We start from the raw sequence: 576,716 nt of genomic DNA on the forward strand, positions 1-576,716 counted from the left end.
CTACAATTTCTCCGTTCTAGTTCTAAACAGTGTTTGTCATCTTGGACAAAGTTATGCTAGTTTATTTTGATGAAGCAACTGGCAGGACAAAAAAAAGAATTGGTTAGAAAATTGAATGGCAAATCATTTTTTTCTTTCAGGTTGGCTGTATGCATTTGTTTGATGTTGTTTATTCCAACCCAGATTAGTTTATTAACTGTTTTCAAAATCTGGGTAAATTTACTTAATAGTATGATTGGGAAATATTTTTAGGGATGTGTGATTATCGAACTATGGAACTATTGACAGTTATATTTTTAAAAAAAATTTATAAAGAAGGATTGATGAATGAAAAAAATGTAGGAAATAATTGACTACTAGAATTGTTTATGGGCAGGATTTTCCAGTCCTGCCTGTGACGGGCATCATCACAGGTATGTTTTAGATTTCTGTATTTAGCTCATGTATGCACAGTTCCCATATTCATTCAGATCATAGACAGGGTTTTCTTTTTTAAAGTTTTTTCAAAAATGAAAGAAATTTAATAATCCACTTCAACAGCTCCATAGTTCATTTATCATACATCCCTAATAATATTTCCCATTCATTTTCTACAGCTAAAAGTTTTAAAATGTTACTAAACTATCATGCCTTTGTAGAATATGACTAGATTTCATTACCAGTGCTGTTATTGTTGCACCATTGATCTTGCAAAGTCAGTTTGCACTGTGCTTATAATTTTGGTGCATTGTGTATTTTCCAAAGTGTGGCATATAGGCGGTATCTATCATGTGTGTCCAATGTCTTCATTTCTTTTTGTGGAAAATAATTGCAGGGTCACATAAATTAGTAGTGATCAATGTCTAAGCAATGGGTCATATAACATATTTCCTTTACACCTCAATTTTAAAGCAAGAATAGCAATAATAACCATGATCAATCATTCCCATATTCTTACATTTCCTACCACATTAATTGTCAGAATCTTCATAATAGTTGCTAAATGTAAAGCTGCATGATCCCAAAATTTTCTTTATTCAATTTATTTATTTTTTCAAAATTAAAAGCATGACCAGGAACAGTTAACAAAACATGGTACATGAAGGAAAGCAGAGACAGCATAAATTGGCATGATGGAATCTTTAACATTTCAATTTCTTTCATTCAGTACTTTTTATTTTCTTATAATGTCTATTTTTAATAATTCAAATGTATTTCATAAAATAAATATAAACAGTCAAAAAGACTATTTTATTACACAGCTGTAGTACTGTAAAATTTGTTGTCCAGATTTATCTTTGAACCTGCTCATTAACCATATTGGTTTGAGCATGAGTTCACCTGGGATCTTATTGACAGACATCTTCAAAGGCAAGCAAATATCATACAAAAAACTTTATTGCGTTAATTAAATTGAAATTAAAGGCTTTCAAAGTGCAAAACATCTAGGAAATGGTGAAGAAATTAAAATTCTACTGTGTGATATTATCATATGAATGCTTAGCATGTTCATCTCAAATCCCTTTGTATGCTGTTTTAACTGAGGCATAAACCTATGCTGATGAGGAAGAAGAGGAATTTAATATGCTGAGATTTCATATGTTAAGTTCCAGGCTTAGACTACTTATGGTTAAATTTTGGTAGTCAAAGTCATTTGACTGAGGTTACTCTCCACATACCATGAGTGAAGAACGCTAGTCAATTAAGAAAACCAGAGGAAAGTCTGTTCCTTTAAGAAATGTCTTAGTTGCTGGCTAAGTAACATACTCTTGCCCCATCTTGTAAGAGAAATCCCTTAGTTTTTCATCATTTTTATATCATTCACCACATGAAGAATCTCAACATGAGATTCAATGTGAAACTATACTGTTTAGCTCCAATAAATAAGAATGGGTTAGAAAACTCTTATTCCATGTGCCATGCTGAAGCAGAAACTATCGCTCATAAAACGGTTATTACAGTAGTATTTCAGAAACATTTGAAAGTGCATTAATAAATTCAAAAGCCTGAGAATGAGAAAAAATTAAAAATCATTGAAACTTAATAGATGAAATAGTAGGCATGTCAAAACTTCTGAGCATTTGGACGTGATAAAACATGACAATATATGAGCAGATTAGCGCTGAGCCTGGAAATCCAGATAGCATGCCCTAAAAAAGTCAATAGTGATGGTGTCCCCCTCTATTTCCCAACAGCCTTCCAACAAATCAGTCTGTGGTGGAAGAGGACCATAATATGGTATGTGCATTATAACTTTATTTGAATAATGTTTCTTTCTATGCCAAAAAAAATTGTTAACTGTAAATGCAGGGAAGAGGGAGAAACTCTGGTAAGAGCAGGGTTGACTACAGCTCTGCCAAACTCATATCTCCCTGCTCTTGAAGCTATGTTTATGTATTTCATAAACAGGATTTTAATATATTGATGGAAAATCACATGCCAAATTAGGCCGAGTTGTTTAACTGCTTGAAATATTGACTTAATGAGCCAAGATGAGAAATAAAAGCAGCACTCTTCCAATGTATAGAGAGATCAATGACAGCTGTAGGTCAATAAGGGATACATGTGGGAAGATGACATAATTAGATGGCAAGATGCCACTTCTAGAAAAACTGAGCTTTGGATAATTGGATTTTTAGGCTTTTTGTTTGTTTACTAAACACTTCATGATCAAGAAACTTTAAAAGATTACACCCACATCTTTGAAAAATGGGATTACAGAACTATACTAAAAAGATATATTTGAAATGATAACATTTGAACCAACTCTGTCAGTGACAGCTTTCTGGTCTTGAATATCATAGAATTTATGTGCCACCATCAAGGGAACAAGCCTTAGAGATTTGGAACAACATAAGCATTTCTCTTCATGAAAGCCTGTAATCTGAAAAACCTCTCTTGAGAAAATGAGTTTTATCATTTTAAATTTGGAGGTATCATTGATTTTTCAATTTGCTTGCAGAAGTTGTGCGGATGTCACCATGGGAGCACATATATTTTAATTCAGAACATCAGAATAAGGATTATAAGCATTATAATTTGTGATTTTGCTGCCAATTTTCACTTGATTGCCCATAACCGTTATTTCTCACTAGCATTGATTCCCTGCAAGAGCAGAGTTTAATGGGCACTGGCTACCCCCTTGTCCTTTGCTATTTTGCCCAAGTAATTATTCTTGAGCCTTGATTGTGGGTGTGGGTTTTAAACTCGAGGGAGTGGCAAAGGGCAATACAGTCAAAGCAGTCCTGTACTCATCCAATTTCCATGCATGGGCATTTCAAAGGAAGGACCACCAAATCACAATCCAACAGCAGCAATCCTGTCATATTTCTTTTGCCTACCTCAGGAGCGGAAAGGCCGACTGTAGCATCCCTACTACCTCTCCAACTAAAATGCGGCAATTCAGTCCAGAATTAGCAGAGACTTGAACCTTGGCCTGACATGTAAATATGGCTCTGTTTAATGTTGCTTTATAAAGGGAATCAGATCAAGTGAATCTTAAAAACTTAGCTTGAAGGAAACCTTTTCTATGATTTCTAAAGGAGCTCCTTACACCTTGATATTTCCTTGAACTTTAATATAAAAGACCAGTACAGTCTTATTAAACATGATCTTATAACCTGGGGCTTTATTATAAATTGCAAGGAAGGGTGGCTGACAACAAGGTCATTCAAGTATGGGCACTTCAGCTGAACAAGACAAATAGGAGATCTGACTCAACAAATACACTTTAAGCTTTATTACTATAGGAATTTACAGCCTCAGCAAGGAGGAAATGTTTATTTTCAAGTGAAGTTTATGTTATACATAATAGCTAGATATTATCCAAATGTTCTCTGGAGAAGAGTGACAAGCAGCAGCATATCTGTTTAATCTGTTGGAAATACACCGGGGCCAGAATTTTTGGCTTGGCGAGTGGGGGCGCGGCCCACTTGGAGAGGCTTAAAATGACGCGCGGTGATGTCGGGCATGTGTCCCAACGTCACCAGATATCATTTCGACTTTCAGTTCAGTGGGCACGCATCTGATTCGGCTGCGCGCCCGCTGAACTATCAAAGGCCTATTAAGACCACTTAAAAATGAATTAAACCAATAAACTGAGCTGCCCATCCAACTTTAAGATTGGTGTGTAGGTGAAGAGATCCAACTTTAAGTTGGCGGGCAGGTGAAGAGCCCAGGTGACCTTCGCATTCATGGAACCTCATCCACGAGCAGGATGAGGTTTCATGAATGGTTTATAAATTGAATAAAATTAAAAAAAAAAAATTCATTGACATGTCCCAGCTGATGTGACACTGTCACATGAGGAGACGTGTCTTAAAATGTTTTCTTTTCTTTATTTAGCTTTTTAAAACTTAAACTAATCTCCCTGAGGCACCTCTGTGCAGGCCCTGACTCAGGGAACCCCCCCCCCCCCCCACCCCCACCACCAGCACAGGGAACGCTCAGTACTTCCGGGTGTTCATCATGCTGGGTGGGCCTTAATTGGCCCGCCCATATAAAATGGCACCGTGGACCCTATCGGGGGCGCCGATCGGGTTTGAGCCCGCTCCTGCCTCCCCCGCAGGTTCTCCCCCAGGTGACTCTCTTTGTATGCTAAAGGGACCACATAGTAAGAGAGAGAGCAGTTGTCTATAGAGAAATAAGAGGTAAATCAGGGGAATGGCTGTCTGATTTAACACTATTTTGATACAGTTAGTAACATTTCCCCTCAATTGCTCTGAATGTTACTCTGTGGTACGCTTTAACTTGGCTGCCTTTGAAGATTGAATCAATAATACAATTTTTCTGTCCTGTATATTTTAGTTTTTACAGAGGACATGGGAAGAAGTCAAGATCCAATTTCCTTAACCTCATTCATTAAATATAGTTAACCATTGATTTCTTTTTTGAGACAACATCTACATGAAAAAATTGATCTATACAACATAGCTAAATTGAACTGAAATTAAGCCCCTCATTGAGAAGGCCCTACAAGAACATGGGAAATTCAAGGGGTGCCTATTGTCACTTGATGTGGTGGCATCCTGCTTTGTGAAAATAACCACCATGTTGTCGGATAAGGTGGGTGTATTCATGGGACTGGATTGCATTCCTGCTGAGAGAAATCTGCCACTACATCCTCTATAATGTCAGTTGCTTGGTCGCCAAAAAGCAATGGGCCGTTTTCATCATGTCCTGTTTCTAAATATGCACAAGCAGCCTACAATTGTGCACTCATTTACTTGTTTATATGCCCAATCATAGCTTTGTAGCCACAATTGAGGTCAGTTTCAACCTCTTATAAAGCAGTGTCTAGAAGGAGCTCAGGACACATGTCATAGCATGCAGTGAACTCAATTCCTGGAACCACGATAGAAATCATTTTCACTTGGAATTGTACAGATTTCATGTTTTCCACATTACAATCTGCTGTTAAGTTTTTCAGAATGTGAGTACCACAACAGCACTGTGTTATCCAGATCTTTAGTTTGTTTCAATGGATGCACTTATTGGTTTTCAGTCTAAGAGGGGGCATTAATGGTAATTATCAGACAAAAACAGGGGAGAGTGGCTTGTAAGGAAAGTCGAAGGAAATGTAATTTTTGCTATTCTAGAAGTCAGTTGCCTTTTGTGGGAGCAAGATCAACCAATTTAACGTAATTAATTTGATTTAAAAGGGAAAAGTGTTTAGGAGAACACAGTGCCACCACATTGAGTTACAGAGACCCCACTGAAAACTCCAATCTGGGATTTACAAACATGGGAGCTGATATCAATGCAAATGCCTTACGTTTGCAGCTACTAATATGCAGAAATTTAAATGCAGCCACCTTGGCTTGAAGCATGTCAGAGTCTCTGTTTACTTGATCTCCCTTATCACTTTTGCAAAATTGCATGTTGTTCACCCTTATTTGAATGAGAATCAAGTGTGACTGTTGAGGCCAGATAAAGGTTTCTTAATAGTCAATGCAGATTTTAAAATGTCGAGGTGACCTACAAGTTCCCAAACTACATAAACACTGAATATCTTACATTAAACAAAAAACTTGTGACACAATCATCTTTGCAAAGTATACCTTCTCTGAACTAGCACCCAACACAACAGACCCAATTTAACTGATAGCTGTGGCAGAAGAAAAAGCAAACAAGAACAGAGGAGGTTTTCTGATTGGACATTGTAAAGGATGGTCACAAGATTCACTTAAATAACTACTTAAAAAGGCTGGTATCATTTATGGCACATGAAGGATGATGAATAAAGAAATTTTGGGGGTTATGCAGCTTTCAAACTGAAGAGCATAAGCATTTCCATTTACTATTATAGCAGATGCAGAAACTTTACATAACTTGAAAGTTACAAAATACCAGAAAGTACCAAAAGATACAAAATCATTTTGATCCGGAAGTTACACATTAAACAACAAGACTAAATTCACATTTCATTGCTTATAAAACATATACTGCAGCTATGGCAATGGACTTCCACTATAACTGATGCCAAACAGCATTGCTAAATCTTCTGTAATAAATTTGAAAACAATCTTCATTCGCAGTACTGTCATGGTCACAAAAATAGAGTAAAGCTGTCAACTTGCAAAATGCAAAAAAATGCTGCCTGTGAATCAACGCAGCCAGGCACAACAAAGAGAGAAATTTACTCATTTCTTGTGAAAGAGCAGTGGCTTCACCAGCCCAGCCAGGATCTTGGGTAACTGTGTAGTAATAATCTCTGACATCATCTCTGGAAATTCCACACTGAGTGCCTGGGACTGAACAAAAGTATTCAAGCAGAATTGATGTAATTTCTTGACGAGCTATTGGAAAGAGACAATGGGATTACCAATTCTGACTGTGTTTTCTCTACCTGTTAAGCTTTCAACATTCTGAATGGTTTATATCACATACCAATTGACATAAATAGATTACCGACAGAAATTCTCTTGGTGATGTTCATGCCAAACACTTAACATATTCTGATGCCAATCCCCTGCCCACAATTTAACTGCAAACATCAATCCTTTATTTTAAACCTCCACTATAATAATAAACAAAGGAAAAGTCACTTGAACCTGTTAAGCATTTGCTCTCTGACAACCATCAACAATTATTTCTGATCTTATTTCTTTCAATAAGGAATGAAGGTTAACATTGCCACTGAAGAGAGTTCTGCACAACGCCCATGCTTTCAGGCTGCCACTGCATCATTAAAGTGAAAAATAGGGAAATAAGGAGTGAGTGAAACCTACAAAAATGTATACAGACAGAACATATAAAAAGGTGGAACAATTTAGCCCACCCACCCTTTAACTTACATGGCATAAATTATGTGGGAAATTAAAATTAATCTTTAAAGAAAAAATATTTTGGCATAGCACGCTTTATCCCATATTCAAAATGACAAAGCAAATGAAGAACTGAGCTACTTAGAGCAGGAAAGTCAACCATTCAATCTTCAATCGATGTGGAACTTGTTGATCTTAGTCAGCGTAGTACTAAGAGGGCTACGGTGGCCTCAGTGCTACTGGATGTGAGAAGGGTAAATTATTTGAGCTTCCCACATTCTTTACTGCTATCCAGTGACCCCTGATGAAAGGATGGGTGTACAGACCTCAGGCAAGGACTGGATAGGCCTTGACTATAATGTTCCTGAGGTCAAACAGCCTGCTGACATTACAGACTCACACATTAGCAACGGCTGAGGTACCAGAAGTTGATTGCTGGTCTTGGAACAATAGCCTAGCAAGCACTCAACGTCCTCAATTTTGGAGGTGGAAGAAAAAGGACTTGTCATTTACATCTTAATAGAGAATTTGGTTTTATTCATATCATTGATGTGGCCAGCACCTCTCCTTGTGGAAAGATCGTTGTATCGGCTGACAGAGGAGCTTGTGTTTGAGATCAGCTGGTAAGGTTCATGAATAAATCAATTCAACATATGGCAAGTGACACCATGATAATAACCCTTACTATCAAGACTGGTAAAAGGAATCTTTCCAATACATCTCATTAAATAACCACACCTACTTCATGCATTGAGTCCATGAGTTTAGTGAGTTGGTAAAGACGTTGAGAGTTGCTCTGTGCACCTTTCTCCTGCATGTTAATGGCTCTACTTAGCTCTCTAATGTAGTCTCTCCGCATCTCTTCAAAGTAGGATTGGCTCTTGAGGCCTTCCAAGGGAACTGAAAAACAAATGCCAGTCCCTACATAAATCTTTCTGAAAAAAATGATGGGCTGGACTTCATGTTTCCCTGCTGGCAGGTTTGAAGATGGGGTAGGGGGCGGGGGAGCTCATAAAATTCAGCGGCCTGGCCTAACTACCCGCACCCGACCTGTCTGAAGTGTGATGGGTGGAAGGGGAGGCATTGAGCAGCCTACTTAGCCCCTTAACTAGTCAATTAATGGTATTTTTTCCATGGCAGTGGGAGACCCATGCTATGTGGGAAGCCTGATAGCTTGAGCTATGCGAGATGCTGTCGGGCAAGTGGAGGGGCCATCCTCTTTTGGGGGCCTCTGAGCCCACTGGAGGCACCCACCCTTGCTAGATTATCCTCCCTTTAACCCTCCCCCTCGCCTCTTGAACCTGACCCCCCACTCACCTCACTGAGACCCCCGACCCTGAAGTTATCGGGATTCTTGGCATGGTGGGGATACCTGTAGTCCCAGCCCTGGCCACTGTGCCTGGCACTGCTGGGAATTACAGAGCTGTCGGCCAATCAGGTGGGTGGCAGTTGTCTAAGGCAGGACCTTACCCCAAGATAAAGTTGGAAGTCCTGTCTTAAAGCAATTAATGCTATTCCCCGCATTATATTGTTGCAGGGGTGCCATCGGGATCGTGGGCAGGCTTTCCTTGGTTTTTAGCGGGGGTGGCAGGGACCAGGGAGCCTCATAAAATTCAGCTGATATTACATGTCCTTGGTAAAATCTGCAGTTATTTGTTGAAATAGTCCTCAATATAAGCTTTAAGCTTTTTGGACACAAAATCTACAGTAATCTTGAACAGATACTAGGCTCATTCCTTTTGGTACATTAGGACAATTGTTTCCAAGTGTTTTTATGCTCCCAGGAACCACCAGGGTTAAATTTATGAGATTTTTCTGTAACTATTATTTCTAGCTACTACTTGTTGCTGAGTTATTGAGAGATGTATTTCCCCAGTGCTTAAAGTTAAAGAAACATTCTTTCAATAAAATACCATCTGTTGATAAGGAATCATTTTCCCAATTTAGAACTCCTAGCATGAAATCTCACCCATCAGCAGCATCTTTTGGAAATTCAGGCATCCCTGAGCACAATTTTCCATCCATTAAATTAAATGGTTGGGAAATTATGTGCTGCACATTCCTGAGTTTGCAATAGGCATTGGCAGTAAGCAAGTATGTCTTCCTGAAACATGAGGCCCAAAAATTAAGCCTATAATGACATTTTAGCAAGAAAGTTTTTTTAACGTTATTTACAAAATATATAACAAATAATGTACAAAAATGAAGGACTTTTCTGTGATTACAGCTGAGTCACTAATGTGGTATTTTATACATTCCTGGATGGCATTCTACTACCAATAATGAGTGAAGTTAGTGAATGGGATGTAACATGGTACAAATTAAGTAGCCGAACAAATGTATGTTACTTGTGGGATTCTTAGTACTAAGTGTGATCTTTTTTTTTGAAAAGTGCTTAAATAATCCTTTTTCCATAGATATTTATGACTCAAAAAAAGTAAGAGCATAAGAACATCCCAGAAGCAGCTGTAAATCAGGAAGTAGAAGGGAGGGAGGAGCACAGGAAAATTACAATCACCAGAGAAGTAGTACTGAGTAAATTGGACCTGCGGGCTGACAAGTGCCCGGGTCCCGATGGACTTCATCTGAGGGTGTTAAAAGAAGTGGCTAGTGAGATATTTGATGCATTGGTTTTAATTTTCCAAAATTCAACAGATTTGGGGAAAGCCCCATTAGATTGGAAGGTGGCAAGTATAACTCCATTATTCAAAAAAGGAGGGAGACAGAAGGCAGGAACCTCCAAGCCAGTTAACTTAACATCTGTCATAGGGAAAATGTTAGAAGCTATTATTAAGGAAGCTAAAGCAGGGCATTGGATAAGCTCAAAGGAATCAGGCAGAGTCTACATGGTTTTGTGAAAGGGAAATCATGTTTAACCAACTTATTGGAGTTCTTTGAGGAAGTAATGTGTGCTGTGGTAAACGGGACCTGACAGATGTACTGTACTTAGATTTTTGGAAGGCATTGATAAAGTGCCACATCAAAGATTATTGCGGAAAATAAAAGCTCATGGTATGGGGGTAACATATTGGCATTGGTAGAAGATTGGCTGGCTAACAGGAAGCAGAGAGTAGGCATAAATGGGCCTTTTTCAGGTTGGCAAGGTGTTATGAGTGGTGTTCCATAGGGATCAGTGCTGGCAGGAAGAACAAAGGAGAGGCATATTATCTAAATGGTGAGAGATTGCAGAGCTCTGAGATCCAGAGGGATCTGGGAGTCTTAGTGTATGAACCGCAAAAGGCTAGTATGCAGGTACAGCAAGTAATTAGGAAAGCAAATAGAATGTTATCATTTATTGTGAGGGGAATTGAATACAAAAGCAGAAAGGTAATACTTCAGTCATACAGAGCACTAGTGAAACCACATCTGGAGTATAGTGTACAGTATCGGTCACCTTATTTAAGGAAGGATGTAAATGTGTTGGAAGCAGTTCTGAGAGGGTTTACCAAACTAATACCTGGAATGGTTGGGTTGTCTTATGAGGAAAGGTTGGACAGGCTAGGCTTGTATCCACTGAAGTTTAGAAGAGTAAGAGGATTGAAACATATAAGATCCTGAGGGGTCTTGACAGGGTGGATGTGGAGAGAAAGTTTCCTCTTAAACTAGGGGTCGCCAATTTGAAACGGAGATAAGGTGAAATTTTTTCACTCCGAGGGCTGTCTTTGGAACTTTTATCCTGAAAAGGTGGTAGAAGTAAAGTTTTTGAATAATTTTAAGACACAGGTGGATAGAATCTTGGTAAGTAAGGAGGCGCTAGGTTGTGTGTGTGGGGGGGGGGGGCAGCAGTAGGCAGACATGAGGTTATTATCAGACCAGCTATGGTCTTATTAAATGGTGGAGAGGGCTCGAGGGGCCGAATGGCCTACTCCTGTTCCTTGTTTGTGTGTACGTTCCATCTACTCTGATTCGCCATTCAATTAGATCATGCGGGTAGAATTTTACATGCTGGTAAAATTCGTTGGTTGGCCTTCCTGCCACCCTCCCACCTGTCCCCAAACTGTCCTAAATTTTACGGGAGTGGGCGAGGTCTCAAGAGTTGCTTCCCCCATTGGACCCCCCCCACTCAAGATCCTCCCTCGAGTGTGCTCCCTATCAACCCCCACTCCTGGACCCAAACCCCCACAAGCACTCTCTTAAAATTCTGTCCATGGTTTCTGTATCTTAACTCTATTTACCCATCTTGATTTTTAGGCCTTGATTTTTGTTCCAGAGTTGGTTAGCACGAGGCGAGAAATCTCCTTGGTCACTGTATCCACCTCGGGAAAAAGTGTCCCAAATGGCTCCATCTGGCAATTGCTTCCCAGAGCAAAGTCCCCCCTCAACTGGACTCAGATTGGAGGCAGCCACATGGGGTGCTAAGTGCTGAGGCGGCCTGTTTAAAAGTCCCACCTTGGTTCTCTGGAACTTAGTTCCAGTTATTTTGTTAAATATTATTCTTTCTATCCCTAACACCTCACACCTCATCACCCTCCAACCCACTCCCCACGTGGCATTCACGTCAACTGATGTCCTCCCCACCCTCCTCCATAACCCCTCATAACCTCTATGCCAACCCATGTCCCACACACACCCCATACCCACACATATCCTCTATGCCAACCCATGTCCCACACACACCCCATACCCACTCATATCCTCTATGCCAACACATGCCCCCCACCCATCCTCTCCTTTGCCCTTACACCCTCCATGCCAAATCCACCATGGGCTGACTTAAGGTGACATAAAATAAAAATTTAAATATCTGTATATCTTTCACTATAACAAAAAACTCCCATTCATGAAAGCCTATTCAAAACTTTAAAAGCCTGTCAAATACCTCATATCTCAAAACAAAGTTGTATTCATAACCCCACATTGAAGACAATTAATCTTTTCATAACTTCTTTGAGTTATCAATCAAATTGTGAACTGACAACACACCCTGCTGGAATAATTTATAATAATAGGCTCTAGAAATCAGCCACCCATTAAGAATGATATAATGATAGCCTTTGAGGTAATGTCAACAAACAGCTATTTTAACTGCTAGAGCAGGTATTTTTCAACTCTTACTGACAAAGACAGGCTATTTTTCTTAATTTTTAAAGGGTTATGGATTTAAATAAGGTTTTAGACAGTTGTACAAACCTTATCTGCCCTTAAAGAAAATTTTGTGACTACTCTAAAAACTTATAACTCCCACACTGCGGATTAAAACCCCTGCCACAGTGAAAATGGGGTCTGTTTGAGCTGAGTTCAAGTTTCCCATATGGGTGAGTCATATCCCACCCCGTTTCCTCTACCTACAAAAATGGGACCTGTTGGAGTTGTAATCTAGATCTGGGTCCGGCCTGCCGTTTTTAAATGTCTGTGGGGTCTCTATGACTCCACGAAAATCTGGGCCTTAATCCTTCAATATCCTTACAATACAAAAAATCTATCAACCTATTTTTGTCAAAGAGCCACAATAGCTTTTTGCGGAAGAAAATTCCAGGGGGAGGGAAATTCCATAAGCTTCTGTTTTCAAGCCAGGCGACCATGAGGTGTGATCATCCCTTACCTGGTCTTCTTGAGTCACACAGCATGAATCTCATCCTAATGATTTCAGCATGCAACTGAGAGCGACCTGTTCTGCTGACTGGCTGCATACTCAGCAGGGGGCACCATAGTCTACATAGATGGCACTAGTTTCAGCTTGCATGCAAGTCTTAAAGGCAGCCTGCCCCTCTTAAAGGTGAGCTGCAAGGCAGCCTGCCTCCCTTAAAGGTGAGTTGCACTCATGCAACAAAAGCTGATACTACTGTCTCTGGAAGATGTGGTTGGAAGGAAATAGAGCAACAAGCAAGAGGGCTCATGTGGCACTAAAGGGCATTAGTGATGATGGTGGAAAGGAGAGATGCTATTTTTCCATGGTGGACCAGAAGGGCTATAAAGTATACACTGAGAAGGGAATGGGAGTAGGTGGCCAGGGAAATCAATCCTGGAATCTGGCCCTGAGGACCTGGCAGCTGTGTTTTTTTTATTCATGGGTTGTGGGCGTCACTGGCTGGGCCAGCATTTATTGCCCTTCCCTAATTGCCCTTGGGAAAGTGGTGGTGATCTGCCTTCTTGAACCACTGCAGTCCCTGTGGTGTAGGTACACCCACAGTGCTGTTAGGAAGGGAGTTCCAGAATTTTGACCTAACGACATCGAAGGAAAGACGATATATTTCCAAGTCAAGATGGTGAGTGGCTTGGAGGAGAACTTCTAAGTGGTGGTGCTCCCATGTGTCTGCTGCCCTTGTCCTTCTAGATGGTAACGATCGTGGATTTGGAAGGTGCTGTCGAAGGAGCCTGGGTGAGTTCCTGCAGGGCATCTTGTAGATAGTACATACTGCTGCTACTGTGCGCTGGTGATGGATGGAGTGAATGTTTGTGGATGGGGTGCCAATCAAGCAGACTGCTTTGTCCTGGACAGTATCAAGCTTCTTGAGTGTTGTTGGAACTGCACTCATTCAGGCAAACGGAGAGTATTCCATAACACTCCTGACTTGTGCCTTGGAGATGGTGGACAGGCTTTGGGAAGCCAGGAGATGAGTTACTTCCCTTAGGATTCCCAGTCTCTGACATACTCTTGTAGCCATAGTATTTTATGACTAGTCCAGTTCAGTTTCTGGTCAATGGTAACCCCCAGGATGTTGATAGTGGGGGACTCAGCAATGGTAATGCCATTGAATGTCAAGCGGCGATGGTTAAGATTGTCTCTTGTTGGAGATGGTCATTGCCTGGCACTTGTGTGGCACAAATGTTACTTGCCACTTGTCAGCCCAAGACTGGATATTATCCAGGTCTTGCTGCATTTGGACATGAACTGCTTCAGTATCTGAGGAATCGCGAACAGTGCTGAACATTGTGCAATCATCAATGAACATCCTCACTTCTGACCTTATGGTAGAAGAAAAGTCATTGATGAAGCAGCCGAAGATCATTGGGCCTTGGACACTACCCTGAGGAGCCTTCTACTCAGCCTGCCTCCACACCCGGCAGCCTCTGCACTTATTCCGAGGTCACTTGACCCAACTTCTATTTCAGCCTGCCACCTCCACCTCCGACTGAAAGCCCGACCTGCAGGTGAACCTTTTTAAAGGTCGGGATCACCAAGCTGGGAAATCTCCCGACTCTGCGCATTTGACCCAAGGGCAAAAATGTGGGCCTGAGGATATGATCATGGACAGCTCATTCTGAGTGAAATTCCATTTTTGGCAACTCTCTTAAGCTTTCAATGTCCCTATGCAACATTTTGTTCCCATCTCCATCAATTATTTTGCCACCTAAAGTGACAGTGTAAAAATGGTGGCTGCATATTATTTTGCAATATGCAATTGCATGCAATACAATATTGCAATCACAAGACACTTTAATTATGACAATTTTGGTATTATTCAAGATGGAAGTTCTCAAAGATTTTAGGACTGAGGAGGTTGGAATGGCGTGTTAACAACAAAAAAGGGAAGTTCTTGCATTTATATACTATTCCTCATAGCTTCAGGACATCCTAAAGTACTTTACAACCAATAAAATACAGCCCCCATCATTTACACTAACTACACCTATCATGGGCAGCTGCTTGTATCACAATAAAAAGTGAAACCAAGTTCTGGGCTTCAGCTCTAAAGGAACAGAATTCACAAGAATAGGAATGATGTTAAACCTATGATGGAACCTCGGTTAGACTACACTTAGAATATATGGTTGTCAGGGCCCTTGACTGTGAAGGTGCCATTTTTGCACTTCTACTCTGATCCCTTCTCCTTCCTCTCAGACCATGATAGAACTCCCTTTGTCCTCCACTTTCCATCCCATCAGCCTCCACATTCAATAGATCATCCTCCACCCCTTCCACCACCTCCAGCGTGATGCCATCAGTGAACACATCTTCCCTTTTCTTTCAACATTCTGTACAGACCATTCCCTTCCCAACACCCCAGTCCACGCTTCAGTCACCCCAACACCCCCTCCCTTTCCCAAAACATGTTCCCATGTAAGCGCAGGAGATGCAGCACCTCCCCTTTTACCTGCTCCCTTCTCACTTCCGGGGCCCCAAGCACTCCTTCAGGTTGAAACAATAATTTAGCATTTCACATTCCCTGTTCATGATGCAGTCTCCTCTAAATTGGGGAGGTCAAATGCAGATTAGATGCTCTTCAGAATGCTCCATTCAGCCTGCATGCATGAATTTGAGCTTCCAATCATCTGTCATTTTAATTCTCAGCTGCACTCCCACTCTGACCTCTCTGTCCTCGGCCTCTTACACTGTTCCAATGAAACACAACATAAGTTTGAGGAATAGCACCTCGGGCTGGATTTTCATCCTCTAGGCAGGTAATGGGAGTTGGGAAAATTCTTAGCTCAGCCCACCTGGTTCATGGAAAAATGCCTGAGAGGATGGGATTTTTATTGGGGGGATGGGGAATATGGGCTACAGTCGGGCCAGCCAACCCAAGAAAAAGATCAGAGACAACCACAGGTTGTCAGGTTAGGAGGCAGGCTGATTGAAAGGCCCACCTCGTTGCTATGGGACTTTGTCCCAGTTCAAATAAAAACAGAAAGGCACTCTAGCCTTCACATCTCCTCATCCACCATACACTCCTCATGCCCCCCAGCACCCCTCTATGGCCCTCATGCTCCTCACACCAAGCCATGCCCTACAAACAACCCCAATGGCCCCTAATGCCAAGGTATGCTCCCCCAACAACCCCTTAGGCCCCTCATGCCTTCCCCAAGCCAAGGTATACCCCCACCCATCCTCTATGGCTCCTCATTCCCCCAGTGCTAAGTATGGCCAAGAATATATAATGAAGCTTAGCTGGGAGACCAGACATCCATTGGCTTGTTGAAACACCTGAGTTCAAGGGAAAACAATGCTTGATTGTCAGCTCTGGCTCTCTGATCTATGTCATTAATTTCACAATGTTTATTTACACAAGATAAAGTGGTTTCACGTGCTTGCAGTTTCTGCTATTGATATTTTAGAGTGTCTGGATCATTGACATTTTTATTGGGCTGTAGTAAAGAGGGGTTTATTTAAGCAAATGGAAAGCTATCAATGAATGATTTTTAAAAAAAATTTCTTTTACACATCATACTGTCAGTTCAGGGTTCATTACTTTTATGCAGTGTATAGTGAGTGAATGGGCATAAAAGTGCCATAGCTTGGCATGGGGGCATGAGGGGCCATAGGGGGTGAGTGGGGGCTATACCTTGGCATGGGGAGCACGAGAGACCACAGGGGGCAAATGGGGGTAAATCTTGGCATGGGGGCATGAGGAAAACTTACGTTTCAAAATGTTCCCTCATGCGGACTATCGTTCAGAACACCTCTGAGGTGCCATGAACCATGTCTTTGAAAATCTGGCTCAATTCCATTAAAATTGAAAGGGACTAGGACATGTCTAACCCCACAAAAGACCCTGCCAGCTCTGAAGTGCAGGGTGCAGGCTTGTGACCTGAACCATCCATGCACTCTTAAAGGCCCTATTAAAAATGGGAAACCTCAGGAATAGGGATGAGCATTCCGGAATAGGGACCCACCCACAATTTTTAAAGGGCTAAAATCTGTCCCCCTCATCTTTTGATGATGCATTTTAGGGCCTTCCAGATTCAGCATTGTGTTCAACAAGTTGAGATCACAACAACTACTCTCACTTTTTTTCAGATAGCAGTTGTTGCCATTTGCACCTCCTCTAATCCCATCTTTTGTTACTTTACTTGTCCCATTATCATCCCTTTTTGCCACTTAATCTATCCTGCCTTCCATCCTATCATAGACCTTCCCTTTTGATCTTTCCCTCACTCCTTCTTTTCCCTGCTTCTGTACTTGCTTAAAAGTTGATACGTCTTTAACCTTTTTCACTTCTGATGAAAGGTCATTGACCTGAAATGTGAATTTTATTTCTCTCTCCACAGATGCTGCCTGATCTGCTGAGTATTTCTAGCATTTTCTGTTTTTATTTCAGCTTTCCAGCAGCTGTAGTGTTTTGTTGAAAAATATATTTAAATGTGTTTTTTTTCAAAAAGGGAAATACAATGGGACATGATTATCTTTGTTAATTGTAGCCTAGAAACTGTTGTTGATTGGTAACCGTGTAACCAAAAATTAATGGAAGAATCCTTGCCTGTCAATATTCCCTCCTTTTGCTCCAAGTATAAATTGGGGAATGGACTATCTATACAGTGGGCTGACCAGTGCAGTCTTAGAAATGATTACAACGGACAGCAATTTTCCAATGGAATAAGACATTTGCACAAGTCTTGCAATTTACATTCCAAAAAAATATAAATAGCAAGAGCTCAAAAGGTCAAATTTGATAACCATACAATGGAAATGCTTATTCTATAAAGTGTGGGAAAAGAGAACTCTCCTTTGTGGTACAGAAAGGCACCTACCCGAAAAATTAATTCTTGCCAACTGAGGAATATTAGAATATGCAAATGAGCAAATATGTCATCTGACTTACTCCCTGTCATTTGTACCACAGCAACACTGGACGTAAGGGATTCCTATTCATTCCTGGTGCCCATCATTGCTATGAGTGGTATAAGGACATTTAGGAGGCTTCAAAAAGCAAACTTTCAGCACACAGCCAAGCCTGACCCATCTTGCTGATTGGCTGCACACTCAGCAGGGGGCCCAGCAGCATGTGTGACTAGCAGATATTTCAGCTAATCTGCACAAAGGGGGAGTGCATGCATGCAACAGGAGCTGATGCCACTGTGGGAGGCTTAAGATGAAGGAGAGAAAATGGAAGTACAGGCCAGAGAGAGGCTCCTAGGTTTTCTGATGTGGTGCTAGAGACATTAATGATGGAGCTGGAAAGGAAGAGAGAAGCAGTATTTCCATGAGGAGGCCAGTAAGCCCTCAAGACAGACCATGAGAAGGGAATGAGAGCAGGTGGCCAGGTAGTCAGATCCTGGAATTTGGCCCTAAGGTCCTCCCAACAGGGGACTGCACAGTTCAATGACCTTTAATCTTCATATGATGCCACGCCATCAAACTCTCAAGCTGCTCAATGCAGTGCAACCCATCATTCACCCATCAGCAATCAGGTCTCATACATAACATTCAAATATTCCACTTTACCCTCACACACGCCAATGATGCCAGTCTCACACCCATCTCTCTCAGCTCCCACATACCTCAGTTATTCAGCTTTGGCAAGCACATCACCCAAACACAGTGTTACACACTCACTGATAATCCACAGAACAGAAGGGAGCAAAGCAGAGCTGATGGCTCTCAGCATCATGTTGCCAGCTGTGATGGGCCAACAGTATATTGCCATCTAGCATTAAGTACAAGTTGCAAGTTGTGTGAATATTTACTTCTTGCTTTCAACCCCATATTCCTTCCCTCAACTTCTGCATGTTTCCTTTCAGATACCCAGGATTTGCTACCTGTCCAACCTCTGCAGCCTTGCTATAAAGGGAGAGAGCCACACTAGGCCTCTAACAAAGAAACACCATCATTTAATCTGACATCAAATCCATCAGCTCAAATACTGGCACTGCACATACTTTAGGGAGTAGTATAGACTTAGGATCAGCACATTATTAGTCACCAGGCACAAGTGGGCTTGTTAGGCTAGGGGAAAGGATGGTGAGGGTGTCATGTCTTTGCAGGGCAAGGCCATACACATGTTTTGCTGCAGAGGGCTCAGATCACATCTTCAATGGGACAGCGTTTTGGAGAATGCTGATGGGCAGTCACAATGAGATGCTTGTTGCATTGGCAGGCCTAACAGGCAGCCTGTTCATTAAAAGGAATGCACTAGAGTGAATAGTTCAATCGTGTATGTATAATGGAAGTGTTGCTGAATAAATTTGTTATGGAATTTTTTTAGCTGGTAGCTTTTCCTTCTGGATTTTGGTCAAGAGGACATTGTGATGGTCATTAGCAGGCAAATTCAAAAGTGGGGAATTGTGGAGCAACTGTGATATAGGTATGAGATCTCAAGGGAACTGAAGTCTCAGTACCCAGTCATGGGCAGCTCATCCTGAGTGAAGGGGTCCTGGATGCCTCCCCTTCTTCTTCCTCTTCCTCCTCTTTACTGCTTCTCCTCTCCGCTGTCTGTGCCCCATTTCCAATTCATGCTGCAGCCTAATAGGGTCTCCAACTATAACCCTCAATATTGAAACTGTGACTTTCTCCTAACAGGCCTCCCAACTCACCTTTGTCAAGATTCTGCGCCAGTATCCTGCAAGTCCAAAAAGTCTGCAAGACTCATCCAATAACACAGAACACAGAACTTCTGCTAACTCTGTACCAGTAAATGCAAGTCAAAAAGCGCCTTTACTGGAGGTTGGATGGCTGGCCCTTTAAATAACGCTAGCGGGCAGTCTCTTGCACAGGGTGTGTAAGTGGAGATGCTAACAGTTCAAAATGGCAGACTGCACATCAAATAAATATTAGAGGTCTTTTGATGTTGTGATCTGTCCACTCCGCACATTTCTGGTGTCCATATGACACAGTCAAGGTCACCTTGCAGGCTGCGCTGAAGTGGCTGGAAACATTCCAGTTGGCAAGTCGGAAGTTTGGGATTCCCCTTATGCTGGCACCAGTGGTGATATGGACCCAAATTTCACAGCCTTAAGATTTAAAAGCCCCCAGACACTGTACAATTGATTGCTGAGCAATGCTACAAGTTTAAAAAAAATGTTTTTGGGTGGAGATTTACACTGACCTTTTCCTAAGACAGCAAGAATTTTGATTCTCTATTCTGAAAATTACCTTTGTTTGCATACCTTTAACTTTCGTCTATATTACAATTTTCCACTCTCATCGCTAATGTACTCTGTTCATATGTCCTGTCTGAAACTATGAAACTGCATAGTTATGAGAATGAGATGATTCCATAAGATTGTCTGGAAACATTGGATGAGCTTTATGCTTATTTCTAAATGTTCGGGAGTAAACTACTCCCCTCTTCAAAAAAGTCTACCCTATTTGTTGTGGTATTTATAAAATGTGTCATTAATGCTAAAATGATCATTTGTTAAAAGTGGTAAAATAAACAGGGCAACACTGACCATTAATAACATCAAACAATGCAACCATTTAATTTGCAGTTGTTAAAACTGCACTTCTTCCTACTCCTTTAAATTAGGGGTTGAAGGCTAAAAACAACCAATGTGATAAATCATTATTGTGCACATTGTCATTGTGCATGTGATGAAATGTTACTTTGGAGGCAGCTAAATCGTTAACACCCCCCTCTGCCCACCCCCATCCACACACACACACACACACACACACAATGAGGGGTGGGGGTGTTAAAATGACAGGGGAGGGGGAATTGAGATTGTACTACGCTCACAATGCTTTTCTGGTCCCCTTAACATTTTTACTTATTTGACAGACAAGGTGATGATGCTTACCCCAGAGGTGGGTGGCCTTGTTTAAATGGCAGATGCATCTCAATTATCAGGATGGCACCATATTTTAACTGCAGGACAGGCCACAGCCCACACGGTTTACGTCCATCAGCAAACGCTGGCATCAGCAAGGATCCACGTCTTAGAAAATTGTTTTTCAAAGGTTCCTTATGATATATTAGATATCTTCAATCTCACTTACCTTGGGCCTATCTCCCCCAAACACAGATTTTCTTCCAATAGGTATTTACTTTGCTTCAGACTGTTTCCAGCTTCAGAGTCAGGGCATGATTTGGTGGGTGGGGCAGATGATTCACCACCTGCTTTGGCCCATATCTCCACTACCACCGCCCCCATACCCACCTCCACCAATACCTTGATTACTGCCCTGAGCAAAAATTGGCCATACTGCATCTGTAACAGTTTCAATTAGTAGTGGAAGAAGTAATGAGTTCATTTTAAAATGTGTTACAATGGTTAATGCTAAATACAACGTTGATATTGTTTTATAAGTGTGAAAATTTGTGTCATTAATTTGCTGTTTTGGTGGCCATCTGCACTCAAAAACAAGGTAATATCAGGTAGACAATTTTTTTTATTCATTCATGGGATGTGGGCTTCGCTGGCTGGGCCAACATTTATTGCCATCTGTTGTTGCCCTTGAGAAGGTGGTGGTGAGCTGCCTTCTTGAACCACTGCAGTCCACGTGGTATAGGTACACCCATAGTGCTATTAGGGAGGGAGTTCCAGGATTTTGACCCATGTTGAGTTAATTTGTTTTGCCCAGTTTGGGATAGTTTTAGAAGTTGACTGATTTTCTGGGGGAGTCCCTACAGCTCCCATCCAAAACAAACAGGATCCTTTTGAATAAATGCAAATTGGGACTAGGTGACACATTAGGATAGGAACATAGGCCTGAATTTTCGGCTTGGCGAGTGGAGTGGGAGATGGACTCCGCTCGCCGAGGCATAAAATGAAGTGTGGTGACATCGGGCGGGGGTCCCAACGTCATCGAGCGTCATTTAGATTTTCAGTTCTGTCAAAGGCCTATTAAGGCCATTTAAAAATCAATTAAAGTAATAAGCTGAGCTGCCATTCCAATGTTAAGGTTGGCGGCAGGCGAAGAGCCCAGGTGGCTTTCGCATTTTTCATGGAACCTCATCCATGGGCAGGATGAGGTTTCATGAAGGGTTTATAAATTAAATACATTTTTTCACTAATTTTCATTGACATGTCCCAGCTCATATGACATTGTCACATAATGGGACATGTCCTAAAATTTTTTATTTTCTTTATTTAAATTTTTGAAACTTAAACTAATCTACCTGAGGTTCCTCTGTGTCTCAAGGAGATTTCTGTGCTCTTTTGTGTGCATGCTTCTCATTCTGTTCATCTCCAGGGAATTTGATCTTGTCCAATCAATAGGATAATACAGTCATCCCAGGAACCAGTCCAGTGAACCTGAGCTGCACTCCCTCTAGGGCAAGTATGCCTCTCCTTAGGCAAGGAGGACAAAACTTCACACAATACTCCATGTGTGACCTGACCAATGCCTGCACAATTGTAGTAAGACTGCCTTACTCTTGTACTTCAATTCCTTTGTGACAAAAGCTAACCATACTATTGGCCTTCCTAGCTGTTTGCCCTTCCCATATGTTAAGCTTCTGTGATTCAGAGGACACTCTCTGACTGCACACATTTCCCAATCTGTCACTATTCAAAAAATATTTAGCTTTATATTTCCTATCAAAATGAATAACATAACACTCCACCACAATGTACTCTGTCTGCTATGTTCTTGCCCACTCACCCAGCGTATCTAGATCTCTCTGCAGCCTCTTTGCATCCTCCTTACCGCATACTTTCACACCTTTGTATTGTCAGGAAAATTGGATATGTTACTCTCAGCCCTCATCTAAGTCATTAATATAGGTCCACGTACTGAATTTTGCTACACTCCATGAGTTGCAGCCTGCCAACGTGAAAAGGTATTGTTTGTTCCTATCCTGGCTGGGATTTTCCAGCCCCGCTGCGGCAGGACCCGCCGCTGCAGGGGATGTGGTGGGCCAGCCAAAAGCTCATTGACCTTCGGTGGGACCGGAAGATCGCTGCAGCGGGCGGAGCCAGAAAATCCGGGCCTCTGTCTTCTGTCCATTATCTAATTATCAATCTGACAATATCCCAATCCCATGAGTCCTAAATTTGTTTTTTTGAAAATCCTAACACTGATCCCTCTTATCCTTCTTATTAGTTACATCCTCAAAATACTTAATCAGATTTGTAAACAGATTTTTCTAAGTGTCTTGATGCTACCTCCCAAATCCTAGCATTTTGTCTAGTATTTTTGTCTGATATTAGGCCAACTGGCCTATAGTTCCCCATTCTCTCTCTTCCTCCTTTTCTAAATAGTGGAGTTATGTTTGCTGTTTTCCAATCCTTGGGAACTCTTCTAGAATCTAAGGAATCTACTTTCTTTGCAGCTACCACTTCTAAAACTCTAGGATGCAGGTTGTCAGGACTAGGGAATTTGTTGCCATTTAGGCCCAATAATTTCTCCAGTAATACTCCTTTACTTATCCTGATTTTTTTAAAGCTCTTCATTCTTGATAGACCTTGGGTTCCCTATTATTTCTGGAATATTTTTGTGTGTTTTACCATGAAGACAAATATAAAGTATTAGTTTAATGCCTCTGCCATTTCCTTATTTCCCATTATAATTTCTCCCATCATTGCCTCTAACGGGCCCAAGTTTACTTTTAGTAATTTCTACTTGTTTTCATGCCTGCACAAATGTTTACATCTGTTTTTATGTCCCTTGCTAGTATATTCTCATATTTCCTCTTTTCTCTCATCATCAATTACTTGGTCCTCCTTTGCTGAACCCTAAATCCCTCTCAATCTACAGGCTTACTGCTGTTTTTGGGGACATTATAAGCATCTTCCTTTAATCTAATAGTATCTTTAATTCCTTTAGATAGCCACAGTTGGACCACTTTTTCGGTGGGGTTTCTGTGCCTTAAAGGAATGTATTTGTCACAAATTATGTATAATTCTTTAAGTGCTGGCCATTCCAGTCTTAAGTAACATTATATCTGTCCAAATAGCTAAAGTATTGTGTCACCTTATGTTGTAAACTTACCAGTCCTACAGAAATATTCCTTTAACACAAATTGGGAAAATTTGGGTAATGCCAAAAAATGGGGTGGGGGAGGGTAGCACAATGCGTGATTAGCCTGCGCCCCTTCATGCAGGTGCAGGAAATATATGATTGTAGTGTGCAGCCAGTGCTGAGTGCGTTGTTGAGTGGTTACAAATCTGAGCCTTTGAGTAAAATCATGAGAGGCTAGCATGAGTTTAGGCAAATCTGTGCTACTTCAGGCAAGGCTGGACCTCTGAAATGGGATTTTACTTTGGCTGGAGTGGGTGCTGGAATTCAATGCACAAGTGACCTTGAGCAGGAAAAGACACAGGAATGGCATAACATAGCAGAGAGCAGTTCCCACCCAGAAGGAAAAAACAATTCGGACTAGTTGAAGCCTGAACTGGCACTAACAGGTGCTCAATTGGCCTCAACTGGATTTTAATGGAAGTGACTAATAACTGGCAATTCTACTGGACTCTTTGGAAATCCAGTAGGGGCTTCCAAGTTTTGAGTGGTCACCAGTATAGGCATCAGTACACTCAAGCTGGCTTAAGCTGGTACTACTACAGCCATTGTCAATTTTGTTAAACTAAACATATGCCTCTCTCTCATCCCTTTTTATCCCCCCCACGCCCAGCACCTACCCCCTAACTTCCCACACCCCGCTACCCCTCCACATCCCATGTCCTTGTATGCCCCACCCCATACCCCTCTCTACCCTACTGACTACCCCCCCACACGCCCATACATCCCGCCACACACCCCCCAGTGCCCTACCCCACTTACCCCCTCCACCCTGACACAGCACTGGAGGCCTTGGTGAAGAAAGTTGACAGGAGGGGAGAGGCCCTTTATCCACGGGAACCAGAAGACCCTCTAAACAAACTCTAAGATGACAATGGAAGCCAATAGCCCTACAGGTCAATGCCTAGAGTACGGCCGGAGGACCTGGAGGCAGTGCTGAAAGAAATTCAACAACCTCAACTGAGCTGGCAAGGTCAGTGAATGCATTTCAAATGCCATATCCTATTAACTGCATTTGTCTCACATATTATTCAATGCACCACACCCCAACTCAACCGCTAACAATCTCCATGGATCAGAAAGCACATATAATACTCATTGCTTCAGCTCACCCTCACATAATTAGCACTACTGCAAGCCTCATGCTCACACCTCACAGCTTGCAAACACTGTAGATATTCAACCATGGCAGGCACATCAAGCACACTGCGACACACTCATTGACACACTTCCTTGTCTCTTGCAGGACTAGAGACAACAGCACCTAACGACTGGGGGACAGGCATGGCTGCATGCCCTCACCACTATGGAGAAGACGGTCCTCAGCATCATTAGAGTGGCCATGGCTGCGGCTGTGGCCAGCAGCGGGGTAGAAAGGATTGAAGATTATGGTATGCTCAGACCTAATCCTCACATCCGACTTCCCCCTCATTACATAATTTCTTCTGATTCTCAAGCTACTCATGCTGTAAACATGCACTTCTTGCATCAAGCCCTTCCCCTCAATGCTAGCCTATACTTGTGCATTTCCCCTGTCACATACCCAAGAGCTGCCACCCAGCCCTGGCAGTGTTGAAAGGGCCTGAAGTCGAATAGCAAGAAGAGACTGATGATAATGAAACACGTCACTTGATCTCACACTCTTATGCACCATCTTAACACTGAGACTTATACTCTAGAGCAGGCTTGTCCAACCCATGGTCTGTGGGCCGGACTGCGGCCCCTGAAACCATTCTATGTGGACCTCGGAGCCACTGATCAAGTTGCCAGTAAGGCAGGTAAGTGAAGTTGAAGATTCTGCAAGGGGCCGCTCCTACACTCACAGGCCATTAATCTCCCATGTTTGCTGCTCATAAGCTCATTAGTGAACTTTTCAGTAGCAAATGTGGGAGAGAAACATGATTGGACAAGCAGTGATCACTGAAGGCTGTAAATGGGGAGAGAGAGGGGATTTCAGTGGGGAAAGGAAAAGAGAGGAAGTGCTGCACAGCCTGGCAAGAGAAGGTGCTGTGGAATCCAAGGAGAATGAGAGAGGCTGTGGGGGCCACGGACAGAAGGTGCTGTGGGGCTCTGAAGAGGTGCTGTGGGGCCTGAGAAGAGAAGGTGCTGCAGGGCCCAGGGGAGGGAAGTCGCAGCGGGGCCTGGGGGAGGGAAGGTGCTGCAGGGCTTGGGGAGAAAGAGAGGCTGTTGGGCTGGGGAGAAAGGGGCGAGAGGTCGCATGGCCCAAGCAGGGGTGAAGAGGTCCGCTACCAGGGTATGTGTGAGTGAGGGAGAGAGTATGTGAAGAGAAGGAGAGAGTGATTGTGAATGTGTGTGAGAGGGAGGGATGGAGAGAGTGAGTGTGAATGTTTGTGTGTGAGAGAGAGAGAAAGAGATAAAGAAAGAGGGAAAGAGTGAATGAGTTTGTGTGTGAAAGGAAGAAATATGTGTGTGTAAAGAGGGAGAGACTGTATGTAAGAGAGAGTGGGAGAGTGTGTGTGTGTGTGTATGTGTGTGAGTGAGAAGGGAGAGAGAGGGAGAAAAGGAGTCTGTGAGAGAATGGGAGAGTGTGTGTATGTGTGTGAGCGTGAGAGAGAGAGAGGGAAAGGGGGTGTGTGTGTGTGAGTGAGAGAGAGAGAGAAGGGAGAGAGGGGGAGAAAGGGAGTGTGCAGTTGTATGTGAGAGTAGGGAGAGAGAGGGAGTATGTGTGTGTGTACATGTGTGCGTGTGTGAGAGAGAGTCTAGTTTGTTTTTCTTTAATTCAGCAATGCAAACTCTCTGAGAGCAACTGTAGCTAGTTAATTAGGTAGCTAGCTTAAACTGGTTTTCAGAAACTTGAATCAGTGTTTTCTTCTTAAAGTATAAAAATAGGGAGTATCAGTGCTGCTTGGTCTGTACTGAGCTCCTTTGAAGGCACAGAGTGTCAAGCTAGGAGTTTGGTAAAGGAGGTGCTCCTTTCTTTTTCAGCATTCAGTTGTTGGCTCTTATTTCAGTACAGGGGAAGAAGCTGATTGGCGAGTAAATGTTAAGTTATTCTACTTCTAAATGCAATAAATAGTTTTAAAAGTTACAGTATGGCAGGTCAGCTCAGCCGAGTGGAATGTACAACCTGCGGTATATGGGAAATCATGGATGCAACATGTATCCTAGATGAACACATCTGCAGAAATTGTCACCAGCTGCAGAAGCTTGAGCTCCAGGTTTTGGAACTTGAGTGGTGACTGGAGTCACTGTGGTGCATCTGTATGCAGAAAACTACATGGATAGCATGTTTAGAGAGGTGGTCACACTGCAGGCTGAGAGCTTGCAGGTATAGAGGGAATGGGTGACTGCCAGGCAGTCTAAGAGAACCAAACAGGTAGTGCAGGAGTTTCCTGAGTCTATCTTGCTTGCTAATCGGTTTTCCATTTTTGGATACTGTTGAGGGTGATTATTCCTCGGGAGTGCAGCTAGAGCAAGGTCAGTGGCACCAAGGGTGGCTCAGCTGCACAGGAGGGGAGGAAGAAGAGTGGAAGAGCAATAGTAACATGGGATTCAATAGTCAGAGGTCAGACAGGTGTTTTTGCGGCTGTAAACATGACTTCAGGATGGTGCGTTGCGTTCTGGTGCCAGCTTCAAGGATGTCACGGAGAGGCTGCTGGACATCCTGCTGCAGAAGGGCGAACAGCCAGAGTCGTGGTCCACACTGGTACCAAGAACATAGGCAGGAAGAAGGGTGAGGTCTTGAAAGCAGATTATAGGGAGTTAGGGAGGAAATTAAAAGCACAATCTCCAAAAGCAATAATCTCAGGATTCTTCGCAGTGCCATGGGCTAGTGAGCATAGGAATAGGAGGATTGAGTGATTGAACGTGTGGCTGGAGAATTGGTGTAGGAGGGAGGGCATCAGATTTCTGAGGCATTGGAACCAGTTCTGGGGCAGGTGGGACCTATACAAGATGGATGGGTTACACTTTAACAGGGACTGGACTAATATCCTCACAGGGAGATTTTCTGGTTTTACTGGCGAGGGTTTAAACTAGCTTGTCGGGGAGTTGGGAACCTGAGGGATAGCTCAAATTGTAAGGAAATAAAGCTGGTAACAGGAAGTGGAAAAGTAGCAAGTGAAATTAGGAGGCAGGTGAAACAAAGGCGAGCATCAACTAGGCTTAGAATGTGGAATAATGTTTAAAAGATAAAGTTAAAGGGCACTATACCTGAACGCATGCAACATTCGCAACCAGGTAGATGATTTAAAGGCACAACAGAGGTAAATGTGTATGATCTAATTGCCATTACGGACATGTGGCAAAAGGGTGACCAAGACTGGGGACTGAATATTTGAGATATTCGATATTTAGGAACGACAGGGAAAAAGAAAAAGGTGTTGCACCGATTATAAGGGATGGGATCAGTACATTAGTAGGGGAGGATCTCATATCAAAAGAACAAAATGTGGAATCTGTTTGGGTGGAGCTAAGAAGCAGCAAGGGACAGCAAACATTGGTTAGAGTTATTTATAGGGCCACCAAACAGTAGTGGTACTGTGGAGTATGATATTAATCAGGAGATTCGAGAAGAATGCAGCATGACTTACACAGTAATCATAGGTGACTTCAAACCCCATATAAATTGGGTGAAACTAACGAGCACTAATGCTGTGGAGGTTGAGTTTCTGGAGTATTAGGGATGGTTTTCTAGAGCAGTATGTTGAGGAACCGATTAGAGAACGGGCTATTTTAGATGTAGCATTATGTAATCAGAAAGGGTTAATTAATATTCTTGTAAAAGAACCTTTAAGGATGAGTGACCATAACGTGATAGAATTTTACATTCTGTTTGAAAGTGAGGTAGTTCAATCTGAAGCCAGGGTGTTAAATTTGAAGGGCAAATTGGCTGAGATAGATTAGGAAAATACATTAAAAGGTGTGATGGTACACAGGCAATGGATAGTCTTTAAAGAATTATGACATAGTTTACAGCAACTATACATTCTTTCAAAGTACAACCCGAAAAGAAAAGTCAGTCAATTGTGGCTAACAAAGGAAGTTAGGGTTTTTATGAGACTAAAAGAAAAGGTCTATAAAGTTACCAGAAATAGTAATAAACTTGAGGATTGGGAGGATTTTAGAATACAACAAAAGAGAACCAAGAAACTGATGAAGGGAGAATAGAATATGAATGTAAACTAGCAAAAAAATAACAGGCTGTCAAAGGTATGTAAAAAGGAAACATTTGGTTAAGACAAGCAGATGGAATATAATGTGGAAAAATGAGATTATCCACTTTGGTAGGAGGACCAGATGTGCAGGATATTTCTTAAGTGGTGAGAGATTAGAAAATGTAGATGTACAAAGGGACCAGGGTGTCCCCGTTAATAAGTGCCTGAAAGCTAACTTGCAGGTGCAGCAAACAATTAGGAAGGCTAATGGTATGTTAGCCTTTATCACAAGAGGATTTGAGTGCAGGAGTGGCAAAGTCTTATTTCAATTGTATAGAACCTTGGTTAGAGCGTACCTGAAGAACTGTGTGCAGTTTTGGTCCCTTTGCCTTAGGAAGGATATTATTGCCATAAGGGGAGCACAACGAAGGTTCACTAGACTTTTCCCTGGGATGGCGATACTGTCCTTTCAACAGAGACTGGGGAAACTGAGCCTGTATTCTCTAGAGTTTTGAAGAATGAGAGGTGATCTCAATGAAACCTACAAGAGGAATGGATAAATAGGGTAGATGCAGGTAAGATGTTTCCCTTGGTTGGGGAGTCTAGAACCAGGGGATGCAATTTCAGAATATGGAGGAAGCCACTTGTGACAGAGATGAAGAGAATTTTTTTTACTCAGAGGCTTGTGAATCTTTGGAATTCTCTACCCCAGAGGGCTGTGGAAGCTCAGTCATTGAGCATGTTTAAAGCACAGATTGACAGATTTCTAAATACAAATTACATAAAGGGAAATGGAGATAGTGTGGGGAAAAAGGCATTGAAACAGATTATCAGCCATGATCGTATTGAATGGCGGAGCAGGCTTAATGGGCCAAATGGCCTACTCCTGTTCCTCTGTGGATGCACGAGAGAGGGAGAGAGTGTGGGTGCATGTGTGCCTGACTCACTCCCAGTCTCAGGATTCTCTGTCACCCTTATCCTGACACACCAACACATAAGGCAGAGTTTTCGGCTCGTTGGGTGGGCGTGGTGAGCAGGCCCGGGAGCTGCCGCCTGCGATTGGCCTCCAACTGCGATTTCACGCTGGGTGGCCATTTAACGGCCAGCCAGTGGGAAAGGCATGCTGAAAAGCTCAGCGCTGCCAGGGTGGGGGCGGGAAGAAGGTAAGCGCTGATGTCAGTGCAGGCATGGGGAGTGCGCAATGAAAGCTCCCTGAAGGTAGAGAATTACCTCAGGGAGCTGTAGAACTTTAAAAACAAAAGTAAAGATTATGAAATTATGAAAAAAATGTCCCCACATAGAACTCATTCACCTGAACATATAGGTAATAAAAATTCTGCCCATTTTAATTTTTAAAAAAATTAACATTGGAAACATCGTCCTGCCCTTGGATGAGGTTTCCTCAAAAATACCAAGGCTGCCTGTCTGATTCACCCATCCGCCAACCGAATGTTGAACGGTTAGCAAAAAATTCATAACAAAAACAGAATTACCTGGAAAAACTCAGCAGGTCTGGCAGCATCGGGGGAGAAGAAAAGAGTTGACGTTTCAAGTCCTCATGACCCTTCGACAGAACTTGAGTGAATCCAAGAAAGGGGTGAAATATAAGCTGGTTTAAAGGGTGGGGGGGGTGGTGGTTTGGGTGGGGGTAGAGAAGTGGAGGGGGTTGGTGTGGTTGTAGGGACAAACAAGCAGTAATAGAAGCAGATCATCAAAAGATGTCACAGACAACAGAACAAAAGAACACATAGGTGTTAAAGTTGGTGATATTATCTAAACGAATGTGCTAATTAAGAATGGATGGTAGGGCACTCAAGGTATAGCTCTAGTGGAGGTGGGGGGAGCATAAAGGATTTAAAAATATTTTAAAATAATGGAAATAGGTGGGAAAAGAAAAATCTATATAATTTATTGGAAAAAACAAAAGGAAGGGGGAAGAAACAGAAAGGGGGTGGGGATGGAGGAGAGAGCTCAAGACCTAAAGTTGTTGAATTCAATATTCAGTCTGGAAGGCTGTAAAGTGCCTAGTCGGAAGATGAGGTGTTGTTCCTCCAGTTTGCGTTGGGCTTCACTGGAACAATGCAGCAAGCCAAGGACAGACATGTGGGCAAGAGAGCAGGGTGGAGTGTTAAAATGGCAAATGACAGGGAGGTTTGGGTCATTCTTGCGGACAGACCGCAGGTGTTCTGCAAAGCGGTCGCCCAGTTTACGTTTGGTCTCTCCAATGTAGAGGAGACCGCATTGGGAGCAACGAATGCAGTAGACTAAGTTGGGGGAAATGCAAGTGAAATGCTGCTTCACTTGAAAGGAGTGTTTGGGCCCTTGGACGGACCTGCTGAGTTTTTCCAGGTAATTCTGTTTTTGTTTTGGATTTCCAGCATCCGCAGTTTTTTGTTTTTAGCAAAAAATTCATGTCAAGTGAAACCTTAATGACCTTAATAGGCCTCTTAATTGTCAGTGGGCATGCGACTAAAACATTGCGCGAGACGCTTGCCCGACGTCATTGTGCGCTATTTACTCCTGATTGGGTTAGGCGTGTGCCTGCCCATGGGATATAAAATTCTGCCCATTCACTCTGATCCACTGTGAGTGTATGAGTAAACACCCCGCGACTGACTGGGAGTGAGCACTCCGATTGTCATTTTTATTAAATAAAAACAGAAAATGCTGGAAAAACTCAGCAAGGCTGACAGCATCTGTGGAGAGAGAAATGTCTCAGAGTTAACGTTTCAGAGTTAACCCCAGATGGTTGTACAGGCTCGAAACATTAATTCTGTTTCTCTCTCCACAGATGCTATCAGTCCTGCTGAGTTTTTCCAGTATTTTCTGTTTTTATTTCAGATTTCCAGCATCTGCAGTATATTGCTTTCATCTTGGGGTAATCTTTATTTACTTTAAAAAAAATCCATTTATTGATTAGATTTGCTCATCCTCAACTTTTTTTTGAAATTCATGCATTTTTCTGAAATCTACTCATTGGCCCCTTGAGTGAGGAAAAAAATGGAAATGTGGCCCCCCACACACAAAAGTTGGAAAAGCCTCATTTAATGGGTAGCTTAGTGATGGTACCTACATGTGGTGAGAAACTGCACAGGAGCGACTTGAAACTAGGGCATGAAACAAGGATAGTGTGGGTGCCAGCTCACTGGATGGTGAGGCCTCAGACAAGTTCTGCTGCACAGGGCACAGATGGTCTGGTGACATTACCACTGCATCACCATCTTCTCCAATGCTGGAGGACAGATAGCTGGACTGCTGTGAGATTCTGCAAGTCTCTTGAGCACTGGTATCTAAAGTTATGATCAATGTAAGCTGTGCTTGCACTGCATGAAACTGAGCTTGCGTGGTTCCAGTCGGCCTCCACTGCAGCACTTGCACATTGCTGCACACCAGAAGCCAACCAATGAAAGCTAAGACATCAGTCACCAGAAGCTGCAACATGGTTCCATCCACAAGTGCTTTAATTGAACTCATTTCCACTTCCAGAGTGGAAAGGATGGGCTCCAAACTGTGTGAAGCCCTGTGCCAATCTGGTGCTGGGTTCCACCATGCTCTGATAGTGACAACGTACTTTCATGCAGACCTGCCAATACACCAGGCATTTCACTTTGTATGCTGTCAGCTTTTTGCACCACCAAGCTCGGGTGGGTGGGGGGGGGGGGGTTGTGGGGGGGGGGGACCATGGTTGAATAAAGAGTGCAGGAGGGCATGCCAGGAGCAGCATCAGGTATACCTAAAAATGAAGTGTTAGCCTGGTGAAGCTACAACACTGGACTATTTGCATGCCAAACAGTGAATACAGCATGTGATCGACAGAGCTAAGCTATTCCCACAACCAATGGATCAGATCTAAGCTCTGCAGTTCTGCCACATTCAGTCATGAATGGTGGTGGACAATTAAACAACTGACTAGAGAAGGAGGCTCCACAAATATCCCCAACCTCAATGCTGGGGGATCCCAACACATCAGTGCAAAAGATAAGACTGAAGCATTTGTAACAATCTTCAGCCAGATGTGCCAGGTAGATGATTCATCTTGGCCTCCTCAGGAGGTCCCCAGCATCACAGATGCCAGTCTTCAGCCAGTTTGGTTCACTCCATGTGCTATCAAATGGCTGAAAGCACTGGATAATGCAAAGGTTACGGGCCCTGAAAACATTCTGACAATAGTACTGAAGACTTGTGCTCCAGAACTAGCTGCACCCCTAGCCAAGCTGTTCTAGTACAACTACAATGCAGGCATCTACTTGGCAATGTGATAAATTGCCCAGATATGTCCTGTCCACAAAAGGCAGGACAAATCCCAACCCGGCCAGTTAATGCCCTATCAGTCTACTCTTGATCATCAGCAAAGTGATGGAATGGGTTGTTGTGCGATCAAGCAGCACTTACTCAGCTCACTGATGCCCAGTTTGGATTCCTCCAGGGTCACTCAACTCCAGACTTCATTATAGCCTTGGTCCAAACATGGACAAGAGCTGAATTCCAGAGGTGAGGTGAGAGTGACTGTCCTTGACATCAAGTCAGCATTTGACTGAGTTTGGCATCAAGGAGCCCTAGCAAAACTGGAGTCAATGGGAATCAAGGGAAAGACTCTCCGCTGGTTGGAGTCATACCTAGCACAAAGGAAGATGGTTGTGGTTGTTTGAGGTCAATCACCTCAGTCTCAGGTCATCGCTGCAGGATTTCCTCAGGGTAGTGACTGAGGCCCAAAATACTTCAGCTGCTTCAGATATTTGCTGATGATTGCACAATGTTCAGCACCATTCATGATTCCTCAGATATTGAAACAGTCCATGTCCAAATGCAGCAAGATCTGGACAATATCCAGGCCTGGGCTGACAAGTGGCAAGTAACATTCACACCACAAGTGCCTGGCAATGACCATCTCCAACAAGAGAGAATCTAACCATTGCCTCTTGATTTTCATTGGCATTATCATTGCTGAATTTCCCACTATCAAAATCCTGTGGGTTACCATTGACCAGAAACTGAACAGGATTAGCCATAAAAATACTATGGCTACAAAAGGAGGTCAGAGGTTGGGAATTCTACGGACAGTAACTACCTGACTTGCCAAAGTTTCTCCACCATGTACAAGGCACAAGTCAGGAGTGTGATGGAATGCCCTCTACTTGCTTGGATGAGTGCAGCTCCAAAGAAACTCAAGAAGCTCAACAACATCCAGGCCAAAACAGCCCGCTTGACAGGCACCCCATCCACCACCGTCAACATCCATTCTTTTCTTGTGAAAAGAATAAAAATAAATCACTTGCCATATCATCCTTTGAAAAGTAATGTTCTTCTTGACAATGCTTTTAAATTTTATTGTGACCAATTCCATATATTCCTTCTGTCCTGTCTTAATTTGAAGCAATAGACCCTGAGAATCTTTGGAGGTTCTGTTATGTTCCATCTGAGGTTCTGCTAGGAGAATGGTGGAATCCACTGCAAAATCGATGGGACATGGTTGCACCAATTTGCTACCTTTCCAGACGTTTTTATCCTGTATTGTAAGAGATGGAACCTCTGCCTGTTCCTTATAAAACAGATGTGCATAGGTGGGTGTATTGGCATGTGGAGTCTGTATGCTTTCCTGGTTCATTTGGGGTTCAGTGTGGTACTGAGTGAGATGAGGCACACCAGTCTCCACAAGGACAGAAGTGGCCTGGACCCCTGAAGAATTGAAAATTTTAATTTTAAAAATCCTTGCAGAGATGGTCAAAGGAGATATGGCTGCAGTCTGGGAGGTCCTGAGCAATCCCCATCACATATGCCCTCATGTCTCCAATGGCAAATAAGCACCAGATTTTCTGGGTTCTCAGGGCAGTTTACTGCAAAGATATGTCAGCACTGGTGCTTGTGCCTGTCTGATCCATACAAACTGGGTATGGACCCACTGATTCCAGCAGGTCAATACCACACTGTACAAGTAAGCATGACCCTGGTATAATCACAGAGATTACATCTTGCAGATTTTTTGGATCTATTATTTGTTTTACCATATCAATCTATTGGTATCTTGTTTTTCCCTGAGCTGATTTTTACCTCATATCCCACAGATCAATGATTAATGTTCAAGCCAGGGTTAGCTTGATTTATCTTCTTGTTACTTTGTAAGGATATACATTAAATCAGTTTGACCACCAGAATATCAGTATATTTATCAGATTGTATCAATTTAGAAAGAGTCCTGTTCCTAAATAGATTCTACATTCCCAAAAGCTGCATTATTAAATATTGTTTGCCAGGAGTTAACTTTCCCTTTGGCCAAAGTTCCTCATCAATTGCATTGCAATAGCAGATTATATTAGCTGTGTAGTGTCCTTGATATGTTTTTATTATATCTCAGTAACATTCAACATGCTTCAAAATAATTCATTCTCACAGAACAGTAAAACGAAAACAAGACGCATGCTTTATGATTGACTTAGTTGGTGACAAACTGCAAGGGAGAATATCCGTGAATGAGTTCAGAAAAAGTGCGTTTATGGAGATGTGTAAATGCTTGCCAAAAGTACTTCTAGTCACTTCCCATGACTATCACTTTAGCAACTCTAACTGGACCACATCAGGGTTATGTACATGGGCTGAAAAGTATTTATTTTTTCTCCCTATTTCTATAAGAAAAAAGACAAAAAGAGAAGGTACATGAGAACCATATGGATAGATGACAGAGAAAGAAAGCAGGATACACGAAGATTAAAATATGAGCAGAAACAACAGACACAAAAAATAAGAGGGTCAGAAGCAAAGAGGGACAGTTACATGATGAGAGAGAGGTATTTCTTAAAACTTATATTCATGAAAAACAACACAGAAGATCAATTTTAATTAATATTTTAGATATTTTGAGCAGCTTTCTTTCTAGACTAACTTTACCTCGTAAATCATTCCTTTACAATTGGGACTGATCTTATTGTTCTTTTTTGCATGCTAACTAAAACTGAACATACCTATAGTCAAACTATATTCTGTTCAGCAACCTCTTGCAAATATTTAGTTGTGTCCTGTAATTTGTATATATTTTTGTACCATTAGAAAATTCAATAAGCTTGATCAGTTTATAGTAAACAAAGATGACAACTTTAATTCAGTATCCGCTAATGCCTGGATATTCTTCAAACGTAATTGAAAAATAATTTTGAGAGTTTAATGTTGTCCCCAACAACAGGAAGGAGTTGATATAATCGAGGGTGCAGCCAAAGAACTGTGGCAATCACCAACAATCTATCCTAAGTGAGAGCAACTTGCTTTTAACTTGAAAGGGCTGATTTTCCTGGGGCCCCGGCCCATGGAAATGAGCATGAGGAAGTGGATTTTGGGACTTTATTTTGTGGTGTAAAACAAGTGATTGCAAATCAATTGAAATCAAGAAAATAAAAAATTCTAGAGATATGATATGGACTACAGATAGCTATCACCTGTTTTACAATAAAAAACAATGCTGGAAAAATTCCACAAGTCTGGCAGCATCTGTGGAGAGAGAAAAACAGAGTTAATGATTCGAGTCCATATGACTTCTTCAGACTCTTCTCCAGCTCTGAAGAAGTCATATGGACTCGAAACGTTAACTCTGTTTTTCTCTCTCCACAGATGCTGCCAGACCTGTGGAGTTTTTCCACCATTTTTTGTTTTTATTTCTGATTTCCAGCATCTGCAGTATTTTGCTTTCACCTGTTTTACAAAGTGGTCAGTGCACTGGGATGGCAACATGCCTAACCACTTCCCTGATCTCTGATATCTTCTTGGTGATAATTTGCATATCATAGGCATTATATGGATAGGCACTAAGGCCACTTACTTGGGTCAGGTGTAGGAGTGCAGTAAATTGAAGAGCTGTTGCACCTAAGGCCTGAAGCTGTTTAAAGGGGTTGGATCATCTGGGAACATCAGGAGAGTTTGTGGTGTAAACAATGAAAACTAAACCTAAGTGACAGATGAAACCTACAATTAGCAGCCAAGTATTGTCAAGTGTTCTGAAAACTGATATTTTCCAAAAGACAATTTTTAAAGAAGCAAGATTTTAGAATGACAAGAAAAAAGTTTGCAATTCATCAATATGCCAGTAAAAAAGGCTGAATGATGATGAGACAATTGAACAGCTATCATAAGGAGTGAAGGAAAGGAAAGACTCCCTCTTTGCTCCTCATGGATGGAAGATTACAAACGCTAACAATACCAAAAAAAAAGGACCTTGCCAGGAGGGACTGTGAAGTACACAGTTTTGCTTGAGTCATGTGGCAACAACCTATCACTCAATGTAATCTGCCACTTAAAGACTTTGAAGTAAGAATTGGACAGTAACAGATTCACTCAGTGGTCACACTCACTCCATCTGCAGGAATATAATTTATGGGAGGCCAGTGAAGTAGCACTACCTTTACAGTAACTGTAACTACTTCTGAATGCAAAGGAATAAGATAACCAGCTTTTAATTACCACGCAAAATCAAGATCTAGCCAATTGGGTGATATGTCTATCAACTTCCACACACTGGTGACAAGAATGAAGGAGTCCAGACTCTACCTGTATGAAATATTATTGCACAGTATTGAAAACATTCAGACATCCTCAGAATGAGTGGCAGCTTCCAGCGCCATCTGCTGTGCAGTATTTCACAGCTAAGGCCATGTTATCAATTTTATTTGTTGAATGCTCAAGTGCTGCAATACAGGCTCTTGGACTGTACTGTGACATCTTTCATGGGCAAGCCGATATAAGAGTTAGCTCAAACATCATCAGGAAAATCCTGTCATGGGGTCTGATACCCCTGAGACCTATGGACAGAGCGGCAAGGTGAAGAGAACATGAATATTGGCTCTGTCTCCAGGTGCCTCTAATTTCACTGTTAATCCGTCTCCCCTCCAACCAGCTGCTGTTCTTATTCTCTGTTTTACTGCCTCGAAGGAATCACTTGGGTAAGGCACTAGACAACCACAAAAGAAAGGAAGATCAGGTGGATTCATAACTGACTATTAATCTAACCCATTAGATTTTCCTTTCTGGTTTCTGTCCAGGCAGAAAATATGAAAAATGACCACATTATGTGAGCTGGGAAGGAGCCTGCTAATTCACCTCCATTATTTTATGCCTGTAATTCACACTCTGGCACAAGAGTAACATCTAACTATTGGACCTCTCAGAGCCACATGTGTATCATCAAGTACACCTGCACCATAGACAAACCAGCCAGATAGTTAAAAAAACAAGGAATGTGCTTGCTGGATCCTGGCATCCATTCTGAAAACTATACAGTCATGTGGCCAGGCAAACAAGATATTAATGACTTGGTGGATGCACCTGTGCACACTGACAGGCTATTTTACTCAGTAACGAGATGTGGGAGCCACTGGCTGGGCCAACATTTATTGTCCATCCCTAATTGCCCTTGGGAAGGTGGTGGTGAGCTGCCTTCTTGAACTGCTGCAGTCCATGTGGTGTAGGAAAACCCACAGTCCTTGCGGGGTGGCAGTTCCGGGATTTGGACCAGTGATGATGAAGGAATAGTGATATATATTTGCAAGCAACTTTCCCTCTGCTTCCTTAACCATTAAGAACTTGTCTTGCAATTTTTACTGGCTCAGAAGACCTGTGGAAGCTCATGGCCATTTCTTCAAGTCTTCTTCCAGCAGGTAACAGAGCACTCTTACTAAATCTGAGCTAAACTGGAGGCTCCTTCAGCATTGCTTTTCTGCACAGCTTACAATGCTTCCCGGTTAAGGGCATGTAAATCTTGTATCTGACTCTGTTGTCCTCCCAGGAGCCAATAATAGCACAAAAACAATTAGTACAATTCCTCCACTTCCAAATTAGCAACATTCTTATCTCAGTTGTAAGGTCTCTGCCACTTGTTAACATACGCCTCACAATGCTAAATCTTTTTCTCACATTTCCTTTTGATGCAGGCAACTTGACCACAATCTATGACTAGAGTTTGATCAGGAAATCATTTCACAAATCATTGTGACATCATAGACACAGCTTGATAGGAACCTGCTGAGTTCTTCCAGCATTTTGTTTTTGCTTGATATAAATACTTGCTCCTTGTCAGTTCCTGCGATGCAGGCCTCTCAAATAATAAGGCAGGAAGCTTTATGGGAATGACAACCCAGTATCATGAGGCTCTTCCAATATTCTTGGTTCACTGTGCCTCTTCTACAGGGTCTCCTGCGGTGTTAGGGCCAGGAAAATAAGTCTTATATTCTTTAGATGTATCCATCCTAGCAGTCTTATTGATTGCAGTTTTCCACTGACTGACTGACTACTCTCAACAAACAGTGAATATTGAATCTTTTCTTTCACCCCTTTTCCAATGAGATTCCTTCTTTCTGCAAATATGTGTTTACAATTTTGATATTATAAAAATAAATATATCTCCACTTAATCCCACTGGCTTAAGTTTTGGTTCTAAATCCAACATCTAAAACCGCCAATTTAGAGAAACAAACTCACAGACAACATGAAACGCCCAGTGAAAACTCAGTGCTGGAGCAAAGCAAAATTGCTGGGGAAAATTGCTGCCATGAAATGTATGCAACTTGAGAGGTAGTGTTCCATGGTTCTCTTTGCTGATGGGATAAAATCCAAATGGAATACCGGAGAGTTTCATATCTGTCACAGTAGTAAGCAATAACCTTGGTCTCTCAGGAACACTTGGGTACCTGGAGTAAGGTAAAAGAGGGTGGCTGTCTGTTTTACCAGCTTTCTGCCCTTTTAGGTTGGTTGGGGTTCCTAAAACTGCAACCAAGGGGGCAGCAAGAAGCAACTGGTATTACCTAGGAGCTAATCTTAGTCTGACATTTGTAGTGGCACAAGATATAACATTGATTTATCAGGAAACCTCTGCATCAAGCAACTGAAGTAATAAATCAGGAATAAATTTTATCCATAGACTGATGTATGGGGGATAAAACTGGGTGAATGATGATGAGAAAGTATAATGTTTCTTTGGAAACAGGACTACCCTGCAGTACAGATGAGGTAGTTCCATTGGGAGAACACTAGGTTTGAATGCAGAACCTAGTTGGCAGCTCCATTGTTCAGTATGAACATGATGACATATGATACCTGCAAGGACTTTGAGAAATTCCACACGGAAAACTATCCAGTTGTTTTTAACTGAAAAGCATATTATTTCCTGAAAATATACATTTCAGAATGTATTAGATACAAGTCTAAATTATTTTCTTGATTTCTCTAATCAAGAAATTTTAGTATGAGAATATTACACAGTGCCTTTAGGGAGTCAAATTCTACAATTGCATTGCTTGCACTAGGAGTAAAGCACACAAAAACAAACCATAGTTAGAAAACGTTACTTAACAAGAAAGGAAAATGCAGTTTAAAGCAATCCATGCAGGCCAATAAATGAGGTTGTTATGATCGGCCAATTTAGATTAATTTTATGAAGTTAGTTACTTACACTGAGTAGACACTCGGGCCTGAATTTTCAGGCAGGTGGAGAGCTCTGCGGGAAAATGCTGGCAGAAGCCTGAATCCGGAAGTCTTACCCCTGAACCCGGCCTCCACCATTTTCAGAGGGGGGGAATCCGCGGCTGGTTCTACGTTGTACATCCGTAGTTCGAGGACCAACTGCCTGTATAAATCAGCAGCTATTTCCACTCGTGTGATTTTGGTGACGTAGGTGTCTGAAACCTGAAGTGTGCAGATTAGACCTGGTAGGAGCAGTCTGAACCTTATAGATTTGTTTGGATAGCCAGGGTATCTTTTTTGATATGGTTCTGGGACACCTTTGGGAACGGTCAGGTGCCCTTTGAGAGAGGTGAGGTACCCCTTTAGTTAAGGTAAGGTACCCTTTTGGAGAGGTCAGGTGCCCTTTGGGATTGTTAAAATTAGACATGAATGTGTGTAAAAAATGCATAAACTCATTAGAGCTATCAAAGAACTGTCAAAGCTGCCAAAGGGACATCAAAATTCATTGGAACTGTCAAAGCTATCAAAGCATTTAACTCTGCTGGTCTTTAAATTTAATAAAAATGTATAGAGTTTGAAAAAAGTCAGTGCATCCATTTCACTCTGTCTGTTGACATAAGCCTGAGTATTATCATTATAGGATCTGTGCTGCATGACTGATTTTACAACCTAACATTATCACAGTGAGATGCCTGTCAAGTGAGCAATTTGATTGAAAGCTCCAAGTGGTTATAGGAAAGAAATGTTTGTTTTCATAAGAGATTATTTGAATGAAATTCAATGTATTGAATGTTTTGAATCAGTGAATTTCTTTTGAAAAGGAGTGTCATCAATAGACAATTTTATTTTATATTAGCAAGGCTCATGAGGTTTCCCTTGGTGGATACTAGGTGAGTTGGCATGGAGGGGTAAGGCCATAGGGTGGTTGGTGGGGAGCATAGGTTGTAATGAGTTGGCACTAAGTTGGCATATAGACTATAAATGTCCATGGGGAAGAGTGGTTGGCATAGGGAGTATGAGGGGTTGTGGGTAGAGGGGCAAAGGTGGCATGGGGCATAAGGGGCCATGGGGGATGGGTAGATGGGTATAGGGGTATGAGAGGCCATGGGGATGGGTAGAATGACATAAGGTGACATGGGGTGTGAGGGGCCATGGGGTAGGAAGGGGGCACAGAGAGTATGAGGGGCTAGGGCTGGTGGGTAGAGCGGCATAGGGTGGCATGGAGGGTATGAGGGCTTATGGGGTTAGGTGGAGGCCTAGGTTGGTATGGAGGTAATGAGGGGCCATAGGTGACGGGTGGGGCATGAGGTGGCATAGGTTGGCATGGAGAGTGGGTGGAGGGGTGGTGTGGGTATGTGATGGGTGAGGGCTGGATGGCCACTTTTTTATTTTATTCATTTTTAAAAATATCTTCAACAAAGCGCTGGTGCACTGGGCAGGCCTTCCGCCCAGCCCACCTCTGCCCTCATTCCGAGGTCATCCTGCCTGATTCCTAGGGAGCCCCGCGACCCCTAAACAAAAATTCCAATTTCCAGGACACTTTCTCCCAGGTCAGGTTTGCAGAGTCAGGAACTGTTCCAGTTATGTACTCCTGACCCAGGAGTGATAATTCAAGCCTTTTGAGTATTACAAGGTGTAATGAAGTGAATCACCTCTGAGTAGATCATGGGCAGGTTACCTACCATTTGTAAAGATGAAAATTCTGCTCACTAATGGTCTAAGTGCACAGTGCATAATAGAATGCAAAATGACACATTTCACCTTGAATTACTCTTAATAATGTGTACCTATAAAGTATTATACATTATTTTCATCATGATAACTCTAAACACAGCTGATGTGACAATGTTCAGTGCTATTGTGTGTTCATAAACAAAAATGGTGGGAAAACAATCAATGCTGGGGAAAAATGAAATGAGGGTGTATAATGTGTGAGGAGTCGATTTTCTGTAGTTAGCATGCAGAAGCCAGGAAACTGGAAGCCAATTTTGCTGGCTATTTGCTGGCTACCTGCTGGAATAATGCAGCACTTACATTTTTGGCAGTTCTTTCAGGCGTCTGTAAATGTTCCTGTGTGAGTTTCATTACCTTGTGCAGTCTTCAGTATATTATATTGAAATAAGTCTTTGCAAGATATCCCAATACATAGAATTATATAGAATGTACAGCACAGAAACAGATAATTTGGCCCAAATGGTCCATATCAGTGGTTATGCTCCACAAGAGCTTAGTACAATCCCTCTTCTTTTAATTCTATCAGAATAAACTTCCATTGCTTTCTCTGAAAGGATTATAAACTGCACACATCCTGACCATGTGCAGTTGGCATATTGAGGATCTCTAGCAGAACTTAATGTTGGTGATTTGGAGGTAGGCGGGCGGGGGGCTGCCCACGGGCTGGAAAACCAGTGCAACAATATCCTGTGTGGCTGTTCTCCGGAAAGCACAATGATATTCCAAAGCAATTGGGGACTTACCTAGGCAGCATCAGGCCTCCGTCAAATTAAGCCCCCAGCAGGATGGAAATCTTGCCTCTGAGAGCTGCTGGCCAATCAGAGGTTGGCAGTTCTCCAGTGCCGCCAGGATTGGTGGCCACTGCTAGAATTACACTCGGGTCTTTGTTGTTGGATCCCTGGAGAGAGATAAATCTGGGTGTGACAGTGTTGCAGGGAAACGGCGCTGGGGGGGGGGTGGTGGGATGTAGAAAGCAAGGGCGGGGGATGGCTTTGTGTGGAGTGCCCAAGAACAAGGGACTGTTCCCTGCCCACTGCTGGATGAATACCAGAGGTGGCAGGATAAGGCCCTTAAGTGGGCTTTAATTGGCTACTTAAATACTTAAAGGCCTCAGTTAGGTCCTGGGTGGGAAGACCACCCTTACTGCCTAGAGCTTGGAAATGCGCAGGGTCTCCACTTCACATACTCCCACCTGATCAAACTGCCCCCCTTGCCTTCAACTTGGCTTCAGCTGCGGTGGGGGGAGACAGCACATTTAACTCCACCCTCTATGTGCCAGGTGACTATAAAGCAAAGCAAACAGAAGGAGTTAACATAAGGTTTTGGACTGTTAGAAAGTGGGAAGTAGTGTCCCACAGGGAACATGATGGGGCGCTTCTTCACCAAATACATATAAATATTATGTACTGAGAAATCAGAAGTATGGTGTTCAAACTTGAAGGTTATACCAAGTAGGAGGAAAGAGTGTAGGTAATAATGTGGAGGACTTCACAAAAGTACAGGAAGACATAAACAATTTTGCAGAGTCTATGGAAAATGGCAAATGCATTTCAATAGAGCGAAGTACATGGTAGTTTTTTTGGTAGGGTGAATTAGAAAGCCACTTATGGCTTGGAAATAAAAAAATAGTGCGGAGGAGCAAAAAGATCTGGGAATAAAGACATAAAGATCAATAAATGTGGTATCATAAGTTGACATGATCTTAAAGAGTGCAAGCAAAGTACTTGGCTTTATTTCTAGGGGAACAGAATACAAAAACAGGGAGGCAATGTTAAATTTAAGTGGAACATTGGTTGGACCACACAGAGTACTGTGAGTAGATCTGGTCCCTACACTAATAAAAAAAACACTTCATAAATGTAGAAGCACTGGAGAAAGTGCAGAAAAGGTTTACGAGAATATTACCAGAATTAAGAGGATGAGACTATCAGGAATGACTGAGCAGGTTGGGACGCTTTCCTCTGGGAAAGAGAACACTATGAAAAGACTTGATAAAAATTCCTAATGCACTGAAAAAGTTCAATTGGAATAATGTGGAGAAAATGTCTCCACTTGTGGGTGAATAGGGGGAATAAATATAAGATAGCCACTAATGGATCCAATAAGAATTTAGGAGGATTTTCTTTACAAAGAGAGTGGTGAAAATGTCAACCTGCTGTAGTTCTTGAGGCAGATAGCACAGATGCATTTAAAGGAAGGCTTCATATTATATTGGGATGGTCTTCTAAATTAAAGGGACTATACAAATACAAGTTGTTGTTACTACTTGTAAATTTTGTGTGAGGAATGCAAGGTGCTGTGACGTGTTGGCTTATTCTGGCTTATAGCAGCAGAGGAAAATGTTAGAATACTGGCTCCAAGGGACGCCTTCAAGCAGATATGGCAAGATACTTTGCAGTCGTATACATGCTTGTATTTCACTGAGAAGGGTAAAAGACTTAACAACATAGGGATGTTGGCTCTGAGATTGTGGAAGCTTCACTCTCATTAAGGTCTCATGATCTTATAAGCCAGAATGGTTTTTATTCATTTATGGGATCTGGGTGTCGCTGGCTAGGCCAGCATTTATTGCCCATCCCTAATTGCCCTTGAGAAGGTGGTGGTGAGCTGCCTTCTTGGCCTGCTGCAGTCCATGTGGTGTAGGTACACCAACAGTGCTGTTAGGGAGGGAGTTCCAAGATTTTGACACAGCGACAGTGAAGGAATGGCGATATATTTCCAAGTCAGGATGGTGTGTGGCTTGGAGGGGAACTTCCAGGTGGTGGTGTTCTCATGTATCTGCTGCCCTTGTCCTTCTAGAGGGTAACAATCATGGGTTTGGATTCTAAGGCAAGATTTTTCCTGTCAGTGAATGGGGGTGGGGCCCGCTCACCGATGTGTAAAATGATGCGGAATGACGTCGGGTGGAAATCCCAATGTCATCCCGTGTCATTTGCATTTTCAGGTCAGCGGAGGCACAGTCGAGTCAGTTGTGTGCCCGCCGACCTGTCAACGGCCTATTGAGGCCATTCAAAAAGCAATTAAAGCAATTAGTGGACCTGCCTGTCCAACCTTAAGGTTGGCGGGCAGGTCGGGAGCGCTGGCGGCCACCTGAAAAAGCATGAAACCTCATCCACGGGCGGGATGAGGTTTCATGACTAAATTAAAAAATTAAGATTCACTTTTACTTAAAGTTATGTCCATGTCCCAACTCATGTGATATTGTCACATGAGGGGACATGGATGGTAAATGAAATTTTCGAAAGAATAACTTTTTTCCATTGGGAACTGATCTCCCTGAGGCAGCACCTAGGCTCTGGGAGATTGGAGCGCTCCATAGCGTGCATGAATGCACTTCCTCATTCTCCCCACCCCGCACAGCACTTCTGTGCGGACATCATGCTGGGCAGGTCTTAATTGGCCTGCCCACGAAAAATGGCTGTGCACCCCTGAATGGGGGTGCCAATCGGAGGGACGCCCGCCCTCACCAGCTCCTGCACTTCCCCCCAATGGGGGGAAAATTTTGCCCTGAGTGTCCAAGAAGGCCTCCTCAATTGGAGTCAAAGAGCTATAAAAATGGCTTTTTTTGCTTTCTTTATTCTTTATTCTTTCACCATTTGTTGCCCATCCCTAACTACCCTTGAACTGAGTAGTTTATTAAACCATTTAAGAGGGCGATTAAGGTTCAACCACATTGCTTTGGTTTAAAGTTGTAAGTTTCCTTTAAATTTTGTCTTTAGTTTTACAGCTGACCTGAATTAGGGGCTATGCTTGACTTGTCCTTCGTTTTGTTAATTTAGTTTGATTGTTTTAACTCAAAAGATTCATTTTGTTGATTTGGTTTGATTGGTTTAACTCAAAAGATTTCAAAAGATTCATTTTGTTGATTTGGTTTGATTGGTTTAACTCAAAAGATTTCAACCACATTTTGTGGATCTGGAATCACATGTAGGCCAGACCAGGTAAGAACCAAATGATTACGACAATCAATGTTAATTTCATGGTCAGCATTACTCATGCTAGCTTCATTGGCCTCTACCAATCAGAGTTCACTTGTCAACCAATCAGCACCCTTCTCATATAGTATAAATATGTTGTTTCCTTTGACATTGGCATTTTCTTACGAACTGTCCTGATGAGTGCAAGGCAAAAAGCTTTGACAAAAAAAATCTTTTTTTCAGCAATACAATAGCCTTTTATTGCAGATTTTATTAATTGAATTCAAATTCAACCAGCTGCCATGGTAGGATTTGAACTGGTGTTCCCAGAGCAATAGCCCATGTTTCTAGATTATTAGTCCAGTGACATTACTACTATGCTACAGTCACCTTAAGTTGCTATACAGGCCATAATTCTAGATCTGCCTGTGCAGGTTCTGATGGAGGTAGGCACCATATAAGTTTATTGTTGCCATCTCATTTACATTATAGTAGTAGCACTGAACTAAGCGGCTCCGAAACTGCCATTTGCCTCGGCATTCAGCAGGGAGTGGAGCAGTGTATGCTAATTGGATGTGGTGCAGCCAGCCTTATTCTCTTAAAGGCACTTTGTCCCTCTTGAAGGGAAGCTGTGCTGAATTACAGAAGCTGCTGCTGAATACTATTGCTCCAATTCTAAACAAGGAAAATGGAACACCAGGGCAGAGCGAGGACTCCAGGATCACAGGGGCTGGAAGCCTTACTTGTGGTGGTGGAGGTGGGCAGGATGGAAGAGGTCGCGGCTCTGTAGGGGGCCAGGACTATTCTCAGAAGAAATGCTTGCAGGTAGCCAGAGAAGTCAATTTCCAGAATCTGGACCCAAGGACCTGGTAGCGATAGCCCAAGAAGTCTAATGACACCATGAGGGTGATCTACTCAATGTCTCCTCAAAGGAAAATTCCCTCATCCCAGAAATCAGTTTAGAACATTGATTGTATTCCTTCTAAGGAAAGTATACCCTTCCTTTGGTAAAGAGATCAAAGCTGCACATGGTACACCAGGTAAGGCCCCAACAAGGCCCTATATATAACTGTAGTAAGATGTTTCTACTCCAATCCCTTTTGTAATGAAGGCTAACATATTATTTGTTTTCCTATAATTGCTTTCTGTACTTGCTTGTTAACTTTCTGTGATTCATGTACAAGGACATTCCAGAGCTTGGCCTAAATAGCCAAGTGGTTATGTACTGGGTTTGTAACCCCAAGATCAAGAGTTCAAATCTCACAATGGCAAACTATGAAACAATGTAACTTCATCTGAAACAGATGGAAACAGGTTTGTACTCGAAAGAGTTGCAAGGACATTCCAGGTCCTTTGGAACACTCCTCAGTCTTTCACCATCTAAAAAACATTCTGCTTCTCTATTTTAAGTACAGAACTTGAACATTGCTGAAAAGGGAGACATGTTTTCGAAGCCTCTCTAAAGCCTCCACTCCACCTCCCTACCATCCTGCAGACCTAGAGGCTGCCATACCATTATAGCCTTTCTGTGGCTAGGTCATAAAATCCTCTGTCCTCCCTGTGACAATGCAGTAACGCTTCCCTGCCAAATCCAGGAACTCACCACAACACCTCCAGAAACAATCAGGAGTACATCCTGTCACTTTGCAATAGCAGAATTCTTCAAATTCACCTTACCTACAAGTTGACCTGCATATTCCATAATAGAGCAATGTGCATTATGTCTGCCAGCTGGATTGTATGAGGTCAGGATAGCACCGGTTCAGCTGCTGCCAGAGCACTCGGTGTTTGCTGGTGCGAGAACTCTTCTCAAGAGGGTGTACCATGTGAGCCATGCTGGTGGGACAGTACACATACCAGGTGGGTGATCGGCTTCTGTGGGGCTATGGATATGATATTTGAACTCAAAGACTTGTAACTTCTGGAGAAAGATCTTCTGGCAGGGCCCGCTCGCCAATGTGTAAAATGATGCAGGGATGCATCGGCCGTGCGTCCTGACGTCACCCCGCGTCATTTAGATTTTCAGTTCGGCAGGCGCACAGCTGAATTGGCTGCGCACCCATCAAACTGTCAATGGCCTATTAAGGCCTTTAAAAAACTCATAAATATGATTAATGGACCTGCCCATCCAACCTTAAGGTTGTCAGGCAGGTCAGGAGTCCAGGCGGGCCTCAGAAAAAGAATGAAATCTCATCCACGGGCGGGATGATGTTTCATGAGGGTATTTAAATTTTTATTGAATGTTTAAAAAGAAGTTATGGACATATCCCAACTCATGTGACAGTGTCACATGAGGGGACATGGCAGAGAAATTTTTTAATCACCTTTATTGAAAGTTTTACATTGGAGACGATCTCCCTGAGGCAGCACTTTACCTCAGGGAGATCGGTGCGCTCTTTCGCGCACATGTGTGAAAGAGCGCACTCCTGGTTAAGGGAATTCCCTCCCTGCCTGCACAGGGAGCATAAAGTGCTCCCTGGCGGACGTCACGCTGGGCGGGTCTTAATTGGCCCGCCCACGTAAAATGGATAGTTTTAAGGAAACTGAGAAAATACTAAAACCTATCCTCTGCATTAGCAAGTGAGCAGATCATGTAGCCAAGTTGTATTTGAATAATTTGAGGTGTGGAATCCTTTAAAGATATCAGTTGGATAAGGATGCCACTTTTCATTTGCAGTTGGTATCTGTGCCTACAATGAAAGAGTTGTAATGATGTCTAAAGGTTTTGTATGCTTGTGCAGTTAAAAAGAGTTACATTTATATAGCGCTTTTCATGACCACTAAATTTTTGTGAAATGTAGTAATGTACAAAATGCTGCAACCAATTTGTGCACAGCAAGCTTCTGCAAACAGCAGATGTAACAATAGCCACATCTGATAATCAGGTTTTTTCTGATGTTGATTGAGGGATAAATATTTGCTAAGACACAATCCTTTCTTTCCTTCAAAGTAACGCCACGCAATATTTTATAAGCACTTGACATGGTTGATGAAACCTCAGTGCAACCACTCACCTGAAATGCAGCACCTCTGACAGTGCAATGCTCCCTCAGTACTGTACTGGCGTGTCAGCCAAAATAAATGTGCTCATGTCTGAGAGTGGGATTTGAACCTCAAACCTTCTGACTTAGAGACATAAATGCTACGAACTGAGCCACAGCTGATACTATTGTGAACTACTGTGTAGTAGATTGCCAGGCAACATTTTACAGTACGCATATTTGGGCTATCTATCTGATTTGCACTTTTGTGTAACTTTGCTAGCTTTTTTTAACATCTGCCATTTTCTTCCTTACCTGTTTCCAATTATGTGAGTGCTGTATTCAGTGCTAAACTTGGTTACCACTTCTTGCTAGTCATGCTACTTTTGTCAGTGTAGAGTGCTCCAGACTACCAAATAGGTCAATCCACCTCACACCTGTTCGATGTGGTGATGCCTCACTTCTATAGTCATCAATTTGGTTACTTTATCAACAAAATGTTTTTTTTTAATCTTCCACTTTTGGTCCTTTACCATTAAATGGCTTTATTCCTTCACATGGCTGCAGCATATCACATAGCCCCATCCCTTCACTTTCAGACTGAACGTTCACATGAATACTACAATTGTAGGATCTTCTAGTCAGCATAACATTAGCTGTGCCCTTTCTACTCTGCTACCTACTCACTGACCTTGGAAAATCTAGTCCCCTATATGAGTACCTGTAAACTATCTTTTCACTTTTCAGATGTTGGGTGGACCTCTTGTGTATCTTCAGTATTTTCTGTATTTAATATGGATTATTGGAGTCCTTGTGGTTATCCTTAGAATAAGAGAGAAGAATGGTGTCCAATAAGTAACTCTTTTGAGTACAAACACATTTCCATCTGTTCCTATTCAGATGAAGTTACATCATTTCATAGTTTGCTATTGTGAGATTTGAACTCTTGATCTTGGGGTTACAAGCCCAGTACCATAACCACTTGGCTATTTAGGCCAAGCAGTGTCCAATAAGTACAGGGACATCATCCATATGTAATACAATAAGCAGATCTTTCAACTTTGGGAATAGTATAGAACAGGTGCAAGTGGATCAGATGCCTAACGACTGGCATTCATCCTGTCGGACTTTCTTTTCCAGTGGGTTGAACAGAAAGGAGAATCATGTGGGGGGAGAATGGGTGACTGAACTGCTCCTGCCCATCTTACGTCTCTGCTGAAGTTTGAATCTGTTAGTGGAAGATTAAAAAAAAACATTTTGTAGATAAAGTAACCAAATTGATGACTATAGAAGTGAGGCATCACCACATCGAACAGGTGTGAGGTGGATTGACCTATTTGGTAGTCTGGAGCACTTTACGCTGACAAAAGTAGCATGACTAGCAAGAAGTGGTAACCAAGTTTAGCACTGAATACAGCACTCACATAATTGGAAACAGGTAAGGAAGAAAATGGCAGACGTTAAAAAAAGCTAGCAAAGCAAAGCTACACAAAAGTGCAAATCAGATAGATAGCTCAAATATGCGTACTGTAAAATGTTGCCTGGCAATCTACTACACAGTGGTTCACAATAGTATCAGCTGTGGCTCATTTCGTAGCATTTATGTCTCTAAGTCAGAAGGTTTGAGGTTCAAATCCCACTCTCAGACATGAGCACATTAATCAGGGCTGACACTCCAGTACAGTACTGAGGGAGCATTGCACTGTCAGAGGTGCTGCCTTTCAGGTGAGTGGTTGCGTTGAGGTTTCATCAACCATGTCAAGTGCTTATAAAATATTGCATGGCGTTACTTTGAAGAAAAGAAGGGGATTGTGTCTTAGCAAATATTTATCCCTCAATCAACATCTGTTTGAGTCTGTTAACTAGTATCTATCACCCTTTAAAGCCAGAAGGTCTTACTGGGATATAGACATGTCCTGAGATCAGCGCAGAGTTAATTAAACTTAGACAGATTCTGTAGCCTATTAGATTATATATTCTGAAGTTTCCCCTGCAGATTGCTCTTTTTGTACTTCTATAAAAAGTGACACAGATGTGTGACAAAGTCTGATGCTTAAAATGACAATGGATATATTAGCTTCGATATTTATAGGGAGACGGGGAGGGTGTGCAGGAGGTCAAAAATGGCTGGAGAGCACTCAGAGCAACGGATGTGAAGGTCTGCAGGATTCAATGGCAAGACCTAATTCTAATTCTTTTTTTCTGCTTCCCACCTGCCAACTGGCCCAACTGGCAGGCTGGCTGGTGGGAAAACCAGTGGCAGGAGGCCGGAGCAGGGGACCCTTGGGGACAGTTCTTGGAATTCTGGACTGCGGTAGGTCAGAGATTTTGCATTGATACAGGAAAAGAGAACGGCAATTGTGAATGAGGAAATCTGGGTGGGACTTTATTGGGGTATAGAGGAGGTCGGCTATGATCATGCCATGGAGCTGGTGTTGGTGCTTCGGAGGATGGGAGATCTGCGAAGGGGTGGGGGGGTGGGGGGAGAGAGGAGAGACCACGAGGCAACAAGGAGGACGATGGATTATTGGTAGGGCATAAGATCTGCTTCCCTTGCCCCATAAGGCACTTATCATCTTGAACCAGCATCTGCCATTGCCCTTTTACTGCCAGATATCTGGAGAGCTGGGAAACCCACTCAGCAACTATTAAATTTAAATCAGCCTCCCAATTGCACTGTCTGATTTGAATATGTTAATGAACTGCCCCATCATGTCACAAAACTGTCACAACATGGTAATGGAACCTAATGCAACAGGTTTGGACGTGTTCCTGTTTACTTTATCTTTAACCCCATCCATCTCAACCTTCCAGCACTTGTCGTGGGGCTGTTAATATTAAGGTAATTGTAAACCTTCAATCTGCAGAAATTTTTAACATTTGTAATTTTGTTTCACATTTACTCTCAAAATGATGGTGCTCCATCAAGAACCAAAATTCCAGGTTAGATAATAAATATGATTGTTCCTTTCAGAAATGAACCCAAAAACTTTCACATTCATATGCTGCTCGTGAGCTATTCAATCCTCCTCACCTACATGCCACATCCAGCCATTCAAATGCTATATACCTATCATGATTTATGTAAAGCTGAGATTGGAAATATGAAAAAAAACACATCTGCTTCTACTGGTTTCACAGACCTGGTTTACCAGCAGTTTTGTTTCTTGACTTCTGAGATCACCTGAGGTGCCATGGTATTGATAAAATATCAACAAATGCACAGATACCTTTCCTGATTCAAAACTGGGTTTTATGAAAATAAATAACTCTACTTCTTCTCCTCACTTCCACTCGCTCAGTAACAGAATGAAATGGAGATACTCCATGATGTTAGAATCTTGGAATGGGTATGAGAATGATCAGTGTGTTTTCAAACCATTCATGATCTTTCTCCCTTTTATTCAGTTTTGCTATGCCTGAACAAAGACTTCCTTTGTTTAAAATCTGACCATTTTTAGCTTCTGTTTCTACTTTTTTGGAAAAATCTTTTCATGGGGCATACCAAGAGATAATTAATGCTGAAACTGTTGCTGAAGCTGTTTTTTTGTTTCATAGAACAGATTTACACATCACTGAATGACAATGGGAAAATGTTTCGAAAAACAGAACTCTTCAATTAGCAGATATTTGTTTATTTTAACCAGACTATATTATATAATTGAGTAAATATTTCAATTTTAATTCTGAAAGTATAATCCCAATTTTAGTTGAAAAGTATAACTTTTATAACAGAAACTTGCAGCATGCATTTAGCAAAAGAATTCACATTATTTATAAATACAGAACTGTCAACACTAGGGGAATGTAGAAATGACACTTATGATCACGAAAGGCAATACTGCATATTTTGAAAACCCATTTCAACATCTGAAACTGTTCATTTTAAGAGATACGTTAAAAAATTATTGTTTAAGCTGAGCTGAACAATTACCAATTCTAAGTGATGCAACTTTGCATGTTGGATAAAAGAAGATTTTTCCTAAAAGTGAAATACTTTATAATTGAACAGATTGTAAAAATACCCTACAACTTCTGTTTTATAAAAAACAGTCCAAAATTGTTTCAAAACTATACTATTAAGTAGTGATTGATTAGCACAGATAAATCAAGACACAAAAAATTTTTTAAATTGTTCCTTGCTGACTCATGCAGATGGTCCAGCACAACAGCTTAAAATTATAAATATATAAGTCTTGTGCTAGTTCATTTAGAGGTGAGTATATAAACTGAAAAAAAACACAATACGACATTTTGAATGTAATGATAAGTGCAGAAGTGAATAATTTAAGTAACCTTATTTTGCTTTTACTTTCTAAAGGGGTATATTTACAAATGCTTTCCTGGCTGGCCTCCCTGTGCCCAGTACACATGAATTACAACTCATGCAGAATGGAGCTACTCCAGCTATTATCTGCTTACCCTGGTCCTCACCAGACTCCACTGGTCCAGGCGCTCCTATGAGTCAACTTCCGAATCATTACTGTCACCTTTTAATTCTCCATGGATGTACTCTATCATGCTCGGAGATCCTGTTCAGCTTTATGTCCCTGTTCACACCCTGCACTCGTCTAAGACTGGTCCGCCCCTCATTAGTCATCCCCTCGGGAACACTCTTCCAACCTCTCTTTACCTTGCCTTCAAAACCACAACTGAGACTTTTCTTTACCACTGTCTTTTTGGATCTTCTGCTTGAACCATTCTATCTTGTTTCCTTTTCACCAAGTGTCCATTTTCATTTATGTAATTTAAAATATTTTTCTGAAGTGCAAGTGCAATATGATACAGGCTATCATTGTTATTATATGGTACTTCTTTCAGCAAGTTAAATCAATTCAATTAAGTTTTTCCCATATGAAAACAGATGTTTAGCATCATTGTTGCATTGCCTCAGAGACCTGTCACTAGCTCTCAATGTTGCTAATAGAAGTACTTAGCTGATGTGAATTATGAGTCAGTTAGTAAGCAGCTTCTCATTGTTCAGCATTCTAGATGAAAGGTATCTGGGACCCAGAAATATAGGGTGGATATTTGAAATCTTGTGACGAGTACTAAATTCCTAGGGCTGGATAATAAATCAGAGACAGGGAGGGAGCAAGGCAGTTTGTTTGAGGTCAGGAAAGTCAGAAGAACAGGTTTCATACAGGTGTTCTCTAATTTATTGGGAGGATCTGATTACCATTTTTTTCTCTCCGGTTCCTGGCTGCAGCCGGCCAAGTTGAGACGCTGTTGTGCAGGCAGGCAATTCGAACCAGGCTGTGGTAAGAGAGTAGAGTGGAGCTGGGGAAAATTGGGGAGGGCTGGGGAGTGGTTGAAGAATATTGGAGCAAGGAACCAGGAAGTGTCGGGAGACGGGGGTCAGGGAGTTTGGTGGTCTGAGGCAGAATAGACGTTAAGATCAGGGGAGATTGGAAGGGTTGGATGGAAAGGAGAAGAGAGATTGGATGCCACGTGGAGAAGATCAGTAGAGTCGGGAGGAGAGATCGGAAGAGTAGTGGGGAAATCTACAGGATTGGCAGGGATGGGAGGGGTTGCCTGATCACCATGGATTTGTACAGCAGGCACACTGGATCCAGCAGGTAAGTGGAAAGGCACTTAGTTTTTGGATCCAGCAGTCCTCACCTTTACTTAGCCACCGGGTTTCATGAAAAATCTGGCCAGCCAGAGTTAAATTTAAAATGATTGTTAAATATGAGGCACACAGGTGAGTTGTTTGCCTGTCTGCTGACCTACCTCCATTAAAACTGGCTGGGATCAGGATTCAGATTTTTAATATTTTAACATCCCACCTGACCCAAACCTGTCTTTTTTTTTCATAATTAAAACTTCCCCCTAGTCTTTCTTACCTCTCAATTAAAACTCTAGATTGGGTAGTTGTAATTGAGCAGTGGTTTGATGCTGATTATTGTTTGGGTCTGCCACTGACCTTAGTTGGGTGGCCAAGTTACAAGTTTTAAACCAGAAATGCCTGGTTTCCATGGGAATGGGACATAACCGGGAACATCTGATTGCTCCAATAAGAATTATTTTCAAATAATTTCCTTAAATAGGCAATAATCTCAACTGAGAACACATCTTTATTAAGCCAAGAGTGCTATCAAACCAACCCCATGGGTCAGCCAAAGAATGAGCAGTTATTATTTGTATTTGCTGTGGCTGTTAATCTGAGACACTGGCTAGGATAATAGTACAACACCAGACTGTTCAAAACACTTAGAAATCTTTGAGTATTTGATAACGCTGTAGGGGTAAATCTCAACGCCTACACTGACCAACAGTCAAACAGGGCACTATATCAATTAACTTCTAAGGATCTAAGTAGAGAATAATTCACAAGCTATGTGAAGATCCAAATATCTAATTCATAAATTAATTCTAACAAAGGAATGCTGGTTTGATTCACTGTGTCAAATTCTATTCTCACTTACTTGTGTTAAGGAGTATTAAGGTTTTCATGCATAAAAATTCCTCTTGGGTCACTTGAAGATGAATGAACTCTTGTGAGATTTGCCGCATTGCTATGCACAGGTCATACATTGCAGACTTTTGCATTCGTTGCCTGTAAAAGATAATCATCAAAGTAAGCATCAGATAAAATGTACACAGCGTTCCGAACCCTAGTCATTTCTAGCATTAATCACTTAAAGGAAAAGTAAATCCAACCAATTGTTTGTTCCTCCAATCACAGCATTCTGAGATTCATAGTGCTCCAGTTGCAATGGCAGCAACACCTCTGTCCAACATTTCTATGAAGTGCTACTCATGTGTGAAGGCACTGTCATGTCATCTTGTGAATCAACTCATTTTAATCATTTCCATTTACTTGCTGTGCTCAATAACCAGTATGCAAGGATATGCTGAGGTAGCTGAGCTGGATATCTAAAGAGCCAAGAGCTTTTCAATGGCTGTTGCTTAAACTAAAGCTGAGTTAAACACTTTCAAATTTCAATTTGGCAGTAAGAAGAGAGAGTAGGAGGAATATTCTTTTTGAAGAATTACTATTGGATGCTGCAAAGCAGAGTTATATTTTTTATCTGAGGAGTTAGTACCATGCTTTGCTCTTATTATTTCTCTCTCCTGTCTTATGCATTCACTGGAATAGACATACTTTGCAGTAAGTCATTATAACACACAATTAGATTTTCTGCTTCAGTTACACCTATAAACTGGCACAACCTAGACAGTTGAGAGCAGGAAGATTGAGTGCTAAGTTGTTCCACTGGCTCTATGCCAGGCACTGCCCTGAAAGATGAGTTTGGTCCCATCCAATGTTTCCTTTAATTTCTGTTTGCACAATTTCAGTCTGCTTGTTGCACTGGTTGGTCCCTTTCAGAATGCCCATAGCCGTGCATGCATACATCATAAAGGGAATGTTTCCTGTGCACAGTCTGTTTATTCCCTAAGCAGAACATTCTGGATTTCTGCAGGGCCATGCATCTACACAGCTTAGACAGAACTATGGTGGCATCACAGCTTGGAGAAAATCTACCCTACATCTAGCCCACAATATCTTGCCATGTAAGCCCTGTATGAAAGGGTGTTGCACTATTATCATTGTTCTTCTTCTGATCAGGTTCATGTGGAATAACTTTCAGAGGTTGATGCACAGCCTGCCCCAACAGCTCTTAGCCTTTGTATTACATCATGGTAAGTGTTTCAACTTTGAGGTTCCATTATTTGTGGGAGGAAGTACTTGGTGAAACACAAAGTATTAATGAGGGGATCACATAGGAGCAGTTGTCTGGAAGGCTAATTCAAATCCTCCTGATCTCAGCGATTTATATTTTACAGGGCCTGCTACAAATTAATTCTCATATCTAATGTTAAGTGCCAACTTTGGTTCAATGGCAAGGTTGCAGTGGGTATCCTTGTTTCCTAAGAGCCAGTTTTACAATCTTTCAAATAATGGTGGTATTATAAATTGCTGTAAGATAAAGGAATCATGACTGCCACCTTGATAACAGGCATTTTCATGTATATGGAGACCTGCTTTACCTTGATGGAATGGAACCCCAGTGGTGAAAGTGGAACGGGGTGTGAGTAGTGGAGAAGGAAAATAGGAAATAACCACACCGCTTGTTGAAGATTAGCCTGTCTGGTGATGCCAACTGAAGACATTTAAAGAAGTGTTTTAATTTGCAAGATGGTCAGTTATATAGACAAGCTGGCCCTTTGAACTCCATTACCACTGTTTTAGCAACGTCATGCACTAATTAAAAACGGAAGTATCGGATAATTATCAGTTTAGCTCTGTGGAAGAACTCTCTGTGTCAATCATTGGTTTAGGGCCTGCTGCAGGACTCAAGCATATGATCTAAGCTGGTAGCCAATGCAAAACTGACCAATCTGTCTGTTTAACTGCAAGTTAAAATGCCAGTTATTCATAGGCCAGAATTTTATGCTGGTTGTGCGGGCGTGCATCTGAACCGGCAGCATATAAAATCGCATAAGAAAACATTGTGTGCGTGTCTCGATGTCATTACACACTTGCGTGATATTTCGCTCAACGGGCACGCGCAGCAGTCAAAAGCGCGCCCATTTGACAATTAAGCGGGAATTAAGCCCATTAAGGAAGCCAATCAGCCAGGCGGCCTTTACATTTTCGCTGAAACCTCGATCCAGAGCGGGATGAAATGTTCAGGGTGAAATATAATATAAAACGATATCTGGAGACTCAGGTTTTTTGAGTTCTGCTGTCAGGTGCTTGAATGTGCAACAGTTTGGTGCATTTTTTCTTGCCATTTAATCTGTACAGGTCTGCAGCTCCCTGAGGCAGCTCTGCAGCAGCTGTTTGCCTTTAGGGAGCTCACTGGAAGCGCCTACCTGTACTCTCACTTTTGTTAGTGCCCACCCTCTCCCCCCTCCCCCCGGCAACGCTGAGGCTTTCTCAGTGAGCATTTCACACTGGCTGGCTGTTAATTGGCGGAAGTGCATTTCGCATCTGCTTCCAGGCCTGCCGATCGCGCATGCCCGACAAACATAAGATTCAGGCCACAGGATCAGGGCTTTTTTCTGGCCAACATTTACCTCCCTCCACTAAAATGCAGATAACTTAGCCTTTTATCCCACTGCTATTTGTGGGATCTTGCTGTGTGCAAATTGGCTGCTGCATTTGCCTATCACATTGACTGCACTTCAAAAATAATTCATTGTGCAGGTGTGTTAAGATGTGCTTGGGGGACATGCTGGGGATGTGCTAAGCACTATATAGATACTACTTTTTTCCACTTTCAATTAACCCTCCATTTGCATTTGGGCTAGCTTATTTATCAACTCCAGTCACTTCATAGAATCATACAGGACTGGAAGGAGGCCATTCTAACCATCGTGCCTGTGCTGGTGCTCTGAAAGAACTCTAGTGAGTCCCATTCCCCTGCTTTTTCCCCATAGTCCTGCAAATATTTATTTTTCAAATGTATATCCTATTCTTTTTTGAAAATTACTATTGAATCAATTTTCACCTTCCTTACATGCAGTGCATGCTAAATCATAACTTGTTGTGTCTAAGAAATTCTCCTTATCCTTGCTTCTTCTGGCAGAAAATCCTTTAAGTTGCAGTGGAAATTGGAGAGGCCAAAGAATGGTTTTCCATTCCATGACGCATTTCACATTCTCTTCCAGGCAGATCTTCTCCAAAACAGGAAATGGAGAAAATCTAATCCTCTATCTCAATACACTGAAGTCAATCAAACTGCAGATTTGAAACATTATTGTTACATGATATTAAATATAATTTAAAAAAATATATAACTCTCAGGATGGGGCAATGCTGGAAAGTTCAGTGATAAATCCCCATCCCTAGTTACCCTGAGAGCCTGGTGGTGGACATTTTTCTTTAACTGTTATCTTTTGTTTGACTGCCTTATAAACTACAAGGGGTTAATATTTCCAAGCATGTACTGTGATCTTTCAAAGTGAATACATAATAGTCCAAATCTTCTCATGTTCAGAGCAGCGGAATCTGAACTTAAGTATGGCCAGGATTTTACAGTTGGCATGCGGGGTCGGGCCTGACACGGCGCTGAGTCAGGCATGCGTCCCGACATCACTGTGCACCATCACAATATTTCGAAAGGCGCTATGAGTACGCATGTGCGCCTGCCATTAATTAACGGGCCAATTATGGCCCTTGAGGCAGCAATTAATTTCCATTTTGCGCAGCCCATGTGATTTTCAGGGACGGGTGCAACGGGCAGGCCACATTTTTAAAAACCTTATCCACAAGTGGGATAAGAGGGATGAGTGAGCTCACTAATGCGAGTTGTTAGAACTTTAGTTTGTTACTTACTGCTACTTGTTTTGTGTGGACAGGACAACTTCATTTCGCTTCAGAGCTGCTTTGACAGAAATAACAGGCTTCAGTTCAGGTCTCTGGAGGGCTCATAACACTTGGGCCTTCCAGGTATCAGACAGCCTTCCCTTAAGCTGGGAATGGGGATTGTGGTCTCCACTGGAGGCACCTCCTCTGAGGAGGAAGAGAAGGCCAGAAAGGGGAGGAGGCCAGGTATCTCTATTCAGCCTCCACGGGAGCCACCTGTGGGAGGAGAGGCACAGGCACAAGGGACGCAGGGCCAACAGGAAGTGTAAGGCAGAAGGAGCCTCAGAAGATGCCACTATCCTGCTGCGAGGGTTTACAGGTGGCATTGCAGCTACCTCAATATGTCTGAGGTGCAATGCCAAAGGAGGCTCCGCCTCTCAAAGGAAACAGTGACCTCCATTTGTCAAATGATCGGCACTGAGATCACTCCAACTGTGTGGGTAGACATCCCATGTCAGTGGCGCTGAACGTCACACTGGCCCTCAACTTCAATGCCTCCAGCTCTTTCCAGGGGTCAGTGGGTGATCTTTGTGGAGTCTCCCAATCAGCTGCCCACAGTTGTGTCAAGCTGTTGATAGACGTTCCATTCAGGCATGCATTGACTTTCATCCACTACTGCACAGACAAGGCCAGCAAGGCAGAGCAAGCCAGAGGCTTTGCTACGATTGCTGGCTTCCCCCACATCCAGGGTGCAATCGATTGCACACATGTGGCCGTCAAGGCACCAGCGGGTGAACCCGGTGTCTTTGTCAACAGGAAGGGCTTCCACTCCATGAACGTGTAGATAGTGTGTGACCATAGGGTGCAGATTCTGCAAGTCTGTTCTGTGCAAGGTACCCAGGCAGCTCCCATGATGCTTACATCCTGAAACACTCTCAGGTGCTGAGGCTGCTGGGCGACAAGGGCTATCCCCTTAAAAGGTGGCTCATGATACCTCTCCACCATCCAAGAACAGAGGCTGAGCAGTGGTACAATAGAAGCCATGCCTCCACTAAGGCAGTAGTAGAGAGAACCGTCGGTCTCCTCAAGATGCGCTTCTGGTGCCTGGACCGTTCAGGGGTTGCACTGCAATACCCCCCAGATCGTGCATCACTGATAGTGGTTGCATGCTGTGCTCTCCATGATCTGGCACAGGAAAGGGGGGATACATTAGTGGAAGATGTTGTTGACGCAGCTGCTCTGGCAGCAGACGATGAGTCCAGTAGTCCGAGGACGAGCACACTCAGGAAAATGCTGAGGGGATAGACGCTGACCTGGGCAACCTCCAGGGAGACAGGGACACCCGGGAGGCTTTGATCCAATGCTCCTTCAGCGAGCCTACCAAAGATGAACCACTAGCACATGCCAGGGCTGCAGGCTCCAAACTCGACACCCGCCAGGAAACATTTGCTTGGCGAACAACATGAACGATGTGCCATTTCAATAAATCTTAATGACGAACAAGTCACTCATAACATCATGGGTTACCCTTCAACTGCAGAACTAATGAAGTACCCAGAGGTTTGTTGAGCACAAACACATTTGATGGTGTGGAGCCTGGCATACATAAATCAAATTAAATGTAAAGGTATTCAACATCACACCAACTCAAAAAGAACTTAAAAGTGGGGCAAAAAAAGAAAACCCGTGATAAGCCTGTGTTGTGCCTAAGGCGATTTGCGTTTGCAAGTGCTACGTCTAGGAGCTCTCCCTTCACTGCCACTGGCATTGGAGAAGCCTGCCCGCTCTTTGTCCTGTTGATGACCTTGGCGGGCATCCTCTAACTCGTTGAGCCTGTGCTGGCCCCGCCTGGGAGAGAGCGGCCAGTGGCATGGCTGACACCTCCCCAGCCGTCACAGCCTCATTGGATGCCAGTGACTGGCAGAGGGGCGGTGAGTTGCTGCCCTCATCCGGAACACCCTGAGAGGGGCCTGCAGAGACAACAAGCAACTCATGGGCCAACGTCAGGTCGCTTTGGACCTCCCTGCTCAGCTGGAATACTGGGTGCCCAGTCCATCTCCCACACTGACAGTGACTACCTGAGGTCATTGCTGATTTGAAGGCTTGCAGGTCTGACTGCATCCCCAGGAAGCCCTGATTGTTCTCCTGGAGGAGCCTCTCCTTGACAGTTGCCACTCTCTCCACAGAGGAGGCAGTGCGCTCAGCCATGAGGCTCATTGCATTGCTTATGCTCTGCATGGACTCCTCCATCACGGAATGCGTGCCATGTTGTCTCTCATGTATCTTTGCCAGGTCCTCCCGCACACCCTGCTGGACTTCCAGCATCTGCTGCCTCAGGGACGACTCCATAGGCACATTATCAGCCACTGACTGAGCATGTTCCTGGTACCCAGCAGTCCTCCAACTGTCGGTGCCCTGGGAACTCTCTGCCTCCACCTGCACCTCAAACGAGTGTGAAGTGGTCTCACCGCTATGCATCGAGATGCTATCCGCTAATCTTGTTCCCATTGAGGTGCTGGTATCTGCGCTGGTGCCTGCCTGGCTGAGAGGGTGTGACACTGGTGCGTTTAGCTCCTCCATGTCCTCAGGGATGAGCAGCGGTCCTTCAGGCTCCTGGGATTGAGGGTGTTCTGGTGAGCCTGAAAGGAAGAACAAGAACATGTGATTAGTTGAAGTCATTACACTATTACTGTGCATGCCTGGCACCCGGATCAGGCTGCCCTCGTCTTTCCATTAGCAATGGGGATTCCATGTTGGAGGCTCACATCAATATTCAGACAACAGTGGAATGGTTGCAATGACAGACATTGTGACCTCAGTGCACTTAGTTCCCTGTGGCACCCCAACCTCGCTGCGCTGGATGACCAAGGCGGATTGTGCCTCTCCAGCTCCAGTGCCTGCTGCTCGTATCTGGTCAAGATTAGAAGGTGGGCGGTCCTCCGCCAGTCCGCAGTCTCTCTGCACTAGTGTGGGCTGTCTTCTCCTGAAAGGAGAGAGGAGCACCATACATTGCCATGCAGCTTGGTCAACCCCACCTGAGGAACACCTCGTAGGGCTCAGCCAGTTTGTGACCCTGGCGCCGTATAACACTCATTCCAAGCAGCCAGGGCTCAGCCCCTTGACCAGATGCTGCCTCATTGACATTTGCCACTCACACTCTAAGAACTCTGAGGTCCGGCAGCGGGGGGGGGGAATGTGGGATGGTGCACACCTAACTGCTGTGCTAAGTGACCCAATCCAACATGGTACTCACCTTTCAGGAGATCATTAAAGCGCTTGTGACACTGCAGCCATGTGCGCTTCACCACATCATGGGAGCTGACCCTGGATGCCACCTCCTCCCAGGCATATGTGGTTAGGTTGTGGGGGGGGCCTCCACCCCCCATTCCTTGGGACAAGGATATCCCGGCCTGCTGCCACCTCCTCCAGGAGGGCAACGAGGCAGTCGTCTGAAAACCTCGGGCTGACTGCCCCGCTGACCTGCCCTCCCACCTGCCCTGTTCTCCAACGATGTTCTGCATCCATACTGCTCTGCAAAGTTAATGGCAGCCTTAGCGTGGCTGCCTGCGCCGTTTTTGAATAGGCCACAGGGTTGCCACTGGACCCGGCGGACAGTGAGCTCCCGCTGATCTCAGTGACACACATTAGGCTGGGCTGGCCAAACCCACATAAAATGGTAGTGTGAACCCTACGACCCCTGCCAGCTCCCATTGAACCCACCTGACGTGAGAAAAAATTCAGGCCTATGCTATGTTTCAGAATCCTGCAGAATTCTTGGTGTGCACACATGCACTGTAATTACCCAGGAAGTTTAAACTTCTGGTGAGCTGATTTGTCCTGCCTGGGACCCTCCCTGAATGCCTCTGACACTGATCTCAGGCCAGATATGTGGGACTTACCTGGATACTTACCTAGGAAACGATAGGCTGGTTAATACCTGGTCAAATTCAGAGATTAGCCAGTGTAACTGAACTGGGTACCACAGGCAAAGCCCACAATCACCTCCCTGATCCGACCGTCTCTCCCACCATCATGACATGACCTGACCCAACCACCCCCCGCCAACCTGACCTGACCCACCAACCGACCTGACCCAACCTTCCCCTTCAATCAACGAACCCCTCCAATTCGACTGTTCACACAGTCAGACTGCCCACCTGACTCAAATACCTCTGCCCAAACTGACAAACCCCCCCCTCACTCAACAACACCTGCACCCCGACCCAACTACCTGACCCAACCTGACTGCCCACACGACCTGACTGCTAGCTCAACCCTCACACCCATTCTCCCACTCATTCACCTACTTAATCTTCCACTCATTCACCCACCCACGCACTCACTCACCCACAGGTGTGTTGAAGGCTACACTAGCTGCTGTATTCAGGTGAGTTTTTAAAGGTCTCAAGCCTTGTAATGAATGAGTGTCGATTAGTGAATGGTTGAGTCAGTGGGTGGGTGGCTATGGGGGGGGTGTGGATGGGTGAATGGGCGGGTGACTCACCCATCCACTTACCCACACATTCACCTGCCAGAGAGTCGAAATGAGTCACCATTCACTCAGGGGTGGTACAGTGGCGTACAGCCTGAAGTGCATGGCCCTGTGAGTACTCAAAATTAACTCCAGGTAACAATGAAGTCTGCAAGACATCTGTTCAAACAAGGACAGGTGAAACATCCTATTGATTGCCACCAACTGCTCCCTTGGCTACTGAGTCCATACTCCTCCATGTTGAACAAAAATTGGAAGAAGCACAGCGTAGCAAGGACAGCAAATGTATTCTAGGCAGAGACCTTCAGTGTCCACCATCAAGAAAGGTTTGGTAGCACCACTACTGTTCAAGCTAGCTGAGTCCTGAAAGACATAGCTGCCAGACTGGACCTGCACAGATGTTGAGAGAATCAACACAAGGGAAAAAAACCTACTTAACCTTGTCTTCACTAATCTACCTGTCAAAGGTGCGTCTGTCCATGGCAATATTGGAAGGAGTGACCACCGCAGTTCTTGTGGGGATGAAGCCGATCTTCACACTGAGGGCACCTCCGGCATGTTACATGGCACTACCCCTGTGTTAATTGGGATAGACTCAGATCAGATGTAGCAGCTCAAAACTGGACATCCACGGGATGCTATAGGCCATCTACATCAGAAATATATTCCACAACAATCTGTAACCTCATGACCCATTATATCCCACACGGTACCACTGCCATTAAGCCAACCCTGGTTAAATGACGACTGCAGGAGCGTGTGCCTGGAGCAGCACCAGCCATACCTAAAAAAGAAGTGCCAAATTGGGGAAGCTACAACATAGGATTACATAAATACTAAGTAGAGGGTTCAACATGCTATAGACAGAGGTAAGTTATTCCACAAGAATGGATCAGATCAAAGCTCTACAGTCCTGCCACATCCAGTCGTGAATAGTGGTGAACAATTAAACAGTACAAACATATGAATTAGGAGCAGGAGTAGGCCTTCTAGCCCCTTGAGCCTACTCTGCCATTCAATAAGATCATGGTTGTCGCCTCAGTGTCAATATCTTGCCTACTCCAGATGCCCTTTGATTCCCTTGTTCGTCAAAAACCTACCTACCTCTGCCTTAAAAATATTCAATGACCCTGCCTCTACTATTTTCTGGGGAAGAAAGATACACAGCTCAAGACCCTATGAGAGAAAATATGTCTTCATCTTAAATAGGAGGCCCCTTATTTTTAAACTGTGCCCCCTAGTTCTAGTCTCTCCCACGAAGGAAAACATCCTTTCAGCATCCACTCTGTCAAGTCTTCTGAGGATCTTTATATGTTTCAATTAGATCACTTCTCAGTCTTCTAAACTCCGATGGATACAGGTCCAACTTGTCTCATAAGATAACCCTCTCATCCCAGGAATTAGTTGAGTAAACCTTCTCTGAACTGCTTCTTGTGCAATTATGCCCTTTAAGGAGACCAAAACTGTACACGGTATTCCAGATGTGGTCTCACCAATACCCTGTACAACTGTATAAAACATCCCTACTTATATATTCCATTTCCCTTGTAATAAATGACAACATTCCATTTTCCTTCCTAATCATTTGCTACACCTGCATACTAACCTTTTGTGATTCATATACCAGGACACTCAGATCCCTCTGTATCTGAGTTCTGCAATCTCTCTTCATTAAGATAATATGCTGCTTTCCTATTCTTCCTGCTGAAGTGGACAAGTTCACAGTTCCCACATTATACTCCATCTGCCAAATGTTTACCTCTCACTTAACCTGTCCACATCCCTTTGCAGACACCTTCTGGCCTCTTCACAATTTACTTTCCTACCTATCTTTGTGTTATCAGCAAATTTAGAAACCAAACATTTGATCCCATCATAGATTTGTAAATAGTTGAGGCCCCAGCACTGATCCCTGTGACACTCCACTCTTTACATCTTGCCAACCTGAAAATGACTCATTTATGCCTACTCTGTTTCCTGTTAGATAACTAACCCTTTTCCCATGCTATTATGTTATCCCCTAATCTTGAGCTTTTACTTTGTGTAACCTTTGATGTGGCACCTTGTCAAAAGCCTTCTGGAAATTCAAATACACCACAAGTTCCCCTTTATCCACATGGCTAGTTACTTCTTCAAAGAATTCCAGTGAATTAGTGAAACATGATTTCCCTTTCACAAAAACATGTTGATTCTGCCTAATTGCATTGAGATTTTCTAAATTCCCCGCTATAACCTCCTTAATAATAAATTAACATACGCTAAGTTAACTGGCCTGTAGTTTCCTGCTTTCTGTGTCCCTCCTTTCTTGAATAGAAGAGTTACATTCGCTCCTTTCTAAAATCTAGGGAATTTTGGAAAATCAAAACCAATACATCCACTATCTCAGCAGCCACTTCCATCAGGACCTGGGGATTTGTCAGCTTTTAGTTCTAATAATTTTCTCAGTACCCTTTCTCTGGAGATTGTATTTCTTTTAAATTCGTCCATCTCTTTCACCTCTTGATTCACACTTATTTCTGGGATGTTATTTGTATCCTCTACAGTAGAGACAGATGCAAAATATCTGTTCAATTCATCTGCCATTTCCTTTTCTTCAATTATTAATTCTCTCAACTTACTCTTTAGAGGACCAACTCTCACATTACTCTTTTCCTTTTTAAATATTTGTAGAAACTCTTACTATCTGTTTTTATATTTTTAGTTAGCTTTCTCTTGTATTCTAATTTCTCCCTCCTTAATGATCTTATAGCGATTCTTCGCTGTTTTTTATATTCCGTCCAATCTTCGGACCTGCCACTAATCTTCACGGAATTATATGCTTTTTCTTTCAATTTGACCCACCTTTAACTTCCTTAGTTAGCCACGGTTGGTACGTCCTTCTCTTAGAGTCTTCCTTTCTCACTGGAATATATATTTGCTGAGTGTTATGAAATGTCTAAGGTAACAGGAGCAAGAGGCTCCATGAACATCCCCATCCTCAATGATGGGTCAGCCCAGTGCAAAAGACAAGGCTGAAGTACTTTCAACCATCTGCATCCAAAAGTGCCAGGTGGATGATCCATCTCGGCCACCATCACGAATGCCAGTCTTCATCCAATTAAGAATCAGCTGAAGGCACTAGACACAGCAAAGCCGATGGGCTCTGACAACATTCCGGCTTAATACTGAAGACTTGTGCTCCAGAACTAGCCGCACCCCTAGCCAAACTGCTACACTACATTTGCAAATTTGGCATCTAGCCAACAAAGTGGAAGATTGCCCAGGTATATCCTATCCAGAAAAAGCAGAACAAGCACAATTTGGCCAATTCCATCCCATCAGTCTGCTCTCAATCATCAGCTGAGTGATGGATAGTGTCACTGACTGCTATCAAGCAGCACTTACTTAGCAATAACCTGCACATCGATAATCAATTTGGGTTCCGCAAGGGCCATTTTGCTTCAGATCCTTCATTACTGCCATGGTCTAAACATGGACAAAAGAACTAAATTCCAGAAGGGGGGTGAGAGTGACTGCCTTGATATCAAGGCAGCATTTGACTAGAGTGTGGCATCAAGGAGCTCTAGCAAAACTGAAGTCAATGGGAATTGGGGGAAAAGCTTTCCATTAGTTGGAGTCATACCTAGAACTAAGGAAGATGGTTATGGTTGACGGAGGCCAATCACCTCAGCCTCAGGACATCGCTGCAGGAGTTCCTAAGGGTAATGTCCTAGACTAAATCATTTTCAGCTGCTTCATCAATGACCCTCCTCCAACATAAGGTCAGAAGTGGGCACGTTTGCTGATAATTGCACAGTGTTCAGTTCCAACTGCAACTCCTCAGGTACCAAAGCATTGTGCCCACATGCAGCATGATTTGGACAACACCCAGGCTTTGGCTGATAAGGAGCACCTAGCATTCAAGCCACATAAATGCCAGGCAATAACCATCCCCAACAGGAGAGAATCTAACCAGCTTTTCTTGATATTCAATGGCATTACCATTGCTGAATCCCGCCTCATCAATATTCTGTCGTGGTGGCGAGGGTGGGGTGGGGTGGGGGTGGTGCAGAATGGTTGGTCAACCTTGAGCAGAACGTAACTGGACCAGCCCATATAAATACGGTGGCTACAAGAGCAGGTTATAGGCTGGGAATTCTGTAAAGAATAACTCTCCTCCTGACTTTCCAAAGCCTTTCCACATTCTACAAAGCACAATTCAGGAATGTGATGGAATACACTCCACTTGACTGGATGAGAGCATCAGTCAAGAAGCTTGGAACCATCCAGGACAAGGTAGTTTGCTTGACTGACACCCCGTCCACAAACTTAAACATTCACTGCCTCCACCACTGATGTATCATGTCTGCAGTGTGTACCATCTTCAACATGTACTGCAAAAACTCCCCAAGGCTCCTTTAACAGTTCCTTCCAGATCCATTGTAGAAGGGGGACCCTCCAGGCAGTTAGCCTATTCCCTGATGCCTTCGGGATGCCTGCAAACTGGAAAATTCCTGTTGGTCTCTGAAAATAGACCTTAATAGGCTAATAGTTTCCCTTAATTGGCTACCTGCCACTTATAGCCGCTTAATTTGACTGTTGATCCTTCCTCCGAGGAAATATATTGAGGGCAGGATTGGGCCATCAAATCAACACGCCAGCCCGCAGCGTGGGTGTTCCCATCTGCCCGCCTCCGTCTGCATCCTGATAATCCCACATATAAACGGTTTTTCTCTCTCCACAGATGCTGCCTAACTCTGAGTGTTTCCAAGATTTCCTGTTTTCATTTCAGATTTTCAACATCTGCAGTATTTTGCAGTTCTTCTAAATAAGAATCTTGCTGGTCTCTGAAGATTGTTGAAGTTAGTGTGCTGCAGTTTACAAGGTTGTTTTTTGGGGCCCGACCGCAATTTTACGCTGGTGGGCCAATAGAGGCTCACCCAGGGTGAAACGTATGCTGTAGTGCTTCCTGTGTTTTGGGGGGGAGGGAGTAGGGTGAGCAGGGAACTTCACGCATGCATGCGGGTGAGTGCAGGAGAAGCCCCCTGCAGCTCAAAGCTGCCTCAGGGAGATGATGATTTTGAAAAATAAAAAAAAAATCTTAAGATGTTAAAACAACATCCCCTCCTGTGACTCAGAAACTAGAAGTTAGTTTGAAAATTACATTTTTTTTCAACGACGGATTGAAACCTCATCCCACCCGTGGACGAGGTTTTGTAAAAAATCCAAAAGCTGCTTGGCCGTTTCACCAATTTAATTCAATTAGTTTTTTAATGGCCTTTATAAACCTGTTAATTGTTGGCGAGCATGCGCTGGAGTTGGCAGTGCACCTGCCGACCGAAATATCGCATGACTGCGCAATGACGTTGGGACACTCGTCTAACGTCATCGCGTGTCATTTTACGCTTATACGGGTTGGGCGCTCGCCCGCCCGACGAGCAGGAAATTCTGCCCCAGGGATAAATGAGGCATTCACAAGTTGGAAGATTGTGACTCATGGAGTGTTACAATGATCAGTGTTGAGGCTAGTTATTTACAATCTATATTGATAACTTAGACAAAGAGGCAGAGAGTAATGTATCTAATTTTGCTGAAGGTATATAGCTAAGTGAAAATGTAAGTTGTGAGGAGTACACAGAGGTTGCAAAGAAATATAGACAGATTAAGTGAGTGGGCAACCAGTGGCAGATGGAGTATAAAGTGGGGAAGTATGATGTTATTCACTTTGGTTGTAAGAATAGAAAAGCAGAATATTTTTATAAGGCATAACTCGGCAATGTTGAAGGTCAATGAGACTTGGTTGTACTTGTATAGGGAACACAAGAAGTTAGCATGCAGGTGCAGCAATCAATTAAGAAAGCAAATGGCATGTTTTTGCAAGGGGATTGGAGTACAGGAATAGAGAAGTCTTGCTACAATTATAGGGGACTTTGGTGGAACCACACCTAGAATACTATGTGCAATTTTGGTCTCCATATTTAAGGATATACTTACATTGGAGGGAGTATGCAAAGGTTCACTAGATTGGCCCCTGGGATGAAAGGGTTGTCCTATGGTGAGAGACTGAGTAAATTGAGTCTATATTCTCTGGAGTTTAGAAGATTGAGAGGTGATCTCATTGAAACATTCAAGGATATGAAGAGGTTTGACAGGGTAGATACTGAAACAAAAACAGAATATGCTGGAAAAACTCAGCAGGTCTGACAGCATCTGTGGAGAGAGAAACAGAGTTGATGTTTTGAGTTCATACGACTCTTCAGAGCTACCACGGCTGGTATATCTAGAATAAGGGGGCACAGTTTCAGGATAAGGAGGCAATCATTTAAGATGGAGATGAGAAGAAATTTCTTTGCTCAAAGGGTTTGAAATCTTTGGAATTCTCTACCCCAGATGGTTGTGGATGCTCCATCATTAAGTATAGTTAAGAATGAGAGACAGATTTTTGGTCTGTCAGGTAATCAAAGAATATGGCGAGCAGGCAGGAAAGTGGAGTTAAAACCCATGATCAAATTGAATGGTAGAGTAGGCTCGACAGGCCATGTGGTCTTCTCCTGTTCCTGTATTTTATGTCCTTATGTGGGACCAATGTGGACAAAACAAGAGATGGGGCAGCTGGATATCTGCTTGCAGGTGAGGATGAAAATCAGAAGCAGATGATCATATTTGCATACCGTGGCATACTTCCCTGTAATTGATGGAGGACAAATGCATCAGTAGGAGAACAGTTGGAGAGTTTTTGCCATCTATAGTGAGGGCGCCCGAGGCTAATTTAGAACATAGGGATGACATTGCCAGTGGTTTATAAGGTCGTGCTGCCCTCAACTATGGCAGCTCACACCTGGCTAGTAGTGCAATGAGTTAATGAGCTGCTCATACATGCATCAAAGTGGTGACTAGTTTGGTATTCAGCGTGGGCAGCACTTTCAGCTCTTTTGCCACTGACATAGATACCCAAGAAAACCTCAGTGCTCTGTTTCTCAAAGTGCAAATGAGTCACTAATGGCTGAAATTTAGCCAATCTGAAGGCTATCTTGGACACTTACAGGTAACCATCCTTGTTTTGCTGTGTCAGCTAAAATGCAATGAAAGAACTGCAAGGTTGTGCTAAGAATTGGCTTGGTTGAGCAATAAATGCAAAACAGGTTGAAAGGCATCATTTTGTAGTATTTAATATGGAGTTATCTAATTGCTATATGGTACATAGCTGGTTAGTTTTAGCTTGCTCAGATCCCTAGGTTTTACCATCTTCTTCACACATTCTACTGGTACTGCAAGCAGGGTTAAGCCTGGCTGCCGCTTTCTGTCAGGCATGTTGCACTGCTATCTTGTACAGTGGATGTCTGAAGTACAAAACAGGTAAACTCACCTCACACTCACTTCAGATAGCATCATTTCCCATCACTAAACAAGGTATGGATACTGAGTACTCTGCTAATTGTTCATAGATTCTGCTTCATGCTTCTACATTAGGTTTGCTTTCTTTTGCCTGTCTGCCGCCTCTTCTTTCCCCCATACAACCTTTGTAAAAGTTGACAATTATTTTCAAAATTAGTTTTAACCATTCTAAAGAATTTATGCCCTGCTGTGCTGCCACCTCCCTTTATGTGACAGTATCCAGTCAACGTTTTTCAGCTGGATATCGCACTCACACTTCAATAGGGTTGCATATGCATGGGTCAGTGTGAGTAAAAACATAGTCAAATGATTTAAATGACCTGCATTCATGAACTCAGCAAGTTTGGGCCTCCACATGATATACCCGCACAGTACAGCAGTTCATCACCATTGCAATAACATTGGCTCTTCAATGCGTAACTTGCATGGAAATAAGCAGCAACTAGCATCATGATCGCCATTAAACTAAATGAGTACAATGTTTTCATTGTGTGTAAGGACATATCTACTCACTCGTTGAATATCAGATCTGGAGCAAAGTACAGCATTTTTCCTTTGACATGTTTATATGATCGCCATCCCATTGCAAATGCCATCAAACCCATCCAAGAATACTGAATGAGAGTCATTTGATCATCTATGTGCAAATTCCGGAATCCTGTAAATACACACGTAAAGGTTAAAAAGAAGTTTCCTTGTTACTGGCCTAATAGTAACACTGACAAGATATGCACTGTAATGTGCACAGAACTAAGAGCTTATCAAAAGTGTACTAGCTGTATTCGCTTTGTAAGTGACTAAATCATCCTGCATTTCCACTTCACTGAGATTAAAAGTTTTAAATTGACAGATTACTTACCTGCAGTTTAGAGCAACTCATTTTACCCATAAAGGTCCCATAGTTTAAAAGGCTATATTCCCAATGGCAAGAATTGTGCTTCTTTGATATGCTAAGGTTATCACATGACTTCCACCCATGATAAATCGAATTTGCTGCGCCACTTGTATTTCACCTTATTCTCATTAGAATCATCTAACAACACTTATTTAAACATGCCTAAAATAATATGGTCAACCTGGACCTATCATCAATACAAGGTGATCAATATTACCTTTATCCAGTAATTATTCTATTTACTAATGTGGAATGTTTGAAAGAAGCAGGAAGCTGCACGGACACTTTTCTTCTTCCTTTTCAACAATTCTTGAGTTGATCAGGGGCAGGTGGGCTGCCACTTCTGGGGACTCCCACTGGAAATGACAATGGGCATCCCATGCACCTGCCCATCTATTGAAATGGGTTTCAAATGACAGAAATACAGCATAAGACACATTTCCCATCATTCGTGCCATAGCAACCCCAACTCGCATAAATGTAGGAGATTTCTGCCTGATCCAGGTGGGTGTCTTGGGCAGAAAAGGAGCAGGAAATTATGTGCTTCATTTTAACTCCCATTCTGCCTGGTTTCTACCTAAAAATTCCACCTGTAGACTTCTGGAGGAAAATATATTAATGCACCAATGTTCGCCAAATTTGTGTCAATTTTGTAAGACAATAGATTCTTGAAAGGATTTTGTTTATGTGATGTGGTAAATTAATTTTGTGCCATGTTCTGGTTTGTACATCTTGGATTTCATTTTGTTGAATGGTTAACAATGAATAATATTTTTTCCAGTGAACTGGCTAAATTTTGGAAATAAAACACCTGGAGATAGAAATTTCTATTTTGATATAAAATGGATAAATATTTTTGTGCTGATATTTTTAAACCTCAGAAGTGCTCTGGCAAATATTTTTGGTGACATGTACTTCCCTACAATGCATCCAGTGGAGGTGCTGACAAAAACTCACTTGTTGTAATGATGCAGTCATCTATTGATGAGTTATCAAGCACTTTAACTGGCATGAGATGTGCATTGTCTTCAATCCAGCTGTGTATGGATAATGGTTTGGGATGAGGCTTTAAGGGATTTAGAATGATGATACCCTCTTCTTTGCTCTTAGGTAGAAGGGTAAGTAACAAAAAATGGGTTTACCAGGCATGTGAGATGATCACAGAAATGACAAATGCATGTCACATAAATATTACAATTTGAGAAATGTGCAAGGAATTTTATGACATCCTAAATAAAGTCTAAAGGGTCTTCTGTAAGGACATTAAGTTTCATGTGCTTTTATAGATAATGATATAGCTGTACTCTGATAGTAGTGAATTTTCTGAGTACACATATGTGGATGCGGTTGGAAGTTATAAATAAAATACACACAAGTCTAGGTAACTGTAAATGCTGCAGGAACTGGAGAGAATAATATTGGCACTAGTTTATCTCGCATACTTACAGAAATAGTATTGGACTATGCATGATGACAGATACAGCATGAAGCACACTTATGTTATCATAATTAATGAACATGTTAGTTGTCAATGAAGGAAAAAGGTAGCATTTAATTGGGAAGGAGTTGCAGTGATATTCTCCCAGTGCAGAACCTTTACTGACTATGAGAGACTTCTGGAAATAATCCAGTATACAGCCTGTAGAATAGGGAGTATGGCATGGGTTTTACAGCAAGGTGAAGCTCCAGGATGGCACCAAGCTGCTGGTTTGCAATCTTTACAGTAAAATGAAATTTTATTTGCAAGTAAGTTACAATCAGCTCGGCATACAGTGCTAAAGTATCACTGCAGAATTCAGCATATTTTTAATCCTATCACAAACCAACCTAATTTCAAAGTAGTTTTTTTCCATTTATTCCCTTGATAGAAAGATAAAAACCCTTGAAAGAGGAAACTTGTCCCTTGTACTGAACCTTCTCCCACACACACAGGTTGCTTCCTCATGCACAGTGTCTACGCCTCAGAGTTAGCACTGGCATCTGAGCTCACTTCAACACCTGAGGCAAGCACTAGTTCAGAAATATGTGTCTTGGAGGATGATAATGAGTTTTAGACACAAAGGGCAAGCAAGAGGTAGTGTTGCTGAGCAGAAAAATGCAGACTGGTACCACTCAGAAGTTTGGCATGGTCACTCACCAAATTGAGTTGCGTTGTCACTGTGACTTCAAAAGTGAGCTTTCAAATAAATGAGTACTACCCAGAGGATAATATAAAAGCACAAATCACTTGTCCCTGTGGAGCACGAGCTGAAACGTTATTTTAGTTTTCCTGTAGGGTCCATGGGCTTTAGACCACCCATGGGTGGGTAAACAGGTAGATGGACCCATAAATTAGGGTGCTGTGCCATTGGCAGCACACCCACCGCTGACATGCCTACCCTTATCCTCATCACAATTTTTGGGAGGCATCAGATGGCCTGCATGCCTATGGCACAATTGACACCCTCAAGTGGGTATTAATGCCAAACTAAGGGCCTCATTTTGCTGCTGTTCTGAGCTAATGGGCGGCGGGAAAGGCCTGCACCTAATGTGTAACCTGATAGGTTTAACCCTGTGAGCTGCTGGTCAGTGAAAGGCAGGGTTGGGGTGGGGGGGTGGGGGGGGGGGGGGTATAATGCCTCCTTCTTGGAACCCCTGTGCCAATCAAAGGTACAGTTTTGTCTCCTTGTGTCCACTCTCCTCCCTGTACTGCCCAAGATGCTCCCCAGTTCCCTCACTAGAGCCTGTCGACCTGGCCTGGGTGAGATCCCGGACTTACCTGGATTTGGGGACATCCGTGGTTCTTCTTTTTCTTGGTCCTTTGGCAGTTGCCACTGATCTTGGTGTGGCACAGAGCTGTTGGCCTTTCTATCAGGTGGGACTTCCTCCTGGAGATGGGCAGAAGGCCTGCCTCATACTCCCTAAAAGACTGAAAAATGAAAGAGCTGGCCAAACGAAGGTGGACCTGCCCCATATTCTAGGCTGTGGTGTGGAGAGCCTGTCTTCAGTGTATAATCCAGCCCCATGGCCCAGAATATTTTCTGCCATATTCAACTTGAGCGGTATTGTTATACAGAAAGTGCTTGCATTGTATTCTGCCAATGGACACACAACATCAATGGCAAATGCAGCAGAGATCTTAGTGCTGTAGGGTATACATAGAGGGAAGGTCTCTCATGAACGCACCCACTGCTGCTATTTAGGTATTGGGGTCCACATTCCATGATGTGATACCTTAAATGTACTAGGAGACAGAATTCAGACAACTATAAGGGACTTATTAAGTGATCGTGCTGCAGTTCAATAGCCTGCACTTGACCAGATCTTCCCCTGTCTTAGTTTCTTGCTGCTCTTCAATCACTTCCGTGGTGACACCTACGTAGAAAGAAATATTGCGCAGCATACAACACATCTGAGTTATATTGTAAAACTTCCAAACATTGCAACACTCAAGCATTGCTTGAAATTATTTGTTCTATTCATGGCTTATCCATGTGCCTGTAGTTCTGCTCTGCTGGGGCTTGAGGACATGTACAGACAAAAGAAAACCCTTTCATTCTTATAGGGCTTTATTGTGTCTCACCACACTTCACATACAATGAATTGCTTTGAAGTGCAGTGACTTATTATTTGGGTAACCATGGCAGCCATTTTGCGCACAGAAGGATGAAATAAATGGCAATGAGATAAACAAGCAGTCAGCTTGCTTCTGGTGGTGTTAATTGGAGGAGGAATGTTGACTAGACTAACTCCTTGTTCTAGGAATAGTGCCATGGGACATTTACCATTCAATTAAACAGGTAGATTGGATTTAATGTTAAACCCAGGGTCTAAGTACAACACCTCCAACAACTTGGCACTGCCTCCCTGCATTGTTCACTGAAATATTAACATTCAATTCAGAGATGAGTGTTATTTTCTGAAATAAGTTTACACACCAGTTAATAAGTGCTTTTGTAGCAGCGCATACATTGAAACCTGAATAAATGGACACCCCAAAAAACAGTCACCTGCAAAAATTGACTGACTGTCACAAATAAGTTACATTTTGGTAGATACAAACTGCTCCTTAAAACCACGGTCACTTGCAAATTACAAACTATGGACAACATTCAGTGCACCAGCTCTACTTACACCATAAAACCCCAGATACACAGTAAGTGTAAGGCAGAACGAGAAAAAATACATGATTTGTGTAAAGGAGATCTCTTTACCCAGCCTGCATTAGTGGCAAAGAAACCCCTCTATCTCTGGGATTGAACAGTTGAACAGCTCTTTCAAAGCATTGAACTGAGTGGCAGCAGCAGGAAGAGCAGAGGAAACAGCAATAAATAGAGTGGGAAACAGGGCTTTGGACACACACGGCGCAGAGTTGAGCGGCAGCAGCAGCAACAGAGTGGGAGACAGGGTCCCGGAGACAGGGCGCAGAGTTGAGCGGCAGCAGCAGCAATAAATAGAGCAGGAAACAGGGTCCCAGATACACAGAGCGCATAATTGAGCGGCAGCAGCAGCAGTAAATAGAGCAGGAAACAGGGCCCTGGGCGCACACAGCGCAGAGTTGAGCGGCAGCAGCAGCAGCAATAGAATGGCAGACAGGGCCCAGTGTGGAAACAGCTGATTGGTGCTTAGCTTGTGATTGTTTATTTCAGTCTTTAGTTTATTTCTGTTAAGCCAGCAAAGAGTCTAATAAATAAAGATACAGCAGTGCACCTCAGTTCATTAGATATACACCCTGTTCCATGTGGAAACTCCAGGAAAATTTTTGTGTCCTGTAATTGTTGTCAGATGGAGGAGTTCGAGCTCCAGTTTTCAGAGTTTGAGCAGCAGCTAGTGTCACATTGGTGATTCTGCGAAGCTGTGAGCCACGTGAATAGCATGTTTCTGGGTCTGGTCACGTGGCAGCTTAAGGGTGTGCAAATAGAGAGGGAATGGGTGACCACTAGGTAGTCAAGGAGGTCCAGGGAGGAAATGCAGGTATCTCTGGAGTGCATCTCACCATTCAACTGGCATCCAGTTCTGAATGCTGTGAAGTGAAGGTTCCTCTGTGCTGTGCAGCCAGAACTAAATCCATGGCACTATGGCTGGCTCAATTGTACAGTGGATGGTGTGGGGTGCAGGAGGAAGAGTAGCAAAGCAATAGTGCTAGGGCATTCTACAGTTAGGGGAACAGACAGGTGTTCCTGCAGCGGCTGAGGTAAGTCCAGGATTATACGTTTCCTCCCTGGTGCCAGGGTCACTGAGTGGCTGCAGAGCACTCTGAGATGGGAGAGTGAACAGCCAGAGGTCATGGTCCATATCAGTAGTGACAACATAGTTAGAATGAGGGATGAGTTCTTGAAGATGTGGTTTAGGAAGCTAGGAAAAAACTAGCAAGCAGGATTGCAAAGGTAGCAACCTCTGGATTACTCGGTGCCAAACACTAGTAAATATAGAGGATAGAGCAGATGAATGTGTGGCTGAAGAAATTATGCAGGAAGGAGGGCTTTAGATTCCTGGGGCATTAGGATCGGTTCTGGGGGAGGTGGAAACTATAAAGGCTGGTTGGATTGCACGTGAACCAATATCTTTGTGGGTTAGTTTGCTAGTACTATTGGCGAGGGTTTAAACTAACTTGGCATGGGATGGGAACCAGGACCTAACATTAGAGATGAAAATCAAGGTGCACAATTAATTTGGAAAGGGAGATACCACCAGAGCAAGAAATTGCTGGGTTCTAGTTGAGGTCAGAGTAAGAGGGAATGCAACAGACTCTACATTAAGTTTACAGTGTATGCATTTGAACACGTGAGTGTGGTAAATAAGGTTGGTGAACTGTAAGTGCAGAAGGCCAAGTGGGAATATAATGTCCAGGTGGCCTGGCTTAAAAGAGGGAAGGACTGGCTAGTAAATATTCATTAATACAAGGTGTTCAGGGAAGATAGAGAAGGAAAGAAAGGAGGATAGATGGACAGTATTGATTAAGGAGAGTATTGCAGTGCTGGAGAGAGACAGTGCCTAGAGGGGTCAAGGACAGAATCTATTTATTTAGAGAAAAGAAACAATGGAGGTACCATTACACTGCTGGGTGCATTCTATGGGGCACCATTTAATGGGAAAGATATAAATGAACAAATTTGCAAGAAAATTACAGAGAGGTGTAAAATTATCCTAATACAGGCTTGCATAGTAATAGTGTAAAAGCCATAAAGTTGAAAGAGTTTCTGATGTTCGTTCAGGAGGATTTTCTACATTAGTGTGTTTCTGGCCCAACAAAGGAGGAGGTATTGTTGGAGAATGAGGTGGGACAAGTGGATCAAAGGTCGGTAGGAAATTATGATAAACCTACATTAAACAGGTTCATACTCAACTGGAGTTTGTATCTAATTCTGAGCACCACACTTTAGGAAGGATGTGGAGGGATGAGACGAGGTGCAGAAAAGGTCGACGTGAATGGTTTATAGGATGAGGGACTTCAGGCTGGAGGAGCTGAGGCTGCTCTCTTTAAAGAGAAGGTTAGTGGAGATTTAATAGAGGTGTTCAAAATCATGCCTGGTCTGAAGAGTAGAAAGGTAGAAGCTTTTCCACTGGTGGAAAGATCAAGAACCTGAGGAGATTGATTTAAGGTAGTTGGTAAAACAACCAAAAGGTGACATGAGGGAAAACTTTTTATGCAGCAAATTGTTAGGATCTGGAGTGCACTGCTTGAGAGTGTGATGGAGGCAGATTCAAATGTGGCTTTCAGAATGGAATTGGATAATTTTCTGAAGAGAAAGAATTTGTAGGGCTACAGGTAAAGGCAGGGGAATGGGACTAGCTGAGTGGCTCTTACAGAGAGCTGCACAAAGACAATGGGTTGAATTGCCTCCTTCTGTCCTGTAACCCTTCTATGATTCAATTATAGGGATAGAGGGGTTTCTCTGCTGCTGTGGATGCTGCAAAGAAGCTGGGATCTGCCAGTGGAGAGGCCTGGGTGGGCGGCCTGGGGGAGCCAGAATTGGTAATGTGGGTCCCTGAAATTGTGGTAAGGTGGCCTGAACCTGGGTGGGGTTGGAGTCTGAAATCATGGTGAGTTGAGAAGGAGCCTGAGGACTGGAATAACAGACAAAATGATTTCCCCCTTTACTGGTTCCCAGTTTGCCCACTTCACCTGCTTACAGGTGACCTCCTATTTCTTGGAGCTTCTCACACAACTGCTGTTTGTACAATACCACTAAAATATACTTAACTAGGGAGGATGCAATCCTTATAGGATGAATCTGGTACTAAATGTAGAAGTCATGTGATCTGATGTCACATGATCCATTGTCACATGTTCAGAAATTACATAGTCAGAACATTACAAGATCAAATTTCCAGAATCTCTCCAAACAGAATTAATAATCCTATTCCACCAGTTAATCGGATACTGAAAAGCTGTTCACAACCTTCTCCTACCCTCCAGGATTTCAAATATTAGCAGTTGCTGCACACAGAGGGAAGGAGGTGTCCTAGGACAAGAGTCTACAGGACATCAATGCCCCTGAGCTTGGCTAGGATCTGCCAGGCTATCTGGCCCCATAGCAGCCACCTTTTCCTCTTCACGCTCCCAATGTAGCACATCTCAGGGTCAGGGCATCTCTCCCTCAGGAGAAAGATCATGGAATGTTCATGAACTGGGAAACCCAACAAACAGAAAATGAACTGAAATCAAATCCTGTTGGCAGGGCTCCAGAATCAGGCTCAATCCTAGGTGAGAGCAAAAGAAAAAAGGAACATTATTGGAGATTGAGCCAAATATCCCAGGATTTACTGTTCTGGTTTGCTGTACAGAAAATGAGCATTTTGGAAATTAGGACACCTGTAAATAAATGACCTCTGATGTAATTACGTGATGTAACTAATTTATGTGTTTCATTGTACATGGTTCTTATGATAGCCTGACAAGTAGAAATACTGATATTCCAAGGAAATTGAACAAATTGATCCTTGGAGTGCAGAATTTTGACACATTTGTTGCATACGCCAGTGCAATAATAAAACTGTAGACCTTTCTGTTGATCAGGGCATTGTGTACAGCTGCTCAAACAGCCAAATATGTACAACAATTTGAGGTTCTGTACCAAAAGGAATGCACAAAAATGAATGGAATACATTTTAACTAAATCTTATTATATTTATGCTAAGTTATGCATGGAATTTATATTAATGTTTGTAATTCATGCTAATGCATGAAATAAAATAATGGTTTAGCAATAATATACAATATTGTGCAGTTTATAATTCTAAGGCATTTCTAGGTCTTTGGAAATGAGTAAGAATTTTGACATTTTGATGATATGCTAAAGCAATGTTCTTGATACACATTCATTTAATAACATTTTTGAAAACAGTGACCTCTAAGACATACGAGATTAAATTTTTACTTTCACTGCACGTGCAGTAATCTGGTAGAGTGGGTCAATGGAATGAAACTTGGGCGGGGTCTCTAATGATAGGTGATGCTCTTTATCAGATTAAGGGCCTTCTGTTGAAGATGAAAATTCACCCCGTGGATGGGGTTGGAGACGTCAAGCAGGACCAGGATTAAATGAGTCACCACTGAGAATCTTGTAATTCACCAAACCTCCTTGCTGAGGTTCATGTCAGCAAAGTATGTATTTTCCAAATAAAATGTCAGAAATAAGCATGATTCAAAGAGATAAATGAGCCTGTAAAGAAAAAACTAGACCCAGTTATTGAGATGAAAGGGGAATGCATCCTTCAAAAACCTATGGCAGCAACTTAACTACAGCAGCCAGATACACAGCTCAGAGATACTGTAGCTTAGAACAGAAACTCATCAGTTTTGCTTTTTGCTCTTCCAGAAGAGATCCTTTTGATTGTCTTCACTATCTTGACCCTATTCACAACATCCTGTTGGCTAGCATGGTTATACAATGCTTGAACTTACTAGATAACTCTGCTTTGCTTCAATGTATTCAGTTTTGTGGTGAATTCTGCTGCGTATCTGCAATAAATGTCTGTGACTTTTAGTGCGACCAAGATGCTTCTCAGATCAAAGTAATGAGGAAAAGGTGACCAAAACTATAGCTTTCCCACTTCCTGTATCAGATGATAGCTTAACTATGGAGCACATAGTTTCATTTATTCAGTGCAATAAAGTCTTCCAAGGCGAATTGTTTTTACTTAAGCTTAATTGTTTGTCTCTTAAATCAGAAGGTACCCTGAAAATGAAATGAAAATGAGTAACATTCTTTGGTGGTGTCTTCAACGTGCAATCTGAAGGTTGGCATAGACCAGCTAACCTACTACAGTTCATGGTAGGAGACCAAATTCAATGGCCATTTTTGACAGATCTTCATTTGGCTCTTTCTCCTGGGACTATTAATGATATCAGGCTGACATTCTCTCTCTCTCTCTCCACCCCCCCCCCCCCCCCCCCCCCCCCCCCCCGCCCCCACACACACCTTAAACCAGCTTATATTTCAACTCTTTCTTGGACTCGAACTCAAGTTCTGTCGAAGGGTCATGAGGACTCGAAACGTCAACTCTTTTCTTCTCCGCCGATGCTGCCAGACCTGCTGAGTTTTTCCAGGTAATTCTGTTTTTGTTTTTAATTAAAACAATCTCTTGCAAGGAACAAAAAGTTCATCTGTACAGCAGAAGCCTGAGATTGTAACAGTTCAAACCTTTGCAACAAAGGTTAATTCTTTAAATTTAGCTGTTATTATTATGTTGAGTTTGCCTTGGGAATTGTGACAATAACAAAACAAACGAGTAGCAGCACTAGAGAAAAGGCTTTTCACACAATGGAGCAAAGCTTAGTGTGATCAATGCCAAAGGCTGGTCAAAATAAATGAAGATGATTAGCAATGAAATTGTGATAGGTTACAACAAATGATGAGTGGCTGCCTGGAACATAAACAAACATAGACCAACTATAAGAAATTCAATTTATTTTGCAGCAGAAACTAACAAAATAGTTACCTTTGTTATTGTGACTTCAGCAATGTGTGTAGCATCTTTTGATTTTTTTAAAGAAGGTGAAGTAATTTTTAATTCAAATTATCCATGAAAAGCCCATGATTGTGCCAGTTTAGGTTTCCAGTTTGGTATCAGAAATGCAAAACAATTTTGAAAACATTATGGAGAAAGAAAACTGCAGTTCATGGAAGGAGACCAAATTCAGTGGCCGTTTTTGACAGATCCTCATTTGGCTCTTTCCCTTGGGACTATTAATGATATCAGGCTGACATTCTTGCCTCCATGTCAATACAGCAGTGTTGATGCCAATTTCATTGACTGGTGTGATTTTTTTCACCTTAACTTGTTTGATCATTTGACTGCTTTGGGGGAAAATCCATTTCTTATATGGATGTGGACTAGGTCTTGTTTCTCTGGCATATTTCAGAGAAGGATACATCAATATAGAGATATTCAATGGTGAAGCACAAAACATAGAGACCTCTCATGTTTGTACAGCAGTTTGAGCAGTTTGGACTGGTGAAATTCTGAAATGATTTCACTTCATTTTGCTTGCTAAAAAAAAGGTCTTAGGATTTTACTAATTGACCATCATTGCAAATTAATTTTAATGGAAGTAAAATCCTGGAAGTCCTACTGAATCTCTAGGTCAAATTCCAGATGTGTGCTCTCCATTGGTGAAGCTCTGTGGCAGGAGCACAATTTGAAAAAAAAGTACCATATTGGCTCAGCATCCATTTTCTTTTATTGCCCTTTCAGAAGCAACTTGGGAAGTTTCCCTGTGTTAAATATACAATGTAAATGCAAGTTGTTGTTAAACTGTATATCTCTGTCCTTCTTGTGAAGGGCCTTATTGTAGGCAGCATAGTCCTGAACGGATACAAAGGGATGAGGAAACAATTGTGATGTGTAACAGAGCATTTAAAAATAGGAAACAGAACAAATCTGAAAACACATTTCCAACCTTTTAAAAATGGAGCAGATCACAGCTGAAAGATCCTGATGACTGAGTATGTTTGGTTTTGATTGTAGTTGTCACAGTGTGGGAAAATGTCACAATCAGTACTGTAAGAACAGGGTATTGAGATTCTAAGGCAAGATTTGATCTTTTCCTTTATTTTTTCTCCTTATTTCTCTTTCCTGGTTCCATAAAATTTGATTTTGACTCTTTGGTGAGATATACTTCCATAATTGCCTGTCAACTTCTGATACATCAGCCAAATCTCTATTCCTCTCATGTGAACTAAGGCATTTAATACTGTAAGACCATTCTCCTGCAGGTAAGACCAATTCAGTTGTTCTACCAAAAGCTGTTGGATAGTCTTTAGGAATAAGAGTCTTTGTTGATTTTCCCATCCCTCATGTAAGGCATTGAAATCCATTGTAGTGTTCGACCATTGCAGAAGTTAGGATTAGCTGACTCAGCATAGAACGGGAATCAAGGCTGGAACCTTTGAAATCTGCAGAGCTCAATCAATCTAGCCAAGTGCCATTTTTTAAAGAGCTGTCTTAAAAATTTGCTTTTCAGGGCTAAATCTGAGTTTGGTGCAGGAAAGTAAGATGCCATTATATTAATACAAATGTGGCCAAAGGAAGAAAAGGAACAGGACTTTCTCATTCAACCCCTCAAGTCTACCCTGTCAATTCAGTTAGATCGTGGCTGGTGTGTATTTCAACCATATTTAGCTGTCTTGGATCCATATCCCTTAATAAGCATATTTAATATTAATCAATCCCAGTTTGGGAATTTTCAGACTGAGTCTCAGCAGACTTTAGGGGAGAGAGTCCACATTCCCCTATGCCTTACATGAAGAAATGCTTCCTGACATCATCTCTGAATGGTCTAGCTCTAGTTTCAAGATTATACTACCTTATTCTGAACTCCCCAAAAGCAGAAATTGTTACTCTGTATCTATCTTATCAAATCCTTTAATCATTTTCATCACCACCATTAGCTCATCTTATTCTTCCACACATGAAGCATACAAGCCTGGTCTATGAAATCTTTCCTAATACTTTAACCCTTTTAGTCCCAATATCATTCTGGCAAACCTGCACTACGTTGTCTTCAAAACTAATATAACCTTCCTGAGATGCAGTACTCATACCTGAATAGAGTCTAGCTAGAGCGTTATATAACTGTAATATAACTTCCACCACACTGTATTGAGGTCCATTCAGAAAGAGGCTAATATTCAATTAGCCTTGTTAATTTTTTGTCCAGCTGAGAACTAGGGCCAGATTTTCATTACTGAGGCAATTGGCTTGAGTTGGGAAATTTCTCAACTCAGCAGACCCACCTCAGTTTAAAGTGCCATGATTCGCACGATTTTCACTCCAGGGGTGGTGGGGGAGTATGGGGGGCAGTGTGGGATGGAGACAAGCCAAAAGACCCCAGCAGCAGATCCTAAGCGGCCATCGGGGTGGGAGAGTGCTGAGGCGGGCTGGTTAGAAGGCCTGCCTCAATTTTCTGGGACTTTGTTCCAGTTATAATAAAAGCAGTTAGGCCCTCTAACCCTCATACCCTCCATGTCAACTTAAGCCCCTCCAGCCACTCCATGGTCTGTCATGCTCTCCATTCCAACTCATGCCACCATCTACACCTCATGGCCCCCCTCATGCTCTCTATGCCAAATCATACCACCCCCAGCCACTTCTTCTGGTCCATCATACTCCCCATGCCAACTTATGCCCCTTCCATGCTTAGTCACCCAGTATACCAATAATCCAGTAATAGCAAAGGCAAGCATAGAATGCAGAAGAGAAAGAAAAGAAATTGCTGTTCCTGCAACTCTGTAAATATGTCAGTTAGACAGACCATTAAAGTATCAATAACAAAGACTTAAACATTTCATTCCTCAATCTTGTCCAAATAAACAATGAGACATTGAAAAAAGAGATCACAGAAACAACTTGTTACAACCACTTAAAGATATCAATCAAGCAAAGTCATCAATTCACTTCACTTGTCAAAACAGATTCCCCACTGAGCTAATGCTTTCATTGGTCTGGCCTCTCAGCCAAGCATGCATAATGAGAACATATGGATATCCAGATGGCTAGAAAAGGAACCAATGGGCATGGAAGGGGCATGAGTTTGCACTGATCTGGCATGGAGCAAATGAGGGGCTGTGGGGAATGGCTGGTGGGCAGGGGTTTGCACTGAGTTGGCATGGAGTATATGTGGAGCCATAATGAGTGGTTGGGTGCAAGAGTTGGCATTGAGTTGGCATGGAGGGGATGAGGGGCTATGGGGAGTGGCTGGGGGACATGGGTAAGACCTTTTGAAGTTATCTTTCAAGAGGTTCCCCAATTCAGATTAAGGTTCATGATTCCTCTGAAGGGCTGTGAACTGGGTGTCATGTTGAAGCTGGACCTGCTCCATGAAAATTGTGGGGGGCTAGGAGATGCCTACCCGCACAATGACGTTGGCTAGGTCAGGAGTACAGGATGTGGGCTCGCTACCCCTACCCTTATCCTGTGCTGGTAGAAATTACTAGTGCTGTGAATGGGGACAGGAAACTTAGAATCAGGTTGTACCCACCATTGTTAAATGGCTCCAGTGTTATCTTCATTCTGCAAAAATCTTGCCCCTAGTTTTGGTGGTTTCTATCTGTAGACCCTTAAATTTCTTTGCTCCTGTACACAGTTCCTAACTTTTCAACATTTAGAAAATACTCTGATCTATCTTTTTAATGTCCGAAGTGATAATCTCACAATTCCCAACTGAGTTCCATCTGCCACTTTAATCTATTAATGCCACTTTGCAACTTTCTGCTCCCATGTACAATACTTGATGTTCCAGCTAACTTAGTAAAAAAATTTGGAGATACTATAATGCTAGTGGGAGGCTGAGATATATTGATGGGCTAGCCATGCCACCAGCTGGGCATGGGTACCAATCAAGCAGATACCCAGCTGCAACTCATTAGTATGAACTGGTGTAGTATTGGGCAGCCTGGATGCCGATTCAGCCCACAGAAAATTAAGCAAGTGGCGTGATGAGGGATGGTGGGGACGCAGTGGGTCTATCGTGCCTGGAGTGTCAGAGGCCCATATCATTCTTGTGGAACCCAGAGGAATAATCCTATTTCTCTTCATCCCAGGAAACTAATTTTACAGTTATAGCTGATCCACCAGATAAAACTGGATAGAGCTTGAACGGCGCATGCTCCATCCATTTGTCTCCCAAAATAGCAATTAGCATCTTATGTGCACCAAGACGCTGTGATTTACATTGTAAAAGGGTATACCATTGGAATCAGTTTGACATCAAGCTGTCCAGTGTTAGGCACCTTACAGAAGGCATGAGTCAGATTGTGGCAGTAAATTTTTCCCTGCAATTTTCGAGGTGTAATTGCCCCATGTAGGCCTAACTGGGAGCCTATACTTTCCCAAGGCTGCTGCCCATTGCACCCAATTCACCCTTCCCCAAACCAAGTCATCAATTTGGGGCCCGGGTTATTTCAATTACCCTGTTTAATTTACACCCCACTGACCAGCTGCTCACCCAAAAGGGTCATAGAAGCAACTAACCAGCAGGCAAAGATTGAATGGCCCTGAGACCCATCCCTGCCCCCACCACAGCCAATGCAGTCAAGTAATTAAATGGGAATCACAGATAGGAAGAGGGGAGATGCCAGGCAACAGAAGGCCAAATTTTCCTTGAAGGACCTGGAAGAACCCTCCTGATCCGCTCTGCTGCATGAAATAAGCTTACTTTTTAGAGCCTTCAGTTCTTCCCTGCCAGGTGTGACTGAGTGGGGTCAAGCTGCAGCAGTCAGTCTCCTTAGCTAGCAGTTAAAGAGTTATCAGAATCTTAGTAACATTATAGGACTCCAATTTTCACATATTAATGATCATTTTGCTTTAGTCAGTCCCTCAGCCAGCCGGCTGCCTAAATAAAGGACCTAGTTTAACTAAAGGCCAATGGGAATGGAAGCTATTTTAACTGTGCAGCTGTTCTGCTTCTGTGGGGTCCATAAAGTCTTTGTAGGAAATTCAGCTGCAAAAGTGCTTTCCATTATTGGGGTACTTATGTGATTCTTCAAAGGGTATCTTGAAGGTTGGCTAAATTGAATCCCACGCATATTAGTCAGTTTTTAGATGTACATTGCAGTAGTTACTCATTTTAAATGAGAAAAAAACTTGTTGTTAAACGTATGACTAGTTATTTATTTACTTCAGTTATAATACCCAAACCATGACCAGGAAAGTCAGAGAAGTGCATAAGAAAATAGGAGCCCACATTATATGCTCAACTAACCTGTTAAGTTTTGCGAAGGATCAAATGCAAATTCCTTCCAGTTTTCAAAGATAATCGAAAATATCTTGCTGTGGTTATTTTCTATTTATTTACCCTCAACTGCAGAGGTGGGTATATTTTATAAATACATGCCCCGCTTTCAAAAGATTCTACAACATTAACAAAGGAGAACCCTCGTAAAACTGTACCTTGAGGAAAGTTTACTTTGGACAGCCAATTCTGTCATCCCATGTTCCCAAGCTGGAAGCTGCAATCATGAGGAGGGTATTGTAGGAAATGGCATGATTTCAAGCAATGTGCTTCTTGTAAGCACAGCTCCTTGCTGGAAGCAAAAGATCGTGTCTAATATATAAAGAACTTCAATCCTGGGCCTCCTGATCACACAAACTCAAAGAGAATTTGTAAGAACAAATAATGTTACAAATGTCAAGTTATCTGTATACCAGATATCCAGTGATATCTATTGATTTACAAGACATAGTTTGAAAGGAATAACCTTGCATATGAGTTTGGTTTCATTCATAATCAACAGTACTTCCTGGCATCATTGCTTCACTAATGCTCGTTATTCATGCTACACACCTCTGGAACTCTCTCTCGAACAATTTGCTGTGAACATGCCCAAAGATTTTAACAACATCTGGCACTGTCATCTTCTAAGCAACTTATTATCAACTTCCTCCCAGCCACAGCTGTGCTCATGGTTTTCATTTCTTCTTACATCTCTCTAGGTTGAAAAAAGAAAATTCTCTCACCGCTAACCTCCAATCTCTGTCACACAATCATAACTATATTTTCTCTATTTTCAGTTCAGTAATCCTCTGAACTTTCCACACTGTTTCTTCTTACCTCAAATACAGCATCTCACATGTTCATCTTCCTCTCTATATACCTTTCCTGTACTGGAATTAAAATTCATTGCACACCTACTACTCTAATTCACTATTCTCAGGAACTGAAATTCTGGAACTCCTCACCATCCCTTAAACTTTCCTATCTCTCACAAGGCATTTAAAACAACAGATCAGCATTAATGTGTTACTTTTCTCTAATGTTAATTTGTTTTCTTTTTTACTCTATTCAACCATTGTGGGCAACGGCCTTCACTTTGAGTTTGCAACAAAAATAATGTTTAGTATAATCGAATTGCTTTGCATTAATTCCATTGCTATGATATGGATACTGTGCTTGTTTGCAAGTGTTTTAAAGCTGCAAGATGTTAGTCTGATAAGGTTTTCTAGTATGGAATTGAAAGAAAGCACGCTTTGTTTGGAAGAAATGGATTATTAATGCCATTTTTTGATCTATGTTTGCATTTAGAATTTGAAAGATGATGCAAAGGATTTAGTACATCTGCTGAAAATTTTCGTTATAAAGTTGTTAAAATACAACATAAATTGAATGAAAATTGTGACAGTCATGAAATGAAATGAAAGGAAGTAAAATCCATTTTACGCTGTTGTGTAAATCAGACAATAATGAATTAGCAGTCTATTTTACACTCCACCCAACTTTCTTTTCTTTTGAACTCAGTGAGAAATAAAATTGGTGGTAGCACACAACAGGCGATAGTAGTGAACTTATACCCCATGGTGTGCAGAATGAGGGTGATAGCATTGCCTGGCTCAACCAATTATGCATCACTTTAAGATTTGGCAAGAAAGCCACATAATGTGGTGAATAGCAAGTCTGTAAGAAGCTAGTATGTGATTTTTCGAGCATTGTCCCAGACGGAGTGTCTGCATTATAAAGGACATTCAAAATATTTTATGCAGTAAATCTGATCACCTTACTCCTGTGGGCACAAATGGCAGATAAAATGGACAACTTGCAGGATAAAACTTTTGTAGAAACATGAACAATATGCACTAACGAGAACTGTGGTTTGATAAAAATGTTTGCTGAGAAGCTGGTGCCACAAATGGAAGTGCAGACATTGTTCCAGATACATACAACAGCCTATATGCTGACCTCTTCTATCTGTGGGGCTGTGGAAATGAATGCAATTACCTATGAAAGGGCTGATTTCATCCTTCAGCTCATCAATAAGGTAACAGAGGCAGAATGAAAGGAGATGGTATATTCCTAAAAAAATCTGGTCCAGTTTGGGAGTGGAAAGAACGGCATCTGGGAGGTGGAGGATTTGGATCAGTACCTCATTCAATCAGCCTTCTAGCCCAAAATCGAGTCATAGGGCAAAAAAAAAGTGGGTGCAGTTCTAAGAAAATGAATGTATTATAGTCAGATAAAAGGTTTAATTAAAACAATCTCTTGCAAGGAACATAAAGTTCATCTGTACAGCAGAAGCCTGAGATTGTAACAGTTCAAACCTTTGCAACAAAGGTTAATTCTTTAAATTTAGCTGTTACTATGCTGAGTTTGCCTTGGGAATTGTGACAATAACAAAACAAACGAGTAGCAGCACTAGAGAAAAGGCTTTTCACACAATGGAGCAAAGCTTAGTGTGATCAATGCCAAAGGCTGGTCAAAATAAATGAAATGATTAGCAATGAAATTGTGATAGGTTACAAAAAATGATGAGTGGCTGCCTGGAACATAAACAAACATGGACCAACTATAAGAAATTCAATTTATTTTGCAGCAGAAACTAACAAAATAGTTACCTTTGTTATTGTGACTTCAGCAATGTGTGTAGAATCTTTTGATTTTTTAGAAGGTGAAGTAATTTTAATTCAAATTATCCATGAAAAGCCCATGATTGGGCCAGTTTAGGTTTCCAGTTTGGTATCACAAATGCAAAACAATTTTGTAAATATTATGGAGAAACAAAGAAAATAAGACATTGCCTCTTGGATATATTTTACTTTTATAATGTGGCCTCTTCATAAAGTCAGGAGCTAGGAATTCCAAGAACCTATAAGAAACTACTAATCTGCAGAAACACACTTCTAGAGTTAGCTGTTAGTTCTTCTCAGGATGTATCTATCAATAGTGGACTTTCCCAGAGGGGATAATAAAGCAGTGGCTTTTGATAGACACGCTACTTCAAACGTTACTTTTTCATTTTAGGAGCTAAATACTGTATTGCAGCCTGCTGACTACTCATGAGCAAGACCATAATAAGTCAGAACCACAGGCAAAAATACAATTCTGCATTTGACCTGCCAAAAACCAACCAAATTTATTGGAACATTGGAGATAGGAACAGGGGTAGGCCATTCAATTCCTGAAATCTGTTTCATCATCCATTTAGGTCACAGCTGATCTGTAGCTCGGTCCATTCATCCACCTTTGTTCCTTACCCCTTAAGAACACTTTACATAACACAAATTTATCAATCTCAGTCTCGAATGCTCCAGCTCTCCCAGCATCCACAGCATTTTGGGGGACAGAATTCCAGATTTCTACTGTCCTATGTGTGAAGAAGTGCTTCTTCATGATTCTTCCTTCAGAGAAAATGGTTTCTATATATCTACCCTATTGAAGAATCTTTGTAACATTTGAAATGCTTTAATCAGGAATATTAGCCAAGTTTTGTAACCTATCTTCACAATTTAACCCTAAGTCCCAGTATCTTTCTGGAGAAAGTCTGCTCTATGCCCTCCAAGGCCAATCTACATTTCCCCGAGGTGTCCAAAGCTGAACTCAGCACTCCAGGTGGAGTCTAACCAGATTCTATGACGGAATTTTCCAGTCTCCCCCATGGCAGGTTTAATGGCAGTTGGGGGGGGCGGGGGGAACAATGCAGCAGGAGCTGAAAAATCTATTTCCCACCAGCATGAAATTACGGCGTGAACAAGCGCCCCCACCCATCATGGCAGGTCGCCATTCCCGCCAGAGGCTGGCCTGAAACCATTTTGCATTCCGTTAATGGGAGGCAGATGAAGACTTGACCAGAATTCTCCCCGCCTGTCCAATCATCTGCACTGTCAGCAGGATTTCACGTCAGTCCAGAACAAGTCCGGACCAATGTGGCATGCACATGTTGGGACTTAACCTGGAAGAAGGTCTTGGACAGCCCATGGAGATCGGAAGATGGAAGCCTCCAGCGACCATGGAGCCTCGTACAGCAGTGGGTGGGTGGAGCATCAACCGTGTGGATCTTCAAGCTGCAGTTTCTTCCAGGAGGTGGATCTTCAAGCTGCCGGTGGATGGCTGCATGAAGTACTGTTGGGCAGTGATGGTCTGTACTGCGTGATGAATTAGATGAGGAAGAGAGGAATGAAGAGGTGGGGTGAGTGTGGTGACCTGGGGAGGTGGGGGCAGGGGTGGAGGTGGAGAGTTTGGGGGTGGTAAGGGAAAGAGAGAGGTGCTGTGGGGATTGTGCAGGTGTGAATGGGCATAGAGGGGGGCAAGATGGGAAAAGAGTTCAGACGGAGGGTCTGTGTTGTCAGCTGATGAGTCTTGAAGTGTATGCTGAGGGAATTTGGGGTTGGGAGGGGATGGCAAGTGTTACAGGGGGCAGTGGGAGCTGGGAGAGTGGGAGGATGAGGGTTCAGCGACGATGGGTGAAGGGGCACTGAGGTTTGTTGGAGGAGATATGGAAGGAGAAGTGGATTCTGTGGGTCAGCAGAATGAGGGGGAACAGGTCTACTGTCATGGAAGTGGGCTCCTCGGGAAGATAGGGGACGTGGACATTGACTTTCATGGGACAGAGGCTGATGGGGGAGTTGAAGGATAACCGTGGAGAGGTCAAATGCTACACCTGGGGTCAATGGTTATGCAGGGTAGAGCGTGGGTCATGGAGGGGTAAAGGTATTGGGCTGGACATCAAAAGTTACAAAAACCAAGCTGCTAGCAACGATGAAGATCCTCGTGGTTGAGATCTTGAGATACTGCATGGGAGTTGGGTCATCTGGGTGCCAGTGAGCTTGCTGCCTCCTCCTGCTGTGAACACGTATCCATGCGATGACCACCAGAATGTGAGACCCTGCCTGAAGTACATCTAGTACCCACCGAGGTGTGTGTCTCTGTGCTGGTGGACTGCTGTGATGCCTCTACAGGTACACTTTCTTTCTTCTGTGGGCTGGATGAACTGCTGTACAGGACTTTTTCTTCTTCCATTGCCCTCTTCCTGCTGGCACCTGTAAGACAGAGAGAAGAGAGTGAGTAACTGGGTAAGCTGCCTCCAACATGGAAGGTCGCATAACCCTGAGTTTCTATGTGACTACATTATGCATGGATCCTTACTGGGTGGAGGCTGCCTACTGACCACTCCATCTCCGCAGGCTTGGTCCAGTTCCTCCCCTGCCAGCTGGGCTGCCCGCTCCTCAAACTCAGTGAGGTTCTTGAGGTCAGGCCGGACCCCTCTGGTCTTCTCTCTCTCTCTCTCCTGTTGTGTCTCAACTTTTCCTGCGCAAGGACAGAAAATGGGATTGAGAGCAACCGGGTTTCATGTATCTTTCTCTTCTTCCAGTCATACAAATGTCCCACTGGGTTGGGTGCTATGTGATTGATGCACTGCAGGGTGTCCACAAGGGTTCTGGGGCAGCACCCTCCAGAGCAGTGAGTACATGCAGATAAAAGGTTACTGCTCACAGAGGCATGTCATTAGCAGTGCTTGCTGGTTGTCTCAACGTCTAACCTCCTTCCCCCCCTCCACCCCCCCACCCCCATCCCAGACAGCATCTGAGCTCTCTGTATGGAAGGGATGGGGACCCATAGAGGCCTCTTCATCTGCAGATTAGATGGTCTGAGGTGGAGCTATGAGGCATCAGCTTATTACATTGAGTAGCTCTTTTATGCATGGGCCACATGGATGAAGCCCTTTCTATTGAGGTCCATGTTCCCTGTACCACTCAGTGAGTGTGAGCAGTTGAGGGTTCACTTACCCTGGTGGAGCGGATGAGGTCATTCACCCTTTTCCTGCACTGCAGAGCAGTCCCCTGCTGGAGGCCCTGTGCACCGCCCATCTTGGAGACTTCCTCGCATGCAGGGTTGGTCTGACGGCTCAACCTCTTCTTCCATCCTCGGAGTAGAGGACGCCCCTCCCGGCCTCCACTGCATTGGGCAGCACTTCGAGGGAAGCATTGCTGAATATGGGCCCCAGCCAGAAGTCCGTTGACTTGCGGCGGGACTGGAAGATCCCGACAGCGGGTGGGCACAGAAAATCCTACTCTATGATTCTGTGATTGTATAGAAATACAGCAAAAAAGACCACTTAACCCAATCAGCCATGTCTGCATTTCTCCAACGTGTGAGTAAATAGTTCTAATCTTAAGGGTATTCAGGGAGGAGGGAATGGGTAACCGCCAGGCAGTCAAGATGGAACAGGCAGGTACTGCAGGAATCCTCTGAGTGCATCTCACTCTTCAACCAGTTTTCAGTGCTGAGGACTGATGAAAGTGATGATTCATCTGGAAAGTGCAGCCAGAGCCCAGTCCATGTCACCAAAGCTGGTTCAGCTATACAGGGGGCACAAAGAAGACTAGAAAAGCAATAGTGATAGAAGATTTGATAGTTGGGGGAACAGACATGCGTTTCTGTGGCTAGATGTGGTATGTTACCTCCCTAGTGCCAGGGTCAATTATGTCACTGAATTGCTGCAGCAGCCCTGAGGGAAAAAGGTGAACAACCAGTAGTCATGGTCCACAAGAATACCAACGACCTAGATAGAAAGAGCGATGTGGTCCTGCAGTCATAATTTAGGGAGTTGGGTATAAAGCTAGCAAGCAAGACCTCAAATTAGTAATCTCTGAATTACTCCCAGCACCATGTGCAAGTTAGTAGAGAATTAGAAGGATAAAGCAGATAAATGCATGGCTGAGAGATGGTGCAGGAAGGAGGGCTTTAGATTCCCAAGACATTGTTCTAAGGGAGATGAGACTTGTACAGGCAGAATGGCTTGCACCTAAATAGAGACGAGACCCCAAATTCCTTATGGCGCAATTTGCTGGTGCCATTGGGAATGGTTTAAACTAACATGGTAGGGGTGTGAGAACTAGGAGGTAATACTAGAGAGGAACATAAAGGTGCACAGAGAATTGGGAGATAGCACCAGAATAGGAAATAGTATGGTTTTAGGTGAGGTCAGAGTAAGAGGATTGCAGTACATGTATGTGAATGTGCAGAATGTGACAAATAAGGTTGACGAGCTGCAGTAGCCATGTGGAAAAATAATGTTGCAGGGATAACACAGACCTGGCTCAAATAAAGGGCAGAACTAGGTTTAAATATTCCTGGATCTAAAGTATTCAGAAAAGATAGGGAAGGAAGGAAAGGAGGAGGGATGGCAGTATTAATTGAGGAGTGGTGGAGAGAGATGTCCCAGAAGGGTCAAGAACATTATAGAGAAGTGCAAGAATTATAGAGCAGTTATAATGAGGGACTTTCATTATCCAATTATAGACTGGGATGGTAGCAGTGTAAAGGGTAAAGAGGGGCAAGAGTTCCTAGAGTGTGTTCAGGAGAATTTTCCACATCAGCATGTTTCCAGTCCAATAAGAAAAGAGTCACTGATAAACCTGGTTCTTGGGAATGGAGTGGGACAAGTGGATCAAGTGTCAACAGGGGAACATTTAGGGGATAGTGATCATAGTATCAGAAGGTTCAGGTTGGCTATGGAAAAGGACAAGGAGCAATCCAGAGTAAGATTAATTAACTGCGGAATGGCCAACTTCAATGAGGTGAGAACAGATCAGGTCCAGGTAATTTGGAATTAAAGATTGCCAGGCAAAGCTGGAACTGAACAATGGGCCGCCTTTAAAGAAGAGATAGTTTGGGTACTGTCAAGGCACATTCCCACCAGGGAGATAGAACAAATAAATCCAGAGCTCCCTAGATGTGGAAAGAAACAGAGGGTAAGATGAAGCAGAAAATGTGTACTTATAACACATGTCAGGTGGATAATACTATTGAGAATCAGGCTCAATATAAAAGGTTCAGAGGGGAATTGGAAAAGCAAATAAGAGAGGCAAAGAGAGAGTATGAGCAGAGACTTGCAGCTAACATAAAAGGGAATCTAAAGGTCTTCCATCGGCATATAAATAGGAAAAGGGTGGTGAAAGGAGGAATGGGGTCAATTATAGACCTAAATGGAGATTTACACATGGAGACAAGCGACATGGATAGTATCAAATAAATACTTTGCATATGTCTTCACCAAGGGAGAAGGTGCTGCCCAGGTCATGATGAAAGAGGAGATAGTTCAGAAAGTTGATGGGTTTAATATTGGGAAGGAGGATATATTAGATAGGCTGACTGTACTTAAAGTTGATGAGGCACCAGGACCAGGTGGGTGGAAACTGCAGAAGTTCTAGCCATAATTTTCTAATCCTCCTTCGGTACAGGAGCGGTGCTAGAAAACTAGAGAATTGCAAATGTTACACCCTTGTTCAAAAAATGGTGTAAGGATAAATCCAGCAACTACAGGCAAGGCAGTTTAATATATGTGGTGGAAAAGATTTTAGACATGATGATTCCGAACAAAATTAACAGTCACTTGGGCAAATGCAGGTTAATTAAGGAAAACCAGCACAGATTTGTTGAGGGCAAACTAACTTTTAACAAACTGTTTAACTAACTTGCTAGAGTTTTTTGATGAGGCAACAGATAGGGTAGATAAAGATAATACTGTTGATATGGTGTACTGTCACTGGGTCAAAATCCTGGAACTCCCTCCCTAACAGCACTGTGGGTGTACTTACACCACAGGGACTGCAGCGGTTCAAGAAGGCAGCTCCCCACCACCTTAAGGGCAATTAGGGATAGGCAATAAATGCTGGCCTAGCCAACGATGCCCACATTCCATAACTGAATTTAAAAAAAGGAAGGTGGAGTGGAAGTGGAGTTCCCAGGTTTCAGTGTTAGGACCTCTACTCTTTCTGATCTGTATTAATGACCTAGACTTATGTGTCCATGGCATGAAACTTGGAAGTGTTGTAAACTGTGAGGAGGATAGTGTTAAACTTCAAAAGGACATTGACAAGTTGATGGAGTGGGCAGGCAAGTAGCAGATGAAATTTAATGCAGAAAAAAGTGTGATGTGATTCATTTTAGAAGGATGAACATGGAAACACAATTTAAAATAAAGATTATAATTCTAAAGGGGATGCAGGAGCAGAGGGATCTTGGGTATATATGTGCATAAATCATTGAAGATGGCACAGGGAGATTGACAGTATGATTTACAAAGCATACAGGATCACGGGCTTTACATATAGGGGCACAGAGTACAAAAGCAAAGAAGTTATGGTGAACCTGTATAAAACACTGGTTCGGCACCACAGTTTAGGGCATTAGAGAGGGTGCAGAAAAGATTCATGAGAATGGTTCTAGGTGCGAGGAACTTTGGTTACGCAGGTAGATTGGAGACACTGGGACTGTTCTCCTTTGAAAAGATTGAGAGGAGATTTAACAGAGGTATTCAAAATCATAAGGGGTCTGGACAGTGTGGATAGGGAGAAACTGTTCCCATTGGTGGAAAGATTGAGAACCAGAAGACATAGATTTAAGGTGTTTGGTAAAATATGCCATGGCAACATGAGGAAAAACCTTTTTATGTAGTGAGTGGTTAGGGTTTGGAATCCACTACTAGAGAGTGTGGTGGTGGCAGATTCAATCATGAATTCAAAAGGGAATTGGATCATTAGCTGAAAAGGTTTAATTTATAGGGTTATGGGGGAAAGGCAGGGGAGTGGTACCAGGTGAATTGCTCTTACAGAGAGCCAACGTGGACTTGAGGGGCTGAATGGGTTCCTTCTGTGCTGTAATAATCCTATTAATCTATAATCATATTAATCCGTCCTGTTCCCTTATCCTTTCAAACCCTTTTGCTTTATCCACCTATGCAACCTAACTTTGAATGTTGGCACAGTTTCGGTCTCAATCACTAACCTTGTCCTATTGCGAAATATCTGTAAGTTTCTATATCAATTATTCTAGGCCTATTTTTAATTCAATGATATAGAAGTGGTTCCAGAGCTGGATCCTGTGGATCACTGTCCACTTCTAACCACTCTGAAAAACTGCCCTTAACTCCTGTTCTCATTTCTCCCTTGCAACCAACTTTTAATCCAAGTTGTTATCCAAATTTAATTCCCTTACTCTTTTCTCATAATCTCCTAGGTGGTGTCTTGTCAAAGGCTTTCCTAAAGTCCATGTGCACAGTGAAGTCAACCCTTTCATTTCCCATCATGATGTTTCTCTGAAGTAAATTAATACTTCATCTGAATCTTTTAGCCAGATGCAATTATAATATAGAATGTTATACACTTCATGAGAATTAGAAACAAAAATCAAAGTATTGATTGGATAAACTGAACTTTGACCTTGTTTTTAGAGATTATCTTATGCTTACTCTCATAGAATGTAAAACTAAAAGAAATAAATGTAGGCTTTGTGAGTGAAGACAGCCAAAAATGGTAAATTAAGTAACCAGACTGCATGTAACAGACTCCTCTCCGAGTTTTAAGGCTAGCAGATGAAATATTTTTGTACACCTTAATCTGATAAAGGTAACCACTTTACATGCAGACTTCCGAAATTACCAAAACTACATTTTAAAATTGAAATGAAAGACCGATAAAACACACTGTTCAAAACACATTCTCAATTCTACTCCTCATACCAACTTCAACCAACTGCAGTATAATCTAATATAAAAAAAGAACATTCTGGATATACTCAGTGGATCTGGCAGCATCAATTGGAAATGTTAACTCTGTTTCTCTTTGCACAGATACTGTCAGACCTGCTGAATATTTCCAGCATTTGCTGTTTTTATTTCAGGTTACCAGCTTCCGCAGTATTTTGCTTTTGTAACAATATAAACTAACAAAGCCAGCTGTACGAAGGTCATCCCCATACTATGCCCTGCATTGTCCAATGTACCAAATGCACCATATACAACACTATATGGACAACAGAGTCTACATACAACATAAATCCAGTTTGGTACATGACATATATAACATATTTGCATTGTTAATTGAACAATTAAAGTGATGACCAGAACTCAGCCACGGAATGTTGTTCTCCTGCCTATCATTTAAAGAAAAACTGGCAAGTTAGATTAAAACAGATGGTATTTTGGGTGGGAGTAAAGGTTTTGGTATTGCAGGAAATGAATTTGCAACTAGAATGGTCACGATTAAAACTGAATTAATGGTCTATGGCTTAGAAAATGAAATGGAAAGAAATTAAAGGCCTGAGACTTTACATCTATTGGTGGCCTTTAGAGAGCTGAATGCCCGTAAATAACTTTCTTTTAAATGGTACACACACACAATGGGTCAGATTGAGCTGCAGAAATAATATGAAGCTAACACAGCTCACTGTTGTTGCAGTATAAATCAGACAGCAACTTCTGATGACCACACATGCACAGTGAAATGCGGAAATTAGTAAGTTGTCACTCTCCTCCAAAAGCTGCGCCTTACTGGTATCATTTTGAGACACTTGTCATTGAAACAATGGGATGGCGTGAGGTTGTTATACTGAGGTGACAGATCCCCACTAAACTGACCAGAACAAGTTAGGGCATTTCCATTCCAGTGTGAGTAAAATTTTAATAGCTTAATAAGTCTTAATTACTGCCAAAGAACCTCATGCCGAAAATTAACTTGTACAATTTTAGATTCCTTAAAATTTTAATTATTGCCAGAATTTTTGAAATGAAAAACAAATAGAATTTTGAAAACTTTATTTTTCTGTCTTTTTTTACCTCTCTCTCTCAGTCCAATCTTTCTTTACGTCCCTTTGTCTTGCTTTCTGTACTGATTTGACATTAAATTAAATATCCTAACCGATGCTTCTGGGTTCAGTCTCTGTGCTGCTTATTAACAATTCTTCAATCTGATTGGTTGAGGAGTTTGCCCTGTTCACCCAGGTGCCAGATGCCCTGTAGATAACATTTTGACTGCCCAATTTACAGTAAGCTCGAGTCCAAAATCCATAAAAAGTCTGTGGAAAAGTGCAAGTTTCACAAAGAGCTGGTGCCATTTGTTCACCACTAAGGATAAAATCTGGCCCCTCAGTCTCAAGATTGAAATGAGGAGAAATGTCTTCACTCAGAGGATTTGAAATAATCTATACCAGAGGGCTTTGGATGCTCAGTCATAGAATCTATCAGTGAGTGTGATAGTTTTTCAGGAAATAAGGGAATCAAGCGATCTGGTGTTGGGTGGGAATGTGAATTTTAGGCAGAAATTTACCCATGATCTTTGTGAATGACAGAGCTGGCTTGATGGGCCATATGGCTTATTCCTGCTCCTAGTTCTTATGCTCTTCATTAGTTTTGAGCATAATGAGTTAAAACGCCTTGGAGAATTTTGAAACATATATAGTGCAAACCTAAACAATAATGGGCAAATAAGCCAAAACACCTAGAATCAGTAAAAATGATTATATGCAGCAGTGCCCAATTAATTAACACCTTTGAATTCATGGAAATAATGTTCAGCTCATGCATAATGCCAGGAAGGAATCCATGCTGAAAGAGAGCGTGGGTCAGATATAGCATTACAAAATATAAGGCAGAAATTAATGCCCTCCCCTGGGGTGAGTTTGGTGTTGGGGGGGGACAGGTGTTGGACGGTAAGATGGTGGGTGGGGGCTCTGCCACTTTCCCACCTCTACCTTGTTTAAGTCTAGGATGGGAAGGCTCATAGATGACTTCTCACCCATCAACAACTGATGCCCACATAAAGGTCTCATCCCGCTAGCAGCAGGTGGGGCAGTTGCCCCACTGGAAGTCCGGAAAGCAAACCATGTTGGGCTGCTTGCAGGTTTCCAGGGAAGTCCCTTGTTCATAGCCACACAGTGCCTAATCGAGACCCCCAACATTGGGGAAAGTGAGGCCTGCTGAGAGCTACTTCGGCCCTTGATGCCAACCCCTCTTCTCCCTCCCCCATTAGTCCACCCCACCATCACACACCTGTGGCCTGGGTCCCTTGACGATCCTGGGACTCAGGTGGATGCTTTGCCAATGGAGCCATCACTTCCCCACTGGTGCTGCCAAGCAATGCACAGCTGATGGTCTGTGACTGGCATGCAGCTCTTGGCAGAGGAGGTGGGGGTGCAGATTTCTGCCCCTGGAGTTCTTGATCCTGGAGAATGCCTGCTGTTGTTCACTTAAGTGCTTGTTTGGTACTTAATTCAGCGGCCCTTCCTGAGTGGAGGTGACGTGGGGCTCTTGCCAGCTCTCCAGCCGGCGGGCAAGACCACCATCACCTCCATTAAATACCACCCATCCCCTTATTTTCTGACCATACTCTCTATGAGCGTGGCTCCTCAATAGATCACTGGGCTCTACTATATAAAAAAACACATGATTCAACTACATTCTAAATTTCTTTTTCTCTGAATGACTTAACTGTCCTATAATATTGTATGAGCTATACAGTTTAAAAGTTGTTATTTAGGAACCATAAAACTTATTTATAAAGACTGAAAATTTTCAATTGGATTTTGTGAAATTTATGAATTTGACGTTGTTCATATCACTCTGCCGGATTACTGTCAATCTCCAAGGAAAATGTTATTCTACAATTTTTTTTTATGAGGGTACGAAAAACTTTTATTTTGTCCCATTTCCTTTGGTTGACATAAGTCGTGTTTCACTTGTGGAAGTAACAACGGGAAGCCAGGAGATCTTCAAAACTTCCACTTATGTTGTTCTCAGCCAGCCATCAGAGAGCAGCCCAATGTTGACACACCCATTAATTTTTCTGTCCTCATTGTGGGAGGTCCCCTAGCTTTCATCAAATGTAACTCACATTAGTGCAGCTTTAAACTGTTCCCTAATGATGTGGGTGATCCAAACAAAACCTGTTTCCACTCCACCTCTATTTCCTTGACAGTGTACATTGTTGCTCTGATATGCTTTGCTACTAAGCCGAGAGTAAATCTGTTATCACGTATGCATTCTTAGGATTTGACGCTTAACAGTAATTTCACCAGATTCGGAAACTTTAACACCATTTGCAATGAACACAGGAGGACTGATTTTAACTTTTGGTACAGAAAACAAATTGATTGGGCAAATGGGTTGTACAGTGAGTTGAATTGCACTTGTAGTTGGTGTGGGAAACCAAAATATAAGTTTGTTGTAGGCAGAGGATGCTCTGCTTAGGTTAGGGATTGAGACACATTTTTAAGATCAAGTACAGACAGCTTGTATTTTTGCATCTGGTTTTACTTTACCTAGGAGTACTTGATGACGACAGCAGTGTTCTGCTTTTCAGCAATTAAACCCAACACCTTGATGACCATAACATCACCACAAATGGAATAAAAGATACAAAGTGCAGTGTGTGCTATGTTGTCTAACGATTGGAACTTTATCACTTAAACTCATATGGTTACCTGGTACAGATTTGGCCCATTTAACAACAGCTACAAGTTGCCTCTCACATAGCCTGTTCAGGCTGGTTAGCAGATAGTTAGGCGAGTCTGGTTGACTGTTATCATAGCCTGCATAAACAACTTCAGGTTCAATTATCTGTAAAATGGAAACGAGTGTCGGCGTGAACTGGACCCCTCGAACTGAATGTAATGAGACCTTTGGTATTGCAACTGGACTGACACTAGATAGTGTCATTTCGGACTGCAGAGAAGATGGGTTGTTTCCGATGTTCTTTAGTTTACTGAATTTCCTTAGCTTTCGGGCTGAAAAACAAAAGATAATTGCCTGTTCAACAACTGAACTTCCAATACAATATCCATTATTGTTCAGTTTACAGACTCATATTGCGCAATTATCCAAACCAATGTTTACATTATTTGGATTTTATTTGATTTCACTCTTCTCAGCTGCCTCAGTTTCCAAATTCAGTTTCATTTGAACGTATAAGTGAACAAGCCGTTGTCTCTTAAAATGTGATTTACCATTATGTTTATGAGAAGAGATATAATGAGAGATAAAATGTGATGTTGCCAGGCATCAGCACTTTGACTCTGACGAGGCAAAAGTCATGTGAGACTATGTGGCAAGATCAAAGGCATTTATATTACAAGAAGTAAGCTTCATTTAACTTTACTTAAGGAGAAAGAAAATGTGGGGAAGTGCTTTCAATTTAAAATACGTTTCCTGGCTAAACAATGCTTAAAAAAGAAAATTTAAATATCTCTTACCTCTTAGGAGAAGTCCTTATTTTCATTTCAATTTTTCAGACCCTGATTCTGGGTCTCCCCTCTCTGCAGGGAGCCACTCTGAAGATGTCAGCTATGGGAGTGGCAGTGTCTGCCTTCATAGAGAACCATTAGCATCCAGACCAATCTTGATGCAGGTTGAGAAGCAGGTGAGCCGAGAAAGTCAGTGACAGTTGGGTAAACAGGGATACCCAGCTACTATTGACTTCTTTAGGCTCCAATGTCTCTTGTTAACTGGCTGAAAACTTCCCATCATTACAGAAACTTTCTAATGTAAATTTGATAAAAATAACAAAGGGGAGTGTATTAGCTGATGAGTGCAGGAAGTCAGAAGAGGGAAAAAACACCCCGATAGTTGCCGTCAGGGAGAAAAACCCTCTGATGCCTGGCAATATTATCTGTCAAACTTCATTGCAAGTAGCATATAGTTTGTATATATGTCATCCAGTTTTACCATTTTGGTAACGGTTTTCACATACAGAGCACACTGATTCTAAAGATAGATTTTATGAATTCACACGCCAGGCATAATGCTCTGTGTGCAAGAAGCATGAAATGGTAAATTCTACCCAACTACGCGCACCAACATTTTAGTTCCATTTTCAGTCTAAAATAGAGGAGATTTTATACCGAAATCACAGTTTTGCAATCACAGTAATCGCACATTCAGTCACTTATCGTGTGCATCAGGAGCTTGGGTTTTCCCAATGCATGTTATAAAGGAAAAATCATGGGTATAACTTTGCGCAGTCTTTATATGCAAGGTAAAAAAAAGTCTACCTATTTTTAATTAACTATTAGTTGCTGTGAAAGAAAAACATGGACTTCTACAACTGTTTTGTTTAGAATTATTTATTAATCCAGGGGCCAACAAGGTTTTTGGCAAAAAAAATTGGCAAAAAGACTGTTTTGCAACCACTGTACCAAAACCTGAGCAAAGCACACATAATTCCTAAATATTGAAAATAAGAACTGTCATCATTACTGGCAAAGACAAATATCAGCCAATTGCGATACATCAGCATTAAAGATCTTTTTGCGCTTCTGAAGCAGCTGAAAAGCCACTTGACCCCTACAAATTTTGAAAAGCTTGCTGCTGAGCACACTACTGCTGGTTAAAAATAGCTAAATGGTTGTAGCGCAAAGCCAGTTTTAATGAAGAGGGTCTGCAAGTGCAGGTAGACACCATCATGAAGTGACGCAACCACATTTTTTCATGGGGGACGCCAAACCCCCCAGCTTGTAAAGTAGGCACAAAGCATTGCAGTTTTTCAGCACTGTCTTCACGACTCAGAGGACGACCTGGCAGGAGGTCTGGAAGAAGGCGGACAAAGTTAAGGCATGATTATTGTTGTAAAGTAGGAGCACAAGACATTTCTGAACATGAAGGAAAGTTGTAGTTGTACAAGATAATGCAAAATGCTTCACCGACACAGATGTTAGTAACTATATAGCAAGTAAAATATTAGAAGGGAATAAAAAGCAGAATCATGCAAATTACAATATTTCATGCTGGGAAAGTGATTTTACTGCAGGAAGGAATTTTTCTGGGCCAAATCATTGCTTCTCAATCCCCAGTGCTCCTATGTTAAAAGGCAAATCTTACACAAATAAGAAGGTGACAAATGGTGAAACCCAGAAGTGTAGATACTAAAGGACAGTGGCAGAGCCAGTGGGAGGGTTGATGGGGGCATGACACTGCCACTCGCACCAACACCCTCCTCCTCACCCCTCCCCACTCTTCAACAAATCATTTTGCGGTCTTCCAGTTTTTCATGTCAGGACTTGGCCAAAAATGAGTGAAAACAATTTGCTCATTTAACTTTCAGATTCTCATTGCTATCTTTTGAGTCAGACGCAAAAAACAAAGTGACATTGGAAAATGTTGTTGTGGTTATTCTGTGCCAAGCCAGCCGAATCTGGATGTTTATCCAATGCCCACGCCCAACCCTAATCTTTTAACCTGACCTCTGCCTCTGTTAAAGGTCAATTCATTTCAGCTGAAAGAGTTAGCCTCAATTGCCCCCACCCCACCCACACACCTGTGTTGTAGAGGGGAAAAAGTTAATCAGAATCCCCACTCCAGATTGCTTTCCAGCAATGACTTTTGGAAATGAATGTGTGCGGATGTCAGAAAAGGACAGATTGGATCTAAGTGATACGACTTCAGTGGAATATTCTGCGGCACTCATTGACCAGGTTCACAAAGATTAAATAACCTATGGAACTATACCCCAGCAAGGTTGTAACAGTTCCAAAATAAATTAGTATTGTTAAAGTGCTGCTCTTCTGAGGAGAATAAAAGATATTTCACACAAACATGTGTGAATCTTTTAATAACTACAGAAGGTAAGGATGTACCTTTGGTATAGATGTATTCCCAATGGATTGATATGAAGATTCCTGTTTTGTGGTGACCAGGAGCCCTGAAAAATGGATTTGTGAAACATGATAGCCCAGCCTTCTTTAGTGGAATGTATCCATAGAAGACTGCTTCAGGTAGTGATTAAGGTTGCCAACCCTTCAGATTTGCCCAGGAGATTAATCTCCTGGACAATGCTGCGAGCAACTCAGGGAGAAAAATCACAGGAGACCTAAAAACAAAAGTGTGCTTTTTTTTCAATTTCTTTGAATAGCTTTGTTTTCTAGTTATAAAGTATTGAAGATAGAAGGAAAAGGTCATTTGCTGCGTGGGGCAGTTAGAGACAGGAGGTCAGGTGGTGAAATCTCCAGGAGTTGCGTCCAGCCAGAGTTAGCAACTCTATTAGGGATAAAGGTATGCATGGGACAAGGACCAAAATGCATCTAGTCAAGGTCACAATGTTCTAAATGAACGGGATCATTCACACTATGCCAACCGTTTTCCACTAAACAGTTGTTGTAACATGCTTCCTCCATAAAAATTTCCCAGATGTACCAATATCTTATATTAAAATGGAGTTTGAGAAAAATAGATGTGTTCAGATATAATTCAGTATGATGGCGCAACCGCTAAAGAAGTCAAAAAGAAATTGGTCAAACAAGTGCACAGGAAGTGCACTTACTCAGAAAACACTGGAAGAGAACCAACCCTGAAATTAGAAAACAAAACCTTCCCATGTACTGAATCAGGTGATTCCTGCAGGAAGGGAATATTCTCTACCAATTCAAAATGGTACTAGCTCTAGTAATGGTTCAGTGAGTAAACGCACCACATGGTTCCAGGTTCAGTTGATGCTCTGCTCTAAGTTAACATAGGCAGTAATAAGACAGTACAGTGCATAAAGTGGCAGAGGAGACAACTTTGCCTCGAACATTTGGCTCAGTCTCAGGCACAATTAATTATAGGGACAGAAAAAGAGAGAGCTGGCAGAAAGACTATTTAGCTCTGCATTATATCTGTTGTATGATAATGTGATATAAATACAACTGTACTGGCATGGTATGAAGCAGGAGAGAGCAGTATCATTGTATATCTCAGACATGATACAATATTCAGAGGAGGATCAATTGTTAGAGCATAAATAAATAATGCTCATGTTTCTTGCTAGTCATATAACTCCACCTCTTATTTGAACCTTGACTTAACCTAATCTCACTTTGTAAGGTACATTCAAGATGCACTGAGCTAACAAAGGGTAAATTCATGGGAAAAAAATGGATGCCTAGCTCTTTTCCAGATGACTCTGTTCAACAGGAAATTAAGAACTGTACACAATCTTAATCTTGATTTTGAGGATCAGCTTTTTCTTAGAGTATATGTTTGATTAGGTTCTCCCCAGTTACAGAAATGTCCAGTGGATTAGTTTTAAATTGAGAGAGCAGTATGTTCCAGGTCCAATACCTGGGGAGGGAGGGCCCAACAATTGGAATCTCTACTGATCTACGAGAATTCTTGTCACTTGCTTCAGGATATGGAACATCAAAATTAGACCAATTTACTCAGTTTGTAGCGCAATTAGAGAACTTAAGGACTACAGTGGAGCAAAAGCCATTGATGTTAGGTCATCACGACATCTGTTTAGCTTGCATACAGTTTCCAGACTGCAGAGAAAAGGATATAAATCTCTGAGATGGAATGAACAACTGATATTACTAAGGAATACTTACCCTAGAGAAACAGGCTTCCCTGGTGAGTCTGAGGAACTTGCCAAGTAGCATATTAAAGTGAGCTATTCAGTATAAGGAAGATTCACACTGACCCCTTGAATGTCCAGCACTTGTAGAAAGAATTAGTAAGACTTTGGCTTATGAACTTCAAAACTCTTGATCATAATTTAACCAAGGCACCAGTTGCTGGAAAGGCTAGTGCCCAAGATCATAAACAAAAGAAACTCAATAGTGGCAAAGCAATATTTAAATGGACTTTGTGACATATGAGAAGACAATGGGCAGGATTTTCCGCACCCGCCCGCCACTGGGATCGTCCGGTCCCGTGGCAAGTCAATAGACTTCTGGCTGGGGGGTCATCTCGACCGTGGCGGTTCCTGCCCATGATGGGGCCGGAAAATCCCAGCCAATTAATTAATGCAATAAACTGCAGGAAACGCCGATAATAATGTGAACTTGGATGATTAATTCAGAGCTACTTAAAATCTTGCACTAGCAAGCTTTCTAAATAAAAAAAAAAGCTATTTCGAAAGTACTCCACTATAAGAATCAGTGAATTTCCAGCACAGAAGGAAACCATTTGGCCCATCATGTCTGTTCTGGTGTTAACTCCATGTTGGAGATAATTACTGCAAGTCTGTTTTCCTGCTCTTCCTCCCCCCTCACTCATTAATATTTGATCTCAACAAAAACAGCAAGGGAGAATGGAGATTAGTCATGGTGGCACTGTTATTTGAGATGTTGTGGGGACAAATTTCTGGGCAAAATCTCCAGCATCCAATCATCTCTGCTGTGCACCAGTTGGCAACTTCACAGCCAATGACTTCCAAGCTTTCAGGGCTGGTTCTAGCCCCCTGAATATGCTAACCAGGAGTCCAATGCCTGCTTCAGTCAAATTGAACAAAAACATAATGGAGAATGTGCATCTAAGCTGGTCTGTGGTGGCTTAATCAGCTGTGCATAAAGGTCTCTAAAAGGACAGCTGGAGGAGGCAAAAGAACAGGCAACATTTTCAGCTCTTACCACTGGATTTTACCAAGCGGAAATTCGATGGGGGACTCTCTAATCAGCAGACAGTTAAAATTGAATCAGGGTCCTAATGCCATCAGAGGAGCCTGATGTGTTTATTCATGGTGCACTTGCTGAGTTAGGTGGGCGCCCCAACCAGCCAATAAAGTAACGACTGCAAGCAGTAGAACAATGGAATGTCCACCATTTCAATTTTAATGCCTAGCACACCTGGTTGCTGGGATGGAGTGAGAATTTGCCCTCTAAAGTCAAAAATATTTTTCTGAATTTCCCATATCCCAAATCAAAGAAAATTGATTTTTCTATCTTGGCAACAAATATAAAGTTTCTTTTAATAATTACATATATCAGTATATGAAAAAGGTGAATCTTAACCTAAAAACAGACAGGTTTGGGCTGGGGGCGGGATGGGAGGTGGGAGGATTAATATCTTAAAAATCATATTCCTTACACAAACCTGCACCCAACCACCCATCTGGTTTTAATTGAGGCTAGAAGGTGGGAAGGCACCCAGTTGGTTCCAAGCTGGCTGAGTCTCACTGTTATTCAGCTTTTCAGCTTTAACTGTGGTCAGCTGGGTTTTCCAAGCCTTGAGGAACCTGGCAAGTACATTTAGCTGAGGACTTAACGGATCCAGGAGGTGAGCGCCCCTATCTTCTGAATCTGGTATATCTGCCTGAGGAATCCATGCATTTGGGCAAATCCCATGTGCCCCAAGAGGCCTCTGATTCTCCCATCCACCAGACCCCTAATATCTACCTCAGACTTTAGTTCCCCTGACTAGCTCACCAATCCACCCTCTTCCACTCAAGGACCCTTACCTCCCTCATCCCCACAGAAGCCCTCCCAGGACAACGATTCCATCCCATCAACACCTGAGGACCCTAAGCTCCCCATTCCCAGGCCTCTTGACTTCTACCTCCCCATCCTCCCCCAAAAACATGATCAACAGTCTACCTGATGAACCACCAGCCCTCCTCACCCAAGTTGCCTGATGGATCCCTCCAAGATCAACACCCTTAACCCCTCTATCCCGATCGACCTCCGATCCCCCCCTGTTCCAACAGGGACATAACTGGTCCTATGAACTTATTTGACTGACTCCCCAACCCACTGTCAATGAGGCTTGGTTTCTGAGAAGGGAAACAGTTAGTGAAGTCATGGCATGCAGCAGTATTACATCTTCACAGAATGTGGAGGAATCTGACTTCTGTGTTCAACCAGCTTTCAAACCCTCCCTCTGTTCCAAGCGGGCCAGGTAACATTCAGCTTCAGAAAGCAATAAACATGAGAAAAGTATTATTACATTTCAAACTGATTCCTCAGAGAGAATATATAGTCTACCGAGGTCTCTATCTGACTTATAGTTGTGAAGAACATTTGTTTTTCACTTGCAGCAACCTACAACCAACTGAACGTCAACCCATCCAATGAATAATTTGAAGGAATTATGCTAACTAAATGACCCAATAACTGGAAATGAACCATTTGACTTTTGTTAATGGATTTTTTTTATTTCCATTGGCATTAAGCCAAGAAATATGACGTGATAAAGTACAAATGTGCTACATTTCCGACGGAAGGAAACTAATCTTTTGGTAAAATAGTTTTATTAATGGGAAAAAGATGTTGTATTTAGAACCAGCAAATTAGTTACAATTACTGTGCACTGACTTCAAAAAATTGGCACTTTTAAAAATTATTAATGTAAGTTTCCTAAAAAGTAAAAGTAGGGCTATGAGGGGTAATTTTCTGACTATGGGTTTCCGGTGGAGTTCTCACTCACTGACAATATCTAATAGTAATTTGGGTTTTAGGTGTGCTTGACTTTTCCATTATTTTGGTCGGTATTATGTGCAGCCCAGCCCTGAAATTCTAAAATACACACTTTCTAAGAGTGAATCTCCCTGCTAGAAAGTTTGAATTTGGAAAAGGATTCCTGTGTTGACCAAGAAAAATGTGAGCAATGTTTTCATAGTAAGAGAGACAGATCTACTACTTACCACTCATCTTAACATTTCAGGAATCACAAAGCATCGTCAATTTTGGGTGCTGTGCTAGCTAATTTCAGTTACTTGAATTATTGTACACAAATTAACTTGGCACAGAACAGCAAATTGCTTATATCATCAGCCTAATAACTATACTGCCCTAGTGAGTGAAGACAAGAGTTCAGGGGCCGGATTTTCACGGAGCCAGGCCAACTCCAGAGGTCTTAAAAAATTGCAGGTGGTACCCAGACGTGAATGTCCTGCTTCCATTTCTGGCAGATCCCATTTTTGTTAACAGCAGGAAGGGGGTAGGGCATGAATCACACAGGTGGGAGACCTGAACTTAGCAGCATCTTTTGTAATTAGTGCTGAATTCAAACAGGCCCCATTTTCACTGTTCCAAGGGCCTTAACCCACAGTGTGGGAGTCACAAATTTATGGGGGAGATTTAAATCCTTTTTAAAGGTGGAGATAGTCTGTTTAAGTGCCATTAGTTGAAGTTATTAAATCCCCAGCCCTTTAAACATGATGAAAAATGGGCTGCAGCTTTAATCAGAGTAAATAAAAACACCCTCTGCTGGACTTCTTTGATTGGCAAGCCATCTGTTGCAGCTTAGAAAAAGAATATTACCATCTGTTCCCGTAGTTTCAACAGAGTTCATTGTTGACATTACCCAAGGGTTGTTATTCCACCTGAACCCATGATGATTATTTGGCTGGCTTTTGAAAGCACCAAAACCAGTTATCTTCAGTGGGATTGCAGGGATGGAGGGGAAGGGAATAGGCTGAGTTCACATTTTGATTGACAGTTTTACTATGCCTGTCTTTGATATGGTTACTGAATAGAAGTTTGTTCTGTTTTATAACGGGTTGACTACTTGAGGGGTTTTAAAAATCTTTGAATGGGTTTCATGAATGAGACATTTTTTCTGTGTAAAGTGTTGATGAGTGAGAGCTCCATTGGCTTGCTAGAAGTTTATTTTTCTCATCTCCACATTGCTCTTAAGGTCCGTCCATAAGGGATACTGGGTGAGTGGCTAGGGAGGTGGCCTGGGGGTAATAAGATTGCATGGAGTGGTATTGGGGATATGAGGGAGCATGGAGGCAGCATGGGGGCTGGGTTGGGACGTGCGTTGGTGTGGAGAAGGCATAGAGGGGACATGAGGAGTGGGTGGGGGTGTGAGGGGAGAGTTTAGAGGGTCTAACAACTTTTTAAACAACTGGGGCTAAGTGACAGAGAACCAAGGTGGGCCTTCTAACCAGCCCAATGCAGCAGTTATCCATCCCCGTGGCCATAACTGATTTGCTTCTTGGGTCAGCAGGCCTGACTCGATCCTGTCCCCTCTTCCTTGGAGCAACAATTGTGTGTGATAGGGCCTTTTATGTCGAGGTGGCTATGCCTGCCCCGATAGAGAAAATCTGTTCCTGGACTCTGGGTTGCTATCCAAAGGGGAACTCATTTCTGATGGAGTGGAGCGGCTACCTGCTCCCACATCCACCGCCACCGACCGACACCAACAGCGTATCTAGCCTGTTCTTCAGGTTGGGTGTTGTAAGTCAGGTAAATGACCCTTTGTTTGGGAACTTTATTATGGAAACAACTGTTGGACATAAAGTAGCAGAAGGCATCATTGTCTAATGTGCCATTAGGCATGGAAAAGAAGGCTGACTACACTAATTTATGATCAGCTCTTCTCTTCTTGGATGTTTCTACTCAGGGTTCCTTAGGATCTGAGGCCACCAGCCTTGCTGAAGCAGTAATTGATGTCGCAGTCAGAGGCTGGTCCTGCCCTTAAAGTTGCAGATAAAGCAGTTTTTATGGGATCGACATCATGACACATTCATGTTAAGTAGCTTTATAGCTATACATGCTACTGGGTCAAAATCCTAGAACTCCCTAAGAGCACTGTGGGTGTACCTACAGTACTTGGGCTGCAGTGGTTCAAGAAGGCAGCTCACCACCACCTTCCCAAGGGCAATTAGGGATGGGCAATAAATGTTGTTATCAGTTACATTCACATGTCAAAATTGAATATAAAAAAAATCGTCCAAGTGATGTTACTGTAAATTCCGGTGAACAGCTTAACTCACCACCCCTCAAGTTAAGACTCTTCATCAGCACACAGCTGCACCATGTACAGCTTAGTCCCTGCACAACAGAAAATGAGGCGCTTCTCTCCATGTTGAAAGGCACAATATAGAACTGTACCCCCATGCCACTCACCCAGTATCCACTATTGACAGAACGCATGAGCCCTATAATAAGATTGGGAAGTCTTTGAGATGCTCAAGAAACTGTCAAAATCAATGAACAGCAATAAGAAACTTCCTCAAAAAACCCTATTAATCCTATTAACTACTTGTAAACTGTCAATCAAAACAAAACTCATATTCTCCTTGACATCTGTGTCAACAACCCCAACTGAGCTGACTTAATTAGTAAGGTTTGAGCTCAGCTAAGCATTCGCAATGAAATTTCATTAAACAACTGTATAAACAAAGCCTCCAGAGTTGAGTACATTAAAATATTTGAAGTAGTGGATCAGATGGTCATCTGTTTCACTGCTTCAAAGGTACAACAGATGGCTGGACTGTCAATCAGTGTAAAGATTAAAGCACAGAGTCCAAATTGCATATTAAAATCTGAATGTCAATACTGCTGAGTGAAAAAGAGAAAATTATCCAATGGATAATGTATTCTAATGTGTCTGAACACTTTCACAATGTTGGTCAATTTAATAGTCACTTATCTTTTAAAAACAAAGTCTTATCATCAATCACTGCATTAAAAACATACTTAAATAATCATATAGCATCTCATTATGACACGTAAAGTTGCTACCAGCTTTTAAACTTATCTGTCACAGATTTCCTGACTCCAGAACAGGCCTCCCCGAGGGTTCACGGCCCCACTGATCTGATGTGTTTCAGACAGGCTTCAGCAACTCATCCACCTTGTTGCAAATTTAAAACATCATGGCAGAATTTTACGGCCCTGTTTCAGTGGGGATGGGGCTGTAAAATGCGGTGAGCCATTATAAACCCCATTGACCTCAGTGAGAATGTAAAATCCCGCTGCCGTAAAATTCTGCCCCATGAAATACAAAATTGAGGTAGGAAGCAACATGGAAGTCTTGACATGAGTTTTCACGGCCTTTAGGTCATGACCTGCCACGTTTCCAGTGGCCGGCAGGAATGAAGTCATCATTTCAGAATTTCAGTCTTGCCGCCTCTTTTCCCCGTATTCGCGCAGATTTGCCTAACTTCGGGATGGCACAATCCAACTCTTTGTCTCCACAAATTAGCCAAGACCATCTGGAATTCAAGAACAGGTCCTACAATATCCCTAACTATAAAGAAAACAAAAGGCAAAATACAGAGACTAGTGTGGTGTATTTGATGTGATAAACAAGACACCAGTGGAGGGGCAGTGGTTACTATGGTGGTTCATGAGATGGACTTCAAAGTTCAACTGCTGGAGCAACAGAGTGCCAACAAATTTCTTCAGGCGCTGGAGAACACTCTTGGCATAAATCGGCTGGCAGTGCAGTGTAAGGGGAGAAAAAATTGGACAGGACCTGAAAATGCAGGATCTCCCCACCCCAAAGATCTTTATGCCAGAAGGGCGAGGGAGGGGTATGCAGGATGGGCTCCTTCCATGTGAATTCCTGTGGCTCCACCTCCTGAGCACCTGGCAATCTAAACAAGTCAGGTGGTGTAAGGATCAGGAATCAGTAATGCAGCAGGATTTGCATACTGATGGATGATGCAAGTCCAGAAAATATTGTTTATTTAGACTTTCAAAAAGTCTTTGATAAAATAATTAAAAATTGCTAACCATGGTTAGATCTTGTGGGATCTGTGGGCAGATGTTAGCTTGGATAGAAAATTGATTGATTTTTAATTGATGGAGAGTAGCTGTTAATGGTAGCAAATCTCTACGGGGCTCATCAAATAGGGGAGCCCTGCAGGCATCATTGATAGGGCTGTTGCTCATCACCAGCTTTAGTAATGATCTGAATGAAGATTTCAGAGAAACAATCTATAAGCTTGTGGATGGAATGACTACATGTATGACTGTGTGAGCTTTAGATGAAAGAAATAGATTCCAGGCAGATCAAGACACAATGAGAAATGGGCTTGTGATTGGTAGCCATAATTTAATAAACACAAGAACATCATGGTAAATTTGGGCTGGAATAATTACAAGCAAGTATACACTCTGCAGGGTTGCACGTTCAATACTACTGAGTGGGAGAAGGTCTTGGGAATTATATTACATAAGTCCATTTATGGACAATATGCATATGCAGATACACACAGACATGGGTAAAGCATGCCTTTTTTCTCTTTCCCTAATATGGCGGGTGGATCATTCTTTGCTGAAAATATGCACTTTTAAAAAATAAAGTTAGGCCAGTTAGTGTTGGATAAAGGATGCTGTGCATACTGAATTTATAGGCCAATATATTTTCAATGCCAGAGAAATCACTCCCTACTGATTGGAAAGATCCAATAGCCATAACATTCATGGTTGCTATCAATTTCACATTCACAAATATAAAAACAGTGACTCTCTAGTGTTCTCTTTAAATCATTTTTCAGCAGTGAACATTCTGGCGATAATCTCCGAACCTCCTTTTCTGCTCTTATAGTCCTATGAGGGGAACTCTAAAGCCTCTCCTTCGGACCACCATAAGTTCAAGCTGTTGTTATTAATTGCATCTTTCTTCTATTCTAAGAAGGTGAAGGTTTCTGTGGTCAATGTGACTGTAATGCCATTAGCTCTAACTTGGCAACTGTTGAATGTACTGCTTTACATTAAAGCCTAGTTCAAGCAGGAACTACAGCAGAGTATGTTCGGCAAACATTCAACATTTTCAGCAGGCTGAGGTGGCCTTAGCTGGCCTGATCCCAATAACTAGATAATGCAATGTTTCTAATCCACTTGTGTAAAATATATGCCATTCTATAAAACCTTTGTCAGAAGTTATTTTGACTGTCAATTTTGCATATGGAAATAAATTGATGTAACATTACTATCAGTTTAAATACAATGACCTAATTTTAGAATGAACAACAAACCCTGCATTTGCATAACACCTTCAAAGTAATAAAATGTCTCTGGGCAATTCGCAGGAGTGATTATCAAATAAAATTATGGGGAAAAAAATCGAATAAGGTTGGTAATCAGGTGCGGAGTTTGTGGTGAGCGATTAACCACATCTGTTCGTAGCAATGCAGGCTGCACATAAACTTCATGCTGTCTGCTAACTTAAACAGTATTGGCATGCAGGCTGCTGAGTGGCTGCATGCCTCAGCAAGGGGATCAGGTTTGCCCAAGGCTAACACCACTTAAAGTTAGCCTGCACTATTTAATGTCACTGCACTTCATGGGGAGGTTCATTTTGCCTGGAACTAGTTCAAGAAGAGTTTCTGAACAGAGAGAGGAGAGAAAATGGAGCAACAATCCAGATGGTCCTTTAGGTTCCCTTCACGCAGCACTGGGCCCTTATTGTAGGAGATGAGCAGGAGAGACGTTCTCTTCCTTCAGTGGAGGCCCTTCAGACAAACACTACGAAGGCAGTGGGAGCGGAGAGATCTCACAGTTAATGCCAGCAGTCTAGCTCTGAGGACCTGGATGCAAGGCTGCAGAATGCTCAATCACCTCATGCAAGTGGTAAAAGTCAGTACTGCCATATCCTTACAAACAAACCATTAACCCCTCACACTGTTGCATTCACCCCATCCCCTCCCTCAACTGCCAACAATTTATATCAAGCATGACTCATGCCAAACAGTCATTGCCTCACCTTACCCTCACACACACTGTGCACTGCTGCAAGACTCATCTCACAGTTTACATCCACAGCCAGCTATTCAGCTGTGGCAGGTGCATTACCCAAACACACTGCACCACACCCAATGGCACGCTTTTTTTTCTTTCTTTCAGGACAAGGTTGCCCATAATCAGAAGGAGCAGCACCTGACTGGCAAGGGACAGGCACAGCTGCATGTCTTAGCCCCATGAGGGAGGCAGTGCTAGCAATTAATTGTGCAGCTATGAATAAAGCTATGAAAGTTAACCACATGTTCCTATCTAATCTATTTTCTCACATCCTGCTTCCTCCTCATCCCACAACCCCTTCTGATTTACAAGCTGCAGATGGTATAAACCTGCACTTCTTGCTTTCTCCCACCCTCTCTTTTTATTCATTCACGGGATGTGGGCTTCGCTGGCTGGGTCAACATTTATTGCCCTTCCCTAATTGCCCTTGAGAAGGTGGTGGTGAGCTGCCTTCTTGAACCGCTGCAGTCCATGTGGTGTAGGTACACCCACAGTGCTGTTAGGAAGGGAGTTCCAGGATTTTGACCCAGCAACAGTGAAGGAACAACGATATATTTCCAAGCCAGAATGGTGAATGACTTGAAGGTGAACTTGCAGTTGGTGGTATTCCCATCTATCTGCTGCCTTTATCCTTCTAGGTGGTAGTGGTCGTGGGTTGGAAGATGCTGTCTAAGGAGCCTTGGTGAATTCCTGCAGTGTATCTCGGAGATGGTACACACTGCTGCTACTGTGCATTGGTGGTGGAGGGAGTGAATGTTTGTGAATGTGGTGCCAATTACTCCCCAGGCAACTGGGGAGTATTCCATCACACTCCTGACTTGTGCCTTGTAGATGGTGGATAGGCTTTGGGGAATCAGGAGGCGAGTTACTCATCGCAGGATTCCTAGCCTCCAACCTGCTCTTGTAGCCACGGTATTTATATGGCTAGTCCTATTCAGTTTCTGGTCAATGGTAACCCCCAGGATGTTGATAGTGGGGGATTCAGTGATGGTAATGCCATGGCTGGATTCTCTCTTGTTGGAGATGGTCATTGCCTGACACTTGTGTGGTGCGAATGTTACTTGCCACTTGATATTGTTCAGGTCTTGCTGCATTTGGACATGGACTGCTTCAGTATCCGAGGAGTCGCGAATGGTGCTGAACATTGTGCAATGATCAGCGAATACCCCCATTTCTGACCTTATGATGGAAGGAAGGTCATTGATGAAACAGCTGAAGATGGTTAGGCCAAGGACACTACCCTGAGGGACTCCTACAGTGATATCCTGAAGCTGAGATGACTGACCTCTAACAACCACAACCATCTTCCTTTGTGCTACGTATGACTCCAAGCAGCAGAGAGTTTCCCCCCTGATTCCCATTGACTTTAATTTTGCTAGGGCTCCTTGATGCTATACTTGGTCAAATGCTGCCTTGGTGTCAAGGACAGTCAATCTCACCTCACCTCTGAGGGAATTCAGCTCTTTTGTCCATGTTTGTAACGAGGTTAGGAGCTGAGTGGCCCTGGTGGAACCGGGCATCAGTGAACAGGTTATTGCTAAGCAAGTGCTGCTTGATTGCACTGTTGATGACCCCTTCCACTATTTTACTGATGATGGAGAGTAGACTGATGGGGCAGTACTTGGGCAGGTTGGAGTTGTCCTGCTTTTTGTGCACAGGACATACCTGGGCAATTTTCCATATAGCTGGGCAGATGGCTGTTAAAGCTGTATTGGAACAGCTTGGCTAGGGGCGCTGCAAGTTCTGGAGCACAAGTCTTCAATACTATTGCTGGAATGTTGTCAGGGCCCATAGCCTTTGCACTATCTGGTGCTTTCAGCTGTTTCTTGATATCACATGCAGTGAATCAAATTGGCTGAAGACTGGCATCTGTGATGCTGGGGACCTCTGGAGGCCGAGATAGATCATCCATTTGTAGGAGTGGCCTTTGGGCACAGGGTACCCAAACTAGAGGCCACCCCAGGCCGTAGGCAAGCCCACCAACGCACACCTGGCAGTTTACCCATAAGGCATTGCCCCCCGCTGCCCTTTGCCACAGACAGAATATCAGTGGTGGTGGTTGAGGCCTTTAAGAGGTTCTTAATTAGCCACATATGGGCCTCAATTAGCCTAGAGACTGGGAACACTGATCTCAACCTACCCCGCTTCTGACTTAATCAGGGACGTTGAGAAGGCAATAGGTCTTCTACCCCATGCTTTCTGTCATTTATGGCCTTCCCTGCCTCCTAGCCCACTCCTGGCGTGGGTAGGGGGAACCATTAAATTCCATCCAGTGAGTCATCAGGCACAGGTGTGCTGCAGCCAAGGCAGAGAAAAAGGATAGATACCACAGGTGCCAGCTCATCAGAGGGTGAAGTAGCACATGACTTCTGCTGCAGAGGGCTCAGATGAGTGTTTCAGTGGGGCAGCGTACAGAAAAGGCTGATAGGTATGCACACTGAGCTGCTTGGCGCATTAACAGGCATTCTGAAAAGGCTACACTCACTGTCAAGGAGCAAGGAGGAGTCTGGCTTCAACTTGGCAAAGGCTTTGTGCAGAGCTTAGACACCTTCCTCTTCAGTTTGAAAGCTGTGGCCAGCTCCATGAGATCACCTGGGGAGCCAGCCATGGTACAATGTCTCATGTTGATGTCTCAGCTTCCACTGCAGCACAAGCAGAAGCCAACAATGTCCGACTGCTGCAATAGAAGCTCAGAATGAAGTCACAAGAATATAAGAAATAGGAGCAGGAGTAGACCATAGGGCCTGTTGAGCATGCTCCACCATTCAACATGATCATGGCTGACTTTGGGCTTCAACTCCACCTTCACTGTACTACCTCCAACACAAGTACATCCTTTCCTAAATATGGAGGCCAAAGCTGCGTATGTATTCATGGTGTGATCTCACCAAAGCCCTGTACAATTGTCGCAAGACTTCTTTATTCTTGTACTCCAATCCCCTTGCAATAAAGGCCAACATGCCAGTTGCCTTCCCAATTGCTTGCTGTACCTGCATGCTAACCTGAAATCTCAGTTTGGTGCCATGCAAGTTCAGACTGCTGCCATCATGGCTGTAGATACTCATGGGGTTTTCAGGATCTCAATCTGTACAACAATCTGTATTCCTGGGGTTATCCCGATTACTGTGGCACCACTCTGTGGAACATGAGCCTGCTGTCCTCTCTCAAGATCTGTGCTCCCAACACTGCTACTCCTATCACCCAGCCAGCCCAAACTGCTGTTGCTCATGCTAAGGTGGTGTGGTGTGAAGCTGGTCCTTCTAGGCCCCAGAACTGTTTGAGAGCATCCTCGAAGGCCCCATTGAAAGTCAGTAGCCTTTCACTCACCATGCTGCAGCCACTGGCATAGCACTGCATAGGAACACTAAGGCAAGGAAATACACAAGGGTGATTAGCTGGTATTTGTATGGAGTATTGGAATGTTTGTTGGATAAAGTGGGTTTGGACTGGATGCAGCATCAGCAGCATGGTGTCAAATTGCCATTACACATTGACTGACATGACAAATCACCTTCACTGTATTCTTCTGATGTGTGCTCCTAATGCCTGCACTAATGTCTTCACAAAGATGTTTTTTGCTGTAGGCTGTGCTGGAAGTGTATGCATGAAGTGTGGACGCTATTTTGGTACCAAAACTGTACCCTTCATGCCAAAACTATGGATGTGTTAAGGAGTCCAAATTTGTGGTCACAATAACTATTGCTCCCATTTTTTCGAACAGCAGGTATTGATAATAGTTCTGCTCTTGCCACTTACAGCTCCCCTAGACCAATCTTTCATTTCTCCACCTGTCCTCTTTTTCCTTGAGCTATCATCCTTAGTCAAACTTGCCCTCCGGCCTATTACAGACCTTTCCTTTTGTTCTTTCCTCCTTCCCTAAAATCTATTATACCTCTAATTTTGTCTAAAATTCTCACAAAAGGTCATCGACCTGAAAAACTGAGCCTTGATTTTAATTCTGTATAAGTAAAAATGTTTTGAGTGAGTTAAAACTGGGCCCATTAATTCTGTTTTTCGCTCCAAAATTATTGCTTCACCTGAACACTTCCAGTATCTTCTGTTTTTGAAGAGGAAATATTAGGGCAGATGATCAAAAGCTTGGTCAGAGGTAGGTTTTAAGGAGTGTCTTAAATGAGGATAGAGAAGTAGAGAGGCAGTGAGGTTTAGGGAGGGAATCCCGGGCTAGCTAAATGTACGGCCACCAACAGTAGAGTGAAGAAAATGAGGGATGCGCAAATGGCCTGAATTGGAGGAGTGCAGAGATGCTGGAGGGCTGTAGAGTTGGGCAATGTTATAGAGATGGGGATGGGTGAGGCCATAGAGGGATTTGAAAACAAGGATGAGAGTTATATTGCTTTACCAGGAGCCTATGTAGGACAGCGAGCGCAGGGGTGCTGCGTAAACAGGTTTGGCATATGTTAAGGTACGGGCAGCGTAATTTTGGATGAACAGTACTACACAAAATATCAGTGATGCAGTGCTCTCTGGTGATGTGAGACTCAACCAATAGAAGATCCCAAGTTTGATTCCCAGTCCATGAATTTCCTCATCTCAAGTAGGACAGGAGTTCAAGTGCTGCAATGAATCTCAGTGTTTCTGGGACAGAATAAGGAATAAGATTAGCCATATCTCCATTCCTGATTACTATCTAATGATACATGCTGGAAGTTGTACATGCGTAGATGGTGGAGGGAACCGGGATAAGGCCTTGGGTTGTGGAAAAATAGCCTTCTAAAGCACACTATCTAGGATTGCAAATATAGACTAGCCAAGGTACCGGAAGGCTACTGATGGTTTGGGCCTAGCATAATTCGATACCTTCTGGAAATGAGAGAGCATTGGAAACTTCTAGCTTGTTTCTTTATTGTTGGAATTGTTACCATTTTGAAATAAAAGAAGAACAAATGGAGAATATACGTTGGGAGATAATTGGGTACATATGGAATGTATCTTCTCAGTCCTCATTTCCTTATATCCCCGGGGAGGATTTTTCCCTCGTCGGGCAGGGGGCCAACCACTGCCCACGATTGGGACAGGACCGTGATTTCACGCTGGCGGGCCAATTAAGGCCTGCCCAGTGTGAAACGTGAGCACAGTGCATGTGTGAGGGAGGGGTGATGGTGGAAGGCAAGCGCGAACTTCACGCATGCACGGGGTGTGGGCAGGAAAAGCTCCCTGAGGCAGAGAGCCGCCTCAGGGAGATGATCAGTTTAAAACGTTAAAAATAAGGATTTCTAAAATGTTATCAAACATGTCCCCTATCTCTGTCACATGAGCAGAGACATGTTATTAATAAAATTTTAATTTTATTTTTATTTGCTGTTGGAAACCTCATCCCATCTGTGGATGAGGTTTCCTAAAACATGCAAAGGCTGCTTGGCCTTTTCGCCTGCCCGCCTACTGTAAGGTTGGGCAGGCAGTGAAAAATTTCATTCAATGACCTTTTTAATGGCTTTAATAGGCCTTTTAATTGTTGGTGGGTACACTGTTGACTCTGGCACGTGCCCACCGATTGAAATATAGCGCGATTGCGCAATGATGTAGGGAATCTCACCTGACGTCATCACGCGTCATTTTATGCTCGGTCGAGTCGGGTGCACACGCGGCCAACAAGCGGAAAATTCTCCCCCATAAAGAAAATGGCTTGCCAAGTGCCAGATATTCATTAATAATAGTTATATTGAGTAGAATTTAGGGGAGAATTTTACCCCCTCGGGTGAGTTGTGCGGGGGTGGGCGGGAGTGGGCGCAAACCTGATCGGCATCCCCGATCGGGTCCAAGCCACCGTTTTACTTTGGTGGGCCAATTAAGGGTCTCAGAACTGAAAATCTAAATGGCGCGCGGTGACATTGGGACCCCCGCCTGATCTCACCACACATCACTTTACGCATCAGCAAGCAGGCCTCGCCCCCGCTCACCGACCTGAAAATTCTTCCTTTATTTTATTTTGCACTATATTTTTAAGCAAATTTGATAATATAGACTGGTGATCGTGGGTTGTATTGAAAACTTATGTATTGTTTTCAAATCTGAAAATCTGTCAGAGCGCATTACACTGAACATTAATGGCTTCTTATAATTATATAAATCACAGCAGATTTATACTTCTTTGAAAACATATGACATACTTATGACTACATATTAGCCAAACACATGGGAGTCATTAAACTCTTCTTCAAAAAATGTCTTATTGTGTGAATATTTAGTAGACATTAAAATGAATAAAATGACAACTTGGCTTATTTTAATTTCCAGGTTTCCCTTGTTGAGTGAACTGTACCTTACTCATTGGCCAGGAATTTTGGCTTGGCGAGCGGGGGTGGGGTCAGCTCACCGAGGCGTAATATGATGCACGGTGACATTGGGCGTCCCGACATCACCGCGCATCATTTAGATTTCCAGTTTGGCGGGCAGCTAAGTCGGCTGCCCACCCGCCGAACTGTCAAAGGCCTAATAAGGCCATTTAAATATTAATTTAAGTAATAAACTGAGCTGCCCGTCCAACTTTAAGGTCGGCGGGCAGGTGAAGAGCCCAGGCGGCCTTTGCATTTTTCATGGAATCTTATCCATGGGCAAGATGAGGTTTCATGGAGGGTTTATAAATTAAATAAAGTTTTTCATTAAAGTTCACTGACATGTCCCAGTTCATGTGACACTGTCACATGAAGGGACATGTCTTTCAATTTTTTTTTCTTTATTAAAATTTTTCAAACTTATCTCTGAGGCACCTCAATGTGCCCGCCTGACAGGCAGAAAATTCTGCCCCTGGGGTTCTTTTTTAGCTTTTCATTAAGGTATTTGTCAGTTAATTTTCTTGTTCTGAAAGAAGACTGACTAGTGGAAGGATCTCATTTACACTTGTGGAACGCTGATTAAATTTCACAATGTCTTTTGTGATACTTCTTGAAATAAGCAGTCTGATAATGTTTCGAACCAACACAAAGGTGTGATAAAAACAAAAAACTGCGGATGCTGGAAATCCAAAACAAAAACAGAATTACCTGGAAAAACTCAGCAGGTCTGGCAGCATCGGTGGAGAAGAAAAGAGTTGACGTTTCAAGTCCTCATGACCCTTCAGAAGGGTCATGAGGACTCAAAACGTCAACACAGAAAGGTGTGAAGTAGTCTGTGCTTGCAGCCCTTTTCCAAACAAAAACTTTTTAAAAGTTTTTTTTAGCAAACATGTGCTTTTAAAAATCGAGAATATCATTACTACATGTTTGTGACAAGAATTGTCCCACTTTTCCTGCATTTTGTGGTGTGATTCATCTTACTGTCATAAGACTTTATGATAAGTACCACTGCTCTTTATTTTGCACACTGATTTTATCCCATAATGAATTAAAACACAATGGGGAGAATTCTCCCCCCCGCTTGGTGGTGGTGGTGGTGGTGGTGGTGGTGGTGGTGGGGGGGTGGATGTGTTAGGTGGGGGCAGGCATGGACCCGATCAGCGCCATTTTACGTGGGTGGGCCAATTAAGGCCCGCCCAGCGTGAAGTGCACCCGGAAGCGCTGAGCACTCCCTGTGCGGGCTGTGGAAGTGGCGGGAGGGGTGTGTGCGCGGCCCAGAGTCAGGAGTGCAATCTTTCATACACGCGTCCAAAAGAGCACAGAAATTTAGCTGAGGCACAAAAGAACAAAGAAAAGTACAGCACAGGAACAGGCCCTTCGGCCCTCCAAGAATGCACCGATCATATTGCCCGTCAACTAAAACATTTTGCACTTCCAGGGTCTGTATCCCTCTATTCCCATCCTATTCATGTATTTAAACTCGTTAACTCATCCCGCCCGTGGATGAGGCTCCATGAAAAATGCGAAGGCTGCCTGGGCTCTTAAGGTTGGACGGGCAGCTCCGTTAATTATTTTAATTGACAGTTAAATGGCCTTAACAGGCCTTTGACAGTTCAGCGTGTGCGCAGCCAACTCAGGTGCGCACCCACCAAACTGAAAGCCTGAATGATGTGCTGTGATGTCGGGATGCACGCCCGATGTCACTACGTGTCATTTTAGCCCCAGGTGAGAGAAAGGCGGTTTGAATGTCCAACACCCAATATGAAAGCATGATTTGTCATTTTGGGAGCAGCCATCTTTGGGCTTCATTCTATAAGAAAAGGCTGGAAGCTGCCTAAATAGAGAACCATCTTGAACATCATGAGAGCGACACCCTGAATTAGAAACTGCTTCTCAACAGGGAGGGACTGAGGAAGGTTTCTAGAAACAGCCATTGGACTGCTGTACTAAACCAGGCTACCCAGGGCCACCACCTGCAGTAAAAGTGAAAACAGGAGCCTTCGTGCACTCCCAGGACCTGTTCTGCTTGTTGAGTCCACCTGCAAAGGCAAACTCCAACTCTTCAACTACAGACACCATCGCAACTGCTAAAGCAAACCTCAAGTTTCAAACCCTTCACTTCGGAAAGGAGAAACTCAAGCAATGGGCCTGCAACAATATCTCAGAGACTGATTTGAAATCTTGTATTTAAGTATCTCATTTTTCCTTTATCGCATTTTAATCTTTGTATCTGTATTTTAGTTAATAATTTTATCATTTTTATCTAACTAGCACTCAGCAGTAGTTTTTGTAATACATAAACCTTTATCTTGTTTAAGATTAAAGCTTGTCTGCTGGATTATTCTAATTGAACTACTCATAATTTTGAAGGGGGCTACATACCCATGCACAAATTCTTAACTCACGGACCACTTTAAGGAGATGCCTTTTATGTGGTCATGACAACTTTCACACACAGCACTGTCCTGGCCATGAGCATTATTTGCCGATATAAAAATGTATAGTTTAATTTTCTTCAGAACTCATCGATTCTTTGAAACTGACGTTGGGAACAAACATTTTGGGGGTTAATTTTAACCTCCCAAAACAGGTAGGATTGGATTAGGTGGGAACAGACAACATGAAAAAATTTCGAGAATATGAATTAGGAGCAGGAGTAGGCCAGTCAGCCCCTTGAGCCTGCTGCACCATTCAATAGGATCATAGCTGATTTGAATGCAGCTTCAACTCTACATCCCTGCGTACTCCCAATAACCTTTCACCCCCTTGTTTATCAAGAATCTACCTAACTCTGCCTCCACTGCCTTTTGAGGAAGTGAGTTCCAAAGACTGACTACCCTCAGAGAAAAAAATTCTCCTCATCTGTCTTAAATGGGTGACCCCTTATTTTTAAACAGTGACCCCTAGTTCTAGAAAAATTTTTTCTTCTTTCAGGCAGAAAATCTTCAGTATAACTAGAAAGAAAAACGCACACACAAACAGCACTTTCATATCAAAAGTCCTCAAACTTCTCCTTAGAAGAGTGAAAGCTTACACCTAAACACCACAAAGCTTACTTCAGACGCTCCCCACTAAGACAAGCTCATGAAACCATTTGCTTCATCAGTTGGGCACTGAAGACTAATGAAGTCACCTTGGCTAATTTCAAATTCAGGTATAAACTTTAATCCCTTGTTACAAAGTCAAAAGTATCTGCACATTAAATTTGAACATCTGCAAAGTAATAATATTTATGCCCAAAAATGTTTAGGTTACCGGGTGTTAATGCAGCATCAGAATATATGGTAAAACATTCTTACTATGGAATCCATCTTAAAAATTAATTAATGCTACTATTAGTTTTACAATGCAAGATACCTTTTACAAGACTTTTTTTTTTTTAAAACAGTAAGCTTAAGAAAATGGAACAATGCCCCCTTGCTAAAATCTCTCAGAATTTACATGGTTCTCTAACTACAAGCAAGCTTTAATTTGGTACAATGCATATTGTGGGTATCTAAGTACAGTATATAGAATGTTCCGATAATGATGTTACGTACAGGTCTTTACAATTCTTCCTGACAATCAAAGCTGTTCACAGGAATTCTGATACATCATTTTGTTTCCCCTCCACCTCCCCAAGTTGGCACGATAAGCTTCAAACCTAGTATCAAACTTTTTGAAACCCACCTACTTCCAGTCTTATCAGTGACAAAGCCTTTTGAAGGAAGCTGTGTGCCTCCATTTTAACATGGTTCCTATTTTAACCAACGTTGGCTGGGTTTCCTTGCCCTCGAAAGGAGGTGAGAAAGGAGGTAAGAAAGGTTGAATCCATTAGGTTAGCATTTTTACAGCACTGATTGAGGGCCAGGAGGAACAGGTATGTCTCCCTTCCCCTCCACCAGCCCATTAGGCTACTCAATAAACTCCCACCTGATCTGTCCAACATCCTAACACTTCCAGTGATCTCTAACTCTGATGTTCCCCCCAACTCCAATGATCTCCAACCTCCAATCTTCCCCACCAGCCCCCCACCACTGCCAACACAATCTCTCATCACAGTGATCTCCTCTTTCCCTAATCTTGCCAACACCCTGAGAGCTACCAGCTCCATGGCTCCAGCCTGGTGTTGCAGGCTTTCCCACCTGATAGTCAACCTATCAATTAGGCTGGCTGCTGGGCAGGAACACTGCAGAAAAAATATTAAGACATGCCCTGTAGTCAAAACTACAAGGCTTTTGGGTTTCCTGTCAATAACTCCTCTCTCAGTTCCCAACGCACATCTCAGGGCCCTTGTGGAGAATGTTCCGTCACAAAGTTTTATTGTGATGAGATATGAATGGAGGAAAGCAGCCCTTTTGCTATCTATGACAGTTCATTTAAAAAGATTGAATACTGCCTTACAAGGCAATGCTCTATGTAGCAACCTATCAAAGAAATTGTGATATTTATCAAATGAGAATGAGCCAATGCTATTCCTAATCTTTGTACACAGCAACAAGGAGATAAAAGACAACGTGACCCATTCAAACTCAGCCTACATCAATGAAAAGTTTTCCAATATTCGGTTACTTTGCAAGAATACTAACAATACTAACATACATACACACATCTCTTTGCACCATTGTCCCCTGAAAGTTATTAGCTCTTTGAATAACCTTTACATTTTGTTGACTGTAACTTGACTTTCTTGACTTTTAACTTCCCATGCCAAGCTTCTGCCACTAAAATGGGGCAATTAGATAGGGCCTATCATCCTGAATTTGGTGACTTCAATTGTAAGTTGCAGGCAACAAGCACACCTGCCCAAAGCTAACAGAATGTGATGTAATTGCCTTTTTAACACTTCCTAAATGAGGAAGCAGCTTCTAAACAAGGCTGAAGCAGGCTGGAGGTTGATCACTGAGAAGAGAGACCACTCAATGTAAGTTTATGTCTTTCCTTTGTGAGGGGCCTAAAGAGTAGGATTGTTCCTCTGGGCCCCACAAGGAATATGTAGGCTTCCTCTGCTTGTGTTTTACCCTCTTCTCAAACTGGTCATTTCCACAGCCGCCTTGGGCCTGGCTAGTGATTTTAACAGCCTGGCAGCCTATTCTTAGTCATTTTTGTCAGAAGTCAGCCAGTTGCATGTTATTGAGGCCTAGCTGTACGTTAGAATGTCTTCCTGTCACTTCCAGGTGGGCCTGCTGCTTGCTGGGCTGCTTTCCCAACTGGAGTTGAAATTCCGTTATCCATCTCACTTCAAAACTAATCTCAGAAACACAGAATGTGAAACAGTACAACAATCACTTATTTGAAAGAACTTATGATGTATAGACTAGAAATGATTGTTGGCTTTAATTTCAATCAATGGACACTTAACGCATCCATAAGAAATTCCACTGCATTATTTTAAATGGCTTAATGCATCTGTTAAAATACAGAATGTCATATCAATGTGCCCTGCTTATCCATTAATAATTTCTAGCCTTATATTAAAAAGATTGGCTGCTGTAATCCTTACAAGGCTTACTGGCTTGAGTACCCAAGTGAAAAGTAGATCTATATGTTTGTCAGATTAGCTGCTTCTAGCTTCTTACTGATTATTGTGACCACTTTTTGAATTGTACGGATTCTTCTCTATCTTTCACTTCCTTTAGTGGTCTCTCAGAATTTCTCTCACCTTTACCAGCCTCTGCTTACGTTAAGAGTTCATGGCCAGGGTTTCCCGGACGGGGGAGTGGGGCCCGCTCGCCGACGCGTAAAATGACGCGAGTTGACGTCGGGCAGAACTCCTGACGTCACCTCGCGTCATTTCAGTTTTCAGGTCGACGGGGGCTTAGCTGCATCAGCTGTGCACCCGCCGACCTGTCAACGGCCTATTGAGGCCATTAATAAAACAATTTAGATAATTGACAGGGCTGCCCATCCGACCTTAAGGTTGGTGGGCAGGCTGGATCCCTGGCGGGCTTCAGAGAAAGCATGAAACCTCATCCACAGGCTGGATGAGGTTTCATGTAAGTTTTAAAAAATTTAATAGAAGTTTAACTAAAAGTGATGGACATGTCCCAACTCATGTGACAGTGACACATGAGGGGACACATCAGGGAAATTTTATTTTTCTACTTTTAGCATTTTTAAATGTGGAGCCAATGTCCCTGAGGCAACACTTAGCCTCAGGGAGATGAGTGTGCGCTTTCGCGTGCTTGCACGAAAGAGTGCAGTCTCGGCTCAGGGAATTCCCCCCCCCCACCGCCCGCACATGGAACACATAGCATTTCCTGGCGGGCATCACGGCCTTAATTGTCCAGCCCACGTAAAATGACGGCATGCCCCCAATTGGGGGCACCGATCAGAGGTGTGTCTCCATGAGCAAAACTGAGAGAAAAAGTCACCCTGAAGTGCAACAACTGCTAATAAAGCACAAGTATCTGGAGAAAAGAAAATCAGCTTGAACTGGCTTGGGCTTAATGCAAAAATAATGTATAGATTCTCTGGGGTGAAGGCTAGAGGGGAAGATAGAGAATCCAGGATCACTGGTAACTTTGAGGTAGCACCTCAGTGAGCTTTCAGATGTCCTTTCCCAGGAGATCAGAATCCAAGGGCAGTTGAAAGTAACAGGGGGAGGGAAGATATGGGCACAGCTTCAAGGCTGCCTCATGTTTAGGGTCAAATAACAACCGTTGCTTGAACATACTTGTGGCTGTCATTTGTTTCCAGCTGTTTGTAAGTCACATCACTATGTTAGCCTAAGGTTTTCCCCATTATACTTCTTTCCCTTTGGAACCTACTGTTTGTCCGTCAATTGAATTTAGAGAATTCTCCTACTACTATTAAACTCATAAATAAACTGATAATTTGTTAACTATCAGTAAATTATTTTACTTAATATTTTGGCACCAATTTTAACTCTGACAGAAACTGGGTGGGGGCTAGTTAAAATAAGGTCAATGATTTCCCACTGTGGTGCAGCTGCCTCAGTGACCTGACATTAAACTGCTCTTTTGAGTTTGGGAGAAGGACATCCACTGGAAGGAAGTGGAGTACTCTTTAAATTATCTGATCAGGACCCGATTGTAATTGAAGTCAGAGGGCTGATTGGGAAGCAGTGAGGGGATTCCCTATCAAACCACACCTGTTGGGAAGTTGGTCATGGTCCAGAAGAGACCCAGGCAGGTAATTTCATTGTCTTTAGGTTTCCTTGTGGGTTAAGAGGAGCGAGCAGCTGGTGGGACCCCAGTTGGGGCCTCCTTGCCTGTGATCTTCTGTCCCCGCCGTCAGCAGCATAGTGCATTTGACTGGACTCGGGCTGGACGCCAATGAAAATTATGGTTTGGAGGTTCAGCCATCAAGAACAGCTGGGCCTCCACCTCTTTAGGCTCCCCAGGTACAGCACCTAACTCAGCGCCCGCATGTACTGTACCCAGCCGTCCTTTAAAACTGGGGCCCAAATGCTTAGGTTAAGCATTTCTGAGGCGTGTCCGAGGCATACAGAGAGAGTGGGATAGGGATAGGGATAAAAAGAGATTTACAGAAAGGGACAAGGATGGGTACATTTTGACTTATGGGTGGGTATCCAGAGGGGTGCTTGTGCAGGTTGGCCACTCAGTGGTGGATGGGGGATGGTATTGGTGCTGGATAAGTGGTCTCCTCAATTTTGAGGCTCCAGCCTCATTTATATTTTTCGGGCAAGCTTGGGGGCCAAACAGGTTCAGAAGAAAAGCATACATGAGCTGCCCCACCAGGAAGGTTAGGTAATGAGAGCGGGGATGCAGGGTGTGGTGGTGTGGGGGAAAAACCATGCACTCGTGCTCCTCGGAGGCTTCTAAAATAATTTAAATTACATTTGTTGTTCCTCTTCTGTTCTGTCGCCTGTGGAAATGGTCATGGGACCACTATTTCAATGTAAAATGGGACATGTTAGCTGAAACAGGTAAAGCCTAGGCCTTGCTAGTATAGGCCTCTTTTTAAATGGCATTGAGCGCATTGTCAGTGTGCTTGGAGCACTAAGGGTACCGATTCATTTTTGAAGCTGTTAAGACTAGATGAATGGAGTAAATATTGACCCCAAGGAGTGAGAAAGAGTCATACAACAAGAGGAAGGATGGGAAGCAAAAAGAGAAAGGGAGAAGCAGAAATATAGGAGCTGAATTTCCACAAGGGTTCTCCCCCCGCGACCATCATAACTTTGGCAGCAGAGTTCCAGAAATCTTGCGGAAAAAAATAAAACTCATTCAACATTTATCTGTGGTTTCTCCAGCTCTTCTTCCAAAGTTATGGTGGATAACCAGGGAAATCCCTGTAGAAATTCAGTTGGCCTGGCCTTTAGTTACTGAAAGAGAGGTATGGCTTTCATTTGACCATAAGCAACACCTCAGAGGACCTTAATCATGGTTTAAGAATGTTGATACTGTTTAATACACCAAATAGAATTTCAACAGATACCACCGGTTTCACTTCAACATTTCTAAAGCCTTTTAAGGGGGAGAATTTTCTCCCCGTCGTGTGGGCTGGGCGGGAGCGGGCGCGGAGCCAATTGCTGCCCATGATCGGCTGTGCTCTGCCATTTTACATGGGCGACCAATTAAGGCCCGCCCAGTGCGCTGCGCACCCGGAAATTCCCTGTGCTGGCAGGGGAAGAAGGGAGAGTCAGGGCCTGCGCTCTTTCACGTGGAAGAGCACGGACATCTCCCTGAGGCAGATTAATTTCATTATCAAAAAGTGAAAAAAAGAATAGAAAAAATTATTCAGACATGTCCCCTCATGTGTCACAAGAGCTGGGACATGTCAGTGAATTTTACTAAAATTTTTTATTACATTTATAAACCCTTCATGAAACCTCATCTTGCCCGTGGATGAGGTTCCATGAAAAATGCGAAGGCTGCCTGGGCTCTTCACCTGCCTGCCAACGTTAAGGTTGGATGGGCAGCCCTATTAATTATTTCAATTGGCATTTAAATGGGCTTAATATGCCTTTGACAGTTCAGTGGGCGCACAGCCGTGTGCTGCCGCTGAACTGAACATCTGAATGACCCGCAGTGACGTTGGGATGCACACCCGATGTTACCGTGTGTCATTTTACGTGTCGGCGAGCAGGGCCCGTCCCCGCACGCCGACCAGAAGATTCAGGCCAAGATTTCTGATGATGCTAAATCTACTTTTCAGTCCAGTTACTGTTCAAAAGCACATTCATTCCCCAGGTAGCCATCAAAACATGTCCCAGAAAATTGCATAACCTACCACATTACAATGGTGTAATGTTAGTTTTGTTTAATAGAGAAAATTGGATGGTGTATGTGAGTTAGAACATGGTCCTTTCCCTGTTAGGAACTGTATGCCAATTTAGCCAAGACAATGGGGTAGGAGTATTCACAATCCTTACTGGATATTAAAACAAATATTCAAGGGCATAAAGCTATAACTCCTGTATCCATGAGCTACCATATAACTATATTTATATGTTTTCATGTTTCGTTTGGTATTAGAAATGTTTTCAACATTTTAAAATTCATCTGGGTCAGAATATAGTGAATTAAATAAGACTAGTTTTAGCATGAAAGTTGTAATATATCTCCTCATTCCTTCTAAACATTTTCCTAGATTTAAAGTAACAACTTTGACATTAGGCTGTGAGAACATGTTGGGACAGATTTTCTGGAGCCTTATCCTTTCTTGATGCTAGATGGAACAACCATCCTATTTAAATATACAAGTTAAAGACAGCTGCACTTCAAATGCCTGTCATAGGTCATTTATATGGTTCAGGGGCACTCCCAGCCTCATCACTGGAATAACCAAATGGCAATGGAAGTGGCAGGAACTGAGGTGCAGCTGCAGGGACTCGGGGCTGAACTGTGACCCTGATATTGCAAATCAGGAATGTGTAACTGCCGATGGAAATCAGCAACCAGAAAATCATGGGGTATTTCAAGTAATGTACCTTTCACGCTGTGGCTTTCTTCCAGACAACTGTGGCTCAGTTGGTAGCACTCTCATCTCTGAATCAAAAGATTTTGAGTTCAAGTCCCACTTCAGGGCTTGAGCACAGACTCAAGGCTGATACTCCAGTACAGTACTGAGGGAGCACAGCAGTGGCAGAGCAGCTGTCTTTAGGATGAGATATTAAACCAAGGCCCCTCATGCCTGCTTGGGTCGATGTAAAAGATCCCATGGCATTATTTTGAAGAAGAGCAGGGGAGTTAGCCGTTTAGCTTTGCTGATATTTATCCCCCGATGAACATCACAAAAACAGATGATCTAGTTATTACCACATTGCTGTTTGTCAGAGTTTGCTGAGCACATATTGGATGCCACGTTCCTACGTTACAAAAGTGGCTACACTTCAAAAATACTTTATCAGTAAAACGCTATGAGACGCCTGGCAACTGCGAAACATGAAATATAAATGCAAGTCCTTTTTATCTTTTTTATTGAATCTATCAATCACAGCACCATGTGTTCTGGGCATCTCTATGCCAGAATGACCGGCAAAAGATCGCAAAAGAAAATGAGATGTTACTCCTCCTGTCTCATGTAACTGGCCCTGACTGATCTGTTCTTCCTGACACAAGCAAGATCTTGGCTTCCCCACTCGAAAATCTCTTGGAAATTTTTGCATCTGATCTTTGTTCCGGAGGAAATCTGTATTGCCCTGTTATTAAGTCTTCCCCTGGACCATTCCTTTAAAGTCCCAAGTAATGAAAGCTACACTTCAAATGCCTTAGATTAATATGCACAGCATTCACTAATTCAATGGTTGGGCATGGTATTCTATGCAATTTTACTCCTATCATGTAGGTAAGCACCTGGTCTTCACTTCGTGTTTTTCCAGAATGATATATATGTGATTAGGAGCTTAGTAGTTTGGAAAATAGCATGTGTAAGCCCACGTCCCATCACTGTGAAGTGTCTTCTGTAACACCATTCCAATAACACTAACATATTCTCATATCGATATAAAAAATGATGGTATGAAGTGAATAATTTTAATTTATCTGGAAGAAGCCATTAACTGTCTAGGAGATACTGCTACCAGTTATTTATTATTAGTGGACAATGTTCCATTGCTTCTTGCTGGCTGAGGTAACTGGAAATCTAAATAATCTTGTTGGTTTAAGTTTGTGTTTTTCTTTCCACATTATTACTGAATAACCATTGATGTATAGAGAACTCCTTCTCCATTAATCACTAACTAAAGCTATTTTATGAGGTTTGCTGATTACAATCCAAGGCTTTTTTTTTACTGCATGATGTAATCTACTAATATCTCAAAATCAGGTAGGGCAGGAGTTACCTGACAGCAGGTGGTGTCACCTCCTCACACACAGTAAATAGTTACAATTAATCAGCAGCTCCCTTCACTTTCCAGCAGCTGGCTTTATTATTTTAATGTATTACTGTTTTGTGGGTGCTGCTTCAAGCATCTTATTAACTGAGTACTGTTGGTTTACCATCAGGAAACAACATAGTTGCTCAGGTTAGAACTCAACGTGAGTTATGCATACAAATAAATTAATGAAAAGAAAACTGCAACTTTTTAAAATTTGTTTTGGTGGTTTTAAAAAAAATACATTCTCAGGCAGGTCAGCTATTAGTGTTGTGGGGCTGGAATCGCATTGTCCAGTCCAGGTAAGGATAGTGGGTTTCTTTCTCTAAAGCTCACAGGTTCTTACAACAACCTAACAGTTTAGTTACTTTTACTAATGCCTGCTTTTTATTTCCAATGTTTTTTTTTTCAAAGGGCATTCAAATTCTCAAGCTGCCATGGTGGGATTTGAACTCACAGCCTCTGGATTACTTGTCTAGTAGCATAACCACTACACAACTGCAGCCTTACAACGTCATGTCCCTTTGGGTATTGTGATATTAGCATTAATCTGGTGTTTAGTCCAAATGCATTGAAAAATCAAATAGTAAAATGATCACCTAGTAGAAAATCAAGCCTCTTATAGTTCCTATCAACAGAAAAAACAGTTTTTAAAAATCTCTTTTTTAAATGTAGATTAAAAGTACAGAAGCACGGGTGAAGCTGGGGTTCTTCATGAAATTTAAAATTTAACTCTCAATATGCCAAATGTCAAATCTATCTCAGTTGCATGTAATGTTAATTTCCCTACTGATATCTGGGCAGGTATAACATGTGCCCACTCCTACATCCAACAGAGTTTTTGATGGGGGTAGAAAGAGGCAGGTACCCAGTATATCTGCCCCACAAACACAGATCATGCCAATTTTCCAAAGTAATGATGCAGGAGATTTGGGGCCCTGAAAAACAATTGCCCTGGCTTTATTTTTTCTTTGCTTGCAAGCGCTGGATTACACAATAGGTCTGTCACCAAATAGTCCTTTAATGGTATTAATATGTTCCACAACCCATGCTTCGACTAATGGTAGTTTTTGCAACATATTATTGAAAGCAAGGTAATCTATGAAAGATCCTTAGATGAAATTAACACTGAGTGCTGAGAACATATCTCTGCCTGGTTTTAGGCTGAAAAGCATGCCCAACTGATCATGCTTAAAACATATGGGGCAGGATCTTCTCGTCGGCGAGTAGGGGCGGGGACTGCTCGCCGATGCGTAAAATGATACAGGATGACATCGGGTGGAACTCCCAAAGTCACCCTGCGCGTCATTTCCATTTTCAGGTCGGTGAGGGCGCAGCCGAGTCAGCTGCACGCCCGCCGACCTGTCAATGGCCTATTGAGGCCATTGAGAAACTAATTAAAATCATTAATGGACCTTCCTGTCCAACCTTAAGGTTGGCGGGCAGGCCGGGAGCCCTGGCGGGCTTCAGAAAAAGCATGAAAACCTTATCCACGGGCGGGATGAGGTGTCACGAGGGTATTTAAAGTTTTAATAAAGGTTTCAATAAAAGTTATGGACGTGTCCCAACTCGTGTCAGTGTCACATGAGGGGACTTGTCAGGGAAATTTTTCTATCATCTGTATAACAATTCTTAATTCGGAGTCGATCTCCCTGAGGTAGCACTTAGCCTCAGGGAGATCAGTGCGCTCTTTCGTGCGCATGTGCAGAAGAGCGCACTCCCGGCTGAGGGAATTCCCCCACCCACCAGCCCGCACAGGGAGCGCAAAGCGTTTCCTGGCAGATGTCACGCTGGTAGATGTAAAATGGCAGTGAATCCCTGATCGGGGGTGCCGATTGGAGACGCGTCGCTCGTGCCTGCTCCCGCACTTCCCCCCCCCGCCCAAAGGGGGAGGCAAATTTTTCCCATGATCTTGTCAATCCCATGTCTATGCCATTTGGTTGGCTGCCAAATCTTTGAAGTCTTCTTTTCAGGCACTCAATTAACAATCACTGTAAAGTTTCCCCATATTAAAAAATATGACAATCATGGAAATCTGTGATATATGGAAGTGAGAGACTTTGTTGGGAGTGTAGGAAAGTAAGAATAGGTGGAATAGAGTTGAAGAAAGAGAATGCAAATGAAGCTAAGATTAAAAGAAAATTGGGTTGAGGGAAAAAGAGTAAAGAAAGAACAGTTAGACAGGGAAATTGTTCTTCTCTTTAATTTCTACATAATATTGGAATTAATGTTAATTTTGTTAATTAATGTTGATTTTACAGAAATAATATTCATGTTTGAGTAGCTTTTGTACTGTAATAAGTTTTATAACATCACAGTACGGGTTCAAAACAAACACAAGCCAGCAGACCAGTGTGTCAAGTGTTTCCCTGGACTTCCTGGGAGTCTAAGGGTTATTTAACATTGCTGATATTTCCAGCAGAAATACCTATAACAAACCAAACACCAATGTTAAATGTAATGAACAAATATAACACTTAACTAATCGTTTAGACAACAGGCCAAATTGTCAAAAATCCCATTTATTTATATTGACTTTCTTTTTACAAAAAAGCTGTGTTTCCACACCATAGTTATATTTGTAATTGAAGATTTATTTAAGATCAATCTACTTTTTGACTGGTTTAGACATTTTTAAAATTGCTTCTTTGTGCAATTGTTCTATACTTTGTAAATGCACCACAAAATCTTCTGTTGAACTCTGCAAAAAAGGATGTTAGCAAATAAAAATAAATAGCTATTTAAAATCCTTGTCCTGTTGTGATAGCTTTCATACAATTGTGGCAGTGCTTTATGGGCTACATCTTCTGCTCGGTGAGCAGGGGGTCGGGGCTGGCTCGCCAACACGTAAAATGACGCGGGATGATGTCGGGCGGGTGTCCCGATGTCACCCCACATCATTTACATTTTCAGGTCGGTGGGCACGCAGTTGAGTCGGCCACTTAAAATAATAATTGAAACTATTAATAGACCTGCCCATCCAACCTTAAGGTTGGTGGGCAGGCTGGGAGCCCTGCCGGGCTTCTGAAAAAACATGAAATCTCATCCACGGGTGGGATGAGGTTTCATGAAGGATTTAAAAATTTCAAAATATTTTATAATAAAAGTTATGGACAATGTCCCAACTGATGTGACAGTGTCACACGAGGGAACATGGCAGCAAAATTTTTTCTACTGTTTAAACTGCTTTTCACATTTGTGCCTATCTCCCTGAGGCAGCACTTTGCCTCAGCGAGATCTGTGCACTCTTTCATGTGCATGCACCGAAGAGCGCACTCCCGGCTCAGGGAATTCCCCACCCCCCCCCACCGCCTGCACACTTGCTGGCGGATGTCACGCTGGGCGGGCCTTAATTGGCGCGCCCCTCACCAGGGGCGCTGATCGGGAACCCGCCCACCCCCGCCTATTCCCGCACATCCCTCCCGACAGGGGAAAAATTTTGCCCTATGGCTGGGAATCCTCAAAGTGATTTATGAATCTTCCTCATCTTTAAAAACTGGGAAGAGCACATCCAGGCCTGGATGTTCGTGGCATTGTGGAGACTCTGCGGACCTTTAAAAATGATGGGTGGGACCTCAATGCTTAAGTCGCACCCCCATTTCCAACAGATCCCATTTTGCTGGTAGGGTCAAGGGGGTAGGGCATCAATCATAATAAACCTGAACTCAGCATGGCAGTTTGAACTCAGTGCTGAGTTAAAACAGACCTCATTTTCACTGTAGAAAGAGCCTTAACCCGCAGTGTGGGAGTCACAAATTTTTAGAGTAGATGTAAATACTCTTGAAGGGTGGATAAGGTCTGTAGAACTGTCATAATGTGAAGTTGCTTAGATCCCCAGCCCTTTAAAAATTAAAAAAAAAATACAGCCTGCTGGTGTTAGAGAGAGTTGTAAAAAACTGTTCTGGGAGTTACAATAGCTGTTTCTTGACTTTCTGCAAGGGCTATCCTTAGGTCATTATGAATACTTGACTGCTTTCCACAAACTATAATTTTCTCAGCAGGGCGATCCTATGTTCACAGTTTGATTAACAGTTCAAAGAGGTTATTAAAAGAGTGCTGCCTTTTTATGGGGTTATGAAGAGAAGTTTGTTTTTATAAGGGATTAAGCACTTGAGGAGATTTAAAAGTTTTGAATGGGCTTTTATGAATGGGAGTAGTTTTTAAATATAGTGAAAGCTGTAATATATATTTAGACCTTTATTTTATTTCAGCTCACCTGGCTCCTGAGGTCTGTCCATGATGGATACTGTGTGAGTTGACATGGAGGGTGTAAGGGTGATGGGTGGGTTGACATGAGTTGACATTAAGTTGGCATGGGGTCCATATGGGGCCATGAGGTGGGTGGGAGCCATGGGTTGGCATTAAGTTAGCATGGAGACATGGAGGTGGCATGGAGAGTGGCTGGCAGAGTGATTGGGTGTGAAGAGGTAAGGATTAGAGGGCCTAAAATTTAATGAAACAACTGGGAAAAGTCACTGAATGTTGAATTTAACAACTTTAGATCTTGAACTCCCTCCTCCATCCCCACCCCCTTTCTGTTTATTCCCCCTTCCTTTCGTTTTTTCCAATAATTTATATAGATTTTTCTTTTCCAACCTATTTCCATTATTTTTAAATTTTTTATGCCCTGCGAGCCTTTCCACCCCACCCCCACTAGAGCTGTACCTTGAGTGCCCTACCATCCATTCTTAATTAGCACAATTGTTTAGATAATATCACCATCTTTAATGCCTCTGTGTTCTTTTGTTTGTGACATCTTTTGATTATCTGCTCCTATCACTGCTTGCTTGTCCCTACAACCACACCACCACCCCCCCCACTTCTCTCCACACCACACCCCACAACCCCCCACCTTAAACCAACTTATATTTCACCCCTTTCCTAAGATTCACTCAGTTCTATGGAAGGGTCATGTGGACTCGAAACGTCAATTCTTTTCTTCTCCGCCGATGCTGCCAGACCTGCTGAGTCTCTCCTCCATTGCTCACTTTATGGTAATACCCTTACCAATTTCTCCTGCAATGGCTTTGCTTCCAGCCCAGAACCATTACCTCTGGAATTCACAGGAATCTATCCTTGGCCCCCTTCTAGTTCTCATTCACATATAGTCCCTCGGCAACTTTACCTGAAGACATGAGATCAGGCTGTGCATTTACACTGATGGCACCCAACTCTACTTCAGCCTAACTCTCTTGACCCCTGCACTGTCTCTGTGCACTCACACTGCTTAGTCAATTAAATATTATAAAGACCAAAACCATTGCCTTCAGCATCCGCCAAAAACTCTGTTCTCTTTCCAAAGAATTCACTCCCCTCACTAGCCACTTAAGCTGAACCAGACTACTCACAACACTGGCTCTTTATTTTACCCTAAGTTGAGTTTTCAACCTCATGTCCTCTCCATCACAACCAGCTCTGTAAAATTGCCGATCTCCACCGCTGCCTCAGTACCTCTGTTACTCTCTCCTCAATGCTTCTGTGACATCTAGACTTGACTATTCCAATGCTCTGCAGGCAAGTCTTCCATCTTCCACCCTCTATATACTCAGATTTTCTAAAACTTTGCAGCCCATATCTTAACCTGCATCAAATCCCAGTTACCCATCACCCTTTCTACCACAGACAAAATTTGAAAATTTTCATCTGCTATTCAATCCCTCCATGCCCTCGCCCCTTCCTATCACTATGACCTCCATTTTTAGAATCCTCCAAGAGTTTTGCACTCCTGCAAATTTGCATTTTGTGCATTCTTGCTTCCTTTGCCCCGGATTTGCCGCCATCCTGCAATACCTAGACCCTAAGCTCTGGAATTTCCTCCCTAAACCTCCACCTCTCACCCCACTCTCTTCTTTTAAACTACCTCTTGTGACTAACCAGGATTTTGCCCTCATATCTCTTTCTTTGACTCCTCAATTTTTGTCTGAGTATATTCGTGCCTTGGAACAATTTCCTACATTAAAAAGGCGCTAATTGTTGAGGTTGATTTTCCCCTGAAGTTATGGTGGGCGACTGAAAGAACCCCATTGGAATTTAAGGTATATACATTCAGTTTATTAATACATGTTCAATTAGGTGGAAGAGTTAACTTGGCTCGAGGGGAATTTTATTATTTCAGCAAAGCTGTTTGAATTGAAAAATTCAGAATGGTAAATATTTGAACAATAGGCTTTAAATCTCTGAGCTGGTAATCATTTGTTCTGCTGACCACATGACATTTCTAGATCCTTTGCTCATTTGTAAAATTGCTACTACTTTGGGAATTGATATTAAAGGGATTTGTTTTATAGGCTCTAAGGGGCACTTAATTTCAAACCCATTTTAATTGTTTGGCGGGAACAACATTTTAATAAGCCTTCTTACTTTCTTTTACCAAACATGGTAAAGTTCAAAAATAGAAACAGAAAATACTGGTAAAATCTCAGCAGGATAGGCAGCATCTGTGTAAAGAAACAGAGGCCCAGATTTTTGCACCCAGATTGGGTGCGAAGAGATGGGAGAATTCCATCCGCAAATTAGAAGTCTGGGCGGGCAACCCTGGAGAATTGAAAAGGCTACTGGATGTGGAGGTGGGCTGGGCAGTAAGCCTGCCTTGGGGCTCTGGCATTCTATCCAAACTTTAAAAATAAAGAATAAAACATGAAATATCTCTCCAGTCCTTACCCCCTTACTGCCCACACACTTCCCATGCCCCATCCATGCTACCTCATGCTGCCATGCCAAGGTATGACCCCCAAACAACTCCTATGGCTCCTCATGCCCCGTGCCAAGGTATGCCACCCAAACAATCACTATGGCCCCTCATGCCATCCATTCCAAAGTATGCCCCCCAAAAAACCTCTTAGGACCCTCATGATCGCCATGCCATGTAACACCCCTCCCACCCACCGTGCATGGACTCTCATACCCTCCATGCCACCCTATGCCCCTCCACCCACCCTAGTGTAATAATGGAAGGTTGTGAAATCAGTCATGCAGCACTAATTCAGTTTTGGAAGTCCTCAGACTTATGTCAGCAGATGGAGTGAAATAGCAAGCTCCACATGACTCTGTCCGCAAGCATGATCCCCAGCTTCTGGTGGCCTGTCATTTTAATTCTCCACCTTGCTGTTATGCTGGCACCTCTGTCCTTGGTCTGCTGCACTGTTCCAGTGAAGCTCAATGTAACTTTGAGGACAGCAACTCATTTTTCAATGAGGCACTTTACAGCATTCTGGACTCAACATTGAGCTCAACAGTTTCAGGCCATAAACTCTGTTCCCCATTTTGTTTCCCTTTCTTTTCTTGCTTTTTAAAAAAACTTTCAGTCAACAGCACACCTGCTCTAGGCACATCTTTTGTTTCCTTGTTTCTTTACTTGCCCCATCAGTTTTACCTTTGGCCCTGGAATTCTAATTCTTCTGTCATTCAATTTCTCCTGTCTTTCCCCCTATCACAGACCTTTTTTTGTCCTTGCCCCACTCACCCATGCTCAAAATCTATTACATCTCTAACATTTCCCAATTCTAATCATAGGCTTCAGACCTGAAACATTTCTCTCTCCACACAGATGTTGCCTAACCTGCTGAGATTTTCCAGCATTTTCTGGTTTTGCTTCGGATTTCTAGCATTCACAATATTCCCATTTTTGATCGTAAAATTCAAAATATCTGAATGAATTCACACTTCTATGTTATGTAATTTCATTTTTATAGAGCTTTAATTAAATTGCAAGATGGCTTTTCAAAAATGGCATGCTGTCTCTTTAAGTGCCATCAATACTTGAGAAGTGGACAGCTATGTCACAAAACACAATAACCTCCTATGTCCTTGTTTACAGACAACCTGATTTCTTTTTCTTGGCAAGATAATTTCATTTTTTAGTCACAGCAGGAGTCTGTGAAATGTAATTTAGTAGAGTGAGCAGGTACATGCTGCCCTAACTGTGGCTCAGGTTTACAGTGGGGTCGTTAAGCTCCTTTGCATCTCAGAACCACTGAACAAAACACATCTCACGTATACCTAACATCAATATAAAATGTCAGCTGCATTGCTTGTCTAATCCTGGCCGATCTAACAATGAAAAGACCCGTTACCAATGTTAATTTTGTGAGACACACAGATGAAACAGACAGCTCAGGATGTACTCTTGTTGTACTAGTATAAAACTTATTTGGTCTATTACTGGTATGGTTTTTTCCCATTTTTCAAGATAGAGACTAATTTTGAAACAGTACTGACATTGCAAAAAGCCTCACGTGTTTCATTATGACACGAAATACCATAAAATGAAATTAAATGTAAACACTATGAAACAACTCATGAGTGTACGTGCACCAGATGGATTGCCGGCGTTCAAGGCAATGGCTCTCCACCACTTCTCAAGGGCAATTAGGGATTGGCGACAAATGTTGACCTTGCCAGCAGTACTCACATCCCATGAAGGAATAAAAAATACTGAAGCTTCCTTGAATCTTCCACCCTGAGTGTGCAATAAGAGAGTTTATGGGGAACAATTTCCCCCTGTCGGGTGAGAAGGAGCGGGTGCCGGTGACCAACATTCCGATTGGCGACCCCGGTTGGGGGGTTGGCGCTGCCATTTTTCTGATTGGCGTCCCCAGCGTGCCGGCGAGGGGAATTCCCTCAGCTGGGAGTGCGCTCTTTCGGGCATGCGCGCCAAAGAGCGCACATATCTCCCTGAGGCAAAGTGCTGCCTCAGGGGAATTGGCTCCGATTCAAAAGTTGGCAGAAAGGTAATAAAAACATTTCCCTGACATGTCCCCACGTGTGACACTGTCACATGAATTGGGACATGTCCTTAACACTTATTTAAAAATTTGATAATCATTTAAAAGCCCTCATGAAACCTTACCCCGCCTGTGGATGAGGTTTCATGCTTTTTCCAAGGCCTGCCTGGGCTCCCGGTCTGCCCGCCAACCTTAAGGTTGGATGGACAGGTCCATCAATCACGTTAATTGTTTTTTATAATGGCCTTAATAGGCCGTTGACAGTTTGGCGGGCAGGCAGCCGATTTGGCTGTGCCCCTGCCGAACTGAAAATCTAAATGATGCAGGGTGATGTTGGGACGCACACCCGACGTTTTCCTGCATCATTTTACGGGTCGACGAGTGGGACCCGCCCTTGCTCACCGACCAGAAAAACCTGCCCCATGTTACTATTGTGACATCTGGTAAGATGGAAAATTGTGGGAAGTGTGATTTCCAGCATGTCCTAGTGAAAAACAAGGAACACATTGTTGCACCAGTGCCCTTTAATTTGACCTAATCCTAAATAATTCTAACTCAATTAAGTTTCCCCTTTGCTCTTCTTGGACAACAAAAGGAAGAGATCCATTAATAGGGGCACTGGCATATTGAACTCTCAGGCAGACACAAAAGAAAATTAAGCCAATGCAAAAAGAAAGAAAAATAGAGACAGAAAAGGAGGACCGAAAGAGTAAGGTCATTCATTCAAGCTTCATAATGCAATACTAGATCTTGCTGTAAACACTTTTTGCATTTAGTTGAATATGCATGTATACAGTCCTTCTTCCTCTACTTTACAAATGTTGCCAATGGGTGGAACAATACCCTATATGCATTATTTTGAAAATACTGTTGGTTCTGCTCCAGTAGATGGAATCTACTTTTGAAGTGATTCAGGCTGTTTTATTTTCTTTACATTGTGAAGTTCAAGATATCCAAATTCCCCATCTGTGCAGGCAATCCCATGGCTTCGCACCTCCAGTCTGATCCTGTGACTGGAAAGAACTACCAAGACAGTTCTTTTCAATCATTAAAATGTGAATGCTGATAGAGGAGGCTATCTAAAGTTTTCTTTTAACTTGAAAAACTCAGTTTCTCTGGCAGTGCTTTGCACTGACTACTTTCATCCTTCAACCAATGCTCATTCTTACTGGTGCGAGACAACCTTTTTTGATTGAGCGTTCACTAGTGTACATTTGCCAAATTTTTTAACTATACGCTTTTGGTGTTAGTTCAGTGCCCAAGAGTGCCCACAACACTGGCAAAATTGAGAATGAGTCTGTCCTAGGTGCAAGCAATCCTGTGGCTGACATAAGAAAATAGCAACAGGAGGGGGCCATTCACCCTTTGAACTAGTTTGACAATTCCATTAGATGATGGTTCCCCTGTATCTTAATTGCATTTACGAGGCTTGGTTCCACAACACTTGCTACTTTTGCCTACCAAAATATATCAATCTAAATTTTGAAATTTTCAATTGACCTAGCCTCAACAGCTTTTTTTAAAGAAGACAGAGTTCTAAATTACCACTGCCCTTTGTGTGAAGAAGTACTTCCTGACATCACCCCTGAACACCCAACTCTAATTTTCAGGGCATACATATGTTCACTTGATCTGTCCAAATAAATCCTCTAATCGTCTTAGTTATATTATTCCTTAAGCTTCTATAGTCAAGGGAATGCAAGCCTAGCCTATCTAATCAATCCTCATAGTTTAACTCTTTTAGCCTCAGTAACCTGACACATTGTGGAAGATTGACCTCTCTTTCTTATTTTAATAGGTACTTCAAGGCCTGGTCAGCAGCATAATCGACTGTGGTAAGGAAATCAGGTGAAGCAGGGCAGGGGAGGTTTTTGGACAGAGTTCAATGCCAGAGAAAAGGCTGAAAGCATGTAAATGGGAAAACTCACCCTTTAATTAAGGAGCCTTTAATGATGTTGTTGCAGAGGCACAACAAAGGAAGCTGGTGCTCTTCAGAGCACAAGTCCACCCTCCTCAGAGACTAAAGATACTTGTATTCTGATGAGAGGTCAGCGACTTGAAATACTGGGGGAATTTTTAGTGAGGTGGCACAGAGCCGGCGGGTGGGGGGGGGGCTGCTGCGGGTGGGGTCAGGTACATACATTTATGTGGCTGGCTGACTGGCCAGCATAATGGTTCCCTGGTTCCATCCTATCCCTGGGCCATTTCCCTGGATGCAGGAAGAAGGGGCAGTATTTGACCTCATTAAAGGCCTATTAAAGCCTATTGTCAGGAACTGACTGGAATTTTCCACTGAACCTCCAGATCCCCAGAAGGGCTAGGGAACAGGATAGCTGCCTGGAGGTGATCTCCTGGGCCAGTTCTCCAGGCAGGCTAGAGTTTTCTCATTTACATGCTGGCAATATTTTCCCTGGCATTGAACTCTGTCCATAAAGTCCCCTCTTCCCTTTAGTTTTCAGCTCCCTTGCACTATGCTGGCTGGCTGCTGAGGCAATATTTTAAGTTAGGTGTCTCCTTCTTAGGGTTCCTCCCACTTACTTACCTTAAAGGACAGCCTGCTGCTTAACTGGACAGTGTGCCTGCCCTCTGCCCATTAATTGGTCAATTCAGGGGAAATCACTGCTGGGTGACTATTCCCCACACCGCAGGGACCATTCGCGACTCCTCAGGTACTGAAGCATCCCGTGTGCATATGTAGCAAGACCTGGATAATATTCAGGCTTGGGCTGACAAGTGACAAGTGATATTCATGCCACACAAGTGCCAGGCAATGAATATCTCCAACAAGAGAGAATCTAACCATCTTCCCTTGACAATCAATGGCATTACCATCACTGGACCCCCGACTACCAACATCCTGGGGGTTACCATTGACCAGAAAATTAACTAGATGAGCCATATAAATTCTGTGGCTACAAGAGCAGGTCAGAGGCTGGGAATTCTGCCGACTCCCCAAAGCCTGTTCATCATCTACAAGGATAAGTCAGGAGTGTGATGGAATACTCTCCACTTGCCTGGATGAGTGCAGCTCCAACAATGCTCAAGAAGCTCAACACCTCCCAAGACAAAGCAACCTGCTTGATTGGTACCTCATCCACCACCTTCAACATCCACTCTCTCCACCACTGTGCAAAATGGCAGTAATGTGTACCACCTACAAGATGCACTGCAGCAATACACCAAGGCTCCTTCGACAGCACCTTCTAAACCTGCAACCTTTACCACCTAAAAGGACAAGGGCAGTAGATGCATGGGAACACTGCCACCTGCAAGTTCCCCTCCAAGTCACACTCCAACCTGATTTGAAAATATATCGCCCTTCCTTCACTGTCGATGGGTCAAAATCCTATAACTCCCTTCCTAACAGGACTCTGGATGTACCCACACCACATGGACTGCAAAACGTTTCGAGAAGGCAGCTCACCACCACCTTCTCAAGGACAACTAGGGATAGGCAATAAATGCTGGTCTAGCCAGTGATGCTCACATCCCATGAACAATTTAAAAAAACTCTGCTTCTCTCTCCATAAATGTCCTGCTGAGCAATCTGGCTGACTACTACTTGGCTTCCTTCAGTTCCTCCTCCTTTACCTCTAATGCATGATGGCATTCTCCTATGTCCTGCTAGAAGGTATTTGGTTTCAAAACACAAACAACTTAAGACCATGAAAATGTTATGTTCCTTCTCTTGTATCTTTTTGTATTGCAAACTGCATGTGCTTTGAACACCTGTGCAGGGCTACATAGAGGAGCACCCACTCTGTTTACTCCAAACAGCAGAGTCTTTATGGTAGCATCCAAAATGATGTGCACTAGTTGAGGCTTGAGTTTCATTGTAATTACTTCATGTTCCTGTTCAGGTGATTCTCAATTGGGTTATCAGCCATTACTACTGAGGTTGGTCCTAATTTCCTAACTACCATTCACTCAGTCTGTATGAAATAATGTGGGCACTGTGGACTGATACATAATGAAGGATTCCTGAATAATAGATATTTACTGCTTTTGCCATTTTGTGACCAGACATTACCTGAATTTTAATTGAATGGGATTTATGTTTACTTAGTAATGGAGTTGATGTGAAGACCCCTGATGTTCACATGTTCACATTTACTATGCTCTGGGCATTTGAGATCCCTGCTCTCCAATGAAAGTTCTCTTCCCTATCTAGCTGGTGCCTCTGTTCCACAAAGAATGGGATGAAGTTGGCAACTGTGATTCAGCTGCCAAGGCCTTAATCTCTGGAGTTCTCTCCCAAAACCTCTCAATTTCTCCACCCCTCCCTCTTTTAAGATTGTCCTTACCTTTCACCAAGCTCTTTCTTGCTTTTCCTAATGCCCCCTTCTTTGAAAATGCCTCAATATTTTTCTGATAACACATCTGTGAAGCATTTTGAGATGCTTTACTACATTTAAGATGCTATATAAATGCAAGTTGCTCGTGCTCCTTTCAAGCATCTGTCACTAGCTTGAGACATATATGGCCAATCCAGTAGCTGTTTCTTGCTGTGGCTTTGAAGAATCTGATAAATAAAAGCTTAATTCAGTAGTAACTTTCACAGCTACAGGAGAGCTGTCTTTGTTGCAGCAGATTCCTGGAGCAGATGGTATAGATCTGTGGCAACCTATCCAGCAAAGCTGAGTCACCTCTGGCATGTCTAACAAGTGATATCAAGATGTGTATAACATGAACCCATTTTCCTTATTTAAATCATGCAGTGCTAGTGGAACTCCTGAAGAAATGGCAACAATTTGCTGAAATGACTTTGGAAAAAAAAATTATTTTGTAGAAATGGCAGTGTCCACAATAATTGAAGCTAACACGAGGAGAAAAATGCAATTAACATTACTGTTTGTTGGTTAAAATAACCTTTTCTTCAGCAGGCCAGGCTAATTAAACAAGCAGGCCCCTATGTTATGTGGATGAGGGCAAAATCTGGGGCATGGTTTGCCTCAAAGAAGGGAAATTTGGGACTTCAGGGGTAAATTTACAGGTTACAGTGAGGTTGGCACTGGCCACCAACACGACCATACCTGACTGATAATATTTCTTCAGTGCAAAATGGAACGCACTGGTTATCTCTCAGTTTGCAGTTCTGACTAAATCTCACCTCAGTCAGGCACTGCTGGCAGCATAGACTCTCTCAAAATCAGGGATCAGAAGCACAGTATAAAAAATTAAATTGGTATAATACTGGAATTACAGTAGCTCACAGAAGCTGTGGTTTACAACATGAGTTAAGGTTATGCTTTACAGAGATTTGAAAATTAAGGCTCAAAACAGGCTTGGTGGGATGCCTACAGTGAAAAACAAATGTTCCTGATTTCAATTATTTGCTGCTTATTTCTGTGGGTTATGTCTCTAATTTCCTAGTTAAGAGGAATGCGCACACTTGTTAACAAAACATGTTCTTGTCCCTTACACACAATAAAAAGCTGTAGGTCAGCTCATTAATGCAATCAAGTTTACTAAGTCTACTGGTACATAAGATATTCAACCTAGTACTGATTTACTTTTCGTCCCGCTTATGGTTTTTCCACATCAGGGCGATAAAATACATGACCTATCAGTTAAGATGTTTTGATGAATTTGCTTTGATATCCCTTCAAAAAAAGTAGCATTCTCCTGAGCTTGTTCTGTGATTGATAAAATGAAACCTAAATTTTCACAACTTAGACCTAGAAGTCAGTTTTGGAACTGTGTGCCACAAATATGGCACCCTGGTCACTGGGAAACACTATCCTGATTTTCCAGAAATTATGGGGACCATGCCTCTGATTTCCCAATATTTGCTCTTGGGGATGCAAGGTTCCATGCCTGGAGCTTCATTTGATAAAGTCAACTCAGTAGTTCACTGGTAACAAATATGCACTTTCAGTTGATTATCTTTCTACTGAGAGGTAACAGTTCCACAAAGACCTTGCTTCCCCTCGGAAGGTTTTGGAACAGATTTTGAATGAAGAAGGTCCAGGGGCTTATTTAATCTCTTCCTTCCAGAATACCAATCCATTAACAGGAGAACAGATGAAAGTCAAGATCCATAGTACATTACATCACCAAAATAAAATATACAGGTGCGTTAAAGCAAAAATTAAGCACAAAATTTGAGATTTGTACAATGTATGCACAAAAATTAACATATATGGAAAGGTTAAGCACTGCAACCATGCTTATGCTGAGGAACTGTTTTGAAAAATAACTGTAGCTCCTAAAGCTGCAAAATGCTAGAATGTTTGCATTTGATTTGGATAACAAACATGTTACAAATTATATAAACCAATCACATTGGTTCTAAAGTTTGCAAATGGCTTTACAGGATTTATGAAGTAGAATCTGGTATTTTTACATCAAGTTTTTCTGGCTGAAGGGAATAACCTGTTTCTACCCAAGTAGCTTACTCAACCCTTTGCTGGTTTTTCTTTTAGTAAAGATGGCCATGTTCTGTTAATTGAAAATGAATAGTTTAGAAAATAATGCACTGTTAAACATTAACATACAGTACACAGTGTTTGAGGCACATTGTGTTCATCTTCTACAATCCAAGTTTGAGTTTAGTTCTTTAACCCTGAGAAAGGGGATAAAGTCTCTCTCTGCTCTCTCAGCTGTTCAGGTTTGAGAGTACAGTGTGTGCTGGCAGTCTCAATCCAAGCTGCACAACATCAAAGAGCTTAATTTTAGGAAACGCAAGAGCCAGGTAGTCAGCATTGAAGGCATTTTGTTTTGTAAAAGCTGAGGGAATGGGTGTAAGAGTATTAGTGAAGATACTTAGTGCAGCATCCAAGCACCCTAACTTTTAAACCCCTACCTCCCTACCACCCAGAGTTATCAATCTTTGCTTTGTCTTTATAAAAATTCAACACAGATCAGGAATTGAACTTGCAACCTGCATGGCTTAATGCTACTTTAGGTGGTGCCTTTACTCATTGGGCCATCAGGAGCTGGTCATTAGCTTTCTCTTATATCAAAAAAGTTTTGTAACAGGCTGCCTTTCCATTTCTACCAATTGGAAAGCATTGATTGCTCCAGCAGCTTTACTCAATTAGTAGAAAGGGACAGCAGCTGCACATTGATCAAGATTGCAATGATGCCAATGGGTAGCATGACTACAGCTACCCTCCAGCATCACTCTGAAAATGCTGTTGGTATTACTCGAGTAGATGACATGTAAACATAGTATAAGGGAAACAGACAAAAACTGCAATGAGCCAACCTGACAAATTGGTTTCATGCTTCACCAGATAGCCAGTTAACTCAGACAAAGACCCCCATTTGGACAAATACACAGCTACTAAACACCAGGGGAAATACATAGCTCTTTCAGTTTTTAAAGTACCTACCTATTTACTGCCAACACTCTCTTCCAGTCACTGGCATCATCAGTTCATGCAAAAGGGAGGAGCATAAATAACTGCCATAATTTCCAAAGTGGTATTGCTTATATGTACAAAAAGAATAATAGACAAATTGTCCCACCGTACATATACAATTCATTTATTTAAAAAAAGGCCTTTCCAACACAAGTGGTCCAAGTTAGCTTGATTTGTTTTCAAAACTTGCCCTTACAAATGAATTTAGTTCATTATTAATGAGCCACCTCGTGGAAAACAGTGTAGAAATTGCAGCCTCTCTGAAGTGATCTGGTATGATTTTGAGTATTTCTGAATGAATATGTAAATTGCAATGTATTGATCTATTTTCATTTCAGAATACCGTCTGGAAAGTGTTCACACAATTAGTTGGTAGTTAAACTGTCATTCCCAATGATCATAAGGAACTTATTTTTAAAAAAAAACATTACTTCAGAATTCAGAATTTCCCTCAGAATTTTAAGCTGGTGAAATGGCAAGGAACCATTTAAAAACCCTATCCATATTGTGACTTGTTTTGTATTTTTGTTAATTGGAAATGGAATTGTAAAATAAAGTGCTAAAAATTTGATGGATGGCATATCTTCATTTTCTTCCAATACTGCACACTTCTCAATAATGACACACTACTGGTAGTAGGAGATAGGGGGAGTGAGATGTAGGAATATGATTTGATTGCACTACTGTAAAAAAAATATTGTGCCACACTTTGTGTTCTGTAAGTATAATGAACATATTCATATGGCATTTGGGATCCTACTTAAAATGTGTTGCATAAATGGCATGGCACATAGGAGAAAATTAGCAGAAAAGCTCAAACTATTCAGAGAAATTTTACACTTACTATCAATTCCAGTTTTCATTTATGTGAATTACAGGCTCACTGGGCAAGGAATATAATTTTTAGTTCCATAAAATAATATGCACTCACTTATAATTATGCATTTATACATCAAAGTGTTCAATACAATCTTGCTAGGATGCAGAATATATTAGATCTGATTTACCTGTTTTGACTTAAATCGAAGAACTTTTTTCTCTTACCTCCCAACACCATTCCAGCTTGATAGCACTTTCTGAGGCGGCAGGCTGGACAGTTCTTCCTTCGAATTTTGTCAATGATGCAGTCATTCCTTCCAGCGCATAGATACTTATGTTGCCCTGAAAGTTAGAGGTGAAGTTACTGTTTTCAAAAACTGCTGAAACATACATTTAAACATCTCAATAAAAGATAACGGACCTGAAATGAGATACGGCTAGCACTAGGTAAAGCAAGGGTAGATATTTAGCATTCAAACTAACTTTAAAAGAAACAAAAATTGGGAGAAATGTAAAACTTGCTATTATCTGTTTTAGACTATCACATGAGGGTCGGGGTTAGATGGGATCAATTGTCTCCAAATGCTTTAGGTGCTAAAGAGCCTCCACGGTGCCAAGGAGGGGGTTTTAAGCTGAAACTTGGGTTAGCCCCCATTTAGTGCGAGATATAATTATTGGTATAGGAATTGAAAGTAGCACTAGGAATGGCCACTCAGAGGATTGTTGAGCAGCTGATTGTCACATAATTTACCGCCTAGTGCTCATTAAGGAGGCTGCACGGCATTTTGGTGGATAGCGCTTGAACTAACGCCCTCTCCTAACATCGACCAGCTGATTCGGAGTAAATAATTTGTAGAAGATTTTGAGCACTAGTAAAGGTATATCACCTTATACTCTTCACTTACTGCTGGAAGTTTGAAAAGGCCATTTGAAATATAGCAGAAGATTTTCAGGGACACTTTGTGAAACTTCACCTGCACTCCAATAACATTTATTCAGGGAAATTCCATGAGGATTTAATTTAAAATGAGGAACAGCTGTGCTGCTTCTCATTATTTGTCACCTTATGGGAGTCAACAGGAGAAAACGAATGCTTCATCATCAGAATTTACTAGGATTCCTCCTTGTTTGGCAGGAAGAATAGGAGGAGGTCGGAAGGCTAGGCTGAGCAGCACCAGCTCCTGCAGGAGAGAGAGACAGGAGCAGGAGGGCAAGGTGAACTCTTCCCCTCCTGTGTGCTCAAGACATCCCAACTCCTGCATCAGGTCCTCTGGTGCTGTGTCGAGAACATGTACACCCTCTCACTCATTCCCTGAGCCTTGCTGTGTGTCAGCCAACGTAGTCAACACCACCAGTAAAGTGGGTGCATGAAGCTCACATATACTGCTCAACAAAAATTGCATTTAAACCTATAGGTGTTTGTTTTAGCACCCAATCAGCATATTCAAATTACGGTAATCAACAATTAGGCCCAGAATTATGTATTGAAAGCACTTATTTTTATCATTTTACTAAAACAATCCCCAGGATCTACCCCATCTAGTTTGCTGGTCCAACATCTCTCTTGATTGTACTGTATTACAGTGTGATGCAATGGGTTCAGTCTTGCCTGTATTGCTATCAGTGCCATTGTCGTCTCTACAGATAAGACCAAAGAGAGATTTCACCAAATCATTACCAGTTTAAAATCCCAGCAAAAATTGATTGTGAGCATGAGGTTTTTTAAAAAAATTTCTTCATGGGATGTGCACATCACTAGCAAAGCCAACATTTAGTGTCCAACCCTAACTGTGCTTGACAAGCTGGTGGTGGTGAATTACTTTCTTGAACTGCTGCAGTCCATGTGGTGCAGGTACATCCACAGCACTGTTAGGGAGGGAGGTCCAGGATATTGACCCAGCAACAGTGGAGGATATAGTTCCAAGTCAGGCTGGTGTGTAGCTTGGAGGGGAACTTGCAGTAGTATTCACATGCATCTGCTGTCCTTGTTCGTTGAAGTGGTAGAGCTCACAGATTTGGAAGGCACTTAAAGGAGCCTTGGTGAGTGGTTGCAGTGCACCTTGTATATTGTAGGCAATGCTGCCACTGTGTGCTGGTGGTGGAGAGAGTGAATGCAGATCAAACAGACTGCTTTGTCTTGAATGTCATTGATCTCCTTGAGTATTGTTGGAGTCGTACTCATTCAAGCATGTGGAGGGTATTTGTTCACTCTCCTGATTTGTGCATTTTAGGTGGTGGACAGGCTTTGGGGAGTCAGGAGAGGAGTTACCAACTGCAGAATTCCAGCCTCTCACCTGCTTTTGTAGCTACAGTATTTATATTGCTGGTCCAGTTTAAGTTTCTGGTCAATGGTGGCTCCCAGGATATTGATGATGGGGGATTCAGCAATGGTAATGCTGTTGAACATCAAGGGGAGATGGTTAGGTTTCTCTTGTTGGCGATGGTCATTGCCTGGTACTTGTGTGGTGCAAATGTTGCTTACCACCTGTCAGCCCAAGCCAAGGATTGCCACATAAATAATTATATGCTTCCAACATTTAAAACTATGCAAACACTAGCTGTGCTAAAATCATACAACCGGTGGACCATGAATTTTTGGCCAATGCATAAATTCAAGTTAGTTAAAATCAGACCCTTAAACTATCCTTTAGATACAAAGAAATTTTCTTCCCTGGCTGACGAGTTCATGATAAATATTCAGCTCATGCAAAGGGAAACAATAATCTAAGGTAAATAAAAGAAACAGAAAATGCTGGAAATACTCTGCAGTTCAGGCAGTATTTCTGGATACAGAAGCAGAGTTAGAGGGCTGGATTTTCACTACTGAGGCTGGTAGCTCGGGTCAGGAAATTTCTTGTCTCGGCAGACTTGCCTCGATTTAAAACCCAATTTTCACTCTAGGGAGTGGAGGGGGCGGTATAGAGTCCTCGTTGTTTTAGAAGCTGTCAGGTCCTCTAGCCCTCAATCTTCACAACCCCTCACCCTCCCATCCAGCCCTTTTAAGGCAGAGCTAGATAGATTCTTGATTAACAAGGGGGTGAAAGGTCATCAGGAGTAGGCAGGAATGTAGGGTTGAGGTTACATTCAGATCAGCCATGATCTTATTGAATGGTGGAGCAGGCTTGAGGAACCAAGATGTCTACTCCTGCTCCTAATTCGTTTGTTTGTATAAGTGGGCCATTCGGCTTTTCAAATCTGCTCCGCCATTCAGTAAGGTCATGGCTGAGTTGGTTATGGTTCCAACTCCACTTTCCTGTCTGCCAATTTTTTCCCAATCACTTAACCTATCTATATCCCTTTGCAAACTCTCTACCTCCTCTTGACAACTTATTTTCTTACCTATCTCGATGTCATCAGCAAATTTAGCTACTATACATTCACTCTTCATCCAAGTCACTGATGTAGATTGTAAATAGTTGAGGCCCCAGCACTGATCCACTCCACTAGTTACAGCTTGCTAATCCAAAAAGATCCATTTATCCCTACTCACTGCTTTCCATCAGTTCACCAATCCTTTATCCATGCTAAAATGTCAGCCCTACACCATATGCACTTTGCTTGTGTAGTCTTCTATCTTAATAGCCAAGGCAAAAACAATTTCCACTTCACATTTCCACTTCTCTTCAGCTCTGAAGAAGAGTCATATGGACTCAGAATGTTAACTCTGTTTCTCTCTCCACAGATGCTGCTAGACCTGTTGCGTTTTTCCAACATTTTCTGTTTTTGTTTTATTCTTTTACCTTGTTATTTTCCAATCTGCTGGGATCTTTTCAGAATCTAAGGAATGATGGAAGATTATAACCAATGCATCTATCATCTCCCCAGTCACTTCTTTTAAGACCCTTGGATGAAGGCCATCTGCTTCTGGGGACTTGTCAGCCTTTAGGTCTAATATTTCCCCCACCACCTTTTCCCCAGCAATGGGAATTGATTTCCTCCTTCCCTTTCACCTCTTGATTTTTGAGTAACTTTGGGAAGTTTTCTAAGACTTATACAGTGAAGACAGACACAAAATACTCGTTCAATGCCTCTGCCATTTTCTTTTTTTCCATTATCAATCCCCAAGACTCACTCTCTAGAGGACCAACATTCATTTTAGTTACTCTTTTGCAATTTAAATACTTGTTGAAACTCTTACTATCTATTTTTATATTACTAGCTAGCTTTCTCTCATACTCTACTTTCTCCCACTTTATTTTTTTTAGTCATTCTTTGCTGGTTCTTAAAATTCGTCCAATCTTCTGACCTATGACTAATCTTTACAGATTTGTACGGTGTTTGTTTCAATTTGATACAATCCTTATTTAGCCACGGATGACGCATTCTTTTCTAAGAGTCTTTCTCACTGGGATAAACCTTTGCTGAGTTATTAAATATCTCCTTAAACGGTGCCACTGCACCTCTATTCTCCTACCTTTTAATCTAATTTCCCAGTTCACTTCAGCCAGCTTTGCCTTCATACCCTTATAATTCCTTTTATTAAGGTTTCAAACACTAGTCTTAGACTTACATTTCCCCCCTCCAAACTGGACGTGAAATTCTATCAAGTTATGATTGCTGTCGCTCAGAGGACCCCTGACCATGAGTGTGTGTTCAATTGCTCTCTGAAGCAGGTGGGAAGCTCGTTCCTCTGCTGGTGTTGGAGGGGTTGGATTGATGCAATTGTGTTGCCACCATTATGAGAAATGTTGTCATCTGTGACTATTCCTAGTTCACTTTTATTGGACAGATTCATTCCAAATAATGTCTCAGTGAAAACAATTAAGTCGCAGCCCTTAGAACATTCTCCTTATGTCTTGTTGCCATGAAATTCTGCTGGATTGCCACTGACACCACACTGTTCTGAATCCTTTGTTGCATTGCAGATGTAATTTGCCGACTCCTCCAGAAAGAAGACTTTCCATTCCTTACACGTGAGGCCATTGTTTTTTTTAGATCTGAGTCCCTCGGTACAGTCATTTCTGCCCTTAGTTCATAATTATCTCCTCCCTGCTGCTCCTGTTCACTCATGGTCTTACCTTGTGATATATACTTTGCCTCACTCGTCATATATTCCCAACTTGGTGTATCTGCACTGGTACTCAAATAACAGGATGAATTTATGGATGGGAAGGAGGAGTAGTGCTCGCCATGCCCTCCCCCGCCCCCCAATTTGAAAAGTCAGTCATAAACCAATCAAGCTTAAAAAAGGCTGCCCAACAGCTATAATATGCTGAGGACAGCCTTAACAAGCGCAGCATGGGACTTCTGTCCCTTCAGTGGAAGGTAGTCCCACCCTTGAGAGCTACGGCTAATCTCATTGGATGGTAGCTCTTGCAGTCCCACCAGATCCAGAACTCAGTAGTGGGCACTGCTGGAACTAAAACAACAAGGGCCAGAATTCTTCTGTCAGCGAGTTGGGGGCAGGGCCCACTTGCCGACAAGAAAATGACACAGGATGACATCGGGGGAACACCCGTCATCTTGCCCCATTTAACTATTCAGGAAGGTGGGCTGACAGCGAAATCAGCTGTCCGCCCGCCGACCTGTCCATGGCCAATTGAGGCCATTGACAGGATAATTAAGACAATTAACGGCCCTGCCCGTCCAACCTTAAGGCTGGCGGGCAGGCCAGGAGCCCCAGCGGGCTTCTGAAAAAACATGAAACCTCATCCACTGGTGGGATGAGATTTCATGTCTGTTTTAAAAAACTTTAATAAACTTTATGTGATATTTATTAACATGTCCCATCTCGTCTGACATTGTCACATGAGGGGGACATGTTAGTAATTTTTTATTTTTCTATTTTTTAAGTTTATAAAACTTTCAGCACTCTCCCTGAGACTTAGTCTCAGGGAACCGTGCGCTCTTTCGTGTGCATGCATGAAAGACCGCACTTTGACAGTTGGGGAATCCCTCCCCCTCCCACACAGGAAGCGCATAGCGCTTCCCATTGGGTGGCCCGCCCACTCAAAATGGTGGCGGGGCCCATTTCGATAGCGATGATCGGCTGCCCGCCTGCCGCCGAGCCAGTGGGCCCTGACCGCTCATCAAGGGCAAAATTCTGCCCAAGGTCACCAGACTAAGCTAAGTCCCTTGGGATCTTTGAGCGGGGAAGGATTGGACACTTCAGGGAGGGCTGGGAAAGGATGGGAGAGCATCAGACTTTGGAAGCTGGGGGTGGGGGAGGGGGGACAAAATGGGGGGGGGTACCATCTTGGCAGTGTGCCTCTGATGTGTACAGGCACCCCGTCCCGCAAAGGAGGTACCACTCTTTCCTTCCCACTTTTTCACCAGAATTGGTGAACCATATTATGGCGGAGGTGGAATTAGGCCCTTAATTGGGCAGTTAAGAGCCTCAGTAGGTCCAATGTCAGGCAGGCTGTGTTATGTGGAACAGGCCGGGGGTGGATGGGAAGAAGCTACACTAGACACCCTGTCATATTTTATGTGCCTCCCAGCCAAAAGCACACATGGCAGTAGCCCATAAAATTCAGCCCAAGATGTCATGGTGGATTAGTGAAATCACAGGCAGGAATGGGTTCTCTGGAGCAACCAGGCTGTTTGTCCTCACTGTTTGTAAACAGTCAGCAGCAGTGAGGTAATTCATTTTAAGTGAGTGAACTTTCAATTCAGGAGAGAATGATCAATATTAGAAGGTGAGAATATATGGAATTTGTAACTAATTTCAGTACTGCAGGAGACTGCCATCCAATTATCAACTTTAATCTGAAGCTCATCTCCAACATCTCCATCTCCCACCCTTGCACTACCTCGATCACGAGCACCCTTGCTGTTTGAAAGCGGGATAAGGAACTGTGGAATGGCAGGAGAGGGATACACAGCTTGGGTGGGGATGGGTGGTCATTGGTGAGCTCTCCGTGCGAATTAACTCCTTTATCTCCTGTATCATCCTCTTCTGGCAGATCCTGTGTTGGGTTCCAAAACCGTTGCCTCCTTTGCCCTTATCTTTGCTGCACGACTCTTGTGTCTTTGACACCTCAGTGCTGGTCCACCTCCTGCCATGTTCTCTTCCTGTGCTTTTGCTCTGTCTCTGCCTCCTCAAGTTCTGCAATGACTCATGGATTTTTAAGCTTTCAACCTTTAATTGCTGCTGCAACATCTGATTTCCTTTCCTTCAAGTGAAAAACAAGGACTTGACAACAGAAACAAACCCTGGATACTTAATTGGTCCACTCCTAAAGGATTGAGAAGGCTGGTCACATACCATTGGCCAAGGAAAGACCAGGCCTAAGTTAATTATCAGCTATTATTTACATAAATCTGCCACTTCAAGCAATTCATGATCAAATTTTAGAATCATAGCTGCAAAGGGGAGCTTTGTTCAGTATGTTGCTATGCTTTTCTCCGTAATACCATGTTGCCATGCTGTTCTTACAGCTAACAACAGTACTGTATATAACAATCACACTGAAATCATTGTAATTGCCAGCACAATTGAAACTTCTAAAATTAGCATGGAACACTCATGCTATTATCCTTTTAACTAGAGATGCTGCAAATATAAAATTTACAGTTCTCTATGTAAATACTCAAATATTATACTTTGGATTGAATATTTACTGAGCAAACAACACAAAATTCCAAGCCCACCTTTTAAAATAGACTTGATCTTTGCAGAAAGTTGACAGAGTAGTGCATTCATCCAAAAATCTTCCTTTGGTAGAGAATTGTTTATTCAGGTATAACTTTCCTAATTATCTTTTTAATTAAATTATCAAAAAATTACATTTACATGTATACCTTAGAAAATTATTTTACATTGGAGTTAATTGCATTCATGGGCCAGGGTATAGTGGCCTCATCCACTAGCTGGAAAGTTGGGGGTAACCCTGCCTCAGTCGGCCATGGAAGCCCCGACTAGAGTTTACAATCCTCAGGCAATTAAATGTTTGCTGCCATGGTTTCTGCTCCTTTAAACAACAAGGTCCTGCCTCCAAGAGCTGCCGGCCAATTGGAGGACCAGCAGCTCTTCAGTACCAGCAGCACCAGAGTGAGCAGTGGCGGACTGCAGCCAGCCTGGATCAGCCACGTGGAGGGTGCCCTGGAATTAAAGTGATTTTTGTGGAGCTCATTGGGGTTAGTCAGGCAGGCCCCGGCGGGGTTGTTTGTGAGGGCAGAAAGTGGTCGTTCAGTGGGAGTGGCCCTTACTACTGGGAGGCCCTCTGTGGGCTAGAGTGCCCGATCGGGAACTCCTCCTGAGCCCACAAGGAGAACACAGTGGTCTCCTCACGAGGCAGAGGGCTTAACTGCTGCTGGTAAAATACCACCTGCAATGGCCCTAAATTTGCCACTTAAGGGTTTCAATTGGGCCAAGGGCTGGGTCGTCCACCACCTACTCCACCGCTGGTAAAATAAGTGACAGCAGGAAGGGAAGGGGCATGCCACCCTGCATCCCAGCCAATTTTACATTCTCCCCCACCTTGCAGCTCATTCCCTTGGACCCCATAAAATTCAAGCTATACATTCAGGTTTCCTGGCATGACTGTGACTGAACTGGGAGGTTAAGGGGACAATGGCTTGCAGCAACTTGTTTCTGGCAATTCATGTATAGGTAGGGGAGGCTTTCTGCCTTCATTATTAGTTGGGTAGGTTTCTGTGCTGTATTGTTGTTGTTTCAGCTGAGTGACTCTCCAAAAGTGAGCTCCAGATCGATTGGGAATTTCTTCATTTCTAGGTATAAGTTGAACATATGTTCTGATTCATAGGAAAATAGGAACAGGAGTTAGCCATTCAGCTCTTGAGCCTGTTCTGCCATTCATTTGGATCCTATATTTCTGTATCTAAATTCTATCTACTGCACCCCCTCTCCCCACCACCTTCGGTCTGTAACTCTTAATATGCTTGCCTAATAAAAATCCATTAATTTATTTTCAGAAGTTTTCAATTAATCTAACCTCAGCAGCTTTTTGGGGGACAGTTTTCCAGATTTCCATGAACCAGATATGTCTCACGTGTGCTTCAACTGCAGAGGAAGCCTGCACCATCCTGTAGTTAATGGTAAATGTTGTGCTGGCCTATTCATCGAGGGGAGTCTGTGCTCTCCATTGAGTAGGTTCAATAAGCACCACATAGATGGAATGTGACGATTGGTCATGATCCTTTTGGTCCCCTGACCCTCTACGCAGAACGGCTGATTGCAAAGACATAATTTTAAAATGTGTAGGAAGGTTCCTGGTACAAGTTTAGGTTCTGCCTTTGGCACAGTGGTCCTGCTCGATCCTGTAAATGGTCTATGTGTCATACATATAGTACTGTGCCCATACTTCCCAATACCTCATGGTTTTGTGATCTGAGCTTGATATTGTGTCTTTCACAGTTGCCCCTAAGTGTGCTTCAATCATCAGTAGGTGGATTGAAGCGAGGCCTGATGTGAATTGCAAAGTGACTTCGGGCAGAATCGTCCTAGATTTGCACTAAATTGGGTAGTGGGCGGGAAAAAGAATGTTTTACCTGCTGGCTGCAACGGCGGCTTTACATGCCGTATTGTCCCAATCCCGCCTCATTAATCATGCATTCCCGGGAAACGCACGTTTTGCTGGCTGGTGGCCTCCATTTCGCTTGCCACACCATCACCTCACTGTTCCTCATGCCAGGTGCCATATCTAAAGTGCAGCCACGCGCACCTCTCAGTGCTTCCAGCCCAGGACTGCCGCACGGAAGACATGGTCCTGAAAGGCAAGAAGACTGCAGCCCCCTGATTCAGTGATGCATCCCTGATACACCTTTTGGATGCCGTGGAGACCCGCTATGATGTCTTCTACCCCTGCTCTGGCCACAGAAGGGGCAGCGGCATCACCAATCTGGCTTGGGAGGTGGTGGCTGTAGTGGCCCTGCAAAAGAGGACAACCACCCAGTGCCGAAAGAGGATGAATAATCTCCTCCGTTCCATCAGGATAAATCACTCTTCTCATCACTATCATCTCTCACACTCATAAACTCATCACACATTCACAGGGATCTCACTCACTGCCAATTCAAGGGACATCACCATTCACTCTCTCACACACACTTACATTGTCCTCATCCCATCCATGGCGCCATTCACCACCCACATATGCCAGGCATACTTATCACCTGGCCTGGCAGGCATCCTGTTTACATTTTCTCCACCTCTATTCATGCAGGACAACCTGGCACTCAACAAAAGGGAGAGGTTGCAGACTGGTGGAGGAATGCCTGAAATTAAAGTCCTCAGGGACTTTGAAAATAGAGTCACCCAGCTGGCCGATGAAGATCTGGACCATTCCTGTGCTGATGGTGAGGTCGGTGGTGCTCAACCAAATGAGGATCCAGCAGTGCAACGTCCATCAGACAACCATGCTGTGAATGATGTGTCCTCTTTCATAGCCATGGACATTGCCATACACTATCTATCTCTCCTTGCTTTCACAGGAACATCTAAGAACCAGCCGAGGGAGTCCACGACCCAAGTCCTTGACTCAAGAGCGAAGACACCTCAGAAGAGGAATCTGTTGAAACCCTCATTGAAGTCCCATCACAGCGCTCACCCACACCCTCCACCAGTGCAGAGATAAACATCTCAGTGGGATCTAGCTTTAGAGTAGCCTCGGGGTCACAATCTGGTGAGCACATTGCACTGTCTGATCCATAGCAGGTGGAGGCAGGGACTTCCCAGGTCTCCAGCACTTGGAGGACTGCTGGAGACCAGAAATCTGCTGAGTCCGAGTCCAATGACGAGCCTCTGGACTTGGTCATACCCCAGTTGCTAGAGCTGCAAACACAAGCTTGGTAACATCAGGGAGGGGTGTCCGCTGCACTCATCAAATTGCAAGGCACAATGGAGGAGATGTACACCTTCCATCTGAGGCGATAGCACCGGCATGCCAACACACCGAGGAACATGGTAGGATGATGGCTGTCATGGAGACTTGGCCCAGGACATCGGTCCTGCACTGCTGCACAGGCTGAACTCCATCGCTGATGCCTAATTGGCCTCCAACAGTGTCAATACGAGAGAGGTACGGGGCAGCGCAATCTTACTCCAGCTTTCCTTCTCCTCAAGAAGTCTCCCTGGGGCCATTCACCCAAAGGTGCCACTGTCACACAGCAGGACCCCCAAAACCCTCAGGGGCCCTCCAGGTCTCAGCCCTCCAGAGCACGCCTGTCAAGGTCATCACATACTGGGTGTGGCAGTCAGCAGGTTGCCTCCACCTCCACTCTGGATGTTGGAGGAGCACCAAGACGTAGCGGCAGGGTTAGGAAGGTTAAGAAGATGTAATTGCTACAGCCTGGGCACAGATGTTACTCACTTGTACATAATGCTCACTTTTTTAATAAACTCCCAAGATTGTCTCCTTGCCTATGGCTCCTTGTTATGAAAAGCAGTGTCACTCAGGCAGGTGTTTCAGTCCAGGCCCTTTTCCCTGTGCAGTGTGTAACCTTCCCAGCACACTGATGGTGCATCTTCACAGTCCCTGGATACATCAATCATGCCTGCACCTCGATGGGCTTATCATTGCTGCCAGAATGTCCTAGGCCAGCAGCACAGAGTTCCGTCATTCTCTCTGTGTGCTCCCAGCACCTTTGAGGTACAGCTGCCCCCCATAATCTCATCAGCATCTGTGACCGGTGACAATGTGGTCCTGAAGGGTTCAGCTCACGAAGGATGCCACAGGATTGAGAAGTTAAAATTTCTCCACTGCATTTCCTTGTCAAAACCTTGTTCATAGAGCGCAAGTGAGCTGCCATCAGCCAGGCAGGAGTCAGACATTCACAAAAGCTATGTGAGGCTCTATGGAGTGTCTCCACTGCATGTTGTCATCATTCTCCTGGAATGAAGGGACTACGGGCATCGACTGCGTCTCCATGACAGAAGCCTTATCACAGAGGGTACGTGTGCTACCGTCAGCCAGATTGGAGTCAAAACATTCATAGATGCAATGTGAGGATCTATGGTGTCTCCTCACTGCATATTATCATCATCTGAATCTAGCAGTTATGAGGGCCTCCCGAGTGTGCCTGCCTCATCTGGCCAGTGCAACAGCCTCATCCCCGTTATCTTTGCTTTTGAGGACCTCTTCACTCTCCTCCTTGTCAATATCCTCCTCATCGGGGGCGATGGGCAGCTCCTCCATGTCCTCCTCAGCCAGGTCCTCTCCCCATTGCAGCGACAGGTTATAAAGGGCGCAGCAGGCAATGATGATGCATGACACCCTCTGTGGAATGTATTGCAGGGCTCCACCAGACCGGTCCAGGCACCAGAACTTCATTTGCAACATGCTGATGGTTTACTCCACCAAGTTGCGAGTTGCAGCATGAACCTCGTTGTACCTTCTTTCTGCTGCACCCTGAGGGCGCCGCGCAGGCATCATCAGTCACGTCCCAGATAAACATTGTTCCCGAAGAACCAGCACTGCCGCCTCTGTGGACCCTGGAAAACATCAGGGATCTGAGACTTACTATGAATGTAGGACTCATGGACAGTCCTGGGGAACCGTGCACAGACCAGCAGGATGCGTTTGTGGTGGTTGCACAGCAGCTGCACCTTCAGCAAGTGGCAGCTCTTGTGATTGACATCATTGTTCACTTGTTGCCATGGAGATCTGAGCGTGACGTGAGTGCAGTTGATTGCAGCCTGCACCTGTGGGAAACCTGAGATCTGGGCAAATCCCACCGCTCTTGCATCCTGGCTTTCCTGATCCTGGGTGAAATGCACAAAGTTGTGTGCCTTCACAAATATGGCATCCCTGAGCTCATGGATGCATTTGTGGGTGGAGGCTTGTGATATCCCACAGAGGTCACCTGTGGAGCCACTGACGTAAAAATTTAGCACCACGGTCACTTTCACAGCCACTGGCAGCAGACGCCCTCCATATCCCCTTGGTGCCAAAGGTGGCAGGTGTGACCGACCAGCTCCATGGACATGCGCAGTCTTCGGCGACACTGGTTCTCAGTCAACAGCAGGAATCATAAGCGCTGTCTATAGATCTTGGATCTAACCAGGCGCCGACCAGCAATGGTTTGGATGGGTCTTCAATGGCATGCACGGGCACATCAGCTGCCCCTTCTTCCAGAGGTGCTGCTCCTCCCTCTGAACAGCCAGGTGCCTCCGTTGCTCTCTTCTCTGTAAGCAATGAGGCATACAACTAGGTCACCAGGCTCCTGCAGGATGAAATGGAGTTAACCTGGGTATACTAAGAACCCTTCTTGGTTAAGTTTGAAGGCCCCTTAACACATCCTGGAGAGTGCTGGCCACCACGTGAATGGTCAGAGTTTAGTGCACTGCATGGCTGCCCGAAACCCCAACCCCTCCGCCCCACTCCACCTGACCAATTGGTGGTAGCTTTGCCCACTGGACTACATGCTGTGTTCTCAGCTAAGGCGCAGGCATTCTCCTAACCCACCCTGCAGGGCTGCACCGTTAGCTTGAACTATGGGGTAGACTGGTCCAGACTGGGATGATGACATTGCAAGGGGCTGTGAACGCCTCCACCAATGACTGCTCCATGGCCAGCTTTAGCAAGGAGATTGTACAATGTGCCCAGTCATCCAATTGTTCTGCAGTCCACTAAAATGCTCATTAGTTTGCAGTCTGTGCCTGAGTGGTGAAAAGCTCTGGAGCATTTGGTGGCACTTTCAGGCCTCTGTGTTGCTTGAGTGGTCAGATATGCTACAGGCCTGACTCCTAGCATGTCAACGTGACTGCATCTGAACTGTCTCAGCTACAGAAGAATGGTCACGTTACACAAGGTTTCCCTAATATGTGGCTGCTTCCCTTTCCCGCCCCCGTGTGCTTATGTGCTGCCATCAACACAGGGCAGTCCTTGCCCTGGGATCGCACTGTCAGTCAGCCAGCCAGGAAAATGCGACTTGCCTGTATCCTCACCTGAATGCGTGGCACCTCAACCTTGAAATCCAACAGTTGTGCAGTGTTACTGCACACTCACCTCCGAATTCCCCTCAAAGTGCAGGTGAACGCCTTATAAATGCTGTTGTGAAACACATCGGCATGCAACCACACAGGCGTGTTCAGATAATCCAGCGTGGGGGGGTAATGATTTTGGTGAACTGGGTTTATAATGCTGTGCAGATGTATTACAATGCAGCTCCCGAAGTACGGCGGTGGGAAATGTGGCCCGCGATTGACGGGCGGAGAGGATGATTGCAAAGTAATTTCATGACACTGCGAAACTGATTTTTGGCCTTCCCACCATATTGTCCCCTCACACCCACCTTGACGCTGACACCAGAGGGCACGGAAAATTCTGCCCTTCATTTTTGAAACAGCAACTGAACAGAATAACAGTTAAAGCAATTTCCTTCACTGAATCGAAGCTTGCTCTTTAAAAAATTGATTCCTTGCCCATTTTGTGGGCTGACTTATTTGCTTTTACAGACAAATTCTTATTGCAAAACTGATTTATTACATGATGGGTTATAGCTCCAAGTCTTGGCCTGCAACTCACGGTTACTGCTTTAAAACTCTGCTCTCTTCTGCTGTTTTTCCCTTTTGTGCTCACAGTAAGGAGGAGATCTGGGTCTTCACTCAGTCCCCATTCAAGGACTCGCTAGAAGGCTTGTCAATCAAACTGACTTCTTCCTCACCCTGAAGTGTGGGCTGGATCTTATGGCATCCTCCCCCATCCATCCGCCCCCCTGACCGCATCCCCCGCAAACCCTGCTGTGTGCATTTTTATGTCAGGTGGCTAGCCCACTGCCTTCTCACCCACCGCCAAACAGTCCCCATTATACAGGTGGTGGGTAAGGCGCCCACTAGCCTGACCACTTAAGGAACTTAGGGCCCTAAATCCACCTGCGCTTGGAAAAAATGTTGGTAAGTGGCAGGTGGGCGAGAGTGGGAAGGCTGTTTTTTAATCAACTTAGCTGAAAAGGCAGGAAGGAAGCAGGGCACATTATTCAGAGGGTGCCCTGTGGCATGTGCAGCCTCTCCAAGATATTAACCACCCCCCCCAACTTTGTTTCTCTGCATCTAACCTACAAAACCCAGCCCCCTACGACGCTCCCTATGCTCCTCAATTCCTCCCCATCCAAAACTCTGGGCTTACCTCTCTCCGGAGGCCATGTCCTCTTCATCCCAGGGCCTCCTTGCAGCCCTACTCATTAGCTTTCCTCTTGCTTTTTGTGCTTTTATAAAATATATTTCATTTTCCTTGTTTTACTTGCTAATATTTTTGTCATATCCTCTCGTTGCCGTCCTAATTTCCTTTTTAATTCTACTCCTACACTTTTTATTCTCCTCTAGAGTTTAGGCGGTACTGAGCACTCTACATCTGGCATAGGCTTCCCTTTTTTCTTGCCCTATTCCCTATGTCCTTTAACATGCAGGGGGTGGGGTCTAAATTTGGGAGTCCCACCTTTTTCTTTGTGGGAACACTTTTGTTCTGAACATTCTCTATTTACTCCTTGAATGCCTCTCTCTGCTCTGACACTGATTTACCTACAAGTAGCTGTTCCAGTCCACCTCTGCCAAATCACATCACAGCTTAGTAAAATTGGCCTTTCCCCAATTTAAAATTTTTACTGATGGTCTACCCTTGTTCTTTTCCTACCCTAAATCTAACTAAATTATAATCATTACCACTATAGCTCTCCCACTAATACCCCTTCCACCTAACCAGGTTCATTCCCTAAATCCAAGCCCAGAACTATCCCTTCTCTTGTTGAGCTTAATTGCCATGTATAGGTGAAAATATTTACCTGAATGCATTTTAAGAATTCTGCACCCTTAATACCTTTTACACTGATTTTATCCCAGTTAATACTAGTGGTAGTTGAAATCCACTACTATTACTGTGCTAGTGTTTCTGAACTTCTCAGCAATTTGCCTACAAATGTGTTCTTCTTTCTCCTTCATGTACTACCAGTAGTGTGATTACCCCTGTTCTGTTCCACAGTTCAAGCCATATGACCTCATTGCAAATCATCACACCTCATAGCCATGATTGTTTCTGTAAACGATATTGCAACCCTTTTTGTATTCTTTTCTCTACATTTCAACAATGATTACATTTCAAAAGTACTTCATTGGTTACAAAGTGATTTGAGATGTCTGGTGGCTGTGAAAGGCACAATATAAATGCAAGTCTTTTTTTCCTTTTTCTTGTGTCTTGTCTGTTGCATGGAATGTTGAGTTGCCATTCCTGCTCTACTTTAAAACACGTTTCAATATCAGCTAAGATATCATATTGTCAAATGTTTTTCAGTGCCTTCAGCTCACGTAATCACTGAGCAATTCCTTTGCTGTCTATTTTTCTAGCCTTTGTTTCCTCATACTCACTCATTTTCTGCCTTCCATTTCCAGCTTTGCTTCTCTCCCTTGCTCTGGTTCCAAACTCTCTGTCATATAATTTAAACCCTCTGCAACAGTACCAGTAAACTTTCCTGCCATGATATCGGTTCCAACTCTGTTGAAATGTAATATAGACTCTCCTGCTAGCAGAAATCGCCTCTTAGCATCTACCCTTTAAGCCCTTTCAGAATCTTATGTTTCAATGGGGTCACATCTCCTTCCTTTAAACTCCTGAGAGTACAGGCTTATTCCGCTAAACCTGGTTCTACTTGTAATCTACTTGGAATCAATCCAGCAAACTCTGTTGCGTCCTCTCTAAGGAAAGTATAACCTTCCTTAGGAATGGCGACTAAAACTGTCCACAATAAAGCATACAAAATTAATAGGCAGCATTTGAAACTGGTAGGTTGAAGAGGAGTTAATGTTCCTTTTTATTGTGTTCAGGAGTGAGCTCAGTCATTGTGTGTGCTGGATAATAGAATTGGGACTATTTTTCTGCAGGATTCAGTTTCCAGGCGCAATTCTCTCAAAATATCTTAAGTTGAACCCTAACCATTGAAAGAGGAAAGGCCCCTGCATTTGTGACTGGAATTTTCTGACCCCATTGGCATCAGGCGTCATGGTAGGGGGAGGACAATATAGCGAGAAGGCCAAAAATCAGTTTCACACCAGTGTGAAATCACAGCGGGATCATCCGATAGCGTCCCGCTGGAGGCTGGCGTGAACCTGCTTTGCATCCCGCTAATCCAGAAGATGCCTGGCGAAGTGTGATATACGAACATATAAACAAAGAGCAGCAGTAGGCCATTCAGCCCCTCAAGCCTGCTCCGCCATTTAATAAGATAATGGTTTATCTGATAGTAACCTCAAGTCTGCATCCTACCTACCCCTGATAACCTATCACCCCTTTGCTTACCAAGAATCTATCCTCCTCAGCCTTAAAAACATTCAAAGACTCTCCTTTCGCCACCTTTTCATGAAGAGAGTTCCAAAGGCTCAAGACCCTCTGAGTGAAAAAATTTTGCCTCATCTCTGTTTTAAATGGGCGACCCCTTATTTTTAAAGTGACCCCTAGTTCTAGATTCTCCCAAAAAAAGAAACATCCTCTCCACATCCACCCTGTTAAGACCCCTCAGCATCTTATATGTTTTAATCAAGTCGCCTCTTATTCTTCCAAACTCCAGCAGATACAAGCCTAACCTGTCCAACCTTTCCTCATAAGACAACTCACCCATTCCAGGTATCAGTCTGGTAAACCTTCTCCGAACTGCTTCCAACGCATTTACATCCTACTGCAGACGTGCAGATATCGGGACTTACCGTTTGAGCTTTGCTCAGATTGTGGACATCCAAAAGCAGAAGAAGCTGGAGCCCTATAGCTACACCTGCATTGCACGCTGGGTGGATTCTCATCGACATGGCTCTGCTGCAAGGCAGCTCGCGGAAGGTGGGGGGAATCTCTGTTGATGCTTCGGAACATCACGGTCTCGACCATGGTCTGCTACCGATAATTGGCAAGGTGGGGGGAGAGGAAGATCCAGCTGTGAGTGGGAGGGGAAGGTCTAGGTTTGACTGGGAGAGGAAGGTGTACCAGGAATGAGGTTGGAGGGTGGGGAAACCAAGGTGTTGGAGGAGGTGAGGTTGGGAGTGTGGGGACGTAGGTGTTGAGGGGGGTGATGAAGGTGTTGGGGTGGTGAGGTTGGGAAGGGGAGGAGGGAGTACAGAGGGAGGAAGGTGTAATGGGGGAGAATGTGGCAAGTGGGGATGTAGGTGTGTGGGGGGGGGAGGAAGGTGTATGGGAAGGAGTTCTGAGGTGGGAAGGAGTTTGGAGGGGAAAACGAGTGTGAAGGGAGGAATGAGTTTGGAGGGGGGGAATGAATAAGGCTGGAAATAGGAGTAATGGTGGAGGAGGGAGTAATGGTGGGGGAATGTCCAGGTGAATGTGCAAGGGGAAGGTGTGTGGAATCAATGACTGCCTCTTGGGAAGCGTACTGAGGGTGGGAATGATAGGAGGGAATGGTGAGTATGAGAAGGGGGCAGAGTGAGCTGGAAGGGTGGGAGGGTGAGGGTGCAATAGTAGTGGTAGAAGGGACAGCGAGGGTGGTTGGTGGGGACTTGGAGGCAAACACTGACCCTGGGGGTGGGAAGGAGGAGGTTGGGGAGGTCAATGTGGATGGGGTTGTGAACCTCAGGAAGGTAGGGAACACGTATGTTCACCTAGACATCCTGGAAAGAAAAGGGTTTGTGTTGGTAGGTGATTGTGGGGAGGTGGAAGGTGATGCTCGGGGGGAAAGGACATGGGTGATGGGGAGGGGAAAGGACAGGGGAGCTTATGAGCATCCTGATTATGACCACGTTTTTCAAATTGAAAGTGAACGAAGCCTCATGTTGGATGGGCACAGGTGCTGCATGTGCACTGGGTGGGCGGAGATGCAGGTAAGCTCAGATGGACAACTGAAAGAGAACCCCAGCAGGCAACATTGAAAATGCTCAGGACAGTGAGATGAGTGTGATGGAGGAAGGCTCCGCATGTATGTGAAAGTGCTTGCACTAGGCTCCGAAAGGCCCTGCCAGACACACACTTCTCCCTCCAGAATCACTGGTGGGGGGTGGCGGGGGGGGGGTTGCAGTGGAAGGACTTGTGGAGCCTATAAATGAAGCTGAAAGATGCCATTACATACCTGTACAACTGCTTGTGATCAGAATTTCTTAACTTTTCTAGGCCTATCACTTCTTCTAGGTGCTACCCTGACATCTGCAGGAAGGGTGAACACAGTTTGTGCAATGGTTGGCCTTATAGCCTCTGATGACTTCAATGTGGGTCCTCTGGAGAGCTAAGCCCTTGGGGGCCCCGGCTTGCTTTGGCCGTCCTCCTATGGGCCAGCTGCTCCATCTGCGGTGACAGAGGATGAGGTTGAAGGGGGTCACAGGCAAAGGGGACTTGAGGGAGAGGACAGCCTCTGAGATTCCTGAGTGGATGAGCCAGGGGTGTCCAGCTGCCGCTCCTCCTCCCTTCGGGCGCCCAAGGGCCCCAGCCTGACACCTTGAGGGGATGGAGCACTTGGAGGGATGTCAAAGTGCCCCATTTCCCTCTTGCATTGCCACTGCAGGAACTCACCCATGGCTTCACTAAGGAGTGCAGGTCTGTGCGCATCTCCATGTTCTGCTGGACCAGGGCCTCCATGGCATCCGCCATCCTTCCCATGGAGACCTCCATACATGTATATGTGGCACCACTTCATCAGACAGCAGGTGTACTCACTACTTCGAATCGCGTGCCACTCTGTTGAGAGCTTCCAACAGCTCTGTGTGATGTTCCTCCACCTTCTCCATGATGAGTTGGAAGGCCATTTCCAGAGGCTCGTCATCTGACCCAGACCTCACAGATGCCTGTTCCCTAGCAGTCCTCCAAGTGCTGGGGAGCTTGGCTGAACTGCCTCTTCTTGCTGCGGACACATGTCCATGCAGTGACCACCAGATTGTGAACCCCAGCATGCTCTCGGTCTAGATCCCAATGAGGTGTGCGTCTCTGTGTTGGTACAGGATGTGGGTAAGCGCCATGACGGATCTTCCAAGCTGCTTATTTCCTGCTCTTCAATGGAGGAGGAGTCCTCTTGGCTGGAGGTAAGGATGTGGATGGAGCTGGGGGACTGGCTGGCTGAAGATGTCAGTCACTTGCAGAGCTCCCTGTGAACCAAAGTAGAGATAATTAGTGCATGGCAGCAGAGTCAAAAACTGGCGAGAGAGCACTCACATTTGCATTGAGAGAGGAATGATGGGGTGCAGAATTCTACGTGGGTGGTTGCTCCTGACCTTAACATCACCGCTGGCAGGGTCCACATCCTCACTAGTCAGTGCAATGGCACGCCCCTTAAAATGAGTGAAGACCCAGTGTGGGCCACCCCACCCCTGGTCTGGGACCTCTCCCTGCTGATGTGAGCCAGCTCCTCCTGTATGAAAACAGATGGAGTGTGAGCGGGACGCATGGCACTGCATGGAATGTTTGTGTGGTGAGCGGAGCCATGGACGGAATGAGGGTACGAGCTCTAGAGGATATGAGCCTGATGGAGATGTGAGGGTGTGTGTAAGAGTTAGTGGTATTGTCCCTTGAGGTGTGAGATCCTTTTGGATGTGTGATGGGTTTGTGAGTGTGTGAGTTGAGAGTCATGAGGTGGTTGACTTACCCTGGCAGAATGGACGAGAGCATTCATCATCTTCCTGCACTGGATGGCTGACCTCCTCTGTGCTCTGGTGGTATTGACTGCCACTGCCACCTTCTCCCAGGCCAGACTGGTGACTCTGGTGGAACTCCTGTGGCCAGAGCACGGGCAGAGGACATCGCGGTAGGCTTCCACTGCATCCAGCAGGTGCCCCGGAGAGGCGTCTCTAAATTTGGGGGCTACCATCTTCTTTCCTTTCGGGACCATTGCCTGGAGCAATCCTGGTCTGTAGACATGAAGTAGGCATGCGCTTTGGTGCAATTTTTGGAGCGAGGAAGCACTGAGGTCACAGCGTGGGGGGAAAATCCAAGCCCGCCTACCAGCGATCCGGAGTGTTTCCTTTGAGTGAATTAATACTGAGGTGGGACGTGCTGGGAATAGGATGATACGGCGCAAAAAGCTGCCATTGCAACTGGCGGGTAAAACATCCTTTTTCCCGCCCACCACTGCACTTTGTGCAAATCTGGGACAATACCACCAAGTGCGTTGAAATCTTGTATGAGGGAGACAGTGGCATAGTGGCAATGTGACTAGACTGGCAATCCAGCTAATGCTCTGGGGACATGGGTTCAACTCCCACCATGGTGGCTGGTGGAATTTAAATTCAATTAATAATCTGGAATTAAAAGCTAGTCTCAGTAATGGTGATCATGAAGCTACTGTCGATTGTCATAAAACCCATCTGGATCATTAATGCCCTTTAGGGAAGAAAATCTGCTGTACTTACCTGGTCTGGCCTACATGTGACCCCAGATCCATAGAATTGTGGTTGACCTTTAAATGACCTACCAAGGCACTCAGTTGTATCAAGCCGCTACAGAAAAAATCAGACGGGCCACATGTGTTGATCTAGGCAATGGAAATGATAACAGCACACCCAGCCCTGTTGACCCTGCGAAGTCCTCCTTACTGACCAATACTTGTGACAAAAGGGGGAGAGCTATCCCACAGACTAGTCAAGCAACAGCCTGACAGTCATACTCACAGAATCATACATTATAGACAATGTCCCAGACACCACTATTAGACCCACCAGAGGTGCTGGCAAGTTGCATACAGTCAGGAGGGAGTTGCCCTGACAGTCCTCATTGCTGACTTTGAACCCAATGATATATCATGGCATCAGGTCTAACATTACTAGCTACTGTCCTCCCCTGTCCATGTCAGTACTCGTAGGTGTGACCACCCCACAGTCCTCGTGGAGACAAAGTCCTGTCTTCACATTATGGATATTGTCTGTTGTGTTGTATAGCACTACCACCATGCTAAATGGATAGGTCTCAAACAGATCTAGCAACTCAAAAAATGGCATGAGGCCATCAGCAGCAGCAGAATTGTATTCAACACAATCTGTAACTCATGGTCTGGCATAGCCCCCACCCTACCATTACCATCAAGCCAGGGGATCAACCCTGATTCAATGAAGAGTGCAGGAGGGCATGTCATGAGTAGCACCAGACATATCTGAAAATGAAGTTACAACACAGGACAAGTAGTATGCCAAACAGCGAAATCATGTGATAGACAGAGCTAAGCGATCCCCCAACCAATGAATCAGATCTAAGTTCTGCAATCCTGCTACATCCAATCGTGAATAGTGATGGACAATTAAACAACTCACTGGAGGAGCAGGCTCCACAAATATTCCCATCCTCAATGATGGGGAGGCCCAGCATATCAGTGCAAAAGATAAGGCGGAAGCATTTATTACAATCTTCAGCCAGAAGTGCTGAGTGGATGATCCATCTCGGTCTCCTCCCGAGGTCCTCAGCATCACAAATGCCAGTCTTCAGACAATTTGATTCACTCCACATAATATCAAGAATCGGCACTGGATACTGCAAAGGCTATCGGCCCTGACAATATTCCAGCATTAGTACTGAAGACTGTCCTAGGCCCAACCATCTTCAGCTGCTTCATCAATGACATTTCCTCCAACATAAGGCCAGAAGTGGGGATGTTTGCTGATAATTGCACAATGTTCAGCACCGTTTGTGATTCCTCAGATACTGAAACAGTCCATGTCCAAATGCAGCAAGACCTGGACATTATCGAGGCTTGGGCTGACAAGTGGCAAGTAACATTTGTGTCACACAAGTGCCAGACAATGACCATCTCCAACAAGAGGGAATCTAAGCATCTAAAAATCTAAGAGAAAATCCAACCATCTCTCTTTGACATTCAATGGCATTACCATCACTGAATTCCCCTCTATCAACATTCTGGGGGTTACCATTGACCAGAAACTGAACTGGACCAGCCATATCCATACTGTGGCTACAAGAGCAGGTCAGAAGCTAGGAACTCTGTGACAAGTAACTCACCTTCTAACTCCCCAAAGCCTGTCCACCGTCTAAAAAAGATACAAGTCAGGGCTGTGATGGAATTCTCTCCTCTCGCCCGGATCAGTGCAGCCCCAATAACACCCAAGAAGCATGACACCATCCAGGACAAAGCAGCCCACTTGTTTGGCACCCCGTCCACCAGCTTAAACATTCACTCCCTCCAGCACCGATGCAGTGGCAGCAATGCGCAGTGTGCACCCTCTACATGATGCACTGCATTAACTCACAAACTCCTTTGACAGCACTTTCCAAACTCATGACCTCTACCACCTAGAAAGACAAGGGGAGCAGATGCATGGGAATCCCACCACCTGCAACTTACCCTCCAAGCCACACGCTTTCCTGACCTGGAACTGTATAGTTGTTCCTTCGCTGTCACTGGGTTAAAAACGTGGAACTCCCTTCCTAACAGCACTATGAGTGTACCTACACCACATGGATTGCAGCTGCTCAACACTACCTTCTCAAGGGCACTTAAGGATAGGCAATAAATGCTGGTCTATCCAACGATGCCCGAATCCCGTGAAAGAACTTAATTGCTTGATTCATTGAAGGTTATTCAAAGGGGTTTGGTTAGGTTGGTTAAATATGGTAGCATGTGCAATGTACAGAATATTGCGTTTAGTTCTCCCTGCCTCTAAGCTGTGGATTGGGTTCTGACGTGGCATTAGGAGGCTGTTCAGTCACAAAGGAAGACCTAAGGCCTAAGGCAGAAAATATTTTACAAGAGTTCTTAAATATAAAAGCCAAAAGGTGATTATGAACTTATGACAAAAAAATTGCATTTATATAACACCTTTAACATAGAAGTTCTTCACAGAAGTTTAATCATATAAAATGGATACCCAAGCCAGCAAGGTGGTATTAGAAGGAGTAATCAAAAGCTTGATCAAAATAGTAGTTTTCAAGGAGAAAGAGGTGAAGAAGAGGTGAAGTGGTTTATGGAAAGAAATCCAGAACATGGTGCCCAGGCAGATGAAGGCATAACCTCCAAAGGGAGTTTTGGTATACGTAGGAGGACAGAGTCAGAAAAACACAGTTTTTGAAAGCTTGTAGGGATGAAGGAGGGTACACAAGTGGGGGATGAGACCACAGAGGAATTCCAACACAAACTGATAATTTTAAATTTTAAAAGTTGGGGGAGTAGGAGCCAATGTAAGTCAGTGAGCACAGGAAATTTGGCACATGGTGAGGGATAGGATACAGGCAACAACTTTGTATGAGCTGAAACTTCTAGAAGTTGGAGGATGGGAGGCTGGCTAAAGAAACATTCACATTGCCATATCTGCAGATGAAAAAGACATGGGGCCATGACTTCAGATAGAGTGGTAAGTGAATCGGTAATTTCTTACCTTCAAATCCAGGTGATGCTATCTCGCCCAACCTTCTGACTCAGGCCAGGCGAGATCTGTGAAATGAAGTGCACTCCGAGGACCTACCATTGAGGGCAACTCAGTTGAAAGTCAGTGAGCCACACCCCTTTTTGATGGAGGTGTGGGGGGGTGGAATCAGTCGGTGGGGGGGTGGTCAGTTGGGTGGGGGGCAGTCAGGCACATGTCAGTCGGGGGTGTTAGTAGTCGGAGAATGTCTGTCAGGGGGCTGTCAGTCGGGAAGGGTTAGTCCTTGGGTGCGGTCAGTCGGAGGAGTTCAGTCAGTGAGGAGGGTGGCTGTCAGTCTTGGGTGGTGTCAGTTGTGAGGAGCGTTGGGTAGACAGGGTGGGGACTGATTCGGATACTCGGGGGGGGTTCAGTTGGGGAGGGGTCAGTGAGCAGGGTTCAGTCGGTAATGTGTTAGTCGGGGGTTGTCAGTTGGGGGTCAGTCAGGAGCCTTAAGGTAGTTGGGGGGGCTCTTTTGGGGGTGTCAGTAGGGTGGGGACAGTTGGGGATTTGGGGATGTAGCAATCTGGCGGGTTGTCAGTCGATGGGGTGGGGGGGTTCAGTCACGAGGGATTGGGTCAGCTAGTTGGGGGTGGTGGTCGGTGGGGCGGGTCCGTTGGGGATAGTTGGGGTGGGGGTGTAGTCAGCAGGTCCAGTGTGGTTCAGGGGGATGTTGGGGGTAGTCAGGGGTGGTGGGGGCATCCTGTGTGGGGTTAGGGCAGATTACATGGGAATGAGGAGGATCCTGTGAGGAGATGGGGATTGGGGCTGTCCCTTGGGGGTCGGTGGGGAAAGTGTGGTGTGGGGACAAATGGGTGTCCCATGGGGGGAGTGGGGAAGGTCAGTACAATAGTTACCCAGAAGCTAGATGTGAAGAGTCAATGATAGTTTCATGGTCACCATTATTGAGACTAGCTTTATATCCCAGGTTTTATGAATTGAATTTAAACTCCACCAGCTGCTATGGTAGGATTTAAACCCATGTTCCCAGAGCATTAGCCTGGGCCTCTGGATTACTAGGCTAATGATATTACCATTCCCCCTTAGGTTCACGAGTTGAGGCAGAAACTATGCCCAATTCCAAAATTAGATTGGATATCATATATAAAAATGAAAAGATGATAAAGAGTCATGGGAACAGTGCAGATAAATATGATTAGGACTATTTGCTCACATGGAAGGTAAATGGCGACAAGGACGGGTTAGAGACTGAATAATTAGTTTGTAATATCTATGAAATTACCTACTGTAATAAACTTTGTGTACTGGACAGGTTTCTTGTTAGAAACAGTAAACTTTATTTACAGAGCTCCTGATGAAGCTACATACTTGAACAAGGTCCACGAATAGAAAGATCCTCCCCTAAGATTACCCACACTTAGGGCTGATACGTCTGTACAGTCACATGATCCCCAAAACAGTATGAAAGGTTTTACTTACAATCACTACATTCCTCCCTTTTTAATTTTGCTTTACATCTCTTATTTACAAGAATATCTTTATCCATAACATAAACAAATATACAAAGTTCATGCGATTATAGGTTGAGTCTCTGAGATGGTTTTCTAATTCGGTTGGAGCGACATAGCTCTACGACTTGAAATTCTTCCACTGGATCGAACTGATCAGGAACTACAGCATCAGGTACATCCTTAGAAAATGGCAGTTCAGAGTTATTTACTTCAACAGAACATCAGATATGTCTATTCAATGTCAATCTAGCACCTCAGGGATCAAAGTTTTGACTTCAATTTCAGGTGAAGAAACTGGTTATTGAAGTGTCTCTCTACTTCTTAGATGATCCACATGTTTTCGAACAATCTGGTTTTCCACTTCAACTTGGTATGACAAAGGTTGTGCTTCAGTGACAATTATACCGGGAATTATACCAGGAATCCATCTAGGTCCAGTTCTAAAATTTTGCACAAAAACTGACTCTCCCACAGTAAATTTTCGATCTTTACTGTGAATATCATGATTCACTTTTTGATTACCTTGGTTCTTCTCTATCTTCCCCTCTAAGTTAGGGAACACCAGACTCAACTTTGTACAAAGGCGGGGTTTCATTACAATGGTGTTGAACCTATAGCTGCATGAGGAGTCGTGAGATAGTTGAGAAGAAATCATGAAATTTGTAACGTTTCTTTGGATAACTTCTTCATTCCCGTTTTAAAAGTTTGTACTGTTCTTTCTGCTAACTCATTGGATGAGGGATGATGTGGTGATGTTTTGAAATGTTTAATCCCACTTAAAGTCATGAATCTCTGGAATTCCGTACTAGTGAAAGCAGTGCCATTTTTCGAAACAATGACTTCTGGTAGGCCATGTACACTAAAACATTGGCGCAGCTTTTCAATAGTTGGACACAGTGTCGGTGATCTCACTTCATACACATCCTATCACTTAGAATGCGTGTCGATGATCACTAAAAACATGGTACCTAAAAATGGACCTACATAGTCTACATGTAGCTTAACCCAGAGTCAACCAGGCTACTGATTGACAATTATTGATGGAATTTCTTTATTCCAAATGGATGCAGTGGAGCTGAAACGGGCAACTTCTATTGTTGTTAGCACTGGACACAGTGTTTAACCATTTTTTCGACATCATTGTCTATACCTGGTCACCAAATATAGCTTCGCACAAGCATCTTCATCTTTGAAATGCCTTGATGCGCACAGTGAAGCTCTGTCAACAGTGGTTCTCTTCCTTGCGAAAGGATGACGACTCTTGCTCCCCATAGCAAGATCCCAAATTGACAACTTAATTCAGTTCTAGGGACATAGAATGGTTTTAATTCTTCAGAGACTTATGTATTTGATCATCCTTGCAATACGTATTCTCAGACTATTGATAAAATTGGATCCCGGTTTGTTCAATCCTTTATCTGCTTCACACAGACTGGCGAGGAGTCCAGGAAATTCAACATAAGTGCAACTTCTTGGGGCACTGGAGCATGTTTAATGCTATCTGGCAATGAAGGATGGCTGAGGGCATCTACATTTGCTATATGCACACCCGGATGGTACATGGAAGTGTACTCATATGCCAACAAAATCAAAGCCCATCTTTGAATTCTGGCAGAGGCTATTGGCGGAATTGCTTTATCTTCACTAAATAAACCCATTAGTGGCTTGTGATCTGACACTATGGTGAAATGTCGACCATACAATTATTGATGGAATTTCTTTACTCCAAATAGTACAGATAAGCCTTCTTTTTCAAGTTGTGAACAATGCTTCTCAGCTGCAGAGAGGGTTCTGGAGACATGTCCTATTGCCCTTTCAGATTTCATTTCTGTCTTTTCCTCTTCTGTTTGCTGCAGAGTTTTGTCTCGTCCTTCATTTTGATTTCACAGTTGGCAAATTTCTCTCTGGTGAAATCTTAACTTGCTTCAGCTGGGGGTGGGGTGGGGGGGGGAGGGGGGGTGTGGTGGGTTGGGGGGTGTTGGTGGTGGGCGTTGAGCTGCCCATTCACATTTTGGAAAGTTCCATGACTTATCCTTCTAGTGCCTCTTTTGTTTCAATCAACTGATTCTTCAGTTCTCTGTCTCCTTTTTGTATTTTTTGGCTTCCTCCTGGAGCATTGAACATTGTTGAGTTTTTTCTTCCAACTGTTCTTTCAGTTGGTTCAGGCCTGCACTGCATTCTTTTTCTTAGTTTCTTGATTTTCCCATGGAACCAACTCTGACCTGAGGGATCCTTGCATCCTGTGAAGGTCCTTTGGTTCTTCGATCTCATTCTAAAGGACACCATCATATTCCCTTATCACCTCAGTGTCCCTTCTTGTTCTAACTTGAAAAATTTCTGACCAGTTGAGCTTAATTTCTTTTAACTAATCATGGCCCAGAAGTCTAAGCCCTTCACCTGTTACAACAATCACTGGCAGCTGGGCTGTCTGTTGCCTGTAGAATACTGATACAGAGGTGATGCCTTTCACCTTTATTGCCTCTCCAGTGTATGTCAGCTGAGCCGTGGTTTGCTCCAGATTCATTGGCTGGGTACCTTTACTTAGATATTTAAAGATGTATTCTCCCACCACTGTGGCTGATGCTCCTGTATCAACCTCCATTACTAGAGGCTTCCCATTTACTTGAAAGGTGACAGTGATTGGTTCAGTTTTCACTGCCCCTTGACATTGTATAGAGAATAGATACCAGTATCAGCAGCTTCTGGTTCACTCATATTGTGCACTTCAATCATCCTGGCCTGCTGTCTGATTGACTGCCTTGATTTCGCCCAGCATTGCTTTATGACATGCCCTTTGTCATGACAATAGTGGCATTTAGCCTCTTTAAATCTGCAGGTTTCCAGTACATGGTTACCCCCACATTGGTAACAATTTAATTTCTGAATCGCTTCCTTTTTGTTTTTCAAGTGGTAGAGAGTGTTTCCCTGGTTTTTGCACCATGCCCGGCGGTGGATTCCCACCCCAACTGAAGAACGGCACCATGTTGCACACTCTGCAAAGTCTGCGAGTCCCTCTCAGCAATCTTCATTTCTAGCGTAATTTCCATGGCATGTTTCAGGTCGATATTAATTTTTGCAAGTCAAAGGCACTGAATCGCATCGTTGTGTACACCGCAGATCAAACAATCTTGCAACATGTCATTGAGAGTACCTCCAAAGTCGCAGTGCTCAGTCAACTGTTTTAACTTCGCAACATACGTAGCAGTTGAATCACCCGGGGCTTTTACTCTGGAGTTGAATTCGAATCTTTGCATGATCTCCGATGGCTTAGGCTGAAAATGTGCCTGCACGAGGTCTAATAGCTCATTAAAAGATCTGGCACGTTTGAGATCGTCAGACTACAGATGAGGTTATATGTCTTGCTCCCGCAGACACTTAAAAGAATTGCTTTCTGCTTCTTCTCCGCTGTTATTTCATTCACCACAAAGTAGAAACCTAGGCACTCTATGTACTGACTCCAGTCTTCCATGGACGAGTCATACGGGTTGATTCTGTGGAAGAGTGGCATGACTGGTGAGTATACTTTTCTTTCTACCCTTAAAAAGTGAAATACTCACATTCAGGAGGCAAGTTGCAATGTCGGAGCTATGTATCCTTGTCACCAATTGTAATAAACTTGGTGTACTGGACAGGTTTCTTGTTAGAAACAGTAACCCTTATTTACAGAGCTCCTGATGAAGCTACATGCTTAAACAAGGTCCACGACTAGAAGGTTCCGCCTGTAAGATTACGTCTGTACAGTCACATGATCCCCAAAACAGTATGAAAGGTTTAACTTACAATCACTACACCTACACTATCAGAAACTTAAAATACTCATTGCTATTTCTAAGAGAGATATCTAACCTGTTAGGTATGCCCAATGAAGGCATGTTGTATTCATAACTTTAAACATGCACTGTGTTCGTATGGAAGCTTCTGGAAATGTCTTTTTCTTTTTTAAAATGAACACTGACTAGGTGGCTAAGACGGCTGCCAAGGGTCAGGTGACTTTTGCAAGCTGAACATGAGCAACCAAGATTCTGAAAGTTCCTAATTCAACCACCCTGGATACGGAACTTCCCCTCGAATGGACTGGCCCAGGCAACACCCCTCTGTGGAATTCACACCTGCCATTGCTTGTAGTTTACTCTAAGCTCAGAATCAATTCTAGACCCCCCTTGGTCCAGATTTTTGTTCCAGGGTCAGGTGCACAGAAATGAGAGAACTCACAGCTCCAAGAACTTTTAAGAATGGCTGCCTGGACATCAGATTTTCAGTTTGGGGGTCGGGCTGGTTTAGAAGTCAGGGCAGGTGACCCAGGAATAACTGAGGAGGATGTGGGTGTGGAGGCGGGCTGAGCAAGAGGCCTGCCTTGGGGCTCTGGCACTGTGTCCAAAGTTTTAAAATAAAGATCAAAACATGAACTATCACTCCAGCCCTCACCTCTCACCTGCCCCTCACCTGCCCACACACTCCTCATGCCCCATCCATGCCAACAGACAGAGTGAAATAGTGAGAAATCATTTTTAACACTTCAGACATCTCTTTCAAAGATTTAAAGGGCAAGGCTTCTAAATGTCTGACAGTTTGAAATCCCCTTTTGACAACCCCCTTTGACAGTTGTACAGGTCTGTTGATAGCTCTTGACATGAATTATTTAATGTACTTTTTATGCACATTTATGCCTACTTTTAACAATTCCAAAGGGCACCTTACCTCCCCTAAAGGTGTCCAGAGACCAAATTCAAAGGGCACCTGACCTCACCAAAGAGGTAACCTGGGCATCCGAATGAATTCACAAAGTTCAGGCCTGTTCTTAGCTGACCTAATTTGCACACTTTGGGTTTCATGCTCCTGGCCTACCAAGATCCCACTTCAGTGGATGCAACTAATGATTTAAATGGCCACCATAAAAAACATGCACGCACAAAACGTGCCCTGCCCTCATCCCCACCTCCACGAAAATGGGAACTGCAGTATGTTCAGAGGTGGGGTTTATGATTTTCGGCCATTTCTTACATTTTCTCCACCATGGAGAGGATCTCCGTCATGGAGAAAATTTAGTCCCATATCTTCAAGTTTTCATTTCAACAAAAGGAGAATGGCAGAAAACCCATTATCCACAAGTGGGTGTGTAGAGCCTTCATCCATCTCCATTGTATAACAATGACTTTCAGCTATAAGCCATTCAGGATGGGCCATAACAGTTGATCATATGACCAAAACCGGTTTCTGATACCAAAACCCTTTATAACCTAAAGACCGAGAAAGACCTGGAGAGTCTGCAGAGAACAGCACAAACTTCAGAATAGCAGCAGTAAGACACAGTGCCATCTTTGCCTTAAGAACAGAGGACTGTAAAATCTAAAAAGCCTCCAAACCTGATTTCTAAATTCAAGTCCACCTGTAAAAAAAAATTGGACTTGATACAAAAACCACAAGTGCTTAACTTCATGGCCTGAACATTCATCTCTTTGAGTGAATCCTGCAATAATCCTGATATCTGACTCCAGCAATCTGAATCCATCTAAACTACAACTCAAGAGTGGAAAGGGCTCCTTTCTTATGGACTCACAACAACTGTTCTCCTACAATGAGCCAGACACACGAACTATGAACTATTCTTTTCCTTTCCAACTTGTAAAAGTATACTATTCTCTTTAACTGTATCTTTCTAAAGTGTGAATGCTAAGTGATTGATGTAGTATTTAGACTTTTGGGGTGAATGTGAATAAACAATCATCTTTATTTAAACCCACAAAAGCTTGCTGCTTATATTTAAATTGACCATACACAGTGGTGGCAAAGAAACACAAACATCTTCCTCTGCAAAACCACACAGATATGGACAATAAGGGAAAGGGTACAAGGGCTTCAGTTCCGTTCTGACCCTGTCCATAATAGTAGTACTTTGACATGCCCACATCTCACCTTCACATCTACCAAGTATTAGTGCTGACAGAATTCATGAGATTTAGGAGATTGGGTCCTAATTATCGAAAAAAAACTGCAATAAAACTTATTTTACACCAAACTCATGCAAAAACTATGATAATGAAAGAATTTTCTTGTTCCATGATAATTTTGTTCTGCAGTAATCAGAAATATATGATATATTACCAGTATCCTTTTATGCATTTCTCCTTTTGGGCTGGATGGATTGCGACTCATTTACAGCAGAAACTAATATCTGATTGTAGATGATAACAGTTAATCCTTGAATACATTACTTTATTTTCCAACTTAATCCTGTGTTATTGGTGATGAAGACCCATTACTCAATGAAGTTTATTGTTTAGAGTACATTTTGCACTTTGAAAGAGCAAGTATTTTTACTACATATGACATTAACTTCAGCATCATAAATATTAGACAAATTGTTTTTTTAAATAGTAGGAGTGCAAATTCATCTTAGCCTATTCTTGGGACCAAAATCAGCACTGTTCAAGCACCACCTGCACAATAGGCACATCTGGGAAGTGTGATTGATCAGGGACCTTCATTATCATTAAATATTTTGGTTGGCAGTGCTGCTAGTGGTATTGATTAACAGTTTGTCTAATTGATACTCTTTCGAGTTCAAACCTGTTTCCATCTGTTTCAGATGAAGTCACATTGTTCCATAGTTTGCCATTGTGAGATTTGAACACTTGATCTGGGGGTTACAAACCCAATACCATAACCACTTGGCTATTTAGGCCAAGCTTTGTCACATTGTTTCCCATTGTGAGATTTGAACTCTTGGTCTTGGGGTTACAAACCCAGTACCATAACCACTTGGCTATTTAGGCCAAGCATTTGTCTAATTGATAATCTTTTAAATGAAAACCAAATCAACAAAATTGGGATAAATCAGGCACAGCCCCTAATTCAGGTCAGCTGTAAAACCAAGAACAAAGTTTTAAAGGAAACTTACAAACTTTAAATCAAAATGTGATTAAAGGGGTCAACAAAACACCCCAGTCCCCGCGGTGCCCACCGAGCACGGAAGGCCTCGAGAGTGCCAGCAGACACCGCGTGCTCCTTCTCCAGGGACATCCGGCAGCGAACGTAGCCGCGGAAGAGGGACAAACAATCGGGCGGGAAATATTTTGGTTGGCAGTGCTGCTAGTGGTATTGATTAACAGTTTGTCTAATTGATACTCTTTCAAGTACAAACCTGTTTCCATCTGTTTCAGATGAAGTCACATTGTTCCATAGTTTGCCATTGTGAGATTTGAACACTTGATCTGGGAGTTACAAACCCAATACCATAACCACTTGGCTATTTAGGCCAAGCTTTGTCACATTGTTTCCCATTGTGAGATTTGAACTCTTGGTCTTGGGGTTACAAACCCAGTACCATAACCACTTGGCTATTTAGGCCAAGCATTTGTCTAATTGATGGTGGGGGTTATTAGTGAGGGGGTTAATTAAAGTCAGCTGGCACCTTTTAAAGAGAAGGTGCACTTTGACTGTCAACAATTATCACTGAAGGTTCCTCATAATGGGAGGCAAAGGAGCTGTAAGTGCCGTCCAGTGTTCAGATGCTGCACTGGAGTTATTGGTGGACGAGATTAACAGAATGAGGTATGGTTTCTTCCCTTAAATGACAAGAAGGTATATAGACAAGGTTCATGGCAGTGGACAGATGGGGCAAAATGGATTGGCACCAGGTGCATTATGCCATGAACCTGGAGGGAGTGAAGTCCCTTCCAGTTGCCATATCTCTCAGGATTGACATGTGGTGCTGGCAAAATGACATAAGTCTATGCCATGGAGAAGCATGCAATCCTTGCAATGCTGTGTGCTTGCTCCCACCTGCTGCTCTCAGACAAGAAAGAAAAGCATTCAGCACTCTCTACAGACAGTGCCTCAGAGACTTCCTTTAAGCAACAGTGGATGGCAAACAGGGAGATGTTGCGAATACTGCTCACTCCATCCTGGAAGGAGCCCAACATATATGAACATGACTACGGTCATCTTCACAGTCACTGGCAGAGAAGTCCTCACTTTGTTTTGAGGTTGCAGCTCAGGCTACAACAGGTAGCACGTCCTTGCTGCTAACACATTCCTCTCTGAGGTTGAGGTAGGAGAATTGCTCCTTGAAGCCCCCTCTCTGAATACTGCCTCCTTCTGAGATCCCTTCTCCCCTCTTTTTTTAAAAATACTTTCACGTGATGTGGGCGTCACTGGCTAGACTAGCATTTATTGCTCATCCCTAATTGCCCTTGAGAAGGTGGTGGTGAGCTGCTTTCTCGATTCGTTGCAGTCCATGTGGTGTAGGAACATCCGCTGTGCTGTTAGGAAGGGAGTTCCAGGATTTTGAATCAGCAACATTGAAAGAACGGTGATATAGTTCCAAGTCAGGATGGTGTGTGACTTGCAGGGGAACTTGCAGGCAGTGGTGTTCCCATGCATTGGCTGACCTTGTCCTTCTAGGTGGTGGAGATTGCAGGTTTGGATAATGCTGTCAAAGGAGCCTAGGTGAGTTGCTGCAGTGCATCTTACAAATGGTACACACTGTTGCCACACCGTCGGTAGTGAATGTTTAAGGTGGTGGATGGGATACCAATTAAGAGGGCTGCTTTGTCCTGGATGGTGTCCAGCTTCTTCAGTGTTGTTGGAGCTCCACTCATCCAGGCAAGTGGAGAGTATCCCATCACTCTGCTGTCTTGAGCCTTGTAAATGGTGGACAGGCTTTGGGGACTCAGGAGGTGGGTTACTCTCCACAGAATTCCCAGCTTCTGACCTGTTCTTGTAGCCACAGTATTTATATGGCTGTTCCAGTTCAGTTTCTGGTCAATGGTAACCCCCAGGATGCTGATTGTGCGGATAAAGTTATGGTAATGCCATTGAATGTCAAGGGGAGACAGATAGATCCTCCCTTGTTGGAGATGGTCATTACCTGGCACTTGTGTGGTGTGAATGTTACTTGCCACTTATCAGCCCAAGCCTGAATGTTGTCCAGGTCTTGCTGCACATGAACACAGACTGTTTCAATTCCTGAGGAGTCACACATGGTGCTGAACATCGCGCAATCATCCGCGAATATCCCCACTTTTGACCTTATGATGGAGGGAAGGTCATTGATGAAGCAACTGATGATGGCTGAGCCTAAGACACTATCCTGAGGAATTCCTGCAGCAATGTCCTGGAGCTGAGATAATTTACTCCAAAAACCACAACCATCTTCCTTTGTGCTAGGAATGACCCCAACCAGTGGAGAGTTTTCTCCTGATTCCCATTGACTCCAGTTTTGCTTGGGCTCCTTGATGCCACACTAGGTCAAATGCTTCCTTGATTTCAAGGGCAGTCACTCTCATCTCACCGCTTGAGTTCAGCTGTTTTGTCCATGGTTGGACCAAGGCTGTAATGAGATCAGTTGAGTAGCCCTGGAGGGATGCAAACTGAGTGTCAGTGAGCAGGTTATTTCTGAGTAAGTGCCCTTTAATAGCACTGTCAACGCCACCTTCCATCACTTTGCTGATGATCCAAAGTAGGCTGATGGGGTAGTAATTGGCCGGGTTGGATTTGTCCTGCTTTTTGTGGACATGACATATCTTCCTCTCTTCTCCCTTCGAGCAGCTTGTCCTCTTGTGTTGCCTCTGCTTATGTTCCCTGTCATAGGGCAGGCCAAGGGGGATGGAAACTACCGCACTCATGTCTACGAGTATCGATCTGAGCTGAACTCTTGAAGTCAGAATCACAGCCTTCACCATGAGTCATGTCACTCTACGTATACTTCACCAATCTTAAGTAACAGTATAAATCACCAAATACTTCTACAGAAGCAGCAGCAGCCAGTAAATTCATCTAGCAACTACCCTGAAAATAGTTGATGATCCCTTTAAATAGCGCCGGTTTAGAATCTATCCTGGATCTGATGCATAGTCAGTTGAATAAGGTTAAGAGAAGGCTACAACAATGGTATCTACCTGACAATGTCTAAAATTGCCTGGGTATGTCCTATCCAAGAAAAGCAGGACAAATCCAATGCAGCCAATTACCAGCCCATAAGCCTATTCAGCGGCAAAGGAAATGGAAGGTGTTGTCGACAGTGCTATTAAGTGGCACTTACACAGCAATAACTGTTACCATCTCAGCAACAGACAGTGCTGATTGTGTCCTGGTACTTGGCTTCAATTTCTGTTGCTACAAGATGATACAGGTTAGTGATTGCTTTTCCACCAAAATATAACCTCATCATACCCTTATGCAGGTATGACATTCTGTTTCCAAAGGCCGGCATCCTATAAGGCTGTCTGTGCCCTTGTCTCTTTTGCCCACTTCTTTGAGCATTTGTGCTGCCTTGCTTTGGTACATCTTCCTTCTAGTGTGGCAGCCTCAATGGCAATTCCAGCAATTGCCCCACTGTTCCTAGTCAATGAATGCAATAGTAATGCAAAAGTATTGCATTGGCAGACGTTTAGCTCTCTTGCAGCTCAGTAATATCAAAAACTTTTAAACTCAGCAAAACGGCTAAAAGCAGCTAAATCCTAAACAAACTACTTGGAAGCTTAGCTTCCTGGAAGTGACAATCTCTTTAAATCACTTGCTGCAGCCTGTTATCTGAGTATTCCTGCCATGTTTTGCTGGATGGGCTTACAAACGAACAAATCAAATGCTCCTGGACACTTTTTTCCCAAAAGGGCCATCATGCAAGTGTAAGACCTCTAAATATTGCAATAAGTCCAGCATTCATTTCAAGCAGCTAGCAGTTGTGCTCCTTATCTCAATGACAATCACTACACTTTATGCACACTTCTACTGTGGGGTGTCTAATTGCAAAATTGGTATGTTAAATGCCCATTTATGGCCTGAAATCTGGCAAAACACAACTGAATTTCTCCCCCATAAAATCTTCAGTAGTTTTCATTGTTTGGTTATCAGGATTAGAACATCTTCCCCCAAGCAGTTTCATTAATCTGTCAACTGAGAAACTAGAACTTCTGACTACATTCCAAGAAATTTGCAGAAAATCGCCATAAAGTGTGCTTAGAATCAAGCCGGCAAAACACAGGGGAAGTTATATGCTTGCACCTTTGAAAATTTGCTCAAGCATTTAGAAACTGTCTTAAGAGATGAATGTGATGCTTCCTGCTTGTTTGTGCACCGACATACTTACAGTAGCTAGCCCAGTTCTCCTTATTACTTGAGTGTAAAAGAAAACTGAAGGGAACTCAACTCTTTTCTTCTCCGCCGATGCTGCCAGACCTGCTGAGTTTTTCAAGGTAATTCTGTTTTTGTTTTGGGTTTCCAGCATCCGCAGTTTTTTGTTTTTAAAACTGAAGGGAAAGCTGGTATGTGGAGATGTACTTTTTCAGAGAATAAAGACCATTAACATTGTGGTTAGTAACGTACCAATCATTTTCACTTTTCTTATCTGTTCAAGAGTCACATCCTCAAACAGTGATATAAGTGGACCTGTAAGATTCTGAGTCCTCAATGTCAGGTCTAAAATAAAAACAAAAAAGGGATACAGCAGGTCTCTAAGCACCTATATATGGCAAAGATGAATTTATGATTCAAGCGTAGACCCTTTGCCAAAACCAGTGTGGGTCCAACTCAAAACACTAATCCATTTTTTTTTTGATGGACCTGCTGTGTATTCCTGCATTTTAGGTTTTATTCCACACTGCCAACATTTGCAGCTTCTTAAACTGTCCTCAAAGAGAATGTTAAACGTCTTTTTGCCACACAAATCTGTTGCTTGAATCCAATGTCCACACTGGTGTACCGGTAATGTCACTGGACTAGTAATGCAGAGGCCCAGGCTAATGCTCTGGGTACATTGGTGGAATTATTAGACTTCAAGTAGGTGGAAACATTAGTTTTCCTTTTGTTTACCTTCTATTATCATGTCAAGACTGTGGACCAAAGCATTTGTATAAAATCACCAAAGTGACCTCAGCATTTCAGCATTCAGAACAATTAATGCTTGTAATCCAGGGTGAAGTCCATACTAAAAACAGAACATGATCTTGAAAAGTATTCTTAAATTTTTCAGTGTCAAAGTTTTACAAATGCTGCTCTAACTGATGATTTTGTTTTTGCATTTTAGCAGATCCTAGGTATAAAGGGAGCGACTCAAATCCATCATGCCACTCAAGGACAACTTGCATCTATGCCTTTGATGTAGGAAATAAATGCTTGTCAGAGATGTGCAGTTTTCCTCCTTTATCTGAGCATTTGGAGCCAAAAAGCTCACTGTTGATATAAATAACTGAACTGATTTTTTTTACTATTGCAGAAAGATTGAGAGATGGCACAATTTAGATCACTAAAAAAATCATGAAAGGCAATGTAGACATTAGAGTATCAATAAAATTGCAATCATGGTACATGACTACAAAATTAGCAACCATCTTTGGTCACAAGGCACTTGTTGCTGTGCCAATTAACCTGTTTCATAAACTGTATGGACAGATGTTGTCAACAATAATAATAGACACATGATCACAGATGAGTGGCTTGTGGAATGCAGATGGTCATAGTTGATAAGTTGGGTTAAAATTTTGGATTCACATTCAATTATCCTTGGAAGCTGGAAAGAAACTTGAGAAGAAAAATCAAAAGCAACTGCTGTGTCGCCCGGACCTGCCTTTCTCGTAAATATTGCTATCTTTTATGTGTATTTAATAGCAGGAGGAGCTAGCAATTGCGATATCCTTAAATGCACCAAAACTATCTGCTGTGAAATACTAATAAGAGCACAGTTATGCTGCTCAGGCTATGTCATTACAGGGATGATTCGAGATTAGCAAAATGCATTTTGTGTAGCAAACTGGAATGGCAAGCAAATTTGGGTAATCAGGAAAAGAGCTACGAGGGCAAATCAAAAGATATAATACTGTTAACTATTAGGAATATCTCAGTTGATTGCAGGAGCTGACAAACAGCAATGTGTTCTGAGAATCATAGTACTTGTGGTAATCTGATGTGTAATATACCTTTAAGAAGAATGTTATAATAGAAGATCACATGAATTTATTATACAATGACAGAGTAGTGCGGGTGTATTGTGCAATCTGTAATCGGTAGTTACTAATGAGTAGTCTAGAGTAAGAATCTGTAATGTAGAGATAGGGTTTTACTTTTAAGTACGCAAGTGTAACTGCTGAGTTTCTCTGTAAATAAGTAGAATGTGTGCTACATTAGAACTGTCTGCTGATATGCTATGCACATCCCGAAACAAGTGTGTGCAACCTGTATCCATTATTCCAACTAAACTAGTGACAAGGATCCAACAAACTGGCGATGAGGTGTAAAAAGCAAGAAAAAGCAAGGAAAGATGAGAAAAAAAGCAAGAAAAGCGAGGAAGGAAATCAAGTGAACTGAAATTGGGCCGTACCTCGCACGGTAATTCTAAATAAAATTTCTGTCCTAATCGTCGAAGCAGTCCTTTCGAAGCATGCCGCTGTTTGGCAGAATTGTTTCTTTCGACGCAATGGTGGATGATTGGTCTCATTATGTTGAACGCCTCGTATTCTTTTTCTAAGCAAATGATATTGCAGGGGAGGTGAAGAGGTGCGCGATCTTGTTATCCATGTGTGGGAGTAAGACTTATGGATTTATCTGAAGTTTAATGGCACCAAGTGCCCCAGATTTGAAAAGTTTTGATGATTTAGTGAACATTGTGAAGAATCATTGCTAGTCCAAGCCCTCGGTAATGATGCAACGGTTCAAATTTAACACGAGAAATAGAGCCCCAGGAGGGACAGTTGCTTATTAGGTGATAAGTCTAAAACAGTTAACAGAACATTGTGAGTTTGGTACATCTATCAATGAAATGCTTAGAGATCGTTTGGTATGCGGTATAAATGAAGATTCAATTCAGAAGAAACAAATTTGGATTTTCAGAAGGTGCAGAAAATTGCACTGGGTATGGAAAGAGCACTGAGGGACTCGAAAGCCATACAAGGGGAGCAAAATGGTGCTGTCCTCCATGTTGGGCGGGGAGCCCCAGCCAAAAATGGGCGCAAAAATGTACAGCTCTGATGAGAAGCGGGAAGCAGCCACAGCTTAGAGACAAATAAAAAGAAATGACTTAGCAGTGAAAACGTGCAATAATGGTAACAGAGGTGGAAGCAGACAACCTTGTAATGAATCGAAGTTTAAAAGAATCAAATGCTTTTACTGTCATCGAAACGGACACCTCATGAGACATTTCAAAGACAGAATCAGGCAGATTTTCAAACAAAAGAAAAAATCACGTAAGATTCATAACATAGAAGAGCCTGAAGTAACAGATTCCGATATTTATTCATTGTATAATTTAAAGCTGGGAAAAACAGAACCAACCTATGTAACAGGGAGGGTGAATAATAGGCCTATCAGAATGGAAGTGGATACAGGAGCTTCCTCTACAGTGATAGGTGAGTATGCTTTTAAATACCTGAATCATGGGGAATGTAAATTCAATTTGGAGGAAACGGATGCCAAATTGAAAACTTAGACAGGAGAAGACATCAACATCAAAGGCATAAGCAGGGTTATTGTACAGAAGTCAGTCCATGAAATTACCCTTGATGATGGTAGCAGGTGAAGGGCTAAGCCTCCTTGGATGAAATTGGCTGAAAGAAATTAAATTGGATTGGACTGAGATCTTCCAACCGAAAGCCACTGGGTTATCTGAGCAACTACAAAAATACGCCTTGAATTTCCAAGATGAACTCGGGAAGGTCTAAGGGCCACAAACAAAAATTCATGTTGATCCAGACTTTACTTTACCCCCCCAATTTACGAAGGCAAGACCAGTACCTTATGCAATGTGGGAAAAGGTGGATGCTGAATTGGATAAGTTAGAGAAACTAGGAGTAACATGACCAGTGCAGTTCTCGGAATGGGCAGCAGCAATAGTCCCTGTACTTAAGCCTGACCAAAGTGTTTGAATTTTGGAGACTATAAATTGACTGTCAATAAAGTGGCTAAGTTGGACAGACACCCTATACCAAAAATTGAAGACCTGTATGTTAAGTTGGCAGGTGAAGCTGCCTACACGAAGCTTGATGTGAGCCACGCTTATCAACAATTAGAATTAGAGAAGGCCTCCAGAGGTTTGTCACAATTAATACAGACAAAGGGTTGTACCGAAATACCTGTTTGCCTTTTGGTGTATCCTCTGCATGTGCCATATTCCAGAGGACAATGGAAAATTTACTGCAGGGATGCCCCACATTGTAATTTATTTAAGACGTTCTAGTGACAGGGCTCACTGAAAAGGAGCACTTGGCAAACTTGAAAAAAGTTTTGAAGTGTTATTCACAGGTGGGAGTGCATTTAAAAAAAGAAAAATGCACGTTCCAAGCAAAACAAGTAGTCCATTTAGGTCACTGGTTAGATGCACAGGGCCTCCACCCGGTTTAAGAAAAAGTGAGAGCCATTAGAGAGGCACCAGCACCAAGGAACACCTCCGAGCTAAAATATTTCTTGGGGATGATCTATTACTATGGACACTCTTTGCCTAATTTGTTGACAGAGCTGACACACTTGTGTTACCTACTCAAGAAAAAATGTTGGTCTTAGCAAACACCACAGAAAGAAGCGTTCACAAAAGTGAAACAGCTGTTGCACTCATCCACCATATTAGTACATTTTGACCAAAGAAAAGAGTTAGTTCGGACATGTGACCTATCTCCACATAGACTGGGAGCAGTGTTCTGCCATCGAATGGACGATGGCTCAGAACAACCTATTGGATATGTATCAAGAACGCTCAACACAGTGAAAAAGGGATACTAGCCAACAGCCTTTGCCGCTCCTCCAATCATAGGTTCTATTACTGGAGGAGCATCAAGAGAGGGAGGGAGGGAAGGTGTGATTGGAGAAGCTGGAGCCGTGAGTGTAGGAGAGACACAGCCTGTGATTGGAGGAGCAGCTCTGGTGCTCCCGTGCTTATTGCTCCTCCAATCACAACTCTGCAGTCAGTTCTCGTTCTCATTGACTGACAGCTGAGTTGTAATTCTTTTTAAGCCCTATACATTGGATTAGCCCTGAGCATCAGAACATATAGTTAAATTAGCGGGTTTCTGACACACCAATGAATCTGCCAATTGGCGGAAATTTCTCATCGCTGAAGAAGGTGGTTATCCAACATGGAAATCAAACTATTAAGGTTTATTCCTATTGGTTAATCAGGATTGATTACAAACTCAGAATCTGAGCAGCTGACAGAAGACAATGAGACACGCTGTCCCTCACAAACTCATCTGTTTTGCAATGACTGTCCTCAGGAATAGAATACAATAGATCAGGGTCTGGATGATGGTGGTTTGAGAGGTCATGACACACAGGACAAGGCATTCATTTCCATAGACCAGTTGCCTAAAGTGGCCACTCAGGTGACATATGTTCCAGAATGACTCAGTGATGGTGGAGGGGGTGGGGGGGGATGTGATTATTGTGGGACATGAAGGAAAAGCTTTAGCAAGTTTAAGTATTGGTCAAATGTTCAAGATGATGGTCAAGAAATGAGATCCATGAAATGGCAGAATGAGGTAAAAGAATAGAAAATAAGGAAGTGCAGTGTGAGTTCTAACAGTGGGTCTGAGAGTGTTAGAAAACAATCACCTACACTAGAGTCTTCAACCCTTTGAGAGAGAGGTGTTCCAGTAGTAGTCCCAAAGACATTGAAGCGCATGTGGAGGCTGCAGCTTGAATAGATTACACAATGAATGGAGTAGGGGGGCAGATGGCGGTGGCGTAGTAGTATTGTTAGTGGACTAATAATCCATATACCCAGGGTAATGCTCTGGGAACCTGGATTCGAATCCCACCATGGCAGAGAGGATAGATTATGAACAGATCTAGTAGCTCAAGACTGGGCAACCATGAGGCGCTGTGAGCCATCAGCAGCAGCAGAATTGCACTCAACCATAATTTGTGACTTCGTGGTCTGGCATTTCCTTCACTCCACCATTGCCACCAAGCCAGGGGATCAACCCTGGCTCAATGAAGAGTGCAGGAGGGCATGGGAGGAGCAGCACCAGGCATATCTAAAAATGAGGTGTCAACCTGGTGAAATTACAACTCAGGACTACTTGTGTGCCAAACAGCATAACCAGCAAGTGATAGACAGAACTAAGCAATTCTACAACCAACGGATCAGAACCAAGCTCTGTGGTCCTGCCACATCCAGTTGCAAATGGCAGTGGATAATTAAACAACTCACTGGAGGAGGAGGCTCCACAAATATCCCCATTATCAATGATAGGGGAGCCCAGCACATCAGTGCAAAAGATAAGGCTGAGGCATTTGCAGCAATATCCAGACAGAAGTGCCGAGTGGATGATCCATCTCAGCCTTCTCCGGAGGTCCCCAGCATCACAGATGCCAGTCTTCAGCCAATTCAATTCATTCCACATGATATCAAGAAGCAGCTGAAGGCACTGGATACTGCAAAGGCTATGGACCCTGACAATATTCAGGCAATTGTACTGAAGACCTGTGCACCAGAACTTGCCGTGCCCCTAGCCAAGCTGTTCAAGTACAGCTACACCACTAGCATCTGCCTGGCTATGTGGAAAATTGCCCAGGTATGTCCTGTACACAAAAAGCAGGACAAATCCAACCCGGCCAATTACCATTCAAACAGTCTAGTCTCCATCATCAGTAAAGTGATGGAAGGGGTCATCAACAGTGCTATCAAGCAGCACTTGCTTAGCAATAACCTGCTCACTGATGCTCCGTTTGGGTTCTGCTAGGGCCACTCAGCTCCTGACTTCATTACAGCATTGATTCAAATATGGACAATAGAGCTGAACTCCAGAGATGAGGTGAGAGTGATTGCCCTTGACATTAAGGCAACATTTGACCAAGTGTGGCATCAAAGAGCCCTAACAAAATTGGATTCAATGGGAATCAGGGGGAAAACTCTCCGCTGGTTGGAGTCATACCTAGCACAAAGGAAGATAGCTTCATTTGTTGGAGGTCAGTCAACTCACTTCCAGGATATCACTGCAGGAGTTCCTCAGGGCAATGTCCTAGGCCCAACCATCTTCAGCTGCTTTATCAATGACCTTCCTTCCAACTTAAGGTCAGAAGTGGGGATGTTCACTGATGATTGCACAATGTTCAGCAACATTCGCCACTCCTCAGATATTGAAACAATCCATGTCCAAATACAGCAAGACCTGGACAATATTCAGGCTTGGGTTGTCAAGTGGCAAGTGACATTTATGCCACACAAGTGCCAGAAAATGACCATGTCCAACACAAGAGTTCTGATAAATCACTAAGATAAAAGCAAAAAACTGCGGATGCTGGAAATCCAAAACAAAAATAAAAATAAAAATACCTGGAAAAATTCAGCACCTCTTTATCCTTTTGCCTGTGACATCTTTTGGCTATCTCTACCTATTACTGGCCCTCTATCCAGCTCTACTTGTCTCACCACCCCTTAAACCAGCTTATATTTCTCTTCTATTTTTCCTTGGTTCTGCTGAAAAGTCATACGGACTCGAAATGTTAACTGTGTTCCTCTCCGCAGATGTTGCCAGACCTGCTGAGTTTTTCCAGGTATTTTTATTTTTATTTTTGTTTTACAAGACATCTAACCATTGCTCCTTGATGTTCAATGGAATTACCATCCCTGAATCCCCCACTATTAACATCCCGGGGGTTACCATTGACCAGAAACTGATCAGGGCTAGCCATATAAATACTGTGGCTACAAGATCAGGTGAGAGGCTCGGAATCCTGTGACGAGTAACTCACCTCCTGACTCCCCAAAGTCTATCAACCATTTACAAAACACAAGTTAGGAGTGTGATGGAATGAGTTCAGCTCCCACAACACTCAAGGAGGAAAAGCAGTCCGCTTGATTGGCACCCCATCCACAAACATTCACTCCCTCCATCACCAATGCACGGTGGCAGCATCTACAAGAACTCACCAAGGGTCCTCAGACACCCCCCTCCAAACCCACAACTGCTACCATCCACAAGGACAAGGGCAGCAGATACATGGGAACACCACCATCTGGAATTTCCCCTCCAAGTCACTCACTATCCTGATTTGGAATTATATCACTGTTCCTTCACTGCTGCTAGGTCAAAATCCAGCAACTCCCTGACAAACAGCACTGTGGGTGTACCTACACCACATGTACTGCAGCGGTTCAAAAAGGTAGCTCATCACCACCTTCTCAAGGGCAATTAGGGATGGGCAATAAATGCTGGCCCAGCCAGCGAAGCTCACATCCAACAAATGAATGAAAAGAAAGAGCAATCTCGAGATGTGACTAAAGCAGAATTCCTCATGACCGTGAGGATTTTGCGGCTGCTATTAAACCAGAAGGTAAACTAATAAGGGAGGCAAAACAAAAGGAATTAAATATTTGAAAGGAATTTGGGGTAGAATTTTATGCCAGAGGGATTTTACAGTCCTGCTAAAGTCAATGGAGTTTAGAATGGCTCGCTGCATTTTATGGCCCTGTCCCTGGCACGGGGTGGCCGTAAAATTCTGGCATTGGAGTTTATTCTGAAGCACCAGATAGCTCATAGCCAGCCTTGTTGCATAGGTGGATTTGTATGGAAAATGGGACTTATAGGGTTAAAGCGAGGCTATTTGCTCGGGGTTTTAAAGAGCGACTGGTCAATACAGTGTTACAGTAGGCTCTCCAACAGCAGGAAAAGTAATCTTGAAAATCTATTTAATTCTTTTGGCCACATATTGTGGGAGTGTAGATCAATGACAATGAAAACCGCTTTTCTGTAGGGTGAGAAATGTCAGAGAGAAGTGTTTCTGAAACCACCTAAAGAGGCAAGCAAAACAGAAGGGATTCTATGGGAAAAAAATGTGTTTATGGCCTGAATCATGCCTCCAGGTTGTGGTATTTTTTGGTGAGATCTGTTTTGCTGAAAGTTGGCTGTGTTTAACTGAAAGCAAATATCACAATGTTCCATTGGTATCAAAAAGGGAAACTTTCAGGCATTTTCTTAATCCAAACTGGTGATTTATTATGGGATGATAATGTGAGATTTGAGAAATGTGTTACAAATAAGATTAAAAAGGAATTTAAGATCGGAAGTCAGGCTTCAGTGGCTTTTAAATATATTGGTTTAGACGTGAAGCAGAATAGTTCTGGAGTAACTTTGAATCAGTAATCCTATTTAGAGAGCGTTACTCCTTTCCCAGGTAATCATGCTGTTTCATCACAGAAAGATGATGTTACACTTGAAGAAGAAATAGAACAGTTGTGAAGCTTGATTGGTCAGTTAAATTGGTTATGCACCCAGACAAGACCAGACGCCAGTTTTGACCCACTGGAACTAAGTATTATGATAAATTACTCTAAAGTCAAGGATGTTTTAATGGCAAATAAAACATTTAAAAACATTAAATATAGAGAAATGAGTACTTAGGTTTCCATCCTTGGATGACCCAAAGAACATGAAATTAGTTATTTTTAGTGAGGTTTCTCATGCCAATCTTCCCAATGGGTATTCAGGTGTAGTGGATTTCATAATATTGTTGATGGGTGAAAATGGGAAAATTGCCCTTTTGCCTGTGAAGCTAAGAAAATAAAAAGTGTTGTTAAAAGTACTTCAGCTGCAGAATCACTGGCTCTTGTGGAAGCAGTGGAAATGGGATTCTATTTGTCAAATATTTTAGGGAAATACTATACAAGGGGTGTACTGAAAACAGTTCACCCATTGAGTGCTTGAGAGATAATCGTTCCTTGTGGGATAACACTCACTTGACCAAAAGCATAAATTGAACAAGATTAAGGTGACCTTTAAATCATGAAGCAAATATTAGAGAAAAAGGTAATCTCCAAGGTCAAATGGGTTGATGCAAGTCATCAATTATCTGATTGTTCACAAAAGGTAGTTCTCGTACCAGAAGATTATTTGAGGTCCTAGAAGAGCGGCATCATATAATGTATTGCTTTACAGAAAATATGGAAAACCATTTCTTCTTCTTCGATTGTTTTGAAATATTGTTTGTGAATATTATTGTTAAATTTTTGAAGAAAGAAAGGATATCTGTTAATTGCACAAATTAAGGTTATGTGTCTACAAGCGGGAGTAGTCATTGGATAATGATTTGTGCACATACAAAATGACACTTCCTATTGACTTCTGGTGGCAGAGGTCCCCAGTGAAGGGCTCTGTTTGTGGGAGTTCTCCCCGCTACCATCAAGGAGCCGATATGGAGGATGCTGCATGCAGCAGTCTCATGCAGCTGTAGGATATGTCGGTTCAGAGACTCCAAAGACACCTGCATTCTTTGCAACATTGTGGAGTCCGTGGACCATGCGTATATAGGTTATTGTAGGCTGCGCTCCTTTTTTGTTATATTAAAAATTGATTTCTTAATTTTTGGTTGCACTTCGGTCCCATGCTCCTAAGCTTTGGGTACCTGGTGTGGAGAGGGGTGGGAAGGGAGGAAGACCCTCTTGTAAACCTGCTCCTGGGCCGAGCCAAATTGGCCATTAACAGGTGCAGGCAGGGCACAGTCGAGGGGTCGTCTGACCTGACTGTTTGCCCCTTCTTCGCGGCTATGTCCGCGGTTGAATGTCCATGGAGATGGAGCATGAGGTGTCCACCAGAGTCCACCTAGAGTGCATTGTCAGCCCTGGGGATGTTATTTTAATTTAATTTGATAAGTTTCTGTTAAAGCTAGAGGCCTTCCATGACTGGTGGACACCACGGGGACTGGGTTGCATCATGGACCCTGACAGTCATGTTGCCTTTTGTAAGTTTCCTTTGTGTTTTTGTCTTTTGCTGCAGTTTCTCTTTAAGGGGCTGTCCCTTTAATTTGTTAATTTAACCTTTTGCTAATTTGCTAATTCGTCTCCCTCATTTGTTAGTTTGATATACTCAAAAGATTAAATGACACTGCTGCTTCTCAAGTTTTGGTTGCACTTCAGCCCCATGCTCCTGATCATTCGCTGCCAGGGGCTGGGGGGAGAAGTGCAGATCAGAGGACCTCCTCTTGGGTCTGCTCCTGCTTCTGGGCCAGGCCAAGGTGACCATTTAGGTCCAGGCAATGAATGGGCTGTGGTGCAGGTCATTAGACCCAACTGTCTGCCCCTATTCCATGTTTACATTCATGCTCGGGTGTCCCTGGAGAGGGAGCATGCTGTGTGCACTGGTACGTTTGAGGCTGGAGTACATCATCAGCTCTGGGAACATTATTTTAATTTAATTTGATAAGTTCCCTTTAAAATTTTGTCTTTTTCTTACAGTGCCCCTTTAAGGGAATTTCAATTATTTAATTAGTTTATTTGTCTTATTGCTTTAAAAGGAGTATAAAGTGACATTTCCTCTTCCGTGAATATGTCTGCACCCAGGTGACGCTGGAGTGGGAACACACAATGTCCACCAGTATGCTTTGAGGCCTTCCTCAACTGGGGGCACCACAGAGGCTGGAGTTCATTGTCAGCCTTGGGAATATTATTTTAATTTAATTTGCTAAGTTTTTGTTAAAGTTTTTGATTTTTGTTACAGTGCCCCTTTAAGGAGATGGTAATTAGTTAACTTCTTTAATCGATATACAAAATATGGTATAAAATGACATTTATTGACAATGATGGTAGGAGCTATGCATTTGTAATGTTTCAGTTTGTGAACAAACTGAGTAAAGATTGCCTTCTGGTCTCCTCCTGCACCAACTGGCTAGAAGAAATTTAATAATGATGGGATTCAGGTGTTAAGCCTATTTTTGTTATCTCAAGATTTCAACTTGATTCTGAACTCAGAAATGTTAAGCAAAGCTGAATTGGTTCAGAGTTCATTAAGTTCAGTTTGCAAAACAAACATCAGATTTGGTTAAATTTACATAAGAATCCAACTTCTCATTTTTAACTTAAATGAGGATACGTTGATAACAGAACTTCCCAGTCAAAGGCCAGATATTTTGAAAGTAAGTGCTTTTAATCAGTAATGTATTTTGAAGCTATTATAGTGATAACTTTGCAAGTATCCTCTATATGAACAACTCAGCCAGACACTTCTGACTTTATGACTATGAACTCTGCTTAAAAGTAGTTTTGTAGCTAACTTGCAGGAATGATTTATGGGTTTTATTATGTATTTTCCACCTCTACTTTCATAGGTTGGCACCATCAGTAGTTCTTGAAAAAAAAAAATTTACAAAGAATTATGATCAATTTTAATAACTTTTTCTAAACTAATTTTGCTGATGACATCACAGAGAGCTGACTTGCAGGATATGATAATGCTGACAAACATTAGAAAAGAGTTCAATACGCAGACAGCTGAAGTAACATAGTCAGGGAATGACTATAAATTTAGTTCTTCCACATTCAGACTGAGTTGAATTGAAATCTCGCAGTGTGATCTTAGTTGTAAATGTATTAATACATTTCATGTTGAATTGCTTTGCTCACTCTTTTATGCGGGTCTTAACCAATTTATTGTCAGTGAATTATTTAGAATAGAGAACAAAGATATTTGTACAAACACATTACAATAATTGCAGAATGAGAGGTCTTCCTAATAACTCCTCAAGTCACTTTCCCCAATGATATAATTGATGATTTCTATCTAAAAGAAAAATACTTTGAAATTGCAAAATCAACTGAAATAGAGAAAGGAAGTAAAATAAATGTTGGAGTAAATCAAATGGTGTAAAGTCTCTGGGAGAGGAACTGGATAAGGTTCAACAACAGGTAGAGGGATTGATATGTGTGGTTAACCTGCACTCATTTGTTGCGATGTAGGCAGCATGCAAAATTCCTACTTCCTGCTTATAGTAATGATGGTGACATGCAGCCCAGCACTGATAGTGCTGCTGAGTGGCTGCATGCCTCAGCAGGAGATGCAAGTTCATGGGAGGCTAGCACCACTTAAAACTAGACTGAACCTCTTAAATCCAGATTGCACTTCTTACAGGGAGGGTACATTTTGACTACAGTAGGTGCTGGAACTGTTTGTGGGAAATAATCTAAGCAGGAAGAAGAGTGAAATGCCACAACAGGGCAGAAAACATGCTCCAAATTTCACAGATATAGTACCAGAGACCTGGGTGCAGAAGGTGACCACAGGGAGTTAGGAGATCCTCCGATGAAGGCAAAGAAGGCCATAGCTTTCAATGCACACAGTCACACCTCAAGAACCTTGCAGTGCAGGAAGAAGTTTAATGATCTCACATGAATGGGCAATGTCAGTGAATGCCATATCCTTACTTAAGAACCACTAGCCTCACACACTGCTCCATTTACCCAATCCCTTCACTCACCTATCAAGATTCTCTATCAAGTATGACTCATACCTCACATTCATTGCCATCAAATAATAGACTCGAAGGTCTGGGCACCATATTTAAACACCATCCTCACTCTCCCCAACCCAGCTTTCAGAAGAGGTTGTGTGGAAATGGATGCTGCAATGCAGAAAGCCGCTCCAAGGTTCTGCAATAACTCCCTGGATGCTCTCATAGATGGTGTGTGCCAACATCGGGATACCTTTTACCCTAGGGATGGCTGCTGGAAGCCCACCAGCCTCACTTCGATGGCCTGGGATGGCATTGTGAGAATGGTGAATGCATCGGGCAGCCGCCCTCGAAATGCAATCCAGTACTGGAAGAGGATGAATGATCTCATCTGCTCTGCCAGGGTAATTTAACCACTCATTACTCCAATCTCATACTCTCATTATGGCATCATGCACTCAAAGGGTTACACTGCTCAGCAATCTCACACAATATCAGCGTGGGACACATCACCACTGATTATCTCACGGGCACTTGAGCATCACCAGCATCTCATCTATCATGCTACATAAACTCCATCCTCGCCCCTTACTGGGGAGGGCTCAGTACACACAGTAGGCATACATGCTTCCCTGCCTCTCCTCCACCTCTTCTCATCACATTCCACCTACTTGCCTTCATCCAGACCAAGTTTGCACACAAGAGGGAGAGATCCTAGACCGTAGAAGGGAGGCCTGATATTGTGGACCTCACTAAATTTGAGGAGGATGCCGCTGAGTTGGCAGGGAAGGACAGGAACTGCTCCTGTGGGGAAGGTGAGGTCGGCTTCTCCCAGTAAGTCAGTATGGATGAACTGTCCATGAGTTCATCACATCCTGACATTCTCAGTGAGTGATGTGTAATCTTGTATGCAGCCTGTTCATGAACTAAATCTACCTGCTCACTCTTACAGGCAGCAGCAGGTTCAGACACAGCAGCAGAGCTAAGATAAGCCCCAGCACAAAGGCCATCTCAGACGAGGGAGCTGAGGATCCATTTGAGGAAGATCCACCACTGTGTTCACCTGCACCCTCCACCAGCTCAGAGACACACACCTCGGTGGGTCCTAGTTGTGGAATAGGCTCGGGGTCACTTTCTGGGGAACACCTCACAGACATGTCTCCACAGCAGTCGGAGGCAGGGACAGCCCAGCTCTCTGGCACTCGGAGGACTGCTAGATAACAGGCATCTGCTGAGTCCAGGTTAGATGACGAGCCTCTGGAAACGACCCTGTCAAACATGCTGGAGATGCAACGACAGGCAGCGGAAAATCAGGTAGAGTTACGAGAGGCAGTCAGTAGACTAGAGCGAAGTCCGTCTGCATTCTGTCCGATGTCATGGATCCAACATGCAAGAGCCTCGAGGCCACCTTGGAAAGGATAGCGATCGCCTTGGAGACTTTGGTCCAGCAGATCCTGCAAGATTTGCACTCGGACCAGCACTCCATAGCTATCAGTGGCTGGGCGAGAGGGGGGCGGGGCACCTTGACCTCCCTCCAGGAGCCCCTTCTCCTCAGGGGGTCAGACAGGGGCCCTCTAGCACCAAGCAGGACTGAGGACCAGCAGATGGACATTCTGGGGCCATCCACCCAGCTGACTGTGAGAGGGTCCAGCTGATCCCCATCCCCTCTGCCTGTGACCCTATCACCTCCAGCTGTACAGGCCAGGGAGAGTATGCCTGCCCCAAAGCAGGACACCCAGAGCAGACCGGGGCCCTCCAGCTCCCGACCCTCTAGATGATGTCTGCCAAAGTCATCAAAGACAATGGGGTGTACCAGTCAGCAAGATGCCTCCACCTCAGCTGTGGATATTGGGAATGCACCCAGACATAGTTGTAGGGTTAGAAAAATTAAGAAGCTTTGATTTCACTTCTGGGTAATGGGTGTTCAATCATTGTAACTATCATGTACCTTGTTAGTACATTTGTTGTTCATGAGAATGGTGTACTCATTTGAAAGCATTGTATATATGCATCTACGTGTCCATTTATTGCAAGGGTCATCCATGCTCCCACTCAGTGTACGTCTCCTTCAGTGAGCCTCACATTCATGTGATGTGTAGCTGGCTCGTGATACTTATTATACCCTTGTGCCATGTCAGGGTGATGTGTGAAACTGTCATGAAATATAATAATTTTCATAGTATTATTATAATTTATTGTAAAGGTAGGTTAACAGTAGGGTTTGAATTAGTTTCTGTATATAGGTGTGTGTGTGGTTTTTATTGAATTCCAGACGGTTAATCTGGGTGCTTTGATGTATCAGAAGGGAAACTAGGTTTGAAATGCTAAACACAGAGACATGATTGAAGTTTTAGAATGGGAGGTGTGAAGAACAGTTGCATTTTTAGATAAACCCAATTAATGAATTTTTAAGAGATGGTAAGGTGTCACACTTAGCCAACAGAGGCTAAGCCAAACAGTGTGTTTATTTTTCCCAAAGATTACTGATAATATGAGTGCTATGAAAGATTCAAATTATGGAAAGATGTATTGGACCAATGGGATTTACACTAAAAAGGGAGAAACCTGAATAAAGGAGATGAGGCTATGTGTAAGAAGGAATTCTAAGATCTAACAAGTGTGAAAAGCCTCCAGCTTCTATGTCTGCTCTATGCCTCTCAAGCTGCTGTCTCCAGTAACCAAAGCTAAGAGAATTCATTTTACATATCACTGCCCAGAGTATTGTGTGCTTTGCCTGGGTCTGTTGAACTCTATGTTGTTTTACTGTTGCCTTAACAGAGGTGTAACTGGGAGTTAAATTAAGTAGGTGATTTAGGAGTTATCATAGTAGTAATTTGTAGTGTTTAAAATAATTTCCTTTATTCATAAATGTTTAATTTAGTTTTGTAAAAAACCTCTAAGACTCAGTGGACTTATTGCTAATGAATTCAAGGCATGCATCTCAAAATAAAAATACAAATTGCAAAAATAGTTTTGGCAGCTTTTTCAGGTCTCCCTCTGGGATTTGAGCAGCTCAGCATTTACCATCCGCTATGCCATAATAGAAACTCTTTACTGAAGTCTCTGCAAAATGCATTAGCAACCACACTCTTTACAGAACAGCATTGAGTTAGGCGTCCTCACTAGCCTTGGAGGGGCAGCTGTAACTGTCTCTCCAATGGAGAAGGCTGCCTTTATTGGTAATGCCAAAGCACAATTCCTGCAGCCATGATGCTCTGTCCAATCATGTGTGCATCTCAATGTCTGCAAAAACCTTCCCAGAAAGATGGCCACCACTGCATCAAAGCTTTTTACAGTGTCTGTGCTATTGTGACGACTATCACTTCCCTAAGCGCACCAATGGAGGTTTCGCTACTAACCTTTCCAATGAACAGGGCCTAGTGAATCATGAGGTTTGAAGGTGCAAGACCGAATGCTGAGATTGCTCTTGATGTCACTGGCTGTGAAGGTCTTTCAGTCCACAGGCATGACAGTAAGGGATGGAAGCAATGTGGATGTGTGCTATTGCCTGTACCTTACTCCTCCTAGAATCTTATGGCTATCAGTATGTCATGGGCACATCTTCCAAGTTATGCTTCTTCAAGGGTACCCTTACATTGGAGCTGATCCTCATCTCCCTCTTCAGGTTGCTGCCTATCCTGCTTGACATTGTCCAAGGAGCTCTCAGCATTCTCCATGTCTCGCTCTGGCAAGCGATGCCCCCTTTGAAGAGCCAGGTTGTGAAAGACGCAACACACCACAACTATGTGGGTGAACCTCTCCAGAGATTACTGAAGAGACTCACCTGAGTGCTCCAAGCTTCAGAAGTGCATCTTCAGGATGCCAATGTTTATTCAATGATGGGTTGTATTGCCTTATGCATGTCATTGTATCTCTCCTCCAAGCAACTCAGAGGATGATGCATAGGTGTCATGAGTCGTCATTTGATCAGATATCCCTTATCCCCGAGCAGTTATCTCTGTATTTGCTGGGGCCCTTCGAATATGTGAGGCACCTGGGAATGGCTGAGGATGTATGAGTTATGGCAACTCACAGGGAAATTGGCACAAACGTGCTGATGTGCTTCTGATGATCGTACACCAGTCGAATGATCGGGGTGAAACCCTTTCCTGCTAACGAACATCAGGGGCTGTTGCCATGGGGCTCTCAAAGCCACATGTATGCAATTGATTGCACCTTGTCCTCTAGGGAAGCCTGAGATTTCTGCAGCCTGGCTAGCTTCATCGAGTGTGAACTTTACATAATGATGAGCCTTACTATAGAGGGCGTCTGTCACCTCCTTAATACATATATGTGCTGAGGACTGTGAGATGCCTCATAGGTCTCCTGTGAATCCCTGGAATGATCCGTATGCAAAAAAAAATGATTGCAGCAGTCACCCTCAGGGCCACTGGCAGGGGATGTCCTCTAGTTCATGGGGTATTAGATCCATCTGCAGGATATGGCATTTATGATCCAACAGTTCTCTTGACAAGCGCAGACGTGTGCGGCATTGTCTGTCGCTCATCTCCCGATAGGAAAATCTTCTTCGTAGACCCTTGGTCGCGTGAGTCTCCTTCCTTGGATGGGTCTAACCTCCTCATCCTGTGGTTGTTGCTGGGGCTCCCCTGGACCATGGACCTCAGGCTAGGCCAGGTCCTCCTCAGTTGGATCATAGCCATCAATATGGCTGCACAGGCTCCATTCTTCAATCCCTCTTCTCTTTAGGGAATGATAGTTCCAAGAGATTAATGAACACAGGGCAGATACAGGGGATCTACCACTTGCACACAGAAAGACAATGTCATGCCCCAGAGCTGCATCTGCATTCATCGCTTTTCACTGAAACTGCCTTGCAGCTGAGGCGCACACTTACATATCTAGGTGCCCACGATGCCAACCCTGACACTTTACATCTCAATCCCACAGAGCTTGAGGGAGCTTTGGAGGCATCATTAAATGTGTGGCTTTACCAAAGGAACTCCTGCAATCTATTATCATGAATGCTAATCATCCTTGACTTCAACAATGACTGGATGCCCTTTGGCCTGTGATCCATGTCAATTGGATGAAGCACATTAGAGGCTTTGGTAAGTATAGTTCTGATAAACGTAGGCCTGTAGGTTTAAGATTAATCCAGTGTTATATGATCACATGATATGTGTAAACCAATGAGTTAGTAGCGTGGGGGACCTCTATGAGAGTTCTTCTTTAGTTATGGAGTTTGATGCCCATGTATAATTGCTGATTTGTCTTGTAAATAAAGTTAAATGTGTCCACCAAGAAAAGTTGCCTGGAAAATCAACTCTATGACAAACTGGTGATGAGGATAAATCAGATCCGGTACTGTCCCTCGCCCAGCGATTGTGAGTATCTAAGTTAATTAAAAATAAAGGAAGATATACTCATCCAAGATGCCACAATTTGGCAGATTCAATTCCTTAGAACCAGCCACAGATGATTGGTCTCAATATATGGAACATCTAGCATTCTTGTCAGGAAGCAATATTAATGCATATAATGTTATTGGAATTTTTTTAAAAATAGAGGTTTAGTCTGTGTGTGTGTTAATTGGATTAAACCCAGCTAGTCTGGGTGCTTTGATGCATAGAAAGAAGTAGGTTTGAAATGGGAATTAGATAAACATGGGAGCAATTTGCATATTTAAATAGAGCATTCAAAGACTGGAGGTTAAATCTTGCACCCAGCTAAGAGACACCAAGCAATATGTTTATATTACCAATACAACTGGTACTATGAAAAGGGTTTTGTTGTTAGAAGAGGTGGAGTTCAAAAGGCCTGGTGATACAATGAGAATTTGCATTCAAAGGGAAGGCTAGGTATAACCTGAGAGGAGTTTTTGTGTGCTTGTAAGTGCTAAGCCTGTAAGCCAACAACTGTCTGCAAAAGAACAAATTGAAAGGAACCTCATTTTGAATTTGTAAGGTAAAAAATGCTTTAGAGCTGCAACTCAAAATATAGGTTATGACAGTTGCTTAAAGTTTCCCTCTGGGATTTTAAATATAGCCTTTACCAACTATTGTGTCATAACAATTGGATGCTCTTAGTGGGATAATATTTATAATTCCTTGATTGGTTTGGAATTGGTGAATCTTAAGGTTACGAGTACGAGAGACAATTTGAATTCAGGAGTTGGTGAGGTTTTTTAGAAGTGGTGAGATTGCAAGATGGCTTTGACAACTGCCAAGACCTGTCTGGGAGTAGAAGATATAACTCTGACTGGGTTGCAACAAATAACCAAGAGTCAGTTAACAGAGTTGGCAGATGAGTTAACATTGGGGTTACCTGAAGGGGCTAGGAGATCAGATATAATTAAAAGTATAGCACAGCATCTACAGTTGGAAGTGAAACCTGACACTAGTGAGTCACAGCTGGAGGTAGTGAGACTTCAGTTACAAATTAAGATGCTTAAATTTGAACAAGCAAAGGAACTGAAAAAAACTTGAATTAGAAGCAAAGGGTAGAGAAATTGATTTTAAAAGGGAACAGGTAGAAAGGTAGCAGAGATAAAGAAAACAGGAAAGGGAATTAGAAATTGTGAAGATAGAGAAGGAGGATAGAGAGAAAGAGAATTCCAACTGAGAATGTTGGTAGTTAAAAAAGAGATGCTAGTAAGTGAGGAAGGACTTATCTCCAGAATAGAACCCAATGGAGAGATGTTTACATTGTACAAGCTCTTCCAAATTTTGAGGAAAATGATATTGAAGCATTCTTTATTGCATTTGAGAAGCTAGCTAAACAGATGAAATGGCCACAGGAGAACTGGACATTATTATCATTATTATTACAGTCTAAGTTGGTGGTAGAGCGCATGAGGTATATGCTTCGCTATTAAACGTAATGCCATTGAATTATGATGTGGTGAAAAAGGCTATTATGAGTGCATATGAGTTGGTTCCTGAAGCATACAGGCAGAAATTTAGGAATATGAGAAAACAGCCTGAGCAAACCTATATTGAGTTTGAAAAAGTAAAACAAAGTAATTTTGACCGGTGGATTCGAGGCATTAAAAATTGAGACAAAGTATGCAGCTCTTAGGGAAGTAATTCTTTTGGAAGAATTTAAAGATATAATCCTTTTGGTAGAGGTAACTCATGTGGAGGAACAGAGGGTTGATTCTGTAAGACAAGTAGCAGAGATAGCTGATGATTATGAGTTAGTTCATAGAGCTAAACCTTTTTTTTGTCATCCTATCAAATTGGAAAAGGATAGAAAGTGGGAAGGGGAAAGGAAGGTAGGTAGTCAGGGAAGAGAAAGAGTAGCTGGAAGTTCCCAGGAAGTTTTTTCTCAGAATAAAAGGGAAAGTGCTGAAGGTAGAAGTGATATTCAAAAACTGGGGTGTTTTCATTGTAATAAAGTGTGGCACGCTAAGTCAGTGTGTTGGAAATTGCAGGAAAATTCTGTTGAAATTATTGGGATACAGAAAAGCTCTGGCAGTAAAAGTACTGTGGGTTCTGAGGTTCAGGCACTGGAGGAACCAAAGGTTTGTGTACAGGTGAAACAGGGAAAAGCAGTGATTGGTGAAGAACTGGGAATGTGTTCACAATTTATTCAAGAGAATTCTGAGGAGCAGGTTGCAGAAATGTTTAAAGATCTCGTGTGTAGGGAAAGTATTTCCATGTGTACAGCGTGGAGTTGCTGGAGATGTTAAAATTTTAAGAGACATAGGGGTTAGTCAATCCTTAATGTTATGAGATAGTGATATTTGTTGTTCAAAGGGAGTATTGCAGGAGCAGGTAATAATAAGTGAGGTTCACAGTAATGCTAAATCTATTCCATTGTGGAAGATAAAGAGAAAATGGAGGTCAGGTGAAGTTATAGATGGCGTAGTGCAAAAATTGCCCATTGCAGGGGTTCAGTTTATTCTGGGTAATGATATAGTTGGATTGCAAATGTGGGTATTGTTTATGGTAGTTGAGCAGCCTGTAGAAATGTTTTCAACAGAGGTGTTACAGAAGGAATGTCCTGAATTGTTTTCTGATTCTGCTGTGAAACGGTCAAAGGCTCATAGGGGAGAACAAGATAAACAAGGAGGGCAGGCAGTTCAAGGCAAGAAGGTGTCGAAATCCAATAAGCTGGCATTGTGTTTGGTAACATTGCTCAGGAGGAAAGAATACAGGTCAGTTCAGCTGAAGTGTTTAACTCAAGCAGGTTAGTGGAGTTACAGAAAATTGATTTGCAATTAAAACATATATATCAGAAAGCTTATTCAGAAACAGAAGCAAAATGTATTCCAGTATGTTATTACCTTCAAGGAGATATTTTAATGAGGAAATAGAGGTCGGATCATGTCTCAGCAAATGAAAGCTGGAGGGAGGTGCATCAGATTGCTATCCTATTAGGACATAAAAATGAGATTCTGAAGATTGCTCATGAAATTCCAATGGGGAGACATTTAGGAATTAGGAAAACACAGAAAAAGATACAGAGGTATTTTTTGGCCAGGATTGCATAAAGATGTAGTCAAATTCTGTAGAACCTGTCATATATGTCAAGTAACAGGAAAACCACAAGCAGTGATTAAGCTGGCGCCATTAATCCCAATACCACCATTTGAAGAACCTTTTACCTGGGTCATGATTGCTTGTGTAGGACCACTTCCTAAGACTAAAAGTGGAAATCAGTATTTACTGACACTAATGGATGTGTCTATCAGGTCTCCTGAAGCGATACCTTTAAGAAATATTACAACTAAAAAGGTTGTGGAGGAGTTAATAAATTATTTTTTTTCAAGATATGTTTTACCTAAGGAAATACAATCAGATCAAGGTTCAAGTTTTATGTCACAGCTGTTAAGGAAGTAATGAACAGTTGGGGATAAAACAGTTTGAGTGAACAGCTTACCATCAGGAGTCACAAGAAGCTTTGGAAAGGTGGCATCAAACTTTAAAAACAATGATGAGAGTGTACTGTCAGGGTTATCCACAGGATTGGGATACAGGGATTCCATTTTTGTTATTTGCTATTGGAGATGCTTCTAATGCACTGACTGGTTTTAGCCCTTTTTAATTAATTTATGGTCATGAGGTAAGGGGGCCACTGAAATTGATTCTTGAGAAATTGGTGAGTCAAAATTCAGAAACTATTCCCCTGGATTACATAGCAAATTTAAGGGAAAGATTGAGCAGAACATGTGAGTAGACTAGAAAACATTTTAAGACATCACAGCAAGTGACAAAAGTGAAGGCAGATAAGAACGCTAAAACCTGCATCTTTGTTTCTGGAGAAAAAGCACTAGTTTTGTTACCAGTACTAGCTGATTTATTAAATGCAAGATTTAGTTGGCCTTACAGGATTGAAAATAAATTGAGTGAAGTAAATTATTTAATAAATACTCCAGATAGAAGAAAGGAGCAGAGGATGTGTCATGTAAAAATGCTTAAAAAGTACTTCGACAGGGAATAGGAACAAAAAGAGGTATTAGTGATGGTGGATGACGAGAAAGAGGTAGAAATGCAGGACTCTGAAATTGATTTTCCTCTAATCAAATTGGATAATGAAGGGGTGCTTGAAAATTTAAATGAAATATTGAGTTACCTTCCAAACAAGTGTCAAAGTGATTTGCAAAAGCTATTGCAGTCATAGAAATAAGTTGGGGAAGACAGATTTAGCTATACATGATGTTTCTATGCAAATTTCATTTTAATATGTCAACATCCTTACAGATTAAATCTGGCAAAGTTATCACAATTACAAAAAGAAATTGATCTCATGCTTCAAAATGATATAATTGAGTCTAGTTGCAGTATCTGGAGTTCACTTATTGTACTGGTACTGAAACCAGATGGAACACAAAGACTGCGTGTGGAAAATCGAAAGTTGAATGCAGTGACAAAAGCAGATTCACATCCTATACTGCGGTTGGAAGATTTCATTGCGGAAATGGGACAATTGAAATTTATCACAAAGATTGACTTGCTAAAAGGATATTCGCAGGTACCGTTGTCAGAGAGAGCAAAGGAGATATCAGCTTTTGTCAAGTGGCATTTCAAAGACTGACAAACAGAATAATTGCAGGTCTAAGCAATTGTGCTGTTTATATTGACAATCTAATGGTTTTCAGTCAGACATGGGAGGAGCCTTTACAGCATATGGAAGAATTATTTACTCGACTACAAGAAGCTAATTTGGTGATGTACTTGGCTAAAAGTGAATTTGCAAAAGCGCAAGTTACGTATCTAGGCCATACCATTAGACATGGTAAGGTATCTCCCAGAGATGTGAAAGTCAAGGCTATCATGAATTTCCCAGTGCCTACAACAAAATGAGAAGTTTTGAGATTTCTGGGCATGAGTGGGTTTTACTGGAAATTTTTACCAAAGTTTAGCCAGGTGGTTGCTTCACTGACTGAACTATTATAAAGGAACAAGAAGTTTCAATGGACACTGGCATGTCAGAAGTTACTTGATAGTTTGAAACTGTATTAACTATGACACCAGTTTTGGCAGTACCCAATTATGCCAAGCAATTCAAGTTGGCCATTGACGCAAGTGATATAGGAATTAGGGCTATACTGTTACAAGAAGATGACACTGGAATTGAAAAATCAACAGGGTATTTTTCGCAGGAGCTGAATGTACAACAGAGAAGATATTCAACGATCGAAAAAGAGATCTTGGGTTTGGTGTTAGCATTGCAGCATTTTGAAATTTATGTTGCAAACAAGTTAATTGTTTATACAGACCATAACCCTTTGAAGTTCTTGGACCAATTTCAAGACAAAAGTGCAAGACTATTATATAGAGTCTATTATTACAGCCATTTAATCTATGGATTATACATGTTGCTGGTAGAGAGAATCTGTTCACAGATGCATGATCAAGAATTTGAAGTTTACAGGAAAATTGGACATTTTAAACAACCTGGACACTGAACTGGAGTGATTTCTGTTGATACCAAGGACTTGTGTGTCTGTGTGTATGTGTGTGTGTATTAAAAAATGAAGCTGTCTTTTAGAATTATGATGGTTCATTTTTCGACAGGAAGGGGGATGTCAGGAAGAGATATTAATGTATATAATGTTATTGGAAATTATTTTTAAAATAGAGGTTTAGTCTATGTGTGTGATAATTGGATTAAAGCTAGTTAGTCTGGGTGCTTTGATGCATAGAAAGAAGTAGGTTTGAAATTGGAATTAGATAAACATGGGAGCAATTTGCATTTTTAAATAGAGCATTCAAAGACTCAGAGTGAAATCTTGCACCCAGCTAGGAAACACCAAGCAATATGTTTATATTACTAATAAAATTGGTATGATGAAAAGGGTTTTATTGTTAGAAGAGGTGGAGTTCAAAGAGCCATGTGATACAATGGAAGGCTCAGTATAACTTGAGAGGAGTTTGTGTATGCAGGTCAGAGGCATGAAAGATCCAAGCCTGTAAGCATACAACTGTCTGCAAAGGAACAAATTGAAAAGGGCCTTATTTTGAATTTGTAAGGTGAAAAATGCTTTGTCTTGTGTCTGTTTAGGTCTATTAGTTATTGTTGTCTTAGTGGAGATTAATTTGGGAATTTGTTAAAAGTTATGATACTAATAATTTGTAGCTATGAGTATGTGTTTAATTTGTTGTAAATTAATAAATGTCTCATTTAGTTTGATATAAAACCTCTTGAGAACTGGTGGTCTTATTCCTGAATTTAGAGATGCAACTCAAAACATGCCAATTGAAAATATAGGTTATGACAGTTGTTTAAAGTTTCCCTCTGGGATTTTAAATAACAGCCTTTACCAACTTCTGTAATAGTTCTTCTTTCAAGCCACCAAAATCACACGGGAGGACAAGAGGAGAGTGATTCTCCTGAACATTTGTGGGAGTAAGACCTACAGTTTAATTCGAAGCTTGATTGCCCCCAATGCCCCAGATTCGAAGACCTTCAGTGAATTAATAGACAGCATTAAGGGACATTTTCAACCCAAGCCCTCAGTCACAATGCAGAGGTTCAAGTTCAATTCACGGAATAGAGCCCCGGGGGAAACCATTGCTACCTATCTGGCGAAATTAAAACAATTAATGGAATTTTGTGATGTCAGTGAAACGCTGAATGACATGCTCAGGGATTGTTTGGCATGGGCTTGCAGGAAGATGCTAATCAGCAAAGAATGCTGGCTGAAATGAATTTTGATTTTAAGAAAGCGTTAGAAATAAGCGTTAGAAAGCATTGGAAAGCGCTGTTAAGGGATTCATAAGCAATTCAAGGGATGCAAAGTGGCACCGTTTTTCTAGTTGAGCAGGAACTGTTGGCTGAAAGTGGCATGAAAAGCTGGGACTCTGTCGTGAAGTGGGAACAGCCCCTGCTAACTGAAAATTGAGAGGAAACAGCTTAGCAGCAAAGCCAAAAACTAATTTTTATTGACGTGGAAACAATCATACTCCTAACGAATGGCAATTTAAAAAGGTAGATTGTTATTTTTGTCACAGAAATGGACACATATTGAAACACTACAAAGTGAGGTTTAAACAGGCTTCTAGACAACAATTGAAGTCCAATGAAGTATATAGTGTGGAAAAGCCAGAAACAACCAATTCTGACAATTATTCATTATTCAACATGAAAGTTGAGAAGGCAGAGCCAATTACTGTCACAGTGCAAGTGAATGGTAAAACCTTAAAAATGGAAGTAGACGTTGGCACTCCTACCACTGTAATAGGAGAACACACTTTCAGATATTTAAATAAAGGTGATGAACAATTAAATTTGGAACAAACAGCTGCCAAGTTGGAAACACACACAGGTGAAGAAATCCAAGTAAAAAGTATCACCAGAGCAACTGTTCATTATAGACACCAATCGACACAGCTACCAGTGATGGTATTAGTAGGTAGAGGACCAAGACTTCTAGGTTGAAATTGGTTGAGGGAAATTAACCTTGACTGGTCAGTGAGATTTCAGAAGAAAGCTGGAAGGGTTCCTGAGTTCAAAAAAGAACAAGGCAACGTACTTCAGAAAGAGCCTGGAGAGTCCAAGGACTGCAACAGGATGAAAAAGGAGTGTGTAGCCATTCAGCAACCTGAAGAAACGAAGACTGTCTTAAACAATGACAGGGAAGAATAGCAGAAGAAACTCAAGGAGACTCTGCTGAATTAAGAATTCAAGATGAAGCAAGTGAGCTTTGCAAAGAAAAGGAAAATCTGTTGAAAGACCTTCACACACTACAAGAATCCCTCAGGTCAAAGTTTGTACCTCTGGAAAATTATGAAGAGAAACAGGAAGAATTTAATGTCACTCTGAGCAACATGAAGAACCAGTTGGCAGAGAAGACGCAGCAATGTTCAAGAATCCAGGAGGAAGCCAACAGGTATAAGAAGGAGACAGGAGAGCTAAAGAATCAGCTGCATGAAGCTAAAGAGGCTTTGAAAGCAAAAGTCGTAGAACTTTCCAAGATATGAGTAGGTAATGAAGTCATGGGTAGCTCAACTACTGAACTAAGAAAACTTGAAGTGGCATCTGAGAGAAGTCTGGCCGACAGTGAAGTCAAAAAGAAGGCAGAGAATAAATTCTGTGGTAGAAAGAAGAAGACATGTAGAAAGAGAGTGCAAAATTACAGATAAGGCACTGACTCATAAAGAATCATACTGTATTGGATTCAGAATTCTCAAAACTTCCCAGCAACATACTGCCATTGCTGGGAATACAACGGCTCAACAACAAATAGCCAGGATACCTGATGATGGATTAACTAGTTCTAGAGCCCCTGACCATCTTAATCAAAACCGTCTGAAGTATACAATGTAAGCAATAGTCAACGTGATTCACTAAAATCTAAAAGACATGTAATGCCCTACAGTGTACTTGAAGTGAATGGTCCAGAAGTATCAAGACCTTGCATTCGGACTTCAGGTCTAGTTAAGCCACAGCAAGAGCTGACACAAGTAAGTAAGAGATGTTGCTGGATCCATCAAAGTCCCAAGGAAGACAGCTGGGAACATCAGAAATTTCAGGGGGAGCTTTGAAACACTCAATGTTTTCCACAACTTTGACAAAACATACTGAAGCTTTGAGGGATCAAGAGAGATTGTGTGCTTCATCAGTAGGTATTTGGGTTCAACAAGAACATTTGAAAGAATTGCAGCAACGGCCTGTATAGACAGAGGGAGGACCTTGTTGCAACACTCAGGTTACAAGAGGGATTCTTCCACAGGCAAAGCCACCTGAAGGAACCGATGCAACAACAGTGCAATGCCTTGGAGAAGAATTTTATTGAAAATCAGGTTGCTTAAAATAATCAGTGGACGAAATCAGGAAGCAATTTAAGGAATATCAGTTGAAAAAAGGATGGTCTCCTGTTTCTACTATAAAAAAGCACTTATCTGAGTAGCATTTGGTACCTCGGATAAGCCATTATGATAAATGTGCTGGACCTGAACTTAGTAAGCCTGAACAGACTTTGTCCCTTTTGCTCAACATCCTGGTTTTGTGAATCAGCCTAGAACTCTGGATCAGAGGCAACCCATGACGGTGCCATTTGTTCACTCACAACTGTCAGAATTACCATACACAAACACTGGTCAAATACAAATCAATCCAGTAAAACAAGTACCAGTTCACACCATTTGCTTAAACAGGAGTTCTGAAAATGCCTCTATCTTTTCACCAAGGCGCCATCTTCGAGCAAGGCTAAGCCTGATACTTAACACCTATGTGTTCTATTGTACTATTGTCGTTGACATCTTTTGATGATCTGCTTCTATCACTGCTTGTTTGTCCCTACAACCACACCCCCCCCCTCCACCTCTCTGTCTCTCTATCTCTCCGCCCCCCACACACACACCTTAAACCAGCTTATATTTCAGCTCTTTCTTGGACTCGAACTCAAGTTCTGTCGAAGGGTCATGAGGACTCGAAACGTCAACTCTTTTCTTCTCCGCCGATGCTGCCAGACCTGCTGAGTTTTTCCAGGTAATACTGTTTTTGTTAAGCCTGATACTTCCCAGTTTGGAGGGAAAGATGGAGAAAAGTCAGGGGAACCAAAAAGCGACTCATGAGTTGCATAGTTGTGTGCAACATGTTACTGTTGGAGAAGCAGTAAATGTAAAGAATTTTGGCGGAGGACCGAAGTGGTTACCTGGTAAAGTAAGCCCTCTGACCAGACCATTGTCGTACCATGAGGAAGTGGAGGGCTGGATCACCCATAAGCATGTGGATCATTTAAGAAAAAGGGACATACACCAACAAAGTGATGTTCCACCTGTAACCATTGCTCAACCTGTGGTCCCTATTGAAGTTGCTCAACCAAGGACTGGCATGCCCAATGTCTCTGTCGGAATGGAAGACACTGAACTGCATGTGCCTAAGGAGGTACCTGATGTTAATGTGGTTCCAGAGAATGTGTTTCCGCAAAAGAATCAGAAGTCGTGATGCTATGACGTTCCATGCTGATCAGGAAACCAACCAGAAGACTGAAATTGTAATTTCATGACCTGTGTAAATATTGTAATGTCATGAGATAAATATCCTTGTAAATACAAAATGTACAGAAAAGTTAAAGAGGGAGGAATGTAGTAACTATAGTTCTGATAAACGTAGGACTGGAACTTTAAGAATAATCCTGTGTTGTAGGATCACATGATCTGTGTAAGCCAATGAATTAGCAGCGTGGGGAACCTCTAGGAAAGTTCTTCTTTAGTTATGGAGTTTGATGCAAGCATGTAGTTGCTACTGTCGTCTTGTAAATAATGTTAAATGTGTCCACTAAGAAAAGTTGCCTGGAAAATCAACTCTATAACAGAGGCTTTCATTGATGATCTGGCACAAAGGCAGCAGCTGTGCTTTCTAGATGCTTGCCCTCATTAATGTTCTCACATACCTCTTTGCTGAAGCTCAAAAGGAATGACTGCATTGTGAAGCCAGTGACTCCTGCTCTCTCTCTTTAAAGTGCTTAAAAAGGCAATGGCACCAATGGAGCCTTTTCAAGAAGATTTTCCATTTTTCTCTCATCTCTGACTCCATTTCAATGTTTTAAGTGCAAACAGGTTGGGGCAGCCCCATGAAGTGAGCCCAAGTGCAGCCCTGGTCTCCTCCCACAATGACTCCGACCCCACCCATCCAGAGTCTTTTCCAGTTTTGATTTCTGACTGCGCCATAGCTTCGATTTGCCAAGATGGTGGTGCTCAGATTCTACTATGAGATCCCCTTCCACTCTCCATCTGTGACTGTTACTGTCCCTCCAATTTTCTTGGAACCCTCTGCTGTACAGGTAGAGATAGCCTCCTGTTATTGTCCAGCCTCCTCCAATAATCCTGGATCCCAAGGTCATTGTGCTCCTCCATGGCAAATCAGCAACCTGCCATACATAAGGGTAGCCCAAAAGACAGGTAATAAGGGAATGCAAACATGGTGACTTTTGTATGGAATGTTAAGATGGTTTGTTTGACAAAGTTGGTTTGGAATGATTGTTTTGTGGTGGCTTTTACTTCAGAATTGTAACCAAGAGGGTGCTGTGAAGGTTAATAATAGAGGGAAGATAATATGTGTGATTGCTGTTCGATTGGGATTTCAAATCGTGCTTGGTGGAACTGTAATCGAATGAGGTGATCATGGACAGCCATGAGTTGCCTCCTCCCCTCCTTCAAGCTCCTCCTCATACTCTTCCTCTTCCTTTTCCTCTTCTTCCTGAGATGTTTGCCAATTCTCTGGTGGCAGGGGCTGTGCCTTCATGATGGTGAGGTTGTGTAGGATACAGCAGACCATGACAAATCAGACACACACTCTGGCGAGATCTGGAGGACTCCTCCATATGAGGATCTGGCAGTGAAACCATTGCTTGAGCACCCCAATGGTCTGCTCAGTGATGTTTGTGTGGCATCATGCGAATGCTGGCCAAGGATGATAGGAGTGTGCAGCAGGGTCAGGAGTCAGATGTTAAGTGGAGAGCCTTTGCCACCCAGCAGTGACCCTTTGATTTGCTGTGGTGACTCAAATACTGAGTGCACAGTGGGCTGACAAAGCATAAATGTCAGGATAGCAGTCATTTACTTGCATGATGTGCTAAGCATGGTCACAAACCAATGCAGATTCAGGAAGTAGAACTCTTTGCAGTGCTGTACATTGATATGTTTAGATGTTATATCTGCAAAACCACATCTGTGTGCAGAGCGGATGTCACTATGCACCATGGGGAAGCCTACTTTCCGGACAAAGCCAATTACACATTCTGCCTACTCCTTTCTGAAAGAACAGAGTGAATTCCCCTGTACTGGCATTCAGAGCGGCAGTCACCTCCCTTATGCAGCGTTGGCCATCAAACTGGGAGATATTACAGACTTCTGAATGCAGATTGTAAAAACGATTAAAATGGTTATAAAAATAAAAATAAGTTTGGAACCTTGAGATGTCGTGCCGATTAGACTAAAGTGTAGCAATAGCAAGGAAGTGTTAATTTTACAAAGAAGGAATTGGAAAATATACATACTCCTCCGAAAGTAAAAGATGCCATCAAACAACAATAAAACACCTCTTGGCTCCACCAGAAAGAACATTCCTGCAAAATTTGAAATCCTTCTAATATTAATGTCAATTTTCGAGGAACAAAAAGAACAGTTTAAAGAATATTTGAAAGATATTGTAAATGTTGTTTTCCTCCACTTTATCACACACCTATTTCTACTGACAGGATCTTATAGGAAACCCACTCATCTTCTTAAAGAAAATGTTTTCATCCTTAGCAGGGGAAATGAATTGTTAAAAAATTCAAGACCATACTGCTAGAAACATCATATAGTCTAAGAAAATATGTGTGATTCCAATCACAGCCAGGAATAGAGTTTCTGCTCCTTTGCACTGATATTTTTTGGCTCAATTTGCCTGAAATTGCTGTAAACTTTGTGAATGATGGCGAAGTTTTAAATGCAGATTATGTTAAAACAACTTTCCGCAATCTTTTGCACTATTTTAAGAAACATCACACTGATCCCAGGCCTCGCCAACAAAACTGGCCATGCATCCAGATTAGATTAATCCCCATTCGGATACCTGTTAACTGCACTCATGTGCAGGCCTTCCAGGAGGCTCCAAAAACAAAGTTGGTTCTTTTGGGCAATAATAGGCATGTTTTTAAAGCCTATAAACATGATTTTGTTTTATTTCACTAAGAAACCAACTCCCATAACCCATTTTAGTCAGCAAATGTTTCTGTATATTTTTAAGTCATTTTCAGTAGTTTAAATTGGGTAACTCACAGGTGCTGGTTTGACAGGATGCTTAAAATGCCTATTTTTTTAATGACAAACCCATTTTCAGCTTTATTAATCAAACCGTGCCATGTTACCATTGTGTAATGAATCAAGAAATATTTCTGAAAGCAAAGCCTTATTTAAATGTTACCACATTTTTCAATGTTGCTTGATTGCGCTGGTGCTGATAGATTTTGGCCCAAATCTTCCTGTCACAGATCATCAGAGACCACGTGTATGATGGAAGATGTGCATTAGGAACCTGCGGAAGCTCTAATGCGTGTTCCTACATGGGAATTGCTCAGGAAGTTTAAACTTCCAATGGACAATTCTCCTTCTTCCCGGGAACCTGCGCGAATGTCTTCAACTATGAGCTAGAGACTTGGGACAGATTTGTGCGGCTTACCTGGATAGTTACCCAGGAAATGTCAGACCGTTTAAAACTTGGTCAAATACCTGAATAACTCCACAGCCAACAACCACCACCAGCCCCCCCAATCACCTGACTAACCCCCAAACACCTGAATGCACCTCTGACCACACGACTATCCTGCCAACTGCCCATCTATTCCCCAAACCGAACCCAACTCCCCCAACTCGACAAACCCCGACCACTTGACTATCCCCCAAACTTGACTCAACTATTCCGATCACCTCACTATCCCTTAAAGCAAACCAACTACCCACCCCCTACCAACCGCCACCAGATTTTCACCCAGACTGAGCACACTACTCCCCCAACCCGCCAACCCCCTCCACCTGATTACCCACACCCCCATGACTACCTATCTCCCCCGAACCGACCTGAATACACCCCAACCTGACTATCCCCCCGACATGTCCTGATTACTCCCTGGCTGCTTGACTACCTCTGACACCTAACTACCCCCTCAACCTGACTAACACCCGACCCAACCTGACTACCCTTGACCACCCGACTCTGCCCCCAAGCAGACCCAACTACCCCAATCTACCTACCCCGAGCGGACCCAACTACCCCCAATCACCCAACTACCTGGGTAGACGGGTAGGTGGGTAAGGTGGGTAGACAGATGACTAGGTAGGTGGGTGAGGTGGGTAGGTAGGTTATTGGGTTCAAGGATCAGGATTAGTCGGGAGGTCCCGGAAGAAATGTTCAGTAGTGTCAGGTTGGGAAGATTCAGCATTTATGTTCAGCAATATGTAAATTAGTTTCAGCAGAAATATGAGAAAAGAACATGTGTGAAAACTAGCACATTTTTTAGCACAATTTCTGCCCTGATTGCTGACTACCCTAGGATGCACTGCACAAAAATAATTCAAATTTAAGTCAAAATAACTAACATCACCCAAAGTTGAAACTCTACCCCCTAATTTAACTATCAGCACAGCTAAATGCTCATAAAATCAACAATGAAAATATATTATTTCAGAATGCAGGAACATAAGGAATGTCAAAATAATTTTGACGTTCCTTATGTAAAATAATTTTTAAAAAATCCATTCAGCATATGAAAGCTCATCCTGCTAACATGTTAACTCTCTCGCTATTGGACATAATTGTATTTTCAGTAACTTGTTGGTAGACTATTGTTGGTAGGCTGTTAAATTGTTACATTCTTCCCAACATCAGTTCCAAGTTTAATTTTTGTTCATTTCAAACTTGTTTTCCAACCCTATTTTATTGATGTATGTTAATGCTCCACTTTTTACCTCTTTCATCCTATAAAAACACCACGGGGAGAATTTTTAGCTCAGCAGGTGAGTGCGCACCCGACCCGGCTGAGCGCAAAATGAACCGCGATGATGTCAGGCGAACGTCCCGACGTCATTGCGCACTTGCGAGATATTTCGGTCGGCCAGTGCTCGCCAGAGTCGGCAGCGCGCCCACCGACAATTAAAAAGCCTATTAAGGCCATTAAAAAGGTAATTAAAAGTATTTTTTGCTGCCTGTCCAACCCTATGGTTGGCAGGCAGGCGAAAAGGCCAAGGGGCCATTGCATTTTTTTAGGGAACTTCATCCACGGTGGGATGAGGTTTCCAACAGCAAATAAAAATAAAATTTAAAATTTAAAATTTAATTCAAAACACGTCCCTGCTCATAGATTCATAGAGGTCGACAGCACAGGAGAAGGCCCTTTGGCCCATCAAGTCTACGCCGGTCAAACAAGTACCTAACTATTCTAATCTCATTTTCCAGCGCTAAGTCCATAGCCCTTGTATATCGTGGCATCGCAAGTGCACATCCAAATACTACTTAAATGAGGATTTCTGCCTCTACCGTCTTTCCAAGCAGTGAGTTCCAGGTTCCCATTACCTTCTGGGTGATAAAATTCTTCCTCACATCCCCTCTAAACCTCCTGTCCCTTACCTTAAATCTATGCCCCCTGGTTGTTGATCCCTCCACCAAGGGGAAAAGTTCCTTCCTGTCTACCCTATCTATGCCCCTCATAATTTTATACACCTCAATCATGTCCCTCATTAATCTCCTCTGCTCCAGGGAAAATAACACCAGTCTATCCAATCTCTCCTCATAACTAAAACTCTCCAGCCCAGGCAACATGCTGGTAAATCTCTGCATTCTCTCTAGTTCAATCAGATCCTTCCTATAATGCAGATTCCAGAACTGCACACAATACTCTAGCTGTGGCCTAACCAGTGTTTTATACAGTTCCAATATAAACTTCCTGCTCTTATATTCTATGCCTCAGCTAATATCCCATTTTCCTTATTAACTACCTTATCTACCTGTCCTGCTACCTTAAGGGACTGGTGGACATGCACACCAAGATCCCTCTGATCCTCAGTACTTCCCAAGGTCCTCCCATTCATCGTGTATTCCCGTGCCTTGTTTGTCCTGCCCAAGTGCATCACCTCACACTTATCCAGATTAAATTCCATTTGCCACTGATCAGCTCATCTGACCAGCCCATCTATATCCTCCTGTAATCTAAGGCTATCCTCCTCACTATTTACCACTTCACCAATTTTCGTGTCATCCGCGAACTTACTGATCAACCTTCCTACATTCAAGTCTAAATTGTTTATATATACCACAAGCAACACTGATTCCTGTGGAACCCCACTGGACATAGGCATCCAGTCACAAAAACATCCCTCGACCATCTCCCTCTGCTTCCTGTCACTCAGCCAATTTTGGACCAAATTTTCAAAATTGCCTTGGATCTTTGCCCATGGGCTCTTACCTTCATTATCTATCTCCCATGTGGGACCTTATCAAAAGCCTTGCTGAAGTCCAAGTAGACTATATCAAATGCATTGCCCTCATCTACACACCTGGTCACCTCTTCAAAAAATTCAATCAAATTGGTCAGACATGACCTCTCCTTAACAAATCCATGCTGACTGTCCTTGATTAATCCCTGTCTCTCCAAGTGTAGATTAATTCTGTCTCCCAGAATTGCTTCCAATAGTTTCCCCACCACTGAAGTTAGACTGACTGGCCTGTAGTTCCCTGGTTTATCCCTTCCTCTCTTCTTGAATAATGGTACCACATTGGCTGTCCTCCAGTCCTCTGGCACCTCTCCTGTGGCCAGGGAGATATTGAAAATTATTGCCAGCGCCCCGGCTATCTCCTCCCTTGCCTAACTCAACAGCCTGGGATACATTTCATCCAGGCCTGGAGGTTTATCTTATTTTAAGCCTGCCAGACCACTTAGAACCTCCTCCCTTTCTATGCTAATTTCTTTAATTATATCATAGTCCTTCTGCCTGACTTTCATACCTACATCATCCCTCTCAGTTGTGAACATCGACACAGAGTATTCATTTAGAACCCTACCTACTTCTTCCGGCTCCACACACAAATTAACACAATGGTCTTTGATGGGCCCTACTCTTTCCCCAGTTATCCTCTTACTCTTAATGTACTTGTAAAATAACTTTGGATTTTCCTTTATTTTACCTGCTAATGTTTTTTAACGCCCACTTTTTGCTCTCCTAATTTCCTTTTTAAGGTCCCCCCTACACATTCTATAATCCTCTCGGGCTTCCGCTGTTTTGAGCCCTCAGTATCTGCCATAAGCCTCCCTTTTTCTCTTTATCCAATCCTGTACATCCCTTGACATCCAGGGTTCCCTGGATTTGTTGGTCCCACCCTTTGTCTTTACGGAATATGTTGGCCCAGTACTGTCCCTATTTCCTTCTTGAATGAGTCCCACTCCTCTGATGCAGATTTACCTAAAAGTAGCTGCTCCCAGTCCACTCTGGCCAAATCATATCTGATCTTATTAAAATCAGCCTTCCCCCAATTTAGAATGCTAATTTCTGGCCCATCCTTGTCCTTTTCCATGACAGCCTTGAATCTAACAGAGTTATGATCACTATCTACAAAATGCTCCCCCACTAATGCCTCTACCACTTGTCCGACTTCATTCCCTAAAATTAAGTCCAGGACCGCCCCCTCTCTTGGAGGGCCTTCTACATGCTGGCTTAAAAAGCTCTCCTGGATGCATTTTAAGAATTCCGCTCCCTCTAAACCTATCACACTATGTCTAACCCGGTTAATGTTGGTGAAGTTGAAATCCCCCACTATTAATACCCTATTATTTTTACACTTCTCTGAAATTTGCCTACATATCTGATCTTCTGTTTCTCTCTGACTGTTTGGGGGGCCTACAGTACACTCCCAGCAATGTGATTGCACTTTTTTTGTTTTTAAGTTCTACCAGTATGACTTCATGAGTCACATGAGGGGACATGTTTTATAACATTTTATAAACCATTTTTATTTTGAAAACTGTTCTTCACCCTGAGGCAGCTCTGTGCCTCAGGAAGATTTTCAAGCGCGCACTTGCACGCATGCACGAAGTTTGCACTGGCCTTTCTCTCCCCGCGACCCCCCTGCCAACCACACAGGAAGCACTGAGCGCTGCCACTAGCATTTCATGCTGAGCAGACCTTTATTGGCCCGCCAGCGTGAAATCGCGATCCGGCCCCGATCGTAGGTGGCGGTTAGCTTCCCAAGGGAAAAATCCTCCCCCAACTATTCGATCATCTCATTAGGAAAAGTTTCTTTCACTAGCAGTACCTGACTTTTGCTGTGTCTGCCTTTTGCAATTTAACTAGCAATTTATAAAAATCTTCTACAGATTTAAATATGAAAAGCACAAACATGTCCTGATTCACCAAGAAAAAAAAACATGAATGACATTTTTTCTTAATTTGGTTTCATAGCCTTAATCTATGACAATGAAATAAAAAATCAAATTATTGGCCACGATTTAATGGCCCCTCCTGCCTGTCGGGATATTACTATCTCGCCGAACTGAATGGCGATTTAAATGGCTTGCCACATCTGCCTGGGGTGGGGAAGGGGAGACACGCTGTTGGGGGGGCCATAAAATCCTGACCAATGTTTAAAAAGTAAAGGCAAAATACTGCAGATGCTGGAAATCTGAAACAAAAACAAATAGTGCTAGAAAAACTCAGCAGGTCAGGCAGCATCTGTGGAAAGAAAGACAGAGTTAACGTTTCAAGTCCATATGACTCTCCTTCGGAACTAAAGAGAAGTAAAGATATGATGGAAAAATACTGTTTAAGGGGAGTGGAACAGGTGAAGCTGGATAGAAGGCCAGCGATAGATGGAGCAAAGGAGAGATTGCAAAAGATGTCATAAACAAAAGGTTGAAGGGGTGTTGATGGTGGTGATACTGGATATAGGAGGTGCTAATGGTGACATTAAGAGTAGAAAGCAGAATGAGCAAGTGACAGAGGGCCCTAGTGGGCGTGGGGTGGGGGGAGGGGATGGTGGTGGGAGAAAAGATCGAAATAGGCTAAAAGGTGGGGGTAAAACAATGAATAAAAATGGAAATAAATTAAAAAAAAATAATAATAAAAATAGGTGGGAAAAAATATATAAATTTTTTTTAAAAATTGAAAAAAGGGGGATCAAAAAGGGGTGGGGATGGAGGAGCGAGTTCATGGTCTGAAGCTGTTGAACTCAGTGTTAAGTCTGAAAGGCTGTAACGTGCCTAATCGGAAGATGAGGTGTTGTTCCTCATGCATTGAGCTTCATTGGAACATTGCAGCAGGCCAAGGCCGGACATGTGGGCATGAGAGCAGGATGGATGGTGCGTTGAAATGGCAAGCAAGAGGAAGGTCTGGGTCATGCTTGCGGACAGACCGAAGATGTTCCACAAAGTGGTCACCCTGTCTGCTTATGGTCTCTACAATGTAGAGGAGACCGTATTGGGAGGAGCAAATGCAGTAGATCAAATTGAGTGAAGTGCAAATGAAGTGCTGCTTCACTTGAAAGGAATGTTTGGGCCCTTGGACGGTGAGGAGGGGGGCAGTAAAGGGGCAGGTGTTGCACCTTCTGCAATTGCATGGGAAGGTGCCATGGGAGGGGGTTGAGGTGTTGGGGGTGATGGAGGAGTGCTCCAGGGTGTCCTGGAGGGAACCGTCCCTACGGAATGCCGACAGGGGGAGGTGAAGGGAAGATGTGTTTGGTGGTGGCATCATGCTGGAGTTGGCAGAAATGGCAAACAATGATCCTTTGAATATGAAGGCTGGTGGGGTGATAAGTGAGGACAAGGGGGACCCTATCATGGTTCTGGGAGGGAGAGGAAGGTCTGAGGGCAAAGGCGTGGGAGATGGGTCGGCCACGGTTGAGGGCCCTGTCAACCATCATAGGTGGGAAACCTTGGTTGAGGAAGAAGGAAGACATGTCAGAAGCAGTTTTGGAAAGGGGCAACATTGGAAAAAGTAAACAAGCTTTATTCTTGGAGCCAATTTCTCCAATATAGCATCAATTGGTTACAAGACTTTTAACATGACTTTTATGTTTTTTTTTATCTTTGCCCTTAACATTGGAAACTGTAGGTCTATTGGACAATTCCTCCTCTGCTGCTCTATTGTCCATACTTCATTTTGCAATGAGTTCCTCCACCATGTATGTATTTTTTCTGGACATTCATAGTAATACATCTTCCACTGCTCCAAAGCAACAATAATTCACTGATGAACAAATAATGTTATTCTAGTAATCAACAGACCAGTTACATATATTAATAATAAGGTAAAGGAATAACAACATGTACAGTGGTACAGCATATGATGCTTATTTCTAACTGAGTTGCTGGTCAATGTTCACCTATAACTGTTATTTCTAAGCTATTTTGACAACCCACTTACAGAAGTTAAAAGTGTGTGCTATACCACTCCATGTATTATATACCTGTGTTTATGCAATATCTGTAATACAATTCATGATTCCAAACCTCAATATAATCATAATTTTAAAAAGGAAGAATGATTTTGTTACTGTTTAATTTTAAAAGCAGCTCTGATGACATCGCCATGACAATGGATGGAATTTTACGGCCCCATTGCGGTGGGGGCTGGTCTGTAAAATGCCGCAAGCCGTTCAAAAGACCATTGACTTCGGTGGGACCAGAAAATCACCCACTGGGGCAGAATTCCGTCCAATGATAAGAAGGGTTAGGAAGTTTTTGCTGTGCCTGCCTTTCCAATTTTAGGCTGTGCTGGATACAATGCATGATTTGTTTTTCCTCTGTATATTCCAAAAAACCCCATAAAACTCTCATTGTTTAATCCACATTTTGCTAATTATAAAAAATTTCATCTTTATAGCACAGAACAGGCACTGGAAGATCAACAACCGTTTTACACTTGCCTGATTTTTTTCTTTCATTTATCCATGCATGCAACAGACAGTATCCTCCTGCACTGGGATATGCTGTTTAGAATTATTTGTAGAAATATTTGTTTTATGTCTTACAACCTCAAAGACTTAAGGGGTAGAAACTAGCCCGCATTGCACCTGTTTTTTGAGCATAAAATGGGCCTAACACATGCTGGTTAGTCATGAGGCAAGTCAGTACCCGTTTTGTGCAGGCATTGAACTGATCACTAAATTTGTGGGGCCTACCTTTTAGACCCTTTGAATATGTCAAGGGTGTAATGCACAGCGAATTAACTCTGCATAAAATTTGCCCTGATGATTGGGGCAGACATTGAGTCTATCTCACTCAGGATTCTTCAGCTATGTCTGCTAACTAAAGGAAAGTTTTAATTTAAATATTTGAAAATAACCTCTTGGTGGAGCCAGGAGAAGTAGGAGTTCTCTCCTGCTTGTACTTACGATTGGGTCTCCAATCTTGCCCACAACATTGTCCCCTTGCCCGAGGGCCATTGTCAAAGAGGCTGGTGACCCTAAGTTGTTTTTCCCCTGTCTGGCTCATTGTCTGTTGAGATAATGACAAGCTGCGGTAATGACTCAATTATTCATATGGGGCTTGGGGATGAATTTCTATTGATCCTCGGTTTGGGCACACATTGCTTCCAAAAATGTGCCAAAAATGGTCCCAGACTGATTTCTACTCTATAATGGTTTACTATTGTGTGTTAAGAAATATACAACCTTCTTTGTAACATGTTAGTCAAGTACTTTATTTGTGTACTTGAATACTGTGTTTCTGCAATTTCCTGTCTGATGCACTTTCACTTATTCACACTCATCACAGGCAGTAATGCAAAGGTTGAGGAATTGAATAGGCTACAAATCCTTCCTGAACATCAAGTTTATTTAGTCAAAGTGTAAAGCATTGGTGCCAACTTAGGACAGCAAGGGAACCAATTGCAATGCATCCAGCTCTCAATGACTTTTGACCCTCCCAGTTGCTCAGATATGCTGCTTAGAACATTGTCAGCCAGCTGGCCAACAACTGCTTTGTGTGAGTTAGAATTTAGATTGCTATCCTTGAATGGGCCATTTTTATTTGCATTTATATTAGGAGTATATTTGCATTTATATTAGGAGTATATATGTTTGCAGCACAGAAGAAGGCAATTCAGTTAATTAAGTAAATGCAAACCCTTTGCTAGAAAAATTCAAAATTAATCCCACTGCACTGCTCTCTTAATATAGCCCAATATGGCGTTTCAAATAAGCACCATGCTGGGTGCTTATCTACTTCAAATTTTATCCAACTTTCCCTTAAAGATGCTGTAGACTCTGCCTCAAGCACACCCTAACTCAAAGTATTCCAATTTCCACCAACCCTCTACGTTAAGAATTTTTCTACAACTTTCTTCTTATTCTCTTGGTGATAATTTTAAATTGATGACCCACGGCACTGCTTCCCCAACTGCAGGCCATAATGTTTTCCTATTCATTATCAAGACTTACAATAATGTAAAAAAAATCCATTAAATCTTCGTTAACTGTTTCTGCTCTAGTGGATTTAATCCCATATCTCAAATCGCTCTTTGTAACTATTATTTCTAATCTTTGGCATCATTCTGGAGGATCTAAGTTCTATGCTGTGTTGTAGCAAGCTTGGTATTCAAGTGGCTAAGGCCAGGGCAAGCATGATGACATGGGCAAGGGAGGAGGGCTTTAGGAAGAGCCAGGGTACTGGAACAGGGGTCATACATGTGCTATGCAGCTCAAGCATTGTTCAGGGGTTATCCCTTCCCCTATATGAATCAATATCAACTTGCATTTATATAGCATATTTAATGTAGTAAAATGTCACAAGTGCTTAAATCCAAAAATCATTCTATTAAAAGTTACTTATGTGCATAATTATTCCAGGAAGATTGGCTGTCTGGCAGGAGGCAGAGAGTAGGGATAAGGGGATCCTTTTCAGGATGGCGGCCGGTGACCAGTGGAGTTCCGCAGGGGTCAGTGTTAGGACCACAACTTTTCACTTTATACATTAATGATCTAGATGAAGGAACTGAGGGCATCCTGGCTAAGTTTGCAGATGGTACAAAGATAGGTGGAGGGACAGGTAGTATTGAGAAGGCGGGGAGGCTGCAGAAGGATTTGGACAGGTTAGGAGAATGGGCAAAGAAGTGGCAGATGGAATACAATGTGGGGAAGTGTGAGGTCATGCACTTTGGTAGGAAGAATAGAGGCATTGACTATTTTCTAAATGGGGAGAGAATTCAGAAATCTGGAGTGCAAAGGGACTTTGGAGTCCTAGTCCAGGATTCTTTTAAGGTTAACTTGCAGGTTGAGACTGTAGTTAGGAAGGCAAATGCAATGTTGGCATTTATTTCAAGAGGACTAGAATATAAAAGCAGGGATGTGCTGCTGAGGCTTTATAAGGCTCTGGTCAGACCACATTTAGAATATTGTGAGCAATTTTGGGCCCCGTATCTCAGGAAAGATGTGCTGGCCCTGGAGAGGGTCCAGAGGAGGTTCATAAGAATGATCCCAGGAATTAACATATGAGGAAAGTTTGAGGACTCTGGGTCTATATTCGATAGAGTTTAGAAGGATGAGGGGAGGACTGATTGAAACTTACAGAATACTGAGAGGCCTGGATAGAGTGGACGTGGGGAAGATGTTTCCATTAGTAGGAGAGACTAGGACCCAAGGGCACAGCCTCAGAGTAAAGGGAAGACATTTTGGAACAGAGATGAGGAGAAATTTCTTAAGCCAGAGTGTGGTGAATCTATGGAATTCATTGCCACAGAAGGCTGTGGAGGTCAGGTCATTGAGTGTATTTAAGACTGAGATAGATAGGTTCTTGATTGGTAAGGGGATCAGAGGTTACGGGGTGAAGGCGGGAGAATGGGGTTGAGAAACTTATCAGCCATGATTGAATGGCGGAGCAGACTCGATGGGCCGAATGGCCTAATTTCTGCTCCTATGTCTTATGGTCTTATAGGAAGTGTTAGTTACTAGAAAAACAATGTCAGCATGATTTTTGCATTTAGAGACTTAGCCTTGATTCTCTTCGAAGGAGGTCTATACAGCCCATGTTTACAGTTCCTTTGTTAATCTTAATGACACCTAAGAGTGCAGAACTGAATTGTACATAATGAATATTAAAAACTTTTTTTAATCTACAAAAAATAAAAGCTGTTCTCCTAACTAAAGGATCAAAATTAAAAACTGCAGATGGTCTGTCGTTGAGGAGAAAACGGCCTGGATTATATTTGAATTAACGGCTGCAACTGTTTATGTGAGTTGATATTTGGGATTATGCTTTTCAACTGCTGTCAGATTTTCAGAATGCAACTGGAAAGATGTGAATGTCCCTGGGATGAAACTTCTACTATGGAGTATTAATGCAGTTGTATGGTGTGTATGTAAAGGTGAAATCTTCAAAGGATCTATATTCATATCCTATATTATCCAGGGATTATCTCATGGTTCCCAGTTCCCTATTCTCCCTCATCACTGAAATATTCCAGAGTAAACAGCGGTTCTCAGTCGTCCACCATCAAAGACTGTGTGGGTGAATTTCAACTGCTATCCGCTTGTTTCTTGCTATTAAGCGGATTAGGCAGTGGAAAAATCGGTGGAGGTAGGGGGAATGTCGTTGGAGGGGGAGCACAGAAGGGAAACTTATCCAAGCCTTGGATAATAATCAAGCCTGATATAATATTCAGGCAGCCGTGTAAATGGCAGGCTGGTTAAGAATACAAATTAGGATCTGACACAGTTGTAGAATCACAATTACACATCTGAAATATAAACAGGCTGAACGTGTACTGTGCATTCTCTGACTATTTGCATGAAGTGGTAAACAGCTTAATCAGTGGTTCTAAATAGGACCTCTAGAGACTGCTCCACAAAAGGGCTCCAAACCTTATTTTATTTTTGTGAGGGCAGGGAGAATGGGATTAATCCTCCTGCGCCACAGGAATACAAAGGCCTTTTGCTGGTCCAGACAGGTCCCTGTCTGGGATTGGTCTCACACACCTCCCTAGGCTCCTCCAGTCAGCCGCCGCCTTGTTCTCTCACAATCTCAAATATCCCTCTCTGTATTTCCAAGAGTTCGCTGGAAAGGAACTGTAAGAAAAATGGAGCTTCCAAGACTATGTTAACCTCATGGGGACTCATCATAATTGTGTTGGTTTTGCTGTTCTATGCTGTTTTTGTCTTTTATTATGGTAGATAAAGATGCTATTTGTGGTTCAAAGGGGAGTTGGTCTGCTTATAGAAACTGCTGGCTAGCCATGGACATAAGAACAATGAAAAAGTGTTGGGAAAAAGTCTGAACCACAATCCCTTTGCTTATTTTAAAATATAACAACAGTCAAATTAAGTTATGTCCTGTATTTTTAAAACCATGCTGTTAGCTGGTTCCAGCTTGTCTTGATTCCTGTGGAGAATTTAGAATATAAATTTAATGACCAGAACAGGTGTCAGCTGGTAAGTTTGCAAATGACATTGTAGTGGTGTTATTTTCCATGCCTGTCAACATGAAGGTGTTAGTTATGGCTGAGTATTTTAAATTTGGTATCAATATTGCAGGTCCTGAATGCATATGTGGGCTTGAAAGAGCAAGGGGGAGTAACTGGCTAACCCCTGAAAATGACATGGGGTTTTTGGTGTATGATTAACCCATGCCCCTTCATTGTTTTTAAGGCAACATGGTTTTGTTCTCCTCCTTCAGAAAGTTGTTTAATTGTCCACCTCAATTCATGACTGGATGTAGCAAGAGTGCAGAACTTTGAACTGATCCACTGGTTTTTGCTGACTTCCTCTATGCTCCTTAACATGGAGCACAATGTTTTCAGAAGGCTTTCCAGTGTTGGTGTTGCCAGCTCTTTTAAAGATTGCTGTGTGCAGCCAGAACTCCATGCACTGTGCTCTGGCTGCAGGCATTAGCAGCGAGCCCGATATTGTGAGTGGTTAGTGTTCCTTAAAGACAGCCGGTACCTCTAAAAAAGGAGGTGCATTGCAGCTGCAAGAAATGGTGGAAGTTTCTTCAAAAGTCAATCAGTGCAATGATGCCTTGAGAAATTGCTGGACATGCAAGAGACCGAGCACCAAATTGTACTGACAGTGCACTGGAGGCTTTTGTGGAAAGGAGAGACATCCTATGTCCACAGGAATGCCGGAGACCCTTTAGAGATATGCTTAGGAGATCGGAGGAAGAAGCAGCAGTGGGGGACAACTGCAGGGCTATTGCTCTAAGATGAAGAATGCAGTGCAGGAAGAAGTTTAGCAATCTGACATGAGTTGTCAGGTTGAGTGGATTCATGTGAGCCACACCATCCAAACATTTTGCAGGACACTCACTGAAGCACTTTCCTTTTTTCTTTCAGGAGAAGGTGACACATAAGGAAGCAGCAGCAAAGAAATGGAGAAGAACAAGCACACCTGCATGTTTTAATCCCATGGAGGAGACAGTGCTGACCATTATGCAAAGGAGCATCACTGAAGGCATGGCCATTGATGGGGCTGGAGGGATCAATGCTGAGGGTGGCTGCATACCTAGGCCTCCTTCTCTCATCCCACTTCTCCCTCATCCCACAATTTCTTCTGACCCACATGTTGCAGATGGTGAAAGCACACGTCTTACTTTCTCCTCTGTCATTCACACAAGACAACTCTTAGCCCAGTTTCATTTTAGATACTCAAGAACTGAAACGTTTCCAGTCAGTGGAGGAAGAGGAAGATGACAATGAATATGAAGAGTCACTGTCACTTGATCTTGCACTCGAAGTCACCAACTCAGAGATTATTCATTTTAGAGGCTAGGATAGAAGAGGCAACTGCACATGGTGAAATATTGAACACGTGGGCAGGATCCAGGGAGGGGAGAAAGTGAAACACAGGTGCCAGCTTGTCAGTGGTAGGGAGGGCAGGGGCTGCAGTGGCAATGGAGATTGCAAACTAGTTATGCTCCAGAGGAATCAGATGAGAACTTTGATGGGCCAGGCTACAGAAGAAGGATGATGCATTAACGAAATGAAATGTTTTCTGCACTAGAAAGCCTTCTGAAAATGTTGTGCTCCATGTTAAGGAGCATAGAGGAAGTCAGCAAAAACCAATGGATCAGTTCAAAGTTCTGCACTCTTGCTACATCCAGTCATGAATTGTGGTGGACAATTAAATAACCTTCTGAAGGAGGAGAACATTACCATCCTCAATGAAGGACGTGACTGCAAATGATAGGGTTGAAATACTTGCAACCAAGATGGCTGAGAGGTTGATCCATTTTGGCATCTTCCTTAAGTCCTCATCATCACAGAAACTGGTCTTCAAGCATTTCAATTCACTCTACATGATATCAAGAAATGGCTGAGTGCACTGGACCCAGTAACACCCAGTATGTGGTGTTGAAGTCTTCTGCTCCAGAGCTAGATGTGCCTCTCTAGCCAAGCTTTTGCAGTACAGCTACAGCACTGGCATGTACCCGCCAAGTATATCCTGTCTGAAAAAACCGACAAATCCAATCTGGTATCCAATTTGGTCAATGATCAGCCAACAGCCTAATCTCAAACAGCAAAGTGATGGAAGGAAAACAAAAACAGAATTACCTGGAAAAACTCAGCAGGTCTGGCAGCATCGGCGGAGATGAAAAGAGTTGACGTTTCAAGTCCTCATGACCCTTCGACAGAACTTGCGTTCGAGTCTAAGAAAGAGTTGAACTTTCTTGGACTCTTTCTTGGACTCGAACGCAAGTTCTGTTGAAGGGTCATGAGGACTCGAAACGTCAACTCTTTTCATCTCCGCCGATGCTGCCAGACCTGCTGAGTTTTTCCAGGTAATTCTGTTTTTGTTTTGGATTTCCAGCATCCGCAGTTTTTTTGTTTTTATCAAAGTGATGGAAGGAGTTGGCGACAGCCATCAGCAATATCCTGCACACTAATGTTCAGTTTGGATTCTACCAGAGTCACTCAACTCCAGACCTCATGACAGATTTGGTCCAAACAACAACTTGAATTGATGTAGTACGTTTAACTTAGTAAAATGTCCCAAAGTACTTCATAGGAGCATTATAAAGCAAAATCTGACATTGAGCTACACATTGAGATGTTAGGGCATTTCGCCAAAAACCTGAACAAAGTGGTAAGTTTTAAGGAGCATCCTAAAAGAGGAAAGTGAGGCAGAGAGGGAATTTCAGAGCTTAGAGTTTTGGCAGCTGAAGGCGCTGCCACCAATGGTGGAGCCATTAAAATTGTGGATGTGCAAGAGGCCAATTAGAGGAATGCAACAGATTTGGAAGGTTGTGTGGCTTGAGGAGATTATAACAGTAGAGAGGGATGAGGGCATGGAGAGATTTGCAAATGGTAATGATCATTTGAAATTGAGTTGTTGCTTCACCAGGAGCCAATATAAGTCACCGAGCACGAGTGAATAGGGCTTGGAGATGAACAGCAGAGTTTTGGATGACCTCAAATTGACGGCCAGGAATGAGTAAGAATGGCCAAGTCTAGAGGTAACAAAGATATGGATGAGGGTTTCAGCAGCAGATGAGCTGAGATGGGGTGGAGTCAGGTGATATTATGGAGGTGAAAGTAGCAGTTTTAGTGATGGTATGGATGTGTGGTCAGAAGCTCACCTCGAGGGCAAATATGACACCAGGGTCTAGTTCAGCCTCAGACAGAGGTTGCCAGGTAGAGGGGTGGAGTTGGTGACTAGGGAATGGAATTTGCAATTTCTTTTGCAGTTTCTTCTCATCCATTATTGGAAATTGGATAAGCAGTCTAATTATTTAGAGACAGTGGAGGGGTGATGTAATGTTGGCTGTTGTGAGAGTACATGAGGAAACTGATGTTGATGTTTTCAGAGGGACAATGTGCAGATGTGAAATAGGAGGGGGCCAAGAACTAAGAGATAGGAACAGGAGTAGGCCATTCAGTCCCTTGAGCCTTCTCCGCTATTCAATAAAATCATGGCTTATCTGATTGTGGCCTCAGCTCCACTTCCCTGGCTGCCACCTACCCTGACCCCCACTGCCCATAGCACCAGACTCCCTTGTATATCAAAAATATGATGAACTCAGCCTTGAATATATTCAACCCAGCCGCAACTGCTCTCTGGGGTAGGAGATTCAAAGATTAACAACCTCTGAGAAGAATTAGTGTGTCAGCTGTGGTTCAGCTTGTAACAATCTTGCCTATAAGTTGCAGGGTTTCAGGTTCAAGTTTCACTCCATGGCTTTAACACAAAGATCAAGACTGACATTTCAGTGCATTTTTGAGGGAGTGCTACACTGTTGGAAGTGCCCTTAAACCAAGACTCCATCTGCCTGTGCAGGGTAAATGTAAAATATCTTATGGCACTACTTCAAAGAGGAGCAGGGGTATTATCCTTGGTGTCCTGGCCAAAATTTATCCCTCAATCAACATCACAAAAAAACAGGTAATGGGGACATTGCTGTTCATGGGGGTTTGCTGTGTGTAAATAGTCTGCCTCGTTTCCTACATTACAACAGTGACTACACATCAAAAGTAGTTCATTGACTGTAAAGAACTTTGATACATCCAGTGGTTGTAAAAAGCGCTATATAAATGCAAGACTTTTCTTTTTTTCCTTTTCTCATCTCCATCGTAAATGAAAGACCCCTTATTTTGAAAATATGCCCCCTCGTTCTAGATCTCCCAGAAGGGGAAACATCCTCTCAGCATCTACTCTGTCAAGCCCCCTCAGAATCTTATATGTTTCAATAAGATCATCTTTCATTCATCTAAACTCCAATGTGTATAGGCCTAATCTGCTTAACCTTTCCTTTTAAGACAACCGCGTCCTCCCCAGAATCAACCTAGTGAACCTAGGTTAAGTAGTCAAGCATATCCCTTCTTAAATAAGGAGGCCAAAATTGTACACTGTACTCCAGGGGCAGGATTTTGAGTTTGGTGTGTGGGTGTGGTCGGTGGGCCTGAGGATGGCCAGGAAGGTAAACGGGCCGCCGCCCCCGATCGACCCCCGACTGTGATTTCACGCTGGGTTGAATATATTCAAGGCTGAGTTCATCATATTTTTGATATACAAGGGGGTCTGGTGGTATGGGCAGTGGGGGTTGGGGTAGGTGGCAGCCAGGGAAGTGGAACTGAGGCCACGATCAGATAAGCCATGATTTTATTGAATAGCGGAGAAGGCTCGAGGGACTGAATGGCCTACTCCTGTTCCTATCTCTTAGTTCTTGGCCCCCTCCTATTTCACATTAATCGGCCAGCCAGTGTGAAAGGTGCGCTGAAATGCTCAGCGGTTCCAGGGTGGGGGCGGGAGGAGGGCGAGTGCTGAAATCAGTGTGGGCGCATTGGAGTGCTCACAGAAAGCTCCTTGAAGGCAGAGAGCTGCCTCAGGGTGCTGAAGAATTTAAAAGCCATAAATAAAGATTTTCAAATGCCAAAAAAAATATCCACGCGTCAGGATCAGTCACCTGGACATATGGCTGATGTAAATTCTGTCCAAACATTTTTATCTTTTTTTAAATTAATATCAGAAACCTCATCCTGCCCTAGGATGACATTTCCTCAAAAAGGCAAAGGTGTCTGGCCATTTTGCCACCCGTCAACTGTAATGTTGGACAAGCAATGAAAAATTCTTTGTTGATTACTACGTTAATGGCCTGAATTGACCTCTTAATTGTCAGTAGGCGCGCTGCTAACTCTTGCGCGCGCTGGCCAACCAAAATATACACGAGTGTATGATGATGGCAGGATGCTCGCCTGACATCATTACACGCTATTTCACGCTCGAGTGGGTCGGGCATGTGCCTGCACGCCAAGCGAAAAATTCTGCCCTAGGTTTCATGGTCTCACCAATGCCCTGTACAGTTGTAGCAAGACTTCCCTACTTTTATACTCCAATTCCCTTGCAATTAAAGCCAATGTTCCATTTACCTTCCTAATTACTTGCTGCACCTGCATGCCAACACTTCGTGATTCATGTACAAGGACATCCAGATCCCTCTGTACTGTAGCATTCTGTAATCTCTTTCCATTGAAATGATATTTTGCTTTTCCAATCCTCCTACCAAAGTAGGTAACCTCACATTTGCCCACATTATACTCCATCTGCCAAATATTTGCCCACTCACTTAACCTATTTATATCTCTTTGCAGAATACTTGTGTCCTCCTCATAATGTGCTTTCCCACCTATCTTAGTATCATCAGTAAATTTGGCTACAATACAGATGGTACCTTCACCCAAGACATTAATATAGATTGTAAATAGTTGAGGCCCCAACACTTATGGAGCTCCACAATTTCGAACTTGCCAACCTGAAAATGACCCATTTATTCTGACAATCTGTTTCCTGTTAGCCAATCCTCCTTCCATGCTAATATATTATCCCCAACACCATGTCGTAACCTTGTATGTGGCACCATATTGAATGACCTTTGGAAATCCAAATACACTACATCTACAGGTTCGACTTTAACCACCCTACTTGTTACATTCTCAAAGAACTCTAAACAAATATAATTTTCCTTTCAAAAAAACCATGTTGACTCTACTTCATTCTATAATGATTTGCTAAAAGCCCTAGTACTTTTTCCTTCAGAATGGATTCCAGCATTTTCCCACTGACATATGGCAGGTTCATAGGCCTATAGTTTCCTGCTTTCAGCCCTCCCTCTAGCCCCCCCATTTCTGAATAGTGGCATTACACTTGCAGTTTTTCAATCTGCTGGGATATTTCCAGGATCTCAGGAATTTTGGAAGATTACAACCAATCCATCTACAGTCACTTCTTTTAAGTCCCTAGGATGCAGGTCATCAGGTCCAGGGGACTTGTGAGCTCTTAGTCCCATTAGTTTACCTGGTACTTTTGCTCTAGTGAAAGTGATTGTTTCAATTTTTCCTTTTTTTTTGCCACTTGATTTTTTTACTATTCTTGGGGTGCTTTTAGTGTCTCCATTGTGAAGACAGATACAAAATACTTGTTCAAAGTCTTTGCCATTTCCTTTTTTCCTATTATTAATTCCCCTGGCTCATACTCTAAGGGACCTGTCTTTACTTTAGGTGCTGTCTTCCTTTTTATACACTTGTAAAACCAAGGATAGATCTTTTGGGGGGCACCTGAGGTGATGGTGCTGGGGCGGATAGAGAAGCCATTGCAGGTGATTTTATGGTTATTACCAGATAGATAAGAATGATTGAATTTCTAAATTTGGATTGGAATGTACATTGCCTGGTGGTTTTTATTTTTATCTTGTCACAAAGAGAGGCCAAAGTGGTCAGTGGAAGAGGAAAGGTAAGGACTGTGGGATTGTTGGTGAATGGTAAGGTGAATGACTGGTATGACATGACAGAAAGAGAGTCCCTATGTTGTATCCTCCCTTCTTCTTCCTTCCCCCCACTTCCTGTTGTATTTCCTCTTCCTCCCCCTCCTTCACTTCTGGCTCCTCTTATATGTGCTGCTACTCCTCAGCTTCTTCCCTGATTGATGGTGACAAGGGTTGTTTCATCATAACGGCAAGGTTGTGCTGCATGTAACAAACAACCAAAAATCTTGATACCAGCTCAACTGCAGGTTACTCCAGAGTGGTTCAGACAGCAGAAGCATTGTATGAGGACAATGATTGTTTGCGCTATAATGTTCTTTGTGGCAGCATGACTCTCATTGTAAGCCTATTGTGCTCACGTCCATGGGGTTTTCTGACCACCGTCATAAGCCATGCCATGAGTAAATAACACTTGTTGGCTAGTAGTTAACCTCTGATTGCTGCAGTGAATCAAATATAAGTGTTAAGGAGAACTGGCAACGAATGAAGGAATCGTGACCACTATCAGGATAACAGCCATTCACCTGCTTGATGAGCTGCCTTTGGTCATAAATCAGCTGCACAATGAGGGCATGGAATCCCTTTTGGTTCATGAAAATGACTAAGTTCAGTTGAAGCACATGCAAGGCAATGTATGTTCTGTCAATGGCACTTTGCACTTTGGGGAATCCTACCATTTGAGCAAACCTCTACCTGTGCGTCTCTGAGAACAGGGAATGAGATGAAACCATTTCCTTGTTTATAGACAATCCCAGTGACCTCCATATGCCAGCACTGCAATCTGTGAGTGTTTTTTATATGTCCAGTAGCAGCCTGGAAGGGACCAGATGCAAAGGAGTTAAGTGCTACAGTCATCTTGACAGCAAGAAGCAATTTTGCTTTTGCTCTACTTTGCGTTTACAGAAGTGGATGCAGCAGTTGACAGATTTCAATTCTGACCTCTTTTGTGAAGCAAAGATGCCTCAAGTGTTGGTCTTTGCTGACGTTTAGATAAGAGAATTGCTTCCTAAAGACTCTCTGCCAACATGGCTTCTCACTGGGAGCCCTGCTTCCCCTCTTCCTCCTCCCTCTTCTAGAAGTTTGTCCTGCTCTATGTGACCTCTCTCCTTTCTCATAGTAATGTTCAATTCCCAGGGGAATTACCATACCACTCATGTTTGGAAGCAACTTGTTTCAGCACAAACTTTTAAATCAACAGTAAAAGTGTCAACAGCAGTCAGACCAATCCCTGCAGACTATTCAAACTTTAGCCAAGTATAGGGAAGTTACAAAACATGTTCAATTACACAAACAGCCTGAAGAAGTAACCTAGCAATTATCCTGTAAGTCGTTCATGACCCATGCAAATAGTGCTGCAGGGAGTCTACCATTTTATGTTCAGTTGTGTGAGCTTAAGACAGACCACGAACTAGAGCAACATTTGGAAATGGCAGCGCTGGTATCAAATCAGCATTCCACACGGTTTGACATCACAACTTGCCTGCTCTGCATGCTACCAATAGTCATTAGCTGCGCACATGCAAACCTCTTTACCAAGATGGCGTGTGGCAAACTTTTGTTCAGATGTGTGCACCTGCATCTCTGAGCCAATTTTTGAGTGTTACCGCCTTAAAACTGAATGCTACACAGCCCAATTTCTCCCCTGTTTTTCACCTTTAAAGATTCATCAATAGAAGGCTGTGGGTTTTATAAAGCAAAATAAGGCAGAAATTGCTTGAATGGGGAGGAAGCAACAAGTAGGTGATTACTTGAGTGGGCAGGACTATAATTTTGGATCTATCAGATTTCTGCCTGATGGAATAAAGAAACTAAGAAGTTGTACTCCAGGCTGACAGCTGACTTATCCACACATCTCTCTGATGGAGTTCAACAGTTTGAGACATGCAGGGGACATGTTTGGACTTTCCTAGGAATTCAATATGATGCACCTTCATGGCCCCAATGGAAGCTACATATGCAGACTATATAGTTTCCGTTGTAGGCCTGACATGGTGTCTGTAAATACAAATGACAATTAATGCCCGGTATTGATTGTATTGCTGAAAGGTCTAAGCTGTGGTTCCAAATTAAAAATCCAATTTCTGTTAGTTTTATCTTTAGCTCAATAAGAACCTTTGGGTGGTACTTCATGTAGGTGACAGGGGGTCTTGGCCACCAGCTGGAGAGCTGGCAAGAGCCCTGTGTCACCTCTTTTAGGTAAGGTCCATAATATTAAATGCTACTCACGTATTTAGCTGGGCAATGGTGTCCCTTCCCTGGTATCAAGGACCCCTGGAGCAGAGCTCCCACCCACTGAGAGCTGCCAATCAATCAGAGGTGGTCAGCTTTATTGAAAGGCAGCGCCAAAAGGAAGGCAGTGACTTCTGGCATGACACCATCCAGGGCCTAGTATCATCACTGGATCACAGGCTGCAGTGATGGTGGGAGGGATTGCGAGATGGGGTTTGCAGGGGAGAGGAGTCAGCACAAGGGCGGAGGTAGGGGCTTTCAGCGGGCATCCTCATTCCCAATACCTTGACCGGGCACTAAGTGCTTTTGAAAGAGGGAAACCCCTGGGAGCCCGTAAGCAATCATGCAGGGTTTAGCTTGTCATGCTACCCGCATTACATTTACAGTTGCAGCCACCCACCGCTGGGTTAAAACTAATGGCAGCAGGTTGAGGCAAATAAGTGGGCATTACTTGCTCACTTAAAGGCCTTAACTAGCAGCAGGGCAGGAAGGCTGTCCATAGGCCTACTGCCACAAACTTAATCAGGGTGGAGACAGGAAGGTGGTGGGGTCGTCACCCGCCACCCTCCCAACTGATTAAATGCTCCCCGCCGCCAAACCCGCAATGGGGAAGGGCATTATGTTCCACCCTTTGTCCCTTTTTTTGGAGGAGTCCGTGAGTCAGGTTACCCTGTTATTCTCCATGGGGGTCCACCTCATTATGCAAATGACTCCAATCCTACAATTCTTTGTGGGGGGGGGGCAGTGTTCAGAAGCAGGTCACATCAGGGAATGGAACTCCCAATCTGGCATACCTCTGGAAGCTCTAACAGGCCTATAGAATTTGCAGACTGATATCAAATGTCGTCAAGCCTTTAAGGATATAACCTTACTGTTAATTTCCTACTTACGACAGTTACTTCATAAAGTAATTCTTCAGCCACAAAATGCTTTGGAATGTCCTGAGCTCGTAAAAGGAGCTATACAAATGCAAATCTGCCTTTCTTTATCAATGTTGCCATTGTCAAAGTGGGGCTAGAAGTCCAAGTTCAAAGAAAAGTATTATTTAGTGTTTGGCTACAAAAAAACAATGACCACTTAGTCCTGAAAGAAGGAAAATTCAAAGAAACTGAAACAGAAAATTCTGGAAATACTCAGCTGATCTGGCAGCATCTCTGCAGAGAAAAAGATGACTTTTCATCAGAACTGGGAAAAGTTAGAAATGTAATAGAGTTTTAGCAAATGAAAGGGGAGAGGGTAGAAAAGAACAAAAAAGAACATCTGTGATAGGGTGGAGGTCAGAATGGAATAAATGATAAAAGAGTTGATGGCGCAGGGACACGTAAAGAAATAATATATGTGTTGAGAGTAGGTTTGAATGGCAGAATGAGAAATAGCTGCTGTCCAAAAGCAAAAAAAAACAAGGGAATAACAAGCCTAAACCAAAACCTGCAAAGAGAAAGGAAACAACATAGGGGCAGAGATTACAATCTGAAGTTGTTGAACTCAATGTTAAGTCCAGAAGGCTGTAGAGTGCCTAACTGGAAGATGAGGTGTTGTTCCTCAAGCTTACACTGAGTTTCACTGGAATGTTTTGAAGTACTGCTCTGTTTCCTGGCTTAAATTGTGACTGTTTTTCAGCTTCTGCAGGTGTTGATTATGAAAGAAAATAACGAAGACATTCATGAAGTATCTCTTATGAGCTCTGGATTTCCAAAGCAATGATGCACTTTTGAAATGTCATCACTATTGTAATGTAGGAAACGTGGCGGCCAATTTCAACACAACAATGTTCCACAAACAGCAATGTGATAGTGAATAGGTAGTTATCACAGGAACTGGATCTGCTTTTGGTGATGTTGTTTGAGGGATAAATATTGGCTAGGACACTAGAGATAATTCTGTTCTTCTTCGAAAGAAGACTATGGGATCATTCACATCTACCTAAAGGGCCTTAGATTAACAACTCATTTGAAAGACGGCATTTCCGATGGTGCAGCACTCGTACTTAAACCCATCAGTTTCTGATTCAGAGGCTATGACTGAGCCATGGCTGATGCCTCTAAGAATAAATTAATCTCTCATGGTTTTAAGTTTGATTATTGTGAATTGTATTGCCAGTTCCTTATGTCTTTTTGCTTTCTGAATTATAAATAAACAGTAGTTAATTTTGCCAACTAAAAGTTCTGAACTATGTGTTGATACTTCATCTCAAAGGTGATTAAAAATGTGGCCTGGCCCAACATAAAATCCAGTAAACAACTTGTTGCAAATGGAGATGGCATTGAGTCAAGTACTGTCTGGAAGACCAGACAATGTGGAGGTACAACTTTCCGAGGAACTGGGACAAACTCTTCTTATCGGAAAGGTTGTGCAACAGTTGAAAGAGAAAACAGAACTTAAAGAATACTGCGTCTGTTGATATCATTAAGACTGGATGCTCCAATACTGAAATATAATTGTACCACAGAATACTAAAGTACCATCAATGATCTAATCAGGCTATGGGGCACTTTTAGCTAAAGTATGCTTGAACCCTGTTTTTTTCTTGATATTCACTTTGGAACTCTTTTTGTTCTTCAGTTGTAACTGGTCTCTGGAGTAACCTTCACAATTACAAAGGTACAAATTCTAACAGAGCGATATGTACACAAATACTAAATCACAGGAGGCAAGACGAAACTGTACGCAAATACAAACAAAGGAGCAGGGGCAGATTCAGGCATGTTTAGTAATTGGATCGGAAAGTATATCATTTTAAAGTTTACTGAAATGTTTACTAAACTGATTTCAGTTTGTGGTGGCAGGGATATAATTATGGCTGTTTATATGTTTATAAAATAGGCACTGGCAATCATGTTCATGTTGATCTTGCTATCAATTCGTGGTGGCTAAGGGCCCACAAAATGGTACATCCATTAAATGCTGACAAGCTTGAGATATGTCACAATGTATTTGCATTTTAAGTGAAATACAGCTCTTCAGACAATATTTTCCAAGTAGCTTGGTAAGTGGGGTCTATTATGCAGTTTTTAAATGGACAGCAGTTTTGGCATTTAAAAGGTGAAAGTACATGTTCACGCCTTCCCTCACATGTATCTTGCCAATTGTTGGGTCAAATGGAAAAAATGTGGGGGAGACCAGAAGTGAAAGGAGTGCCTGTGCTACTCAGTGGTCATGTCAATTTGACATATCCAAAAACTTGAACAAAATTAGACTTGTATTGTGAAATAAAAGGAGACAAATTCAGTAATTGTACATTATTGAACACATCTTGAATAAAGAATGACTAAAGCTGATTTTCATTTGTATCTATAAATGCCTGACATTTTAGATTACTCGTGTTTTTCTGGTTTGGTTACATCTCCATGAAGTTTATTTGCTATAAGGAGCTGGTGGGGAAGGAATATTGAATAAGGCCTGAGAACAGATACAGGGATCGGGATGCGTGATTAACCTCAGGCTTGCTCATTTGCCTGATGGTAATGAGCAGCCAGATGAGAATGCTATTGAGTGGCTACATGCTTGAATAGGAGGTGCAAAATTGGGAGGCTCACAAAAGATCAAGCAAGCCCAAGCTACCTAAAGCAAGTCTACATCCCTTAAAGGAGCGATGTATTCTGACAGGAGCAGGTGCTGGGAGTCCTGTGTAACCTTGGAAAGATACAAGACTGGCACGACATGATAGAGAGAGGGCTCCAATGTTCTCTGACACAGCACTGAAGCCCTTGGTGCAGAAGGTGAAAAGAAGGAATGAATCCCTCTTTCCACAGGGAGGCAGGATGAGCTCCAAACCTTGAGAAAGCAATGCGAGCGGACAGCCATGCAGGTCAAAGCCAGCACAGTAGCAATGAGCTCACGGAAGTTGTCAAGGTTAGTGAATGGATCTTCAAATGCCATATTCTACCAGCTGCACCATAAGCCTCACATACTGCCTAATACAGCAGATCCTCATCACTCACCTATCAACAATCTCCATCAATCAAGACTCATACCTAACATTTATAGCTTCACATTACCCTCATCCAATTAGCAATACTGCAAGCCACACACCCATATCTCAGAGTTCACATATACTGCCAACTATTCAACCATGACAGCCAACATCACCCAAACACATTGCACCACACTCGGTGATGCACTTCCCTCCTTCTTGCAGGACAAAATGGTGCATAATCAGAGGAGACAGGTACTCAACAGCTGGGGACAGGCATGACTTCATACTCTCATCCACATGGAGGTGATGGTACTCCTGGACAAAAGAGCTGAATTCAGAGGTGAGGTGAGAGTGACTGCCCTTCACATCAAGGCAACATTTGACTATGTGGCATCAAAGAACCCTGGCAAAACTGAAGTCAATAGGAATCAGGGGAAACTCGCCATGGTTGGAGTCATACCTAGCACAAAGGAAGATGGTTGTGGTTGTGGACGTCAATCATCTCTGTACAGAGACATCACTTCAGGGGTTGCTCAGGGTAGTGTCCTCCATTCCCATTATAAGGCCCATGTCTCAGCTTCCATTGCAGCTCTCAAACAGAAGCTGTGTAACGAACGTAGTGGAAGGTCTGACCAAAGTTATGCAAGCTCAGCTTGTTGCCAAGCAAGTGCAAGTCGCAATCACACAAGCTTAAACTATGACCATAGTGGCTATAGTTATCAGTGCACACTGTAGTCATTAGCCAGGGTGGTCAGCAGATAGTCCTTGATTCCCAGTAACCCTCCTCTCATTTGATGTGGTGGCTCAAATACTGATGGCACTGTGGATTGGCACAGAATAAAGGCAGCAGGAATAATGCCAGGATAGTGGGAATTTACCTGCATGATGTGCTGAGCATGGTTGCACACCAGCTGCATATTCAGGAATTGAAACCCTTTGCAGTTACTATACATTTCTGCATTTAGATGCAGACCTGGAAAGCTGCATGTGTGCAGTCAATGGCACCCTGCACCATGGGGGAGCTGACTCTGGCAAACATGTATACCCTGCCTGCTTCTCTCAGGAAAGAGAATGCAATGCAGTCCCCTATTCTTCCATAGAGTGCATTGCCTCCGTTATATAGTAGTGGATAGCGAACTTCAAGAAGTTGGAGTGTTGCCTGTGTTAGCCTGGAAGGAGCCTATCATGAAGAAATCTTTGCCACAGTCACTTTTACAACCACTGGCAATACTGCTCTGAGACTACAGGTTTGCCTGCAACAGGTGGCAGATTTTAGTGAGTACCTCTTTCATCACATGGAGATATTACATACGTTGTTCCTTGCTGAGGTTGAAGTAAAATAATTTCTCCCTGCAGACCCAGGATGGATATGGTCTCCTGAGACTCCTTCTCGGTCTGTGGGCCGCTTTCCCTTGCCGGTGTTGCCTCTGCTCAAACTCCCTGTCATGCCGCGAGCCAAGGTGAATGATAACTAACAGCATCTATGTCTGGAAGCAAGTATTGTGATCAGAACCATTGAAGTGAGAATTAAGACCTTCGAAACAGAATGCCATAGAGGCTTCACCAACTTTAAATACAAACCTCCAAGTATTTCTATTAACTCAGCAACTAACATCAAGGTAATTGATGATCCCTTTAAATAGCGCTAATGGGGAGGGAAGGTCCTTACTATTGCTGATTGCATGTTCAGCGCTGTAAGGTAGGGTGTTAACTGGCATAATGTGGTTGAAAATGGCACAACAATAGTCAACTCAATGTTCCACACTGACTGATATCATGATCTGCCTACTTCGTATACTTCCAGTACATGCTTCTGATGCCCACACTAATGCCCTTACCAAAATGGCGTCTAGCATGGTGTGCGCCAGAAGTTTTTGCATAGTTACTGACTCCATTTTGCACACCAAATGGCACTCATAATATCCACAAAACTGGTGCTATGGAACCTGCTTTAGTGGTTGTTATGTAGAGGAAGGTAGAGGCTTTATTACCTAGCTTAACATACTTTCTCTAATGTCCTTTTGACTTTAAAGATGATAAAATCGTGCACTCCTCTTCTTCCTCTGTTTTTGCTAAAATGTGATGCTTCTATATAACATTCTTTTAAATATGTTTCTATTCATATTTTGTTCTTAAATTGCTTTCTTTGGCAAGCTTTTAAAGTTTAATGCAATTTTCCTGCAATAACAGCTGTGTGTGACGCGAGAATTCTGCACTGGCACCATTGGGACATTCCTGACTGGTACTGTTTGTGCTCAAACAGGAATACAAATACAAGAGATAAGTGCTGACTTGCTACTAACAGCCTTTAATGAATTTGGCAGCCAGGGAAACCAACATTTTATGTGGACTTGTGCTTTTGGTGTCTAAAACTCTGTTCCAGCCCCTCCGGCCTGATGTGGATTATAATGTTAAGTTAACAAAAACTTGCAGAGCGACATTGTCTTTTGTCTTAGCATTTTCAAGAAAGGAAGATAATGACATCATTAATGTGTCATCTTTTCCATCGGAATTTGCTTGCCAAGAAGAAATATGACAACTGTCTCGATGGTCAATTTGTAGGTCCCTCCACAGGCAGAGAAACTTGGGAAAGTTATGAGCGGGGAGAAGTTTACTTCAGCCAATTATCAGGCATGGGGATCATGATGTGGGTTCACCTTGTACGCTATCTCATTGATGCAGGCAGCAAACAAACTTAGAGCTACCTCTTCATCTACATGATTTCGGCAGGCACACCAGTGTGGATCGCACTGCTGACTGACTGCACACTCAAAAGGGACCCAGGTAGTGTGGCTAGCACATGTTTCAGCTAGTCTACATGTCTTAAAGGCAGCCGGTCCCTCTTAGCAGGGAAGTGCAGTCCCTGTACAGAAGTTGTTGCAAATTGTTTGTGGGAGACTGGCAGAGATGCAAAAGCACAGAAAAGCTTTCCTGATGTGATACTGGAAGCATTTGTGCAGAAGGTGGAAAGGATTTGTGCTGGTTATATTTCCAGAGAAGCAAATCCTGAGAAGGGAATGGGGGCAAATGATCAGCAAGGCCAATTCCCAGAGTCTGGACCCGAGGATCTAACAGCAGTGCCAGAAGAAGTTAAATGACCATACATAAGTGGTCAAAGTCAGTGAATGCGCCTTTGTGTGACATGTCCTGTCCACTGCATCAACATCCATTCCTGCTCAATGTACCACTTGCTCATCAGCAGTCCCTAGCATTCAGGACTCAAGCATAACATTCAGATATTCCATTTCAGACTCACACACATATGAATGATGCCAGTTTCCCACCCACCTCTTGCTGTTTCCACATACCTCCATCTATTCAGCTATGGCAGGCATATCACCCAGGGCAACACACACACTGGCATTCATCCCTTTCTCTTACAGGAAAAGATGGCCCATAGCAGAATGGAACAGAGAAGAACCAGATGGGGACAGGCACATCTGCATCACCTGAGCCATCTGGAGGAAAAGGTGCTCCCTATAATGGGGCCGTACATAACAATAGCTGTTGCATATTACGTTGCCAAGAACAATCAGGATTACAGAATGCTCCTGCCTTGTGCTCCTTCTCAACTCTCAACGCACCCTCATCCTGTGATTAGGTATGCAGATTTTATGACAATGGACTTCTTACTTTCCACCCCACCCCACTTCCTTCACCACCGCCTACCTCTTCAGAATTTCTGCTTTCAGAAATGTGGGACTGTCATCTGGTCAACCACTGCAGCCTGTTGAGGAAGGGTGACAGCTACAACTGACCTCTGTCAAAGAAGCACTGTCACTTAATCTAACACTCCCTGATACCAACTCAAATAGTGGCATTACACATACCTTTAAGGGTAGTATTGGGGCTTCACAAAGAGCTTGGAGCCCATCCTTTCCAGTGTGGAAGTTGCAGATACCAGTAGATACCAGATTATAACTGCAGGTACCAGTGGTCTCACAGCAGTCCAGCAGTCTGTGCTCCAGCAGATTACTAGGAGAGCTGCATTGGGGAAGTGTCAGTGGCTCTGCTATCTTCTCTGAGTATGACAGCATCCACTGCCCCTCCACTGGTACCCATGCTGTCACCTCCCAGCTTGCCAGTTCCTTTTAACTCATTCATGGGATGTGGGCATTGCTGGCTAGGCCAGCATTAATCTGAACAAGGGCAATTAAGAGTCAACTACATTGCTGTGGCTCTGGAGTCATATGTAGGCCAGATCAGGACATTTGTGAACCAGATGGGTTTTTATGATAATTGGCAATGGTTTCATGGTCATTATTAGACTTTTAATTCCAGATTTTTACTGAATTCAAATTTAACCATCTGCAATGGTGGGATTCGAATCCAGGTTCCCAGAGCATTACCCTGGGTCTCTGGAATACTCTCTCTGTTGAAGGGTCATGAGGACTCGAAACGTCAACTCTTTTCTTCTCCACCGATGCTGCCAGACCTGCTGAGTTTTTCCAGGTAATTCTGTTTTTGTTCTCTGGAATACTAGTCCAGTGACAATACCACCTCTCCATTGATGCCCATGCAGGGGCAGTGCATTGTGAAGCTGGGCCCACAAATCCCAGAGTTGGGGGAGATTGTCCTGCAAGGCTACCTACAGTTTCCTCCACTGAAATTCAGCAGCCTTCCACCAGCCACTGGGGTAGCACTGTGTAGGAGCACTAGGACAGCAAAGGCACCCATAAGGCAGGCACTATGGGAATGTACAACTGTGAATTGTTCAGCCTTGTGCATTCTGTTGGAAGTGATTTTGGATAGCATTGTTATGGATTTTCTTTTTGTTTTTTATTCCAGGATTTTGACCAAGAGGATGCTGTGACGGTCTGTGGTAGATGGGGATTGAAAAGTGGGGAGCTGTGGAGCATGGGAATATGGGGATGAGGTCTCAAGGGAACAAAAGTCGAAGTATCTGCACCCAGACAGCTCATCTGGAATGAAGGGGTTCCAGATGCCTGCTCCTCCTCTTCCTTCCTCTGCACACAGCTTCCTCTCTCTGCCAGCAATGTTCTATTTCCAATTCATACTGCAACTGAAGAGAGTCACCAACTATAGGCCTCATTCCTGAAGCAGACTTTCTCCTGACAGGCCTCCCAACTCCTCTGATCTCTTTGTCAAGATCCAGTGCCACTCTCTTGTAAATCCCCAAAATTTGCAAATCTCCTATACCAGTTAACACAGCAGCTGAACTGACTCTGTATCATCAAAAGTACATAACACCTTCCCTAGAGCTAGTCAGGCTTCCTCGTGCAGCTAAATACATGTTCAGCTGAGAGAGATTAAGAAACAGCATTAACTAGACCTGCATGGTCCAAATGGCAGATCACATATCAAATCAATGTTAGAGGTTTGTGTTTGACACATAATTTGCCCACTTTGCATGCTTGTAACACAGCAACAACATGTCCACACTTGTGTCCTGTTGGTCAGGGCACACTGTGTAGGCCATGCCAGAAGTGGCCCCAAGCATTCTGGCTGTCATTATTTAACATTGGGACTTGTATAGTGCCGGCACCAGAGGTACAACGGACCCCAATTTTACTACCATGAGAAGTCCGCAGCAATTTAGAATTACCTAAGTAACACTAAAAGTGAGATGAACCCTGCAAACTCACTCTTCAAAAGATGTAGTGCTTTAAAGAGGTGCTGTTTTGAGAAATCCAAAGAACCAAGAAATTTGTTTTACATACCTGATACAATAAATCACTCGTAAGTGACCCTATGATAAATGAATAGAATTGATGTCATTGCATTGTGTTTTTACTAACAAAATCAGAAAGTTAAACACTTTTCATGGAACCAGTGCCCCATTAAATAGGAAGCTAAGTCTTCATAAATTTTAAGAGAACAAGACAGCTCTGAGGTTCAGAGAAACACTGTCTCCTGTTTTGTTTTTCCCTCACACACTGTGATACTGAAAAATAAAATCAATGGTATTAAATAATTGATGTACTGGAACAATAGGAATAGCTTAATTATAGTTTACTAAATTCAACAAAAGCACATTTTTCATCTATGTTAAGTATTTATCAGCATAAAGCCACAAATGATAATTTCCAGGTTCCATTTTCCTACTTTTTTAAGTTTAGGTTGTTGTTTACTATGGGGAGAATCTTACCTATGGCGGGCGGGCAGGGCGGGCGGGGCCGATCGCCACCCGCGATCGACTGAGTGCCTCCATTTAACGCAGGCAGGCCAGCTCAAGAAGCTCAGTGTTACTTCTACATGCAGCTGCCTCAGGGAGATTAGGTAGATAATAATTTTTTTTAAATAAAGTAAAAAATTATTTAAACATGTCCCCTCATGTGACAAGAGTCACATGAACTGGGACATGTTTGTGAAGCTTACAAAATTTATTTATTAATTTTATAAAATTTTCAGGAAACCTCATCGCACCCATGGATGAGATTTCCTAGAAAATACGAAGGCCGCTTGGGCTCTTCACCTGCCTCCCAACCTTAAGTTTGAATAGGCAGCGTTGTTAGGAAGGTAAATTGCTTTCCTAATGGCCTTAATAGGCCGTTGACAGTTCGGCAGGCGTTCAGCTGTCTCTGCTGCGTGCCCACCAAATGCAATATTGAAATGATGTGCAATGACTGTTAGGACACATGCCCAAAGTCATCTTGCGTCATTTTATGCTTCGACGTGTTGGGTCTGACCCCGCACGCCGACAGCAATATTCTGCCCTATGTGTTCGTCTTCTAATTCTCTGGTTCCACACTCCAGTTCAGAGGGCAGAACTCGTTTTTTAAAAATGCCTATCTTTAGTGAAAAATGACTTTGAAGACTAGTTCTCAAGACAGTGGAAAGCAAGGCTACAAGGGAACATGGTACGAAGTGAGGCGAAGCAGTGCAAAGCAAAAAGAATCTAATTATATATTTTTTTCCCTGCCTGACAGCTGGCCAAATTGATAGGCTGACCAGCTGCTGGACAGGAAAGCCTTTGGGGACAGGTCCCGGCAATTGTAATCTTAGGACAGGCTCTGGATGTGGTGGGGGTAACTGATCATGACCGGGACTAGAGATATGCCGCAAGTGGCGGGGGTGGGGAGTGGGGCGGTGTCGGTGGAGGGTGGTGTTAAAGCTTCCTCAAGGAGCTGGAGGAAGCATTGCCCTTCTGGCCCACAAGGAATGCTATCAAAAACACTTACATTGTGAAACATGGAGGTCGCACCTCACTTTAGTGCAGGGTTTCATAATCCCTGGGAACCAGCCCAGCAGCACTTAAGTTGAAATCAGGAGCCTAATTAGATTGTGGAGCCTAATTTAAATATGTTCATGAAGTTTCCTGCCCCCTAAATTACAGAACATTTGTATTACTAGAAATCTGCCACTGTAAAACATCAGTAGATGTATATATGGCAGGTTGGAGATGGGTTCCGTATTTTTTAGGAGTTTGCTCCCCATGACCTTCTCTCATCTGTCATGGGGGTTTTGGGGGTGAATGGAGAGAGGTTAATATTGAGTCTCCAGAGTCTGGAATGAACCTCATCATGTAACAGGTGGAACCAAGGGAAACATTTCCTGTAGCAAAATTATTAACATCCAGCAGACATTTCATGCAAGTCAGCAACAACAAAAATATCCACTCCTCAGCAATGTTTAATGCATCTAAACCCAGAAAGAATGCTGCTGATGCTTGGCTTCATTTGGATGAGTGAATATTTTTGTGGCGTTCAAAGGGATTAAAAAGGATACAGATAGGATATAACTAAAACACAAAGCGATGCAAGCCAGTATTCAATATACTGAAATATTAGTTGCTTGGGACATTTACAGTTTTTGAGCTAAGTTAATATTGTACTCATACTAATGCAAAATATTGTAGCAATGCATTATTCATCCAATAACAGTAATGGCTTAGTGGTCCAGAGGTCGTGTTCCTGCTTAGTAGGTTTGGGGTGGGGGCAGGGTGGTTTCATGCTCCATTACAGAGGCTTGGTCACATCATTTAGTCTGACGTTCAAATTCAGTCCTGAGGGAATCCTGCACTGTCAGAGATGCAGCCTTTCAGACAAGATATTAAATGAGGCCAAGTAGGTGTAAGAAAAATCCCATGGCATTATTCAAAAGTACAAGGGAGTTCTTCCTGGCCAACATTTATTCCTGAACCAACATCACTAAAACAGAATAACTGGTCATTTATTTAATTATTGTCTGCGGGAATTTGTATGCAATTGCTGCTGTATTTCCTACATTACAATGGTGACTGCGCTTCAAAAGTAGTCCATTTGCCTAAATTGCTTTGGGAAGTCCTGATACTATATATAATCAAGTCTATTCTTATCAATGATGCTACTACTGTACATGGTTTATTCCTAAACAGATAGCTTCCAGATTTGAAGTTTGAAAGTTATAATGAAAGGAGTGTCATGTCCATAAGACATGAAAGAGATCATAAGTGGTTTGAATTAAACCTTGCTTTCTGCTTATTTAAAAATGGACTTTGATGGATCAAAAACATGGCAGCTACAGGTCACATGATTTGCAAGTTAGCTACAGTTCTGGAGACATCCAACAGTAATTACAGGACAAAGCTTAACCCTCATCCTTGTGAAATCTCGCACCTATCATTGTGTAGGTCCATTACAATCAATGAAACAAGGGAGCAACAGATGTTCTGTTGAGATGTTCTGAGAGAGCCATCGAAACTTGTTATACCTGCGGAGGCTCTAATAGCCGCCATATATCTCCTAAACTGGACAACGGATTTTGATCAGAGACACAGGGTGGAATCATCCCAGGTTTGCATTAAGTGTGGTAGCTGGCGGGAAAAAGGACATTTTAGCCGCCAGCCACAAAGGTGGCTTTTCACGCCATATCATCCGCTTCCAGCCTTATTAATTATGCAGCCACAGGAAACATGCCATCTTGTTGGTGGGCAGCCTCTAAATTGCCCACCACGCCGTTACCATGCTGTTCCTTCACTCTGGATGCCATATCTAAACTGGAACCGCGCACACAGCAGCCCAGGACTGCTCCGGTGAAGACATGGCCCTGAAAGCCAAGAAGAGTTCAGTGACCTGTCAGTGGACTGCCTTTTGGAGACCTGCTGTGATGACCTCCAACCCCGCAACCATCACATCACTCTAAACTCATACACACAAAAGCCCATCACGCATTCACTGACATCTCACTGCCAGCTCAAGGGACATCACCACTCACTCTCCCTTACACACCCTCACATTTCCATTTGGCCTCATCTCCTCTGGAGACTGGCTCCTCAGCCCTCAACATCTTGAGGCCACTTGAACAGATCAACATGTGTCCCACATACACAGACCCTGGGATACCCTCCCTTCCCCAGTACAACACTTGCCCTGTAGACTCTTCCCTTGCCTGAGGCCACTTCTCCCCCTTCCCCAAGCAAACACTAGCCCTGCAGCCATTGAAAAGCCTTACCACTGGTCTGGTAGGTAGACACTTGCCCGTGAGCCCCCTAAAAGTGACATGGTGCTGCCTGCGAAGCCTGGCGCTGACGATCACGAGTGCCGCCCAAAGCAAGGTAGGCAACCAAGCCTCGAAGTCCCGAGTGAAGTGCAGCTAGGCAGGTGCACATCGCATATGTACAATCATGAAACACGTCGGCGTGATTGCCCGGATGATCCAGCCTGGGTGGATATTTCCGGTGGGCAAGGATTATAATGATGTGCAGATGTATTAAAAAGACGTTCCCGACAGCTGACAGCAGGAACTGCGGCCTGTCATTGATGGGTGGAGTGGACGATTACAAACTGGTTTCACAACATCGTGAAACCCATTTTTGGCCTTCCCTCTTATTGACCACTCATGCCTGCCATGATGCTCGATACCAACGGGAACGGAATATTCTGGCCATAGAAACTGATTGTTAAACTGAAACTGACTCTTCAATGGCCACCACCACATGACCTAAGCACCCTTGGCCTTTGGAAAGGTTTAATGTTACATTCCTATACTCGCAGGGCAGTCTGTAATTAATATCTAGCCTGTCAAGACCAAAGCAGGACTCCAGGCTGACAATAAAGCCTGTCTAAAGTCTAAACCTCCTCGAAGCCTGGAACTCATTAAGATTCCTGCCATCGCCTGTAGAGCAGACCAAAGGCGGAATCATCCCAGATTTGCATTAAGTGCTAAAACGATGTTTTACCTGCCAGCTGTGATGGTGGGTTTTCAGATCGTCCCAAACCATCTGCATTACTTATGCATTCCCGGGAAACATGCCGTTTCCATGGCAGATGGGCGGGCTCTCATTCAGCCACCATGCCATCACCTCACTACTTCACCATGCCGGGCGCCATACTTAAAGTTCAGCCGCAAGCACACACCTCAGTGCTTCCAGCCCATGACTGCTGCAGGATTCATGAAAGGCAAGAAGACTGCAGCCCCCAGGTTTAGTGAAGCACCACTGCAATGCCTTTTGGACACCGTGGAGACCTGCTGCGATGTCCTCTACCCCTTCGCAGGCCGCAGGGCAGGCAGCGGCATCACCAATCCAGCATGGCAGGCAGTGGCAGCGGTGGTCAGTGCCAATGCCAGAATTAGTGAAAAGGGTCCTTTACAGTTAAAGCAGCTTCTTTTAGACAACTGTCAAGTATCTTGAGCTTTCTGACTGAACTTTGAAGACATCAGTAAACAAGGATATTACCAGTGAGGTTATGTAATAATTGATAATTGAATAATTCTATTGAAATTGGAGTCCAGATGAAAATATCCTCACTAAAAGGGAAAAGAAAGACTTAAATTTTATTGCACTTTTCACAACTACTGGATATTTCAAACTGCTTTACCACCAGTGAAATACTTTTGAAGTGTAGTAACTGTTGTAACATATGAACCATGGTAGCCAATTTGTACAAAACAAGCCCTGGCAAACAGCAGTGTGGTTATGACCTTTTTTTTTCCTGTGATATTGATTGAAGCATAAATATTGGCCAGTGCACTGGGGATAACTCCTTTGAAATAGTGCTTTGGGATCTTTTATGTCCACCTGAGAGGTCAGGTGGTTTCAGCTTAACAACCCATTTGAATGATGTGCCTCTGACAATACTGCACTTGAATGTCAGCCTTGATTTTTGTGTTCAAATCTAGGAGTAGGGTATGAACCCAGAAACTTGTGACTTAGAGGCAAAAGTGCTACAAGCTGAACCATGACTGACACCGGAAGGTTATACCTTTATAGTGGCTGATAAGAGAATTCAACATAGTTGAGTCAGAATACCCCTTATCAAATGTAAAGTAATGGAGTACAGTACAGTTTCTGCTTTGTTGTGCTTGTTCTTTCAATGCAATTCAACAAAAACCAGTGCAAATGATTACGAAACTTTGAGCTCAAGTTACACTGAGCGCAAATCGAGTTTCCACATTCATTTAGGCTCATTTAAAAGGCATCGCAGTCCAAACTGGCCCCCCACCACAAAGCTGACTATAACCCTGGGGTGAATTAATCACTGTTGAGAGTTTGCTAATTACACTCATTAGCGGGTCTTCATGGAGGATCTAAAAATTAAGCTGCTTCTTTTGGGCATGAGACTGCAAATAAGCAAGTTATATATTTTAAAAATAATTTACTAAAAATTGATTACTATACCTCAATATAACCAGCAATTGGTTCTTTATAACTTTTTTATAATTCATTTTCAGTAATTTAAACTGAGTTACTCAGAGGTAGTGATCTGACACTGTGACACTGTATCTTGTTGTGTGATAAACATATTTTCAGCTGTTATCATGAATCTCCACCAGTTATCATTTAAATATAGCAAGGATTTTTTATCAAACAAAAGCTTTTTTTAAAAAAATTCTATTTTAAAATGCTGCATGATTGCATTGGATCTTGGCATATTTTGCATTTGATAATATGCAAATAAGTTGGAACAGATACTTTGGAAAGAAAATATTTTTTATAATTAGAGCGTTTTTGAGCACAACTTGCACCCTGGTTGCTAATTGCACTAAAACAGAAATTCTACTCCCTGATAAAATGTACAAATTCAAATTCAGATTCTAGTTAAATTAACCAAATAATATATAATCATAATTTTAAACACTGAAATTTTGTTTTTTTCCCTCATTGTATTAAATGCATTTTGAAAACTTTCCTAACAAAATTTCTGTCTTTAGCTCCTATTACGGACAGGGGAGAGAGGCAATCTGAGCTCCTTTATTTTTCTTGCTATCTGTTTGTATGTAGAGGTTTTTTAAATTTTGAAATAGGCTGTGGCATGTTTCTCCAAACCCTCTACTTGTGAAGTCAATTTTAAAGTGACTCACAGCAAACTCTCTTTAGGGTTAAATCAGAAGTATTGTTTATTCATACATTCAAACCCAGGGAATGGTTTGCTGCAACTACATACACACACACTAGCACACAAGGAGATAGAAAAGAAAAGAGTTTTACAACTAGGAATAACATAAAACAAAATAAAAGATATGGATATTAAGTTACATGAAAGTCAGAGTTCAGAATGTCAGAGTCCAGTGAGGGTCCCTTCATGTAGGAGTTGCCGAATTCCTTCAAAGTTGGTGATAATGCAGCAAGATGAGGTTGGTATACAGAAGCTTGGGCCGTGTTTTTCCGTACCCACTAGTATTGGGCATGTTCTGTGGCTTGAGTGGACCATATAATACGATTGGTTTCATGACGGCATGAAACCAGTTCGTGATTGTCCACTCAGCCTGCTGATGGCAGGCTGCGTCGTCTGCCATCAGACGTCAGGAACCTCTTTATAATACATCAGCATATCATTATAAAGCCAGCCTGCCAGAATTGTCCTCCCTGCTGGATCATCCGCCCACATTGGCAAGAAAACACGGTGGTGTAGAATACATCTTGACAAGTGTGATGTGCAGAAGTCAGGACTTACTTGCCAGGGCTTTGCTCACATCGTGGACATCTGAGGGGCAGAAGATGCTGGGGCCTGATAGCAACAGGATCCTGGAGGAACATCCATGGCATGTTGGGTAGACTCTCAAGGACATGGCTCTGCTGTGAAGCAGCGCATGGAAGTTGAATAGTCACCGTTGATACTCACAACGCAATGACGGTTGAGGGATGGGAGAGGAAGTGCTAGGATCAGCTGGCAGAGGAAGAAGTGTTGGGGGTGTGAGTTTGGGAGGGGGGAATGAAGGTGTCAGGATGGGGTGAGGTTGGGAGGAGGGGAATGAAGGTGTTGGGGGTGGAGGGAAAACGGCGGGGGAGGAGAAAGGGGTAATGGAGAGAAAATGGCAACTGGGGAGGTAGGTGTATTGGGGGTGGAAGATGCAAGGGAAAGAGTGCGGAGAGGGGAAGGTGTCCAGGGGGAGGAAGGGGTGAAGAGAGGGAAGGGTGTCCAGGGGAGGAAGGGGTGCGGTGGGGGGATGTGCAAGTGAACATGCATGGGAGGGGTCAGATAGGTCCATGTCTGCCTCTGGGGAGCGAACTGAGAGTGGGTGTGGTATGGAGGAAGGGTGAAGATGAACGAGGGCAGAGTGAAGCAGTAGAGTGAGAGGGTGAGGGTTCGATGGTAGCAACAGGAGGGACGGCAAGGTTGGTAGGGACCTGAAGACAGACATGGATGCTGGGGGTGGGAAGAAGGAGGTTGGGAAGGTTAATGTGGATGGAGGTGGTATTTTCCGGAAGGAAGGGAACGTAGATATTCACCTGGACATCCCCGAAGGAAAAGGGTTGTGGCTGGTAGGTAATGGAGGGGAGGTGGAAGGTGATGCCAGGGGGATTAACTGTGATGGGGGAAAGGAAATGGGTGACTGGGGGAGGGTAAAGGATGAGGGAGTGAAAGTAAAACCGAATTAGCACCATGCTGTCCAAATCGAAAGTAAAACAAGAGTCGTGGTGGATGAGATCATTTGCTGCATGGGAGTGTGATCAGTGGGTGGAAGGAGATGCAGGTCAGCTCAGATGGACAACTGAAAGCGAACCCCAGCAGGCAGCATTGAAAATGCTCAGGACAGTGAAATGAGTGTGAAACGTGAAGGACCTGCGAGTGTGGGAGAGTGCTTGCATGATGTTCCGAAAGGCCCTGCCTCACACACACTTTTCCCTCCAGGATCACTCGTGGGCTGGCTGCTCCCTCTGCGGTGATGGGTCTTCTGGGCTGCTTATTTCCACCTCTTCACTGGAGGAGGAGTCCTCCTGGATGCAGATGAGGATGTGGATAGAGCTGAGGGATTGGCTGGCTGAGGGTGTCGGTCCTTTGGCAGAACTCTCTGTGAACTAGAGGTAAGTAGTGCATGGCAACAGAGTCAAAAACAAGAGGGAGAGAGAGCACTCACAGTTGCATTGAGGGAGGGATGATGTGGTACAGGATTCTCAGGTAGGTGTTCACCGCTGACCTCACCGTCACTACAGGCAGTGTCCACATGCTCCCCAGTCAACATGATGGCATGCTCCTCAAAGTGTGTGAGGGGCTTAATGTGGGCCACTCCGCCCCCGGTCTGCTACCCAGGATAGACCTGGCAAATGCTTGGCAGCAAGGTATCGCACAAGGTGGGAGCATGATATGTTGTCATCCTTGGGAAATACCCTAATGTTGCTTAAAATTACAACTAATATGATCCGAATGAAAATCACAGACTGACCTTCAGTGGCACTATTGTAAATATTTATTTGGCGTACCTCATGCTGTACCAACATGCTATGTTAATAAATGCTAGGATTTTGCTTTAAACATATTATTCTGTAGATGGTGAGTTTTCGATTTAAGACATCCTTGCAGGAAGAAAGAGGGAGGGAAAATAAGATAACTCAAATGGTCAACTCTCTTGACTACTTTCTAATTAATGGTCAGTTGCAGAGCAGCTTTAAGAGAGCCTGAGGTCAAGATCACTTGCCCTTTCTCAGCTGAAAGGGAATAGGGTGTGGTAAGTGCTTTAATTAGCTAAAATTATGATCAGATTCTATGAAGTCCTCACCTTGGAAGGAATGCAATTGGCTGTTGTTCAAGATCTAGCTAGTCTTACAGTCACAATTCACTTTAATTGTTATACGGCACACTCAATATAATGATCTGATCACAGCTGAAAGTTCATTAAATCTTGCTTAGCAAGAGGCTCCTAGGAATCAATAAATAAAGATGGTTCAAACTTGGAGAGCTCTGCTGCAATTCAGCCTATCAAAACAAATTCTTGGTAGCAGTTTGTTCAGTAAATAAAAACTGTTGCACATGTTAGGTGAGTCATGGTTGCATGTACAACCCATGAAAGAGAGTTGATGTTCCTTTGTTTTGCTTCCAAATCGTGGCCAAAATGGGTGCATTGCAGAGGAAAAATGGGAATAATTTCTTTGTTCCCACTTTGCTACTGAAGAGGACTGAAAACAAACTTCTTTAGTGGCTTCCTGATGGCTGCACCTGAAGAGAGTATAATAGTGTAAATTCATTACCAATGAATATAAAGATTGTGGAACCCAGATTTTCTTTAATAATACCAACTACAGCCCAGGGGCAAACTGCCCTAATGTGTTAGTGTTGCAGATTCCTGAGGTGTGGTTTAGGAAACAGATTTTCATTTTGACAGTCCAATGACACCAGTGAAAGGCTCAAATAATTTTAATATTTGGGCCTCAGTAGAATCAGGGAGGCAGGAAATTGGATGGCTCCTCCGCAGAACTGTACCAGAAGTAGGCTTTGAAAGGGAAAGGAGGCCTGAGTGCAGGAAAAGGTGCAGAGGGCCAGCAGCAGCCAAGAAGATTTCTTGTGGGGCCACGTGCATTGAGGTACCCATTATTCTTAAGCAACAGGCTGGGATTGTCAAGATGGATCTTTATTTTTGACATTTTGAATAAAAAAACATTTTTTCTGTTTCAGGATGTGTTGCCGAATGCTGTTAATATTCCACACTTAGTGATCCAGACCAAGCATAATACGATGCAAATCACCACCTGCCCTTTCTTTTCATGGCATGGCTTATTTGCAAGCAAGCAACGAAACATCCACAAGCTCTTTTGCCAACTTTTGAGACATTCAACCTTGTCTCTCCTGAAACAAAAACAATGTCTCCCTAACAGAGAGTGAGAAAACCCCTCTCCATTACCTTTCACCTGCTCCAACCCGACTGGATTACAAAGAGAAGCCCTCAACTTTATATAGCAACTTTAACATAGTAAAACATCCCAGGGTGCTTCACAAGAATGTCATCAAACAAAATTTGATACCCACCCAGACCAAAAGCATGGTCAAAGAAATAGCCTTTAAGGAAGGTATTAAAGAAGGAATGTGAGGTAGGGAGGCAGAGAGACATAGGGATTTGAAGGAGAACAAAAAACAAACAAGTGGAACCCAACAACAAAGTTATCCTCGCTGGAGAGATTCTTTCCATGATGGGTGGGTTGGGATTGATGGGGGGGATGGGGATGGCATGGAAGAACTGGATGAGATGATTGCTTTTCCAGAGTGAGACATTTAGATTCTGGTAAAGCCTTTGGTGAAAGAATAACTAGAAATCCTGTATTTAAAGAAGTTCTGCTCCAAAAAATATGCTAATTTGACCACAATTGTTGTGTGGGTCTTTGCTAGTTTTTAATATCCCTCCTATAATACAATTGTACCTTTCTTTACCAGCCAGATGTCACACTTGCACACCAATCACCTTGCCTGAAGTTTCCAGAACAAAACACTGAAAAATCCATTTCTGTCTGCTCAATATGAAATGCACAAACCCTCCCTGTCACGATATAAGGGGTACTATTCCTGAGTCTGTACCCAGGCACACTGGATTACCTGGTTGCAGGAACATTGGGCAGCATGGTTAACGTGCTAGTAGAGGAACTTGCCTGGTTCTCCTTCTATTTAAAGGTTCCTCTACAACCCTATTTCTGATATGCACTGCACCCAGATTTAGTACACAGGAGGATCCCCGTTATCCATCTCAATTCTCTGCCTGAAATGAGTGAGTGTCCAGCATTGAGGTGCTAATCACTACCAGCTCCGCTGGGCGGACATGTCGTTTGCATGCTTGACACCAGACTCCCAAAGTAACTGCTCTACTTGGAACACAATCACAGCAGTAAACTCCCAGGAAGACAGCAGAAATATGTTAGGAATGTCCTCAATGCATTCCTGAAGAGGTCAAACACACCTGCCGACTGATGGGAAACCCTGACTTGTGACCAACCAAAGGGAGAAGGCTCATTTGGAAAGGCACCGAATACAGCAAGAGACTTCATTGGGAATGTGCAGAGGTGAAGTTGAGGTGTTGGAAGGAGTGCACAAATCTCCAAATAACCCATCTACCAAGCCCTTCAAGCACCACCTGCCTCACATGTAGCACAGTTTGTAGATCGCGCATTGGACTGATCAGCCATTTCAGAACCTATCAAACTAGAGCAGAAGCAAGTCATCCTCGATCCTGAATGACTGCCTAAGAAGGTGAAGTGGAGAAAGTTTGGGCACTTAGTTAGCAAGAGCTAAAACTCAGGAAACTCCAATTGTACACAGGGGAATTTGACTGATGTTAACCAACTAAAATTAACTGTCTGACATTGCTAGAGGACTTGAAGCTTTCTTATGTTTTCTCTACTCAGGACCATGCTGTGCAACAAGATGTTAGTCATGTGACCAATGTCAAATTTTGGCTCTATTTATTGATCTGCTACCTGAATAGTGACATCATGTTGTCAGAGAAACAAGAGGCTTGTCAGTTAGGCCTCTGGGTTTGAAATGATGATGTCACCAGCTCATGCATTGGGTTTTCTGTGACATAACAATGGGAGTGTGGCAGAACTTGTTAACTTTATCTGATATCATTGAATTACATAGAAATTACAGCTTGCAAAAAGGCTGTTTGGTCCAGTCAGTCAGTGTTGTTGTTTACTCTTCACTTGCAATATTCCTAATTTCATAGACCTGCTCTGTTTCCATATTCCTTTATCTCCTTAATCTTCAAACACTTATCTAACCTACGTTGACACGCTGTCCGCTTCAATCACTATCTCTGATAATGCATTTAGGTTTTGCCTTTTCCCCATCCTAAATCTCCTATCTTCAGTCTTACATTTGCATTCCGTTATTCTAGACCCCTCAATGACTGGAAAATTTGGTTTCCATCTCCTCTGCCCATCCCTAAATAATTTTAAAGACCTCTGTCAAACAAGTGCATTTCAAAAAGATATCAAGGAGAATCTTCGGCTTGGCGAGCAGGGGTGGGGCCCGCTCGCCGAGGCGTAAAATAACATGGGGTGAAGTCGGGCGTGTGTCCCGATGTCACCGTGCGTCATTTAGATTTACAGTTCGGTGGGTGCGCAGCCGATTCTGCCAAACTGTCAAAGACCTGTTAAGGTTGTTAATGAACTAATTAAAGATATTGAGAAAGCTGCTTGTCCAACCTTAAGGTTGGCGGCAGTCGAAGAGCCCAGGCGGCCTTTGCTTTTTTCATGGAACTTCATCCACGGGAGGGATGAGGTTTCATGAAGTGTTTATAAATTAAATAAATTTTTTCATTAAGGTTCATTGACATGTCCCAGCTCATGTGACACTGTCACATGAGGGGACATGTCTAAATTTATTTTCTTTATTAAAATTTTTAAAACTTCAAACTTATCTCCCTGAGGCACATTTTTGTGCTCTTTCGTGTGCATGCTGAGCAGGCCTTAACTGACTCGGCCATGTAAAATGGCGGTGCAGACCCGCTCGGGGGCACCAATCGAGTATGTGCCCGCCCAACGCAAAATCCCCCCCGATGGGGGGAAAATTCTCTCCATAGAGACGCACAATGCAGGGAGCAGCTGCTAATCAGAGTGGCCCAGATCTTCCTGCCAGCATCGGGATCATTGGGCCCAACGCTGACAAGACAGAAAACTGCCCACTCACCTGCACACATTCTTTAAGGCCAAACTTCCAATCCTGGATCTGGCAGAAATTCCCTGTGCAAGAACCCAGGAAGAAACCAGCGAAGAAAATAAGCGCAGAGGACATCCCTTTTTTCACGGCATCAGTGCCATATTCAGATAAATGTTTAAATGTCCCAAAGTTTTTCAGTGTGTTAGTGAATGAGTGTCTGAGTGAGCAGGTGTGTGGTTTAGGGAGGAGCACAGATGTTGTCCCAGCCTAACCTTGGAGCAGAACGGCCGTAGTCCATCATAAAACTCTAAATTATGAACTGCATGAACCAGAGTTAAAAAGTTGCACGGGGAAATCTTTTACAACTTTGAATACTGATTTGGGAGGTATATTCATCTTGGTGTATTATCCCTTTGTTATCAGTAGGTGTGCATTCCAGTCACAAACAGGCCTCTTACAGACTACTTTCAAAAATAATCTCACAAAGCACACACACACCAAATCCATTGATTTATGTTGAGGACTATGCCAGTTTGAGAGATAATGCAAGTCAAGGCAGAGCATCATACAGTAGAGATGCTATAGCCAAGAAGATCTTGGCAATATCAGTGTCAGGTAGGGTGGGGGTGGGTTGTGGGAGAGAGCCGGGTTGGGTTGGGTCAGATTGGTGGGGGCAGGTTGGTGGTGAGAGAGAGAACTGGGTTGGGTTGGGAGAGTGATGGTGGGAGGGTTAGTTCGGGTCAGGGTGGTGCTGGCTGGAGAGTGTCAGGTGGTAGTGGTGAAAAAGACAGTGGGGTCAGGTCAGGGGATGGTGTTTGTTGAGAGTCAGATTGCGGGGACGGTGGTAGGAGAGAGTTGGGTTGGGTTGGGAGGCGGTGATTGGGTTGGGAGGAGGCTTGGTTGTGGTGCTTAGTTCAGTTACACTGGCTAATCACTGAATTATACCAGATATTAACCAGTGTAACACTTTCAAGGTAAGTATCCAGCCCAAATCTTGGACACTGGATCATTTTAAGAGATATGGACTAAGGGCCCCTGGCAACGCAAATCAGCCCATCGGAGGTTTAAAAGTCCCAGGCAATTACAGTGCATGTGCTGGCATCAGGCATTCTGCAGGGTCCTAATGCACGTCATAGACTTAAGTCCAGATTTCGCCACTCTGGACCTCGGAACATTCGGGCGATTGATTGGCTAAACAAAGTGACAATGGGAATTTGGTGAGAGTGTGGAGGAGGTGCTAAGTGCTTTCAACCAATGGGCAATAGTAAATATATAAATTATCAGCGTAATTAATTAGAGATAAGGGCATGAAATTTAAATTAAGTAGAGGATACCAAATTAACAGAATCTCAATTACATTAATTAGAAAATATTAATGAAATAATAAACTAAAAATGTACATAATTTATATAGATAGAATGTGGAATTCTCTAACTGGTTGTTACTGCTGACACCCTGGGGGATTGCAGTCTAGAAAATCCATGGCACTCTGGGGCAAATGATTGCACAGGGACTAGAGTATAGTTTAAAAATGCAGTGTTCTTAAGGGATTTGGAAGTCAGGATCAGACAGACGTTTCTGTAACCACCAGCATGATTCTCACATGTGTGTTTTCCCCTGGTGTCAGGATAAAGGACATTACTGAGAAATTACAGAACATTTTGAGTTGTAAATGGAAACGACCAGAAGTCATGATTGATGTAGGAACCAATAGGCAATTGAAGTCTTGCAGTCAGAGTTTCAGGAACTTGGGAGGAAAGTAAAGAGCAGGATCTCAAAGGTACTAATCTCTGCATTACTCCCAGTATCATACGCTAGTGAATATAGGAATATTAGCGCAAGACAGGTTAACATGTGGTGAAGGGGTGCTGCAGGAGGGGGATCTTCAGATTCATGGCACTCTGGGACCAGGTCTTGGTTAGACAGGAGTGATCAAGGTGGATGGGTTGCACCTGAACAGGACTAGGATCAATTTCTTGTGGGAAAGCTAAGTAGTGCTGTGGGGGAGGGCTTAAACTAGTTTGTCAGGGGAATGAGCAATAGGATGAAGCGTTAGTTTGGGGAAACAGGGTACAAAGAACCAAAAGAGCTGAATAGCACAAGAGTAAAGAATAGTTTAATCTTGGGGGGGATGGGGAATCAGAAAGTAATAAACTTCTAGGCAGCCTAAATGGGTTTGGAATGCATGTGCATAAATTCACATAGTGTGTTAAATATAAATTTGAGAGTTTCAGGCACAAGAGGACTAGGATACCTTGGCAATAACAGAGACCTGGTTCAAAGAAGGGGAGAATTGGGAACCTAATATTCCTGGCTCCGAGCTATTCAAGAATAGTAAGGAAGGAAACGAGGAAGCAAGCAGGCAGGGTTGATAAGAAACTATGTGGCACTGGAGAGGAGTGATGCGTTTGAGGGGTCAAAGACAGAACTTATTTCATTAGAATTCAAGAACAATAGAGGAACTAATATGCAGCAATAGGCCACCAAAAATGGAAGGTGATAGAAGATCAAATTTTCAGGCAAACCATGAAAAGATGAAAGAACTACAGAATAGTGATAATGGAAGACCAATTATTCTACTATAGATTGGGATAGTAACAGTGTAAAGGGCAAAAGAGGAGGGAATTTTTGAAATGTGTACAAGAGAAATTTCTTGATCAGTGCATTTCCAGTCCAATGAGGAAGGAAGTAGTTCTGAATCTAGTTCTAAGAAATGAATTGGAGCAAGTGGAGGATGCTTTACTGGGAGAGCATTTGGGGAACATTGGGTTAAAAATGGTTGTGAAAAAGGGCAAGGAATAAACAAGCATAAAATAGATCACTGGTAGACAGCTAACATCAGTGAATTGATAAAACATGTAGAGTATGAGGATTGTTGATTGTCCAACAAAAAAGGGAACCCCAAAAATCTTCTATAAAAACATAAATAGTTATTTAAAATTAGTTATTTAAATAAATAGTTATTTAATAAGAGTAGCCAAAATATGAGAGGGCCGATTAGGGACCAAAAAGCAGATATTCTTGTGGAAGCAAAGGGCATGATTGTGAATCAGTGCTTTGATAGAGAAAAGGCTGCCACCAATGTAGTAGGAAAGTAGGAGGTATTAACGATATTGGATCAGATAGAAATAGATAAAGTGGAGATGCTTAATAGATTGACAGTTCTCAAAATAGAAAAATTACCCAGTCCAGTTGGTTTTATTGTCATCATCTGACTTTAAATTCCAAATTTCACCCTCTGCCATGGAGGGATTCAAACCCTGGTCCCCAGAGCATTACCCTGGGTCACTAATCTAGTGACAATACCACTACACCATCAACACCACCCCCCCGCCGCAACAGTCTAGTTCCCCCCATCTCAGGTTACTGAGGGAAATTAGGGTGGAAATTGTAGACCTCCAGCCACAATCTTTCAATCTACCTTGGACACTAGAGTGGTGCCAGAGGACTGGAATGTTTTGCCCTTTGTTTTAAAAGGGGGAGAGGGATAGCCCTAACAATTACAAACAAGGCAGTCAAATTTTGGTGGTGGAGGAACATTAAGAGACAATAATCTGGGACAGCATTAATTGTAATTTGGAGAAATACTGGCTAATCAATGCAAGTCATTATGGATTTGTTAAAAGCAAATCATTTTTGACTAACTTGATTTAGTTTTTTGATGAAGTAACAGGGAGGCTGATGAAGCTAATGCAATTGACACCGTGCAATTAAAAAAAAAATCTTTCTTGGGATGGAAGCATTGCTGGCAAGGCCAACATTTATTGTCCATCCCTCATTGCCATTGAGATTTTCAAAAGGTGTTTGATAAAATATTACATAATAAATTTGTTAGCCAAGGTACAGCTTTGGTATTAAAGGGACAAATGGCAATCTGAAACAAAAACTTTCAGACTGGAGAGGATTACACAAGGGTTGGTTTTAAAACCAATGCTCTTTTTGATACACACTAACAACGTGGACTTGAGTATATACAGCATAATTTCAAACTTTACAGATTTCACAAAATGTGGGAATATAGTGAATAATGAGGAGGATAGCAACAGACTTGAGGCTGATGTATATAGATTGTTGAAATGGGCAGGCACAAGGTGGATGAAAATTAACCAAGAGAATTGTGAAGTGATAAATTTTGGTAGGAAGAATGGAACTTACTGACAATTTTAAAGGGCAGCAAATTGAAGCAAAGTAACCGAGGGTGTATGTACTCAATCTTTGAGTTGACAAGGCTATTAAAAAAAATGGGGTTCTTGGCTTTATTAATAGAGGGCAAGAGTACAAAAGCAAGGAAGTTATGCTAAACCTTTACAAAGCATTAGTCAGGCCTCAGCTGGAGTACTGTGTTCAATTCTGGGCATCATACTTTAGGAAAGATTTCAAAGCCTTATAAGAGCCTGATTTTAACTCACTCAAAACCCACTCATTACACAGAGTTAAAATCAGGCCTTAGCTAGAGAGAGTACAGAAGAGGCTTAATAGAATAGCTGCAGTGGCATCAGTTACATGAATAGACAGAAGAAGTTGGGGTTGTTCTCCTTAGAGCAGAGAAGGCTAAACGGAGATTTGATAAAGGTGTTCAAAACCATAAACAGTTTTGCTAAAGGAAATAAGGAAAAACTAGTTCCAGTGACCGAAAGGTTAGCAATCAGAGGACCCAGATTTGATGTGATTGGCAAAAGAACCAGGGGCAACATGAGGAAATATCTATTTTACATAGCAAGATGCTGTAATCTGGAACACACAGCCTGGCAGAGGCAGAGTCAATGATAATTTTTAAAAGAGAAGTAGATAAACACTTAGTGGAAAAAATTTCAGGGCTATTGGGGATAAGCATGGAAATCGGATGAATTATTTAGCTCTACCAAGGATCCAGCACAGGCACAATGTGCTGAGTGGCCTCCTTCTGTGCTGTATTATCCTATTGCCTCGATATTAATGGGGAGGGAGCAGGGAGGGAGCAGGGTGATGGGGAGGCGGCTTTGCTGTTGGGTTCAGGTCCTGTTAAATATAATGGCAGGACCTGACTACTGTTTTTGGTTACCATTTCTTGGCCACCTGTAGCCAGATTGCGAGGTTAGCTGGTTGTTAATAATGTAGGTCTATGGCACAAGACTACAACTGCAGAGGGAGTAATCAGATATTGGGTGGGAGATTGCTGAGGGGCCCGGCCAAATTCTGGGTTGGAGTTGGCGGGGGGGGGGGGGGGGGGGCGCGTATCAAAGGGGGGCAGAATATCGGGGAGGGCAGCACATCAGTAGAAGGGGTTGGGGGGCGGCAGCAGAGAGATCAGGAGGGGAGAAAATTACGGGAAACCCAACAGGGGTATAGGAGGTATGGGAGGAGATTGTAGGCCATGGAGGACATTGGATCATGGAGAGAGGATTGAATTTCTGGGAACTTTAACTGCATTAAAACTGGTACAGAGAAAAAATAGTTATGGTATTCAGCCTCATTAAAGTATTGAGATGAGTGATCCATCTCCCGGCAGCAGGTGGGCTGCATGCAAGCACTCCACAAATCCTGTTCCGCCTCCGTGAATATTGGAGGTCATGCCTGATACATAATTAGTGTTCTGGGTGTGATCACAGAATCTTTACAGTGTAGAAGGAGGTCATTCAGCCCATTCAGTCTGCACTGACTCACTGAAAGAGCATTTTACATGATCCCACTCCCCTGCCTTATCCCCATAACCTTGCACATTCTTTCTTTTCAGATAATAATCCAATTCCCTTTTGAATACCTCAATCGAACCTGCCTCCACCACCCTCTCAGCAAGTTTGTTCCAGACTCCAACCTTTCTCTGGGTAAAAAAAAAAATCCTCACATCATTTTGACTCCTTTTAGCCATTATTTTGAATCTGTGCCCTCTAGTTCTTGATGTACTCTTGAGTGGAAACAGTTTCTCACTGTTTACCTTGCCCATACTCCTCAGGATCTTGATTACCTCTATCAAGTCTTCTCTCAGCCTTCTTTTCTCCAAGGAGAACAGTCCCAACCTCGCCAATCTATCCTCATAGCTACAGTTGTTTATACCTGGAATCATTCTTGTGAATCCCCTCTGTACTCTCTCCAATGCCTTCACATCCTTCCTCAAGTATGGAGCCCAGAACAGTCCTGCAGATAAGGCCTAACTAGTGTGTTATACAAGTTTAACATGACCTCCTTACCCTTGTATCAATACCTCTATTAATAAAACCTACGATAGCATTTTCTTTATTAACTGCTCTCTCAAAATGCCCTGCCACCTTCAATGACTTATGTACAAATGCACTGAGGTCCCTTTGCTCCTGCAAACACTTTAGAATTTTTCCCTTTATTTGATACTGTCTCTCCAAATTCTTCTTGCCAAAATGAATCACCTCACACTTCTCTGTATTGAACTTCATCTGCCATTTGTCTGCCCAATCTACCAATATGTCTATGTCATTTTGAAGTTCAAGGTTATCCTCATCATAGTTGACAATGCTTCCAATCTTCGTATCATTTGAAAATTTTGAAATCATGCCCTGCACTCCACAGCCTAGGTCATTATTATACATTAGGAGGAGCAAGGGTCCCAACACTGATCCCTGGCGAACTCCACTTCAAACCTTTTTCCTGTCTGAAAAAACAACCATTTATCACTACTCTCTGTTTCCTGTCATTCAACCAATTTCTTATCTAAGTGCCTACTTTCCCTTTTATTCCATGACCCAGAATTTTGCTCAAAAGTCTGTTGTGTGGCCATCAAATGCCTTTTGAAAATCCATATACACCACAGCATTGCCCCTATCAACCTCCTCTGTTACCTCCTCAAAAAAACTCCAGCAAGTTAGCTAAACGTGATTTTCCCTTAATGAATCCATGCCGGCTTTTCTTAATTATTCCGCACTGTCTAAGTGACTGCTGATTTTGTCCTGAACTATAGTTTCCAGAAGTTTCCCTACCACTGAAATCAAGCTGACTGGTCTGTTACTGCCAGCATTATCCTTTCACCCCTTTTCCAGCAAGGGTGTAACATTCATAATTCTCCAGTCCTTTGGCACCATCCCTGTGTCTAAGGAAGACTGGAAGATTAGCACCGGTGCCTCTGAAATTTCCACACTCACCTCCCTCAGTATCCTCAGATGCATCTCATCTGGCCCTGGTACCTTATCAATTTTAAGTAAAGATAGTCTTTCTAATACCTCCTCCTTCTCAAGTGAAAATTCCTCAAGTGTACCAGTTACCTCCTCTCTCATCTCAGCCTGGTTAGCGTCTTGTTCCTTTGTAAAGACAGATACAAAGTACTCACTTAATAGCCCCGTTACTTCTCCTGCCTCCACTTGCAAGTCTCCTCTTTTATCCCTAATTGGCCCTGCCCTTTCTTTTACCACCCTTTTATTACTTACATGCTTACAGAAGACTTTGGGATTCTATTTTAAGTTCACTGCCAGCCACTTTTCATGCTCTTTCCTTGCTTTTCTGATCATTTTTTTCACTTCCCCTCTGGTCCTTCTATATTCAGCCTGATTCTCCATTGTATTTTCTACCTGACATCTGTCATACGCGTAGTTCTTCCTTTTCATCTTCACCTCTATCTCTCTCATTACCCTGGGTGTTCTAGATTTATTTGTCCTACTTTTCCCCATCAAGAGAATATACCTCAACATTGCCTGCAATACTATCTCTTTGAAGCTAGCCCATTGTTCAGCCACTGTCTTTTCTGCCAACATTTGATTCCAACTCACTTGACTCAGATGCATTCTCATCCCATTAAAGTTGGCTTTCCACCAATTAATTATCCCTGCTCTGGATTGCTCCTCATCCTTCCCCATGGCCAACCCAAACCTTATGCTACAATGGTCACTGTCTCCTAAATGCTCTCCTGCTGTCATTTGATCCACTTGAGTCAACTCATTCCCCAGAACCAGGTCCAACTGTCCTTTCATTGGACTGGAAACATACTGCTGCAGAAAATTATCTTGAACACACTCCAGGAACTCTCGCCCTTCATGTCCCTTTGCACTATTCCTATCCCAGTCTATATTTGGATAATTGAAGTCACCCATTATAATTGTTCTATAATTCTTGCACCTCTCTGTAATTTCTTTGCAAATTTGTTTTTCTACATCCCTTCCACTAGATTTGTTGGTGTATATACTATACCAATGTTATTGCATCTTTTTCATTCCTTATCTCTAGCCAGAGATTCTGTCCTTTATCCATCTGGAACATCCTCTCTCTCCAGTACTGTAATACCATCTTTAATCAATATTGCCATTCCAGCCACCCCTTTTCTTCCTTTCCTGTGTCTCCTAAACACCTTGTACCCAGGAACACTTAACACCCAGTCCTGCCGTTCTTTGAGCCAGGTCTCTGATATAGCAATACTATCATAATTCCATTTGTCAACCTGTGCCTGTAGTTCACCAATCTTATTAACCACACTCTGTGCATTCATATACATATACATTAATCCTGATTTAGGCTTTTTAACTTTCCCCCATGCTCTGACCCCATATAATGACTTACTATAGCCTACTCTAGGTCTATCATACTTTCCAGGTATTCTATTTACCTTGATATTATTGTCTGATATATCCTCCTTATCAGTTAATACTTTTCTACTTCCCATTGCTAGTTTTCCCCTCTCCTCTCTGAATTTCCCCTCAAGTTCCCATCCCCCTGCCAATCTAGTTCCCAACAGCACTAGCAAACCTCCCCACGAGGACATTAGTCCCAGTCCTGTTAAGGTGTAACCCGTCCTTCTTGTACAGGTCCCTCCTGCCCCAGAACCAGTCCCAATATCTCAGAAATCTAAAGCCCCCCCTCTTATTTCATTTCTCCAGCCATGTATTGAACTGCTCAATCTCCCTGTTCTTATGCTCACTAGCACATGGCACCGGGAGTAATCCTGAGATTACTGCTCTTGAGGTCCTGCTTTTTAATTACCTTCCTAACTCCCTAAAATCTGCTTTCAGGACCTCAAGCCTTTTCCTACCTATGTCATTTGTTCCCATGCTGACCACAACCTCTGGCTGTTCACCCTCCCCCAAAAGAATGTCCTGCAGCCGCTCTGTGACATCCTTGATCCTGGTACCAGGGAGGAAGATACCACCCTGGAGTCATGTCTACGGCCGCAGAAACATCTGTCTGTTCCTGTAACTATGGAATCCCCAACCCCTATAGCAATTCCACTCTTCCACCTCCCCTCCTGTGCAACTGAGCCATCTGTGGTGCCACAAATCTGGCGCTTGCTATAGTCCTCCGAGGAACCGTCTCATCACCACTATCCAAAATGGAAAAGCGTTTAGAGAGTGAGTTAGCCTCAGGGGATTCCGGCATTACCTGCTTGTTTCTCTTAGATGCTCTGGAGGTCACCCATTCCCTCTCTGCTTGTGTACTTCTTAGCTGCAGTGTGACCACCTCTCTAAACATGCTATCCACATAATCCTCAGCCTTGCTTGTGATCAGGGCTGGCAGATCTCAGTTTAATCAACTGTGATGGATGATTTGGCAGAACGTCGGTTGTGCAGTGGTTGGTCCCAGACAGGCAGATGGAGCAATTGCAAAACATCAGAACATCAGAGCCAAGACATTGAACATAGATTTTCTGATAAGCATTATTTTAATGTGAGCATTAAAATAACATCCAACAGAAAAACTAGATGCTGAATAAAACGCTCTGAAAATGGGAGCGAAACATGCACGCGCCAACGTGTTATCAGGCATGATGACATCATCATGCTAATCTGGGATAAAATGGGTGGGCGGGTCTTGAAATCAGCAGTCCATCCACACTATGCAAATGTAAGCTAATCAGTTAGTTGTGCTGATTAAATAGGCAATTGACTGCCTTAATACATTCAGAATGGAACAAAGCGTAGGATCTACGTCATCTGGTATTTCCCGTTTTGTTTATCAGGCAGGCTGTAATGGTGGGTTTAATGGGTCAGTCTGAGGGTGGAGTTAAGTCATGGTTGTTCGTAGAAAAGGTAGGTGGATAGTGATTAAATTTTTTTATCTCAAAACCTGAGACTTCATGTATTGAGGTTCATTTCTGCATTGGCCATGACCTAGCACTGCTAAAGAGGCCAGACATGTGGATAGTTGTCACTGTGGGAGACGTAGAGATATGAGGGTGAAGAAGAGGAAGGAGGAAATGGAGCACACCGGTGTCCATATTGCAAAGGGCTGGACATGCTCGCATGGTTGGTAAACTTTCATAAGGCTAAGAGACAAATAGGTTCTGAGACCCAGACTCATAGATGGGAGCACGGCAACTATCCAAGCATCACTGCATGTGGAATATGAGACTCACGTCACCATCCAACCAACACACTTACCTTGTCCATTTAAGTCACATCTGTGGATCCTGGCCTGCCTCAAACTCTTTAACTGAATGTCAATGATGCTAAGGAAGTTCTTCAGCAATGACATATTGAGACAAGCTCTGCATGAGGGACAACCAGGACAGGATGTGTTTACAGAATGTGGATGAGAAATGTATTAAACAATCTTCAAATGAGCACTCGGATGACCCACTTGGTGACTACTGTGGATATTTCTTTACGTGTTTCCGAGTGCTCCTACACAGTACTCCCCCACAGTACTCCCCCAGCTACACTGGAGGCGTCTGATGTGACACATCCCTTGCCCTGGATGACTTTGGCGATCATCCTCTATGCGGCTGAGGCCTTGAGGGCTCTGCCACATTGGAAAATTCCTGCCAAGTGACAAGAGAAATTTCTGTTGCTGTGGCAATGGGTGAGGTCTGTGTCAATTGGCAGACATATGGAGGAGAGGCTGCCCCCATCAGAAGTGGCCTGAGAGATGCCCCCACATGTGGGCAGCTGCACATCATCCTCTGCCACTAGGCCCGTTTGGTCCTCCCTGCCTTCCCATGAAATGCCAGGAGCTGGCTCAGTGTCCAGGCTCCCGGTCCCCCTGTAGCCCTGGCTCTGAGCCTCTGAGCTCACAGCCAAGCAATGGTGTGCAGGTCGAAGGGCTTACCCACAATCGTGTCAGCAACACTTTTGGTTTGCCCCTCCAGGACGGTCGTCAGTCTGTTCATGGAGGAAGCCTGGCACCCTGAAGTGTGGGTGATCGCAGTGCATGTGGCCTGGATGGACACCTCCACAGTCTGGGCCAGAGCATGCAACCCTCCACCAAATCTCCACGCACCTCGACCTGGATCTCCAGCATCTGCTGCCTCACAGATGACTCCAGAAGTTCATCATCGGACTTGCAATCAGTCTCTGAATCACCCCGGACACTCCTCCAACTGCCCGAGGCCTGCTTCTCCACACTGTATGGTAGAAGCACATCCAAATGTGAAGTGCACTCACCAGATTGTGACTGCCCCTGTGCCGACGTGCTAGTCCCAGCCGAGGTGCCAGTACCTGTGCTGGTGCTAGAGGATGTGACAGTGCATCGTCTGAGGGTTCTTCACCATCCTCAGAGGGAAATGATGGCTCGGCCTTGGGATGACAGCCATTCAAGGAGCCTCCACCTGTGCCAGGCAGCCAGAAAGAAGGGCGTTAGTGCTATTTCTGAACCTTTCAATAGAAGCACACAATCATAATACTCAGCAACAATTCTGTCATGTGAACTATAACATCAGAGATGATGAGGATACTATGCAAACTTGCAGGTCCATCATAAGCTTCTGACTACGAGAACCCCCTGGTGTTTCAGCGCTGGACAGATTCTCGCTGCCCTCACCACAGCCCAACACACATCAATCCATTTCCTACTCTCCCTTTCTCTCTTTATCGACATATCTAATGTTTGCTATCTCTCTAGGCCCATGCCTTCCTCCAATCTCACCTCTGCCAATGGGCCTTGAGGGTTCCCAGCCAGAAGGCAGGAGAACCTCCTCCTCAAAGGGCGTCAGTATCATCAACTTTGTCACACCCCCTCCAGTGCAGCAGCCTTTCTCCCTGCCATTATTGGCACACTTCTTCTAAAAGTAGAGGAAACCATCCCATCACTAAGACTGTTAGGGTTCTAGATGTCATGCTGCCCATGCATTATCAACACAATGATTCGCTGAAATCCTTTTCTGCACTGGCTTGCGATTCCCCCCCCCACCGACCCATCACCTGCAACAAAGCGAGGGGGACACATGGTCATGGGCACGAAGGCAAATGCATTTGCCGCCTCCTGCTGCCTTGGACCTCCAGTCAACCTCACATGCCTCCAGCTTTCAAGATGATGCCTTACAGCTTCCCAGCACAATAACACACATACTGAGGAGGTGCTCACCCTGGCTGACCTCAGGTGGTTATTAAGCCTCTTCTGGCATTGAGTTGCTGTGTGCTGTACCAGCTCGATGCTGCTGACCTCAGCAGCTACCTCCTGCCAGGCTGCACGTTTCTACGAGGGAGGTCTCTTCTTTCCATCAGCTGGCATGAGCAAGTCCCGTCGCCTCGACACCAGCCCTAAGGAGGGCCTGCAGTGAGTCTTTGTCAAAGCGGGGGCTGCTTTGTTCCTTCTCCCCTGTCCCTTCCCTTGCTCAATGGCCTCAGACATCTATGGAGGGAAACAGGCAACAATTTCAAAACTACTTTTTGTTGAGATATGGGGAAGTTTCTATGGTTTAAAAAGAATGACAAACTCTGAACAGTGACAAGCTGGGCAAGCTGCATAGAAAGCTTGAAAAAGTGCAAATTTATGTTGAGGGCCTGCAGATATATAGACTTCCAAAATGGAGCAGATCAGTGAACAGTTGCCACATTTGCTGGGTCACCTGACACTGCCCTGTGCCAGGTGGCCCTTTAAATTACAGACCATGACCTCGATCTGGGTCATGGCCTACAAGCTCCAAAGCTGGATATCCTGCCCTACTGCTCTGATAGGTTGGGATCCTCTCAGTCTGTGGCCCTGAACCTGGCCTGCACTCTTAATTGGCCCAACTGACGTTTTAGGGCAGGCACGGAGGTCTGAATGTCAGCCATTTCCAGAAGCGCTCACCGCGCCAGCGTGTATTATTAAGCCCAAGGTTTGGGTTCCAAACCAGTGGCCTGACCACGATGTCAGAATGTCCAAATTGCAAATCTGCATAAGGCTCAGCTGAAGACTGGATGTATCTCCATTTGGACACATCCACATCAATAAGTACTAGCAATCACTCTAACATTCTCACATTCTAAAATGTACTAGCTGAGTCAGATGTAGCTCTCCAATCAGTGATGCTATTGTGTTAGTAAGATCGAAGAAAAAAGAGCTTGCATTTGTATAACACCATTTATGTCCTCAAACATTCATTTGAGCTAATATCAAATATTTTTGAATTGCAGTCATTGTTGTTACTTAGTCAAATGCATGGAGCAGTTTTCCCAGCTATAGGTGGCAAACTTGACTGAAAAATAGGGAGAATCAGCACCACATCAACTCCCCAACACATCCCAACCTCTGGGGAATTTTCCCAGTGGTGGCAGGGAAACAGATTGACTGCTCCCTGAATGGAATAGAGACAGGCAGCCAATTAAGGGTGATTTGGATGGTCCACCAGCATCTTTTTGGTGGTAGAGCAGCACTTTGCTTTGTGCAGAGACTGCCAGTTGCAAGGAGGTGGCCTCCCTGCAGCAGACCAGGAGGTTTGCGGGCTGGGGAAGTGGGCCGGGGTGGGGGGTTGGGCATCGGAGCTGGAGGCTCCACCGCCTGCAAGAAATGGCGGCACATAGATAAGGCCATCCCTGGGGCTCCAATGAACCATCCAGAGGGGTTTCCCCTCTGATCTGAGGGGCATGCCTGCTTGAACCCTCTGATTTTTTTTTACACTTACCCCTCTGAGTGTGCATCCATGCTGACATGCCCTCAATCTCTCACCTGCCTCAGCAAGATCCAACTCTCCCAGTGGGGCTGCAGAGGCTTTAGAGCTGCTGGCCTTCTGATTGGCCTGGAAGCATCAGGGGTCCACCCACTATACTTATTTGGACGGCGAGCTCAGAGGCCGCCAATTCGGAGGTGCACCCAGGATTATTACTGTGTCGGTCTCAATGCCATCAAGTGTGGACTAGGTATCGCCATTTGGTCCTGATGTCAGGTCTCAAAACCTGTGGAAAAATTCAGCCCAAAGTTTCACAAAAAGCAAATGTTTCAGCTGAGGGATGAATACTGACTTACACGCTGGGACAACTTGCTGCTCTACTTCAAATATTGCCAAGGGACCTTTCATATGAAAACAGAATAAAGATTAAAAGAAATTCTTACAGCAGTGAATTTTTATCATCTAGAATATCCTGTCTGAAAGGATAATGCAAACAGATTCAATAGACAATTTCAAAAGGGAATTAGAAACATATTCTGAAAAGAAAAACTTGGAGGGCTTGGGGAAATGGCAAAGCTTTTGGATGAAATGGATAGTTCTTCAAAAAGCCAATAAAGACACAATGGGAGGAATCTAATGTCCTCCCTGACAGTGAGTTTGGGTGTGAAAGGGTGGCATTTAATCAGGTAGAGGATGCGGGATGGGGACATCCTACCTTCCTGCCTCTGTCCTGCTTAATCTGAGATGGAAAGCTTGTGAATTGCTATCCTGCCCCCATGCTAATTGAGGCCCTTAAGTGGACAACTAATGTTTAACAATTCAATCACTGGTTGGTTGAATACAAGTGACAGGTGGGGCAGTTGCCATGCGAGGACCCCAAAAAGCAAAACCAGGTTTGGTTGCGAGCTCCCATGGTTGGGCGTGGTGGGGTAGGGTGGGGTGGGGTGGTCGTGGTCAGCCATTGTTTATTGTAATATGCTTTCCCATTTTTAAATTTTTATCCTTAATAGATATTTTAGCGTCCTTAACTTTTCTTTTGTATATTGTTCAATCTTTTTTCTTTAAATGATTTAGAACAGATGTTTCTCTAGAGTAAGTAAGCTTACTCTAATCTAGATTTACTTCATCTACATTTCAATATGACCCTGTCTTCAATGTGAAATACCTCAATTGAATCTTCTTTTACATAACTCGACCTTTGAGAGCTTGCCTTGAAGTTGGCCCACCCCAAAGGAAGGAAACGTTCTCTTTACTGGCCATGAAGGTCCCCCACAAAATGAATTTAGGCTCCTTCAATTAAATTTTTATCAGTATATTGCGCAAAGGAAGAAACATGCACATGCACACAGTATGTGCGTAAATTAGTGGTTTAATTGAGCTACAATTGAGATGGTTGGTGTGAGAATTGGAAAAATTCACAATGGCGCAATACATAGCTCTGAGTGTGCTCAACTTATTAAGAACACATTCAACCATGGCTTTTCCTAACAACATTACCTTCACACCAGCTATAACTCAGTTAAAATAGTGCATTGCTATCGGTGTTCAAGTAACACTTATTGAAAAATCTAGGTTAGCATTCAAAATTAAACTAAAGCTCTGGACAAAATTATATAGTTTTAGGTACTCCTTTAGCTTAACTTGAAATTTATCTGACATTGTATTAATTTTGTTGTCACCTAATGACAAAGGTAACTTGGTATATGTTGACATGCAAAGGCATTATTATCATTGAATCTCTCACTATTGTAACAGGGCTAAAACCTCACATTCTATATTTTTATAAAATATATATATATATATAATATATATATATATATATACTCATGGCTAATTTCTAAAATTTTAAAAACTGGACAATGACCTTTTAAAATAACTGAAGCTACATCTGTCTGGGACCCTGAACAAAACGGACTATAAGCCAGTATCACAGAAACTAACACCTTGTTATCTCTGAAGAGATGCTAACAACCCTCTGTGGGCTACAGAGACCAGATTCATAGGGAATTATACAAAGGCCATCTACATTTTATGAGCCAGGCCTGGCCAACCAGAGCCGATTTGTCTGCTAGGACAAAGGACCCTGCAATCACCTGTTAAGACTTAATGGCGGGAACATGAACAATCTCAGGAACCCAGACAAAGGGATATACACCCTTTGTCAAAGCCAAAGTGGAGAGGTGGGGGCCATGTGACATTATCGTCCTAGCTGGTGGAACTTGTAATATTGCTTGTAGAAGTGTAAAGGTCAGTTGGCCATTTTTCCATCTCCCAAGCAGCAGTACAGAAAAGGTGCTCTGTACAGGTTTGAAGGCCTGGCCCTATCTACACTGATTCTACTGGAACTTTTGAACATCTATACTATCGCCTACAAGACTGATCCATCCCTGTGTGCCTTTCTCATTGTGGCAGTCAACTCTACTGGAAAAGTGAATTATTCAGCATCAGTTCAGCCTGCCGACCTCTGTGAAGGAATTCACCATTGGACTTTGATTCTGGACACATGTGAAACAATAATTCTTTTTTCTGGTCTTTGCCCTGTAAATCTTTCTTTCCTTATCCCCCTCTTTTATTGTATGAGTGAAAAGGGGGCAACATTGCTACCCTCCTCCTGCGTTTGAGGGTGTGCAAATAAACTAACCCTCTGAGTTCATCCTATCATGAGTTCGCTGTGGAGTTATTAACAGAAATTGGATCACAAAAAAACTGAGGGGTTGGGAATTACATCACCACTAGTATACCATACAACAGATTGGTGGTACTGGAGTCCAGCATGCAGGGATTCAAATCCAAGTGATATCGTATAATCATTTCGGATGTGGATGAGGTGTACTCTGTTACTATTGTAGTTGTATTGGGACGGGTGCCTATCTCTTAGGCAGCTCTGTGGTAAGGGTGTCTGATGTTGCTGAGGGATGGTGGTCATTCCTTGGGGGAGGTTTGGTAGAAGCGAGCAATCTGATCTCAGTCCCATCAATGCAATGATTCAAGGCCTGCCAACAAAACTGTGCAAAGGTGTCATGATAGGCAAAAGATAGGTTCTTAGCTGATTGAGCTGTTGAGTCAAGACACAGTGGCCACACTATTTAGCCAATGATCCCACAACCTGAACCTAGCAAGACAATTCAGGCCAGTATATTACTGCCAACTGTTTAGAGTGCAGATTCTAATTTGGATATAATTTCTTACACTAGCTGGCACTGCGACTACAGGTGAAACACAAGGGAACAGACAGAACATATATAGACTGAGTGAAGAACATCTACATTATATATTCCTTCGACAGCGCCTTCCAAACCTGTGGCCTCTACTACCTAGAAGGACAAGGGCTGCAGACGCATGGGAACAAATTCCAAGCCACACCATCCTGACTTGGAACTATATCATGGTTCCTTCACTGTCACTGAGTCTAGATACTTATATCCTACCCCATCCACCTCTGCCACATCCTATGTAAGTCTTCCATTGGTACGTGACTTTAATGACATAGTTGCCATGGATCTAAAGATATGGGACAAGGACAGAATTATATTAATTCTACATTTTCTGTACCTGGTAACCAGATTCAGGCTTCCTACAACAGTGGGTAATAAGGACAAAAGGGTTATTTATAGACAAAATCATGGAGAAATGGATAGGGACTGGCAAGGCATGCCAACAAAGTTTCCCACTGATAATGAAGTGGAATTTACCAATAATGCCATCTGAAAAAAAATCGTGGTCATGATTGCAACAGCTGAGAGTCTTTTCAGCTATGAGCTTTGTAAAAAGAATCATGTGGCGATCGATGAAATAGTCAATAAAATTTTAGCTGATCAACCAGACTTCAAGATGACAACTGCCCTGGTATAGGTGCTTCATGCAAACATTCATTCCTCATGGTTGGAGGGTATAGTCCCTATCAATTTGGAGAAAATTTGATTCACTGAGGCATCATATGACACTACCTGAGACAGGATTTAATTCAGGAGATTTGGTATATTATGAAAGGGAAGGTCATAGAGAATGGAAAGGCCTGGTAAGGTTGTTGTGATGCTAAGAGTACTTAGCAAACAGTTATGGTTCATTCCTCACAATTAGTCAGAATTAAATCTCAAAATCTCGGACTCTGATAGGCTGATAGAAATAAACAAGGCACCGTGTACCTTAAATGTGCGATGAAGGACCTGAGGAACAGAATATAATAGATCAGGGGCTGAATGATGTAATAAGAATGACAATGACACTCAGGACAGAGCTGTCACATCCAAAGACCAATTATTCAGAGTGAGTACTCAGGTGATATATATTCCCCAGGGGTCTAGTGAAAGGAGGGATGCAACAACAGTGGGATATGCAGATAATGCTACTGACAAGATTAAATATTGCTTATGTTCGGGATGATGGCCAAGAAGGTCCATGGAATGGCGGAGTGAAAGAGTGGATAGGAAGAAAGCGCAGTGCAAGTACTGATTGTGGCCCTGGAGGTGACTTTGGTGTCAGCAGCAAATGATTAGAAAGGGCCTGTGATAGTGCGAAAGGGTGATCTTGCAATAGTCACCGACTGACATAAAAGTGCAAGAGGCCATAGCTTGAACAGATTACATAATGAAATAAAGGCCACTAAACAGTCTAGGAATAGAACTAGAAGCAAAAATCCACATGATCATGAAGTTTTGGTGACTGCCAATAAACTTGAGGATAAACTAATAATTGAGGCAAAACGAAGGGAGCTAGCTGGTTGGAGAGAATTTGGATAAAAACAAAAAAACTGTGGATGCTGGAAATCCAAAACAAAAACAGAATTACCTGGAAAAACTCAGCAGGTCTGGCAGCATCGGCGGAGAAGAAAAAATTTGAGAGAGAATTTGGAGGCTATTCTGAGATACCAGACAAGGGTCAACCAGCATTGTCATGTAGGTAGATTTGTGCTGAAAAAGCCCTTGCTGATAAGACTCAGAAAGCCAAAGGATGGGATTTTTGGTGCCTTCTGGCGTTGGGTGTGTTCGGTGGCGTGAGCGGACAATATGGAGAGAAGGCCCAAAATCGGTTTCACAATGTCATGAAACTAGTTTGCAATCGTCTGCTCAGCCTGTTGATGGTAGGCCTCATCTCCACCATCAGACGTCGAGAACCTCATTGTAATACATCTGCATATCATTATAAGACCAGCCCGCCGGACTCGTCCCCCCCGGCCCCTCACCCCCCCCACCCCCCCCACCCCCCCCAGATGGATCATCCGTCCACATCGGCAGGAAAACATGCCAATGTGTTTCACAACAGCATATATAAGGCATGCACTTGGCAGGCTGCACTTCGCTCAGGGTTTCAAGGTTTGCTTGCCTGCCTTGCTTCGGTCAGCACTCGCAGTCATCAGCGCCAAGCTTCACAGACAACACATCACTTTAAGGGGGGCTCACGGGCATGCCTCTACCTACCAGATCAGCCATATGTGGATGGATTTTCAATGTCTGCATGGCTAGGGCTTGTTTGGGGAAGGGGGAGAAGTGGCCTCAGGCAAGGGAAGAGGCTGCAGGACGAGGGCAGTGCTGAAGAAGGAGGGTATCCTAGGGTACATGTGGGGGTACATGTTGATCTGTGCAAGTGGCTTTAAGATGGTGAGGGCTGAGGAGGCAGTCTCCAGAGGAGATTAGGGCCAGATGGAGATGTGAGGGTGTGTGTGAGAGAGTGAGTGGTGATGTCCCTTGAGCTGGCATTGAGTGAGATGCCAGTGAATGTATGATGGGCTTGACTGTGAGTTTAGAGTGCTGAGATGGTTGCTATACCCTGGCTGCATTGATGAGATCATTCATCCTTTATTTGCATGGATGGCTAACCTCTTCTGCACATCATTGGCGCTGATCACCATTGCCATCGCCTACCAAGCTGGAGCGCTAATATTGCTGCCCCTTCTGTGACCAGAGTGGGGGTAGAGGACATCACAGTGGGCATCCACGGCATCCAAAAGACACTCGAGGGCTGCCTTTCAGGGTCATGTCTTCTTTGCTGCAGTCCTGGGCTGGAAGCCCTGAGCATGGCTGTACTTTAAATGGGCGCCTGATGCGATGAAGTGGCGAGGTGATGGCTTGGTAGGTGAATCCATGCCTGCCCGCTATGGAAATGGCGTGCATCCTGGGAATGCATAATTAATGCAGCGGGTTTGGGGCGATACGGCATGAAAAGCCGCCATTGTGACCGGCGGGTAAAGCATCGTTTTTCCCACCTGCTACCGCACTTAGTGCAAATATAGGACGATTCCACCCAAAGAAGGCAAGTTGCTTGAAGTTTTGCAAAGAGGCTGGGTGATACCAATGTGACTCTCTCATGGCTGTAAATGTAATCAGAAGAATCTTTTTAGCTTGTTTGGCCACATATTCGTAGGAGTTTAGATCAATTGACATAAAAGTTGTATTTCTGCAGGGGGATATTTTATGGAAACCTCCTAAAGAGACAAGCAGATGCAGAAAGGAAAACTTTGGAAACTAAATAAATGTGTCTATGGCTTGAATAATGCTTTTATGGTGTGGTCTTTTTCAGTGAGATCTGTTTTGCTGAAAAGAGGTTCTGTTCAATTAAAAGCAGATCACATATTATTTTATTGTTATCATAAGGGAACATTTTCAGGCATCTTCGCGATGTATGCTAATAAATTCTCATGGATTGGTACTGCAGAATTTCATTAATGTGTTACTAATAAGATTGGAATATAATTTCAAAGTCAGAGTCAGGCTAATATGATTCAGCTATTAAGCAAAGGAGATCTGGAATAACTTTAAATCAAGAATCTGATTGAGAGAGAGTTTCATCCCAGTTAATTGTAATCAGTCATCACAGAAAGATGATGCGATACCTTAAGAAAGACAGAGCAATTGTGAAGTTTGATTGGTCAGTTGAACTAATTATGCAATCAGAATAGGACAGATGCTAGTCTTTTTGTTGGAGTTAACTACTTCACTGAAATACTCTGAAGTAGAGAATGCTTTAAGGGCAAATATAAGATTGAAAAAATTAAATCTGGAGAAATGTGCACTTATGTCCACATCCTTAGGTGACTCAAAGAACATGAAGCTAATCATTTTTTAGTGATGGTTCACGTGCTATTTTCCTGATGGGTATTCTGGTACAGCTGGTTTCATCATATTTCTGATAAGCGAGGCTGGGAAATGTTAGCCAGAATTTTATGTACTGCGGGCAGGCACGCACCCGACCTGAACAGATGTGAAATAGTGTGAGATGACGCCAGGCGAACGTCCCAATGTCATTGCACACTCGCACGATATTTCGCTCAGTGGGCATATGCAGCAGTCGGAAACGCGCCCGCTGACAATTAAGCCCATTAGCGATGCGATTAACAGCGATTTTACGTGGCCCATCCACATTTACATTTGGCGGGTGGGCCATTTTCCCAGGCGGCATTCTCATTTTTGCTCACAACTTGATCCAGGGCGGGATGAAATCTCCGTGGAGAAATAAAATAAAAAGAGATATCTGGGGAATGTTTTTTTTTATGGGGTACACTTTCAGGTGCTTGACTGTGCTCTGTGGACATATTTTGCAGTATTTTTGTCGCTTCCTTTATTCTGTGGAGGTTTGCAGCTCCCTGAGGCAGCTGTCTACCTTCAGGGAGCTCATTGGAAATGCTCACTCACACCTTCAGTTAGGTCGGCGCCCCCCCAGCCCCCCCTCTTCCATCCCCCACCCCAGCATTTCTCAGCATGCGTTTCATGCCGGCTGGCTGTTATTTGGCCAGCCAGTGTGAAATTGCAGTTGGGGACTGATGGCAGCCGGAGGCCCATTTCTCATCTGCTTCTGGGCCCTCCGATTGTGCGCGTCCAACGAACAAAAAATTGAGGCCATGGTCCTTCGGCTTGGGAAGCTAAGAAAATAAGAAGGGTATTGATAGTACTCTGACTGACAAATCTCTGGCTCTTATGGAGGCAGTGGATATGGGAATCTATTTGTCAAATATTTTAAGTAAGGTTCTATAGAAGGAGCATACTGAAGGCAGTATATCCATTACGCAGATAATTGTACCTTGAGTGATATACCTGCCCATAAAATCTGAGTGGGAAAAGGTCACTGATTGACCTTGCTGGCTTGGAACAGCTATTGGAAAATAAGGGGATTACTAGAATTAAATGGATGGATGCAAGTCATCAACTGATGAATTGTTTTACAAAAGTAAATGCATGCATTAAGAAAAACTAGAGAAAGATACAAGATCAAGGCTAGAGGTCTTATAGGTTATAGTGAAAGGGCAAGAAATTGGAGTTGAGGCCAAAATGAGGTCAGCCATGGTCGTAATGAATGGCGGGGCAGGCTCGAGGGGCTGAATTGCCTACTCCTGCTCCTACTTCTTATGTTCTTATGTTCTAGAGCAAGGACGGCCTTTACAGAAAGTTTGGCCTAGTATGCTAGGGAAGGGAGGGATGTGGCAAAGACGGCTGAATGGATAGTTTCAATTTTGGTGCCACCAAATTGGTTTGTGTCTGCTTCCATAAGGGAGTGGGGATGAGGACCATACCAGAATAACAGAGTTAACACATTTATTTTAAAAAGGTTAATGGCTCCGCTAAAATGGCAGAAGAAGGAAGTACAGTGTATATGAACGTGCTAAATTACTTTATCTGTACCATTTAATACGAACATACAAATTAGGAGCAGGAGTAGGCCACTTGGCCCCTCAAGCCTGTTCTGCCACCCAATAAGATCATGGCTGATTTGAATGTAACCTCAGCCCCACATTCCTGCCTACCTCTGATAACCTTTCACCCCCTTGTTAATCAAGAATCTATCTAGATCTGCCTTAAAAATATTCAAAGGCTCTGATTCCACCATCTATTGAGGGAAAGAGTTCCAAAGACTCACAAGCCTCTGAGAGAAAAAAATTCTCCTCATCTCTGCCTTAAATGAGTGACCCCTTATTTTTAAACAGTGACCCCTAGTTCTAGATTCTCCCACAAGAGGAAACATCCTCTCCACATCCGCCCTGCCAGGACCCCTCAGGATCTACAAAGGTTTCCACTAAGACACCTCTTAGTCTTCTAAATTCTAGTGGATACAAGCCTAACCTGTCCAGCCTTTCCTCATAAGACAACCCATCCATTCCAGGTATTAGTCTAGTAAACCTTCTCTGAACTGCTTCCAACGCACTTACATCTTTCTTTAAATAAGGAGACCAGTACTGTACACAATACTCCAGATTTGGTCTCACCAATGCCCTGTATAACTGAAGCATAACCTCCCTACTTTTATAATCAATTCCCCTCACAATAAATGATAACATTCTATTAACTTTCCTAATTACCTGCTGTACCTGCATACTACCTTCTGTGATTCATGCATCAAGGCACCCAGATCCCTCTGAATCTCAGAGCTCTTCAATCTTTCACCATTTAGATAATAAGCTTCATTTTTATTCTTCCTGCCAAAATAAACAATTTCACATATGCCTACATTATACTCCATTTGGCAGATCTTTGCCCACTCACTTAACCTACTTTGTACCCTCCTTATGTCCTCTTCACAATTTACTTTCCGACCTATCTTTGTGTGGTCAGCAAATTTAGCAACAGTTCCTTCATCCAAGTCATTTATATAAATTGTAAAAAGTTGAGGCCCCAGCACTGATCCCTGTGGCACACCACTCATCACATCCTGCCAACCAGAAAAAGACCCATTTATACCAACTCTCTGCTTCCTGTAAGCTAGCCAATCTTCTATCCATACCAATATGTTACCCCCGGCACCATGAGCTTTTATTTTCTGCAATAGCCATTGATGTGGCACTTTGTAAAATGCCTTCTGGAAATATTCTGCAAATCTCAATGAGGTGCCTCTTTAAGTAACCTACTGTTTAAACTTGCTGCTCCCCTAGCATGCTACTGAAATCTTCAGTGGGATTTGGCTTTTTAAAGGCTGCATTATAATTCTGAAGCAGATGATTCTTGTTTTACACAGGATTTTTCAGCTGGTCCCATATAAGGGACATACAGTGATCTAACCCACAAAATTCTGGTGGATTCATCTCTACATTACATTGATGAACATAACAGAACAAAATCATAGAAATTCTAAGATACAAGATGACAAATGAGTTCATTGTACCTGTGCTCCCTACCAGAGCTATATATTACAATTAAATTTCCCTCCTTTCATTGAATCCTTTAATATTTTTCCACTTTTAAATACCTACTTAATTCCGCCTTAAATAACTCAGCTTCAATGGCTACTTCAGTAATGCATTCAATATTCTAATTTTTATTCTATTTTTTTCAATAAATTCTTTTAACTTCTTGCTTTGTGCATATTTATAGTAGTAATCCTAAATTTATGTCTCCTCTTACTGGTTCATTGAGCAGAATTTTCTGTGCCCGCTGCTGTCGGGCATGTTTGGCAGTGCAAGTGGACAATATAGCGAGAAGGCCAGGAACTGGTTTCACAACGTTGTGAAACTAGTTAGCGATCATCCACTCAGCGTGTCAATGACAGGCTGCCTTTCCCACTAATGGACGTTGGGAACCACATTGTAATGTATCTGCACATTATTATAAGGTCAGCCTGCCAGAATCATCCACCCACCGCTGGATCATCCACCCTTGTTGGCGGGATTGCATACCAACGTGTTTCACAACAGCAAATGGAAGGCCTGCACTCGGTGGGCTGTACTTTGAGGGAAACTCAGAGGTGAGTGCACAGTAACATTGTGCTGCGCCTGCCCAGATCGCCTGTTGGACATCAAGGTTGAGGCGCTTTGGGTGGGGCTGTGGGGGTGTGGGGGGAAGGCTGCCATGTGGTTGAAGGTAGAGCACAAGTACATGTGGGGTGCGGGGAAGGGAAACGGCCATGCATTAGGGAAACCTTGTATAAAGTGTCCATTCCTCTGCAGCTGATACAGTTAACATAGCCACATTGACATGCATGGAGTTGGGCCTCTAGCTTATCTGCCCACTCAGACAACGCAGAGGCATGAAGGTGCCAACAAATGCACCAGGGCTTTTTATCCCTGGGGCGCAGACTGCAAATTAATGAGTGTTTTAGTGGACTTCAGAACACTTGGTTGACTGAGCACGTTGTACAATCTCCTTTCTAAAGCTGGCCATGGGGCAGTCACTGGCGGAGGCGCTCACAGCCCCTTGCAATGTCATCATCCCAGTTTGGACCAGTCTACCCCATGGTTCAAGCTAACGGTGCAGCCCTGCAGTGCGGGTTAGGAGTATGCCTGCGCCTAAGCTGAAAGTACAGCATGCAGCTCAATGGGCAAGGCTGCCGCTAATCGGTCAGGTGGAGTGGGACGGAGGTGGTTAGGGTTGCGGGCAGCCATGCAGCGCACTCTGGTCATCCAAGTGGTGTCCAGCACTCTCCGAGATGCGTTAAGGGGCCTTCAGACTTAACCAAGAGAGGTTCTTAGCATACACAAGTTAACCCACGCGTCTCTGTCTTTCATCTTGCAGGAGGAGTACATCAGGAGCATGGAGCCTCGTGAACCAGCTGTATGCCTCATGGCTTACAGAGAGCAGAGATGACAGAGAAGAGAGCGATGGAGGTGCCTGGCTATGCAGATGGAGGAGCAGCACCCTCAGGAAGAAGGGGCAACTGGAGCTCCTGCACACGCTGCTGAAGAGCCACAGCAAGCTGTCATTGGTTGGTGCCAAACTAGAACCAGGGTCTATGGACGCCACTTTTCATTCCTGCAGGTAACTGACAACCACCGTCGCTGAAGACTGTGCATGTCTAGGGAACTGATCAGTCACATCTGCCAGCTATTGCAGGATTTGGCGCCATGGGGACTTGGGAGGGCATCCATTGCCAGTGGCCGTGAAAGTGACTGCGGTGCTCAGTTTCTATGCCAGTGGCTCCTTTCAGGTGATCTCTGTGGGATATCACAAGCCTCCACCCACAAATGCATCCAAGAGGTCTCAGATGCCATCTTTGCACAGGCACACAACTTTGTGCATTTTGCCCAGGACCAGGAGAGCCAGGATGCAAGAGCGATTGGATTTGCCCAGATCTCGGGTTTCCCACAGGTGCAGGGTCTCATCAACTGCACTCATGTGGTGCTCAGATCTCCATCACAACAAGGGGTCAACTATGTCAACAGCAAGCACTCCCATTCACTCAATGTGCAGCTGGTGTGCGACCACCACAAATGCATCCTGCAAGTCTGTGCACAGTTTCCAGGAGTGTCCACAACTCCTATATTCTCAGTCGGTCACAGATCCCTGAGGTCTTCCAGTGTCCAGAGAAGCTGCAGAGTTGGCTCCTTGGGGACAAGCGCTACCTGCAGGGGATGTGGCTGATGACACCCGTGCAGTGGCCTCAGACTGCAGCAGAGAGAAGGTATAATGAGGCTCATGCTGCAACTTGCAACTTGGTGGAGCAAATCATTGGGATGCTGAAAAGGAGGTTCCAGTGCCTGGACCAGTCTGGTGGAGTCCTGCAATATGGTCCACAGAGGCTGTCATGCAGCATCGTCATCTGCTGCGCCCTTTACAACCTGGCGTTGCAATGGGGAGACGAGCTGGCTGAGAAGGAAATGCAGGAGCTGGAGGTCTCCTCTGATAAGGAGGACATCAACAACGATGAGAATGATGAGGTCCTTGATGTCAGCAACGAGGCCCTTGCGCTGGCCAGACGAGGCAGGCGCACTCAGGAGGCCCTCATAGCTGCTAGATTTGTGGAGGATGATGATGACATGCAGTGAGGAGGCACCATGGATCCTCACATTGCACCTATGGACGTTTGACTCTAGCCTGGCTTATGGCAGAACACATACCCTCTGTGACAAGGCTCCTGTCATGGAGATGCAGTGGAGGCCCTAATAGTCGCTGAATTGTAAGAGGATGATGACGACATGCTTTGAGGACGCTCAAGAGATCTTCACATAGCCTCTGAGAATGTCTGACTCCTGTCTGTCCGAGGGCAGCTCGCTTGCGCTCTGTGATCAGGGTCATATTATAGAGATGCAGCCATGAAACCTTAAATACATCTGATCCTTTGTCCGCCTTCAGTACCTGAGCCCTTCAGGACCACAGTATCACTGGTTACAGATGCTGAAGAGATGGGAGCCAGCCCCAACTTAAAGGTGCTGAGAGCACAGAGAGAATGATGGAACTCTGTGATGCCTGCCAACTACATTATGGCAGCAATGATAAGCACCGCCGAAGTGCAGGCATCAGTAATGCATCCAGTGAGTGTGATGCTGGACCATCACTTTAGTCTGAGGGCTGTACAAAGCAGAGGGAAGAGGCCCTGGACTGAGACACCTACCTTTATCTTGTGCAGAAAGGTATCACATCTGAATAACACGTACACTGCTCATCACAACAAGGAGCCACAGGCAAGGAAGCATTCTTGGGAACTTATTTATAAAGTGAACATTATGCACAAGTGATTAACATCCATGCCCAGGCAAGCAACACCTAAATAGCCAAGTGGTTATGGTACTGGGTTTGTAACCCCAAGATCAAGAGTTCAAATCTCACAATGGCAAACTATGAAACAATGTAACTTCATCTGAAACAGATGGAAACGGGTTTGTACTTGAAAGAGTTACACCTTCTTAACGCTTGGCCTAAATAGCCAAGTGGTTATGGTACTGGGTTTGTAACCCCAAGATCAAGAGTTCAAATCTCACAATGGCAAACTATGAAACAATGTAACTTCATCTGAAACAGATAGAAACGAGTTTGTACTCGAAAGAGTTACTTTATATTTGGTTCACGGACTCTCAGGACACGTGCCCTTTTTGCGGTCTTGTGGAGTCCGTGGACCATGTATACATAGGGTGTTGTAGGCTGCACTCCCTTTTTAGTTATTTGAAAAACCTTTTATTGATGTTTTGTTTGCACTTCAGCCCCACGCTCCTGATCTATGGGCACCCGGTGCGGAAGGGGATCGGGAAGGAGGAGGACCTCCTCATGAACCTGCTCCTGGGCCTGGCCAAGTTGGCCATTAACAGGTCCAGGCAGCGGGCGATCGACGGGGGAGTCCCGCCCGATTGTTTGTCCCTCTTCTGCGGCTACGTTCGCTGCCGGATGTCCCTGGAGAGGGAGCACGTGGTGTCTGCTGACACGCTCGAGGCCTTCCGTGCTCGGTGGGCACCGCGGGGACTGGGGTGTTTTGTTGACCCCTTTAATCACATTTTGATTTAAAGTTTGTAAGGTTCCTTTAAACTTTGTCCTTGGTTTTACAGCTGACCTGAATTAGGGGCTGTGCCTGATTTATCCCAATTTTTTTGATTTAGTTTAATTGTTTTCATTTTAAAAGATTATCAAGAGTTCAAAATCTCACAATGGCAAAACTATGAAACAATGTAACTTCATCTGAAACAGATGGAAACGTGTTTGTACTCGAAAGAGTTACATCTTCTTAACTTTCCTAACCCTACCACTATCTCTTGGTGCACCCCGGACATCCACAGTGGAGGCGGAGGCAGCCTGCTGACTGCTATGCCCTGTTGTCTGTGATGACCTTGGTGGGCGTCCTCTGGAGGGCTGAGACCAGGAGGGACCAGGCCTGCTTTCAGGGTCTTGCTCTATTGCAATGGCCCCCTCCTCAGCCTGTGTAGCTGGAGCTGCTGAAGTCACAGGAAGAGGGATTCAGATGGGCCGGACACTCCTGGAGTCACCTGGATGGATGGCCCTGGGAGGTACACCTGCTGATCCTCCTCCCTATGGGTGGCTGAGGGCCCCTGGCTGACTCCTTAAGGAAAAGGGGTAGCTGGAGTGAGATTGGGCTGTCCCACACCTCTTTTGCATATACACTGTTGGACCAAGGTCTACATGGCAGCCGCCTTCCTACTAATGTTGACCTCAGTGCATTGGCATGCCGGCGCTATCACCTCAGCCTGAAGGTGGACGGACTCCTCCATCGTGCCTTGCGATGTGAGGAGTGCAGCAGACATCCCTTCCTGATGTTCCCTAGCTTGCCTTTGCAGCTCCAGCAACTGTGAAATAATGGAGACCAGAGGCTAATCATCTGAAACAGACTCGGCAACATTCTGGCCTCCAACAGTCTTCTGAGTGCCAGGGACTTGGGAAGTCTCTGTCTCCATCTGCTGTGGATCAGAAAGTGCGATGTGCTCACCAGGTTGTGATCCCAAGGCTACTCTAAAGCTAGGCCCCACTGAAGTGTGTGTCTCTGCGCTGGTGGAGGGTGTGGGTGAGCGCTGTGACAGGTCTTCAGTGAAGGTTTCAGCAGATTCCTCTTCTGAGCTTCCGTCGGGGCTTGATTGCAGGCACTGGGTTGTGGACTCTCTTGGTTGCTTTGCAGATGTGCCTGTGAAAGCAAGGGGAGAGATAATTAATGCAGGGCAGTGGCTGTGAAACAGGACATGTCACTCACAGGATGGTTGTCTGGTGGATGTTGCACTGCTGGATTCTCACTCAGCTGAGCACTGCTGACCTCACTGTCAGCACAGGAACGGTCCAGATCCTCGCTGGCCAGCTGGATGGCTCTGTTTTCAAAGTCCATGAGAAGCTCGATTTCAGGCATTCCTCCACCAGTCTGCAACCTCTCCTTGTTGTTGTGTGCCAGCTTGTCCTGCATGAATAGAAATGGAGAGAGTGTAAGCAGGATGTCTGCGAGGCCAGATGATAAGTATGCCTGGCAGGTGTGGCTGGTGAGTTGTCTCATGGACGGGACGAGGACAATGAAGGTGTGTGTGAGAGTGAATGGTGGTGTCCCTTGAACTGGCAGTGAGTGAGATCCCTGTGGATGTGTGATGGGTTTGTGACTGTGTGAGTTGAGAGTGATGAGAAGAGTGACTTACCCTGGCTGAATGGAGGAGATCATGCTTCCTTTATCGGCCCCGGGCGACTGTCATCCCACACACGGTAAACTTGTTCCAGACAAGATCGGACTGATATGTCCTGTTTTACACTGTCACCTAAAGTCAAAATGATTCCATAATTTTGAAAATACAAATACACCCCGTTTTCCCTTGGGATCAGGAGGCTGAGCTATCTACTTTGAATTATGAGTCACATACAAAGCCACAGGATATACTTGTTTTTAATCTGAAACATTATTGTGAACTTCCACCACAGCTTATATTTGATTTTAAACAGACAAAATCACTTTACTGCAGTTAAATGCCTGGAAACAAAATTATTGGGCCAGATGTGGGGTTGAGACCCCAATATCTGGATGAACTCCAGGTCCTGAGCCTCATCACTCTTGTGACATGATTTTTAAATGCAAATGGCCTAATTGGCCAGGAGGTAAACTCGACACCCAATTAGAGGTGCCATGAGCCCCCAAGAGGCAGGAGCTGCTTGCCTGATGCCAATGACAAAGGAAGGTGGCAGCCATGATGGGGGCTGCCGCTGCCTTGTCTGACAAGATATGGACCAGCACTTGTGCTAATGCTGGTTGGCTGCACAGATTTGTTTCAAGGACAACTGCAAAGAAATATATTTACTTCCTGTGGTGAACCCGACAGCTGTGCACTGACATGCACAAGACTGTTTGAACTTGCCAGAGAAAAATTTTGAAAATTGAAATGTTCCAGCCAGGCCCCTTCACAAACTTCTTAAAGAGCAGAAACCGTTAACTGGTGATAAGCATGTTCCTTGCTCCAAGTCCTTGCTGGATGTTTGAAAATTATAAACTGCCCTGGGGGGTGTCAAGTTCCCAAGATGACTTCGGGGACCATGATTTTCAAATCCTGACTGTATCGGGTACCAACCCTGTGGCCCTTTGAAAATCCCAGTCATGGTCACTACATGGGTCATCATACAATCTTTTTCTAAATGACTTGAGAAATAAATAAATTGTAATTCAATTTAGAGCATGCTTGATGAGCTGCAGTTTGTTCTGCACTGAGCCAGTGATAATACAACAGCACTGGTGTGGAACAGTGAAGAATGTGACCAAAGTAGTTGCTTACAAAGTTTGGTTAACCAGGAGAGAAATTGGCTCAGCTTCGTCTTACTGTAAAAGTGGGAGATGCATGAGAAAAACATTTATTGGTCTAAATTCTACTTGGTTGAGAAAATAACTAATCTTTTGGAAAAAAAAAATCTACACTAAATTGTCATTATGACAAGGCACCAGATTTAAAGAACTGCTACATAACTGTTTTATCTTATACTTGCATTTTAATTACAGTCTAAGTGAGTTTGGGTTATCATAGAAGGCGTATGATTGAGAAGTGAATGTTTAGTGTGGTGGGAACCATATCCCAGGGTTCCTACCATTGATCAGTATCCAGAGTTGCAGGTTGGAAGTGTACATATGCAAATATTGGATCATTGCAGGATTATTCTCAACTATGATTGTCCTTGTGCCAAATAGCTTGTCAATATTCACTCTTGGGGGGGTCTCATGAAGAACTGCAACGGTACATAGGTTACCACAGGTCTATTATGCACAAATTACCTTCAGCAGAATAAGGGCAAGGAAATAAAATGGATCTTTTCTTTGACAAATATGACTTCATTTCTCACATCTTTTTAACATGATTCGCCTTCATGGGCCATATTTTATCATTTTTATACAATAACATGATTTTTTTAATATCCTGTGTCTTGCACTTTTCATACATCTTTCTGCTAAAAGTATTTTTTACATGAATAAATGGGAGTGCACACTTGGTCGCATTATGGTGGTAGTGGGCAGGAAAAACAACGCTTCACCCGCAAGCCGCAGTGGTGGCTTCTCACACTGTTGCTTCCCAAACCCGCCGGATTAATTATGCATTCCCGGGAAACACTGTTTCGATGACTGGCGGGCTCTCATTCGCCCGCCACGCCATCGTCTCACTGCTTCCTCAAGTCAGACACCATATTTAAAATGCAGCCACATGCACACATCTCCGTGCTTCCAGCCCAGGACTTCTGAATAAAAGACATGGCCCTGAAAGGCAAGAGACTGCTCTCTCTGCTGCTTTTGCTTGTGCTGCCATACATTAATTGTCTCTACTTCAGTTCACAGGCAGCTCTGCCAAGCAAGCGACACCCTCAGCCAGCCATTTCCTCACCTCCCTCCATGTCCTCACCTCCAGCCAAGGGGACACCTCCTCCATTGATGAGCTGGAAATAAGCAGCCTGGAAGACCCGTCACAGTGCTTACCCACACCCTCCACCAGTGCGGAATCACACACCTTGGTGGGACCTAGATCTAGAGCAGGCTCGGGTTCATAATCTAGTGGTCACCGCACGGACACGTGTCCACAGCAGGAGGAGGCAGGTTCAGCCAAGCTCCCTGGCACTCAGAGGACAGCTAGGGAAGAGGCATCTGTGAGGTCCGAGTCAGATGATGAGCCTCTGGATTCAGCCTTCCAACTCATCCTGGAGTCAGCAGAGGGCGGGGAACATCATGCAGATCTGTTGGAAGCCCTCAATAGAGTGGCTCAGGAGTTGGAAGAATGCGTCCACGTATCCCTGATGAAGTGATGCCCACATGGCGGTCTCCGTGGGGATGATGGCGGACACCATGGAAACCCTGGTCCTGTAGAATACGGAGATGTGTGCAGACATGCACTCCAGCACAGTAGCCATGGGTGAGTTCCTGCAATGGCAATGTGAGAGGGAAACGGGGCACCTCGAGGTCCCTCCAGGTGCTCCTTCCCCTCAAGGAGCCAGGCTGGGGCCCTCGGGCATCCGAAGGGAAGAGGAGTGGCAGTTGGACACCCCTGGGTCATCCACGCAGGAATCTCAGAGGCTGTCCTCTCCCCCTGAAGTCCCTTTGCCTGTGAGTCCCTCAGGCTTGTCCTCTGTCACCGCAGAGGGAGCAGCTGGCCAACAGGACAGCCAAAGCAAGCCAGGACACCCCTTGACTATCATCTGTTGTGAGCAGACCCTCAACGGTGACTTTCCATCTTCCATGAGCTGTTTTGCAGCAGAGCCATGTCCATGAGAATTCACCCAGCAAGCCATGGATGTTCCTCCATGATCCCGCTGCTGTAGGGCTCCAGCATCTTCTGCTTTTGGATGTCTGCAAGGCCCTGGTGGTAAGAACCGACTTCTGCACATCACACATGTCAAGACATGTTCTGCACTGGTCTGTTTTCCCACTGACCTGGGCGGACAATTCAGTGTGGGGGGATGATTCCAGTGGGTTGGCCTTATAATGACATATAGATGTACTACAATGAGGCTCCCAGTGTCTGGCAGCGGGAAATGCGGCCCATGATTGACGGGCAGACCGGACAATTGCAAATGGGTTTCATGGCATTGTGAAATAGATTTCTGGCCTTCTCGCCATATTGTCCACTCACGCCGCCAAACATGCCCGACACCAGTGGGCACGGAAAATTCCGCCCTGGGTCTCTGGCCTCGTCTATGTGTGACCAGTGAGCTGAGGACAATGGTTACGCAGGCCCAAGCAACTTTTTTTTTCCCTCAACTTCCCTCTAATCTTTCTATCAATCACTATAAATCTATGCCCCCTAGTCACTGACTTTTCTGCTAAAGTGAAAAGGCTCTTCCCATCCACTCTTTCCAGGCCCATCACAATTTTGTACATCTCAATCAAATCTCCCCTTAGCCTCCTCTGTTCCAAGGATAACAACCCCAGCCTATCCAATATTTCCTCATAGCTGCAATTTTCCAGTCCTGGCAACATCCTCGTAAATCTCCTCTGTATCCTCTTTATTGCAGTTACATCCTTTCTGTAATGAGGTGACCAGATTGCACTCAGTACTCAAGTTATGGTCTAACAAATGTTTTTTATAGTTCCAACATAACCTCCTTGCTCTTATATTCTATGCCTTGGTTAATAAATGAAAGGATTCCATATGCCTTCTTAACCACCGTATCGACCTGTCCTGCTATCAGGATCTGTGGACATTCACTCCAAGGTCCCTCATTTCCTCTACACCTCTCAGTGTCCTCCCAATAATTGTGTAATCCCTTGCCTTGTTTGACCTCCCCAAATGCATCACCTCACACTTCTCTGGGTTCAACTTCATTTGCCACTTTTCTGCCCCTCTGACCAGGCCATTGATATCTTCCTGCAGTCTACAGCAATCCTCCTCATTATCAACCACGCAGATAATTTTTGTGTCATCTGCAAACTTGTTAATCATTCCCCCTACATTTCCTGTGGAACGCCACTGGGAACAGCCTTCCAGTCACAAAAACATCCATCAATAACTACTTTTTGTTTCCTATGGTAAATGGAGTTTTCTTACTAGTAACTCTCTGGCACAAATAAGGAGGTCTGCCTTAACAGCCAGCAGCTCCTTTGACATTATTTCAGTCATTATATCATGCAAGATTCAGTTTAGTTATATCTTTCTGGTATGGTAGAGGACAAAATGGTCATCCTCCCCAAATTCCTAGGTCTGCTGGTCTGTGTAATTTTGGATTGGACTTAGTACAAAAGTGATGGATGGAGTTTCTCTGCAGCAACCAGGCAAGGATAAAATACTACATCATTAGATGGATAAAAACATTTCAGAACACTCAGGTTGCTAATGATGACAAGCAGGGCGAAGATCTCTTGAGACCTCTACTTGTCTACCTATCTAGTTCATCAGCCATTCCCACCACTTATTTATTTCATCATAGACGATATCGCTAACAACTTGAATTTCTATGGAGCTCCTCAAAAGAAGATGTGTCAAAGTGTTTATCATCAGGAGGACAAAACAATGGAATCAAACAGAAGAAGAAAGGGATTGATGAATGAGGCAATAGTAACATGGTTGAATAAGAGTATTGAGAAGATTTTACAAGAAAGGAGGAAGAACAAAAAAGTGAATAAATAGAAGTGGCTGAATGAGTAACCAATCACAAATGATAAGAGTGGAAAGAGTGAGGGACAAGTGAAAAAAAATGCTGGAAATCCTCAGCACGTCAGGCAACACCAGTGGGGAGAGAAACAGTTAATACTTCAGACTGATGACCATTTGTTGGAATTGGTAAAAGTTAAAGATTTAACAACTACAGAGACAGTGAGAAAAGGGGAGGTGTGAGGAAAGAATGAAAGGGAAGGTCTGTGATAGGAAAGATTAAATGACAAGAAGGATGATGGTGCATGGCAGAAAGTGATGGTGATAAACAAGTAAGGAAACAAAAGATGGGTCTAGAGGGGTATAAATGTGAATAATGGAATCTTTATCAACAGCTGGCACCCATAAAATGGGAGCAGAGCTTGTGATCTGAAATTGTTGAACACAATTTTGGGTCCAGAAAACGATTAAGTGCTTGGTTAGAAGATGATGTTCCTTTAGTTCATGTTGAGTTCTATTGAAATAGTGTAGGAAATTGAGACTGGAGAGATCAGAATGGGAGTTTGGCAGAGAACTAAAAATTGAATCTGAGTTACTTGTAGAACGAATGAAGCTGTTCTGCAAAACAGTCACCCAATCTGGGTTTGATCTCGCCAATGTACAGAAGACCACATCGTGAACAGAGAATATAGCATACTAAATTTAAAGTATTACAAATATATCGTTGTTTCCCCTTGAAAGAGTTTTTGGAGGCAAGGAAGGGGTAAATGGGCATTTCTTGTATTTCCTGCACTTGCACGGAAGTTGCTGTGGGAAGAGGAGGGGCTGTTGGAGATGATTGGGCAGTGGGCCAAGGCAACACGGAGGGAATGGTCCCCTTGGAATGTTGAAAAAGAGAGGACGGCAAGATTTGTTTGGTGGTGGCATCATGCTAGAGGTGGAAGAAATGACAGAGGATGATTGGTTGAATGTGGAGGCTGGTGGGCTAAAGGTGAGGGCAAGGGGAATTCTATCATGATTTTGGGATAGAGGGAAGACAGTAAAAGCAGTCATGTGGGAAATGGAATAGATACAATCGAGGGGCCTTCAGCCGTGGTGAAGGGGAAACTTGAGGAAAAAGGAAATTGTACCGGAAGCTTTGGTATGGAAGGTTGAATCATCAGAACAAATGCAACAGAGACTAAGAAGCTGGGGGAATGGAATAGAATCCTTAGGAATCAGGATAAGGAAGTGTAGTCAAGGTAGCTATTTCTGTCAGTGTTTATAGTGAACATTTGTTGATAGCATATCCCCAGAAATGGAGGCAGAGAGGTTGACGAAGGGTAGGGAAAAGTCTGAGTTGGACCATCTGGAGGTGAGGGAGGGGTGGAAATTGGAAGCCAAGTTGATGAATTCTTCCACTGTGTGGCAGGAGCAGAAAATGGCACTGATACAGTCATCAAATTACTGCAGAAAGACATGAGGAAGGAGGCTTGGGTAGAACTGGAACACAAACCGTTCCATATATCCCACAAAAAGGCAAACATAGCTAGGGTTCCCATGGCAACATCTTTTATTTGGAGAAAGTGAGTGGAGTCAAAGTAGAACAAGTTTAGCCAGGTGATGAGGGTAGTGGTGGATGGGGACTGGTTGTGCCTCTAATAAAGGAAAAAGCAGAGAGTTCTCAGGCTGTCTGCATGTGGGTTAGAGATATAGAGGGATCGGGTGTCAATGGGGAAAAGGAGATAGTTAGGGCCAGGAAATGGGAAACTGTTAAAGTGGAGTAGGGTGTTTGAAAAGTTGAGGATGGAGGTGGGAAGACATTGAACAAAGGGAAAAAAACCAGAGACAAGATAACAAGAAATCAGTTCCTGGGGTAAGAACTGGCTAAAACGATTGGTGTAGCAGGACAGCCCTGTTTGTGGATCTTGGGAAGCAGAAAGAAATGGTCAACGCAGGGGGCAATAAGTTAGAGTGAATAGGGTGTAATCAGAGAAATAGAGATTTATTGAAATAAAATGTTTCACTGACAGTTACCAATGAAAGGATCAAGAGAGGCTAAGAGGCTAGAATGAGAGATCCAGGTGGAATGAGAATTCTAAAGATGTGAGAAAGGGTCCACAGTGTTGGGGGTAGGGTTGGAGGGGAGACTCCTGGTCAAAGAATTGGGCATGGAGTGAAGGTGATGAAAGAGCTCAGTGTCATGTCGTGCTGAGCTCAAATTCATTAAGATGGTGGCTTACGGGAATGAAGCTGAGGCCTTTGCTGAGGACAGATCATTTGGGGTCAGACGGGGGGAAGGTCAGAGGGGTAAGTGAAAGCACACAAGGAGTGATATTGGAAGAAGGGCTGAGGTCACTAGAAAGTGTAGGGGAAGGATGATTCAGGGGGCCATTGGTATCCAAGAGTTGTTGCAGCTTACAATCCTTTAACCTGAAAGGAAGTGAAAAAGTTTTTGTTAAAGCCCTAGATGAGGTGGAAGATTAAATGGAACTGACTGAGTCAGTTGCACAGCGTAAATAGGACTTTTAGACCCATTGTTTTAGCCTGCTCTTGCCCAACAAAACTGATTTCTTCCAATCTCAACTCTGTTTTTTCCTTCCCTGTTCAATTTTTTCCCACCTACATCCATGACTTTCAGACACCTTCTGCCACTTTAACAATTTCCAACCTCCTGACCTTAAGCATCTCCTTTTCACCATGGATATCCAATTCTCCAACACTTCCACCCCACCTCCGGCACAGTCTGAGAGCTCCTTGCTTCTTCCTTGAGCGGGTGCCCACCCAGTCTCCATCCACCACCTCTGCCTGCCTCAACTCATTCGCACATTGAACAACTTCTCCTTTGATTCCTTGCACTCCCTTCAAATAAAAGTCGCTGCTATGGGTACCCACATGGGTCCCAGTTCTACCTGTCCTTTTGTAGGATATGTGGAACATTTTTTGATCCAGTTCCACTGAGGCTCCCTCCTTCACATTTTTTTCCTGATACATTGACTGTATTTGTGCCATTTCCTACTCTCGCCCTGAACTGGAAAATTTAATCAATTTTGCTTCCAATTTCCACTTTAACTCACTTTTACATGGTCCATCTCTGATTTTTGTCTCCCCCTGCCCTTCCTTGACTTCTCTGTTTCCATTTCTGGGGATCGACTATCGAATATTCACTGTAAACCCAAGGCTACCTTGACTACACTTCCTCACAACCTGCATCCTATAAGGGCTCAACGCCATTCCCCCAGTTTCTCTGTTTCTGTCACACCTGTTCTGACGATGCAACTTTCTATACCAGTGCTTCAGATATGCCTTCCTTTTTCCTCAATCGAGGATTCTCTATTCCCCTCCAGCATGACTGACAGGGATCCTGACCCTGTCCATTCCACTTCCAGCAGTTTTGCTCTCATCCCTTCTCTCCCTCCCAGAACCACAAAAAACAACTTTACTACAGCAATTTCCATGCAAGTGTAGCAGAGGCAAAACGTGCCTTTTGTCCTCAGCTTCCATTCCGCCAGCCTCAACCTTTACCGTTTCTGCCACTTCTGACATGATGCCACCACTAAACACATCTTCCCCTCCCCTTTCAGCATTCTGAAAAGCCTGTGTTCCCACAGCAATCTGCTCCACTCCTCAATAACCCCAACAGCCTTTCTACAGCACTTTCCATGCAAATGCAGGAGATGCTTTACCTGCCCCTTCACTTCCTCCCTACCAGTGTTTAGGGCCCCAAACACTTCTTTCAGGTAAAACAGTCATTGTCTTGTGCTTTATTTGATAATATATTATATTCGCTGCTCATGACGTGATTTCCTCTAGATTGGCGAGCCCAAATGCAGATTGGCTGACTGCTTTGTAGGATACCCCTGTTCATTCCTCAAGTGTGGCACCAAGCTCCTGATTACTTGTCATTTTAATTCTCCACTCCATTCACTCTCTGATCTCTCAGTTCTCGGTCTACTATACTATTTTAATAAAGCTGAATGTACTTTTGAGGACAAGCAATTAGGCCTTTTAAAGCCTTCTGGACGCAACATTGAGTTCAACAATTTCAGACCACAACCTCTCCCCACATCATTTCAGACATAACCTGGTGGTAATAATTCTGCTATTGTCATTTACATCTCACCTAGACCCATTTTTTGTTTTTTTACCTGTCTCATTATGATCTTCTTTTGCCTAACACCATCATTTTGTGACTTTGTTTCTCCTGACTGTCACAGACCTTTCCTTTTGTTCTTTTCCCCCTACCTCCTGTTACCCTGCATGAAACCTGATACTTTTCTCCCCTTTTCCAGCTCTGATAAAACGTTATTGACGTGAAACGGTGACCACAAAATGCTATAAGGCACAAAAACTGGCAAGTGGTATGCAATGCACGATTTACTTCTGCCCACTGCTTCTGTTGCAGGCAGTGTGCTGCCTGCTTATTTACATGATTACAGCATGCAATCCATTCTGCTGCAGCCTGTGCTGAGCACTGTGTTGAGAGGCGGAATCTCTGGGCAGGGAATGGAAAACTTTGAGAGGCTAGCACAAGTTCAAGCTACAAAAAAGCCAGCTAGCACATCTCAAAGGGAAGGGACTTTCTGACTGGAACAGGTACTGGAAGCTACTCTCACCATGAGAAAAAGACACAACAGAGAATAGGTTCCAAGCTTCTCCAGTGTCTACTTCAGCCCTTAGTGTAGGAGATGGACAGGAAGAGAGTTATTCCAGCCATGCTGCTATATATTCAATGACTTCACACGATGGTCAAGGTCAGTGAATGAATCATCAAATACCATACTTTTACAACTGAACCACAAGCCTCATACACTGCTCGATTTCAACCACTCCATCACTCACCTACCAACAATCCATCAACATGAATCATACCTCACAATCATAACATCACCTCACCCTCACTCACTGAGCACTGCTCCAGGCCTGAGATCCACATTGCAGTAGCATGGAAAACATTGAAGATATATTCCTAATTCTCCTTCTCATTTTTCCCTTGTCCCAAAATTTCTTTTGATATACAAGCTGCCAAAAGTCTAAGCTTGCACACATTGTCAGCTGTTCAACCATGGCAGGCACACCACATAAGATTATAAGATCATAAGAAATAGGACTGGGAGTAGGCCATTAGCTGCCATATTCATTCCATTCTCCTCAAGCTGCTCCTTAAGTTCCCAACAGACAGCACTAACACTCACCCGCAACCAACTTGGTGCCCTCTCGCTTCTGAGCCCATAGTCACTCCCCTTAAATGTCTCATTTCTGTCCTCAGCAATCACCTAACGACTCACACTCCTAACTCCTTGCCTCTTCTCATTGTAGGAGAAGCAATCCCACAATTGCCAGGAGAGACAGAGAAGTAGGGGAGGAATTGCATTTATAGCCAACTTGAAAGCAATGGAGGAAGAAACTCTGGAGATTAGCAGGATGGCAGAAGTGCAGGTGGTTGGCGATGGAGAGATGGGGCACAAAGACTTGATGAAAGCACCAGATATCACACTGCAACTTGGCACTGAACTATCACTCGTGTTGCATCAATGGGCAGAATTATCCCTGAATGGCACTAAGTGTGGTAGTGGGCGTGAAAAACGACATTTTACCCACCAGCCACAATGGCAGGGTTTCTGTCTGCATCATGTGCTTCATGGCGTATCCTGCCTCATTAATAATGCATTTAAAGGAAAAACATTGGATCACTGGTGGGCAGGCCTGGATTTACCCTCCACACCATGATCTTAGTGCTTCCTCGCTCCGGGCACCATATTTAAAGTGTACCAAGAGCGCAGCTCACTTAACCTCTACAGACCAGGACTGCTCCAGGTGACAGATGGCCCCAAAAGGCAAGGCGATGGCAGCCCCAAATTTAGTGACGCCTCGCTGGGATGGTTGCCGAATGCAGTGGAAGGCCGCTCCAATGTCCCCTACCCTTGCTGTGGCCGCAGCAGGTCCTCCAGTGTGACCAATATGGCCTGGGAGGTGCTGACACTGCAGTCAGAACTGGTGGAGCACAGAGGAGGTCAGCCATCCAGTGCAGAGTGAAGATGAACAATCTCATCCGGTCCGCCAAGGTATGTCAACCACCGGATCACTCTCAACACGCACTCCCAAACCAATGACACATCCATAGGAATCTCACACCTCAAGGGACTACACCGTTAGCTTTCACACACACCCTCACGACTCCATCAGGCTCATATCTTCTGGAGCTCGCATCCTCATCCTGTCCATGACTCCGCTCACCACACAAACATTCCAAGTATCCTTATCATCTGCCGTGGAATGCATCCTGCTTACACTCTCTCCATCTGCTTTCATGCAGGAGAAGCTGGCTCACAACAGGAGGGGGAGGTCCCAGACTGGGGGTAGAGAGCCAACATAGGCCCCTCACTCACTTTGAGGAGTGTGCCATTGTGCTGACCGATGAGCACGGGGACCATACCTGCGGCGATGGTGTGGTCAGCAGTGAACACCCACGTGAGGATCCTGCACCATATCATCCATCTCCAAAATGCAACTGTGAGTGCCCTCTCTCCTGCTTTGACTCTGCTGCCATGCGCTAATTATCTCTACTTTGGTTCACAGGAAGCTCTGCCAAGTGACCAATGCCCTCAGCCAGCCAGCCCCTCAGATCCATCCAGATCCTCACCTCCAGCCGAGAGGACACATCCTCCATTGAAGGGCTGGAAATAAGCAGCCTGAAAGACCCGTCACAGCGCTTACCCACACACTTCACCAGTGCAGAGACACACACCTCGGTGGCATCTAGATCTAGGGCAGGCTCGGATTCACAGGCCAGAATCTTCAGGTCGGTGAGTGGGGGCAGGGCCTGCTCGCTGACATGTAAAATGGTGTGCAGTGATGTCGGGCGTGCATCAAAGGCCTATTCAGGCCATTTAAACTGCAATTAAAATAATTAACTTAAGGTTGGTGGGCAGGCGAAGACCCATGACGGGATGAGGTTTCATGAAGGTTTTTAAACTTCAATAAAAATTTTCCAAAAAATTCATAGACATGTCCCAGCTCATGTGACACTGTCACCTGAAGGGACATGACTTAAAATTTTTTTCCTTTATTTAATTTTTTAAATATCAAACTGATCTCCCTGAGGCAGCTCTGTACCTCAGGGAGATTTCTGTGCTCTTTTGCATGCAGACCCCGGCTCAGTCTCCTCCCTCCGCCTGCACAGGGAGCGCTCAGCACTTCCAGATGCGCGTCACACTGGGCGGGCCTTAATTGGCCCACCCACGTTAAATGGCAGTGCACAGCCGATCTCGGGCAGCGATCTACCTGTGCCCGCTCTGCCCAGCCCACCCAATGGGGAGAAAATTCTCCCCACAATCTACATGTGTCCACAGCAGGAGGAGGCAGGGTTAGCCAAGCTCCCTGGCACTCAAAGGACTGCTGAAGAAGAGACATCTGTCAGGCCGAGTCAGATGATGAGTTTCTGGGTTTGACCTTCCAACCCATCCTGGAGAGTGAGTTGGTGGCGAGGGAGCATCATGCAGACCTGTTGGAAGCCCTCAACAGAGTGGTTCGAGAGTTGGAGGAGTGTGGCCACCTGCTCTCTGATGAAGTGTTGCCTACATGTGCATGTATGTAGGTCTCCAAGGGAAGGATGGCGGACGCCATGGAGACCCTGGTCCAGGAGAGTGTGGAGATGTGTGCAGACCTGCACTCCAGCACGGTAGCCTTGGGTGAGTTCCTGCAGTGGCAATGTGAGAGGGAAATGGGGCATCTTGATGTCCCCCCAGGTGCCCCTTCCCCTGAAGGAGTCAGTCCCCAGGCATCCAAAGGAAGAAGTGGCAGCTGGACATCCCTGGGTCATCCACTCAGGAATCTCAGAGGCTGTCCTTTCCCTCTGAGTGCCCTTTGCATGTGACCCCCTCAACCTCGTCCTCTGTCACCGCAGAGGGAGCAGCTGGTTCACAGGAGGACAGCCAAAGCAAGCTAAGGCCCTCAAGGCTTTGGTTCTCCAGAGGACGCTTGCCAAAGTCATTAGTGGCATCAGGGCCAACAATTGCACCGGCTGTCTCCAACCCTCCTGCAGATGTCAGCACCGAGAAGAAGTGGTAGGCCTGGAAGAGTTAAGAAATTCTGATCACTAGTATTGCACAGATGAACACATTTTGTCACTTTATAATTGGAAAATATATTTACTTTCACTGAATAATGTGTAATGTTGTCTTTCAGCTTCATTTACAGGCTTTGTGAGTCCTCCCCTGCATTCCCCACCCCAAGCCCACTAGCAGTTCAGCTGCACGCAGCCGGACCACAAGTGATTCTGGAGGGAGCAATGTCTGTGGCAGGACCTTTCAGAGCCTCGTGCAAGCACTCTCTCACACATGCAGAACTTTCATCCATCACACTCATCTCAATCTCCTGAGTATTTTTAATGCTGCCTGCTGGGATTCTCTTTCAGTTGTCCATCTGAGCTGACCTGCATCTCCACCCACCCACTGATTACACTCCCATGCAGCACCTATGCCCATCCAACATGGGGCTGTGCTCACTTTTGATTTCAAAAAGATGGTAGTGGTCAAACTGATCATGAGCTCCCCCATCAGTTCCCCTTCACCAGTCACCCATGTCCTTTCCCAATAATCACAGACCCCCCAACCCCCGGCATAACCTTCGACCTCCCCACCATAACCTTCCAGCCCAAACCCTTGTTAATCCAGGATGACCAAGTGAGTGTGCAAATTCCCTACCTTCCTTAAAATCACATCCCCATCCAAACTGATCTCCTCGATCTCCTCCTTCCCACTCCCCCGTGTCTTGTGTTTATCTCCGTGTCTCCACCAACCACCCTCACCGACCCTTCTACTCACCATCCCACCCTATCAGCTTCCCCTGTTACTCTAACCATCCCTTCCAATCATGCCCACCCTGAGTTTGTTCCCCAGGAGGCAGTCATTGACTCCACAGACCCCTCCCTTGCATGTTCATCTGGGCGTTCCACCCCACAACATCTTCCTCCCCACTTACATTTCCTCCACCCTTACTCGTTTCTCCCCCCATTAAAGCTTCCCCCTTCTGGACTCCCTCCTTCCCCTGGACAACTTCCCCCCTCCAAACTACCTCCCTTACATCTTCATCCCCCCTTACACCTACCTCCCCACGCACCATTGTCCCCCGATTTACATTCCCTTTCCGGATACCCTCCTCCCCCATACTCCCTCATCCCCCTCTTACACCTTTTCTCCTACTCGCAGAATCAACCCCCGACACCTTTACCCCCGCCATCTCTCCCTCTCCCTAAAACCTTCACCGCCCCACTCCCAACCTCACAACCCTCCATCACGTACACTCTCTCACTCACACCTAGACCATCCTCTTACCCTACCCTTTCACCAATAATCCATACCAGCCCATGGCGAAGCCATGAATTTCTGAAGCACGTCCAAAGTACCAACAGACACTATGGAAGATGGTGGAAAATTGCCCAGGTATGTCCAGCACACAAAAAGCAGGACAAAACCAGCCCAACCAATTACCACCTCATCAGTCTACTCTCAATCATCAGTGAACTAATGGAAAGGGTCATTCAACAGTGCTATCAAGCAACACTTGCTTAGCAATAACCTGCTCACTGACACCCTGTTTGGGTTCTGCCGGGGCCAGTCAGCTCCTGACCTGATTACATTCTTGGTTCAAACATGGACAAAAGAGCTGAAGTCCTGAGGTGAGGTCAAAGTGACTATCCTTGACATCAAGGCCATATTTGACCGAGTGTGCCATCAAGGAGCCCTAGCAAAACTGGAGTCAATGGGGACCAGGGGGGAAAACTCTCCACTGGGTGGACTCATACTTAGCACAAAGGAAGATGGTTGTGGCTGTTGGAGGTCAGTCATCTCAGCTCCAGGACATCGCTGGAGGAGTTCTTCAGACTAATGTCCTTGGCCTAACCATCTTCAGCTGCTTCATCATAAGGTCAGAAATGGGGATGATTGCTGATGATTGCACAATGTTCAGCACCATTCATTACTCCTCAGATACTGAAGCAGTCCACGACCAAATGTAGCAAGACTTGGACAATATCCAGGCTTGGGCTGACAGGTGGCATGTAACATTCACACCACACAAGTGTCAGGCAATGACTATCTCCAACATGAGAGAATCTAACCATTGTCCCTTGATGTTCAATGGCATTACCATCACTGAATCCCCTACTATCAACATCCTGGGGGTTACCATTGACCATAAACTGAACTGGACTAGCCATTTAAATACTGTGGCTACAAGAGCAGGTCAGAGGCTAGGAATCATGCAATGAGTAACTCACCTCCTGACTCCCTAAAGCCTGTCCACCATCTACAAGGCATAAGTGATGGAGCACTCTTCATTTGCCTGGATGAGTGCAGCTCCCTTAACAATCAAGAAGCTGGACACCATCCAGGACAAAGCAGCCAACTTGATTGACACCTCATCCACAAACATTCACTCCCTCCACCACTGACGCAGAGTAGCAGCAGTGTGTACCATCTACAGGATGCACTGCAGCAATTCACCAAGGCTTCTTAGACAGCACCTTCTAAACCCAAGACCACTACCATCTAGAAGGACAAAGGCAGCAGATAGATGGGAACACCACCACCTGGAAGTTCCTTTCCAAGCCACTCACCATCCTGACTTGGAAATATATCACTGTTCCTTCACTGTTGCTGGGTCAAAATCCTGAAACTCCCTTCCTAACAGCACTGTGTATGTACCTACACCACATGGACTGCAGTGGTTCAAAAAGTCAACTTACCACCACCTTTTCAAGGGCAACTCGGGATGCGTAATAAATGCTGACCCAGCCAGTGAAGCCCATATCCCGTCAATGAATTTTAAAAATGGCGAAATCCGTGAAGTTCGAAGCCTCAGTGAAGTCAAAACTGCTGCATCGAGCCCACCCACCTTCCGAAAGCTGCTTTGTCACGTACATGAGGATCCACCCACCAGGAGATGCATGTGTTCCTCCAGGGGACGGTAACTATAGGCCTCCAGCATCTTCTTCTCCTCAGATGTCTGTGATCTGAGCAAGGATCTAAAACTATTCCTGACTTCTGCACATCACGCTCGTACAGATGTGTTCTGCGCTGGCATGTTTTCCTGCCTGTGTAATGGTAAATCGGGTATTGGGGAATGAATCCAGTTGGGCCTTAGTTTGTTTCTCATTTGTGGGATGAAAGCTGGGTTCATGCTGGCCTCCAGCAGGATTCGCGATCCACCTTGGCGGTCACTATCGGATAATCCCGCTGTGATTTCACACTGGTGTGAAACCGATTTCTGCCCTACCCATTGAATTTCCCACCCCTGCCCGCCATGACACCCACCGCAAATGGGAGCGGAGGATTCCGCCTATTGTCACCAGTACATCAACTATCACAGTCTGCACTTTGCCAAATTGAAACTTAATATCATCTACATGTAGCGAAAATGCCTGCCGTTCACCTCCCACTGTTACATTCTGGAGACACTACAGGAGTTTGGCAAGGAGGCAAGGGAGTCCTTGGAAGACGGGCAGCAGAGGAGACACTGTCACATGACTGATGCCCCCCTCCACCAGTGAAGATACACACATCTTGGTGGGCCTACCCTCTCCGGCAGATAGGGTGAAACATGGTGAGGAGCACGTAACATGTGAGCATAAGCAGATCTAGAGGCAACGACAGCTGTGGCCAGTCCTTGGTGGAGGGTGCAGGCTAATGCAAACTTTGCTCAGCTGAAAGTAGATGCTGACCCTTGAGGGGTCACACACTGAAAAGGAACTTATAGGGCAGTAACAGGAAATATGTAAGCATCCATCAGAATTGCCAGAGGCAGCACCTCCCCTTATGCAGAAAATGGAGGAGTCCATCTCTAGCATGAGGGTCATGAGGCCTTGGGCATTTGCACTGATGACCACTTCCATTGAGACAGTGGTCAACCTCATAGAAACACATGCAGGGCACTGAGTGCACCCTGGCCCACACCTATGGCCTGCACACTATGACTGCAACTATGTAAAGCCTTGATCAAAGAATTGTTTTGAGGCTGAATGCCACAATTAACAGCAGTGTGCTGGCAAGAAAAGTTCTGACATTGGAGGCTGCTGAAGGATGAATGGGCCATGGCAGCTCCCTGGATACTTGGCAAACACTTGCATTATTCTCTTGCAATGGTCACCTACCTGCTGCACACTAAGGGAGTGGAATCCCTTTCAAATGGCAAAGGTGCCTGGTTGTTCTGACAGTGCCTTGATCACCACATGGCTGGAGCCTATAACACTCGGGACCTGTGAAAATCCTGTCTGGAGGTCAACAGCCCCCTGGGCTTGACTGGCTTCATCTGTGTGAAATTTAATGTAGTGTGAAGCCACCACAAACAGTGCAGCATGAACCTGGTTGATGTAATTCTGGACTTCAGATTGTTATACCCTGGACCCCTGGAATGAACTGGAAGCAAAGAAATTGAGGGCTATAGTCACCATGACAGCCACATACAATGAGTGGCCGCCTGTTCCTGTTGACCTTAGGTTTTCCTCCAAAGATCTGCGCAGTCTCTGGAGGTACTGCTGCGCAGAGAGGTTGAGGAAGCTGACCCTCGGCCTGTAGGCTCAGTGCTGAGGGTTGAGTTGCTGCCCTGTGGCCATCCACTCTGTTCAATGCAGCTGCATGTGGCTGTACAGAAGGGAGCTGCTGCTCCTCTTAGAGTTGATGCCCGTGTTGCTATGGGTGCTGAGCTAGAAGACGCTGCCCCTCCTCCCCAGTGGTCCATCCAACTTCTGAATATGTGAGCCCTATGGTACTTTGCAATCTCACAGTAAATGAGGTGACTTGTCTCTCAGTAGTGACATAGGTACTTGGAATAATTGGCACTAAGTTGCTGTCCCCCACGTAAAATCACTGAATTTAGGCCGAAGGATCTACTCCCATCAGTGTAATTATAATTCATAATTAATTGAGTTGCAACACCATACGAACCAAACATTAGTTTGATGGAAGTATAATAAGCAGAATTTGCCAGTGCTTGACTGTTGAGGAGAGGTGGTGGAAATCCCAATTGACAGGCCTGGTTACTAAAAACTGAGATCCCATTTGCACATTCCAATATTAATTCTAATGTATTTTTGATAAAGTTCCAGAGGAATGATACTTATATCGCAGAATGTATTTTTTAAAAAATAAATCTTGACTTTATAAACAGTACTCACAAAATAGCTACTGATATACTCGAGACAGAAACTTCTGTCAGGTCAGCAAAATCTTTAAACATGTGATACGTCTGCTTCAAGGTTCAATGGGAAAAGAGATCTTCAACTTCCGACATCACCATCTACTGATTTTCTTTGCTACCTTGTATTGTGGATAGTCTAAAGCAAAGCTACAAATGTACTTTGAGAGATAAATAAGAAGAAGCATTTTGAAAAAAAGGTTTAAAGTGTAGAATTTATTTTATAATCGGTCTGTTATTTGGTATTGTTTGATATAAAATTCTGATTGAGAAAATTTCATTCAAGCCAAAGACAGAAGCACAGCAGTTTTGGGCAGAAGTATTCTAAAAGTCAAGGTCGTGAAAGTCAGACTTCCTTGGATTTTTACCAGCACAATGCATTTTTTAGCTTGAAGTACTTCACAAGTGAAAATATAGGAGCATGACATAGTTTTGTACTTTACTTTATTAGTAAGATACTACATTTAGAAATCTTTCAAAACCTTTTACTGGTTTAGAAGTACAGGACACTCTTGCTTTTGAAACATACATGCAAAAATATGCTACATATTTCAAAAACATGCTGTAAAAATGAGTGCTGCACAGTTTCCTTTTAACAAAGAAGTTATAAATAACGCAACTTTTACCACAGGGTGCAGTGCATCCGAAAGTGATATCGCGAGAGCACATATTGTTACAAAGCAAATTGTATCTTAGGCAGTTCCAATGGGGGGAAAGCATTAATTTTAATGCTGTCCTCTTGAATTTCATATCTTTCACTTAACGAGGGTTCATACTTTTGAATGATTTGCAAACTGTTCTGTTGTTTTTGTTTATTCTACATGCAAGCTTTAAATATTGCATTGTTGAAAACAAAGAGCAGCCTGTGTGGTCTATAATGTCCTAGGAGGAGACAGACTACAGCACACAGATAAGGATTATTTATTCTCTCCTCCGCTCAGACGCATGCTTGAAATACCATGATAAGAGATTTTTTTTTTAAATACACTACCTAGATAATGAACATTTTTTTGATATAGTGAACACTCAATAAATAGAAATATTCTTAAATGAGTTCACTATTTGCAGTATTTAAATACAGACTGACCCACTGTTTGGGCATGCTTCACTTGGGAGGGCCAGGATGAAGAAACAAATAAAAGGATTTCTACATCTTGAGGCAGCTTACAAAGATTTTTTATCATATTTTCATAATTCAAGAAATGATCCATTAGCCAAGAAATTATTAGCATGACAGTTAACTTGTCATTATAAATGTCTGAATTATGTTTGAAACCAAGTTGTTGTGGTACTGACAGTGTAATGCACTGATTGAACAAAGTAACCCAACATATATATTTCATGACTTGCAATTATTTCTTTAGCAGCTATATTGCAGTGTTTTTTAACAAAAAAATTGAGGGAATGGGAAATAGCTTCAGGAGCTGCAGCACCTTCCATTTGTGTCAACAACCTAATCTTTCCAATGCCATTGTCTAATAAACACACATGCTATATAAAAACAGAAAATGTTGGAAATATTCAACAGGTCAGGCAGCATCTATGGTGAGTGAAATGCAGTTAACATTTCAGGTTGATAATCCTTAATTCATCAGAACTGTTTTGAAAAGAATGAAAATTAACCTGAAGTGTTAACTCTGTTTCTCTTGCTCCAAATGCTGCCTGACCTGCTGAGCATTTCCAGCATTTTCTGCTTTTATTTCAGATTTCCAGCACCCACAGCTTTCCTATTATTGACTGATGTGAGCTATTTTGTTAATTATAATAGAGGATCTATTTGCTGGCACAGTACTACTAAAATAATGACATACTGTGCTCTTCACAATGTCCATAGTTAATAGGGCCAAATTTACAAATGCTGATTAGCCTTACCCACTGGTCTTATATATTGGGAAATCACAAGTAATATGGCCATGCCTCCCTGGCCTGGCTGACAGGAGAGGGACATGACCGGTATTGTACATTTACTAAATCAGCCCTGAAATCTCCAATACTCTAGTATCACAGCTTGTTGAGTAACAGGTTGTCCCTAACATTAAATGCTAATTTAATTAATGAACAACTTGACCCAAAAATTCTGGGGTTCCTGATCTACCACTTGTGCTTAAACTGGAATCACAGTCACCAACAGAAGATTACACAGCAGATTACAAATTGCGGAGTTAAGATTTTTTCCATGTTTGGGGCTTGTAGCTCAAAATGGTAGAGATGCAAGAGAAGTGCCCATCCTGTGTGCTGGCAACAGTCAAGACTGCCTTCTTTCTGTTTCAATAGGGGGCTACTAAAACCTAGGAAAAACTGACGAAATAATTCCGGTTCTTGGTTTTATATTGGAGAGCAAATGACCATTCTTTTAAAAATACAGCAATTAATTCCCTTTGGGATCAACCAATTATCTTTCCTTAGAGCAGTCTTGTATCCTTCTGCCCCTTCTGCTCCAGTGACCGAGGTTCGGAGGTTGTGAAAGGCACTATATAAGTGCAAGTTTTTCTTTTTTCTTTTCCTCACTTACCTGAGGGCTGTCATTTGCGATGCAGAGGCTCAGTCTTCGACCACACTTCGCCGGGGGAGTTGCCTGTTACTGTCGAATATTGGAGGTGCCTTGAGTCTCACCATTCAGGTACAGGGATGCTGTCCTGTGCCCTCCTTATGCCCAGATTTGTAGGCCATTGTATTTTCACAAAGGGACTATTTGGTTGGGAATGGGTCTGTTTGCAAATTTGTTCCCTACTTCAGTTATGCGTATATTACAAGAATGTCAAGACTGTATATCCCTTATTTTAAATTAACCCACCCAGTAGGTCAGGTCAGTGGTAGTTAAATTGGGCAGGGTGTAAATCAGACACCTGACCTGAATGTGAGACATTATTAGTGGGTCAAGCTAAAAAGGCAGACCACATCACAAGTATGAGCAGGTTATCACCGTATGGTCTTTTATTCCAACACAAGATAATGCTGGGAACAAAAACTAGCTTTTTAAATGGGAATAAAAGAAAAAATAAAAACATTTCAGTTGCTTTCGTTCTTCCAGAGACAACAACCACTTATGTGACATCCCAGTATTCTGACACAGCTAAAGCACTAGTGGTTTTGTCTGCATGAATAATGTTGCAACAAATATTTTTAAAAGGGCATTTGCAGAACTTTACACATAAATGCACAGAAGGAGGCCACCATTATATCTGTGCCAGCTCTTTGCTGTAACAATCCTAAACTAATTTCACTACCCTGCTCTCTCCTCATACTCCTTTACTTTAATCTCCTTTAAATATTTATCCTTTTTTTAATTAAAAGTGCCATAGTTTCTGCTTCAACCATTCCCTAAGGCAAAGCATAGCCTGCTCCTCTACGCAAAGGTTCTCCTAACCTCTCCCCTCGCTACCTTAGCTCCAATTTTGAATTGGCAACTTTTCATCATTCACTCCCCAACCAGAGGTGATAATGTCTTTCCCTCCAAATGGTATAAAAAAATCTCAGCAAGAGCCTCGAATAAATCTCCATCTAGCAGGGTCTGCTCCAATGATAATTGTCTGACTACCGCAAATCTTTCTTCTGAACTATGGATTTCTAACGCTGGTGTCATCGTGCGCACGGAACTGTAGAAACATAGAAAATAGGAGCAGGAGTAGGTCATTCTGTCCTTCAAGCCTGCTCTGCCATTCAATATGATCACGACTGATCCTCTATCTCAACACCTTACTCATGCTCTTTCTCCATTCCTCTTGATGTCTTTAGAGTCCAGAAATCTATCCATTTCCTTCTTAAATATATTCAGTGACTTGGCTTCCCAGCCTTCTGTGGTAGAGAATTCCACAAGTTCACCAATCTCTGAGTGAGGAAGTTTCTCCTCATCTCAGTTCTGAATGGCCTACCCCATATCCTGAGACTGTGACCACTTGTTCTAGACACTCCAGCCAGAGGAAACATCATCCCTGCATCCAGTCTGTCCATCCCTATCAGAATTTTATACATTTCAACGAGATCCCCCTCTCATTCTTCTAAACTCCATGAATACAGGTCTAGTCGACTCAATCTCTCCTCATACGACAATCCTGCCATCCCAGAAATCAGTCTGGTGAACTGTCCCTGCACTCCCTCTTTGGCAAGTATATCCTTTCTTAGGTAAGGAGAACAAAATGCACACAATTCTATAGGTTTTCTCATCAAGGCCCTGTACAGCTGCAATAAGACATCCTTGCTCCTGTATTCAAGTCCTCTCGTAATAAAGACTGACATACCATTTGCCTTCTTAACTGCTTGCTGCACCTTAACTTCATGCTTGCTTTCAGTGGCTGGTATACCAAGACACCCAGGTCCCTTTGTACATCAACATTTCCCAATCTATCACCATTTAAATAATACTCTGCCATTCTGTTTTTCCTACCAAAGTGGATAATTTCACACTTATCTATATTATCTACTGCATCTGCCATGTATTTGCTACTCACCCAACCTGCTTAAACTGCCTTGAAGATATTTAACATCCTCCTTACCACTCAAATTCCCACCAAGTTTCATGCTGTCAGCAAACTCGGAAATATCAAATTTGGCTCCCTCATATATATTGTAAAAAGCTGGGGCTCAAGCACTGATCCCTGTGGTACCCTACTAGTTACCACTTGCTACTCCAAAAAAGATCCATTTATGCCTACTCTCTGTTTCCTGTCTGCTAACCAATTCTCAGTTGACGCCAATGTATTACCCCCAATTCCATGTGCTTTAATTTTTCACACTAACCTTTTATGTGGGGCTTTATCAAACGCTCTCTGAAAATCCAAATACACCACATCCATTATCTATTCTGCCAGTTATGTCCTCAAAAAGCTCCAGCAGGTTTGTCAAACATGATAAAAGCAAAAAACTGTGGATGCTCGGAATCCAAACAAAAACAAAAATACCTGGAAAAACTCAGCGGGTCTGGCAGCATCTGCGGAGAGGAACAGAGTTAACGTTTCGAGTCCAAATGACCCTTCAACAGAGCTAAGTAAAAATAGAAGATAGGTGAAATATAAGCTAGTTTAAGGGGAGGGGGGGTGGGGACAAGTAGAGCTGGATAGAGGGCGGTGGAGCAGTGATAGGTGGAGATAACCAAAAGATGTCACAGACAAAAGGACAAAGAGGTGTTGAAGCTGGTGATATTATCTAAGGAATGTGCTAATTAATGGTAGAAAGCAGGACAAGCAGACAGCCCTAGTGGGGGTGGGGTGGGGTGAAGGAATCAAAAAAGGCTAAAAGGTAGAGATAAAACAATGGATGGAAATATATTTAAAATAATGGAAGTAGGTGGGAAAAGAAACATCTATATAAATTATTGGGGGGAAAAAATAAATAAAAGGGGGGGAATCGGAAACGGGGTGGGGATGGAGGAGAGTGTTCATGATCTAAAATTGTTGAACTCAATATTCAGTCCGGAAAAAATGTCAAACATGATGTCCCTTTCATAAATCCATGTTGATCTTGTCTAATTCCGTTGATATTTTCTAAGTGTCCTGCTATCACATCCTTTATAATAGACTCTAGCATTTCTCCTACTACTGATATTAGGCTAACTGGTCTGTAATTCCCTATTTTCTCCCTCCCTCATTTTTTAAATAGCGGGGTTACACTTTCAGAATCTACAGAACTTTGGAAGATGATAACCACTTATTTCCACAGCCACCTCCTTTAATACCCTGGGATGTAGATTATCAGGCCCTGGGGGGGTTTATCGACTTTCAGTCCCATTAATTTCTCCAGCACTATTGCTTTAACAATACTAATGTCCTTCAATTCCTCCTTCTCACTAGACCCTTGGTTCCCTGGCATTTCTGGGAAGTTGTTTGTGCCTTCCTCTGTGAAGACAAAACTAAAGTAGTTGTTTAATTGCTCTGCCATTTCCTTGTTCTTTATTATAAATTCCCTTGTTTCGGACTGTACGAGATCTACATTTGTCTTCATTAATCTTTTTCTTTTTACACACTTACTGTGAATACTGTATGGGCACAACATTACATTGTAAGCAGTTAAAAAGACAAATGGCAGGCCAGACATGGGACTAGGAACAGAATTCTCTGGATTAGGAGATCCCATTCCTAGCCATGGATTGGGTCCTGCTATGTCATTGATGGACGGTATGCCAAGTGAGACGAGGTTACTGACCTCACCAAAGATGCTTGTACGTTCCACCTGTAAAATCAACATCTAGTAAGTTATCTAGACCCCCAAAGAGTGAAATTTAAAAAAAAATGTTCTAAAATTGCCCCTTGACCAGGGGCCATTTGAAGCAGTAGCAGGGTCAGGGATGGTTGGGGGTGGGTGTTGGTGGTGAGGTATAATTGGGCAATTATACCAATAAGTGGAAATCCAGTAGAATTTTCATGGGCATGAAGACTGGCACAAAAGAAATGCCCCAGATGGCACATCTACCCATCCAGGGCTCCATGCAAAAAAAGGTGTTCTCTATCTGGCTTCTGATACTTTAGTGGGGGAGGAGGAGGTGGGGGGGGGAGCAATCATCCACAGTACAATTTAAAAACAATTTGGTGAGTAATGACAATAGTACTGCTGGTTGAAAAGATCAACTTAAAAACTTTGACTATTAGCAAAAATTAACTGCCATGAGCCTATCTGGGGGTTAGCACCCTAGTATAATTAAGGCTTGACATTTTTTAATACGACCAATCCAATGATTCCCTCCTAGAATATCACTGTTGCAAAGGTGGAGAGGGATTTCCACAGGAGTTTAATGAGTACGAGGCTCACTGCTTTTTGCAGTGCATTTATAATATGCCTTGGGCACAAGTTGAAATTTTTTTGCGCATACATGTTAAACAGGAAAGATAAGGCTTGTGGACGTGGCAGAGCTCTCAGCCTCTTTTCGAGAGGCCCGCCACATCCTGTGCCACTCTGGCACTTGATAGCCCAGTGGTGGGCCTATCCTTGGGATCAAAGACCCCACCCACCAAGAGATCCTGGTCAATCAGTGACCGGCAGTTCTCCTGTACTCAGCAGCACCACCGGGGAGGTGATGACTGCTGCTGTTCTATACCTACCTCACTCCGCGGATCAAGGAGGGAGCCAGTGAAAGGATTCGCAAGATAGAGGTCGGGTGTGGGGGAGGGGGTGTTGGATTCAGCAGTTAGGGAAGACAACCCCTTTCCCATTGCCAAGTCTCTCGATCAGACACCAAGTGCCCCTGAACAAGGGACCTCCTGCACACCCATCTCTCAAGAGCCGACAAGCAAGTACGCCAGGGTCTGCTTGTTGTGCTCCCAACATGGCAAGTCCGCCGCCCCTGCTGGATTAATGCCAGCAGCAGACAGGTGAGGCCCTTAAGTGGGCATCAATTGCCCATTTAAAGGCATCAATTGGTGGTGGGATAGCTCCACCATCAAATGCCCCCCACCACCAAGCTCGCCACAGGAGAGGGCACAAGATTCCGTCCAAAACGTTCCTGCTGTGGGCTTGTACTTGCATGAACAATGTCACCTCTAAAAAGTCCTGCTTTATGTTACAGTATAAGTTATTAAAATACTGCTGAACTTCTTTGACTCTGTTACTATAGGATGCTATACTCTACCTTTTGAGAGGAGCTGATAGTTCTGTCAGTTCTCCTCTAAGCTGATTTGAATAAGGGATCAACAAGCAAGGTTCCATTAAATACTTCAATGCTTCTGGGTGGATTTTTCATTCTTTCAGTCATGGTATAAGTGAACCATGAAATAGTAGTTCTTCCTTCACCTACTGCAAAAATGTTGTCAAGTACTGCACCAATAAATACACTAGACAGATTGCATAACATCATCGAAAATGTCCAACCAGACAACTGGATCTTTTGTACTGAATATTCGATTGGAAGGAAGTCTAAATTCTAGGGAACGAGCACAGGATGAAGATTTAATCCTCTTTGCATATCTTTTGAAACATCTTTATAACATATGCAATTACTTATCTTGAAAAACTTCAACTGACGCACGTTCAAAACACATAGATAATGGAGATGCAAATGTAATCTCTAGAATAAAATAAATAGATTTTTTCAAACCTGCTGCCAGGCTAAGTACAGAATAAAAAAATATTTATTATTTGATCTATAAAAAAGGAATTCTACCTTCAACAGCCCTCTTGAAGAAAACCTTACAGCTTCCACATGTAAGAACTCCATAGTGACATCCTGAGGCTTCATCACCGCAGATCAGACAGAGTTTCTGCAGACTCAGCCCAGGGGCAAAATGAGAAACATGGCCTCTTCCATTCTCTGGCCTTTTTGAAAAAAGAGAAAAAAACAGATTTCCAAGTGCATGACTCACCATTAAAAGTAATTACAACAAAATATTAGCTTTAAAAGTTTTACATGCAGCTTTTGTAAAAATTCAACAGTCTTGTGTCGCATTACTTTCTATATGTAATATATTAGCTACATTCTGGTCATATATTTGCGGATGAACGGGTTCATTTTCAAAGTGAAAAATTTGCTGCTACAGTGGCCTTCTGTTAACCAGCCATCTTTTAATTGACAAAAATCAGCTAATTGGAAGATTTTCTTTTGAAGCCCACTTTTGATTCGAATGCTGTTTTAATTTGTTTGATTATGTCTTCTGGCCAGCACCAATTAAAGATTTTTTAAAAAATGGCTGTGCAATGGTAGAAAAACAAAAGTATTTTTAATGACATATCTGATCCAGTAATCATAATTATTATTGGGATATTGTTCATTTATTATGCTAGACACACATAAAACAAAGCTATGAAATAGAAAATGACTTATAAAAATCTGTTCAAGTCTTCCAGAATTTAACACCTTACTCACAAAATTCTGCTCCATAGTGTCAGTAGTTTTGACGCTATAGGTGTCAGTTTTCTAGCAAGACTGAGTTTACAACACTCTCTTTCACTTCCTGTATGGCCCGTGCCAAATGCCACCTTGGTGAGGGCAAAAGCAATCTGTGCAAGTGTCAGAAGTATGCAAAGGAGGCAGAATGTGAAGTCAGTCAGGTTTATAATGCTGATTTGATGCAAAGCTGCCATTTTGAATGCCACCACTCAGGTAATGTCCTGTCTTACGCACACAACAGTGTTGTATGTACAAAGGGGTCATCAACAACTTGTAGCTTAGTTGCTGATCACTTTCTACAGGTTCTGTTTGTGTTTGTGGCAGTGCTAAGTGTTTGGTGCAATTGGTCACTCTGCAGGGGAACCCGATTGGCTCCGCACTGCCATTTTACACAGGCAGGCCAATTAAGGCCCGTCCAGCGTAAGACACGAGCGGTAGTGCTCAGCGCTACCTGTGCGGGCAGGGGGAGGAGAGAGAGTCGGGGCCAGCACTCTTTCACGCATGCGCGCGGAGAACACTTCAATCTCCCTGAGGCACAGAGCTACCTCAGAGAGATTGAAGCGGTTTTGAAATAAATAAATAAATGGATTAAAAATGTAATTAAACATGTCCCCTCATGTGACTGTGTCACATGAGATGGGACATGTTTTTATATTTCAGAAATTTTTAAAATTTAATTCCTAAAAGCTTCAGGAAACCTCATCCCGCTTGTGGATTAGGTTTCCTGAAAAATGTAAAGGCTGCTTGGCCTTTTTGCCTACCCGCCAACTGGAATGTTGGACAGGCAGCGTAAAGTTGACCTTAATTACTTCCTTAATGGCTTTAATAGGCCGTTTAAATAGCAGCGGCCGTGCAGCCGACTCCGGCGCGCGCCCGCTGAACTAGTCATCACGATGATGTCAGGACATACGCCCGACCTCATCGCGCGTCATTTTACGTGCCAACATGTCAGGCCCGCCCCCACATGCCGACCGAAAAATCCTGGCCATGGTGTTCCTTCCTCATCAGTTTCTTCTTCATCCAGGCCTTCGCCCTTCAGGACCGCTGTCAGGAATGGCAGCTCTTGGGTATCTGAAACCATAAGGGCATGGTTGGGATGAGGGAAGATGAGGTTGAAAGCAAGGGGTGCATACTTACACCTTCTGCTAATTGTACATCATAACAGAATGTAGAATGAGGCTGAAACAAGATGTGAGAAAGTCGATTCGGCAGAAACAAACTGTCATCCTCAATGGTTTCAGCCCCGCCACTAGTCACTGGTTCATTGACGGCTGCTCCAATGATGACAAGCACCGCCTTCTCCATTGCAGTGAAAGTATGCAGACGTGCTTGCCAACACCACCCCCTCCCTCTCGGGCCTCCGCTCTCCCCTGCCAATTAGCTGCTGCTGTCTGTTATGGGCCACTATGTCTTGCAAGAGAGAAGGATGTGTGTCAGTGAGCACATGGCAAAATGCTTGGGAGATGCCCCTGTCACAGTTGACTGGCTGACAGTGTACGCAAGTTGTGAGTGTCTGGCTTGCAGCAGTGCTAAGTGTGGGGAGGTGTGGCAAAGCTATGAAACTGAGGCATGAGTCATGGTTGATACAGATTATTTGTAAGTTGTTGATGAATGGAACAGTGTGAGAGGTTGGTGGTGCAGCTGGTAGGATATGGCTTGTAAGGATGCATTCACTGACCTTGACCATACACGTGAGGCCATTAAACTGCTTTCGGTATTGCATTCAGGTCCTTGGGGCTAGGCTGCAGAGATTGACGGAAATGGCTACCTGCTCCCACTGCCTTCTCAATATCTATCTTGAGGACCTCCTGGCCCTCTGAGGGATGTGAATTTCTCTCCTCCTATACCAAGGCCTCCTGCACAGTATCCAAGAACCTTGCGAATGCTGTCTGGCCTGCTGCACCATTTTTGTGCTTTCTTCCTGCTCTCCAATTCTTCCTTAACCAATTATAGGCTGTGCCGCGGTCAGATTGCATATTGTCTTTAAGGGGTGTGGTCTGTTTTAAGTAAAGCAGGCTGGTTTTTCATGGTGCTGGACTCTCAAGAATTTGTGCCCCATGCTGAGGCACTCAGCTACTCAACAGCACGTTCAACGCTGGGCTGTGCGCCACAATCATTACAATCATTATAGTCAGTTGGCAGTGCCAAGTTTGCCAGCTGTCTGTATCACTTTGAATAGCTGCAGGTTAATTGTGCATTGTGATCCCTGTCTTGATTTCAGGGGCTATCCAATCTTTCCTCCTTTGGTTCTCATGGGGAAATTATCAAAAGCAGCAAGTTTGGAGTAATGAACCGACCAAAATTAATCCAGAAATTCTGATAATAAATAAGAATTCACTACCCTCACAACGGGCGTGATATTGTGCTTCCCCTGTGGCAAGTTGGTGGCTGGGGTCAATTATTCAGGTGATCAGGTGGAAAGGAGGAGGGTGGTAACCCCGCTGCCTTCCTGCCTCCACCCAGATTAAGTCTGTGGCAGGAAGGCCTGTGGACAGTCTTCCCTCTTTGCTGCCAATTGAGACCTTTAAGTGGGCAAGTAATGGCCACTTAAAGACCTCATCCCGCTGCCGCTAGTATTAACCCAACAGTGGGTAGGGGACTTGCCATGTGAGAAGTACGAGAAGCAACCCTGGCATGTTTGCTTGCATGCTCCCAGAGGTGCCAATTCTAGGGACCCAGTGAGAGGTACTTCCCGTGACCCTACCCATGGCCCCCTGTCTACCATCTGTGCCTGGGTCCCTCCTCTGAGGTCTTGGCTGGGTGTCATCCCAGTATTGGCCACTAACTCCCCAGTGGAGCTGCTGAGTATAGAAGGGTTGCCAGCCTCTGGCTGGCTGCTCTCGATGGGCAGGATTTCTGCCCCAAGAGTCCTTGATCCCGGGGTAAGGCCCACTGCTTGTGTGTCATGTGCCTGAGTGGCACAAGATGTGGCAGGCCTTCCCGAAAAAAGCTATCCGGGGCTCTCACCAGCCATCCAGCCAGTGACCAAGACCCCTGTCACTCCCACAAGATTCCACCCAACATGCTTGCGTATGAGCTACGCAGCTTCGTTAAACACAAAATCATTTGCTTCACTAGCTAAGCCTAGTATTGGACAAATTTTAGCTCAGTTAAACCAGCTCTTTCTACTACTTTGAGAATTAATTTAATTAACTTTCCATTTTAATTAATTAATTAATTTAATTAACTTTCCATTTGTGTTTCAACTTGAAGTGCTGGAAAACAGAGACAGTAGATTCCAAGGACAAAACGTGGCACCTCATGTTCAGGATAATCTATCTGTTTTACTTGAAGTATTAAGGAAGGGTACAGTGTATCATATTAAAAAATAACGTCATCTCCCATGACGTAAGCTCTGACCAAATATTAGTCTGTACTAAAGCATTACTGGCATGTTGGCATCAATACAATAGGAAATACATGAAGATCAGCAGAAAATTGCTAAGTCACAGCGAGGTATTGTGTCAGCTTTGAGTTACTAGTGGAGATATAGTTCTCAGTATGAAGGACTTGTCTAATCATGTGTAACATGCTCAAAAAGGAAACGTAATTGGGAGAGACAGAAGGAAACAAAGTAAATAGAGTTATGCATCATATTTTCTGTTTTGTTGACCACTTAGGAGGAACTGTATAAAGACATCATGGTTTCTAGCTAAAGTAATATACAAAGGATGACACATTAACAACTACATTTGTATCTTTACATATGGTCAGAAGTCCTGCATTCCATTCTTATCTATTCTGAAAACACTTGGTTTTGATTATCGACTACTTTGAAACTTTGTGAGGATGGAAGAACTCTGTCAATTCGTGATGAAGTGCTAAATGTTCCAAAACAAAACCTCCTCTGGACAGAAAATTCCACCACAAACATGGTTTTAATTTCATTATCATATGAGCCCTAATTTTCATAGACAAAGTGATGAATCGTGTAATGACAGGTACATAAATCAGATCATTAGGGTTTAGAAATCTATAAAAGTCAATTTTTTCCATTGGATTTACTAATTATTAGGGCACAATTCTTTTTTCATAGAAATTACAAAATCTTGCTTTTGTGATGTTTCTGAATCATTTATGAAAATGAGGAAATATAAGCTTCTGTAGCATACAGTAAAATGTTGATTGTATTAATGGATTAAAAATCAGCCTGTAATGATGCGCCTACAATAAAGATCTTTGATTACTGCTCAAACTTCTAATGAACCACTTAACCTGTATTAAAAATGAATGATTTGTTGGTGCAGCTGTGGAGTGCTTAGTTATTGCAAGCAATGGTAAAATAACATTGTAAAGCAAAATTTATAGACCAAGCTTTAGGTATCCTAAAGTCTTTTATAATAGAGTACAGAAATGACATACTGGCGATGCACCAAAGAAAGACATGCAAGAATATTTTATAAATATGGTAAGCTTTCTGTCAATTAAGAAAAGGCATCATATAGAAGGCAGGAAAAAAGGTGCATGGTACAAGGCATGAATATCCCAACTCTACATGACAAGACTATCATAACCCATCTTGCCAGGAAGAGTTTAGAAGGTGAATGTGTTTGGAGTTTGCAGGAGCACTTAGACTCATGAGAAATCTCTAGCTGCTGAATGAGAAAAGCAGCAGCAAGATAAATCTGACACTTTTCTATCTCTCTCTGTTTATTCTGGTACTATTTTTCTCCATCTCCCCTCAGTTCATGTTGGCACTCTTACTTACTTAGTAACCCCACTATGCTCAAACCTTTAATTTGTTATTCTTCTCATCCTTCCTCCATGCCAATTTATGCTGGCACTTGCAACCACAACATACTATGTAACCCAGATCTTTGAGGAGCCAAACATCTATGCTTTCTGTTTCTTCAAAATAAGTTTGATTGCCTCAGAGTAAAAGCAATGCATACTTCTGAGGAATGTGTATTGGCAGGCATTACTTTCTGGTGGTGGTTGACACCATTTATGTGTTGATGGAAAAGTAGCTTTTTTCATTTAAATATACCATGGGGTTGGTAGATGCACAATCAACAAGCTGTTGCTGGTAGTACTACTGTTGACACTGGTATATAGGTAGCTGTATGGCAAACCAGGCCTTCGGTAGCCTGTTTAAAAGACATGGCAACCTGATTGACCCCAGTGATGTCTCCTTTAAGTGCCTGTAAGGTCACTGCAGCATAGAAGTTTCTGTTGATAATCTTCATTGCTACTAGCTGTGTAGTGTGCACGATTGAGTTCTATCATGTGATCTAAGGAAACCATCCAGCTACCCTCTTTGTTTTGCCTCACTTATTCATGCACTTATCTTGTATAATTTAGTATTACATGACTATTGATATATCTCATTGCTTGGCACAGTTCCTGGGACAGAAAGTAGGGGTTAAAGGTAGTTACACATGCTGGCAAAAAGTGGGAAGTGGTGAACCACAAAGATCAATGCTGGAATCATTGTTGTTTACATTTATATAAGCGATTTGAGTTGGAGATCGGAAGTGTGATCTAAAAATGTGCAAACAAAACCAAACTCGGGATTACAGTTAATAGAAAGGGGGACTGAGACAAAGTATAATAAGACATGAATAAACTTGGAGATTGGGTGTGTAATTGGTAAATTAACTTCTAATAGATCAGTATGAAGTGGTACATTTTGGCAGGCCACATAAAAAGGTTACAGCCTCCTTGAATAATAAGCATCTATGTGGCATTGTGGAACAGAGGGATCTGGGATTACAGAAACACAAATCACTTTAAATTATGATGCAGGTTAATAATGTAATCAAAAAACACAAACAAACCAACTTTTAGGTTTCATTTCTGGATGGACAGAATTGAAAGGTAGAGTGTTTATGTCAAACTTGTACAGAACCTTGGTTAGAAAACAGTTAGAATATCATGAACAGTTCTGGTCTCCAAATTATAAAGTGGATGCAGAGGCATTGGAGAAGGTATAAGAGATTTACTAGGAAGGCACCACAAATGAAAGATTATACCAATGAGGAAAGGCTGAACATGCTGGTACTCTTTTCCCTTAAACAGAGACTGCTGGGTGGGCTTCTGGTACTTTGAAGCTTGCATTGCTTGCGATGCGCACATCCAAGTCTGAGAGAAGGTCCATTCATTCGTGGGCATCAAGCGAGCAATCTGGCGATGGTTCAAAAATGAATGATATCAACATCAATCAATTAGAGGCTGGGCAGTTCGAAATGGTCATCCCACCAACCTCATTGGTTAAATGTTAGTCGTGATCCTCTCCAGGTTGGTAAATGCATTCATGATAAAAGGTTCTATCGGACTTGACCTTATGATGTTGACCTCAAAGTTAAAAGCTCATGGTATAGGGAGTAACATATTTGCATGGATAGAAGATAGCCTAGCTAACAGGAAACAGAGAATAGGCATAAATGAGTAATTTTCTGGTTGGCACGATGTAACGAATAGTGTGCCACAGAGATCTGTGCTGGGGCCTCAACTTTTTACAATTTATATAAATGACTTGGATGAAGAGATTGAGGGTATGGATACAAAATTTGCTGATGACACGAAGATAAGTAGGAAAGTAAGTTCTGAAGATGACATAAGGAGGCTACAAAGGGCTATAGATAGGTTAAGTGGGCAAAGATCTGGCAAATGGAGTATAATGCGGGAAAATGTGAAAATGTCCAGTTTGGCAGGAAGAATAAAAAAGAGGCATGTTATCTGAATTGTGAGAGATTGCAGAGCTCTGAATTGCAAAGGGGTTTGGGTGTCCTAGTGCGTGAATTGAAAAAGGTTAGTATGCAGGTACAGCAAGTAATCAGGAAAGCTAATAGGATGTTATCATTTATTGTGAGGGGAATTGAATATAAAAGTAAGGAGGTTATGCTTCAGCTACACAGGGCACTAGTGAGACCACATCTGAAATACTGTGTACAATATTGGTCTCCTTATTCAAGGAAGGATGTAAATGCATTGGAAGCAGTTCAGAGAAGGTTGCCTGGACTAATACCTGGAATGGGCAGGTTGTCTTATGAGGAAAGGTTGGACAAACCAGGCTTGTATTTAGAGGAGTAAGAGGCGACTTGATTGAAACTTATAAGAACCTGAGGGGTCTTGACAGGGTGGATGTGGAAAGGATGTTTCCCTTTGTGGAAGAATCTAGAACTAGGGGTCACTATCTAAAAATAAGGAGTCACCTTTTAAGACAGAGATGAGGAGAATTTTTTTCTCTCAGAGGGTCATAGTCTTTGGAACTCTCTTCCTCAAAAGGCAGTAGAAGCAAGGTCTTTGAATATTTTTAAGGCAGAGGTAGATAGACTCTTGATAAGTAAGGTGGGATGAAAGGTTATCCGGGCTAGGCGGGAATGTGGAGTTGACATTACAGCTAGATCAGCCATTATCTTATTGAATGGCAGAGCAGGCACGAAGGGCCAAGTGGCCTCCTCCTACTCTTAGTTCATATGTTCAGATGTTGTCATACCACTCTTATTAGCTATTACCAATGTCACACATTCAAAACCATTTCCAGGTCCGTATTATACTAAACATATTGGTTATTATACCACATATATTAGTTATTAGTACAGTTATTGTTGATAATTATTACCTAAACTCAAACAATAGTGATTATTGCAATTGTAGCAGTCCTTCATGCCATGCTTGTTTTTTATTGGCAGACCTTAAGCTCATTGCCATTTTTTGGGTATACACATGAACAGTGTTTGGCAGGTCTGGCAGGGGGGGGTGGGGATTGTGGGGGGATAGGGTGTGTGTGTGGTCTGTATCCAGTATTCCTGGCTTCTGGCAATGGCCATCTTAGATCCCAGTCAAAATTAATGCTTTCACCTCATAGAAAATAATCTAGTAATTTAGCTTGGCAATGGCCCCAGTTAAATTCATTGGATCAGACCCCCTCTCTGAAGCTTTATCTATACTTGCTAATCTTGCTATCTGATGAATTCAAACCATTGAGAGCTACATTTAGCCCAATTGTAGCATTTTGTAATCTACACTGCACAAGAGTCCCATCATGGTGGACTAATTAAAATCCCAAATGTGCACCATTAATCAAATCCCAAGTCACACAATCTCTTGAGAGAGGCAAAACAAGAACAAAAGGCAAAGTAAAGAAAAAACTATTCTGGAAATTCCTGTCTAACCCCTGATGGTAATCAAGGAAACTTCAGTAACTCATATAAGTAATCCTCACCCCTTTGCAACCTTCTATAACTTCCTTCATTCTCATAAAATGATACAGTTCTCTTTTGAAGTATTGTAGTGAACTCATACATGCCACATCTTTTGGAAATCTGTTCTCGAGGACAATGATATTCTGCAAGAAAGAAATACATCCTGGTATCTAAGCTAACTATTTGCATTCTTTTATAGCTATGGCTTCAAGTCCTTCCATCCTTATGCAACATTTCACCATTTTAAAAGATTTATGGTTTATATTTCTTCAAGCCTCAATTTCTTCAACCTATTGACAGAGAAACTTTGGCTTCCAATAAACAACTGAACACAAGTTAGCTGTTTTTGTCCAGTGACATTGCAAAACCCACCACGTTCTCATATTAATATCAGATTTTGGCAATTATTTATTATAGGCTTTTCAAATTGTCAGTCTGACCAGCTCTGACTTTTCTTGTGAGAAGTAAACAAAGGAATGTTAAAGAAACACACTGGCGTAATTTTCATGTTGAGTGTTAATCTGGTGGGCAGTGGGCCGGGCATGCACAGCAGCTGTCTGGAGGAGTCAGCAAAGGATTTGCTTTTGTCCTGGATCCTGATTACAACATGATTGGCAAGCTACTAACATGAAATGCATTCTCTGATAGGCAGCTCAGTGATTTGAAGGCAGGTTACCAGGCAGAGCGTGAAGAGCCTGAAGAACCCTGATGGGGAGGGATATTAACATTGGGAGTGAAAACAAGCAGCGCTTTTGAGCAACTTTCAGTGCCTACAGCATCAAGTAGTCAATTTGAAAGCCTCTACAATGCAAAATCTACAAGCTACTGCCATAAAAATGTCTCAAAAAAAACTCCACCTAGCTTTCCCTGACTTCTGCTGAAGATTCCTTTAATTTTTGCTGAAATTGGCTTTCTCCTGATTTGTACCACTAGTACTAGTTAGTGGATAGTAGAACAAAATGGAAATAGTCGGGTAGGCCAAAATTAAAACAGCGGCAAGAGCCCAAACTGTGTCATTTGAGCCCAATTTACCTCTATGTATCAGCATCCTGCCTGCTATGGCAGAGTCTGGCCAGCATGATTGAGTTCCATCTGAATATCAGAGCTGTCGGTAACTCAATGCTTCAAAGCTTCCACCATTTGCTCAATTCTAGCTCTGGTATTGCCCTATTTTTATACTCAAATAGGTCAATGGTGACACAGAAATTACCCCGCACCAAAACTGTATCTCTGTGTTCCTACCTTATATATTAATTTGTAGAATTATAAATCAAGTGGCTCCTCTTGCTGCTCTTATGTGTATCATATTATTTTTTTAAGATTGCTACTGAATCCCTATAATTGATTTATAAAGTTAGAAGTATGTGCAAGCTAGTGCATATCTTGGTATTGCCATTGTCACTGCTTTTATTCCCATCCCATCAATAGTGAAGTGAAAAATAACTATTCTTCGTGTCACAATGCGATGCTACCTTGTTAAAAAGGAAGACAGTTTAGACTTATATAAAATATTAAATGGTATAGGCAGTAAAATCCAGACGATGACTTCAAAATAAGCCAGTAAAGTGGGACCAGAAAAGAGAAGATTGAAATTTCTGAGATGTTAGAGGAAGGGTGGTGGTGGTACTTGGGTTCCATCTGAAACTTGCATCAAAATAACAGAAACAGGTTAAAATTGCCATTTCTGCCATTTCTCAGGGACTCCTGCAAATCTTCCACCAACTTTATGGTTGGGGAAATCAGGAAAATCCTATGAAAATTCTCTCCTTAAATTTTGAATTTAAGATTTTACAAGAGTTTCTTTGTTCAGAGTGATAAATTTTAGGAATGACATATCACATTAAGTTATAGACACAAAACATTATGGAGGTTTAATTGCTGTTCAATGCTTATATGGGAAACCTAATGAGGAATGAGCTTCATTGGGCTAAATGTATTTTTTTCTTCTTCATTTTACTTAAAATTTTACAATCTACAAATGGTTGAAGAGATTTTTGTGTGCAGTTGCCATCTGTGGTAAAGATATTCCAAAAGATGTCCAAAATTATATATGTAGATTGTGCCTCTTTGAGGAAAAAGAGCCAATACAAAAAGCATCAACACAATGTATGCAGAGTACAGTATAAAATGCAATTCCTCTTTACAGACTAGGTGGTGAATAGTTTAGAAACTAACAGGGGGCATCCTTTACAAAACAGAAACATCTGAAACAAAATGGAATAATATTGCACAAGTGCTGCCACTGAATCGTATGCTGACAGGCTATTCTAAAAGCTGAAATGCGGAACATACAGGATGACAGATATAGTTGAGGTCAACAGGAGAGAAGATAAAATCACTTAGAAAGGGCTCTAAAAGCTCCTTTCATACTTTAGACACAATGATTTCATTTTACAGAGGTCTTTAAGGAAAAGATTAACAATATTCAGTTTGTAAAAAAAAAACACGACCTATATAAGACTTTGCTGAAAGCAAGTGGCACAAAAAGGTGCAGATATGATGTATCATATTTAGGTGTCTTTGTAATTTTGTCTAAACTGCTTATTAAAGAAATGCAATATGTTAAGTTCAAATAGAAACAATATAATTTTTTTTAATTAAAGTTTTCGCATATGCATCATGATTGCTTAAGTTAAGCATGTTTAAATCATTACTTTAAATTTGGGCAAGTCACTTAAATTTGGGGTTATTGCCCAGTTTAAAACATTATTGCTCTGAAGCAATAGATCCCACATTAATGGGTATAGTTAGGAAAGCAAACACCAATAAAGCAGCCTAGATCATGTGACATAGGCGGTAACAACTCCTTAACTCTCTCTCCAATGCAGGGTGAGGTTTATTAACCTCACAAGGTTAGCAAAAGTGAGAAGACTACAAGCTGACTTTGATGTACATTTTGGGCACTGCTTATACTTAACCTTAAAATGCATTAACAAATCCAATGGCATCAACCTACGTATGAAGTGTTCTGTAGTGACACCTACAGAAGAAAGGCATCTATTAAATGGATACGCCATTGCTGCAATTCATGCATGCTTATTGAGACATCACTATTTTGATGGAATTATATAAGCGATGAGATTGTTAAATAGTTGTCAAACTAAACAGTCTGTGACTGACAATAACCATTGTCATGCAGACAAAGATTCCACACGATTCTAAGGAGGGACAGACTAGAGGAACAGGGACAGCAAGTGGAGGAGGCAGAGAACACTTGGGAAATTGGCTAATTCTGTAGGAGATGAAGGTGTGGGAAGGCCTACACCCACAGAGATTTGTGTTGACTAAGCGCTAATAGTCAACAATCAGAAATGGTTTCTTTTTTGAGGCTCATATTTTAGGTCACCCTTTTATGAGACTAACTGCAAGGAAACAGCATACAGCAAAAGACTCATCACATTTTCATTCCTCTTTTCCCTACAGAAGCTGGGAACTAGAAATTTTTGTAATATGCCTTTAAGCGATAGAAGTATACTATCACTGGAGGGGTTGTGTGTCATGTGATCCAGTCTCAGTTTCACTCTGGCCTGTGAGCAGAACATGGCACACACAGCTCTGCTGCTTATGATTGCAAGATTTCTACCTTTGTAAGACTATTCTCATGTGCCTAGTCTAAATAAACGAACCCACAATGTGTTTACCCAATCCCTTAACAGTGATTGGTGCCTTCATATTATTATAAGAACATGACATGGTGTTCAACGGTGGTCAAACAATGTGGAAGCAAGGTTAAGTACTGGTGTCACATGATGAACAGCCTTAGATCAAGCTACATGGCATGAGATGACTCTTGACATTCTGGCAAACCACAACAGGTTTACAGCATCAGAGAGTGTTGAAATCGCAGTGTGGTGACTGCACAGAAAAACTTTGAAGACACAGGCCAAGAGAATGCTCATAAAGGGCTGGTAAGCAGACAGATCCCTCGTTGTGAGATTGCAATGCATAGGCTGTTAGTTCAGTGAGTGGGACAGCTTGGCAAAAGGACCAGCACTGGATTAGCAAAGTCGGGCAAGGCAAGTGACCAGTGTGTAGGCTGGATCAATAGTAAGTGAGGGAGAGTTAAACAAAAAGGCAGAAACCAAAACCATCATAAAAATTAGGCCAGAGAAGGTTGTGATTATAATGGGCGGAGCTTCAGAAGATCACACAAAAGCGGCTAAAGCGAAACTCATCCCAGGTGCTGCAGGAGAAGGAAAGTCAAAGGGATATTATCAACATGTCCACAAAGTTCCCCAGTTTGAATTGGAATGCAACTGACCTACTTTCCAAATTCAGAATGGTTAAATAGCATACAGAGCTATAGCTTCTTGATCCAGGTATGTCTGAACCACATAACAAAGCCATAAAAATTAACCTAGCAATTGGGAATGAAGGTCTACACAGGCTGAACACATCAGGATTAACAGCAGAAGAGCTGAAGGATACCGAAAAGATATAGACCATACTGGAAGACCCGTTACAATTCCGTATTCGTTGGCTAGAGTTCATGTCATTTCAACAACAGCTTACAGAATCCATAGACCACATCAGCAGCAGATACAGAGAAAAGGGTACATACTGTGATTTTTTAGACGCAGAACTAGCTGACAGAATTGTTGAGTTGGTGATCACATCCACCTCCTCAGGGGAGGTGATGGTGTTGAAGTATTGTCACTGGACTAGTAATCCAGAGATCCAGGGTAACGCTATGGGACCTATGATTGAATCCCACCAAGGCAGGTGGTGGAATTTGAATTAAATAAAAATCTGGAATTAAAATCTAATGAAGACCATGAAACCGTTGTCGATTGCTGGTTCACTAATGCCCTTTAGGGAACGAAATCTGCCGTCCTTACCTGGTCTGGCCTATATGTCTAGACTGACAGCAATGTGGTTGACTGTTAAATGCCCTCTGAAATGGCCTAGCAAGTATCAAAGCCTCAAAAAAGGAATGAACCAGGACAGACCACCCGGCATCGAGTTAGACAATGGCAAACGGAGCTCTGTCAACCGTGCAAAGTCCTCCTTACTAAAACTGGGGGCTACTGGCGTCACATGAAGGCAGGTGTTACCTGATGTCAAGTCCCACCGGCAGGACAGACCCAGCAGAGGTGGTGACACAGTGATATACAGTTAGGAGGGAGTTGCTCTTCAAGTCCTCAAAATCAACTCTGGGCCCCATTAAGTCTCATGGATCAGGTCAAACATGGGCAAGGGGACCTCCTGCTGATTACCACATAGTGCTCCTCCATGTTGAACACCACTTGGAGGAAGCGCTCAGGGGGGCAAGAGAGCAGAATGTACTCTGGATGGGGGACATCAATGTCCATCGTCAAGAGTGGCTCGGTAGCACCACTACCGATTGAGCTGGCTGAGTCCTAAAGGACATAGCTGCTACAGTGGGTCTGCGGCAGGTGGTGAGGGAACCAACTAGAGGGAGAAATATACTTGGCCTCATCCTCACCAGCCTGCTTGCCACAGATGCATCTGTCGGTGACAGTATCGGTAGGAGTGACCACTGCACAGTCATTGTGGACACACCTTCCATTGAGGATACCCTTTAGCGTGTTGTGTGGCACTACCGCTGTGCTCAATGGGATAGATTTCAAACAGATCTAGCAACTCAAGCCTGGGCACGCATGAGGCACAGTGGGCCATCTGCAGCAGCAGAAATGTATTTGAACACAATCTAATCTCATGGACCAGGATATCCCCCACTCTACTATTACCATCAAGCTGGGGATCAACCCTGGTTCAGTGAAGAGTGCAGGAGGGCATGCCAGGAGCAGCACCAGGCATACCGAAAAATGAGGTGTCAACTTGGTGAAGCAATAACACAGGACTACTTGTGTGCCAAACAGCATAAGAAGCAAATGATGGACAGAGCTAAGTGATTCCACAACCAACAGATCAGAACAAAGCTCTACATCCAGTCGTGTATGGTGGTTAATTAAATAACTCACTGGGGGAAGAGGCTCCGCAAATATCCCCATCCTCAATGATGGGGGAGCCCAGCACATCAGTGCAAAATATAAGGCTGAAGCATTTGCTACAATCTGTAGTCAGAAGTGCCGAGCGGATGGTCCATCTCGGCCTCCTCCAGAGATCCCCAGCATCACAGATGCCAGTCTTCAAATAATGCGATTCACTCCACGTGATATCAAGAAACGACTAAAGGCACTGGATACTGCAAAGGCTATGGGCCATGACAACATTCCAGCAATAGTACTGAAGACTTGTGCTCCAGAACTTGCCGCGCCTCTAGCCAAGCTGTTCCAGTACAGCTATAACACTGGTATCCACCCGGCTATGTGGAAATTGCCCAGGTATGTCCTGCACACAAAGAGCAGGACAAATCCAACCCAGCCAATTATTGCCCCATCAGTCTGCTCTCCATCATCAGTAAAATAACCTGCTCACTGACACCCAGTTTGGGTTATGCCAGGGCCACTCAGCTCCTGACTTCATTAGAGCCTTGGTTCAAACATGGTCAAAAGAGCTGAACTCTCAAGGTGAGGTGAGAGTGACTACCCTTGACATCAAAACCGCATTTGATTGAATGTGGCATCAAGGAGCCACACTTACTAGAACACCGAAACCTCGCAAGACATATGGAAGGTGCAGCCATCTGCATGCACCAAGGAAAGGCCCAGCTTTTCAACATTTCTGTGAGGCAAATGGCAGAAAGAGCCATTGGCAGTGGTAGTGCACTAGAGCAAAGGCTGATGCAACTACAAAGAGCTATGAACTGATCCAAACAGACCATACACAACAGGTACCTTCAAGCAATAAGAATGACCATCTGGTATCCCATCAGAAAGATATACATGAGGTGACAAAAAACCAGAAAATGACGATGATGCACACAATAGGAGGCACAGAGGTGAACACATGTTTCACACCGTCAACCTCAGGGAAAACCTAAATGCCATCATACCATCTGAAGTGTTTGCCAAGATTCAAATTACCTGCCCTAAGAAGGTTGGCAACTATTCGTTGTTGGCCAAGATTGACACAGGGGCTAGTGCCAACATACTACCCCTGCGAATTCTAAAAGACATGTATCCACAAATGTGAAGGCCATGGCGAAACCTACTACTGTCAACTTTCTGTGTACAATGGTTCATTTATTCATGTGCAGGATCCATAGTCCTGGAGCACAAATACAATCAATCCTCCTGGATGCCACAAATCTTCTACATCATGGAGACTAAAAGCCCAGCAACTGTAGGTCTACCAGCATTAGTCAGACCTCATACAGCAAATCAACCTCAGAAACTACTCCTATCACCTCAGTTCATGACCTAACATTGAAATATCCAGCATGTTTAGATGAAATTGGCAGTTTCAAGGGAACTTCAATACTACAGGCATTGCAGGAGAAAGCAAGTCTGTTAATTGATCTGGTACATTCTGCACAATGCAAATACCAGCAGCTACAAGAAGAAACAGCTAAAGATTCCGCAATACAGTAGCTGCAGAAAACCATTATTGAAGGGTGGCCTGATTTGATCTGATTCAGTTTGTGATGTCCATGAACACGTGAGACCATTTTGGTCTTACAAGGATGAGCTAAGCATCTCCCAGGAATCATCTTTAAAGACAGGAAGGGCATCATATTGGAATCTTTGTGAGCTGAAACAAGAACAGAAAATGCTGGAAAAACTCAGAAGAAGGGTCATACATACTCGAAACGTTAATTCTGTTTCTCTCTCCACAGATGCTGCTAGACCTGCTGCGTCTTTCCTGCATTTTCTGTTTTTGTTTCAGGTTTTCAGCATCCACAGTATTTTGCTTTTATCTTTGTGAGCTGATATTCTTCAAAAACTTCATCACTCACACATGGGCATAGATCAGATGAGAAGACTCACAAGAGAGACAGCCTATTGGCCAGGTAAGAACAATAACATTGAAGTTGTTGTCAAGATCTATGAGGCATGTCAAGAGCATATGCCAAATCTGCATAAAGAACCACTCACTCCACATGAAGTACCCACCCATCCTTGGTCCAAAATTACATCCGACCTCTTTCATGTCCATAGCGCTGACTTCATCATCATTGTTGACTACTTTACCAAGTGTCCCATTATTTGACAATTACACAATACCTTAAACACAACTGTCACAATTTATGCAAGTCTGCAATTTATTGGTAAGCCATTTCTGGACATGTGTGAGAAGTGGAACATTGATCGCACTACTTCTTCTCCTCATTACCCTAGATCTAATGACCTTGCTGAATGAATGATTCGCACAGTGAAGTCCCTAATTCACAAATGTAGACAGGCCAAGCAAGATCTACACAATGTTACACCTGGGAGCGACACCTTTAAGTGCAGCTATTCCATCACCAGCAGAGCCCATGTTTGGCAGACCGGTGTGTACCAATTTACATACTCTTACTCATTCTACTCTCTCAGAAACAAGAGAGCAACTTTTAAAACTGCAAGAGAAGATGGTCAATGTGCACAGTAAAAATATAGGTTCAGAACTGCCAAGTTTAGAGTTGGGACAACAAGTTTGAATCCAGGATCCCACTGAAGGTATCTGGCAACCAGCCGAGTGACAAGGATTCGCTCAGATCCAAGATCCTATTACAAACAAGGGCGCAATGGTGAGGCGTAACCGAGGACAAATCAGATCCCTTCCAGCTCCTCAACCACCATACAGTCCTATTGCATCTAGGACAAGATCCTAAATGCAACCAGGAACAAGAATGACAACTCCACAGATCACTGTGAGCAATTAAAGAAACCTCCAAACAAGGTTGCCATTACAAGATTTGGGCATACCTGCAGATTACCTTTAGAAACTCATAGATTCACCAGTCATATACACTTAGGTAATGGTAACTACGAACATGTATTGTAAATTATTATATATCTTTGGAAGGAGGGGTTGGAAGTGTCTTTAAATAGAGAGGGGGATGTTGTAATTTTCCTTTAAGGAATAACAGCATGCCATCACTAGAAGGGAAGTGTGTCATATGATCCAGTCTCAGTTTCACTTTGGCCTGTGAACAGAACACAGCACACACAACTCTGCTGCTGATTTCTCCAAACTTTCTACCTTTGTAAAACTATTCTCATGTGCCTAATCTAAATAAATGAATCCACAACATGTTCACCCAATCCCTTACAAGTGATTGGTGTCTTTATATCATTATGAAAACACGATAGAAAGATTTTTCAGAAAGAGAGAAGGAAACCATACTGGAATCATCAATACTTGGACTACCTGCAGAAATTAGCCATGAATCCTGTCACTTGCACTCACCGGCTCAGATAGGTTAATTCAAAGTGTTACAGATAGCCTAAATAAGTAAATGGCACAGGATGATTCACAATTAACAAAGAAGCCAGAGCATAAGTTATTGGAGGTGTAGAATGATGTACCTGAATAGAGCCTTAGATGTCAAACACTGGCGGTTGAGTATTTACATAATCATCTCAGGGGTCCTACTGTGAAATGACAAATGCTTGTAAAGTATCTGAATCAAATGAAGGCACTGCAAAGATTCAGATCAAATGTGAATACTTGGACTATTAGATTGGACTTCTGAACAATGAAAAGCATTCTGGAACGAGTGGTAGGAGCTTCTAGGAACTTCCACATATGTTCCACAGAGTATCCTAATATATAAATCAGTGGATATAGTGAAACATCAAATTCATAGATTAAATACTTTGGTGATGAGGAGCTTGTAGGAGTGCCTGTATGTCTGTGGTGTTGTGTTATCAGCCTGGCCTCCCAGGTTGTGTGTTGTTCCTTCTCTACTCCGTCCTCTAGCAAATAAATGACAAAAGGGTGAATGCTTTCCCATGGGGAAAATAATTTTGCAGCTTTTCTTTTCAGAGGAACTCCTTTATCAAGAAACAACCTTTTGGGAGACTTCCAAATGAAGCCAGGAGCCTTCAAAATAAACAGAAAAGATTATCAGCCTATGTATAATAGCTCAGTAAAACAACATCTTTAAAATCTCAGTATTAGTCTTCCTTGGCTGCTATTCCAAGTTATCCCTGTTTCATAACGGTATAAATTATATTGGAAGAACCTAGTTAGATTGACCAATGGAATTTAGCACCTTGCTAGTCCTTGTATGTGAATCACAAAAAGTCAGCATGTAGGTACTGCAAGTAATTTGGAAGGCAAAGAAATGCTGGCCTTAATTGCAAGGGGGATGGAATAGGGAAGTCTTGCTACAACTGTACAGAACATTGGTAAGACCACACCTAGAGTACTGTGTACAGTTTTGGTCATTTTACTTAAGGATGGACATACTTGCATTGGAAGCAGTTCAGAAAAGTTCACTAGGCTGATTCCTGGGATGAGGGGTTTGTCTTATGAAAAAAGATTGAGCAGGTTGGAGTTTAGAAGAATGAGAGGTGATCTTATTGAAACATATAAGACTCTGAAGGCTTGACAGGGTAGATGCTGATCATGGGGGAATCTAGAACTAGGGGCACAGTTTCAAAATAAGGGGTCTTCCAGTTGAATAGATGAGGAATTTCTTATTGTTAGTGTGTGGAATTCGCTTTCCCAGAGAGCGGTGGAGGATGTGTCATTGAATATATTCAAGTCTGAGTTAGACAGAATTTTGATTGATAAGGGAGTCAAAGGTTACGAGGTCAGACATGATGTTTGAGTTAATCAGATCAGCCATGATCTTATGGAATGGTGGAGCAGGTACAACGGGCTAAATGCCTACTCCTGCTTCTATTTCTTTTGCTTTCATGTTATGTTCTATAACCATCTGAGATCTCTGCATTCTTCCAGTTCTGGCCTCTTGCGTATCCTAAATTTTCACTGCCCTTTGCCATTGGTCATTGGCAGAATGCCATTAACTATCTAGGTCCTAAGTTCTGGAATTCCTTCTTTAAACTCCTCTATCTCTTAACTGTCTTTCCTCCTTCAAATCACTCCTTAAAAATCTATCTCTTTGACCAAACTTTTATTTCGCTGTCCTAATGTCTCTTTATGTGGCCCAGTGTCGAATTTTGTTTAATAATACTCCATCAAGGCATCATGGGACATTTTACAATATTAAAGGCGTTAAAGTTCTGCTTGTAGTAGTGTAAAATAAGCAAAGCTATAAAGAGATCACATATGAATTAGATGACTCAGCAGATTGGCACACTGGCCAGAATTTTCCTGCCTCACTAGCATCGGGCACCTTGGTGGGCAGGGTGGGGTGGGGGGGGTGGTGGGTGGTGCGGGGGGAGACAATATGGCGAGAAGGCCAAAAATTGGTTTACTGGCGTTATGAAACCAGCGTGCGATCGTCTGCTCCACTGGTCAATGACAGGCCGCGTTTCCTCCTGCTGCACTTCAGGAACCTAACTTCAATACTTTAGCATCTCATTATAAGCCCTGCTTGCCAGAATCATCCCCCCATGCTGGATCATTGGAGCATGCCGACATGTTCCACAACTGTACATAAGTGACATACACCTGGCGAGCTGCACTTTGCTTGGGATTATAAGGATTGTTTACCTACCTTGCTTCAGGCAGCACACATGGTCATCAGTGCCAGGCTTCGCAGATGGTACCACTTCACTTTTAGAAGGGCTTACGGGCAGGTCTCTATTTACCAGACCAGCTATAAGGTGGGGGTGGCTTTTCAATAGCTGCAGGACTATGGCTTGCTTGGGAAAGGGGAGAAGTGGCCTCAGGTGAGGGAAGAGGCTGCAGGACGAGGGCTGTATTGGGTGAGGGGGGTATCCCAGAGTGTGTGTGGGGGCACTTGTTGATCTGTGCAAGTGGCCTCAAGATGGTGAGGGCTGAGGAGGCAGTCTCCAGAGGAGGTGAGGCCAGATGGAGATATGAGGGTGTGTGTGAGAGAGTGAGTAGTGATATCCCATGAGCTGGCAGTGAGTGCGATGCCAGTGAATGTGTTATGACCTTGTGAGTGTATGAGTTTAGAATGATGAGATGATGACCTTACCTGGCGGCATGGATGAGATCATTCATCTGTTTTCTGCACTGGATGGCTGACCTCTTGTGTGCAGCATTGGCACTGACCACCTCTGCCACCGCCTCCCAAACTGGAGTGGTGAGACTGATGGGCCTCCTGCAGCCAAAGCAGTGGATGAGGACATTGCAGCGGGCCTCCATGGCATCCAGAAGGTGTCCCAGGATGCGTCACTGAATTGGAAGTCTTCACTCTTCTGAGCTTTTGGAGGCCATGTCTTCACCAGAACAATCCTGGGCTGCAGGCATTGAGAAGTGTGTGCACGGCTGCAGTTTAAATATGGTGCCCGGCGTGAGGAAGTGGAGGGGTAACGGCATGGCAGGCAAATCGGAGGTAGACCGCCAGCGAGACTGCATGTTTCCTGTGGCCGCATAATTAATGAGTTGGGAATGGGATGAAACAGTGTAAGAATCTGCCATTGCGGCCGACAAGTAAAACAACATTTTTCCCACCCACTACTGAACTTTGTACAAATCTGGGACGATTCTGCCCACTGTCTTTTCAGCTTTGGATAATTGGTTTCAATCTGTTGATTTTGGATACCATAGATGGAATCCCAAATCCATTCCATATTACCCAGCAAAGAAATCTCTTTCTTTGATGAAGTCCCACAATTTATCCTACAGCATAATTTATCTACACACTGTTAAGACAATTAGTGGTCACAACATTCAGCTATTGAACCTGTGATTAGGGCTATGAACATAAATGGCAGTCAGTGAAGTAACAGCGCTCACCACTGACCTCAAAGAACTAGTAATCTCTATGGAGTGGATTTCACCTTTCCCCAATGTTAATTTTATTCTGACATCAACTATCGGGAATCTTTGATGTCTGGCATCAGTAACACCAGCAAGCAGGCCAAGCAGCCAATCACAGTGAAGAAGTTTTCATATATAGCAAACAAGGAAAATAAAAGCACGGAATGAGGGGGAAATCTCTCCACTGCTTGGAGTCATATGTAGCACAAAGGAATATGGTGCTTGGTGGAAGTCAATCTCTCAGATGAAGGATATGAGACAGTTAACCCTGATGCACAGGAAGAATGAATTAACTGAAACCCTGACTCATGATCGGTTTGGAGACGTTAACAACTGGACAATGCCATAAGTCAACTGCAATTATGGATCACCATCAGCCCCTGGCAGCATTGGTGGGCACATTAACATCAGAACAATGCGGTGAGCTGAGCTCCCAGCGCTATGAGGAGAATCACTTTATTTTCTGTTGTGTAAACAGCAGTGGAGGAGATAAGGGCCGAGATTTTCTGCTCTGGGCCTAAGTCTCGTGGCAGGGGTGGAAAGTCAGAAGGACTCCCGCTGCAGAGCCCAGCAGGTAAACCCGTTGAATCACACAGCGGGGTGGGCAGGAAGTCGTGCACCTTGCCATCATATTGGGGTGCCATATTTAAAAGGTGCCTGGGCAGCTGCTCATTCACTGCGCCAGAAATTTAGACTGAGGGTGGCTGCCAGGAAACAGCAAGCACCGGCCCCTTTCTGTCTTTCTCTCCACAGATGTCGTCAGACCTGCTGAGTTTATCCAGCATTTTTTGTTTTTGTTTCAGATTTCCAGCATCCGCATGTTTTGCCTTTATCTGAGGACAGGAGAGACATCCTTTTCCCAAGGGATGGGAGCAGGAGGCCCACCTGTCTCACCACACCTGTATGGAGGTAGGTTGTCAATGCCAATTCCATTCAGAGGATGACTGCCTTGCAATGCAGGAAAAGAATGACCTTATCCATGCCGCCAGTGTATTCCCCATATTCACCTCACTGAATGGGAACAAGGATATAGGCCTCAGTGGCAAGGCTGTGCTGCGCTGCCCATGTATAAAAGCCCTTCACAAGGTGTTGGGATACTGCCTCATACCACAACTGAAGTAGTCTGCTGGAAAGGAGGCAAGTGAGGGTCACTGACCCAGCCACATGGAAGGCATGGGGGGGTGGGGTGGGGAGGGGGGGGATTGGTTGACTAGTGTCGATGGCAACTGCAGACGCTGCTGCTGCAGCTGCCATGCCTCTGTTCTCCTTGTCCTTCCAGCTGCTAGAGCTCGCAGGTCTGGAGGATGCTGCTGAAGTACCCTTGGGGACTGGCAGCAGTGCATCTTTCTTATGGCAAACACAGTTGCCAATGGGTTGGTGGTGGCAACATGTGAACAGCACCTGCATCAGAGCTGCTCAGAAACCATCTTCTATCTTCATGCAGTAGAAGGCAGCGCACAATCGGTGTGAGAGTGAGAAGACGGGAGGGGGCATGCCCAATCTCTGCCCCTTCAGGCAGTATGAAGAGCAGGGCTGCTGAGCTGGCAGGGGAGGACCGATGGCGAGAGCAGCCTCCCCCAAGCATTCAGTGAGGACACTTAACTTCAGCACATTGCAGCCTGAGGGTGAGGCTCTGTGCAATTTAGGAGGCAGCCTAGGCAATTATTCATTCTCTCCTCTTTCCATTACAGGTGGAAGCAGGAAGAGCATGAGGCCAGACCCCAGTCATAAGCTCAGCCTCTGCCCCGGCCTGCAGAGGAGGGTAGCGATGAGGACAAAGTCTCACCTGTAGAGGCATCACCTGCTCCCTCCACCAGCCCAGCGACACTCACCTTGGTGGCTCACAGACCTAGTGTAGGCTCGGGTTGACACTCTGGTAGTCACCTCATGGACGCATGTCCACAGGAAGGGGAGGCAGGGACAGCCAAGGTTCCCCGGTACTCATAGCACTGCTGGGAAAGAGATCTTTGCTAAGTCCGAATCTGATGATGAACCTCCGAGAGTGGTCATGGACAAGATGCTGGAGATGCAGTGAGACGCAGGGGAACATCAGGCTGAGATGTCAGAGGCCCTCAACATAGTGGCATGTGAAGCGGAGGAGTCCATCCATCTGCTCTCTTATGCAATGGCACGGACATGTGTGTGCACTGAGGTCTCCATGTGGAAGATGACAGACACTATTTAAAACCTGGTCCAGCAGAATGTCCAGTTTCTGCCTGAGATGCTCTCAGACCTGCATTCCAGCGCTGTAGCCATGGGCGAGCTTTTGCAGTGACTATGCAAGAGGGGCAAGGGCGCCTTCACCTTCCTTCAGGTGCCCCTTTCTCTCAAAGAGTCAGGGAGGAGCCCTCGGGCACCTAAAGGGAGGAGAAGCGTCAGGTGGACATCCCAGGGCCCTCCACCCAGGACTCTCCAAGGTTGTCCAGGCGTTAGGAATCTCCTCTGTCTGTGACCCTATCAGCCTCAGCCCCTGGGACCACTGAGGGTGCACCTGCATCTAGACAGAGTGGTAGAGTAAGGAAAATTAAAAAGTTCTAAGTTCACTCTGGTAGTGCGGGTGTACAATCATTGTAAATATTTGTTGTACAGTTGTATGTTTCATTGTACTGGAGGTCTGCTGGTTTTTTATTGCTTCTGTCCGCATTAATGTCTGTGTGCCTCCCCTACCCCACTCCACCCCACCCCACCCCACTCCATTTCAAGGGGCTACCCAGGCTGAGTCTGTGTCCCCCTGAATCATGCCTGCGGATGGAGACATCGATCTTTGCCAGAGCCCTTGTGAGAAAAGCCTCCCAGGCATGCTGTTCCCTTGCCAGTCACAGCCTCATCTATAGAAACATTTTTCTCTTATCAGGACAGCATACCAGGGTTCCCCTTCAGTTGTCCAACTGAGTTGACATTCAGCTCTGCTCACCCAATGACCCTCCTCCCAATCAGTTTTTCTTGAGCTGCACTTCAAGGGGTGTGGACAGTGCTTCAACATCAAGACCGTGCATGTTTCTTTTGAGACAATTTCAAACACATTCTACTCTCCACCTGTAACGCACACCCTAACCCACGATCACCACTGACTCCCCCGGAGTTACCTTTAACCTCCCAACTGTCACCCTTGGGGGTGGGGGGGGCCATGGGGTAGAGAATTCCAGTCGGTGCTCATTTCAATCCAATTAATGATATTCTAAACAGCTTCCTGGCGGCCTTTGGCAGGAATAGTGACCCACCATGATCTCACTATGCGATCAGGCCCACAACTTCCCACTGTCATTTCCTGCTGTTGGGAAACCAATTTTTTCACTCATGTTTTATTCTCCATTCCTGCCTAACATGACCCTGATGCTGGCGGGGATGGAAAATTCCAACCAAGGAATTGTCTTTGACCGTGCAATTTTGCATTGTTCAGGAGATTGAAATACAAGGTAAAGAGATATGAAAGATCAGGTGATCCAGCGGGCTGTTTACTGAATCTATGCCTGAGGCCCAGGTATTTGAGAGCATGACCGGGACACCATATAAAAAAAGGACAACATCGAAGCATGGGCGCTGCAGTCAGGTGAGGAAGGCCAAGTCCGGTCATTGCTAGATCCGGGCTAACGATCAACACCGGTAACGACCAGACGCTTGGGTGATTGTGAATTACAGTCAAATTATAAAAGGGTTTTGTTAATTTCATAAGCTAACAAGTTTCAGGTTGAGTCAAAACCTACTTCTCGCGTTTATTTTGTTCTTGTATAATTTCGGGGTCCAAAGATCACTATAAGGAGAGAGGGAATGGAACCCCTTACAGATCTTGGCGATCACAGCAGGACACTAGGGTCTAAATAAAATGGTAAACAAGGTCAAAGGCAAGAAAGCCTTGCTGAAGGATTGGATATCCATGTATGCATGTAACAACATTAACATTTCTAAGCCATGGGTGCACAAAATGATGCACTCTGAATATCTGCAGAAGAAAGTGGCAGAGTGGAATAGTGACCAAAAGAGATTGAGAGAAAAAGCAAATCGGAATCTGTGTTTAAAAAAACAAAACCAGTTCCTCATGGAATAGGTAGAAGAAGAAAAACGGGAATTGGAGAGTAAGGCAAGTGTGAAACAAGTCGTGGTGAATCGGATGGTAAAAGAGTTAGGTGATTAAAAAACAGAAAATGCAAGAAGAACCAGCACAAATTACGATCTAGTACTTACAATGTCAGGTTACTGAATGTAAGAGGCAGTGTCAGGTCATTGTGAGGAAAGCAGCAGGGATCTAGACAGAGTCGACAAGGGCAATTAAAGGATATCAAGGTGCAAATAGAGTAGCTCAAAGTCAGGGATATGAAGAGGCCGATCACAGGCCCTATAATGAGGAAATTTGTAAACTGACCCCAGCATTAGCCAGAGCCAGAGGTATGGCTTGTCTCATGACACAGGGAGGAGTTGGAAGAGACTGGGATGAGGAGGGAAAGAAGCCCAATGATAGGACCCAGTATAGGGAACTTCAGTTGGCTCCAGAGGCACCAGGGCCCCGAGACCGATGTGTCCTATGCAGCAGCAGAAGTTCAGCTCCCCCCAAGCAGGCGGTGGCCCAGCGCCATAATGTGATCATTTGCTCCCATATACGTCCCTCCAGTGACAAGAAATGCTTACTAGCATGCTGAAATTGAAGCATAGAGGAGACACCTCCGTCCATTTTGCCAACATAGAACAAGTATGTGGTATCAATAATTATAATAATGATGAAGTGAAGAGATTAATGCTATTCTCCTTAGACGTATCAGAGTTTGTCGCTAGACACTAAATTAGGGGTGTACTATGGATGGCCTGAAAGATGAGATTTTAGCGGCACTCAGACATAGCCAAGGTAGCCCTTCCTTATCAGTTGAGCAGACCAGACCAGTCAGATGCAGCTGTGGATAGTTTGTGGCCCGTATACTTGAAAGAGACTGGGGAAAATCGAGTACGTGCGGGTTTGATAGTGGCTGAGGGTCATAGTGATCAACAGTTTGCTGTAAATAAGAGCAAGGGCTGAATCATGGCTTGACCTTGAGGGCAAGACAAGTATGGAGGTGGGCATCTTAAGGAAACTTACCTTGGGTTTCAAGTCCGACATAGGGGAAGAAAATAAACAAAAGGGGAAGGTGTGTGAAATAAAAGCTGCCATGAGTAGGAAAAGGGAACGGAAGCTGGAGGGGGTAATGCTGGCAGATCCCAGGCATGTTTCAATTGTGGGAAAATGGTACTTAGGAGCAAAGAGTGCAGGTTCCCAAAAGGGGGGAAGCCAGGATATGAGGGTATCTTGGGGTCAAAGCTGCGGGTGGTATGGGCAAAGAAAGATAAGGTAGAAGACCCAGAGAAACTCCTCGTGGCTGCATTACAGCAGGTTATGGGTAGAGATCAAGAGAAACTGGATGCTGCCATGTGCAATGGTGAACCCCGCGTGTCTGCATCCCCGCTGTGATGGGGCCATGCCCAGCCCGAATATCTGTGCCCACTCACCTAAAATGAATGGGGCAGGCCATGTGTAAATATTAGACACTGTTTGGGTAGAGCATCTGGTGGACACTGGAGCCTCCAGCACAGTGGTCCATTCATCAAATCCAACCACTTCTCCCTAGGTGAAGGGAGTCCCGTTTAAATTGACAGGTTTTAAAGATAATGAACAGGCTGGGGTGGAATCGGTACCCTTGGCTATAAAGTTAGGACCCTCCTAGTCACTAAATGGGAATATGTTCCTATGGTGTGGGAACAGCCTGGCGCTGGGGTTCTCGAGGCCATAAGACCATAAGGTCATAAGACATAGGAGCAGAAGTAGGCCATTCGGCCCATTAAGTATATTCTGCCATTCAATGAGATCATGGATGATCTGATCATCTTGAACTCCACTTTCCTGCCTTTTCCCCATAGCTCTTGATTCCCTTACTGATTAAAAGTCTGTCTATCTCAGCCTTGAATATACTTAACAACCCAACATCTACAGCCATCTGTGGTAAAAAAATTCTACAGATTCATCACCCTCTGAGAGAAGAAATTTCTCCTCATCTCTGTCTTAAATGGGTGACCCCTTACTCTGAGATTATGCCCTCTAGCCCTAGACTCTCCTAGAAGGGGAAACAGCCTCTCAGCATCCACCATGTCAAGCTCCCGAAGAACCTTATATGTTTCAATAAGGTCACCTCTCATTCTTCTAAACTCCAACGAGTACAGGCCCAACCTACTCAACCTCTCCTCATAAGAAAATCCCTCTGTACCTAGGATCAACCTAGTGAACCTTCTCTGGACTGCCTCCAATGCCAGTATATCTTTCCTTAGGTAAGGGGACCAAAACTGTTCACAGTGTTCTCGGTGTGGTCTAACTAGTGCCTTGTATAGTTTTAGCAAGACTTCCCTATTTTTTATACTCCATTCACATTGAAATAAAGGCCAACATTCCATTTGCCTTCCCTATTACCTACTGAACTTGTATTCTAGCTTTTTGTGATTCATGCACAAGGACCCTCAAATCCTTCTATGCTGCAGCTTTCTTCAGTCTTTCTCCATTTAAATAATATTCAGCTCCTCTGTTCTTCCTGCCAAAGTGCATAACCTCACATTTTCCCACATTATATTCCATTTGGCAAGTTTTTGCCCACTCACTTAATCTGTCTATATCTCTCTGTAGACTCTTTGTGTCATCCTCACCACTTGTCTTCCCACCTACATTTGTGTCATCTGCAAACTTGGGCTAGTGCATTCAGTTCCCTCATGTTAATAAACTACCCCCAACACAATGGGCTCTTATTTTTTTTAAGTAGCCATGTGTGTGGCACCTTATCGAACGCCTTTTGGAAATCCAAGTATATTTCATCTACTGGTTTCCCTTTATCTATCCAGCTTGTTATCCTCAAAGAATTCGAATAAATATGTCAGGCATGATTTTCCCTTCATGAAGCCATGCTGATTCTGCTTGATTGTATTTATTTCTAAATGCTCTGCTATTACATTATTTATAATAGACTCTAACATTTTCCCAATGATGGATGTTAAGTTAACTGGCCTATAGTTACCTGTTTTTTGTCTCCCTCCCCTTTTGAATAAGACGGTTACATTGGCAGCTTTCCAATTCTCTGGGACTTTTCCAGAATCTAAGGATTTTTGGAAGATTATCACCAGTGCATCCACTATCTCTGTAGCTACTTCCTTTAATATCCTAGGATGCAACCCATCAGGTCCAGGGGAATTAGCGGCCTTTAGCCCCATTAGTTTCCCTGATACTTTTTTTTCTAGTGATAGTTATTGTATTTATTTCCTCCCTGCCTTTTTCCCCTTGATTATTTGGTACTTTTGGAATGCTAGTAGCGTCTTCTACTGTGGAGGCTGATGCAAAGTATTTATTCAACTCCTCTGCCATTTCCTGATTCCCTATTATTATTTCCCCAGCCTCATTCTCTAAGGGACCTATGTTCACTTTGGCCTCTCTCTTTCTTTTTATATATTTAAAGATGCATAAGACAGGGTCTTAGAAACTGCATTGAATTCCCTGGTGGACCAAGATGTACTGAGACCCATAGCTACCCACATGAATTCACCCCTTTAGCAGTTAAGGGGCTGATCAGTCATGAAGAGCCATGGCGAACTAATGGGTTCTGAATAAAAATATTCCAGATGCATGCCCACTGTAGCAGCAGGAGCAGATCTAATAGGGACAATTCCCATGGGGGCAATGACATTCACTGTACTCGATATAATAAACGGTTTTGGCCTAATCCTGTGAGATGGAAGTTATTGAGATGAAGTTATTATAAAAGAGGTGGCCTTTAAGGTGAATCCCTAGAAAACCCAAATTGGACAGGGGAAAGTGCAATTTCTAGGACTGATGATTAGGACAGGAGAAAGGGCTATATTTGAGCCAAAAAGAAGGGTGGTTCAGGAACTACCTGCCCTGAAGGATGTTCCTGGGGTAAGTTCCTTTCTGGGAATAACAGGGCACTGCAGGGAGTTCACTGAAGGTTATGCGGCCACGGAAACAATAATGGATTTAATCAGAATAAGCCTTCCTCTGATGTTGTGGGATGATGAGGATCCCCCAGAGGGCAGGACCGTAAGAAGGAATAGTTGGACACCTCGACCCAGGGTGCCCTGGACGCCTCCTCCTACACCAACCCCAAGCTGCAAGAGCTCTAAATCTCAGGGAAAGGAAAAGGGAATGTGGTAATTGGAACGTACGGTGTAAATATGTGTATAACTTAAGTCTGATCTGTGGAGGGAAGACCATTAATAAGCAACGTTATCTCCTATTTTTCTTTCGTAGCAGCGAGTCAAACCAAGGATCCAGGATGAAGTGCACACTATGGCTGGACATGTTGATGATCCCGATTGGAGCAGGAAAGGCAGTTTGAGGGGATATCAAGATGTCTTTTTTTTATAGGTGTATGGGAGGAGCCAGGCCCATTGTAACATAAGGGTGATGACTGGGTAGTTACATACTTCCATGATGGAAATTGGGCGGGTTGGTTAGGGTCAAATTCCGCTTATTATTCCAATCACACCAGATACAAACTTGGACTGTATTGGTGGTCTTCTGACATTAAACGTTGCGGCCAGTGAGGTACAGTGAAAGAATGCAGATGAGTGCCTAGAATGCCGAGCAAGCACCTCTGTGGGCTGGTGGTGGTGGTTACGAAAGACAGACGAGAGTAAAGGTGACGCATCCACAGAGTGGGAAAAAGTGGGGAAGGATTCACAAGGGCAGATTATGGGAACTAAGGAAGGAGTGAAATTGTGTTGGGTCAAGTGGTGGATGGAAGAGCAAGGAGTTTATGTGTGTGTAGGTGGGTCTGAGAATAGATGCCAAGAAGGGGTGACCATTGCTTTTAAATGACAGTGGCAAGGCTCTGTGTCAGGAATGAATTAGACCCAGAGTTTTGACTCTTGTGTGGTCCCAGATCCTCCAAATACAGTCAATGCCACGAAACTGGTTGCACATGAAAGGAAGCCCCTACCAATAACCCCAAAGACCCATGGTAAATAGGTTAAGCGCCCCATAATGACACTTGGACCTAGGAATGGGTTGGTGCTGATTCCAACAGAGAAAGTGTTGTATCATGACGTGCATTATGAGGTAACATCTGTCATTCTTAATTTAACGGAGTTACAACTGCCCAGAGAGAGAGAGAATTATTGTGTGTGTATGTGTGTGTGTGTGTGTGTGTGTGTGTATGTGTGTGTGAGAGAAAGTGGGTGTGTATGTGTGTGAGAGAGAGAGAGTGGGTGTGTGTGTGTGACAGTGTCTGTGTGGGTTTGTGTATGTGTGTGTGAGAGAGTGTGTGTGTGTGTGTGTGTGTGTATGTGTGTGAGAGAGAGTGGGTGCATGTGTGTGTGAGAGAGAGAGTGGGTGCGTGTGTGTGAGAGAGAGAGAGTGTGTGTGTGTGTGTGTGTGTGTGTGTGAGAGAGAGAGTGGGTGTGTGTGTGTGACAGTGTACATGTGGGTTTGTGTATGTGTGTGTGAGTGTGTGTGTGTGTGTATGTGTGTGAGAGAGAGTGAGTGTGTGTGTATGTGTGTAAGAGTGTGTCTGATGGTGCCCACCAGAAATGGAAAAATGGTATGAGAAATTGTTAAAGGTTTGGCAGTTTTTTGAGTGGAATTATGGGGATGAAAATTGGGAGGATTAATATAAACCAGTTAACAACTGTCACATGGGCTTGGGGTGATGGAAGATGGGATTGATTAATGATGTGGTCACGGTGCTTAATACAGGGATGTAACTAATCAATAGTATAGGTAATGCATAACTGCAAATATAGATGAACACCCTACGGGACCAGCTAAAGAAAATACTGGGGGAGGGTAATAATATTGAGGGGTAAGAATTGGAGGAAGACCAAGTAATGACTATTCACCTAAACAAAATAATAGCTGAGTTGGAGACTCTTGCCCAAACTATGAACAACCTTAATAAAGGAGAAAACAGAATTACCTGGAAAAACTCAGCAGGTCTGGCAGCATCGGCGGAGAAGAAAAGAGTTGACATTTCGAGTCCTCATGACCCTTCGACAGAACTTGAGTTCGAGTCCAAGAAAGAGTTGAAATATAAGCTGGTTTAAGGTGTGTGGGGTGGGGGGGAAGAGAGAGAGAGAGAGAGAAGTGGAGGGGGTTGGTGTGGTTGTAGGGACAAACAAGCAGTGATAGAAGCAGATCATCAAAAGATGTCACCTCAAGTTCTGTCGAAGGGTCATGAGGACTCGAAACGTCAACTCTTCTCTTCTCTGCCGATGCTGCCAGACCTGCTGAGTTTTTCCAGGTAATTCTGTTTTTGTTTTGGATTTCCAGCATCCGCAGTTTTTTTGTTTTTATCTTAATAAAGGAGGACTGAAATACATTTGACCAGGCCACTCAAATGATGCACGTGTCATGTACTGTGCCTGGTTGTTAAATGAGGGGTGTAGTAATCCAGAGGATTTGAAAAATATATCAAGATGGATTGACAACAGGCACCTAAAGGCCATGAGTACATATGACAATCTTTTGAATCTGTGTCAGCTACGGTCAGCTACCTCCGAAGCAAACTATGGGGTCAGCATAATCAAACTATAGTGGGGGTAGTTCTCAGGGTTCCAGTGATTGGTCAGTCACAACGGCCAGTACCACTATACTGGGTGAAAAATATTGGTGTCATTTGAAATGGCGTATGTGAGGCCCCTCTGTATGTGGTTAAGAGGATGAATTAACTCCACTAGCCTGGAGGGGTGTCGGGGAAAAGGTGCACATGTGGTGTTGTGTCCATGCCATCTGAATCTTTCCAACTGACCGGTATGTGGGTTTGAATCTGAAGGCAGACAGCCTATCAACTATCCTGTGGAGGAGATGACCCAGGGCTACTTCCTGCCGCAGGTTGCATATGAGAGTTACAGAACCTTCGAGGTTACCAATTAGTGCAAGCCGGTATATGATACACAATGGTACCTGGTGCTCAGTGCGTGATTCTACCTACTGCTTCAGACTCCAGGTCGAGGTTCAAATAGCACAAGAAAGGATAATCCTACCTATGATCACACCCAAGTAAATCTCTCAGTGAACAGCACTTTACCGAACCTCCAGGAATACATATTCCATTTTGGGTATGATATCCTAATATTTGACTAAATTGGTAAAGGACATAAAACTTTCCCAAAAACATTATCATATACTATAACAGGAATATAGGAAAGCAAAGGATAAGATTGAAGAAACAGCTCCCCCACCTTGGTGGGATATTGGGCTCAATATTGAGGTTCCTCCCTGGATTCAAGTCACATCACGTGTGTTAGTGATTGCACAATTGATTATTGTGCTATATCTGTGAATATTGTCATGTCAGCTAAAAAGAAAGGCTAAAGAGGTGACATCTGAAAGATTGTTAGAAAAGGGGATTTGGGATGATGGAACCAAATGTATGGTCTGATTATAGAAAAGTAATATTTGGCTGAAACTGGCAATGCACGCATAGCGGAAGGAGGATTGTCAGATGTAATACCTTTAATGTGAAGAGATATTAAAGAGGGGAGAACTGAAGGACATGAAACAGTTAATTTCGGTGCACAGAAAGAATGGGTTAACTGAAACTCTGACTCATAATTGGTTTGGAGACGTTAACAACTGGACAATGCCATAAATTAACTGCAATTATGGATCACCATCAGTTCCTGGCAGCAATGGAAGAAGCATTAACATCGAACAATTCTATGAGCTAAGCTCTCATCACTATCAGGGAAATCATATTATCTCCGGTGTGTAAACAGCAGGGGAGGAGATGAGGAATTATCTTTGACCTTGCAGTCTTGCGTAGCTCAGGAGATTGAAAGACCAAGAAAAAGAGGTATGGAATATCAGGCGATCCAGCAGGCTGTTTACTGAATCTATGCCTGAGGCCCAGGTATTTGAGAGTATGACTGGGACACCAAATATAAAAGGACAACATCGAAGCATGGGTGCTGCAGTCAGGTGAAGAAGGGTGAAGACCGGTCATCTCCAGATCTGGATCTACAATCAACACCGATAATGACCATATGCTTGGGTGATTGTAAGTTACATTCAAATTATAAAGGGGATTGTTCTGGGATTTTGTTGGTTTAATAAATTAACGAGTTTAAGGTTGAGCCAAAACCTGTTTGTGGCTTGTATTTTGTTCTTGTAAATCCGGGGTCCAAGAATCACTGTAAGGAGAAAGGGAATGGAACCGTTTTTACTGTCCCAGGACATCCCAGCTGGAGTTCCTCAGGGTAAGGTTCTAGGCCCAACCATCTTCAGTTGCTTCATCAATGACCTTCCCTCCATCATAAGGTCAGAAGTGGGGATGTTCGCTGAAGATTGCACAAAGCTCAGCATCAATCATGACTCCTCAGATAGTGAAGTAATCTGTGTTCATATGCAGCAAGACCTGGACAACACTCAGGCTTGGACTGATAAGTGGCAAGTAACATTCGTGCCACGCAAGTGCCAAGTAATGACCATCTCCAAAAAGGGAGAATCTAATCATCTCCCTGCGACATTCAATGGCATTACTATCAACACCCTGGGGATTACCATTGTTCAGAAACTAAACAGGACCAGCCATATAAATACTGTGGCTACAAGAGCAGGTCAGAAGCTGGGAATTCTGCAGACAGTAACTCACCCCTGATACCCCAGAGACTGCCTGCCATCTACAAGGCACAAGTCAGGAGTGTGATGGAGAGTGTCCACTTGCCTGGATGAGTTCCAACAACACTGAAGAAGCTCGACACCATCCAGGACAAAACAGCCTGATTGACTGGCATCACATCCACAACCTTAAACATTCAATCCCTCCACCATTAACACACAGTGGCTTCAGTGAGTACCATATACAAGATGAATTGCAGCAACTCATCAAGCCTCCCTCAACAGCACCTTTCAAATCCGTGGTCTCTACTTCCTCAAAACACAAGGGCAGCAGGTGCATTGGAACACTGCCACCTTAAATTTCCCTCCAGGCCACTCACCATCCTGGCTTGGAAATATATTGCTCGATCAAAATCCTGGAACTCCCTTCCTAACAGCACTGTGGGTGTACTTACACCATATGGGCTACAATGGATCAAGATAGCAGCTCACCATCACCTTCTCAAGAGAAATTAGGGATGGACAATAAATTCTGATCTAGCCAACAATGCCCTCATCTCGTGAAAGGGTCAAATAAAAAAAGCCTAATTACACCTCATTCAACAAGGTGTAACTTTTTCAAGAATTTTTTTATAGCGAGACTAGTAGGATAAAAAGTGGAAGTTCATGTCAATTTAGATAATTTTTATAATTTCCATTTGTGAAGAATCCAACAGCTCACTGTGTGGAAAAGGAAGAGAGCTCTTGATTTCCATGCTGGAAACCAAATGTTGCTGTCAGTTTCACAGAGTGATGACAGTGAATGATGACAGTCTCACCATCATTACAACCTCAAATTCCAGGTCAATGCTAGGTGAGTCTAATGTTGCAAAAGGTTCAATGACCTGATAAGGTCTAGAAAGGTGAGTGGCAAGTGACACCTGGATGACAGACCTCTAACTCTCCATATATCAGCATACACATGAGTTGAGCAGACTGAGTGCCCATAGTTCTCTTTCATATTATCAGCACAGGTGGCCAGTTGCATCACTGAGAAAAGTAAGCCACCATTACGTATGGAGGGCAATTGAGAAGGGGGTATCACTGAGGAGTTAGGTAAATGTCATGCTGCAAAAGGTATGCAAAGATCAGGCTAGTCATATGTCATTCTCTCCTTAGCCTGCAGGAAAAGAGAGTGCCCAACTTCCAGGAAATTTTTTGATGGCCGGAGGTGTGACGGGCCTGTGCAATTTGACTCCATTGGAGTTGGTAGTGTTGGACAGAGCATCAAGCAATGGGCTATGGTGAAATAGGAAACTGTGGAGAGCAGGGTTTTTTGATAGCTCTATCCTTAGGTGAAGGACATAGAGGAAACTTCTGCCCAATGTGCGCTGTGGCTTTCTAACTGCTGTCATCTTGTCGTACTGATGCACTTGCTGAGTAGCTGAAGTTCTCATCACCACCTTCTTGTGTTTCCCACAGGGCTTTTCGCAGAAATGTGGCAGAGTGGCTCTGCATGGGCTTTGCTGGCCTCCTCAATAAGGGGAGACTCTACAGAGGCTGCACCGTCAAATCATACCTCCACAGCATCCACCAGTGTGGACACAGTCACCTCAGATGGGCTTGAATCAAGATTAGAATGGGAAGCGCAGGGTGAGCAGCACATCACAAGTGAACAGGAGAAGGAGAGTGAGGCAGAGTCAGCTGTGGGCAGACCCTTCTGGAGGGCGGAGGACAGAAACAGCCATGCTTCGCTGGATGAAGATGCTGGGCCTCGGGTTTCACACACAAGGAGAGTCTTTCTGGTGAATCAGAGGTAGAATAGCTCCCGAATGTTGGAGATCCCTGAGGCATTGTGGAGCCATGGGCAGACAATGAAGGAGTCCATGCAGTGCATGTGCACCATTATGACTCAGGGATTTGAGCGCACAAACTCTTCCTTTGAGAGTGAGGCCGACCTCTTGGAGAGTCATATGCAGCACCACTCTCATGCACAGAAAGAATGAGACTCTGGACCATGGATCGCTCAGTGTCACTGATGATGCAGAGATGCTCAGAGTGGATGTCAGCTGCGTCCCAGATGGTGGCCTTGTCCAGCATTCGAGGGGCACTATGTAAGGGCTGATACAATTTAAGAGGTTTATGAGGGGGTCACCACTCAAAGGGCATTGGCATCAACCTCATCTCCTTGGTCCTTCTGACTCATGGATCATCCCTGCCACAAGGCCCTGTGACAGAGGCTTCCCCTGAAATGACACAGGTGCAACAGCTTGTGGAGCAGCTCGCACGGGGACCTCTAAGACATAGGCGCAAGCCACAGGTATCTCAGCCAGGTGCAATGACAACAAAGCAGGCTGCCTCCATCTCATCCTGTAGAAGTGGGCAGGAACATAAGGGACCACACTGTTAGTTGCATATTTTGGGTCACCTGGGTGAGGTTTTCTCAATTTGTTTGCTTAGTTATTTTTCTTGTTTAAAAAAAAAATTGCTAAAGTTCTTAATCAGGCTTTTATGTTATTAATGTTTGATGTAAAAAGTGAAATGAAAGTTAAGCAGCAGCGAGGGGATGGTCCTGGGGTAGGGGACGTGGCCTGGTTCTGCTGCGGTTCCATGGTTTGTGGTGTGGGTTAATGTTGATGGTAGAGTCTCCATTCTCGATATCTTTTGGTGACAGTACGATTCTTCAGATATGTGCGCTTGCTGCATAATTATCTCCTTAATGGTGAATTGCAAAGTCATCTGTCTGAAGAGCTGGGATGGGCTCAAGTGAAATGTTGCTCAATTAGCATGGCTCTTGAGGCCATATCAGCCTGTCGTGAGGCCTGGGACAGCCTCAGCAGCCTTCCTCCAATGCCTGGGTGGCGGGCTCCTCTGAAGTGCCCCCTTCATCCTCCTCTTTCTCCTCCTCTCCATCCTCCTCCTCCTCAGAAGAGTGATATTCCAGGTCCTCCTCCTGATTCAGCTCCAGGCCTTTTTGCACTGTGGTATTGTGTAGTGCACAGCTGATGAGCACAATGGGATTCACCCTGGCTGGTTCATACTGGAGGACACCACCCAACGGGTCAAGGCAGTGGAAGCACATCTTCAAGATACCAATGATCTGTTCAATGCAGATTTGTACCAGGAGATGGATCTGGTTGGAGTGTCTCTCTGCATACATATCTGGGTACTGGACGGGTGTTAGAAGCCACCTCCTCAGGTGTCACCCACGGGGTCTGGATGTTGGCCTGAAGAGATGTGACACCTGGGTCTTTTGCAGGATGAAGGAATCATGTCAGCTGCCCAGGAACCAAGAGCAGACCTGCAAGATTGGCTTCCTGTGATAGAGACCAGCTGGACATTCAATGAATGGAAGCCTTTTTTGTTCAGGAATCTGGGTGGCTAGTCTTTTTGGTTTCTTGATGACTTTGTAGGTGCAATCGATGACACTTTGGACTTAGGGAATCCATCAATGATGGCAAACCCCAACACCCTGTCTGTCTGTGCTAGTCAATCTGTCTCAAAATGGATGTAAACTCCACCCTGTGGAAGACAACTTTCAATGCACACCTTCATCCGTACTTGCCCCCAGTGGGAACTGAAAATCCAACATGATTTGGGGATAGATATAGGGATGTAGAAAGATAAAATATATTGGAGTTACAGAGACAATAGGGAAAGAAAGAAGCAGAGATTGGAAGACAGGGGCAGGCAAATGTTATGGATATAGCCAAAGAGCAACCGGAGGAACAAAGAAATGGATTAGAGCCAATGAAATTTGGAGAGATAGAAGAGGAGATTAAGGAACAGAGTAAAAGGTGATTTGAAAGCGATAAAGATTGGAGATAGAGAGAGGTTTTTGAATCAGAAATTGGAAAGTAAAAAATGCAAACATTTGGGAGCAGAGACCAAAATTGGGGAGAGAGAGACAGAGAGATAAGGATTGGCACAGGGAAATGGAAACAATCAAAGAGAAAAAAGGACTATGGCAAAGAAATAGGTATTCATCTGACCAGCAGAGAAAGAGATTGCAGCAAAAGACAGAAATCAAGTTCAGGCAGATGGGGAACACATACAAAAACAATCAAGGAAAACATGGATAGAAAATTCAAGAAACACAAAAAAAACTGGAAAATAAGGATAGGGATACATCAGGGGAACAAGGACAGAGAAATCAGGCAAAATAACACAGAAGCAATCTATGGACACTCACAAAGATCCTTTGATAGCACTGCAGTAATTGAAGGTATAGCCTCTCCTACTGTCTATCAGGGGTCACGTGATTGTTCTTGGAGGGTCTGAACAATGAGCCCTAAGCGTGGGTAATCTGGGGGGGGGGAGTTGGGGCTTTCTTGCTGAGGACCTGGTTCAAGCATGCAACATCTGAAAAGTTCTCTGTAATAAAGCTAACTGTTTCTTGATGAAACCTGTCCGATATGTCAAGTCATTACAAGCACTTTCCAAAACCATGACCTCTACCACCTAGAAGGGCAAGGGCAACAGATGCATGGGAACACCACCACTTGTGAGTTCGCCTCCAAGTCACACACCATCCTGGCTTGGAACTATATCACCATTCCTTGCTGTTGCTAGGTCAAAATCCTGAAACTTTCTCCTGAACAGCACTGAGTGTACCTACAACAGGTGGACTGCAGTGGTTCAAGAAGACGGCTCACCACCACTTTCTCAAGAACAATTAGGGATGGGAAATAAATGCTGACCTTGTATATGATGCCCATGAATGAAAAAAAATCAGACCACAGGCAGAAACAGGAAAAAACTGACAATAGAAAGAAAGACATGAGGCTCAGGGCATGTTCGTACAGCAGAGAAAACAAAGGTATCACAAATAAAACCACAATTTCAAATGTGGAGGAACAGAGATCACAATGACAAAAACATCAAATTAGCAGATGACTGAAAGTCATATCCGATCACCTATCTTATCCAGATCAAATTGCCTTTTGCCTTCTAACCCTGCTTCATCTGAATCCAATGACACTTGTATTGATTCCCTTATGCAACACCACAGGCAGACTGACTAATACATTGTAAATTGAGAAAAATGCTGGACTAGGCTTAGCAAGGTGATTTATTTGCATCATTTTGTGTCAACGATTATTAAAAGGCTATTTAAATTATGACTATTAAACATCTCTCTCAGTATGTTTTTTTTTAATAACCTTCTTTATAAAGAATATACAGAAAAAAAACCAATTAGATCTTTAACACTGAGCAATCTATAGGTTTTCAAAAGTACACTGGAAATCTTTATTACACCGAATACCAATTATAATCACATTATCCACATAAGGTTTCCTAATGTTTCATTTTGGACTGTATAGACTTTGAGCCCCTTTAGCTGATTCAGTAAATAATATTGGTGATTACTTGACGGGGTCGTCCAGAATCAGGTGAGAATCATCTCAAAGCATTCAAAAATCCTCCATTCATTTTCTGTGGAATATAGTATTTTCAGGAGAAATCTGAGTTTTGGACAAATTACTGCCTTTCTTAAATGACAAAAACAATAATTTGCATTTATATATTGTCTTCCATGTAGTAAAAATGGCCCAATTAAGGCACTTCACAGGAGCATCATCAGACCAAATTTGATGCCAAGCCACACATGAATTAGAAGGTAACCAAAAGTTTTAAGGAGCAATTTAGAGAAGGAGGAAGAGGCAGAGGGATTAATGGATGGAATTACAGAGTTTAGGCCTAGGCAGCTGAAGGCTGCATAATTCCATATTAATGTGCCCAGAAACATTGGGGTAGATCTTCAATTTACTGCCCAGACAGAACTGGTGTTACAGATCGGTTGGCAGTTATAGAGAATGGCTGATTTTCATTTCCAGTAAAATCTTTCCCAGTTTTACACTCGGGTAACAATGTAAAATTCTACCTCATTTTTCTGCAGTCGTGAAAATCATCAATTTAGTCAATCATTAGAAAATTACGGAATATATATTTGCTCAGAAAAGATTTAAAAACCTCATGATCTGCATAACAGGCAAGGACTATTTTTGCTCTGGAAATATACCATCATATTGATAACAGAGAAAATTTATAGCACAGAAGGTGACCATTCAGTCATCCTCTCTGTGATAGAAAATAAGGTAATGTATTCATTGGTTTCCAGGTTGAGCAACAACATGACCAGTATGGGGAATGAACCAGCATTCTTGACATCATCAGCACCATACTCTAACCATCTGATAGAACTAGATGACAAATGCACTCTGCACTAGAAAATATTGCTTTGACCATTTCAAAAATTAATAGGAGTAAACTAATGGAGCAGATTGTTGACTTGCCACCAGAGTGGGGTAAAACTGTATTGAAATTATGGGAAATCAAAAATCAGGCAGCCTCTATACTACGGTTTGATATGCATGCAAGCTTTACCCTCAGACAACAAGTTGAAAACCTATCATCACAACTGCATACATCAATAAGCATGACGCTAAGCTAAGTTTGTACAATTAAACCCTGTCAGTACTTTTATTTTGCTGCATTACCTAGAAAGAGTGAGATTGAATTGGTTATAGTCATGGCCATTGGTTATACCATAACTGATGTATTGCATTCGGTTCTGGGCAGCTCATTATAGATAGGGTGTTGAAGTCATGGAAAGGGTGCAGCAAAGATTCATCATGACAATACAAAGAAATGAGGGGTTTTAATGGTAAACACGGGTTGGAAATGAATTTTTGTTTCACTGGAATAGAGAAAACGAACAGGGGATCAACAATATATTTTCAAAATTATGAATGGTTTTGAAAGAATAAAGAAGGAAAGATTGTTAAGATAGGCTCAGAATTATCACTAGAAGAGTAAAGGGGAAGCTAGAAATATAAACAAAGGACATTAGTTGGTTAATAAAATGGTACACGTTATTTTATTATGACCCCAGTAGTTCCTTTTAGGAATGCCGCATTAAGACAACAGGCAATGAACTGATAGGTACATGGTAGTTGAGTTAGTTAAATGTAAAATAAGAATATGGTGTTCACAAGAGCAGTGTATTGTGCTCATTAGGATAGCAGTATAAATGCAGAGGCCAAATTAAAGACCCAAATAACTGCCTTGAGGATCAGTGGCTGACACATGATTTTTCCTACCTGCAAGTCATCATCAGTCATTCCCCTCACCACTTCACACTCACTCATTGTCCCAAGTTAAGACCTGGGAGCTAAGGTGAAGTGAGACTGACTGCCTTTAACACCAAGGCAGCATTTGACCGAGTGTGGCATCAAGGAGCCCTAGAAAAACTGAAGTCAATGTGAATCAGGGGGAAAACTCTCCACTGGTTGGAGTCATACCTAGCACAAAGGAAAAATTTGTGGTTGTTGGAGGCCAATTATCTCAGCCCAAGGACATGGCTGCAGGAGTTTCTCAGGCTAATGTCCTCGGCGCAATCATCTTCTGTTGCTGTATCAATCACTTTTCAACCATTGTAAGGTCAGAAGTGGGATGTTCATTGATGATTTCACAGTTTTCAGTACCATTTGCCACTCCTCAGATACTGAAGCAGTCTGTGCTTGCATGCAGTAAGATCTGGACAACATTCAGACTTGGGCTGTGAAGTGGCAAGTAACATCCGCACCTCACAATTAGCAGACAATAACCATCTTCAACCATAGAAAAACTAACCATCTCCCCTTGACATTCAATGATATCACCATCACTGAAGCCCATACCATCAACATACTGGGGGCAACTATTGACCAGAAACTTTACTGATCCAGCCATATAAATACTGTAACTATAGGGGCAGGTCAGAGGTAGGGAATTCTGACATAATTAACTCACTTCCTGACTCCCCAAAGCCTGTCCACCATCTAAGAGACACAAGTCAGAAATATGATGAAAACGTTCCACTTGCCTGGATGAGTGCAGCTCCAACAACACTCAGGAGGCTGAACATTATACAAGACAAAGCAGCCTACCTGATGGCATGCATCGCCATAAACATCCACTTTGTCCACCACTGATGTACATTAGCAGCAGTGAGAACCATCAACAAGATTCACAGCAGCAACTCATCAGGGTTCCTTCAAGAGCACTTTCCAAACCCCCGACCTCTACCACCTAGAAAAGGGGCGGAGAACCTGGTTCCAGCCTATAGCAAGATTTCTAAACATATAGCCCTATGATAGTTGCACCTTCAAAATAGCATTTAACATCATCATTATGAATTTGCTTTGGGTAGAAACGCCAGATAAATTACTATAATAATATTCAAGAATGTAATATTCAAATTCAGCCATCGCATTAAAACAGTGGGTGAGTTGAATGTTTCTGTATTCTGTCTAAAATAACTAAATTAAGTTGATTTTTGTGTGTATGGCGACTGATGTGTCTATGGCCTGTGATAAGAAAAAGTTTCCCATCCCTAACCTAGGACAAGAGCAGCAGAAGCATAGGAAGGCTACATCATCCTGACTTGGAACTATATCAGTGTCCCTTTACTGTCATTGTGTCAAAGTCCTGGAACTCCCTCCCTAACAGCACTGTGGGCAGACTATAGCAGTTCCAGAAGGGGGTTCACCACCACCACCTTCTCAAGGGTGATTAGGACTGAGCCAGGGGCAGCAGGCGAATTTACCGTCGAAATGCCACAAGCATCCCGCGAGAAAGCAAAGATGGGGGGGAAAAGTTCAAGGAAGGTCACCCCCGTACAATATCACTTTACATAATGGCTCCTTCATGATCTGGGGCTGAACAATTGCAGGTACAGGCCTCTTTTTGAGAGCGGGAAACACTGACAGAGTTTGATTGGAAGAGCAGCGAGCATGGCAGAAAAAGAATCTGTGAGGAGCTGCTCCTCCAAATGCAGATTCTGTCTCTCCCATGCTGCTGCTCTAGCTCCTTCCATGATAGGATCTCTCCCTCCTGCTCTTGCTGCTCCTCCAGAGACAGGATCTATGATAGGAGGAGCAGCAAGGGAAAGGGGAAAATTGAAAGCAAAAAAAAAGTTTTCCCCGAGTTGAAGAGAGAGAAAAAGAGATGGAAAACCTCAGAATTTGGGAGTCAATGGGCAGTTGAGGCTTTTTATCCTCCCGTTGGAATTATTTATTTTTTTACAATCTTTTGGAGTTGCATGTGTTTTATTGAGCGAGGAGGGGGCCGTTTCTGGAAGCGTCCCCTGGAACATGCACTGAGGTGAGCCTTTTTAAAAATTATTTATAAATAAAAAGTCCCCTCCTCGCCTTCTCCCACTTACAATAACCCTCTGATTCAATATAAAAGGAAAAAAAATAGAATTGGGATCTTGGCACCACGACTGGTTGGTCCAGAGGAGAGAGGGAGGCCAAGATGGCATAGGATCCAGAGGTGCGGAGGAAGAGAGAGAGCCCTGAAGGCAAAGATGGACTGGGGGGAGAAGGAGGCCTCTCAGGACAAAAGAAAGAGTGAGTTTGGGCAACTGGCAACATTGCTCTCTTTCATGCTTACAGTTTATTTGATTTATTCATATTAATGATTTCCTAACTTTTTTTTTAAAGTCTGTTTTTCTTTCTAAAACCCTCCTCCTGGGCCTGGTTTACAAGTTACAAACTATTGCCTGAACAACAATAACCAAACAAAAAATCAAAAAGTTAAATACTTTCCAATGGTTCTTTTCCTCAATACTTTCCAATGGCTCTTTTCCGCTTTAATATTTGTCCAATAAATAACTTTACTCACAAAATAGAGAAATCTGGGGCAGAGGAAGAAAACATAGAGTGGGGGAGAATACAGTTTTTTTTTTCAATCCCCTTAGGTTTTTCTTTAAATGTTTCTGCTATAGAAATGCTTGTCTGTATATAAGATTTTTTGGTTGTCATTGAGCATGTGTTTTCTTTTTCTTAAAAAAACTGTCTTAATGTGTTGAAAATTTGGGAGTCCAATCAATTCAGAAGAGCCCAACCTTCCAGACCTTGAGTTTGCTTTGATGTCAGCCACTGGAGGAGGATGATGAGGGTGAATTAAGGAAAACTGTTTAATTGTTATTGTATGCTTGGCCGCCTGACACCATTGAGTCTCTTGTTTCTTTAATATCCTTTAGTGAAGGCCTTACCTTCAAGGAGCCCCTGAAAACCAAAAGCTAGCCCCCAAAAATCATAAAGTAGCTCTCGAGAAAATCTCAAAAAGAGCCCCTGGAAAAAAATATATCTTGACCCCCAGGATATGCAATAAATGCAGGCCTAGCCAGACATGCTGACATCCCATGACTGAATAAAAAAAAGCTCCCCATCCTTCTGTTACAAGATTACTGTTCTACAAATTTACAAGAGGTAACACATAAATATGACGTGGGAGGCTTTGGCAAGTTTTTACTTTGAGATTGCTAGTGGTATATTAACAGATTTCATGTGGAGACATGAGTTACTTTGTTATCTATGTTTCATATCAGTTCATGGATGTTCTTAACCAAGTCATTGGTCAGGGTTGTACTGGATATCCCAGGTCTGAAAGCCTGTTAATCAGTGACAGTAACTTGTTAGCTGCCTGCTCCCTTTTATAATATTAGTACAGTGGGCTGATGCAAAATAAATGTATCATTGCTTTGACAGAAGTGCTGGGCATTCCCTTGCATGATCCAGTTCTTCTGTTCAGAGACTAGCTATATATTAATAAAATGGATACATTTTCTGTTCACAGAGACCACATGGATGTAGGGGACCAGCTGGTCACTCATGGCCATAAACTGAGAATACAACCATCTTCCCTCGTGCTCAGAAAAATAATGGCGGCATTTCCTCTGGCAAACAAAATTTCTTTTATTGCTGGACAGAATATGACCGTATTCCTGGACTGGTATGGATGAATCTACTCAAATAGAAATTTAAGGCGGTGACCTTTACAGTCATAGGTAGAGCACGCCCAGTAGTGCGAGTTGTCTGGAGGCAAAGCTTGTAAATGCTGGCATAGCTTGGTAATTATATCGCTGGTGTAGGTGGTTTAGGTGGTGTAGATGCAGACAGGCCGCTTCTGGTTATAATTCCTATATCTAAACTCAAGGCTTCTAGAGCAAGGACAATTGGATGCCAAATGATTCAATATATTACAGCTACCTTTCTTACCTCCAGACAAACGCTACTTCCTTATCTAAATCAAACAGTGCCAGTGGGATCCCCAAGGATTTTCCATGCAGATTGTTCTATTTATTGTAAGTGAAGTGAGCAGCTGATGTAGGAAAAGCTCTGCCAAATTAAACAAGTAGCTGGAGGAAAAGGCTCCATAAATACTCCTATCTACAATGATGGCACAGCCCTCCATGTCACTAAAAGACAAGCCAGATGTGCCAAGTGGATGATCCATCTTGGGCTCTTCCTGAGGTCCTCAACATCACAGATGCCAGTCTTTAGCCAATTTTAGTCACTCCATTCAGTAGTGAGAAAGGGCTGAAGACACTGAGTTCCAGAAAGGCTATGGGCCCTGACAAGATCCTGGCAGTGGTATTGACAACTTGTGCTACAGAATTTGATGCACCCCTAACCAATCTATTCCAATACAGCTACAAAACTGGCATCCACCCAAAAATGTGGAAAACTTTCAGATACGTCCTGTCCATAGAAGGCAGGAGAAATCCAATCCAGCAAATTACCAACCCATCAGTCTACTCTCAATCATCAGCAATGTGATGCACGATGTTGTCGGCTGTGCTATCAAGTGACACTTCACAGCAATAACCTGCTCACCGATGCTCAGTTTGGGTTCCGCGAGGATCAAATAGGCTCCCGACCTCATTACATTCTTAAATCGAACATGAGTCCAAACGTGAACAAAACAGCTGAACTCCAGAGGAAAGGTGAAAGTTACTGCCCTTGACACTGAGACATCATTTGACTGAATACTGCATCAAGGAGGCCTAGCAAAAATAATGTCAATGGGAATTGGGGGAACACCCACCACTGGTTGGACTCATACCTAACACAAAGAAAGATGGATGTGGTTGTTGGAGGCCAAACATTTCGCAGCAAAGATTCCTCAGAGTAGTGCCCTAGGCCCAACCACCTTCAGCTGCTTCATCTTAAGGTCAGAAATGGGGGTGTTTACTGATGATTGCATAATGTCCAGGACCATTGATGACACCTCAAATACTGAAGTAGCCTGTGTCTGTAGGCAGCAAGACCTGGACAATATTCAGGCTTTGGCTGATAAATGGCAAGTAATACTGGCATCAGGCAAGTGCCAGACAATGGCTATTTCAAAGACAGAATCCAACCATCTCCCCTTGACATTCAATGGCATTACTATCACTGAATCCCCAACCCATCAACATCCTGGGGCAGAATTTTTCCCTTGGCGTGTGGGATTGGTGGGGGTGGGCAGGGCGTTCGGCAACTGGCAGCGCCTCATTACATTCATGACCGAACTATCATGTGACTGTGTGTTCATGTCGGCAGACTCGGCCGACATCATCGCACATCATTTCACGCTCAGTTGGGTTGGGCGCACGCCCACCCACCGAGCTAGAAAATCTGGCCCTGGAGTTACCATTGATCAGAAACTTAACTGGACTAGCCATAGAAATCCTGTGGCTATAAGTGAAGGTGCGTGGCTGGGAATTTGGTGGTGAGTAACTCATCGCCTGACTTCCCAAAGCCTGTCCACCATCTACAAGGTACAAGTCAGGAGTTTGATGGAATTGTCAGGCCCAGTGAAGGCATATCCTATTCAGAAATTAAAACCCAGATTGCGTTCCTGTTATAGAGTTGATCTTCAGACAACTTTTCTTAGTGGAAACGTTTAACTTTATTTACAAGACAGCAGCAGCAAATGCACGTGTGCATCAAACTCCATAACTGAAGAAGAACTCTCTCTGTAGAGGTTCCCTGTGCTGTTGACATGTTGGTTTACACAGGTCATGTGATCTTACAACACAAGGTTATTCTTAAAGCTACAGTCCTACATTTCCCAAAACTATAATTACTACATTCCTCCCCCTTTAACTTTTTTGTACATTTTGTATTTACAAGGATATTTATCTCATGGCATTACAATATTTACACAGGTCATGAAATTACAAGTTCAGTCTTTCAGACAGTTTCCTGATCCGTGTGGAACGTTGCAGCTCCACGACTTCAGATTCTTTTGTAGAAGCCACATTCTCTGGAAATGCATGAACATCAGGTACCTCATTAGGCACAGGCAGCTCAGTGTCTTCCACTCTGACAGGGGCATCAAGATGTCGATCCTTGGTTGAGCAATACCAACAGGAACAGTAATGGTTACAGGTAGAACATCATTTTGTTGAGGTATCTCTCTTTTTCTCAAATGATCCAATGCTTATACCACTTCCACGTGGTATGACAACGGTCCAGTCACAGAGCTCGCTTTACCAGGTAACCACGTCGGCACTCCACCAAAATTCCTTACATTTACTGCTTCTCCAACAGTAAATTGTCGCTCATGACTATGCAAATTGTGAGTTGCTTTTTGATTCCCTTGACTTTTCTCCACCTTCCCTTACAAATTGAGAAGTAGTAGGCTTAGTCTTGTCTGAAGACAGTGCCTCATCAGTAATTCTGCAAGTGTTGCTCCTCTCGTAGTGTGGGGGATTGTTCTGTAGTGAAATAGAAAACGAGCAAGTTTGGTGCCCAACGAATCACCTGTTAACTTTTCATTCCTGCCTTAAAAGTTTGTACTACCCTTTCTGCCAGTCCATTTGATGACAGATGGTACGGTGCAGTCTTCATGTGGTTACCATTGAGACTGATAAATCATTGGAACAGAGCGCTTGTAAATGCAGTACCATTATCTGAGACAATTACCTCTGGCAATTCATGGGTGGCAAACCTCTGGCGCCATTTTTCTATAGTAGTGCTGGACATTAGCGACTTTACCTCATAAACATCTAACCACTTGGAATGAGCATCTATAATTAGTAGAAACGTAGTTCCAAGGAAAGGACCAACATAGTCAATGTGCAATCGCACCCAGGGTCTACCAGGTCATTCCAATGGGTGTATGGGGCTGCCACCGGCACCTTTTGTGTGTTGTACCACATTTTCAATATCGCCGCCCATCCCCGGCCACCAAAGGTGCTATTGTCTTCATTTGGGAGATCCCTGGATGGGCACTGTGTAGCTTGACTAAAAGTGGTTCCCTTCCTTGTGCAGGAACTACTACCCATGTATCCCATAATAGAATACCATCTTGACTGCTCATCTTGTGTCTTCGTTTGAAAATGGCTTCAATTCATCAGAGACCGGTTCCTCATTCTCTTGCAAAGGAAGGCGACTTAGGGCATCGGCATATGCTACATGAATCCCTAGTCTATGTACAAAGGTGTATTCATATGCTGCCAAAATTAAGGTCCATCTTTGTATTCTTGCAGAGGCTATAGGAGGTATAGCCTTTTCCTCGCTAAACAGGCCCAACAGTGGTTTGTGATCTGATACTATCGTGAAATGTCACCCGTGCATGTGTTGGTGGAATTTTTATACACCAAAAATATTTGACAGACCTTCCTTTTCAATTCTTTTTCAGCTGTGGTAAGTGTCCTGGATACATAGCCTTTCATCTTCTCTGTGCCATCGTCCATTTTGTGAGATAGAACCGCTCCCACTCCATAGGGCGGTGCATAGCAGGTTAGAACCAATTCCTTCATCTGGTCATAATGCACTAACAAATTTGAAGAGTGTAAGAGCTGCTTTACTTTCATGAAGGCTTCTTTTTGGGGTGCCTCCTTTTTTCCTTAGCAGTGAATGTAGAGAGGCTAGGACTGTGGATAAATTTGGTAGAAATCACCCATGATAATTTATCATCTCTAAAAATGGTTTAAATTCAGAAGTGTTCTTGGGTGCAGGTGCCTCTCTTAATTGCTTTAATCTTCTCTTCAACCGGGTGTAACCCTTGGGCACCTACCCAGTGGCCCAAATAAATGACTTAATTTGCTTGAAAAGTGCATCTTTCCTTTTTTAGGCGTGCTTCTGCTTCTAAAAATCATTTCAGGACTTCCTCTAGGTTAGCTAAGTGTTCCTTTTCTGTGAATCCAGGTATCAGTGCATCGCCCAGATAAATCACAACCTGAAGTAATCTCTTTAGTAAGCTCTCCATTGTCCTCTGAAAAGTAGACAGGGTGAGGAAACACCAAAGGGCAGGCGTGTATATTGGTATAACCCATTGTGGACGTTTATGGTTATGAATTCCTGGGAGGAGTCATCCAGCTCTAGTTGCTGATGTGCGTGACTCATGTTAAACTTTGTATACGGTGTCCCTCCAGCTAGTTTGGCATATAAGTCTTCAATCTTGGGAATAGGGCACCTGTCCAGTTTGGCTGCTCTGTTAACCTTTAGTTTATCGTCCCCACAGATCCAGATGGTCTGGTCTGGTTTAAGGACAGGGATGGTGGGTGCTGCCCATTCTGAGAACTGAACTGCTTTTATGACACCCAGCCTCTCTAGCCAGTTCAGCTCAGCGTCAACCTTCACTCTCAGGGCGTATGGCACCGGTCTTGCTTTCAAGAAGCGAGGGGTTGCTACTGGATCCACGTAAATCTTGGCCTGTAGGCCTTGGATTTTTCCAGTTCATCTTTGAAAATGGTGTCATTTTTGTTAACAACTCTGGTCCACCTGCTCACAACTGGAAGATTTCAGGTCAGTTTAATTCAATCTCCTTCAACCAATCATGCCCTAGAAGGCGTGGCCCTTCACCTTCATCCACCATCACTGGTTGCTTTGCCGATTGGTGTCTATAATGAACAGTTGCTCTGGTGATACCTTTTACTTGGATTTCTTCGCTTGTGTGCGTTTTCAACTTGGCAGCTGTTTGTTCCAAATTTAATTGTTGATCGCCTTTATTTAAATATCTGAAAGTGTGTTCTCCTATTACAGTGGTAGAAGCACTCATGTCTACTTCCATTTTTAATGGTTTACCATTCACTTGCAATGTAATAAATATTGGCTCTGTCTTCCCAACTTTCATGTTGAATATTGAATAAATGTCAGAATTGGTTGTTTCTGGCTCTTCTACACTATAAACTTCATTGGACTTAGTTTGTTGTTTGGAGGCCTGTTTAAATCTCACTCTGCACTGACTCATTATGTGTCCACTTCTGTGACAAAAATAACATTTTACTTTTTAAAATTGCCAATCACTAGAAGACTGATTGTTTCCACGTCAATGAAAATTATTTTCCAATTTAGTTGCTAAGCTGTCTCCTCTCATTTTTCAGTTAGCGGGTCTGTTTCCCGCTTTGCGGCAGAGTCCCAGCTTTTCGCGTCACTTTCAGCTGATTGTTCCCGCCTGACTAGGAGAACGGTGCCATTTTGCTTGTGAATCACTTAAAGCGCTTTCCGTAGCCAGCGCTATTTCTAACCTTTTCTTAAAATCAAGATTCACTTCGGCCAGCAATCTTCGTTGAATAGTGCCTTCCTGCATGCCACGTACTAAATGATCTCTGAGCATGTCGTTCAGGGTTTCATCGAAATCGCAACATTTTGTCAGTTGTTTTAATTTTGTCATGGTCTCCCCTGGGACTCTATGCCGTGAATTGAACCTGAACCTTTGCATTGTGACTGAGGCTTTGGGTTGAAAACGTCCCTTAATGAGGCCTAGTAATTCACTGAAATTCATCGAATCTGGGGCACTGGGGGGCGTCAAGCTTTGAATTAAACTGTAGGTCTTGGTCCCACAAATACTCAGGAGAATCGCTCTCCTCTTTTCCTCCCCTGTGATTTTGTTTGCTTGAAAGAAGAACACAGTACATTCTATATATTGAGACTAATTGTCTTTGGCTGGTTCAAAGGGATCTATCCTGCCAAACTGTGGCATTTTGGATGAGTGTATCTTATTTTATTTTCTATGAGCTTAGATATTCACAATCGCTGGGTGAGGTACAGCACTAAATCTGATCTATCTTTGTCGCCAGTTTGTTATAGAGTTGATCTTCAGACAACTTTTTTTAGTGGAAACATTTAACTTTATTTACAAGACAGCAGCAGCAACTACATATGTACATCAAATACCATTACTAAAGAAGTACTCTGTAGAGGTTCTCCAGGCTGTTAGCACATTGGTTTACACAGCTCATGTGATCTTATAACACAGGATTATTCTTAAAGACCGCCGTTTCCCAAAACTATAACTACTACAGTTCCTGTGGAAGCTTCTAGAACTGTCTTTTATATTTTAAAATGGACACTCACAAGGTGGCTAAGATAGCTGAGAAATATCAGATGACCTTTTGCCCAGGTATTTTCTGGGTCTTTAAATCAAAACTGAACTGTTTTCGGCCACATGACCAATATTGGTGTTATCTAAACAGAATTTTTTGGAAGTCCAAAGATGTCACTACACAATAGGAGATAGATGGTGGTCATTTGCACTTATTAGGTAAATAACTGGTATCTTCGGCCTCACTTTTATTAGGAATTGATCTTGGAGATGAGAAGTCTGATGATTCTGTGTTTGGGGTAAACTTCAAATGATGGCAGGTGTGAATTCTACAAAGGGGTGTTATATAGGCATGTCCCTTCAAAGTGGAAGGCCCCCACCTAGTATGATTCAATTCAGAACACTCTGGAAGCTTACAATAGTCTGTGTTGAAGTTGAAAAGGTCATCTAACACTTGGCAGCTATCTTAGCCACCTTGTGAGTATCCATTTTAAAATATAAATGACAGCTCCAGAAGGTTCCACAGGAATACAGTCCAAGTTTGAAGTTCTGAATAGGATATGCCTTCGCTGGGCATGACAATTCCATCAAACTCCTGACTCGTGCCTTGTAGATGATGGACAGGCTTTGGGAAGTCAGGCGATGAGTTACTCGCCGCAGCAATCTCAGCCTCCCTCCTATTCTTGTAGCCACAGGATTTCTATGGACTTCTAACTGGACTAAGTTAAGTTTCTGGTCAATGCTAACCCCAGGATGTTGATGGGTGGTGGATTCAGTGATGGTAATGCCAATAAATGTTAAGGGGAGATGGTTGGATTCTCTCTTGTTTGAGACAGTCATTGCCTGGCATTTGTGTGCGCGAGTGTTAGTTGCCTCTTGTCAGCCCAAGCCTGGATATTGTCCAGGTCTTGCTGCATTCAGACATAGGCTACTTCAGAATCTGAGATGTTATGAGTGGTACCAAACACTATGTGATCATCAGTGAACAATCCCGTTTCTGACCTTACGATGGAGGAAAGATCATTGGTGAAGCAGCTGAAGATAGTTGGGCCTAGGACACTATCCTGAGGAACTGTTTTATAAGCCCCAATTAGTTTTAATTTAATAGTTAATGACAGCATGAACTATTAATATCATACTTCAATGCACCTTGTAAGTTATTTTATTGGTAAAACAAGTTATCAATCAAAACTGTTTTTTAACTATTATGCATAGAAACATGAACAACATTTTGACAGCTCTCATGTACAAGAAGGTATTTCAGAGCACTTTATAATACAGATAAATAATGAACACTGATTAAGGAGGAAAGGGAGAAAGTCTGAGTGTTAAGGCAAGGTTGGAAAAAAGGTTTTAAGATACTTTTGAAGGAGAATGGAGATGGCAAGGTACAAGGAACGAGATGGCAGGGCTTCTACACAATATCATATTGAAAAATCAGCCACCAATAGTGAAATGGAGGGAACTGGGTACAAGGATCTTCAGAGGAGTGGGTGGGTGGGGGGGGGGATGTACAAATGGAGAAGATTGAAAAGGGAGGATGGGGTTATGGAGATATTTGAAAACCAGGACAAGGGTCTGGTGCATGAAGGGTCAGTGGAGTTCATAAAGAATAAGGAGGTTGGGAGTAAGGACTTCGTTCAAGTGAGAAGTACATTCTGTGACATTCAGAATGAATAGTATTTTGTAGTAGCTGGAGGATACAGGTAAGTTAGGAGAGCATTAGAAAACCCAACGATCGCCTTTATTTAAATATCTGAAAGTGTGTCCTCCTGTTACAGTGGTAGAGGCACCCGTGTCTTATGTTCTTAAAAGGGATGGATTCAGATCTTGATGGTGGTGTGGGACATGTGCAACGTCAGGTGTTCCAGATGTAGAAATCTTCAAAATAGAACCAACATGACCAAAATGGGGTCACGTAGAGCACCAACCATATTCAATCTTAGCCTGAGTTGAAAAGATTGATAAAATCAAAGCCGAAGGTAATAGGTGCTGATGGTAGTTAAACAAATGGTTTTAGTTTTGTTTACATTAAGCAGGATGGAATTTTTGGCTCATATTGTTCTTACTGATGATCAGACAGTTTGAGTGCAGTAAGAGCCTTAAGTCATGGAGACCATGCACAGGTAGAGCTGGCTGTCATTGACATGGAGGCAAATGAAGAGAAACACATAAATAATGAAAAAGAAGGAAGCCAAAATGAAACCCTGAGGTGACTGTGAAGTTGCAGCCATTGAAAGCAGTGCAATGTGTCCAGTATAAGTGTAATCAGTGAAGGGTGGTGTCACAGAGGTGATCTTTGTGTAAGAGGCTTTGTGGAAGGATGTAATGTTCAATGCTGTTTAAGGCAGTGGTTACATCAAGCAACAGTGCAGTGACAGTCACACCTTAAGAGGATAGCGTTTGTGACTTTAACAAAGAAATTAACCACCAGATTTTGTTAAAAAATTGGTGTGACTGGAATTTAATTGTGTAATCACAGTGGAATGGATCACAAAATTCAGATATTTCTAGGACTGCATAAATTAAGATTTATTTCACTCAAGTGAAAGCAATGCTTGTGATAGGAAAAATATTGCAACATTGGAAATGCTAAGATTTACATATTCACTATATTAAGAACCAAGAAGAGGGCAAGGCCATTTCTTAGGAGCATTTCCTTACATACCACTGCATTTGTGTAGTAAATCTATTTGTGATGCTGTAAAGCTTTGCAATCTTCTTCTGCATAATAAGCAAGACAGTAGGTCAAATGCATTGGAATATGAATTGGATGATGAATTTTGTCAAAACTATTGAATTGCACTAAAATAATTAATCTGATTCTGTAGTATAAGGGTCTGGCATATATAGGCTTAACGTGGGACTGTGCACAGTACTGCCCACACAATGATGTAAGAGAACACATAACTTGAACCTAGGGGTCAGTCTGATGGACAGAGCTGTGCACACAAGCAAGTTTGGAGAGAGCTCCTACCTTGAACCCTTTACAGTGTATATGTACATGGTTCTTGTAGTTAATATATAATAAAGTCCATACATTTAACCTACTTAAGAGTACAAATACTTCATTAAGACCCACCAAATGGTACCTAACACCCTATAATATGGTGGCAGCAAATGGAAAGACCCGAAACCTTGCAAAAAACATAGAGGAAAAACTAAAATCCAGCAAAACTGAAGAACATTTTAAAGAAGTATTCTGATTTGAAGAAAAGCTCGAGAAGCAGGCATGCAGAGTAAAGCCGCTAGGGAGAAATTCCAAAGAAAGGCTTGGAAGCTGAAGGCAGAGATTTAAAAATCCTCATTGCAACAGAAGACTATAGGATCTTTTGGAAGTTCAGTTCCAATTCCCAGAGGGCAGATTCAGCAGAACTAGCAGGGGTGAGCTAAAACTTTTAAATTCCAGGATATAAAAAGTCCTGAGAAACTTTTAAATTATTCACTGGTCAGAATTTGCCATTTAAAAACTCCGTCAGAAAACCGAGGTTTCTGAGTACATACATACACACGTTCAGTTAATCTTCTTAAGACTATGAAGACTTTATTAAGACCTACCAAATGGTATCCAACAACCTACAATAGATTCTATTCATTATCATGCTGCTTTAGAGTCAGATTATGACAAATCAAGCTGTAATTGCTATATGTATTGAAGCCAACATTAAAAACAAAACAGCCTGATAACATAACTAAGATAGAAATGTGGACAGTAAATTCACCTTGAAAAACAAATGTTTTTTTTTAAAGTAAGAAATTTAATATTTTCCCTATTTTATCTCTGAATCTTTGTCAGCCTGAAGTTAACTGAAAGTTCACCGGAAACCATGGTGTACTCTATTCCAAAAATGAATCATACTCAACATCTTATAAGGAACAACCCAAAGGGTCATAAGGGCTTGAAATGTCAACTGTATTCCTCTCTGCAGATGCTGTCAGACCTGCTGAGTTTTTCCAGGTATTTTTGTTTTTGCTTAAAAACTTTGAGCCAGGGTAAATCCCAGTTTCAACTAACAATAGACCCATTACCATCAAAATATACATACTCTATATACACATTTCTGGAAGTTAACCAGAGCCAATAAGTTTGCCAAAATCAAAGTACAAATTTTTCAATAAAATATTTATAAAAAATAGATAACCTGTAGCTTGAAATAAGATAAAGGGCACTGTACAATTTATATTTCCAAAATATTTTCTCTCTGTCCCAGATACCATATTCAGACCATTAGAACCCACATAATACTAATCAAGATATTTGTTATAAGGTGGAGGGAGGGTGGTGAGGGGGTGGAGGGAGAACACCTCTCCCCATGTGGCTCCTTCCCTTGATGACACTATTAACACTGAAAGTCTGTAAGGGCAGTCTTGGGCTTGAGGCCCAGCTGCATTGTTTCCAATATGTTTGCTACTATAAAAAAAGTTACAGTACAGAAAAGTTTTTAAAGTGATGGTTGTGGCCCAAGTAGAGGTGAAAAATTGATTATAGGATAACATTACATGACTTGAGAGGAACCAGATGTCGGCATGTTTCAGTAGGCTTCTTGGGATATGTGCCAGTATATGCAAAATAGACAACTAATGGCCCCTTTTATAATTGGGGAAATATTCAAAACTTCTGAATATGGTATTATTCTTGAAAACACTTTTGGACAAAGGTCTACAACATGGAAAAGTAATTCAAATACGTGATTGTGAAAATATAGTTATTGCTTATGACTGCAATTTTTGACAACTCAAAACAATTTTGTCAAAAAACAATAATAAACTCATTGATAGTTGTATAATATAAGTTTGATCTTTAAATGTCTTCTTTGAAAAAAACGAATTTCTAAGGGGTATCTCCCACTCATATTTGCCATAATTTCAAAAAGCTGCATAACCCCTGGAGAAATAACATAAGCACCATTCACAATTGTTTGTGTTTCTGCAGCATTTGCATCAAAGCTGTAGCAGACAGGTAGGAGAACCACCACAGAAATTCACCCTCAAACATTCTAAAGTAAACATTATTAAAGTAGTAATTGCTTTTTAGTAAACTACCATGGAGCAAGCACTAACAAACTAAATAATAGCCACTGAGACAGAAAAGCTTGACAATTTTTATGTGCCTAATGGTGAAACTTTGAGGTGAAGAAATGTCAGAGATGGACAATGGAACTTTCATCTGCATACAGCATAAAGGGCTCGGAATTACATTACTTGATACAAATGTAGAAACGGTTAACTTGTTTGTTCAAAATTTCACTTTCCGATTTGAGTGGAGGTGTTAAACCATTTATTTATATCGGATGAACACCTCTGCCAGACGATATCAGAAAGCATTCTACCACTATCAATGTGTTTCATCCCAACTGCTGAGTCAAACCCTGGTCTTGAAATGAAAATACAATATTGTAATTCATTCTGCCACTTGTCAGTATCCTTTCTGCAGAAATGTACTGTGCACAAACTTATGCAGAACACATTAAAACTGACTGACAAATATTTTTTCCCCCAAAACTAATTGTCTTTATAGTCTGTCATGTTACGCTACACATGCTGATAATTGCTGATAATTGTATTGTTTATAATTTCAAAAAATACTTAATATTGATATAATTGTACAGCAATATACTGAACAATGAAATTTAGATAATCTTTTTCCAATTCATGTGACGATATTATTTTGAATTTTTGATGTCAGGGAGGATAATATTCTAAAATCCTCTGAATAACTTGCACTTTGAATGGCGGCTAGATACATGTTAAAATTGTAAAAAGTGAAATGGATGTGCAAGTTATGCGTCAGTCAAACTTACAATTTATTATTTAAAAAAATATTTATATTGTATCTTATGCTTACTTGTTAATGCTGAGGAGCACAGTATTTAATTTTCAGGCACCGTACACTCCCAAGTCACTAATATAATGGTTAAGTACAGAATACAGCTACTTTTACTCTGCCCAACACACATCTCTTAGCTTCATCCTCAGCACTGAGAATTTGTCCCATTTTCACAAGTATTCTGTGGACTTTGAGGTGCATTTGCCAATTTTTTGTCAGTTAGTGCAGAATTAGTGGCTGTTTTGTCTGTTGGTTAATGTTTATTGGACTGAGGCATTTCAAATTGACTGAAATCTTTAACTCCGTCTATTTCGGCTTGGTTTGCACTATCTTGAATCTGTACTCTGCTATAGTGATGTCATGTGCTACCTGATTTTAACTTTCCGCAGCAAATAGTTGAAATGGTTTGCAGACTTTTTGGAGTAATGGTAATATAGTGATTTAGTAATTATAAAGATGATTTAATCAATTACTTATAAAATACCCAATGTTACAAAATAGTCATATGGTTGTAATTTAATCAATTGCTGTCGCTATTTATAACCTGCCAAATTTGTGACATCATCATCTCCTCAATTAAAATTATCATCTCAATTTAATCATCCACTGCTTTGTATATTTTCTTTTATTTTATTATTCATGATAACAATAAAAGCTTGCATATTTATTTCATGAGCCATAATCCTGTGGAAAGTTTTATAGCACATAAAATGGAGCACTATAAGTAGACATTAAATTTCAAACTGTACTCAAGGCTATTTAATTGATATCATCTTTCATGGTTGATTAGTGCTTAATGTGCATGACAAGCACCCTTTGCAGAGCATTTGCTTTCAAGACAATGTACAGCTCAATGGTATTTAGTATTTTCTTTTAATTAGGAACCCATTCTGCATTTGTTCCATAAACTAGGTATGTATGATTCCCCATTGCAGATCTATCTGTCATTATGTTCCTCTTAATTTAATACAACTGAGGACAAGCTCATTTAATTGGTTATATACCAGAATGTAAACTGAAGATTCAAATTACATGACTTCAGAAGACACAACAGTCAACACTTTCTTCTGTAATGCTTATGATTCATTGCGGCTCTGTTGGGACAACAGATGGCTCATTTGTCTGTATAATTAAAACACACAGACACGTGTTTTATATAAATGTGGTCTTGTGGTGGTATTTCTCTGCAGTTGCGAAACTACCACCATCAGTGCTGTATGCACATTGCTATAAACCTTTACCTCATGTTGGGTGTATTTTAAAGCCCACATACTATACCGATGCTAATTTAGTTCTAAACCATTTCCCTAACTTGGGGGAAAAAAAACTCCAGCAGAATGCAAACTTCCCTCAGGGATACAATTTGTGTTGAAAAATCTGATTCTGAGGCAGAGGCTGTTATTGAAACAGAATCAGGTTATAGTTATGATGTTATAGTTATGTTTTATTATTTATTTTTAAAAATTGTCACTAATGCTGTTCTCCAGAAAACAAAATGCGCCAGAGCTGAAAATTATTATCCTACTCTTGTTACCTTGGGCAAAATCTTGGAAGCCTGCCAAAGGCAGGAACAGGTGGACAGGCCCGGAGTTTCCTGCCCGTGTGCCAGTTTGCCAGCAGAGCTTTGCCTCCAGGCCATTTTTAAGAAGGCCAGGGAGCCTATCTACCCATTAGTGGTGGGTAGCCAATTGAGATCATTAAGGGTACTGACTACAATTTTCCAGTTTACAGGTGGATTCCCTGCAATTGCCAAAACATGGCCAGGGAAAGGAGGCAGCCTTCTGGAGGCAGGCCGAGGGGCCAGCGCTCTATCTCATTACTTAAACGAACAAAACCCAAACCCTGCAGCCGACTCACAAATGGTCACAGGTCACCCTGTGGAGGGAATCCTCTTCACAAAGACAGTCAGGCAACTGTGACCTTTTTCTCAAAGATTTTAAAAGAGCGAGAAGGTGCCCACATCTTCATGTATCCTCTCTCTCCCTTTTCAGCATTGGCAGGCTGCAGCTTTCTCACTGCTGGAAAGCCTCCTATTGGTTTTCCGGCAATAAGAGCCCAGCCAACATCCTTAAAAGGACAGTGAGTACATCCACTGTTCATTAATTAGACAATCCAACAAAAAATTGTATTGGGTATGTCACGCCTGTACCATGCGGGGTTGGCATCAGGAAATGATTCCAATTTTGGGGACCCTGCCCTAAAACAAAAACTCTCCCTCTAGTGTTAGAATCAAAGGCCCCGATATCTGTGGGGTGGTGGGGTGGATGATCAGGAGTGAGAAAATAGCTGGGGAACATGTAAGACCATAAGACCATAAGACATTGGAGCAGAAATTAGGCCATTCGGCCCATCGAGTCTGCTCTGCCATTCAATCATGGCTGATAAGTTTCTCAACCCCATTCTCCCGCCTTCTCCCCATAACCTTTAATCCCCTTACCAGTCAAGAACCTATCTATCTCGGTCTTAAATACACTCAATGACCTGGCCTCCACAGCCTTCTGTGGCAATGAATTCCATAGATTCACCACTCTCTGGCTAAAGAAGTTTCTCCTCATCTCTGTTCTAAAAGGTATTCCCTTTACTCTGAGGCAGTGCCCTTGGGTCCTAGTCTCTGCTACTAATGGAAACATCTTCCCCACGTCCACTCTATCCAGGCCTTTTAGTATTCTGTAAGTTTCAATCAGAACACCCCTCATACTTCTAAACTCCATCGAGTATGGACCCATAGTCCTCAAACGTTCCTCATATGTTAAGCCTTTCATTCCTTGGATCATTCTCCTGAACCTTCTCTGGACCCTCTCCAGGGCCAGCACATCCTTCCTGAGATACGGGGCCCAAAATTGCTCACAATATTCTAAATGTGGTCTGACCAGAGCCTTATAAAGCCTCAGCACATCCCTGCTTTTATATTCTAGTCCTCTTGAAATAAATGCCAACATTGCATTTGCCTTCCTAACTACCTTGTCAACCTGCAAATTAACCTTAAGAGAATCCTGGACTAGGATTCCCAAGTCCCTTTGCACTCCAGATTTCTGAATTCTCTCCCCATTTAGAAAATAGTCAATGCCTCTATTCTTCCTTCCAAAGTGCATGACCTCACACTTCCCCACGTTGCATTACATCTGCCACTTCTTTGCCCATTCTCCTAACCTGTCCAAATCCTTCTGCAGCCTCCCCAGCCTCCTCAATACTACCTGTCCCTCCACCTATCTTTGTATCATCTGCAAACTTAGCCAGGATGTCCTCAGTTCCTTCATCTAGATCATTAATGTATAAAGTGAAAAGTTGTGGTCCCAACACTGACCCCTGCGGAACTCCACTAGTCACTGGCTGCCATCCTGAGAAGGACCCCCTTATCCCCACTCTCTGCCTCCTGCCAGACAGCCAATTTTCTATCCATGTTAGTACCTTGCCTCTAACACCATGGGCTCTTATCTTACTGAGCAGCCTCCTGTGCATAACCCTGTCAAAGGCCTTCTGGAAGTCCAAGTAGATAACATCCATTGGCTCTCCTTTGTCTAACCTACTCGTTACCTCCTCAAAGAATTCTAACAGATTTGTCAGGCATGACCTCCCCAGAAACCATGCTGACTTTGCCCGATTTTACCATGCACTTCCAAATATTCTGAAATCTCATCCTTAATAATGGACTCTAAAATCTTACCAACGACTGAGGTCAGGCTAATCGGCCTGTAATTTCCCGTCTTTTGCCTCACTCCCTTCTTAAACAGAGGGGTTACATTAGCGATTTTCCAGTCCTCTGGGACCCTCCCTGACTCCAGTGATTCCTGAAAGATCACCACTAACGCCTCCACTATCTCTTCAGCTATCTCCTTCAGAACTCTGGGGTGTAATCCATCTGGTCCAGGTGATTTATCCATCTTCAGACCTTTTAGTTTTCCTAGCACCTTCTCTTTGGTAATGGCCACCATACTCACCTCTGACCCCCAACTCTCTTGAACTTTGGGGACGTCACTTGTGTCTTCCACTGTGAAGACAGACACAAAGTACCTATTCAGATCCTCCGCCATTTCTTTGTGTAGGGGCCAGAATGCAGAGGTCCTACCGCATTTAACAGCAGGAGCTCCGGATAATTATTTTCTTCTGTTTCTGGCCAGCTGCTGGGAGGGAGAAGCAGCAGCAGGACTGTGCAACTGGTGACTCATTGGGGTGGTCTTTGGGAAGGTGGGGCAAGTGGAGATAGGGTTGTGGGGCGGGGGGAGGGTGCGGGGGCAGAAGATTAAGGCCATTGCAGGAGATTGATGCTTGGGGTGGAATGGGAGAGGCCATCAAGACTTGGAACGAGATAGGGAGGTCTGCAATCACACCAGGAGGAGATTGAGGTCACCAGATGAAAGGCTGAAGGCTTCCTTGAAGGTACACTCCTGGCCCATTTGTTTTATACATTCTTAAATCAACAGCTCCTGCTTCACTACAGCATTCAACGAAGTGTTCTGACTATCCACGCTGGGGCATTGCAGGCCACGAAACCCACTGCTGTGGAATCAGCAATGCCTACCAATTTAGGCATTTCCCGTTTTTTTCATTCTTAGCCCTCCAAACCTCTCCTACCTGTGCTTGGGGGTTAATATCGAAGCCAAATGCTTCCTTGTCAATATAAAATATTCCAGATACACAGTTAATATATAACACGTATCAATCTCAGCTTCAAATAAGTACCGTATGTTGCCCGTGTAACATTTTCATTTCAAATGAACCATCTTGTACTAGCTTTCATTGAAATGGCTAATTTAGAGCCAATTTGCACTGAGTGGGTAATTTATGCTGAGAACCTGTTCCATTTAGAGCAACACTCAGACCTGGGTGGGCAGTGGGGGAGGAGGGGGCAGCGGCTGCAGAGTCCCGTAGTTGCTGGAGAAAGCTTTGTCATGGCGGTTTAACTTAGCCATGGCATTAGCATTCTGCTTTGAAGATTCCCAATCAATCACAGAGTGTGCGTATGATGATGACCCGAGACTCTCAATGGAAGGATTTCTGGTGAATGGGACCCCAGCAGAGGTCAGAGTGGCTGAATTCTACAGTGATCTCTGAGGTTTCAATAACCACCAGAATGGCAGGAAGACATGAAAAGGCTGCACCGCTCCCCCAACCTCAGTTCTCTAACTCTTGCCAGAAGGTCCTGCTGTGGGCTGGGAGGGACCACAATGAAGTGCTGTTTCCTGTGGATGGAAGGAAGAGGATAGCCTCTCAAACCAAGCCGGCATGGATGGATGTAGCAGAGAAAGTAACAGGGACATGGTCCTTCCAACCTGGATACGGTACCCTATGAGATTTAATGACCTCTAGTGATAGCCACCCTGACTGCTGCCGTGCAGGAGGCCATGGAGATTGGCAGGGCGGCAGAGTGCATGGCTGTTGGTGATGGAGAGATGAGGCTCTCGGATACCTATGACAGAATTAGCAAACACACTGTCACTTGACACAGAACAATCACTAATGTTGATTTGTCTGAAATGTGAATACTCAAACAACACTTTAGCCCTTTTCCAATGTTAGTTCTAATTCACCTCTTTCATCTCTCACAGGTCCATCAAGTGTGACACAAGAGCTGGAGAAGGAGGAGGCTGAAGAATACTCACAGGAGGTTGTGCATCCTGAGGATGCATCATCCCATGACTCATTAGCATCTTCCACAGGCTCAGATGCACACATCTCAGTCGGGTCTCCAAGGGAGATGGGTAGGTTGTCACCTGGTGAGGCTCATTTCACAAGTGAGCAGGAGAAATGTTGGAGAGACTACAGTGGAGGGTCCCCGTCAAAGTGTACAGGACACTCCAAGCTCTGCTCAGCTGGATACAGCTGCTGAGCATTGGGTTTGTCGATGAAGAGGACTATTCTGGAGCAATAACAGAAAATGTATCGGGTTCTGTCAACATTTTCAGAGGCACTATGCACCCTTGGAGAGAGAATGGAGGAGTGTGTTTCCACGAGGAGTGTGTTTCCACCATGAGTGCCATAGTGTCACAGATCTTCTGTGTTGATATCCACCTCCATGGAAAGAATGACCACCTGCTTGGAGAATCATAGGCAATAGGCAACTGAGTGCATGCTGGCCCTGGCAATGGGCTGCACACTCTCTCTGGTAATTTACACAGGCTGGAGGAAGGACTCGCATTGGTTGGTCAGCACCTCATTGAAATGCAGCAACGTGTTCTCCAGCTCTTGGCTAGCAGGAAAGTACGGGTGGGCCATGAAAGGGAAGATCCAGAAAGAGCACATGGCAGTGGGGACTCTTCTCAAGGCACTCCCACTTCTCATGACTTTCTCCCCACACCATCACCACCCCCACATCACATAAAGTCAAAAGCTGCCACCTACCCCCATAACTGACCCAGGTGTAGGTAAGGCAGTCTTTGGCAGGGCCCATGAAGTGTCCTTTATGGGGATCTCAGCTGTCTGAGCATGAGAATGAGCAATCTGCCTCCAGCTCTGCTGTAGCTAGAGGGGTAGTGTCTTGGCAAAGTCACTGGAAAAGAAAATAGAAGGTTTTTTTGTTGCACAAGGGGGTTCGCTTTGGTGAATATAAGAATGTCAGTGTATTAATTTCTTGCAAAATGTAAATGAGTCATATCTTTATTTCAAGTCTCCATTATCCATTCATCTCCATTGTTGCTCCCTGCCTTCCAAATGGACATTAGCCTTGAGGAGAATGGAATGACCAGCATGGAGGAGAAGCAAAGGGTGCGAATGAGATGGAGGGATTTCTGACTATGGGAATGACTTGTGTTGAAGGTATGGGGCATGGAGTATGGCTGGGTGGAGGGGGTTGGGGATGGCTAGGGCAGTGGGGGGAGGACTGGAAGGGGGGCAGCGGTTAGTGGGTTCAGCATTGTGACATTTGGTTTGTCACACTCAGGTTACCTGAATAATGTCTAAATGAGTCCATTGCAAAGTTATCTGGCAGATGAATGTCTGCGAGCATCATGGCCCCATGAGACTCCTCCTTCACCTCCTCCTCCTCTGAAGATGCAAAGTGGTCCTCATCTTCAGCTCCACTCCTCTCTGCAATGCAATGTTGTACAACACACAGCAGACCACTACCATTCTGGACACACTTGCTGGTCCAGGGAACTGAATCCCATCTTCAGCAATCCAATGGATTGCTCTATAAATGTCCTTGTATTCATATGGTTCTGGTTGTATCTTTTCTCTGTATCAGTTGTTGGTCTCCTCCTTTTGTCATCTGCCACATCTTTAGACCTTTGTCACCAAGGAGCCATCCACTGACTTTGCTTGGAGGTGCAAAGGCCTATGGGAGATGTGACTGATGCAGAATTAAGGCATCATAGCGGTTTCCAGCATATTTTGCACTTGCATTTAAACCTTCCAGTGGTCACACACCAGCTGAATTGACACAGAATGCTGGTTGATCTGAGGGCATCTTGATTGCCACATGTATGCGGTCTATGGTTCCCTGTACCTGTGGGAATCCTGCCACCGCAGAAATAGCAAGAGCTCTGGTTCTGACTGTCCTAATCAGTAGCAAAGTGGACATAATTTGCAGCCTTGGTCAACACAGCACTGGTCACCTGAGAGATGCTGCAGGTGTCACCAGGTGTCACCATCAGATCCCAGGTAGAAACCTGTGGTGACCTTGACTACCAATAGCAATGGTGTGCCCACCTGGCTACTTGGAAGAATCACAGAATAAAGGCCATTAGGCTCTTTGTATCTTTGCAAGAGCAAATCAGCTAGTCCCATTTGACTGCCCTTTCCCTATAGCATCGCAATTTTTTTCTTGTCTTGTTTTCTTGCCGTTTACCTATCCAGCAATGGGAACAATTTCTCACTATCTATTCTAGCTACCCCTCATGATTTTGAACAGCTCTATCAAATCTCCTCTCCACTTCCTCATTTCTAGGGAGAAACGACTCAGCTTCTCCAATCTATCCACATAATCAAAGTCTCTCATCCTTGGAACCATTCTCCTAAATCTTTTCAGCATCCTCCCTAAAGCCTTCACATCCTCCCTAAAGCCTTCACATCCTTCCTAAAGTGCGGTACCCAGGTTTGGACACAATACTCCAACTTAGGCTGAACAATGTTTTACAAAGATTCATCATAACTTCCTTGCTTAAGTAATCTATGCCTCTTTTATAAAGCCCAAGATTTCATTTGCCTTTCTAACCACCTTCTCGGCCTGATTTGTGCTCATATACCCGAAGGTCTCTCTGTTCCTCCACCCCCTTTAGAGTTGTACTCTTTATTTTATATTTTATATTGCTCTCCTCATTCTTCCTCTAAAACATAACACATCCTGCAGCTCGGCATTAAATTTCATCTGCCATATGTCCACCCATTCAACCAGCCTATGTCCCCTTGAAGTTTAATCACTATCCTCCACATAGTTCACACTACTTCCAAGCTTTATGTCATCTGCAAATTTAAAATGTATGTGCTATACACCCAGTCTAGGTCTTTACTATAAATCAAGAAGAACAATGGTCCTAACACCAATCCCTTGGGAAACCCACTATGTACCTTCCTCCAGTCTAAAAAAAATCTGTTTACCATTACACTCTGTTTCCAGTCGTGCAACCAACTTCGTATCTATACTGCCAGTATCCCTTTTATTCCATGGGCTTCAAATATGCTGGCAAGTCTATTGTGTGACACTTATTCAAATACCTTTTGCGAGTCCATGTACACCACATCAATCACATTACCCTCATCAACCCTCTCTATTAGCTCATGAAAAAACTCAATCAAGTTGCTTAAACACAATTTGCCTTTAACATGTCCATACTGGCTTTTCTTAATAATCCACACTTGTCCAAGTGACCGCTAATTTGGTCCCACTCTTGTACCAGGAGGTTATAGATTTGAGCAATGAACTGCCATGAAAGCTTCAGCCTCCTTAGGCACCAATAGCCCATCATGTGAGAAGGCTGATCCTCTGCTTACATACCCTTTGTTGGGGCAGAGCTGATTAAGCTGCTCCAAGTTACAGTGAAGGCTGACAGCAGGGAAGTACAGGTCAAGGTGACTGAATTTCCAGTTAGGTGAAATTACTTCCAAAAATCTGGAAATCACCTGTAAAGCAGTGAAAGCACATTACCAGAACAAGTCCTGTGAGCAAAAGCCTTTTGTTTAGACAGGGAAGAATCTGTGCAGTTTCAATCTTTAAAGGCTTTCCAGCCCGTCAGTTCACAGAGCTATCAGTCCCGAATGTATTCTCACCTTGGGAAACCTGTGCGCTGGTTGGTAAAGCCAGAATGCCGAGTTAAAATCAGAATTTCCTGGGTCAAAACTTATTTAAATTACAGGCCCAAAATCTCCATGGGAGTTCTCCATGCTCCTCCGAACGTTCCCAGCATAAGCTGGAAGTAAATGGGATTCTGTCAAGTGTTGGCAGCGATGGCTGCTGTGAGATCGGGAAAATTGGAAGAATTTGTTTTCTGAGTATGCTGCAGAACCTAATTGCAGGGCTCCTTCAATTTATTTTGAGGGGTTCCCATCCACAAGCAGCCTGATTGACAGGCTGAAGGCTTTTCTGATGGGTAGCCTCCTTCTCAGGCTTAAAGCCTACCTGTGCGGGTGGGTGTGTTTGGGGAGTGAAAGAGATCGTGGGGGTGAGGATTCCAGATTGTGGTGGGTGATACAAATCATAGCATGTTCCAATCGTGAGGGGGGTCTGCTGACGGTCCAGGGATCCCATTTGTTGGGGAGATTCCAATGGTGGTCTGGGAGTCCAAATGAATTCAGGAGGACCAGTGGTTGTTTGGAGAAGTCGACAGATTGTGGTAAGGATTTTATTGGGTAGTTTGCTGAAGATTCCTACTCTGCCTGTTCCACAAGCAGTGCTTTAAAGGTACTTACCTTATGGATTCAGCCCTTCTTACCTCCTTTAAACTGCTGAGTTTCCTGAGGCCTGCGAAACTCAGCTGCCTGTGGTTAAAAATGGGATGAATGTTAAAAAGAAGCCTCACAGCCTCATTATAGTATTAAAATGACTAACCCATTCTATCGATGTCCGAAGAAAGGTCACAGGCCAGAAACATTAAAGATGTTTTTCTCTGCCCAGGTGTTGCCCAGACCTGCTGAGTATTTCCAGCATTTTCTATTTTTATCCAATTAGTAGGTTGGCCATTGCATTGATTAAGAACAGACACTGACGTGTTTGAGGCAGGTTCAGTTGCTATTCTAGAATTTTCCATTTAGAGCTCTGACACGACTCCTCCAACCCATCTATTTTCAGTAGTTAAGATTCAGCTCCCAGCTCTCTTTGGGAATGAGAAGAGGAGAAAGAGAGTAAGGCAGAGAGGTGGAAAAATGAATGAGAACATCATTCTGGTTAAGATTTGTATAAAATTCCAGTGTGCCATTTTAATATAACTATTAACCCATATAAAGTTTGATTAACCCCCTCAGAGAGGAAAGATAAGCTGTATAGAATACATATAGAAACAGAGTACAGAAGGTTCACTTAACTGATACATGGGATGGGGATTATCTTATGAGGAAAGGTTGGACAGGCTGGACCTGTATCCATTGGAGTTTGGAAGAATAAGAGGTGATCTTATTGAAACATATAAGATCCTGAGGGGTCTTGACAGGGTGACTACTGGGAGGATATTTCCTCTTGTGGGAGAATCCAGAACTAGGGGTCACTGTTTAAAAATAAGGAATCTCCCATTTAAGATGCAGATGAAGAGAAGCTTTTTCTCTCAGAGGGTGTGAATCTTTGAAACTCCTTTTCCCACAGACCAGTGGAGCCAGGGTCATCGAATATTTTTCAGGGGCAAAGGTAGATAGATTCTTGACTAACAAGGGAGTCAAAAGATGTAGGCTGCAATGTGGAGTTGAGGCCACAATCAGATCAGCTATGATCTTATTGAATGGTGGAGCAGACTCAAGGGACTGAATGGCCTACTTCTGCTCCTAATTCATATGTTCGTATGTAAACTGAGAAATTTATGAAAAGAGATAGAGGATGAGGAGACTTTAAAAGAAATAGAGGAAGTGAGAGAACTCAGTGCAGATCGAATATAGAGATACAGTGGTGACAAGGAAAGTGTGTAATAACCACAAAAAGAGAAGCAGACATACATAAAGGGCTGAATTTTGCTGTTGGCGAGTAGAGAGCGGGGTCCGCTCGCCGACTCGCAAAATGACGCAGGATGACGTCGGGGGAACCAACGTCATCCTGCCCCAATTAAATCTTCAGGGAGGCGGGCCCGGAGCGAAATCAGCTGTGCGCCCACCGACCTGTCAAAGGCCAATTGAGGCCATTCACAGGATAATTAAAACAATTAAAGGAGCTGCCCATCCAACCTTAAGGCTGGTGGGCAGGCCAGGAGCCCCGGAGGCCTTCTGAAAAAACATGAAACCGCGTCCACTGGCGGGATGAGGTTGCATGCAGGGTTTAAAAAACTTTAATTAAGTTTGAGTGAAATTTATTAACATGTCCCATCTCATCTGACATTGTCACATGCGGGGGGCATGTTAAGGATTTTTTTATTTTTCTATTTTTAATGTTTGTACAAGTGTAAGCGATCTCCCTGAGGCAGCACTTAACCTCAGGGAGATGTGCGCTCTTTCGTGCGCATGGGCGAAAGAACGCACTCTCGCATTTGGGGAATCCCCCCTGCCCGCACAGGGAGCTTAACTGGCCCACCCACTTTAAATGGCGGCAGGGCCCACTTCTCCAGCGGGGATTGGCTCTCTGCCCGCTGGAGATTGGGTCAGGCCCGCCCACCCGGTGGGCAGAAAATTCTGCCCAAAGAGTAAATGACGGGCAGAATAAGAGAATAAAATATTTTTTTATCTTTTTATTTATTTTCAAACTGTATTCATCTTTCCAAATCTTGCTTTACCTTCTGGTTAGTAGTTGATTTCATATTTTTCTCTCTGTAAGCATGTTTCCCATTCATTTTCTTTTTAACATTCACTTAGACGCAATCTTTTTCTTCTTCTTCCAATTCATCAATTTGTAAACTTTATTACCCTCTCCTTTTCTTTCAGAAGCACTTTTCTTTATTTCAGTAATTTCTTTTGATTTTTACACTCAGTTTACTCCTTCATTTTTATTTACCTCAGTTTTTGATGCTAATTGATACTGTATCATTACCATAGAATCAAAGACGTTAAAGCAGCAAGCACAGCTATTCAGCCCAATGCACCTGCACCACTGCTCACTCTTTAAATTAAGTTAGCTAGTCACTTTTTCATCTATTTTCTCCTTACCCTTTTATATTGCTGCTTTTCAAATACTTACCTAATTTATTTTTTAATCTTGTTGTATTCTCTGTCTCAAAGGTCATTTGTGGGCAAACACTTTGATATTTTAATAATCCTCCATGTGAAATTCTTCTAGCTTTCCCTTTCTTCTAGTGAAAGTTCTGAGTCTAACCTCTTGCAACAGATGGATTAATCAGTAGGAATATTTTTTTTCAATCTACACCCTCTGAAAACCATCCATAATTTAAAAAATCTCAATTGTTCCCCTCTTAACTTTTTATATTGCGCTGAAAGTAGAAAACACTTCAACCTTTTCTTTATAATTATAACTTTTTTTTCTGGTATCATTCTAGTGAACCTTTGCTGCAGCCTTTTGCGGCTCCAATATATTTTCTATAATGTGGTGAATACTCCGATTGTGACATAACCAACTTCTTATATAAATTTAACATAATTTCCCTGCTTCATACTTCATGACTATGCTTAAATCCTTCATGTATTTTGTAAACTTTCCGGTCGTTTTTCTCTTGTAAGGAGAAATGTTATTCTGTTTTGATTTGCTCCCTCACTCCAAGAATTTCGATGAACAAGTTGACAGTGTGCTATCAGACAAAACTAAAGCATGTACACAAGGTTAAAATTTATACTTATGGAAAGTGCACAACTGTAACATTAACAAAATAATGGTGTAACCAAAATAAAGGATGACTTTAATATACAGCTGAATAATTTAAAAAAACAATGGAGGCTGAATGTTTCAATTAGAGTTATGTTGGCCAGCATTTTGAAATAATATGAAAAATTACACTGAGACGTTGCAGCATTGCAAGTCTAACTTAATTTTTTGCATTGATTGCAGGTAGCACATCCAATTCTTTCAACATGTACCTTTGAACATTAAGAGTTTGTTTTCCTCTTTTGTGGAGAAATAGTCAAGGACATTTTTAATAGGTTTTAAAGGTTCCATATTAAAATGGCAGCTGAGCAGAAATTTTTTGAAAGGAATTTTGTAATACATAAATTAATTAGTGCAAAAGGCAAGAAAACAGCCGTGCAGCTGTAATTCCTCTTTCACACTTCTCTGACAACTGGATTGTCATAACTGATTGATTTTAAAAAAAGTTCATTCATGAATGAGGGTGTTGCTGGCAAGGCCAGCATTTATTGCCTGTGCCTAATTGCCCTTGAGAAGATGGTGGTAAGCTAACTTCTTAAAACATTGCAATCCATGTGATAAAGAAACGCTTACTATATTTCAAAATCAGTATTGTGTGACTCAGAAGGGAACCTGAAGATGGTGGTGCTACAGTGCTCCTGCCATTTTCTTTCTTTTAGATGGTAGGGTTCACAGGCTTGAAAGGAGCCTTGGCAAGTTGGTGCATTGCATCTTGTAGGCAATACACACTGCTGCCACTGTGCACTGATGATGGAGGGGTGAATGTTTAAGGTGGTAAAGATTGTGCCAACCAAGTGGGCTGCTTTGTCTTGGATGGCATTGAGCTTCTTGAATGTTGTTGGACTGATCCAGGTAATTGGGGAGTACTCCACTATTCTCCTGATTTGTGCCTTCTGGATGGTGTACAGGCTTTGGGGAATCAAGAGATAAATTCCCAGCCTTTGACCTACTCTGTAGCCACAATGTTTATATGGCTGGTCCAGCTCAGTTTCTGGTCAATGGTAACCTGAGGATGTTGATAGTGGGGGATTCAGCGAAGGTAATACCATTAAATGTCAAGGAGAAGTGTTTAGGTTCTCTCATGTTGAAGGTAGTCATTTCCTGACACTTGTATGGTGTGAATGTTACTTGCCATTTATCAGCCCAAACCTGAATGTTGTCCAGTTCCTGCTGTATGCAGGCACTGACTGCTTCATAATCTGAGGAGTTGTAAATGGAACTGAACACTGCGATCATCAGCATGCAGTGTCACTTCTGACCTTACGATGGAAAGAAGGTCATTGATGAAGCAGCTGAAGATGGTTGGGCCTAGAACACTAACCTGAGGAACTCCTGCAGCGATATCCCGAGACTGAGATGATTGGCCTCCAACAACCACAGCCATCTTCCTTTGTGCTAGGTATGACTGCAGCCAATGGAGAGATTTTCCCTGATTCCCAATGACATCAATTTTGCTAGGGCTCCTTGGTGACACATTTGGTTACATGCTGCATTGATGCCAAGGGCAGTCACTCTCACCTCACCTGATATAACTAATGAAAAGTCTAGTAACATGTTCTGCCATCTGGTCTTAATTATACATTGACTGAGCATTTACTTGTATTAAGGTGGTGGGCATTAACTGGAGATTCACCGGTGCTCATATATTCAGGAACAGGTTGAAACTTTGGTTGTTGGGGTTGGAGTTTCACAATATGTAATGGGTATCTGTGTAAATAAAAGATTTTAAGTGCATAACGACTGGGTTCCAGTTCTAGTTGTTGCTGCCTGGCTATCTGAGTTCTAACATCAGGCACTCCTGCCCATAATGACTCCACAAAAATTGAGAAAGTCCTAACTTATTCACAAGACCTAGTTGTCCCAAAAATTGTCCCCTTTTATCCCTCATATCTGCCTTTGTTATATAGATTAATTACTCTAAGCATAAATTACATTTTAAAGTATAAATCCCAAACTATTCTACCTGACACTGCTTACATTTGGCACTTGTGTTGCTAATAATGTGTCACACAAGAAGGAACATCAGGCATCCATGTCCCCTTCTGTTCAATGACAAATTGACACCTATAAAGTATATGGAAACAAAGGTTTTCCCTGTGACATTGGGTCAGTGATGTGTCAATCACTTGCTGCATCTAAAGAGTGATACTGAATAGATGCCAGCACATATATGTATATAAATAACTAGATGTAAATATTGCATATTGCAAAAAGAATTCCATAAGGAATTAGATTAGGAATGTTGGGTACTGAAAGGATATTAGCGAACCAGATGGGTTTTTATGACAATAGTTTCATTCCAGGTTTTTATTGAATTCAAATTCCACCGTCTGCCATGATGGTATTCAAACCCGGGTCCCCAGAGCATTACCCTGGGTCTCTGGAATACCAGTACAGTGACAATACTGCTTTGCCACCGCCTCTTCCTCACCTTACTCAACTCTTCACCTCTTCCTTGCTCCCACTCAGCACGTGCAAGCACCTATCTTTTCTCACTTGCTGACCTTTACACAATCACCAATTTCTCTCATGGCTCATTCCCCACCACACTCTACACATATGCTTTCCATTCAACGCCTCCCCATCCTTTTGCCTCATGCTTCTCAACCTCAGTATTTCCACAATAAGCACAAGACCTACACATCTGCACTCTTTTTTGTAGGAGAAACTTCTGAACTTTCATCATATCTCTTCGCAGGACTAACCAAAGGAACATGAGGAGGAGAAGCAAGACCAGGCGGAAGGTCTAGCCAACCTTGGGGTGCTGTTGGAGCTGGAGCAGCAAGCAGTGGAAACCCTTTCAGAGTTGTTAGAATACACCAGATGTTTCAACAATGACTTACACTTCTACAACACATTCATATCATGAAAAGTCAAAGAGGGAGTAAAGGAATCTGCACATTGTGAAACATCCAGACAAGGTAGAGGTGTCAGGGACAACCAAGGAGTGGAGGCCCTTCCTATTCACATAAGCTGCTGGCTCGTCTTCGGATGTCCTGACATATACATGAGTATGCTTTGGGTGCGATGGAAACCAGCTACTGTTGCAAATCCCATCAGCTTGCTCAATCTAGCTGTTGGAATATATTGCAAAGGTAGCGTATTGGTTTGTTCTACCATGGAGGATATGGATGACATGTTTGATGTAAATGTACACTGCACAGGCAAACACATTTTTCCAATTTCCTATTCCAGCCTAGAAGGAGCCTCTGGAAAAAAGGTTAAGGGTCATGGTGACTTTGACAGCTCCTTGCACATTATAGCTGTGTGATTGAGAATAGGTTAAGGCACCCTCCTCCAGTACGACTGCGCAGCAATATCCAAGGAATAACTTGACCTAAAGAACCTGTGGACTGGCAAAGGCCTATAACCTGTCATTTGTCCTGGTTATTTAGGTTGCTGCTGTTGTTGCTCCTCTTCCTCTAACTGTTTTGTCCATGCAAAGGAGTGAAGCAATAACAGCCCTCACGATAAACAGGGTAGGTAAGTCACATAAAAAATTAAAAAGAAGAAGCTAAGCGCTGCCTCTCAAAAATGTCCTATTCACAATGGCATACAGATCAAAATGACCTAAGTGGCTGCAGATGAATGTCCCTTTAACTTTAGCTTGAAGACATATTGGTCACTGTGTGAAGCCAATCCTGCTGGCTCTTACTTAGCAGGTTTGCTCCTGCACCATACTTCTGATCTGCCCAGTTAAAATTGCATATTGCATTATTGGGATCTTATTTGAATTTATTAATGAGGCACCCATTGTTTCTAACTGGTGGGTTTCCAATCCAAAGTTAAGAAGAATTCTGAAGTTAAAATGGTGGTTGGTTGTTTTCTGGCAGGAACAGGGCAGTAAGTCAATTTTCCAATTTTAATCGCTTGCTTCCCCTCTTGCTGTTTGACAGGTGTAGGCAAAATCATGCCTGCTGTTTTGAAAGGACAGGGCAATTATATTATGTAACACAAGATATTATTACAATGCTCACGTGGCAAAGTGTTTAATGGACCTAATGTTTTAAGGCCACAAAGTTTAATTGTTTTGAATAGGTACATTCTATGATCAGTTAGAGGTGATATACTGCTAGATACATCTTGAAGTCAATTAGTGGACTAATTATTTCTCTTAATGTTCTTAAGATGCTGTTGTGGTTTGTTTCTGTTTTAAGAATGCAATATTTAAATTACATAGAGGCATGATACAAACTTTCATTTCTAATAGATGCACTTTTACTTGAAATACTTTATATCTAGAGAAAGAGGTTTATTTTGTTATCTAACATACATTTCCCAATATTACACGTATCTTCAAAGCAAACTGCAATCTCAAAAACAAAGAGCCAAGAAACATATTTGAAACAATGCCAAGGATAATCATGAAATATTGGCATGAACAGAAACGATTAATCTTTGTTATATTGTAGTGAGAGTTAAGATCAGTTTCAATAAGAACACTTAGGGCTAGAGTCACTCATATTTGGGGCGTAAATAATCTTTAAAGTTCATTACTTGTAACATGATGAGCCTCAAAAAGTCCAGCTATAATTTTTTCATAATTGTTAAACCAGTATTTTGAATTTTCAATGAAACAGATATTAGTCTATGGCTTTGAATTACCATTACTTTCTACAGATTATATAAAAAGGAGATTTGAAATATTTCAAAATTAATTTCACATTTTGGTACATATAATCCATTGTTAAATTATATTACTTTATTATATCATTAATGTGTCATATTGGGGTAATTTATTAATTTCTACATTTCTATCAAACAAACTATAATTAAGTTATTATTATGGATTGAGCTCATAAAATGTTCATTTCATCCTCAATAAAACATTGCCATTAAATTATCTTTGTTATTTAGTTACAATTTTACTAAAACACATTAGCTTTATCTTTAGTGTTACAACAAGTCACTAGACAGACGTTTCTTAAACATGAAGTAAAACCTGTGCTGGTATTTTGAAATTTTGTGCCTCCACTAAACCCCATGATTTGGAATAAGAGAGCCTCAGCCCCTGTACAATTCTCATTAGCTTCTCCCAACTGGATTTCAGAAAGGCCTTGATAGCCATTAACTGCATTTTGTTAATTTTCTTTAACAGGTAATAGGATGGAGGGATTTGAAATAGTAGCAGAAATTAACAAAACATTCATTAAGGATTTCTATCAATCTTGTTCAATCAAATGTCACACACAAAGGAAACTATGGGGGAAAATTTGGATTAGGCCAGCAATTTTGCACAGGGATTGTGATGTGCCATTAACCTGGTTCATAGCAATGCAAGCAACAGGCAAACTTTGTGATGTCTGCTAATTTAAATGACATGGCCTGCAGCATAGTGCAAAGCATGCTGCTGAGAGGATGTACACCTCAGCAGGAGGCCCAAATTAACGCAAGGCTAGTATCCTGCACTTACAGCTTAGCTGCACCACTTAATGTCAACCTGCAACTCTTAAAGGTGAGGTGTAGTTTGACTGGAGCAGCTCCTGGAAGTTTGAGCAAAAAGAGGAGTATAAATTATGTAATAGTCCAGGGAGTGACCCCAAGCACTGGAGGCCTTGGTGTAGGAGATGGACAGAATGAGAGATGTTTGCTTCCCTCTGAGGGTCAGAAGGCCCCCAGATAGACATTATGAAGAAAGTGGGAATAGCTGTCACAGTCAATGCCAGCAGTCTAGCTCCAAGGGTCTGGATGCAGTACCACAAAAAGTTCAATGACCTCACGAGTGGTCAAGGAGTGAATGTATCTTCAAATGCCATATCCTTTGAAATAAACCACTATCCTCACACTGTGCTCCATTTACCACACCTCCTTTATTCACCCAGCAACAATCTCTATTAAACAAGATTCATACCTAACATTTATAGCGTCACTTCACCCTCACATACTTAGCACTGCTGAAAGCCTAACACCCACATCTCACAATGTGCAAACATTGTCAGCTATTCAACTGTGACAGGAACATCATCCAAACATATTGCACACTTCCATCTCTCTTGCAAGATAACCAGAGGCAGCAGCACCTAACCAGTGGCAACAGGTAGAGCTGCAATATCCTCCTTCCTATGGAAGAGGAGGCGGCATTTACCATCCTTGGTGCTGTGACGACTGAGGCTGTGGTCAGTGTTGGGGCTGAAACCATCGAGGATGATAGTATGTTCCCACCCAATCCACCTTCTTACATCCTATTTCTCCCTCATCCAATAATCTGCTCTGATTTACAAGCTCCAGATGGTATAAGCATGTACCTCTTGCTTCCATTCAACCGCCCACCACAGTACCCCTCACTGACTTCCCAAACCCCAATCCTACCCTTGCACCTTTCTCTTTTCAGATACCCAAGAACTGCCACCTAGTCAAGAGAAGCAAGACACTGATGATGAAGATGAAACACTCACTCAATCTTACACTCCTGGCCATCAGCTTGGATACTTGTACTGCATGTACCTTAGAGGTTAGCCTAGAGGCAGGTTCTGCATGTAGTGAGTCACCAGACATGAGCAGGCTACAGATAGGGCTAGGAAAAAGGATAGCGTGGGCGCCAGCTCTCCAAAATTCGAGGTAGCACATGACTTCTGCTGCAGAGAACTCAGATTGGGATGTCAAGGAGCGGCATACAGTAAAAGCTGATGGTTATTCAAATAGAAATACTTGGTGCATTGCCAGGTCTGACAGGAAACCTGCTGTCAAGGAGCATGGAGCTGACCAGCTCCAATTTGGCACAGGGTTTTGCGCAGTGTGGAAGTGACACTTACAGTCCCGAGCATAATGCAGCAACTGATGGCCGATCACCTTCACCAGGAAAAAGGTCCTGGGAAAACTATTCGACCTAAAGACTGACAAATCCTCAGGACCTGGTGGCTTTCATCTTAGGGTCTTAAAAGAAGAGGCTGCAGAGCTAGTAGAGACATTGGTTATAATCTTTCAAAATCCCTTAGATTCTGGAAGGGACCCAGCGGATTGGAAAATGGCAAATGTAACAACTTTATTGAAGAAAGGAGGAAGGCAGAAAGCAGGAAACTGTAGGCTAATTATCCTAACATCTTTGAGAAGTGAAAGCACAGACTCAGATCTTGAAATCTCTGTTCATTGCCATGCAAGCTCAGAGTGCTGCCTTCATGGCTGTGGCTACCAACCCACAAAGGAGTTTTCAGGGTCTCTCAGCAGCCTAACAATCAATGCTCCAACAGATTATTAGGATCGCTGAGGTGCCACCGGTCATACCCACACCCCCTCACCCACCCTCCACCTGGAAGAGTGGTAGTGACTCTGTGACCTATCACTGGATGACAGCATTTGTGCTACCACAACTGCCAATCTGCCGCCAATGCCTCTGACAGTCCGGATAGCTATCGCCGAGGCTGAGGTGCTGCCATTTTATGTTGGGCCTTCCCGACCCAGAGCTGCTTCAAGGTCATTTCTAGACAGTGAAAGTCAGTAGCCTTCCACCAGCTGTGCTACAGCCACGGAGGGTTGCATTGCGGTAGAGGTCTAGGCCGACAAAGGCACCTACAAGACAGGCACTAAGGGGATTCACAAGTGTATAGAATATTGGATGGTTTGTTGGATAAAGATGGTTTGGGATGGTTGCAGAGGGATTAGTGCATGAATCACAAAAGGCAAGTATGCAGTTACAGCAAGTAATAAGGAAAGCTAATAGAATGTTATCATTTATTGTGAGGGGAATTGAATACAAATGTAGGGAGTTTATGCTTCAGTTATACAGAGCACTAGTGAGACCACAACTGGAGTACTGTGTACAGTATTGTTCTCCTTATTTAAAGAAGGTAAATGCTTTGGAAACAGTTCAGAGAAGTTTTACCAGACTAATACCTGGAATGGATGGGTTGTCTTATGAGGAAAGGTTGGACTGGGCTTGTATCCGCTGGAGTTTAGAAAAGTAAGAGGTGATTTGATTGAAACATATAAGATGCTGGGGGGTCTTGACAGGGTGAATGTGGAGAGATTGTTTCCTCTTGTGGGAGAATCTAGAACTAGGGGTCACTGTTTGAAAGTAAGGGGTCGCCCATTTAAAACGGAGATGAGGTGAAATTTTTTCTCTGAGTGTTTCGAGTCTTCGGAACTCTCCTCCTGAAAAGGTGGTGGAAGCAGAGTCTTTGAATATTTTTAAGGCAGAGGTGGATAGATTCTTGATAAGCAAGGGGGTTGGCGGGATGCAGATTTGAGGTTACTTTCAGATCAACCATGGTCTTATTAAATGGTGGAGCAGGCTTGGCCTACTCCTGCTCCTTGTTCATATGTTGTTTTGTGGTGGCTTATATTTCAGCATCATGGGCACGTGGATACTGGGATGAAAAGGTGTGGGACTATTGTGCAATAGGAGTTTTGGGGTTGTGTCCACAAGAACCGTAGATGAATGAGGCAATTATGAACAGCCAGGCCAGAACAATGGTTGTCTGTCCCTCTCCTCACTTCCTCCTCCTTCTCCTCCCCCTCATGCTTGTACTCCTCTTTCTTCTCCTCCTTCTGAACTGCTCACAGCATCCTTAGTGGCATGGGCTGTACCCTCATGATAGTGAGGCCATGGAGGCTATAACAGACCAGCACGAATCAGGATACATGCTCCAACAAGTACAACAAGGCTACTTCAGAATGGTCCAGGCAGTGGAACTGTTACTTCAGCACCCCCACCCTTTCCCCACACACCACCTCTGCAAGTGCTATATAAAGGGATCATCAATAACCTTCAGTTTGGCTATTGATTAATTTCTACTGGCTCTGTTTGAGTTGGTAGAAGTGTTTGGTGAATATGTTAAAGTTGATGAAGTTGACATGGCCTTGAGATGGCCTTGGTTCTGACTTGAAGGGTTCTGGTCAGGCCACTTGCTCTTAGTCATGGGTGCAGCAGAAATCTCCCTCTGATTAGACATAACAATGAATCTAAATCCTTCATGTCAGAATACTGCCCCCTACCCCACCACTGTTGCATTTCAATTTTCCACACCAGCCCTTCCTATGCTCTCTCTGTGTAAAATGGTCATTTTAGTGCTACCATTAGTGGTACCTTTCATGGGTTGATACTCACTAAAAGCTCAGTTATGACTGTAATCCATTTCATATTGGACTCTAATAACAAAAGGAGAGCCAGCTATAATCCCATTAAACTAGATTGGATTCAAACGCTGGCCCCAAGTGAAAAGGCAATGTGCTAACCTCTTGCATCTAATTTTCTTATCATTTTTACTGAACATATCTGCTGTCTCTCTCAGTGAGATTGCCAATTTAGTGTGTTTCAGCACTGAATTCTGAACAGCTTTTCGCTTTAGATATTTGCTCATTTTGAATTAGACTGAAACTTTCCAAACAGTCGGCATTTTTGGACCCAACAAAGAAAGGAATAATCTGATCTATTGAACTACACTATCTCCAGCAACAATATACAACAAGTAAATCCCTGTTTGTTATTATGGACTGATATTTCTCAGTTTGTAAAAGTCAGACTAAGCGGTCCTATCCTGAACTTTTAACATATGAACTAACTAAAGTACCATAGCAAATGACATAGTTAAATTGAAAGTGTGAAAAATTTGACTAAAATGTAGCAGCCAATCATGACCATTTACAGTAAAGTTTATTTCACATGTTTAAAATGGCTAAAGGATGCCAGTTAGCTCAGTTGGATAAACAGTATGTGGTTGAGAAAATTGCCTACAGTGTGGATTTTGAACCACATTTTGGCTGAGGTAGACTTGGGGCCTGCCTCCTCACCCTGCCCTCTAATAAAATCATGGCATAAGCTGTCGTTCAGCAATCCTTGAATAATCAAGGGTGCCATCTAGGGAAGAAGAAGAAATTGGTCAAACAGCCCATAAATTTAAAAAGACAAAATATGTGGCTGTGAACATTGGTGGAAATGATTCAACAAGAAGAGTAGATGGCTGGTTTTAGTGCGAAGGCTTTGGAAGTCACATAAGCATAAAAATGGCAAGATGCAAAACATTTTTGGTAGGGAAGAGCAGCTTTTTAATAATATAAAGAAGATGTCAGCATTGAAAGTACTATTGATGAGCTCAATTCTGTCTTCTCCACTTTGAAGGTCTTGCTGGAGAGCCAGAAGAAGAATCAAAAAAAGAAGTACAACAGTAACACGTGAATATTACTGTAAACCAGGGACAGAAAACCTATTTCACATCTGGGAAAAATCAAGATGTGAAATAATTTCCAATGGCCAAATCACCATGTCGCCAATCTGACAACTCCAACTCTTAAAGCCAAAACTCTCACAATGTACAACAAATGGTGCACACTCACGCTGGATGAGGAAAAGATGAGGAAAAAAATGAACTTGTTCCACTGAGAGTTTAAAATGGATTGAGACTGTGGCTATTGGAGTACCACAACGGGTTTATGACAAATTAGTCAACTAAATTAATCAGCCATTCTAAGATTTGTATGGCACGCTTCATAAATGCATTCACACCGATTGGTTATGTCCAAGGACAAAAAATATTCAACTGATGCCAATAAGCCTCAATTATTAATTTCAGAAGAGCCAAGTTAATAAGCAAACAGATAAGTAGTTTTATCTATTGATAATATACTATCTGTTGTCTTCATAAGTCAAGGAGAACCTGAAAACCACAGTCACATCCAAGGAGCACCAGACCTCGGCAACTATTGCCACTACTCCAATCAAATCTGGATGCATCACAGGTAAACACACTACAAAAGATGATGATATTGATGAAAATGCAGTGCAGGATGGGGCACTAGGTTCTAGTGAAGCACTGAGCTCTGGTGAGAAAAGGGTAGCATGAATACATGAGGGGGAGGATCCAGACGGCACAGGCAGGAAGCCCACTACTGACTTATATGGTGGTTCAAACTTTACTGCTCCTGCTTTCATACCTTACTGTTAGAACAGCATACCCGGATTGAGAAACCATTTGCTTCCTTAAAAATGGCACTTGAAGATAGTCTAGAGTAGTCCAACTTTCAGCTATGCACTGTCATTGCATGAGTAATGGTATGTAGCAACAGCTGTTTGTAGTGTAGATTGTCGCCAGCATATGGCAACATCAGCTGCAACTGTAGTAGAGACACCAGTTACTTAGGCCATAGGTATCATAGGAGCATCCGTCAATACTGCCATGAAGACTTTCAGGTCCAATCTCCAAAGTGCAGTGATAGGTAGCAGTTGTAGGCAGTTGTGATGGTGTTATTCTAAAATCTCATAAATGTCTGCAGTTCTATTCTCACTTGGATCAACCTCAGGACAAAATGCCTTTCACCATGTGTGGAGTAGCATATTTGAGATTTGTGTCAACAGTATCACAGGCCCCCAGTATTGAAGCTGATCCTTCTGTAATGGTTTTATCCAGCCATCATTATTACTGTTTTAAACTAGATAGTATTTAAGGCCAGGCACCTGTACAACTAACATGGAGAAGTTCACAACACAAAGAACAAATATAGCAGCAAAACATATTAACCCATGTGGCATTAGCACTGCAGAATTGAATTTAATTCACTATCTTGCAGTCTGTTATTCTTTCATCATTCAGAATATAAAACATGTCTAAAAAGCAAACAAACCCATGTGTTGATATACAACATAAGAAAAGTAAAATGTGCATAACAAATAGCTGCTGTGATTGTAAATCCATTCAACAGAAAAAATTAGCACCAAACCACAGAACTCTCTGGAAGAACTGATTAATTATACCCTATTGCAACTGGTCCTCCTGCCTGCTTTGGTGGTTCTGTTATGTGGTTTGGCTATAGTGGGTGTAGTTAGGGTGCATGTGAGGCAATATTGGGCTTTAGTTCCTTCCTTAATGGGACAAAGTTCCTGACCCCGGTGCTCTGATGGATGCCTGCAATGTTTGTGGCATCAAAGTGAACAGCAGCGACACTCTTCGCTGCCACTGACCATACATTGCAGGTGGCTAACTATCCTTGCGGGTTTTTGTTGCCAGGTGCACCTCTCAGTCACAAAATCCCTATTGTATTTAAGCATCCTCAAGCAGTGTTTCTCCATCATGTTCCTTTAGTTGGTTCTATTGTGGTAGGTATGTTGTGTGATATAGTACTCGCTGTGGCTTAGGAACCTCCTATGCCATTTGTGTACTCAGCTCTCTCTCTCTCTTTCGTTCTCTCTCTATTTATCCATTGCAAAAGGCTTCACAGGCTGCAGTGCCTATGTTTTTTTCCCAAAATACAACAGTACTAATTACTGTTGTCACAATACTATTAATTCTTCAAGTTTATAATCCTCACTTATGCCAATGTTGAACTCAGCTTTCAGGTTGTATTCTTTATTATGAATTTTACACTGGTTGCTCATTCCTAACCTTTAACAAAGTCTTATTTAACAAGTTCAACTGATCTTTTTTCAACTGTTTTTAATAACTCATTTATGAGGGGTAGGAATGCTGATAACAGGGATGATTAAACTTATTGCCTTTCTCAAATTATTCTTTACTTATATTTTCATAAACCTTTGCAAATAGGAAAGTCAGTTATCATGTAGATGTAACACAATTCTAAACTTATTGTTTAACAGAAATATTTATTTTCCAAGATGCCAAACTCATAAAAGTAATAACATTCTGGTAGGAATGAACTTACAAATTATTTTTAATTCCCTATGAAGTAACCAGTAATAATCCTAATTATGTTGCTTGCCAGAGTCAGAGTCTTCAATTGTGGTTCTTACTTACCCCTCTCAATGCCTGACTTGGCTAATCAAACAGAAACAATTTGGAAAACTCTTTTCCTATTTTACCCTAAATGCATTACACAAAGGAGAAGGATGTAGAAAAGGATGATGAAAATATTTCAATTGTACAAGTTGCATCAACCATTGCTGTAGAACCAACAATGTCTCAAAGTACAAAGTAGAGAGAGCACCTGTAAGTACGTGGCTGAATTTTACTCACCAGTACAATTGTCTATATCTTGTTTGAAAGGATATTTAGCGTGGATGGAATCAGAACAGGGAGAGGCAAATAAAATCTAAGGGGCCACTGGAACGATGTAATTTCTATAATTTATTAATAAACTGCCCTGGGATTAAAATGCTACAAGTTCAACAACCATATTGTATGGAGAAGCTTTCTCCCTGCTGTCTACAAATGGACATCAATATTTAGTTAATGTCACTAACCAACGAAATAAAGACTATTTACCAGAGTCAAAAGTACCGTTAAATATTGACATCGACCAGGTGGGAAAGTTCTCAATTTTAAAATAATTTTTAGCTCTTTCAAACTCTTTTGGCGGCACTTACAAAATGAAAAGTGTAATCAATTATGTCCTCAGTTTTGAACTTAGCCATTCTAAATTTTAGGTGAAATCTGTCTCAATGCTTTGCAAATGTAGACCTCAACGAAAGTTTATAGGTTTCCCGAAAATTAAATGGAGTCTGTTTAATTTAATATAATATAGCACCAGTCAAACAAATAATCTAGGGACAGTGTACCAAACGGGAAATAAACGACTATATGAGAGCGATGTATTAATAAGTATTCCTTACCTTATCAAACCACCGTACTGAGAGTAACCTTGCGAAAAAGTGTCTGACATTGCTTTCGTTCCACCTTGATAACCCAAATATGTAATGGGTTGGTACCAGGTCACAGGGGCTGAAGAAGTCGACGGCATGGTATCATCTTGAACCAAGAAGTTGCAATTGAGTCCTGATTCGTGGTGTGAGAGACTATAGGAATCTATAGGTTCAGTCTTAAACATTACAGCATCTTCAAGTGGCTCGCCTCTCATGGGGGGTCTTTGCTGTTGAGGGGAAGCGGAATAGTCAGTATATGGGGAATAGCCCGTGGGCATATAACCAAACGTGTTGCTGGTTTCCTGACTCATGTTCAGTGCCGGGTGGGATTCTGGTTGGATATTCCTTTCAGGTTTTGAATTGGGGGAGCCACCAGTCTCGACAAAACCATACGAGCTGGAAATGTCCGGGATGTAAGGAACGTGGTCGCAGTCGTCCGTGGTGAGAAGTTGGTGAGTGCGTGCGGCCAGATAGATAGGATTGAGTGGCAGGAAAGGAAAGCGGAAAATATTCAGAGGCGACACCTGGCCTCGGGGGGCTGGGTTACAGCCATCCTCTCTGTCTTGACAGATTTCGGATTTCAGGGGCTGGAGGAGCGAGTCGGTTCCGCCGTGCTCGACTGAACTTAGACTTTCTCCGGCACACACTTTACGCAATTTGGGTTCAGTGGGGATATTCCTGTCGGTGTTGATCAGGGACCAGGAAGTCACAGGGACTGCGGGGATGGACTGCTTTTCCGCGCCAATCCCTTCGGAGTTGGTTTCACTTAAACTTAAATCGCAATTTGCCCACGTAGAAGATTCAGCCGCGTCACTCAGATTGGACACAGAAGATAAGCCCATGCTCTCCAGATGTTTGGGAGGGATATTGCTTTTCTCAGAGTCACTCTCAGCCTTCCTATCCAAAGCTGCTGATAGTTCAGTCTGAGGGAGCAGCTCATCCATATAAAGCCCCATGGAATCCGAAACCGCCTTCAGTAAGTCTGTTGTGCACCCATCTCTGGAACTGGTTTCAGAAGCGTAAGGTAGAACCGAGTCCGTTGTTTCCTTCTCGTCCATGTTTTTCATGCCTCCATGCTCCATGCCACTGGTTGGAGAGTGCAGCAAGCAGCTGGTGATCGCTTTCTGGCCCTGGTGTTAGTTCTCAAGTTTGAACTCCGCCAACTGCGACTCTGCAACTTTCCTCACGCACCAACTCCATCCCACGTATCTGATCACCTCACTGTCAAAAGGCGTTAACAGGGCAGATTTTAACACAAACTTTCATTCCCCACCCGACTTGTCACTGTTTAACTCATTTTAATTAAATCTGACATGTTTAAGGAGCGATTACATGGTAAGTCACAGAGATGAATCAAGTTCATAATAAAAAGATCTTTAATATTTGTTTTCAGTATGAACGGTGCAGTCTAGTCATCTCCTAGGTTACCTCACAGATTGATTTTGTAAAGTTCGCCGATATTTGGAAGCCCGGTCCCGCTGACCGATTTTACAAACAAAAAATCCAAATCAACCCAATTGAAAGCCCCTCCCGTCCCTGCCAAATATTTGATGCAGCTAATTTATTACAGATACCAGTTGGGTTGAAGAATTGAACAAACTCTGGTGTTGTTGGAAGAGTTTTTTTATTAAAGAGTTGGGCACATGCGAAGAATATTAGTACAGTACCATCTCCTCGCTCATAACTAAAGTGTTCATGTGAAAAAAGATAATCGTTGCGCTCGACTGAAGAATTCCTACCTGAACGTATCAAAGCGTGATCGCCGCCGTCTAACTCTCTTGTTTTCTGTCTCCTTCCCCTCTCTGTCTCGGCTCTCCCTCTATCACGTGTCAGTGAAGATGTGAGACTTTACGTACTGTACAGCGATCATCACACGTCACAAAAAAAGTTTACTCCTGAAATTTTAACTTACAAGGTAGAAACATCCGGGGTGATGTGTTTTTCCCCTCCTCCTCCCTTGTCTGAAAGCTGCCGTGTCTCTTTATTTCCCCACGGAGAACGGCTCAATAAGATATAGACCATTCAAAAAGTCGACCGGCTGAAGCAGGCACTGGGTGTACCCGGGCTGAAGGTGAAAGTGTCTCTCACTCTCCAAATTTAAATAAAGAGACAGCACGGCTACCGTTTATGATATCCTAAACTGCGCCTTAGTGTTGTCTAAAAAAATGGACACAATTTCCAAATAGTAATGAATTTTTGTTAAAAGGGGAGGGGCAGCCACCTGCCTCTCGAGTTGTTCATATGAAGGAAGCTGCCTGTAGCTATTAAAAAGGGTTTACTGAATAGAGGAATTCAACTGGGTTACACATACCAGCAGCGGCAATGTCGAGGTCCTATATTGTATACCAAAAGGAGCTGTTGTTTGTATTTGTCCAAGTGCCGGGAAATGAAATTATGGCAGGCAGTATGACAGTATAGTAGAAGTTTTTTTGTTGGGAGAAGGGGGTTGGGGTGTGCGGATCAACAATGGATCATAGAATATGGTTTGTATTTAACAGGTGGACAAGGGGAGGGACTCGGCTTTTTCTCTCGTAAATTAACATCCTGTTACCCAAGATCCACAAACGTGATGTGTGAACCAACAATGGGGTTAACTTGCATGTCCTTCTTATGTGTTTGTCGCTGTAACAGCGCTTATTTGAGACGACGCGCTTGACAAGTCTGAGACGTTTCAAAGATTTAGACAATGATGTCTCCCCATTATATTTAATACCAGATTGAGGGGTCGAATGAACGGTTAAAGAATATCGTCCGAATGCAGCAACATCGTGCAATTACAACAAATCACTGCTTTTATATATTAAAGATACTGAAATCGTTGCGAAAGAATTTGTTCAATGTATGGTGCACAGTTTTAAAATGATGATTTTGTCCAATCCTTTACGCACCCGCCCCCCCTTTTTGGAAAGTAATGCTGGGGTTTGCTTCCATGTAGTGCTTCTTGCTTTCCAGTACTCCCATCCAACCAAATGACCATTCTTCACTTGTGAGCTCACAACAACTTAGGGGGACTTTACAGGTGAGCTTGATGCTCTGGTCTCCACGTTTTCCACTCAGATTAAAGGATAGTGATTTGGAGCAGGAACTCCAGTCTCTGCTCAAGCAAGGGACTTTGAGGTCATTTGCAGGGCTGCCAAGGCTAGGAGGAGTTCATTTGTGAACTCTGCCAGCTGGGGAAGTATTTGTCATATTGGCTCTTTATGTGCGAAATTTAAAGATCTAGACCCAGAGTTTCAATCCAGCCTACAACCTGGAAGTTGTAACTGGAGCTGCACCCATTTTGCTGATGGTGGTAAATATCCTCCCAGTTTTATTAGAAGACGCCCTCAAATTCAAAACGTCTGAAAACTAATGGAAACAGTTGGGGACCAAGGAATACTAAACTTTGAGTCTTAAAAGGTAATGTTTCAACACATTCAGTCGTCATTCATGCACATCAGTGGAAGTATTTTTAAGAACCTGCACTTGTGTTATTAAATTTTTAATTCAGACTTATATTTTGCGATACAAATGCATTAAAAGGAACAAAAATATAGATTTCAATGAGGATAAGCTATTTTTAAAAATGTTTTAAAAATTGCAATTTAAAGAGAAACCGTTGGCTTTTTTTCTTGCGACCCCTGAAAATATGATTGTCAATGTTGAGAGACCCTCGAGCAAGTGCAACTGAGGCCCATTCATATTTCAGAAATGGGTATACATCTAGTTTTGTGGGCAGAGATTCATTTCGCGCGGAAGGTTTGATGAATAGACTTTAAAAAATTATGTAAAAAGGGCATATTGTAACTACGCGTGCAACTCACCTATGCCCAAATTTCCGAGATCTTTTAAACTACATATTGTAGCACACTTAATACATCGCTTTCAACCATGCCGTACAATGTATTTATTTACACAACCATCAGTGTTCATTATACAGCCACTATCAACGTTCCTGTGAAAGTATTTCTATTCTAAAATCAGATAATTGATACAAAACCAATTGCTATATTCAGGACCACATTGATTATCTGCTTACCTTTTTAGTCTAAATAATTGGGAGAAGCACATGTCACAACATGCAATGCATAGGCAACATTTTAAATTAAGACAGGCTATGGTAGGGATGCAAAGGCATTGTCATGGGGACGGGAGAGGCCGCCAATTTCAGTCCATTTTCAGGTTTACAGCAGGCGGATACCTTAAAATTAGCCTTGGTATGCCCAATAAATAATAATTGTAAAGCTCCCAGGTAGAATTGGACAATGCTAATAAAAGTTTCCCCTGGCTAAAATGATCATTGTGCTTCTATACATATCCATCTTGAATCTTCCATAAGTTAGGGTCCATCAACATCAAAAAGTACAATATACCACCATAATTTTACTCTCAGTTGCTATGCCATTTTGTAAGATCCAAATGGTCCAATCAACTAAAACATTGGTTCAACCTAAAACTTCTGTTTGGTGGTTGGTTACAATGTGCATTATTATACCTGTTCTCTGCTGGAATAGAAAGTTATGTAGAGCTATTAGTAACAATCAAATATTACATCACTATGAGATGCCAACCATTCCAGCCTTCCTAATTCATAATGTCCCTTGTTATGTTCAATTGCATCAGAATGAAAGGAGATTATGTATTGACATATAATATTTTCTGTTAATGGTTACATACCATTTGCACCTCCATACCATAAAAGCAATTTCCATTTAAGTATGCTCTAGGATTGTTGGTAGATTTTAATACAGTAATTGGCTGGCATTTACCATCAACTGGTGCATTCTCCATGGCACTGCCTCTACCAATCAGAGTCCACCTGTCAACTAATCAACACTCTCTTCTCATACAGTATAAATTATTGTTCCCTTTACATTTGGTATTCTTGCGAATTGGCCCGGTGAGTGCAAGATGAAAAGTTTCAACAAAAAGTCTCTTTTTTCAACAATATAATAAGCAACTAAATAGATGTGTCTTGGGGTATGTTGGGTTCGTATGTTGGCTGTACATGCATCGCATCTGAGTTATCATCATGTGATTTGTCATGTAAGCTGCCTGTGGATTCTTTTGTTCTCTCTCCTGTGTGTGTATACGTGGCTTAATAAAGCAGCAGACTTGTGGAGCTCCTGAAACTAATATAAGTTCATTTATATTTTATGATTAACAAAACATTGATGCTCTTTCTAATAACTCATGGCAATGCCTATTACTTAAACCGGTATTGATTGCCACTTTGTGTCAGAGCTGGTAGTGATTGTTTAAAGTGACTCACTATTTTGGTGGGCATCGCAGTGGCCAGCTCAATCTTAAAGTTATGTGGAAACTAAAGCATATGTACAATGGTGTCAGGAGGTGCTCTAGCACCTCAGGTGATCATAATCCACAATACAAATGCTGCAGAAAAATGGAAGAGATTTGAACAAGCCTGTGATAGAGCTTGACTAGGAGTTGGAAAGTGTACAGGTAATAACATTTCACACAGCGACTGGGGAAGAAGCAGGCAAAGTTTACTTCAAATAGACATGCTGGCGTACTGTTGGAGACAGGATATAGATGGAGCCGGTGCAGAGCAAGTTCTCTCAATATTGCCAACTGTACAAGAATGTAACTTTTGAAAGATACATAATACAGAAGAATAGAAGGTACTGTCGAAACATACAACCAGTAAAGTACAGCAACTCGCTGAAGGATGTAAGTTCAACTCAATAACACCAGAAGAATGTAATTTGTTACACGGGTTGAAACATGGTGGTGTAACTCACCAGCCATCGGGCAGAATGTGAGTGTAGTACATAAAGTCATGGAAATCACAAGTCTTGACAGAGGCAAGATTCAAAGGCTCATGAGTGCTGGGACAAGTTCCACAAGAGAGTGCTGTGCCTAGTCTTTGGGATGATGGTGCAACATATGTGGAAACAGCAACAATTTAATGAGTGAAATACTGTGGAAAAGAGTTGCTTGCAGATGCATAGAAAGCAACAGAAATAGATGAAGGACCAAGGTCAAATTAAGTTCTTGTCATCAGTGAGGTCAGTCCTATTTATTTGCAGAACTTGGAGTGTGTTACTCTGAAGCTGAAGTTAGGCAACTGACTAAAATTTCAAATAGACATGGGTACTCAAAGGGCCTTGCAGGCTGTCACAGGAGTCCAGCAATCTGTGCTCCAGCAGATTACTTGGATTGCCACGACACCGCCCTGGGGAAATGGCAGTAGCTACTTGGAACACAAACCTGCTGTCCTCTCACAGGATGACAACATTCATACTCCCACCAGTGCCATTCTGCCAGTGTTGCCCATCAGCCAGCCAACCCAGACTGTGGCCACCCAAGCCAAGGTCGTGCTGTCCAAAGCCAGGCTGAAAGCATCCTCCAAGACCATCTGCAGTCTCCCCCATTGAAAACTGTGCTGCAGCTGCTGGGGTAGCAGCTCTAGGCCAGGCAAAGGGACCTGCAAGATGGGTGCTAAGGGGAGACACGAGGGTGAATTGTTGAGTATTGTATGGAGTTCTGGAACTGTTGTTGGATAAAGTTGGTATGGAAAGGTTGGTTTGTTGTGTCTTTTATTTGGGGATTTTGGCCAAGAGGACATATGAACCTATGTACGGGAGTTGTTTATTTGGCTCCTTGAGCCTGCTGCACCATTTGGGCAGGACAAACAAGGCACGGGAATACACGATGAATGGTAGGGCCCTGAGAAGTACCGAGGATCAGGAGGACCTTGGTGTGCATGTCCATTGGTCCCTTAAGATAGTGGGACAGGTAGATAAGGTGGTTAAGAAGGCATATGGAATACTTGCCTTTATTAGCTGAGGCATAAAATATAACGGCAGAGAGGTTATGCTGGAACTGTATAAAACGCTGGTTAGGCCACAGCTAGAGTATTGCATGCAGTTCTGGAAACTGCATTATAGGAAGGATCTGATTGAACTAGAGAGAGTGCAGAGGAGATTTACCAGGATGTTGTCTGGGCTGGAGAGTTTTAGTTATGAGGAGAGATTGGATAGACTGGGGTTACTTTCCTTGGAGCAGAGGAGATTGAGAGGGGACATGATTGAGGTGTATAAAATTATGAGGGGCATAGATAGGGTAGACAGGAAGGAACTTTTCCCCTCACTGGAGGGATCAATAACCAGGGGGCATAGATTTAAGGTAAGGGGCAGGAGGTTTAGAGGAGATGTGAGGAAGAACTTTTTCACTCAGAGGGTGGTGGGAATCTGAAACTCACTGCCTGAAAGGGTGGTAGAGGCAGAAACCCTCATAACATTTAAGAAGTATTTGGATGTGCACTTGTGATGCCATGGTATACAAGGCTATGGGCCTAGTGCTGGAAAATGGGATCAGAATAGTTAGGTACTTGTTCGACTGACACAGACGCGATGGACTGAAGGGCCTTTTGCTGTGCTGTAGACTTTTATGACTCTATGACTATGACTTAATAAGATTATGGCTGATCTGATAGTAACCTGAAATCTGCATCCCATCCACAGCTGATAACCTATCACCCCTTGCTTGCCAAGAATCTATCCACCTCTGCCTTAAAAATATTCAAAGACTCTGCTTCCACTGCCTTTTCAGGAAGAGAGTTCCAAAGATTCACGAGCCTCTGAGAGAAAAAATTTCACCTCATCCCTGTTTTAAATGGGTGACCCCTTATTTTTAATCAATGACCACTAGTTCTTGGTTCTCCCATAAGAGGAAACATCCTCTCCACATCCACACTGTCAAAACCCCTCAGTATCTTAAATGTATCAATCAAATCACCTCCTACTCTTCTAACCCCCAGCAGATGCAAGCTTAGCCAGTCCAACCTTTCCTCAGAAGACAACCTGCCCATTCCAGGTATTAGTCTGGTAAACTTCTCTGAACTGCTTCCAATGCATTTACATCCTTCCTTAAATCAAGTGATCAATACTGTACACGGTACTCCAGTTGTGGTCTCACTGGTACTCTGTATAACTGAATTTGAACCTCCCTACTTTTGTATCAAATTCCCCTCACAATAAATGATAACATTATATTAGCTTTCCTTATTACTTACTGTAACTGCACACTAGCCTTTTGCAATTCACGCACTAAGACACTCAGATCCCTCCGCATTTCAGAGGTCTGCAATCTCTCACAATTTAGGTAATATGCTTCTCTATTATTCTTCCTGTAAAAATGGACAATTTCACATTTTCCCACATTATACTCCATTTGTCATTTCTTTGCCCTCTCACTTAACCTAGCTATACCTTTTTCTAACCTCCTTATGTCCTCTTCGCAACTTACTTTCCTACCTATCGTTGATAAACATAATGTACCAAACAGGTTTCTTACTTCAAAGATAGCTTTACTACGGAGCTCATTTTAGAAGCTACACGCTTGAACCAGGCTCACAACTAGAAAGCTCAGCCCCTAAGATTACCCGTGCTTAGGGCTCATTCGTCAGTGCAATCACATGACTCCTAAAGGCAGTAGAAAAGGTTATACCTACAATCACTACATTTCCTCCCCCTTTAGCTTTTTTTAATGTTTCCTAATTACAAAGAATATTTTAATCCCCAACATATACATATATACACAAGCCATGTGATTAAAGATTACATCTCTGTAGTGGTTTTCTAATTCAGCTAGAGCAGTCTGGCTCTACCATTGAGATTCTCCCACTGGATCGACATAATCAGGAACTGCAGCATCAAGGACATCCTTAGGCAATGGCAATTCAGGATTAGGTAATTCAACAGTGACATCAGGTACGTCTATTCTAGGTTGATCTGTCACCTCAGGGATTAAAGGTTCAACATCGGTTACAGGAGGATTAGCTGGTTGTTGGAATGACTCTCTACTTCTTAGATGATCCACATGTTTTTGAATAATCCAGTCTTCCACTTGTAATGACAAGGGTCCAGTTTCAGAGGCAATTACAACAGGAACCCAACTAGATCCATTTCCAAAATTCCTCACGAAAACTGTATCTCCCACGGTAAATCTTCCAGCTTTACTATGAATATCATGATTCAATTTCTGACTACTCTGATTCTTCTCTACCTTCCCCTCTAAGTTTGGAAACACCAGACTTAACCTTGTATGAAGGCAGCATTTCATCTGTAATTCAGACAGTGTTGAACCTGTAGTTGCATGAGGAGTCATGCGATAGTTGAGAAGAAAACATGAAAGTCGAGTTTCTAGAGTACCTTCGGATAACCTCTTCATTCCTGATTTGAAAGTTTGCACAGCTCTTTCAGCTAAGCCATTTGATGATGGATGATATGGTGCTGTTTTAATATGTTTAATTCCATTTAAACTCATGAATCTCTGAAATTCTATACCAGTGAAGACAGTACCATTATCCGAAACAATGATTTAATGTAGGCAATGAACACTAGAACATTGGGGCAGCTTTTCAATAGTTGCACACGATGTCAGTGATCTAAATTCATACACATCCAACCACTTAGAATACGCATCGATGGTCGATAAAAACATGGTACATAAAAATGGATCTACATAGCCTATATGTATTATAACCCAGTGTCGACCTGGCTACTCCCGCGGATGCAGTGGAACTGAGACGGGCAACTTCTGTTGTCGCTGACACCGGAGATAGTGCTTGACCATGCTTGCAATGTCACTGTCTATGCCTGGCCACCAGACATAGCTTCGCGCAAGCATCTTCATCTTCGAAATGTCTGGATGTGCACTGTGAAGCTCTGTCAAGAATGGTTCTCTTCCTTGCGAAGGGACAATGACTCTTGATCCCACAGCGAGATTCCATCTTGACAACTCTGTTTTACGGGCATTGAATTATCATGTCTTATCTCTTCAGACACTGGTGAATTCGACCATCCTTCCAATACCTGGTCTCGGACTTTTGACTTTTGTTTGTCCAATTCCTTATTTGCTTCACACAGGCCAGTGAAGAGTCCATGAAATTCAACACAAGCACAACTTCTTGTGGCACTGGAGCACATAGAACATTATCTGGTAATGGAAGACGACTGAGTGTGTCTGCAGTTGCAATATGCACACCCAAACAGTGCATAAAGGTATACATATACACTGATAAAATTAATGCCCAACATTGAATTCTTGCTTAGGCTATTGGAGGAATGGCTTTATCCTCACTTAATAAGCCCACTAATGGTTTATGGTCCGACACTATGGTGAAATATCGACCATGCAGATACTGATGGAATTACTGTTAAACCTTCCTTTTCTAGTTGTGAATAACCCTTCTCAGCTGCAGAGAGCGTTCTGGAGGCATACCCTATTGGCCTTTCAGAACCATCTTCCATCATGTATAACAACACGGAGATGCATCACAGGTTAATATTAATTATTTTACTGGGTCATAATGTACTAGTGATGAGTGTAATAGCTTCTTGACTTTTGCGAAGGCTTCTTGTTGTGCACTCCATGACCAACGATGGTTCTTTTTCAATAATAAGTGTAAAAGTGCTAACATTGTTGACAAGTTTGGTAGGAAGCAACTGTAATAATTTATCATGCCCAAAAAAAGAATTGAGTTCAGTGCTACTGGTAGGAGAAGGCGCCTCCTTGATTGCCCTGACTTTCTCCTGTACTGGATACAGCCCCTGGGCATCCACTTGGTGACCCAAGTAAGTGACTTCTGCGCTTGGAATGTACATTTCTCTTTCTTCAATCATACACCAGCTTCCAAAAGTCTTCTTAAAACCTCCTCTAGGTTGGCCAAATGTTCGGCTTCCATTGATCCTGTGATCAGGACATCATCCAGGTATACTACCATTCGGATAAGTCCTTGCAATAGGCCTTCCATGATCCTTTGAAAAATTGTACATGTAGATGATACACCAAAGGGTAGACATGTATATTGGTACAGGCCCTTGTGCGTTTTGATGGTTTTATACCCTTTAGGCAAACTGCCCAGCTATAGTTGTTGGTATGCATGACCCATGTCCAGTTTGGTGTAGGACTTTCCTCTACATAGCTTAGCATACAAGTCCTCTATCCTCAGGATAAGATATTTATTTAATTTGGCAGCCTTGTTCACAGTTAATTTTAGTCTCTGCAAATGCGAATAGTTTGATCTTGTTTCAAGATCCCACATAGTGGGATCCCACAGGGACTATGGGCACTGCCCATTCTGAAAACTGGGCTGGCTGACTGATGCCTAACTTCTCTAAGTGACATAATTCTGCATCCACCTTCTCCATAAGACATAAGGCACAGATGTGGCCTTAAAGAACTTAGGTGTTGCCTACAAATCTACATATATTTTTGCCTATAAACCTTTTATTTTTCCCAATTTGTCAGGAAATATGCTGTCGTACTTCCTTAACAGCTCAGGACTTCTTCCAGTTCTCACTTGAAAGATTTTTGACCAGTTGAGCTTAATATTTTTTTAACCATTTACGGCCCAGAAGTCTAGGTTCTTACCTGTCACCATGATCACTGGAAGCTGAGCTGTCTGTTGCCTATAGGACATAGGTATTGTGGCGATGCCCTTTACCTGTTTTGACTCTCCAGTGTGGGTCTTCAGTTGAGCCGTGGTTTGCTCCAGATTCAGTGGCTGGGTCCCTTCACTTAGGTATTTAAATGTGGTTCTCCCACCACTGTGGGTGAGGCTCCCGTGTCTACCTCCATGACTAGGGGCTTCCCATACGCTTGAAGGGTGACGATTATTGGTTCAGTTTTTACTGCTTTGACATTGTATAGGGAATAGATTTCAGTATCAGCAGCTTCTGGTTCTGTTATTGTGCACTTAAATCATCTTGGTCTGCTGTCTGATTGGTTGTCTCAATTTCGGCCTGCATTGCTTTATAACGTGCCCTGTTTTGTGGTAGTAATGGCATTCTGCCTCCTTACATCTGCAGGTTTCCAGTGCACGGTTACCCACATTGGTAACAGATTAATTTCTGAATTGTTGCTGAGATGCTTGCACGTGCCTTTTCATTTTTCGAGCAGCAGAGACTGCCTCCTGCTTCATGGCTGTCTCTCTGGTTTTCGCACCACGTCCTGTGGTAGTTCCCACTCCAACTGAAGATCAACGCCACGTTGCACACTCTGTAAAGCCTGCAAGTCCCTCTCAGCATTCTCCATTGCTAGCGCTATTTCCGTGGTGCGCTTCAAATCAGTGATAACTTCTGCAAGTAAATGGCATTGAATGGCGTTGTTGTGAATGCCACAAACCAGCTGATCCTGCAACATGTTATTGTGTGTATCTCCAAAGTCATAGTGCTCAGTCAACTGTTTCAACTTCACTACATAAGGCGCGATGGACTCTCTCAGGGCCCTTACTCTGGAGTTAACCATAAATCTCTGCATTATTACTGATGGCTTTGGTTGAAAATGTGTCTTCATGAGGTCTACCAATTCGCTAAAAGATTTAGAATTTGGCGTGTTCGGGACTGTCAGACTGCGAATGCGCTTATATGTCTTGCTACCACAGACACTTAAGAGAATTACTTTCTGCTTCTCCTCCGCATTCATTTCATTTGCCAGGAAATAAAAGTCTAGGTGCTCCATGTACTGGCTCCATTCTTCCATGGACGAGTCATAAGGGTCGATTCTGCCAGGAGTGGCATGACTGGTAAGTATACTTTCCTTTCTTTCCAAAAGAATTGATGTACTCACATTCATAAGGCGAGGTGCAGCGTCAGTGCTATTTATCCTTGTCGCCAATTGTAATAAACATGATGTACCAACAGGTTTCTTACTAGAAACAGATATCTTTATTACAGGACTCACTTTAGAAGCTACATGCTTGAACCAGATCCACGACTAGAAAGCTCTGCCCCTAAGATTACCTGTGCTTAGGGCTCATTCATCAGTAAAATCATGTGACCCCTAAAGGCAGTAGAAAAGGTTATACCTACAATCACTACAGTATCTTTGTGTCATCACCAAATTTGGCAACCATTTGATCCATCCCTTCATTTAAGTCATTTATATAAATTGTAAACAGTTCCATCACTGAATCCTGTGGTACGTCATTCGCTACATCTTGCCAATCAGAAAAAGACCCATTTATGCTAACTCTCCACTTCCTGTTAGCGAGCTGATCTTGTATCCATGTCAATATGTTACCCCCTATACCATGAGCTTCTATTTTCTGCAATAACATTTGATGTGGCACTTTATCAAATGCCTTCTGGAAATCTAAGTGCAGTACGCCCACTGGTTCCCCTTCATGCACAGCGCAGGTTACATCCTCAAAGAACTCCAATAAGTTGATTAAGCATGATTTCCCGTTCATAAAACACTTTGATAGTCCTCAGCAGATAAATGGAAAGGCAGGGAGCAAGGGTGATCTGTGGATTTCTTTGAGGGCTCCCCTCCAGTGATCCAGGTTGCAGAATCGTTGTTTCAAAACATTGATGGTCCGGTCTACCGTGTTTCTAGTTGAGGCGTGATTGCCATTATTTGCCACCTAATCGGGTGGGCGGAGGGGAGCCATCAACCATGTGTACAGCCCTCGTTACCAAGCAGCCAAGTGGTGGTTCAAATATAGTGGGCTAGACTAACTGGCACCAGATGAAAGCTGCCAGGATAGCAGGAATTCACCAAGTCGATGGTCTGAGCATGGTCACACATCAACTGTATCTTCAGGGAGTGAAAGCTTTTGCAATTGCAAGGCATTTCCCCATTGAGATGTGATGCCTGCAGAACCACGTGCATGCAATTGGTGCCTCTGCATCATTAGCAAGCCTGCTACCCTGTCAAAACTATGCATCCACTCCTCCTGCTTCTCATTGATTAGAGAGAAGGCAATAAAGTCTCCCCTCCTATTGTACAAGGCCTCACTTACCTCCCAGATGCACCAATTCATGTTGAACTATGAAATGTTAGGGATGTTGCTGGCCCTGGCCTGGAAGAACCCTGTGGTATAAACATCGAGGGTGATGGTGGCCTCCACAAACACTGGAGTACCATCCTTACCCTGTTTTGCATTTGCAGGTCCAGCTTGAGGAGGCGGCACAGCTCGGTGCCCACCTCCTTGGTGAAGGGTAGCCACCACACACACTGCTTTTGGCTGAACTGCAGGGAGGAGAACTGCTCTCTGAAGATCCTGGGTGACAAGGCTTCCCTCTGTGAACAGCTTCATGCCTTTGCTGTTTCTGCTCCACCTCATGTCATGCTACAGCTCAAGAGGAACTGAACAACAGCCTTCAAGATTGGGAGCAAGTTTTCTGTTCAGAGGCCTTTCAAATACACACCACTCCTTCCACAGGCCTAATGCCAATCTCTTTTGATTGAAAGAATTTCTGTCAAGTCCTCGGAAAACACAATACACAGCTCTTCCAAAACTCTGCAGTAGCAAAAGAAAGTCCAAAGCACCTCAGCTGAAAGTTGAATGGTGATCCCTTTAAATAGCAATTGTGGTGGGAAGGGGGTGGTCCTCCTTGCAGTTGAATGCATATTCAGCTGTGTGTAACTAAGAGAGGAAGACAATAGTACTTGTGAGCTCCAAAATGGGAGACTGTGCAACAAACTGATGTTAGATGCTGGCTGACACCACCATCTGCCCATCTGTAGGCTTCTGCCATATGCACGTTTTAGAACATGGCAATAGGTATGGGCTATGCTGGAAGTCACCAGGAGTGGACCCTCTTCAGCATTTTTTTCATCACCCAGTTCCCGTAGTACTATGAGGCAAGTTTCATAGCCTTTGAGCATGCAAAGATAGGACCACTTCAGTCGGCGATTGTAGCTTATAGAGCTTCAAGCCTCCCATAAAAGGACAAATATGAATCCTGATCCAACATGGGGTCTACAATTGTACGCTGGACTGTGGGTTTGCCGATCGCATTACTTTCTGCCCTCTGCTGGGTATAAAAGACAGCTGTAGCATGCACATCACTAGGTACAGTGATAATGATGAAATTAATAGAACACCATCTGCTGGAGTGACAGTATAGAGTATCAATAACTTCAGACCACTAACCGAGGAGTGTTTAATACTGAAACATTCAGTGATGGAGCAGGACAAGTTGAGGGAGAGTTTGGAATCAGGCTCAACAAGGCAGCAGATTTGGTCCAATATGTCCTGTGTCCTGTACCATGTGGCTTTAAGGGATAAGCTGAAGGAAACCCTGGATAGTCTAATCAGACAGCACATCTTCATTCATGTAACAATGCTGATCTCATGGATCAGCACGGTGACAGTTGTCCCTAAGAAGAGTAGCATACAATCCATCTCATTAGATCCTAAAGACTTTAACAAGGCTGTCAAGTGAGAACTTTATTTTTTTTTTAATTCTTGCACAGGATGTGGGCATCACTGGCTAGGTCAGCATTTATTACCCATCTCCAACTGCCACTGAGAAGGTGGTGATGAACCAGGTGGTGCAGTTATAGCCACAATGCTATTAGGAAGGGAGTTCCAGGATTTTGACCCAACAACAGTGAAGGAATAGAAATATCATTCCAAGTTAGGAAGGTGTGTGGCTTGGAAGGGAACTTGCAGATGGTGGTGTTCCCATGTATGTGCTCCACTTGACCTTCTTGGTGACAGAGGTCATGGGTTTGCAAGATGCTGTTGACCGAGCCTTGGTGAATTGCTGCAGTGCATTTTGTAGATTCTACACACTGCTGCCACTGTGCATCAGTGGTGGAGGAAGTGAATGTTTAAGGTCATGGATGGGGTCCCAATCAAGCAGGTCGCTTTGTTCTGGATGGTGTCAAGCTTCTTGGGTGTTGGAGCTGCATTAATCCAGGCAAGTGGAGATTATTCCATCACATTCCTGACTTGTGCTTTGTAGATAATGGACAGGCTTTGGTGAGTCAGGAGGTGAGTTACTCTCCATAGAATTCCCAGCCTCTGACCTGCTCTTGTAGCCACAGTATTTATATGGCTGGCCCAGTTCAGTTCTTGGTCAACGGTAACCCCCAGGATGTTGATAGTGGGGGATTCAGTGATGGTAATGTCATTGAATGTCAAGGGGAGCTGGCTGGATTCTCTCTTGCTGAAGGATCATTGCCTGACACTTTTGTTTTGTGAATGTTACTTGCTACTTGACAGCCCAAGTCTGAATGTTGTTCAGGTCTTGCTGCATATGGACACGGACTGCTTCAGTATCTGAGGAGTTGTGAATGGTGCTGAACATTGTGCAATCATCAGTGAACATCCCCACTTCAGACCTCATGAAGGAAAGAAGGTTATTGATGAAGCAAGTAAAGATGATTGGACTTAGGAAACTATCTTGAGGAACTCCTGCAGCAGGGTCCTGGGACTGAAATGATTGACTTCCAACAACCACAACCATTTTCCTTCATGCTAGGTATGGCTCCAACGAATGGAGAGTTTGCCTCCTGATTCTTTTTGACTCCAGTTTTGCTAGGGCTCCTTGATGCCGTACTTGTTCAAATGCTGCCTTGTTGTCAAGGGCAGTCACTCTCACCTCACCTCTTGAGTTCAGCTCTTTTGCTCATGTTTGGATGAAAGCTTTAATGGGGTCAGGAGCTGAGTGGCCCTGGCGGAACCCAGACTGTGTGTCAGTGAGCAAGTTATTTTTAAGTGAGTGCCGCTTGATAGCACTATCGATGACCCCTTCCATTGCTTTGCTGATAATCAAGAGTAAACTGATGGAGTGGTATTGGCTGGGTTGGATTTGTCCTGCTTTTTGTGTACAGGATATACCTGGGCAATTTTTCACATTTTCAGGTAGATGCCAGTGTTATAGCTGTATTTGAACAGCTTGACTACGGGTACAGCAAGTTCTGGAGCACAGGTCTTCAGTACAATTGTTGGAATGTTGTCAGGGCCAGTGCCTTCAGCCATTTGGTAATATTATGTGGAGTGAATTAAATTGGCTGATGACAGGCATCTGTAATAGCAGAGGAGGCCGAGATGGAGCATCCGCTGGGCACTTCTGGCTGAAGATGGTTGCAAATGCTTCAATATTGTCTTTTGCACTGATCTGCTAGGGTCCCCCATCAATGGATATGGGAACATTTGTTGGGCCTGCTCCTCCAGTGAGTTGTTTAATTGTCCACCACCATTCATGACTGGATGTGGCAGGACTGCAGAGCTTAGATCTGATCTATTGGTTGTGGGATTGCTTAGCTCTGTCTAACATTTGCTGCTTATGCTGTTTGGTAAGAAAGTGGTCCTGTGTTGTAGCTTCACAGATTTTTTAGGAGTGCCTGGTGCTGCTCCTGGCATGCCCTGCTGCATGCTTCATTAATTGACTGTGTGAGTATGACAGAGACCCGGTGAAGCAACAGCCTTGAGGAGCTTCTGCAGCTGCTGAAACTACTGTAAGCAGTTGACACAAAACTTGAAGTATTACGAACCGTGAGGAAGAGAGAAGGACATAGACACACATGTGGAATGGGATGACAAGCGGCAGATGAAATTTAATGAAGAGAAATGTGAAATTATTCATTTTGCTAAGAAGAATGGGGAGAGCCAATATAAAACAAATGATACAATTCTAAAGGAGTGCAGAAGCAGAGGGAGCTCAGGATATATTGTTGTATAAGGGTGTTTGACATAGCAAGGGTTAATATGGGACTGGAGAACAGTACCACCCACATTGTGATGTAGAGAGTTACATGAGAAAGTCTGAGAGAAGTCAGCTTGAAGATAGCACCTTGGAGATATGTGTATAGCTGTGTGTTAACAGTAAAGTTTATGCCTCCAGACCTTTCAGTGAGACACCAAACAATCTTACAATATATATGTGCACAAATTATTGAACAAAACAGAGCAGGTTGAGAGTGTGCTTTATAAATAGGGGCATAGAGAACAAAAGCAAGGAAGTTATGATAAACCAAATAAAATATTGGTTTGTCCTCAACTGGAGTATTTCTTCCAGTTCTGGGCACCACACATTGGGAAATATGTTAGGAAATATGTGAAGGCATAACTGAGGGTGCAAAAAATATTCACAAGAATGATTTTGAGGGAACATCAGTTACATAGATAGATTGGAGAAGCCTGGGCTGTTATCCTTGTAGAGGAGAAGATTGAGCAGAAAGTTGATAGAGATGTACAAAATGATGAGTGGTCTAGCCAGAGTAGATGGGGAGAAACTGTTCCCATTGGTGGAAGAATAGAGAACCAGAGGATACTGATTTAAGGTTATTGGCAAAAGAAGCAATGGCAGCATGAGGAAATACTTCTGTACAGTGAGTGGTTAGGATCTGGAATGCTCTGCCTGAGAATGTGGAAGTGTCAGATTCAATCATGACATTCAAATGGAAATTGGATCATTATCTGTAGAGGAAAAATGTGTAGAGCTCCGGTGAAATGGCAGGGGAGTGGAACTAGATGAATTACTCTTGCATAGAGCCAGCATAGACATGTCAGGCTGAATGACCTCCTTCTCTGCTGTAAGCATTCTATGATTCTAAGTTCACTTATTAATAAAATATTAATACTCTTTCTAATAATTATGTAAAGAGGTGTAGACACAAAATGATTTGGTCATTATCCCATTGCTGTTTGTGGAAGCTTGCTGTGTGCAAATTGCCTAATGTGCATCCTACATTGCAAGAATGGCTACACTTCAAAAGTACTTCATTGGCTGTCAAACATTTTGCAACATCCTGAGGTCATGAAAGGATTTAAGTAAATGGAATTGCTTTTTTCCTTTATTTTGGACATGCTAGGAATTTGGAAAAATGTTCACTGCCTTAGCTTCTGCTACAGATGTTTGCTATTGAACTGTATGGAACACAGAAATATAGAAATTAGGAGAAGCAGTAAGACATTTGGCTCATCAAGCTTGCTCTGCAATTCAATATGATTATGGCTGATCCTCTATCTCAACACCATACTCCTGCACTCTCCCCATACCCCTTGACACATTTAGGGTCCAGAAATCCAATTATTTCCTTCTTAAATATATTCAGTGACCTGGCCTCTACAGCCTTCTGTGGTAGCAAATTCCACAGTTTCACCATCCTCTGAGTGAAGAAGTTTCTCCTCATCTCAGTCCTAAATGGCCTACTCTATATCCTGACATTGTGACCCCTTGTTCTTGACACCCAGCCAGAGAAAATATTACCCTTGCACCCAGTCTGTCCATCCCTGTCGGAATTTCATGTTTCAATGAGATCTCCTCTCATTCGTTTAAACTCCAGTGAATACAGGCCTGGTCGGCCCAATCTCCCCACTTACGATAATCCTGCCATCCCAGGAATCAGTCTGGTGAACCTTCACTGCATTCCCTTTATGGCAAATATATCCTTTCTTAGATAAGGAGACCAAAACTGCACACAATACTTCAGGTGTGGTCTCACCAAGGCCCTGTACTGCTGCAGTAAAACATCCTTGCTCTTGTACTTAAGTCCTCTCGCAATGAAGGCCAACATGCCATTTGCCTTCTTAACTGCTTGCTGCACCTGCATGCTTGTTTTTAGTGATTGGTGTATAATTGTACATCAACATTTCCCAATCTATCACCATTTAAATAATACTCTTCCATTCTGTTTCTCCTATCGAAGTGGATAACTTAATATGTATCCGTGTTATACTGCATCTGCCATGTATTTGACCACTCACTCGCCTTGAAGCCCCACACGCTCCTCATCGCTCACATTCCCACCAAGTTTTGTGTCGTGAGCAAACTTAGAAATATTACCTATGGTTCCCTCATCCAAATCATTGAGATATATTATGAATAGCTTGGGCCCAAGCACTGATCCCTGTGGTACCCCACAAGTCACCGCCTGCCACTCCGAAAAAGACCCATTTATTCCTACTCTGTTTTCTGTCTGCTAACCAATTATCAATCCATGCCAATATATTACCCCCAATCCCATGTGCTTTAATTTTGCACACTTAACATGGAGTTTATCAAAAGCTTTCTGAAAATCCAAATACACACATCCACAGGTTCTTCCTTTTCTATTCTGCTAGTTATGTCCTCAAAAAACTCCAGTAGGTTTGTCAGGCATGATGTCCCTTTCATGAATCCATGTTACTTTGTCTAATCCCATTGATATTTTCTAAGTGTCCTGAATGAGAAAAATGAGAAAATAGGGCTTTAGTAACCTGTTTAATGAAGCAGCGCTTGGGATACTGGCTGACTGCTGTGATATTACCTACCAAAGCCTGGAATCTCACTGTGACATAAAGTTGAAGATATGTGGGAACTGCCATCACCAGTGCAGAATGACTATTTGATTGTTCTTGCTGAACCAGATGGCACGTCTCAGTCACAGCCTTGCTGCTCACTCTGAGCATCTTTTGTTCAGGTAGCTGACTCTGTTGTGGTAAATCCACTCCTGGGATAGCTCCTGGTGCCAGTTTACACCTCAGATGGCCCCTTTTGCTCTGAGGCCACACTGTTCTTCTCCAACAGAAAAACCCAACAATGCTCTTTGAATCCATGTTGTATGTTGTTGCAAATGTTCTCTGCTGAAATATAGGATTATGCGGAACGTACAGTATATAGTACATATATAATTCTCTGACTGCTGTGCTGATAGTTTTAACTCCTCACAGTTGTTAAACTGATTAACACCAGGTCTGACCTGGCAATAAGGGAGTCATATCCTCAGTTTGTGCTACTGACGAGGAACTTCACCAGCCAGCTGAGAATTTGTGGGCAATTGGCCTATAATTTTACATTGATTAAAATGAATGAGAGAGATTTCATGAACTGGTGACTGAACTTCTGAGCTGATAGTACAAACTTAGAAAATTCCACCATAATTAACCATTTTTGCCAGAGTCATCTTGCATTTCCAATGATTGGCCTTTAACAAGGCCTTAACAGACAGAAATAGATTTTAATATCTATTAACATTAATTATTCATTTTCATGTAATTATTAAAAATGTTGAATACAGAGAGAAATCTGTCTTCACTGTCTGTCACGGTTCCACCCTTTTCCAAAAAAATGTACTTCCTGATTTATCAAAAGGAGATACTTGATACCCTCCATTAGTACAACACATTCTAAGGATTGCCAATATAATTACCAGAGAGAAGCAAAATGTGGAATGATAACCATATTCTAAACCATCCTTTTTGCTAAGAAGTAAAGCATAAATTAAGTGGACAGATCATTAGCATGAAATCAATGCTGCCAACTACAAAAGAATAAAGACATGCACAGAATATGGAAATGAAGAAAGTGAACAAAGTCTTCAAAAACCACAAATGTCCCAGGGTTGCAGACAATTGATTAACTTCAAAGGTGTGGCAACAAGAAGTGAAATCCAATGTAGCATACAAGCTTGAGACTGTAGAAAGCACTCATGGCTGAATGAATCATCCCATAGTGCTTGTATGTGCAACATGAACACAAAATCTACCTCAGAGTATCAGCCGTCTCAGAAGTATGAAATAAAGCTTGTTTTAAAATAAGTTATTTCAAAAACAATCAGTAAGAGTACTTTGCTCTTTATACAAGTCAGTTGTGCCTCGGTAGTAACATTGTTACCTGAGTAAAAAAGCTATGAATTCAAGCCCCATTCAAGCACATAATTCAGGCTGACATTCCACTGCAGTACTGAAGAAGGTCCCATGCCACTATTTCAAAGAGCAGGAGAGTTAATAGCTCAACCAGCATCACAAAAACAGGTTATCTGTTATCACATTCTTATTTGTGAGACCTTGCTTTATACAAGTTGGTTGTTGCGCTTCCTAGATTTCAGCTATACTTCAAAAGTTTTGAATTGACTGTAAAGTATTTTGGAGCATCTTGAGATCATTAAATGCTATATAACTGCAAAGCAATCTGCTCACCATACTAGTATACAACCAGCAACTCTCCTCATTCAGCTCCAGAATGCCATCATTCAGTAGCACAGAAGCAAAACACTGCAGATGTAGAGTTCTGATGAAAAATCACAGACTTGGAATGTTAACACTGTTTTTCTCTTCAGGTCTGACCTGCTGAGTATTTCCAGCATTTTCTGAGTTTATGTCCTAATTCAGTGTTCACCTTTGAAGGCTGTTCTGCAGGAGTTTTGAATCCACATCTGATTCTCAAAATGGAATGGAGCCTTATTTTAACTGCTACATTTTGAAGGACTTCACACCATCCGTTTAGTTTAAGACGTGATTCCATTATGACATAAAGTAACCACTTAACTATTTGAAATTTTCAACATTGCTGATGATTTATTCTCTGTGCCTTACTTGGCATTTCAGTCTTATGAGGGGTGAATTCTTTGGCCATTCATGGCTTAGTGCTAGCCCTTTTGCTTCTGAACCAGAAGGTTGAGGTTCAAGACCCAGCCCTGAGACCTGAACAGAAAACGTAGGCTAACACTCCATTGCAGTACTAATGGTAGACCCCAACCATCAGTGCTGGCTTTTGGATGCGGCACTAAACTAAGACCCCATCCATCTCTTAGGTGGACAGAAAAGATCCCATGACACTAATTATAAAGGAACCAGGGAACTTTTCCTGGTGTCTTGGTCAATATTTATCTCTCAAGTACCATTAGTGAAATAGATTAGCTGGTCATTTAGCTCCTTGATGCTTGTGGGAGCTGCTGCATCTCCAACTTTATAACAATAACTAGTTCATTGTACTTCATTTGCTGCTAAGTGCTTTGCTATAACCTAGTCATATATATATAATTCAAGACTTCCTTTCTTTTGTTCTGGACAGATCTTTAGAGTATCGGGTTCTCACCTTCCTCAGTAGAAGTGGAAGAGTTTATGGAAAGTCAATCAATGGTGTTTTTAGTCCAATGATCTAAGAGATTTGTTGGCATGGTTATGTGATATCAGCATTTGTAGGTCAGAGGTGCTGCTACCTAAATGTGACGTAACTTTATACAAAAGCATGGAAGTGTAAGTTACATTCACGCAGAGAATTTAGCAAATGCCACTGTCTTTGCAAACAAACATAGTGGGTGGAACTTAATGTACGATGTGTGGGGACTGATGGTGGAAGAGGAGTGGAAATGGGCACCATTTCTGCTTGCGTTTCAGGAGCCAGCATAAACGTAATTCCCTCAAAAATGTAAAGGGCAGCCACATGGGGTACGTGGTGATCACGTGGTGGGGTCAGGCAGGAAGTGTCCGAACATGCTGTCAGGTGACTAATTTGTAGGTGAGGGAGGGCTATAAAAGAGCTGACTGTTTTGAATGTTTTAAGTTTCCTTTAAGATTTTGTCTTTCTTTATGCAGTATCCCTTTTAGGGACTGGTTTTTAATTTGACCCTCATTTTACTAACTTAGTTGGTTGCTCAAAAGAGTATGAAAGAGCTGACTGGACAAGCAGTTCGGCTCTGCATACAAGGAACAAGTCAGTTTAGGACTAAAAATTTCAGAAGAGCAATTTTGTGTTTTTCAAGCCAAGCCTGCATTTCCCTTTGGAGATGTCACACTTCTACCCCCATCATTCCCTCTCTCTCACTTTTTAAATCCCCTAGGGCCGCCTATTACTATTCACCCCTTGTTTTGCAATTTGTATAAATTTTGAGATGCATGCCTTGAATTCAGTCGTAATAAGACCACCAGCCACCCAATCCTACAGTCTAATCATCTCCCGGTGCCCCAGTCACTCCCCCATGTCTATCTCCCTTCCTACAGAGCAACAATCATCCACTAGAACCCCCATCTAAGGTTAGACAATGGCTTAGCGATGTTTCCCTGCAGATTCCCCCCCAGGCCATCTGGGAAAGGCAGGATGTGTTCTTCTCCACTAAAGGCTACAAAAAATCCTTCCATCTGACCAAGGCGGCCTGGACAGAGATTGCAGAGGGACTGAGCAGCCATGGGGTCCACCCAAGATCCTGGATTCAGTGCCACAAGCAGATCAATGGCCTCCTTCAATCAGCCAAGGTAAGTGGCATGATGGTGTTGCATCATTAGACTCTCATGAGGGCATCAAGCAATGTATATGGTTGAGTGGAGATTGAGGCCAGGCAGTTGAATGCATGATGATCCTCAGTACCACATGGCACTCGAGGCCAAACCGTGTGACAGTTTTGCTTGAGGAAAAGATTGGGTACAATTAGAAGTGACAGGCCAGTATGTGTCAGGGGATGCATGCAGACAAGGAGATTATGTCTCACTTGAAGTGCCACTAAATCTGTCATGGAGGAGAAGCAGACCCACAATACAAGAGAAGATGGCCAAGACTGGTGGAGGTATGCCAGTTGCGAAGGTCCTCACCACAGCAGAGGAGGAGGCAATTGAGATTGCTGGGAAGCAGGGCGGCCATTTCATCACCAACGGCGAGACTGGAGTGGCCAGGCAGCAGAGTGAGAATGCCTCCAACCTGGTATCTGAACAAGGGGACAAAGGAGACATGTGAGATCATGTGATATGGCCATGGACAGTGCTTATTGTGTTTCTTTGCTTTCTCCCCTGCAGGTCCTTGCAACTGGAGGCCACGCCACAGCCACCAAATGTTAGTAATAGTGCCACCTCAGAGGATGATGACACCCAAGACCCAGAACATGCACCATCATCTTCCTCTTCAGCACTGTCAAGAAAATATAAAATTCGCATAATGTTATTGGAATTTATTGTAAAATAGTGGTATCTGTGTCTGTGTGCATGTGTGTGAGACTTAGTTTGGATTAAAGGCAGCTGGTCTGAAGGTTTTGATGTAAACATGGTAAACATGGGGGAAGTGCCATTTAATTTGCAATAATTGAAAGAAAGCTGTTTCTATCATCTCCCTTGAATCATTCAAATCCTCACTGGCGGTGGGTGGGTCAGTTCTTGGCACAAGTAATTGAGATGCAGGGTTAAGCTTCAATTTCCCACTCAATAGTCATGTGAACAAGTAGTATAACTATGGCTTCTGCTCACATTACTGCTAAAAATGCAATTGGCAACATACCAGATCGTGCAATATAACTGGGACATTACAAAATGTTTGAGGATGCACTCAGCAGAAAGGCAGATTGTAGTTTTGTCCTCTCCCTTCTTGAATTTGTGGCATATCTACTCCTCACTGATGTGTTGAAAATTTCCTCCACCCAATGGTGGGAAGACTCCTAAACTCTACTGACTGAACTGTTTCAATCTAAGTGAAATGACTTTATATATGCCTGGTTAATATTTCAATAGAGTATTAACCTACTTATTTTCACTGCTGTTAGTTAACTTGGTCTGTCATAGCTAAACAATTCTTCAGCTGAAGTGGAGCTTTGGTTAACCTTGCTGTTTATCAAGTCTTTATTCTATTGAAAGCATTGAGTTCTTTCTTGATTTAGAGCACGTAAACCAACTATCAGTTCCAAGATTTGCCACAGTGGATTTGGCTGATGCACAAACAATGCCTCTGTATTGATCTGGATCCTTCCTGCATCTGGAAAATAGGTCGAGAAATTGTTCTCACTAATTATCTGTTGCCGTGTATATTATTTTCTCAATCTGTTGACACTTTGTAAGGCAGAGGAGCTGCTTTGTTGACACAAACAGTGGTTCTATATGGCTCTATTTAACTTCATTTTGCCACCCTGTTGTAATAGTGTACATAGCTCCATTTCTCTTCAGCTTTCTATTATAATTTTCCACACTTCCAGCTTTAAGAAAGCTTGTGGCAGTTCAAAGTGACCTTCTGATTGTGTTGAACAAATAGTCTGTGCACTGGGAAAGAAACAATTCTCTTGTTTTGCTGATCATGTGGAATTAACATCCTTTGACTGTTGTTAGGAAATAGAGATACTTTAACAAAGTTATATTTGTATTTGTAGGTGTTAGGAATGAGTTTTAGCTTTAATATTTAAGTTTGATTTATATTTCTTTATCTGTGCGTTAAGAAAAGGTCAAATTGAGTTTTAGTTTCATGGTGCCTACATTTCTAATGAGAGTTGTATGACTGTTGCAGTTAAGTTAAACAAACAAGATTGGTTGGTGGAGGTCAGTCATCTCAGCTCCAGAACATCACTGCAGGAGTTCCTCAGGGTAGTGTCCTAGGCCCAACCATCTTCAACTGCTTCATCAATGACCTTCTTTCCATCATAAGGTCAGAAGTGGGGATGTTCGCTGATAATTGCGCAATGTTCAGTACTATTCGTGACTCCTCAGATACAGAGGCAGTCTATATCCAACTGCAGCAAGACCTGGACAATATCCAGGCTTGTGCTGGCAAGAGGCAAGTAACATTCACACAACACAAGTGTCAGACAATGACCCACCAACATGCGAGAATCCAACCATTGCCCCTTGATGCTCAATGGCATTACCATCACTGAATCCCCCACTATCAACATTCTGGGGGTTACCAATGACCAGCAACTGAACTGGACTAGCCATATAAATACTGTAGCTACAAGAGCAGGTCAGAAGCTAGGAATCATATGACAAGTAACTCACCTCCTGACTCCCCAAAGGCTCTCCGCCATTTACAAGGCACAAGTCAGGAGTGTGATGGAATACTCCCCACTTACCTGGATGAGTGCAGCTTCCATAACACTCAAGAAGCTTGACACCATCCAGGACAAAGCAGCCCGCTTGATTGGCACCACATCCACAAACATTCACTTCCTCTACCACTGAAGCATAGTAGCAGCAGTGTGCACCATCTACAAGATGCACTGCAGGAATTCACCAAGGCTCCTTAGACAGCACCTTCCAAACCCACAACCACTATCACTGAGAAGGACAAAGGCAGCAGTTAGATGGGAATACCACCACCTGGAGGTTCCCCTCCATGTAACTCACCATCCTAACTTGGAAACATATCGCCGTTACTTCACTGTCACTGGGTCAAAATCCTGGAACTCACTCCCTAACAGCACTGTGGGTATACCTACACCACATAGGCTGCAGTGGTTCAAGAATGCAGCTCACCACCACCTTCTCAAGGGCAACTAGTGATGGACAATAAATGCTGGCCCAGCTAGCGAAGTCCACATCCCGTGAAAGAATAAAAACAAGAACAAGAGTAGAGAAACTAGGCTATTGCTTAGCAACAGGGGTCCAGAGAGGCAGGTCCCTCCCACAGGTAGACACAGAAGAAACTAAAAACTGCAGTTTGATTTTGGAAGCTATTTGAGCGCAGTTGATTTTGAAAGTAACTGCCAGGAGATACTGGAGCAAAGAGGACAGATAGCCAGTGCCAAGCTAAAGAACAGACCCCAAAATCCAGGGGAGTGGAACAAGGGAAAGTCATGAGCAGACCTACTAGTCAAAAGAAGGACAGGAAGCTGGAAAAGGTCCTGTTAGGGAAGTTAAGAGTGAAGGACAGAGAGAAAGGCTCCAAGCTTCAGATTTAAAAAAAGACAAAAGCTGCAGAAAGTAGATTTAAAGTGAACACAACTTACAAGAGGCCAGAAGGTCCACAGAGACGGCCGGACATCTGTAACTCTTTGCTATAGGCATGTGAAGCAGTGGCGTACTGTTGACAGCTGGGTTGGTAAGAGATAGTGTGTGGAAGAAAGCTTGAATGCATGTGGTGACCCAGGGAAGAGGAACATCAGGAGATTTCAAAATCCTGGAGGTGAACCCTTGCAGAAGGCATTTGAGAGAAAGTGTTGGTTTGGGAGAAGATTCCAAGGCGAGTACTTAGAGTGGAGATTGGAAACCCTGGTGTGAAAGATAGAGTTCAGTGAGACCGGTGGACTCATGGTGTAACAAGTGTCTGGGAACGGTTGATGAGAGATCCATAGCATCTGCCTGGGGTGACATCTGTCACTTGGTTTCAAAGTGTGGTGTGTCTGACCACAGGTTGCCTATTGGTTTACATGGACTGTGTACTTACTGTGAACATTAAAGTATAAGATAGTTGTAACTTATGCTAATCTTACAAATCTGTATATATCTGTAAAGTTACAGATGTGGGTAAAGGAGAATTGTAATATAGTTCATCTTTTCTTGTTTAATAAATATTTAATGCTTTTGTTAAAAGTTCATTAACTGATTCCTTTGAATCTGTTCAGTAGCTACCCTTCACATATGTAAACAAACAAATTAAAAGTTAGGATCTATCAAGCTGAGTTGCACTCTGGGATTAGGCTTATCCAGGGGTAACCTCAGCCAGGATCATAACATTTTTTGCATGATAGTAGAGCGCAATTATGTTTTCATTGCATAATTTGTAAATTATGTTAAATGCTTAAATTCTCATTTTTTTAAGCTTTCCTTTTGAGAACTGAGGGCTATTGTCTCTGCATGTTATGTTTGTGTGTTTCAATGAGTAAAGTGGTATGATATCTATTAAGTGGCTAAATGAAGAACAGGTTGACTAGTAGAATTAAGTTTTAGGTCAGAAATTATTGTGGTGATAACAGAAAACAATGTATATTACATAGCCCCTTGAGCCTACACTGCCATTCAATACAATAATGGAATTTTCTATCCCAGAGGGTTGTGGATGCTCCATCATGGAATATATTTAAGGTTGAGATAGATGAATTTTTGGTTACCTGGAATCAAGGGATATGGGAGCAGACAGGACGGAAACATCAGCTGGGAGGCAGCTGGAATCAATTTAATGCTTCAATGTGCAGTTTGTGCCACTGACTGATTTATGCTATAAACTATGGCATGCATTCCGTGCATGTGAGTGCACTGTTCCTACATCCAGTCTGAGAGTTAGCTCTCCATGTGGTTGGCTACTTTCTCAATTGAGGAGCTCATATACTCAAAGCATTGAGACATTGTGGAGTGTGTGATGAATGGGCTCTGCCGTACCTCAGGTAACTTCAACATGTAGGCACATATCTCACGCTTATTCTCCAGGTCCAACCACCAGTTTTGTGACTCTAAGGCTTTGCCCTGCTGAGCAATGCTGTCCCTGTCCTCCATTCTGAGAGGGGGATTGGCCACTACTGACTTTGTCTCCGCTGAAATGATGTATGCTTCATCCTATTCCACTGTCGCTAATAATGTGTGAAGACCCATTGAGGTGTGAGTATCTGTGCTGGAGGAAGGTAATCAAGAAAGGTGTGGTGGTGTTGGCTCTGAGGTGTCACATTAATGATCTAGATGAAGGAACTGAGGGCATCCTGGCTAAGTTTGCAGATGATACAAAGATAGGTGGAGGGACAGGTAGTATTGAGGAGGCGGGGAGGCTGCAGAAGGATTTGGACAGGTTAGGAGAATGGGCAAAGAAGTGGCAGATGGAATACAACGTGGGGAAGTGTGAAGTCATGCACTTTGGTAGGAAGAATAGAGGCATAGACTATTTTCTAAATGGGGAGAGAATTCAGAATTCTGGAGTGCAAAGGGACTTGGGAGTCCTAGTCCAGGATTCTCTTAAGGTTAACTTGCTGGTTGAGTTGGTAGTTAGGAAGGCAAATGCAATGTTGGCATTTATTTCGAGAGGACTAGAATATAAAAACAGGGATGTGCTGCTGAGGCTTTATAAGGCTCTAGTCAGACCACATTTAGAATATTGTAAGCAATTTTGGGCCCTGAATCTCAGGAAGGACGTTCTGGCCCTGGAGAGGGTCCAGAGGAGGTTCACAAGAACGATCCCAGGAATGAAAGGCTTAACATATGAGGAACGTTTGAGGACTCTGGGTCTATACTCAATGGAGTTTAGAAGAATGAGGGGGGGATCTGATTGAAACTTACAGAATACTGAAAGGCCTGGATAGAGTGGACGTGGGGAAGATGTTTCCATTAGTAGCAGAGACTAGGACCCGAGGGCACAGCCTCAGAGTAAAGGGAAGACCTTTTAGAGCAGAGGTGACGAGAAACTTCTTTAGCCAGAAAGTGGTGAATCTATGGAATTCATTGCCACAGAAGGCTGTGGTGGCCAGGTCATTGAGTGTATTTAAGACCGAGATAGATAGGTTCTTGACTGGTAAGGGGATTAAAGGTTATGGGGAGAAGGCGGGAGAATGGGGTTGAGAAACTTATCAGCCATGATTGAATGGCAGAGCAGACTCGATGGGCTGAATGGCCTAATTTCTGCTCCTATGTCTTATGGACTTATGGTCTTATGGTGTCTTCCTCCTCTAACTCCTCAGGAGGTTGTTGGCGTTGTGTGGGGACTCCTGCCCCTTTGCAGCTGACCCTGTTGGAGACATAAGAGAAGGTAGTGATGAGAGATTGAGAAGGTCAGCAGATGCTTCCACTGCTTAAAGTAACAAGATGACAGCTCATGCATTGACAGCTCATTGCACGAGCAGCGTTGCTATCCATCCTGCAGATCCAGAGATGTTGAGATCTTTTCATCCTGTTTACGGTAGACATCCATTTCTCTGTCTCCAGCAGCCCTGTGGCTTGTCACCATGGCCAGAACAAGGGCCAGCTTCTCAAAATGTGAAAGCAAGGGCACTCCACCATGCAAACATGCCCACTCTCCCTTTCCCTGGCATTCATCTCCCGTTTGGCAAGGTGATGAAAGATGCTGTTAGGACAAGGCCTCCTCTCTCCCTCACCACTTGCCACTTTTCATTCACCTAAGATGCTACAGTCTGCACTCCGACCTCCTGTTCAATATCACTGGGGTTCTCACCTATGCTTATGGGTCATCAAGGCTGCTGAACGCATATCTCCCCCATAGCCTGGAGATCTCTATCTGCCCTCAGGATGCCCCTCTCTTTTTCACTCTGGTGCTTGCTGACAAGGTGCATGCCATCTGAATCCATCTTTGGACTTACCTTGCCAGGTCTGAGCATGTCATTGAAATGTTTCCAGCTCAGCACCCAGCTCCTTGTTATTACTCCTCTGTTGCTGACCTCATAGTCCATTTCCAGCCATGCCCTCCTGGTGAGCTTTGTAGACTTTCTGTTACCACTGGCAGGGAACAGGATGTTTCGCTGTTCAACCGCTGCCACCAGCAGTACCCCCAGTGAGGCGTTGGTAAAACAGGGTGCTGCACTGGCATGAGAGCTCTCCCTGCCTACTGCCCTCTGCTCAGCTTCTCGTTTGTATTGCGAGAATGAACGGGAACCAAAGCAATGGCTGTTGCCTGCCCTTTAAATTGGGCCCATTTCTGCCTGTGTCCTGCCTCCCTTCCCATGCTTGCTACCGCTAATTGCACGGTGAACCTGACTATTGGCTGATGAGCAAATGCAACACCTGGGCATTGACAACACAGTGCGGGATTGGGATCGGAAATAAAGACGATCAGGGTCCCAAACCCAGAACTGAAATCCCACCCAGCTAATCAGTGGTTAGGCCTTGTTGCCTTTTTTCTAATTTTTTCATGAGATGTGAGCATCGCTGGTTAAGTCAGCATTTATTGCCCATCTCTAATTGTGATTAAGAAGGTGGTCCTGAGCCGCCTTCTTGAACAGCTACAGTGCATGTGGTGTGCGTATACCCACAGCGATGTTAGGGAAGGAGTTCCAGGATTTTGATCCTGCCACAATGAAGGAATAATGATATAGTTCCAAGTCAGAATGGTGTGTGGCTTGGAGGGGAACTTGCAGGTCGTGGTGTACCCATTTACTTGCTGCCTTTGTCCTTCTAGGTGGTAGAGGTCACAGGTTTGAAAGGTGCTGCTGTATGAAGTTTGGCGAGTTACCACAGTGCATCTTGTAGATGGTAGACATGGCTGCCATTGTGAATCAGTGGTGGAGTGAGTGAATGTTGAAAGTGGTGGATGGGGTGTCAATCAACAGTGCTGCTTAGTCCTGGGTTGTCAAATTTCTTGAGTATTTTAGAAGCCACATTCATGCAGCCAAACAGAAAGTATTACATCAACTCCTGACTTGTGTCCTGTAGATGGCGGACAGCCTTTGGAGAGTCCGGAGATGAGTTACTTGCCACACAGAACTCCCAGCCTCCGACCTGCTTGTGTAGCCACAATATTTATATGTTTGGTTCAGTTTAGTTTATGGTCAATGGTAACTCCCAGGTTGTTGATAGCGGGGAATTCGGCAGTAGTAATGTTGTCAAATGTCAAGGGAGATGGTTAGGTTCTCGCTTGTTAGAGATGGTAATTGTCTGGCACTGGTGTGATGTGCATGTTACTTGCCACTTATCAGCCCAAGGCTGAATGTCATCCCAGTCTCGCTGCATATGGACATGGACTGTTTCAGTATCTGAGAAGTCATGAATGTACTGAGCATTGTGCAATCATCAGCGAACATCTCCACTTCTGACCTTATGTTGGATGGAAGGTCATTGATGAAGCAGCTAAAGATGGTTTGGCCTGGGACACTACCCTGAGGAACACTGACAGTAATATTCTGGGACTATGATTGATCTCCAACAACCACACCATCTTCCTTTGCGCTAGGTATGACTCCAACCAGTGGAGAGTTTGTTCCGTTCATTTCCACTGACTTCAATGTTGCTAGGGCTCATTCGAGCCACACTTAGTCAAATGCTGCCTGACTGTCACTCTCACCTCACCTCTTGAGTTTAGCTTTTTGTCCATGTTTAGAACAAGGCAGTAATGAAGTCTGGAGCTGACTGGCCCTGGCAAAACTAAAACTGAGCATCAAAGAGCAAGTTATCGCTTATATGAGGCGCTTGATAATATTGTTGACAACAACTTCCATCACTCTGCTGATGAACAAGAGTAGGCTGATGGGGTGTGCAGGGAGGTGGTTATTGGTCAGACTAGGTTTGTCCTGCTTTTTTTTGGAAAGGACTCCCTGGGTAATTTCCCACATTGTAGGGTAGAAGCCAGTTTGTAGCTGTACTGTAACAAGTTGGCTTGGAATGTGACAAGTTCTAGAGCACAGGTTTCTTGTCAGGGCCTGTAGTCTTTGCTGTAGTCAGTGCCTTCAGCCATTTCTTGAAATCATGTGGAGTGAACTGAATTAGCTGAAGACTGGCATCTTAATGGTGTGCACCTCAGGAGGAGGCTGAGATGGACCATCCACTCGGCATTTCTGCCTGAAGGTGGTTGCAAATATTTTGGCCTTGTCTTTTGCACTGATGTGCTGGGTTCTCCCATTATTGAGGATGGGGATATTGTGGAGCCTCCTCCTCCAGCTAGTTATTTTAATTGTCTATCACCATTGATGACTGTATGTGGCAGGAGTGCTGAACTTTGTTCTGATCTCTTGGTTGTGTGATCACTTAGCTCTGCCTATCGCTTTGCTGATTCTGTTGTCTGGCATTCATATAGTCCTGTGTTGTAGCTTTACCAGGTTGGCACCTCATTTTTAGGTATGCCTGGTGCTGTTGTTGGCATGCTCTCCTACATTCCTATTGAACCAGGGTTGATCGTCCAGCTTGATCGTAGTGGTAGAGTGAAGGACATACTGGTTCATAAGGTTACAGAGTGTGGTTGAACACAATTCTACTTCTGTTAATGGCCCACAATGCCTCATGGATGCCCAGTTTTGAGCTGCTAGATGTGTTCTGAAAGTATTCTATTTAGCACAGTGGCAATGTGAAGACAGAACTTTGGGCAGGATTTTCTGTGCCTGTTGGTTTCAGGCATAATATGCAGGAAGGCCAGAAACTGGTTTTGGGACATCATGAAACCAGTTTATGATCGTCCGCTCAGCCCAGCAACGGGACCCTGGAGGAACGTTCACAGCATGCTCGGTGGATTCTCATGGATATGGCTCCACTGCGAAGTAGTCAATGTTGGAAAGTCACCATTGGAAAGTCACCGTTGAGGATCTGCTCACTACGGATGATGGTCAAGGGGGTGGAGCCCAAGGTCCAGTTAAGTTTGGGAGAGGAAGATGTACCGGGGGTGGGAGAGGAAGGTCTAGGAAAGTGCCAGGATGGGCAGAGGTTGGTGGGGGGGGGAAGGGAAGGTGTAAGGGGGTATGAGGTTGGGGGGGAGGAACGAAGGTATCAGGGCGGTTGAGGTTTTGGAGGGGAATGTTGGTGTTGGGGGTGCTGAGGTTGGGAGGGGGTGAATGAAGGTTTCAGGGGCGTGAGTTTGGGAGGGGGAAACAAAGATGTCGGGGGTGTGGGTTTGGGAGGGAGAACGAAGGTGTTTGGGGGGAGGTTGGGGGTGGAGGGAGTACCGGTGGGGAGGGGGTAATGGGGGAGAAATGGCAACTGGGGAGGTAGGTGTAAGTGCGGTGGAAGATATACTGGAAGGAGTTCAGAGTAGGGAAGATGTGCAGAGAGGGGAAGTAGTCGGGGGGAGAAGGAGTGTGGAGAGGGGACGGAGTCCAGCAGGAGGAAGGAGTGCAGAGAGGAAAGGGAGTAAGGGTGAAGGAAAAAGTAAGGGTGGAGGAAGGATTCAGGAAGGTGGAAGGAGTAAGGCTGGAGGGAGTAGTTATGCTGGGGGAGGGAGATTGGAGAGGGGGAAGGACCAAGGGTAGCAGAAGAAGTAAGGGCGTTTGAAGGAGTTAGGAAGGGGGAAGGATTAAGCCAGGGGGGTGTTCAGTGGGGTGGGGGGTGGAAGGACTAAGTGGGGGAAAGTCCAGTGGGTGGGGGGGGAGATGAGGGAAGGAGTTCCGGGGGGGAAGTAGTTCCTGGAGGGAAAGGGGTTTCAAGGGGGTGGGGATCTGGAGGGGAGCATGTCCAGGTGAACATGCAAGGGAGGGGTCTGGTGGGTCCATGACTGCCTCCTGGGGGGTGAACTGAGGGAGGGCGTGGTATGAGGGAATAGTGAGGATGACCGAGGGCAGAGTGAGGCAGTAGGGTGGGAGGGTGAGGATTCAACAGTATCAGTAGAAGAGATGGCAAGGGTGGTTGGTGGGGACCTGGAGGCAGGCACCGACCCTGGGGGTGGGAAGGAGCAGGTCGGGGAGACAAATGTGGGGTTCGTGGGATTTTTGGGAAGGAAGGGAACGTAGGCGTTCATCTGGACATCCTCGAAGGAAAAGGGTTGTGGCTGGTAGGTCATGGAGGGAGGTGGAAGATGATGCTGAGGGCTCAACAGTGATGGGTGAAACAAAATGGGTGACTGGGGAAAGGAAAAGGACAGGGGAGCAAATGAAATACTGTATCACCACCATGCTGTCTAAATGGAAAGTGAAACGAGTGTCATGGTGGGCGAGATCAGGTGCTGCATGGGAGTGTGATCAGTGGGTGGGTGGAGATGCAGGTCAACTTAGATGGACAATTGAAAGTGAACCACAGAAGGCAGCATTGAAAATACTCAGGACATTGAGATGAGTGTGATATGTGAAGGATCCGTGTGCGTGGGAGAGTCTTGCACACGGTTCCGAAAGGCCCTGCCGCACACACTCTTCTCCCTCCAGAATCACTGATTGGCCAGCTGCTCCCTCTGCAGTGACAGAGGATGAGGTTGAAGGGGGTCACAGCAAAGGGGGCTGGGAGGGAGAGGACAAACACTGAGATTCCTGAGTGGATGACCCAGGGGTGTCCAGTTGCTGTTCCTCCTCCCTTCGGGTGCCTGGGGGCCTCAGCCTGACACCTTGACGGGAAGGGGCACCAGGAAGGATGTCAAGGTGCCCCATTTCCCTCTCACATTGCCACTGCAGGAACTCACCCATGGCTCCCGCGATGGACTACAGATCTGCACACATCTCTGCTTTCTGCTGCACCAGGGTCTCCATGGTGTCTGCCATCCTTCCCGTAGGCACACATGTGGGCACCAATTCATCAGAAAGCAGGCAGACGTATTCCACCAACTCACAGACCACTCTGTTGATGGCTTCCAATAGCTCTGCGTGATGTCCCCCCAATTTCTGCTGACTCTCCAGGATGAGTTGGAAGGCCAAAGCCAAAGGTTCGCTATCTGACTCGGACCTCACAGATGCCTCTGCCCTAGCAGCCCTCTGAGTGCCGGGGAGCTTGGCTAAACCTGCCTCCTCCTGCTGTGAACCTCTGTCCGTGTGGTGACCACCAGATTGTGAACCTGAGCCTGCTCTAGATCTAGGTCCCACCGAGGTGTGTGTCTCTGTGCTGGTTCAGGGTGTGGGTAAGCGCTTTGATGTGTCTTCAAGGGTGCTTATTTCCAGCTCTTCAATGGAGGAGGTGTCCTTTGGCTGGTGGTGAGGGCCTGGATGGAGCTGAGGGACTGGCTGGCTGAGGGTGTCAGTTGCTTGGCAGAGCTCCCTGTGAACCAAAGTAGAGGTAATTATTGCATGGCAGCAGAGCCAAAGCAGGAGAGAGAGCACTCACATTTGGGTTGTGAGAGGTATGAGATGGTGCAGGATCCTCACGAGGGTATTCGATGCCAACTTTATCATCACCGCAGGCATGGTCCATGTCCTCACCAGTTAGTGCGATGGCACGCTCCTCAAAGTGAGTGAGGGGCCTAATGTGGGCCACTCCACCCTTGGTCTGGGACCTCCTCCTGCTGATGTGAGCAGGCTTCTCCTGCATGAAAACAGTTGGAGAGAGTGTGAACAGGATGCATGGCACTGAGTGGAATGTTTGTGTGGTGAACAGTCATGGATGGGATGAAAACATGAGCTCAAGAGGGTATGAGCCTGATGGAGATGTGAGGGTGTGTGAGAGAGTTAGTGGTATTGTCCCTTGAGGTGTGAGATCCCTGTGGATGTGTGATGGGTTTGAGAGTGTGTGAGTTGAATGTGATGAGAAGTGACTTACCCTGGCAGAACAGATGAGACCATTCATCCTGTTGCGGCACTGGGTGGCTGTCCTCTTTTGCAGTGCATTGGTGCTGACCACCGCTGCCACTGCCTCCCTTGGTGGATTGGTGATGCTGCTGCCCATCCTGTGGCCTGAGCGGGGTTAGAGGGCATCAGGGTGAGCCTCCATGGCATCCAAAAGGCGCTCGAGGGACACGTCACTAAACCGGGTCGGGGGGCTGCAGTCTTTTTGCCTATTGGGACCATCGTGTCTTCTGTACAGCAGTCCTGGGCTGGAAGCACTAAGAGATGTGGGCATGGCTGCACTTTAAATGTGGCGCCAGGCATGATGAAACTGCATGGTGATGATCTGGTGGACAAATGAGACTGCGCCCACTATCGAAACAGTGCATTTTCTGGAAATACATAATTAGTGTGGTGGGTTTAGGATAATATGGCATGAGAAGCCACCATTGGAGCTGGTGGGTAAAACGTTTTTTTCACCTGCTACTTAGTAGTGCAAATTTGGGACAATTCTGCCCTTTGTTTCCACGGTGATCAGTCCTACCAATATTGCCATGGACTGATGCATCTCCAACAAGGAGTTTGATGAGGGCGGGGTCAGATCAGTTTTTCTATCTTGGTGGTTCCCTCACTACCTGCCACAGACCCAGTATGGCAGATATACCCTTTAGGACTCAGCCAACTTGGGCAGCCATTTTTGATGATGGGTGTTGATGTCCCCCATCCAGGGTGCATTTTGTGCCCTTGCTACCCTCAGTGCTTCTTCTAAGCAGTTTTCAATATGGAGGAGTACGGATTCATCAGCAGCGGAAAGGTGGTAGGTGATAATCAGTCAAAGGTGTCCTTGCCCATGTTTGACATGATGCCATGAGACTTCATGGGGTCTGGATTCAATGTTGAGGATGCCCAGGGCAACTCCCTCCAGATGGTATACCACTGTGCCACCATCTCTGGTAGGTCTACCCTGCAGTGTTATGACCACTGCTTTCCTTGATGTATATTAATGATTTAGACTTGGGTGTATAGAGCACAATTTTGAAATTTGCTGGTGATACAAAACATGGCAGTATTGTGAACTGTGATGAGTAGAGTGATAGACATCAAGAAAACATAGACAGGCTGAGGGAATGGCCAGACACATGGCAAATGAAATTAAATGTAAAGAAGATTAAGTGACACATTTTGGAAGGAAGAATGAGGAGAGGCAATATAAAACAAAGCGTGCATTTGTTACAACCAGGTGAAAAGGCTTGAACTGGCTCCCCTCTATTCACCCTCCTTGGACAGTCACAATAAAGGTTTATGTTTCTTATTCACGAGGATATGCCTTTTCCAAATCAGAATGTATTTAAGTATTTAAGCTGTAAGCAATAAGGAGCCAATCAAACAAGGTTTTCTTGAGTCAAAGAAAGAGCAAATTTATTAAACACTAAATCCGAGGGGGAAAAAAATAATAAAAACATAACTTCACTCACTTCACACATCAGAAATAAGGGAAGTTAGAGTCCAATAAAAAAATTAAAAGAATATACAGTTAAGTGTCCTTTGATTGTGCTTGAGGCATTGATTTTAAATGTTTTGGCTAATTTGGATTAGTTGGTTGCATATTGCAATTATTACAAGATCTCAGTTCGCTGGTAGATTTCTAGTAATGTTAGCTTCCGAACTGGGTAATACACGTGTTCTAAAAGAGAGAGAGAAAGAGGAAGCTTTTAGCCACTCTTCTTCTGAAGTCTTTCTTGCAATCTCTCTGCAGTGGCTGCAGTCTGGCCTGTTATACGTCACCCATTATGTATTTCCAAGGAGTTTTGGGTGTGTCTGTCTACAGCAGCCACTGTTTCAATAACCAGTTTCGATGGGGCTCTTAATTATAGGAACTGTTCCTCTCTTCGCTGTCCCCTGAGGGTGACTTGTTTGGTTTTCACCTTCACCCTGAAAGGTGGCCTTGCATTTTAAGTAGCTTGTTCTGTCTGATCTCAAATTGCAAAATCTCCAGTCAGTTGAAAGTTTGAAGATCATTTTTTTCAAAATTAAAGGGGTGTAACCACATGACACATTCTAAAGTGGGTGCATTAACAGAGAGACCTGGGGGTGCATATCCACAAATCAACGAATGTCACAGGGTAGGCTGTGAAAGTGGTTAAAAAGGCTTATCACACCCTGCGTTTTATTAATAATGGCATAGAGTACAAAAACAAGGGAATTATGATGAACTTTTATAAAACACTGGTTCAATCTGAACTGGTTATGTTTCAACCGAAGTATTGTGTGCAATTCTGGGAAATGCACTTTAGGAATGATGTGAAGGCTTTAGCGAGGGTGTAGAAAAGATTTACGAAAATAATTCTTGGAGTTATTCTCCTTAGAGAAGTTGAGAGGAGATTTGATAGGTTTGTCCAAAATTATTGTGCCTCTGGACAGAGTTGATAGGAAGAAACTGTTCATAGTGGCAGAAGGGTGGAGAGCTGAAAGATTCAGGTTTAAGATGATTGGCAAAAGAAGCAACAGCAACATGGGGAAAAACCTTTTTACTCATTAAGCGGTTAGGATCCGGGATGCAATGCCTGACAGTATGATGGAAGCAGATTTAATTGTGCCTTTCAAAAAGGTATTGGATAAGAACCTGAAGAGATAACAAAATGCAGGGCAATAGGGAAAGGGTAGGGGACTGGGAGTAGCTAAATTTCTCTTCCAGAGAGCTAGTGCAGACACACAAGCTGATTGGCCTCCTTCAGCTGTAACCATTCTATGATTATCTTTTCCTTTCTGCTTACAGTGCATCAGTCACCTCCCAATAGTACACTGGATGGCAAACTGCAAGATTTTGGAGATGTCCCCTGCTCCAGCCTGGAAGGAGCTCAATCTACCAAAGTCCAAGACAATGTTACCTTTATAAGCATTGGCAGTGCTGTTGTTGCACTGCTCTGAGCTTTCAAAAACATTTCCTGACTGAAGCAGAGACATTGCACATATTGTTCCTTGAGAATTGCTCCCTGAAGACCATATATATGGCTTTCTGCTGAGAGCCCTCCTCCTTCCTCTTCGGGGACTTTGTCCTCTTCTGTACCCTCTCTGCTCATCCTCCCTGTCATGCTGTAGGCCAAGAGGGATGGACCAGAGGCAAGTTTTCTGTCAGAAACGTTGAAGTGAGAACCTGGGCCATCACCACGTGTCGCACCTCTCGCTGTAGACATCACCAACATTGTATGGCAGAAACCACCAGACAATTCTACTCCACAGCATGCAGTCGAAATCAATCAGCATTATCCTGGAATTAGCTTCCGATCACTTTAAATGGCACCGGTGGGAGGGTGGGGGGGGGGGGGGGCCTTCATGCTGCTGAACGCACGTTGAGCTGTGCAAGGTTCAGATAGGGCATTAGCGAGTGCTGAGGTTGAAAATAGAACCGCTGGTGCCAAATCAGCATTACCGGCTGACTGGCATCACAATCTGTCCAGTCTGCATACTTCCTCTGCACTTCCCAAAGCCTGCATTAATGATCTACTCAAAATACCATCTGGCATGGCCTGCAGCAGAATTGTGCGGGCACAGCACAGATGCCATTTTGGTCCCACTTGAAGTATCGACAAAAGGGTGCTACATATCCAAATTTTGCAGTAAAGGTATTTAAAGGTGTGAGAAAAGTGCTGACAACAGTAAAAATGAAGCCAATGGAATTAAGTCTAAATCTGTGCTTCTGAGGAAAAAAGACGCAAGATTCCACTTCAGTGTTTGCATGTTTAGATTACATCTTTACAGTGGAAGATTTTGATGTGACTGAAACATAGTGAGCTAACGATGTTTTATTCAAGTAATTAAAGATTATCAACTGAACCAGGTTAGATAGCAACTTTCTTTTATTTTCTTAACTGTTTCAACTCATACTTGTAGAGCTGTCAGACTCATCAAGTCTTATTTACTTTCTGTGCAACCCTGTGATTTTGGAAAAAAACAAAATTATAGAATGCTTTGTGTGTCACACTTTAAAAATTCCTCATGTAAATGGATTTGCAATCTCTCTTGCTGTTTTACTTATAAAAACAACTCATTGTTGGCAATATTCTAACCTTGGAAGTTATTAGCTGCCTCTTTCGCACAGTAGATATAGAGTTATGAAGTGTCCGTTTACATAATACCTATAGATTAATTCAGTCTCTGTTTCACACTACCTATAGAATTATTAGCTGTCAGTTTATGTAATACCTATAGATTAATTAGCTGTCTGTTTACACAGTTAATTATAGAGTTATTACCTGTCTGTTTATACAGTACATGTAAATTAATTGGCTGTTTCACACAGTTACCTATAGAGCTATTAGCTGTCAGACTCACACAGTTACCTATGGAGTTATTAGCTGTCAGTTTCACACAGTACCTAGAGAGTTATTAGCTGCCTGTTTCATGCAGTTGCCTATTGAGGTGTTCATTGTCTGTTTCGCACAGTTACCTATAGAGGTATTCACTGTCTGTTTCACATGGTACCTATAGAGTTATTAGCTGTTTGTTTCACAGTTACCCATAGATTTAATAGCCGTCTGTTTCATACAGTTTCATATGGAGTTATTTGTCTGTCAGTTTCACACAGTACCTAAAGAGTTATTAGCTGCCTGTTTCACCCAGTTAACTATACATTTATATGCTGTCTGTTTCTCACAATTACGTATAGAGTTATCTCACAGACTAGGCAAGCAACAGCCTGACCTGGTCATCCTCAGGGAATCATCATACCTTACAGATAATATCCCAGACACCACTGTCACTGTCGCTGGGTGTGTCCTGTCCCACTGGTTGGACAGGTCCATCAGATGTGGTGGCATAGTGGCATACAGTCATGAGGGAGTTGCCCTGGGAGTCCTCAATATCGACTTCAGACACCATGAAGTCTCATGTCATCAGGTCAAACATGGACAAAGAAACCTCCTGTTGATTACCACGTATTGCCCTCCCTCAGCTGATGAATCAGTATTCCTCCGTGTTGAACACCACTTGGAGGAAGCACTGAGGGTGGTAAGGGTGCAGAATGTGCTCTGGGTGGGGGATTTCAATGTCCATCATCAAGAGTGGCTTGGTAGTACACTACTGACTGAACTGGCTGAGTCCTAAAGGGCATAGCTGAGAGACTGGGTCTGTGGCAGGTAGTGAGGGAAAAGCATACCTGACCTCATTCTCACCAGCCTACCTGCTGCAGATGCATCTGCCCATCACAGTATCGGTGAGAGTGACCACTGTACAGTCATTGTGGAGACGAAGTCCCGCCTTCACATTGAGGATACCCTCCTTCATATTGTGTGGCACTACCACCATGCTAAATGGGAAAGACTTTGAACGGATCTAGCAACTCAAGACTGGGCATCCATGAGGCACTGTGGGCCATCAGCAGCAGCAGAATTGTATTCGAACACAATCAGTAAACTCATGGCCCGGCATATCCCCCAGTTTACCATTACCATCAAGCCAGAGCACCAATGCTGGTTCAATGAAGAGTGCAGGAGAGCATGCCAGGAGCAGCACCAGGCATACCTAAAAATGAGGTGTTAACCTGGTGAAGCTATAACAAAGGACTACTTGCATACCAAACAGCATAAGCAGCAAGTGATATAAAGGGCTAAGCGATCCCATAACCAACGGATCAGATCTAAGCTCTGCAGTCCTGCCACATCCACTCGCGAATGATGGTGGACAATTAAACAACTCACTGAGGAGGAGGCTCCACAAATATCCCCATCCTCAATGATGGGGAAGCCCAAGCACATCAGTGCAAAAGATAAGGTGAAGCATTTGCTACAATCTTCAGCCAGAAGTGTCGAGTGGATGATCCATCTCGGCCTCCTCCAGAAGTCCCCAGCATCACAGATGCCAGTCTTCAGCCAATTCTATTCACTCCACGTGATATCAAGAAACGGCTGAAGGCACTGAATACTGCAAAGGCTATGGGCCCTGACAATATTCCGGCAAAAGAACTAAAGCCTTGTGCTCCAGAACTTGCTGTACCCCTAACCAAACTATTCCAGTATAGCTAACAACATTGGCATTTACCCAGCTATGTGGAACATTGCCCAGTTATGTCCTGTACACAAAAAGCAACACAAATCCAACCCGGCCAATTTTCGCTCCATCAGTCTACCCTCCGTCATCAGTAAAGTAATCAACAGTGCTATCAAGCAGCACTTGCTTAGCAATAACCTGCTCACTGACGCCCAGTTTGGGTACCGCCAGGGCCACTCAGCTCCTGGCCTCATTACAGCCTTGGTCCAAACATGGACAAAACAGTTGGACTCCCAAGGTGAGGTGAGAGTGACTGACCTTGACGTCAAGGCAGCATTTGACAGAGTATGGCCTCAAGGAGCCCTAGCAAAACTGGAGTCAATGGGAATCAGGGGGAAAACTCTCCTCAGGCTGGAGTCATACCTAGCACAAAGGAAAATGGTTGTGGTTGTTGGAGGTCAGTCATTTCAGTTCCAGGACATCACTGCAGGAGTTCCTCAGGGTAGTGTCCTTTGCCCAAACATTTTCAACTGCTTCATCAACGACCTCCCTTCCAGCATAAGGTCAGAAGTGGGGATGTTCGCTGATGATTGCACAATGTTCAGCACCATTTGCAACTCCTCAGATACTGAAGCAGTTCATGTCCAAATGTAGCAAGATCTGGACAGTATCCAGGCTTGTGCTGGCAGGTGGCAAGTAACATTCGCGCCACATCAAGCACTGACCATCTCCAACAAGAGAGAATCCAACCATTGCCCCTTGATGTTCAACTGCATTACCATCACTGAATCCCCCACTATCAACAGCCTGGGGGTTACCATTGACCAGAAACTGAACTGGACTAGCCATATAAATAGTGCGGCTGCAAGAGCAGGTCAGAGGCTAGGAATCATGCGATGAGTAATTCACCTCTTAACTCCCCAAAGCTTGTCCACCATCTATAAGGCACAAGTCAGGAGTGTGATGGAATATTCCCCACTTAACTGGATGGGTGCAACTCCCACAATGCTCAAGAAGCTTGACACTGCCCAGGACAAAGCAGCCCCCTTATTGGCATCACATCCACAAACATTCACTCCCTCCACCTCTGATGCACAGTAGCAGCAGTGTATATCATCTACAAGGTGTACTGCAGGAATTCACCAAAGATCCTTCGACAGCATCTTCCAAACCCACGACCACTATCATCTAGAAGGACAAGGGCAGCAGATAGATGGGAGCACCACCATCTAGAAGTTCCCTTCCAGGTCACTCATCCTCCTGACTTGGAAATATATCACCGTTCCTTCACTGTCACTGGGTCAAAATCCTGGAACTCCCTTCGTAACAGGACTGTGGGTGTACCTACACCGCATGGAATGCAGCGGTTCAAGAAGGCAGCTCACCACCTCCTTCTCAAGGGCACTTAACCATGGGCAATGAATGCTGGCCCAGCCAACGAAACCCACATCCAATGAAAGAATTTTTCAAAAAGCTGTCAATTTCACACAATGCCTATAAAGTTTTTAGCATTCAGACTCACACAGTTACCTATAGTTATTAGTTGTCTACTTACTAGTTACTTATAGAGGTATTCCCTGTTTGTTTCACATGGTACCTATAGAGTTATTAGCTGTCAGTTTCACAGTTTCCCATAGAGCTAATAGTCGTCTGTTTCATACAGTTACAAATAGAGTTATCAGCTGTCCATTTCACACAGCTACCTATAGACAGCTAATAACTTCATAGATACTGAGAGTTAACAGGAGCTTAGAATTCTTTAGGTAACTATTTGAAACTCTATAGGTAATTGTGTGAAACTGGCAGCAATAACTCCATATGTAACTGGTTGAATCAGCCAATCAATAACTCTAAAGGTAGATCTGTGAAACTGGCAGCTAATAACTCCATAAGTAAAACCAGGTAAGGACAGCAGATTTCTTCCCTAAAGGACATTAGCTACCTATCTCTCCGCCCCCCACACACACACCTTAAACCAGCTTATATTTCAGCTCTTTCCTGGACTCGAACTCAAGTTCTGTCGAAGGGTCATGAGGACTCGAAACGTCAACTCTTTTCTTCTCCGCCGATGCTGCCAGACCTGCTGAGTTTTTCCAGGTAATTCTGTTTTTGTTTTGGATTTCCAGCATCCGCAGTTTTTTTGTTTTTATTTTTGTTTTTACCTATAGAGCTACTAGCTGTATTTTTCACCCAGTTTCATCTAGAGTTATTAGCTATCAGTTTCACACAGTACCTATAGCGTTATTAGCTGTCTGTTTCACAGTTACCTATAGTTATTAGTTGTCTGTTTACCACAGTTACCTATAGAGGTGTTCACTGTCTGTTTCATAAAGTTACATATAGAGTTATTAGCTGTCAGTTTTACAGTTACCTATAGAGGTATTCACCCACTGCTTCGCACAGTTACCTATAGACGTATTGGCTGTTTCAGACAATTGCTTTTCAAGTCCTTAGTAGCTGGTTTTGCACAGCTACCTATAGAGTTATTAGTTGTTTTTTTCACACAGTTACTTATGGAGTTATTAGCTGCCAGTTTCACAGATCTACCTTTAGAGTTATTGATTGGCTGATTCAACCAGTTACATATGGAGTTATTGCTGCCAGTTTCACACAATTACCTATAGAGTTTCAAATAGTTACCTAAAGAATTCTAAGCTCCTGTTAACTCTCAGTATCTATGAAGTTATTAGCTGTCAGTTTCACAGTTACCTATATAGAGTCATAAGCTGTCTGTTTACTCACAGTACCTACAGATTTATTAGCTGTCCTTTTCACACAGTACATATAGAGGTATTCACTGTCTGTTTCGCACAGTTATCTATAGAGGTATTCACTGTCTGTTTCACACAGTACCCATAGAGATATTAGCTGTCTTTTTCACACAGTTACCTATAGGGTTATTAGCTCCCAGTTTCACACAGTTACCTACAGAGTTAGTCACTGTCTGCTTCACACAATACCTATAGAGTTTGTTATCAGCTGTCACTTTCACAGTTTCCCGTAGAGTTCATAGGCGTCTATTTCATACAGTTACAAATAGAGTTATTGTCTGTCAGTTTCACAGTTACCTATAGAGTTATTAGCTGTCTGTTTCAGGCAGTTAGCTATAATTAATAGCTGCCTGTTTCATCTAGTTACCTATAGAATTATAAGCTTTCTGTTTACTCACAGTGCCTATAGAGTTATTAGCTGCCAGTTTCACAGTTATCTATTGAGCCATAATCTGTCTGTTTACTCTCTATACCGACAGATTTATTGGCTGTCCTTTTCACACAGTACATATATAGAGGTATTCGCTGTCAGTTTCACACAGTACATATAGAGCTTTTAGTTATCTTTTTCACACAGTTCCTATAGAGTTATTAGCTGTCAATTTTACATAGTTAGCTATAGAGATAGTAGCTGTCAGATTCACACAGAACCTAGAGAGTTATTGGCTGTCTTTTTCACACAGTTACTTTTTTTTATTTGTTCATGGGATGTGAGCATTGCTGGCCAGGCCAGCATTTATTACCTATCCCTAGTTACTCTAGTTCAAAGGACATTTGAGAGTCAACCACATGTAGGCCAAACCAGGTAAGGACAGCAGATTTCTTCCCTAAAGGACATTAGTAAACCAGGTGAGTTTTTACAACAATCAACAATGGTATCACAATCATCATTAGACCTTCAATTCCAAATTTTTTTCATTGAATTCAAATTCCACCATCTGCCTTGGTGGGATTCGAACACAGGACCCCAGTGACAATACCACTACTTCATTGCCTCCCCAATCTATAGAGTTGTTAGCTGTCAGTTTCGCAGATACCTATAGAGTTACAAGCTGTCTGTTTACTCACAGTACCTAAAGAACTATTAGCTGTCAGTTTCAAACGTGTATAGAGTTATTAGTTGTCCTCTTCCTTCCCAAAATTCACAAACAGGATTGTCCTGGTAGACTGACCGTGTCAGCCTGTTCCTGCCCATGGAACTAATTTCTTTCTATCTTGACCCCTGTTCTCTCTCCCCTTGTCCAATCTCTTCCCACCTACATCCACAATTGCTCTGATGCCCTACATCATATCAACAATATCCAGTTCCCTGGCCCTAAACGCCTCATCTTCACCATGGACTTCCAATCCCTCTACACCTCCATCCCTCACCAGGATGGTCTGAGGGCTCTCTGCTCCTTCCCTGAACAAAGTCCCGAACAAACCCCATTCACCACCATTCCTCTCTGCCTGGCTGAATTTGTTCTCTCACTGAACAATTTTTCCTTAAACTTGTCTCACTTCCTCCGAATAAAAGGTGCGGCTATGGGTACTCACATGGGCCCCAGTTATGCCTGTCTTTTTATGGGGTACATGGAACATTCCTTGTTCCAGTCCTACTCAGGCTCCCTCCAACAACTCTTTTATTGGTACATCGATGACTGTTTCAGTGCTGCTTCATGCTCTCGCCTGGACCTGGGAAAATTTATCAAGTTTGCTTCCAATTTCCACCCCTCTATCACCTTCACATGGTCCAGCTCAGACACTCCCCTTCCTTTCCTTGACCCCTTTGTCTCCATTTCTGGTGATGGACTGTCCACCAATATTCATTACAAGCCCACCGACTCCCACAGCTGCCTCAACTACAGCTCCTTACACCCTCCTGCCTGTAAGGACTCCATCCCATTCTCCCAGTTCCTTCACATCTGTCACAACTGTTTCGATGTTGCCACTTTCCAAAACGGCACTTTTGACATGTCTTCCTTCTTCCTTAACTGAGGTTAACTGCCACTATGGTTGACAGGGCTCTCAGCCCTGTCTGACCCATCTCCCGGGCCTCTGCTCTCACACCTTCCCCTCCCTTCCAGAACCATGATAGGGTCCCCCTTGTCCTCACTTTACACCCCACTGGCCTTGGCATTCAAAAGGATCATCCTCCGCCATTTCTGCCAACTTCAGCATGATGCCACCACCAAACACATCTTCCCCTCACTGTCCCTGTCAGCATTCCATAGGGACCATTCCCTTGGGACACCCAGGTCCGCCATCAGCCCCAACACCTCATCCCCATCCCACGGCACCTTCCCATGCAATCACAGAAAGTGCAACACCTGCCGCTTTACCTCCTCCCTCCTTGATGTCCAAGGGCCCAACACTCCTTTCAGATGAAGCAGTACTGCCCTTGCACCTCCTTCAATTTGGCCTATAGCACTCGCTTCTCCCAATGTGGTCTCCTCTACATCGGGGGGAACCAAATGCAGACTGGGTGACTGCATTGTGGAACACCTTTGGTCTATCCGCAAGCATGACCCAGACCTTCCGATTGCTTGCCATTTCAACACACCACCATGCTCTCATGCCCACATGTCCGTTCTTGGCCTGTTGCTATGTTCCAGTGAAGCTCAACCCAAACTGGAGGAAGAGCACCTCATCTTCCAATGAGGCATTTTACAGCCTTCTGGACTTAACATTGAGTTCAACAACTTCAGACCAGGAACTCTCTCCTCCATCCTCACCCCCTTTTTTAATCTCGTTTTTTCCACATTCATTTTTATATTTTATCCACTGATTTTTATTTTTATTAATTTATTCATTGTTTTATCCCCCTTTTTAATCCCCCCTCCTAACCTATTTTCTATCCTTTTTTCCCCGCCGCTGCCCCTCCCCCAACTCCATTCCCTACCTGTTACTTATTCCATGTTGTTCATTCACAAAATGCTACCCTTGTTCTGCTATTACCACATTCTGCTTTCTTTCCTTTATGCACTGTCAGCACCTTTTTTAGCACTAACCACCTACCATTAACACTCCTTTTGTCCTTCAGTTCATGACATCTTTGTCAATCCCTCCTTTGTCCCCACCTATTGCTGTCCTTCTATCCAGTTCCACCTGTCCCATCCCACTTAAACAGTATAAATTTCATCACATTTCCACTCCTCTTCAGCTCTTAAGAAGGGTCATACAGACTCAAAACGTTAACTCTGTTTCTCTCTCCACAGATGCTCTTAGACCTGCTGAGTTTTCCCAGCATTTTCTGTTTCTGTTATAAGCTGTCTGTTTTGCACAGTTATCTGTAGAGATATTCACTGTCTGTTTCACATGGTACCTATAGACTTATTAGTTGTCTGTTTCATACAGTTACCTATAGAGCTTTTAGCTGCTTGTTTCACAGTTTCCTATAGAGTTATTAGTTCTCTGTTTCCTATAGTTGTCTATAAGAGCTATTAGCTGTCAGTTTCACACAGTTTCCAATAGTTATTAGTTGCCTGTTTACCACAGTTACCGATAGAGGTAGTCACTCTGTTTCACACTGTTCCTATATAGTTAAGAGTTGTCAGTTTCACAGTTTCCCATAGAGTTAATAGATATACAATTTCATACAGTTACATATGGAGTTATTAGCTGTCTGTTTCACATAGTGCTTATGGAGTTATTTGCTGCCTGTTTTACCCAGTTACATATACAGTTATTAGCTGTATTTTTCTCACAGTGCCTGAAGAGTTGTTAGCTGTCAGTTTCATACAGTTACCCATAGCGTTATTAGCTGTCAGTTTTAGTTACCCATAAAGTTAACTGTTTCATATATAGAGCTACTGGCTGTCTGTTTCACACAATTATGTATAGAGGTATTCACCGTCTGTTAAACACAGTTATCTATAGTTTTTTGCTGCCTGTTTCATAGTTTCCTATAGAGTTATTAGCTGTCTGTTTCACAGTTTCCTATAGAGTTTAGATGAATCTGTTCCATACAGTTACATATAGAGTTATTCCCACCTCACACCTTAAACCAGCTTATATTTCACCCCTTTCCTATTTCTACTTAGTTCTGTCGAAGGGTCATGAGGACTCAAAACGTCAACTCTTTTCTTCTCCGCCAATGCTGCCAGACCTGCTGAGTTTTTCCAGGTAATTTTGTTTTTGTTTTAGAGTTATTTCCTGTCTGTTTCACCCAGTTAACTATACAGTTATTAGCCGTCTTTTTCACACAATACCTGAAGAGTTGTCAGCTGTCAGTTTCACACAGTTTCCTATAGAGTTATTAGCTGTCAGGTTCACATAGTTACCTATAGAGCTATCAGCTGTCTGTTTCACACAGTTACCCATAGAGGTATACACTGTCTGTTTCACACTGTTCCTATAAAGTTATTAGCTCTCTGTTTCAAACAGTTACCTATGGAGTTATTAGCTGCCTGTTTCACACAGTTACCTATAGAGGTATTCACTGTGTGTTTCACACAGTTATCTATAAAGCTACTATCTGGCTGTTTCACATAGTTACCTGTGGAGGTATTCACTGCCTGTTTTGCACAGATACCTGTTAGAGCTATTAGCTCACAGTTTCACACAGTTACCTATAGTTAGTAGTTGTCAGGTTACCAGTTACCTATAGAGACATTCACTGTCTGTTTCTCAGGTTACCGACAAAGTTATTAGCTGTCAGTTTCACAGTTTCCCATAGAGTTAATAGGCGTCTGTTTCATACAGTTACATATAGAGTTATTTGCTGTCTGTTTCACCCAGTAACATATAGGTTATTAGCTGTCTTTTTCACAGAGTACCTGAAGGGGTGTTAGCTGTCTCTTTCACACAGATACCTATACAGGTATTCACTGTCTGTTTCAAATGGTATCTCTCAAGTTACTAGCTATCTGTTTCACACAGTTGCCTGTAGACTTATTCGTTGTCTGTTTCACACTGTTACCTATAGTTATTATCTGTATTTTTCACACAGTCACCCATAGCGTTACTGTCAGTTTCAGTTACCCATAAAGTTAATAGCCATCTGTTTCATACAGTTACATATAGAGTTATTGGCTGTCTGTTTCAGACAATTATGTATAAAGGTATTCACTGTCTGTTAAACACAGTTGCCTATAGAGATTTTCGCTGCCTGTTTCACACAGTTTCCTATAGAGTTATTAGCTGTCTGCTTCACACAGTTACCTATAGAGTTAATAGTTGTCAGTTTCACACAGTTATCTATAGAGCACTATGCTGTCTATTTCACACAGTTACCTATAGAGTTTTTAATTGTTTCAAACAGTACCTATAAAGTTATTAGCTGTCAGTTTCACAGTTTCCCATAAAGTTAATAGGTGTATGTTTCATACAGTTACATATTGAGTTTTTGCTATCTGCTTCATGCATTAGCATATAGGGCTATTAGCTGTCTTTTTCACACAGTACCTGAAGAGTTATTAGCTGTCAGTTTCACACAGTTACTATAGACTTTTTAACTGCCTGTTTCACACAGTTCCCTATAGTGGTATTCACTCTCTGTTTCACACGGTTTCCAATAGTTATTAGTTGTCTGTTTGCCAGGTTACCTATTGAGGATTCACTGTCTGTTTCTCAGGGTAGCTACAGAGTTATTAGCTGTCAGTTTCACAATTTCCCATAGAGTTAATAGGCGTCTGTTTCATGCAGTTGCATATGGAGTTATTTGCTGTCTGCTTCACTCAGTAACATATCGGTTATAAGCTGTCTTTTTCACACAGTACCTGAAGATATGTTAGCTGTCTGTTTACTCACCATACCTATAGAATTATTAGCTATCTGTTTCACACAGTTACCTATAGAGCTATCAGCTGTCTGTTTCACACAGTTACCTATAGAGTTATTAGTTGTCTGCTTCACACAGTTACCTATAGAGTTATTAGTTGTCTGCTTCACACAGTTACCTATAGAGTTATTAGTTGTCTGTTTCACACAGTTACCTATAGAGTTATTAGTTGTCTGCTTCACACAGTTACCTATAGAGTTATTAGTTGTCTGCTTCACACAGTTACCTATAGAGTTATTAGTTGTCTGTTTCACACAGTTACCTATAGAGTTATTAGTTGTCTGCTTCACACAGTTACCTATAGAGTTATTAATTGTTCATTTCAGTTACCCATAAAGTTAATAGCCATCTGTTTCACAAAGTTACCTATAGAGGTGTTAGCTGCCTGCTTCACACAGTTACCTATTGAGCTACTAGCTGTCTGTTTCACACAGTTCCCTATAGTGACATTCACTGTCTGTTTCACATGGTTTCTTATAGTTTTTAGTTGTCTGTTTGCCAGGTTACCTATGGAGGATTCACTGTCTGTTTCTCAGGGTACCTACAGAGTTATTTGCTGTCTGTTTCACCCAGTTAAATATATGGTTATTGGCTGTTTTTTCATACAGTACCTGCAGAGTTATTAGCTGTCATTTTCACACAATCAACTATAGAGCTTTTTGCTGTCCGTTCATACAGTTACCTATAGAGTTCTTAGCTATCAGTTTCCCAGATTACCTATGGAGTTTGTAGCTGCCTGTTTCACACAGTTTCCTATAGAATTGTTTTTTGTCTGTTTCCTATAGTTACCTATAGAGTTATTAGCTGTATGTTTCACATATTTACCAAAAGAGTTGGTAGCTATCTGTTCACTCACAGTTCCAATAGAGTTATTAGCTCTCTGTTTCACACGTTACCTATAGAGTTATTTCTGCGCTCTTCCCCTTAAGTGGCCCGGCCCATGTAAAATGGCGGCATGGACCCGAGTGCGGAAGCCAATCGGGTTAGCATCCGCCCCCGGTCAATCCCCCTTCGACGGGGGGAAATTTCTGCCCATCGAGTTATTAGCTGTCGGTTTCAAATAGTTAATTATAGAGATGTTAGCTGTCAGTTTCACACAGTTACATATAAATGTATTCACTGTTTGTTTCACACAGTTACATATGGAACTGGCAGCATTGGTGGAGAAGAAGAGTTGACATTTCGAGTCCTCATGACCCTTCCACAGAACCCTTCCTGTCTGTTTCTTACAGTTACCTAGAGAGTTATTAGCTGCCTTTTTCACACAGTATCTGAAGATTTGTCAGCTGTCAGTTTCACATGGTTACCTATAGAGTCATTATCTGTCAGTTTCACACAGCTAACTATAGAACTATTAGTTGTCTTTTTCACACAGTTATATATAGACTTAATAGTTCTCAGTCTCACACAGCTACCTATAGTTATTAGCTATTTGCTTACCACAGTTTCCTATAGAGTTGTTCACTGTCTGTTTCACATGATGCCTATAGTTATTAGCTGTCAGTTTCAGTTTCCTATAGAGTTAATGGGTGTCTATTTCATTGTTACCTATAGAGTTATTAGCTGTCTTTTTCACACTGTATCTATAGAGTTGTTAGCTGTCATTTTCACAGTTTCCCATAGAGATAATAGGCATTTGTTTCACCCAGTTATATATAGGGCTATTAGCTGTCTTTTCCACACAGTACCTGATGAGTTGTTAGCTATCAGTTTCACACAGTTATCTATAGGGATACTATCTTTCCATGTCACACAGTTACCTATAAAGGCATTCACTGCCTGTTTCGCACGGTACCTATAGAGTTATTAGCTGCCTGTTTCCAACAGTTACCTATAGGGGTGCTAGCTGTCTTATTCACACAGCTACCTACAGAGCTATTAGCTGTCTGTTTCACACAGTTACCTATAGAGCTGTTAGCTGTCTGTTTCTCACAGTCACCTATAAATGTATTCACTGTCAGTTTCACATGTTTATCTATAGTTATTAGTTGTCAGTTTACTACAGTAACCTATAGATATACATTGTCTGTTTCACAGTGCACCTTCAGAGTTATTATCCTTAATTTTCACAGTTTCCTATAGAGTTAATAGGCATCAGTTTTATACACAGCAAAAACAGAATTACCTGGAAAAACTCAGCAGGTCTGACAGCATTGGCAGAGAAGAAAAGAGTTGATGTTTCGAGTCCTTATGACCCTTCCACAGATGGGTTCTGTGGAAGGGTCATGAGAACTCAAAACGTCAACTCTTTTCTTCTCCGCCGATGTTGCCAGACCTGCTGAGTTTTTCCATGTAATTCTGTTTTTGTTTTGGATTTCCAGCATCCGCAGTTTTTTGTTTTTATATCAGTTTCATACAGTTACATATAGAGTTATTTCCTGTCTGTTTCTTACAATTACCTATAGTTATTAGCTGTCTGTTTCCAACAGTTATCTATATGGATGCTAGCTGTCTTATTCGCACAGTTACCTACAGAGCTATTAGCTGGATGTTCACACAGTTACTTACAGAGCTTTTAGCTGTCTGTTTCTCATAGTCACCTATAAATGTATTCACTGTCAGTTTCACATGTTTATCTATAGTTATTAGTTGTCAGTTTACCACAGTTACCTATAGAGATGTACATTGTCTGTTTCACAGTGCACCTTCAGAGTTACTATCCTTAAGTTTCACAGTTTCCTATAGAGTTAATAGGCATCTGGTTCATACAGTTACATAAAGAGTTATTTCCTGTCTGTTTCTTACAGTTACCTATAGAGTTATTAGCTGTCTTTTTCAAACAGTACCTGAAGAGTGTCAGCTGTCAGTTTCACACGGTTACCTATAGAACTATTAGCTGTCTTTTTCACACAGTTACACATAGAGTTATTTCCTGTCTGTTTCACACAGTTACCTATATAGCTACTAGCTGTCTGTTTCACACAGTTACCTACAGAGCTATTCGCTGTCCGTTTCCCACAGTTACCTATAGAGCTACTAGCTGTCTGTTTCACACAGTTACCTTCAGAGCTATTAGCTGTCTGTATCTAACAGTCACCTATAAATGTCAATTTCACATGTTTATCTATAGTTATTAGTTGTCAGTTTACCACAGTTACATATAGAGATATGCATTGTCTGTTTCACAGTGCACTTTCAGAGTTATTATCCGTAAGTTTCACAGTTTCCTATAGAGTTAATTGGCATCTGTTTCATACAGTTACATATAGAGTTATTTCCTGTCTGTTTCTTACAATTACCTATAGAGTTATTAGCTATCATTTTCACACAGTACCTGAACAGTGTCTGCTGTCAGTTTCACATGGTTACCTATAGAACTATTAGCTGTCTTTTTCACACAGTTACCTACAGAGTTAATAGTTCTCAGTTTCACACAGCTACCTATAGTTATTAGTTATTTGCTTACCACAGTTTCCTACAGATGGTTCACTGTCTGTTTCACACGATGCCTATAGAGTTACTAGCTGTCAGTTTCAGTTTCCCATAGAGTTAATGGGTGTCTATTTCATTGTTACTTATAGAGTTATTAGCTGTCTTTTTCACACTGTATCTATAGAGTTGTTAGCTGTCATTTTCACAGTTTCCCATAGAGATAATAGGCATTTGTTTCACCCAGTTACATATAAGGCTATTAGCTGTCTTTTCCACACAGTACCTGAAGAGTTGTTAGCTATCAGTTTCACACAGTTACCTAGAGGGCTACTATCTTTCCATTTCACACAGTTACCTATAGAGGCATTCACTGCCTGTTTTGCACGGTACCTATAGAGTTATTAGCTGTCTGTTTCCAACAGTTACCTATATGGATGCTAGCTGTCTTATTCACACAGTTACCTATAGAGTTATTAGCTATCAGTTTCACACAGGTACCTATGGTTATCAGTTGTCTGTTTACCACAGTTTCCTATAGAGTAGTTCAGTGTCTGTTTCACATGGTAGCTATAGAGTTATTAGCTGTCATTTTCCGTTTCCCATAGTGTTAATAGGCAACTGTTTCTTACAGTTACCTGTAGAGTTATTAGCTGTCGTTTTCACACAGTACCTGAAGAGTTGTTAGCTGTCAGTTTCACAAAGATACCTATAGAATTATTAGGTATCAGTTTCACACAGATACCTCTAGTTATTAGCTGTCTGTTTCACACAGTTATGTGTAGAGGTATTCACTGTCTATTTCACACCATTACATATAGAAGCATTCACTGTCTGTTTCACATGGTACCTATAGTGTTACACGCTGTCAGTTTCACACAGTTACGTACAGAGTTATTAGCTGTCAGTCTCACAAATACCTATAGAGTTATAAGCTGTCTGTTTACTCTCAGTACCTATAAAGCTACCAGCTGTCTGTTTCACACAGTTAGCCATAGAGGTATTCACTGTTTCGCACGTTTACCTATAGAGGTACTCACCATCTGTTTCACACGGTACCTATAGAGTTATTTGCTGCCTGTGTCACTCAGTTACATATACGGCTATTAGCTGTCTTTTTCACACAGTACCTGAAGAGTAATTAGCTGTCTGTTTCACAAAGTTACCTATAGAGCTATTAGCTGTCAGTTTCATACAGTTATTAACTGTCTGTTTCGCATAGTTACCTACTGAGTTATTCACTGTCTGTTTCACATGGTACCTATAGAGTTAATAGCCATCAGTTTCACTGTTTCCCATTGTGTTAATAGGTGTCTGTTTTATACAGTTACGTATAGAGGTAACTTCTCTCTGCTTCACTAAGTAACAAATAGGGTTATTAGCTATCTTTCTCACATAGTACCTGAAGAGTTGTTATCTGTTTCCCAGAGTACCTATAAAGTTATTAGCTGTCCGTTTCACATAGTTACCTACAGAATTACTAGTTGTCTTTCACATAGTTACCAATGGATTCATTAGCTGCTGTTTCATATAGTACCTATAGACTTATTAGCTGTCTCTATCACACTATTACCTATAGAGATATTAGCTGTCTGTCTCACACAGAAGCAATAAGGTTATGAGCTGTCTATTTCACCCAGTAACGTATAATCATTAATAAATACCCTGGCAGCAGGAAAATGGCGACTTCTGCAGGCCCTTCCACCTTGGACTTCCTGCTGGCCCTGCACCCCTTGTCCTTGTGCATTTCCTCCCACAGGTCCCTTCCCTGGAGGTTGCATTAGGACATCTGGCCTCCTCTCCCTTCTGCCCATCTCTTCCTTCTCAGAGGTGGTGCCACCAGCGGAGACCATAATCCCCATTAGCAGGGTAATGGAAGGCTGTCTGATACTTGGAAAGGTCCACATGGTCTGAATCCTCTGGGGGCCTTGCAGACAAGAAATCCTGAAATGAAGCCTGGAAATGCTAAGAATGAAACCCCGAACAGAGATGAAGCTGCCAAGCACCAATAAGCAACCAGCAGCAAACTATCTCCAAAGCTCCTCAATATTCACACTGTCAATGACCCTTTTTATCCCACCATTGGATGAGGTTTGTGAAATTGTCAGCCTGCCTGCCCATTTTGCCAATGCGATGAGTGCAAAGCAGGATCGCACGGGCAGCATAAAATACAGCTTAATTGCCTTTTTAATGGCCTAAATTGGCCTCGTGATTGATTGCGGGTGCAGTTAAGACTCCTGCTCACACCTGCCAAGTGAAATATAGTGCGAGTGCACGATGACATTGGGATGCTCACCTGATGTTATCCTGCGCTATTTTACACTCATGCATGTCGGGCAGGCACCCGCACGCCAAGCGAAAAGTTCTGGACATAGAGTTATTACCTGTCAGTTTCACTCAGTTATCTATAGAAGTTTTTAGCTCCCTCTTTCACACAGTTACCTGTATATGTATTAGCTGTTAACTTCACACAGTTACCTATACAGTTAATAGCTGCCGGTTTGACACTATTACCTGTAGAATTATTAGCTGTCAGTTTCACAGTTACCTATGGAGTTACATGCTGTCTGTTTACTCACAGTACCTATAGAGTTATTAGCCGTCTGTTTCACATTGTTACCTGTTGAGATTAGCTGCCTGTTTGACATAGTTACCAATTGTGGTAATCGGAGGTGTAATACACCTTTAAGAGACTGAGCAGATTGACCATGTGACTGTAAGACCCAATAGCTGTGTTGCGCAGGCTATCATGTTAATGTTACTCTGGGGTAGGGTCTGGTTGGAGAAGCACACATCATGTTAGTGCTCTGTTGTTTGTGTAAATAAATAGTATGTGTTTCATTTCATATAGGTCTCTGCATCTGCAGTATATTGTAATCAATTCACCTGCCGACAGATAGCCTGCAACTGGTTTGTGAGCAAAGCGACCCCATAGTAAAACATAACACCTATGTAGTTATTTGCTGTCTGTTTACTCACAGTACCTACAGAGATATTAGCTGTCAGTTTCACACAGTACCAATAGAGTTATTTCCACACAGTAGCCTATAGAGGTCTTAGCTGCCTGTTTCACACAGTTACCTATATAGCAATTAGCTGTCAATTTCACCCAATTACCTATAGAATTATTAGCTGTCTGTTTCACACAGTTACCTATGTAGTTATTAGCTGTCAGTTTCACACAGTTACCTATAGAATTATTAGCTGTCAGTTTCACACAGTTACATATAGAGTTATAATCTGTCTGTTTACGCACGATTATCTTTGGTGTTATTAATGGTCTGTTTCATATGGTATCTATGGTGTTTTAAGCTCTCTGTTTACAAGGTACCTATAGATTTATTATCTGTGAGTTTTACACACTACCTATAGAGTTAGTACCTATTTAGCTGTCAGTTTACACATTACCTAATTACCTATCTGTTTACATGGTACCTATTAAGTTATTAGCTATCTGTTTCATACAGTTACCTATGGAGTTTTTAGCTGTCAGTTTCATACCGTACCTGTAGAGCTATTAGCTGTCAATTTCACACAGTAACTATAGAATTATAAGTTGACTGTTTACACAGTGCCTATAGTTATTAGCTGTCTGTTTCACATTGTACCTATAGAGTCATTAGGTGTTTGCTTTACACAGCAGTTATTGAGTTGTTAGTTCTCTTTTTACACCGACATTTCACTTCTGAGTTTCAGTCTGTCTGTTTACATATAACCCAAAAATTAAATAATTCTTACTTAAGATGACATTCAGCATAGTTTGCAGTCATTACTAGTTCAGTTCTTTCAGCCAGTCACCCCATGTGCAATAACTTCAGTCCATTTTCCTGTCAGTCATGTGTAGGCAATCAGAACCTGCTTATTACTTTTCATCATGGAGCCACAGACCTAGCCTATTTGTAGCAGGAGAGGCTTTTGGAGCAGGATTGGAGGCCCTCTCCTGCCCACTGTGGGGCGTTCACCAGGGCAGGAGGTCCCCACCAGCAGAGGCCTTCGGTGCGGGAGGTCACCAGACCAGGGCCAGTCGACCTGGGGGCTCCCCTTGGAGCAGGATCGAAGTCTTGAAGAATCTGTGGGCAGAGCCTAATGCGGGAGTGCGGGCTGAAGGAGGAGGCACCAGAAGCCATGTGGAGAGGGAGAGTATGCAGGACTGCAACTTGGAGCTGGGCAGCAGAGCAAGCCTGGTGAGTCACTGCATTGAGGAACCGAGGGCCCAAATAGGACAGAAATTTGGAGCATCGGTAGCGAATACTCTCTATAAAAGTTTATTTCTGGGAGCAACACTTTCCCCTGAGAGTTTACATCATTTTGATGCTGGTGGAATGCCTTGTTTTTTAATCTTCATGCAGTCCGTGTACTTAAATCCCACACTACATGAAGTGGGATTCCACAGCACCAGCATCAGGTCGTGGCAGACAAGATGAAAAGGCACTTGGCTGAGATGGAGCAGATGGTGGAAGGGTTGAAACTGGCAACAGCCACAAGGGAGGCTCAACCTGCTCCAGTATCGCTGGGGGCTCAAGCATCACTGGAGGAAACTGAACTTCCAGGACAAAACCAGGCAGAGACTCCCCAGGTGTTTTCCCTTGGCTATGTGAAGGAAGAACATGGTACCCCTGCTCAGATATTCTAACTGGACAGCATCGGGAGAAGACCAGAGACAGCCAGTGAGCCGTCGGCCAAATACTGGATCGAGGATGCACACTTAGTCATCAGGGGCCTCAATGGAAATGAGCAGGCAGAGTTTGTGATGGAGCTGCTGTGAGACAAAGCCTGTTGGAAAATACTGGAAAGAGGTACAGATGTTTGAAGAAGTCCACAGGAGATCACTGAGGTCCTGTCGCAGGTTTTTGGGGACAGCAGTAGCTAGCTGCAGTCATTACAGAAGTTTTATGAGTACAAGCAAGCCAAAAGAGAGGACCTGGTCTGGGTTCCCTGGAGTTGGTGATGTTTTTTGACTGCATAATCCTCCTCGATGCGTCCTTCAAGTTGACCAAGGACACACAGCTGAAGGACACCTAGCTGAAGCAATGAGGGATGGTGCTGAGGAGGCTTAATCGTGACAAACACCAGTTGTCCTTCTTGGATCTGTGGGACCACATCATCCAGATCATGGGAAAAGACAGGACTTCTAAGACCAGGAAAGAGGCCACCATGAGGGACGGGAATATAGAGCTCAGGCTGAGGAGGCAAGCAGAACAGATTGCTGTACAACTGTTGTAAATCCTGTCCCTGTTGTCCTAATTCCACAGCAAGCCTTATGGCCAATCCTGCCTAAGGGATAATCCAAAGATGTGCTGGAATTGTAACAAGACTGGACACTTCAAACAAGACTGCACTCAATAACCGCAGCCACTGTGGATGTCAGGTATGGAGACCCCATGCAGTGCAACAACGTCTCCTTCCCAACATATGTTAAATAACTAGTTGGGCCTCCCACTAAGAGTCAAGTGGGAAGGGTTCGCGGGGAGGGAGGGGGGTGAGGTTCTTTCGGGAAGAGGCTCGGTGTTATACAGAGCAATGGGAACTTGCCCTACAGTGGATGTGAGATTAGGCACCTTTGTTTACCAGCTCTTCCAAGAGCATCTTGCCAAAGGGTTTGAGCCGATTGACATCTCTTCCCTCCTCCAGATCTCTGCTTTGCAAGGCTTGGACATGCCTTCTCAGGCTTCACCAAGCTGTCCCTATCTGTCCTCCATCACACTTCTCATAACTTGGGGTTTCTGGTGGTTTGTGACCCAATTGACATTCCAATGGAAGCAAGGCAGTTGAGAATACCTGTGGTGTTAGAGTCAAACGTGTTAAGAGACATCCAGCGTCCTTGGAAGGCATATATGGTGACCAGTAAGATCAGGAGGTTATGAAGTCGGCCAGAGGGGATCAACAGTCCTCCAACTTGCTCAGCACACTCATGGTATATCAGCCTGTATGGGACCTTAAAACTATTCAATTATCAGGAAGTCGGACTATCCTTTTACACGTTCGCACCATCACTGTGCTTGAAGGCTCATGCCAGCCATCCCCAACTGGCCAACATCAGACCTTGATAGAGTGTCATATTTCACATGTAGTGGAGCTACCACTTGGTGCAACCCTGGGAGCCACCCTTGTCACCGCAGGAGAAAAGGGTAAGGTACCCATGCAAATTACCAAGTTCAGTCAAAAAGATGTTTACCTCCAACCAAGAGCACCTGTGGGTGACTTTAAATCCACCCCTGTTGTGGAGTGGACTGACTGGAGAAGACATTTCTCACCTCATTTCAAAAGATGGACATCAACGAGTTGGAGGAAGCAGCTCAGAGGGTGCAGCTCATTTCTACTCTCACCAAGTACAGGACAACTTTCAGTAAGGATGATGATGATGACATTGGGTATCATGACCTGGTGAGCCACAGGATTGTGAGGGCACATGACCACCTAATGAGGATTCCTCACTGCCAGATCCCAACCCCATCACTGAGAGGAAGTCAGGGAGTACCTGCAGAAGTCTCTGGAATGAGGTGCCATCTAGGCGTCATCGAGTTCGTCCTCGTGAGGGAGAAAGACAGAAAACTAAGGATCTGCGTCAATTACCGGGCGCTCAATAAAAAAACTCATAAGGATGCTTACCCTCTACAGAGAACTGATGAAGCATTACAAGTTCTCAAATGTGTGATGCAATTTTGCAGTATTGATTTGGCCCACGATTATAATCAGTTACCCATTGCTGAAGATGGCATTGAAAAGATGGCATTCCGAACGGGCACCAGAGGACTTTATGTATACACAAGAATCCTTTCGAGCTTTGTAATGACCTGGCCACCTTTATGCGCGTGATGGATAAGGCTTTTGGCGACATTAATTTCCAGTCCTCCTTGTCTATCTGGACAATATCTTCATCTTTGGCTCAACGTTTGAAGACACCCTTGAAAGACTAGACACTGCCTGAGCCTACTTGTCGGATCTTAGCTAGAAAGTCAAACCAGGGAAGTGCCAACTTTTCCAGACAAAACTATGGTACTTTGGGCACTTCGTCACCAGGGAAGTCATCACCCCGACAATGAAAAAATTCCAGTGGTACAGGAGTGGCCCCAAAGACAGAGAGGGAACTGTGTGGGTTTCTTGGTCTGGCTCATTACTATCGGAGGTTTGTGCAAGGCTTTGCACAGTTGGTTGCCCTGCTCCATGACTCACTGAGAAAACCAGAGAGTGACAAGGGAGCTGGGAGGGAAAGGACACACAAGGCATGATGCTTCATGAACCATCAGAGGGTGATGGACCCCAGCATGTGAAGACCGCTTTTGCACTCTCAAGCATATGCTCATCTCATCACCTGTTCTTGATTACCCAGGTTGCCATCTCCCTTTCGTGCTGGAAACTCGTGCCAGTTTTCTTGGCCTTGGAGTGGCACTAACACTGGTTTAAAGGCAGAAAAGAGTGGTTATCACTTATGCCAATCAGAGCCTCAAGCTGTATAATAGAAATATGCAAGATTATTCCAGTATGAAGCTTGAATTGCTAACTTTAATGTGGGCTATTTCCAAGAAGTTCCGAGACATTCTGATCACTGCAGAATTTGAAGTATTTACAGACAATAACCTGCTCAGCTACTTATAACCGTCCATCAGAAAAGACAACTATGCTGACCAGGGAGTGATGTTACTGGCCTGGGATGACTGCCGATATTGAAGATGACTGTTGGAACTGAGAGAGGTGTATTTTGGCCAAACCAGGGAAGTACTTTCACCCCAGCTTGGGATCCTTAGTTACCACTAGGCCCCTGGAGGTCATCGCAAAGGATTTTACGGTCCTCGGCCCCAGTAGTAATAGGACCAAGCACTTACACATTGTACTCATGGAAGTCTTCACCAAGTTTACACAGATTATTCCCACTTGTGAGCAAAAGTCCTCAACTATAGCCAGAGTGTTAGTACACGATTGATCCATCTGTTTTGCTGTGTCCTGCCAGATCCACAGTGACCAAGGGTACAATTTTGAGAGCAAGGTCCTACAGGAGCTGTGCTAGGTGTGTGGCATTGTCAAGAGCTGCACTACACCCTATCATCTAGAGGGTAATGGACAGTGTGAATGGTTCAGTCATGCACTCCATGACCGATTGTGTACCTTAACTCCTGACAGTAAACGTAAGTGGCCTGAGTATCTTTCAGAGCTGGTCTATGCTTATAATAGTACCCAACATTCCTCCACGGCTTACTCTCCGCACAATCTTTTCTTTGGAAGAGACCCAGTCCTTCCTGTGGATCATCTCCTTGGGCTCCTCCCATATTCAGATGGACATGGCCAAGTTGACAAATGGTTCACCGAGCATCATGCGAGGCTACATCAGGCATTTGATATGGTGGCCAAGAGGACCGAGAAAGAAGTGCTGCGAAGAAAAATGCTACACAGTCACAAGGTTGACAAGGTGGACCTTCTGATCGGCACAAGAATATTCCTCCGGAACAGGAATATCAGGAGTCAGAATAAGAAATAGGATGACTGGGATCCTGAACTCCACAAAGTCATCAAGCGGCTTGACACTGGGGCCACACCCATGTTGTGGAACCTGTAGCCAGAGGGCAGCCTCAGAAAATGTCCACAAAGGAGATTTGCTCCAGGCCAGAAGTTTGGTGGATGATGAATGAGAGGCCATAGTTCTAGGCTAAGGGGTGGTAGATTTAAATCAGAGATGGGGAGGAATCACTTTCCTCAAAGGGTTGTGAATCTGTGGAATTCACTCCCTCAGAGTGCAGTGGATGCCGGGACGCTGAATAAATTTAAGGAGGAGACAGACAGATTTTTAATTAGTAATGGGTTGAAAGATTATGGGGAGAGGGCAGGAAATTGGAGTTGAAGCCAAAATGAGATCAGCCATGATCGTAATGAATGGCGGGGCAAGCTTGAAGGGCTGAATTGCCTACACCTGCTCCTAGTTCTTATGTTCTTATATAAGTGGGGGCATGCAGCTCACTCAATGGCATCTTGGAACCTGAAATTGCAGCACGCAGCAGAGGGGGACTTGGATAATGACAAGGAATCCTGGAGTGACCAATGTGTTGTGAAGCGCATGTATATGGTGTGAGGAGACCTGCTCCAGTACTGGAAGAGGATGTAGAGAGGACCTGCGGGAAGGCTGCAGCTGAAGCAAGAACTGCTGCTGATCATACAATCCTGGAAGACATGACCGACTTGGACTCCTACATGGCTGATCCATTCCAAAGCCTGGATCCATTACAAGTGCCCGTATGGATGAAGGTTGGAGAAGGTCATCTCTACTGAATGCTGGATATCATCTCAAAACTTTACCCCGATCAGTGCTGCATGGCGAAAATGCTGCCACCAGTGTGGATTCGAACATGTTTGCTATCAGAGCTCAATTTCACCTGCCCGTCATGCGATTGCTTAGTAAACAGTCACCATAGAATGTGCATAGCTGCCTGGATGACAATTCTCAAGCAGGGAAGTGTGTAGGCGGAGAGGTGAGTGAGCCCTTGGTGTCCTGACTTCTGGCTTCCGACTTCAGAGTGGGCCCAGATGCTGGGCTCCATCCACTGTGGGGCATTCACTGCAGGGCATCCTGAATTCCAGCTCCTGACCAGAGCAGGGCTGGAGGCCAAGCCCCACCCACTATGGGGCATTCAATGCGGGGGAGGGTCCCCTGCCAGCAGAGGTCTTTGGCCCAGGAGGATGCCAGGCCAAGGGGACCCAGTTGGCTGGGACTCCCCTTGGAACAGGAACAAAATGTCCTGAAGAAGTTGGGGGCGGAGCCTAAGCCCAGAGCAGAAGCAGAAGGAAGTTGGAGGTGGGGCCCGAGTCGGGAGCAGAGTCTGGAGGGGCAGCGCATACAGAACTGATTGTCTTTTCTCTGCTCTATGCCGAGGGATATTGCCTTATTGGAACTGGAGCTCTGTGTTCATCCTCTCTATCATATCGGAGTGGCAGCTGGCTATGAAAAGGCAGCAACAGTTGTTTCTGCTCCTCAGAGGTCCAACTCCTACTGCATGAGGTGCCGCATGAGGTGCTACCATGCTGCACTGAAGGCTTAACACCAGGGAAATTTACACCAGATGACAGTGAGTAAACTCCAAGGCAGTTAAAAGTAAGTCCAAAGCTGGAAATGACCCTCAAAGCTATGAGTTCAGGCTTTCACAACAAATTCTGCAAAAAAACAGCCATTGACGGAGGCTGACATCAAGCTTCGTGATTTCACTCTTAAAATGTTTCCTAGGATGCCAGTTTCATTCCATTTATTGATGGGATGTGTGCATCACCGGCAAAGACAGAATGTATTGTCCATCTCTAATGGCCAATGAGAAGGTGGTGGTGAGCTGTATTCTTTAACTACTGAGGTCCTTGTGCTGTAGGTGCATCCACAGAGCTGTAGGGGAGGGAGTTCCAAAAATTTAATTCAGACACAACAGAAGAAAGGGGTTATATTTCCAAATCAGTATGGTGAAACAGCAACCTGACTGAACACCAAACTCCAAATCTCCCCAGCCTTCACTCTCAGTGCAGTACTGAAACAGGGACTACATATGTTCGATAGGAGAAAAAGCTGAACTGTTTCCACCTTTGTTGCCTTTCAAGTATCCTTGATATCTCTTGGCAGGACAAGATCACCAACTTGGAGGTCCTCAGAACATGCTTTTTTCCATCAGAATGCATTCATTGATAGGCCAAAGACATCTGGATTGGCTCGACCATGCTTATTAGAAGGAGGATGCCTGTATACCCAAGGACCTTCTGTACCATTGGATGTGACAGCCTGTGATATTGGGGAGCTATCAGAAACATGGAGCAATATGTGAATGGGGTGAAACGCCATGAAAACCTATCCTGAATAGACTTTTCTGACAAACAATGCATGTCCTGCAGACTGATGAAGATGCCAACCACCAAATCTCCTGTGTGACAACCCACTGCAGTCCCAAACTTACAATGCTTCATGCCCCTATGAGTGTGCATTTGCATTGAGTAGACAGTGGCAGTGGCACTTACTCTGGCAGCAGATCATTCATCCTCTTGCAGCATTGGGGCCAGGTTCTCCTGGGTGCCCCACAGCCACTGACCTGCGCTGCTACCGCTGTCCAGGCTGCCTGGGAAAGAGGGCATTCCTCCCTTCCAACACAGCCTGGAGGAGAACCTACAGTGAGGCGTCACTAAAACATGGGGCCACACACTCTGGCAACAGCAGAAGTGTCAACTTCCAAAGATGGTGCTTGACAATGGAGGGAGCTACCTTTGGGTTGCATTGAAGACTTGGCTTGGAGACTTTTAAATATGGAAGCCAGACCTTCGAACCCATGAGATAGCCAAAGTGGTGTCTATTTCCTCCTGCCCTGCTTCAAGATTCGCTGCCTTTCACGCACATGAACAGGTATTGAGCTGAGAGGTTCTTCCCACCTGTCAAGGAACAGGATCAACGCTGACTTCTGCTCCTGTCGCTGCACATAAGCTGAAATTTTCTAGTCCCTTCCGCCGGCAGGATCCTCTAGTCCCACTAAAGTCAATGGACGTTTGAATGATTCGCCACATCCGCTGCAGCAGGGCCAGAAAATTCTGGCCTTAGAGTGAAAAACTGAAAATTCCACCCCGTGTCAGGATTGTGACCTCAATGGGAAAATCCAGCCCAAAATGCCAGCAGCACTCAATTTTCCAGTCAAATTTCATTCATATAATCATTCACAACATTTGGTGCATTGGAATGACATCAATGGTAAATAGGAAAATTATGTGTAAGGCAAATTTGAAGGGATGCAGACAATTAAAGGGGTGTGTCACAAAGAGGGGGAAAAATTTTGGAGAGCATTAGAAGTCATCTTAATGCAAAATCAACCTTTGCCAGCTGAAGGGCATGAAATCAAGAGGTAACAGGCCAGGATGAAAGAACAGGAATCTTTGCTTGTCTAGATATAACCAAATGAAAGAGTGGGTCCTTAAACCAAGGGAAATCCAGGAGAACTATCTCACTAACTGCTCAAATTAGAATGCTAAGAACATGAAAATACACATTTTTGTTAATTATGTATTTGTAGTTATCTAGCTGGAACATGGTATGCTTTCAATTACTTTTCAATAGCTTCTTTTCTTAGTGTACTCAATATCAACCTCAACATTGTGCCAGTTATATGCTTTAAGAAAAAGACCATCACCATTGCATTATTTTGTCTATGTGGCCCTTCCCAACAAGACTTCCTGCAAGCTAGTGAGAGTAGAAAGCTTAGCTGCATAATAAGTGGGATTGATAAATTTAGTATATGCCTAATGTTTACCCTTGGCTGCACACTGATTGCAGCCAAGCAGAGAAAAATAAGTGCACCTATTCTGTTTCTAGTCTTCACCAAAATACCAGTGAGGGTGGAACTGCCGCTGCATAAGGGATTGAATCTTCCTATGAGTTTCCTCTTCAGCTTTGGAAAGTTTGTGGTTCTGCTGAGTTTCTCTTTGCAAGAACAACAAAGTGGGATAGGAATTGAAACTGAATTTGAACCTTCCACAGAACACATGCGATAATCCAGTTAATTACACTGTTATGCTGCCATAGAATTTAAAGTTTATCCTCTATCTATCCATGTCAGAAATTGACTCCAAATTTCAAAACCCACTGCAGCTCTTGATTTTTTTAATTTCAAATAATTATTCATGCCGATTCTTAATCCTTTTTGTTTATTAAATCTGTTACAGGCACAAGATGCAGAGACAAAAGATTAGGACAGCTCACAATGAATGAATTTAGACCTCACTAAAATATAATAATAAAACATTCTAGTATTTTCCCAGGCAAATAATTTATATAAAATATACTTGTGAAAAATCTCCATTTTTCATGTTACAGGTCTTTGAAATTATGTTCCTAGTTCATGCTTTGGTGTCATGACATTTGTTGGCTGGTTAAAGAATTTATTAGTGTTATGCTTGGTTTCCTCCTTACACAATGACCCCTTTTAGAAAAATTGGCAAAGAACACTCATGCAAATTACTGTTAGCATGTACCGCCGCTAATGGGAGGTATCCAGTATGTTATCTCAAAGAAAAGTTCGAAAAGAACAGCTGATCATGTTGAGGCCATAGTATAAAGTGAAATACTTGTCATAGCAACAGTAACATACAATAAAACTTACAGTAGTATTCCTGACAATTGTGGTGATTATGTGTTTCAGATCACTCAGGGAATCTGAGTTCAAAACAAAAACTGAAACAGAAATACCTGGAAAAACTCAGCAGGTCTGGCAGCTTTGGCGGAGAAGAGTACAGTTGACATTTCGAGTCCTCATGACCCTTCAACAGAACTAAGTAAAAATAGGAGAGGGGTGGAATATAAGCTGGTTTAAGGGGAGGGGGTGGGTGGTTGTTGGGACAAGCAAGCAGTGATAGGAGGAGATAACCAAAAAATGTCACAGACAAAAGAACAAAGAGGTGTTGAAGGCGGTGATATTATCTAAAAGAATGTGCTAATTAAGAGTGAATAGCAGGACAAGCAAGGTACAGATAGCTCGAGTGGGGGTGGGATGAAATAAGACTAAAAGGGCATAAAAGGTATAGATAAATGATGGGTGGAATACATTTAAAAATAATGGAAATAGGTGGGAAAAGAAAAATCTATATAAATTATTGCACCTACGTCTGTGATTCCTTTGACACCTTACGTCACATCAACAATTTCCAGTTCCCTGGCCCCAACCGCTTCCTCTTCACCATGGACGTCCAATCCCTCTACACCTCCATCCCCCACTGGGATGGTCTGAGGGCTCTCTGCTTCTTCCTCGAACAGAGGCCCGAACAAACCCCATCCACCACTACTCTCCTCCGTCTGGCTGAACTTGATCTCACACTGAACAATTTCTCCTTTAACTCCTCTCACTTCTCCAAATAAAAGGTATGGCTATGGGTACCCGCATGGGCCCCAGCTATGCCTGTCTCCTTATGGGGTATGTGGAACATTTCTTGTTCCAGTCCTACACTGGCCCCCTCCGGTACATCGATGATTACTTCGGTGCTGCTTTATGCTCTCGTCGGGACTTGGAAAAATTTATTAATTTTGCTTCTAATCTCTACCCCTCCATCATTTTCACATGGTCCATCTCTGACACTTCCCTTCCCTTCCTTGACCTCTCTGTCTCAATTTCTGGTGATAGACTGTCCACCAACATCCATTACAAGCCTACCGACTCCCACAGCTACCTCGACTACAGCTCCTCACACCCCGCTTTCCTTAAGGACTCCATCCCATTCTCTCAGTTCCTTTGCCTCCGTCGCATCTGTTCTGATGATGCTACCTTCATAAACAGTTCTTCTGACATGTCCTCCTTCTTCCTTAACCGAGGTTTTCCACCCATGGTAGTTGACAGGGCCCTCAATCGTGTCCGGCCCATCTCCCGCGCATCCGCCCTCACGCCTTCTCCTCCCTCCCAGAAACATGATAGGGTCCCCCTTGTCCTCACTTATCACCCCACCAGCCTCCGCATTCAAAGGATCATCCTCCGCCATTTCTGCCAACTCCAGCATGATGCCACCACCAAACACATCTTCCCTTCAACCCCCCGGTGGCATTCCGTAGGGATCATTCCCTCCGTGACACCCTGGTCCACTCCTCCATCATCCCCTACTCCTCAACCCCCACCTATGGCACCTCCCCATGCGAATGCAAGATATGCAACACCTGCCCCTTCACTTCCTCTCTCCTCACCGTCCAAGGGCCCAAACACCCCTTTCAAATGAAGCAGCATTTCACTTGCACTTCCCTCAACTTAGTCTACTGCATTCATTGCTCCCAATGCGGTTTCCTCTACATTGGAGAGACCAAACATAGACTGGGTGACCGCTTTGCAGAACATCTTTGGTCTGTCTGCAAGCATTACCCAGACCTCCCTGTCGCTTGCCATTCTAACACTCCACCCTGATCTCTTGCCCACATTTCTGTCCTTGGCTTGCTGCATTGTTCCAGTGAAGCTCAACGCAAACTGGAGGAACAGCACCTCATCTTCCGACTAGGCACTTTACAGCCTTCCGGACTGAATATTGAGTTCAACAACTTTAGATCTTGAACTCTCTCCTCCATTCCCACCCCCTTTCCATTTCTTCCCCCTCCTTTTTGTTTTTTCCAATAATTTATATAGATTTTTCTTTTCCCACCTATTTCCATTATTTTTAAATGTATTCCACCTATCATTTATCTATACCTTTTATGCCCTTTTAGTCTTATTTTACCCCACCCCCACTAGAGCTATCTGTACCTTGCTTGTCCTGCTATCCACTCTTAATTAGCACATTCCGTTAGATAATATCACCACCTTCAACACCTCTTTGTTCTTTTGTCTGTGACATCTTTTGGTTATCCCCTCCTATCACTGCTTGCTTGTCCCAACAACCACACCCCCCGCCCTTTCTCCCACCCCTTAAACCCCTTATATTTCACCCCTCTCCTATTTCTATTTAGTTCTGTTGAAGGGTCATGGGGACTTGAAATGTCAACTGTATTCTTCTCCGCCGATGCTGCCAGACCTGCTGAGTTTTTCCAGGTATTTCTGTTTCTGTTTTTGTTTTGGATTTCCAGCATCCGCAGTTTTTTGTTTTTATCTCAGGGAATCTGAGTTGCTGTGGCAACATACAGGCATGTTTTAATCTGGAGCTATGGCCAGTGATGGTAGATGCTCCATCTCTATTCCATCACATGGCCGACTAGGAATCTCCCCCTCTCTTACCACCTGACAAGGGCATGTGTTGAATGATTTGCAGATTGATAACCAACCTGTTTGGCCATGTTATGAATATGCCTTCCTTAGCCGTTAAGCAATGGGTTGGGGCTTGAACCCAGAGCTTCTGATTCAGAAGCAGGGAGACTACCCACTGTGGCACAAGACCTCCTAATCCTAAGGTCATCTGAAGACCAATAGCAGTGCCTTGAGGAAGAGATGAAAGAGACTAGTAGGCTATCTTTGGAAATATGTGCGAAGTTGAATTGAACTGGGAAATATGATGATTAGTGGCAAAGTAAATAGCATTAAAATTAAGAAGGTTAGCTACAGGCATGACAAAAGTACTCCCCATTAACATCAAAAATAATATTTATTTGACAAATACTTGTCAGGGAAGCTTTTATCTTTACTTCTGAACTCCCTTATGACTTTCTTGCTTGTGATAAATCCCTCCAAGAGATTTGAAAGATACATTTGTATGACAAACTTTGTAAAATAATTATATATCAACTAGTACTGCTTGTGATAAAAGTGGTAAAATGCTTAATTTATTCATGCTTTCTCTACAGTGTTATTATAACACACACATTTATCGTAAGTGAGTTAAAGGCAGGAAGATCCTATCAATGTACTAAACATTCATCCAATAATATCACCAATATTCATTTCCAAGCTTAGTTATTATGGATAACAATGCTAGATAAACAGTTGTAAAACATCTACTTTTAACTATCAGAAAGTGTCAGAATCGTCAGTTTACCTTCATTATTGAACGTGGCCTTTTCTTGCGCGCATAGAGTCATCTGTTGTGCATTGGTACAGGAACGAGACATTGGTGATGATGAAACATTGTCATTTGATCTTGTACTTGAAGCCACCAGCGATATTCACTGTGCATGTACTTTAGGAGGGTGGCACGGAGGTGGCATCTGAACTTGGAGCCTAAATGGCCTGCAGCCGGGCAAGGGGGAAGGGTTCTAGCTCCCTGAAGAGTGAGGTCTCATGTGAATTCTGCTGCAGAAAATTCAGATGAAGATTTTCATGGAATGGCGTACAACAAAACTAACAGATATGCTCAAAGGATGCTTTGTGCGCCGGCAGACCTGCCAGAAAGACTGTAACCAGTGTCAAGGTGCAAGGGGGGATGGTCCGGCAACTTGGCATAAAGCTTTGTGCAGAACTTGAAACCTATTCTTTCCAATATGGAAGTGGCAGCGAACTCCATGGCAACAATTGCGGACGTTTTCTTTACTCAGCTTAATTATTTAACTTTCTCACTCTCAAGAGATTGTTGGTTCCTCACTATTTCTGGTTTCTCTTTTTGTGTGTTCTACTGTGAAGACGGATTCAAAATATTTGTTAAACGTTTCTACCATTTCCTTATTCGACATGTAATTTCTCTTGTCTGAGTCTCTAAGGAACCCACATTTATTTTTGCTATTCTCTTCCTTTTACATATCTTTTATGGTTTGTTTTTATATCATGTATGTTTCTTGCTAGTTTACTCTCATTTTCTATTTTCTCCCTATAGGTTTATAAAGCTATAGGTTTCTATAGCTCTCCCAATCCTGAGGACTACTAATCTTATTGACAATATTATGAGCCCCTTCTTTTAATTCAAAATTATCCTGAACCTCATTGGTTATCCATGGATGGATCACATTTCCCATGGAAGTTATATTTCTCAATGGAATGCATGTCCATTGAGAATTACGAAATGCAATCAGAGACCCATAAAGTATATGTGGTCAAATTAGTATCTTTATTGGAGCAGTACTTCTTTAAATACAGGACTTCCAGTTATTGTTTCACCAAAAACATTAACACAATCAACCCTTCTCACTCTGGAAAAAGCTACATAAAGCTGTGTGGGTGGAAAAATGGGCCTCGAAACATAAATACAAATTTTGGCGAGAGTCTGGTCTTGTGACTTGTTTATAGTCATGGAAAATGAAAGTTTTCTCCTGAGTTGAAAGGGCAGGTTCATGCCTGATAGGCTGAATATTATTTGAGGAATAAACACTATTTCCTTTAAATCTGCCTGTTATAATTTCAGCATCTATTGACAAAGAAATGAGCTTAACTACCAATCTTTATCCATAACAAAGTCCTTGATTAGGATTCAAATTTCACAGCAACATTATAAGTGCTCCTTCCCTGAGTCCAGGTTTGTTCAGTGGTATGCCCATTGGAGTTATACTGTGTAGACACTCTGCAGGGCATAGACCATAAACATCTATAAAATCAATGCTGGTATCTTCTTTTAATTCACCTGACAGTTTTTCTAATATTGTTAAATTAAAATCTAGCGAATCTTTATTTTTTTTTAAAAGATCACTTATTTATCATGTTTATTGTCCCATTTTGTCAAAAAAACTGAGAGAAAATGTCCATAACCAATTACTTCAATAACAGCTTCAGCTGGCATCAGTTTTGACAATCTGTTATCGTAATCTTCTTGCTTCATGCTCGGATTCCAAAAGTGTGAGCACATCTCCCTCACAGACTGGTCCTTTCACATTTCGAATGATGGTTCGATTGCTGTCATCCATAAATTCCACACGGACCTGAGTACACTGTCCCCGGGATCCCGTCCTTCCAAGAACTTTAGTAACCCGGGCCAGTTTGACAGTCTGAGTCCGTGGACCCTCCATGATGGTAGCGGTGAAGGTGCAGAGGCTATCTTTCAAATTTCAAGCTGAATCAAATAATTGTCCCTATCATTTTGAAAAATTTCCATCATTTCATTCACCCCTCAGATGCCGTTCCCTCCCTCCCATGCCATTCCCAGCTCATGCCTTTCCATTCTTCCAATGCCATTCCTCTAATGCCCTTCTCTCTGATTCTTTCCATCCTTCTCATGTCAGCCCCATCCCATTCTTTCTAATCCAATAGCATCCCATTCCTCACCCATTCCATTCTTTCTATTCCACTCCCATCCCATTCCTCATGGAAACAATGGGCAGAATCGTCCCAGATTTGTATTAAGTGCGCACTGGCCATGATGGTGGGTTTTCATGCTGTATCGTCCTAAACCCACCGCATTACTAATGCATTCCCAGGCAACCTGCCATTTCCATGGTGGGCAGACTCTCATTCTCCCGCCATGCCATCCCCTCGCCATTTCATCACACCAGACACCATATTTAAAGTCCAGCTGCGCACACATATCTCACTTCTTCCAGGCCATGATTACTGCAGGGAAGACCTGGCCTCGAAAGGCAAAAAGACTGCTGTCCCAGGTTTAATGATACGTCACTGGAATGCCATTTAGACACCGTGGAGGCCCACCGTGATGTCTTCTATCCCCACCCTGGCTGCAGGAAGGGCAATGGCATCACCACTCCGGCTTGGTAGGCGGTGACGCAGTGGTGATCAGTGCCAATGCTGCACAGAAGAGGTTGGCCATCCAATGCAGATAGAGGATGAATGATCTCATCTGTGAAGACAGGGTAAGGCAACCATCTCATCACTCTAAACTCATACATTCAAGCCCATCACACATTCACTGGCATCTTACTCACTGCCAACTCAAGGGAGATTACCACCCATTCTCACACACATACCCTCACATGTCCAAATGGCCTCAGCTCCTTTGGAGACTGTCTCCTCAGCCCTCAGATCTTGAGGCCACTTGCACAGATCAACATGGGCCCCCACACAGACCCTGGGATACCTTCCTTCTCCAGTACAACTCTTGTCCTACAGCCTCTTCCCTTGCCTGAGGCCACTTCTCCCCCTTCCCCAAGCAAGCCCTAGCCCTGCAGCCATTGAAAAGCCACTCACATATGGCTGATCTGGTAGGTAGAGACCTGCCGTGAGCCCCCCTAAAAGTGATGTGCTGTCTGTGCAGCCTGATGCTGATGACTGTGAGTGCTGACCGAAGCAAGGTAGGCAAACAAAGCTTGCAGTCCCGAGTGAAGTGCAGACGCCAGGTGCACATCACTTACGTGTGTGAAACACGTCGGCGTGTTTTCCCGCTGACATGGGAGGACAATCCAGAGGGGGCGGGCTGGCCTAATAATTATGTGCTGATGTATTAATATGAGCTTCCCAATGTTGAGAAATGTGGCCCTGCAATTGGCTGGCTGAGTGACAAGTGCAAACTGGTTTCACCTTGTTGCCCACTCACACCACCGAACATACCCGACGCCAGCGGGCACGGAAAATCGCGGACCGTCTCTCTAGCCACCGTTAACTGTGTTGTTGAGTTCCCCTTCGACACTGCTGTTTTTGTTCTCCACCAACCCCCCACCTCACTGCTGCCACTAACCATTGGCAGTCATATGTGCATCGTGTGCTCCAGGCTTCCATGAGCCCTAGATGCCTCTGCATGCACCAGACACTGCCCACCAACTAAACCCACCAACAAATGCACCCCGTTAAGTTGATCAAACAGTTGAACAGACAGTAACTGAACATTATTATAGATTTACTTATATTTCCACCATTGCTTGCCTATTATCATACTATTAAATCTAATTTCCCATACTACTTTACTCAACTCGCACCTTATACCTATGTAATTGGCTTTATTTAAGTTTTGTGATCCCCAGCTGATGTTACTACTGGATGAGCCTAATCCCAGGGTGGAACCCAGCTTGATAGATCCTAACTTTTATTTGTTTGTGTAGATAAGTGGAGAGTAGCTACTGAACAGAGTCACCTAATGAGCTTTGAACAAAAGAATAAAACATTTATTCAAAAAGAAAAGATGAACTATATTACAATAATCCTTCATCTACAACTACATCTTTACAAATATATACAGATTTGTCAGGATAACACAAGTTACAAAAGCTATCTTATGCTCTAATGTTCACAGGTAAGTGCATCATCCATGTAAACCTATAGGCAACCTGTGGTCACACACACCACACTCTGAAACCAAGTGACAGATGCCACCCCAGACAGATGCTATGGATCTCTCCTCAATTCCTCCCAGATGCTTTTTACACGGTGAGCCAAGCAGTCTCACTGAACTCCATGTTTCACACAAGGGTTTCCAATCTCCACTTTCCAAGAACTCACCTTGAAATCTTCGCCCAAACCAATGTTTTCTGTCAGGGACCTTCCACAAGGGTTCACCTCAAGGGTTTCAAACTCTCCTTCTGATGAATGAGAGGTGACCTTATTGAAATGTATAAGATTCTTAGGGACCTTGACAGGATAGATGCTGAGAGATTGTTTCCACTTGTGGAAGAGTTTAGGACCAGAGGGCATAAGCTCAAAAGAGTCGCCCATTTAAGATAGAGATGAGGAGGAATTTCTTCTCTCAGAGTGTAGTGAATCTATGGAATTCTCTACCACAGAGGGCTATAGAGTATGGGTCATTAAGTACATTCAAGGCTGAGATAGACAGATTTTTAATCAGTAAGGGAATCAAGGGTTCTGAGGAAAAGGCAGGAAAGTGGAGTTGAGGATTGTCAGATCAGCCATGATCTCATTGAATGGCAGAGCAGACTCAATGGGCCAAATGGTCTTCTTCTGCTCCTACGTCTTATTGTCTTATGGTCCTATGTTCCTCGCCCTTGGGTCACCACATGCATTCAAGCTTTCTTCCATGCACTCTCTCTCACTCAGCGATCAAAAGTGCGCCACTGCTTCACATGCCCATAGCAAAGAGTTACAGATCTTCAGTCATCTCTATGGACCTTCTGGCCTCTCGCTTTAAATCTGCTTCCTTTAAACTTGAAGCTTATAGCCTTTCTTTCTGCTCCTTACATTCACTTCCACAGAATGGGACCTTTTACAGGCTCCTGTCCTTCCTTTAACTAGAAGGTCTGCTTGGGACTTTCTCCTGTACCACTCCCCTGGATTTAGGGGACTTTTCTTTAGCTTCGAACTGGCTATCTGTCTCCTTTGCTCCGGTTTCTCTTGGCAGCTACTTTCAAAGCCAGCTGAACTCAAACAGCTTCCAAATTAAACTGCTGTTTCTAGTTTCTTCTGTGTGTGTCTATGGGAGGGGCCTGCCTTTCTGGACCCCTTTGGCTAGGGAACAGCCCAGGTTTTCTTTTACTCATTTGCTTTACTTAGCTTAGAGTCGTAAAACTCTCATTAGAAAGGCAGGTGCCTTTTAAAGTGAAACTAAAACTCAACCTGACCTTTTCTTAACCAACAAATACAGAAATACAAATCAAACTTAAACTTTAAAGCTAAAACTCATTCCTAACATCTACAAATACAACTTACATAAACTATCTCTATTTCTTAATACAAGTTTAATACTGTAGTTTCAAACTTAAGTATGTCATTATATCATATTATGAGGTTCTATCATATTATGAAGTTCTAGCATATTATGATCACTCTTCCCCAGAGGATCCCTTACTATAAGATTACTAATTAACTAATTTCATTACACAAGACAAGATCTATAATAACCTCTTGGTTACACAACTTATTGTTCAAAGAAACGGGTCACAATTCCATGAACTCATCCTCTACCTTACTACTGTCAATTTGATTTATCCAGTTTTTATGAAAATTAGAGACCCCATGATTATTGCATTGCCTTTGTTGCAAGCTCCTTTTATTTCTTGCTTACTGCTGTGCCCAAGAGAATTGGTACAATTAGGAAACCTATAAACTGTTTCCATGGGCTGAATTTTCCCCCATTGCGAGGTGGGGGGAAGTTGATGGGTGGGCGCATATCCGATCGGCAACCCCAATTGGAGGCGCGGTGCCATTTTATGTCGGCAGGCTAATTAAAGCACACCCAACATGACGTCCACACAGAAGCGCTGTGCGTTCCCTGTGCGGGCGGGGGATCCCAAAATCGAGTGTGCTCTTTTGCGTGAGCGCACTCATTTCCCTGAGGTTAAGTGCTGCCTCAGGGAGATCGGCTGTAAATGTAAAATAGACAAAAATAGAAAAATAAAATTTCCTTAACATGTCCCCTCATGTGCCACTGTCACATGAGTTGGGATATGTCCATAATTTTTACAAAATCTTCATTAAAATTTTTTAAAGCCTACATGAAATCTCATCCCGCCCATGGATGAGCATCAAACTCCACTGAAACAGCCTTTGGTTCTTGATTAAAAGACTGTATCTTAGCTTTTCATTCTTCATGTTTCTTTTTTAAAATCTGTATTGGATTGTGCACACCTATATTCCAACCGAGGTCTCCGCATATGGTTAACACTGACATGGCACATATCTACAAACCCTCTCTCGCTGGGGTCATGTTGGTCCTAATGGCATAGCTTCCAGAGTTCCTTATCAACCGACCAACTAACAACACCATGTTCACAATCTAGTCTGCTCATAGAAACTCTTCACTCTTTTGCATGCCTGAGCCAATCATTGTACTTTTAGGATTTAGCCCCTTTTAGCTCATTATATATTGGTTCCCCAATGCTGCTGGGATACTACTTTTCTTCTTGCTCTCAAACAGAAAACTGACCTATTCAATAAAGACCTTTGCTGGCTTTTCCTCACATGAATTCTGTTTTCCCCCTTCTGAACCTGTCTGCTTTCCCTTTGTGTCTGCATCTGTGCATCAATCGCCTTCAACCTCCAGTTTTCCTTGATGTCTGCAGTTCTCTTTTATGTTTACCATACCCACCTTCTGTATCTTAACTTGTTGTTGAACTACATCCAGGTCAAGACTCACCACATAGACCAATATTTCTAATTATCTTAGAAAGGTACAGTTGATCCCTTTACAATTGTTGCAAACTTTTGCAAATCCTTTTCAAACACTCTTAAAAACAATGATAGATTCCACAGACATTTTAAAGAAGTAACAAATTTTCCTTTCTAAGGAAAGGTCAAAGGTTGTTACAAAGGGCACATGGCTATGCCAGATTAATGGATTTCTGATGGTGCAGACCACCATCAATCGCATGCAAGTGTTTCTGCATGCCCTCATGCACAAGAACCAGAAGGGCTTCCATTCCATAAATGTTCAGTTGATATACCACCCTGCCAAGGCCATCATTTCGGTGAATGCTCACTATCCTGGCAGCAGCCATGATTCATTCCTCCTGGGCCTGCTGACCCTACCCAATGCCTACAGCCATTCAGAGGAACCAGAGACTGGCTGCTCAGTTACAGGGGCTACCTCTGAATTTAGCTGATAATCTCCCCTGCCATCCCACCACACGAGCAGACCCAAACTGCAACAAGAAAATTTAGTCATTTCGTAGTACAGAACTTGAGTATTCCTGAAAAAAGGGCACTTTGCAAGCATACCAATGTAAGGGGAAAACAACAATTTATACTGTATGTGAGCTGAGTGCTGATTGGTTGGCAAGTGGACTCTGACTGATAGAGGCATTGAAATGGAGAAAGCAGCATTGATGGTGACTGACAGTTAACTGCCAAGCATTGTTTGAAATTTAAACCAGGCAGCTTGACCTAATTGGTCAAGACATTGCTCTGAGGAATGAGTCAGTGAATGGCTGTCACGGATTTTGTTTAGCTTAAACAGGCGCAATGTGTGTACATGTTCTTTCTATCTTCAAAGAATCGGGCCCTGTGTATTAATATATGTAGCTTCCAGTACATGCAAATACACCACTGAGAGCCCAACTGGCAATCTTAAATTGTTTTTTGTCAGCATACTTCTTTGCACACTGAGGATTATTTAGCAAATATTGTCCAATCACAGAATCACATCTAAAGTTGGACACTGTGTTTTGAGTTTTGTAAGCATGGGCTGGCTGGGCATGGCCTGTACCTTGCCCATTGTGAACAACAGCTGGGACACGCTGTTTGATATGATCCGCCAGTCTTTGGGATGCACAACCTGCATGCCTAGCATCACACTGGCACTGAAATTCATATACCACTCTCTTCACATACAGTATAAATTGTTGTTTTCCCTTTATATATTGGTATTCTTGTGAAGTGTCCTGATGAATGCTAGACAAAAAGCTTAGACATGTCTTTTCTTTTCAGCATTAAACAAGAGCATTGCTTAGCAGGCAAACATCTCATCAAACAACACTTCCAATACCTTGAATGCTCAATTAGAGTACTGTAATATATGCCAGAGCATTTCTCAAAGTTCATGATGGTCTGCTGCATCCTGCACAACATTGCCGTTATGAGGGTACAGCCATTACTGAGGGACATGGAGATCAACTTGGGAGGAGGAGGAGGAGGAACAGGAGGAGGCATGGATGAGGCATCCTGGACTCCTTTCAAACTGATGGGATGCGAGAGCACAGAGTAAAGTTTCCAGTTTCATTGATGCCATTTCCCCACAGCAACCTGAACCCAGCATTGACTTCCATTATATTCATCTGAGATGCCCATCACAGCATTCCCTTGGCCACCATCCACATCATCCAGTAATGAAAGCCACCAACAAAAACCTTTTCAGAACATCTTTATCCAATGACACATTCAAACAAAGATAAACTATTAATTCCTGTGTATTTCCTAAATGCCTATTAGGCAGGTGCTTTTTCCTGTCCTGGTGCTCCTTTGCAGTACTACCCCAGTAGCTGGAGAACAGCTGGTAGAGGGCTCCTGACATTCAATGGGGGATATTGCTATTGGCCTTGTGGAACATTCTAAAGCAGCTCTGGGCCTTGAAGGATTCAGAGGCAACAGCAACAGCAGTCTGGGCTGGCTGAGAGATAGCAAAGGCATTGGTGGAGTGGCAGCGGTGGGAGCATGAATGCCGTCATCTTGAAAGAGGATAGCAGGTTTATGCTCCACAAGCCACTGCCCTTTCCACAGTGTGGCCCCTTACTAACCCTAGTGATCTGTGAGAGCCTGCATGTTCCTTTGAATACTGAGATCTTCATCCATGATGGCATTCATCAGAGCCCGCATGACATCATACAAGTCCAGTTTGGCACCAAGCCAATCTGGACTTCAACAACAGCATTGACATGTGGGAGACTTCTGCCTATGCAGCAATGGAAGCTGAGACATCGACCACTGGGAGCTGCATCATGGTTTGACTTAATAGTGATGTCAAAGAGTTGGCTACTATTCCCACTGGAAAGGATGGACTGCAAGCTCTCCGTGATGCCCTGTGTTGTGTTGAAGCCAAACACCTCCATGTTTCTTCCCAGTGACAGGAGGCTCTGTGACAGACCTGTCAAGAGGAACTATGAAATTAAATGATCAAGAAATCTAAAAGGAAATAGTAAAATATTTTACAGGCAAATCAATTTAAAAAAAGGCTAGCATGGGAATAGGGCCATTAAGGGATAGGGAGGATAAAACCACAGGCAACAATAAAAAGGTGGTAATAATATTGTGAATGATGAGACAAGAAAAAATATGAGTGTATTTAAAATAAAAAAGGATGTGTTGAAGAAGCTAAACAAACTCAAAGTAAATAAAGTCCTTGGTCCAGATGGATTGCTTCCATGCATTTTAAAAGAGAAAAAATAGCAAAGGTATTACTAAACATATTTACTAATTTGTTACAAAAAGGTGTAGTGCCAGAGGACTGGCTGGTAGCTCATGTAATTGCTATATTTACAAAAGGGAACAAAACAAGTACAGGGAATTATAGACTAGTCAGCTTAGCATTGTGGTAGGAAAAATAATGGAATTCCTTCTAAAGAAGACAATAGAAGAATATCTAGAAATAAAAAATATAATAATAGATGATCAGCATGGATTTCAAAACGGAAAATCTTACTTGACACACCTTATTTTTGAGGAGGTAACAGACAGAAAATAGAAATGCAGCAGATATAATTTACCTGGATTTTCAAAAAGTCTTCGATAAGGTATCCTATAATGGATGAATGAATAAGATCAGAGAATGTAGAGTAAGGGGACAAGTGGCAGAATGGATTGCTAGCTGTCTCCAAGGCCGAAAACATATTGTGGGAGTAAAGAGTAGTTATTCAGAGTGGCAGAAGTTGGATAGTGATGTTCATAAGGATCAGTACTGGAGTCACAGCTGTTCACAATTTACATGAACAGTTTGGACTTTGGAATCAAAAAATTAATTTCTAAATTTGTGGATAGTACCAAATTTGGGGGTTGTGGGGGAGGGGGGATTAACAGTCAATAATGAGAACTGCAACAAATTACAAGAGGACATTAATAAACTTGCAGAACAGGCAAATAATTGCCAAATGAAGTTCAACACAGAGAAATATGGTGGAGTACATTTTGTTTGGAAGAATAAGGAGGTCACTGATACAATCAGATGAGAAGTGGGAGGATGACTCCCTTCTCCTTCCAACCTTCATTTGATAGCAACAGTTTTTTTTAGAAGAATATGCCAATTCAGTGAGTGTTTTACTGTTAAGTGCTGTGATTGTAAAGCACATACACAGGCAGGTTTCCTTGTAAGTTTTTTAAAAAGAAAAGAGAATAATATTTATTGTACTTAATCCCCAACTAAATAAAAATAATAAAAATGCATCAACTCTTTATTTATGCATTCAAGAGTTCACACGCATACACAAGCAAGTTACAAAGTGTGAGGGTGGTTAAATAGTTTAAGAGTCTGGAAGAAGTCAGTTATACATGAATCTTGTAGATTGATGAATTGGATGTTCCAGACTGGACTCCGTGGGCTTTCTGAATTCTGCTTTGGGATGATATAAAGGCATTGATGGATGATTTTGATTTGATCTCCTGGAGCCAGCAGCTGTTTTTTTTACACTGCCTATGTAGCATTTGGCTGGTCAAACAACGCACAGGGCTCAAGCTTGATGGAGAGAGAGAGAGAGATCACCCACTCAGGGCCTTTCTCTTTCTGCACCTCTTCTTCTGTTCTGCTGTCCTGGGGAAAATCAATTATTTAACACACAAAAGTGGTTAGTTGGCACATTACATGATCTCCTCTCACCAACTGACCAGATACCCAAACATGGACATAGCAAATTGATTCCAGGTCCAACGTTTTGACATGCTTAGATTATGGCAGGAAGAATTTTCTTCTCAACCAGGGTCCACTGACAAAAGTGATTGCATCACATGGCTTTTTCCACACCCAACTGAATACTCAAGTGATTGCCAGCGTGTTTTGTGAATGGGTCAAGAGGGCCATTCACATTCCTCTAAGGTAATTGCCTCTGGTGGGTTGTTCTAGAGATCCTGAGTTCATTTTAATAGCTTTGGAATTGGTGTTATGAAAATGTACAGCCATCTTAGAAGCTGTTTTAGTCTTTTAAGCCTGTTCAGTCTTTTAAAAAGAATCTTGCAGTGCAAATACACCAAATTGCACTACAAGTGAGCAAGGCCATAAAAAAGCATTTGGCTTTATTTATAAAGGGATACAATTGAAAAATAGGGAACTTATGCTAAAACTGCATTGAACCTTGGCTAGACCACACTTAGAATACTGCATGAGTTCTAGTTGCCACATTATGAAATGGATATAGAGGCACTGGAGAGGTTGCAGAAAAGATTTACCAGGGTGCTACTGGAAATGCTGTGGTTACATATCAGGAAAGGGTTGACAGTTTGGGTCTCTTTTCTCTTGAAAAAAGAAGGCTGAGGAGTGATCTAATAGAAGTATTTGAAATTATGAAAGGTTGTGATAGATTACATACAGAGAGAATGTTTCCTCTTGTGGGATAGAGCTTAACCAGAGCCCATCAATATAGGATAGCTACCAAGAAATCCATTAGGGAATTCAGAAGAAACTTCTTCTCACCCAAAGAGTAGTGAGAATGTGGAACTCACTACCAAAGGGAGCAGTTGAAACAAATTGTATAGATGCATTTTAGGGATAAGCTAATGAAGTATATGAGAGAGAATGGAATAGAGGGTTACAAAGGTAGACTTGGAAAGAGAAAAAAAGGGTGGAGACTTGAATGGAGCATAACAGCAACATGGACTGGTTGGGTCAAATGGCCTCTTTCTGCACCATACATTCTATGTAATCTTTTGTAATGCACCAAGCACCTTGCTCTGCATGTTCATTAGCATTCTCCTGTATGCCATCCTATCAAAGTCCTTGCCTGAGTCCCCTCCAGCAGAACCTATGAACGATCTCACCTTCTGATGACTGGCACACACAACATCCTTAGCCCCTATCCTGGTTCTAACCTGCTCATGCCTGGTGACATCACACACAGATCCAAACTCTGAATGAACAATGCTTACATCTGAGCTGGTGGCTGTGAATATCAGACTAAATGGCGGTGCTTCCTCATCACTGCTGTGATGAGTTGCTCTTTCTTTTCCTCCTAGGTGTATTGTGGGTTGAATATCAATGATTAAGTGGCATTTTGATTGATGTGCCTGCCATAGCTGAATAGTTGGAGGTATGTGGAGACAATGGGAGGTGAGTGTGAAGCTGACGTTAGTAGAAGCTGTGTGTGGGGAGCTGGAGTATGTGGATGTTAGGCATAAATATTGAGTATTACTGGGTGAGTGATGAGGGTGTGGTCATTGAGCAGTGTGAAAGGCTGGGAGTTTGATGTCCTGAGAAGTGATGTGAAGATGCATTCACTGACCTTGACCATGCATGCGAGGTCATTAAACATCTTCCAGCACTGCTGTTAAGTGCTCGGGGCCAGACTCCTGTCACCTGCTCCCACTCCCTTTAGATGGTCTGGCACGAGGGCATCCTACCCACTCTCATGGTCTCTCTCCTCATCAGAAAATCTTGAGGCCCTTTTCTTGTCCTGGTGTTCCTTTATTTTACTTGGACTGTTTCAATTCAGTTAACCAGCTTCCCTTTAGGAGGGACATACTACTTTTTGCTAGCCGTGCGTGATCTTAGGCCCCCTGTTGTGTGTGAAGCCAACTGGCAATTTGGTCACACTTGGCTGCACACCGTAATCATCTAAATAAGGAGGCAGCATGAAATTTCTGTGCTTCCTACCTTCCCCGAGGGCAGCAGGGCAGAATTTATTATTTAGCCCACAGTCTCCTAACTGTATGTACAGCTTTATTGATGGCTATCTTATATTGATGGGCTCTGGTTGTGCTCTACACACAAGAGGAAACATTTTCTCTTTATCCACTCTGTCAAAACCTTTCGTAATTTCAAATACCCCTATTAGGTTACTCCTCAGTACACAAACCCACGTACCCTACATCTCATCATGCTTCCCAAGTCCAAGATACATGGGGTAAAATTCCCCCCCTATGGGGGGGAAGTGCAGGAGTGGATGTGGGCAGGCGCACCTCCGATTAGCGCCTCCGATTATGGGCGCGCCGCCATTTCACGTGGGCACGCCAATTAAGGCCTGCCCAGCGTGATGTCCGCCAGGAAGTACTGTGCGCTCCCTGTGTGGGCAGGGGGGGATTCCCTTAGCTGAGAGTGTGCTTTTTCGCACATAGAGCAAAAGAACGCACTGATCTCCCTGAGGCTAAGTGCTGCCTCAGGGAGATTGGCTCCAAATTTAAAAATGTTAAGCAAATGGTAGCAACATTTCCCTGACATGTCTCCTCATGTGACACTGTCACATGAGTTGGGACATGTCCCATCACTTTTACTGAAACCTTTATTAAATATTTTAAAACCCTCATGAAACCTCATCCCACCTGTGGATGAGGTTTCATGCTGTTTCTTAAGCCTGCCAGGGCTCCCGGCCTGCCCGCCAACTCTAAGGTTGGACGGGCAGGTCCATTAATGAGGTTAATTACTTTTTCAATGGCCTCAATAGGCCGTTGACAGGTCAGCGGGCACACAGCTGATTTGGCTGCACCCCCGCCGACTTGAAAATGGAAATGACGTGGGGTGACATCAGGATTTCCACCCAACATCATCCCGTGTCATTTTACGAGCCCGCTCACTGACTGGAAGATCCACCCCCCTCCTGTGGACTTTCATAAAATTTTCTGAAACTGTAGATTTTTAAGTAATATAGTTCCTCATTTTCAACGGATGCATGATGAACTCTGTCAGAAATATCAATCAAAGTGTAGGAAATATTTATTTTTATTTCAAGAAAATTGATCACTTGGATCCTAACGGGAGCTAAATCAAAATATTAACTCACAAACAGTTGCGGCCCGGTTGCTACGAATTACAAATACCCCATTGATAAAGAAAACTCCATTTCTTTTCTTTTTTAATTAACTGTACCTTATGGTGAATAGGGGATATCAAGCAGATTGAAACATGAAGTTGTATTTCATGCCAAGAAAATGTTAGGCACCAATACTTTAGCTTGTAATCTGTGTACAGGACTTGTGGTGCTGATTCACCAAAACTTTGAAGAAGCTGGTATACATACTATAGCCAGCAAATTAAATGAGCTATTTCAAAGAAGACAAGAAAACCACCAGTTTTTACAGCTGTTAATCTGAGTCATTTAGAAGAAGCACTCCTAAGATTTCTGCGGCATTTCTCATTTGTCATAATGTGCACTAAAGTTGTTGCATGAATTACAATCCTTCCTCCCAACTCGTGCACGGTAAACATTTGGCAAACAGACCATGAGCTTGAGTATGAGCATGATTATCTTTTTCTTATTTGCGTTATTTTTTCACATCTGTAGCACTCAAAGCCAAAGACAATGGGGTGGGGTTTTACGGCCCTGCCCACCACTGGGATCAATGGACCTTTGACTGGGCAGGGGGTAAAATCCCAGCCAATAAATGGTGGAAAAAGGCTGAAGCATTGAATAATCACAGCAATTCTTGTTAAAAAATTGGATAATTGAACAAACAGGACTTCACGACCGCCAATCCTAGGAATAAACAGCAGAACCAAGGGCTTTATTATCAGTAGTAAAATTAACATTCACCTTTGTAAAATTTCTACTTAGGGAGCATTTCTTTGAATTTGAAATGACCTGTAGCTCATAATGATTAAAAAAAAATAAGTTTAAAATATATGTGGGAGACTTTGAGGAAAAGGGAAATTGAAATGCAGAAAATAAAACACATGTATTCCTATAGGTGACTGGGTACTCTTTTTAAGTGCACTCATTTAATACATTAAGAGGGGAATTTAAATTCAATTGAATTTTACAGATAGAATAAATGAAGCAAGGAAGTACAGTCAGAAATATTGCAAGAACAAATGTTACTTGCCTCTTGTCAGCCCAAGCCTGTATATTGTCCAGGTCTTGCTGCATTTTGACATGGACTTCTTCAGTGTCTGAGGAGTAGTGAATGGTGCTGAACATTGTGCAATCATCAGCAAACCCCCCCTACTTCTGACCTTATGATGGAAGGAAGGTAATCGATGAAGCTGCTGAAGATGGTTGGGCCGAGAACACTACCCTGGGGAACTCCCGCAATGATGTCCTGAAACTGAGATGATTGACCTTCAACAACCACGACTACCTTCCTTTGTGCTAGGTATGACTCCAACCAGTGGAGAGTTTTCCTTCTGATTCACATTGATTGCAGTTTTGCTAGGGCTCCTTGATGCCACACTTGGTCAAATGCGGCCTTGATGTCAAGGACAGGCACTCTCACCTCACCTCAGGAGTTCAGCTCTTTTGTCCATGTTTGAACCAAGACTGTAATGAGTTCAGGAGCTGAGCGACCCTGGTGGAACCCAAACTGGGTGTCAGTAAGCAGGTTATTGAGATGCATGTGCCGCTTGATAGCATAGTTGATGACCCCTTCCATTACTTTACTAATGATCGAACCTGAGATGAAAGGGGGAAAAAAGAATTTTACAGTTACTGCAGAGAGCTTAGTGATTGGCTGTTGGCTGTTGGCTGTGTGAGGAAGATCTTCTGGAAACAGCTCTAGGCTGGGAGAAGATGCAGTTTGAATCAGCTATCCAGTCAAGCCAGAAAAGTCTTGGGCTGCAAAAAGCAGTCTTGTTCTCCAGTCCTGGATTTCCACAGCAGAGTGGAAAAGAGTTTATGAGGTCATGTGGCATGCCATTATTAAAGCTGCAGCAACTTACCTTGGGTAATATTACAGGGTTTTTACAGTTAAACATCTATAAGCAGCTGAAGATGGTTGGGTTGAGGACACTCTCCTGAGGAACTCCTGCAGTGATATCCTGGAACTGAGATGATTGACCTCCAACAACCACAACCATCTTCCTTTGTGCTGCCTGGAAGATGTTTACTTGTCATGCTGACCAAGTTGGGAGCCTTTTGGGGAATGTTTTGTAAGACTAATTTTTAAATATGCAACTAATCTTGTGTGCTGAAGTTTTCTTTTTTTCTTGTTAATAAAATTTTTACTTTTAATTTTTAAAATCCCAATAGTGTTACTGGACTTCTTGCTGCTGAGATCAGTGTGTTTTCTTCTCATTTCCACAAAACAAAAAAAGGGCATGGCCCATAAGCCAAGTTTCCCTTTGGGATTTGGTTTGATCAGCAATTAATATCTGCTGTGATCATAACGTGCTGATAGAGCATAGCATTCATTACAGGTTATCTTGTAGCTCTTAAAGCACCTTTATCTGTTAAACAAAAATTCTGGACACCCAACATGTTGTTCCTTGTAGTGAATGTTTTCAGAGAAGGGGTTCTCTGTACTGGGTGGCAATATGGCAGCAGAAGTGTAAAATGGAATGTCACATGTTGTAATGTCATTAAATTTGCACTCATATTTGGGTGGGCAGTAACTCCTGGCACCTTCATTTCTGGTACATACTTGTCACTGGTATTTCCATGGACAGAGATTTGGTGAAACATCACTTCACTTAAGTTTCTGCCTCAAAATGCTGGTACATTCCCTCAAATCAGGCAAAAATAACTTGAAAATGTAGTGCCTGAATTATATAGGAAAAATGATTGGAATTCAGATTCTACAGTGATGCCTGCTTTAGCTATGAATTGCCCTCCTTAAGCTGACTCAAATCAAGAAGATACTATGACAGTTCTCACATAAGTAAGTACACAGTACAACGCTGACTGAAGTACCATTGAACTCTTAGGCAGGAATTTGGTCTGCAAAGCACCGCTCTGGCAATGAAATGGAGGTCTAACACCACTTTACTTGCGACAGCCCCCCCCACCCACCCCCCCAACATCAGTTACTTCTTGGGCAACTCACCCAGCACTCCCCAAAGATAAGGGTACATGCAGGGGCATCCTCTGCATTCAGCAGAAGATGCTGTGACACCAAGTTCCCAGATTTTGGCAATGAATGTTTAGGCAGCTGCTCTATTATTTAGTCAAAGAAAAAAAGGTGTGAAGCTTCAAGATGGGCCATGCAGTACTGTTGATTAAAGGTTACCCAACTTTCAGGTAGGATAACGTTTTGGAGCTGCTTCTATTGTAAAGCATCTGGAAGTACTCTTGGAGTGTTTTTGAAAGTCTTTTGGCGAGTTCCTAGATTTGCCAGAGAGTGTTGCTGCATCATTATAGAGGTTGTGGGTGGGGGAAGGGGGTTGGGGGAGAGATGGTGGGGGTGGCGGTGGGGCGGGGCGGGGGGGGCGGTGCGGGGGGTGCACAGAAAAGTAGGTGGCATGTCCACAGAAAGGCTGCAACAGGTAGGGGGGGCTGCAGTGACTCTGCCTCTAGGTCTACAATGTGACAGAGGCTGTGGAGAGAAGCTTTGCATCACCCCCTGCCAGCCAAGTCAGAGCTGAACTTCTCCATGTTCCTTAACAGTGACAGGAGGCTGCCCGCCAGGGCATTCAATGTCTCAATGTGCATGTGCATTCAGCACAATGTATGCAGCCCCATTGAAATCCTTATCTGAGTCCTGAACAGCAGTACTTGGCTGCAGCTTCACCCTCTGGAGAGCTGGCAAATGAACCACTCTTTCCTCCAACTTGGCTGCAGACCACTTGTGTCCAGATGATTGAATACATGCTGATCCCAAATCTATACTTGCCTCCAAGCTATGTGCAGTGCCAATATCTAAGCTGGTGACTATGTATGTCAGATCAAGTGACAACGCTTCTTCCACAGTGCTGCGCTGTTGCTCTCTTTTCTCCTCCTGGGGGTCCTGTGTCTGGGCAGGTGGCAGTTCTTGGATGTCTGAGAGTAGGAATACATAAGAGGAATCTGAGAGTGGGAATGCATAAGAGGAGGTTGGGATCAGGGAAGTGGGAAGCATGATGTCCATGGTCTCACCATCTGCAGCTTGTTCATCATGTTATATAAATAAAAGGGCATAGCCTCAAGACACATTGCATTTCTAGAAAGAATGGTTCTAACTTGTTACCTCTGCACTACAAACCCAATGTTGCATATAAGTTCATTCAGTCCTGACAGGGGTTTTCTCTGCATCAAGGAAGGCAATGCCAAATGGCCCACAGATTCCCTGCACATAGAACTTAAATCATGTCGTCATCTGACATTTCTCTTTTATTTAACCATACTTTTATACAAACCACATATGATCAGTTCTCATTGCTTTACAGTAAATAATGTCATTCTCTATGCAAAAAATTAAATATATAAAATGTTATTAGGTAGCAGAAATTCAGTTTAAGTATCTTTGAGTAATTTACTTTGCCCTGAAAAATGCTTCAAATAAATTAGGAAAGAAATTCACAAATTAGATCTTAAAAGCAGATGTTCTAAACGGTTAGCAGTTCTTTCATGGTTAATGTAACTGCTTCACTTTCATTGCATAATAATGAGAAACTGGAGCATAAGTTGACATCGGATACATTTATAACACTTCAAGTCGGTGCTTCATTTGAGTTTTAGTAAACTGTGGTCAAAAGATATCTACTTTGAGGTGAATTTATAGCCATGGGTTTAAAACAAGATGGAAGGATATTTAACTTTTACCTAATACAGGCATGAACTAGGAAGCACTTGCTGTCCAAACCCGGCACTGGGGGACTCAAGCCATTTTCTGGCTTGAGCCCTATGTTAATGTCACCTTTAAGTTGTGGAATAACAAACAGGTACTGAAGCTCACTGGTTATGGAGGGCTGAAAATTGGGCTGCTAAGTCAGTTGGTCCTGACTCTACAAAGTTTCCCCACAAAGATTTCTGGGCCTTTAGTGGAGCAGATTCCATTGGCTCCTTCAAAGACCACTGGCTAATGCACACAACACCTGGTACAAATAGGCAGAGTAAGCACAGAACAAACTCTGCCCCTTTCTACCTGAAAATTTCAATAGGGGTCCTACAACTGCTATCTTCTTCCTGAGTCCTCTGCCTTAAAGCAAGTCTTTGGCGATTATTCGCAGAATCACACCAAAGTGCCATGGGGCAGAATTTTTCCCATGGTGGGGGTGTTCGGCGGGGGTGGGTGGGGGGTCGGGAAGCAGACTGCCGACTGTGGTTGGCACTGCACCGCGATTTTATGTGGGTGGGCCAATTAAGGCCTACCCAGCATGGGATGTGAGTGGCAGTGCCCAACACAGCCTGTGCAGGCTGGGCGGGCGGGCGGGGGGGGGTGTAGGGCAAACGGGCCTAGTGCGAACTTCGCGCCTGCGAGCAAAAGAGCACTTCAATCTCTCTGAGACACAGAGCTGCCTCCGGGAAATGAAGTGCTGTTTAAAAAAACGAATGAGCAAAACAAAAATGTCATAAAAAATGTTGCCTCATGCGCCTCTGACACACGAGCAAGGACATGTTTTTAATTCAAGTGTAAAATTTTAATTTTATTATTATTTGCTTTACGAAACCTCATCCCGCCCATGGGTGAGATTTCCTAAAAAAAGGCCACGTGGTCTTTTCGCCTGCCCGACAACTGTTAGGTTGAACGGACAGTGAAAAACTCAGCACAATTGTTAACTTAATGGCCTTAACAGGCTTTTTAATTGTCGGCGGGCGCATGCCGGAGCCGGCAGCGTGCCCGCCGATTGAACTATCACAAGGGTGCGTGTTGATTTTGTCACACTCGACCGACGGGGACATGCTTTATTCCACGCTCGGGTGTGTCGGGTGCACACCTGCAAGCCGAGCGAAAAATCCTGCCCATGGTTTTTTTACTACAGATAAGGCGGGAAGGTAGGCTCTGAGCCTACCTCAGCCAGAACCATGTTGTTGGCATTAATCTGATACACATGCTAGCCATCTAGCCAGCTGAGCTTATCGCTCCCTCAGAACTGCTACAAAAACCAGATTTCCATAGTTGAGCAGCCACTTATCTGAGAAAGATCCACCTGTAAATTGCCATTGATGTCCGTGGGCACCTAGAGTGACCCTAGATATATGTCTTCACAGTCAGCAATGTATATTCCCTTGGTGTGAATTGGAATCTCTCTGCTATGTTTAATGAGATTCATGAGAAGTGTTGGTTGTTTGTGAAATTATCAACAAGCAATCTCCTGCGATAATTGGAAAGTTGCAAGAAACACTGATTTTTTTCATAATAAAGGCAACTGTGAAGGTGTTCAAGGATTGGTAGTTGTGGCACCATGTAACAGGTTGAAAGGTGGAGCTTGTGTTAATTCATAGGTTCTTCTGAATTCTTGTCCTTAACTAGATGTAAGACTTCTTTTCATGTTCTCGTTAAGATATTGTGGTCAGGGACATTGCCATACCACCATAAATCAACATTGACAATGTGACACTGGAGGATGTTGATAGCTTCAAGTATCTAGGCTACGCAATTGCCAGGGATCCATGTTAATCTCTCTTCCTGGCCACTTAACCAACAGTGATCATTTAATAATTAAAACATTATAAAAGCAAGGACTGAGTAACATAGTAGTTACTGCACTGTTATCTTAGCTCTGGGACCTCTAGTACAACTTTGGCAATTTCAACACTTCCTTAGTAGATAAAAACAAAAAAACTGCAGAGTAGATATGGACTCACCTCACAAAAATTCACAGAAATTGGCACGAAACTGACAATCTTGCTGAAAGTAGCGAGATGAATGGATAGTATAGAAAATGGAAAATGCACACTGCTGCAGTGCAGTCTTGCTCTTTTGAAATTAGGTTCAAAGCACATTGTTGAGAAAGAGTGAAAATAGCTTTGTAACCCGCAACATATATAACTTGCAAATGCCCAATGTTGACTGGAGGAATTGTCTTCCTCTAGGGAAGGGCAACTAGGCATTTGATTTTCTCTTGAGCCCAGAATCGGTGACTTCTCTTGCAAACAGACCCTAGGCTGGATTTGGTGGTAAGGATTCTGGTCCCAGCATTGGTACTGGAAGAGACCGCTGTTTCCATTTGGTCCTTCAGCAGCTGGCCAAATGCATTCTCGCTGTAGCTGGCCAATTAACTCTCACAAGGTGCGAGGACTGTCCAATCCAAGGAAAGTGAGACAGCAAAGTTGGTGCCAACTGATGTCACAGCAGCTGCTGGTGCCCTTTAAAGGGCTGCCAACCCTGTATTCAGTGCTGCCTTCCCTTGAATGCTGCCTCCAACCCTAACCTTACCCTAACGCTATTGCTGCTGCTCCCTGACTGCTGGCCCCAACTAACCAAACAGCTCACTGGAAGGCTACGACAAGAATGGCAGAAGGGTGACCCTGGGTGACCCCATGGCTCAGCAATGCCTCCCTGTAGGTTCTCCTCCAGGCTGCAAGGGCAAGTCAGAAGGTCCTGTTCCCAGGGCATGGGAAGAGAAGAGGGCCTCGCCTGCCCAAGCAAGCCTGGATGAATATTGCAGAGAAAGTCAGCAGTTATGAGGTCATGAGGCCAAAGGTGCATCAATGACCTGACTCGGTCTGCTCAGGTGGGTACGCTGTACTTCTTTGCCCTTTGGGGTTTACGCGTGGAAATGTGACAGGGTGCACTTGGTGGAGACAAATTGATGGCAGGATTGTCATATGAGGAGAGGTTGGGCCAATTAGGCCTATATTCACTGGAGTTTTGAAGAATGAGAGGGGATCTCATTGAAATGTATAGTATTCTGACAGGGCTGGATGAAGGGATGATGCTTCCTCTGGCTGGGGGGGGGTTGTCTCCTAGGGGCCAAAGGGCCCCAGTCTCAGAATGGCAAGATTGGAGTGCCAAGCCAAGAGGGTGAGCAAATGAGTGTGGGTGCACAAGGGTGCATTGGGCACACAAAAGACATAGCATTCATATTACCACCACTGGACACATGGAGGCCCATGTCGGACATAGGGTGGAATCATCCCAAATTTGCACTAAGTGCGGTGGTGGGTAGGTAGAAAGGTGTTTTACCTGCCGGCCACAATGGTGGCTTTTCACATGGTATCATCCCAAATCCACCACGTTAATTATGCATCCCCAGGAAACATGCCATTTCCATGGCGGGCAGGCTATTATTTGTCCATCATGCCTTCATGGGCACCATACTTAAGACCAGCCAGTGCACACCTCTCGGTGCTTCCAGCCCAAGACTGCTGCATAGAAGATTGGATGGCCCCGAAAGGCAAAAAACACTGCAGTCCCCAGGATTAGTGACATGTCCCTCGAGCGCCTTTTGTACACCGTGGAGGCCCACCATGATGTTCCCTACCCATGCTCTGATGGCAGGAGGGGAAGCATTATTACCCATCTAGCATAGGAGGCAGTGGAAGCGGTGGTCAGCACCAACACTCTGCAGAAGAGGACAGCCACCCAGTGCTGCTACAGGATGAAATGTCTCACCCATTCCGCCGAAGTAACTCACTCTTCTCATCACTCTCAACTCACATACTCACAGACCCATCACACATCCACAAGGATCTCACACCTCAAAGGACAACACCTGTTATAACGTGGCAAAGGATGTATGCCAGGCGGACCTAATCCATAAGGGAAACTTGGTCGCGCTATCACAATGGTTTTTGAGTTTATATCTATTACGAGAAGATGTGTGCACTGAATTCAGAAGTAAAGAGTCCACCAAGGCCATTAGAGATATTAAAAATTAAATTGAAATATGTATTAACAAAATAAAAGACGTCAACACATACATAAGACTACAATTACTTAATACTAGAACAAATCCTAACATTCCTAATTAATCTGACTCCCAGTTACACACCCCCTTTAAGGCAACAGTCTAAAAATAGATTTTAGATTTAAAAGCAAGTTAACACAGTACCCATTTGACAGTGGAATTCCAAATGTCTTCCTCCAACTTCAGTTACAGGACACAGCTGATTTATGCACAAATACTAGTGGCTTTTTGAAGCCTGTTTTACACACTCCTGTTAGATCTTACATTGCCCTCTCCTCACATAGCCTTTCATTCTCATTTATAAATGTTTCCATCTCTTTAATATGTAAATTCTATTGTCCCATATTCCTTTTGAATGGTAGCTTTCCTTTAATTTAAAAACTTTCATGTCGCCAATATTGTCAGTAACCTTTGGAAAAAATAAACACACCCCTTGGCCTTATTTATTTGTTTAATTGTAAACAGACTAAAATCCCTTTGAAATCCAAACAATCCCTTCACTTATTTAAAAATGCAAATTCCCTTGGCAACTTACATGCTAATCCAGCATTCATGTTTACTCATTAGCATTTTTAAACACATTTCTACACCTAGTTTCTTCTGATAATTCTAAACTTGCAGTCTACCTGACTCCAAATGTAATTAACTTACAAGACAGGCCCAACTATACTAATACCCATAAACCTTCTTTACAATAAACCAGAAAAATATTATGAAAATTATTATACTTTTGTAACACCTCCATCCTTATAGAAAAATGAAGCATCATAATTTTAAAAAACAGCTTCATTTTCTCAACCCAACTTATACTACTTACTATACTTATCTAAATACCCAAACTATTACATTGTCAGGTCCATGCACTAACATAACAATATGTACAAATCCTTTGTATTAACAGAGGTCATTTCAGTCCAGTGTCCAGGTGTTAAATGTTCAATTTCCTTTCAAGTTTTAAGCTCTCAACAATGCATCTGCAGTTAGATTTTCTTATCCAGCCACATGTATAATATGTAAATTAAATGGTTGCAGTAATAAACTCCATCTGAACAGTCTTGCACTTCGGTCTCAAAATTTTTCCTGGAATTTTAAAGGATTGTGGTCTGTACGAACAATTGTTTCTGACTAACTGTTTGCAACATAAACCTCAAAATGCTGCAACGCTAACACTAGACCCAGAGTCTGCTTTTCAATCATTTTCTCTGATGCACATTCAGCTTTCTTGAAAAATATCTGATCGGTTTCTCAATTCCAGTTTTACCTTCTTGCAACAGTACAGCACCAAAGATTACATCACTTACATTAATGGCCAACTTAAATTGCTTGGCATAATTAGGTACTGCCAAACTGGTGTCATAGTCAATACAGTTCTTAAACTGTCAAATGCCTTCTGACTCTCCTGTATTCGTTGAAACTTCTTGTTCCTTTTTTAATAGTTCAGTCAATGGAGCAACCACACTGCTAAAATTCAGTACAAACTTCCAGTAAAACTCACTCATGCCCAGACATCTCAAAACTTCTTGTTTTGTTGGAAGCATGGGGAAATCCACAATTGCTTTAACTTTCACATCTCTCACAGTCACCTTACCATGTCCAATGGTATGGCCTAGATATGTAACTTGTGCTTTTGCAAACTCACTCTCAGCCAAATTCACCACCAAATTTGTTTCTTTCAGTTGATTAAATATTTCTTCCAGATGTTGTAAATGCTGCTCCCACATTTGACTGGAAACTATCAAGTCATCAATAAAAGCAGCACAATTGCTCAGCCCTGCAGTTACTTTGTTTGTGAGTCTTTGAACTGTTGCTGGTGCAATTTTCATACCAAATGGCATAATGTTAAAAAAATATAGTCTACCTGGCATCACAAAAGCTGATATCTCCTTTGTTCTCTCCGATAATAGTATTTGCCAATAGCCCCTCAGCAAGTCAATCTTTGTGATAAACTTTGATTGTTCCACTCTCTCAACTGTGGCAGAGGATATGAATCTGCTTTTGTCACTGCATTCACTTTCTGATAGTCCACACGCAGTGTTGTGTTCCATCCGATTTCGGCGCCACAGCAATAGTCGAACTCCAATTACTGCAACTAGACGATGTCATTTTGAAGCATGAATTCTATTTTTTTCTGTACTTGTGATAACTTTGCTGGGCTTAATCTATAAGGATGTTGCCTTATTGAAAATGAATCACCCACAATTACATCATGTGTGACTAAACCTGTCCTCTCCAGCTTATTCCCACAAATTGCTTTTTGTGACTATAATAGCTTCTTCAAATCACATTGATACTTGTCTGGAAGGTAATTCCATATTACACTTTAATTTTAACTACCCCCTCATTATTCAATTTTATTAGAGGAAGCTCAATTTCAGAATCCATAATTTCTACCTTTTTCTCCTTATCTACCACCACTGCTATCCCCTTTTGGTCCTCTTCCCTGTCAAAGTACTTTTTAAACACTTTTACGGAACATATCCTCTGCTTCTTTCTCCTATCTGGAGTATTCATTAAATAAGTTACTTCAGTTTATTTTCGATCCTGTAAGGCCCACTAAACCTTGCCTTTAATGATTCACTCAGTACTGGACATAAAATTAATACTTTTTCCCTAACAATAAAACTATGAGCTATAGCTCTCCTATTTAACAATTGTTTTAATCACCTGCTGTAATATCTTTAAATGTTTCCTAGTTAACTCACATGCTCTGTTCAATCATTCTCTGAAGTTTGTCACATAATCCAGGAGAGTAGTTTTCGAATTTTGACCCCCTTCAATTTCTCATGAATCAACTTCAGTGGTCCCCTTACCTCATGACCATTGACTAATTCAAAGGGACTAAATCCTATTGATTCATTAGGGGAATCCCAAACAGCAAATAGTAAGAATGGAATTTCCCTACCCCAATCCTGTGGATACACTTGACTATAAGCCCTCCTCATGGTTTTTAAAGTTTGATGCCATCTTTCCAAAGTAACTTGTGGTTCAGGATGATAAGCTGTTGACTTAAACTATTTTATCCCCAAATTGTTCAGTACTTCCATAAACAGCTGTGATGTGAAATTTGAACTCTAATCTGATTGTATTTCTTTTGGCAAACCATATCTTGTAAAACATTTAGTCAACTTTTCCACAGCTCTCTTTGCTGTAATATTTCGCAAAGGTATCGCTTTGGAAACCTTGTAGACACCTCCATTATTGTCAGCAAGTACTGATTTCCACCTTTTAGTCTTAGGGAGGTGTCCCACACAATCAACCATGACCCAACTTATAGGTTCCTCAAATGGTTGAATTTGAATGAAAGGCTTTTTAAAATTATTCATTCATAGGATGTGGGCGTCACTGGCTGGACCAGCATTTGTTGCCCATCCCTAGCTGTCCTTGAGAAGTTATTGGTGACCTGTCTTGAACCACAGCAGTCCATGTAGGTACACCCATAGTGCTGATGGGAAGGGAGTTCCTGGATCTTGACGAGCCACAGTGAAGGCACGGCAATATATTTCCAAGTCAGGATGGTGAGTGGTGAGTGACTAGGAGGGGCACTTACAGGTGCCAGTATTCCAATCTATCTGCAGCCCTTGTCTTTCTAGGTGATAGTGGTCGTGGGTTTGGAAGGTGATGCCTAAGGGGCCTTGGTGAATTCCTGCAGTGCATCTTGTAGATGGTACACACTGCTGCTACTGTGCGTTGGTGGTGGAGGGAGTGAATGTTTGTGGATGTAGTGCCAATTGAGTGGGCTGCTTTGTCCTGGACAGTGTCAAGCTTCTTGAGTGTTGTAGGAGCTGCACTCATCCAGGCAAGTGGGGAACATTCCATCACACTCCTGATTTATGCCTTGTAGGTGGTGGACAGACTTTGGGGAGTCAGGAGATGAATTACTCATCACATGATTCCTAGGTTCTGACTTACTCTTGTAGCCACAGTATTCATCTGGCTTGTCCAGTTCAGTTTCTGGTCAATGGTAACCCCCAGGACGTTGAAAGGTGCCGGTTTAATCACTGCTTGTGGTTTCCCTGTCACCTGACATGTGTGACATGCTCTACATAATTTAACTACATCTTCATGCAATCCAGGCCAATAGAAATATTTTCGTATTTTCGCCTATGTCTTCCTACTTCTTAAATGTCCCTCTATTGGAATGTCATGAGCCACTCTTAATATCTTATTTCTGTATTTAGATGGTATAACAATCTGATGCACATCCATCCATTTCTCATCTGCTGAAACCTGATACGGCCTCCACTTCATGATTAACACATTAGCTTTAAGTTAATAACATTCTGGAATACATTCTGCCCCTGTTTCTGAGTAAGCTGTCTGATATAACTATTTTATTCATGAATCCTTTTGTTCTAACTCTATCAACTGAGCTAAACTAAACACTTCAGCTTCATTCTCCTCCATTCTTTCTTCCTGAGCAATCTTATCTAAGATAGTATCAGCTAATTGAACTCCAACACCTTTTTCCTGCTTTTAACTTCTCCCTCTTCCTGTTTCAACCTGTGAGTCTGTGATCTCGTTATATAATCTGGAACCAATCCAGGATGCTCTTTTTGCAGCACCTCTGTTGAATGCACCTCCACAGGCTGCTCAACTACCATAGGCATCACCCACATCTATGACCCAGCTATACCATTACCTAAAATAAATTAAACCCCTGCAATGGGCAAGTTTTCCATTACTCCAATGTTACTCTTTAAATTTACCTTCCACAATGGAATAGGTTTAGCATCTCCATGAACCTCACTTACTAACACTTTGTCCTGCAATACTCCCTCTGAACAACAAATTCCACTATCCCATAACATTAAGGATAAGCCCTTGCGTCTCTTAAAATTTTAATACTTTTACTGCTGCACCTTATACATATGGAAAGACTTCCTCTTCACATACAAACTCTTTAAACATTTCTGCAACTTGATCTTCTGAACTCCCTTGGGTAAATTATGAACACATTCCCACTTCTTTACCTATCACAGATTCTTCTAGTTTCACCTATAGATAAACACTGGTTTTTCCTGTGTCTGGACCTCAGAACCCACAGTACCTTTATTTCCAGAACTTTTCTGCATTCTAGTTACTGCAACAGACTTTCCCTGTAACCTCCAACACTTTGGCTTTGTGTGCCCAACCTTATTGCAATGGAAACACCTCAATTTTTGAGTGTCCTTTCTACCCTCAGCACCTTCCTTTTTAGCCTGAGAAGAAAACTTCCTGAGAATCTTCAATTACTCCTTCTCTTCCCTGACTACCTACCTTCCTTTCACCTTCCCACTTTCTATCCTTCTGTGATTTAAAAGGGTGGCGAAAGAAAAGTTTAGACTAATAAACTAATACATTGTCATCTGTTATCTCTGCTGCTTGTCTTACTATTTTAACTCTCTGTTCCTTCACATGAGTTCTCACTACTGAAGGACTTGAATCTTTAAATTCTTCCAAAAGAATTACTTTAAAAATTGCATATGTTGTCTCTACCTTTAATGCCCGATTCCTGCAGTCAGAATTACTTTGTTTTACTCTCTCATTCTCAATTGAAGTTTGACCAGGCTGTTTCATTATATTCCTAAATTTCTGTCTGTATGCCTCAGGAAGCAATTCATATGTACTTAAAATAGCCTTTTTTACTGTATCATAATCTGCCAATCCTTCTTCTGACAGTGAAGCATAAACCTCATGAGCTCCACCCACTAATCTAAACTGTAAAAGCAATGTCCAGGTTTCTTGTGGCCATTTCATTTGCTTAGCTATCTTCTCAAACAAGATAAAGAATGCCTCTACATCCTTCCCTTCAAATTTTGGAAGAGCTTACACAAATTTAAGCATTTCCCCATTGGGCTTTAGACTAGAAGTGATTGTTTCCACATCAGGACCTTCCTCAGCATTTAGATCTCTTTTTAATTTCCAGCTTTTTAAGCTAATATTGTCTTTCTCCCTCTTTGTCCAATGCTAAGTTCTCCCCCTGGAGGTCAAGTTTTCACATTTCCATTTCTCTTTGAAAATCTCTCTCTTTTTCCTTTCTTTTTCTGTTGCCTATAATTACAACTTTTTCACTTCCATTACTTGTTCAAGTTCAAGCTTCTTCATTTGTAACTGATGTCTCACTACCTCCAGCTGTGGTTCACTAGCGGTGACCTCCAACTTCAAATGCTGTGCTACCACTTCAACTATGTCTGCTTCCTTTGCCCCTATAGGTAACCTCAACTGCAACTTATCCACCAATTCTGATAACTTACTCTTGGATGCCTTTTGCAACACAATCAGAGTTAAATTTTCTACTTCCAGGAAAGTTATAGCCATGGATACATCTATTTTTGCAGTCTCACTTTAAAATGCCTCACACCAACTCCTGAGTTCAAAGTGCTGCTTGCGCTTGTAACCTTAAGATTCACCAATTCCAAACCAATCAAGTAATTTCAAATATCCCACAAAGAGCTCCCAGTTTTGTTATGACTTGACAGATTATGTGTGCTGGACATATCAAACCCACAATGGAAACTTGGTCATGCTATCACAATGATTTTGTAATTTGTGTTTATTATGAGAACATGTGTGCACTGAACTAAGAAGTAATGAGTCCACCAAGATCTTTAGAGATTTTAAAAATTAAATTGAAATATTTACCAACAAAATAAAAAAATTCAAGCACATACATAAGACTACAATTCCTTTTTACTAGAACAAATCCTAAAGTTCCTAACTAATCTGACTCCCAGTTACACGCCCCCTTTAAGGCAACAGTCCAAAATAGATATTAGATTTAAAAGAAAACCAGCAAGTTAATACAGTACCCACTTGAAAGTGGAATTCCAAATGGCTTTCTCCAACCACAGTTACTGGACACGGCTGACGTATGTACAAATGGAGGCTTTTTGAAGGCTGTTCCACACACCCCTGTTAGATCTTACTGGGACCTCTCCTCACAAAGGCTTTTATTCCCCTTTATATGTATTTCTCCCTCTTTAATGTGTAAATTCTATTGTTCCATATGTCTTTGGAATGGCACCTTTCCCACAATATAAAACTTTCAAGTTGCCAATATTGTCAGTAACCTTTGGGAAAATAAACTCTCTCCTAAGCATTGCTTTTCTGACTAGTTGTAAACAGACTAACAATACTTTGTAATCCAAACAATCCATTCAATTATCTAAAAATGCAAATTCCCTTCACACCTTACATGCTAAGCCAGCATCCATGTTTACTCACTATCATTTCAAGCACATTTCTACACCTAGCTTCTTTTGATAATTCCAAACTTGCAGTGCTAAATGGAATAGATTTTGAACAGATCGAGCAGCTCAAGACTAGCCATCCATCAGGTGCTGTGGGCCATCAGCAATAGAATTGTGCTCAAACACAATGTGTAACTCATGGCCTGGCATATCCCCACTCTACCATTACCATCAAGCCAGGGAATCAACCCTGGTTCAATGAAGAGTGCAGGAGGGCATGCCAGGAGCAGCACCAGGCATACCTAAAAATGAGGTGTCAACCTGGTGAAGCTATAACACAGGACTACTTGTGTGTCAAACAGCATAAGCAGCTAGTTATAGACAGAGCTAAGCGATCACACAACCAATGGATCAGATCTAAGCTCTACAGACCTGCCACATCCAGTTGCGAATAGTGGTGGACAATTACACAATTCACTGGAGGAGAAGGCTTTATTAATATCCCGATCCTCAATGATGGGGGAGCCCAGCACATCAGTGTAAAATATAAGGCTGAAGCATTTGCTATAATCTTCAGCCTGAAGTGCCGAGTTGATGATCCATCTCAGCCTCCTCCAGAGGTCCACAGCATCACCGATGCCAGTCTTCAGCCAATTCAATTCACTCTGCGTGATATCAAGATTTGCATCCCCTCTAAACCTCCTGTCCCTTACCTTAAATCTATGCCCCCTGGTTATTGATCCATCTACCAAGGGGAAAAGTTCCTTTCTGTCTACCCTATCTATGCCCCTCATAATTTTATACACCTCAATCATGTCCCCCTTCAACACCCTCTGCTCCAGGGGAAATAATTTCAGTCTATCCAATCTCTCCTCATAACTAAAACTCTCCAGCCATGGCAACATCCTGGTAAATCTCCTCTGCACTCTCTCTAGTGCAACCACATCCTTCAGATCACTGAGTCAGGCTGGGGCTCCTGGGCACCTGAAGGGAGGAGGAGCGGCAGCTGGACACCCCTGGGTCACCCAGGAACCTCAGAGGCTGTTCACTCCCTCTGTGTCCCCTTTGTTCATGAGCTCCTCAAGCTCGTCCTCTGTCACTGCAGAGGGAGCAACAGGCCCACGAGTGATTCTGGAGGCAGAGCATTTGTGTGACAAAGTCTTTCGGAGACTTGTGCAAGCACTCTCCCATGCATGCAGATCCTATCCATATCACACTCACCTCAATGTCTTGAGCATTTTCAATGCTGCCTGCTGGGATTTGCTTTCCGTTGTCCATCTGAGCTGATCTGCATTTCCACCCACCCACTCCCATGCAGCATCGGATCTTGCCCACCACAACTCTTGTTTCACTTTCGATTTGGACAGCCTGGTGCTAATTCAGTTTTACTTTCACCCTCCCTGGTCCTTTACCCTCAGCCAGTTATCCATTTCCTTTCCACCCATAGTTCACACCCCGGCATCACTTTTCACCTCCCCTCCATGACCTACCAATCAGAAGCCATTTCTTTCAAAGGTGAACCTGCACATTGCCTTCCTTCCCGAAAATCCCACCCCATCCACATTAACGGCCCCCGCCCCCGACCTCCTCCTTCCCACCCCCAGGGTCAGTGTCTGCCTCCAAGTCCCCACCAACCACCCTCGACCCTTCTACCGCTACTGTTGAACCCTCACCCTCCCATCCTACCATCTCACTCTGCCCTTGGTAATTCTCACCTTTCCCTCATACCTCGCCCAGAAAGCAATCATAATCCCAACAGACCACTCCCTTGCACGTTTACCTGGACTGCCACCACAGGACCCTTTCCCTCCCAGAACCCCTTCCCCCTCTCTGGACCCCTCCCCCCCCACACCCCTTCGCCCTGCTTGAATACCTTCCCCCCTCCAGACCCTTCCCCCAGACACCCTTCCTCCAGGAACCCCTTTCCCCACCTAGTCTTCCAACCCCTCCCATCCCCCTTCACCACCCCAGACTGCCCCTCGGCTTAGTCTCTCCCCCTTCCTGGCTCATTCAGACACCCTGACTTCTTCCACCACCCTTAGTCCCCAACACAGGGCTGCAAGGTCAGTAGCCTGCTTCCATCTCAGATGCAAACACAGGGTTAGCACCTCATAGTAGCACCAGTAAGCGAGTTATGAAGAGCATCTAGAGGCACTTGAGGTTCCTGCTGATATAAAGTCTCAATTCTGTTGTGCAGCTCAACAAATTTTTCACTCAGTATCGATACTTCTCATTTCAAGCCTGGCTGCCCTGTGAGATCTCATCTACAGCCTTGCTCCTTCAATTAGCTTGGAGCAATGGACTAACCTGGGTCTGCTCAGCTCCTCAGTCTTGCCACTGTGCATTGTGCACCTTGGCACTTCTGAACGGGCAAAAGGATCACAAGAAACAACGATATATTAGGGTGTCCCAAGTCTCCTTTATACATACCTCATCTCACCTTGTCCCTGGTCCTTGATGTTCCTCACCTTGTAATGCCCGGTCAGCTTGCTCCTCCACATCCTCATCATCGGAGGATGCATTGTGATCAGTGATATCCTCATTGTTTTCATGGTATTCACCACCTCTCCCTCTACAGTGCTAGGTTGAGCAGTACACAGCAGGTCACCACGATATGCCCTGGGGCATACTCAAGGGCTCCACTAGATCAATAGCCTAGGAACCTGAATTGCATCTTCAAAAGCTCAGTGGCCTGCTCAGGTTGACCTGTGGCACAAGACGTGTGGCAGGTGTTGTACCTCTTCTTTGCTGCAGTATGAGGGTTCCTCTTAGGAGTGGGTAGCCATGCCTTCCCAGGAAGCATGCACCCACCCGAAGAATCAGCTTTCAGTGATTGCAAACCCATTTTAATTGGTGAAATGAAAGCTTTTCCTGTCGATGAACACTGCTGGCCAGTCTGTGGGAACCTTGTGTACAGTTGAGGACACCTTGAACCTGGGGGAATCCAGCAATGGCTCCCAAAGCCAATGGAATTTTTTGTCTGACCGTCAGGGCTGGTGCAGTAACACACGTAGTCACTGGTTGGTTTGAACATGATGAGATTCCACCCATTTCCCCAATGGATTCTTGGAAAGAGAGGAAGTTGTGAGCCATGGTGACTTTAAGACCACTGGGCGTCCACCAGCCTCCATGAGTCTCAGATTGTTCTTCAGCATTGTGCAGAGATCAATGATAGCCTCCCTGAAGAGATTCAGACTTTGTTGACGTTCTGCTCGGGTGTTTGAAATAAGTTCAGTCGCGGACGATGGACTCTCTGCTGGGGATAGAGATCGCCTTTGTGTCATTCTCCAGTGTGCCCAATCTGAGCCTGGCCCTCTTGCTGGTCCTGAGGTTTCTGATCTGCTCCCGCTTGTGTTCTGACCTCCCTCCCTTTGAGCTGCTCCTCCTCCTCAACGGGAACCCTGAGACCTAGGTGGCTGACACCATGAGGCAAGTGGCGTCGTTCTTATTTCTAGGCCTTCTATCAAGATGGCCTCCCTACCTCACACACCTATCCCTGAGTCCTTTCTTTAGAGCAAGTGCCACTGCCCCATGTGACCCTGGCAAAAGGTGTCCAGTGTCCTGGCACCTTATTCCCCCTTCTGCCATCATTTGGTCATGCCATGGTCCCAATCGCCATTGGTAAAAAGAGAAATGCACTGTAAAATTTCAGTTAATTGGCCTTTTGACCCTCTTAATTGATGTGTCACCATGTTGATGTCCAAAATTTGCACTCCATGGTTCCCATCATTGGTAAATTCCAGAAGGACGTCAAGATGTTGGACTATAGACCATTTTCCAGCCCCCTACCCCCCACCACCCCGTCCCCCCACCCTACCAACCTCCACACTCCCTCTAAATGACCCTGTCATGTTCCTATAAAATAAATCCTTGAGCTTATTTGCTATATAAACATCAACCACGCAAAAGGGATGGTTAACACATTATTCGTAAGTTCATTTATTAATTGTTGGAGAAATGACAGCAATTTTACGTTGCTGCAGAGCTTGGAACCATGTCTAAGCTGTTGTCTGCTCAATACATACAGAGACTGAGACTAAGATTGAATGATACACTGCATCATTTCCTTTCTAATGCTTTAAACAGATACATATTCATATTCTTAAAGGAATACGACAACAGGCTGTGTAAAATTCTCACCCCTGTTTATTGTATAATCATTAGTTCACATTTACCATCTGCCACTTAGTTGCATGACAGGGTAACCTAGGTGTCATAATAAAAAAATCATTTTTAATTGAACTGAATATCATAAATTCACATTTGATCAGACATACATTTTGCTTCTTTTCTGGGAAGTGGACTGAAAGCTACTTCAGTGAAACAATGTCAATCCTGAATCATCAGATTGAAATTTTATTTGGAATACCTGGATGAACAGGTTAAAATTGTTTAGAGTTAAGTAAATCTTGAAAAGAGGTTTCATGGAGAAAAATCAGTGCCTGCCAGAAACCAGTATCTGCCAAAATATATGTGGGAGTAGGCAAAGGGATCTGTGAGCAGGTGATGGACCATCATTGCAGTATTAGCTCCCCTATTTGATGAGAACAAGGTGAAAGAAATTTGGCATGGGTGGTTGCAAGGATGTTTTTTCCATCAGCCATTCCCCACAGAGGACAGTAAAACAGCACAATTATGGACAATAAAGTGAGGCTCAACCCTGTGCGCACTTGCCATAAGACCTGAGAATAGGTATTGAAGAAGATGACATACCTTAAGAGGCTGCTGAAGTGAGTGTACCCAACAGTATTATTCACTGATACATGGCCCTTATATGCATTTTACCTCTTCTTCTGATGTTTCTGCTTTAGTTGTGCCTCCATCACAGAATAATATCCATATTAAGTTTTATCAAGCAACCTGTTGTATTACTGGTGGCTCAGGGCAAACCCTTCAAAAATTAGGGCTGTTTTATTGCTGAACATGAACACTCATAGGCACATCCTACAACTGTAATTTACAGTTAAAAATCTTATCTCACTCATATGTTGAAAGGAATTCATGCTTTTGTGGGTAAGAATATGAGAATATGACAAAGTTTATGAATATTGATGAGCCTAATTCTTCCTCTTAACAGTGGTCCTTTTCCTCCAAGTTAGCCCTGGGAATTCAAAAACACAGAAGCTTGTTTAGCTTCATTCCTTGAAGGTTGGTGAGGGCAAAGTCACTGCTAAATGTTGATAACCAAATAGCATCAAATAATCATAGAATGGTTACAGCACAAAATGAGGCCAACTGGTCCTTCATGTCTGTTTTGGCTCTCTGTGGGAGCAACTCATCTAGTCCATTGCCCCACCATTGCCCTGTAGCCCTGCAAATTTTACCTCTTCAAGTGTTTGTCTAATTACCTTTTGAAAGTCACAATTGAATTTGCCTCCAACAGAATCTCAGGCAGTGCATTCCAATCCTAACCACTCACTGCTTAAAAAAAGGTTTTTCTCATGTTGTCTTTGGTTCTTTTGCCAATCACATTAAATCGACCCTTCCCTTAATGGGAGTAGTTTCTCTCCATCTACTCTGTCTAGTCTCCTCATGACTTTGAACACCTCTATCAAAATCCCTCTCAACATTCTCTTCCCTAAGGAGAACAACTCTAGCTTCTCCAATCTATCCATGCAACTGACCTCTCATCCCTAGAATCATTCTCATAATCATTCTTCTAAAGCTTTCACATACTTCCTAAAATGCAATGCCCAGAATTGGACACAGTTCCAGTTGAGGCTAAACCAGAGTTTTATAAAGATTCATAACCTTGTTGTCTTTTTTAATTCTATGCCTCTACTTATAAAGCCAATTTTAACCACTTTCTCAACTTGACCTTGCCACCTTCGAAGATTTGTGCTCATATGGCCCCAAAGCTTTCTGTTCCTCACCCCCTTTAGAATGGTATAATTCATTTATTTTATATTCCCTCTCCTCACTGTTTCTACCAACTCACTTGACTAATTCACTTCAATGTTCTCTGCATTAAGTTTCACCTATGATGTGTCTGTCCATTCCACCAGCCTGTATAAAGAAAGCTGAAAAGTCATAGTTTCCCTGCCCTAACATTACTGCTTGATCTTAACAACTCATCTGCATTCCTATCTTCTGGAAGATTGCCTGGTTTTCCTCCTATGATTTGAAAAGCTTAATTCTTGTGCAGACTTCAAGTTTTCAATATTGGTGTATTTTCTCCTTCAGCAGTTTTTGGGCTCTGGTTTTGTGCTATTGTTTCCTTTATAATGAGAGAATGCAGCATTAAATGGCTATTACCCTCAAAAATAATTCTTATCACACTTATGTCTGCATGCATTCTATTTTTATGAAACTTGCAGGTGTAGATTCCATCCAACAACTCTCTGTCTAGATCAGAAACCTCCATTGTGGTAGGAAATTTAAGTTTTCATAGCTCTTGCGGTTGATTGGAGTTGGCATAATGAATACTAGTTATAGGCTATTGCTGGTTATAAATATTCAGGCAAGATAGAGAGGGGGATAGGAGAGGAGGGGGATCACAGTATTGATCAAAGAATCAATTATAGCTGTGAAGAGGGATGATATCTTGGAAGGATCATCAAATGAGGCCATATGGGCAGAAGTAAAAATCACAAAAGGGGCAAACACACTGTTGGGTGTGTACTACAGACCCCCAAACACTCAGGGAGAGATAGAGGGCAGAATTTTCTGCCTGTCGGCTGGGCAGGCCCGACCCGATCTCTGGCGGGAGGGGAGCTGATCCCTGCCGGAGAAGTGGGCCCCACCGCCATTTTAAATGGGTGGGCCAATTAAGGCCTGCTCAGCGTGACGTCTGCCAGGAAGTGCTCCCTGTGCAGGCAGGAGGGGAGGATTCCCCAAATGCAAGAGTGCGCTCTTTCACGCATGCGCACGAAAGAGCGCACATCTCCCTGAGGAAAAGTGCTGTCTCAGGGAGATCGCTGACAGCTTTATAAACTTTAAAAATAGAAAAATAAAAAAATCCTTAACATGTCCCCATCATGTGACAATGTCACGCGAGATGGGACATGTTAACAAATTTCACTGAAACTTTAATAAACTTTTAAAAACACTACATGAAACCTCATCCTGCTGGTGGATGAGGCTTCATGTTTTTTTCTATTCCCCACCGGGGCTCCTGGCCTGCTCACCAACCTTAAGCTTGGATGGGCAAGCCCTTTAATTGTTGTAATGATCTTGTGAATGGCCTCAATTGGCCATTGACAGGTCGGTGGGCGGACAGCTAATTTTGCTGTGCCCCCGCCTTCCTGAAGATTTAAATGGGGTGCGGTGACATTGGGGATTCCTCCCGACATCATCCCACGTCATTTTCGCGTCGGCAAGTGGACCCTACCCTCTGCTCGCCGACAGCAAAATTCAGCCCAGAGGATCAAATATGTAATCATATTTCAGAGAATTGTAAGAATAATAGGACAGTAATAGTAGGGGATTTTAACTACCCAAATATTAACTGGGATAGTTTTAATGTGCAAGGTAGGGAGGGAGCAAAATTCTTCAGTTGTATCCAGGAGAACATTTTTATCCAGTATGTAAAAAGCCCAACAAGGGAGGGGGCAGTTCTGGACTTAATATTCAGAATTGAGCCCGGGCAAGCCGAAGGCATATCAGTAGGGGAGCATTTTGGAGATAGTGACCATAACTCAGTTAGATTTAGGATAGTTATAGAAAACAAGAAGGTTGGGCCAGGAATATAAGTTCTAAGCTGGGGAAAAGCTAATTTTACGAAGATGAGATATAATTTGGCTTAATTGGACTGGAAGCAGCTACTTCCAGATAAAAGTATGTCAAGCAGTGGGAGGCATTCAAGGAGGTAATAGCGAGAGCACAGGGCAAAAATGTACCTGTAAAGACAAAGGCGGGGACCAAGTCTGGAGAACCCTGGATGTCAAGGGACATAAAGGCTAAGATTAAGAAAAAAAGAGAAGCTTATGGCAGACACCAAGAGCTCAATGTGGCAGAGCCCCTAGAGGAGTATAAAAAGTGCAGGGGAGAACTTAAAAAGGAAATTGGGAAAGCTGAGAGAGTGCATGAGAAAGCATTGTTGGGTAGAATAAAGGAAAACCCAATGTTTTTTTAAAAAACTATATAAACAGCAAGAGCATAACTAGGGAAAGAGGAGGGCCAATTAGGGACCATAGAGGTAATCTATGTGTGGACGTGGAAGACGTGGGTACAGTCCTCAATGTATACTTTGTGTCGGTCTTCACAATGGAAAAGAATGATGTAGTTATAGACATCAGGGTGGGGGGCTGTGAAATATTAGAGGACATTAACATAGAGAGAGGAGGTGCTAGTGGGTTTAGTGGCCTTAAACATGGATAAATCTGCAGGCCCGGGTGAGATGTATCCCAGGCTGTTGAGGGAGGCAAGGGAAGGGGTATCCGGGGCCCTGGCAGTAATTTTCAAATCCTCTCTGGCCACAGATGAGGTGCCAGAGAACTGGAGGACTGCTAAAGTTTCATTATTAAAAAAGGGAGGAAGGGATAGACCAGGAAGTTATAGGCCAGTCAGTCTAACCTCGATAGTGGGGAAGTTATTAGAAAGAATTCTGAGGGATAGAATATATCTGCACTTGGAGAGACATGGATTAGTCTGGGATAGTCAGCGTAGATTTGTTAAGGGAAGGTCATATTTGACAAATTTGATTGAATTTTTTGAGGAGGTAACCAGGAGTGTTGATGAGGGTAACGCATTTGATATGGATTACATGGACTTTAGCAAGGCTTTTGATAAGGTCCCTCATGGCAGGCTGGTCAAGAAAGTAACAGTACATGGGATCCAAGGCAAAGTGGCATGTTGGACCCAAAACTGGCTAAGAGGCAGGAAGCAGAGGGTGATGGTAGAGGGAGGTCTCTGTGAGTGGAAGTCTATTTCCAGTGGTGTTCCACAGGGCTTGGTGCTGGGGCCCTTGCTGTCTGTGGTGTGCATAAATGACTTGGACTTAAATTTAGGGAGTATGACCAAGAAGTTTGCGGATGACACGGAAATTGTTAGGGTGATAAATAGTCAGGAGGAGAGCCGTAAACTGCAGGAGGATAGCAATGGACTGGTCAGGCGGGCAGAGTAGTGGCAAATGAATTCAACTTGGAAATGTATGAGGTAATGCACTTGGAGAGGGCTAACAAGGGAAGGGATTACACTATGAATGGCAGGACCCTGGAAAGTACTGAAGATCAGAGAGACCTTGGTGTGCATATCCATAGATCCCTGAATATAGCAAGGCAGTTAGATAAGGTGGTTAAGAAGGCATATGGGATACTTGCCTTTATTAGCCGAGGCGTGGAATACAAGAGCAGGCAGGTTATGCTGGAACTGTATAAAATACTGGTTAGGCCACAGCTGGAGTACTGCAGGCAGTTCTGGTCACCACTTTATAGGAAGGATGTGATTACACTGGAGAGGGTGCAGAGGAGATTTACCAGGATGCTGCCAAGGCTGGAGGGTCTGAGCTATGAGGAAAGATTGGATAGGCTGTGGTTGGTTTCCTTGGAGCAGCTCAGGTTGAGAGGGGACCTGATAGAGGTGTGTAAGATTTTGATGGGCATAGATAGGGTGGATAGGAAGGCACTTTTTCCATTAGCAGAGGGGGCATAGATTTAAGGTTAGAAGTAGAAGGCTAAGAGAGGAGCTGAGGAGAAATTTTTTCACCCAGAGGGTGGTGAGAGTCTGGAACCCACTGCCTGAATGGTTGATTGAGTCAGAAACTTTCATAACATCTAAGAAGTATGTAGATATTCACTTGCGTTGCCATAGTCTCCAGGGCTATGGGCCAAGCGCTGGAAAATGGAATTAGTGTAGTCAGATCTTTGTTGACTAGCATGGACACAATGGGCCGAATGGCCTCCTTCTGTGCTGTAAACGTCTATGACTCTATGAATTACTATTTCCAGGTGATCCGTGTAAATAAGTCAGTTTTTCTGTCACCAATAAGAGTAAGAGGCCAAGAGAAGTAAGGAGATGAGTCATCCCTCTAAGTGTACAAATGTAGCACCTTCACTTACGTGGACAATCCTGTGGAGTCATTAAACCCCTTTCTATATTGTTTGACAATTTGTGACATGGTGGAGGTTGCACTGTCTCTGCCATCTCCCTCCACTGGGGTTCTGCCATATACCTCAGCAGAATTTTCTGGAAAGCTACTGAGTTTTAACACACCATCCTGTCCACACATAACTAATAAAGGCCAGTCCAGGATATTTGAAAAGGTTAGCACAGATTCATTTTGATGAGTGGAGATCCCACCTCACTGTTATCTCACCAATGGGAAAAGAAACCAGTTCCAGATCTGGTGCAGGAGCTCAGCTCAATTTATTGGACATACGCTGTTATCAGCCAGCTTCTCTGAGCATAATCCTTTATAACAATAATACATGTTAGCCATCTCAACTCAATAGGGTTACAAAGTGCCATCAGTTATAAATATTAAATTCCTTGACTTGCTAATTATTTCTGATCTGCACTGGATAAACATGTGATGAGACAGCTAGGAGAGCTTGAGAAGTGTCGATTCACAGCTTGATGTTATTTGTCAACTTTGACCTGAATTTCTTGCTCGTTGGGTATGTGCAATCAATGGGACCCACGTGCCCCCAACCGTGATCAGCCCCAGACCGCGATTTCATGAAATGCGCGCTGAGAAAGGCTCAGCACCGCTAGTGGGAGCGGCAAGAGGGTGGGCACTGAGCTCATCACGGGTGCTGGTGAGTGCTTCCACTGATCTCCCTGAAGGACAGCTGCCTCAGGGAGCTGCACACCTCCACAGAATAAAAGAAACAATAAAAATGCTGCAAAATATTTCCGTGCAGAACAATCAAGCATCCAAAAGCATACCTCATAAACAAACAGTCCTCATATATCTCTTTTTATTTTATTTCCCCATGGAGATTTCATCCCACCTTGGATCGAGGTTGAACAAACATGTAAAGGCTGTCTGGTCAATTGGCTCATCCAACAGCCGTAAAAGTGGACGGGCCACGAAAAATCGCTTTCAACCGTGAATTGTCCACTTAATTGTCGGTGGGTGCACTTCTGACTGCCGCGCGTGCCTGCCAACCTGAAGATTGCTCATGTGGAGATGACATCGGGATGCTCACCCATCATTTCACATCTGTTGGGGTCGGGCGCATGCCCGCCCTCAAGGCATAAAATGCTGCCCAGTCTTCTGTGAGCCCAGCAAACAAATTTCTGTTTTTAATTAATGTGCCTTTGCACAATATCCAACTTTTTCTCATTGACTTAGTGCAATGTAAAGCCATATACGTCAGTGAAGTTAATAAGTTTGTCATAAGTCACCCTCCATACCACTGATTAGATACAGTTGGACCTTGAGACTTATCTACAAGATTATGATTGAGACAGTATAATTGTAGGGGCACAAGCTTCTGTCATTTTACCCCAGCATTCTGAATCAACCTGAATGTTTTCACAAACAACCAGAATCAAACTTTTGCACATTGCTTCAATTGATCACGTAATTATCTCCTAATGAGTTTCATCAACTGGAACTGTGGTTCTTTACTGACAGTGTTTAAAGGCAAAGACAGACCTATTTGTACAGTAATAAGGTTGCTGGAGCATGAATCAATCTTTAGGCAATCTCTGACTTGATGCTCTAATACAATTTCTCCATTTTGTTCCTCTATTTAGGGACAATGCTTTAAGAAATTGTGACAGTTGTGTCTGATTATACTATGGGCAGAATTTTTTCCTTGGCGGGCAGGCACATGCACTACCTTCTCGAGCGTGAAATAATGCGCGATGACATTGGCCGAGCTTGCTGACGTCAATGTGCACTCTCGCGATATTTCCGTAGGCAGGAGTGCGATGGAGATGGAGGCATGCCTGCCATTAAATAAGAGGCCAGTTAAGGCCCTTGACATACCAATTGTCTTCGAGTGGCCCGTGCAATTTTTCGGCCAGTACACGGGCAAATCAGTCAGGCGGGCGGGCCACAATGAGCAAAAGCTCATCCATGGGTAGGATAAGAAGGGTCAGTGGCATTGTCAATGCGAGTAGTGAGGTGTTTTTTGATCCAACTTGCTGCTGGTTGCTTCTGTGAACTGGACAGCTTCATCTCACTTCAGAGCTGCATTCTGAGCATTTCTAGGCTTCATTTCAAGACTCATTGGTGTCTTCCAGACCCCCGGAGGATTCAGACTGCGTGGGCCCTTCCAGGTATCAGACAGCGTCCCTTACCCTGGGAATGGAGATTGTGGTCTCCGCTGGAGGCACCTCCTCTGAGGAGGAAAGAGAGGGGCAAAAGGGAGAGGAGGTCAGGTGTCCCAATGCTGCTTCCAGGGGAGCGACCTGTGGGAGGAGAGGCGCAAGCACAATGCGGGGAGGGCTAACAGGAAGTCCAAGGCAGAAGGGGCAGAAGAAGATGCCACTATCCTGCTGCCAGGGTTTACAGGTGGCAATGCAGCTACCTCAGTATGTCCGAGGTGCAATGCCGAAGGAGGCTTTGTCTCTCCAGGGTGACAGTGACCTCCATCTGTCAGAGGATCAGGCCTAAGATCAGCTCCGACAGTGTGGGTGGACATCCCATGCCAGTGGCGCTGAAGATCACAGTGACCCTCAGCTTCTATGCCTCAGGTTCTTTCCCGGGCTCGGCGGAGGATCTTTGTGGAGTCTCACAACCAGCTGTCCATAGTTGCATCAAGCTGGTGACAGAAGCTTTGTTCAGGCAAGCATTGACTTTCATTCATTACTGTGTGGACAAGGCCAGCCTGGCAGAGCGAGCCAGAGGCTTTGCAGAGATTGCTGGGTTCCTTCATGTCCAAGGTGCAATTGATTGCATTTATGTAGCCATCAAGGTGCCAGTGGGAAGGGATTCCACTCCATGAACATGCAGATAGTGTGTGATCAAAGGATGCTGATTCTACGAGCGTGTGCTAAGTACCCAGGCAGATCCCATGAAACTTACATCTTGGAACACTCCCAGGTGCCAAGGCTCTTCAGTGCTCCAGTCTGGCTGGATAGATGGCTGCTGGATGACAAGGGCTATCCCCTCAAAAGGTGGCTCATGATGCCTCTCTGCCCCCCAAGAACAGAGGCCGAGCAGTGGTACAACTGTAGCCAGGCCTCCACAAGGGCAGTGGTAGTTCAGGGGGCGCACTGCAATTCCCCTCAGAGCTCGTGTGACTGATAGTGGTTGCATGCTGTGCTCTGCACAATCTGGCACTGGCAAGGGGGGACCCAGTGGAGGAAGAAGATCTTGACGCAGCTGCACAGGCAACAGACGATGAGTCCAGTAGTGAATCTGAGAACAAGCACGGTGAGGAGAATGCTGAGGGCATGGACGCTGACCTGGGCAACCTCCAGGGAGGCAGGGGCACCCGGGGTGCTTTGCTCCAATGCTCCTTCAGTTAGCCGACCAAATAAGAACCACCACAACATGCAAGGCCTGCAGGCTCTTTACTCAATCCCTGACAGGACCATTTCCTTGGCCAACAACACACACTGTGCCTTTGCAATAAAGTTTCAGGAGACACATGTTCATCATTATGTAATGGCGTTCCCTGCACCTAAAGAACAAAGGAAGCCTACAGAGGCCAATAGCACAAAATAACATCTCATTTAATTGTGAATGTCAAACATAGTTGAAGTGAACATTAACCAGTGTTTTTAATCACACCATGAAAAAATTTAAAGCAAAATATCACCCGTGATAAATCCATCTTGTGCTTAAGGCACTTTACATTTATGTTTGCGGGTGCTACGTCTTGGTGCTCCCTCCTCACTGGCAAGGGCATTGGAGACAGCCTGCTGACTCTACCATCTTGTTGGCTTTGATTACCTTGGTGGTTGTCCTCTGGCCCGTGGAGCCTGTGCTGGCCCCGCCTGCGAGGGAGCGGGCTGTTCCATGGCTGGCATCTCCCCTGTCGCCGCAGCCTCATCAGCTGCCACGGTCACTGCCAGAGGGGCAAAGGACCTGCTGCTGCCATCCAGAGCGCCCTGAGAGGACCCCGCAGAGAAGATAGGCAGCTTGTGTGCCAACGTGAGGTCACATTGGACAGCTCTGCTTACCATTGATGGATGGGCACCTAGCTGGGATACTGGGTGCCCAAACCATCCCCCAAACTGACACTGGCCAGCTGAGGTCATTGCTGGTGTGTGGGCTTGCAGGTCCAAGCGCAACCCCTGACTGAGTCCCTGAAGCAGCCTCTCTAAGAGAGTTGCCACTCTGTCCATGGAGGAGGCAGTGTGCTCGGCCATGAAGGTCAATGCAGTGGTTATGCTCTGCACGGACTCCATCATAATGGATACCATGACACATATTCCCTCATGTATCTCCACCAGATCCTCCCTGGACTTCCAGCATCTGCCGCCTAAGGGACAACTCCAGAGGCTCATCATCTGCCTTCGACTGAGCATCGTCCTAAATCCCCATCAGTCCTTGACTGCTGGTGCCCTGGACACTCTCTGCCTCCTCCTGCACCTCAGGCAAGTGTGAAGTGCGTTCACCAATATGCACCGAGATACTAGACAGCAATATTATGCCCACCATCTCCGCTGGTGCCTGCTTGACAGAGAGGGTGTGACGCAGGTGCAGACTCAGCATGGTGGCCCTCTGGGGTCAGGGATGGCCCTTCAGGCTCCTCATTGTGACCGCCTGCTGGTGAACCTAGAAGAAGAAGGACATGTCATTTGCACCAGTCAAACAAGTACCTAACTATTCTAAACTCATTTTCCAGCACTAGGCCCATAGCCTTGTATACCATGGCAGCGCAAGTGCACATCCAAATACTTCCTAAATGTTATGAGGGTTTCTGCCTCTACCGCCCTTTCAGGCAGTGAGTTCCAGATTCCCACCATCCTCCGGGTGAAAAAATTCTTCCTCACATCTCCTCTAAACCTCCTGCTCATTACTTTAAATCTTTGCCCCCTGGTTATTGATCCCTCCACCAAGGGGAAAAGTTCCTTCCTGTCTACCTAATCTATGCCCCTCATAATTTTATACACCTCAATCATGTCCCCCCACAATCTCCTCTGGGGAAATAATCCCAGTCTATCCAATCTCTCCTCATAACTAAAACTCTCCACCCCAGGCAACATCCTGGTAAATCTCCTCTGCACTCTCTCTAGTGCAATCACATCCTTCTTATAATGCGGATTCCAGGTCTGCACACAAGACTCTAACTGTGGCCTAACCAGCATTTTATACAGTTCCAGCATAACCTCCCTGCTCTTATATTCTATGCCTCGGCTAATAAAGGCAAGTATCCCATATGCCTTCTTAACCACCTTATCTACCTGTCCCGCTACCTTAAGGGTCCCTCTGAGCCTTGGAACTTCCCAGGGTCCTACCATTCATCGTGTATTCTTGTACCTTGTTTGTCCTGCCCAAGTGCATCACCTCACACTTCTCCAGATCAAATTCCATTTGCCACTGATCAGCCCATCTGACCAGCCCGTCTATATCATCCTGTAATCTAAGGCTATCCTCCTCACTATTTACCCCACCAATTTTCGTGTCTCTGGGGACAAGGGTTTCTCCCCTGGCTGCTACCTCCTCCAGGAGGGCTGCGAGGCACTCATCCGAGAAATGCAGAGCAGACAGCACCACTGACCTGCCCTCCCGCCTGCCGTGTGCAACCGCAACGGAATCCATGGAGACTTTAGTGTCCTTCCATGGCAGCCTTCCAGGGGCTGCCTGGGCCAGCTTTGAAAGAACAAAACACTTGTCTCAAGAATTTTATCGACCTGAGGGAAAATCCTTCATCTTGCTATTCTCTGCTTAGCAGATGGGCATAGAGCTCTCGAATAAAAAGGTCAAATTAAGAGAATAGTGTTTAAACCAACTGTGTAATCAATTTATCTCTATTCAGATATCAAAGTGTTACTGGTTTCTCATGTTTTCATAAATAAAACTAATTCTTGAAGGTTGATGATAAATGCACCGACATATCCTGAATCTGGGAGTCATTCTTCTAGCTGACCCTCGAACACTAACTTTTTCAAACATTTATCCGCATGTGGCTCTTGATCTGATAAAGGTTACATATACTTTTAAATAACTGATGCATTTCAAATCCTGTAGCAGGACTCAGTTTTTCACCCTCCCAGCGATGGAAAGGTAATGACAGTCAATGTCATTCTCCTCACCTAACCCTGGAAATAATTGGGAATCCCATATGGGAAACTGGTGGATCACGTGGGTGAGCTAAAGTTAAATTCCATCTCAATGCCATCAACCAGAGGAAAACCGAGCCCAAGGTATGTAAACAAAGCAGCTAGATCAGTAGAAAGCGGGAACACATTTTGTCCATTTGTGCCACTTTTCTGATTACTGTTCCTACCTTAAAATATTATCATGGAAAATAGCTAGTTGTAGGAAAAAATATAGGGTGGAATATTCTGGTCCCACCAACAGCAGGAGCCGTGACGAGTAGGAGCAGAAAATTCGGTATGAGGCCAAAAGCTGGATTTCCGACGGCGGGAAAACAAGTTGAAATTCACCCCTCAGCACCGATTGGCAGCCTAATGGAGGCTCAGCTTTCCTGCTGATCCATGTCAGGAACTCATTTGCTTGCAATAGTATCTCACGAATACTTATTAAAAACGCAACTCGCTGGAATCGCATTCTCCCTCCTAATTATATGTCACGCCAGCGGGGAATTAGGCCGGTCTGATTCATGACTGGATATAAGTGATGTCCGTCTGCCCAACTTCAGTTCAGTCATGAGTTTGATCATAAACAACATTGAAAGCCTACCTGCAACAGCGCTGGTCAGATTCGCCACCACTGCCAAAGATACGCTCTCAGGCGAGATGTGAACTTCCCGGGCAAGACTGTTCATACTGGGTGCTGAAGGGCACAATCAGGAATGTTCACACTGGGTGCTGCAAGATGCAGACAGGACTGTTCATACTGGGTGCTGCAGGGCACAATCAGGAATGTTCACACTGGGTGCTGCAGGGCACAATCAGGAATGTTCACACTGGGTGCTGCAGGGTGGGGGCAGTGCTGTTCACACTGGGTGCTGAAGGGCACAGGCAGGACTGTTCACACTGGGTGCTGCAAGATGCAGACAGGACTGTTCATGCTGGTTGCTGCAGGCACAGGCAGGATGGTTCACACTGGGTGTTGCAGGGCACAATCAGGAATGTTCACACTGGGTGCTGCAGGGTGGGGGCAGTGCTGTTCACACTGGGTGCTGCAAGGCACAGGCAGGACTGTTCACACTGGGTGCTGCAGGACAAAGGCAGGATTGTTCAGACTGGGTGCTCCAGTATGCGGGCAGGCCTGTTCACACTGGGTGACATAGGGCACAGGCGTGTCTGTTCACACTGGGTGCTGCAGGGCACAGGCAGGGCTGTTCATACTGGCTGCTGCAGGATGTGGGCGGGGCTCATAACACAGTGCTGCTGGGCAAATACAGGACTCATCACACTGGGTGCTGCGGGAAACGGGCAGGACTGTGCACGCTGGGTGCTGTAGAGCAGAGGCAGGAATGTTCACACAGGATGCTGCTGGGCACGGGGAGGGATGTTCACACTGGGTGCTGCTGGGCACGGGGAGGGATGTTCACACTGGGTGCTGCTGGGCATGGGCATAGCTGCTCACACTGGGTGCTGCAGGGCACATGCAGGGCAGTTCAGATTGGGTGCTGCAGGGTACAAGCAGGAATGTTCACACTGTGTGCTGCTGGGCACAGGCAGGACTGCTCCCGCTGAGTGCTGCAGGGCACAGGCTGGCCTGTTCACACTGGGTGACACAGGTCATGAGCACGTCTGTTCACACTGGGTGCTGCAGGACACAGGCAGGACAGTTCACACTGGGTGATGTGGAGTGCTGGCAGGACTGTTCACACGGGTGATGTGGAGTGCTGGCAGGACTGTTCACATGGGTGATGTGGAGTGCTGGCAGGACTGTTCACACTGGGTGATGTGGAGCACAGGCGGGACATTTCACACTGGGTGCTGCAGGGCACAGGTGGGACAGTTCACACTGGATGCTGCAGGACGCGTGCAGGACTGTTCACCCTGTGTGCTGCAGGGTACAAGCAGGAATGTTCACACTGGGTGGTGCAGGAGGTGGGCAGGACTGTTCACATTGGGGGCTGCAGAGCTCAGGCAGGACTGTTCACACTGGGTGCTGCGATGCACTGGCAGGGCTGTTCACACTGGGTGCTGTGGGGCATGAGCAGGACTGTTCACACTTGGTGGTGGGTCACAGGCAGTACCGTTCACACTGGATGCTGCAGGGCACAGACAGGACAGTTCACGCTGGGCGCTGCAGGGAACAGGCAGGTCTGTTCAATTTGGGCTGAAGGGCACGGGCAGGACTGTTCACACTGGGTGCTGCAGTGCATAGGGAGAGGTATTCACTTTGGGTGCTGAAGGACGCGGGCTGAGCTGATCACACTGGGTGATGCAGGAGGTGGGCAGGACTGTTCATACTGGGTGCTGCAAAGCTCAAGCAGGACTGTTCACACTGGTTGCTGCGGAGCGCTGGCAGGACTGTTCACACTGGGTGCTGCGGGGCATGAGCAGGACTGTTCACATCTAGTGGTGGGTCACAGGCAGTACCGTTCACACTGGGTATTGCAGGGCACATACAGGCCTGATCACACTGGGTGCTGCGGGGCACTGGTAGTACCTTTCACACTGGATGCTGCAGGGCACAGACAGCACAGTTCACGCTGGGCGCTGCAGGGAACAGGCAGGTCTGTTCAATTAGGGGCTGAAGGGCACGGGCAGGACTGTTCACACTGGGTGCTGATGGGCACAAGCAGGACTGTTCACACTGGGTACTGCAGAGCACTGGCAGGGCTGTTCACATGGTGCTGCGGGGCATGGGCAGGACAGTTCACACAGGGTGCTGCGGGCCATGAGCAGGACTGTTCACACCTGGTGGTGGGGCACAGGCAGTACTGTTCACACTGGGTGTTACAGGGCACATAATGCGCTGATCACCCTGGGTGCTGCAGGGCACAGGCAGGACTGTTCACATTGGGTGCTGCAGGGTACAAGCAGGAATGTTCACACTGGGTGCTGACGGACGTGGGCAGGGATGTTCACACTGGATGCTGCAGCGCAAAGGTAGAGCTGTTCACTTTGGTTGCTGAAGGACGCGGGCTGAGCTGTTCACACTGGGTGGTGCAGGAGGCGTACAGGATTGTTCACCCTGGGTGCTGCGGAGCACTGGCAGGACTGTTCACACTGGGTACTGCGGGGCATGAGCAGGACTGTTCACACTGGGTGCTGCAGGGCTAAAGCAGTACTGTTCACACTGGGTGCTGCAGGACTCAGGCAGGACTATTCACTCTGGTTGCTGCGGAGCACTGGCAGGACTGTTCACACTGGGTGCTGCGGGGCATGAGCAGGACTGTTCACACTGGGTGGTGCAGGGACCTGGCAGAGCTGTTCACACTGGGTGCTGCAGGGCTAAAGCAGTACTGTTCACACTGGGTGCTGCATGACTCAGTCAGGACTGTTCACACTGGGTGCTGCGGGGCATGAGCAGGACTGTTCACACCTGGTGGTGGGCCACAGGCAGTACCGTTAACACTGGATGTTGCAGGGCACAGGCAGGACAGTTCACACTGGGCGCTGCAGGGAACTGGCAGCTCTGTTCACACTGGCTGCTGTGGGGCATGGGCAGAACTGTTCAAAATGGGCCACACAGGGCACAGATAAGTCTGATCACACTGGGTGCTGCAGGGCTCAGGCAGGACAGTTCACACTGGGTGCTGAAGGACGCGTGCAGGATTGTTCACACTGGGTGCTGCAGGGTACAAGCAGGAATGTTCACACTGGGTGCTGACGGACGTGGGCAGGGATGGTCACACTGGATGCTGCAGCACAGAGGCAGTGCTGTTCACTTTGGGTGCTGAAGGACTCGGGCTGAGCTGAACACACTGGGTGGTGCAGGAGGCGGGCAGGACTGTTCATACTGGGTGCTGCAGAGCACAGGCAGGGCTGTTTACACTGGCTGCTGCGGAGCGCTGGCAGGACTGTTCACATTGGGTGTTGCGGGGCATGAGCAGGACGGTTCACACTGGGTGCTGCAGAGCACAGGCAGGGCTGTTTACACTGGCTGCTGCGGAGCGCTGGCAGGACTGTTCACACTGGATGCTGTGGGGCATGAGCAGGACTGTTCACACTGGGTGCTGCGGGGCATGAGAAGGACTGTTCACATTGGGTGCTGCAGGGAACTGGCAGAGCTGTTCACACTGGGTGCTGCTGGGCTCAGGCAGGACCATTCACACTGGGTGCTGAAGAGCACAGGCAGGGCTGTTCACACTGGGTACTGCAGAGCACAGGCAGGGCTGTTCACACTGGGAGCTGCAGGGCAAAGGCAAGACTGCTCACGGTGGGTGCTGCAGGGCACAGGAACCCATGTTGACATTGGGTGCTGCAGGGCAAATGCGGGACTGTTTACAGTGCCTGCTGCAGTGCTCAGGCAGGGCTGTTCACACTGGGAGCTGCAGGGCACAGACAGGAATGTTCACACTGGACGCTCCAGGGCACAGGCAGGGCTGATCACACTGGTGCTGCGGGACACGGGCAGGACTGTTCACACTGGGTGACACAGGGCACAGGTTCGTCTGTTCACGCTGGGTGCAGCAGGGTACAAGCAGGACTGTTGACACTGGATGCTGCGGGGCATGATCAGGACTGTCGACACCTGGTGGGGGGGCACAGGCAGTACCGTTAACACTGGGTGTTGCAGGGCACATACAGGGCTGTTCACATTGGGTGCTGCACGGGATAGGTAGGGTTGTTCACACTGGGTGATGCATGGCATGGGCAGGACTGTTCACACTGGGTGCTGCAGAGCACAGTCAGGACTGTTCACACTGGGTGCTGCAGAGCACAGACAGGGCTGTTCACACTGGGTGCTGCAGGACTCAGTCAGGACTGTTCACTGGTTGCTGCGGAGCGCTGGTAGGACTGTTCACATATGCGGTGGGCCACAGGCAGTACCGTTCACACTGGGTGTTGCAGGGCACATACAGGGCTGATCACACTGGGTGCTGCAGGGCACTGGTAGTACCGTTAACACTGGATGTTGCAGGGCATAGGCAGGACAGTTCACATTGGGCGCTGCAGTGAACTGGCAGCTCTGTTCAGACTGGCTGCTGCAGGGAATGGGCAGGACTGTTCAAAATGGGCCACAAAGGGCACAGACATGTCTGATCACACTGAGTGCTGCAGGGCTCAGGCAGGACTGTTCACACTGGGTGCTGAAGGACGCGTGCAGGATTGTTCAGACTGGGTGCTGCAGGGTACAAGCAGGAATGTTCACACTGGGTGCTGACGGACGTGGGCAGGGATGTTCACACTGGATGCTGCAGCGCAAAGTAGAGCTGTTCACTTTGGCTGCTGAAGGACGCGGGCTGAGCTGTTCACACTGGGTGGTGCAGGAGGCGGGCAGGATTGTTCACCCTGGGTGCTGCGGAGCACTGGCAGGACAGTTCACACTGGGTACTGCGGGGCATGAGCAGGACTGTTCACACTGGGTGCTGCAGGGCTAAAGCAGTACTGTTCACACTGGGTGCTGCAGGACTCAGGCAGGACTATTCACTCTGGTTGCTGCGGAGCACTGGCAGGACTGTTCACACTGGGTGCTGCGGGGCATGAGCAGGACTGTTCACACTGGGTGGTGCAGGGACCTGGCAGAGCTGTTCACACTGGGTGCTGCAGGGCTAAAGCAGTACTGTTCACACTGGGTGCTGCATGACTCAGTCAGGACTGTTCACACTGGGTGCTGCGGGGCAGGAGCAGGACTGTTCACACCTGGTGGTGGGCCACAGGCAGTACCGTTCACACTGGGTGTTGCAGGGCACATACAGGGCTGATCACACTGGGTGCTGCAGGGCACTGGTAGTACCGTTAACACTGGATGTTGCAGGGCACAGGCAGGACAGTTCACACTGGGCGCTGCAGGGAACTGGCAGCTCTGTTCACACTGGCTGCTGTGGGGCATGGGCAGAACTGTTCAAAATGGGCCACACAGGGCACAGATAATTCTGATCACACTGGGTGCTGCAGGGCTCAGGCAGGACAGTTCACACTGGGTGCTGAAGGACGCATGCAGGATTGTTCACACTGGGTGCTGCAGGGTACAAGCAGGAATGTTCACACTGGGTGCTGACGGACGTGGGCAGGGATGTTCACAATGGTTGCTGAAGGACTCGGGCTGAGCTGATCACACTGGGTGGTGCAGGAGGCGGGCAGGACTGTTCACACTGGGTGCTGCAGAGCACAGGCAGGGCTATTCACACTGGGTGCTGCAGGACTCAGGCAGGACTGTTCACAATGGGTGCTGCGGGGCACAGGCATGTCTGTTCACACTGGGTGCTGCAGGGCATGGGTAGGCCTGTTCACACTGGGTGCTGCGGGGCACAGGCATGTCTGTTCACACTGGGTGCTGCGGGGCATGGGTAGGCCTGTTCACACTGGGTGCTGCGGGGCACAGGCAAGGCTGTTGACACTGGGTGCTGCGGGGCATGGGTAGGCCTGTTCACACTGGGTGCTCCGGGGCACAGGCAGGGCTGTTCACACTGGGTGCTGCAGGGCACTGGCAGGACTGTTCACACCGGGTGCCCTAGTGCACTGGCAGGACTGTTCATACTGGGTGCTGCAGAGCACAGGCAGGGCTGTTCACACTGGGAGCTGCAGGGCAAAGGCAAGACTGCTCATGGTGGGTGCTGCAGGGCACAGGAACCCATGTTGACACTGGGTGCTGCAGGGCAAATGCAGGACTGTTTAAGGTGCCTGCTGCAGTGCTCAGGCAGGGCTGTTCACACTGGGTGCTGCAGGACGTGGACAGGACTGTTCAAACTAGGAGCTGCAGGGTACAAGCAGGATTGTTCACACTGGGTGCTGCAGAGCGCTGTCAGCGCTGTTCACACTGGGTGCAGCTGGGCACAGGCTGGGCTGTTTACTTTGGGTGCTGTAACACGAGGTCAGGACTGTTCACACTGGTTGGTGCAGGAGGCGGACAGGACTGTTCACACTGGGAGCTGCAGGGCACTGGCAGGACTGTTCACACTGGGTGCTGCAGGAAATGAGCAGGACTGTTCACACCTGGTGGTTGGTCATAGGCAGTACCGTTCACACTGGGTGCTGCAGGGCACGGGCAGGAGAGTTCACGTTGGGTGCTGCAGGGCACAAGCAGGAGTGTTCACACTGGGTGCTGCAGGGCTCAGGCAGGACAGTTCACACTGGGTGCTGAAGGGCGCATGCAGGACTGTTCACACTGGGTGCTGCAGGGTACAAGCAGGAATGTTCACACTGGGTGCTGACGGAAGTGGGCAGGGATGTTCACAATGGGTGCTGCAGCGCACAGGCAGTGCTGTTCACTTTGGGTGCTGAAGGACGTGGGCTGAGCTGATCACTCTGGGTGCTGCAGGGCACTGGCAGGACTGTTCACATTGGTTGCTGCGGAGCGCTGGCAGGCCTGTTCACACTGGGTGCTGCAGAGCACAGGCAGGTCTGTTCACATTGGGTGCTGTGGGGCACGGGTTGGACTGTTCACACTGGGTGCTGCAGGGTATAAGCAGGAATGTTCACAGTGGGTGCTGAAGGATGTGGGAAGGGATGTTCTCAATGGGTGCTGCAGCGCACAGGCAGTGCTGTTCACAGTGGGTGCTGCAGGGCACTGGCAGGACTGTTCACACTGGGTGCTGCAGGGCACAGGCAGGACTCTTCACACTGGGTGCTGCAGAGCACAGGCAGGGCTCTGCACACTGAGTGCTGCAGAGCAAAGGCAAGACTGCTCATGGTGGGTGCTGCAGGGCTCAGGAACCCATGTTGACACTGGGTGCTGCACGGCAAATGCAGGACTGCTTACAGTGCCTGCTGCAGTGCACAGGCAGGGCTGTTCACACTGGGAGCTGTAGGGCACAGGCAGGGCTGTTCACACTGGGAGCTGCAGGGCACAGACAGGAATGTTCACACTGGGCGCTCCAGGGCACAGGCAGGGCTGATCACACTGGTGCTGCGGGACACGGGCAGCACTGTTCACACTGGGTGACACAGGGCACGGGTTCATCTGTTCACACTGTGTGCAGCAGGGCACTGGCAGGACTGTTCACACTTGACGCTATTAACACTGGGTGCTGTGGGGCTGTTCACAACTGGTGGTGGGTCACAGGCAGTACTGTTTGCACTGCTTGTTGCAGGGCACATACAGGGCTGATAACATTGGGTCCTGCGGAGCACTGGTTGTACCGTTCACACTGGGTGCTGAAGGGCACGGGCAGGACTTTTCAAACTGGGTGCTGCAGGGCACAGGCAGGTCTGTTCAAACTGGGTGCTGCTGGGCATAGGCAGGACTGTTCACACTGGGTGCTGCGGGGCACAGGCATGTCTGTTCACACTGGGTGCTGCAGGGCATGGGTAGGCCTGTTCACACTGGGTGCTGCGGGGCACAGGCATGTCTGTTCACACTGGGTGCTGCGGGGCATGGGTAGGCCTGTTCACACTGGGTGCTGCGGGGCACAGGCAAGGCTGTTGACACTGGGTGCTGCGGGGCATGGGTAGGCCTGTTCACACTGGGTGCTCCGGGGCACAGGCAGGGCTGTTCACACTGGGTGCTGCAGGGCACTGGCAGGACTGTTCACACCGGGTGCCCTAGTGCACTGGCAGGACTGTTCATACTGGGTGCTGCAGAGCACAGGCAGGGCTGTTCACACTGGGAGCTGCAGGGCAAAGGCAAGACTGCTCATGGTGGGTGCTGCAGGGCACAGGAACCCATGTTGACACTGGGTGCTGCAGGGCAAATGCAGGACTGTTTAAGGTGCCTGCTGCAGTGCTCAGGCAGGGCTGTTCACACTGGGTGCTGCAGGACGTGGACAGGACTGTTCAAACTAGGAGCTGCAGGGTACAAGCAGGATTGTTCACACTGGGTGCTGCAGAGCGCTGTCAGCGCTGTTCACACTGGGTGCAGCTGGGCACAGGCTGGGCTGTTTACTTTGGGTGCTGTAACACGAGGTCAGGACTGTTCACACTGGTTGGTGCAGGAGGCGGACAGGACTGTTCACACTGGGAGCTGCAGGGCACTGGCAGGACTGTTCACACTGGGTGCTGCAGGAAATGAGCAGGACTGTTCACACCTGGTGGTTGGTCATAGGCAGTACCGTTCACACTGGGTGCTGCAGGGCACGGGCAGGAGAGTTCACGTTGGGTGCTGCAGGGCACAAGCAGGAGTGTTCACACTGGGTGCTGCAGGGCTCAGGCAGGACAGTTCACACTGGGTGCTGAAGGGCGCATGCAGGACTGTTCACACTGGGTGCTGCAGGGTACAAGCAGGAATGTTCACACTGGGTGCTGACGGAAGTGGGCAGGGATGTTCACAATGGGTGCTGCAGCGCACAGGCAGTGCTGTTCACTTTGGGTGCTGAAGGACGTGGGCTGAGCTGATCACTCTGGGTGCTGCAGGGCACTGGCAGGACTGTTCACACTGGTTGCTGCGGAGCGCTGGCAGGCCTGTTCACACTGGGTGCTGTGGGGCACGGGTTGGACTGTTCACACTGGGTGCTGCAGGGTATAAGCAGGAATGTTCACAGTGGGTGCTGAAGGATGTGGGAAGGGATGTTCTCAATGGGTGCTGCAGCGCACAGGCAGTGCTGTTCACAGTGGGTGCTGCAGGGCACTGGCAGGACTGTTCACACTGGGTGCTGCAGGGCACAGGCAGGACTCTTCACACTGGGTGCTGCAGAGCACAGGCAGGGCTCTGCACACTGAGTGCTGCAGAGCAAAGGCAAGACTGCTCATGGTGGGTGCTGCAGGGCTCAGGAACCCATGTTGACACTGGGTGCTGCACGGCAAATGCAGGACTGCTTACAGTGCCTGCTGCAGTGCACAGGCAGGGCTGTTCACACTGGGAGCTGTAGGGCACAGGCAGGGCTGTTCACACTGGGAGCTGCAGGGCACAGACAGGAATGTTCACACTGGGCGCTCCAGGGCACAGGCAGGGCTGATCACACTGGTGCTGCGGGACACGGGCAGCACTGTTCACACTGGGTGACACAGGGCACGGGTTCATCTGTTCACACTGTGTGCAGCAGGGCACTGGCAGGACTGTTCACACTTGACGCTATTAACACTGGGTGCTGTGGGGCTGTTCACAACTGGTGGTGGGTCACAGGCAGTACTGTTTGCACTGGTTGTTGCAGGGCACATACAGGGCTGATAACATTGGGTCCTGCGGAGCACTGGTTGTACCGTTCACACTGGGTGCTGAAGGGCACGGGCAGGACTTTTCAAACTGGGTGCTGCAGGGCACAGGCAGGACTCTTCACACTGGGTGCTGCAGAGCACAGGCAGGGCTCTGCACACTGAGTGCTGCAGAGCAAAGGCAAGACTGCTCATGGTGGGTGCTGCAGGGCTCAGGAACCCATGTTGACACTGGGTGCTGCACGGCAAATGCAGGACTGCTTACAGTGCCTGCTGCAGTGCACAGGCAGGGCTGTTCACACTGGGAGCTGTAGGGCACAGGCAGGGCTGTTCACACTGGGAGCTGCAGGGCACAGACAGGAATGTTCACACTGGGCGCTCCAGGGCACAGGCAGGGCTGATCACACTGGTGCTGCGGGACACGGGCAGCACTGTTCACACTGGGTGACACAGGGCACGGGTTCATCTGTTCACACTGTGTGCAGCAGGGCACTGGCAGGACTGTTCACACTTGACGCTATTAACACTGGGTGCTGTGGGGCTGTTCACAACTGGTGGTGGGTCACAGGCAGTACTGTTTGCACTGGTTGTTGCAGGGCACATACAGGGCTGATAACATTGGGTCCTGCGGAGCACTGGTTGTACCGTTCACACTGGGTGCTGAAGGGCACGGGCAGGACTTTTCAAACTGGGTGCTGCAGGGCACAGGCAGGACTCTTCACACTGGGTGCTGCAGAGCACAGGCAGGGCTCTGCACACTGAGTGCTGCAGAGCAAAGGCAAGACTGCTCATGGTGGGTGCTGCAGGGCTCAGGAACCCATGTTGACACTGGGTGCTGCACGGCAAATGCAGGACTGCTTACAGTGCCTGCTGCAGTGCACAGGCAGGGCTGTTCACACTGGGAGCTGTAGGGCACAGGCAGGGCTGTTCACACTGGGAGCTGCAGGGCACAGACAGGAATGTTCACACTGGGCGCTCCAGGGCACAGGCAGGGCTGATCACACTGGTGCTGCGGGACACGGGCAGCACTGTTCACACTGGGTGACACAGGGCACGGGTTCATCTGTTCACACTGTGTGCAGCAGGGCACTGGCAGGACTGTTCACACTTGACGCTATTAACACTGGGTGCTGTGGGGCTGTTCACAACTGGTGGTGGGTCACAGGCAGTACTGTTTGCACTGGTTGTTGCAGGGCACATACAGGGCTGATAACATTGGGTCCTGCGGAGCACTGGTTGTACCGTTCACACTGGGTGCTGAAGGGCACGGGCAGGACTTTTCAAACTGGGTGCTGCAGGGCACAGGCAGGTCTGTTCAAACTGGGTGCTGCTGGGCATAGGCAGGACTGTTCACACTGACTGCTGTGGGGCACGAGAGGTCTGTTCACACCGGGTGCTTCAGGACGTGGACAGGACTGTTCAAACTAGGTGCTGCAGGGTACAAGCAGGACTGTTCACACTGGGTGCTGCAGAGCGCTGGCAGCGCTGTTCACACTGGGTTGTGCGGGGCACAGGCTGGGCTGTTCACTTTGTTGCTGTAACACGAGGTCAGTACTGTTCACACTGGTTGGTGCAGGAGGCGGGCAGGACTGTTCACACTGGGTGCTGCAGGGCACTGGCAGGACTGTTCACACTGGGTGCTGCAGTACATGAGCAGGACTGTTCGCACCTGGTGGTTGGTCATAGGCAGTACCGTTCACAATGGGTGTTGCAGGGCACATACAGTGCTGATCACATTGGGTGCTGCAGGGCACGGGCAGGAGAGTTCACACTGGGTGCTGAAGGACGCATGCAGGACTGTTCACACTGGGTGCTGCAGGGTACAAGCAGGAATGTTCACACTGGGTGCTGACGGACGTGGGCAGGGATGTTCACAATGGGTGCTGCAGCGCACAGGCAGTGCTGTTCACTTTGGGTGCTGAAGGACGTGAGCTGAGCTGATCACTCTGGGTGCTGCAGGGCACTGGCAGGACTGTTCACACTGGCTGCTGCGGAGCGCTGGCAGGCCTGTTCACACTGGGTGCTGCAGAGCACAGGCAGGTCTGTTCACACTGGGTGCTGCGGGGCACGGGTTGGACTGTTCACACTGGGTGCTGCAGGGTACAAGCAGGAATGTTCACAGTGGGTGCTGAAGGATGTGGGCAGGGATGTTCCCAATGGGTGCTGCAGCGCACAGGCGGTGCTGTTCACACTGGGTGCTGCAGGGCACTGTCAGGACTGTTCACACTGGGTGCTGCAGGGCACAGGCAGGACTGTTCACACTGGGTGCTGCAGAGCACAGGCAGGGCTCTTCACACTGGGTGCTGCAGAGCACAGGCAGGGCTCTTCACACTGGGTGCTGCTGAGCAAAGGCAAGACTGCTCATGGTGGGTGCTGCAGGGCACAGGAACCCATGTTGACACTGGGTGCTGCACGGCAAATGCAGGACTATTTACAGTGCCTGCTACAGTGTACAGGCAGGGCTCTTCACACTGGGAGCTGCAGGGCACAGGCAGGAATGTTCACGCTAGGCGCTCCAGGGCACAGGCAGGGCTGATCACACTGGTGCTGCGGGACACGGGCAGCACTGTTCACACTGGGTGACACAGGGCACGGGTTCATCTGTTCACACTGGGTGCAGCAGGGCACTGGCAGGACTGTTCACACTTGACGCTATTAACACTGGGTGCTGTGGGGCATGTACAGGGCTGTTCACAACTGGTGGTGGGTCACAGGCAGTACTGTTCGCACTGGTTGTTGCAGGGCACATACAGGGCTGATAACGTTGGGTCCTGCGGAGCACTGGTTGTACTGTTCACACTGGGTGCTGAAGAGCACGGGCAGGACTGTTCAAACTGGGTGCTGCAGGGCACAGGCGGGTCTGTTCAAACTGGGTGCTGCAGGGCACAGGCAGGTCTGTTCAAACTGGGTGCTGCAGGGCACAGGCAGGACTGTTCACACTGGGTGCTGCAGGGCACAGGCAGGTCTGTTCAAACTGGGTGCTGCTGGGCATAGGCAGGACTGTTCACACTGGCTGCTGTGGGTCACGAGAGGTCTGTTCACACCGGGTGCTGCAGGACGTGGACAGGACTGTTCAAACTAGGTGCTGCAGGGTACAAGCAGGACTGTTCATACTGGGTGCAACAGAGCGCTGGCAGCGCTGTTCACACTGGGTGCTGCGGGGCACAGGCTGGGCTGTTCACTTTGGGTGCTGAAGGACGAGGTCAGGACTGTTCACACTGGTTGGTGCAGGAGGCGGGCAGTACTGTTCAGACTGGGAGCTGCAGGGCACTGGCAGGACTGTTCACACTGGGTGCTGCAGGACATGAGCAGGACTGTTTACACCTGGTGGTTGGTCATAGGCAGTCCCGTTCACACTGGGTGTTGCAGGGCACATACAGCGCTGATCACACTGGGTTCTGTTTGGCACTGGCAGGAGAGTTCACGCTGGATGCTGCAGGGCATGGGCAGGAGAGTTCACGGTGGGTGCTGCGGGGCACAAGCAGGAGTGTTCACACTGGGTGCTGCAAGATGCAGACAGGGCTGTTCACACTGGGTGCTGCAGTGCACAGACAGGACTGTTCACACTGGGTGCTGCAGGGCTCAGGCAGGACTGTTCACACTGAGTGCTGCAGGGTACAAGCAGGAATGTTCACACTGTGTGCTGACGGACGTGGGCAGGGATGTTCACACTGGGTGCTGCAGCGCACAGGCAGTGCTGTTCACTTTGGGTGCTGAAGGACGTGGGCTGAGCTGATCACACTGGGTGCTGCAGGGCACTGGCAGGACTGTTCACACTTGGTGCTGCAGAGCACAGAAAGGGCTGTGCACACTGGGTGCTGCAGGACTTAGGCAGGTTGGATCACACTGGGTGTTGCGGAGCGCTGGCAGGACTGTTCACACTTAGTACTGCAGAGCACAGGCAGGGCTGTTCACACTGGGTGCTGCAGGACGTGGACAGGACTGTTCAAACTAGGAGCTGCAGGGTACAAGCAGGATTGTTCACACTGGGTGCTGCAGAGCGCTGTCAGCGCTGTTCACACTGGGTGCAGCTGGGCACAGGCTGGGCTGTTTACTTTGGGTGCTGTAACACGAGGTCAGGACTGTTCACACTGGTTGGTGCAGGAGGCGGACAGGACTGTTCACACTGGGAGCTGCAGGGCACTGGCAGGACTGTTCACACTGGGTGCTGCAGGAAATGAGCAGGACTGTTCACACCTGGTGGTTGGTCATAGGCAGTACCGTTCACACTGGGTGCTGCAGGGCACGGGCAGGAGAGTTCACGTTGGGTGCTGCAGGGCACAAGCAGGAGTGTTCACACTGGGTGCTGCAGGGCTCAGGCAGGACAGTTCACACTGGGTGCTGAAGGGCGCATGCAGGACTGTTCACACTGGGTGCTGCAGGGTACAAGCAGGAATGTTCACACTGGGTGCTGACGGAAGTGGGCAGGGATGTTCACAATGGGTGCTGCAGCGCACAGGCAGTGCTGTTCACTTTGGGTGCTGAAGGACGTGGGCTGAGCTGATCACTCTGGGTGCTGCAGGGCACTGGCAGGACTGTTCACATTGGTTGCTGCGGAGCGCTGGCAGGCCTGTTCACACTGGGTGCTGCAGAGCACAGGCAGGTCTGTTCACATTGGGTGCTGTGGGGCACGGGTTGGACTGTTCACACTGGGTGCTGCAGGGTATAAGCAGGAATGTTCACAGTGGGTGCTGAAGGATGTGGGAAGGGATGTTCTCAATGGGTGCTGCAGCGCACAGGCAGTGCTGTTCACAGTGGGTGCTGCAGGGCACTGGCAGGACTGTTCACACTGGGTGCTGCAGGGCACAGGCAGGACTCTTCACACTGGGTGCTGCAGAGCACAGGCAGGGCTCTGCACACTGAGTGCTGCAGAGCAAAGGCAAGACTGCTCATGGTGGGTGCTGCAGGGCTCAGGAACCCATGTTGACACTGGGTGCTGCACGGCAAATGCAGGACTGCTTACAGTGCCTGCTGCAGTGCACAGGCAGGGCTGTTCACACTGGGAGCTGTAGGGCACAGGCAGGGCTGTTCAAACTGGGAGCTGCAGGGCACAGACAGGAATGTTCACACTGGGCGCTCCAGGGCACAGGCAGGGCTGATCACACTGGTGCTGCGGGACACGGGCAGCACTGTTCACACTGGGTGACACAGGGCACGGGTTCATCTGTTCACACTGTGTGCAGCAGGGCACTGGCAGGACTGTTCACACTTGACGCTATTAACACTGGGTGCTGTGGGGCTGTTCACAACTGGTGGTGGGTCACAGGCAGTACTGTTTGCACTGCTTGTTGCAGGGCACATACAGGGCTGATAACATTGGGTCCTGCGGAGCACTGGTTGTACCGTTCACACTGGGTGCTGAAGGGCACGGGCAGGACTTTTCAAACTGGGTGCTGCAGGGCACAGGCAGGTCTGTTCAAACTGGGTGCTGCTGGGCATAGGCAGGACTGTTCACACTGGGTGCTGCGGGGCACAGGCATGTCTGTTCACACTGGGTGCTGCAGGGCATGGGTAGGCCTGTTCACACTGGGTGCTGCGGGGCACAGGCATGTCTGTTCACACTGGGTGCTGCGGGGCATGGGTAGGCCTGTTCACACTGGGTGCTGCGGGGCACAGGCAAGGCTGTTGACACTGGGTGCTGCGGGGCATGGGTAGGCCTGTTCACACTGGGTGCTCCGGGGCACAGGCAGGGCTGTTCACACTGGGTGCTGCAGGGCACTGGCAGGACTGTTCACACCGGGTGCCCTAGTGCACTGGCAGGACTGTTCATACTGGGTGCTGCAGAGCACAGGCAGGGCTGTTCACACTGGGAGCTGCAGGGCAAAGGCAAGACTGCTCATGGTGGGTGCTGCAGGGCACAGGAACCCATGTTGACACTGGGTGCTGCAGGGCAAATGCAGGACTGTTTAAGGTGCCTGCTGCAGTGCTCAGGCAGGGCTGTTCACACTGGGTGCTGCAGGACGTGGACAGGACTGTTCAAACTAGGAGCTGCACGGTACAAGCAGGATTGTTCACACTGGGTGCTGCAGAGCGCTGTCAGCGCTGTTCACACTGGGTGCAGCTGGGCACAGGCTGGGCTGTTTACTTTGGGTGCTGTAACACGAGGTCAGGACTGTTCACACTGGTTGGTGCAGGAGGCGGACAGGACTGTTCACACTGGGAGCTGCAGGGCACTGGCAGGACTGTTCACACTGGGTGCTGCAGGAAATGAGCAGGACTGTTCACACCTGGTGGTTGGTCATAGGCAGTACCGTTCACACTGGGTGCTGCAGGGCACGGGCAGGAGAGTTCACGTTGGGTGCTGCAGGGCACAAGCAGGAGTGTTCACACTGGGTGCTGCAGGGCTCAGGCAGGACAGTTCACACTGGGTGCTGAAGGGCGCATGCAGGACTGTTCACACTGGGTGCTGCAGGGTACAAGCAGGAATGTTCACACTGGGTGCTGACGGAAGTGGGCAGGGATGTTCACAATGGGTGCTGCAGCGCACAGGCAGTGCTGTTCACTTTGGGTGCTGAAGGACGTGGGCTGAGCTGATCACTCTGGGTGCTGCAGGGCACTGGCAGGACTGTTCACACTGGTTGCTGCGGAGCGCTGGCAGGCCTGTTCACACTGGGTGCTGTGGGGCACGGGTTGGACTGTTCACACTGGGTGCTGCAGGGTATAAGCAGGAATGTTCACAGTGGGTGCTGAAGGATGTGGGAAGGGATGTTCTCAATGGGTGCTGCAGCGCACAGGCAGTGCTGTTCACAGTGGGTGCTGCAGGGCACTGGCAGGACTGTTCACACTGGGTGCTGCAGGGCACAGGCAGGACTCTTCACACTGGGTGCTGCAGAGCACAGGCAGGGCTCTGCACACTGAGTGCTGCAGAGCAAAGGCAAGACTGCTCATGGTGGGTGCTGCAGGGCTCAGGAACCCATGTTGACACTGGGTGCTGCACGGCAAATGCAGGACTGCTTACAGTGCCTGCTGCAGTGCACAGGCAGGGCTGTTCACACTGGGAGCTGTAGGGCACAGGCAGGGCTGTTCACACTGGGAGCTGCAGGGCACAGACAGGAATGTTCACACTGGGCGCTCCAGGGCACAGGCAGGGCTGATCACACTGGTGCTGCGGGACACGGGCAGCACTGTTCACACTGGGTGACACAGGGCACGGGTTCATCTGTTCACACTGTGTGCAGCAGGGCACTGGCAGGACTGTTCACACTTGACGCTATTAACACTGGGTGCTGTGGGGCTGTTCACAACTGGTGGTGGGTCACAGGCAGTACTGTTTGCACTGGTTGTTGCAGGGCACATACAGGGCTGATAACATTGGGTCCTGCGGAGCACTGGTTGTACCGTTCACACTGGGTGCTGAAGGGCACGGGCAGGACTTTTCAAACTGGGTGCTGCAGGGCACAGGCAGGACTCTTCACACTGGGTGCTGCAGAGCACAGGCAGGGCTCTGCACACTGAGTGCTGCAGAGCAAAGGCAAGACTGCTCATGGTGGGTGCTGCAGGGCTCAGGAACCCATGTTGACACTGGGTGCTGCACGGCAAATGCAGGACTGCTTACAGTGCCTGCTGCAGTGCACAGGCAGGGCTGTTCACACTGGGAGCTGTAGGGCACAGGCAGGGCTGTTCACACTGGGAGCTGCAGGGCACAGACAGGAATGTTCACACTGGGCGCTCCAGGGCACAGGCAGGGCTGATCACACTGGTGCTGCGGGACACGGGCAGCACTGTTCACACTGGGTGACACAGGGCACGGGTTCATCTGTTCACACTGTGTGCAGCAGGGCACTGGCAGGACTGTTCACACTTGACGCTATTAACACTGGGTGCTGTGGGGCTGTTCACAACTGGTGGTGGGTCACAGGCAGTACTGTTTGCACTGGTTGTTGCAGGGCACATACAGGGCTGATAACATTGGGTCCTGCGGAGCACTGGTTGTACCGTTCACACTGGGTGCTGAAGGGCACGGGCAGGACTTTTCAAACTGGGTGCTGCAGGGCACAGGCAGGACTCTTCACACTGGGTGCTGCAGAGCACAGGCAGGGCTCTGCACACTGAGTGCTGCAGAGCAAAGGCAAGACTGCTCATGGTGGGTGCTGCAGGGCTCAGGAACCCATGTTGACACTGGGTGCTGCACGGCAAATGCAGGACTGCTTACAGTGCCTGCTGCAGTGCACAGGCAGGGCTGTTCACACTGGGAGCTGTAGGGCACAGGCAGGGCTGTTCACACTGGGAGCTGCAGGGCACAGACAGGAATGTTCACACTGGGCGCTCCAGGGCACAGGCAGGGCTGATCACACTGGTGCTGCGGGACACGGGCAGCACTGTTCACACTGGGTGACACAGGGCACGGGTTCATCTGTTCACACTGTGTGCAGCAGGGCACTGGCAGGACTGTTCACACTTGACGCTATTAACACTGGGTGCTGTGGGGCTGTTCACAACTGGTGGTGGGTCACAGGCAGTACTGTTTGCACTGGTTGTTGCAGGGCACATACAGGGCTGATAACATTGGGTCCTGCGGAGCACTGGTTGTACCGTTCACACTGGGTGCTGAAGGGCACGGGCAGGACTTTTCAAACTGGGTGCTGCAGGGCACAGGCAGGTCTGTTCAAACTGGGTGCTGCTGGGCATAGGCAGGACTGTTCACACTGACTGCTGTGGGGCACGAGAGGTCTGTTCACACCGGGTGCTTCAGGACGTGGACAGGACTGTTCAAACTAGGTGCTGCAGGGTACAAGCAGGACTGTTCACACTGGGTGCTGCAGAGCGCTGGCAGCGCTGTTCACACTGGGTTGTGCGGGGCACAGGCTGGGCTGTTCACTTTGTTGCTGTAACACGAGGTCAGTACTGTTCACACTGGTTGGTGCAGGAGGCGGGCAGGACTGTTCACACTGGGTGCTGCAGGGCACTGGCAGGACTGTTCACACTGGGTGCTGCAGTACATGAGCAGGACTGTTCGCACCTGGTGGTTGGTCATAGGCAGTACCGTTCACAATGGGTGTTGCAGGGCACATACAGTGCTGATCACATTGGGTGCTGCAGGGCACGGGCAGGAGAGTTCACACTGGGTGCTGAAGGACGCATGCAGGACTGTTCACACTGGGTGCTGCAGGGTACAAGCAGGAATGTTCACACTGGGTGCTGACGGACGTGGGCAGGGATGTTCACAATGGGTGCTGCAGCGCACAGGCAGTGCTGTTCACTTTGGGTGCTGAAGGACGTGAGCTGAGCTGATCACTCTGGGTGCTGCAGGGCACTGGCAGGACTGTTCACACTGGCTGCTGCGGAGCGCTGGCAGGCCTGTTCACACTGGGTGCTGCAGAGCACAGGCAGGTCTGTTCACACTGGGTGCTGCGGGGCACGGGTTGGACTGTTCACACTGGGTGCTGCAGGGTACAAGCAGGAATGTTCACAGTGGGTGCTGAAGGATGTGGGCAGGGATGTTCCCAATGGGTGCTGCAGCGCACAGGCGGTGCTGTTCACACTGGGTGCTGCAGGGCACTGTCAGGACTGTTCACACTGGGTGCTGCAGGGCACAGGCAGGACTGTTCACACTGGGTGCTGCAGAGCACAGGCAGGGCTCTTCACACTGGGTGCTGCAGAGCACAGGCAGGGCTCTTCACACTGGGTGCTGCTGAGCAAAGGCAAGACTGCTCATGGTGGGTGCTGCAGGGCACAGGAACCCATGTTGACACTGGGTGCTGCACGGCAAATGCAGGACTATTTACAGTGCCTGCTACAGTGTACAGGCAGGGCTCTTCACACTGGGAGCTGCAGGGCACAGGCAGGAATGTTCACGCTAGGCGCTCCAGGGCACAGGCAGGGCTGATCACACTGGTGCTGCGGGACACGGGCAGCACTGTTCACACTGGGTGACACAGGGCACGGGTTCATCTGTTCACACTGGGTGCAGCAGGGCACTGGCAGGACTGTTCACACTTGACGCTATTAACACTGGGTGCTGTGGGGCATGTACAGGGCTGTTCACAACTGGTGGTGGGTCACAGGCAGTACTGTTCGCACTGGTTGTTGCAGGGCACATACAGGGCTGATAACGTTGGGTCCTGCGGAGCACTGGTTGTACTGTTCACACTGGGTGCTGAAGAGCACGGGCAGGACTGTTCAAACTGGGTGCTGCAGGGCACAGGCGGGTCTGTTCAAACTGGGTGCTGCAGGGCACAGGCAGGTCTGTTCAAACTGGGTGCTGCAGGGCACAGGCAGGACTGTTCACACTGGGTGCTGCAGGGCACAGGCAGGTCTGTTCAAACTGGGTGCTGCTGGGCATAGGCAGGACTGTTCACACTGGCTGCTGTGGGTCACGAGAGGTCTGTTCACACCGGGTGCTGCAGGACGTGGACAGGACTGTTCAAACTAGGTGCTGCAGGGTACAAGCAGGACTGTTCATACTGGGTGCAACAGAGCGCTGGCAGCGCTGTTCACACTGGGTGCTGCGGGGCACAGGCTGGGCTGTTCACTTTGGGTGCTGAAGGACGAGGTCAGGACTGTTCACACTGGTTGGTGCAGGAGGCGGGCAGTACTGTTCAGACTGGGAGCTGCAGGGCACTGGCAGGACTGTTCACACTGGGTGCTGCAGGACATGAGCAGGACTGTTTACACCTGGTGGTTGGTCATAGGCAGTCCCGTTCACACTGGGTGTTGCAGGGCACATACAGCGCTGATCACACTGGGTTCTGTTTGGCACTGGCAGGAGAGTTCACGCTGGATGCTGCAGGGCATGGGCAGGAGAGTTCACGGTGGGTGCTGCGGGGCACAAGCAGGAGTGTTCACACTGGGTGCTGCAAGATGCAGACAGGGCTGTTCACACTGGGTGCTGCAGTGCACAGACAGGACTGTTCACACTGGGTGCTGCAGGGCTCAGGCAGGACTGTTCACACTGAGTGCTGCAGGGTACAAGCAGGAATGTTCACACTGTGTGCTGACGGACGTGGGCAGGGATGTTCACACTGGGTGCTGCAGCGCACAGGCAGTGCTGTTCACTTTGGGTGCTGAAGGACGTGGGCTGAGCTGATCACACTGGGTGCTGCAGGGCACTGGCAGGACTGTTCACACTTGGTGCTGCAGAGCACAGAAAGGGCTGTGCACACTGGGTGCTGCAGGACTTAGGCAGGTTGGATCACACTGGGTGTTGCGGAGCGCTGGCAGGACTGTTCACACTTAGTACTGCAGAGCACAGGCAGGGCTGTTCACACTGGGTGCTGCAGGACTCAGGCAGGTCTGTTCACACTGTGTGCTACGGGGCATGAGCAGGACTGTTCACACCTGGTGGTGGGTCACAGGCGGTACCGTTGACACTAGGTGTTGCAGGGCACATATAGGGCTGATCACACTGGGTGCTGTGGGGCACTGGTAGCACCCTTAACACTGGATGCTGCAGGGCATGGGCAGGACAGTCACACTGGGTGCTGCAGGGCACGGGCAGGACTGTTCAAAATGGGCCACACAGGGCACAGACATGTCTGATCACCCTGGGTGCTGCAGGGCACAGGCAGGACTGTTCACATTGGGTGCTGCAGGGTACAAGCAGGAATGTTCACACTGGGTGCTGACGGATGTGGGCAGGGATGTTCACACTGGATGCTGCAGCGCAAAGGTAGAGCTGTTCACTTTGGGTGCTGAAGGACGCGGGCTGAGCTATTCACACTGGGTGGTGCAGGAGGCGTACAGGATTGTTCACACTGGGTGCTGCGGAGCACTGGCAGGACTGTTCACACTGGGTACTGCGGGGCATGAGCAGGACTGTTCACACTGGGTGCTGCAGGGAACTGGCAGAGCTGCTCACATTGGGTGCTGCAGGGCTAAAGCAGTACTGTTCACACTGGGTGCTGCAGGACTCAGGCAGGACTATTCACTCTGGTTGCTGAGGAGCACTGGCAGGACTGTTCATACTGGGTGCTGCGGGGCATGAGCAGGACTGTTCACACTGGGTGCTGCAGGGAACTGGCAGAGCTGCTCACATTGGGTGCTGCAGGGCTAAAGCAGTACTGTTCACACTGGGTGCTGCAGGACTCAGGCAGGACTATTCACTCTGGTTGCTGAGGAGCACTGGCAGGACTGTTCATACTGGGTGCTGCGGGGCATGAGCAGGACTGTTCACACTGGGTGCTGCAGGGACCTTGGCAGAGCTGTTCACACTGGGTGCTGCAGGGCTAAAGCAGTACTGTTCACACTGGGTGCTGCAGGACTCAGTCAGGACTGTTCACACCGGGTGCTGCAGTGCATGAGCAGGACTGTTCACACCTGGTGGTGGGTCACAGACAGTACCGTTCACACTGGGTGCTGCAGGGCACTGGTAGTACCGTTAACACTGGATATTGCAGGGCACAGGCTGGACAGTTCACACTGGGTGCTGCAGGGAACTGGCAGCTCTGTTCACACTGGCTGCTGCAGGGCATGGGCAGAACTGTTCAAAATGGGCCACACAGGGCACAGATATGTCTGATCACACTGGGTGCTGCAGGGTTCAGGCAGGACAGTTCACACTGGGTGCTGAAGGACGCGTGCAGGATTGTTCACACTGGGTGCTGCAGGGTACAAGCAAGAATGTTCACACTGGGTGCTGACGGAGGTGGGCAGGGATGTTCACAATGGGTGCTGCAGCGCACAGGCAGTGCTGTTCACTTTGGGTGCTGAAGGACTCGGGCTGAGCTGAACACACTTGGTGCTGCAGGACTCAGGCAGGACTGTTTCCAATGGGTGCTGCGGGGCATGAGCAGGACTGTTCACACTGGGTGCTGCAGAGCACAGGCAGGGCTGTTCGCACTGGTTGCTGCGGTGCGCTGGCAGGACTGTTCACACTGGGTGCTGCGGGGCATGAGCAGGACTGTTCACACTGGGTGCTGCGGGGCATGAGAAGGACTGTTCACACTGGGTGCTGCAGGGAACTGGCAGAGCTGTTCACACTGGGTGCTGCAGGGCTAAAGCAGTACTGTTCACATTGGGTGCTGCTGGGCTCAGGCAGGACCATTCACACTGGGTGCTGCAGGACACTGGCAGGACTGTTCACATTGGGTGCTGCAGAGCACAGGCAGGGCTGTTCACACTGGGAGCTGCAGGGCAAAGGCAAGACTGCTCATGGTGGGTGCTGCAGGGCACAGGAACCCATGATGACATTGGGTGCTGCAGGGCAAATGCAGAACTGTTTACAGTGCCTGCTGCAGTGCTCAGGCAGGGCTGTTCACACTGGGAGCTGCAGGGCACAGACAGGAATGTTCACACTGGACGCTCCAGGGCACAGGCAGGGCTGATCACACTGGTGCTGCGGGACACGGGCAGGACTGTTCACACTGGGTGACACAAGGGCACGGGTTCATCTGTTCACGCTGGGTGCAGCAGAGTACAAGCAGGACTGTTGACACTGGATGCTGCGGGGCATGATCAGGACTGTCCACACCTGGTGGTGGGGCACAGGCAGTACCGTTAACACTGGGTGTTGCAGGGCAAATACAGGGCTGTTCACACTGGGTGCTGCACGGGATAGGCAGGGTTGTTCACACTGGGTGATGCATGGCATGGGCAGGACTGTTCACACTGGGTGCTGCAGAGCACAGGCAGGGCTGTTCACAGTGGGTGCTGCAGGACTCAGTCAGGACTGTTCACACTGGGTGCTGCAGAGCACAGACAGGGCTGTTCACACTGGGTGCTGCAGGACTCAGGCAGGACTGTTCACACTGGGTGCTGTGGAGCACTGGCAGGACTGTTCACACTCGGCGCTATTCACTCTGGGTTCTGTGGGGCACGGGCAGGGCTGTTCACAACTGGTGGTGGATCACAGGCAGTACTGTTCGCACTGGTTGTTGCAGGGCACAAACAGGGCTGATAACATTGCGTCCTGAGGAGCACTGGTTGTACCGTTCACACTGGGTGCTGCTGGGCACAGGCAGGACTGTTCACACTGGCTGCTGTGGGGCACGAGAGGTCTGTCCACACTGGGTGCTGCAGGACGTGGACAAGACTGTTCAAACTAGGTGCTGCAGGGTACAAGCAGGACTGTTCACACTGGGTGCTGCAGAACGCTGGCAGCGCTGTTCACACTGGGTTGTGCGGGGCACAGGCTGGGCTGTTCACTTTGGGTGCTATAACACGAGGTCAGTACTGTTCACACTGGTTGGTGCAGGAGGCGGGCAGGACTGTTCACACTGGGAGCTGCAGGGCACTGGCAGGACTGTTCACACTGGGTGCTGCAGGACATGAGCAGGACTGTTCACACCTGGTGGTTGGTCATAGGCAGTACCGTTCACACTGGGTGTTGCAGGGCACATACAGCGCTGATCACACTGGGTGCTGCAGGGCACGGGCAGGAGAGTTCACGTTGGGTGCTGCAGGGCACAAGCAGGAGTGTTCACACTTGGTGCTGCAAGATGCAGACTGGGCTGTTCACACTGGGTGCTGCAGTGCACAGGCTTGACTGTTCACATTGGGTGCTGCAGGGCTCAGGCAGGACAGTTCACACTGGGTGCTGATGGACGCATGCAGGACTGTTCACACTGGGTGCTGAAGGGCGCATGCAGGACTGTTCACACTGGGTGCTGCAGGGTACAAGCAGGAATGTTCACACTGGGTGCTGACGGACGTGGGCAGGGATGTTCACAATGGGTGCTGCAGCGCACAGGCAGTGCTGTTCACTTTGGGTGCTGAAGGAAGTGGGCTGAGCTGATCACTCTGGGTGCTGCAGGGCACTGGCAGGACTGTTCACACTGGGTGCTGCGGAGCGCTGGCAGGCCTGTTCACACAGGGTGCTGCGGAGCGCTGGCAGGCCTGTTCACACGGGTGCTGCGGAGCGCTGGCAGGCCTGTTCACACTGGGTGCTGCGGGGCACGGGTTGGACTGTTCACACTGGGTGCTGCAGGGTACAAGCAGGAATGTTCACACTGGGTGCTGAAGGGTGTGGGCAGGGATGTTCTCAATGGGTGCTGCAGCGCACAGGCAGTGCTGTTCACACTGGTTGCTGCAGGGCACTGTCAGGACTGTTCACACTGAGTGCTGCAGGGCACAGGCAGGACTGTTCCCACTGGGTGCTGCAGAGCAAGGCAGGGCTCTTCACTTTGGGTGCTGCAGATAACAGGCAGGGCTCTTCACACTGGGTGCTGCAGAGCAAAGGCAAGACTGCTCATGGTGGGTGCTGCAGGGCACAGGAACCCATGTTGACACTGGGTGCTGCACGGCAAATGCAGGACTGTTTACAGTGCCTGCTGCAGTGCACAGGCAGGGCTCTTCACACTGGGAGCTGCAGGGCACAGGCAGGAATGTTCACGCTAGGCGCTCCAGGGCACAGGCAGGGCTGATCACACTGGTGCTGCGGGACACGGGCAGCACTGTTCACACTGGGTGACACAGGGCACGGGTTCATCTGTTCACACTGGGTGCAGCAGGGCACTGGCAGGACTGTTCACACTTGACGCTATTAACACTGGGTGCTGTGGGGCATGTACAGGGCTGTTCACAACTGGTGGTGGGTCACAGGCAGTACTGTTCGCACTGGTTGTTGCAGGGCACATACAGGGCTGATAACGTTGGGTCCTGCGGAGCACTGGTTGTACCGTTCACACTGGGTGCTGCAGGGCACAGGCATGTCTGTTCACACTGGGTGCTGCTGGGCATAGGCAGGACTGTTCACACTGGCTGCTGTGGGGCATGAGAGGTCTGTCCATACTGGGTGCTGCTGGACGTGGACAGGACTGTTCAAACTAGGTGCTGCAGGGTACAAGCAGGACTGTTCACACTGGGTGCTGCGGGGCACAGGCTGGGCTGTTCACTCTGTTGCTGTAACACGAGGTCAGTACTGTTCACACTGGTTGGTGCAGGAGGCGGGCAGGACTGTTCACACTGGGAGCTGCAGGGCACAGGCAGGACTGTTCACACTGGGTGTTGCAGGGCAAATACAGGGCTGTTCACACTGGGTGCTGCACGGGATAGGCAGGGTTGTTCACACTGGGTGATGCATGGCATGGGCAGGACTGTTCACACTGGGTGCTGCAGAGCACAGGCAGGGCTGTTCACAGTGGGTGCTGCAGGACTCAGTCAGGACTGTTCACACTGGGTGCTGCAGAGCACAGACAGGGCTGTTCACACTGGGTGCTGCAGGACTCAGGCAGGACTGTTCACACTGGGTGCTGTGGAGCACTGGCAGGACTGTTCACACTCGGCGCTATTCACTCTGGGTGCTGTGGGGCACGGGCAGGGCTGTTCACAACTGGTGGTGGATCACAGGCAGTACTGTTCGCACTGGTTGTTGCAGGGCACAAACAGGGCTGATAACATTGCGTCCTGAGGAGCACTGGTTGTACCGTTCACACTGGGTGCTGCTGGGCACAGGCAGGACTGTTCACACTGGCTGCTGTGGGGCACGAGAGGTCTGTCCACACTGGGTGCTGCAGGACGTGGACAAGACTGTTCAAACTAGGTGCTGCAGGGTACAAGCAGGACTGTTCACACTGGGTGCTGCAGAACGCTGGCAGCGCTGTTCACACTGGGTTGTGCGGGGCACAGGCTGGGCTGTTCACTTTGGGTGCTATAACACGAGGTCAGTAATGTTCACACTGGTTGGTGCAGGAGGCGGGCAGGACTGTTCACACTGGGAGCTGCAGGGCACTGGCAGGACTGTTCACACTGGGTGCTGCAGGACATGAGCAGGACTGTTCACACCTGGTGGTTGGTCATAGGCAGTACCGTTCACACTGGGTGTTGCAGGGCACATACAGCGCTGATCACACTGGGTGCTGCAGGGCACGGCAGGAGAGTTCACGTTGGGTGCTGCAGGGCACAAGCAGGAGTGTTCACACTTGGTGCTGCAAGATGCAGACTGGGCTGTTCACACTGGGTGCTGCAGTGCACAGGCTTGACTGTTCACATTGGGTGCTGCAGGGCTCAGGCAGGACAGTTCACACTGGGTGCTGATGGACGCATGCAGGACTGTTCACACTGGGTGCTGAAGGGCGCATGCAGGACTGTTCACACTGGGTGCTGCAGGGTACAAGCAGGAATGTTCACACTGGGTGCTGACGGACGTGGGCAGGGATGTTCACAATGGGTGCTGCAGCGCACAGGCAGTGCTGTTCACTTTGGGTGCTGAAGGAAGTGGGCTGAGCTGATCACTCTGGGTGCTGCAGGGCACTGGCAGGACTGTTCACACTGGGTGCTGCGGAGCGCTGGCAGGCCTGTTCACACAGGGTGCTGCGGAGCGCTGGCAGGCCTGTTCACACGGGTGCTGCGGAGCGCTGGCAGGCCTGTTCACACTGGGTGCTGCGGGGCACGGGTTGGACTGTTCACACTGGGTGCTGCAGGGTACAAGCAGGAATGTTCACACTGGGTGCTGAAGGGTGTGGGCAGGGATGTTCTCAATGGGTGCTGCAGCGCACAGGCAGTGCTGTTCACACTGGTTGCTGCAGGGCACTGTCAGGACTGTTCACACTGAGTGCTGCAGGGCACAGGCAGGACTGTTCCCACTGGGTGCTGCAGAGCAAGGCAGGGCTCTTCACTTTGGGTGCTGCAGATAACAGGCAGGGCTCTTCACACTGGGTGCTGCTGAGCAAAGGCAAGACTGCTCATGGTGGGTGCTGCAGGGCACAGGAACCCATGTTGACACTGGGTGCTGCACGGCAAATGCAGGACTGTTTACAGTGCCTGCTGCAGTGCACAGGCAGGGCTCTTCACACTGGGAGCTGCAGGGCACAGGCAGGAATGTTCACGCTAGGCGCTCCAGGGCACAGGCAGGGCTGATCACACTGGTGCTGCGGGACACGGGCAGCACTGTTCACACTGGGTGACACAGGGCACGGGTTCATCTGTTCACACTGGGTGCAGCAGGGCACTGGCAGGACTGTTCACACTTGACGCTATTAACACTGGGTGCTGTGGGGCATGTACAGGGCTGTTCACAACTGGTGGTGGGTCACAGGCAGTACTGTTCGCACTGGTTGTTGCAGGGCACATACAGGGCTGATAACGTTGGGTCCTGCGGAGCACTGGTTGTACCGTTCACACTGGGTGCTGCAGGGCACAGGCATGTCTGTTCACACTGGGTGCTGCTGGGCATAGGCAGGACTGTTCACACTGGCTGCTGTGGGGCATGAGAGGTCTGTCCATACTGGGTGCTGCTGGACGTGGACAGGACTGTTCAAACTAGGTGCTGCAGGGTACAAGCAGGACTGTTCACACTGGGTGCTGCGGGGCACAGGCTGGGCTGTTCACTCTGTTGCTGTAACACGAGGTCAGTACTGTTCACACTGGTTGGTGCAGGAGGCGGGCAGGACTGTTCACACTGGGAGCTGCAGGGCACTGGGGGCTGCAGGGTACAAGCAGGAATGTTCACACTGTGTGCTGACGGACGTGGGCAGGGATGTTCACAATGGTTGCTGCAGCGCACAGGCAGTGCTGTTCACTTTGGGTGCTGAAGGACTCGGGCTGAGCTGAATACACTGGGTGGTGAAGGAGGCGGGCAGGACTGTTCACACTGGGTGCTGCAGAGCACAGGCATGGCTGTTTACACTGGCTGCTGTGGTGCGCTGGCAGGACTGTTCACATTGGGTGCTACGGGGCATGAGCAGGACTGTTCACACTTGGTGCTGCAGAGCACAGGCAGAGCTGTTCACACTGGTTGCTGCGGAGTGCTGGCAGGACTGTTCACACTGGGTGCTGCGGGGCATGAGCAGGACTGTTCACACTGGGTGCTGCGGGGCATGAGAAGGACTGTTCACACTGGGTGCTGCAGGGAACTGGCAGAGCTGTTCATACTGGGTGCAGCAGGGCTAAAGCAGTACTGTTCACACTGGGTGCTGCTGGGCTCAGGCAGGACCATTCACACTGGGTGCTGCAGGACACTGGCAGGACTGTTCACACTGGGTGCTGCAGAGCACAGGCAGGGCTGTTCACATTGGGTACTGCAGAGCACAGGCAGGGCTGTTCACACTGGGAGCTGCAGGGCAAAGGCAAGACTGCTCACGGTGGGTGCTGCAGGGCACAGGAACCCATGTTGACATTGGGTGCTGCAGGGCAAATGCAGGACTGTTTACAGTGCCTGCTGCAGTGCTCAGGCAGGGCTGTTCACGCTGGGAGCTGCAGGGCACAGACAGAAATGTTCACACTGGACGCTCCAGGGCACAGGCAGGGCTGATCACACTGGTGCTGCGGGACACGGGCAGGACTGTTCACACTGGGTGACACAGGGCACAGGTTCGTCTGTTCATGCTGGGTGCAGCAGGGTACAAGCAGGACTGTTGACACTGGATGCTGCGGGGCATGATCAGGATTGTCCACACCTGGTGGTGGGGCACAGACAGTACCGTTAACACTGGGTGTTGCAGGTCACATACAGGGCTGTTCACACTGGGTGCTGCAAGGGATAGGCAGGGTTGTTCATACTGGGTGATGCATGGCATGGGCAGGACTGTTCACACTGGGTGCTGCACGGGATAGGCAGGGTTGTTCACACTGGGTGATGCATGGCATGGGCAGGACTGTTCACTCTGGGTGCTGCAGAGCACAGGCAGGGTGGTTCACACTGGGTGCTGCAGAGCACAGGCAGGGTTGTTCACACTGGGTGCTGCAGAGCACAGGCAGGGCAGTTCACACTGGGTGCTGCAGGACTCAGTCAGGACTGTTCACACTGGGTGCTGCAGGACTCAGTCAGGACTGTTCACTGGTTGCTGCGGAGCACTGGCAGGACTGTTCACATATGCGGTGGGCCACAGGCAGTACCGTTCACACTGGGTGTTGCAGGGCACATACAGGGCTGAACACACAGGGTGCTACAGGGCACTGGTAGTACCGTTAACACTGGATGTTGCAGGGCACAGGCAGGACAGTTCATACTGGGCGCTGCAGGGAACTGGCAGCTCTGTTCACACTAGCTGCTGCAGGGCATGGGCAGGACTGTTCAAAATGGGCCACAAAGGGCACAGACATGTCTGATCACACTGGGTGCTGCAGGGCTCAGGCAGGACAGTTCACACTGGGTGCTGAAGGACGCGTGCAGGATTGTTCAGACTGGGTGCTGCAGGGTACAAGCAGGAATGTTCACACTGGGTGCTGACAGACGTGGGCAGGGATGTTCACAATGGGTGCTGAAGGACTCGGGTTGAGCTGATCACACTGGGAGCTGCAGGACTCAGGCAGGACTGTTCACAATGGGTGCTGCGGGGCACAGGCAGGTCTGTTCACACTGGGTGCTGCAGAGCACAGGCAAGTCTGTTCACACTGGGTGCTGCGGGGCATGGGTAGGCCTGTTCACACTGGGTGCTGCAGGGCACTGACAGTACTGTTCACACTGGGTGCTGCAGGGCACAGGCAGGACTGTTCAAATTGGGTGCTGCAGAGCACAGGCAGGACTGTTCACACTGGGTGCTGCAGGGCACAGGCAGGACTGTTAACACCGGGTGCCCTAGTGCACTGGCTGGACTGTTCACACTGGGTGCTGCAGAGCACAGGCAGGGCTCTTCACACTGGATGCTGCAGCGCAAAGGTAGAGCTGTTCACTTTGGGTGCTGAAGGACGCGGGCTGAGCTGTTCACACTGGGTGGTGCAGGAGGCGTACAGGATTGTTCACCCTGGGTGCTGCGGAGCACTGGCTGGACTGTTCACACTGGGTACTGCGCGGCATGAGCAGGACTGTTCACACTGGGGGCTGCAGGGAACTGGCAGAGCTGCTCACATTGGGTGCTAGCAGGGCTAACCAGTACTGTTCACATTGGGTGCTGCAGGACTCAGGCAGGACTATTCACTCTGGTTGCTGCGGAGCACTGGCAGGACTGTTCACACCTGGTGGAGGGTCACAGGCAGTACCGTTCACACTGGGTGTTGCAGGGCACATACAGGGCTGATCACACTGAGTGCTGCAGGGCACTGGTAGTCCCGTTAACACTGGATGTTGCAGGGCACATGCAGGACAGTTCACACTGGGCGCTGCAAGGAACTGGCAGCTCTGTTCACACTGGCTGCTGCAGGGCACGGTCAGAACTGTTCAAAATGGGCCACACAGGGCACAGATATGTCTGATCACACTGGGTGCTGCAGGGCTCAGGCAGGACAGTACACACTGGGTGCTGAAGGACGCATGCAGGATTGTTCACACTGGGTGCTGCAGGGTACAAGCAGGAATGTTCACACTGGGTGCTGACGGACGTGAGCAGGGATGTTCACAATGGGTGCTGCAGCCCACAGGCAGTGCTGTTCACTTTGGGTGCTGAAGGACTCGGGCTGAGCTGAACACACTGGGTGGTGCAGGAGGCGGGCAGGACTGTTCACACTGGGTGCTGCAGAGCACAGGCAGGGCTGTTTACACTGGCTGTTGTGGAGCGCTGGCAGGACTGTTCACATTGGGTGCTACGGGGCATGAGCAGGACTGTTCACACTTGGTGTTACGGGGCATGAGCAGGACTGTTCACACTGGGTGCTGCGGGGCATGAGAAGGACTGTTCACACTGGGTGCTGCAGGGAACTGGCAGAGCTGTTCACTCTGGGTGCTGCTGGGCTCAGGCAGGACCATTCACACTGGGTGCTGCAGGACACTGGCAGGACTGTTCACACTGGGTGCTGCAGGGCAAATGCAGGACTGTTTACAGTGCCTGCTGCAGAGCAAAGGCAGGGCTGTTCACACTGGGAGCTGCAGGGCAAAGGTAAGACTGCTCACGGTGGGTGCAGCAGGGCACAGGAACCCATGTTGACATTAGGTGCTGCAGGGCAAATGCAGGACTGTTTACAGTGCCTGCTGCAGTGCTCAGGACTGTTCACACTGGGTGCTAAAGGGCATGGGTAGGCCTGTTTACACTGGGTGCTGCAGGGCACAGGCAGGGCTGTTCACACTGGGTGATGCGGGGCACAGGCAGGCCTGTTCACACTGGGTGCTGCAGGGCACCGGCAGTGCTGTTCACACTGGGTGTTGCAGGGCATGGGTAGGCATGATTACACTGGGTGCTGCGGGGCACAGGCAGGACTGTTCACACTGGGTGCTGCGGGGCACAGGCAGGGCTGTTCACACTGGGTGCTGCAGGGCACTGGCAGGACTGTTCACACTGGGTGCTGCAGGGCACAGGCAGGACTGTTCACACTGGGTGCTGCAGGGCACAGGCAGGACTGTTCACACTGGGTGCTGCAGCGCACAGGCAGGACTGTTCACACCGGGTGCCCTAGTGCACTGGCAGGACTGTTCACAATGGGTGCTGCAGAGCACAGGCAGGGCTCTTCACACTGGGTGCTGCAGAGCACAGGCAGGGCTGTTCACACTGGATGCTGCAGCGCAAAGGTAGAGCTGTTCACTTTGGGTGCTGAAGGACGCGGGCTGAGCTGTTCACACTGGGTGGTGCAGGAGGCGTACAGGATTGTTCACCCTGGGTGCTGCAGAGCACTGGCTGGACTGTTCACACTGGGGGCTGCAGGGAACTGGCAGAGCTGCTCACATTGGGTGCTGCAGGGCTAACCAGTACTGTTCACATTGGGTGCTGCAGGACTCAGGCAGGACTATTCACTCTGGTTGCTGCGGAGCACTGGCAGGACTGTTCACACCTGGTGGAGGGTCACAGGCAGTACCGTTCACACTGGGTGTTGCAGGGCACATACAGGGCTGATCACACTGGGTGCTGCAGGGCACTGGTAGTACCGTTAACACTGGATGTTGCAGGGCACATGCAGGACGGTTCACACTGGGCGCTGCAAGGAACTGGCAGCTCTGTTCACACTGGCTGCTGCAGGGCACGGTCAGAACTGTTCAAAATGGGCCACACAGGGCACAGATATGTCTGATCACACTGGGTGCTGCAGGGCTCAGGCAGGACAGTACACACTGGGTGCTGAAGGACGCATGCAGGATTGTTCACACTGGGTGCTGCAGGGTACAAGCAGGAATGTTCACACTGGATGCTGACGGACATGGGCAGGGGTGTTCACAATGGGTGCTGCAGCGCACAAGCAGTGCTGTTCACTTTGGGTGCTGAAGGACTCGGGCTCAGCTGAACACACTGGGTGGTGCAGGAGGCGGGCAGGACTGTTCACACTGGGTACTGCAGAGCACAGGCAGGGCTGTTTACACTGGCTGTTGTGGAGCGCTGGCAGGACTGTTCACATTGGGTGCTACGGGGCATGAGCAGGACTGTTCACACTTGGTGCTGCAGAGCACAGGCAGAGCTGTTCACACTGGTTGCTGCGGAGTGCTGGCAGGACTGTTCACACTGGGTGCTGCGGGGCATGAGCAGGACTGTTCACACTGGGTGCTGCGGGGCATGAGAAGGACTGTTCACACTGGGTGCTGCAGGGAACTGGCAGAGCTGTTCACACTGGGTGCTGCAGGGCTAAAGCAGTACTGTTCACACTGGGTGCTGCTGGGATCAGGCAGGACCATTCACACTGGGTGCTGCAGGACACTGGCAGGACTGTTCACACTGGGTGCTGCAGGGCAAATGCAGGACTGTTTACAGTGCCTGCTGCAGAGCACAGGCAGGGCTGTTCACACTGGGAGCTGCAGGGCAAAGGCAAGACTGCTCACGGTGGGTGCAGCAGGGCACAGGAACCCATGTTGACATTAGGTGCTGCAGGGCAAATGCAGGTCTGTTTACAGTGCCTGCTGCAGTGCTCAGGACTGTTCACACTGGGTGCTAAAGGGCATGGGTAGGCCTGTTTACACTGGGTGCTGCAGGGCACAGGCAGGGCTGTTCACACTGGGTGCTGCGGGGCACAGGCAGGACTGTTCACACTGGGTGCTGCAGGGCACCGGCAGTGCTGTTCACACTGGGTGTTGCAGGGCATGGGTAGGCATGATTACACTGGGTGCTGCGGGGCACAGGCAGGGCTGTTCACACTGGGTGCTGTAGGGCACAGGCAGGGCTGTTCACACTGGGTGCTGCAGGGCACTGGCAGGACTGTTCACACTGGGTGCTGCAGGGCACAGGCAGGACTGTTCACACTGGGTGCTGCAGGGCACAGGCAGGACTGTTCACACTGGGTGCTGCAGCGCACAGGCAGGACTGTTCACACCGGGTGCCCTAGTGCACTGGCAGGACTGTTCACAATGGGTGCTGCAGAGCACAGGCAGGGCTCTTCACACTGGGTGCTGCAGAGCACAGGCAGGGCTGTTCACACTGGATGCTGCAGCGCAAAGGTAGAGCTGTTCGCTTTGGGTGCTGAAGAACGCGGGCTGAGCTGTTCACACTGGGTGGTGCAGGAGGCGTACAGGATTGTTCGCCCTGGGTGCTGAGGAGCACTGGCTGGACTGTTCACACTGGGTGCTGCGCGGCATGAGCAGGACTGTTCACACTGGGTGCTGCAGGGAACTGGCAGAGCTGCTCACATTGGGTGCTAGCAGGGATAAACAGTACTGTTCACACTGGGTGCTGCAGGACTCAGGCAGGACTATTCACTCTTGTTGCTGCGGAGCACTGGCAGGACTGTTCACACCTGGGTGTTGCAGGGCACATACAGGGCTGATCACACTGGGTGCTGCAGGGCACTGGTAGTACCGTTAACACTGGATGTTGCAGGGCACAGGCAGGACAGTTCACACTGGGCGCTGCAAGGAACTGGCAGCTCTGTTCACACTGGCTGCTGCAGGGCACGGTCAGAACTGTTCAAAATGGGTCACACACGGCACAGATATTTCTGATCACACTGGGTGCTGCAGGGCTCAGGCAGGACAGTACACACTGGGTGCTGAAGGACGCGTGCAGGATTGTTCACACTGAGTGCTTCAGGTTACAAGCAGGAATGTTCACACTGGGTGCAGACAGACGTGGGCAGGGATGTTCACAATGGATGCTGCAGCGCACAGGCAGTGCTGTTCACTTTGGGTGCTGAAGGACTCGGGCTGAGCTGAACACACTGGGTGGTGCAGGAGGCGGGCAGGACTGTTCACACTGGGTGCTGCAGAGCACAGGCAGGGCTATTCACACTGGGTGCTGTGTAGCGCTGGCAGGACTGTTCACATTGGGTGCTACGGGGCATGTGCAGGACTGTTCACACTTGGTGCTGCAGAGCACAGGCAAGGCTGTTCACACTGGTTGCTGCGGAGTGCTGGCAGGACTGTTCACACTGGGTGCTGCGGGGCATGAGCAGGACTGTTCACACTGGGTGCTGCGGGGCATGAGAAGGACTGTTCACACTGGGTGCTGCAGGGAACTGGCAGAGCTGTTCACACTGGGTGCTGCAGGGCTAAAGCAGTACTGTTCACACTGGGTGCTGCTGGGCTCAGGCAGGACCATTCACACTGGATGCTGCAGAGCACAGGCAGGGCTGTTCACATTGGGTACTGCAGAGCACAGGCAGGGCTGTTCACACTGGGAGCTGCAGGGCAAAGGCAAGACTGCTCACGGTGGGTGCTGCAGGGCACAGGAACCCATGTTGACATTGGGTGCTGCAGGGCAAATGCAGGACTGTTTACAGTGCCTGCTGCAGTGCTCAGGCAGGGCTGTTCATGCTGGGAGCTGCAGAGCACAGACAGGAATGTTCACACTGGACGCTCCAGGGCACAGGCAGGGCTGATCACACTGGTGCTGCGGGACACGGGCAGGACTGTTCACACTGGGTGACACAGGGCACAGGTTCGTCTGTTCACGCTGGGTGCAGCAGGGTACAAGCAGGACTGTTGACACTGGATGCTGCGGGGCATGATCAGGACTGTCCACACCTGGTGGTGGGGCACAGGCAGTACCGTTAACACTGGGTGTTGCAGGGCACATACAGGGCTGTTCACACTGGGTGCTGCAAGGGATAGGCAGGGTTGTTCACACTGGGTGATGCATGGCATGGGCAGGACTGTTCACACTGGGTGCTGCACGGGATAGGCACGGTTGTTCACACTGGGTGCTGCAGGACTCAGTCAGGACTGTTCACACTGGGTGCTGCAGAGCACAGGCAGGGCGATTCACACTGGGTGCTGCAGGACTCAGTCAGGACTTTTCACACTGGGTGCTGCAAAGCACAGACAGGGCTGTTCACATTTGGTGCTGCAGGACTCAGTCAGGACTTTTCACACTGGGTGCTGCAAAGCACAGACAGGGCTGTTCACATTTGGTGCTGCAGGACTCAGTCAGGACTGTTCACTGGTTGCTGCGGAGCGCTGGCAGGACTGTTCACATATGCGGTGGGGCACAGGCAGTACCATTCACACTGGGTGTCGCAGGGCACATACAGGGCTGATCACACCGGGTGCTGCAGGGCACTGGTAGTACCGTTAACACTGGATGTTGCAGGGCACAGGCAGGACAGTTCACACTGGGCACTGCAGGGAACTGGCTGCTCTGTTCACACTGGCTGCTGCAGGGCTTGGGCAGGACTGTTCAAAATGGGCCACAAAGGGCACAGACATGTCTGATCACACTGGGTGCTGCAGGGCTCAGGCAGGACAGTTCACACTGGGTGCTGAAGGACGCGTGCAGGATTGTTCAGACTGGGTGCTGCAGGGTACAAGCAGGAATGTTCACACTGGGTGCTGACGGACGTGGGCAGGGATGTTCACAATGGTTGCTGAAGGACTCGGGTTGAGCTGATCACACTGGGTGGTGCAGGAGGCGGGCAGGACTGTTCACACTGGGTGCTGCAGAGCACAGGCAGGGCTATTCACACTGGGTACTGCAGGGCACAGGCAAGTCTGTTCACACTGGGTGCTGCAGGGCACAGGCAGGGCTGTTCACACTGGGTGCTGTGGGGCACAGGCAGGGCTGTTCACACTGGGTGCTGCACGGCACTGGCAGGACTGTTCACACTGGGTGCTGCAGGGCACAGGCAGGACTGTTCACACTGGGTGCTGCAGGGCACAGGCAGGACTGTTCACACTGGGTGCTGCAGGGCACAGGCAGGACTGTTCACACCGGATGCCCTAGTGCACTGGCAGAACTGTTCACACTGGGTGCTGCAGAGCACAGGTAGGGCTCTTCACACTGGGTGCTGCAGAGCACAGGCAGGGCTGTTCACACTGGGTGCTGCAGGGCACAGGCAGGACTGTTCACACCGGGTGCCCTAGTGCACTGGCAGGACTGTTCACACTGGGTGCTGCAGAGCACAGGCAGGGCTCTTCACACTGGGTGCTGCAGAGCACAGGCAGGGCTGTTCACACTGGATGCTGCAACGCAAAGGTAGAGCTGTTCACTTTGCGTGCTGAAGGACGCGGGCTGAGCTGTTCACACTGGGTGGTGCAGGAGGCGTACAGGATTGTTCACTCTGGTTGCTGCGGAGCACTGGCAGGACTGTTCACACTGGGTACTGCGGGGCATGAGCAGGACTGTTCACACTGGGTGCTGTAGGGAACTGGCAGAGCTGCTCACATTGGGTGTTGCAGGGCTAAAGCAGTACTGTTCACACTGGGTGCTGCAGGACTCAGGCAGGACTATTCCCTCTGGTTGCTGCGGAGCACTGGCAGGACTGTTCACACCTGGTGGAGGGTCACAGGCAGTACCGTTCACACTGGGTGTTGCAGGGCACATACAGGGCTGATCACACTGGGTGCTGCAGGGCACTGGTAGTACCGTTAACACTGGATGTTGCAGGGCACAGGCAGGACAGTTCACACTGGGCGCTGCAGGGTTCTGGCAGCTCTGTTCACACTGGCTGCTGCAGGGAATGGGCAGGATTGTTCAAAATGGGCCACAAAGGGCACGGACATGTCTGATCACACTGGGTGCTGCAGGGCTCAGTCAGGACAGTTCACACTGGGTGCTGAAGGACGCGTGCAGGATTGTTCACACTGGGTGCTTCAGGGTACAAGCAGGAATGTTCACACTGGGTGCAGACGGACGTGGGCAGGGATGTTCACAATGGGTGCTGCAGCGCACAGGCAGTGCTGTTCATTTTGGGTGCTGAAGGACTCGGGCTGAGCTGAACACACTGGGTGGTGCAGGAGGCGGGCAGGACTGTTCACACTGGGTACTGCAGAGCACAGGCAGGGCTGTTTACACTGGCTGCTGTGTAGCGCTGGCAGGACTGTTCACATTGGGTGCTACGGGGCATGAGCAGGACTGTTCACACTTGGTGCTGCAGAGCACAGGCAGAGCTGTTCACACTGGTTGCTGCGGAGTGCTGGCAGGACTGTTCACACTGGGTGCTGCGGGGCATGAGCAGGACTGTTCACACTGGGTGCTGCGGGGCATGAGAAGGACTGTTCACACTGGGTGCTGCAGGGAACTGGCAGAGCTGTTCACACTGGGTGCTGCAGGGCTAAAGCAGTACTGTTCACACTGGGTGCTGCTGGGCTCAGGCAGGACCATTCACACTGGGTGCTGCAGGACACTGGCAGGACTGTTCACACTGGGTGCTGCAGGGCAAATGCAGGACTGTTTACAGTGCCTGCTGCAGAGCACAGGCAGGGCTGTTCACACTGGGAGCTGCAGGGCAAAGGCAAGACTGCTCACGGTGGGTGCTGCAGGGCACAGGAACCCATGTTGACATTGGGTGCTGCAGGGCAAATGCAGGACTGTTTACAGTGCCTGCTGCAGTGCTCAGGCAGGGCTGTTCACCCTGGGAGCTGCAGGGCACAGACAGGAATGTTCACACTGGACGCTCCAGGGCACAGGCAGGGCTGATCACACTGGTGCTGCGGGACACGGGCAGGACTGTTCACACTGGGTGACACAGGGCACAGGTTCGTCTGTTCACGCTGGGTGCAGCAGGGTACAAGCAGGACTGTTGACACTGGATGCTGCGGGGCATGATCAGGACTGTCCACACCTGGTGGTGGGGCACAGGCAGTACCGTTAACACTGGGTGTTGCAGGGCTCATACAGGGCTGTTCACACTGGGTGCTGCACGGGATAGGCAGGGTTGTTCACACTGGGTGATGCATGGCATGGGCAGGACTGTTCACACTGGGTGCTGCACGGGATAGGCACGGTTGTTCACACTGGGTGCTGCAGGACTCGGTCAGGACTGTTCACACTGGGTGCTGCAGAGCACAGGCAGGGCGATTCACACTGGGCACTGCAGGACTCAGTCAGGACTTTTCACACCGGGTGCTGCAGAGCACAGACAGGGCTGTTCACACTGGGTGCTGCAGGCCTCAGTCAGGACTGTTCACTGGTTGCTGCGGACCGCTGGCAGGACTGTTCACATATGCGGTGGGGCACAGGCAGTACCGTTAACACTGGATGTTGCAGGGCACAGGCAGGACAGTTCACACTGGGCACTGCAGGGAACTGGCAGCTCTGTTCACACTAGCTGCTGCAGGGCACGGGCAGGACTGTTCAAAATGGGCCACAAAGGGCACAGACATGTCTGATCACACTGGGTGCTGCAGGGCTCAGGCAGGACAGTTCACACTGGGTGCTGAAGGACGCGTGCAGGATTGTTCAGACTGGGTGCTGCAGGGTACAAGCAGGAATGTTCATACTGGGTGCTGACGGACGTGGGCAGGGATGTTCACAATGGTTGCTGAAGGACTCGGGCTGAGCTGATCACACTGGGTGGTGCAGGAGGCGGGCAGGACTGTTCACACTGGGTGCTGCAGAGCACAGGCAGGGCTATTCACACTGGGTGCTGCAGGACTCAGGCAGGACTGTTCACACTGGGTGCTGCAGAGCACAGGCAGGGCTATTCACACTGGGTGCTGCAGGACTCAGGCAGGACTGTTCACAATGGGTGCTGCGGGGCACAGGCAGGTCTGTCCACACTGGGTACTGCAGGGCACAGGCAAGTCTGTTCACACTGGGTGCTGCGGGGCATGGGTAGGCCTGTTCACACTGGGTGCTGCGGGGCACAGGCAGGACTGTTCACACTGGGTGCTGCAGGGCACAGGCAGGACTGTTCACACTGGGTGCTGCAGGGCACAGGCATGGCTCTTCACACTGGGTGCTGCAGAGCACAGGCAGGGCTGTTCACACTGGATGCTGCAACGCAAAGGTAGAGCTGTTCACTTTGGGTGCTGAAGGACGCGGGCTGAGCTGTTCACACTGGGTGGTGCAGGAGGCGTACAGGATTGTTCACCCTGAGTGCTACGGTGCACTGGCAGGACTGTTCACACTGGGTACTGCGGGGCATGAGCAGGACTGTTCACACTGGGTGCTGCAGGGAACTGGCAGAGCTGCTCACATTGGGTGCTGCAGGGCTAACCAGTACTGTTCACATTGGGTGCTGCAGGACTCAGGCAGGACTATTCACTTTGGTTGCTGCGGAGCACTGGCAGGACTGTTCACACCTGCTGTTGGTCACAGGCAGTACCGTTCACACTGGGTGTTGCAGGGCACATACAGGGCTGATCACACTGGATGTTGCAGGGCACAGGCAGGACGGTTCACACTGGGCGCTGCAGGGAACTGGCAGCTCTGTTCACACTGGCTGCTGCAGGGAATGGGCAGGACTGTTCAAAATGGACCACAAAGGGCACGGACATGTCTGATCACAATGGGTGCTGCAGGGCTCAGTCAGGACAGTTCACACTGGGTGCTGAAGGACGCGTGCAGGATTGTTTACATTGGGTGCTGCAGGGTACAAGCAGGAATGTTCACACTGGGTGCTGACGGACGTGGGCAGGGATGGTCACAATGGGTGCTGCAGCGCACAGGCAGTGCTGTTCACTTTGGGTGCTGAAGGACGTGGGCTGAGCTGATCACACTGGGTGCTGCAGGGCATTGGCAGGACTGTTCATATTGGTTGCTGCGGTGCGCTGGCAGGACTGTTCACACTGGGTGCTGCTGGGCATGAGCAGGACTGTTCACACTGGGTGCTGCGGGGCATGAGAAGGACTGTTCACACTGGGTGCTGCAGGGCAGTGGCAGAGCTGTTCACACTGGGTGCTTCAGGGCTAAAGCAGTACTGTTCACACTGGTTGCTGCTGCGCTCAGGCAGGACCATTCACAATGGGTGCTGCAGGACACTGGCAGGACTGTTCACACTGGGTGCTGCAGAGCACAGGCAGGGCTGTTCACACTGGGAGCTGCAGGGCAAAGGCAAAACTGCTCACGGTGGGTGCTGCAGGGCACAGGAACCCATGTTGACATTGGGTGCTGCAGGGCAAATGCAGGACTGTTTACAGTGCCTGCTGCAGTGCTCAGGCAGGGCTGTTCACACTGGGAGCTGCAGGGCACAGACAGGAATGTTCACACTGGACGCTCCAGGGCACAGGCAGGGCTGATCACACTGGTGCTGCGGGACACGGGCAGGACTGTTCACACTGGGTGACACAAGGCACAGGTTCGTCTGTTCACGCTGGGTGCAGCAGTGTACAAGCAGGACTGTTGACACTGGATGCTGCGGGGCTTGATCAGGACTGTCCACACCTGGTGGTGGGGCACAGGCAGTACTGTTAACACTGGGTGTTGCAGGGCACATACAGGGCTGTTCACACTGGGTGCTGCACGGGATAGGCAGGGTTGTTCACACTGGGTGATGCATGGCATGGGCAGGACTGTTCACACGGGGTGCTGCAGAGCACAGGCAGGGTGGTTCACACTGGGTGCTGCACGGGATAGGCACGGTTGTTCACACTGGGTGCTGCAGGACTCAGTCAGGACTGTTCAAACTGGGTGCTGCAGAGCACAGGCAGGGCGGTTCACACTGGGTGCTGCAGGACTCTGTCAGGATTGTTCACACTGGGTGCCGCAGAGCGCAGACAGGGCTGTTCACACTGGGTGCTGCAGGACTCAGTCAGGACTGTTCACTGGTTGCGGCGGATCGCTGGCAGGACTGTTCACATATGCGGTGGGGCACAGGCAGTACCGTTCACACTGGGTGTTGCAGGGCACATACAGGGCTGATCACACTGGGTGCTACAGGGCACTGGTAGTACCGTTAACACTGGATGTTGCAGGGCACAGGCAGGACAGTTCACACTGGGCGCTGCAGAGCACAGGCAGGGCTCTTCACACTGGCTGCTGCAGAGCAAAGGCAAGACTGCTGATGTTGGGTGCTGCAGGGCACAGGAACCCATGTTGACACTGGGTGCTGCAGGGCAAATGCAGGACTGTTTACAGTGCCTGGTGCAGTGCACAGGCAGGGCTGTTCACACTGGGAGCTGCAGGGCACAGACAGGAATGTTCACACTAGGCGCTCCAGGGCACAGGCAGGGCTGATCACTCTGGTGCTGCGGGACACGGGCAGCACTGTTCACACTGGGTGACACAGGGCACGGGTTCATCTGTTCACACTGGGTGCAGCAGTGTACAAGCAGGACTGTTGACATTGGATGCTGCGGGGCATGATCAGGACTGTCCACACCTGGTGGTGGGGCACAGGCAGGACCGTTAACACTGGGTGTTGCAGGGCACATACAGGGCTGTTCACACACTGGGTGCTGCAGAGCACAGGCAGGGCGGTTCACACTGGGTGCTGCAGGACTCAGTCAGGACTGTTCACTGGTTGCTGCGGAGTGCTGGCAGGACTGTTCACATATGCGGTGGGGCACAGGCAGTACCGTTCACACTGGGTGTTGCAGGCCACATACAGGGCTGATCACACTGGGTGCTGCAGGGCACTGGTAGTACCGTTAACACTGAATGTTGCAGGGCACAGGCAGGACAGTTCACACTGGGCGCTGCAGAGCCCAGGCAGGGCTCTTCACACTGGCTGCTGCAGAGCAAAGGCAAGACTGCTGATGTTGGGTGCTGCAGGGCACAGGAACCCATGTTGACACTGGGTGCTGCACGGCAAATGCAGGACTGTTTACAGTGCCTGCTGCAGTGCACAGGCAGGGCTCTTCACACTGGGAGCTGCAGGGCACAGACAGGAATGTTCACACTAGGCGCTCCAGGGCACAGGCAGGGCTGATCACACTGGTGCTGCGGGACAGGGGCAGCACTGTTCACACTGGGTGACACAGGGCACGGGTTCATCTGTTCACACTGGGTGCAGCAGGGCATTGGCAGGACTGTTCACACTCGATGCTATTAACACTGGATGCTGTGGGGCATGTACAGAGCTGTTCACAACTGGTGGTGGGTCACAGGTAGTACTGTTCGCACTGGATGTTGCAGGGCACATACAGGGCTGATAAGATTGGGTCCTGCGGAGCACTGGTTGTACCGTTCACACTGGGTGCTGAAGGGCACGGGCAGGACTGTTCAAACTGGGTGCTGCAGGGCACAGGCAGGTCTGTTCAAACTGGGTGCTGCTGGGCATAGGCAGGACTGTTCACACTGGCTGCTGTGGGGCACGAGAGGTCTGTTCACACCGGGTGCTGCAGGACGTGGACAGGACTGTTCAAACTAGGTGCTGCAGGGTACAAGCAGGACTGTTCACACTGGGTGCTGCAGAGCGCTGGCAGCGCTGTTCACACTGGGTTGTGCGGGACACAGGCTGGGTTGTTCACTTTGGGTGCTGAAGGACGAGGTCATGACTGTTCACACTGGTTGGTGCAGGAGGCGGGCAGTACTGTTCAGACTGGGAGCTGCAGGGCACTGGCTGGACTGTTCACACTGGGTGCTGCAGGACATGAGCAGGACTGTTTACACCTGGTGGTTGGTCATAGGCAGTCCTGTTCACACTGGGTGTAGCAGGGCACATACAGCGCTGATCACACTGGGTTCTGTTGGGCACTGGCAGGAGAGTTCACCCTGGGTGCTGCGGAGCACTGGCAGGACTGTTCACACTGAGTGCTGCAGGGTACAAGCAGGAATGTTCACACTGGGTGCTGACGGACGTGGGCAGGGATGTTCACACTGGGTGCTGCAGCGCACAGGCAGTGCTGTTCACTTTGGGTGCTGAAGGACGTGGGCTGAGCTGATCACACTGGGTGCTGCAGGGCACTGGCAGGACTGTTCACACTTGGTGCTGCAGAGCACAGAAAGGGCTGTGCACACTGGGTGCTGCAGGACTCAGGCAGGACTGTTCACACTTGGTGCTGCGGGGCATGAGCAGGCCTGTTCACCCTGTGTGCTGCGGGGCATGAGCAGGACTGTTCACAGTGGGTACTGTAGGGCACTGGCAGGTCTGTTCACACTGGGTGCTGCAGTGCACGGGCAGGACTGTTCACCATGGTTGCTGCAGGGCACGGGCAGGACTGTTCACACCGGGTGCTGCGGGGCATGAGCAGGACTGTTCACAGTGGGTACTGCAGGGCACAGGCAGGGCTGTTCACACTGGGTGTTGCGGGGCACAGCCAGGGCTGTTCACATTGGGTACTGCAGGATGTGTGCAGGGATCTTTACACTGCGTGCTGCAGGGCACAGGTGGGACAGTTCACACTGGGTGCTGAAGGACGCGTGCAGGACTGTTCACACTGGGTGCTGCAGTACATGAGCAGGACTGTTCACACCTGGTGGTTGGTCATAGGCAGTACCGTTCACACTGGGTGTTGCAGGGCACATACAGCGCTGACCACACTGGGTTCTGGGGGCACTGGCAGGACAGTTCACACTGGGTGCTGCAGGGCACGAGCAGGAGAGTTCACGGTGGGTGCTGCGGGGCACAAGTAGGAGTGTTCACACTGGGTGCTGCAGGACATGAGCAGGACTGTTTACACCTGGTGGTTGGTCATAGGCAGTACCGTTCACACTGGGTGTTGCAGGGCACATACAGCGCTGACCACACTGGGTTCGGGGGGCACTGGCAGGACAGTTCACATTGGGTGCTGCAGGGCACGAGCAGGAGAGTTCACGGTGGGTGCTGCGGGGCACAAGCAGGAGTGTTCACACTGGGTGCTGCAAGATGCAGACAGGGCTGTTCACACTGGGTGCTGCAGTGCACAGACAGGACTGTTCACAATGGGTGCTGCAGGGCTCAGGCAGGACAGTTCACATTGGGTGCTGAAGGACGCGTGCAGGACTGTTCACACTGGGTGCTGCAGGGTACAAGCAGGAATGTTCACACTGGGTTCTGAAAGATGTGGGCAGCGATGTTCTCAATGGTTGCTGCAGCACAGAGGCAGTGCTGTTCACACTGGGTGCTGCAGGTTACAGGCAGGACTGTTCGCACTGGGTGCTGCAGGGCACTGGCAGGACTGTTCACACTGGGTGCTGCAGGGCACAGGAGGGACAGTTCACACTGGGTGCTGAAGGACGCGTGCAGGACTGTTCACACTGGGTGCTGCAGGGTACAAGCAGGAATGTTCACACTGGGTTCTGAAGGATGTGGGCAGCGATGTTCTCAATGGTTGCTGCAGCACAGAGGCAGTGCTGTTCACACTGGGTGCTGCAGGTTACAGGCAGGACTGTTCACACTGGGTGCTGCAGGGCACAGGCAGGACTGTTCACACTGGGTGCTGCAGGGCACAGGAGGGACAGTTTACACTGGGTGCTGAAGGATGCGTGCAGGACTGTTCACACTGGGTGCTGCAGGGTACAAGCAGGAATGTTCACACTGGGTTCTGAAGGATGTGGGCAGCGATGTTCTCAATGATTGCTGCAGCACAGAGGCAGTGCTGTTCACACTGGGTGCTGCAGGGTACAGGCAGGACTGTTCACACTGGGTGCTGCAGGGCACAGGCAGGGCTCTTCACAATGGGTGCTGCAGAGCACAGGCAGGGCTGTTCACACTGGGAGCTGCAGGGCAAAGGCAAGACTGCTCACGGTGGGTGCTGCAGGGCACAGGAACCCATGTTGACATTGGGTGCTGCAGGGCAAATGCAGGACTGTTTACAGTGCCTGCTGCAGTGCACAGGCAGGGCTGTCCACACTGGGAGCTGCAGGGCACAGACAGGAATGTTCACACTGGATGCTCCAGGGCACAGGCAGGGCTGATCACTCTGGTGCTGCGGGACACGGGCAGGACTGTTCACACTGGGTGACACAGGGCACGGGTTCATCTGTTCACACTGGGTGCAGCAGGGCACAGGCAGGGCTCATCACAGTGGCTGCTGCAGCATGCAGGCAGGGTGGTTTACACTGGGTGGTGCAGGAGGCAGGCAGCACTGTTCACGCTGGCTGACACAGAGCACGGTTTCATCTGTTCACACTGGGTGCTGCAGAGCACAGACAGGGCTGTTCACACTGGGTGCAGCGGGGCACAGGCAGGAATGTGCACACTGGGTGGTGCAGGAGGCAGGCAGGGTGGTTCACACTGGTTGCTGTGGGACTCAGGCAGGTCTGTTCACAATGGGTGCTGTAGGACTCAGGCAGGACTGTTCACACTGGGTGCTGACGGACGTGGGCAGGGCTGTTCACAAGGGGTGCAGCGGGGCACAGGCAGGAATGTTCACACTGGGTGGTGCAGGAGGCAGGCAGGGTGGTTCACATTGGTTGCTGCGGGACTCAGGCAGGTCTGTTCACATTGGGTGCTGCAGGACTCAGGCAGGTCTGTTCACATTGGGTGCTGCAGGACTCAGGCAGGACTGTTCACACTGGGTGCTGCAGGGCACTGGCAGGACTGTTCACACTCGACGCTAATCACACTGGGTGCTATGGGGCACTAACAGGGCTGTTCACAACTGGTGGTGGGTCACAGGCAGTACCGTTCACACTGGGTGTTGCAGGGCACATACAGCGCTGATCACACTGGGTGCTGTGGGGCACAGGCTGGGCTGTTCACACTGGGTGCTGCAGGGCACTGGTAGTACCGTTAACACTGGATGTTGCAGGGCACAGGCAGGACAGTTCACACTGGGCGCTGCAGGGAACTGGCAGCTCTGTTCACACTGGCTGCTGCAGGGAATGGGCAGGACTGTTCAAAATGGGCCACAAAGGGCACGGACATGTCTGATCACACTGGGTGCTGCAGGGCACTGGCAGGACTGTTCACACTGGGTGCTGCAGGACATGAGCAGGACTGTTTACACCTGGTGGTTGGTCATAAGCAGTACCGTTCACACTGGGTGCTGCAGGGCACGAGCAGGAGAGTTCACGGTGGGTGCTGCGGGGCACAAGCAGGAGTGTTCACACTGGGTGCTGCAAGATGCAGACAGGGCTGTTCACACTGGGTGCTGCAGTGCACAGACAGGACTGTTCACAATGGGTGCTGCAGGGCTCAGGCAGGACAGTTCACACTGGGTGCTGAAGGACGCGTGCAGGACTGTTCACACTGGGTGCTGCAGGGTACAAGCAGGAATGTTCACACTGGGTGCTGACGGAGGTGGGCAGGGATGTTCACACTGGGTGCTGCAGCGCACAGGCAGTGCTGTTCACTTTGGGTGCTGAAGGACGTGGGCTGAGCTGATCACACTGGGTGCTGCAGGGCATTGGCAGGACTGTTCACACTGGGTGTTGCGGAGCGCTTGCAGGACTGTTCACACTTGGTGCTGCAGGGCATGGGCAGGACAGTTCACACTGGGTGCTGCGGGGCATGAACAGGACTGTTCACAGTGGGTACTGTAGGGCACAGGCAGGTCTGTCACACTGGGTGCTGTGGGGCACCAGCAGGACTGTTCACACTGGGTGCTGCAGAGCACAAGCAGGTCTGTTCACATTGGGTGCTGCGGGGCATGGGTTGGACTGTTCACACTGGGTGCTGCAGTGCACAGGCAGGTCTGTTCACACTGGGTGCTGCGGGGCACGGGTTGGACTGTTCACACTGGGTGCTGCAGGGCACAGGCAGGCCTGTTCATACTTGGTGCTGCGGGGCACAGGCAGGGCTGTTCACACTGGGTACTGCAGGATGTGTGCAAAGATCTTTACACTGCGTGCTGCAGGGTACAGGTGGGACAGTTCACACTGGGTGCTGAAGGACGCGTGCAGGACTGTTCACACTGGGTGCTGCAGGGTACAAGCAGGAATGTTCACACTGGGTTCTGAAGGGTGTGGGCAGCGATGTTCTCAATGGTTGCTGCAGCACAGAGGCAGTGCTGTTCACACTGGGTGCTGCAGGTTACAGGCAGGACTGTTCACACTGGGTGCTGCAGGGCACTGGCAGGACTGTCCACACTGGGTGCTGCAGAGCACAGGCAGGGCTCTTCACACTGTGTGCTGCAGAGCACAGGCAGGGCTGTTCACACTGGGAGCTGCAGGGCAAAGGCAAGACTGCTCACGGTGGGTGCTGCAGGGCACAGGAACCCATGTTGACATTGGGTGCTGCAGGGCAAATGCAGGACTGTTTACAGTGCCTGCTGCAGTGCACAGGCAGGGCTGTCCACACTGGGAGCTGCAGGGCACAGACAGGAATGTTCACACTGGGCTCTCCAGGACACAGGCAGGGCTGATCACACTGGTGCTGCGGGACACGGGCAGCACTGTTCACACTGGGTGACACAGGGCACAGGCAGGGCTGTGCACACTGGGTGCTGCAGGACTCAGGCAGGACTGTTCACACTGGGTGCTGCAGGGCACTGGCAGGACTGTTCACACTCGGCGCTATTCACTCTGGGTGCTGCGGGGCACGTGCAGGGCTGTTCACAATTGGTGGTGGATCACAGGCAGTACTGTTCGCACTGGTTGTTGCAGGGCACATACTGGGCTGATAACATTGGGTCCTGCGGAGCACTGGTTGTACCGTTCACACTGGGTGCTGAAGGGCACGGGCAGGACTGTTCAAACTGGGTGCTGCTGGGCATTGACAGGACTGTTCACACTGGTTGCTGTGGGGCACGAGAGGTCTGTTCGCACTGGGTGCTGCAGGACGTGGACAGCACTGTTCAAATTGGGTGCTGCAGGGTACAAGCAGGAATGTTCACACTGGGTGCTGCAGAGCGCTGGCAGCGCTGTTGACACTGGGTGCTGCGGGGCACAGGCAGCGCTGTTCACACTGGGCGCTTTGAGGCACAGACTGGGCTGTTCACATTGGATGCTGCGGGGCATGAGCAGGACTGTTCACACCTGGTGGTGGGTCACAGGCAGTACCATTCACACTGGGTGTTGCAGGGCACATACAGCGCTGATCACACTGGGTGCTGTGGGGCACTGGTAATACCGTTCGCACTGGATGCTGCTGGTCACAGGCAGGAATGTTCACACTGGGGGGGACAGGGCACGGGTTCGTCTGTTCACACTGGGTGCAGCAGGGTACAGGCAGGGCTGTTCACACTGGGTGTAGCAGAGCACAGGCAGGCCTGTTCACACTGGGTGCTGCAGGGCACAGGCAGGACTGTTCACCCTGGGTGCTGCAGAGCACAGGCAGGGCTGTTCAAACTGGGTGCTGCAGAGCACAAGCAGGGCTGTTCACACTGGGTGCTGCAGGACCGTGCAGGACTGTTCACACTGAGTGCTGCAGGGCACAGGCTGGCCTGTTCTCAATGGGTGACACAGGGCACGGAGATGTCTGTTCACACTGGGTGCTGCATGGCACAGGCAGGTCAGTTCACACTGGGTGCTGCAGAGCACAGGCAGGTCAGTTCACACTTGGTGCTGCAGGACGCCAGAAGTACTGTTCACACTGGGTGCTGCAGGGTACAAGCAGGAATGTTCACACTGGGTGCTGAAGGACGTGGGCAGGGCGGTTCACACTGTGCGCTGCAGGAGGTGGGCAGGACTGTTGACACTGGGTGTTGCAGGGCACTGGAAGAACTGTTGACACTGGGTGCTGCTAGGCTCAGGTAGGGCTGTCCACACTGGGTGCACAGGGCACGGGCACGTCAGTTCACACTGGGTGCTGCAGGGCGCAGCAAGACTGTTCACACTGGGCGACCGAGGGCATGAGCATGTCTGTTCACACTGGATGCTGAAGGCACAGGCAGGACTGTTCACAATGGGTTTTGCAGGGTACAAGCAGGAATGTTCACACTGGATGCTGAAGGACGCGTGCAGGACTGTTCACACTGGGGGCTGCAGGGTACAAGCAGGAATGTTCACACTGGGTGCTGAAGGACACGGGCAGGACTGTTCACACTGGTTGGTGCAGGAGGTGGGCAGCACTGTTCACACTGGGAGCTGCAGGGCACTGGCAGGACAGTTCACAATGGGTGCTGCAGAGCACAGGCAGGGCTGTTCACACTGGGTTCTGCGGGGCATGAGCAGGACTGTTCATGCCTGGTGGTTGGTCACAGGCAGTATCGTTCACACTGGGTGTTGCAGGGCACATACAGCGCTGATCAAACTGGGTGCTGTGGGGCACTGGCAGGACAGCTCACACTGGATGCTGCAGGGCATGGGCAGGACTGTTCACGCTGGGTGCTGCGGGGCACAAGCAGGAGTGTTCACACTGGGTGCTGCAGGGTAGAGGCTGGTCTGTTCACACTGGGTGCTGCAGGGCACAGGCAGGACAGTTCAGACTGGGCGCTATAGGATGCCTGCAGGACTGTTCACACTGGGTGCTGCAGGATGCGTGCAAGACTGTTCACATTGGGTGCTGCTGGAAGAGGGCAGGTGTGTTCACACTGGGTGCTGCAGGAAGAGGGCAGGTGTGTTCACACTGGGTGCTGCAGGAAGAGGGCAGGTGTGTTCACACTGAGTGCTGCAGCCCACAGGCAGGAATGTTCACACAGGTTGCTGCAAGATGCAGACAAGGCTGTGCACACTGGGTGCAGCGGGCACAGGCATGTCCGTTCACACTAGGTGCTGCTGGGCACAGGCAGGACAGTTTACACTGGGTGCTGAAGGGCACGTGCACGACTGTTCATATTGGGTGCTGCAGGATGTGTGCAGCGATCTATACACTGTGTGCTGCAGGGCACAGGCTGGCCTGTTCACACTGGGTTACACAGGGCACGGACACGTCTGTTCACACCACGCACTGCAGGATACAGGCGGGACAGTTCACACTGGGTGCTAAAGGACGCTTGCAGGACTGTTCACACTGGGTGCTGTATGGTACAAGCAGGAATGTTCACACTGGGTGCTGAAGGAAATGGGCAGGACTGTTCACACTGGGTGCGGCAGGGCACAGGCAGGAATGCTCACACTGTGTGGTGCAGGGCACAGGCAGGACTATTCACACTGGGTGCTGTGGGGCATGAGAAGGACTGTTCACACCTGGTGAAGGGGCACAGGCAGTACCGTTCACAGCGGGTGCTGCAGGACACAGGCAGGACTGTTCACACTGGGTGCTGCAGGAGGCGGGCAGGAGTGTTCACACTGGGTGCTGCAGCACACAGGCAGAGCTGTCCACACTGGGTGCTGCAGGGCTCCGGCAGTACTGTTCACACTGGGTGCTGTGGGGCACAGGCAGGAATGTTCACACTGGTTGCTGCAAGATGCAGACAAGGCTGTGCACAATGGGTGCAGCGGGGCACAGGCAAGTCCATTCACACTGGGTGCTGTAGGGCACGGGCAGGCCTGTTAACATTGGGTAATGAAGGGCACGTGCAGGACTGTTCACACTGGGTGCTGCAGGATGTGCGCAGGGATCTTTACACTGGGTGCTGCTGTCACCAGCAGGACAGTTCACACTGGATGCTGAAGGGCACGTGCAGGCCTGTTCACACTGGGTGCTGCAGGATGTGTGCAGCGATCTAGACACTGTGCTGCAGGGCACAGGCAGGCCTGTTCACACTGGGTTACACAACGCATGGACACGTCTGTTCACACCACATGCTGCAGGGCACAGGCGGGTCAGTTCACACTGGATGCTGCAGGGCACAGGCAGGACAGTTCACACTGGGTGCTAAAGGATGCGTGCAGGACTGTTTACACTGGGTGCTGCAGGGTACAAGCAGGAATGTTCACACTGGGTGCTGAAGGACATGGGCAGGGATGTGCACACTGGATGCTGCAGCACACAGGCAGAGCTGTTCACTTTGGGTGCTGAAGGACATGGGCAGGACTGTTCATACTGGTTGGTGCAGGAGGCGGGCAGGACTGTTCACACTGGGAGCTGCAGAGCACAGGCAGGGCTGTTCACACTGGGTGCTGCAGAGCACGGGCAGGACAGTTCACGTTGGGTGCTGCGGGGCACAAGCAGGATAGTTCACGTTGGGTGCTGCGGGGCACAAGCAGGACAGTTCAGACTGGGTGCTGCAGGATGCACGCAGGACTGTTCACACTGGGTGCTGAAGGAAATGGGCAGGATGGTTCACATTGGGTGCTGCTGGACACAGGCAGGCCTGTTCACATTGGTTGCTGCAAGATGCAGACAGGGCTGTTCACACTGGGTGCAGCGGGGCACAGGCAAGTCCATACACACTGGGTGCTATAGGGCACAGGCAGGACTGTTCACATTGGTTGCTTCAGGGCACGGGCAGGACTGTTCACACTGGGTGCTGCAGGGCACGGGCAGGACTGTTTACACTGGGTGCTGCAGGGTACAAGCAGGAATATTCACACTGGGTGCTGAAGGACGTGGGCAGGACTGTTCACACTAAGCGCTGCAGGGTACAGGCTGGACTGTTGACACCGGATGCTGCAGAGTTCTGGCAGCGCTCTTCACACTGGGTGCTGCGGGGCACGGGCAGGACTGTGCACACTGGGTGCTGCAGAGCACAGGCAGAACTGTTCACATTGGATGCTGCAGGGCATGATCTGGACTGTCCACACTTGGTGGTGGAGCACAGGCAGTACCGTTAACACTGGGTGTTGTAGGTCACATACAGGGCTGTTCACAATTGGTGACACAGGGTACGTGCATGTCAGTTCACACTGGGTGCTGCAGGGCTCAGCAAGTCTGTTCACACTGGTTGCTGTAGGGCACAGGCAGGAATGTTCACTCTGGGTGCTGCAGGCCACAGGCCGGCCTGTTCACACTGGTTGCTGAAGGGCACGTGCAGGCAGGTTCACACTGGGTGCTGCAGGATGTGCGCAGCGATCTATACACTGTGTGCTGCAGGGCACAGGCTGGCCTGTTCACACTGGGTTATACAGGGCACGGACATGTCTGTTCACACCACGCGCTGCAGGACACAGGCGGGACAGTTCACACTGGGTGCTGAAGGACGCCTGCAGGACTGTTCACACTGGGTGCTGCAGGGTACAAGCAGGAATGTTCACACTGGGTGCTGCAGGGCACAGGCAGGAATGTTCACACTGGGTGCTGCAAGATGCAGAAAGGGCTGTTCACACTGGGTGCAACGGGGCACAGGCAAGTCCGTTCACACTGGGTGGTGAAGGGCACAGGCAGGACTGTTCACACTGGGTGCTGCAGGGCACAGGCAGGACTATTTACACTGGGTGCTGCGGGGCACGGGCAGGGCTGTTCGCACCTGATGGTGGGTCACAGGCAGTACTGTTTGCACTGGTTGTTGCAGGGCACATACAGGACTGATCACACTGGGTGCTGCGGGGCACAGGTGGTTCCGTTCACACAGGTGCTGAAGGGCACGGGCAGGACTGTTCACACTGGGTGCTGCGGGACACAGGCAGGTCTGTTCACACATGGGTGCGGCGAGGCACAGTCAGGGCTGCTCACACTGGGTGCTGCTGGGAATAGGCAGGAATGTTCACACTAGGCGACACAGGGCACGGACATGTCCGTTCACACTGGGTGCTGCAGGAGGTGGGCAGGACTGTTCACACTGGGTGCTGCAGGAAGTGGGCAAGACTGTTCACATTGGGTGTTGCAGAGCTCAGGCTGGACTGTTCACACTGGGTGCTGCAGGGCACTGGCAGGACTGTTCACACTGGGTGCTGCAGAGCATTGGCAGGACTGTTCACACTGGGTGTTGTGGGGCACGAGAGGTCTGTTCACACTAGGTGCTGCAGGACATGGGCAGGAGAGTTCACACTGGGTGCTGCACAGTACAGGCAGGACTGTTCACACTGGATATTGCAGAGCGCTGGCAGCGCTATTCACACTGGGTGCTGCAGAGCACAGGCAGGAATGTTCACACTGGGTGCTGCAAGATGCAGACAGTGCTATTCATACTGGGTGCAGTGGGGCACAGGCCTGTCTGTTCTCACTGGGTGCTGCAGGGCACAGGCAGGAATGTTCACCTTGGGTGCTGCAGAATGCAGGCAGGGCAGTTCACACTGGGTGCTGTAGGGCAATGGTAGGTCTGTTCAAACTGGGTGCTGTAGGGCAATGGTAGGTCTGTTCACACTGGGTGATGCAGAGCACGGGCAGGACTGTTCACACTGGGTGCTGCAGAGCACAGGCAGGAGTGTTCACACTGGGTGCTGCAGGGCACAGGCAGGGCAGTTCACACTGGGTGCTGTAGGGCAATGGTAGGTCTGTTCACACTGGGTGCTGCAGGGCACCAGCAGGACTGTTCACACTGGATGCTGCAGGGCATGATTAGGACTGTCCACACCTGGTGGTGGGTCACCGGCAGTACTGTTAACACTGAGTGTTGCAGGGCACATACAGGGCTGTTCACACTGGGTGACACAGGGTACGTGCACGTCAGTTCACATTGGGTGCTGCAGGACACAGCAAGACTGTTGACACTGGGTGCTGCACAGGATAGTCAGGGTTGTTCACACTGGGTGCTGCATGGCATGGGCAGGCCTGTTCACACTGGGTGCTGCGGGGCACAAGCAGGACTGATCACACTGGGTGCTGTGGGGCATGAGAAGGACTGTTCACACCTGGTGAAGGGGCACAGGCAGTACAGTTCACAGCGGGTGCTGCAAGACAGGACTGTTCACACTGGGTGTTACAGGGTACAAGCAGGAATGTTCACACTGGGTGCTGCAGGAGGTGGGCAGGAGTGTTCACACTGGGTGCTGCAGCGCACAGTCAGAGCTGTTCACACTGGGTGCTGCAGGGCTCCGGCAGTACTGTTCACACTGGGTGCTGCAGGGCTCCGGCCGTACTGTTCACACTGGGGGCTGCGGGGCACGGGCAGGACTGTTCACACTGTGTGCTGCAGGGCACAGGCAGGAATGTTCACACTGGGAGCTGCAAGATGCAGACAAGGATGTGCACACTGGGTGCAGCGGGGCACAGGCAAGTCCGTTCACACTGGGTGCTGTAGGGCACTGGCAGGCCTGTTAACATTGGGTGCTGAAGGGCATGTGCAGGACTGTTCACACTGGCTGCTGCAGGGCACATGCAGCAATGTTCACACTGGGTGCTGCAGAAGGCAGGCAGGACTGTTTACACTGGGTGCTGCAGGGCACATGCAGTAATGTTCACACTGGGTGCTGCAGAGTGCAGGCAGGACTGTTTACACTGGGTGTTGCAGGGCACAGGCAGTAATGTTCACACGGGGTGCTGCAGAATGCAGGCAGGATTGTTCACACATGGTGCTGCAGGGCACTGGCAGGACTGTTCACACTGGGTGCTGCAGGAGGCGGGCAAGACTGTTCACACTGGGTGCTGCAGAGCTCAGGCTGGACCGTTCACACTGGGTGCTGCAGGGCACTGGCAGGACTGTTCAAACTGGGTGCTGCAGGGCACTGGCAGGACTGTTCACACTGGGTGCTGCAGGAGGCGGGCAAGACAGTTCACACTGGGTGCTGCAGAGCTCAGGCTGGACCGTTCACACTGGGTGCTGCAGGGCACTGGCAGGACTGTTCAAACTGGGTGCTGCAGAGTGTTGGCAGGGCTGTTCACACTGGGTGCTGCGGGGCACGAGCAGGACTGTTCACACTGGATGCTGCAGAGCGCTGGGAGCGCTGTTCACACTGGGTGCTGCGGGGCACGGGCAGGACTGTTCACACTGGGTGCTGCAGAGCACAGGCAGGAATGTTCACACTGGATGCTGCAAGATGCAGACAGTGCTATTCACACTGGGTGCAGTGGGGCACAGGCCTGTCTGTTCTCACTGGGTGCTGCAGGGCACAGGCAGGAATGTTCACCCTGGGTGCTGCAGAATGCAGGCAGGGCAGTTCACACTGGGTGATGTAGGGCAATGGTAGGTCTGTTCACACTGGGTGCTGCAGGGCACCGGCAGGACTGTTCACACTGGATGCTGCAGGGCATGATTAGGACTGTCCACACCTGGTGGTGGGTCACCGGCAGTACTGTTAACACTGAGTGTTGCAGGTCACATACAGGGCTGTTCACACTGGGTGTTGCAGGGCACATACGGGGCTGTTCACACTGGGTGACACAGGGTACGTGCATGTCAGTTCACACTGGGTGTTGCAGGACACAGCAAGACTGTTGACACTGGGTGCTGCACAGGATAGTCAGGGTTGTTCACACTGGGTGCTGCATGGCATGGGCAGGCCTGTTCACACTGGGTGCTGCGGGGCACAAGCAGGACTGATCACACTGGGTGCTGTGGGGCATGAGAAGGACTGTTCACACCTGGTGAAGGGGCACAGGCAGTACAGTTCACAGCGGGTGCTGCAAGACAGGACTGTTCACACTGGGTGTTGCAGGGTACAAGCAGGAATGTTCACACTGGGTGCTGCAGGAGGTGGGCAGGGGTGTTCACACTGGGTGCTGCAGCGCACAGTCAGAGCTGTTCACACTGGGTGCTGCAGCGCACAGTCAGAGCTGTTCACACTGGGTGCTGCAGGGCTCCGGCCGTACTGTTCACACTGGGGGCTGCGGGGCGCCGGCAGGACTGTTCACACTGGGTGCTGTGGGGCACAGGCAGGTCTGTTCACTCTAGGTGCGGCGAGGCACTGTCAGGGCTGTTCACACTGGGTGCTGCTGGGAACAGGCAGGAATGTTCACATTAGGCGACACAGAGCACGGACATGTCTGTTCATATGGGGTGCTGCAAGGCACAAGAAGGACAGTTCACACTGGGTGCTGCAGAGTTCAGGCTGGACTGTTCACACTGGGTGCTGCAGGGCACAGGCAGGACTGTTCACACTGGGTGCTGCAGGGCACGAGCATGACTGTTCAAAATAGGTGCTGCTGGGCATAGGCAGGGCTGTTCACACTGGGTGCTATGGGGCACGAGAGGCCTGTTCACACTGGGTGCTGCGGGACATGGGCAGGAGTTTTAACACTGGGAGCTGCAGGGTACAGGCAGGTCTGTTCACACTGGATGCTGCAGAGCGCTGGCAGCGCTATTCACGCTGGGCACTGCAGGGCACTGGCAGGACTGTTCACACCAGATGCTGCAGAGCACTGGCAGCGCTATTCACACTTGGTGCTGCGGGGCACGTGCAGGACTGTTCACACAGGATGCTGCAGAGCGCTTGCAGCGCTGTTCACACTGGGTGCTGTGGGGCACGGTCAGGACTGTTCACACTGGATTCTGCAGAGCGCTTGCAACGCTGTTCACACTGGGTGCTGCGGGGCACGGGCAGGACTGTTCACACTGGATGCTGCAGAGCGCTTGCAGCGCTGTTCACACTGGGTGCTGCGGGGCACGGGCAGGACTGTTCACACTGGGTGCTGCAGAGCACAGGCGGGACTGTTCACACTGGATGCTGTGGGGCATGATCAGGACTGTCCACACCTGGTGGTGGAGCACAGGCAGTGCCGTTAACACTGGGTGTTGCAGGTCACATACAGGGCTGTTCACACTGGATGCTGCAGAGCGCTTGCAGCGCTGTTCACACTGGGTGCTGCGGGGCACGGGCAGGACTGTTCACACTGGGTGCTGCAGAGCACAGGCGGGACTGTTCACACTGGATGCTGTGGGGCATGATCAGGACTGTCCACACCTGGTGGTGGAGCACAGGCAGTGCCGTTAACACTGGGTGTTGCAGGTCACATACAGGGCTGTTCACACTGGATGCTGCAGAGCGCTTGCAGCGCTGTTCACACTGGGTGCTGCGGGGCACGGGCAGGACTGTTCACACTGGGTGCTGCAGAGCACAGGCGGGACTGTTCACACTGGATGCTGTGGGGCATGATCAGGACTGTCCACACCTGGTGGTGGAGCACAGGCAGTGCCGTTAACACTGGGTGTTGCAGGTCACATACAGGGCTGTTCACAATGGATGACACAGGGTACGTGCATGTCAGTTCACACTGGGTGCTGCAGGGCACAGCAAGAATGTAAACACTGGATGCTGCACGGGATAGTCAGGGTTGTCCACACTGGGTGCTGCAGGGCATGGGCAGGACAGTTCACATTGGGTGCTGTGGTGCATAAGCAGGACTGATCACACTGGTGCTGTGGGGCATGAACAGGACTGTTCACACCTGTTGGTGGGGCACAGTGGGTGCTGCAGGAGGTGGGCAGGACTGTTCACACTGGGTGCTGAAGGGCACAGGCAGGACTGTTCACATTGGGTGCTGCAAGATGCAGACAGGGCTGTTCACACTAGGTGCTGTGGGGCACAGGCAGGTCTGTTCACACTAGGTGCGGCGAGGCACAGTCAAGGCTGTTCACACTGGGTGCTGCTGGGAACAGGCAGGAATGTTCACATTAGGCGACACAGAGCACGGACATGTCTGTTCATACTGGGTGCTGCAAGGCACAAGAAGGACAGTTCACACTGGGTGCTGCAGAGCTCAGGCTGGACTGTTCACACTGGGTGCTGCAGAGCTCAGGCTGGACTGTTCACACTGGGTGCTGCAGGGCACTGGCAGGACTGTTCACACTGGGTGCTGCAGAGCGTTGGCAGGGCTGTTCACTTTGAGCGCTGCAGAGCACTGGCAGGGCTGTTACACTGGGTGCTGCAGGGCACGAGCATGACTTCAAACTAGGTGCTGCTGGGCATAGGCAGGTCTGTTCATATTGGGTTTTGTGGGGCACGAGAGGTCTGTTCACACTGGGTGCTGCAGGACATGGGCAGGAGTTTTAACACTGGGAGCTGCAGGGTAAAGGCAGGTCTGTTCACACTGGATGCTGCAGAGTGCTGGCAGCGCTATTCACGCTGGGCGCTGCTGGGCACAGGCAGGACTATTCACACTGGGTCCTGCACAGCACAGGCAGGACTGTTCACACTGGATGCTGTGGGGCATGATCAGGACTGTCCACACCTGGTGGTGGAGCACAGGCAGTACCGTTAACACTGGGTGTTGCAGGTCACATACAGGGCTGTTCACAATGGGTGACACAGGGTACGTGCACGTCAGTTCACACTGGGTGCTGCAGGGCACAGCAAGAATGTTAACGCTGGGTGCTGCACAGGATAGTCAGGGTTGTCCGCATGGGGTGCTGCAGGGCACGGGCAGGACTGTTCACTTTGGGTGCTGCAGAGCACGGGCAGGACTGTTCACTTTGGGTGCTGCAGAGCACGGGCAGGACTGCTCACAATGGGTGCTGCAGAGCACGGGCAGGACTGTTCACAGTGGGTACTGCAGGGCTCAGACAGTACTGTTCACACTGGGTGCTGAAGGGCACAATCAGGAATGTTCACACTGGGTGCTGAAGGGCACAGGCAGGACTGTTCACACTGGGTGCTGCAAGATGCAGACAGGACTGTTCATACTGGTTGCTGCAGGCACAGGCAAGTTTGTTCACACTGGGTGCTGCAGGTCGATAGTAGGTCTATTCACACTGCGTGCTGTGGGGCACCGGCACGACTGTTCACACTGGGTGCTACGGGGCACAGGCAGGAATGTTCACACTGGGTGCTGTGGGGCACGGGCAGGACTGTTCACACTGGATGCTGCAGAGCGCTGGCAGCGCTGTTCACACTGGGTGCTGCAGCACAAAGGCAGAGCTGTTCACACTGGGTGCTGCAGGGCTCAGGCAGTACTGTTCACACTGGGTGCTGGAGTGGCATGGGCAGGAATGTTTACACTGGGTGCTGCAAGATGCAGACATGGCTGTTCACACTGGGTGCAGCGAGGCACAGGCAAGTCCGTTCAGACTGGGTGCTGTGGGGCACCGGCAGGACTGTTCACACTGGGCGCTGCAGAATGCAGGCAGGGCAGTTCACACTGGGTGCTGCAGGGCACAGGCAGGACTGTTTACGCTGGGTGCTGAAGGGCACGAGCATGACTGTTCAAACT

General features: G+C 44.8%; 2 protein-coding genes across 4 annotated transcripts; both read right to left on the reverse strand.

Annotated features, from left to right (window-relative positions):
• Positions 1–4,421: 4,421 nt before the first annotated feature.
• On the reverse strand, positions 4,422–402,462 carry LOC121284441 (progesterone receptor-like). Of its 3 annotated transcripts, XM_041199906.1 has the most exons (9): positions 402,378–402,462; positions 400,609–401,859; positions 317,188–317,339; positions 149,913–150,029; positions 101,459–101,761; positions 71,625–71,769; positions 55,416–55,546; positions 7,987–8,144; positions 4,422–6,776 (listed from the first exon to the last, which is right to left on the reverse strand). In XM_041199906.1, the coding sequence occupies exons 2-9, from the start codon at positions 401,718–401,720 to the stop codon at positions 6,621–6,623; spliced, it is 2,274 nt and encodes a 757-aa protein (XP_041055840.1). In that variant the 5' UTR covers positions 401,721–401,859; positions 402,378–402,462; the 3' UTR covers positions 4,422–6,620. The 3 variants fall into 3 exon arrangements, with proteins under 3 accessions (XP_041055840.1, XP_041055841.1, XP_041055842.1); XM_041199907.1 differs by lacking the exons at positions 4,422–6,776; positions 7,987–8,144 and adding an exon at positions 49,988–50,215; XM_041199908.1 differs by lacking the exons at positions 4,422–6,776; positions 7,987–8,144; positions 55,416–55,546; positions 71,625–71,769 and adding an exon at positions 91,542–92,238.
• Positions 402,463–472,867: 70,405 nt separating this feature from the next.
• Positions 472,868–473,077, reverse strand: LOC121284439 (40S ribosomal protein S28-like). Its single transcript, XM_041199903.1, has one exon. It carries the CDS (start codon positions 473,075–473,077, stop codon positions 472,868–472,870), a length of 210 nt encoding a protein of 69 aa, XP_041055837.1.
• Between the last annotated feature and the right edge of the window lie 103,639 nt (positions 473,078–576,716).

This window comes from Carcharodon carcharias, chromosome 11 (genome assembly GCF_017639515.1).
Source record: "Carcharodon carcharias isolate sCarCar2 chromosome 11, sCarCar2.pri, whole genome shotgun sequence".
Lineage (NCBI taxonomy): Eukaryota > Metazoa > Chordata > Chondrichthyes > Lamniformes > Lamnidae > Carcharodon > Carcharodon carcharias.

Coding starts and splice junctions, on each gene's coding strand:
- LOC121284441 (XM_041199906.1), bottom strand. CDS start 401,720: ATGGAGCATGGAGGCATGAAAAACATGGACGAGAAGGAAACAACGGAC. Junction 317,340..400,608: donor CAGTACGGTGGTTTGATAAG/GTAAGGAATACT, acceptor TTTTTCAAAAAG/GCCAGAGAATGGAAGAGGCC. Junction 55,547..71,624: donor CCAGATCTGATATTCAACGA/GTGAGTAGATAT, acceptor TATCTTTTACAG/GCAACGAATGCAAAAGTCTG.
- LOC121284439 (XM_041199903.1), bottom strand. CDS start 473,077: ATGGAGGGTCCACGGACTCAGACTGTCAAACTGGCCCGGGTTACTAAA.